This window comes from Rhinolophus hipposideros, assembly GCF_964194185.1.
Source record: "Rhinolophus hipposideros genome assembly, chromosome: 8".
NCBI lineage: Eukaryota > Metazoa > Chordata > Mammalia > Chiroptera > Rhinolophidae > Rhinolophus > Rhinolophus hipposideros.
In genome coordinates this window covers 15652332-16223803 of record NC_138054.1, presented here as the reverse complement: position 1 = coordinate 16223803, position 571472 = coordinate 15652332, and the positions used below count along the sequence as shown (strand labels likewise).

The 571472-nt window shown below is 41.9% G+C and overlaps 4 protein-coding genes and 1 pseudogene across 11 annotated transcripts; 3 read left to right on the top strand and 2 right to left on the bottom strand.

The window, feature by feature from the left end:
• The first annotated feature begins 86269 nt into the window (after window positions 1-86269).
• DTNBP1 (dystrobrevin binding protein 1) lies at window positions 86270-217899 on the top strand. 3 transcript variants are annotated; one of them, XM_081054714.1, is made up of 10 exons: window positions 86270-86507; window positions 95869-95922; window positions 96676-96726; window positions 103095-103155; window positions 115970-116102; window positions 125738-125870; window positions 147398-147420; window positions 208155-208310; window positions 216105-216245; window positions 217518-217899. In XM_081054714.1, the coding sequence occupies exons 1-10, from the start codon at window positions 86452-86454 to the stop codon at window positions 217733-217735; spliced, it is 1026 nt and encodes a 341-aa protein (XP_080910840.1). In that variant the 5' UTR covers window positions 86270-86451; the 3' UTR covers window positions 217736-217899. The 3 variants fall into 3 exon arrangements, with proteins under 3 accessions (XP_080910840.1, XP_080910841.1, XP_080910839.1); XM_081054715.1 differs by having other exon boundaries at window positions 86280-86507; window positions 216105-216212; XM_081054713.1 differs by having other exon boundaries at window positions 86280-86507; window positions 216105-216249; window positions 216845-217899.
• On the top strand, window positions 104739-107821 carry LOC308500305 (trafficking protein particle complex subunit 4). Its single transcript, XM_081054719.1, has one exon. It carries the CDS (start codon window positions 106719-106721, stop codon window positions 107376-107378), a length of 660 nt encoding a protein of 219 aa, XP_080910845.1. The 5' UTR covers window positions 104739-106718; the 3' UTR covers window positions 107379-107821.
• Window positions 105148-105757, bottom strand: LOC308500904 (ubiquitin carboxyl-terminal hydrolase isozyme L5-like; annotated as a pseudogene). Its single transcript has one exon. The product of its transcript is annotated as a ubiquitin carboxyl-terminal hydrolase isozyme L5-like (transcript).
• On the top strand, window positions 134426-135382 carry LOC308500304 (ribose-phosphate pyrophosphokinase 1-like; the record flags this gene model as incomplete). The annotated part of the gene is made up of 1 exon (XM_081054718.1): window positions 134426-135382. The coding sequence occupies one exon, from the start codon at window positions 134426-134428 to the stop codon at window positions 135380-135382; it is 957 nt and encodes a 318-aa protein (XP_080910844.1).
• A 1328-nt stretch (window positions 217900-219227) lies between the features above and the next one.
• JARID2 (jumonji and AT-rich interaction domain containing 2) lies at window positions 219228-467329 on the bottom strand. Of its 5 annotated transcripts, XR_013993713.1 has the most exons (19): window positions 466772-467329; window positions 355404-355539; window positions 323550-323691; window positions 287098-287267; window positions 270529-270705; window positions 253356-253591; window positions 244493-245567; window positions 240844-241346; window positions 237722-237814; window positions 234856-234974; window positions 234697-234767; window positions 233713-233827; window positions 232822-232886; window positions 230696-230801; window positions 229469-229651; window positions 228880-229010; window positions 227704-227887; window positions 224299-224406; window positions 219228-220486 (listed from the first exon to the last, which is right to left on the bottom strand). XR_013993713.1 is itself a non-coding variant. In XM_081054709.1 (18 exons), the coding sequence occupies exons 1-18, from the start codon at window positions 466814-466816 to the stop codon at window positions 220304-220306; spliced, it is 3777 nt and encodes a 1258-aa protein (XP_080910835.1). In that variant the 5' UTR covers window positions 466817-467329; the 3' UTR covers window positions 219228-220303. The 5 variants fall into 5 exon arrangements, 4 of the variants coding, with proteins under 4 accessions (XP_080910835.1, XP_080910837.1, XP_080910838.1 ...); XM_081054709.1 differs by lacking the exon at window positions 232822-232886; XM_081054711.1 differs by lacking the exons at window positions 232822-232886; window positions 466772-467329 and adding an exon at window positions 464566-464639.
• Between the last annotated feature and the right edge of the window lie 104143 nt (window positions 467330-571472).

Sequence of the window (571472 nt, the reverse complement as noted above, 5' to 3'; positions counted from 1 at the left end):
ACAGCTTTTAGGATCATAGGATTTTAGAAGCAGAAGTCACCTTTCATGCATTTCCTTTATTTTGTAGACAAGGGAGCTGGGGCCAGCTGGGCTTACAGTAGAGAGAGGCAGAACACAGGCCACACTCAGGTCACCTGAGGCCAGGCTGCTTCTGACATGTCACTAATGAAGGAGACCCTGTAAGTCCTACCCTATTCTACTCCTACGAGTAGTTCTATCAGCATCTCTGGATTCAGCACTCTCCATAAAATAAGTAAAACAATACCTACTCTTTACAGACTTGTTTTAACTTATCAAATGACGTAATACATGTGGGAAGAAAATGTTTTGCAAATTTGAAGAATCAAATGAGATAATAGCTATCAGATGAAAATGTTTTGCATATTGTAAGCCCTATAAGGTGCTCTAAATCTCTGTGCAAAATATATTATTAGTCTTATTGATATTAAAAAGCATTCATCCCTATTACATCATCAGTATAAATAATAATAGAAGATTTCCATTCTTTGTCGATGATTTTTCAATTGACATTTCCTTTTTAATCTTCTAATAACAATTTATCTAAGTTTTCTTTATAAGCCCCTTTTTCTCATTACACAAAGTAATATATGCTCATTCTAGGTAATTTTAAAATACCAAAAGACATAAAGAAAAAATGTCACCCATAGTCCCAAAACCCAAAGATAATCACCATTAATCTTTTGATATATTTTCTTCCAGTTTTTTCCCCATGCATATTTTAGTAGAATTATGATCATATTGAATATTCTATTTCTTAACTTTTTCTTTGAACATTGTAACATATATTTTCCCATGTTACTGTAAACTGTTTTTAAAATGTCTTATTGGTTATATAACATTTTATCCTTTGGGTATAACATAGTCTATGTAATATTCCTTCTTATTAGCTATTAGGTTGTTTCCTTTTGAAAAATATTATACATAATGAACAATTAATTGTGACTAAAGCTTTTCTGCATCTCAAACTATGAACAACATGTTAGAATAGTTTATTAAAAATAGGAATCCTGAGAATACGAATTTTTCAGGTTTTGATAAATTTGTTGAATTGCTTTAAGATTTTATCAATTCAACTCTGCTCATCAGGGCTACAGTAACAAATAACCACAAACTGGGTAGCTTAAAACAACAGAAATTTATTCTGTCACAGTTCTGGAAGCCAGAGCTCAAAATCAAGGTTTCAACAGCACCATGTTCCCTGGGAAGGCTCCAGGGAAGAATACTTCCTTGCCTCTTCTAGCTTCTGACGGTTGCCAGCCATCCATGGCATCCCTTGGTTATAACACCAACCTCCGCCTCCATCTTCACGTGGCCTTCTTCCTTAAGTATTTGTGTAACTCCAGAGCTCTGTTTCCTGATGAGGACCCTAGTCATTGGGTTTAGGGCCCACTCTAATTCAATATGACCTCATCTTAAGTTGGTTCCTTTGGCAAAGACCCTATTTCCAAATAAGATCACATTCACAGGTTACTGGGGTTAGGACCTCAACATATCTTTTGGGGGGACACAATTCAACCCATAACAAAAGGCATATGAGAGTGCTCATCCCATCATGTGGTATCCAGCAATACCACTTCTCATTTTAATTGCTTTATGTGTATCTTCAAAACAGAAATAGATTTCCATAAAGATCTTCACCAATGTTGAGCATGGTGGAGTGATTACTTTTTAGAGTATTTTTTTAGGTTAGGGTCTTTTTTACATAATCTGAATTGATATTTATTTATGTTAATTTTGGGAACAACACTGATCTGCTTTTGATGTCTATCTGTATGCCACCTGTGCTGTGGGCTCAGGTCTCCCCAGAACCTCAGGAAGGAAGCTTCTATCCTGAGTCATCTGAAGAAGGGAAAGCACGTGAGCTTGGAAGTGAGACAAATCTGGGTTCAGATCCCAGCTCTGCCACTTAGCACTGTGTCACCTTGAACATATACTTCATCTCTCTAGGCCTCTATTTTCTCCTCTGTTGAATAAGAATAGAAAACATGGATAGTAAAACACTTAGCCCAATACATGGTAATTGGTCAGTATATGTTAGCTATGGTTATTCATGCTTATTGTTGTTGTTATTGGTACTCTGATCATCTTGCTGCTGATCCTTCTTAGTTTTTGTGTAATAGGATTCTGTGCCCCTGCCTGGGTATGCCATGTCTGGGCTTATTGCTGGAGCTCAAGCATTTTCTGTCTGAGTCTGTCTCTCTGCTACCCAATCATTTATTGTCTGCATTCCTAATATGAACCTTGCATGCCTGGATTCTTACTCAGATGTTTTTAGGTCCCTTGCAGGCTTGTTTTCTGCCCCCAGACCTTCCCCTCATGTCAGTGTATATTCTCTGCTGCAGAACCAAGCCCAGTTTGGTTTCCGCCTTGTGCCCAATCATGTTTCAGTACTCCAAACCTGACCTGCACATCTAAAACCTGCTTTGTGTATGCTCCCCTCGGCCCAGTCTGATATCAGATGTTGCATGGCATATCCTTTTAACAAGCCCTTTTCTTGCAATCCGTATTGTATATTGTGATTTTCCAATACCTGATGACCTTCCTGGACAACACCAGGCCCAGCTTCTTTCCCTTAGCCTGTGCAATCTCTTCCCTGTTCAAATCCTGGTTTCAAGAATTAACTTCACTAGAATCATCCACATTCCTGGCTTTGAAAGGATTCTTCAATACCATATACAATAATTGCTAGAATAAAAAAACTAAATGACGTTTTCCCCAAATTTAGTGGTTTTCTCTACCACGTGTATTTTATACTCAACAGAATCAATTATGGGGTATGGAATGGTGAGAGAAAGGGAATAGTCAGTGTTAAAGTGGTCTAGGAAGGGACACATTTTCTTCCACTTCTAATCAGATGGCAAATTACTTATTCCACTTAATAAGGTAAAGAAATTATAAAACTCATCTGTACTTATTTTACCCTGTGTATTTATGTCATCTTTGGGTGCATGCTTACAGTAACTACAGTCAAATCCATTACAGATGATTTTTATCTCTTCGTAATGTCAGAGCCATCTGCTTGACCTGCCTTCATGCATATTCATGGTGTCATTAACAGCTAGGCCATGCCCCTCAAGATAACTGGCAGAGAACAATGGGTCCTCCATGACCTGGAATTGTGTGGTAAAATATCACACAATTTAAATGATGTCCCACACAAGCAAGACTTAGTTCTATTAGTCAGAAATAGCTTCTTTGCTCGACAACACCATAAGTAAGTTCTAAATGTTGGCACACATCTTCAAGCTGGCAGACACCAGTGCTTTCCTTGTTGTCCCCTCCAGGGTCTCGTAAGAACCAAATCTCTCAATTCAAAAAAATAGCCAGAGAGTTTCAATAAACGGTTTACACTGCCAAGGCTTTGGTTCTGATCAAGGCAAATCTCTACAGGCAAGAGAAAAGATGCTGTACTGGGTCTGATCCAGTATCCCCGGTTGTGTAGCTCATTTGCATGGTTTGTAACTCACAGTTTTCAATGTTACATTATAGGCCTGCACACACGCACACACCTATTGAAAACCCATAGTGTGACGTTCCCCTACTCATGTTCACAAACTGTCAATGTTGCTGCTCAAGGACTTGACCTTGTCGAGCAGAGTGGTGATACAGAACTGGGAGTAAGAGAGCTTTGCCTCTGGGCCCTTGAAGTCACTCAATCTTTTTAACTATGAGAGACTTAGGACCTTCTTGGGGTAGCAACCACGATCCAAAGTTTGCATCCAACATGGTGCTGAGCTCAAGCTCAAGTTAAGAAAATAACTCCAGGGTAGTATCCTACAAAACTGGTGGCTTCACTGTTTTTATTGCTGTTGCTCAATTCTTAAAAACTAGCATCTCATGGGAAACCAGATGTCGTAGGAGATTCACATGACTGAAAAAAATAATAAGCAGATTTGGGAACCAAATTAGAATTGTCTGAAATCTGAGGTTAACAGCTAAGATTTGATAATTTAAAGAATATTTCTCTTGCCCTAAAAAAAAGTGGGTTTGTGCTAAGATATAAGCAGTGAAGCAAAAGCTTATTCACAGCACTAACAGAACCGCTTGACATATGTGAATTATTTGCTACAATTGTGGAAAAGCAGGGAGAGATTGGTATTAACATAAAGGAAGCTGAACTTTCATTCTTCAAGGATCAGGACCTCAGAGCTGAGCTGCATAGTCAAGTCCAAATATGATTCCGTTTTAGAGAAAGTTGGAGACTCAGAGTAGGTCTCTGAGTCAGGATTGCATCAAAAGGCATTTCATTGCCTTCTCAACATGCTGATGGCCTCATAAATCAGTCACCCTTCATGGTTCCCTCTTGGGACGGTCTGCCTGGACCTAATCCCAGAGCTCCCACAGGCCTCTCAGCTCTGTCAAATGCTGGGATTTTTGCCTTTCTAAACAGCAGGGGGCAACTTGTCATTCTCTATAAAGTGGAAAACATTTTCTCATGCTCCTGGGCTTCTCAGCAAGGATGACAAAATTAAACATGAGTTTCACTTTGCTTCTGAATAAATAAAACCCTATTAGCTTACAATTGTTCATTAAAACTTTTCTCTGTATCATATTTTCCCTACCAGGAATCAAGACCTATTCAAATCTCCCTTTTCTTTGAAACCAATGTCCATTCCTACATTCTCGAGAATGTCCCTTATGTCAAAGAACTGTCATCAGGATTTATCTTTATCTTCATATTGTTCAATAACTACTGTATATTGACCATGCATGAGACTTTTTAAAATGTGTGGCCAGTTCTAATGTTCAGCCTCTATTCATTCATTTGCCCATTTAGCCATTATATTTCAATTCCCTCTCACTGTTCTGTGGATTATAGATTCAGGACTGCAAATACAGAGCTGACACCCTCAAAAAGTTCAGATTCATACAGAAAGGGTAGAGGTAGAAAAATTTAAGATAAGTCAGGTAGATTAGCTACCAGATAAGCAATTTAATTTCAGAAGTCTCAGAAACTTTATGAGATCCTGAATCAAAGGCCTGAAATTTTTATATGTCCTTAAAAATATTTTATTACGTAAATAAAGAACCCTAAAGCATTCAGAAGAGGGGAGGCAGAGGAAAAGTTACCCAAAGAGGAGCAAAAATCAGACTCTACAGTGACAGAAGATAATGGTGCATGATTTTCAGAGTTTTGAGAGAAAAAGCCTATAACCCAAGAATTCTATATTCGGTCAAATAGTTGTGTATAAAATTGGGTTGCCAGATTTAGCAAATGAAAACAGAGACCAGACACTCAGTTAAATTTGAATTTCAGATAAACAATGAATACGTTTTTGGTGTATATCCCAAATATTGCATACTTATACTAAAACATATTCAGTGTCTATCTGAAATTCAAATTTAACTGTATGTCATGTATTTTGTCTGTTAGCCCCAATAGAAAAGGCATTTGTATTTCAGACATTTAAGAGCTGGAAGATTTACCACATCTTGTATTTTCTAAAACAACTACTTGAGATATTCATAAAGTGAAGAATTTAAAAATTTGAATAAGAAAGTCATGATTTAAGGGGGCTAAGGACTAGCAATGAGCACTAAAAGAAAGTTTTAAAAAATGATGTAAATATGGTTAAAATTCTAGAAGAAGCTACATATCATTAAAAAGTGATGATTCAAAACTAATACAGATACTAATAATTTATAGTTTATAATCTTAGATAATGTTACCAAGAAGAGAATGCAGTCAATGGGTGGGGACAAATTTTAAGCATATTCAGAGCACATTTCACACGGTGTATAGCAAGATTAGAAAGAGAAATGATAACATCTTATTTTGTAGAGTGTAGTTGTATGTTTTATGTATTTGAACATTATCTCATTTGATTCTCACAGTAGCTTAGGCGAGCTGAGAGAATTAATAAGGTAAGCAAACACACATTTCTCTTCTAAACAGTTGGAAAGTGAGGCTGAGAAGGCTTCAGTGGATCACCCCATGTTTAGCCACTTGTAAGTAGCAACATCGGTCTCCAAGTTCAGTGGGTTATTTCAAACTAAAGTGAGATGTCCTGTTGGGTTTGTCAAACTCTCAAATCCAGTTTATTGCTAACTAAGAGGTCAGAGAAGCCTCTCTCACTCAATATTTGTTGATTAACCTTCTTTCTGGTCCATTAAGGTGTTTATTGAGTGAGTTCCATGTGCCCTATCATATTCTTTGAGTTATATAGAAATGGTATGAAACATAACCTCTACATTCTAGGTTTAAAATCCACTTAAAGAGGAAACCAACATACATGAGACAACCTGAAACTTCAGGAAAGGGCTATGTTTCTGAGCCAAAATATTACAAAGTAGTATGGTATTAACAGAATGATTCTAATTTTTAAAATCTATATACCAGGGGTGCCAAAAAAATGACCTTTTAAGCAATGGTCAGCGTTGCTCAAGCAGTAGTTCACCATAATCAGCAGTGTCTGGACACTGATGGTAACTACTTTTAGCACCTCTTGTAATTGCAGAAGTCAAACGTGACTTGTATTTTTAATCGTTTTTCTTTTCTTAAAATGTGTATACATTTTTTTGGCACCCCCTGTATTTTCAGTTACGTTTGCAGGGGAAAACCGAGAAGGTTTGGGGGGAAGTCTTATTTTCTTCTATGTAATTTTCTGTATTTTCCAAGTTTTCTACCGTGAATAGAAAATGCTTTAGACATCAAGAAAAAAAATCTTGTTTTGTTCTCTTTAAAGAAGATGTTTTGCAGAAGAACAGAAAGTGGCAATGTGGCCTTCTAAAGAAGTTATAAATAATTCTAGATCTGCATTATCTGATATGTGGCTGTTGAGCACCTGAAATTCAACTAGTCCAAATTTCCATGTCATGTAAGCATCAATTACACTCCATCTTTGGAAGACTTAATACTAAAAAAAAGTAAGATGCCTCAATAATTTTTATATTGATTACATATTGATAGTATTTTGGGTATATTGGGTTAAGCACAACATATTTTAATGTATAATAAACAAAACATATTGGGTGAAATAAAGTTAAATTAATTTCACTTGTTTTTTTTTACTTTTTAAAATATGATTACTAGAAAATTTTGAAATAATCTGAGTGGCTGGCATTGGTTGTTCCCATCATGTTTCAGTTAGCCAGTGCTGCTCTAGACTGATAGAACCTCTATATAAAGGCTACCTGGAAACCAGACTTCCTAGATAAAGCCTGAAGATGTGCCATTGGGGTACCTCTATATCCCAGGGGAGTTGTAACTGGGCATGTTACCAGAAAGGGCTCAGAAAAGTGAGTCATTGCTATTTAATATTTAAAATCTCAAATCCCTCTAGAATCAGGGAATGCTGAGAGTCAGAAATCATTGAGTAGGGTACTTTGGGTTTGCATTTTTAAAAATTTTCTTCTATATGGTATATTCTTTTCCAATATAATGTTTTGAATTTTAAACAATACAAAGCACAATGTAATGTCTACAGTTTGTGAAATAGACTCTATCTACAATTTACAGGGAGTTCAGAGGCAAGTGATGGATGGATATGTGAGAGGTTTGTGGAAAAGGTGGCACAAACTCTGAATCTGGATGGATGGTGGATTTTTAGACAAGCAAATGAGAGAAACAGTCTCTCAGAGAGCCCCCGCTAGTATTTTGGGTGGGGGACACAGACTGAGCCCTAAAGCAGGTGGCTGAGAGTATGAATGCGCCTGCAATATTGCCACTCACATGGGCAGCTGTTTAGCTTCTTTGGGCCTCAGTTTGCTCATCTATTAAATGAGAATAATAATGCCACCCACAGTGTGTTGTTGCAAGAATGACATGTAATCATTTCTATAAAGTGCTCAGCACAACAAAAGCAATAGAGTGAATATTGCTATTGCTATTATTATTACTAATAGAAACTAAAGCTGTAGTGGTAAGAGAGAGTACTAGATTATAGAAAGTTTTGGAAACCATACAAAGGAGTTAAGAAAAATTACATAGGCAGGGTGGATGAGAGAGGCAAGAACTAGACTCCAAGAAGGCAGTTTCAGGCTGTAATTCAGGTGAAAGGTAGTGTATGTATTTCATTTCCTAGAGCTGCTGTAACAAATTAGCACAAACTAAGTGGCTTAAAACAGCAGTAATATGCTGTCTCACAGTTCTGGAGGCTGGAAGGCTGAGATTGAGGTGTGCGCAGAGCCATATTCCCCCCAGAGGCTTTAGGGGAGGGTCCATTCCTGCCTCTTTCAGCTTCTGGCGGCTGCAGCATGCTTTGACTTGTGGCGACATCACACCAAATGTCAAGGCCAACATTATCAAATCTCTGTTGTTTTCCCATCACCTCCTTTCTGTGTCACCTGTCAAATCTACCCCTGCCTCCCTTTTATAAGGATACATGTGATTGCATTTACTACCCACCCACATAATCCAACATAATCTCCCCATCTCAAGAAACTTACCTTGATCACATTCTTTGTCATTTAAGGTAATATTCAGAGGTCTGCCTTTTAAGGTAAGCTATTTATCACCACAGGCCTGGTATCTTAGGGTGACACTGTTCAGCTCACCACGGGTGGTAAGGAGCTGGGCAGAGCAAATTATCTCACAGGCCTGGAGCTCCCAACAGCCCAGACATTAATCCCTGGTGTGCTCTGTCCAGGCAAGTGGCCAAGGCCTGGCATGGGTCGGGGGAAGCACTCGCCTGTAGCTGTTTTCCAGGTGGGATGGCTTTACTACTAGTACAACCCAGCAGAATAGTGTGGGACATAAAAGGAGAGAGAGAGGCAGCTAGGAGAGACTTTTTACAGGCAAAATTGATGGGCCTGATTATGAAAGACAAAGCTCAATATACTGGGTAAAGAGAGATTTCACTACCAGTGAGAAAGACATAAGGGCTTCTTTTCCAAGCAATCCAAGGTTGAGGCTCCCAGGATGTTTTCCGGTACATTCTGCATCCAAGTCCCTGACCCCCCTGGACCAGCGCAGGGCTACCTGGAAGATGTTAATGAATTCACTTCTTGATCTTCAAACCTGAAGAAGATCCTGGTGGAAGCTGCCAGTAACTACAATGTGTCAGAACAGACTCTTTATCCAGTTCCCACAAACATCGCTAAACTCAGGAGAAAGCTCTAAATTAGGAGAAAACAGGTTCTTTTCCCCCCACCTTAGCTAGTACCCTCGCCAGAAACTACTAATAAACGGCTGCTTTTCAGTACCTTATGAGTTGATATAAAAGGTCGATGGGTCCTAATTAGCATGTGAGATTTATTCATCTGTAAACTTGCAAAAAGATGCTCTCTAGGGAATTTAAATCAGAAAGAACTGTTGTTCCTGTTGCCCTGGTTTAACTAGAAACAAGACAATATGCCTCTGTTTTCCCTGTTAGGAAGGTACACTGGAAATGAGATTATTTCTTGATTTTTTTTCAAATATTTATTAGACATCAGTACAGGCTTCAGTGATCTAACAATTCAGCTTCTAGTATTTTCAGTGATAAAATGATATGAATGCTCATTAAAAGTGCATACTTTGACCCAAAGGCCAGGAAATTGAAAGTATGGCCAGCAGAGCAACTTACACTCTATTCTTTGCATAAATGAATAATCATGATGGGGATGCTATACTTGATTAGAAAATCTCTGGTGAACATTACAGAGAAAGAATTGCTAAGTGTAATTTGCCCTTGAGGAGAACCAAAATTTTGCCTTCCAAAGCTACCTTTTGGGGTGTTGATTTTAAGCTGTTTATTAAGAAATAAGACTCAGGAGATGTCATCAAAATGGCAGCATGAGGTGAGCCTCTGTAAAGCTCCCCTGGAATTTACAACTAATCGAACAACAATAACTCCACAAAGGACTCTCTGCACAGCAGACAGGCAAGACGAAGAGGCCCACTACTGAATTCACCTACAGGTGGGAGAATCGCGCGAGCGGGGTTGGAGGGAAGGGAGAAGTGCAAAGACGGACCCGTGTGGGTGCAGGACGCAGACCTAGCTCAGTGCTCCGAGCTCGCTGCATCCAGGAACTACCGCAGCTGCGGTAGAGGGAAGAACTCGGACTGCAAGGGCTCCGCTTACGGCCCACAGGGCTGAGGGGGCAGCATATAACATGGTTGAACCCAACACTCACGGCAGAGACCTCACGGCTGAACCCAACACTCATGGCAGAGACCACGGCAATCTTTGCTCACGGAGCAAAGACTGAGGGAAGAAGGCTGAAAACGGTTGTTTAAGCCCTCACTGCCGAGCAGAGAACGGAAGCCTTAGGCACTGAGAGAGCTGCCACCTCCCTACCCTCCCAGAGCTCGCCCTGCCCCCACCTGCCCGGTGCTAGAAGCAGAAGAGTAGCAGTGGCAGATCAAAAGAACAGAGTGTTTGCTATTCTGAGAACTGTGGACCGCAGAAACAAATTCACAGCCCAACTAGTTCCGGCAAAGGGCAAGGAGCTGTGGAAGCACGACTGGTGGTCGCCGCCATTGCCCTGGGCCACCTCTCACAACTCACCCTGCCCCTTGCCCCACCTATCTGGGCGGATCCCTGCAGGAGTAAACAGAACTGCTGAAACATGTGGGCTCTGAATCTGGTGTAGGAAGAGCTTTGGAACTTCAAAAGCTCTCCGCATACCAACACGGAGGCTGCACCCTGTGACCTAAGTGAACTATTAACAGAGGAGAAACCCATCTCCCAGGGAATCCCCCCATTGAGTGAGAAGCTGGAATACTGCAGAAAAAACATAGCACTACCGTGTGAGAGAGGAAAAAAAGAAAAGGCTGCAGTCAGAGAAACAATAAAACATTCTACCAACAAGTACTGAAAAAAAAACAAAGACCTCTTCCTATCAACCTGTTGCAGAAGCCACTCCTGTAGATGTCTGGGAAGAGAAATAGTAAATCAGTAATTGCCATGAATAACCAAGGCAACAAGACAGCTCAGAAAGAAAGTGAAAAGTCTTCAGAAAAGGAACTTAAAGATATGGAAATATGTGATTTAAATGACAGAGAATTCAAGATTGCAGTTCTGAAATAACTCAACAAGATGCAAGAAAAAACAGAAAGGCAGTTTAATGAACTCAGAAACACAATCAAAGAACACCATGAGCATTTAATGAAAGAGGTTGAAACTTTAAAAAAGAACGAAATAGAATTTCTGGAGATTAAGAACTCAATAGAAGAAATTAAGAATGAAATAACCAGCTTACGTAGTAGAGTTGACCAGATGGAGGAAAGAATCAGTGACATTGAAGATAGAAACCTGGAAATTACACAGATGGAAGAAGAAAGAGACTTGAGACTTAAAAGAAATGAAAGAACTCTACAAGAACTTTCTGACTCCATCAGAAAGAGCAATATAAGAATAATGGGCATACCAGAAGGAGAAGAAAGAGAGAACAGAGAATATATTCAAACAAATTGTCGATGAGAACTTCCCAAACTTGTGGAAAGATCTGGATCCTCGAATCCAAAAAGCAAATAGAACACCTAATTACCTCAATCCCAACAGGCCTTCTCCAAAACACATTGTATTGAACGTGTCTAAAATCAACGACAAAGAAAGAATCCTCAAGGCAGCCAGGGAAAAGAAGACGGTAACCTACAAAGGAAAGCCCAATAGATTATCATCAGATTTTTCAGCAGAAACTCTACAAGCCAGGAAGGAGTGGAACCAAATATTCAAACTATTGAAAGAGAGAAATTATGAGCCAAGAATAATATATCCAGCAAAGATATCCTTTAGATATGAAGGAGGAATAAAGACCTTTCCAGACATACAGAAGCTGAGGCAATTTTCTAATACACAATCTGCACTACACAAAATACTAAAGGAGGCTATTTGACCACCATCAACAGGGACAATTTGTGTCAACCAAAACATTAAAAGGGGGCGAATAAAGGCCTGAACCAGAATATGGGAATAGAGAAAGTAAGCTTGCTGAAGAAACTGGAATACTCTAAATATCATACTTTCTTTTACATAACCTTAAGGGTAACCACTCAAAAAAAATCCAGAACTGAAATATATACTGTAATAAAAGAAGAAACAGAGGGAAACATCATAGGATACCACCACACAGAAACAATAAACAACAACAAAAAGGCAAAGAAACAATGGAGACACAGCCTTACCAGAAAACTAAAGATAGAATGACAAGAAATACTCACATGTCAATAATCACCCTAAATGTAAATGGACTGAACTCACCAATAAAAAGGCACAGAGTAGCAGATTGGATCAAAAAACTGAACCCAACCATATGTTGTCTCCAAGAGACACATTTCAGCTACAAGGACAAGCATAGACTCAAAGTGAAAGGGTGGAAATTGACACTCCAAGCAAATGGTATCCAGAGAAAATCAGGTGCAGCCATAATGATATCAGATGAAACAGACTTCAGAGTGAAAAAGATAACAAGAGACAAAGATGGACATTTCATCATGGTAAAGGGGGCTATACAGCAAGAAGACATAACAGTCATCAATATTTATGCCCACAATCAGGGAGCACCGAAATATACCAAGCAACGACTAACAGAACTAACGGAAGAAATTGACCAAAACACAATTATACTAGGAGACTTAAATACATCATTGACCGTTATGGATAGATCATCCAAACAGAAAATAAAGAAATAGCCCTAAATGACACATTAGATGAAATGGATTTATAGAGCACTTCATCCTACAACATCAAACTATACATTCTTTTTGAGTGTACATGGAACATTCTCAAGGATAAACCATATATTAGGACATAAAATCAGCCTCAGCAAATTTAAGAAGATTGCAATCATACCAAGCATATTCTCTGATCACAAGGCTTTGAAATTGGATATCAACTGGGAAAAGAAAGCAGGAAAAAACACAAATACATGGAGATTAAACAACATACTTTTAAAGAACCACTGGGTCAAAGAAGAAATTAGAGGATAGGTCAAAAGATACATAGAAACAAATGACAATGAAAATACGTCCTACCAAAATTTTTGGGATGCAGCGAAAGCAGTTTTAAGAGGGAAATTTATATCATTACAGGCCTATCTCAAGAAACAAGAAAAATCCCAAATAAATAACCTCATGTTACAACTTAAAGAACTAGAAAAAGAAGAACAAGTGAAACCTAAGGTCAGCAGAAGAAAGGAAATAACAAAAATCAGAGCAGAACTAAATGAAATTGAGAACAAAAAGACAATAGAAAAAATTAATGTGACAAAGAGCTGGTTCTTTGAAAAGATTAACAAAATTTACAAACCCTTGGCTAGACTCACTAAGATAAAAAGAGAGAAGACACTAATTAACAAAATCAGAAACGAAAAAGGGGAAGTTATCACGGATACCACAGAAATACAAAGGATCATCCAAGAATACTATGAAGGACTATATGCCACCAAATCAATAACATAAAAGAAATAGACAAGTTCTTAGAAACATATAGCCTTCCAAGGCTAAACCATGAAGAACTGGAAAATCTAAACAGACTGATCACCAGTAATGAAATTGAATCAGTCATCCAAAACCTTTCCAAAAGCAAAGATCTGGGACAAGATGGCTTCACTAGTGAATTCTACCAAACATTCAAAGAGCATCTAATACCTGTCCTACTCAAACTCTTCCAAACAATTGAAGAAGAGACAATACTTCCTAACTCATTTTATGGGGCCAACATTACCCTCATACCAAAACCTGGTAAGTATAACACAAAAAAACAGAACTATAGACCAATATAGATGAAGACAGATGCAAAAATCCTAAACAAAATTCTAGTAAATCGAACACAACAATGCATTAAAAAGATTATTCATCACGACCAAGTGGGGTTCATCCCAGGGGCACAAGGATGGTTCAACATATGCAAACCAGTCAATGTGATACACCACATAAACAAAACAATGGACAAAAATCATATGATTATATCAATAGATGCAGAAAAAACATTTGACAAGATACAACACTGATTCATGACTAAAATACTTGGTAAAATGGATATAGAAGGAAAATATCTTAACATAATAAAGGTCACATATGAGAAAACCTTAGCTAATATCATAATTAACAGTGAAAAACTGAAGCCCTTTGCTCTACGATCAGGAACATGACAGGGCTGTCCCCTATCACCTCTGCTTTTCAACATAGTATTGGAAGTCCTAGCCAGAGCAATCAGGCAAGAGAAATAAATGAAAGGCATCCAAATTGGGAGTGAAGTTAAATTGTCACTTTTTGCAGATGACATGATGTTATATATAGAAAACCCTAAAGATTCTACCAAAAAGCTGTTAGAAACAATCAACGAATACAGTAAAGTTGCTGGCTACAAAATCAATGTACAAAAGTCCATTGCATTCCTATATACTAACAAAGAAATCTCAGAAAAAGAAATTTAAAAAAATTCCTTTTGCAATTGTAACAAAAAGAATAAAATACCTAGGAATAAACTTAACCAAGAATGTGAAAGACCTATATGCTGAAAACTATAAGACGTTTTTTAAAGAAATTGAAGAAGACACAAAGAAATGGAAAGACATTCCGTGTTCATGTATTGAAAGAATCAACATAGTTAAAATGGCCATATTATCCAAAGCAATATACAGATTTAATGCAATCTCCATCGAAATCCCAACGGTATTTTTTTAAAGAAATAGAACAAAAACCATCAGGTTTGTATGGAACCACAAAAGTCCCCAAATAGCCAAAGCAATTTTAAGGGGGAAAAAACAATGCTGGAGGTATCACACTTCCTGACTTCAGCTTGTACTACTGGGCAACAATAATGAAAACAGTATGGTATTGGCAGAAAAATAGATACACAGACTAATAGAACAGAATTGAGAACCCAGAAATAAAACCACATAAATATGGACAAATTATTTTTGACAAGCCAAAAACAGAAAATGGAGAAAAGACAGCCTCTTCAAGAAATGGTGCTGGGAGAATTGGGAAACAACTCTGCAAAAGAATGAAACTAGACTATCTGTCACCATGTACCAAAATTAACTCAAAGTGGATCAAAGACCTAAACATAAGACCTGAAACAATAAACTGCATAGAAGAAAACATATGTACTAAACTTATGTACCTTGGGTTCAAAGAGCATTTTATAAATTTGACTCCAAAGACAAAGGAAGCAAAAGCTAAAATAAATGAATGGGACTATATCAAACTAAAAAGCTTCTGCACAGCAAAAAAAATCATCGACAAAATAAAGAGGCAACCAAACTCTTTATTTTTGCAAAATAAAGATTTTTGCAAACAATGCCTCTGATAAGGGGTTAATATCCAAAATGTGTAAGGAACTTATACAACTCAACAACAGAAAAAGATGAACAATCCAATTTAAAAATGGGCAAAGGACCTGAAGAGACATTTCTCTAAAGGAGATATAAAAATGGGCAGCAGACATATGAAAAAATGCTCAACATCACTAATCATTAGAGAAATGCAAATGAAAACCACAATGGGATATCACCTCATACCAGTTAGAATGGCTGTCATCAACAAGACAAATAGTAATAAGTGTTGGAGAGGCTGTGAAGAAAAAGGAACCCTCATACACTGTTGGTGGGAATGCAGACTGGGGCAGCTGCTATGGAAGGCAGTGTGGAGGTTTCTCAAAAAATTATGAATAGAATTACCATATGACCCAGCAATCCCTCTCTTGGGTATCTACCCAAAAAATCTAAAAACATTTATCCATAAAGACATATGTGCTCCAATGTTCATTGCAGCTTTATTTATAGTGGCCAAGACATGGAAACAACCAAAGTGTCCTTCAGTAGATGAATGGATAAAGATGTGGTACATATATAAAATGGAATGTTACTTGGCTAAGAAAAGATGAAATGCTGCCATTTGTGACAATATGGAGATATGACGATGAGATTATCATGCTAAGCGAAATAAGTCAGACAGAAAACGTTGAGAACCATATGACTTCACTCATGTGCAATATAAAACTGAAAGTAATACATGAACAGACAAACAAAAAATCATAGATACAGACAGCAATTTAGTGGTTACCAGAGGGAAAGGGGTAGGGGACAGTAGAAGAGGGTAAAAGGGGTCAAATATATGGTGATGGAAGGAGAACTGACTATGGGTGGTGAACACATAATGCAATATATAGGTGATGTATTATAGAATTGTATACTTGAAATCTATATACTTTTACTAATCAATGTCACCATAATAATTTTTTTTAAATATTGAGAAAGTTAAAGAGGATAAAAAATACGGAGTTAATCTTTTAATAAAGAATGTATCGTATGAAATAACACTGTCATCTTCTTAATTATCATGATCAAAAATAAATTTTCACTGAGCTCTTCTCTGTTTTCTGTAGAGTAATTGATGAATAAGAAATCATCATCCCAAATATGCCCTAACAACTTTCTAAGAGACCTGAATCATGCAAACCATCTTTTCAAAAACTTCCTATAAAAGACAAATAAATTTGTCCAGGAAATATTCAATTGATGCTATATCCATCAACACATTTCCTATTGATGAGATTTATAATACTGAATATATTTTGTATGTTGTTTATAGAGTTTCTAGTTTTAGTGCACTTAATACATATAACCTTTTTTCAAAAATAGATCTTGGAATAGTACCATTTGTGTTGAACATCTAGTTTGTGGCTTTGGATTATGCCAAGCATTGTTTTGTGTTAAGCCTGGATATCATTGTTAATGGGTTAAAAAGGCTCTGTGGCATAAAAGAAACTGAAGGAAATGAGAAAATGAGCATTTTTTTAAGTGCTTCTATATGTTTTTATGTGATGGTTACTTACTTGTTATTTTACCTAACCCACACCACAATCCTGCTTTGTGGTATCATCATTTCTGTTTTTCCAGGTGAGGGAACCGAGATATGGAAGATATGTGACTTAAAAAGAGCAGGAACCAAGAATTGCACAATGAAACACCAGAGAGCAGATAACAAACGTGGTAATCCAGATGACTAAGGGATGTCTATGGTAGCCACCTGTCTTTTAGGGGATCACTACTTCCTGCTGTGCTTGAAGGGCTTGACATTTAGAAAATAGTTTCACAACTCCACACTTTATAAGGAAGTGTTTTAAAATGCACCTATAGGAACAAATGTGCATTTCCTGTCTTTGAGTATGATTCTGAGTTGTCATGTAATAAATGCTATGTCGGAGCCTGCCGACGAGACGAACAGTCCCTGGAAGGGGGAGCGGGAATGAAAAAAGAGGCACACACAAATTAAGATGCTGCAGGTGTCCAGTGATGCTGGAGCGATGATTTAATCACCTTCACCAATATATATACCCTATGGGTACGTGCAGTTTAACAATAACATGGGTGCATTACCTCAAGCAAAATAAATTTTTAACTTTTACACAGAAACTACAGAATCATCACAAAGTTTCCCAGTCATAATTAAAATAGAAAAGAGACTACTAAAATGTCATGATAGCCACCAGTTATCTGTGTCTGGGAAACCGGCCAGTTCCATCTCATTCCTTAGCAACTTGTAAACATTTTCAAGGTTCTTCGCAGTTCGGCCTTAGAAGCCGAAACAAGTTAACTATATACTAGCCAGCTCACAAGGTTTCTGAGAAACAAGAAATCATGGCTCCCCACAATGCTAACTGGCATTGCCTACAGGTATAAAATTAATAAGGGAGTTGGATCTGATTAGGAAAATTAAATCAGAGCTTTCTGTGTTCTTGTGGCTACAGCCCAAAAGCCCAGGCTGAATTTCCCACACTGACTTAGGTCAGCTTGAAATAAGACAGTCTACCATCTCATCACCAAAGAAACATTAATTAACCAAGTAAAATAACTTAAAATAGTACATTGTTATCTAGTGAATAAATTAATACAACAAACAAACAAAAACAGAAACATTTCCTAAGCACTTCGAAGGGTCAGCCATTGTACTAGGCACCGGGCTACTATGGTTGAGATTCATTGTCTTATGGAGCACAGGAGTGGAAAGCAGTGGGGAGAAGGTAACTGTGAAAACAATCTCATTTATAATTACATTAAAAAATACTTAGAAATAAATTTAACCAAGGAAGTAAAGGACCTGTACTCAGAAAGTTATAAGACATTGAAAAGAGAAATTAAAGAAGATACAAATAAATTAAAACATATACCATGCTCATGGATGGGAAGAATTGATATAGTTAAAATATCCATACTCCTAAAGCGGTCTATAGATTCAGTGCAACCCCTATCAAAATACCAATGGCATTTTTCACAGAACTAGAACATATAATCCTAAAATTTATATGTAATCATGAAATTCCTTGGATAGTCATGGCAATTTTGAGAAATAAGAACAAAGCAGAAGTATCACACTCCCTGATATCAAATTATACTACAAGTCCACAATAAAACTGTGGTATTGGAATAAAGATAAACACATAGATCAATGGAACAGAATAGAGAACCCAGAAATAAATCCATGCCTATATGATCATTTAACCTATATCAAAGGAAGCAGGAATTTACATTGGGGTAAAGACAGTCTATTCAATAAATGGTGCTGGAAAAACTGGACCACCTTATGCCATATACAAAAATAAACTCAAAATGGATTAAAGAATTAAATATAAGACTCGAAACCATAAAACTTCTAGAAGAAAACATAGGCAGTAAACTCTCAGACTTTACTACCCTTAGTAATGTTTTTACTGATACATCTCCTCAGGCAAGGGAAACAAGAAAAAATAAACAGGAGTATATCAAACTAAAAAGGTTTTTCACAGCAGAGAAAACCATCAACAAAACAAAAAGACATCCTACTGAATGGAAGAAGATATTTGCCAATAATACATCTGATAAGGGGTTAATATCCAAGATTTATTTAAAAACTCAGAAAACTCAACACCAACAAAACAATCCAATTAAAAAATGATCAGAGAATCTAAACAGACATTTCTCCAAAGAGGACATACAAATGGGCAATAGACATATGAAAAGATGCTCAACATCAGGAATCATCAGGGAAATGCAAATAAAAACTACAGTGAGATACCACCTCAGTCCTGTCAGAATAGCTACGATCAACAAATCAACAAACAAGTGTTGATGAGGATGTTGATGAGGAGAAAACAAGTGTTGATGAGGAGAAAAGGGAACCCTTGTGCACTGTTGGTGGGATTGCAAATTGGTACAGCCATCATGGAAAACAGTAAGGAAGTTCCTCAAATAATTAAAAATAAAACTACCTTATGACCCAGCAATTCCACTCCTGGGTATTTATCCAAAGAACCCCAAAATACTAATTTGAAAAGACATATGCACACCTATGTTTACTACACTATTCACGATAGCCAAGATATGGAAACAACCAAAATGCCCATCAATAGACAATTGGATAAAGAAATTGTGGTACATTTATATAATGGAGTATTACTCTGCCATAAAAAAGAATAAAACCTTAATCATTTGCAACAACATGGCTGGTCCTAGAGGATATTATGCTAAATGAAATAAGTCCGACTCAGACAAATACCATATAATCTCATATGTGGAATCTAAAGAACAGAATAAATGGACAAACAAAACAGAAAACTAGATACAGAGAACAAACTGATGGTTGCTAGATGGGAGGGAGTTGGGGGATGGGGAAGAAGGTGAAAGGATTAGGAAGTACAATTAGTTAGTAATTAGTAGTCACAAAATAGTCATAGGGATGTGAAATACAGTATAGGAAATATAGTCAATAACGTAAAATCTATGTATGGTGTTAGATGGGTACTAGACTTATTGGGGAGATCACTTCATAAATTATATACATGCCTAACTACTGCACTGTACACCTGAAGCTAATATAAAATAATATTGAAGGTTAACTATAAATGTATGTGTGTGTGTGTGTGAGTATGTGTGTATATATATATACACACACACACACATACTCACACATATATATATATATATCCGCGCCCCAATGGGATGTAAAGTACAGCATAGGGAATACAGTCAGTGGCATTTTAATAGCCATGTACGGTGTCACATGGTAGTAGACTAGTTGGGGTTATCACTTTGTGAGGGGTGTAAAGGTCTAATCGTTATGGTGTTTTGCACACCTGAAACTAATAATTAAAAAAACAAACTAAAAAAATTTTTGTTTCTCTTAAATTCAGATTTAACCGGGCTCCCTGTGTTTTATCTGGCAACCCTACAGGACAAGAACACAAATATGGAGAGTGGGGCTTAGTGTATTGCACTTGGGGTCCCTGTGTCCTGGGAAGGGAGATGGCAGATCGTCTTCTGGTAAAAAGATCTAAAAATTATTTTTCCAACAGTCTTACCATGTTCTGCTACATGGAGAATTATTAGAGGATAAAAGTAGGCTGCAGGGAAAGAAAACCCATTAAAGTATTTCAGAAGGTATGAACATAGCTATTACCTTGGTCTGACCCACTTCAACCAAACCTAATATGGGGGAGGGGTATGAAAGGGTGACATGGGGGTGAATGGGTGGGACACGGGGTTAAGCACGGGGTCCGGAGAGAAGCATATGTCCTCAGTAACAAAAGTTCAGTAAAGAGACCTGCCCTTTCTCCATGCTGTCCTTGAATAACATTGTGTGCCCATTTGGGTTTTAATAAAGCTGAAAATATGCCTGTCCAAGCCGTGCCAATTTTTATTATGCCTTGAAAACCAAGCTGTAGTCCTAAACAGACTACTCAAGATGTGTTTCCAATGAGCTTGCTGCAATGCCTAGTTCCTGTATAACATTTCTGGAATGAAATGTAGGAAACACCATAAAAAGCATCCTGAGTCTTTAACCAATGAAAATCCTATTATCTGACAGATTTACTTTGCATGGGAAATGTTGGCTGCCCCAGTGCTTAAACACTCCCACAGGCAACTCACAGAGTTGCTATGCTGGGAGAGAAGGGTCCCTTCTCCTCCCCCCATTTCCAGCCCCCTCACTTTGCTCCTTCCACACGTGAAAGAAGCAGGGGAAGCTCAGAAATTCACCAGTGTGTCCTGAAGGCCCCTTTAGGTACCACATGGAAACTGCTGCTACAACCTGAGGATGGCCTATCATTTAAGTACCATTCCTTCCCAGGGTATTTTTAATTTCAAATAAAATATTTACTCAGTTTTTCATTTCTCTATATAAATCCTCTGTTTTTCCACTTGCTTCTGCTACTTCTCTTGGAAACTGTAACTCTTAAGTGATTTGCTCCCATCATGTATGAACATGTGTTGACATCTAACCCTCACAATAGTCCTTCAAAATTATTCCTACAGCTTGGAGGCTCCCAGAGGCACTGTGGGTAGGAGAAACAACATAGGATCTTGAGATAGAAAACCTGGACTCAAGTGCTAGCTTTCTCCTATGTGACCGCAGATGACTGACATAAGCTTTTCAGATTCCCCGTCTGTTAAATGTTCCTCCTACTTATCTCACAGCTTTGTCACATGGAAGAAATAGAAGGAAATGAGAGTGGTTTATAAACTAAATCTGCTGTGCTAATAATAGCACACATTTCTAAGTGTTCGTTATGTGTTAGGCACTGAGTTTTAGGTGCTTGTCTCAGTGAATTTGCACAATAACTTCACAGTTGTTATTTTACTCCTAGTATTTTACAGATGACTATACTGAGGCACAGAGACCTTAAATGTCTTCATAAGGGTAATAAAGGTGGCCTTGGGATTTGAACCCAGGTCATCTGGCAGCCAAGCTTACTTACTTCCCACTATGCTGAGCTACTTCCCAGTATAATTAATGTATTGAAGTCATTGTTAGAAATTGAGGATAAAAATGCCCCTGCCCTGGCCTCACCGGTGCCATTGCCGTGGGCTGCCTCTTGCACCCCTTTCCTTCTGTTCCCTTAACTGTAGATCCCTTGATGAGGCTGGTTGGGAGGAAACAGAACTACTCATTGCTTACCAGGGCTTTTCTGTGTCTGTTTTATTTTAGAAGACATACCTGGCTAACAGCATACCCCAAATTGCATACTAGTGAGGTGCACTGTAGCAGAGGCCTGCTTTTCTAAGACAGATAACAAAGCAGAAACAACTGAATGTATTTATGGCTGTGAAACTTTGGACATTCCACTGGTAACTGGTATAACGTGGGACTTCTCAAATGTCAGTCAAGTACAGATAACTGTTAAGGGAAAGTTTTCTCATGGCTCATGAAGACCACTTCCAGGGGCCAGCCCCACCCCCACCCCCCGTTTGAGAAATGATGCGTACTAGAAAAAGCATTGCTAAACCTGAACTTCGGAAATCCAGGTTCTCATCCTGCCGGCACCACTGTCCAGCCAGGTCGTCACTGTTGCATCACCTGTAAAATGAGAGAGGCCAGGTCGGGGCTCTCAGAGACCACAAACCCAGATGTTGCAGGCAGTTGACCTAAGTGAGTGCCCCAACCTGGTGAAAGGCCATGGTGGGCAGTGACTTGGCCTCAGGTCACTGCGGCCCAAGGAATCGGCAGGCATGAGGAATTGGCAGGAGTAGTCTCTCCTCATATTCCGAGTTTTTAAGAGGAGCCTGACATTCATGTCTTTATGCAAAAGTCTATTGATTCGAAGTACTGGAAATGAATACAACAATGTGTGTTCTGGAGTGGCCATGGCACTGCCTTCTATCCCGGTGAGTCACTGGGAGAACCAAACAAAAACACCTCTGCCCAGCCACAGCCATGGCTTGAAAATGACCAGGTTGAGACCCTGAACAAAATCAAGAGTTCTCAAGCTAATGCAGACTAGTGCAGCCGTTATGGAAGGCAGTGTGGAGGTTCCTGAAAAAATTACGAATAGAATTACCATATAACCCAGCAATCCCTCTCCTGGGTATCTACCCAAAAAATCTGAAAACATTTATCCATAAAGACACGTGTGCTCCAGTGTTCATTGCAACTTTGTTTACGGTGGCCCAGACATGGAAACAACCAAAATGTCCTTCGATAGATGAATGGATAAAGAAGTTGTGGTATATATACACAATGGAATACTATTCGGCGGTAAGAAAAGATGATACAGGAACATTTGTGACAACATGGATGGATCTTGAGAGTATAATGCTAAGCGAATAAGTCAGAACCATATGATTTCACTGGTATGTGGTATATAAACCAAAAACAACAAAAGAACAAGACAAACAAATGAGAAACAAAAACTCAGACAATAGTTTAGTGGTTACCAGAGGGTAAGGAGGGTGGGGGGAGGGAGATGAGGGTAAGGGGGATCAAATATATGGTGATGGAAGGAGAACTGACTGGGTGGTGAACACACAATGGGATTTATAGATGATGTAATACAGAATTGTACACCTGAAATCTATGTAATTTTACTAACAATTGTCACCCCAGTAAATTTTAAAAAAGAAAAAGAAACAAAACAAAAAAGAGTGCTCAAGCTACCTCTTACCAGGGAGTTCCATAGAGCTTTTGTAAAGGATCCATGGAGGTCGGGGAGGCCCAACTCTTCCCCCCTCTAGCTGCTTTTCTAGTGACATTCCACTGATAGGTTTTAAGAAATGCTTCCGCTGCTAATTACTGGAATAGTTGATATTTAAGGGCACTTCCTGCTTGCTCTAAGATCCACATGTCTGGAACTCTTATGGTAGATGTAGATAGAAACATCTTTATGGTGTGCTTTTTTTAAAAAAAAAACTATTCAGTGGGTCCAGAGGGCTGTGGCAAGGAGGTGTCCTTCCTCTCAGAGGTGGCAATTCACTACTTAGGTGTCTGGACTCACTATTTTGGAGGGTTCAGTTTTATTAGGCATCTCGCCTGCACTTTGTATTTCATCAAAACTGAAGCATGAAATAGCAGTTCTAGAAAGAAAATACTAGCTCTAAAGTAATGTCAAGTTCAGCCAACCAGCTTGTTTCGGTCCCACTCAAGTTCTTTGTTTATTTAGCAGCAAACGGTAATGGTGTTACTTTTCTGAAAATGGCTCCCTAAAAGGTGATTAGTCTCTGACTGCAACCTCCCCTGCTTATGAAGCTGTTTTTAGACATTTCCCTGCTCGTATGTCTGTTCTGCAGAGAAAGTGGTGTCATGTTCAGGAGTGCATACAGCAGAGAAGCTACGAGTGACACAATAACATAACAGTTTGGGAGACTCCCCTGGAAACATGTGAGAGACGTTTTGCTGCATATGCACAGTTGAATGGATGCAGGGTGTTGATAATCCTGGCAGACCCAACAGATAAAAGCTGCCACTGGATATGGCAGGGAACCAGTGTGTGTGTGTGCGTGTGTGTGAGATAATTCAAGTGGTTCTATAATTAACACATTAATAAACCCCTGACCAAAGGAGTGGGGGTGAGGCAGTGGGATTATTTAGAATTGTCTAAGAAAACCATAGTTATGTAATAGAATAAAAATGAAGGAAAGAAATACAAAGATAGGACCAGAAAAAAATGTCTTGAACATTGCATTGTGATTATCTTAAGTTTCTTAAAGGGAAATGGCTGGAAAGTTCATCATAAAGAATGATGCAAAACTCATGTTACTTTGTTTAAAAACCATCTCATGGTATTTCATTTAAAAGGAGCTTTTATGTTGAGAGAGTGGGAGGAAAAGTAAAGAACTACGTGATGTTTTCCCAAACCTGCAAATGCCCTAGCCCTCATCCCCACAAATCTGGAAACCTGAGTGAGAGTTCCAGGATTCACTTCAGTTCCCACAACACTACATCCTTCTCTAGGGGAGGATGTGTTTACTCCCTGTATGTACTCCCTGTATGTCTTAGTTTGATCCAGTTTGTCCCATATCTGGCATGAGGTAGCACTGTTTCATCACTGGGCTACTAGTGCTACTATTCTTCTATAATTTCGTGTCTTTCTATTTGACGGAGTGAAATCTACAAGCCTGTGGTGGCACACATACCACCAACTTCCCTAGAGGTCTGGCTGGATCATGTTCTTTTTTTGAGAGGAGATCATATGGATTTGGGAATAAAAACATTACAATAATGTCTTTGATAATTTCCTGTGCAGAAATCCTCCCACAGTGTGGAACACTTTTCATTCTCAAAGGCTTTGAGACTCTGTTGTGCTTCTAAATGAGATCATTGGTATGACCTTTCTTTGCTTTTGATAAAAACCCATAATTACAGGGGGTTTACAAAGCAGGATGTACGCCTCTTTTTCTGTCCTGTCTATTCGGGATGACACGAAGGCAGTACTTGTAATAAGTGCTCTATTAGTGTGTCATGAATGGAGCTGAAACGTGGAAAACACTAGTGGCAGCTCTAACTCAACCCTCATTTTTTCTGAGTTCCTAGACATGTGTATTTTAATTGTGAACCTAAGCACAGAAGTTGCTAAGAAAAACACTATTATTTAGATGTTTGTTGACAATCCTGGTGTGTTAGATGTTCTTTTGCCATTTCATGCAAATTGGTGTTTTGACAGGTGCCATTTTTTTAGTTGGCAGGACTTACTCTACTGTTTTTCTCTTTAGTCTCTTTGAATTTTCTCTACGAGGTGCAAGTACCAAGCTGGTGTAATAGGTAGAGTTGTTGGCTGGAAGTGATCATTAAAGGACAAAATTAGCAAGTTCTAGAAAAGACCCCAGCAGTTCTTATACAAGCTGTTTCATGGTATTTTGTTTTATAAGATGGTTTAAATTTAGTTTAATTAATTTTTATGTCCTCTGGTGAATTATTTCTCACCCTTGAAATGGATATTCAGATAAATACTTGGCAAAGCAGATTTGATGACCGTGTCTCTGTGCACTTCACTGAAGTGTTATTTAGTAGTCTCTAAGGAAAAACACACTCACTTTCTCCTCAGCTGTAATACCCTGAGGAGAATTCTGTTTCTATCTGTTATATATAAGGAGACGAGTTTCATGGGAGACTATAGTTATTTGGACAATTCTTGGCCTCTTCACTTGATTTAAGGCAAAGCACAGGTACACTTCATCAGCCCCATCTCTGGAGACTGAAATTTTCTGTTTCCTTCCTAAGGGAGAGTTTAGAGAACCTAGCACCCTCCTACCCCCAACTTTTTAAAGATTTCCCTGTGCAATGAGGTACTGCTGTTTACGTTCTGCCACTTAGGTATTTAATTTCTGTATTTGAAGATGGACCTTGAATTCCTTAGCTAGAATTCACCACTTATGCCTTCATTTGCTCTCATAATCTTCAGGATGTTGGGACCTGGTCATGCCTGTGGAACTTGATGCACTTCACATCTCTCAGAGCTTATGCTTTTTATGCATTTCCCGTCAGCTGACTTCCACCTTGGCTCAAGCCCTTCTGACAGGATTGTGTGAAGCCTGTCTGCATTCTGTCTTCCCCTGATTAATTCACTCAGAACTGGGAGTTGCTATTCAGTTGAAAACATAGATAACTCTCTCTCCCTTGGCAACCATCATGCACTTCCTTAGAAATCTCTCTCAGTTTTCCCTAGGAACTGCTATTAAAAGAATTAGAAGGAACTTGATAATGTTAACCTTCTCTGTGTCTGGAAAGGCAGGAAAGCCACCAGAGATAGAGCTCATCTTCATAGGATGCGGTGGTACATAGACAGTGGTGCACTGCCCAGACTCCCTTCTCTGAAGGAAGTCAGGGATCCCCCAGCTGTGGAGAACCCCCTTGACTAAAGTCACTCCCACATGCCTTGACTGATTGACATGGGAGTATAAAGGCCAGGCCATTTCAGCCCAACTGGGGATGATTCTCTCTCAGCCACACCTACTTCCTTCCACAGGTACTGATCCCGAAGGTAGTTCCTCATTACTTCCTGCACACTAAACTCTGGGGAGCTCAATCTGTGACATAGAGTAATGTCATTATTTGGACAAAGGACAGGACAACATCATGGAATTCTGTCTTCCTGTCCTCTTCAGACGCCAGTCTATTATCACCAACAACAATTACAACTAGAGTGTCTGGTAGGAAGACCACTCTGAGATGAAATTGGACTAAGGATAAACTAATCAAGAAGGAAGAAAAACTGTAGTTTTTATCTCATTAGCAAAAGTCATCAATGGCATTAAATTGCCAGGCATTTTATTTTAATTTATTACTTAACCCTCACAAAAATTCTGTGAAGTAGATATTATCCTCATTTTGTGTGTAAGGAAACAGCCTTAGACATGTAAAATAACAACTAAAGCACAAGGCCAAAACGGATCTAAGACTCCAGTTCCCCTGACACCAAACCTTTGAATCTACCATTCTCTACCTTGCCTGGAATGTCCCTTCTTAATCCCCTTCTTTTAGCTGCCCAGCTAAAATGCTGCTGTGTTCAACATATAGTTAACTCAAATAATGCCTTACACATGTACATTCTGAAAAGGGATCCTTGCATAAGAAAGCTATTGCTGTCAAACAAAGATACATTGTGCTTTACTAGTGTAAATTTACTTCATGCTTTAAGACAGTATCTAATTATGGTATTTAAATGAACCTCTTTGTATAACATGGAGGTCTAATCATATTGAATTCTTAAAATCCTTTGAATACAGAGCATGAAACTCTAGCAGCTTTTTATTGTCTCTGTGCTGCTTCTGTTTTCTAATATTAACCAACTGTGTGTAAGAATAGATGGGCATATTTGTCCTCAGAACTGTTTTATAAAAAGACGTCTCACTTTTTTGATCTTTGCAAGTAGATGTCCTTAACCCCATGGCATTTTATGTACATACCTCACCTCTAGCTTCCCCTTTACACCTTTGTTGTTGCTTCGTTGAATTTCCTTCATTATTTAAGTATGCATATTTGTTTCATCTTTTGACATCTGTATGTGTTCCTGTCAGCTGTTTTAAATACCTTTTAGGAAGTCAATTCCATGTCCTTCATTATTTAATTCCAGTTTTTCTTTGGTGTCCTCTCCTGTAAGAATGGTACCAGAATAACAACTTCTTAATCCTCTAGAAACCATACTGATATCTGAGTCAACATAGTAAAGGAATAATATATGTGCTTCTACTCCACATTTGCTAATTAGTGGAGGCAGTGTTACACAGCACAACAAGCACAGGATTTACTCATAGAGTTACACATGAGTTCAGAGAAACTCTCTAATAACGAACAGTAGAAACGATCCCTAAAGTATAGTTTACAGACATGAATTCAGTTCTTAGCCTTACTTTCCAATAGTGTGGCTTTGGGCACATTTACCTTTGTGCCCATTAACCTCTCTGAACCTATAACCATACATAACTTAAAATGTTGGTAGACTAGAAATAATGCATATGAAGCACCAGAAGTTGATCAATAAATGGGTCTATGATTACTTTCACTGTGTTGTAAACCCTTTGAGGGCAGAGCTGGAGCTAATTCGATTCTGGCCTCTAGAGTAGTGCCTGGCCGTATTGAGTGCACTCTAAAGTAATGAATGATACATGACTGAACAGATAGGAATCAAATTGTAGTAGAACGGGAAGCATGATGGGTTCTGAGCTCTGCCATTAATCAGCTGCATGGCTGTTGGGAACTTACCTTAGGGATGAAATGCAGAAATTTAATTGGATCATCTCTACAATCCCTTCTAGCTTTAATATTGGGTGACTTTGTGGATATGACAAATGTTTAGTACCAGACATGGGTAGGATGGATCAGAGATACCTATCTCCATTCATTCATTCATTCATCCATTCATTCATTCATATTCTCTCTCTCTCAGCCACCTCTTCTCCCTCCTCCCCCCGCTCTCCTTCACAGAATGACAGCTGTGTACTAAACTTGATTTTCGCTTGTGCTGTCCCCTCACCCAGCTCTGCAGGAGAGGTAAGGGAGACTCCCAGGATTCAGTAGAGCTTCATCCTCTATCATAGCACCTTTCAACCAGACTACCCGGTTCCTTAGGTTTTCTTGGAGGCACAAAGGGACAGAAGCCCTAATACCAACCAGAACTTTACTTACATATTATTCTGGCTGAATTTACTAGCCCAGAAAACACTGAAAGCTTAGGAATCTTCAAAAAGGAGGGATGCTCCTCTCACTTGAGTAAAGATGATGAACTTTGAGGGTGAGATTTTGTCCATTAGTCTAGAATTACAAATACTTTCAGATTGTTGTTTTGTCCTGGCTAAATTCCTATACTGGTAAATATAGTCACCTCTGGTCAGGTAATGTGAATATAAAAGACTTAAAAAGTTAAGCAGACTTTGAGTAAACAGGCATTCACTCCACATTTCCTTCCAATTTGTCTACTTTGAAATTTTTGAATTTTAACCCTATCTCTTGTAATTTGTGTGACTTCAGATAAATTAATCACTTTCTTTAAACTTTTATTTTTTTCACCTGTTATAAAGGAGGGTAGGGGTAATAATACCTATACCTTAGAGCATTGTGAGGAATATGTAAAGTGTCTAGCATATAAACACGTAAAGAAACATGTAATAGAAATAAATCTTAACCACAGCAGGCCAGGCCGTAGTGAAGTCGTCAATAAAATAGGAACATCCTGTGTGAGCAATGCTGTACGATAGTCGTACTCCCACCACCGGTTGCACCTCCAGGAGCTCTCAGCATTGGAAAAGGTGAAAATACATGGAGACGTCACAGCATGGCACTGATCTTGCCTCCTGGCAGAGTCTGAGAGTTTTCTAAGTCATGCCTCAGCTTTCTGGACTTGTTAGTTGTTTTTCTCTTGTCACTTAGTTGCTCCCAGTTTTGCTCTGCCAGCTTAGTTCCAGGGAATCACTCCCAACTGAGGTCACCTGGCAGAATTACTGGTGCAAGGAGATCAGTAGTGAGTGTTGGGGCTGGACTATTTTTAGATTCCTAAAAGGGCCCCTGGAAGAATACTTTCTTACAATGAAGCAAATTCCTTGTTGTAATTAATTGGCTCATTAATGGGTTCCCAATAGATGTAGTGACAAATATCAGGAACATTAAACCCCATTGTTTTAACTGGCCCAGCAGACTTGGCCTATATTGTCAACTTTATCCATCAGTTGAATTCTTCTTTCACAGTCTTCAAATTAAGATCCCAGCCTGACAAGCCATTGTTTGCCAAACCCTGCTTTTGATCTTGTGTGACTTACAGATCATATGCCTATATAACTTAACAATAACTGTGCTAGGTATTGGACTGAAAAGTTGACATGTTAATCCTTGTAACATCCCTAGAAGTTAGTTATTATTATTATCGCCACTTAACAATTGAGGAATCTGACTTAGCCCAAGCAGACGCAACCTATTAAGTGGCACAGTAGGGATTTGAATCTAGGTCTGTATGACACCACACTCCAAGGTTTTAAATTGCATAGGACTTCCTAACCTTTATTGAGAGTACATCTTTGGCAATCTCATGACACTTACAGACCCTTTCTCAGAATAATGTTTCTAAATTTAAAAAAAAACAATGACAGTAAAAAGGAAAACATTCATACTGAAATATAATTATCAAAATGTTCAAAAAATCCAAATTTATACAGTAATTTTATTAACACGTTAAATAGAAAAATCTAATGGTAGGTCTAATAACTACTTAAATTTTTAACTGATCGTGGGAGTAAACAATATTTTGCGGTGGTAGCTACAACAACCCTAAGGTGATATAAAAATATCTATGATTTCTATTGATGACAGGTACTCCAAAAACTACTGGGATTGTTTCCTACATTCATAACTGAAGGAAATGCTAAATTTTTCCTTAGAAGTTAGTGAAAATAAAGATCTAATTTTTTTACCCTTGTTTTTAGGCTCCCTGAAATCTCTCCATAGATCCCATAGAACTTAGTAGAGTCCATGTTAGGAACTCTTAGAAATAAACTGACTCAAAAATAATTTAACACCCTTGTCTCTGCATTATCTTCCATTTGTTCTATACACATTTATTTAGCGCCTAGAGTATGCTAAGCATTGTGCTAAGTAGTGGGTGACGAGGTTTAAATAACACTGTGTCTATCCCTGATTGTCTACTAAGAGAACTGAATGTATAGACTGATAATATGCATTACAGTATAGTACCAAGATATAAACACATTATTGTAGATATGCTTGTTTGCAATTTCTAAGTATAAACTATAGTCCCTATGCTCCCTCTGGCTAAGCAGTCTGAAATAGACTTCTATAATTATATTAGTTTTCTCTCATCTTTCATTTCCATAAATGTCTTCCACTGTGCGTCCATGTTAATTTTGGGACTTACCAATTAGTTGCTGTATTAGCCAGTATCTGATTGTCTAAAAACAGAGGATATTTAATACTGGTCACACAGATGATAGGAAAACTGAGAAGACAATAGGGAATAGTGAGGCAACTGAGAGATTAGAGATGAAAACTTTTAACCCCAGGTTGGCTTGAGGAACAAAGAGAGGAGATCATGTTACCAGAGCCCAGAGGCTGGGATAGCGCACTGAAATTTGGAACCATAGTGGGGCAGTGTTTAGCAGGAGCTGGTGCCGCAGAAAATACACAGCTATGTCAGAGAGGAGAAGAAATACCTTGGCTTTTTCCTTCTTCCTATCCTCCAGTCTCCCATAAGTGCCTCCCATTGGGCAAACTCAGCTGGAAGACAGCTGACATGACAGCTTGAGATATATAGGCTATGAGAGGCAGCCTATTGCTGTATAGATCAAAGCTGGGGGAAAGCACGGATGGACGCAAAGGAACACGTGTCCAATAGGAGCATAGTTACATTCCTTCTTGACACACAGTGCGACTTCCTGTTCGTTCTGCTAGATATATGACTTCTGTTGAACTGTCTCAAATCTGCATTCAGTTGCCTCCAGAACTATTAGCAAACACCAGCCTTTGTCTCTTTTCCTTAGGTCTGTAAGACAATTTCTCAAACCTGCCAGTGCCTGTGAGTCCTCACTTAGCTCCAGAATCTTCGATACTACTACCTTTGTTGAATATCTGAAATAACCCACTCTGGGGCAAGGTTCTCTTATGTCCCAACACGAAAGCATTGTATTCTCAACAGGGGTGACGCCACCCCCAAGAGGACAAAAATTGCTTCTTGGGGGAGGGCCGAGGAATGAACCTTAGATTTTACAATGAATGGTTTGGAATCTTGCAAAGGTCAAACTTACCTGGTGACATCTTATTCCTTAGTATTTTATTTCTCTTGTTGGAGGACATTTTATTTAAATAATTGATTTAATTTTTCCCCTCAGGGCAATAATGGAGAAAGAGAGAGAGAGAGAGAGAGAGAGAGAGAGAGAGAGAGAAACATTTTCCCAAAGGATAAAGAGTACTTCCTTAACTTTCATCTCATTTTTTTCACTTTACATCTGAAGATTTCTTCATGGATTATTCTTTTCATCCTGCTTAGAAACTCTTCTTTACAACTAAAACTATGAGTAAAATCAACTTTGGTGGATTAACCCCCCCAAAAAATTATTGGCAAGTTACTGGAATCTTATAATTCTTTTCGAAATTACAACAAAGTAAGTTAAAAGAAACTAGAAACCATAATTTGATTCAAAAGCAGAAATTTGTGAAAATAAAAAACAGATAAAATTAATTAATTAAAAAAAAAAAAAAAAAAAAAAAAACAGATAAATCCAAAAGCTAGTTCTTTGAAAGGAATGATAAACACATCTAAAACTGTAGATAAAGGACAAATTAAACACAGTTATACGTAAGTGAAAGCTATAAGCAACCCTATGGCAAACATTTTAAAATCTAGAAGAAGTGAATAATTTTCTAGCAAAATTATAATTAGAAAACTCAATAATAAGAAGAAAGCTTGAATAAACCAGTTATCATAACAGATATTGGAAGGTAGTTAGAATCTACCACTGGACAAAATACCAGAACCAAATGGCTTCACAGTTCAGCTTTATCTAACCTCTTAACAAATTATTCCAATGTTACTTAAAATATTCCAATCCTTGGAAAACATGAAACCATATCCACTTTATTTTAAGAAGATAGCATAACTTTAATACGAAATCCAGAAAATCATTACAAAAAATTTGGATCAATCTCATGTGAGTACAGAAATGTATAAATTCTAAATGAAACCTTAACAAATGAAATCCAGCAACATGTCAAGAGAGTGATACATTTTTAAAGAGCAGAGCTAATTTAAAAAAAAAAGCCTAGAAATAATAAAGTAGGACTTGTGTAAAGTGTGAATGAATATCAGGAATACTATTAACATAATACATGAAGAAATTAAAGGAGAAAAAGCAGATGCTTAAAGGTCTTTTGATAAAATTGATCACTTTTGTAAAAAATCAAAGTAAGGTAGAAATAAAAAGAAATAACATAATAAAAATTAACAAAAGTAAAACTTAATACTATTCTAAATGATAAAACTATTTTTATTAAAATCAAACTAAACTGCTATGTCACCATTACCATTTGTATTTAACATTATCTTGGAAATGTTAGCAACTGGAATAAGATGAGAAAGTGAAATAACTGATATAAACATTGGAAAAGAAGAAATAGAAGTGAAAACTAAAGAGACCCTGTTACAAAAAATTATCAGACTTAATAAGAGATCTAGGTAAAGTGGCTGGATAAAAGTTTACAAAATAATAACTTTATCCTAAAAATAAGCCTAAAATGAATATGAAACAAATTATTCCATTCACAACAAAGATAAAAACTATAAAATTCTTAGGAATAAATTTAATAAGAAAAACAGTATAAGAAATTATGAACATCTTAATGAAAGATATAAACTAATATATGGACAAATGGAAAGATAAACTGTGGCTTTGGATTGGAAAAATTTTAATATAAAATTCTCAATCCTCTTAAGTTAATATATAAATTTAATAAAATTATAATTATAATTTTAACAGGAGTTCTTTCCTTGGCAAAGGGAAGGAAAAGAGCAAAGGAAAATTAATGATCTTATAGTTTATACAAATGGCTGGTATCCAAGAATAACCAAGAAAAGTATGAAAAATAAGATTAGTGAAGGGTGGGGACATGCTTCAGCAGTTATAAGAGCACACCATAATTTGCCCTAATAAAATAAATGTTATGGGCATAGAATAGACATACAAATCAAAATGCAACAGCACACACGACCCAAAATTTAAATTCAATTATGTGTGACAATCCAATATATGATAAAGATGGCATTTCATTTAAATAAGAAAAGAGTGAGTTATTTAATAAATGGTGCTAATACAAATAGTTATCCAACTGAAAGAAAATAAAATTGGACCGTCTGTCTTTTTTAAAATTGTTTTATTTTTCAATTACAGTTGACGTTCAATATTAGTTTCATGTGTAGAACTAAGTGGTTAGACATTTATATAATTTATGAGGTGATTCCCACCGATAAGACCTGTACCCGCCTGACACCATAAATACCGTAGTTACTACAAAATTATTGACTATATTCCCTATGTTCTACTTTACATCCCCGTGACTATTACGTAACTCCTATTCTGTACATCTTAATCCCTTCACCTTTTTTAACCCGACCCCACACCCACTCTCCTGTGGGTTTGTTTTCTGTCTGAGTTTCCGTTTGATTTTTTTAGATTCCACATGCAAATGAAATCATATGGTATTTGTCTTTCTATAATTAATTTCATTTAGCATAATACCTTTAGGTCCATCCATGTTGTCACAAATGGTAAGATCTCATTCTTTTTTATGGCCGAGTAATATTCTATTGTATATATGTACCACTTCTTTATCCATTTGTCTATTGATGGACACTTAGGTTGCTTCCATACTCGTATCTTGGCTGTTGTAAATAACACTGCAATGAATATAAGGATGTATATATCTTTTTGAATTGGTGTTTTGGATTTCTTTGGATAAATACCTAGAAGTGAGATTGCTGGGTCACGTGGTAATTCAATCACCACAAATTGGTCACTGTACCAATTTGCAATCCCACCAACAGTGCACAGGGGTTCCCTTTTCTCCACATCCTCACCACCACTTATTTTATGTTGATTTATTGGTGATAGCCATTCTAACAGGTGTGAGGTAATATCTCTGGGGTCTTAATTTGCATTTCTCTGATGATTAGTGACATTGAGCATCTTTTCAAGTCTATTGGCCATCTATATATCCTCTTTGGAGAAATGTCTATTCAGGTCCTCTGCCCATTTTTTAATTGGATTATTTGGGGTTTTTGGGTGCTAAATTGTGTGAATTTTTTATGTTAGGGGATGTTAACCCCTAATCAGATATGTCATTGGTGAATATCTTTTCCCATTCAGTGGGTTGTCTTTTTGTTTTGTTGATGGTTTCCTTTGCTGTGCAAAAACTTTTGGTTTGATGTAATCCCATTTATTCTTTTGTTTTCCTTGCCTGAAGAGACATATCCAGAAAAACATTATTAAGAGTGATATCAAAGAGTTTACTGCCTTTGTTTTCTTCTAGAAGTGTTATGGTTTCAAGAAACTGGACCTTTGTCTTATACTACACATAGAAATAAGTTCCAGATGGCTAGAAGACCTAAATATAGATTTTTTCTTTTTTAATCCACAAGAAAATCTAAGAGAAAACATGTGGACAAGACTGGAAAAATAGACACACAAAAAATAGACATTTTTTCATATATAAGTTTAAAGCTAGTTTATAGCAAAAAACAAAGTCAATAACAAATAATAAGCTTGGGAAAATGCTTGCAATGCAGAGAACTTATGGGGGTTAATTATATGACACAAAAATCTCTTTCAAATTGGAAGAAAGGAATAAAAATTAGGCAAAGGATACAAACAGACCATTCTTAAGAGGGCAAATTCAAATGGTCAACAACATATGGAAAGATCAAACTTACTAACCATTAAGAAAATGCAAATTGAAATAATAAGCTATTTTACATACAACAGAATGGCAGATACTTTCAAGTATTACAACACTTATTGCTGGCAAAAATGCTGATAGGAATATGGATTGTTTGACCTTTTGGGGAAAGTAATCTGACTAATTCTATTGCATTTAAATACACAAACACACCTCTTTTGAATATTTCAAGGATAGAAAAACTCATATTTAATGGCAAACACTGAAAGTATTCCCTTTGAGATAAAAAAAAAACACGAGACAAAGATTTCTGATAACACTTCTTAAATTTACATTATAATAGTAAATTTGCTGGTGGAGCGTCTTGCCTCGATGTTGACGACTGCTGATTGATCAGGATGGTGGTTGCTGCAGGTTGGGGTAGCTGTTGCAATTCCTTAAAATAAGACAACAATGAAGTTTGCCACATAGATTGACCCTTCCTTTCACAGATGATTTTTCTGTAGCATGTGATGCTGTTTGATAGCATTTTACCCACAGTAGGATTTCTTTCAAAATTAGTCAATCTTCTCAAACCTTGCCACTGCTTTATAAACTAAGTTTATGTACTATTCTAAATTCTGTGTTGTCATTTCAACAGTCTTCATGACATCTTCACCAGGAATAGATTCCATCTTAAGAAAATACTTTCTTTGCTCATCTATAAAAACCAAGTCCTCATCTGTTAAAGTTTTATCATGATATTGCAGCAATTCAGCCACATCTTCAGGCTCCACTTCTAGTTCTCTTGCTATTCCCACTACATCTGCATTTACTTCCTCCCCTGAAATCTTGAACCCCCAAAGTCATCCATGAGGGTTGAAATTAGCTTCTTCCAAACTCCTGTTAGTGTTGATATTTTGACTTCTTCCCATGAGTCACGGGGAAGATGACATTCTTAATGGCATCTAGAATGGTGAGTCCTTTCCAGAAGGTTTTCACTTTACTTTGCCCAGATCCATCAGGGGAATCACTATCTATGGCAGCCATAGCCCTACGAAATGTATTTCCTAAATAATAAGACCTGAAAGTCAGAATTACTCCTTGATCCATGGACTGCAGAATGGATATTTTATTAGCAGGCAAAGCAACATTAATCTCTTGTCCATCTCCATCAGAGCTCTTGAGTGACCAGGTGCAATGTCAATGAGCAGTAGTACTTTGAAAGGAATCTTTTTTTCTGAGCAGTAGGTTACAATAGTGGGTTTAAAATATTCAGGAAACCATATTGTAAACAGATGTGCTGTCATCCAGGCTTTCTTCCATATATAAGCACAAGCAAAGTAGATTTAGCATCACTTAATCTCTTAAGGGCCCTAGGATTTTCAGAATGGTAAATGAGAACTGGCTTCAATTTAAAAGTTACCAGTGGCATTAGCCCCTGACAAGACAGTCAACTGTCCTTTGAAGCTTTGAAGTCAGGCATTGACTTCTCTATGAAAGTCCTAGATGACGTATCCTTCCAGAATAAGGCTATTTCATCTACATTGGAAATCTGTTGTTTAGTGTTAACTTCTGGCTAATTTGCTGCAGCTTCTATATCAGCTCTTGCTGTTTCACCTTGCACTTTTATGTGGTGAAGATGACTTCTTTCCTTAAACCTCATAAACCAGCAACCTCTGCTAGCTTCAGACTTTTCTTCTATCACTTTCTCACTTCTCTCAGCCTTCATAGAATTGAAGAGAGTTAGGGCCCTTTTCTTGATTAGGCTTTGACGTAAGGGAACATTGTAGCTCATTTGATCTATTCAGACCACTAAAACTTTCTATATATCAGCAATAAGGCTGTTTCACTTTCTTATCATTCATGTGTTCACTGGAGTATCACTTTTAATTTCCTTCAAGAACTTTTCCTTTGTATTCACAGTTTGGCAAACTGCTTGATGCAAGAGGCCTAGCTTTTGGCCTGTGTCAGCTTTTGACATGCCTTCCTCCCTCAGCTTAATCGTTTCTAGCTTTTCGGTTAAAGTGAGAGATACTGGTATGAGACTCTTCCGTTCACTTGAACACTTACAGGCCATTGCAGGATAATTAATTGGCCTAATTTCAATATTGTTTTGTCTTAGGGAATAAGGAGGCTTGAAGAGAGGGAAAGACGTAGGGGAGTGGATAGTTGGTAGAGCAATTAGAATACACACATTTATTTATTAAGTTCACCATCATATATGAATATGGCACAGTTCATGGTGACTCAAAACAATCACAATAGTAACATCAATGATCACTGATCACATATCACCATGGTAAATATAATGGTAATGCAAAAGTTTGAAATATCGTGAGAATTACCAAAATGAGACACAGAGATGCCAAGTGATGAAATGCTGTTGGAAAAATGGTGCTGATAGACTTGCTCAATGCAGGGTTGCCACAAACTGCCAGTTTGTAAAAAAAAAAAAAAAAGAAAAGAAAAGCAATATCTGCAAAGCGCAACAAAGTGAAGTGCAATAAAACAAGGTACGCCTATATGTAAGACTTATGGTGAAAACTATAAAATTTTGAACAAAACCTAAAAACTACATAAATAGACATACTATTTTCATGGATTCAAATACTCATGCCAATTTTCCCCAATTCAATAGATTTGGTGTGATCTTAGTCAAAATTCCCAAAAGTCTTTTTCATGGAACTTATTTAGCAAGTTGATTCTAAAATTTATATAAAAATACAAAGGGCCAAGAATAGTTAAAACCGTCTTGAAGAAGAACAAAGTGAGAGGCTAGCTCTATCAGGTATCATGAATTTTTATAAACCTATAAAAAGCAAGAGAGTATGGTACTGGGATAGGGACAGACAAATAGACTAATGGAATAGAATAAAATAGAGAGCCCAGAAATAGACCCATAAACTAGAACTCGTTATCAAGTTTTTTCTCAAAAGAATTATTACTTGCCTAGAGGAATGTGACTTCGTTTAAAATCCAAGGGTTCTCCCCTATAATTCTCCTAACAGATTTTCCAAAGAATCCATAGAATATATTTTCTGCCACAAGTACTTTGAGCGCTGTTGTATCTTCTGGTAATAAGGGCCAAGGGGGAAAACTGCTTGTGCCTTAGCAAGTTGGAGAGATTTTTCTGGGCCCCACTAAAAACTAGCAGCCTTTCTAGTCACCCAATAAATGAGTTGGCACAACACATTTGTATCAGTTAGGAATTAATATAAGGACAAGAAATCCAACCATAATAGTTTAACCAAATAGAGATTTATTTTTGTCACGTAAGTGTGGAAGTAAACAGCCCAGGGCTGGTGCAATCAGCCCCCTAATATCAGTAATGTCTCAGGATCCTTCTATCTTTCTGCTCCAGCATCCTTCACTTGGGATTTGTGCTCATACTTATTGCCTCATGGTCATGGTCACAGGTAGACTACCACAGCTCCAGGCAGGAAGAAGGAGGGGAACAGAAAGGTAGTACCTTTCCCAGAAATCTTGAGCTAACGTCACATTTGTATGTCATAGGAGCTTATGTCATACTCTGGTACTTGGTGACTCCTACTTTATGTGATTTATTCTCCCCCTTCTTACATATATACAAGTAAGATTTACCAAAGTGCCTAGGCTGCATGCTACTTCTTATTTCCTATCAGTTAGGAATTTTATTATCAGTAAGTATAAGTTTATCAGTATAATATCATTAATATAGTAAGCTAGCTTCATATTCTGTGGACTAAATTTGACACAAATCCAGAGAACTGGCATAAACGTGAGGCACTGTGGTGAGAGTATATTGCTGGCTCCGGCAAATGTAAACAAACTCCTGATATCCCTTACTTACAGGGATGGAGGGAAAAAGTAAAGGATACTCAGTGGGGATTCAAGATTCAGGATATTCTGAGTAAACCAGGTTAGACTGCAAAGACTGGTGTGGGTTCAAAAACTAGTGAGAATGACTATTCAGATTTGGCTTAAATAATTTAAATGTGGTTTTATTTTTAAACCAGCAAAGAACAAATACGCAAGGTTTCCGGAAGTTTGATAGTCTCAGTACCTCATGGAGTAAGGATTCTGATCTGCCATTTATATTCCTTTGCTCTTGGAGAAGCATGAAGGAATACATTAGTGTTCAAGGGTCCATTATATCACTATGTAAGGAAATTCTTATGTTCCATGATTACACACTCTTGCATTCTATTTTTGAATTAGGTAATTGGGTCTGCATGCCTGGCCATGGGCTACATGAATCATCTAAATCTTCCCATTAAAGTCTCTAGACCCACTGTTGCCCCAATCTGTTCTCCAACTTTCTCTTAAGAGACCAGCTAAAGATCTGAATTCAACTCTTTTTTATTTAGAAATTTTGAAAATCAAGCTTCGCATTTGATATTTGGCTTTCTTCACACTTCTGTGGCAAGCAAGAAGAAATTCTTTTAACAAAGCCATGGAAGCCTCTGGTTTTCAGCATGTGCTTTGAAATGAGGATTTGGAAATTTGAGCATGTCTTTTTTACTTAAGCTATCAAATACCGTTAGAAGAAGCCATCTTATCCGATAGTTCTTCAATTCCCTCTGATCTTTGTATTATTCAATAGCATTGATCTCTTAGTTCCCTGAATCTTTGCTTTCAATGGCAATTCAGGCTAGGTGCACACAGTTGATGATTTGATTAACTGTTTTGCCAGATCATGACAGGAACCCTTAACAACACCAGCTGGATTTTCATTGCCTTCAAATTCTACCAAGCCAGATAACTCTTCTATAGTTCACATACATCCTACATTTCTCTGAGGCTCCATGGCTTGTAACCACTCCATTCGAATTTCTGGATCATTCACAGTTCTTAGTTGCAAAGACTAGAAACCAACTCTGTCTGATTAAAGTAGAAAATGAATTTATTAAAGGAAATTAGGTGGCTCACAGAATCTCTAGCAAAGCTAAAAAGTCAAGTTTGCAGTGAGGCAGCCAAGAAAAGTACTCCTGAGAAGGGACACAATGACTTGCATAGGGGGTAAGCTAATTGAACGTTGGGCCCTGCTAGTCCCTCTAGCACTGCTATCCTAGAAACTCAATCATTCAGCCACCTCTGGCCCTGAGAGACACTGGAGAGTTTCTCATGGTTCCCCTAAATTCACAAGTTTTCTCACTAGTGAATCCTACGATTCACACCTGAGGCTCACAATGGAGACTACAAAGCAAGTATCTAACATTTCAGTTTCTAGAGTGGGAGGCACATTCTGTCTTTCACTGACACAAGGGGGGAAAATCCAAACATGGGAAAGAGTTTCAGGTACTGAGCAGCCAAAAAGAAAGACAGATGTTCACTTTACCTTCTAATTAACCAGAAGAAGAAGGAATATTCAAACCTCTTTCCCTTCTCCAGTAGGGAGACAAGATCATATCCAGCAAGAAGACAAATACGGCGCACGTCCTGGAGGTCACTGAAACACCTTTGTAACTTTGCCTGTTTCCTGGGTCTCACATTGAATTACAACACTTTGAAGCATGCCCATTAGCGTCAGTAGTCAGTTCACCTTCTCTCTTCATCACGGATTGGTCATAACACAAGAGCCTACCTGGCTGCTTTCCTCCCCTTGGCTGCCATCCAATGCTGACCCATTAACTGTAAGCATTTCACACTGGTTTTTATCACAGCCTTGTCTTTCTCCATATTCAGTGGCTTTCACTTAGTCAGAACTTATTGAATAGCCACATGCTAGGTGATGTGCTAGGCTTTGAGGACACAAAGTTGCACATTCTACGAGGAAGAGATACCACAAGTAAAGTCAATTGATGATTAGAAAACTGTAAATACTCAGGTTCTTGACAGAAACAACCTACATTTCAAGTATCTGTGTCTGAAAACAAACACGACCCAAAACAAAACCAAACCCCAGCAGCTGCAGTGAACTCCCTTTGCACTTAGAGAAAGCCCAAGCTCCTAGCCATGCTGGGCCTGTGAGGCCCTACGAGGTTGGCCCAGCCTGTCATGCTGACCTCGTCTTCCACTGTGCTTGCTGTGACCCAGGCCCCTCAGCCTTCTCTCTGTTCCTTGAACAAGCCTACATGTCTGCACTTCGTGGTCCAACGGATGCATTGTGACTGCCTGTCAGAGAGGACAAACGTGACCACTCTATGTAAAATAGCCACTCCCTCCCCAGTCGCTGTCTGATCACTCACATCTCCATTACGCTGTATATTTACCACCCCATCTCAAAAGCATGTGCTACCAGAGAGCAGAGACCTTGCCAGTCATGTTCATTACTGTCCCTGGCACACTGTGCCTGCACATAGTAAGCTGTCAAGAAAGGTTTAATATAGGAATCAAAGTATAAATGAAGGAATGGCAATGTCCAAACTGATAACAAGGGCAACTGTGGGCATGTCAGGGAATCAGGAGACTTAACAATGCAAATCTCCACGGTAACATGTCCTGGATTTTTATATTTTCTGCAGATCTTTCTCCCTTTTATAAGTTTTGCCACAAGGTAGAAAGGAAAAATGAAAGTATCTTTGGTCTAGCCCAGAAGGATCACATGTGCATCGTGACGTTAAAAACTGCGGAGACCTGCATTTGATCATCATTTAAAAAAACTTTTTTTTCCAGCAGAAGGAAAGCACTTGCCTGCTAAGTAAATCTCAACCAAAAGGGCAGGTAAATTGGGAAGGCGCAATCCTGGCCTTCCGTCTGTAGTCAGAGATGGCAACATCTGCCCTCTTATCTGGTCATGTGAAAACAACGTGCTTGGTCTCATTACATTTCAGGACTAGCAGCAAATAGCACTACAGGCTCCAAATCAACTGCTTCTCTTGTCAGTGTAGCAATAGCCTTGGCAAGTTTCTCTTTATCTCAGTCCTCTAAAGCTATTTATACGCTGGCATAGGAAAACACATTATTTGCAGAAATGCCTCCGGATCCTATGTCATTTATACAGGGACAGAAGATGTTTTCGAAGAACCATATTTCTGTAGTATTTTTTATGTGTGAGGAAGCCTGTACAGCAGTGATCTGACAGGCTGTGTGGGTGTAAAAACAGCCTCCATTAACTAATCTTTAGTTCTACTTTGGCTGTTTAAATATTATTCCAGTTTCCAGTCTGTCCAGATTTAGATTTTGGATCTTACTCGTGATCAATTTGCAAGCTTTAAGAATACAACAGAGTGCCTAGGAGTTCCTTTCTCGATCCTTTCCTCCTCTTTATTGGGTTTTATTGGAATCATGCCAGTATCAGTGCACTTTGGAAGACTTACTTTGGATCATCTGGAAATAGGCGTTTGTAGGGATAATGCAAGTCTCTTGTTTCACTTCCATAGGCTCCTGAATTAGTTGGAGTCCTTCTAGAAACAGATGCCAAAACAGGGTTAGACATGCAAGAAATCGATCAAGGAAAATGCCAGTGGGGGGAAAGAGGAGGGAGCTGAAGGAGGTGAGGAGAACTGGGAAGGATGAGGGGGAAGTAAAAAGGGGGCCAGGATAGGCAGCCTCAGGCTGTAGCACAGTTCTAAGAACCTCTGAGCTCAAGTTGCCCATCAGAGGAAGGAATCCCTCATCTTGCAGAAACGCCTGTATTAGCAGCCTTGTCACATTCCTGCGTTGGCCAGGAGCAGCCCGTTGGGAGTGTGGACTCATGCAAGTGCCGTGGGGCTTTCCATCTGTCACCATGCTCCCTGCAGCAGACCTGAGTGGTGGTGCATTGTCGTGGCCACCACAGCTCCCACCTGGTTTTCTTAAAAAAGAGTAAAAGGGAGTCGCTTTTAAATTTTCTCTAAAGGTCTTGGGCCCTAAAGTGGGCCATCATCCACACAGGGAAGGACCAAGAGGTGAAGAACCAGTGCAGAGACCCTCTGCCTTCCTCACCCAGAGAAGCTTTTCACCATTGTATATGCTGGGGGTTCTACGCAAGGCTTCTTTTAGGGGAAAATGATTCCACTGCTTCCTAAACAGTTAAAGGAATGCCCTGGTGGGGAGGATCTCCTTAGAACCCAAACCCTTGATTTGTGGGTCACTGGAGGAAATAAAGCTATTTTGTACATGATACTTATTTCCCTATACCGCGTTCTACACCCTTGTGACTCTGTGTGCTGTTCTTGCGCCTGCAGTGCCTTTCCCCCGCTTCTCTACCTGCAAAATTACTCGTCCTGCAAGACCCGTATCAACTGCCATCTCCTCTCTGAAGCTTTCCCTCAGGCACAGAAACAGTTCCTGACACTGTGTTCCCACAGTGCTTTGTGTCTTGATTACATCATTTGTCGCATTTTATAATTTGTTTATCTGGTATATTTCTGTTCTCCAGATTGTAAGATTTTTTATATTTTATTCTTTTCCTCTTTCTCTTAAGAGGGAAACATTGATATTATTCCATAAATGTACTGATAAATTCTCTTGTTTTTTTAACCATGACTAACACCTCCAGCTGGTTAAGAGAAAACCATCTACTTTCTAAGTAGTTTTGAATTTCCACGACAGGCTTTTAGAAGAAATACAACCCTGACCTAAGCAAAAATGAACACTTAGCATTGAAAAGGTGGCCCTTAGCTATCAATATAATTTGCATTACAATTTTGTAATGCAACCATAAAAAGTGAACACAAAAAGAAAAATTTACCTGTACTTCATGTGTCCATTCATTTCACAAATACTTACTGAGAACCTACTATGTGTCAGGCGGTGTTCCAGGCCCTATCGTAGTTAAAGAATCTGATGAAAATAAAACAGAGCAAAGTGATAGGGAGTGATGGGAAGGCTACTTTAGAGAAAAAGCTTCCCATAGTTTGTTAGGATATTAAGGAACCTCTAAGGGGATAGCATCCCTTGCTTTCAGAGGAAACAGCTAGTGCAGAGGCGATGTGATGAAAACACGCCAGGGTAACGAGACTTCGCTGAGCAAGGCAAGGGATGATGGGAGAAGTGGTCAGAGGAGATGGCATGAGTCAGTTTTGCAGGGCTCAGTGCAACAGCATAAGGATTTTGGATTTTTTTCTTCTATGTGGAACAGGAAGTCATTGGAGGATTGTAAGCAGACAAATAATTTGATCTGATTTATGTTTTTAAAAATTATATTTTTAAAAGATCCCTGTGGATACTGTGTATAAAATGGATTGTAGCGGGTTAAGAGTAGAAATAAGACTGGTCATTGGAGAAGTCCAGAGAAGAGTTAATAGAGATTTCAATTAGGGTGCAGCAATGGAGTGCAATGTGAAACATATACAAATAACTACTATCACATAAGGCCCATTCCTATTATATAGGAACATATAATAGAAACATTCACATCATAGTTAAAGCAAAAAAATTAATTCTGAGGCCTCGGACCTCTATACTATCCCAGTTATGCTCTTAAGAGAAACATAGTTTGTAAACCGATTTCTACCCCTGATCTCTGTTCTCTGTTCCCTAATTATTATAGGAAATAATTAAGCTGAGCAGAAAGGGTAGGAATTTCCATTTGAGGGTCTGCAAGGACACTGGTAATGAAATATGAAGTCCTGATCTGTACGGCTGCTTTTCTTTTTTATTGTCCACGTCTGCATTCATGAATTAAAGGTGATACATAGTTGTATCCCCCGCGAATGCACTAGTTAGAATATCTGACTGAATTAATGAAGGGGAGGGGGGTTGAGTGTTTAATTAGTTGACCATCTGTTCTGTTAAGTCATCTCTTAACAAGGCACAGGTTCTTAATTGAGCTCCCTCTCTCCAGGGTAAATCTGAATCCATTCACCATGTTGTTGCCAGAGTGCTAGAGCTAATAGACAATTCTAATTGTGTTGCTCCCCAGCTATGAAACTTTCAAGAGTTCTCCATCACCTGAAGGACACAGTTTCAGCTCCTTTCATGCATGCAAGGCCCTCTGTATCTCTTGTCACCTCAGCTGTGTCCCCTGCCCTTATTGCACCTTCTGCTTCATCAAAACTGAGGGAGGGAGACCGGCTGTTCACACCGTGTGCCCTGGCTCCTGCTGTTCCCTGTGTTGGAACAGCCAGCCCTCTCCTTACATCTGTATCCACAGAGCCTCAGCTCAGGCGTCACCCTCCCAACAAAGTCTCCCAGCATCCTTTAGGTTGTATTAAATGCACTTGTGTGCCCTTAAAGCAATGGTCTTTAAAGTGTGGGCCATGAAATGGGGGAGGGGGGGTTCACAAGGACAAAACTATTTCCGTAATAATACTGGATGTTATTTGCCTTTTCCATTGTGTTGACTTCAGCGGTGATAATGCATAAGCAATGGGGAGTAAAACCACTAGCTTCTTAACACACATCAAGGCAGTGGCACCAAATTATACCAGTAACTGTATTTTTCACCACCCCACACTTGCAAAAAAAGAGAAAGTAAAAGAAAAATAAGACCAGTTGCACTTGAAAATTAATGAAGCAGTAAGAATTACTGACTTTATTAAATTTCAACCCTTGAATGCACCACTTTTTAATATTCTACATGATGAAATGGGAAATACAAATGAAGCACTTTTGCTGCATTCCTAACTACAGTGGTTCTCACAAGAAAAAGAACCTGTGTTTGAGTTGCAGGCTGAGCTAGCTGGGTTCTTTCGTTTGTTTGTTTGTTTGTTTTTGGTGTTTTTTCATAGAACATCATTTTTATTTGAAAGAAAGACTGACAGACTAGGATTATTCAGGTATGGGTATTTGGCAGATGTTTTCTGAGAAAGGAACTAAGTGAGCCTGTCACTTCAAGGAAAACAACTGAAAGTATTTGTTGCCAGTGATAAAATTTGAGCTTTCCAGCAAAAATTAGAATTTTTGGAAAATAATATATTTTCCACTGTGAACTTGACAGCTTCCCAGTAATTAAAAACTTTTCTGATAAGGTTGGTAGAAATATTAATGAATTTTGTTTTTCAATATATTGTTTAATAAAATGTGTAAACATTTGGAAGATCCTCATAACTCAGTGAACCAATGTTTTCCAAATGACCAGTGCATGATGTTAACAAAGTCATGTATAAGTTAAGTCCATTCACACTGCAAGATAACCAATGTATTTTAATGTAACAAAATGTAAATTGTTTATTGCTATCACCCCAAATGGATCTATAGAATCAAAATCCCAACAGGCTTTATTCTTTTAAAATTTGACAAACTAATTCTAAAATTTATAGGGAAATGCAAAAAACTTGAGTAGCCAAAGCAATTTGAAAAAGAAGTTGAAGAACTTTCTATCTAATTTTAAGACTTCCTATTAAACTGCTCTTATCAAGATAGTGTGACATTGGTATAAAGAGAGACATATAGATCAATGGAACAGAATAGAGGCTCTAGAAATAATTCTACATGATGTATGTGGCCAATATTTTTTTTAACAAAAGGTCCCAAGGCAATTTATGGGATAAAGATAATGTTTCAGCAAATGATTCTGGAACAATTGGATAGTCAATTAAAAAAAAAAAAAGGAGAACCTCAATCTTTATCTCATAATACATACAAAAATTAACTCACTCTATATCCTTGTCTTAAATGTAAGAGTCAAAACTATAAAACTTCTAAAGGAATACATAGGAGAATTTAGTGATCCTAGGTTTTGCAAAGATTTCTTAAGATATAATAGAAAAAACATGAACTATAAAAAAGAAAAATCAGTAAATTTATCAAAATTTAAGACTTTTGCTCTTTAAAATGCCAAGAAAATAATAAGGCAAGCCATCGATTGGGAGAAAATATTTGCAAAACCTGTATTTGACAAAAGATTGATAGCTAGAATATATAGATAGCTCTTATAATGATAAGTTGCCTCATAACAAGTGAACAAATGATTTGCACCAAAAAAAAAGTCTATGAAAAAGATGCTCAATATAATTTGTCATTATGGAAATGAAAATTAAAACCACAATGAGGTATCACTACATATCCAGTACAATGGCTAACATTAAAAGACTGACAATACCAGGCATTGCAGGATATAACTCTCATAAATTGGAACTCACTGGAACTCTCATAAATTGCTGATGCAATGTTAAATGGTGGAAAACAGTTTGACAGTTTTATTAAAAGCTAAACACATACTTTGTGACCCAGCCACCCAACTCCTAGGTATTTACCCAGAGAAATGAAAATACATGTCCACACAAAGACTTGAACATGAATATTCATAGCAGACTTATTTATAATAGTCAAAACCTGGGGTGAGGGGAGCGACGAATGTCCATCAGCAGGAGGAAGGATGAACAAAGTGTGTCATATCCAAACAGTGGAACAAACTACTGATACATGCTAAAACATGGATACATTTCAACATAATTATGCTGAGGTGAAACAAGCTAGTCCAAAAAGACTGGTACTTTATAATTCTATTTTGATTCAGTTCTAGACTTGCACTGTCCAATGTTGCAACCCCCAACCACACATGGCTTTTGAGCACTTGAAATGTGACTAGTTCAAAGTGAGATCTTATAAGTATGAAATACATACCAGGTTTTCAATACTTAATATTAAAAAAGGATTATAAAATATCTGTCTTCGTCCTGTTTGGGTTGCTATAACAAAAACAGTCCAGGTGGCTTATAAACAATAGAAAGTTATTTCTCACAGTGCTGGAGACTGGGAAGTTCAGAATCAGGGTGCTAGCAGATTCAGTGTCTGGTAAAGGCTTGCTTCTTGGTTCATAGATGGCCATCTTCTCACTGTATCCTCACCTGGTAGAAGGGGTAAGGAAGCTCTCTGGGGTCCCCTTACAAGGGCATCAATCCCATTCATGATGGTTCTACCCTCATGACTCAGTCACTTTGTAAAGACACCACTCCAAATACCATCACACTGGGGATTAGGTTTCAACAAGAATTTTGTATGGGAAACAAACATTCAGTCTATGACAATAACTCATTAATAATTTTATATTGGTTACATGCCAAAATGATAATATTTTGATATATTGTGTTAAATGAATATGCTACTAGAAAATTTACAAATGCATGTGTGGCTCATATTTGTAGCTCATGTTGTGTTTCTTCTGGACAGTGCTCTTATAGAGAAATACAAAGTGGGGAAGCCGGTTGGCTCAGTGGAGTGCAGCGCTCATAATACCAAGGTTGCCGGTTCGATTCCCATATGGGCCAGTGAGCTGCACCCCCCACAACTAGATTGAAAACAATGACTTAATTTGAGCTGAGGGGTCCTGGAAAAACACACTTTCCCAATATTCCCCAATTTAAAAAAATACAGAGTCATCTACAGTGACAGAAAACACATCAGTGATTGCCTGGGAACAGTTTGGGGCACATAGGAAGGAGAAATGGACTACAAAGAAGCACAAGGACACTTTTAAGGGTAATAAAAATGTTGATTATCTTGACTTTAGTGATGTACATACACATGAATGTATATGTCAAAACTCATTAAATAGTACATTTCAAATATTCTGACTTATGGTATGTCAGTTATATCTCAACATATCTGTTAAGCAACCTTGTTTATTGATGTTTTCAGGTTGAATATTGCAAATAACCTTTAAGAAAGTGTCACTTAAAAAACAAAGATACAACCAAGATGGTGCAGTAGGTGAATGCTGTGCTAACCTTCTCTCACAACCACATCAAATTACAACTAATCTACAAAACAACCATCATTGAGAATCACCTAAAATCAAGCTGAGCTGAAGCCTTTCAACTAAGGACGCACAGAAGAAGCCACCTCTGGACTGGGAGGAAGGTTAGAGACGCGGAACGGGCTGGTCCCACAACCATGTGTGACTATTAAAGATCAGGAGGGCTATTTTGGCTGTGGGGGTCCCCCCATCTTCTACAGGAGCGAGAGATACCAGCCCCACCCCAGCTCAAGGTTCCAGTGCTGGGCAGAGAAGTCCCCGTAATTTTTGGTTGTGAAACCCAGCAGAGATTGTGACTGAGTGACACAGTGTGGCTGCACTCACAGGCGCTCCTCTTTAAGGGACTGTGCATGGACTTCCCCACCAGTGGAATCACTGGCTCTGAGCTCCAGCGCTATGGCAGCAGCTGGAAAGGCGGCAGGGTCGTATGGTGGGGAACTGAGTTGTCTGGCTTGGCTTGGGACTGGCAAGAGAGGCAGCTTTCTCCTGGACGAGGGAACTGGCGGAGGCCATTGTTTCTTTGTTGAGCCCTCCCTTTTTCCTGCATGTGGCCACCATTCCCATAGGTGGCCACCATTTCTGAGTCTCCACTGTTCATTCACCACACCCTGGCGATTTGAGACCTGGCCTCGCCCAGGCTACTTTCAGAGTCTTTCTCATGCAGACTGCCTGCCTTGGCCCAAGCTGCACTTTCCTAGGGTCTCTCAAAGGTTTGCGGAACCCAGATAAGCAGCATCTGGCTTGAGCGTGTCCAGTACCTCTGGCTGAACAGCCCTAAGCTGGCACTAGCGGCAACAGGCCTTGATTTGCGGGTTGGCCTCTCAAGGCACTTCCAAGCATAGCACAGGTGCAGCCGTCTGCAGATTTCTTTCTGGCTCCCACTAGGTGGCCCCTGGTGGGGCACAGGCTGTGGCTGAGGTAGACCTGTAGTGGTAGGAAGCAGATCTAACTCCAAGGTGGTCCTGGGTCTAGTGCCCCCAGTGGCCAGCTTCAAAACGAGCTGGAGCATCACCTAGCCATCTCCAAGTATGACGCACCCAAGGGGCGGATTGGGCAGGCATGAGTCTTGCTGAGGCAGATCCTGCTCTGTAGGATCAGCCCCTGCACAGTAACCCTTCCACTGTGGTCAAGGCCAGTCCTCACAACCAGTGAGCCCAAGGGTCAGTTCCTCACATTGATGTGTAATTATCAACCAAGGCTCAACTATGAGAGAAGGGCACACACAACCACACAAGGGACGCACCTGGAGTTCATGGCTCGTGACCAGAAAGACTGTGCCACTGAACCCCACAGCACACTCTACTCAAATATATGGTGATGGAAGGAGAACTGACTCTGGGTAGTGAACACACAATGGGATTTATAGATGATGTAATACAGAATTGTACACCTGAAATCTATGTAATTTTACTAACAATTGTCACCCCCAATAAATTTAAATAAATAAATAAAATGAAAAACTAAAGCCACTCTACTAAGACCGGAAGACAAAGCAGCCCTACGTAATACATAGAAACAAACACAGGGAGGCAGCCAAAATGGAGAGACAAAGAAACGTCCCAAAATGAAAGAACAGAACAAAGCTCCAAAAAAGAACTAAGCGAAACAGAGATAAGCAATCTATCAGATGCAGAGTTCCAAACACTGGTTATTAAGAATGCTCAATAATCTCATAAAAATGGAGATGGAAACCATGAAAAAAAACCAGTCAGAAATAAAGGATACAATAATGGAATGGAAGAATATAGTACAGTGAATCAACAGTAGATTAGGTGAAGCAGCGGATCCAACCAGTGATGTAGAAGATAAGGTAGCAGGAAACACCTAATCAGAACAGCAAAAAGAAAAAAGAATCCAAAAAATTGAGGAGAGTTTAAGGGGCCTCTGGGACAATATCAAGCATACCAACATTCTCATTATAGGGATATCAGAAGGAGAAGAGAGAGAGCAAGGAATCGAAAACCTATTTGAAGAAATAATGACAGAAAACTTCCCTAACCTGGTGAAGGAAATGGGCATACAAGCCCAGGAAGCACAGAGAGTCCCAAATAAGATAAACCCAAAGAGACCCACACCAAGACACATCGTAATTAAAATGCCAAGGGTTAAATACAAAGAGAGAATCTTAAAAGCAGCGAGAGAAAAAGCAGTTAGTTACCGACAAGGGAGCCCCCATAAGACTGTCAGCTGATTTCTCAACAGAAACTTTGCAGGCAAGAAGGGATTGGCAGGAAATATTCCAAGTGATGAAAAGCAACGACATACAACCAAGATTGCTCTACCCAGCAAGGCTGTCATTTAAAATTGAAGGACAGATATGGAGCTTCCCAGACAAGAAAAAACTGAAGGAGTTCATCACCACCAAACCAGTATTACAAGGACTCTTGTAATTTTAATACTTTTGTAATAAAAGGGACTTCTTTAAGATGGGAGGGAGGTTAAGGATGGGCGAAAGGGAAAGGGGTTAAGAACAAACTGGGTGTTACACAGTAGTCATCAGGGTGATAGATGGGAATGGGGTTGGGGTCAGGGAGAAAAAGGTGAAGGAGGCATTAACAAATATAAATTCATAGTTAATACAGTATGGGGAATATAATCAACAATGTCATAAAGATCATGTAAGGCGCCAGATGGTCACTGGACTTATCAGAGGGATTCACGTCATAGACTGTGCAGATGCCTGACCAATGCACTATACACCTGAAGCTGAAGTAGAATAATATTGAATATCAACTATAAATATATAGGTATGTATAATTACAGGATGTGGAGTACAGCATAGGGAAGATAGTCGATGCTATTGTAACAGCTGTATACGATGTCAGAGGGGTAGTAGCTTGGGTGGGTTATCACTTTATGAGGGGTTTAAATGTCTAATTATTGCGTTGCTTTGTACACCTGAAACTAATAAATAAATAAATAAATCTTTGAAAAAATAAAAACTAAAATAGTAAAAAAAAACCCTATCACTTGTCAAGTTTTTGTGTAATAGTAAAGAAGAATATCAATAATTATTTGAAAGGACTATTAAAATACTATTTCCACTTCAAACTATATGTCTGTGTGAGACTATTTTTTCATATAGTTCACAAAAACATAACAGACTGAATGTGAGGTATACATGAGAAACCAGTTGTCTTCTATTAAGCCAGATATTAAAAAGATGTACAAAATTTTAAAATATTGCCGTTCTTCTAACTAAATATTTTATGTTTTGGACAATATAACTTTTTCATTTAAAATAAAAATTTATGTTAACACATAAAAGGTTTATTATTGGTTACTTTCTATTAATAAATCTTTTTAAATTTTTTGTTTAACTTTATTTAAATATGGAGCCAATGAGATTGTGGTTATACACATTAACAAATTTTTTAACATGTCATTGGAATTTTACAGAATGTCAGGATAGATCACATGATTTACAGGAATGGGAATTTCTATAAAAAGCTTTTATGACAGCAAGGAGAAGAAATATGCAGGTGTATTTTTTAAATCAGCTTCTATATAGCTGATTAAATATGTGTATTTTAAAAATTCGTTTATATGCAGCCTAGTCAATTGGGCTTTAGGAAAAGTCTTCTGAGCTCGAAATAAAGAAGTATTTTTTTTCTTTTATCTGCAGTAAATAATCAGCAACCAGCCTTACGCATTTCATGAGAATTAACATTCACCCCAATCTTATTGTTTCAGGAAGCTGTATCAGTCAGGATTCAGAAAGAATCCTGACAGAAACACACCAGTTATTTTAACAGAGAAAAATGTAACATGAAGGATTGCCAGATACTGGAGAACCACAAAGGAAAAGTGAGGTATCGCGATGTATAGCTACCACCCCTGGAACTGAAGAACTAAAAAAAAGTCAGAATTATTTAAACTCAGAAGGTTGAAGAATGGGTCCCACACGCTGGAATTGAGACCACTGAAGAGAGGCAGCTGATCAGACAATACAGGTGCCTCAGACACTTGGGAGCAGTCCCAAGGAAACTGGGAACCAGACCTGTAAGGAAGGGAGTGGGGGGTCCCTGCTGATCGAGGCCATGTCTCTGAAAGTGCATGATAAGGCTGTTTCTCCAAGGTTTAGAAAAGCAGTAAACTGGAATCATCTGGAATCAACTGCTGCTTCGGGAAAGAGGTGCTGTTGGTGGAGTGAAATACTGCTAAGGTGACACTGACAAAAATAGGAAACAAACAGCAAAGAGAATTATCTCTTCCTCCACCCCGCTCACAGTCCCCCTCTAGTGCCCGACTGGCAGAGGCTAAAGGAGCCAGCCAGTACAGGACAAAAGTGGTTTGCAGTCACAGCGTCACAAAACGGAATGAATATGGAAACGTGGGTTTTGAAGCTGAGAGACACTAGTAGTTATTAACACAGTGGCAGCACAGTTTTCCTCAAAATAATGTTTACCTTGACAAAAAGGAATTTGTATATATACATATATATGAATTAAAGTAACACATATATTTCATGACAATGTCTCTCCTTCCTTTCATGCTTATCTCCAAAAACATGATCTTTGTTTTGCGTTTATCCCCCAAATCCTTTGGAATGCCTCTCAATGGAGCATATTTTTTTCCATTAAACTATTAAATAAAAACAGCAAAGAGTAACGTGCTGTAGATTCAAATTTTAAAGCTTAGCAAGGTGACATATTGTGAAGAAATGCCATGGGTTATTCAAAAGGAATTTTAAGATTGTCAATCTTTGGGTCCAAATTTAATCTATTGTGGACCATGATATAAAATATAATTGATTTATTCTGAAATTATCTTTTACCTTTATTTGGAAAAAGTGCCATGAACCCCACTATTCCATATCAGTTCTGTGTAAAGGAGTAAGGAACAAGAAACTCAAGAGAATCTGCATGTAGCTGATTTGATTAATTTCAAAAAAAAAAAAAAGCTCCAAAGGATTAAGAATACAAGATAGGGCCTTTTCCTTTTTTTATGCTCAATAAGAACGTTAAACTGCATTTCAAATATGAATGCATCAATACCAACACTTAATAAAGTCATCATGTACTTAGTATGAGGGAGTTGTACCCAACAGAAGGCCTCCTGAAAGTCAAACAAAGTCCCACCTGTAATGGGTCCTCCTGATGGGAGGCGTGGTGCAGGGGTCTCCAGACCTCAGCCCTTCAAGGCCAGTCACATACCTTTAATTTAGGCTACGGATTCCTGCTTCACCCTATTCTCACATCAAAATTCTGAATATCGAGGGAAGGAAAGAGAAATCAGTGTTCATATTCAGAAATGTAAAGCCCTTAAGCAATATAAACTCTTCAATTAATGTTCTGTAAACATATTCCTTTCTCAGTAACATTGCTTTAAAATAACAGAGCCGTAGTCAGTGGCTATCACCAGAAAATGTCAGCGGGTTTGAAACATTTGACTTCTCCTTTTGCAATCAGCCGATTGCATTATGCATTCTGCTTACTAATTATAGGTCTTATTAACAGAGATGGTTTTAATAACAAAAATAATAGGCATTACAAATTGCATGTTCTCCCAAGGGACTACAGAGTTGTGTCATTTCATATACCAATATGAAAATATGACTTGCTTAACCCACCCACTGGAGTTCTCTAAATGCTGTAGCGAAATAAAATTTAACAGTAATGCAAGCTGCACAAATCCTTTCTGAGAAAATGCCGTTTATCCCTGCTTTGAGGAACTGAAAATGGTATATCATATCTGTGCTGTTAGAGTTCTTTCTCCCTGCACACGAGTCAATTCATGTAGAAGCAATATAGGAATGTGCTACCATCTTAGAATTTTTTAAAATATCTTTCTTGTTTTTTATTATAATGGTAATAGTGCTCATTGTAAAAGATTTGAAAAACAAAAGTATAAAGAAGAAAATAAAAACCACAATCCCACAATTTAAAAATTATCACTTGTTTGCATTTTGGTTTTATCCCAATATATTTATAAATATATATTTTGCACAGTTGAGATCACTTTGTACCACTTGTGTAGTGCTTTTTTCATTTAACAGAAATGTGACCATTTTCTCTTTTTATTAACATCTTGCAAAAACATACTTTTAATGGGTTTATCCTCCACAATAAGTTACTTCATCGTTCCTCTATTGATGAATGTTTAGATAGCTTACTTTTTCATCATTATCATGCACATTTATTCTATGAACTGGGACCCAAACCTCTGAGGAAGGGAGAAGGGAGGGTGTTACTTAGACTGAGGCCATGTCGGAGAGTTTTTAAGGAAATAGCTCTGGAAGAATTATAATGTGGACGAAAAAGGCTGCTGTAATAAATCTAACTGAAAGTAACCTCGCAGGGTGAGCTGATCATAAATACCTAACTGGGCAGATCATGATGGGTAGTCACCCCTCTGCCCTATAGCTTCCCTTTTAAAAGGTCGTCTTTGCCTTAAACCAGGCCTGTCCATTGTTTCTGTGCATCTAGGTTAACACACCTTTGAAATGCCTCTTTTTCAGACCCCCATAACCACCCTCAAAAGAGCACATGGTCTTGTTAACTATCCTGTAATCCAGCCCCCGTCTTGCTCTCTCCCACCTCCAGGTAATTTTCCTTACATATCCTCCTTAATTCCAAATGTATAAAAGAAACTGCAAACTGTCAGTCTGGGAGCCTTTTTCTCAATCTGTTGAGATCTTGCTTCAAGGTATATCCTCTGTTTGGCTCAAATAAACTCTAATAAGCTCTTATGAAAATTTTCTACAGGTTTGGATGTTTCTTATATCGACATTTACTTGGTATACCTAGCAGGATACCGAAGAACCCACCCACCCAGGACCACCCTGCAGACCCAGACCTGGTGCTAAGTACTCAGAGGCACACACTGTGCTCCATCAGCTGCCGTCTTTGCATCAGGTGAACTGGGGTGTGTCTTCTCTTGGAATCCCAGACCGACGTGCTTTTGGTAGCAGGTTCTGACTATATTTGAACTATTCTTGGGTCACTGCTTTTAATTTCTGTTTTATTAAATTGGCTCAAAGAAAAACTAAAGTTAACATGGGAAATTGTGCCTCTGAGGCCAACAAGCCCTCCCTCAGGCTTTATATATGATTTGTACAGAGCTTCAACGTGCACGTTTCTACAGAAATGGGGAGATTTAACTAAAAGTGGTATCAGTTTAGGATGATCGAAATGGGGCTTTTTTTGATACCTCTAAATTAATTTTTGGCACGCTCACTTGGAAAAAGCGGGCTCTAAAATTGAACTAAATGAATGAGGCACTTACCTTGATTAGAAAATAGAAACATTTAAAAGGAGCATGGATAAACTTTCTTCTCTTCAGGATATTAGTAAGAAAAGTTTTAAAGGCTGTCTCTGAACTCTCAGATAAAATTTCTTCTCTCCAGAAAATTAGTAAGAAACTTCTAGAGACACTCTCTGAACTAAAGAAGGCTCTGGAACTGCTCAGTGCCAGCACCCCACTTACCCCCTTTCTCCACCTGCCCCACTACTTCCTGAGCTCCCAAGTCCTCCCTTTCTCCTCCTCCTTTTCTCTTCTCTACACCTCTTCCACTTAGGGCAAACTAAAAATAGAAAGCCAGACCAGATTAGGCTAGAAAAACCAGAAATTCTGGTAGCTCCCTTTAGAGAAAAGCCAGTCTCAGAATGAGGGGAACCAGCAGTAATTTATTTTTCTTGAACTAAAACAATTACAGAATCTAACTAAAGATTTTCCTGATCCTCTCCAAGACCCTGTTGGGTTCACAAATGAATTGGATTTAATTGTTAGAATATATGAACCTGGCTATTCTGACCTGTTCCAACTAATACATCCACTGGTTTCTGAGAGCAACGTAGCAGAATGTAGCAGAATGAATGTAAACATGTTTAGAGCTCTTAATACATAACTAACAAACTGCTTTCCAGAAGATTGTCCCAATTTACACTCCACTCGCAAAGTACAAGAATGCCCACTTTCCTGTATCTTTGGCAGCATTGAGTGTTAATATTTTTAAGGTGAAATGTTTTCTCAATGAATTACTAGCAAATTTGAACATTTTACTCCCAAGGCATTTTAACTCTTAATGCAAGATGCAGAAAAACATATTTTTGTAGAATGCTACCTGCTAAATTGATATGGTGAATCCCCTTTTCTGCCAATTGTGAGTACTCATAAGAAAAATGCTTCAATTATTCTAAACTTGAAGGTTCTCTTTCTCTGATTAAAAAGACATTGTTTATTTAACATTAAATCACGCTTAAAGCAAAATTTTTGGTTAAAGACAATTGATCCTTTTTTCAAAGCCAAAAGGCTTCCGTATATTAGGAAATATAGAAGTATATACCTGAAAATACTACACACACACACACACACACACACACACACACACTATTCAAAATTTTACCCAAAATGTACTTTTGCACTGGGAAGAATAATTTTAATATCAGGGGAAAGACTTCTGAGAATATACAATTAAGGAAAATAATTTGCTTTTTGCATGTCCATGGCAAATGATTGCCTATTCCAATTAGAAAACTTTTTCTCATTGATTTCTCCCATGTGTGTCCCGTGCTTTGAAGCTAGAACTTAACATTAGCTAGGAATTGACTTTTCTTTTTAACTCTTCTGGTTGCAAAAACCATCTCATTTACTCGCAAATCTACTTCTTAAGTGGTTGCAGTTGTTTTTAAGAAGTATTTCAACATTCACAATTACAGAATGTTTCAAGTGATTTCTTCAGAATTTAAATACACACTAACGAAGGAGTCTAGATCAGAAGCCAACAGCCAAGACAAGCTAAGACAATTTCTGACCAGAATTTACCCAATGGCGTACAGAAACCCTGGCTCAATTCTCTTCTTCACTCACTCAGGGACATGGCCTGAATTGATCATAAAATTTCCTAAGGACACAATATGTGTATATACTGTGCTTTATATACATTATTTCTAAACCACACAACAATGCTGCCAGTAAGGGTATTATTATTATTATTATTCCCATCTTATAGATGAAGAAACTAAAGCTGAGAGAGACTAAAACTGGGATTAAAAGCTAGGTCTGTCTTATTCTAGAATCTAGGTATGCTTTTATTTTTATTTTTAATAAAATATACATTCAAGAGTATGTGGAAGTATATTATATCAAAAAATAAAATACCATGGCACTCACTATCAATTTATCTATATCTTAGAAGCCCCCTATGTGTCACTCCCCATGATATCTCCCCCACCTCCCAGGTAGCCACTGTCCTGAATTTTGTGTTACTTATTTGCTTTCTTTATAATTTTGCTTCATATGTCTGTATCCCTAAAAGCTATATTATTAAGTTTTGCCTATGTTGTATTGTATCTGTGTATAAATCATGAATAATGTCTGTCTTTCTCAGAAAAATTCCTTTGTCATGGATTAATCACAGATTTCTTACTATATCTATAGCTGTAGAGTTTTAAATCCAGAGTAAATAAAAGGCCTAGATTCATAGTGTTAGGGTAGAATTGCCAGATTTAGCAAATAAAAGTACAACATTTCAGCATGTATACTCCATATAATATTTGAAATATACTTAGCCTTAAACAGAATTTGTTCTTTATCTGAGATTCAAATTTTAACTAAGCATCTTGTATTTTACCTGGCAACTCTATTTTAACGGGACAACCTAAAGGGTAATCAACTCTGTTTTAACGGGACAACCTAAAGGGTAATTTTTCTAGTGGCCCCCACAGCATGGTGATGGAAATTAGGTGAGGTCTAAATTAGAAGACATAAGTCCTAATTTCCACTCCATTGGTTGTTGGTTTAATCTTGGACAAATCCCTTGAACTTTCTGTGCTTTAGTTTTCTCATCTTGAAAATAGGGATCATGAGAGACCTCCTCAAAAAAACAAAATCCTCATCTATTATAAGAGAAATTTAATTGCTAACATCTAGACTTGATAAACCAAGTAATAATAGCATAAGTACATTACTCAGAGATATGCAGGGGACCCAGCGAAATCCTGAAAACACTAACAGTTAAGAATTCCAAATGGTTGCCTCTGCGTTGCAAAGCGAGGGTGGAGTGTGGGTAGAGGTAGAGCAGCGAATGCTGCTTCTCACGATAAGCTCTCCAGCGGCATTTCAGGTTTTTAACCTCAACTTCACTTTGGGCAATTTTTGATTGTTAGAAACTGAATGGAAAAAAAAAACTGAGATTGAGTTTTAAAATAATAAGAAAATAGAAATCATAATGCCCCCCCACACACACACATACACAGGGTTGAGGATAAAATGAAAACATGTATGTATATAAGAATTCTTTAAAAATTCCAAAGTTGGTATCATGCCTGTCTTTTTAGATAAATGAAAGGAATAGTATCACTCTGCTGTCCCTGAATAAATTGGCTGATAGCGGGAGAATTTTCCCAGCGTTTTTTGAGAGGTCACTCGACCTTGATGGACCAGCATCTGTGTAGTCTTTCTAGTTCAATGCTCAGAAGAGTACAACACTCCTGAAGGACTTTATACATATTTTTTATGCCAATGATGAATTCAAGTTACTGAATTCAATTCTGAAGAGGAGGAAAACTCCTGGGCTTCTGATGCAGGGAAATATACTGAAGAAAAGGCAACACTTCCAACTTTGTCTCTGAAATAAGGTAGAATTTCACTACCAGCTCAAGTGGGGAACTAACTGCCGAGAGCCCTGGAGCTGTTGACAGGAACGATTGGGCGTCTGGCAACGGATGCGAGCAGCAGCTCCTTCTGGGGACGCACAGGGGAAATGCAGTGAGGTGACTGGCAGACGCTGCATCTTAGAAACCTGCGTCTTCAAGCTCAGGTCTGCTCCCTGGTGGCGGCATGTGCTAGTTACTCTGCGAAAATGCTTGTTCCCCACAAAGCGCTTGTTTCCCTCCCATAGGATGAGAACTTTGAGTTCCAAATAAGTAAATAAGTAACTAGAAAGACAGAGAAATGAGAAACAGTTCAGATGGCACATGTTGTTGAGCTGGCAAGAGACTGGATTTCCACTTCTTTGGATGTCTCTCCCTTGTTTCCCTAGAAATTAGATAAATAATTCTAATGTACAAAGCAAACAATGCATTTAACTTGAAGGGTTGACTCTCATTCTCTGATTTTTATTCTGCCAAATCTGGGGCAGGGGTGGTTATGAAATGATGATGATAGTAAATGGTAATTTTCTTTTAATGTCTCATGTCATCTCCCAAATGTTGTGGACATTTTTATTCGTTTCATCTCTACTTCTAGGAACCACTGTCCCAACCCACCATGGCAGCCTTCCAAATTCATAATCTCAGAATTATTTTCAGCTGGAATGATGTCCAGGCTCATCAGATCCCAGGCAAATAAGGTATTCTCTCCGTGTTACAGACTGGAGACCTAGTAGGCTGGAAAAATGATTTGTCTACTGTAATTAAATGCATTGCGTGTAACAGAAACTCAGCAGGCAATGCTGAAAAGAATGAAGGTCTTAAAGGTCTTATGCGATAGGACCTGGAACCCAGGTTTTCTGCCATATCATGCAATGTCCTTTTCACCATGCCAGGATCATGAGATTTCTTTTAAGACATATGCAGTTTGCTTTGATTGAAAAACTGCTAGGTTTTCACAACAGGAAGGGATGGAACCCGGGCCTGGAATAGCAGGAATCCAGCAGGGAGAACCAGTGTTTGTCACCCTCGGGTGAGCCTTGGGAAGTCTCTTTAGAGAGTATGAGACTGCACTAGGAGAAGTTTGGGGCAGTTGTTAACTCCCTCTGTGGCTTTTCCTCCTGGCTGGATGTGACAGAGACTGGGGGTTGGGGAGGAATTGCTGGGTGGGGGTGGGAGGAAGGCTTTGTGTGCTGTAGAGAGAAAATAGGGAAATAAAGGCATTTGAGAAACTGGAAATATTCTACACCATGGGGGGGTGGGGGCTTAAAGCTAGCTGTGAGGTCAAACCCATGTGGCCCCAAATAGCCAGGTCTCTGCCTGAGGGAAGGACCAGTAACTCTCCGTTGCCCACTGCTTTAAAAATCTAAGCATGTATCAAAATGCCCCCCAAAAAAAGTTCTGCAAATTTAAACTTCCATAAATTCTGTTTTGCAGTTCCAGAAAAACTGTTTTCAAAACTATAATTAATGATGTTGATGAGGACATAAAGAAATTGGAACCCTCATGCATTGCCGATAGGAATGTAAAATGATGCTGTTCCTATGGAAATCGATTTAGCAATTCCCAGAAAGTTAAACATAGTATTTCTATTTCATCCAGCAATTTCACTCCTAGGTATACACCCTAAAGAATCGAAAAACAATGCTTATAGTAGCACTATTCATAATAGTCAAAAGGTAGAAACAACCCAAATGTCCATCAACTGATAAATGGATAAACTAATTATGATACATCCATACAATGGAATATTACTCAGCCAAAAAAGGGAATGAAGTACTGATACTTGCTACAAAGTAGGTGAACCTTAAAAGCATTATGCTAAGCCAGACACAAAAGCTCATATGTTATATGATTCCATTTATATGAAATAGAATAGAAAAATCAATAGACAGAAAGTAGATTAGTGGTTGCTAGGGGCTGGGGACCGGGGAGAAAGGGGCGGAGACTACTTAAGAGGTAGAAGATTTCCTTTCAGGGTGATGAAAATATTTTAGAACTATATAGAGGGAATTGTTGCACAACAGGATGAATGTACTTAATGTCATTGAATTGTACACTTTTAATTGGTAAATTTTATATTATGTGAATTTTGCCTCAATAAAATATATATATATATATATTTAATAACTAGTCACTTTAGTAACTATAATAGTTACTAAAGAAATAATGAAAAGAATATTGCAATATCATGAGTTCTTGGATTAAAATACAGTGGTATCTCGGTTTTCGAACGTCTACGTTGATGAACATTTTGGTTACGAATGCCATAAATTTTATGGATCTATGGTATCATTAGATAGCAAAATTCATACTAAATTTGCAGTGTTAGATGTTGATTTTAAAGGTCTGGAACAGATTAATCCATTTTGCATTACTTTTTATGGGGAAACTGTGCCTCGGTTTTCAAATGTTTCAGAACTCGAACAGTCTTCCAGAACGAATTATGTTTGAAAACCGACGGACCACTGTAATTAAATTTTAAAAGGTTCTTTTTTTTTAATTGGTTATATTTAAATCTTTACCAGCCTTTAAAAATGTTATGATTATACCTGCAATTCACTTTTATGACATACGATTATCACTGTGCAAATAGTCAGAATGAAGGTGAATAAGTCTTGATTCCATATACTATATATGAATTGCCAAGGTTAATAAGATGTATCTATTCCACAATAGGAGAGAGAAAGAACTTAGAATTGGTTTTCAAAAAAGCATTAGGGCCTTTGGAAATGGGTGTGTCATTGTATTCCTTATTTCATTGATTCTAAGATGCACGATATTTTATTTTACTATTGCTGAAATTGAGACACCTCTTACAGCCACTGATGCGTGGTGGCCATCTTGTACATCAAAAAGTGCTCATAGGGAATAAGAAACCTGGGGGGAAATCCCGGAGACAAAGAGCAGCAACATTCTTGATCAAAAAGCATGGGCATTAATGACTCAATGTCAAAAATGATTCCAAAAAAAAAAAAAATGATTCCAAAGAGTTGGATTCCGAATATGAAATATTTTTAGGAATGCTTCACCAATTCATTTTAATTCTGTTTCCTCTTCATGTTGTACAAACATGCTGTAGAGTAATATCCTTGCTGAATTTGGTGTCAGAATCTCTCCAAGGAGTGTAAAATAAAAATTCAAGTGATAAGAAAGCATTTTGTCACGATTTGACAGCATTTTTTTTGCTGTCTCCATAGAACATAAAATAATAGTGTGTCATATATTTGATGTCTTAGATTTAATCAAATTTGACAATTATTTTCTATAAAAAATCTTAAACATTTGCATTATTTTAGAAAATGATCCATAGTTCTAAATATTAACACTAGTACACCTCCTTCTTTAAAAGTAAGCAGATTTTAATTCAGTAAAATTTACCTCCTTCGATAAATGTTTACTGATAACCTACAACAACAACAAAAAAACTATTAGGTACAATGTGGAATATCAAAATAAATAAGACAGCCCCTATCCTAAAAGAATTTACAATCTAGTACATAAGATATTACTAGTAGAATTAACAATCTAGTACATAAGCTATCTAGTAGAGTAGATGTTACTACTCTGGTGTACTTCATTCATTTATTCATTCAGAAAGTATTTACTGAGCAATCTCCAAGTGTCATGTCCTGCTCCAGTGGCTGGGCATACAACTGTTTACAACAGTAAACAAAATAAAATTCTCTACTCTCGTGGGACTTACATTCTCGTAGGAGACATTCAATAAAAAGGTTAAACAAGTAAATGTCTATGTTAGATGATCCCTTAGTCTCACAAGGGCTAAGAAAAAAATAAAGACTTGAAGAGGACTGTGAAATGTTGGGAGAAGGTTGAAATTTTAGGTAAGTATCTAGAACAACCTGAAGGAAGTAGGGAGCCAAAGATGAGATCTGGCTAAAGAAGAGCATCCAGGCAGAGGGCAGAGAAAGGCCCTAGGGCAGGACTGTCGGAGGAACGTGGAAGACTGATGGAGTGGAGAAAGCACAGAGTGGTCGGTGATAGAATCAGAGAATAGAAGGGGCCAGATCTTATGGAACCTATAGGTCCGAGTAAGGACCTTGGCTTTTCTTATGAGTGAGGTGAGAAGTGAGGTGAGATGTGTGAGCCAAAAAAGGGACAGGCTATGACTTTCATTTTTCATGGGAACATTTTGATGGTTTTGTTGACAGGAGACTGAAGAGGGAAGAGCAGAAGCTAGGAAGCCAGTTAGGAAGATGTTGAAAGAACCAGTGAGACATGAGAATGTCTTGGATCAGAGTCATATGAGTGAGGATGGTGAGAAGTAGTGGAATTCTGACTATATTTTGAAGGTGGCGCTCACAGGATTTGTTAATGGATTGGAGGTGGGACGTGAGATAAAGAGAGGAGTCACAGAGGATACCATGGTCGTGGTCTGAGCAAACAGAATGGAATTGTCATTGACGAGATGAGGCAGAATCTAGGAGCTAATGTCAATAACTCAGTTTGGGACGTGCTCAGTTTGTGCATGATACACACTGATTGCATGCATCCATGGAGTTTCTGGGCAGTTTGTACTAGTTTGTCAGTTGTTTATTGATAGTGGTGAAGTTGATGGTTTGCATCAGTGAGCCCCCTAGAAGGCTCTGCCATTTGGGTCTGGTTACATAGGAGCAATCTGCATATGTATGAGGCCTATGATACACAAGAATCCCGAGCCAAGACTCCACCTGGGGCTCACTGTTTGTGAGGTGTTCCACGCACACTTCGGTGGTTCCTGATCTGAGAGAGAAAGTATATTCGGCACAGCTCTTATAACGTGGGCTTGCACCGGGCATCTCTGCACCCCTGGTTGTGCCACAGCCTTTGCCTGTGACACATGCCGCTCCTTTAATGCTGCTGCTACATTGTAGCCTTTTCCTGCAACAAATGGTAGACTTGTCAACATTGTCATTTTAGGTCCTATGAGTCTTCTTTAGTCATTGAACTCTGCTCAACTGCCACCATTAATGCAGATGCTTATTAAATATTATGGTAGGTTCATTATAAAAAAGGACTTTAAAGCTCCTCCACCTTTGGAATTGGCCTTGTGACTTTGTTTTGCCAGTAGGATGTGGTGACAGTAACAGTGTGCCAGGTCTGGATCTAGGCCTCAGAGGCCCTGCGTGCTTCCCCTTTCCCTCTCTCCCTGGCATCTCTGCCTTTGCCACGCAGCCGTGTCGGAGCTAGCCTGCTGGAGGATGAGACGCGGAGCAGAGAGGCAGCAGCTCAGTTCTCCCAGACGTTTGAGAAAGCCCAGCCAATATCAGCAAAGCCCCCAGCTGACCCACAGCCAACAACCGATGCCGAAGTGAGTCTTGCGAAGCCCAGTGCAAACCAGCAGAACTACTGACGATGAGCAAATTCAATAGTTTATTACTGTATGCTAATGAGGTCCTGGGGAATTGACAGAGCGTTGTTGTGTCAACTGATAACTTATACACATATCCAAGTAGCGATGTCAAATCGGCAGTTGGGTAGATGGATCTGAAATTCAGGGGACAAGTTCCTGCAGGAGACCGCCGTCATTGCCGTGGACGTGGTCAGGGCTCCACGCAGTCCTTTGACTCCCTTCTCGTCTCTTCTGAGAGACTCACTCATCACTTCTACAACGGGTTTTGCTTCTAACACCCAGCACCTGCCTCTTTTCTTCAGAGAAATGCTTTGCTCCCACAGGCAGAAGGCTAGAAATGCCTGGCAATTTACTTCCCCCCAGGACAGCTCTTAAGCAATGACTGACACATGTGCAGGGCGGGGACAGCGGGATCGCAGGACAGCCCAGCTCCCTGTCTCAAGAAAACTCTGAGGCCCAGTTGAAACCCCAGGGGATCAGGTTAAAACTACCCTCTACAAGACTGCTTGAGATGGTCCCTTCGCCTGACTTTTCCTCTCCCTCCTGTGTTGTGTCTCCCTCTCACTGACCTGCAAGCACTTCCTGATAAATCATTTGCACACAAATCTTTGTCTCAGGGTCCATTTCTGGGGCACAACCTGACACAAACACATCCATGATATTTGAAGCCATGAGTCTAGATGAACTATAAGACATGAAGAGACTTGGTATTCTTAGTTACTTTCTATATTTAATGTTTTAAGAGACTTTGGGGTTACTTTTTTTTGAACCAAGGCATTTCAGTTTCAGCTGGAATAGGATTTCCTAACCAGGTTGTCATCCCCTCAATACATAAATATTGGCTTCTGGATGCAAGTATAAAATTAACAGAAGAGTGTGTATGCACGCGTGTGTGTGTGAGGGGAGAAGGTTACAGGGCTAGAATAAAGGAACCCTGTGTGTGTTGTTGGCCATAGGAAAGGTGAGGAACAGTCTTAATAGAATAGACTAGAGAATATATTCTGGATTCTGGAATGTTTTGCCCACCATTTAAGAATAATATGATCAAGCTCCAAAAAAGAAAAATAACCATAAATGCATTTCATTATTCATTAAAAATTTGTAATTTCCGTCACTTACCACATGTTTGGCACTGTCCCGGGCACTGGATATATAACGTGAACTACCAGACATAAGGCTGCCCTCCCTGCACTTAAAGGTTTTTTGGGGGGTTAAAAAGGAAAGATAAACATTAAGTAATTACCTATGTGATTATATACTCACAATTATTTGTGTTTGAAAGAAAAGGTACAGGGCATTAGAGTAAATAACTGGGCACTGGCCTAACAAGAATGGCCTCTGAAGAAGTGCGCCTCAGGCTGAGACTGAAGGATGAATAGGATTAAAGAGTCATAGACGGTGTATGATCTGGGTTTGAGGCCATGAAAGAACGTGTTTTCAAACTAAAGCCCTGAATGCAATGTTAAAGCCAAGCTCTAGCCACAAGAACCGTTCCAGCAAGAGCACATGTACTTTACCCTCCCAGGCCTTTTCTTCTGAATGTGGACTTTCTCCTTGCCCGAAATTATCCTACCTGGAGGCCACCTGCTCATCTCTCAAGATTCCTTAATAATGCCTCTTCCTCTTGGAAGCTTTTGCTGACTCCAGGAAATGTTAGACATTCCCTCTGACGTGTGCCTTGTGCATTCCTAGGTACTAGTTAAATATTCATTGGCACATCATAGGTACTAGTTAAATATCCATTGGATATTTAGTGAATAAATATAACTACATTATTCAGTAACTTTTTACATATTTAACCCATTCCAAACTCTGAGCTCCCTGGAAACATCCATCTGATGTTTGATTTGTGGTACTTTTGTTGAATGAATGCCTGAGGTTAAGGAATTGGAGCTGTGGTAAGGAAACCTAGGTGATGAGATTTCAATATAAATTGCGATCAGATCATGGAAGGCCTTAAATGTTAATTTAAGGACTTTGGACTTCCTCACTTTATAGGACTTGGGAGTCAGTAAAAGTGTCTGAGCAAGAGACTGACCTGTTCACAGCTGTGCTTTGTGAAGATAACTGTCAGGAGAGTGCACAACTGACAAACGTGGGGAGGGCATGGAGGCAAGTAGGCCAGGTAGGAAGTTACCTAGGTTAGTGGTAATAGAAAGGGACAGGCCAGAGGAGACGCTAGAAGGAAGAAAAGGACCCGAGAACTGATTTCATGTAGGAGATTCACACTGGGGCACTTGCCACCAGAGGCTGCGGTTTGTATAAACTCTGTAATGTTTCCTAAGAATTCTCCAGAGGCACATGTTAGGTCATTAAGAAATAGTCACATAAAGGGGATCAAATATATGGTGATGGAAGGAGAACTGACTCTGGGTGGTGAACACACAATGGGATTTATAGACGATGTAATACAGAATTGTACACCTGAAATCTATGTAAATTTACTAACAATTGTCACCCCAATAAATTTAATAAAAAAAAAAAGATGAATGAAAAAAAAAAAAAAAGAAATAGTCACATTCTCCAGAGAATAGCTGAATGCTCTAGATAATTTCTCTAATTTTGATGTAACAAAAAGGTGAGACGGCTATGTCAAAATTCCTTCTTGGTTAATGCCCACTCGTTCCAAACTAAGTAACTACTTTAATAACATCCCAGCAACATCAGTAACCTAAGTGACTTCTAGAAGCTTCACCGTATGAGCTCCTACATTCTGGCTTCCTTCTGATAACTAGATTTAAAGTTTCATTTTTATTTTCCTGTCTCCCCCACCCCCAGCTTTACTTACCAATACGGTAGACAGTGCAGTGGGTTTATTTGTTCATTGAAAGTATATAAAATGAGAAGAAAGGAGAGCATACAAAAATCTTGCAGTGTATTACAAAGTTTATACCAGAAGTCAGGATGTAGAAAATTTAAGATTCTCAAGACACATGAATGTTAATTTATTTGCCCTGCCCATGTTTTAAAAGATGTTTCAAATCTAATTCTGAATTCAAAGTAATTGTCCATAATGTGGTGGGTTAGCATTAGCATAATTTATCTTCTGATTTTTTATTTCATAAACAGTATTTACATACTACTCTGTGTACTCCTAAACATTTATGAGGGTCCATTATATGTCAAGCACTGTATTGTATATCCTTTTGTATCTAAAACTTTAATCTTTGCAGAACTCCTGCAAGTTGTTGTATTATTATCTCTATTTCACACTTTAAAAAAACAGGCTCAGAGTGGCTCAGTGACTTGCCTGAGGCCACACAGCTCATAGGTGATGGCACCTGTTGGGAATTAAAATCTGCTTGGCTCCAGGTCTCTCTGGGAGGCAGCAGATGGACTCCAACATAGCAACACAACTCAGTGAAAACGCTGAAAGTCTTCCCTAAAATAAACAAGTAGAATTAAAGCTGTCTTTCATGCTGCCCCATGGGCAAAGCACAAAACAAGCCTCGTCAATCTTAACAATTTCAATGAGCCAAAGAAATTGATTCCCAACAGCCAACTGTATAACCACCACAAAGTCTATAGTTGCTTTCAAATCATGTCCTCTTTCTAATATAACTATTTTCTCAGAAGGTCATGGCCCTGTGTCAGATGTCACTGGACAATATGATTGTAACAACATTGCAGGCTTCAGTGGACTAGTTCCTAAGAAATCTCACACTTTATAAACATTTTCCTGTGTCTGTAATGATAAAGACTTTGTTATTGTGTGGGACAATACTCCAAAACATCTCAAGGTAATTGATTGCGTATTAATATTTACCAGACCCCTGTGAGTGGTTTGGTGCTGAATGTTGCCATTTATATTTTCTTCCCTGTGTTGACTGATGTCTAGACAAGTCAGGGAGTCCCAACTGGACTCTGACATTAAACACCAGTCTCTGGCTCCAAGTCCAGTGTGCTCTTATGCATGTGAAGGTGATCGTTTATTAGTAATTCTAAGAAAATAATAAGCATAGGTATTTTCCTTATGACTGCAGGGTAGAATTACTGCCCTTGTCTTCTTTTCTACATCTGAAGTTATGGAGGGGGTAACTTGTGCTTCCTGTCCTCCTACTATATACGTCTCGGTGCCGGACACAGAACGTCACCCACTGCGTCACGTGAATCCTCAAACCATCATCTGCAGTCAGTATTATCGCCTCCATTTCACAGGCGAGGAAACAGAATCTCAGCCATATTAAGACAATTGCCCAAAGTCACTCATCTAGCAAATGATAGACCCAGGGTTCAAACCCAGGTCAGGCAAAGCTCATGCTTATCCTATCCATTATACTGCCTCTCTTACATTATTTTTTAAATACTGACATCCGTCAGAAAATTTTAGAGACAGGCCTGAGAAAACACAAATAGTTAAGATTCACAGATAACTGCCAATTCTTGTTTTAGCATTTCTGCCAAATTTTTAATTAGAAAATCAGCACCATTATGTAGTCTAATTGGCTAGCTTGCGATTCCCTGCTTCTGCCTGGCCTGCGCTCTGCTGGCGTGAAGCCTGCAATCGGTGAATGTGACAACACAGCAGGCACTACACACATCTCTGTATAATCAGGATTTGCTTTTATGTGTGTGCTCCTGTTTAAAGAGAGTACCTTTCAGACATCGTCATTTTATGTTTTAAATAGGAAATGTAGACTATCACGAAGCAACATCATTTATATGTATTTTTTTGTCATGGAAGTTCAGGATGAATGTATTGAATCATACAACAGACGAATATTTCGCATTTCTTTCCCCAAAGCATACCTGCATTGTGGACATAAATATGCCAAGAGAAGGCCGAATGATTTTGTTCCTTTGGAAAAGGTGATAGATGTATTGCTGACCCGGAAAGGTCAGCAAGCAACTGCTATCATCAGGGAGAGAAAGAAAGAATCAGAACCCAACCTCCTTCTCTTGTCAAGTATTTTTCATCTGGCTTTATAATAAACGAAAGCATCTTTTATTGGTAAGGTATTGTTCCAAGATAGGCTTAGGATGTTCTTTGTAGATCCCATCAAATTAGTTGCTTTAAAACCCAATAGGTCATAACAGAATTGAATATGATAAAGGCCTCACAACCGAGTTTTAAGAAATTCCATTTTATGACATTCACATGTGCCATCTTTTAAAACTTGCTCTTAGAAAATGTTAGGAAATTCAGGATGTGATACTGTAACAAAATATAGTGAGAGTATAGGCTGCCTCTGATTTTTAAACTATCTAACTTACATATAAAATTCCTATAAACAAATATTCATTGCCACCTCTTCCCCTCTTTCATCCCCAGTGACACTGCCATGATGAGAGATAAAGTGGGTTCAGGAGCAGAAGAAAGGACAATATTATGAAGACAAGTTACAATGTCAGGGAGCTGACTCTAGAATGAAGTGGAAAATCACAGACTTTGAAGTCAGCAGGACTGAATTTAAATATCAGCTTTCCTGCCTATAACATATGACCTTAAACAAATGAGTTAACCTCCAAGCTTAGTTTCTGAATCTATAAAACAAGGACAATAATACTTGCCTTATGGGATATTGAAAGGATCAAATGAGATGATATGCATGTAATCCTTAGTAAAGCCGTAACCCAGGTGGTCCAGTTCCAAAGGAGTGCCACAGTTAAAGAAACACAGAATTTATAGGCTAAATATCATGGGAAAGCAATTCTAATTTTACTCAAGTTTTTCAACATGACAGAGAATCCAGTCAATCAATTGTAATATCTCTCATAGCTGTTTCTTTCTTCTACCTAAATCGCTTGTACCCCCCGTCTCTGGAGTTCCTCGTTTACCATACATGAAAGAACATTCTCCATACCTCCTTGCTTTTTCTGTCAATCCCACCTCACCCCCTACCTACCCATCCCCTCTCTTTCCCAGTCTTTATTACAAAGGTGACTTGAGTTGTTTTGAAAAGTCCTTTCTCTTGAACTCCAGTCTCCCCAATTCTATGTTTCTCTGGCCATTCTGCATCACAAGTATAGAGAAACCATTCTGAGACCAGTGGTTTGTTTGGGGAGGTGAAGGATGGCAGATAAGGCAGTTTAAATTAAACTAGAAATTACAGGCTTTGGCCTTGTCCACGGAGAGTGATGTGGTAAGAAATCTGCCAACATTCTGTGTTGAAAACTTTCATCCCAAGATATATGTAAAGAAAATAGCACAGGGTCTGGCACAAAGTGAAATCTCAATATTTGTTAGTCCCTCTTCCATTGAGCATCTGTTCCAGATATCTATTGTTGCACAACAAACTGTGCCAAGATTAAGTAGCTTAAAAGAAGAAGAATTATTCTGTCTCATGGTTCTATGGTTGACTGAGCTTACCTGGCCAGTTCTCACCTGGGGTCTTTGGTGTGATTGCAGTCAGATGGCACCCAGACCTAGAGTTAATCTGAAGGCTCAACTGGACAGTTCAGTGTCTCAGCTGGGAAACGTGCAAGAACTGGAGGCTGGCCAGGTATGTAATTACACACACACACACATTCTCTCTCTCTCTCTGTCTCTCTGTCTATCTCTGTCTCTCTGTCTCTCTGTCTGTCTCTCTCTCTCTCTCTCTCTCTCTCTCTCTCTCTCTCTCTCTCTCTCTCTCTCATCACTTTATGTTATTGATTTGGGCTTCCTCTCAGTATGGCAGCATCAGGGTAATCAGACTTCTTACGTTGCATCTGGCTTCCTCAGAGTGAGCATTTCAAAAGACCCAGGTAGAGGCTACAAGGTCCTTGAAATAGCGTCAAAATATACACAGGCGTGACATGCAAGTTAAAAGCAAGTTACAGGGCCAGCCCCGACGCCAGGGGAAGAAACTACAAAAGGGCATGAGAATTGGAATGTCAGTTTATGGGGGCGGGGCGTGGGGGGGTATCTTTGGAGGCCATCTCTCACACAGCCCACTCAACTCACCCCAAAACATTTTCTCCCCATTTTGGATATTTAGAAATGTTTTAGTATATTTTATAGTTAATTTTGCTGAAGAATAGAGAATTTGGGTCAGCTTAGCAGCCTCCTACGTTAAGCCAACAAGTTTCAGTACGAAAACATTTAGTCCCTTCTTTCTTGGAGAGGCAGTGGAGCCCTAAAAGCAGGTGGCCTGAGGGTAACGCGTGGTTCCATCCCATACTGTCTCAGAGCTTGAGATGGTTTCGCAGGCCAGCAATTCCAAGAAAATTTTGCCGCCCAGCGTTTCCAGCCTATAGCTGGAACAAGACAGTCTGGTCATGAGACACCTTAAGCTCACCCAGGAATTCTAGGCGGTTGGCAGTAGTTTCAAACATACAGGTAATGTAATTTGTAATGTGAACGTATGGAATAAATACCAGGTTACTGGCAAGCATGCTTCAGAAGAGACGCTAATGAAACTTGTACTTATTTGAATTTGTGCCATCTCCAAGCCATTTGTCTTCAGTTTCATTGGAAAATGATGTAAAATAGCACCCCACTTGGCATAAACTTTTCAATTCATTTTATTAGCCTGGTAGGAATTCAACCAATGACAGATTCATTTGGCTGAACAAGTATAACCAAAGGTTTGAAGACAAATGCAATAAAATCTGCTAAGTAATTCTGGGAAGCACAGCTGGCTGAAAAAGAGTAGAATGTAGGGAGGCTGGTTTATAGGATGGGGGAGAGGAGATAGAAGACCTTCCTCACCATTCACAGGGAGAAGGCAAACCAGGTTCCACAGATCTTCCAACAAAACTTTAGAAATCAAAAAACAGAAAGAAAGGGCACGAAGGCTTCCTATGTTTGGCCCTGGGGTTGGGGTATTAGAATAAGGTTTGGGGTGGGACTGAGGTACCCCAATGGAATAAGAAGTATGTCATTCTTTTGAGATCATGTCCCCAAGTTAATGGTACATATAGAGCAGAGAGGGAGAGGAGAGACGTATCAGTCAGGGCTCTTTGTTTCAAGCAGCGAAAACCAACTGTAGCCAACTTGTAGAAAAGGAATTCTTTCGGAAGAACATAGGGCACCAAAGGACATAGAGGACGGCAGATTCAAAACAGGCCTAGGCATCTCCAGACGTTCTCGGTAGCAGAAATTACTAAGTGGTCTTGTCTGGACATTCCCACTAGAAAGGATGAACCATCACAACCGTTTTCAGTCTTTCCATCACTAAGTGCAAGGAGGAAGACAGCACTTAGCCTGGCAGGGGTGGCCTGCTCAGCCATGGGCTAGAGAGAAAAGATAATCACCGTGATTCCAAGTCCCGTTTGAATATAGGAGAGGCAGCTCCTCCAGATGAGTGCCTTTGGCCAAAGGAAGTTCACGTGTGGTGGACTGCCCAAAGTCGCATGTATCTATTACACAAGTCAGTGTCCACACGCAACAGCAATAATGAAGGGTCCTGCCTCAGCAGGCAGAAGAATCCGGCACGTGGATTGAGGCACCGGGTGGGGGAGGGGAGTGGCTGTATTGCCAGATAAACCAGAAGTGGCTTCTTTTGCCCCCAAAAGCTGAGAGATGGTTGAGAAAGAGGGATAATTACAGTCTGAGACAACCCTTGGAAATAATTGATCTGTTGCTGTACCTCATTTGATCCTCCGAACTCCTACAGCCGGGTGAAATCCCAAACAGAGAAGCATCCTTTTTCAAAGAGCTAAGCACTTACGGAACGGAAAGGGCTACTAGAAAATCAAATGTTGGTTTGAACTAATGAGTTCTGTTTGCTTTCCTGTTAATCTCAGGGAGGGATTGGGTTTGGAGTAAAGAGATGGAAAGGGAGGGTGGTGATTTGGATGCTCTAGAGAATTTGGAGCTGACCCAGGTGAAGTGCAAGAGCTTAAGGCAAATGAAGGTTCAGAGGCTTGGAGAAAAGATCTGCAGTGAAGGAGGGCACTTAGGGCTGGTCTTGGACACCAGAAAGGGGGGGGGGTGCTTCTTTCTCTTCCTCTCCACAGAGGACGTGGCCCCCAGTCCCAGACCCAGAACACCGGCTCCTATTGTCGTCTGACCGCATTAGGGGTCAAACCGTCTTCTGTAGCAAAGGACTTGCAACCAAATCGCCATTTATAACCTTGTGGTTGAGGGAAAATGCATCTTGGGTTTCTAAACACTGGTATAAACTTTCGGAGCACAGCTTTTTCATAGATTGGGCAGTCTATAATGTATCATTTATATTCTGTGATTTTGTTGCTAGGTTTATTCTAGCGAACTGGCTTGGGGAGTTCCATCATCAAGCAAACATTCATCTCTTACGCATGTAATTTAGTGAAGCCCTTAATGCTGCACAGTGGCTTTTATCATGTCTGCCTCACGTCTTTATTTAGTCTGACTGATGAACTGGCTCAAATCCTGTACCTGTGTGGAGTACAGATAAACAAGGGTTTAACAAACTCAAGGATACCTTACACTGTCCCTGGGAGACAATGAGAGACTTGGGGAGATTCTCTGAGGTTCCTGTCAGAGTGCCGCTTGCTGTGCAAGGACACCCGAGTAAGCACAGGCCCCAGGGGAAGAGAGGCATCAGATTACCCAGGTCAGGACACCGCCTGGGGGAAGGGGCTGTGGGTGGGTGGGAGCCCTCAGGGCCTTTGCAGAGGATTCTATCTGTGCCCAGGACGGTACACATCTTCCCTTTCCCTTTGTCTGTTCTCCCACTCTGCCCTACCCAGGAGAAAGGAAAACCAGAAGAGTGAAGAACAAAAGTGAAAGCACAGACCCGTCCTCTTTGGTCCCCTTCTCCCTAGAGGGTCCAACCAGCCGAGACCAGGCCTGTGTCTCAGGAGGGAAGGAGCAGAGGATGCCATTTTAAGCTAGACTGGAGTGTGTGTGTGTGTGTGTGTGTGTGTGTGTGTGTGTGTGTGAAGTTTCAAGAAAGCCATGCCCATGACAATTTTACAATGTAAAAAACTGAAACTGCATGTCTTCATTAGTTCATTTATCTTGTTGCTCTCTCCATTAACTTAGGGAAACTGTAAAGGGTGAGAATATATCCTGATGGTATTTCATTTTAAATTAATCTTAATCATCAATATGGATAATCATGAAGTTTGTCAGACAGAGTGAGAAAATTGAGATGGCTCTTGTAAATTAAACCAAATATTACTCTAGGTTTGCAGATTGAGAATTTTTAAATGTCCGATTTATAACCTCAGTCTTTCTCTACCGCAGTTTTCTGTATTGGCAAACACTGTAGATTTTGAAAATAAAGTGAAAATGAAGAGCTCTTTTTGGCAGCTGACATCTATGCAACCGATGTGTAGCAACAATAGTCTTCCCTGTGATATAGGAGAATGGCATTAGTTAATGTCTGCATGTAATTCTACCTCTGAACTGCAAAAACATTAATGCTCCTAAAAAGCATGAGAGTTTCCCAAATGCCAACCTCCAGGCAGAGAGCAAATGTACCCCGGGGTCATCGTCTGGTATTGGGGTGACTTAGGTCGTGAGAAAAATTGTTTTGGTTGTGTGTTGTTTAATGTCTAATTGGCTACTAATAGTGGAGTTCTCCAGAGTCATTTATGTGTCAAATGAATACATAAGATAAAATCAAAACCAAGAACTGCCCTTAATGTATCATCTGGAAATAAATAACTTCATTTTATTACTGGGCAAAGTAAAAGACATAGAACTAAAACATCAATAGATAATAGTAAATAATCCAGACTCCCTTGATTCCCATTAAATGTAAATTATAAGACCCACAGAATGTCATTGCAGGAAATTCTGTTGCCACTGAAGGGAACCAAATTTTGCCACCCTGAAGCTGCCTTTTGGGATATTGATTTTAAGCTGTATATTAAGAAACAAGACTCAGAAAGAATCTTTGACCCTCCCCCTCTTTTCCTGCCCAGGAGATTCAGACAGAAACCTACTTCAGAAAGGACATCTTAGGGTGCTGCCTTAGCCTAATTTGAATTCCGTGGTAAACAGGAGGGCTTCTGGCAGGGGCCTGTTAGCTGGATACCCCGTGTCCCACTGTTTCTGAGTTGCCCTGCAAGAATTTTCCTGCCATGTGTGTTCCCTTCTTCCTCAACTACCTGTAAATCACCCATTCTCACTCCCTCTTTTCTCCTTTGTCCAAAAATGTTATATGTACCCCATGTTGCCTTGCTGTCTTTGGAATTTTCATGTTTGTGTGAATTCCCCATGCATATGTAGTAATAAGCATTTGATTTTCTCCTGTTAATCTCTGTTAATTTGATTATTAGTCCAGCTAGAAGAACTTAGAATATGAGAAGAAAATTATTAATATTTTTAGCCACCACACCACACACTTCTTTCTCAGTTTCTTTAAATTGTGTGTGTGTGTGTGTGTGTGTGTGTGTGTGGTTTAGTAGTAGTAATAGTAGTAGTAGTAGTAGTAGTAGTAGTAGTGGTAGTAGTAGTAGTAGTTTAAGAATGCTGGATGTGATCTCACTTGTATGTGGAATCTAAAAGAATTGGAATAAATGGACAAACAAAACAGAAATAGACTCATAGATACAGAGAACAAACTGATGGTTGCTAGATGGGGGGTGGGTTGAGGGATAGGTGGAAAGGTGAAGGGATTAGGACGTACAAATGGTAATAACAAAATAGTCATGGGGATGTGAAATATAGTATGGGGAATATCGTCAATAATGTTATAAAATCTATGTATGATGTCAGATGGGTACTAGACTTATGGGGGGGGATCACTTCATAAATTATGTAAATGCCTAACCACTGCTCTGTACACCTGAAACTAATATAAAATAATATTAAGTGCCAACTATAATATAAAAATATATATGTATAGTCACAGAATGTAAAGTACAGCACAGGGAATATAGTCATTCATATTGTAAAACTATGTATGGTGTCAGATGGGTAGTAGACTTGTTGGGGTTATCACTTTGTAAGTTGTGTAAATGTCTAATCGTTATGTGGTTCTGTACACCTGAAACTAATAATAAAAAACAAGACAAAACAATGCTGGAAATTTCAATTTTGTGAAAAATGAACAAAAGACTTTGATGTGCTATTTTAATTGCTAGAACTTAATGTTTCATTTCAATGGAATATATTTAGCATAAACAATTGTAGTTTGCATTTCTACCCAAAGTTGATAAAACACATTGTATTGGGTTTGTTGGCAGGAAGCCTATTAAAATATTGTTTTATTTTCCAAAAATAATTTTCAAACAAATTTGCATAAGGTCAAATTTCCAAAGGAAAACTGTCCAATTTTTTGAAACATTTGAAAGGGTGAGTAGTACCCCACTGCGATTTTGCTATCTGGTGTTTATTAATGTGGGTTGATTCTGATTGGAAAGTGCAGTGTCGTGTCTGGATGTGAAGGCAAAGCATGGGTAGGGCAAGGGGACTTTATTGGCATTGAACATCAGGGATTTCTGATGATTGAAACCACAGCTGACTCTTATCCTCACTTCTGCTCTCATTTCAGCCCTTAGCTATTTTTAGTGCCAAGAACTTGAGCTTTTACATCAGAGGTTAAATTTAGTGATGGATGTGAAATGGAGAGCTAATGGAAATGCACTTCCCACTCAAAACACATCATCTGGTTTGGGTAAAATGCACTTGCCTCAAATACGAAAAGATCATAAAGAAATGACAGTGAAGAAAGAAAAAAGGACCAGTTTGAAGGCTGCATCTGATCTTTGGCTGAATTCCGTTTGGCTTGTGGGACAAGCTTCCAGGTCTGATTTGAGTTAGGGCTGTAATAGCAAAGATGCAATAAGATATTACAAACATTTAGTGGTGGTGTTCTACATTAAAATATGAGGACAGGATGGTTTGTGATTCTCTAAGCACAGATAAGACACTTTGAAAAGAGAAAAGAGGGTGACCCATGTTTCTCAGACTGTACCCTGCAGGTATACACGTGCCAGGGGATGGGGACAGCAACACATTTCTGACTTACCACTCCCTCAAGGCTAGATTCCAAGATGCTAATATATCCTACTTCACCAGCTTATGGTAAAATCATTATTCAAATTGGTCTCCATTCACCTATTACTTGGACAGCTTTCTTCCCTCTGTAATGGTCCTCTTCCCACACCAAATACAAGAACTCAGGGATTGTCTTAGTTCACAAATGCACTTTCTCTTGGCTGGAGTCAAAATTCATAAGGCTAGAAGAAAACTACTACTAGATATTGATTGTTCCATGCTGAAATCATACTGGGATGCTATCTTTGGTCACTCAGGTTTCTTTTCACACACACACACACACACACACACACACACACACACCAATTTCCTACCAACACCGCCTCACAATCTTCCCTGTGCCCAAAGGAGGCCTTCCCTAATAGAATTAAGGCTGTGGGCCCAGGTGACCACCACAAACCTCTCTTCCCCTCCTCTTGCCCCTCTCCACCAGATGAGGTCCCCTTAGGTCCCTCTAGTCTGAAGTCTTTCTGTCACCTGACCTCTGTGAGATCACTTTGGCCTATTTGAGATGTTTTATAATGTTGGATGACTTTGAAAGAAACATGGTTAGGGTCTCTATGTCTGCCTTTAAAGGGGCTCTTTGGACTTGATACAAATTTGCCCACCTCTTCACCACAACCTTTAGGACCCACCTACAAAAAGTTATATTATACCTTTTCTTGGGGCAATAGATGTCCATTTGCATTTATCTGCGTAACTATAAGAGGCCACACAATGATTCCTCTGAGAAGACCTGCTCCGAGATGCCTTGCTGTCTCCACCATTTGCACCATGCTATATGCTTCCCCTAGTAAAATGATTACAGACCCTTGAGAAGGGTGACCAACTCCTTCTGAAAAATCTTTTCTCAGAGAGTACAAACTGGGGACAAGTCAGATGGGACTTTGGGACCATTTCCTGAAGTTGGGCAATCCAGAAAGGTTACTGCTATGGATAAACATTGGCAGGCTCTGCTGATTCTCTGCTCGGAATCTGATGGCATGCAGGTGACTAACAGTGCTGGTTGGGTCTCCTACGGTCATACAGGCAATGCCTTGATCATCTGCATTTGAAGATTGGAGGCTAGTAATGACAGGGGCTAATGGACTGCCTGTGACGTATGGCAGAAGCAGGGCATTTTGGTTCTACCCACAGAATGGACAGATTCCCCAGCCTGGGCCTGCCTCCTCTTCTTCATCCCCCGAGTCAGAGCTCAATACCCACCCACCCAGGTCTCTGATTCACATTCTTACTGGGAAGCTTCTCACTCCCATTAAGGGGAGTCTCTTGCCCACCTGACCCAGAGTCTCCCTTCCACATGGCAGAGTGCAAGGGTGCCTGGCGTTGGCATGGCCCACCTTCTCCTGTTCTGCTCCTAACACAAGTGGCCTCTAGTCTCTCCTCTGGGGTCTGGCCGGTCTGAGAGGGAGGAGGTGCCGTGGATAACCAGCCAAACAGGGCTGAACTGGCTCAGCTCCCTCCCAGGGGAGCTTTAGCTTCCACATACCCAAGTGCCCTCGGAGGCTGGGCCAGATGCCAACCTCACCAACCAATCATGTGCAGCTTCCAGGACTTCGTGCTGAAATACCTGGATTTAAGTTTTCCAGGGGAGTCCCAGCAACAAGCGACTTTTGGGACTATTTCTTCCAAAGCAAAGTCAAGGTTACTTCCCCTTCATTTGGGCTGTCACAGTCACATTTAAAACTCTAATTGCCTCATCTCTAGATTAAAAGCTCTTCAGAGATCAGTAGGTGCCTTATTGTGCCTTGTTTCTTCCTCTGTGAAATGGGGGAAATAATACGTGTAGAGTCCTTCAAATTCTGCATGGCACAAGTAAGCTCAGTAAATAATAGCCATTATTGTCATTGTAATAGCTTAGGTTAATATTAATACCATTACTATGCCTCTGGCATCTAGTAGAATACCAATCATAGGTATATGTAGGGCCTCAACAATCATTTGTTGAGTAGATGATGTTGCAGAAATATGAGGACACAAGCCTTGCTAGACTGAGGGGTGCATTTTAGGAAGCAATGGGAAATGAGTAGGTAAAATGCGCTCCTTTCCCCTTCTTCCCGGTGTTTCCTCTTCACTGCAGCCTCAAGGCGAAGAAGAATGGGGTTCCTGTTTGGGGGCAGTTTTCCTCTTGTGATAGTTCTACTATTTAGAAAAGTCCTTCATTGACTAGTTCATTCTCTGTCAATGCTGGGTTCCCTCACTAGGCACCACCAGGTAGTGAGTGGCGGCTAATTCGGATTCTATGAGCCCAGTAATTAGACTCACTTCAGGAACAGCACTATGATATCGGAAGAACAAACCATTCAGTGTACACCACTAGCTTTTCATTGCCATAGAAAATGTTTTATTAAGATGATGAATACATCTGTTCACTTCCATTTCTGTGTATAAACAGAGACAATACACTAATCAAAGTAGAGGAACCAGCGTTTTTGTACATGAAAACTACTTTCAGAGTCACAGCACATCATAAAAGCAACGTTTGAAAACTTATCATTTACTGTATGTAAACCTCTGAATTGAAGCAACACAAGCAAAAACATTACCAGATACACAGAGTACATTGCTTCTAATTTAGCTGTTGTAGACTTATTTCCCCCTTGCATAAGTCTAAGAAACTGTCCCTCATAGTAACCTTCTAAGAGATAAAAAAAAAAAAAAGGCCCAAAGCAATTATTGCTCATATTGTTTGACGTGCAACCTAGTCACAAGCGATTGGGCTGGGGACTGGTACTCGGCGTACAGGCAGACGTGTAGCATGAGGTGGCCGGTACAAGAGCTTTGCTTGTCTGAGACATTCTCTGTCACAGCAGGACTGCTATAAGCAAGCGTTCAGAGCCTTCTTCTGGTCAACCAGGGAAGGTCACAGTTGGTAGCAATAGTGGAAACCAAGAGACATAGAGAGAGAAGGCGTTAAGCTGAAGCCAAGATGTCATATGGTAGAGCAGAGATTAGAAAGAGTAAAAAGTGAAAGCGGAGGGAGTCAGAGACAGAGGGATAAACGGAACTGGAAGAGTCACCAGGAGAGGGAACAAGGGACATTTTTTTTTCCCGGAAATGACAGCATCTAGACCTGCTTGGGACACTAGAGCAGTTGTTTTCTAAACAGCAACAGGAGCCTTCCAGTTCCAGGAGACCTGGCCACGTCTCAAGACCGCAGCCTGTTCCCAAGGTTTCCTCCCTTTACTCTGTATGCATCCTTACAAAAAGAGCCATGCCCGGGCCCGAGACCCTGAGCACACCTGTACTCCTGACAGAGCCTCACCTCCTCTGGTGATGCCCTCCCCTCATATTGTTGCCTTAGGAGTCAGCCAGCACAAAATGCCTGGCAGAGGCTGTAGGAGCTCAGGCCCACTCATATGTTACAAATGAAATGATGGGCGAAAGGTGGGGACAAACTACAGCCTGGAATCCTGAAGTCCCAGCGCGTTGGGTGGATTCTGAGTTCGTAGTTGATGTTCTAGCAAGAGCTTTTGCGCCTTTCCCTGTAGGGCAGTTCAGTTGTTCTGGGCACTGACGACTGACTTTAGAACCTGGGAAGCTCTTCAAACAGTACAAATGAGGAGGTGTGGCCTCAGGCCAGTTAAATCAATCTCCAGCAGTTGCCCATGTACTGGAATTTTTTAATGTCCCCCAAGTTTCTAAAGTGCAGCCAGGGTTGAGAATTGTCAACTTAACTGCATTTAAAGGACTCTTTCTAGTTTCCTACTAAATACTCTCAGTTTCAGTTTCCACTGACATGGGCAACTCCTGTGGTCAGAGAGGAACTCTTAGGGCAACGGGACCTAATATTTTCCCTTCTCCTCAGTCCTTTTTGGTTATTAGAACTTCCCTTTCCCTGTCTATATTAACTATAAGTAATAATTGTCTCCCTCTTTTTCTTTTTTTTTTGCTACTAATTCTTATTGGTAAGTTTCAGTTTGTTACTAAGTTCTCCCACTCAAAGAGATTTCTACAGTGGTTCAGAAGATGTAATTTCTCAAATATTCTTTTTCTAGGGAAACCCGTTTATTTGTACGAGTACAGGATGTGGTCTCCTTTACTCATGCAGGGTCCCTACACTTTGATGAATAGAGTCAGTTGGTTGTTTATGAATATTCCACAGATTATGTAGATCCAAACACCTATTAGCAAAAAAATGAAAGGTTTCCTATAATGCATGGGTTGTACCTTTATTTTGTCTTAGCAAAAAGACATTAGGTGCCTGATTACATTTTATTATACAGGCATACTTTGTTTTATTACGCTTTGCTTTATTGCGTTTCACAGGTGTTGTTTTTGTTTTTTTGCTGTTGTTTTTTAAAAAACTGAAGGCAAGACCCTCCACCAGCAAAAAGATGATGGATGACTCGCTTTATTGCACTACTCACTTTATTATGCTGATCTGGAACCCAACCTGCAGTATCTCTGAGATATGCCTGTGGTGTGATAAAATTTCAAAACACAAATAGATGCAGCTGAGCTGCTCTCACTGGTCTTTCAATTTGATTCATGATGAAAATACACTTTCCCAATTTTGCTGTCCCAAGTGTCACTCTACATAGCGCTTATCATCTAGATGTATTAGCTCCTGTCTTCAGACTCTGAAGATCTTCCCTGTACCCACTTCCTTTATATTCTTCAACTGGGCTGTAATCTTTGCTCCTGTATGTTGGAATTCTCCTCCTCCATCTCTCTGGTTCCTGTCCCTGCTTTCCTTTTCCAAATGCCATGCTGATATCACCTTTCCAGCTTTATGTAGTTTACCTTATTCTTAGAACTACTCATTTACAGCTTTTAAATGGTTTCTTTTGGCGACTTTACACTCTTAAGGATATCAAAAATATTTACATCTTGTCTTTTAAAAGAGTATGCAAATAAGTTAATAACACCCTGTAGATACGTTTACAAATCTTAAGTTAGATTCCTAATACTCAAAGGGCAATATTGCCTTCCCAATTAGTCTAAATGACCTCTGCCAATAAAGTGGTGTGAAGCCTTCTGGGTTCTGTAGCTTCTTATATAACATTTTTCTCTTTGGTTCCAATTCTACTAAATCCTCATTTATCACATTGTCTACTGTAAGAATCTATTGAGACAAAGAAATCCCTTTCTTTAGCAAGTGTCCTAGAGCAGTGCTTCTCACATGTTATATGGATATAAATCTCCTGGGGACCTTCTTAAAATTCAGCCTTTGATTCCAAAGGTCTGGATGGAGCCTGAGATTGTGCATTTGCAACAAGCTCCCAGGTGATGCTGGTGCTGCTGGTTCAGTAAAGCGCTACCATGCGGGGCTTCCTGGAGCTTGGGTGTTTGCCCCAAAAGTTTTATCACCAATTCTTTCTGTGTGTTTGCTAATATATTCTCAAATCAATTCTCAACCGATGGCTGAATTAAAATTAGGGCAATTGCCTCCAATATTGGTGTTGTTTCTCTAACTGCACTTTAAAACTTTGTGGTGTTTTTTTTTTTCATTTTGCCAATCAATCTTCCTAGTTTCTGGCTGATTACTGTACTTAACTCAGTGTGTCACATGCTTCAACTCTTGGTCCTTGATCATTCCTACAGAACAATTCACGTGCAACAATACTCATATTCTATTTTCATTTTTTAAAATTTGCTTTTAAAAATAATACATCGGCCTCCTTTAGCACTTTTAAAACTTCCACTGTTTTGGGATTTATCAGACATTATGGGATTAAGAATGTTCATAAAACATCTCAAAACAAAGCTCTATGCCAAAGACTTGGTCAAGGCAAAAACGATTACGCACAGTAAGTAAAGCTACTTTTTAGTAACGGGCAGTCTTTTTGCTCTGATTTGGTGCTTTGTTTGAACCTATGAAATTTAGTAAATTGGAAGCTTATAAGTGAAGTTTATTTAATGGAATAAAATTTTAAAAAGATTTCTTATTTCCTGAGGCACCTGTCTCTATAGATTTGATCATTTGACCACTTACTCTGTACCAGGTTGCTTCTGAGAGGTGGAGAAAGTCTCAACAAACATCACCCTTCTCTTTTATTTATCTGAACAACTGATAAATGAGACAATAGCATCAGCATGAAATGGCTAAAACATCCGTTTCATTTCTGGTAAGGGTGATGAAGTTCATGGCTTATAGTCATGGGCAAACAAAACAACTATTACTGAAACTTAGGTTAAGATTTGTCCATCAGCTCACAGCAATGGGTCACCCCAGCCTCCTCCCCGGCAGCCTGTCCTGATAGAGCAGAATGAGTGTTCTGTGTTTGAAGTTTGCACCCAAGATAAAGAGGAGAGTGTGATGAGCCCAGGCTCCTTATTCCCAAGCTCACTAATCAGCAGTCACAGTGTTAGACTATTGGAGGGGCCTCCCGCACATGGAAGGAAATATCAAGAGTGGAGAAGAGGTGTTCTCCCTAACCGTAAGCTGAGTACTCATTTTATTTATTCTAGACCAAAACAATCAACATTTATTAAGTTTCTACTATGTACCATTCACTGTTTTAGGTGCTGAGGACGCAGAACTAAGTAAAATAGTTAAATCTTGACAGACAGTACAGTTTACATTAGGACCCTTACTTGTGTAGCGCACTTCTCTCAGCTCATCCAATTCCAGCCCTATCAAATTCTGTCTTTATTTAAAATTTTGATATTTTGTTCATCACAGATTTTTTTCCCATTAATTTCAAAAAATTTAAATATTGCATTAAAATATTATTCATCTTGATTACTGAACGTTTGGGCTCCCCCTTAAATTTTGCACCTGCAGTGAACGTCTTACCTGCTTTACCACAGTCCCAACACTAGTTTTAGAATAGATGTGTAATTCAATAATGCAGAAAACTTTTTTAAAAATTAAAGAATTATTCAATTATTAATAGTGATGTATACTAAGTTGAGAAACAGGTTATGTGATAGGAAGTGATTGGGTGGGTAACTTCAATGATCAAGGAAGACCTATCTAAGGAGAAGATGTTTAATTAAGTTCAGACCTGAATGCCATGAAGAAACCAGCCATGGCACAGCTTGGAGAAAAGTGTGTGAGAAGGCCTCAAGGTGGAAATAAACCTGGAATTTGCAAGGAACAGACACACAAAAAAGGCTGGTATGGCTTAAATGTCGAGGATCCAATAGGTGAGTAGTACTTGCTTTGGACAGAATATCAGGAAGGGTTCAAATTTTAGGACTTTGTAAGCCAAGTAAGGAGTTTCAATTTTATCCTAAGTGCACTGGGAACAATTGAGTGTTTTTAAGCAAGAGAGCACTGTGACCTGACAGCTCTTTTTCAAATTAATTTTCTTTGTCTGCTTAGGGGTGTGGGTGGCAAAAGAGTAGAATCAGGAGACCTGTCAGTGTTCTTGGTGAAAGATGGTGGTGCCTTGGACTAGGGAGATTATAGTGAAGATGAAGAAAGGGAAGCAGGTTCCAGTGTTACTTTAAAAATAGAGTTGATTGGATGTGATGGATTAATATGGAGGATGAGGAAAGGAGAGGAACCAGGGCGTGATTTCAGGTGGGTTAACCTGAGTAACTTGGTGGATGATGATGTCATTTACTAAAATGGAAAAGGGTGGAGAATGAGCAGTTTAGGAAGTGGGTATGCTAGCAAATTTTCAATTTTGGGTATGTTGTGTTTGAGATAGGTGCCTATTGGATACATGCTGAGTGAACAACTGGCATGAATTGAAGGAGGAAGAGAGGACAAGGCTGAAGACAGAGATTTGGGCATCATCGGTGCCTTGATAGAATTTACAGCAAGGTCATGGATAGAATGACCCAGGAAGAGAGCATAGGTGGAAAAGAGCGGGAAGCTGGTGTTGGGAGCAGCTGTTGAAATAGGAGTGGAGACAAGAAAGAGTGGAAGTATGGTTTCCTTGAAGACAAGAGAAGTTTTAAGAGTGGGATAAGGAACTGCACTGAGAGCCACTGAGAAGACGACAAAAAAATCTGGGCAGATGAGTAGCAAACAGTATGGGTAAGATGGGGTGCTCACTGGTGACTCAGCAAGGCGACCTCCTGTGGTGTGAAGGGCACAAGAGCTGATGGGGCAGGTTGAAGAGAGTGGAAACGAAGGATGTCGGAACAGTTGGTTCTTATTACCACTTTATGAATGAAGAAACCTAGGTTTACTATCTCATTCAAAGTCAATGCTAGTCGGGGGTCAACCCAGAGTCCAAGAATTGATTTGCTACAGGGAGGTAGGTGCACGCTTTGCAAGAATGTATCCAACTCTCTTCCAAACCGTAAAAACCAGCGCTGCACTCAAAAGGGCCTTCGACTTAAAATCTTCTTTCACGAAACCATTTCCATTTTAAAGAGTAAAACGATAGGGCCTGGATTGAGCTAGAGAAAGGTATGGGATCCTCGGGCTTTTTCAGCTGGACGCGAAGACCCGCCCCTTTTCCGCAACCCGAGCCCGGCGCGGCCCAGTGCGGCTGCGCGGGTTGGGGCGGGGCGGAGCCGGACCGCGCGGGCGGCGGCCAAACGCGGAAAAGGCTGCGGCGCGAGGGCGAGGGCGAGGGCGAGGGCCGGACTGGGGGCGGGGCGGGCGCGAGTGTGAGGGGCGCGCGGCGACAGGTGCTGGGGCGCGAGGGTGGACGTCTGAGACCCCAGGGGAGAAGACGCGGTGCAGCGATGCTGGAGACCCTGCGCGAGCGGCTGCTGAGCGTGCAGCAGGATTTCACCTCCGGGTGGGTATACGGCGGGGACCGAAAGGGATCCGGGGGCTGCGCCAGGCCGAGGATCGGGCGTCCGCCCGCGTCGCTGTGTCCTCCTCGCCCCGCGCCCGGGTCCGGTCCTGTCCTGCGCCTCCCATCCCCGCCCCGCGCAGGAAAGGAACGAACTTTCCGGGGTCGGCCCGGCGGCGCAAAGTAACTTGGGTCCCAACACACTGGCTCTGACGCCTCCCCGGGGACCGGGGCCGGTCGGGAACGCCGCGGCGGGCGCTCGGGGTGCGCGGGTCCCCGGCCCGGCGCCATCGGCTGGCGGGAGCGGGCGTCACGTGGGAGGGAGCGCGCCCGCCCGCGGGCCTGGCCCCGCCCCCTCGGCGCCTGCGATCCCCTCCGAGACACCTGCGCGCGTGGGCCCCGGTGCTGCTGCGGCCCCGGGTGGGATGGGCCCGCCGCGCCCGCCCGGGCCGAGGGTCGCCGGCGCCGCAGCCTTGTCGCAGCTCGCTCGGTCACCCGTGGCAAGGCGCGCCACTCCTTCCGCTTTTGCTTGTTCTCTCAACCTTTCCCCCAGGTTTGACGCCCCAGCGAAGAAACTCTTGGGTAGTAGAAATAACAGAGCTGCAGCAACACTGCTAATACCTGGTAGTGAAAAGAAGACCAAGAGAGTCCCCAACTTTGCTTTGAATCCCCGGGCACCTTTAACAACCCCGATGCCTGGGTCGCAGCCCCTAGCAACTAAGTAAGAGTGGGGATGGCGTTTTAAAGATGCCTCCAGGCGATTCCCGTGTGCGGCAAAGCCTGGGACTCACAGGTGCTCCTCTCCGCCACTTAAGCGAACGTATTTTTCTGCAAGTGACTCGAATTGACTGTGCCACCAGGGTAAAGATGGTACTTACCGGGTTATTGTGAGGATTAATGAATTAATATGTGAAACCCGTAGTTAAACTCTGTGTCACTGTTGTTAGTAGTCAGCGTTTAATTCATTTTAATTTTTCCATTGCTTTTTATAAAGAGTGTCACCTTTATAAAAGATCTGTCACCTTTAGCTCACAAAGCCTTTGCAGAATGCTCCGAGGAGAGGGCATCTCAAAAATACCGTTTTAAATTTCGAATGAGCACGATGTTAGCTAAAATTTTATCTTATTGGACAAATATGTTTATATTGTTTGCCTTTGGGGGGCTGAGTAGTAACAACCTGGCAAGTAGTTGAGCACTTAACACGTTTTTAAAGCATTTTTGATAAAAGTTGGTGTTCTTAAGAATATTAATTGTAGCTGCTCTAGGAGTCATTCATTGATGTTTGCACTTTTCCCCCTTTAAATTTAAATGGTAACTCTAAGAGTGTAAATTATTGTATTGAAAAATTTTGGTGTGCTGCTGGAATGGTCTACCGGTAGCATGAGCATGCTCAGAGATAAACACATCTGGTACATCCGGTTATCATTTCTTCAAGGAATTTCTTAATGGGATAATCGTCCACCTTCTGGTAGTTACTGTAATACTCTAGGTGGTGTGGTTGCCTCAGAACCTATTCATACCTGACCTTTGCTTAAGAAGGCTTACACTTACCTGAGAATATGGACTCTGGACCCAAACCATCCTGGGAGAGTTGGTTAACCTAAATTTAGGAAGAGGGTTGAGGGGATCTGATTAGAACCCCACAGAGACTAACTGCTGGAAAGGTGCCATAGACTGGGGCCAGTTTGGGATTAGATATCCTGAGAGGGCTTTCATTCCATTTAGGCCTGTTTTTTGGCTTTGTCCTTATACAGGTCACTTTCAGCTGACAAACCTACCGCACTGCCAGTCTGTGCGATTGTCCCATTACCTGGCAGAGAAATAACTCATCTCTTAAGTGTCATAGGTCTTCTAGTTGACTGGAGACTTGAAACGGTGATGTTCACTTTTGTCAGGTCCTCAAATTCCTATGTGGTGCTTAACCAAGAAAAGTTTATTTTCGTAAACTCTTACATACTCAGCTTGAGATTAACCTGTGTTACACAAGTGAATATTTGGCCTTGCTGAGAAAAGGTGAAATTAAACCCAGCACGTGTATATATCATGAAGGTACTGAGGGGATTGAGAGATGAAAGTGACAGCATTCACCTCCTCAAACTATCAAATTGGACTTAGCATTTCTTTAGAATACTTGGTGTTAATGCGCATAGAAGCGTGTGTAGAAACAGAGCAGCTCAAATAATTGGGAACTTCCAGTGGTGGGGTTGCCCACAGGGGATTAGTCAGTAGCAGGAAGGGCTGGTGCTTTTCCGAGCGTCTTCAGTGCTGCCTCACAAAGAGCAGCATTCTCTCGTCTGTGCTCGTTTTCAGTTTCTGAAAATTCATATAGCTGGCGCTTAAATGTAGGAAAATTAAGTTTTCTTTTTTTAAGTGAAATAAGATTATCCGCCTCACAAGAGAATGTCACATTAGTGGTTAGAGCATGTCCGATGAACATTTCTACCTTCCCTTCAAACTTAGAAAGAGTGCAACGCAAGATCAGTTAAGTGCAGCGTAGAGATTGCTGGTAGCCTGTGGGAGACTATAGGTTGCCCATGGACTTGTGGCCTTTCTCTGTAAATTTGTGTTCATAATAACCGTTACATTAAAATGGAGACAAACCTAGAATTTCTGTCCCTTTCTTTCAGATGGAAGTGAGTGGCCAGGTGGCCCAAGGCCACGCTCTTCCCCTCACTTGAGTCCTGACTGCTTTTAACTGAGAATTCTTGGAGCCTGTTGGAGAGTTCTTGTAGAACATCCGCTTTTTAGGGACTGGCTTGAGCTCTGAGGGAAACTGTCAGATATACTACATAACACATGCACATCCACTCTGGTCTTTGATTTTTACCTTTTGGGCAGTTACGACCAAAGGCCTCAGGATTGAAGTATTAGATTTACTGAAGGTTTATAGGTGCCGGTCACCGACAGACGTTTCCAGTTTATAATGCTCTGGGTTCTTGTAGATAGGGATAGAGAACGTATTGTTGTCACTAGCTGCAACCAAGACAGTGGGTGTTTTCCCCCACCTCCACCCCTGCCCAGTATGCTCATTGTCTCTTCTCCCCTCCTATAGTATCAAAACCTACTCAAATGAGAGGATCTAATATCTAATTCACAGTGTGGAAAACTGATGAGGTTTTGCCTGAAATGTTGAGTCTTCCAGGACTGTTCACTTTTTTAATGAGCAGAAAAATATCTCAGTATTCAACTTGATTTAGTAAATATTTACTGAATTCCTACCAAGTGGCAGCCCCTAGGCTAGACACCCAAACTGTCCTTTTTCATAGAAGCTTTTCTCATTTTTTAAAAAAGGATTTAAGAGGCCACATGCTCAGTTTTGTGCAGTCTTTGCTAAGAAGGATCTATATATTGCACTACTTCCTGGGGCTACAAAGTTGAGTGAAAGGTTTCTGCCCTCCAGATGCCCTAGGCCGGTGGTAATGTAAAGCAGAGAAGAGGGAACTGAAGGTTAAAGATACAAGTGACGTGGCATGCGATCGCAGAGGAGAGTCAGTCAGGTACATTTACAGGAGCCTTCAAGGAGGAGGTGGCTTCCAAACTGAGCCTTGAAGAATGAGGAGGGTTGTGGTAGATTTGGATAAGGGCATTTTAGAGATGGAAGCAGTTGTGAGAGAGAAAGCTGGGAAGGAAGTTTAGTGACTGGTAATAAAGGATCTTGAATGCTTTGCTAAGGTAATTCACTTATCAAACATTGCTTGTGACAGGCCCTGTTCTAGTAGCTAGGGGTATAGCAGAGAACACACCACACAGCAAATTATGTCCGTGTGCTCATTCTAGTAGCACAAGGCAGGGGGTCTAGATGGTCATAAGTATTGTCATTAAAAGTTAAAGTAGGTTAAGGGGGATTGGGAATGGGGTTATTGCTACTTTACATAGGGTGGTCCTCACTTATTTTCAGGTTGACGGAATATTTCGACGGTTTTTGTGGAGGGAAGCAGCATGAGCCTATCTGGATTTCTGGAAGGATAACTTGGGAGACAATGTGATGAGAGGACCAGAGATGGAGAACAGGGAGATTGTTTAGGAAGCTATGCTTATCGGTCAGGTGAGAGAGGATAGGCAGTGCTGCTAGAAATTTAAAGGGAGGAATGGACATGACAATCACTGGTCGAATTTATAAACAGTGAGATGCAGGAAACGAAAAAAAAGGTGGAGAAATTAAGGGTGTTAATTTTGGAGTATCTGAGATAAATGAGATTGTTTACCAACATAAAAGAATTTAAGAATAGTTTTAAGTGAGAAGGAGCAGTTGACAGCGAATTTGTTGTGAAGTAACTTAACAGCTTGACGTCCAAAAGGCAGTTGGAAATTTAACACTCAGGAGAGGTCAGAATTCAAACGATGTATTTTGGAGTTAATTAGAATGTAGTCTAAATTCCTCTCCCTTTCCTGAGTCTGTGCAGCTTTTGTGTGAATCTCAAGCATCAGAGCTTAGGGGGTCATATGCACTTTTAAATGTGATTGATTTTTTTGTGTTTCCCTGATCCTGTTTCTAAAAAAGAAAAAAAATTGATAAACATTAATGGGAAAATATAATAAATCGGATTTGTAATGGTGAACAAAATTTAAAGTTAGAATAACAAACAAGGTTAAAGAAATTGAACCTAAATGACAATATATTGCTAGTTTATGTACTTTGTAGCGTTTTAAATCAATAATTCTCACCTTTCATACCAGCTGATGAGGTTAGACGAGTAGGAAATTGAGGTGCAAATAAATAGAATGTCATCAGGGTCATCCTCTGTGGTTGAATCAGCTATAGAAAGCACACGTTCTGTTCCTCAGTCATTGCAGTGCTCCATGCATCATTCTGTTTACTTCTTTTTAAACTTTTCGGTCAAAGCAATTTTGCTAATTACCTCCATTTTCTTAGTAAGATGCCTCCATTTTAGTATTTTCTACAAAGCTTGAAGAAATGTGCCGGTATCAAGTTAAGGTTAAATCTTTGGAACAATCTAATAATAATTATCAAAGTGTTCTGATGTTATATGAGGTTTAGTGCTTTGAACTCAAAAGTGTGCATTAGTTACTTTTGGTAGAAAATAATTTTCAGGTGGCTCACTTAAGTCTGAATGTAAAGACACTCACAGCAGCTCTCATGTCTCCCTGGGGGTGTTAACGGTGTTAGGAAGAGGATTAGGAGCGGTGGAAAAAGATTTTACAGGAACCAGTGCATTGGGGAACCTCCACTTCATTTCACCCTGGCCCCATAATGTAATAGTTTCTTACTGTTCTTGACAAGTGATACTTTTTATATTATACCTTTCATTTGAAGTAGCTCTACAGTTTACAAAATTCTGCCTAAGTCGTATTTGGAATTTTATGTAATTCTTGTGGCAAGTCATGTGTTCAGTATAATACTACCATTTTATGTTTGAGAAACTGGGATATTATACAGAGATCATGATTTCCTTCCCAGTGTCATGACATTGTGGGTTGTTGCTAGCACAGCACCACTGAGAAATTGGTAAACAAAATAAAAATGGTAAGCTACTTTCAGTTGAATTCTAGGTTGGAGAATGTATTTCAGAAAGGACCTTTTTGCTTTTTTTTTGTTGTTGTTACTTGTTAAATATATCTGACCTTATATTTTTTTCAACTTAAAATAAGAATCATTTTAACCCTTTATTTTTTCTCTCCTAAACTTTCTTGACTATTTCCCACTTCTAGCTATTTTGTTTTCGCTTAACAGTTTCTATTCTGAATTCTGGCACATCCATGATTTATATGGAAAAAGTGTGGTGAAAGAAGAGGAATATATAAAAGACTGTTTTTGTTAAAATTTTTTGACAAAGTTTCAAACATACACAAAAATAGAATAACACAGTGAACCTCATATATCCATTGTTCAGATTCAACAGCTGTCAACTAGTGCCACATTTGCTTTGTTTCTCCTTTTATTCTCAAACTAACTTATCTTTTATGTCTCGCATCTCTGAAAAAAAGACAGATATTACATAAATGCATGCCAGTATCATATCTAACAAAATTACACTAATTCTTTGATATTATCAATTATCCAGTCCATAATCAGATTTCCTGGTTCATAGAAATGTCTTTTTACAGTTGATTGTTCAACTCCAGATCAGATAAGTGCCACACATTACATTTGGTTAAAGACCAATTTTTAAAGCCGATGGTTGTTAAGGAGCCACGTGGGAACGTTCTCACTGACCCTTTCAACAATTTTATTTTCAGCTCCTGATAACATTCCTTCTTTCTCTATTATTCCCAACTAACTTTTTTCTTTCTTTTTTGGGGGGTGGGTTACAGAGGAGAACCCAAAAGTTGATATGTTACAATTGAGAAATTCAAAGTTTATTTTTTAAAGTGATCTTTGTTTAATCCCAACAAACATTACATAGTAATCCAAAGTTCTGCACTTTTAAAGGTGTCTAAAACGTTAATATAACTGGGATTAATGGTCGACATTATGCAATAAATTGAACAGTATGCAATATAAGCATTTTATAAAAGTGCTAGTGAAGAAAATATGTGAAATTCAATATGAATTTCTTTGCTTGATAAAATACCATATTCAGTTTATAGGAATTCATCTGAGTTTAACATGACCAGAGGTAAAAGAAATAGCCATGGCAGTGAGGATCATTTCCATTTCTTCCTGTGATATTTCAGACTTGTGGTTTGTCCTCTTTTTTTGTTATAGATGTAGGTATATAGGTAGAGATAGTTTATTTTGTACTGCCAAAGTAGCCAGTCTGCTAAACTTATCTTTTTTGCAGTATTCTTTTGTTTTACCTAACAGACTTGCAGTGCTTTGTTAAAATATACTTGGTATACAATATTATTAGCTTCAGGTGTACAACATAGTGATTTGGCATTTATATATCTTACTCTGTGCCCACCGCGCTAATTCTAGTAACCACCTGCCACTGAGCAAAGTTGCCACACTATTACTGACTAGGTTCCCCTTCACTTTTTTTCACCCATCATCACCCTCTGCTCTGGCAACCCTCAGTTTCTTCTTTGTTTTTATGAGTCTGTTTTTGTTTCATTTTGTTCCTTCGTTTCTTTTAATTTTTTTAAATTCCACATATTTTTCTTTGACTTGTTTCTAAAAGACTATTTGAGAAATAAATATTTGAAATACCAACTAGAGATTTGCAAGATGAGAGTGGTCCAAAGAGGATCTTAGCAGTTCCCTTTCGATATCCCTGTCGCACCAACCATTTGGAATTGTCCTGAATCACTAAAAATTATTCTAAAATTGTTTTGATTGTAATGCACTGCTGTGTATGACCATCTAGGATAATTCTGCCTGGGATATCACAACTAAGTGCCTTCCTCAAACTTTGGAGTGGAAATCCTAGTTCATGCCTATTAAAATACCTTTCCCTAGATGTTACTTTACTTTAAACCAGACTAACTGGTTTCCAAGGTAAAGTTGGAAATTTATATTGTTTCTCTAGGACAGGATAGACTTTTTAAGTACAATTCCCTAGACTCATCTGGAGAGAGAGATACAAATTGGTTTTGTGCTAAAGAGATTGTTGAGTATTTTTAACATTGTAGAGAAATCAATCTCATTGATATTTTAATTTTTAAAAAAGAACGTAGAAGAATATAAAAATCTCTGTATGAAATTGGCCTTCCAGTTTGTTAAAAAAAAAAAGTCATTCGATCAGAAGTTCCCTATTGACAAAATAGATGGAATCCTGTGTCGGGGTTTGCATGTGGGTGTGCAGGTTACAGCCTACACGACGCAGGGCTGAGCGTTCGTTCCTAGGAGAGTCACCTTATATATTAGGACAGCTCCTGGCTAGGGGCAGTCAAGTGTCTTAAAGAAGGAGCACTTACTTCTTTTTTAACAACGGCTGTGTAGGGGCCAGCATTGGCCTGTGCTTCAGACTCTATGTAGAAATGAGAATTTGTTGAAGTAATCAAATTAAGAAGAGCATGTACAGCAGTATCTCATATAAGATAATCTCATAATTTAGCACTCACTTTTTGGCAACCTCAATAATATGGTAGAGAGCGCGGCTGGATGGCTCAGTTCATTAGAGTATGAGCTCTTAACAGGGTTGCTGGTTCGATTCCCACATGGGCCAGTGAGCTGCGCCCCCTGCAGCTAGATTGAAGACAACGAGCTGCTGCTAAGCTTCTGGAGGGGCAGCCCGATGGCTCAGTTGGTTAGACCATGCTGGTTCAATTCCCGCATGGAATGGTGGGCTGTGCCCCCTGCAACTAAAGATTGAAAGTGGCGACTGGACTTGGAGCTGAGCTGCGCCCTCCACAACTAGATTGAAGGACAACAAGTTGGAGCTGATGGGCCCTGGAGAAACATAGTACCCCAATATTCCTCAATAAAAAAATTAAAAAGTAATTTTTAAATAAATAAAAAGCTTTAAAAATAATAATAATAATATGATATAGAGTCCACAGTGGGCGAGTAAAGTGAAATAAATTGTAGAAAGTGTATGAACTTCATATTTTATATATAGAAAAGCCTATTTTATGTATACACTTCTAACCCAGTTATCTGTTTTCCAGTCCAGTAATTTAAAACAAATAGAAAAGGAAGAGGCTGCTATAGTTAAGTAGCTAGCAGAAGCAGTAGGATAGCTGACAAAGAGATGGCCAATGGTGGAGATGGAAAACTTAAATTTGGAAAAAACAGACACAGGATCCCAAATAAACTTAAAAAAAAAAATAACTAGTAGATTGGTTTCAAGTTGGTAAATGAAGAGGCATTTCTAGCTTGGACATAAGTGAAGAGAGGATTTTGCCACAAAATGCAGTCAGTTGTCATCATAATAATGACTTGGAGTTATCAGAAAATGTTAAATAGAATATGCCACGTCCTCTTTAATGAAAAAGAATTTTAATATATTTTAGAAAGCTTTTTATAATCAGCTAAAAATTTCACCAAATGTTGGGACCTAAAGAGATTTGAGCACCTGGTATAGTATCTGCTTAATAAAATGTGTGCTTAGATATCTTTGTTAAACCTGCCAAATTCGTTTGTGTGGACCACTTCTTTTCCTAATGATGCCAGATAAATGAGGTTTCTCTAGTCCAATCACATTTAGGAATTGTTTCTAAAATGGGTTTGGGACAAGAAAAAATATAAAAATATTTGCTACAAATTTTCCATTCGTGTTTCCTTACTTAAAGACTATGTACTATATACTGCATATAATGCTTGTTACAAATTTTTCATTTGTGGAGTCTAACATATAGTAAACACTGTATGTTTTTACAAATATTTGTTGTCTGTAGAGGTGCTTAGTGCTTGCCAAGAAAATTAGCTTACCCAATCAAAATGTAACAGCTGCGAAATTTACAGTTGAAAAAGATCTCTGGAGCTGTAAGAACATGATATTTTATACTTGTTGAATTACAGGCTGAAGACTTTAAGTGACAAGTCAAAAGAAGCAAAAGTAAAAAGCAAACCAAGGTAAGCTTGTGCTAAGATTTTATTTACTGTGACTTAAATGTTGTGCAACTTGGTTGTAGTCATGATAGTGTAATTACTTTAATGGGTTTTACATCTGTGAATGCATCTGACTACAAACAATTTATTAACTCTTTTTAAATTTTGTAACACTGGAAAATTTTTGATGAAATTATAAAATGGTTGAAAAAATGGTGAAGTGTAATTGTTTTACTCTGACAATCAGTGGGCTATTTTTCCATCACAATCATTTTTTATTTGTATATTAAGAGCAAAGTAAAAGAGCAGTTTCACATCAAGAGAAATAAAAACATTATTAAGAAGCAAATTAATAATGGAACAGTACTTGGCCAACAAGCCTCTTTAGCCATGTTATCTGTTCTATAGGAAAACACTGGTGTTAGTTGTGTAATTTTTTTCGTTTTTTAACACAGTAAATAAAGTGTATGACCAAGTTTTATTTTCAACCTAGAGATGATGAGCTTAAAAAATTTTTTTATTATTTAGCATTACATTACAGTGTTTATTGTATTATGTGCTAAAAATGATATATTGGGCAAAATGATAATATATTACAGTATTTTACCTTTGAAATAAAGTAACACGTTTCTCTAAAAGTAGATAAATTGTCATTATTGATTTTTAAAATATTTCACATTACAGTTGACAGTGTCAAAATTCTTGTATGTAATTTTTTTTTTTTTAAGTTGACCTAAACCAGAAACAATTTTAATAAAATAAGTGTTCTGTTGGCAGGACTGTTTCATATTTGCCAAAGTACTCTGCTGGACTAGAATTACTTAGCAGGTAAGTTTTTTCATTTAAATAAGAAGGTTGTACTACTGATTATTTTATTGTCTAAAAATATTTTATAATTTTATAGATAGAAACCTTAAACCACTAAATTTTATCTGAACATAGTGATTGAAAATTATTTACTTATTTATTTCTCTAAGGGATTTTTACTTTTCACTGATCAATACAAAAGCCATTTAGACTTTGAGCAAATTGATCAACATTGTATTTACTAGTTAGTACTTTATTATGTGTGTTTATTACGCTTACAGTTTCTTTGTCACAAAAAAATTGATTCTGAATTTGAGTCCTCAATAATTTTCATACTTTGATTCTTAATTTTACATAATTTCATCTCCAATTGATTGCTGTTGACAAGGAAATTAATATTAAAATACATGGTTTTCTTAGATACAACACCAAAAGCATAAGTACAAAAGGAAAATAGATAAATTAGCCTTTATAAAAATTAAAAATTCAAAGAATGCCATCAAGAAAGGGAAACAACAATCCACAGAATGGGAGAAAATATTTGCAAATCATATATCTGATGAGGGACTTGTATATAAAGAATTTTTATAACTCAACAATAAAAAGGCGCCCCAATGAAGAAATAGGCAAAGGATCTGAATAGACATTTCCCTAAGCAAGATATATACGTGGCCAACAAGAACATGAAAAGATGCTCAACATCGTTAGTCATCAGGGAAATACCAATCAAAACCAGTGAGATGCCACTTCACACCCACTAGCATCACTATAATAAAAACGACAGACAATACCAAGTGTTGACAAGGATGTGGAGAAATGAGAAACCTTATTATGCATTGCTGGTGGAAGTGTAAAATGGTGCAACCACTGGGGAAAACAGTTTGGCAGTTTCTTACAAAGTTAACTATAGGATTGCCATGTGACCCAGCAATTTCACACGGAGAAAATTAAAAACGTCTACATAAAAACTTAGTACACAACTGTGCATAGCAGTAGTATTCATAAAACAGTATTGTTTATAACAACCAAAAAGTAGAGCAGTACAAATATTTGTCAACTGATGAAATGTATAAACAAAATGTGGTGTATTCATACAGTGGAATGTTATTCAGCCACGAAAAAGGAATGAAGTACTGATACATGCTACAGTGTGGATGTAACTTAAAAATGTGCCAAGTGAAACAAACCAATACAAAAGGCCACATATTGTATGATTCCATTTACATGAAACGTCCAGAATAGGTGACTCCATAAGACAGAAAATAGGTGGTTGCCAAGAGGGGAGGGAAGGGAAAGAGTAACGACTACAAATGGATATGGTTGTTTTCAGAAGGATGAAAATATTTTGGAATTAGATAGTGGTGATAGTTGCCCAATTTTGTGGATATATTAAAAGCTACTGAGTTATGGGTATCTGAATTGCTTCAATAAAGCTGTTAGAAAAATAAGTCTATGGTTTGAGTATGTTGTTATATGCTGTGTATTTAATGTGTCATTTGACAGATGTGTATATGGTGAAGCTGTGTGCAGGGAAAAGTATAGTATAGTTCTTTTCTTACCAACATTTACAACACGATCATCTACACCTACATTTTGCTTTTGCTTTTCTGGTTCTTTATTGGGTTTCTTTTTTTAAATTTTATTGGGGAACAGTGCGTTTCTCCAGGGCCCATCAGCTCCAAGTCATTGTCCTTCAGTCTAGTTGTGGAGGGCACACCTCAGCTCCAAGTACAGTCGCCGTTTTTCAGTCTTTAGTTGCAGGGGGCACAGCCCACCATCCCATGTGAGAATTGAACCGGCAATCTTGTTGAGAGCTTGCTCTTCAACCAACTGAGCCATCCAGCCACCCCTCTGGAAGCTCAGCAGCAGCTTGTTGTCTTCAATCTAGTTGTGGAGGGAGCAGCTCACTGGCCCATGTGGGAATCGAACCAGCAACTTTGCTGTTCAGAGCTCGCACTCTAACCAACTGAGCCATCCGGCCACCCTGGGTTTCTTTTTATGGTTGCTAAATCTAGAGATTTTTTTTTTCTTTTCTGAAGTGAAAAGTGCTTAATTTGATATTAATTTCCTGCTTGATTTTGTTGAATGAAGAACATAAGGGAACATGAAAGGACGTATAGTAAGAATTAATCAGAGGTGTACTGTTTACTATTTATATTTTATCTTTATTTTTTAAATTTAGTGATTTAGTTGAAAGAACATTGAAAGATTTGAGAAGTGTAAACTTTTGTATGTGGTAGTTTTTTGGGATGGAGCATGTTTTCGGACTTAATATGAAAAGTTTACAGTCGTAGGGAGATGTCTATAATGTGTCCGTTCATTGCACTGAGTCAGTCTTTTCCTTTAGAACTAATTATGGGTGGTGGAAAGACCATTTTAAATAGCAGATACACATATCATAATTTTTAATTGTGATAAAATGCACATAACATGAAATTTATCATTAACCATTTTTAGGTGTACAGTTCAGTAGTGTTAAGTACCTGTACATTGTTGTGCATCCAACCTGCAAAACTCTTCATCTTGCAAACTGGATCTACCCATTGCCCCCTCCCCCGCCTCTGGCAGTCATCATTCTACTTTCCCTTTCTATGAATCTGTCTAGTGCTGTACGTACCTCATATAAATGGAATCGTACAGTATTTATCTTTTTGTGACTGACTTCTTTCACTTAGCGTAACGTTTTCAAGGTTCATCCATGTCGTAGCTTATGTCAGAATTTTCTTCCTTTTTAAGGCTGAGTAATATTCCACTGTAAGTATATAGTCAGGTGCTGCATAATGATGTTTCAGTCAATAACGGACCGCCTAGACGGTGGTCCCATAAGATAAGATTATAATGGAGCTGAATTTCTTGTAAGAAATGGAAAGATATGTGGTTCAGAAGGCATTTTTTTCCCTCTGATGGGAGCAGTATCTGCAGGGCTTGGCAGTAGATTCCCTCTCACTCAGCACCTCAATTTTGAGTGTACAGGTGACATCCCAGTCAGTCAGACGCTGACCTGTTTCAGCACAGAGGAAGCTGTCCCCCGGCACTACATATTCAGAGGTGCTATATCCCTCCCAGATTTAGCTTGATGGTCTTCAGGGTACATCGCTGTAAATTCTTTGTTGAGGACTTAAGATCCTGTACAAAGACACAAGTCCGCAGGAGCTACCTTAACAGGTACAGGCCTCGCTGTTAAAGCACATTTATTGTGCCTTACAGATGTTGCATTTTTTACAAACTGAAGGCAAGACCCTCCACAGGAAAAAAATTACAACCTGCTTTCCTGTGATGATCTGGAACTGAACCCTCAGTTCTGGAACTGAACCCTACCTATCTCTGAGGTAGGTCTGTATCGAGTGCTACTGACACTTTAGTAAAAGCTTTCTGTGGTACTGTAGAGCCAGCCTGGTCCTGTACTTTGGAAGTATTTTCAGGTTGTAATGATATAAAGCAAATACAAGTTTTATGTCTTCCATCAATTCAATGCCAGAGAACATCCTTTGTGCCAGATAGGGTCAATGGGACCAAAAACAAATTTCTAGAGTAAAAACGTTGAGTCCTTAGTTTTATACGCTTTCCATGTTAAACTCTTTTTCTTTTTAACGACTTTCACAAAGTTCCTTAATCTGACCACTGCTCCAACATGAATAGCCAAAACCATATTGCCATGACAATCCCCTATGTTCCTTTATCTCTACATCCAGTTTATTGGCCCGTAGTTGTTCACAGTAGCCTCTTATGATCCTTTGTATTTCTGTAGTGTCAGTTGAAATGTCTCCTTTTTCATTTATAATTTGTTGATTTGGGGCCTCTTTTTAACTTGATTAGTCTATAGCCAAAGGTTTGTCAATTTTGTTTATTTTTTCAAAGAACCAGTTCATAGCTTGGTTAATCTTTTCTATTTACCTGTTCTCTATTTCAATTATTTCTGCTCTACTCTTTATTATTTTCCTTCCTTCTGCTAACTTTGGCTCAGTTTATTTTTCTGTTTCTAGTTCCTTAAGGCAAATAATTAGTTTGTTTATTTGGGGTATTTCTTGCTGCTTAATGTAGTCATTTATTGCCAGGTATGAACTTCCCTCTCAGAACTGCTTTTGCTGCATAAGTTTTGGTATGTTGTGTTTCCGTTTTTGCTTGTATCAAGATACTTTTTTATTTCCCTTTTAATGTCTTTTTTGATGCATTAGTTGTCCAAGAGGGAGGTCTTTGATTACTGATCCAATCATCTTACTAGTTATGCGTCTATCCACATTATCTATTTTGGAGGGTATTCAGTCTTGGAAGGTTTTGTGTTTCTAGAAATTTGTTCATTTCATCTAGGTTATCCAATTAGTTGGCATGCAATTATCCATATTACTCTTCTAATCCTTTTCATTTCAGTCCCCTTTTGTTTCTAAATAATGTCCCCCTTTTTGTTTCTAATTTTATTTGTCTTTTTTTTCTTAGTCTATCTAAAGGTTTAATTTTGTTAATCTTTTTGAAGAATGAATTTTTTTATTTCATTGCTTTTGTCTATTTTTAAATTCTCTATTTCTGCTCCAATCTTTATTATTTTTTCAGCTAGCTTTGGGTTCAGTTTGTTCTTTTTCTAGTTTTCTAAGTTGTGAAGTTAGGCTGTTGATTGGAGATACTTTTTTCTTTAATATAAGAATACATAGCTATAAATTTTCCTCTAAGCTCTGCTTTTGCTGCATGCTGTAAGCTTTGGTATGTTGTGGTTTTCATTCATGTCTTAGTATTTTCTAATTTCCCTTGTGATTTCTTCTTGACACATTGGTTATTTAAGAATATGTTGCTTGATTTTTACAAATTTGTGAGTTTTCCAGTTTTCTGTTTGTTATTGATTTCTCACTTCATTCCATTGTGGTCAGAAAAAATACTTTGTGTGATAAATATCTCTTTTAAAAAATATATAGACTTTATTTTTTTAGAGTACTCTTAGGTTCACAGCAAAACAGAGAGAAGATTCGGAGATTGCTCATAACCACCTTTTAAAATCTATTGAGATTTAATTTGTAGCCTAACACATGGTCTGTCCTGGAGAATGTCCTATATGCACTTGAGAAGAATGTGTATTCTGTTGTTGTTGGGTAGAGTGTTCTATATATGTCTGTTATGTCCGGTTGATTTATTGTGTTGTTCATGTTCTCCTTATATTCTGTGTGGTCATTTTATCCATTGAGAGTAGTGTATTGTCTCTAACTGTTATTGGAGAATATTTATTTCTCCCTTCAGTTTTGGCAATTATTGCTTCATATTTTGAGGATCATGTACAATAGTACAATTATGAAAACCAGGAAAATAATATTGATAAATATAAGCATACCTTGGAGATATTGTGGGTTTGGTTCCAGACCACCACAGTAAAGCAAGTATCACAATAAAAGCAAGTTGTAATCTTTTTGTTGGTGGAGGTTCTTGCCTTCAATTTGTAAAAGCACAGTATCTGTGAAGTACAGTAAAGCAAAGTGCAATAAAATGAGGTATGCCTGTAAACCACAGACCTTATTCAAATTTCATCAGTTATCCCACTAAAGTCCTTGTTTCTGGACCAGGACCCAATGCAGGATCACACATTGTATTTAGTCACCATATCTCCTTCACCTCCTTTAATCTGAAACAATTCCTGAGTCTGTCTTTGTCTTTTGTGACCTCAATACTTTTAAAGAGTACTGGCCAGTTATTTTGCAAAACATCCCTCAGTTTGGGTTTATCTGCTGTTTTCTCATGACTAAATTCAAGTTAGTGCCTTTTTGGCAAGCATTCCAGGAGAGTAATGTTGTGCCCTTCTCAGTGTGTCATATCAGTAGATACATGGTGTTGATATGTCTCATTACTGTTGGTCACTTGGTTAAGGGAGTGTCCACCCAGTTTCTCCACTGGTAATACTGTTTCCCCCTTTATAATTAATGAGTATCCTATGGGGAGATACTTTGAGACTATGTAAATATCCTGTTTCACTTCATAATTTAATCCATTAATTTTAGCATCCATTAGACTTCTAGCCTGAAACAATTATTATTGTTGTGTTTATCAAATGATTTTCTATTTTTATCATTTTTTTCTACAGTTATCCACTGGAATTCTACTGTAAGGAAGAGGTTTTCCCTTTTCCCCAATTTATTTATTCAGCTATTTGTTTGAATAACTATGAACTCATGGAAGTTTGTTTTATTCTTTGGGTTATAACCCATTACTACCATGATTTATTTTGTTGCTCAAATTCTCCCAAATCTGGCAGTTGGGAACCCATTCAAGTTGAATTCTGTATACTTGTGACATATCCCCATTATTTTTTGAGCTTTTCCTTTCTGGCACCATAGGATGTTCTAGGTTCATCTTTAGATAGTCTATTTTTTAATACATGTTTTACATTTTGAATTATTTTTTGCTTTTTTTAGGTACGAAGATACATGGGCTGCACTTCACAGAAGAGCAAAGGAATGTGCAAGTGCTGGAGAGGTAAAGAATTATGGGCTAATCTTTTACTTGTGGGAAAACATTGCAAAATCCTTTTGCAATGAAAACATTGCAAAATCCTTTCGCAATGTTAAATGCTAGTTTTTAAGAAATTAATTTGTAATTGTATTAAAATGGTTTACTGACCATCTAAAATTAAATTTAGTAGTTGATTATGAAACTACTAAAGGCACATTTTCATAATATCTCAGTCAAATAATTTAGTTTACTTAGGCTTAGAGAGTTTATAACTTTTATTCTCAAGTCACAAGTAAATACTTGGTTCATCTAGCTATAATGCTTTGAATTTGAATCTGATATCTTTGTAGTATATGTAAATTAGAAGACCTAATTTTTTTTTACCCATTATTTAAGAATTTCTTATTATTTTAGCAAAAGCTTAACTTTGCTCAGTCTACCTAAAATCATTAATTTGCTTGGGAAATAACTATAAAAATTTCAGGAGCCATCCTCAATTCTCTTAGAAGAACAAGTGATTTTCTAGCACTATGTATAGAGTGTACAATGAATCACAGTGTCTTGTAATTAAAATTATTTGGTACATGTACTTAAAGATTTGTTAGCCAAGATCAAATGCTGTGTGCTATTGATGTGTGTCAAACTAATTTCTTCCTAAAAACGTTTCTGTGATTCTGACTTTAATTTAGTCTGGCTGTCTTTACCATTTACCTAAATTAGTGAAGCTGTAATAGTTGAATAGGATGGAGTAATACATAATGTAATTTAGGCACTAGTGTTTCTCTGAGAAATGACTGAAAAAAGGGGGAACATAGGTTTCTGGCAGTAAGGCAGACTAGGTACTTTGAAAAGCCCATCACTATAAAACAGTTAAATACTGGATAGATTTTTTTTTCTTTTCTTTCTTTCTTTCTTTTTTTTTTTTTGGAATTGGGGAATATTGGGGAACAGTGTGTTTTTCCAGGGCCCCTTCAGCTCCAAGTCAAGTCATTGTCCTTCAATCTAGTTGTGGAGGACGCAGCTCAGCTCCAAGTCCAGTCACTGTTTTCAATCTTAGTTGCAAGGGCGCAGCCCACCATCCCATGTAGGAATTGAACTGGCAACCTTGTTGTTAAGAGCTCTCGCTCTAACCAACTGAGCCATCTGATTGCCCCTCTGGCAGCTCAGCCATCCAGCTGCCCCTGGATAGATTAAAAAAAAAAAAATTATTGCACTAAGCTCACAAAAAATTTTGGCAGATTCTACAGAGCCAAAAAATGAAAAGGGAACTGAGATCACAGTGGTAAAAAACAAAAAAACCCACAGAAGGTGGTGTCAGATACTAAAACAAAAGCTTTAGAGATTTATGGAGATAGGAGATTTTATCTATGGGGAACTGAGACTCCTGCATAAAGCTCTTGCATCTTTTTTTTTAACTTGGGATGTTTATTACTTTTTCTGCTGGCAGCAATGAAAATCACTAGAAACTGTACTTTGTCCTTTTCAAATGATCTGCATTAAAGTCATACTTTTTCAAATAATTGGTATAGGAGATAAAATTCAGTTTTAAAATTTTCAAAATATTTAAATATCAAAGAGAAATGCTGATTTTTTTTTCCATTACTGATGTGAAGGCATGAGATCCAGTTTAATCAAGATCTGACATTCTTAAATTTTAAGCATTTAACTGAGCTACAAGATCAAAAGATTAATTATAACAGTTACAGGTTGAGCATATCATTTGTGCATTTTCAAGGTTCATTATGGCAGTTACATATACAGAGAAGTTCTCAGATCCAATATCAGATAATGGCATTCGGGCAAGTACTTTTAACACTGCTTTTATTTAATCTGTACTACATGCACATGATGCAGGTAGGGAAAAGGTTATGAATCCATGCATTAAAGACAAGGCAGACAGGTGCTATTGCCAAACATGCAGTCAATTAGGGTGTTGCTCAAAGTTCTTTATTCTTAATGGTTTCAGTGAAAGTAAGTGCAGACTCAGAAATGTGTGCATATTCCAAAGTATCTTCTTCATGTAATTTCTTGTGCTTTCTTTGCATTCTGTTTTTATTTTGACTTTTCTACTCATTGTATTAACTGCCGGTGTTCTGCTAAAGTCTTTAACAATTCCGTAATGAAAGGCAGGGAATTATGATTCCTTCCGATATTTTCGATTGTATCTTTTTAATTTCTGTACTTCTTCAGTAAGCATCTGATTTTTAGCAACCTCTGACTGAACAGCACTCAACATATTACCCTGATCTGTATCCATAGGTGCCTCAGTAAGTTGTCTTTGCAGCTCTGCATTCTTCTGTTCGTATATCATGTTTCTGTCAGACACAGTGGCCATTAAGTTAAATCGACTTTGACCTTCGCTGTACTTTTATGTCCTTTTGTTTGTGACTGGCCTCACTGCACTGATCCAGTCATCTTTATTGCTTGCATCCTAAATCAGTTGGTCGTTCTCTTAATCCATCGAATTCATACGATCTTCCATTAACAAGAACATAACTGACAGTGAAAAGCATCTTCTTCTTTTGTTGATGTCTTTGCGTCAAGTTCAGACATTTGCTGTCTTGGTGAAACTGTTGTGTACTTGTTGTTGGATCACATTCAAATTGCTCAGTGCCATACCTTTCATAGCTGCATCAAAATTTTGTGAAAATTCTTTAAACTCTGATCATGTTTCTCCTAAATGGACATCTTGATGGGTACAGTTCAATATCACACTTACATGGCTTAAGTAGCACAAGCATCATTAATTACCTGCTTGACAAAAAATACTGTGTTAAGTCTTGAGTCCTGAACCACAGAGCCTGCTGGTTCTTCTGGCAGCCACTTATAAAGAAAAGTTAACCTGTGAACTGGCTTTAATTTTTCAAAATTCTGAGGCTCTAAACTCCTATTTCTTCTACTTGAGCTCCTAGGCAACCAAATCCTTTAAATGAGCTTGGTGAGGACCCCAGGGTCACTTTCCATAAGGCATCACTGCCCGGCCCTGTCCACCATGGCCCCAGCCACACACTGCCCCACTCCACTTCTGACTCTGGCTGCCCCCGGTACCCGCTGCCACCAGCCACTGATCTCAGCAAACCCGCCGCTCAGCTCGTCAACCCCACATCCAAAGCTCTTGGATCTTTGAAGTGGGTACATCTCTCAGTGAACGCTTATGCTAAGAAAAAAAGAAAAGAAAAAAGCTATCTGTTGGTAAAAGGAGGCAACAAGGAAACCTGTCATGGGAGTGTGGGGCTCTAATGTGTACTTCCTGCATGATCAAGGAATTAAGAATTGAAAGGAATTAAGAATTGAAATGAGGTGAACACTGTCCCCGCTTTGTTGGGCTTTGCCGCTAGTTGTGATGCACCCACACGTCGCTATTCTCTGGCATTAGGGACCGAGAAAGAGACGGAAAACGACTTATCAGGCCCCGGCACCTGACTTTCGCCGTTACACCCATGTGTATGGCCTCAACTGCGCAAGCGCCGCAGCCCGCAGCGGACCGGGGCTGCGTGGGGGAGGTGGGGGGCGAGCGACAGATCCTATGACTGCACTTCCGGCGCGGGGCCGGGCCGACTTCCAGAGTCAGAGCCGGGACGGCAGCGATGGCGATTTTCAGTGTGTATGTGGTGAACAAAGCAGGCGGCCTGATTTACCAACTGGACAGCTACGCGCCACGGGCCGAGGCTGAAAAAACTTTCAGTTACCCGCTTGATCTGCTGCTCAAGCTGCATGACGAACGTGTGCTGGTTGCCTTCGGCCAACGCGACGGAATCCGGGTGGGGCACGCAGTGCTGGCCATCAATGGCATGGACGTGAACGGCAAATACACGGCTGATGGGAAAGAGGTGCTGGAGTACCTGGCCAACCCTTCTAACTATCCGGTGTCCATTCGGTTCGGCCGACCCCGCCTTACCTCCAATGAGAAGCTCATGCTGGCCTCTATGTTCCATTCGCTGTTCGCAATCGGCTCCCAGCTGTCTCCTGAACAGGGCAGCTCAGGCATTGAGATGCTGGAGACAGACACATTCAAACTACACTGCTTCCAGACACTGACAGGGATCAAGTTTGTGGTGCTGGCAGACCCTAGGCAAGCTGGAATAGATTCTCTTCTCCGAAAGATTTATGAGATTTATTCAGACTTTGCCCTCAAGAATCCATTCTACTCCCTGGAAATGCCCATCAGGTGTGAGCTGTTTGACCAGAACCTGAAGTTAGCCCTGGAGGTGGCAGAGAAGGCTGGAACTTTTGGACCTGGATCATAGGCTGAGCCTGCAGTGGACACCCCTCCCCACAAATTCTGAGAGATCCTGCAGCAGGGGTCCTGCTGTTTCCACCACAGTGGAGAGCCCAGAAGCCTTGTTAGTGCACTTGAAAATGGGAGGATGTTGAGCCTGATGATGTGTACTGATCCCCAGGCCTTAAGACCATGCTTTCTTCCCTCCTGTATCATGGTCCTACTTCCCAACTGTGTAGATTTATTTATGGAGGAGGTAGGCCCATAAATGCTGTAATAAACATTACTTTGATCTCAAAAAAAAAAAAAAAAATTGAAATGAATTGAAAGAATTCATTTCGTTAAGAAATGAAAAGGCCACAGATAACTGTTCTTTAACACCCAACAGATACAAACACAAATTCTGCATGGATGAAACTTTGTTTAAGCTAGGCCCCTCAATAAGATTCCTACGGATTGATTCCTTACCACCCCCTCAAAAAAAGAAAAAGAAAAAAATAATTAGCAAATACAGAAAGAAAGAAATATATTACCAAAAGTTTGAGAGTCATCAGAACCAAAGAGTAAGATTTAGACCTACAAAGGACTTTGGATATCATACTGTTGGGCATAGTCTGTTAAATAGTTACATGCAAAGTTTTTGAGATAAAAAAATGAATTAAAAGTAAGGAATAAGACTCTATCAAACATGACTTTTAAAAGTCATTAAGGGATGGCCTGTTAGCTCAGTTGGTTAGAGCATGGTGCTAATAACACCAAGGTTGCTGGTTCGATCCCTGCATGAGCCACTGTGAGCTGTGCCCTCATTAAAAAAAAAAAAAAAAGAAAGAAAAATGTCATTAAAAACCCAAAGAATGTGCTTAACAGCAGTTATATACAATCGAAGAAAGACTACAGTGAAGTAGAAGATAAAGTCAGTTACCGAGAAAGCATCTCTGAGATAAGAAAATGGAAAATGTGACAGAGGAGTTAATAGAAAATAGTTATAGAAGGTTGAACCAAGTGAGATCACCAATATTGGATTAATTTTAGTCTGTAAAATTACAGGTTCATATGGGTCATCTTAATATCTAATAAAGGTTCTAGAAAGATAATGAGGGAAAGACAATGTAGGAAAAGATAAATGGCTGAGAATTTTCCAGAAATGAGATATGTAAATGCTTAGGTCCAAAAAGTTCAAGCAAGCAAGAAAAGTTATTATTAGTATACCTAGACACCTCATATTGAAACTACAGAACACCTAAAGTAAGAAAAAGAGCTCAAAGCAATTAGAGAGAAAAGACATCACTTATAAATGAATGAGTTTCACAGCAGATTTCTCAAACTGTTGTCAAGAATGAGGGCAAAGTAAGACATTGTCAGAAAAAAAATAGTTTGCTGTCAACAATCACCCAGTAAAAGAACTTCTAACGAATGTATTTCAGGATAAAGAAAAATTATCTTGGAAAATAGGTCTGAGATATAGGAAGGAATAGTGAACAAAGAAAATAGTAAACCAAAAATAAATCTAAATAAACAATGACTATGTATTTATCAGTTATCTAATTAACAGTGGGATTAACAATAATAGAACAAAAATGCTGGATAATACAGCATGTAATCTGGAAGGCAGATTATCAATTAAAGCATTCAAAAGTCCTTGCATTATTTACGGAGAGTGTACAGAGACTGATTAACCTCAGATTTAAAGTTAAATATGAAAGGCAGAATTTCAAGAGTAACCAGTGAAGAATAGAAATAGCATCATCTCTCACTTAATTTCAGTAATCCGTTTCTGAAAATCAGATGTAATGTGCAAACACTAACTGCCAAAATGCCCATAGTCCCTGATGTTTCTTATGTTTCAAATTGGAAAAATTACAGTATGCTACATGTCAACCCTAAACCCTCAACCAACTTTCTGAAATATATTTAAAACTAGCAAAATGTCTATATATGGGTAGCAATGTGTTAGAATGTAAAGTGCTTAAAACATAGTTTTCTGATGTCTAAACTTCTGATGTAGTTATTAACAGTTGCGTCGTGTGTAATAGTGTGGACGGACTGTCACCCCTAGCCACACACAAGGCCTGCGTATGGAGGTACTCCTCATACCCGTGATTCTGACGTTCTAAGAATTTGAAATGTAGTTTGAGAATCTTCTCACACATTGTTTTAAGATGTGCGTCGAGCTTAAATATAAAGTTTTCCTATATACGTGTGAGCAAGAACTTTGTATTGATGGGTATATGTTCTGTGAATGCGGATGATAAACAAAAGGCATTCTGCCTGTGAGGCATTCCTCCGCAGTGTATGGCTTCTGGCAAGCAAATTCAGCAGTGCGTAAAAAGCAAAACACACCTGGCTCCTTCCAGGATTAAAAGATTGGTTTGACATTAGAAAATCTTTTGAATGCAGTTGACCACGTTCACAAGTCAAAGAAGAAAAATATATGATTATCAGATGCAGAAAGTACATTCAATGAAATTAAGCATTTTTTCAGAGTAACACATTTTAGCAAGTTTTTAACAGACAATATCTTTGTCCTAATATCCACCCAAACCCGTATTTGACTTGCAGTATATTGATCCCATCTTTAACCGTGTTGCTAAATCTGTTTATTCTAATAATTTGTATTTGGGGTGGGGGAGTTCTTTCTTGTAGATGGTGGGTTTCTTCCCCTCTAATCCATGCAACTTTCATTTCTTCATGTCTTTTTACACTGGGTAGAACCTCCAGTATAATGTTAAATAAAAGTAGTGAAAGAGCGTGGTTCAAATTTTGGTTCCATCATACTTAAATGTGAGAGGGAAAACTGTACATTTTTAAAAAAGATTTTATTGGGGAAGGGGAACAGGACTATATAGGGGAACAGTGTGTATTTCCACGACTTTATTGGGGAACAGTGTGTTGTTGTTTTTTTCCCCCAGGACCCATCAGCACCAAGACAAGTTGTTGTCCTTTCAATCTTAGTTGTGGAGGGCACAGCTCAGCTCCAAGTCTAGTCGCTGTTTTCAGTCTAGTTGCATGGAGCACAGCCGACCATCCCATGTGGGAGTCGAACTGGCAACCTTGTTGTTGAGAGCACACGCTCTAACCAACTGAGCCATCTAACCACCCCTCTGGAAGCTCAGCGGCAGCTCGTTGTCTTCAATCTAGTTGTGGAGGGAGCATCTCACTGGCCCATGTGGGAACAACTGGCAACCCTGTTGTTCAGAGCTCGCACTCTAACCAACTGAGTTCTCTGGCTGCCCCATATTTTGTTAAACTATAGATATTTTAGAAAATAGCAGAAGAGCTTTAAGACTGAGGGTAAAGAAAGATTTCTTAAACAAGGCATAAAAAGCACCAGCCATAAATAAAAATAATAATTTTTATCAGAGCTTCTATTCATCAAACAGCACCATGAAAATGTTAAGCAATTCACAAAACAGAAGACAAGTGTTCAGAAAATATGAACAACCACTACAAACCAATAAAAAAAGAACAGTCACACAATAGAAAAGCTAGCAAAAGATATGACCAGGCATTTTAAAGAAGAAAAAAAACATTTGAGTGGCCAATAAACATGAATATGCATTCAAACTCGGTTAGTAATCAAGGAAATACAAATTAAAACCACAAATTTATACTCCTTAGGTGATCAAAATTTTAAACCTTGAGTTTTCTGTGCAGAGACGATCATTATTTGCAGAAGACAGTTTTGTTTCTTCCCTTAGAAGAAACATGATGAGGAACAACTAGAACTAGGGAGTTGAATCCATCGGCTCAATTACATTAGAAAACTGAATTGGCATTAGTTGTAAGTTGAAGGTGCACATACCTTTCAAACAAGTTCACTTCATAGGGCTATTTCCAGAGCATTGTGTCCCAAGCTTTCCCCTGATAATATCCGTGGGGCACACGTTCATTACTATGTGATCCATAGATGAGGTTATCTGAAGGCTGCCTCTGAGGTGACTGGGGAAATCAGCTTACCCCAGCCCTGCTGAGGCACCTTGGACACATGCGCATCAGGAGATTGATACCAGAATGTTGTAGCAAGTTCTGTTGAAACTTTAGATGGTCACGAAGTCCATCTACAGAGTAAATTACAGTATTATTCATAAAATCAAACACCATACAGTAGTGAAAATCAGTGAACTACTCTCTCTACATTTATCAACTTGGGTGAATCCCACCAATAACGTTCAGTGAAGACTATATTCTGTAGAGCATCTTTAACAAAAATTATTCTTTTGATTGTAAGAAGTATTTTATAATAAAATACATAGGAGAATGAATTTTCTTTAAGATCCATTGTTGAATTTATGCTATCTGGGGATCTTAAATTTGTTCATATTGGAATACTTGGTTATTTGAAGACCCCCATCTGATCCGAAGTACCTCTGTAGCTCTTCAGAAACACAGTACTCAACTCGAAAAGTGAAAAATTGATTTTAAAGCCCTCTGATGTATTGTTGAGACATGTATTTAAAATGTGTATCTTTAATATGTATGGTGTGAAACCTACCGTGTTTATTTTGTCAGACGGTGCTCATGTGTCTTTCGTGGCCTTTAACCAGTTTCACCCTGCCAGGACAAATATATTTAAAGACAATTCAGTCTTGTTTGACAAATTATTTTATACCCATCTACTTTAAAGCTAATTCTGACTATATAGTCTTACAAATTCAGAGCAGTATCTCAGAAAATAAGCAGCTATGGTCAATGGTAAAGTAACTTTGTTGTGTAGGCTTTTTCTACAAGTTTATAACCATTTTTTTGTCTCCCTCAGCAATATATAAATGAATAAATAGTTAATACTGACTTAGGGGTTAGACTCTGAAGGCAGCTTTTTAAAGTTAGACTTCCAGTGCATTATTTGCTTGTAATTTGTATTATTGTGAGATATTTGCTTGCATTCAAATTCAACTGTTAAGATTCCGTTTTGTTTAACAATTTGAGGTGTGAGCGGGTTAAATTAGACACGGTTCAGTCTGTGTTCCAGCGTGGAGCTCCACTGCCTGTGGTAAAAGGTGACCAGAACTGGGTGTTGGAAATCCTAATTTCCGTGCTAATGTATTTTGACCTTGGGCACATAACTTCGTCTCTGTTTTACTTCCTCCTCTGTAAAATGATATACCACCACCTACCCTGCAGGTTCTATTGAAGCAAAGTAGTGTGGAAATCACGTAAGATAATGTACCCCCCCAAACTCTGAACTGTTGAATTTTATACACAGTAAGGTACTGTTATTAGCCATTTTGCAAATCATTGCTATTCCCTGCTTTTTCTTCATTCTCCTAACTTCAGTGTCCACCAGGAGGAATTTTGGAGTGAAGCCTGATGGGTTTGTCTTGCTCCTTAAACTTGATTTCCTGGTGTTAAATCTGGGGTTCTTCAGAATTGTTTGCTTGGAGGTGGACATATTGGTCTTCTGGAAATAGCTTATTTTTAATCATTCAGTCAAGTTTAAATACAGATTTTTAGAACCCTTTCTTTTGCTAACTTTTCTTCTTTCTTTCATGTACCCCTATAATACAACCCCTAGAAAATAGTGATTTAAGGGCATGGGCTTACGTGTCAGATTCCCTGGGATTGACTCTAGTTCCACTATGGTCCTTGGGCAAGTGATTTAGCTTCATTAAGCCTCAGTTTCTTCATTTGTGAAATGACAGTGGTAATAATGCTTAGTTCACAAGATTGCTGTGTGGTTTAAATGAGATAATGTATGTAAATTGCTTAGCAGAGGGTGTGGCACATAGAAAATACCCAAGATGTTTTAGTCTTATTACATAATTATTGGTAATGATTTCTGAAAATCTATTCAACCTCCCACTTTTTTTAAGTGGAAATGATATTTTAATGTGTTTTGGTATACTCTTTCTATATACACTTCTTATATTCTATATTCAGAATATAGTTTTTAATTTTGTGGCAGGCTCAAACTAGACTGTAGTTGTTTTAAAATTTATATTGCACTTTAATTTTCAGTAAGAAATGACTAACATTCTAGATTTTTCAAGTTATTAACCTAATTTGCCACTGTAAGATTTATCAAACTTTTTAAAAGATATGCCATGTACCAGGAAAAAGTATGAGGTCTGACAATGAACCTTGCGAATTTGTTGCAACGCTATTGCTCACATGTTTTGATATCAGAGGGATTATTCATTATGAATTTGTACCAACTGGACAAACAGTTAACCAAGTTTACTATTTGGAAGTGCTGAAAAGTCTGCATTAAAAAGTTAGACAACCTGAACTTTTTGCCAACAATTCATAGCTCTTGCATCACAACAATGCACCAGCTCACACGACACTGTCTGTGAGGGAGTTTTTAGCCAGTCAACAAATAACTGTATTGGAACACCCTCCCTAGTCACCTGATCTGGCCCCCAATGACTTCTTTATTTACCCGAAGATAAAGGAAATATTGAAAGGAGGACATTGAGATGACATTCAGGACATCAAGGGTAATACAACGACAGCTCTGAGGGCCATTCCAGAAAAAGAGTTCCAAAGTTGCTTTGAAGGATTCACTAGGTGCTGGTGTCGGTGCATAGCTTCCCAAGGGGAGTACTTTGAAGGTGACTGTAGTGATATTCAGCAATGAGGTATGTAGCACTTTTTCTAGGATGAGTTTGCAACCTTAATTGTCAGATTTGTTATTTATCCTCACATCAGCTCTTTCATATAGGAATTATTTTTTTCTTTTTTGAATTTAAGTACTGAAGCTAAGAGAATGGGTGAAACCTGCTGCCAATGTGAGCACCAGGAGGGCAGGATTTTGTTTTTTTCTGTTTTGTTCACCATTGTATCTCTAGTGCCAAAACAGTGCTTGGCAGATCGTGGATGGTCTGTAGAAGTTTGTTGACTGTTATAAATGAATTTATGAACACAGATGCTTATTTCAAGCCTTACTTTCCTTATTATTGCATCACTGCTTGTCTATTAACACTGCTCAGTATTTTTTAGACTACTTCAGGGATCTTTTTAAAACCAGTAAGCAATAAGCATTTTTAAGTATACAAAATTAATGGGAATGCAACTTGAGTAGTCCTGGTGTCACTTCCCCAGCTCAGTTGAGGCCGGTATGTGAGAGATGATGCCATTATCTCTCTGACGTGGGCTGAAAAACAAAGGGCAGGTGTGGGAGATGGAGACAGAATGAGGAAACTAGGCAGCTTTCTAGCCTGTATTGTATCTTGGTTCTTTTATTTCAATGTTGTGAATTCCCTAGAGTATTGAAATGAAGAAACACAATCTAGTACCACATACAAATAATTTTACATCTTATTTTGATATTTTTATTCCTCTTAAGTTCTTTCTTATTTTAGTGAGATTAAGAATCAGTTGTGTTCATGTTTCAACTTGTATAGACTCTAAATCTTGGGCTGTGTAAATTGTCTTTTTTTAAAATATAACTTAATTGTGAACTCTGATTTATATAAAAAATTCAAATGTACTTTTTTTCTGTTATATAATGAATTTTGGCATCTTTATATTTATTATGCTGATATGAGGGTATCTTTCACAGTTCTCGCTTATCATTGGTGATGTTTGAAAAGATGGCCTCTCCTTGCGCCTTCAGATCTTAGTCTAGGCTCTTTCCCCTCCCACCATGTTAAAACAGTTGTCTGGGAGAAACTGATGTCTGTCATTTTCTTTAGAGTCTTCAGGAAAAAAAAAAAGTTAGAATTATTTTAGGCTACTCTAGCATCTCAGCACCCTGCTATTAAGAATCCTTTAAGGGGCAGCCGGATGGCTCAGTTGGTTAGAGGGCGAGCTCTTACCAACAAGGTTGCCAGTTCAATTTCCTCATGAGATGGTGGGCTGCGCCCTCTGCAACTAAAAGATTGAAAACAGCAACTGGATTTGGAGCTGAGCTATGTCCTCCAAAACCAGATTGAAGGACAATGACTTGACTTGGAGCCGATGGGCCCTGGAGAAACACACTGTTCCCCAATTTTAAAAAAAAATTGATAAAAAAAAGATACTGTTTATGTCTGTAATTCTTTTTTAAAAAAAGGAATCCTTTACATCTGAATTCCTTCTTTGTCAATATAAATCCTTTTCTTTTTTTTCTGGAACGGATCGGTTACCTCAATAATGCCTTCATACACAAGAACTCTTTATGCGTTAAATGTTCCTGTTAAATGTAAATTGAATCATAGAATATTCTAAATGCGTTAGGTAAATTTTCTGCTAAAAGAATTCCTTTTCATAAAGCAATTAATTACTTTATGAATTATTTTCATAAAGCAAATAATTACCCAGTAATTATGTTTTGGGTTGTTTTGTTTGTTTTCTTTTCAGTTGTTAGGGGTAGTTTTTTTGCTTTATTTTTCTAGATTTGGATTTTCAAGTATGGGGTTTACTTAAAAATAGGGTATACTTAAAAGTGATTTCTGAGGTCATTTCTGAACTTTGTCTTCTCTGGGTTAAGGTGCACTGAGACAAGCAGTAATTTGAGGTTCTCTGCACTGAATATTAAGTTGGTTCTTTTCTAAGAAAGAAAACAACTTCAGTGTTCCTGTCATCTCTACTCAGAAGAGGGGTTTTTAAAGATCACAGCGACCAATTCTAATTGTGCTGGCTGTGATTTCTTTGTGCCTAAAATCTGGTTTTACTTTGCCCTTCTTCTTCATGTTGCAGCAAGTGGATAGCAAGGTGGTTATGCTGTCAGCACACTGGGAAAAAAAGAAGACAAGCCTGATAGATTTACAGGAGCAGCTTCAGCAGCTTCCAGGTTTAATAGCGGACTTAGGATCTGTGACAGCAAATCTGAGTAAGTTTTATGTTTATATCTGTACGTCACTTTTAGGAATGAAAATAATTTGGACAGAACTTGGTATCATTTCAGAGCTTTCTAAGAATACATTAAATTCTTAGTTTACACAGTGTTTTGGAAAATAGTGAGTTCTAATTTCATACTCTGATTAACCGAGGATTAGACAGAAAACAATTTAAAGTGTAGAAATTATTTCTAAGATATGCCACTATTTCTGCTTCAGTTCGGCTCAGGAAAGATAATTATAATTTTCTTGATTCTTAAAGTAACTCAGGGTTGCCTTTATGACATTAGATCTCTGTGTAAAAGTATAAATGTAGAAAATAAAAGGGATTAGGGTGACCTTATTCTAACTGTAGTATATACTCTGGAAGTTGTTTTAAAAATTAGGTCTGCTTAGAGCTTCATGTCTTGCAGTATGCTTTGCCCCCTTCAAGCTGATGAGCGATCAGACAAATCCACTTAAATGAGGGTATCTGTTTGGCTAAACTTATATCTTGTGGACATTTTCTTTCTTCCTTCCTTCCTTCCTTCCTTCCTTCCTTCCTTCCTTCCTTCCTTCCTTCCTTCCTAACTTCCTTCCTTTCTTTCTTTGGTGCTTTACTGCGATGAATTATTCTGACAGTCTTTATTTCTTGGGTTATATTCAGAAAATTAACTTTTATGTTTGAGGCTGCCGCATCTTAGGATAATACTGTGGCTTATTATTATTTTCTAACCAAGCTTAAGGTCTTAGTGAAGTCAGAGGTAGGAGCTATCTATGCACGAGATAAACTTCTTGAGCTAATGTAATAACCTGATCTAATCTTATGGGTAAGAAGATTTCTTACCCATCCTGTTTTCCAATATTACCTTTTTCAAAAAAAAGCAAAACAAAACTGATTTACAAAACAAGTAATTAGTAAATCATAAAACAGTTTTTTGTGTGTCAATAAAATTACTTGAGTGGTATTTGGAATGCTATTGCTGATAACAGCTAATATTTATAGCACTTACTATGTGTCAGAGATTTTTAGTGCTTTCCAAACATTATCTTGAATCCTCATAAGAACCCCACAAAAGTAGCTTTGATCAATCATCCCACTTTACAGATAAGGAAAGTAAAGCTTGGAGAGGTTGTGACTTGCTCAGGGTCACACAGTTGATTAAGATGTGGATGCAGGATCCCAGCCACAGTAATGCTATCCCAATGGGGGATATAGCAGTTAGGGTGACAGCGGTCAGGAGCCCTCAGGAGCTGTATTCTTTAAGCCCTGGCTGTTAAAATGTTTTCTCGTGGCAGTGATTTGTTATTTTTGAAGGTAGGGCCTGGAAAAGGTATCCTGGAAAAGGGTCTCGGGAGAAACATGAACTAGCTGTGGTCACCCTCTGCTTTTTTTCCTTTTGGCATCAGTAGGTGTGATCCTTCTCAAGCCTTTCATAACTAATTGATGGAAATAGCCTCCAAGGTACTTAGGATTCTTTGTTCATCCACTGTCTTTTAGCTTATCTTCCTGCATCTCTTTGAATTGGTTACTTTTCATTGGTTGTATATTTCTTTGCAGAGATATTCTTTCATGATAACCTCCCCTCTTTTTTCCCCAGCTAAGAGTAAATTCTGTTTATAGATGTTCTTTATTTGACACCACTCTGCTGATTAAATGCGTTTTGCCAAAATTCTAATTATTTTCATAATTAATTCTGCTTAGGAAATGCAGTTTATATGTCTTTCTTAAAATAGAATATACTGTATTTTCATTCTCAATTAGGATTTTAATATCCTGAAAAAAGTTTGATATTTAGTGATATATATATATAAATAACCTTCCTCTTTGGAAATTTCATCATGGCTTCTTAAATGAATGAGGTGGGCTTCCCCAATTCTCACTTGAATTCTCTGTCTTTGCTAATCTGAGAACATCAACCACCAGTGACAAATTAAAGCTAAAGGATTCTCTGAACTGCTATTCTGGACAGATAATCACTTCCAAATTATTTGAATCATATATATATATATTTTATAGTCTATGTCTAACTTATATAGAGCTCTTTTTGGAGAGTTAATTAAGTTTGCTTAGAAGATACCTCTAAAATCTAGATGGTTGGTTTTTATATTTATTGCCAATCTGAATTATCATTAGCATTTGAAGTATATGCTACCTTTGCATTTTACTCTGTTGCTGTTATTTGCCTGATATTTATACAGGCAAATTATTTATACAAGCAAATATTTATACAGGCAAGTTAGTCATTATATGAATGACTAACTGTAGAAGATTGAAATTCCAGAGACCTAGTATTTGTTGGCCTAGAATAAGCTCATAGAGAGGTGTTTTGAAATTGTGAGACTTAGATAAGCAACTTAAACCTTTTGGAATCAGTGCTGACTTTCTTTACAGTGGGAAAATAATTTGAAGCCAAATTTTGTGGGATACATTGTATAAACGTATCCATATCATTAATATATTTTATGGATTAATTTATGCATCATTTTTAGGTAGTATTGGATGCACTTAGTGTTTTTAATTTTCACTCTTATACTGGATTCTTTTATTTTTTGGTAGCCTGAAAATACCTCTTATCACTTAAATACCCTGGTATTATATTACAAGACTTAAATAGTCAAGTAATAATAAAAAATAAAAATAACTTAGAAGAAACTAATAACTGACTTATATTTAATCACAGGATTCCCTTAACTTCTTTGTCCTTTTTACCTTTTCACTGTTGGATCTAATGCCGTATCCAGTAAGCCCCTCCATTTCCCAGACTACTTAACTCTTCTGGTCTTGCTCTGCTCTCTGGAGGTCTTCCCTTATTAAAGAGTAAAGGCTTTATATGATGTGAACAATTTGGACCTTTGATGATGCTTTTATCCTATGGCTTAAATATGATGCCTGATTACTTGATCCCTCAGGAATTGTTAAGTAAGAATGAATAATCCATTCTTGTTTTTTTGTTGTTGTTTTTTTATGGGGTGTGACCCATCCAGCTTACAAAAGCCTGTGTAATATGCATAGATACTTACTGTTAAGGCTTGTCATTTAAAAAAGAAATGACAAAGGTATGCTGGGAACTGGTAAATAAGGGCTGTGAACTAACTCGCAGAACTGGGTTTGGATCCCAGTTCCACAACTTCCTGGCTGTGAGACTGCAGAATGAGGATAAGACTACTTGCCTCCTAGGGTATTTGGAGGGTTGAAGGAGATGACAGATGTAAAACACTTAGCATAACGCCAAGTATCTTATCAGGCATCGGCTGGTTACCTTGAACTGTTTGTAGGCTCTGGGGATACAGCAGTGAATAAGACCAGGCACCTGCCATCAGGATGCCGACGTTCTAGTGGGAGTCTCCCTAGCTTTTACATGTTTACAAATCCATTGTCTGTGACAGAAGGGTTTGTATGGATGTTATGCAATTTAGCTTGTCCTTCAAAATAGTTTGGAATGCAAAAACCACAGCATGAAATGTGATGAAATGAATAGTGTAGTACTCTGTGCATTGAAAAACAGTATGTAAGGATGGATGGAATGTTCTCATCCAGATTCTGTACACTTTCTCATTCTGTGTAATAACCACAGTGTGCATTTAATCATAAAACTACTAAAATGTTTGAAAAGTATTTATTGAATTATCTTGATCTTCCACTAGAGGGTAGTCTAATCCTATTCCTTTATTGAAGTTTAAAATGTCAAGAGCTTGTCTGAATTTCCTCTGTTGCTTAGTTTATTTTATATGACTTACTTTAAACAGACGGTTGGTTACCTTCATCTAGAACAGAAAATCCTGTTAATTCTTAGATAACAAAGTGCTGTAAGAGAATGACATTCATATACTGAGTTTGTAGCTTTCTTTTGATCTGACCTAACCTGATATATTATTGTTCTGCTTTCTTCTCTACAGAATTTGAGAGAGCATTTAGCAGGGAGACTGTCACAGCTCTCAGTGTTTCATCAACTAGATTATCTTACTGTCCAGGTTACTTTTCTGAGATTAGGTCCTTGAAGTGGCATATAGACACCTTTTGTATACTAAAGAGATCTCATTTGTTCCATAATGGCTCTTTTAAGTTAATGCACTTCTTAAAGTTCCTTCTTGCCATACCATCATTACTGTATTACTTTATTACATAAAAGCATAATGTAAGCATTTGAAGGATCTTGCGGTCTGTTAGAACCTGTCCTCTGTGACCTATGGATTTGCAGTCAAAGATTTCTTTATTCCTTGAGGCTAATTGTTTTTTGTTAGAAAAGTACTCATTAAGTGTGAAATTACAAGTTTTAGCATGATGCTCCATTTTCATATATCAGGGATTACACTATATATAACATGTATTTGAAACAAATGGCACAAAGAAAAATTCCAAAACAGTATTGCTCTTCCTCTGAGACAGGCTCCTCACAAAGATTTGTAGAGCCCTTTTCTATACAGCTGTCGGGCATTCCCAAGTGGCTTTTCACGATAAAATTCCACCCATCTTTTCCACTGATCACTAAATGAGACATGTGCTGTTGTTACAGCGAGCAGAATGGCAAGATCTGAGCTTCTTGTAAAGGTGTATTTGTGTCCATGAAGACCTGCTAGTGTTTTATGTACATGCAGTCTAAGTTTGGTTACCAAATTAACTCATTTTGTAACAAGAAATGAGCAGGTTGTGACAGGGAAATTAAATTTCTGCCCATTAAAATTCAATATAAAATATTCAGAATACACATCATATATGTGTGTGTAATTATTATTGAAAGAGATATTTTAAAGTTTTTAATAATAAAAAGAGAAGAAAATTTATTTTTGTCAGTACAATTCTTCTATATTTTATTACTGGTTTTAAGCCTGTTAAGTTAAAATGGAAAGTTTCCATTGCATCTACTGCTTGAAGTTACTGACAGTAGGGCTGGTTTGATGCACGAAAACCGGCAACAAAGTGCTTTTGTGTTGTTTCGTGTTCCTAAGTTCTCTGTCCATGTTTAATTTCTTTTTTTCCAAAGTTTAGCATAGCCTTGGAATATTTAAAATAGGTGAACATGAATCATAGATTTGCTTTCCTGGTTATTATTGTATATTTTAGAGTGATGGACTCATTCTGTCCCCAGAAATTATTCCTAATTGAATTCAACAGACTAAGTATTCGGGTGTGCAAAGATGACAAATACGGTCTTACCCGTAAGACCTTCCTGATTCCTGAGAGTGATGCGAGGACACCAATAGCTGTATAGTGTAAGAATATAAGACCCGTGTAAGGGTCAAAGGTACATGGCAGCACAGACGAGGAAGAGAACTCTCAGAGCTCTGAGCACTGACCCGAGCCTGGAAAGGGAGCTCAGGGCTGGCAGGGGAGGCAAGCGCGGCCATCTCTGGGACCGGCAGAGGTCAGGACACGGAAACATGCAGGACTGTTCTTGGAGTAACGAGTGGTCCTGAAGGAAAGCAGTAGTGAGATTGGAAGACTAGATTGTAGCTGGGGGTGATAAATCCCTAAGTGCTAAACTAAGGAGTTAAACTGGATTCTTACAGTACTTGGGAGCCTTTGAAACTTTTTAAAGGGGAGAACATAAATATGAGTTTGGTAGTAGCAGTAAAATAACTACTGACTCTCCCAAGCATTTCTTTATATTTATATTTATTTTTTAATTATTTATTAAATTTATTGGGGTGACATTGGTTAGTAAAATTGTATAGGTTTCAAGTGTAGAATTCTATAATACATCATCTACAGAGAGTGCCAAAAATATATATACACATTTTAAGAAAGGAAAAAAACTATTAAAATTGTAATACTCAGTATATACCAATAACAAAAGATGAATACAAGTCATGTTTGACTCCTGCAATTACAAGAGGTGCTCAAAGTGGTTACCATCAGCATCCGGACACTTCTGATTACGGCGAACTACTGCTTGAGCAACGTTGACCAAAGCGTCCACTTGTATTACTGCGCATACCATTTCAATTTCTTCCCGAAGTACTGCCTGTGTAGCTGGTTTTCCAAGGTACACCATATCCTTTAAGGTTCCCCATTGGTAAAAGTCAAGGGGTGTTAAGTTGGAGGTTCTATTGCATACTTCCACCTCCATTGTCGTTGTACTTCCACAACATTCTCGAATTTCAGATACCACTTCAAAATGGTCTCATTCTTCTTGAATGACAGCCATGTTTCCGCCATTTTCTTTGTCCTGTCTGTCACATGGTGACACTAGCATTCATTTGATTAACGCCATCTTTTGAGTGAACGTCATATTACACATTGCTACCGTAATTCAATTCAACTTCAAAAAGTAATACATACATAACATCTCTTTAAATGTGTATACATTTTTTTGGCAGCCCCGGTATACATTACATTCTGTACTCACCACCCACAGTCAGTTCTCCTTCCGTCACAATGTGTTTGACCCCCTTACCTTCTTCTACCATCCCTCCACCACCTTACCCTCTAGTTACTAAACTGTTATCTGTGTCTCTGAGTTTTTGTTTCTTTATTTGTCTTTCTTTGTTGCTTTCAGTTTTATATCCCACATATGAGTGAAGTCATATGGTTCTTGACTTTCTCTGTCTGACTTATTTGGCTTAGGATGATCTAAAGATCCATGTATGTTATCACAAATGGCAGTATTTCATCTTATGGCCAAGTAATATTCCGTTGTATATATTCGTATGTGTGACATATTCTTTATCCAGTCATCTGTCTAAGGACACTGGTTTTTTCCATGTTTTGGCATTTTAAATCTAGATTTGCCATTCAGCACAAGAACATGATGCTGTTAGCCTATTTAGAAGGGCATGTGATTAGGGTCTTTCTCATTCCAGGTTGATACTATTTATAGGTTTTCACCTGATCCCCATTTTATTAATGAAGTGAACTAAGGCAGCAAGTTCTGTTTGTACCTAGAACATAATTTTTGACCCTGAGAAATTGTCCTGCCTAGGAATCAACTTCATTTGAATTCCTGGCCTCATTAGCTCTGTAGTCAACCAACAGAGCTGGACTCTAAATGGAAATTGCCATCTGTCCAAATAAAAGTAAAAAGGTAAAAAGAACATATACGTTTTAAAATATAATTGACTTCATTACATATTTTCTTTTTAGAAAAACCATTTGAAATGTAATCCCCCTCACTTATAAGGGATCATAAGTCTAAGAACATAGCCTAACGTTATAATTTACAAGTATATAAGTTTGCCAGAAAAAAAAGAAAATTTTATTCATATTTTGGTCGGTTCAATCCATAGGTATTGTTTACAACGTGATTATTTCTGGTGTACAAAATTATTAGTTTTAAATAACTTTTGCAAGCTATTTAAGATGAGCTACAAAACTTAGCTAATCTTTATAAAGTTTTTTCTCTGAATTTTTTTGTAGTCAGCTATTGCGTATTTACTTACTGCCAAGTGCTAAGTCAGCTACTTTACATACTTTGTCTCACTGAACCCTTTTGGCAGGTTTGCAAGATGTGTGTTGTTAGCCCTCTTTTAACTGATGCACTATTTCATCTTCTCTCATCTCATCTGTAGGGGGCAGAGCTGGGTTTCCAAGCTTGTGCTTCAAAGCCCGACTCTTAACCAGTCCCTTCTATGCTAAGGATAACATGAAGTCACCAAGTAGCTTAGACTTAAATGGATTCTATATTAAATTTAATTATTCTAGTTCTTATCGATAATCAAAGTGAAATAGCCGTTTAGATAATCCTATTAGCTAAGATCATCTTTTAAGACTCTGTCCTACTAGTTGTGACAGAATGAGCTGAATATTGCTTCTTCAGTATCCGTAGCACTACCTCACAGGCTAAATCTCCCAGTCATTTTTCCATTTAACCTAATAACAAAAAAATCTGAATAGCAACTAATATAATAACATTATTTTGTTTGTTTCCCCCCACATAAACTTATGTACCATTTATGACATTATTAAAAACCTTAGTTATGATTTTTCATTTAAAAATTTAGATTTTGCATATTGTTTCAGGTTAGGCTTGCCGTCACCACATATCTTAGCTACTTAAGGTGGCCCCTGAAAATAGATTCAAAACTGTTATGAAGTGCACTATTATCAGCCTTTTTCACACTCACCAGTGACACATCGGTCTGATCAGTCAGTGCCTAACAGGCCTTTGAAGAGGAGAGCGAAACTCCTTGTCATCACAGTTGGCTTTTCAATAAAGTTTGGTTTCCCCCAAATCCATATGTTTAAGCCCTAGGTCCTACCAAATAGAAGAGGGAGTTTTAATAAGCATAGATATTTAGTAGAGTTAAAATTTAGGATATTATAAAATGTTTCTGGATTTAATAGATCTTTGGATCAAACAAAGATTAATGAAAAACAGGCCAAAATTTGCATCTTAACAACCCTAAAATTGCGCATTAAAATTTGAGGGATTTGCTCATAAACTAGATGCTACGAAAGCTAATTTAGAAAGTCATGTGAAAATCCAGTGGAAAAATGAAGGAATTTGATGCTCTATAATTGTATTACAGCTGCTTAAGTGAAACAGATTGGAAAGCTACACAGCCAGCCCTTTTCTGCTGCTCCTTCCTCACTGGATAGCTGTGATTCCAAACCGGGGAATGAGATCTTATGTTGCGCCTTTCCCTCCTTCTCCCCCTCATCTGTTAGATGCCACTCCTTGAGTTCCCATGGCACCTCCTGCCTAGCTCTGTCTGGCTGTGTTGTCATTGAAATATGCCTCCCCTCTACTATAAATTCTTTGAGCACAAAGGCTGTCTTTTTCCTCTTTGTATCCCAGTGTCCGCACGTGTGGTGAGTGTTTGGTAAATGGCCATGATGCTGTTTGAGTTCCAAAAATCTTTGACCTCTGAAACTTTTCTGTTGTCTGAGAAAAGCATTTCTCGCCTCTGCAACTGTGAAATCTTGGTTTACTTGGCACCTTATCCATTGGAAATGGTTGTTGTGTAGTGTAAGGGGAACTCAGGTTTGATTCCTGACTGCCGTTCACTAGCTATGTGACCTAGGTCAAGGTGCGGAATGAATTTTGGCCGGTAGGCTTTGGTCTTGACTCTTTTAAATGAAGGACTGGACTGGATGATTTGCATGTTCCAGGAAAGCTACAAAGCTCTGTGGCCTGACGGCAGAGTGGTGTAGAGAAAGGCGAGGTGAATGGTGGACAGAGCTGAGTCCCTGCCCACCAAGCACTGAGTGTGCTTACTGAGCACTTGCACATCTCTGCAGTACCTTGAAGATTTATGTGTGTTATATACTCGTGCAAAACAAATGCTAGAGTAACTTGAAATCTCAAATATTATATTCAGCATAATTTGTGTTCATTATATTTTGCTGTATTCTCACTATTTGAAGTTGATTATTCACGTGTGGCGTATGGGATTAGTAGGATATCATGTTAGATTAACCAAGATTCTGGTTCCTCATCGTCCTGGGTAACAGAGTATTTCAAGTGTTGTGGAAACTTACATCTTGAAAATATTTGAAATATAAAAATGTACTCAAAAAAGATGATTTGAAGTATGTTTTAATGGTCAGTGTATTTTATTTTGCTTCAAGAAAGTTTGATAAAGAACATTAAATAAATGCAAAGCAATCTCAACAGCTTAAGCTTTTATCTTTGGACACTTTTTCTTTTCTCCGTGATGAAGGATTCTGGTTTTTGATGTTTGTTCTTTTGACCTTATATTCTTTCAGCTCATTTAGAGGCTAGTTTTGAGGAGATAGAAAACCACCTGCTGAACCTGGAGGATTTATGTGCTCAGTGTGAATTAGAAAGATACAAACACATGCAGTCCCAACAACTGGAAAATTACAAGAAAAATAAGAGGTGAGTATGAAAAATTGGCTACATTATTCATTTTCAATCTCAAAGTTTTCCACAGTACTTTACATACTACTCTTTATAAGTTTGGACTGATAAAAGACAAGCGTTTCAACATGTAAAGATCATTAATAAGCTTTCCAAACAGGATATATTTTTTAGTATCACTGTCTTTTGCCATTTTATGGAAATGACTTCTGAAACGCTGAGGATAGAATAAAAGGTGGGGAGCAGAGCAACAGGCAAAGCTGTCCAAGAAAGCCCCGACTTCATTTTTCCCAAGTGGCAAATGCCTGAGCTTCTTTTTTCCTCTTATTTCTTTTCTTTTTTAATATCAGAGCAGGATGAAAAGTAACCTGAGCCCAGGCAGCGGAAAGGGCTTTGATGGGTTTGAATCTCAGCCTTATCTCGTACTGGCTGTGAGACCTTGGGCAAATTATTTAATCTCTCTTAGCCTGGATATCTCTAGTTTATAGTGAGGATAATAATGAGCCCACCACACAGAGTTGTTAGGATTAAATGAGATAATTGTTATCAAATGCAGTAAGCGCTCTGTAAGTGTAAGTTATAATAAGGATTATTATCGCTAGGCTGACCTGAATGAAAAGGGAAAAGAGATCTCAGGGTGACAGCCCGCTAAACTAAGTGTGGCATTCCAACTTGTGTAATGACATCTTAGGCAGGGTTGGAAGGTGCAAGGTGGGTCCTCCGAATTGCACGGGGAGGGCCACAGCAACCTGTGAGTGCCTGACTGGCATCTGTGCTGGTCAGAGCGGGAAGTGGAGGAGGGTTGATGGATGAGAGGAAACAGAAGTTGTGGGATTGGAGGCTGGCCGTGGCTGAAGAGCAGATTTGGTGGGAGAGGGAGAGGATAGGTCAGGCAGAGTACACTGTTGATTTTAAGATGACCATTAAATTTAATAGTTCTGGGTCTAGAGTGTGGCAATAGGAGGAGTGGATTGCTGAGATGGACAGGAAGGCTGGTCACTGGCATACAGGAGGTAAAAAAGTGAAGCCAATGTGTAGGTATTGTGCATTATCACACTGATGTTCAATTTTTCTAGAATAATGCCAATGGATGTGGTAGAGATGAAAACTGAGCATTCAGAAATTCTCAGTCAGGTCCATGTGTCCCTAGGGATGGGTCTTAAATGTTAATGAGACGTAAGAATCACCTGGGGGAGAATGTTGACAATGCAGACTCCTGAGCGTCAGCATGGGAGAGTCCAATTCCAAAGTTGATTTCTGTGGTATTGCTTTAGACAAGCATTCCAGGTGATTCCAATAGGAGTGGTTCAGAGACCACATTTTGAGAGAGGCAGGGTCGGGATTGGATCATATGCAGGCTCTAAAGGGAAGAGTTTTTAAAAAGCTCCAAGGGGGACCATGGATAAAATTGTTTGTGAAAGTAGGTGAGTATATGAATTTTTCAGGAGGCACAGTCTATAAATTTCTCATAACCACACAATTTCGGGAAGGTATATGGCAGCATTAAGAAAGGATTTCTTGTCAGAGGAGGGGCTTTTGAATGAATGAGTGTTGGCATCCAGGGGATTCCAGACTGATATGTGGGGTGTGGGAGATAGAATTTCCCTCAAGAAGAAGGTAGCAAAATCAGTTGTTTAGGCTGATCTACAATTTTAAATGAAAAAGCAGGAAAGCATTGTGTTGTGAAGATGTTAATCATATAAGTATGTTTATTTACAATGCAATAATAATTTCAAGAAACATGGTAGGAAGGCTTAGAATTGTGAAAGGAAATTTTTTTCAGGAATTTGGGCATCTTGGGCACAGGTTCTGTGACCCTCGAAGTTACGGGGTTTCTTCATCTGTAAAATGGAGATAAAAACAGGACCTTGGTTATATGATTGGTTGAAGAATTCAATTAATAAAGGGCTTAGAATAGTGCTTCGAACGTGGTAAATGCTATGTCAGATAGCCAGCACTGGCTCACTTGTATTATTACTTGTACAACTATGAATAGAAGGGGATTCCGTATTTTTAGTACCAGTTATGTTTTTTGGCTAGTTGAGCGCAATAATTCTATGAATATTGTGGTTTTTCAATCAAGATGCATTGAAGTTTGTTTATTTGAAACATGGCATCTGATACTTTAATTCATAAAATTAAATTTCAGGTTTTTATAAGTTAAGCTGATTAGATAGAAAAGAAAGTAAGATTTTGAGCTATGGAATTGTGTTTGTCATTCTTCACCCTCACCCAATGACGTAGATACATTTTAAGTAACATATTATAATTTATATGTTAGAAAATGAAAGTTAATTTAGTATTTGGAAAATATCATCACCTGTAATTTTAAGTAAAAGTTCGGATGTGTTCAACAAGTTTCACATATATGTTTCACATAATTGAAAGGACCAGAGTATTTGTCTCTTTAGAAGTATAGCTGTGTGATAGAAAGAGCACTGTCCTTAGAGTCAAAAGACGCAAGTCCTGGCTTCATTGGTGATAAGTCTGTGCTCTTGGGCAAGCCATTCACTTTCCTTTATACCTTATCCTGTTGTAAAGCTTTGCTTAGTTTAGAGCCTTCTCGACTAGCATTTGAAAGACTTCTTAAAAAATTACATCTTTTTAATAAATTTATATGTGAAAACAGATTTATTGGTAAGTGCTTGTTACTCTGAAGTATGTAAGGAAAGATAGTGTGCCAGTTGAGGACTACCAATTTATAATCAGCTTAAAATCTATATGTAAAATAATGGTAAATATGTCATACTCTCATAGGCCATATTTTTTAAAAATAAAATTTAGTTTTCATTTCTCAAGAATAGTATGAGATTAATGTAAAATATCATACAGTTTTTAAACCTTAGAGTATTAGTGAGAAGTTTCAAGTGTTAGAAATTTAAATTAACTTGTACTTTGTTTAGGATTTTTGCATCTGTATTCATCAGAGATATTGGTCTGTAGTTTTCTTTTTTTGTGTTATCCTTACCAGATTTTGGTATCAGGATAATGTTGGCTTCATAAAATAAGTTAGGAAGGTACTACGTCTTCTTCAATATTTTTGGAAGAGTTTGAGAAGGATAGGTAGGTATTAAATCTTTGACTGTTTGGTAGAATTCTCTAGGGAAGCCATCTGGTTTTGGAGTTTATTTTTTGGGAGATTTTTGATAATTGTTTCAGTTTCCTTACTGTTGATCAGTCTATTTAGATTTTCCAGTTCATTGTGATTCAGTCTTGGGAGAGTATATGATGAGAGTATGTAATATAACTGATTATAATATAACAGTTATATAATATAACTGATGAGAGTATATAATGTTTCTAAAAACTTGCCCATTTCTTCTAAGTTTTTGAATTTGGTGGCATATAGTCTTTCATAGTATTCTTGGATGATCGTTTATATTTCTGTGGTGTCCATTGTAACTTGTCCTATTTTATTTCTGATGTTGTTTGAGTCTTTTCTCTTTTTTCCTTAGTGAGTCTAGCCAGAGGCTTGTCAATTTTATTAATCTTTTCAAAGAACTAGCTCTTTGTTGCATTAATTGTTTCTATTGTCTTTTAGTTCTATATTTCAGTTGATTCTGCTCTAATTTTTATTGCCTTTCTTTTGCTGACTTTGGACTTTATTTGTTCTTCTTTTTCTAGTTTTTTAAGATGTAATGTTCAGTTGTTTATTTGGGGTTTTCTTGTTTCTTGACATAGACCTGTAGTGATACAAGCTTTCCTCTTATTACTGCTTCTGCTGCATCCAAAAAGTTTTGCTAAGTTGTCATTCTCATTTGTCTTTATCTTTTGGTCACTCCTTTGATTTCTTTGACCCAGTTATTCTTTATAGCATGTTGTTTCATCTCCATGTATTTGTGCCCCCCCCTTCCTTTTGCAGTTGAGTTCCAGTTTTAAAGAATTATGGTCTTAGAATTGCTTGGTATGATTTCAGTCTTCTTAAATTTGTTGAGGCCAGTTTTGTGTCCCAATATACGGTCTCTCCTTGAGAATGTTCCATGTGCACTAGAGCCTCTTTCCTCATTGGCAGCCAGAACTCTGGCAGCTAAACTTGTATTCCTTGTGCAGAATATTGGAGAGTTCACCTGAAAAACTGACCAGCCAAAGAGAAAAGACCTTTAGGTATGGGCATTTGAGGAGTTCGCTGATGAAACAGAGTCCACATCTTAACATCCTCTGATGATGAGCTCCACCCCTCTGTACATGATTTCTAATCAACTTTTTGGTGCTTCACTCTTAAATATGAATGGACCGCAAAATGGTCTCCTACAAGATGGCCTCATATATCTGAGGCTATTACGATTTTTAAGTTTTCTTCTGCTCCTCTCCTTCCTATGTGTGTGTTAAAAATATCTATTGTATTATTAGTTTATTTTCTATTTATTTTGGTCCATTTCATGTTGAAGATTTTCTCAATTGGATACTCTTCCTCAGCATTTTGCAACTTGTTTACAGAACCAGTTTGTATGTAATACATACTAAAATTCTGTGATTAAGTATTCTATGTAACATCATTTGAGAAATTTTCAAATACTGTTACCAAAAAGTAAACTTTTTATTATCTGGTCCATAAAAGTTTCTTAAAAATAAACCTCCTTTCTTTTTAACAAGATACCTTACAAACTAATGATTTCTTTTTCTTGCTCTGAAGAAGATAATGTGTGAACAAAAAGTTGGCTCTGTGTGTGTGTGTGTGTGTGTGTGTGTGTGTGTGTGTGTGTTTACAATGTCTGCATGCTCTGTAGCTTGCCAGAAAATCTGGAGCAGACAACTGGATGGGGATGGAAAGAGTGGGGGAATTAAAGATAATTTCTCACATACTCCAACGCGAATAGTCTCTACGATAGGCTCCAATGCATTTTCTCATTCAGCTCCCATTAGTGCCTGTGGAGTGAGCAGGGCAGCAATTGTTGGAGTTGAGGAGGAGATTGAGTTACATCAAATCATCTGGCTGCTTAGGGACTAGCATCAGAGCCCAAGTCTTCAAACCCTGCAAACTTGTCTTATTTTTTTGACTTTTGAGTTAGAACGAACAGAATCAGTCCCAGATGTTGATATCAATGTATAGTTAGTTCAGAATGGAGATGTGATATTTTGTCATACATTTGATGGACATTCCCAGCACAGACAATAGATTTCTGCCTCCTACAAAAGGAAGGTAACCCATTCCGAACAGTAATTTTGACTTATTATGGCAGTGATTCTCTCAGTGGGCAGGAAAACACACAGCTTTATGTATATTCCAGGAAAGAGTCTGATAGCACTGTCTTCCCTTGAAAAAATTTGAATAGATAGTTTTACCCATTTCTGCATTGAAAGTCATCCTAACTCTCGTGCATGTAAAGTGATGTTGCTATTACCAGTACCCTTTGGGGACAGGAATAGACACTGTCCTGATAAACAGTAAAACATGGGATAGTGCGGAGAATATGGCTATAGGCAGAAGACAAGTACTGATGCCAGTGGCTAGGTTGTCAGTTCTGAAGATTAGCCGTCCAAGATTTAACTCATCGATCCCTTGCATAGACTTTCATAAGCAATAGGAAATTTTCATCAAGTAAACAGAGTTAATATTTAGTATATAAACCAAAATAAGAACCTAAAACCATGTACATGGATTTTTCTAGCCAGCAATTAGAAAAGTGGACTTGATATTTGGGAGTCAGCTTACATTTTTAGTCACCGGGTGTCGGGGGAAGTAGATAATGAATGTGTAATTTAAAAAGGATAGTTTCAGATAATTATATAGGCTTTGAAAAAAGTAAAGCAGGATAATGCTATAGTGGTAAGGTGGGGGGAGGGCTGCTTTGACGAGGGTGAGCAGGGAAGGCCCTTCTGAGAAGATACATGAGAACTAAGACCTGAATAAGAAGACAGCCATATAAGGACCTAGGATTATCCAAGCTGAAGGAACAATAGATAAGTTTAGAAGAATGAAGAAGTAAAGCTAAAAAGAAATGTAGAATCTCAAACCTCTAAATTTTTAGTTTTTCCAGTACCACCATAATGTTCCTTGAGATGCTTACTGAAATTCTCTCACAATTATTAGTTGTACTGTACTTAAAATCAGACATAAGTGTATTTAATGAAAATATTTCTTATTTCCAATCTTTTGGATTCTTATTTTCCCCTCCAGAATGCAGCATACTATCAGAATGTCTCTGTAAATAGCTACATCTTGAAGAACGGTGTGATTTTAGTAATTCTGCTTAATTATAAATGACAGTTTTGACATAGTGTTTCATTAGACTTGAAATCAGCTTAGGGGCATGTTAAACTCTAGAAACATTCTCACTGATTCATTTAGACTTTGAAACTTAATTGTTATCTCTTAGAAACTCTTGTAAGTGGGGGTCAGTGTTTCTATTGATTAGGTTTAGTTCTCATGCATATTTTGAGAACGGTCATTATTCCTTTTGTTTTATGTATTATAACTAATGCTACAGAAACATGCTCTTTTTTTGTGTGTGTGTGTTTTACTTTTTTGGTAACATGGACTATAGACTAAGTTTAGAAATCCTCTAAAAGCAAAGCATAACAGATGTTATTGAGATGTCATGGCATATCTTTAGTTGTATTTGACTAGTGTGTGTTCTAGAGAATACCCTGCCAAACTCCCGAGCTTCAAGAAATGACTACCTAAACTACCCTAGACAAGCAGTGGGCCATAGGTCTGACGTGTACTTCCCTTTTAGAAAGTTGGAGATGGTGCTGCTAGAGAGGCTTGACAGGAGTATGGCACATAGGCCAGGCTTTGTTGAGAATAGAACAGAAGAAACCAGCGGCAGTCTCCAGGGTAAAGATGGTTCTGGATCCAAAAGAGAAGGTCCAAAGCACCTACCTCATCCAAAGGAGCTATACAGAAAGGCAGTAACTAACTCCTGAGGTTCTGCAATGGAGGTCTGTTTGAATGCTGAATGCAAAGTGGATCAGGAGAACTTTCCCACAGGCATTGATTTTACAAAAAGGGAGTGGATTTCTGTATCTGCCAAAGATGGACTAACACGGGCCAGATTTACTCTCCCACCTGTTACAACCAAAAACCAGAAAAAATAAATGAAATAACACTTTTTAAGACACTGGACATCTGGCAAAGAAGAGAAGTGAGCTTTAATGGATAGGAAAAAAGTGAGGTGAGCCCTGTGATCACTCCAGGATTCTGCCTGATAAGTTTCCCAGCTACGGTGTAGGAAGGCAGTGGGGAGGAGACCTAGAAGGAGGCTGGCATGCTCTCTGACTTGAAGAGATGGAGCAGACAGTCTGGGAAGAGCAAGGCAGTTAGAGTCTACAGGGCGAAGTACTAGAGAGGAGAGAGCTACACAGAGAGAAAGAATCCTGGAAATCTGCAGAGGATTTTCCTTGACTATTCATCAGAGTACTGATAATGCATATGAGAAAACTACCTGAGGCAAGATGAGAAACAAACATCCAAGATTAGTTAACAGTGCATGGTGCTTACACAGTGCCTGTTCCCAACTGCCACGCTAGAAAAACTTGGGAAGGGCACTCAATAATGCCTTCCCTCAGGGGTTATAATGAGTCCTGCTCCAGACCTGCTTAACAAATCATAAAAGCAAACATCAAAAGGATCAAATTGTTTCCAATAAATTCGCGGTATTTCAAAACAACGTTGAATAATACTTGTAGGATCACAAAAATATCTAGCACCCAACAAGGTAAATCACATTGGCATCAGATCAAAGATTACAGGGCAAACATATTGAAGAGGTAAGCAATCAGTCAAAGCCAATTGAGAACTGACATAGATGTTAGAATTAGCAGACAAGGACATTCAAACCAGTTATTGTAACTATAAGTTCAAAAAATTAAGTAGAGACATAGAAGATATTTTTTAAAAAAAGAAAAGCCCAAACTTTTGTCTCCCTCTTCCATTTTCTCCTTTTACTGCTTCCACCATTAAATGCTAGATTTTAGATGGTTTGAGGTGGTTAATTGATAGTAACTTATTATATATTTATCACAATATAGTAATGACAGTTGCCAGGCTAATGACTTCTTGGTAAGAGAATATGAATTTGTTGGTTTCATGAATGTGTCATCACATCTTACATTTTCTTTCAAAGTGAAACCTAAGTTGATGAGCTGGCAAGGAATCGAACTTAACAAAATTCTTGTTATAAAATGTCTGTTGAATAAATCTTGACAGTTGCAGACTTTATGTATAGTCATAAGAACAGATGTAGCTAGAATATTTAACAGGTTTTTAGATCGTTGGGTTGACAGTAAATACAGTTGAGGGCTGATATTTTAAGTTCTTCAAGCTTTATTTTGAACAATGAGTATCCGTTTGCCATCAATACTAAAAACTGACTTAATTCTTTAAAAATAACGTTTGTCTGTAAGTCCACCCCCGGAAGTGCACAGCGCCCGGCCACCTGGGCGTGGTGTGGACGCTCCTGCTGGTCCCGCCTCCGGCCCAGCGAGTTGCAGCCGCGCGCCCGGCGCCGGAATGTGAGATGGCGCAGTAGCGGCCGCGGCGGTTGGAACTGAGCCTGGGCCGCCCTCGGATCCGTCTCGGCGGCGGCGGGGACTGGGATCGCCGAGCAGAGTGCCCACGGCAGTCGGCCGAGATGCCGAATATCAAAATCTTCAGCGGCAGCTCCCATCAGGACCTGTCCCGGAAGATTGCCGACCACCTGGGCCTGGAGCTAGGCGAGGTGGTGACTAAGAAATTCAGCAACCAGGAGACCTGCGTGGAAATTGGCGAAAGCGTACGTGGAGAGGACGTCTACATCGTGCAGAGTGGCTGCGGCGAAATCAACGACCATCTCATGGAGCTTTTGATCATGATCAATGCCTGCAAGACGGCGTCAGCCAGCCAGGTCACCGCGGTCCTGCCGTGCTTCCCGTACGCCCGGCAGGATAAGAAGGAGAAGAGCCGCGCTCCCATCTCCGCCAAGCTGGTCGCCAACATGCTGTCTGTGGCGGGCGCGGATCACATCATCACCATGGACCTGCATGCTTCTCAAATTCAGGGCTTTTTTGATATCCCTGTGGACAATTTGTACGCAGAGCCCGCTGTCCTGAAGTGGATAAAGGAGAACATTTCCGAGTGGAAACACTGCACTATCGTCTCACCCGATGCTGGAGGAGCGAAGAGAGTGACGTCCATTGCCGACCGGTTGAATGTGGACTTTGCCCTGATTCACAAAGAGCGGAAGAAGGCCAACGAAGTGGACCGCATGGTGCTGGTGGGGGACGTCAAGGACCGGGTGGCCATCCTAGTGGATGACATGGCTGACACCTGTGGCACAATCTGCCATGCAGCCAGCAAACTTCTCTCTGCTGGAGCCACCAGGGTTTATGCCATCTTGACGCATGGAATCTTTTCTGGCCCCGCCATTTCTCGCATCAGCAACACGTGCTTTGAAGCCGTAGTGGTCACCAACACCATACCTCAGGAGGAGAACATGAAGCTTTGCTCCAAAATACAGGTGATCGACATCTCCATGATCCTTGCAGAAGCCATCAGGAGAACTCACCATGGGGAATCTGTTTCCTATCTCTTCAGCCATGTGCCTTTATAACAGAGTAACTTCTGAGGCCTTTAAAAAATCAACCGAACCCAGCCCATTGTTTGCCCTTGCTATTTGATGAAAATGCAGCAGAAGACCCAGCTTGCTCCAGTAGCTTTCTACATCCCATATCAGGTATATTAGTGCTTCTCCAAAATGAAGGAACTGCCCGGATTTCCTACCTGCATTTTCTCATTCTATCTTTGATTTTGTGAGCCTTGCAGCTTTAACTATATTTCTCATGCTGCAAGATTTCAGACTTTCAAGTGTGTTATGTGGGGGTGTTTGAATGTGATTGGAAAAGCTCAAACTACTTTGCATGTGAATGCTTCAGGGTTTCCTCGGTTCAGACTACTGGCAACAAAGCCAACCCCATCCCCTCCTCACCCCAATAACATGTGACAAGTTCTCTAAGGTCTATGCTAAATTAGAAGAGCCCTGGGGAAGCCCAGAACCCAGCTCTGGTTGCTGAGTTCCCATAAGGCAGGAAGCTCTCAGTGTAACAGTGAAATGCTGGCTCTGTGCGCTGCTCTCCCCCCTCTCCCGCGCCTCCCCCCCACCCTTTCTGACTCAGGCTAATAGCTCCTGCTACAGATATGCTAGTTAAATAGAAGAATTCTGCTTGAGGCTTGAATATTTTGCAGAAACAGCCACTTGTCAGAATCTCTCTTGAAGAGGTGGGGAAATATGTGCAAAACTGACTGTTTATCAAAGATTTACAGAAACCTCAAGATGGACTCAGATCAGCTGGGGGTCAACGGATCAACCCAAAACAAAGAAATTTGGAGATTTCACGCTCTTCCTTGGATCCCCATTGCTGCCTGACAGTCTAGAGTTCTTACCCACCTCTTGCCCTGTCCCCCCTTGGCAAAAAGGTGCTTGAACTTGAGGCACTTTTAAGATGGATTTGCTGACGTGTTAAAGCCCCCCATCTTCTCAGTTGGCACCTTCTCGATCAATAAACCTTTGCCTACCTCTTAACTGTGATTGAATATCTGCTTTTTGAAACATCGGCACACGACCCTTGAGTTGGTTACCTGGCGGGGGGAGGCTGAGGGAAGGTAGCAGAGTACAGCAGATGCTTTGGGGGAGGAAACAGCCTGGTCAAGCACCTTCTGCTTGGGGACTGATATTTAGTGTCTTTTGTACCTGTTCCTTTTCCATTTGGCTTGACTTGCAACCATCTTGATCTGTCCCTAGCCAAATACCTTCTTGGGCCCAAATGATCATTGTACCATAGTCTTCTGGAAAGCAAACCTTACTTCTTGCTGTGTATTCTCTAACATATACGTGAGATCATTTTGCAGTAACTTAATCTTCCTTAGCCCACTTGTACTGTAGTAGAAGGTTCTAAGTAGTGGTGTAGTGTTTTTTGATTAAGTATTTCATTTTCATCTTCCTTCCTTGATCTGTTTGGCCTCTCAAATGACCTGAGGTTTCTGTTAAAAAGATTAATGCTACTAGCTCTTGCAGAGGAAACTAATAAAGTGTCTGTGTGATCATGGGTCTGTATCATATCTGAGCTGCTCCCTCTGCCGAAGGTTTGGTTTAGGTGTCATGCTGCCCAATGATGGCTCTTGTTCTTTGTTTCTAAACTATTAGCTGCATTGTTAAGCCAGAAGACATTGGCAACAGTTTTATTCACTGTAAGACATTAAGATGTCTGGGGTGACTTAGAACTAGATATATATAGTGTAATTCTGTGCATCATACCTGAATTATAGAATGTGTAATGCCTGCCGGATCTCTGGTTCTGATTCCTGGGGGTAGGAATTAGGTATTTTCTTATTGGAAAAGAATGCTTTTTATAATTTATTCATTTTGAACCAATTTTGCCAAGTGTTGTAAAATTTTTCTATATCAGTACCAGTTGACACACGTTTGGTATTTAATTTCAGCTCATCTAAGTAAAAACTATTTGGGGAAGGTAAAAATTAAAATAAATACATAAATAATGTTTCTGTAATAGGTTTACAGTACTCTTTTCCTGAATTTTTCCTCCCAGTTATGTAAATGCCATCCTGTATATTGGGGTTCGTAAAAGTTTTTGTTTTTAACAGACAATAAAAACCTAAAGTGTATTTGAAATTGAGAGTTGTCAAGACTAAAGATATACCACTCTTGAGAAAGGTTTATCGAAATTCAGCAAAACATAATTATTATTATGCTGGATTAAAAAAAAAAGTTGACCTATTTTTCTGAAGATGGATTGGTTACAGCTTGTGCATTATAATTTTTGGAGTCTGTAATAACTTTCGGTGTTCTAGAATCAGTTTATTAAATTTGGAATAGTGTTTTATGTCTTAAATGACCCAATATCATTTTGGAGTTTATGTTTCCTCATCGGTTACTGTTTTTTCAGATTTGCTTTCAGAAGTTTGAAATCAGTTGTTAGTCTTTAGGTGAGCATAATTAAAACCATGGTATGACCTTTTGCTTTTCTCACTTTTCTGGTATTCTTGAAGGATTCTAGAGACGGAACAGGCAGAGACATACTTAGCAGCCTACCCCCTGCCTGCTCTGACAGTGGCAGGGAAAAATTATGGCAAAGACACCAGCAAGAAAGTGAGGTGCTCCTCTCTATGCCTGTCCATCCTCTCGCCCTCTCAGGCTTGGCTCTCACAAGGTTATTTTTTTATATTGACCCATTTTTACTGTAGTAATAAACAGTCTTTTTTCTTGCCTGCCTGCCACCATTTCTAGTCTTTAGTTCTGGTTCAAAAAATTGGCAGTTAATTGTTTCAAAGGGAATGTACTTCGTGCTACTGGAGAGGTTTGATACTGGATTTCAAAGGGGAACCTTTTCCCCCAGAGTGAGTAACATTTTCCTTTCTCTGGGAGCTTCATGTCCTGTTTTATGATCAATACCTATTTGTATACTAATATCAAAGAAGTGCATTATTCCCATACAAAATAACATTACTTCTTTGAGGAAGAGAAAAATAGAAGTTGATATATAGCTCTCCAGGATTAATTCAATTAGATGAGAATTTATCAGTTAATATCAATATTTGGTGCTCTCACCAAGGATTTTAAAAAGTTGAAAAGTATCCTTTAAAATTAAAATTATAAAGTAAACATTTAAAATTATAAAATAAACATTGAATGACTCAAGGAAAGTTAAAACACTATTTTACTTCATAACTGAACTTTTCAAAAGATTTATTCAAATGAACAGACAAGATGCATGGCACACTAAAAAATTATTAATAGAAAATAATGATTGTACAAAGGTTGTATAATATGAAGATATTGATGAGACTGAATCCATGATGTACTTTAAGTATTTAATCTATATATCTTTCTTAGCTTTTAGGTAGCTGAGTCCATTGACAAATCAGTCCTTATTTATCTGACCTTGAAACTGTCCATTCTTGACTTCTATAACACTAGTATCCTAGGTTTTCTTTTTTTTTCTACCTTAGCTTACTTTTTAGTTTCCATTGCAGATGCTTTAATGCTGGTATTCTCTTGGCTTCTGTTGTTGGTTATTGCCTCCTCCCATTCTACATGCCCTCCTGGATAAGCCCTTCCATATCCTTGGCTCATCTGCCACCCAGATGGTGGTCGTTATCAAATCACTGTATTCAGTTTGGGTCTCTCTCTTTACCTTTAGAGCCAGTTGCCACCGGGACATCTCTCCCTGCATATACCAACAGACATCTCAAGAGCAGCATGCCCCAAATTAGCTTCCACAGCAAAACTTGACCTGTTCTTGTCTCAGTGAGGCATCACCATCTACAGGTGTCCCCAGTCCACAAACATGGGGTCAGTGGCGTCTCATTCTTCCTCTCCTACCCTCTCCACTCAGTTCCCAGTCCATTCAGTCCAATGTCTCTTGAGTCTGTTCTTGCCTTTCTGTCTTCATTGGTCATTTCCTAAATTGAGCCCACGTCTTTGTAGCCTGAATTATAGTGATAGCCTCCTGACTAGTTGTCTTCTTTACAGTCTTGTCCCTCAGACCATTTATATTACTGTTAGAGTGTTCATTTTTTTCTAAAATGCAGATATGATTAAGACTTCTCATCATCTTCAAGATAAAAATTAAGTTCTGACGATGATGATTAGATAACAGTAGCATTTACTGAGCACTTACTACATACCAGGCACTGTACTTAAAAACCTTAGTCTGAATTAACTCAGAATTCTCATAATGGCCATTTGTGTCGATGTACTCTCCTTTTCACCAACAAGAAAAATGAGTCTAGAGGAAATTAAATAATTTACCACAAGTTGCAGGGCCAGGAAGTGGTAGAGTCACATCATACCAATGTTCTTCTCACTTAAAAGTCTGTTCAGACCTTTTATATCCTATTGTCTCCACACAAAGCTACCCATACTCTGGGATTGGATACTGTGGACTATGAAAAGGATCTTGTTTCTCTTGGTGCATTGACCACTTCAGCTCTTGTGACTGCTAATTATAAAAATGGGCAAGCAATTAGGAATAGCGACAGTGGAAATGTAACGGCTGTATGCGATGTCAGAGGGGTAGTAGATTGGGTGAGGGGCGTTATCACTGTGTGAGGGATATTAATGATCAATGTCTATTACATTGTTTTGTACACCTAAAACTAATTTTAAAAATGGGAAAGCAAGGTTTGTCAGTGGTGGTGTCACTGGATCAGGAATACATTTGGATATGCGATGTGTGATTTTTTTTTTCCTTCAATCCACTGTCCACCCTATCCACCACCAACTCACTGTGTCTGTGAGGATACACAGTTTCACATGTGTGGCATTACTGCGGAATGCGGGGAAACAACGGACCACTGCCTTGGTAATAAGGAGTGATGGGGTGGGCTAGCGTGATTTTTTTTTCAAGCTGGATAGACAATTAAAAATTGGGATTTAAAAAAATCAGTAATACAAATGTATTAGGATTCTTTTAATGTCATAATAAAAAATTTAACCAATTTGTTGTTGTGGGCTAATCAGTGAATACTTTTAAGTACATCAGTGAGAATAAAGGTGTTTAACAGACCTCTTTTTGAAAATCACACAATGTCTTCAAGGGCATGAGGGGTTTTCACTTTCATGTTTACATCAGTGATGACGTTTTTCAATTTTCAACAGTTTCCTTAAAAGAATGTACTTTCACAGAGCTGGATGGACCCAGATGTTGCCCAGAAATTTTGAAGTAGCTCCAAGTTTCATATACACGACTCTGGTATTCAGTCGACTTGGTGATTCTACTTAGGTAGCTTTCTCGTGGGGCTAAAATATCTCAGGTAGGTCACACCTTGCATTCAGATAGGCTGCGTTTAGCCCTTGCACTGTGTTCTAGATGCTAAAGATTACACACGCTTGGAGTCTGAGAGAGGCGTGGCTTTTATTCCCAGTCGTATCACTGTGAGGTGTTTCACCCTCAAGCCTCATTTTTCTCATGTATTAAATAAGGATGATGATACCTGCCATAGGGCACTGTTGGTTATAGGAGATGATGTTTGTAAGGTGCCTGGTGTTCTGTGTGGGACACAGTAAGAACTAACAAATACTCCTCATCCCTCTTTCATCCTTCTTTATCATACTTTTCTCACCCCCCCCTCCTCCCCTTTCAAATCAAATAGATTTTCATGGAAAACTGGTCTAGGAAAGGAATTTTCTTGCAAGTTTGGGGGATTTTAATCCTCAATACATAAGTTAGTGCTGCCACCAATGAGCCCATTTCCTAGACTTTTATTATTTTTACGGGGTCCATTTTTTAAATTCCTAATCTTTTTTGTTACTGTATCACTCAGATTATTTTCAACTTAAATGCCAAGATTCTAGGACCCTGTCATTGTACCACTTTCTAGGCTGTGCCTACCCAAGTGGATAAATACGTAAAACTAGATTATGTTAATAGCAGGATAAATGAGGGCTTAGTACGGTTTCTATGATGAGCTTTCAGTTTCCAAGAGGTTTGTTTTACAGATAATATTTTAAAAATGTCTTCTTCTGTAACACATTCCCAAGGCAGGATTTGTGTAAGAAATAACCGGCACTTTTAAGATGCAGACAGTTTTGAGAAAATTTTCCTCAAACTGGAAAGCCAACTTTACCCCCAACCACCTTCTACCTTGCTAACCACAAATCCTCCAATCCTGTAGGGACACATTTCCATGACTGTAGAATGCTTGCAAACAGCAGACTTGGTCATAGTGAGTGGTAGGTGGTCCTTTTTGAAAGAGGGCCTGGGCCAGCCGGGTAGCTCAGGCGGTTAGAGCTCCGTGCTCCTAACTCCGAAGGCTGCGGGTTCGATTCCCACATGGGCCAGTGGGCTCTCAGCCACAAGGTTGCCAGTTCAATTCCTTGACTCCCACAAGGGATGGTGGGCAGCGCCCCCTGCAACTGAGATTGAACACGGCACCTTGAGCTGAGCTGCCACTGAGCTCCCGGATGGCTCAGTTGGTTGGAGCGCATCCTTTCAACCACAAGGTTGCTGGTTTGACTCCCACAAGGGATGGTGGGCTGTGCCCCTGCAACTAGCAATGGCAACTGGACCTGGAGCTGAGCTGCGCCCTCCACAACTAAGATTGAAAGGACAATAACTTGACTTGGAAAAAACAGTCCTGGAAGCACACACTGTTCTCCAATAAAGTCCTGTTCCCCTTCCCCAATAATAAAATCTTTAAAAAAAAAAAATAGAAAGGAAGGAAGGAAGGAAGGAAGGAAGGAAGGAAGGAAGGAAGGAAGGAAGGAAGGAAGGAAGGAAGGAAGGAAGGAAGGAAGGAAGGAAGGAAGGAAGGAAGGAAGGAAGGAAGGAAGGAAGGAAGGAAGGAAGGAAGGAAGGAAGGAAGGAAGGAAGGAAGGAAGGAAGGAAGGAAGGAAGGAAGGAAGGAAGGAAGAAAGAGGTCCTTTTCTATGAAGAAGCAGTCACGGTGATAGATTCTGTCCATCAGCCATAGGGAGGGGCTGCTCTTTTAAAGGGTGTTCTTTATAAAAAGAATTGCTGGTCATACTTTTAAAGAATTTCCCCTAAACATTTTCAAGTGTGAAGAAAAAGGTTAGAATTGATTTTGCAGTTGGTAGTATTTTGAATGCAGTATTTTGCTCTCCAAAATCATTGTGCTAGCTTTTTATCATGGGTTTGTCCTAGGGAAACAGTTTAATATTTAGAGAAAGTGTGCTTCCATCTGTGAGATGGTTGTGTTTATGGAGATATTTATCCAGTGGTTCCAATCTATTAAGTTTGTATCTGTGTGTCTGATTTAGTTGATTTCCATACATATACAGATTTAATATACTTCTTGCAACGTTCCACAGATTTATTAATGTGATGCCTTTTTTGTTTTTAGTCTGCCCTCATAACTCAACCCCTGTAGAGAAAATGATTAAATAGCAGTTTCACCCTTTGGAAATAGTATTAGATTTTGAGTCTGGTGTTATTTGTTGAATGTTGCAGTTTCAGGATTCATTATGCTAAATTTTGTGAAGGAATTTGCTGAAGTGAGTAAATTTTAAAATATATAAAATCTAAAAGAAGGCATTTCAAGTCTATTTATTTGATCTTCTGAAAAGGCTGTTAAACTATGAAAAATAAGAGACCCTAATTTTTGAAAATGCAAGTGGCAAACAAGATGTTATGAAATGAGATATTATGTGACCAAGCTTTTTAAATAGAGAATAAAGTTCTCTATCGTTAAGCAAGGGCTTCTGGGAAGAAGCAGCTACTCTGCAGCCATGGTACTTGATAGTCATGACTTGCTGCGTGTCTGGGTCTCACTCTGTGCACTTGTATGAATGGGGTAGATGAGACATGACCTCTGCCCTTCAGGAGCTCTGCAGTGTAGTTGTAGAGGTGACACCTGTACTGAAGTAACATGCAAGGCGTTGCATGAGGTGTTTTGACGCTGATAGAGTTAAGTGCTATAGGAGTTTTGATAAAGGGAGATTGCCAATTGGGTATCAGGGACGTCTTCATGGAGAAGATGAAGTTGAACACTTTTACACTGATTATTGTCATTACCATTTCTAATAAAATTTGGAGAATAAGCATAACTTAAAAGCTCCTCCTTTTTCATTTGGTTAACTGAGATTCTGACATAATGGTTAAGAGTAAAATGTCCTCCATGTTCTCAATAAATGTTACCTTTCATCTTCTTCTTCATCAGTTTATTTTTCAAAACTCAGTTTAATCCTTTCTCCTCCAGGAAGCCTTTCCTCTCAAACCAAAGTGTATGAGTTGCTCCTTTTTCTTTATTCCTAGAGAATCCTCAGCACGTCATTACCAGAACACAAATCTATGACATCGATTTCTGTTTATTGTTTTACTTCTCTTTCTCACACCAAAATTCCTTGAGGTGATGGACTGTGTGTATTCCAAACCTACCATTATTCCCACTGCTATTCCTCACATATTCCTAGTGCCTAAGTTTTTGTTGAATGAGTGGTTGAACTCAACAAAGATTCCATTCAGTATAAGAAAATGGGTATTTCCACAATACTGATAGCAGTGATGATGGAGAGAAATGGATGAATTCAGGATATGTTTTGAGATAGAATTGACAGGACTTATTGTTGGATTGGATGTGGAGAGTGAAGGAGATGGGTAACCCAAAGTTGAGGAACCTGTTACAGCAATCAAGTAAGGGGAGGGGACTGGAGGAAGAATGGGCTGTTTTGCAAATGCCGGTTGAGAAACCGCCTCCACTGTTGAGTAGAGCTATTAAATAGGCAGTTGTATATGAAGCTGAGGCTCCAAGAGATCAAGACAAAATATAAATCAGGAAGTCAGTAGCATAGATGGTATTTAAAGCTATGTAGAAGGATGAAATTGCCTTGTGAGAGAATGTAACTTAAGGAGAGAAGAGAACCCAGAACCAAGCTTGCAGTGCTACAGCATTCGGTGGTCTGGAAGAGGTGGACAAGCTAACAAACGGAACTGAGGAAAAACCAGAAGAAACTTTTCTCAAGGAACCGCCAGTTGGGCCAAATGGTGCCTGAGGGATTCAGGTGACAAGTGAGAAGTGATCATAGTATTTGGCAGCATGATGATTGTTGGTGGCCTTCACTGTGCCGTGGTGGGCTCTGGGAGCCAAACTGGAATAGGTTCAAGACTGAATGGGAAATGAGGGAACAGACATCTGTAGCTACCGTGTTTCCCCGAAAATAAGACCTAGCCAGGCAATCAGCTCTAATGCGCTTTTTGGAGCAAAAATTAATATGAGACCCAGTATTATGTTTATATTATATTATATTTATTACATTATATTGTATTGTATTCTATTTATTATATATATTATATTACATTACATTATTATATTATACCCAGTCTTATAGTAAAATAAGACCCAATCTTATATGAGACCCAGTTTTATACTAAAATAAGACTGGGTCTTATATTAATTTTTGCTCCAAAAGACGCATTAGAGCTGATTGTCCAGCTAGGTCTTATTTTTGGGGGAAAACGGTAAATCCTTGAGCCAGGCCACAGGTGATGGAGATTGTGTCATTTAGCATCACTAGCCTCAGGTTTCCAACCTTCCAGATTATTTCAAGTCCCACACTGAACTCATGATGTACTGCCTTCCAAAATCTTTCTTCTTCCTACATTTTCTGTTGTTAATGAATTCACCTTCCTTTCAGCAATCCAGACTAGAACCCGCGTGGGTAATGTGGTCGTCTCCTTCCACTACTTATCCCCATGTAATCTGTTGCCATGAACTGTAGAGTCTTCTTCATGGCATTTTTCAAATCGGACTCCTCCTTTTCATTGCCAGTCCCATTGCCACTTATGTTGCTCTTTCCAGACACTAATTAACTCTTCTTCAAACTCCTCTAATAGTTTCCAAAGTACTCCCTGCTTTTATTCTCCCCCTTGTCAGTATATCTATCCATTACAGCTTGAATGTTCTTCCTAAAATACAGCTTCGCTCGTGTTATTCTTCTGCTAAAAATAAAACCAGATCCTTTAGCTTGGTACTCAGAATGTTCTGGCTTTTTAACCTTATCTCCCACTGCCTTCTCCTCATTCAAACCGCTCTTCTGAAGTGTTTGCTGTTTCTTCAATATAACCTGCTTTGTTTGGCCCCCACAGCTTCACTTTCACTGTTACCTCTCTGACATGCCTGCCCTCCCTTCTCTTATATCTTCTGTATTTATTACCTCCATCAAATTATGGAGTCTGCCCTAAGTATTAGGAAATTTCAAGGTTTTCAGTGCTAATGCTTTATCAGTTCTTTAAAAGTTTCATAATACTGAATTTTACCTTAAACAATAGTTACCTGTACCACCACTACCTCAACCAATCTTCGTTTTTAGGAATTGGGTGTGGGAATGATTTACTGTCTAAGGGAAGTTTCTCGGAAATTTTAACTAACAGTTGAGGATCATGATGTTCTGTAACTGAAGGATGCCTAGAAAAGTCCTCTGCTAGGCCTCTCTTCTCAGTAGCAGGTTCCCACTGATTTTCGTGAGGAAGCCAGAAGTTGAAAGATGAGCATGATAACTCCAAGTGAAAGGCAGCTTTCCTCAACTGGGCAATTACCCATTAATAAAATCCACTAGATTCTTTGTTTCATTGTTATTGGTATTTGGGGTGGGGGAAGAACAGTGTTTGTGAAATTATTACTCCAAATTTTAGCTTTTTCAAATGGGAAGTGCCTTTTAGAAATTTTGCACACTGCTACATATTCTAAAAGAAGGAAAGGAGAAGCTTTCTAAAGATTATAGTCATGGAAAAAAGAATTACTCTTTAGAATATTGAACTGAGTGATCTGTCATTTCCACCCATCAGTGGCCTTAGGGAATTGCTAATGTGAGGGCATCAGTAAGAAGTACATTGAAGGTATCTTTTCAAGATGTTCTTTTATGATACATGTTGCTTTTCTGTTAGGTATTATATTTCAGCTTTCATCCCATTATTAGAATATAAAATAGACTAGGCACGTTTAATTTGTACCTAATCGTTTGAGAATGAAGTTGGACTATTGGCTAAAGGGAAACAATTGCATTAAAAAAAAAAGATGGGATTGAAAGTGAACATTCTTTTTTCATAGTGAGCGCTGATGCTGAAGCATTATTTTGAAGAGTGATATTTGTAGAAAAAGAGGAGTGAGATGACCATCTGATTTAAGAACCTTCACTCTACCGTTACAAGATTATCTGTTTGGCCTTTCAGCAGGCAGTTTACCAGTCCTCCCTGGCAGCTGTTAAATTGTAGTCATGTATTTTGGAACATGAGGGATATTGTAATTAGTAGTGTGGGATATTGATTTGAGAATTCAAAATATCTTTAGAATGTTGGTAAAACCCACAGTGCAAATAAAAGATAAATGGCTCACATTTTGAATGGGATAACAAGCCTTTACAAAGTAAACTTACTTCCTCAAAATTACTTTTTATTAGTACTAACAATTAAAAAAGCTATAGTTAGCGAATTATGAAGGAGAACCCGAAAACAACTTGCTTTGACTTCTTTGTCACAAATGTTTTGTTTTATGATTGTTCATCTGTTTGCTCTCACTTTACATTTCCCCAGGAAGCTTTGTGTTTCAGCATCCTTAAGTGACACTGACAAAATTAGCAACCAGAGGATTTCCTGGAGGCTTGGACCTTTTGTGTCAGGATGACCTATGGAGCTCAGTCTTTTGCTACTATTTTCCCGTTTCATTGAAAAGGGGAAATAACTGCTGCTATTCGGAGTGATTTTGTATCAAAGATCTTAAAACTCTATTGTTTAAAATTTATCAATTTTAAGTGCACTAAGAAAATTAAGTGCTTTTATAAACTGATTCTTATATATATCCAAGATGGTTCATAGCTGGCATTAAAATGCTCTGTATTTTCTTATTAGGCCTTCAGTGTTTTAGTAGTTTAAATTTTCGTAGTTTAAATTTTTGAGCCATGAATAGGGTAATAGTGGAAAAACTGAAAATAGTAGCTTTAGGCTAATTATATTGGTAAGTTCAGTAAAGCATTGATACATAAGCATCCAGAGATATCACTCTGGGCATTTAAAATACATACATTTTTTAATAATCTGAGAGCAGTTTTCCATTGGTAATAGATTATTTTAAAATTACATTTTCTTTTCTTCTACAGGAAGGAACTTGAAACCTTCAAAGGTAATTTTGTGTTTAATTCTTCACTTTAAAGTAGATGAGAGTTAATTGATGCCAGATGTTCTCTCTTGATGATGATGAAAGAACTCATTCCTTTTTCTTTAAATCCGTTTACATCAAAAAAAAGTTTGCTTAATACTGTTTTGTAAGTTTTATTTAATCATAAGTGGTTTTGATATGCTCTTTTAGCTGTAACACATGTACCAAGTGAGAGTTTCTCCTAATGACCATTATAAGTAATATGTTAGGATGGCACAGTGCCAACTTTGAGGTTGTTGCGAGAATCATAGTTTAAGAAGATTCTGTTTTCTGCTGTGCAAAGTCTGGGCCACGTGCAGGGGGTGTGGCTTGAAGATAGAGCTGTACCCCTGCCGGTGACCCCACAGTCACCTGAACCTGCTAAAGATGTTCAGTGCTGGGTCCTGCTCCACCACTGTCTTGAAACTTTGGGTAAGTCTCTTACGTTTTTCAGGCTTAGTTTTCTCACCTATAAAATTAGAAGTTCTGATGAACTATATTTTGAGATGCTAAAAGCACCCAGCATTGCTTTTTAATTTTAGGGAACTTCTGAAGGTGGAGCATTGAAGAATTCTTGGTCATGTTTCTCCTTACTGGTCATGGAGAAACCCTAGTGAAAAATAGAGACAGCTAGACTTTCCAAGCCCCTCAAAACCCTTCCTCTTCGCTATTTTTTAATTACTCATTAGCAATTAAGTAGTGAAATTACTGTTCTCAGAGAGATTCATTTCAAACCAGAAAAACTTTGAATTACTGCTTATTATATTTCACATATAAACTAGTGTTGACCTTTAGATTTACTGAATGATTAGAATTTTCCAGTATATCATTTACAGTTGGATTATTTCTGTGTGTGATCTGTTTGGGTATTTCACAAAAAATGATAACCGTCAAGATAATAGATATAAAGACTTATTCCTACTCTGACTGTAATTGAACAGACTTGTTTTGGCTAGATTTCTATTAAACTGACTGTAGTGATAGTAAATGATTAAGTTTACGCCAGTTTGTTGAGGGACTTAACATGATCGTATGATATAATGTACTATCATGACTATCGTTATACTTAATTTGTGAGCCATGACTCTTACTTCATCAGTGGTTTAAAATCAGGTCTGAAATTCTCATGAAATGCTGTTTCTCCTCTCTTTCTTTTTCTCAACTAGCATCTTCTTATATAACATTAGGAGAAGAAAAAAATCAAGTTAATATTAAAAGACAGTCAGGGACACCGATTATGCAAAGTGTCAACTTGCATCTCAGTAACTGAGGTGTTCTTTTTTCTTAGTATGACAATATTCAGAGGAAAAGGAGAGCCCAGCAGTTGGTAAAAGGTAAAAGGTTAGGGAGTGCTGCGTATTACCCGGTAGAATGATTCAGTTTATGCCAATATATCTTGTTTATACACACATCCCTAATTATGTACATTAAACAGTACATCCAACCCACCCACGGGCCAATTAAAGTTCTCAAGTTGGAACAACGAAAATTGATTATTGTATCATACCAAGTTTTTTTTAGTATCAATATTCGTTAAAAATTCTTTCCTCCTTAGTGTTTTGCTAATATTTCAAAAGCATGAATAGCATATAGTAATAAAAAAAGAAATGTAACTGCTCTTCCAAGGTATTAGTGGAGAAAAAAAATTATTCAAACAACTTAACAATTTATTGTTTTTTGAACATCATTGCCTTTATTTTTCTTTTATAATAGGTTGCAGGGGAAACAAAAGATATTACTTCCTTCATTTGTTCTACTCTATTTGTAATTGTACTTGGAAGCTTTTTACTAAGTTGGTGGAAACCTAACTTTTGGGAACGAAAACACAAACTTAGTAACCCTCAAAGTTGGTAATACAGATCAGTGTCGTCCACCAAATTGTGGATTCTTCCTTCTCTATCCCATTCAGGGTAATGCGTTCATATTTCACTTTTGCCCGTATAGAAAATCTCTACATTATTATTGAAATTAGTTATTGATTGTTGGTTTGTTTAATACTGGAAGCAGGAAGGTTTTCTGTGCTCCTCAATGGCATTCTGTTAAACTTTTTAGTGATGGTCACTTGAGTCATAGACAGTAGAAGAGGGAGGGTAGGATCTTAGAAGTCCTAATTTTTATTTTTATTTTTTTATTTTTTTATTTTTTTTAATTTATTGGGGTGACAATTGTTAGTGAAATTACATAGATTTCAGGTGTACAATTCTGTATTATATCATCTATAAATCCCATTGTGTGTTCACCACCCAGAGTCAGTTCTCCTTCCATCACCATATATTTGATCCCCCTTACCCTTATCTCCCTCTCTCCACCCCCCTTCTAATTTTTATTTTCAGTGGGGAAGGAATTCCAGAATAATAAACATGTGTAGAGTTAATACAGGCATACCTTGTTTCATTGAGCTTTGCAGATACTGCATTTTTTACAAATTGAAGGTTTGTGGCAATCCTGTGTCGAACAAGTCTTTCGGCTCCATTTTTTCCAACAGCATTTGCTCACTTCATGTTTCTATATCACATTTTTGTAATTCTCTCAATATTTCAAGCTTTCTCATTATTATTATATTTGTTATAGTGATCTGTGATCAGTCAGCAGCGATCAATATCAAGGCAAGACCCCCCCACTAGCCAAAAGATTACAACTTGCTGAAGGTTCAGATGATGGTTAGCATTTTTTAGCAATAAAGTATTTTTAAATAAGATATGTGCATTGTTTTCTTAGACATAATGCTATTGCATACTTAACAGACTACAGGGTAGTGAACATAACTTTTATATGCCGTGGGAAACGAAGAAATTATGTGACTGGCTTTATTGCAATGTTTGCTTCATTGCGATAGTCTGGAACCCACCTGCAGTATCTCTGAGGTCTGCCTATAAGTTTTCCACAGCCTCTACAGAAATGAGAAATTGGCCCTGAAAAGACATGTCTGTTATTTTAAGGATGAGTCATCATTTTCCCACTTTCGTTTTTAAAATAGATTGTCATTCTATATATAAATCTTAAAATCACTCTTAAGATTTTTAAGTATACGAGGTCTGGCAATTATGTTTGTGAACTCGTCCTAGAAAAAGTGCTCCATACCTCATTGCTGATTATCACTACGGTCACCTTCCAAGTACTCCCCTTGGGAAGCTATGCACTGACACCAGTGCCTAGTCCACCCTTCAAAGCAATTTCGGAACTCTCTTTCTGGAATGGCCATTAGAACTGTCATCGTATTACCCTTGATGTCCTGAATGTCATCAAAATGTCTACCTTTCAATATTTCCTTTGTCTTCGGGTAAAGAAAGAAGTTGTTTGTAAGGAGGAGGGTGTTCCAATACCAGTTGTTTACTGGCTGAAAACTCCCTCACAGACAGTGCCGTGTGAGCTGGTGCATTGTCGTGATACAAGAGTCATAAATTGTTGGCGAAAAGTTCAGGTCGTTTAACTTTTTCACGCAGCCTTTCAGCACTTCCAAATAGTAAACGTATTGAACAGTTTGTCCAATTGGTACAAGTTCATAATGAATAATCCCTCTGATATCAAAAATGGTTGTTAGCAACATCATTGCAACAAGTTCGTGAACTTCATTGTTAGACCTTATAAGCCTAGAAATAATCTGCCACGGAAAAAATATCGAGGCAAAGAGATGTAGGATTGGATATTGTTCTTACCTGCATAAGATTCCTGACTTAACATGGTTTTAATGTGCAGACTTACTCTTCAATCTTCACTTAAGTTCCTTACCAAATTTAACTGTCATTCTCTTTTCTCTATGAAAATACTGACAGCCACAACATGCTGAATGCTTGGGGGCTGATAGGCTACTCATCTGCACAGCTAAATATTTTTGTTTCCACCAGTCGCATCGAATGCTTACCCAGAGTGAATTGTGTTTGCTCCCGAACTCATTTATACTTACTATTGTGATATGTAGTTTAATTAAATATCAGATAAAATGATGAAACTTCAGTGTTGAGGAGAACTGGAAGAAAAAACTAAGTTGACTGCTTTGGAAGACTTAAAAAAATAACCATGCTTTCATTCATGAATTCTTTGAATATAGCTCCACTGATTTGAAAATTCTTGCATATGCCATCCATACTGCAGTGGATAAAATTTCCAGTCTATTTTTAAAAGTAGAGCAGGAATTTAAGATGTGAAATAATTTGTGTGCAGAATCATTCAGGATTGTTTTTTTTTTTCCCCAAATCTTTTCTAATTCTTAATTATACCTTTCACATCAAGGAAAGGGTGGCTAGTAATATGGGAAAAAGTTGACATGGAGGAAGGAAATCATTTTTTGAGAATCCATGTAAGGAAAGATAGTCTGAATTTACAGGGCTAGGCTCAGAAGTAGAAATGAAAACCAAGACAAATATGCTTTGGTTAACACAGACTTGAAACTGGGAAGAACATATTTGATGGATCAGCAGAGCATGATTAAAATGATTGGCCATGGAATTGGTGCTGCAAAGGAGAGGTCTGACTAGACCCAGTAAAATAAGCAAGATGTCAGGTACTGGGGATGTTGTGCACCAGAAAGGTGAGGAACACTTTGAGATGGGTCTTGTGGTCAAGAAGGCATTTCAGTTTGAGATCTTATAGGTGGAGCAGTTCCCATTGATGATGATAGCTAAACTGAAGTAAAACTAGAAGTCATAAAATTGAAGAGGTCGTCTGAATCGGAGCATTCTGAGACCATTAGGAGTCTCACTTGGTGGATGACTCTTAGGTTTGGATGAGCATACTGCTGCCGAGGCAGCCCTTAGCATGTTACAAATCTAAATATGATGACAGATGGTAAGCTTGGTAGAGTCTGTTGGTTCCGTTCAAGAGTTCTCTTAACCTGTGAGACAAAACTATTCAGCCGCCATTTGGCGATATTTAAGTGATGGAAACTCAGGTTGGATGATACAACTCGTCTGTCCTCAAGGATCTAAAGCACTATGGCAAAGCTTATAGGACAGAAGGGCAAATGTATAACTTTAATAAAATATTAAATAGAAATAAGCACACTAAGGGGGGAGGAATCAACTGTTTTGAGAAAGGCAGTGGCTTGAGCTGGATCTGAATGATGAGTACTCACCAGACTGGAAAGGGTAGTACGGGCATTCCAGGAAGAGGTAAGAACAATTGCAAAGGTGCAGCAGTGGTTTTCTTTTTTGGTTTTTTTTTTTAAGAATACGAGTAAAATTTTAACTTCTTGCTCAATAAGGGACCTACAAATAATTTGTTAGGGCTAAGGCATATGGTGTGTGGGGTGAAGTAGGATGAAATTGAGATGGGGAACAAATGGTACACAGCCTTCTGCAAGAAAATAACAAAACGTCTGTTGGCCTGCACCAGCAGACAGAGCCAAACTTGCGATAACAGAAAACGCCACAAAACAGCTACTGGCTTACAGGCAGTCAACATTTTCTGTTCAAGCAATACTACTTTGTCAGCACAGCCCCTATAAAACCCTCCTCACCCCCTCCCTTGGGGCTACAAGTCTCCTTTAGCCATCTTTGCTCAGCCCGATAGACTTTCTCTTACTAAAATAGACTTTCTCTTAATAACCTTTCTTAACTTGCCTGACCGTGCGCATTCTTTACCGGCTGACCTATCAGTCTTGAGCATATTTAATTTAAAGTATCTATGAGGCATTCTGGTAAAAATGTCCAGTGGGCTGTTGGACCTCAGGGGAAAGATCTGAGCTAGATTTGGGAGAAGTCAGCATATAGGTGGGACTGGAAGCCTTGGGTTTGGATGAAGTTGTCCATGAAGGGCAGGCAGAATAAAAACAGATGATAATGGATAGAAATCCAGGAATCACTGACATTCACTGGACAGGCAGGAGAGAACTAGTTGCTTACAAATCACCACAGAGGTAAGAGGAAAAGTGCTGTGTCACTAAGCTGAGAACATTTAAAGGAAATGCCGAAGAAGCATGGCGTATTGTTGTGGAGAGGGCGAAGTGAAATAGAGTCTGAGAAGGGTCATTCAATTTGGCAATTCAAAGCTAAATGGTCATGTTACTGGGAACAATTTTAGCAGCACGGTGTGTGGATGTGGGGGCAGGATGGAACCCATAGGAAGGAGGATTCAGGAATGAGTGGAATAGTCTGTTTTATTTGCCACTATGACCCTGGGTGCTTGACACATTGGTACTTAGTAAATATTTGAATAAAAGAGGAAGTAGAGACGATGCTTCCAAAAGCTGAGTCTTGGGGAAATAAAGAAGAGGGTTTAGAGGAGAAGGGTTACGCTGCCAAGAGGAATGCTTTTTTAATTTGTGGGAAACTTGTGTGCCTTTGTACGAAAAGGGAAAAGAGGCTAGAGAGGGCGAAGCTGAGTGAAGCTGAGTGAGTGGCTGAGTGACGGAGCTGTGATTCGGACGGGACCAGAGGGACTGGGATGTTGGGCATCTTGTTATGAAACAGGAAAGGACTGTTACAAGTGTTTGTAACTGTTGGAACTGTGATGATTTAAGATACTTATTATAAATAAATAGCACATTCCAAGCCACTGGTTAGTGTTGCTAAATTTGAAGGAAGCTTTAGGCTAAAGCTATGTTAATAATGAAGTGGGGGAAATTTATAAATACCTTGCGTTTTTTTTAATGAACTGTATTCTTAATCGTTACTTTATTACTTTCAGATAGCAAGGTCTCCTTGTCTCTTTTGGTATGTTATTGATACATCTTTGTGCCTAGCTGACAAATTCAGATGGATTTAGTATATTTTTAGCCCTCCCCCCACTTTGAGCAGCATTTGGTATGGCCCCAGATCTGTGCATACATCTTCGCACAGCGAGCCCTGAGAGCTTGCATTTGGCTTTTATAGAGGCAGTAGATTCAGATATTTGTCTGTTTAAGCCATCAGCAGAAAACTACCAGGCTTAGTGCAGTTTATCTGGGAAAACCTGCCGCTGGCCTCAGCCTCACTTCCTTTGTTCTACAATCCCAGAAGATGCACATCAGGGGAGCCGCCTGATCCCTGGAGGTTCCACTGGACCAGCACCGAGCTGTTTACTTGTTCAGTTCTCATATCCATGTCATCTCCAGGACTCAGCGAAAATAGTCAGAGGAATGACTGTAGGTGGAACTTTGTTTTTCCTTCACTGCTTTTCTTTAAAATTTGTACCTCCGTGCTGGGGTACATTGCAGCATTTTCATGGTATGCAGATGGTGTATAATGAAAAAGCAGAAATTAAATTTCAACTGATTTGAACCTACAAGCAGTGTGTTTTAATAAGAGCATCATTCATTCCTATATATTATAATACCAAGAAGTAATAATTAACGGTGTTAATACCCAAAACAAATAAGTAAAAACTGTTGCATGGAAATCTAGGAATTTTGCTGTTATAATGTATCTTATCCATTGGCTGAAATTCACCAGACAGTCATTTTATGAGGCAGCATTTATATTACAAGATAAATATGAAATACCAGGAAAGAACGGCAGGTAGTAGAATGAGGACACTTCTTACGCTGCAGCTCCATAAAACTAATTCATTATCTCTTGCTGCTAGTGTGTTTATTTTCTGAGAAGTGGTTAATGCAGTTAAATATGTGAGCCATATTTAATAACTGTAAAGTTAAAATTCATTCCATGTTACTATATGGGTTCATCTAAAATGGCTGATTTTCCAAGTGGATTTTGAAAATATCATAATACTCCATGCAGATAAAAAAAATATATGTTATTTTTCTAATTACACAGAACTTCATTGCACCCTATCACCTGTTGGCTCGTGGCCATGATTGTAATGACATCTGTATGTGGCATTTTTATACATACATATACAAGGAGATTGAACTTGTGAAATTTACTGCAAAAAATTGTACCCTAAAAATTAATTGGTAGCTTTTTTTGTTGAGTACTTTATTATTCTATCCATGAAGATAACCGAGGAATAATTTCATAATTATTGCATTTTTAAAAACTCCATATTATACCTTCAAGGTAGCACATGTTTTGACATGTTTTATATCATGCCCTGTCAAGGTAGAAGCCCATTTGTTTTCAAAGGAAAAGAAATGAAAGAAGCGATTATTCTGATTATTCTGTTTTTCAGATTTCAAATTAGAATAAGGTATGTGTGCATCAAACTTGAATTAAAGGGAAAGTTTCTTCTTTCTGTCCCTCTCTCACGTTCTCATCTTGTGTTTAGGAAAGCAAAACCCGTCAAGCTCTTTGGACTTAGATTGGCATTAACTGAAGCAAAATGATAGCTCAGGAATTCATTATAACATTGGAGCATTAGTGGAATGAAATTCTAACTTGAGGTATCACCACATTCTTCTTCATTATTTATTAAGTGTTGAGGAGTAAGCTGGTAAGAATGCAGGAAGTGAGAACTTTAGTGTTTATTTTTAAAGTATTAGAGATGTGTAATACATCTTCTTTTCTCTCATACTATCTTAACATAGTGGTTCTAATAATAAAGATTAGAATATAACTATAATCTGGTATTACATTTAAAGCTTTTAAATTATTCATTTAGGAATTTACTCTCTGAAAATCTTGATGTGTTGGTGAATAACTGGCAAGATTTTTGTAAGAATCTGCTCTTTTCTACATGTATATTCCTTTTTAAAAAGCTTGTGTATATTATATAACTTGGTGTTTAAGTTGTTGTCTATGTCCTGTTGTACAGAAATATTTATATCCTGTGTGTTAATTTTGGTTCTAAGACAGTTTATTTTTTTTTATTTATTTTTTTTTTTTTATTTTATTGGGGTGACAATTGTTAGTAAATTTACATAGATTTCAGGTGTACAATTCTGTATTACATCGTCTATAAATCCCATTGTGTGTTCACACCCAGAGTCAGTTCTCCTTCCATCACCATATATTTGATCCCCTTTACCCTCATCACCCACCCCCCACCCCCTTACCCTCTGGTAACCACTAAATTATTGTCTGTGTCTATGAGTTTTTGTTTCTCATTTGTTTGTCTTGTTCTTTTTGGTTTATATACCACATATCAGTGAAATCATAGGGTTCTCTGCTTTTTCTAAGACAGTTTATTTTTAAGACCCTGTTGATTTTTTATTCTAACGCCCTGTCATAAGATGCTGTACTGTGGCAGGACCTAGAACTCACTAAGACGATGTTTTATATTGAAGGGGAATTGGAATTCTAACAGCTTGGTGAGGCATTAACACAAAAGGAGAGCGCTGAGGATTAGTGTCGTGATGCTTAAATGTTATCTTTCTACGATTTCTTACTATGATTATATACACTATTATATAATCAATAATTATAGTAGTGGAGTAATTTAGAAATGTAGCAGGACTTTTTGTTTTGTATCATATATGTTTCCTATCATGAATAAATACAGCTGTTCTGTTTCATTACCTCTTTGCTGGAACATGGTATAAACTTGACAGCAAAAATTATACCTTTCAGAGAACTAAACCTGGCTCCGCAAAAAGGAGCATTCTATGAAAATTTTACCTGTCAGGCTCAAACAGATTTTTATCTGTTGAATTATATGGAACCTTAATGGTTTTTTCTCAGTTTTTTTGTTTTTGGAGGTGTGTGCTGCAAAATAACCTATGGGATATTGTAGCTCTGCTGATTAAAATCTGTTTTGGACCATTGATGGAGTTTGCACCTTCTCTGAAGACGGTAGTTGCCTAATGATTTGTGTAGACTTCCAGGGCAAGAAAGAAGTCACATGGCCAGCTGAGCTCTAAACTGTCTTTTCTACTTAAATATTCATCTGGCTTTCCTTGAAGAGGAGGGCCTGTATGCTACAAATAAATGTGTGTGTGTGTGTGTGTGTATTTTGCATTTTATATATTATATATAATATATATTTATATAAACATATATAAATATATATATTAAATTTGGATAATCTGACTATAGTTGAGAAATAAAACATCGTTTATCCTAAGATAAGGGAAATAACTAAAGAAACATTGGAACAGTACTGTGGTGTTTAATTCACTTTTCTGTTTTTCTGAGGACTATTTAAAGTATTTGTATAAGATAACAGAGGTTAGTATAGGGTATTTACTGGTATGCTATTCACTGTCAAGTATCTAATTACAGTTTTGGAAGAAGTATGAAAGAAGTATGATAGTTATAGTTAAGATGGAATTGAATACCGTGTTTCCCCAAAAATAAGACCTAGCCGGACCATCAGCTCTAATGCATCTCTTGGAGCAAAAGTTAATATAAGACCCAGTATTATATTGTATTGTATTGTATTGTATTATATATTATACCCAGTCTTATAGTAAAATAAGACTGGGTCTTATATTAATTTTTGCTCCAAAAGACGCATTAGAGCTGATTGTCTGGTTAGGTCTTATTTTGGGGGAAACACGGTAGTTAGAAACTTACTGTGTGAGTATAACTCATCAGTTCTAGTTTATTTTTAATTGAAAGTAAAAATATTTGTAATAAGAATTGTCACAGTAATTCCAATGATGGAATCAAAAATAAATAATATTTGAAGATGTGAAGTTGCCATCAGGATTTTTTTTTCCCATTTAGTAACATGGTACAAAATACTAATAACACCACTATAGGTATATGAGTATAATTCTTATTAAAGAATGTTATTCTTATTAAAATTATAATGAATTAGAGAAAAGAAACTACAAGTTATTAATCATCTGCATTATGCTAGCTATGTGCCTTGTGTATTATAGTTAGCACCACAGTATCTCAGTATCACAATAACCTTGTGAGATAAGAAAACAGAGCCAGAGAGGTTAAACAAGACAACCAGCCAGGGAGCATTTGAGCAGGGATTTAAACCCACCAATATCTGCCCTCCAAACCTGTGTTTTTCTCACTTCAACTCGATTCCTGTGAAGGGCTAAAAAGTAAACAAATAAGATTTAGACTCATTTTCTGTTCTTATAGTTTGTGTTCTTTATGTATTGCATTTACATCTAGCCCCTTTCTCTCATTCTCTTTCTATACCAGATAAATTTGAATTCACAAGCATTGGTGGCTGAGTAGCTTCGTGAGATTTCATCTTTAGTTCCATTTTCACTGCTTACTGGTCTTGCTGTATGGCTGCTTTCAGTTATACCTCACTATTTTAAAATACACCTCACAATTTACCAACCAAACACCAATGTAAAAAAATGAAAGCTGATTGATGTTACAGGGCCCAGGAGAGATTCCTCTGAATGTGGGATGTGAGTTGAGGCTCAAAACAGGCCCGAAAGGAAGACTGTTAAGGCCTCCAGATGCCTTCCCCACACTGGGCCTGAATCTGACGTGACATATTTGACTGTTCCTAAAATACAGAGTCTTTTCTATTTCAGGTACTGATTTCGACAGTTTTAAAAGAATTTCAATGTCCACTTTTTCTACTTCTAGAATCATATCTTAGAAAAACCTGTTAATCATATAATTCAACATCCTATCCTATGTGGAATCCATTTTTGCGCAGTTCTGAAGGATGTTTACCTAGAGTCTGTTGAACAGTCCTTACTCTCCGTTAACCTTCCTAAATTTCAGAGTCTTAGTTTCCCCAACTTTGTTTTTCATAATATCTGGTGGGAGATGCTTTCTTCTCCTGATCACCCAAGTCTGGACACACTCTTGGTTTCCAATATCCTTTATAAAATAGTGTTTGGCTCACTGCAGTCCTCCAGAAAGAGCTTTTTAATCTCTTTATTTACCTGGTTAGCTCACGTTTAACCACAGTACCCAGGTCATTTTAACATGTAAGTGTCCCTAATTTTTTTAAATGACTATAAACACAATGTATTCCCATTATGGACAATTAGGAAAATACAAAAGCTGCCAAGAAAAAAATAGAATCACAAGTCAGAAATCTAAAAAATTTTGGAATGAGTATACACACACACACACATATTAGAGACATCCTCCATAGTTGAAATAGCTAATAAACAATTTTGTTGCCTGTTTTTTTCACATGAGTATTGCCTCGTGCCATTAATGAATTTTTGAAAAATACTGTTTTTCCATTGTTGGACACATGGGTAGTTGGCAACTTTATACTAATTTTAAGTTACTAATTAGTTACTATACTAATTTTAAGCTGTAATAAGCATCTCTATGCATCCATGTTTTCTTAGGATCACTTCTTTTTTAGGGTCTAAGGGTATTACATTTTTAAGGTTCTTAGTGCGTACTGACCTTTAGCTTTTTAGAAAGGATATTCCAGTTTACACTTTCATTAGCAGTGTATGTGATTGTATCTATTTCACATACCCTCACTTTAAATTTTTTTTGTCTTTACCAATATTATAAAAATATTTGATTATTGTTTGAGGTATAGTGGTGAGGAGAAATTTGATTTATTAGCATTTTGTTGTGAACTGTTTTATTCATGCTTTTGGCCACTTTCAGGTGGAGGTGTTTTAGTATACTTGTTGATATGAATGAGGCTGTTACATATTAAGGGTATCAAAACATTGTTATACTTATTGCAGACATTTTTCTCAACTGATTATTTGCCTTTTAATTTTGTTTGCTTTTTAAATTACACACAGAAGTTTAATTATGTATGTATTCAAATGAATATTTTTAATGATATCCTACATTGCTTAATGTCTAAAAAGTTGTCTCTCAATCCTAAGAAATAAATGTTAACTTGTAATTTCTAACAGTTTTTATTCTAGCTTAATTTTTATTTGCTGATTTTACTCTAATTAATCTAGAACTTATTTTGATGTACAGCATGAGGTGAGCACTCAGTTTTTTTGCTAGTACAGGTAATTAATTTTTCTAGTACGTACTGTGGAATAATCCTTTGCAGTCCTCCACCTCCATTGTTGGCAAAATTTAATTGGTTAAATTAAACTCTCTGCCTGCCTGGTACCTGAATTTGAGCAGCTGAATGAAGCTGGAAAAAACATACAACCTTTCCCTGAGTTCTCACTGTAAAATTTGTCCACAACTCACTACAGAGCCTTGAGCACACACTGGTAATCCTATTGCAGTTCACTTCTGTGCCTCTTCTCAAACTGCCAGCCTCCCACCCTTATTCCTCATTCTTAACTGTTTGCTTCGGGTTTCACTGAGGAAACAGAAGTAGTCAGAAGAGAACTTGAATGTGTTCCTTCCACTGGCTCTCTCTGCTGCCTATGTCTGCTTCCTCCCTGGCCTCCTCCCTGCCACGGGATTGTCCCTGTTCTGAAGTTGTTCTACCCCCAGCTTCAGTGCACTGCAGCCCATCTGTTGTCTCTGCTTCAGGACTTGGCTCTGGCAGTTTTTCCTTCTCTCTTCCTACATCATCGGTGTTTGCCTCTCTGCTGAATCATTCCCAGCAATGATTCTGATTTTCCCCATAGTTCTCTGTTCTTTGTCTTCTTTCTACTTGCCACTCCCACCCCATCTGAGACGGTGAAGTGCCTCAGGGCTCCATCCTGGGACCTTTTCTCTCGCCTTCTGAAGTCTCATCTGGTTCTAAGGCGTTAAATACCTTCTGATGCTAATGACTCTCGGATTAAAGAACTATTCTGACCTCTCCCCTAAACTCTAGACCTGTATATCCCTGTCCCAACTCAAGAAGGGTCTCTACAATTGTGCTTACAGGTGTCTTAAACACAACATGTGAAACCCTGAAGTCTTAATTCTCATCCTTCCACCTTCCTGGCCCCTCAGTCTTCCCCATTTAGTTAAATGATGCTACAATTCATCCTGGGCCTTAGGCCACAACAAACAACAGAAACGTAAGGTGCTGCGTGATTCCTCTCGTGCTGTCACACTTCACGTTCAGTTGATCTGTAAGTCCAGTCAGCCCTGCCTTCAGAGGAGTTCCCAAGTCTAACCGTTTCTTACTGCCTCTTCCACTGGCGTCCAGTCCAGGGAGCCATAAGTTCTCATTTTGACAGCGGCAGTGGCCTTCTCAGTGAGTCCCTCCACCCTGTCACAACACTTTGTACTTCCCATTACTCTTAGAATACTATCCGCGTCCTCCTCGTGGCTGGCAAGGCCCTTTGTAACCCGCACTTTGCTCGCTCTCTGACCTTGTCTCTTCCCCCTCTCTTCCTGGCTCCTTCTCCCTTCCTCCAGAGAACCCAGGAAGCTCCACCATGTCCACGGAGTCTCTTCCCTCTGCTCTCATTGCTCTTCCTCCAGACAGTAGCCTGGCTTATCCCTTCCCACTGCTTCTTCAAAGGTATCCACATTTTAAATTGTACATTATTTTTCCCTTTGCCTGGCTTTATTTTATATATATACATATGAAATGTGCAAGCCTGACATACCTTTCTCTGCTTTTCTCTGTTGTCCCCAGTGTGTCTAGAACAGTGATTGGCATAGTGCTCCGTAACTGTTCGTTGGATCAGTGGAGTACTATGACAGTATCCTAGCCCCTTGCTTTCTGGCTGGGACTCCCTTTTAACTGTGTCTTCCAAACATTGTCAGAGCTATGTATCTAAAAATTCATATCCGACCATATTGTTAAACCTTGAAGCAGCTCCCTAATCTTTACAGCAGTTATTTCCTAAACATCAGTCATTTGAGCTTCACTTTCACAATTTTTGTCAGATCCATGTACAATCTGTACTGTTTTTGACTGATTTTCTTTAAATCAACTCATTTTGAAAATGTATTTTGAAATACACTTACTATAAATGGAAAACCAGTGTCACTTGACACGAATAGGAACGAATTACAAAAATAAATGCATAACTGGTAAAACTGTCTGCTCCAGCCCAAATTATCTTGCCTACAGTATTTGAAAAACTGAGTTTCAGGATTAAATAGAAGCTCTTCAACATAATGGACAGAACTCTTCTTGAAAGCCCATGCTTGCCTCTCCAGCTTTCTTTGTTTCCCTGTGTTCGGTACCTCATGATCCAGGAACCCTTCACCCATCATCTTGCTCCAGCTTTTGTTCTTGCCGCCTCTTCTCCTCGGGCTTTCTTTGCCTTCATGCCCTTGTTTGGCCATTACCTGTTTACCTCTGGGGACTGCTTAGTTGCCACCTCCTCTAGAAGGCTGCCTTGACTCTTGAAAGCAGGTTAGGTGCCCTTCTTTTCTGTTTCCACGGCACCCTTAGGCGCCTCTCACCTAATTCATCATATTCTATTGTAGTTACCTGCACAGTGTCTTTTCCTCCATGAGCAGACTGTGAGGTGCCTGAGTACAAGGGTCCTGTCAGACCCGTCTGTGAAGGCCACACACTGAGTCCAAATCTGTCAGTGAATAAGGAAATGGCTGATGGATGAACCCGAACCTGAGGTGTGTGGCATGCATGCAAGTAGGGGCGAGTGGTAGGGCTTTTCATTCAGTTACTGAAGGAAGACTGTCCCTTTCAGAAGAGCCTTAGACATTTTACCCAGTGGGTGTGGGGAGGAAGCGAGGCACAGTTCAGGAGGCAGCCTGTGGTGCCTGGAGGTAGAAATGCCAGGGAAGGGTGCGCAAGCTGGGCTTTTTCTGCCTTTATCTGTTGCCACTGCTGACTTTATTTCTGCAAACATTGTGTCCTGAGGTGAGGGGAGTGTGAAGCCTGAGGTCAGAGGAGTCCCAAGGAAGAGTATTAAAACTAATGGAAATGTGGCGTGTTAAATAAAGAAAAGGGTTGAGATGAGAATGCACAAAACCTTCCTCAATGTAAAGAAAGAAAAAGGCTGGGGAATACATCAGATTTCAGCCTGGAGTGAAGTGGGGAGATAGAAAACAAGGGAGATGAAAGAGGACAGAGGAAGGATTTAAAGAGAGAAAGCATGTGCACCTGAAACTAATAAAAATAAATAAATAAATAAAAATAGAGAGAACAGAGGTGGTGTGAAATTAGCCAGCTGTGTATGTGTGTTACATGGCCTAGTTGAAAATTACCTGTTGTTTGCATTGAAGTTTTTGGATCTATTTAGGAAGTTTGGATCTATTTCGGAAGTTTATCTATTTCGGAAGCTATTTGCAGGACTTGAGGGTTAAAAAAGTAAAAAGTACAAAGTACTCCCCTAAAAAGCATGAAGTACACCCATTATAGGGCTTATTTAAAAGAATAGGACTGCCGCTTTTTTTTTCACTACTGAAAACTTTGAAATTACATTGTTTGACAAAATTACTATTGTCAAAATGTTAGCAAATAACATGTGTGAGCAAGTCTGTGGAGAAAAGGGAACCCTTGTGCACTGTTGGTGGGACTGCAAGGTGGTACAGACATGAAAAACAGCATGGAGTTTCCTCAGAAAAACTGAAAATAGACCTACCAGTTCCACTTCTGGGTATTTATGTGAAGAAAACGAAACACTAATTCAAAAGATATATGCACCCCTATGTTCATTACAGCATTATTTACAATAGCCAAGGTGTGGAAGCAAAGTCAATATATGAATGAATAAAAAAGATGTGGTATATACATATAATGGAATATTACAATCAATGAAAAGGAATGAAATCTTGTCATTTGGAACAACATGGATGGACATAGAGGGTATTATGCTAAGTGAAATAAGTCAGAGAAAGACAAATGCCACATGGTTTCACTTATGTGTGGAATCTAAAAAAAAAATTAAACAAAGCAGACTCGTAGAAACAGAGACCAAAGGGATGGTTACCAGAGGGGAGACAGGTGAAAAAGGCGAAGAGGAATATAGTCAATAATATTATGATAACTTTGCATGGTAACAGATGATTACTAGAATTAGTGGGGTGATCACATTAGAAGGTATAAAAATGTCAAATCATTATAATGTACACCTGAAACTAATATAACTAGTATAATTTTGTATACCAACTATACTTTGAAAAGAAAGAAAATAGCTCAAGTATATTTGTAGGAATACAAAATTATTGATCATTCAACATAAAAAAAAAATCACAAAATTCAAAAGACCCCAAATAGCCAAAGCAATCTTGAGAAAGGAGAATGAAACTTGAGGCTTCATACTTCCTGATTTCAAAATGTATTACAAAGTACACTGACTAAAAAGCATGGTACTTGAAATCTATAGGCACAAATAGGTTAAAAGTATGGAAAACCATATACCATGCAAATGTTAATCAGGAGAAAACAAGTCAAATTCATAGAGACAAAGTACAGCAGTCGTTGCCAGCCACAGGGAGGAGGGAGGAATGGGAAGTGTTGTTTAATGGGTACAGAGTGTCAGTTTTACAAGATAAAAAGAGTTACAGAGGAATGATGGTGATGGTTGCACAACATTATGAATTTGTTTAATACCACTAAACTGTACGCTTTAAAGTAGGTAAGATGGTTAATTTTATGTTATGTGTCTTTTACCAGAATTTAAAAGATGGGGAAAAAAAGAATATATCATTTGGGTTTCTCTTGAACCAGACAGTTTTTTGAAAAGTGTTTTTCTCACTGATCTGTGATAAATTTCAAAAAGAAAATATATGTCACACTGAAAGCTCTTTTGTCAACAGGTCCCACAAACCTACCCCATTTCCCCGAAAATAAGACTTAGCCGGACAATCAGCTCTAATGTGTCTTTTGGAGCAAAAATTAATATAAGACCTGGTCTTATATTACATTATACTACATTATATTATATTACATTATATTATATTATACCCAGTCTTATATTAAAATAAGACCGGGTCTTATATTAACTTTTGCTCCAAAAGACACATTAGAGCTGATTGTCCAGCTAAGTCTTATTTTTGGGGAAACATGGTAATAGCTGCTTCTCTTCTCCCTCTCCTCCCATTCCAGGGACAATTTCCCCCACCCCCACCCCGCCGCCCCGTTCAAGCTGTTGTTTCTCAGTCTAGTTGTGTAGGACACAGCTCCCTGGCCCATGCTGGTATTATGAGCTTTGCGCTCCCCCCCCCATCTGAGTCAGTCGGTTGCCAGTCTTCAGTCAGCCCCTCACAGCAGCTCTCGCTGGCCGTTCACAATGGCTGCCAGCCACTCACGCTGGCCACCGGCAGCTCCTGGCAGCACTCAGCAGCCCGCGGCAGCATACGCCGCCGACCTCTGGCTGCCCATGGCAGCTGCAGGGAGAGCCGTTGTTCACAGTCTTAGCTGTAGAAGGTGCAGCTCACTGGTCCATGGGGGAATCGAACCAGCGATCTTCGCATTAGGAGCACAGCGCTCCAACCACCTGAGCCACCAGGCCAACCCAGGGATACTTCTTTAACAGTGGCATTTTCACTGCTGCTTTTGCCAACTTCATTATTTGTGCCTTTGTGAGACTAAATACCAAAATGCCAGTTACAACTGGAAATAGTACAATAAAATTAGAGAGCGGTTGTTCTGTGATATTTGAGAGTAGTAGCAACATTGTAGGGGATTCGTGGGGTTATTTGATTTGCTTATTTGTCCAGCATCAATAATCACCTTCTGTGGATTTTGTATTGTACTCTAAAGAACAGATGTATTTTGTTTTCTCAGAACTGAGGTAGGAAGGCTTATATTACTGTACACCTTCTTTTAAATTTAACATTAGAATAGCCCAAAGAAGTGTTTAAAAAAAAAACAAAAGGTACCCATGAAAGTTAGATGAAGATATGCCTTTAAATGGCTGATTTGGTTTGTGCAGAATAGAGAGTGAAAATATTAATGTGTTCTGGAATAAGACAGTTGTGCTATCTTGGCAACATTATGTGCATTATATTCAGAGAACGTTTAACAGAAAATAGTATGCTTATAGAATAAATCTGTTTTCAGTTCTCTGTTCAGAAAAGTTAGTACTTCCAGTCCAATGGTGGAAAGCATTCAACTGGGATCAGTTCCCTCTCACTCCTCTTTTAGGGTTGTATTGAGTAATATGAGAGAATTTGGTGACACTCCATTTTGATTGAGAGAAATATAAGAGGGTTTTATCACAAACTAATAAATAATTTTTTATGTCCATGTAACTCCAAAGAAACTCTTCCTTTGAATGGTTAAACACTTCATTACCCTCCTCCTCTCCATCCCCCCCAAACATTTTTTGAGCATTCAGGCGGGACAGCCTGCTGAGGGCAGTGCTCTGTGCTGGAGGATGTTTATTTCCGTGCACATTGGAGAGTGTTACGGTGGGTTCACTGCTACTAATAATAATTTCTGGTGAAAACAATATGCTCAGAGTGGACTGAAATTATGTATACAAGATAACCATAATTGTGTGATGATATGTCTGAGTCTTTACTTCAGGTCTCAGAACCTTAACAGTAGCCTCACGTGGTAGTGTGTCCTCTTTGGAGAGCTGGGCTCAGCATCAGTTACTTAATTTTTTCTGTCTAAGAGAGTCTCGTTTCCCTCCGACAACCCCCTCATGCTGACATGCTTTGATTCATTTAGTGAACACTTGTGTTCACTGTTCTTGCAGTAAATCGACTCTATCCAATGCTAGGAAGGTAAAGATGACTAAGGAAGAGTCCTCTAGTGTTGGCATCTCTAGCAGCTGTTGCACCTTTTGGCACACAGTAGGCCCTCAGTCAGTATTTGTGGGAGACAGGGAGGAAATAAGTTATCCATTTATGCAATGTCTACATTTTCTCATAACATTTTAAAAACTTGTGGTGATGCAGAGAATCTCCATGGGGTTCTGGCTTTGTGTGTGTGCGCCCAGATTCTGGAGATGGGGGCTTCTCCAGAGACAAGATATCTTTGTACCTTTGAAATCCTTAACCATCTGGATTTATTGTCTTTCTGTTAAAGAACTTTAACACTAGGGGCAGAGACTCTCCTTTATGTATTAAAATAGTGCTGAGAATTTATATTAACTGCATACAGCAAAAGAAACGTTTGTAGAGTAACCATTCTTTTTGTTGTTGTTGTTGTTTAATTTTATTGGGGAATATTGGGGAATAGTGTGTTTCTCGAGGGCCCATCAGCTCCAAGTCATTGTCCTTCAATCTAGTTGTGGAGGGCGCAGCTCAGTTCCACGTCCAGTTGCCTTTTTCAATCTTTAGTTGCAGGGGGCACAGCCCACCATCCCATGCAGGAATTGAACCAGCAACCTTGTTGTTAAGAGCTCACGCTCTAACCAACTGAGCCACCCAGCCATCCCACCGATAGCTCAGTGTCAGCTCCTTGTCTGCAATCTAGTTGTGGAGGGCGCAGCTCACTGGCCCATGTGGGAATCAAACTGGCAACCCTGTTCAGAACTTGTGCTCTAACCGAGCCATCTGGCCACCCTAGAGTAACCAACCATTCTTGTTTTTCATTTTTAAGCATTTTCCAGAGTTGACTCTTCACAATGGTTTACATAAGCTCATTAAAGTTGACTAGCCCCAGGAATTACATTGACTGGATAAGTCAAATTTTTGAGTTTATAAAATGACCTTTGATTTAGTTTTCTCTTAATACACGTACTATATATCATGTATCAAAAATTGCCTCTATGGTGATAAAGATGGAAAATAACAATATTTACTTTTATAAATTAATGTGGACCATTGTAATTTTCCTAATCTTGATATTAAAGACTAAACTACAAAATATAGCTGGAATTAAAACAGTGCAAGTGAAAAGAGTGACTTTGCTCCTGTACAGGGGTTATACGAGGTTTAATCCTTAAACAATGCCTTTCAGGTTAACCCAAGTTTATGTGTGCCTGCTAAGCAGTGTAGCAGGTGATTAAGAGCATGAAATCTGGAACCAGACTAGGAGTGCTGAAATCTCAGCTTGGCCACTCCCTGGATGTGCTATATAACCTCTCTGAGGCTCAGTTTCCTCTCTGAAAGATGAAGCTGATAACAGGACCTACATCCTTGAATTGCTTAAGGATTAACTTAATATGTGTGAAGGATTTACAGTAGTGCCAGGCATTTACATAAAAGTGCTGCATATAAAAGCTACTATTACTACAAAGACAAAGTGAACAGCTTACTTGTTTTCTCTGTCTTGTAAGGTATAAACCTACAGGAACAACAGAAAAGTTAAGTCTAAGCCTTCCTAGGTTATAAAGCTGAGTTTCCTATACATACATAATTACTGTGGGTGGGGGTGGAGTGTCTCCTACAGTGATTAGGAGAAGAGCATCAGCAGTTCAGCACACAGGCTGAGTTTGAATTGCCTTCATCACTTGCAGCTGTATGTTCTTGGCCAAGTGCCTTAACCTCTGAGTCTGTTTGCTTATCTATAAAATGGGAACAATACTAGTGCCTACCTCAGGGCTTTTGTGAGGATAAATAAAGTAAAACTACCAGCCATATACTAAGAATGGAATAAATGTTAATCTTGTAATTATGAATTCACACTAACTGTAATTCTTGGGACTCCTGACTTTCCATTTTTTTGATTAGCCATAGGCTGTCTCTCTTTAATTAAAACAATGGTAGAGGTCTATAAATGAAGATATTTGTTCACATGCAAATATTAATTGGCTATTTTTATCGTAAATATATTTTCAGGACTAAAACTTTTGTTTCAGAAACAGTTTATTAGCAAATGTGCAATAATAAGACTAAACTAGGATATTAAAATAATTTTTGGAAAAATGTCTTTTAAAATTATATGAAAAATTTCAAAACATTTGGAGTTTTAAATGAACTACTGATTTTGAAATTTACAGATTTATTCTCTCATTCCTCAAACATTTACTTTATACCTATTTAGTCAAAGCATAGTATATAAAGATGAATAATAACAAGTATTTACTGTCAAAAAGTTCACAGTGCCTTTGGGAGACATTCTGGAAATTGGAAAATTCACAAATATGTGGAGTTAAACTACATGCTGTTGGACGACCAATAATGGGTCAAAGAAGAAATCAAAAGAGAATTCAAAAATCAGCTTGAGGGGAGCATTTGAGATTTTGCTCCCTGGCATATGTTGTCAGTTTGGCTCAAATAAACTCTTATAAAAATTCTCTACCAAAAAAAATACATATATATATGTATATATACATATATATATATGTACATATATACAAATACATATATACATATATACTAATATGTATGTGTATATATGTTTGTTTCAAGGTATATATGTATGTGTGTGTGTGTGTGTGTGTGTGTGTGTGTGTGTGTGTATGTCTTGAAACAAACAGAAATGGAAGCGTAACATACCAAAATTTATGGAATGCAGCAAAAGCAGTTCTAAGAGGCAAGTTCAGAGCTATAAATGCCTACCTCAAGAAATAAGAAAAATCTCATGTAAATAACCTAACTTTACACCTCAAGGAACTAGGGGAAAAAAAAGAGCAAACAAAGCCCAAAGTTAGTAGAAAGAAAGAAATAAAGATTAGAGCAGAAATAAATGAGAGGCTAAAAAGACAATAGAAAAAAATAACAATGAAACTAAGAGCTAGTTCTTTGAAAAAAAAAAATTAACAAGCATTAACTAGACTCACCAAGACAAAAAAAAGAGAGGAGTCAAATAAAATGAGAACTGAAAAAGGAAATGTTAAAGCTAATACTACAGAAAACACAAAGGATCATAAGAAACTACTATGAACAATTATACACCAACTAAATGGACAACCTAGAAGAAATGGATAAATTTCTAGGAACATATAACCTACCAAGACTGAATCATAATGAAATAGAAAATCTGAACAGACCTGTTACTACTAAGGAGATTGAATAAGTAGTCAAAAACCTCCCAACAAACAAAAGTCCAGGACCAGACAACTTCACTGTTGAATTTTACTAAATATTCAGAGACGAATTAATCCCAGTTCTTCTCAAACTCTTCCAAAAAATAGAAGAGGAGGAAACTTCCAAATTCATTTTACAAGGCCAGCATTGCCCTGATACCAAAACCAGACAAGTATGTCATAAGAAAATTACAGGTCAATATCTTTGATGAACATAAATGGAAAAATTATCAAAATATTAGCAAGCCAAATTCAACAATACATTAAGAGGATCACACACCATGGTCAAATGAGATTTATTCCAGGGATGCAAGAATGGTTCATAATCCACCGGTCGGTCAGTCAGTGTGATACACCACATGAACAAAATGAAACATAAAAATTATATGATCATCTCATTAGATGCAAAAAAAAAAATTGACAAAATCCACCATCCATTTATGATAAAAACTCTCAATAGAGTGGATATAAAGAGAATGTACCTCAAAATAATACAGACCATAAATGGCAAGTCCACAGTTAACATCATACTTAATGGGGAAAGCTGAAAGCTTTTCCTCTGAGATCAGAAACAAGACAAGGATACCAACTGTCACCACTTTTATTCAACATAGAAGTCCTAGCCAGAGCAATTAGGTAAGAAAAAATTAAAAGTCATCCAAATTGGAAAGGAAGTAGTAAAACTGTCACTATTTGCAGGTGACATGACATATATACAGAGGGTGCCAAAAAAATGTATACACATTTTAGTAAAGGAAAAACTATCAAAATTGTAATACTCAATATATACCGATAACAAAAGATGAATACAAGTCACATTTGACTTCTGCAGTTACAAGAGGTGCTCAAAGTGGTTACCATCAGCCTCCAGACTCTTCTGATTATGGAGAAATATTGCTTGAGCAATGTTGACCAGTGTCTGCTTGTATACATTTTTTTGGCACCCCCGATACATACATGTATAGTCTAAAGAGTCCATCAAGAAATGGTCAGAACTAATAAATAAATGTAGTAAAGTTGAAGGATATGAAATTAATACATAAAAACCTATTGTGTTTCTATACATTAATAAACTATCAGAAAGAGAAATTAAGACAATCCCATGTGCAGTTGCATCAAAAAAAAAAAACACTAGAAATAAATTTAACCAAGTGGGTGAAAGAAGTGTCTATTAAAAACTAAAAGACATTAATGAAAGAAATTGAAAACACAAATAAATGAAAAGATGTTCTGTGCTCATGGATTGGAGGAATTAATATTGTTTAAATGTCCACATTACCCAAAGCAATCTACAGATTCAGTGCACTATCAAAATTCCAATGGCATTTTTCACTTAAATAGAACAAACAATCCTAAAATTTGCATGAAACCACAAAAGACCCTAAATAGCCAAAGTAATCTTAGAAAAATCAAAGATGAAGGCATCACACTCCCTGATTTCAACTATATTACAAAGCTGTGGTGATTAAAACAGCATGGTACTGACATAAACACAGACACATTGAGCAATGGAACAGAACAGAGAGCACAGAAATAAACCCATGAATACATGATCAATTAATTTGTGACAAAGGAGCCAAAAATGTACAATGGGGAAAGGATAAGCTCTTCAATAAATGGAAAAACTATACAGCCACATGCAAAAGAATGAAATTGGACCACTGTCTTACACCATACACAAAAATTTACTCAAAATGGATGAATGACTTGAACATAAGACCTGAAACCATAAAACTCCTAGAAGAAAACATAGGCAGTAAGCTCTTTAACATCGATCTTGGCAATGATTTTTTGAATCTTACAGAAAAAGCAACAAAAGCAAAAATAAACTACTGTTTCCCCAAAAATAAGACCAGGCCAGACAGTCAGCTCCAATGCATCTTTTGGAGCAAAAATTAATTTAAGACCCGGTCTTAGAGTAAAATGAGACTGGGTCGTATGTTAATTTTTGCTCCAACAGATGCATTGGAGCTGATTGTCTGGCCAGGTCTTATTTTCGGGGAAACATGGTAGTGGAACTACATCAGGCTAAAAAGCTTCTGCGCAGCAAAGGAAACTAATCAACAAATGAAAAGCCAACTACTGAATGGAAGAAAATGTAAATCATATGTCTGATAAGGGGTTAATATGTAAAACATGTAACAAACTTATACAAGTCAACAACAAAAAATCCGATTAAAAGGGGTTAATATGTAAAACATGTAACAAACTTATACAAGTCAACAACAAAAAATCCGATTAAAAAATGAGCAGAGGCTCTGAATAAACATTTTTCCAAGGAAGACATACAGATGGCCAACAAGTTCATGAAGAGATACTTAACATCACTAATGATCAGGGAAATGGAAATCAAAACCGCAATGAGATATCACCTCACACTTGTTAGAATAGCTGATTATTAAAAAAAAAGAAAACAATTGTTGGTAATGATGTGGAGGAAAGGGAACACTTGTGTACTGTTGGTGAGAATGTAAATTGGTACAGCCAATATGGAAAACAGTATGGAGGGTGTTCAAAAAATAAAAAATAGAACTACCATATGATCTAGAATCCCAGAAATTCCACTTCCTCAGATATCTATATCCCATGTTCATTGCAGTATTATTTACTATAACCAAGATGTGGAAACAGCCTAACTGTTCACCTATGGCTGAATGGATGAAGAAATTGTGGTATAAATAAATATACAATGTAAAATTTTTCAGCCCTAAAAAAGAATGAAGTTTTGTCATTGCAACAACATGGATGGGCCGGGAGGGCATTATGCTAAGTGAAATAAGTCAGAGAAAAGACAAATACCATACCATGTCTTTTATATATAGAATTTAAAAAAAAAAATCAACCATGGTCATAGAAACAGAGAACAGATTGATTGTTGTCAGAGGCAGGGGTGGGGTTGGGAAAAATAGGTGAAGGGGGTCAAAAGTTTAAAAAAAAAATCATCCCCTTAAAACAAAATGTGTAGTAAGCCTTCTGTGTGTGTCAGACTTCCACACAGAATTCCATTGTAAAGAATTGGAGTTAATTATCTTAAGCTCCCCTCATTCTTTAAGTATATTCAAATATAAAAATACTCATTGGGTGTAATTCTTCATGGAAATGTTATACATGTGGTGTTTGACTGTATATGTGGAAATTCAGAAATTAGAATTAACCCATTAGCATTTATTATTCTTAAATCACCAAATTTGAGTTCAAAGTTACTGTTAAAAAATGTAAAAAAAAAAAATAAAAGACGAATTTCACAGTGCAGTTGGGAGACATTCAGTGTTTCTAGTAACAGGAGTAGACTATGGAGTTAGTGCCTCCAGCTGTAGGAAGATGCCCAGACGAAGGTTATCAGGCATCCTTGCAAACACACGTCACTAAACCTGTGGAATTCTGTGCACCTGTCATATGACTACACAAGTACCTTGAAAAAGATCCCGTATGGCTATTGAAACCCCTGGAGCAGTTGTTACAGTGAAACCAAAACAGGGAGGGAGACTTCTTCACGGATCTCTGATTTTACAGTCTTTTAAGAGCTTACAGTGAGGTTTAATGTGGCAGGTAATAGATACTTTTTCAGTCTTTTTAGATTGACAGTTCTTTAAATAAATGTGAACTGTGACTAGCTGAAATCTTTTCTTTGATCAAATAGGCAGTTAAAAAAAATCATGCATCCCCTTTTTGTTACAGAAGGTTTCAAACATGTAGAAAAAGAGAATATAATGAAACTCCATGTCCCCATCACCCAGCCTCAGCAATCAGCACATGGTCAGCCTTGTTCCATCTCTACTCCTGCCTACTCCCTCCTTCCCTCCATTGTTTTAAAGCAAAGTCCACATGTTATATCATTTCTTCTGTAAGTATCTCAGTGTATATCTCTAAAATACAAAATTTTTTAACATAATCACAATACCATTATACCTAACATAATATACTAATTATAATTCCTTAATACCATTAAGATGGACGGATGTAATGCTAGGTTTCTTAGATTAATGAGTGAAGTAGATATTAAGCCATATATTTCCATAATACGTAGTTTACCAATTTCTAGTTTACTTAGACTATGGTTTTGAAAAACTCCTTATTTTCATATTGTAGGGGTGATAAAACTTTCGTTTTTTCCCTTCTAGAGTCTTTGGCTGGTCTACTAATTAAGTTGACATAGGACAGATTAAGAGGAGAAAAACAAATTTTATTTTGTATATATCAGAGCCCCATGAAAACATGAGCCCCAAAGGCAGTCACATAATTGAGGCCTACATACTATCGTGAGCTAAGGAATGGGGGAGGCGCCTGGGGCTCCAACGGGGAGGAGGGTGAGTCACAGGACGATAAGAAGAGCAGATGTTGGGTAACCAGAAGTTTTGCCCTGCCATGTAGGTAAGCCTTTCAGATAAAGTTACTGCGGATGATATCTCGCTTTCTGGGCCAGGCGCCCTATCTAAGTTCTTTTGGGGAGTTAATGGTGAGGTAAAAGTGTTTCCTGCGTCTCCTTGGGTCTCAGTTGATTTCAGCTCAAAATAATGTGCCAGTGTGGCACCTTTTGGGGTGGCATATTTTGCTCCCCTTCAGTTTTGTCTAGTATCCAATTAACAAACTGTATTAGTTCACATTCAAATGTTACTATTTTATCAGAAACTTTTGCCCTTTTTAAGTGGACACTTACTAAAAGCCAGGAGTATAGTTGGCTTACTTAAAGCACCCCCAGAAAGAACAAAGCAATAACTTTAGGAAGTGAAGTGCTTACTCCACAAACAGAATCAGCAGGTCCTGGAGGTCTGCTGGAAGAGGAAAGAAGTTAGTTTTTTATTTGCCAGTGAGTACCTTGGTTTGGAGGGGTTGCCCCAAAGGGAAATGGTAGTAGGCTCACGGCTCGGGCAGCAGCGGCCTTACTGCACTGACAAAGTAATAACACGTTCTAAGGTTCCTCTTCATCCTCCTTTTGTTCTTTTGGGCATCAAGATCAGAGCAAGGAGTGTTACCAAACAAAGTTGGGGTTTCCCTTACTTGTTGTGTGCAGAGAAGCCTGGTCTGAAGCAATAGTTTTTTTAAAGAAAAAGGGGATTTATTTGTCAGTCAGCCAGGCAAGGAAACCCAGACACACAGCTCGTATCAGTCTCCTCAAAGAAGACTTGAACCAAGTTTAAAGAATACAGGTCAGGCAGAGTGTACGTATTTATTCTAATTCAAGGGGTATGATTGGAACTAAGCCATCTAAGGAAATTGAGGAATGTGAAAGGGGCAAGAGGGAACAAAGAAATTCCAATCTGGCAGAGCTTGATTGGTCAGCCCTATATGTGTCCAGACTTGGCCTGGGCAACAGATCTTCCTTTTGACGGACCTCTTGCATTTTAAGAGGGCCCGAGGTGGTACCAGTACCATCTCTGTTACTTGAGTTCTGTGAATCTTGGCCTTTGCTGTGATGTCGAGCAGCTTGGGGTCATTTGGCTGCTGACTGCACCTGCTCAAGCACCTGGGACCAGTGTGACGCATTCTGGTCTAATGGTCTCCAGAGCCCTGACAGGAGGACTGCTGTTAGATCCTGAAAGACACTAAAAAACAAACAAATAGAACTAGAGAAGAAAAACTATTAGGGTCCATTTTTAGTGTTAGAGCCCTGTTTCAGGAGAACCATTTCTGCTATTTTTATAATGATTTTTCAAAAGTAGGTTGTATATGTCCACCAAAGATTCTAATAGTATCCCATTTGTTATTTCATGTTGCTTTAATGTGTTACACTGTGAAATATAGCCAAACACAGGCTTGTCCTTGTATAACAGGTAAGTAGTAACATTTCTTTCTACCTTGAAATTTTTTAACATCTGTATAACAGATAAGTAGTAACATTTCTTAACAGATAAGTAGTAACATTTCTTAACAGATAAGTAGTAACATTTCTTTCTACCTTGAAATTTTTTAACGTCTATTACTATAAATATGTGGATTTGATTTTTCAATTAATACATTTTTATTTTAATCTTTTCCTGACTGCAATGTTAAATTGAATCTTTCTGTGAGGGTGTAGGACGGAAACAAAATGGTTTTAAAAAGCAAGACTTCTCAGACTGAGATATACTTAGGACATTTTCAAGAGGGAGAAAATGACCTCAAGTTTGACTTTACACTTAAACTGGAGGAATAACTGTGCTGTTATTATAATATAATTAGTTCAGAGAGTTTTGCAGTATTATGTTAATCATCTGCATTTCAGCAGCATTTTGGAGTAAAATCTGAAACTGCCTTTTTTTCTTGTATATCTGTTTCCTAGTCAGTCCAGAAAACTGTTCAGGAACTCTTTTATAATGTTAATAGTGTGTGCATTGATTTAAGAGAAAGGGATATTTTGGTTAATAGTCTATTCAGTATGTCAAATAAAAACAGACCAAAGAAAGCATTTGGTACATCACAATATATTTTTGAAAAGAACCAGATATGCAGAAAAGTGATTTAAATCCTAAGTATTTCATTAAGTCTTTATATAAAAATATGATGCCCGTTTTTGTGGGAGTGTCTTTTGGCAGGGTGTGAGTGAGTCTGTGTGTGTGTGCACGCGCACGCACTTTTATTTCTTTTTTGGCTACTGTGTCAATTTCAATTTTCAGTTTATTCCAAAAGATTATTTTAGTAAATCAAGAATTGATTTACTCAATCTCTAGGGCAGAGTAGATCACAATGCTAAAATGTGTTTTGATAAAAATATCGAAAGAGTAGCCATGTGTGTTTTCTTTTCATATTTTTTAGTTAGAAAATTATTTGGATTTAAATGACATATGTTGTAAGTATATTTTATGGAAAGTGAAAGCAGGCTCTTAAAAGATGATGTAGGGATTTGGCTATTTCTCATTAACTGTTTATTTAAAGTATTAAAATAAAACCAGACCATTTGCATATTGGTATCTGTAAAGGTTGCCCAAATGAAAATCAGGTTTTTTAAAAGTGAATTTCTTCTATAATCAGTGTTTGCTGACTCAACAAAAATGTGTGCCTGTTTCTTTGTTAAGCGTTGGGGTTTCAAAGTTGAAAAGATTCTTACCTTCAAGGAGCTGACAGTCTAGTAGGAAGAAAGAACAAAAGTGAGACAGTCGCTTTAATAAGAGCATATACAATTGTGTTTGGAACAGAAAAGAGTCTCTAAATTGTTTTGGGGCTGTTGGAAAGATACTTTGAAGACTTTGGGTTAATGCTCATTTTATTCTATAAACCTTAACAAAACGTAAATAATAGGATTCATTTGTTGATTGCCTACTATGTGTCAGGCAGTCTGCGGGTTAGTAGGCATATATACTATGTTTCCCTGAAAATAAGACCTAAACGGAAAATAAGCCCTAGCATGATTTTTCAGGGTGCTCGTAATATAAAGTAAGCCCTACCATATTTCCCCATAAATAAGACCAAGTCTTATATTAATTTTTGCTCCAAAAGACACATTTGGGCTTATTTTATTTTATGAGCATCCTGAAAAATCATGCTAGTACTTATTTTCCGGTTAGGTCTTATTTTGGGGGAAACACAGTACATATAATAGGTACACATTTATATAATAGATGTACACCCGTGGGGGAGGAACAAACTTTACCCTCAAGATTCTTCTGTGTGGTCTAATAATCAAACAGACATGAGGCAAATTAACAAGAGAAAATAACCAATTTAATATATACATATGTATGGGAACCCCACATTCATAAGCAAGTCAAAGACCTCACATGCAAGGGAAGTTCAGAGAAAGAAAGGGGACACTGGTATATAGACATCCTGATCTAGGGATGAGGTAAAATGCCTTGAGGGCTTCAAAAGGTCATTGCAGCATGATAAGAGCAGACCTTTACTAAACAGAAGTATGCCCTGCCCTATAGGTAGGTCAAAGGAAGTTATCTCTGATAATCTCCCATGAGTAAGGCCTCTAATTCAGATTCTTGTAGGTAGTTAAAGGATTGGCTGCCGCAGAAGTTTCTCATGAGCTTACAGCTAAAGTTGCCTTTAACTCAAAACAGTCTGCATACCACAGAGGGACGTCTTGGGGTGACTTGTTCTGAACCCCTACAGTTCCTTCCTCTGAAACTTCCCTGGAAGTTTCACATTCCAGAAATTGGGTTGGTAGATTGATCTACATCTCATTAAACCAGTCTCAGTCTTGAGAAAAGTTCAGTTCAGTTAAACAGTGGACTCTCATTCAGGAGGCGGCAGTGCAGGTGGGTTCCCAAAGTTAAGTCTGTGGTGCAGCTGTAAGGTAATTAATCAGAGGCCTCTCTATAGAAACAAAAGAAAAACAAAGGTTAGCTGTTGGAGCAGACTGTAATCTCAGTTTCTGAGTTCTGAGGGCAGGCGGTCTGGATTTCTAGATGTCTGTCTCTCTTCAGGTGGAGTGCAGGCAGGCAGTGACAGTGTGATGGATTCTCCAGGTCTTCTGTTTCAATGGCCCTGGTGATCTTTCTGCAGCAGGTATGAAGAATGTCCATAGATGCTATGTGATTTCTCTGAAGTCTGTATCAAGTTGTCCCACTTCAGCTTGCATGGCAGTTTTAGTTCTCTGATTCCAAGTCAAAGGATGGGAAAATGAAAATGTTAGTGCTGAGGGTTGCAGCCAAATATTTAAGAAAACTAGACAAATTCAGGATCCAGTCTAGTTTATAGGTAGAAAAGTTATTTTAAAAACCTCAAATGATGATGAACAGCGCTACAATCTATTATCCACAAAGGTATATTATAGTTTCTGTTGAAACAATTTTTCTTTCTAAAATGACCCTTATCTTTATCAAGTATAGCCAAATTAAGACTAATTTATTTGCAAAATAAGTCTAGTTCAATAAACTTGGCCTGATTATTTGTATAAGCCCACCGAGAATAGTAATTAACCACCCTAGGCTCTTTTAAATCTGCTTTACTGGAATTTTTCATAAGGAATCTTCAGATTGAACTTAAAAAGGCCTCTCAAGCCCAGAAAAAGCCAGGCCACATACTTGCCATCAGACTTTGCCTGCAATACCGATAGATTTGGGGTTCATTCTTTCCCTTGAGGTCCCCAGTGCTTCCTGAGGTTCTTTCTTTGCATCTCCCAGTAAGCAACCTTCATTTCTTACCTGGAAAGACTGCTGTGTGTGAACTGTGTAAACAAAGTACCAGGCTGTTTTTCCAAGGGGCTTTTATTGGCCTCCAAAGTCCATCTTAATTCCTTAAAGCTGTCTGGTCCTATCTGAATCTATGTATATCTCTCTCAACTATGACATTCTTGCCAAAGCCTTGTAATACAACTAGTTTCCAGTTGTATCCTGTTAAAAAGAGAACAATTATTCATATTGAACTTATGCAAACATATTACCATGAAAATAAAAATACTCATTAAGAGTTTCCAAAGTATGGAGGGATCAATTAGAGAGAGATAAAAAATAAAGGTTTCAATACTGCTTACAAAGATGTGATTTACCAATTTGATCTGAGTTATAGGTATTTTAGGAGAAATAAATAAAATTTCTTATGTCTGAAAAACAAAACATTTTAAAAATCAGCAGTATTTCAAATAAAAAGTCATGAAATTGTAACCTTTCTTATCAGTTCATTCAGTCCTGTATAATTAATCTTGTCATGCTTGAATCCAGTTTTCCCATTAGTTCCCTGTCTGATAACTGAGGATGATAGGGTCAGTCATGATTCCAGGAAGTCTGCAAGACTGGCCATCAAGGCTGGTAATGGTTTGCTCAATGGAATGGGTGCCTTGATTACTAGAGATTTTGGAAAGTATATCCCAAGTGGGGAATGTATTTTTTAACTTTTATGTTTGCCATTGTAAGGGCATTTTTCCCCCATTGTAAGCTTTGTGGTAAGGGAAATCTTCAACTCATTCAAAAACATAAATACAATGACAAGAACATATTGATAACCCATACTAAGTGGCAGTTAAATGAAGTCCAATTTAAATGTACTGTGGTGGATAAAGGAATACAAAAACTGAAAAACATCAGGCAGCCAGAAAGAACCAAGCAGCCGTCTTGGTTTTCCATAGTCCCAGCTATTCATTAATTTGCAGTCATTGTTCACCCATCTTAATTTCTCTGATTCGGGAGTAGACTGTTGCCATGTTATAAGAACATGAGGATAGCAGAAGTCTGGCAATGAGGAATCATTTTTGCAGAAGCAGAATGGACTTCACCCACCTGTGCCACAATCTCATACTCGGGTTCAGTCATTTTAGTGCGTCCCTCGGTTTTGAGAACAGACATCTTATGTCAGCACATCTCAGATTCCCAGCAATTTCACATATATTTCTAGAACATTTACAACCTTATACAAATACAAAATGAAGGCTGAATGTTTTTTCTTTTTTTATTTGACAATGCTTCCCATGTAATTTCAACACACCAAAATAAACCTAATTAATTTAACATTTATCTTTTGTAAGGAGAGAAAACAAATCTTTTCAGGTGTTCCAAGGACCCTTCTGGAATACTTCAAAGTTATTCTTAGGTCAAGACTCTATTTATAAGTTAAATTTTGGGAAGTTTGTCAAAATATATCAAGAAGTTTGGACATTTGACTACATAGGATCATAAGTCATTATGAAGCAATTCTTAATTATCTATTTAACCAAAGTGGCAATAAAAGATTTCAAAGATAAATACAGAAGTTTACACAATTATTAGTAAAACTTAGTTCTTACTATGGACGTGATTCAGTTTTCTTAAGTAATCAAGGACCTAATTAAGACAACATAAAACACAGAAAATTATTTTGATAAAACAGAATCTTTGCTTCTAGGCAGAAAATCTTTTACAATCTCAGTAGCAGACAGTAGTCCTTTTTACTTTTTAAAATTTTTAAAAACTTTTAAAAAATTTAAGTGTGTTTTTCCAGGACCCATCAGCTCCAAGTCAAGTAGTTGTTCCAATCTAGCTGTGGAGGATGGCAGCTCACTGGCCCATGTGGGGATTAAACTGGCAACATTGGTGTTAAGAGCCTGCGCTCTAACCAATTGAGCCATCCAGCCACTCTGACAGTAGTCCTTTGTAGCAGAGACAGAAAACCATACTCTAAAGTTTACATCAGCTTACTTTGGATATTTAAATTCATTTACTGATTAAATTTCAGCTTGACCACACATAAAATGTCCTTTTTCAAGATTTCGTTTTTCATGAACTTTCTACAGCTTTGTGTCCCTTTTCATGTACTCTCTTGTTCTCTCACCCATTCAGGACAAAATTATTTCACTTCCCTTAACAAAAACACATCCTATATCTCATACCTTTTTTTAAAAAGCCAAAACATATCCAAGTTTCCTCGTTTACACAGTTCTTTTCCCTATCATTTTTAATTTCTATAGCTTTAATTACATATATTACAATTTTTAACCTTAAAAGAACCTTAATTTCTAGTGAAAATGAAGAAGTAAGCAATTGTGAACTGTCTGTTACTCCAGTATGCTTTAGATTGATCCATTTATGAACATATTTAATAATTTCTAGAAATTACTTCGTCATAGGATAATTTTTTAAAAATTGTGGCACAAGACATATTTACTGATGGATCCAAATATCTTTAGTTTCTTTGTAATAAGCAAAAAGTAAATAAACCTGTGCTCAGTAATTAATATTTTATTTTTATCTTAATTGGAAATGGTCTGGACATTCCATGAATATCCATCATTTAATTTATCTAGCAAAACTTTAAAGTTTTAAGTTATCAAAGAGATTTAAGAAACCATTTTTAACAATATAATTATCACTAAGAGTTCACCTAAAAAGAATCCTTTTGTCCTACTTACATTTATTTAATTTACTTGTTCCTAACAATTAAGGTTGGATTACTTATGAAAATTTCATACCAACTTACTTTTCTTGCAGACAAATTTTGCAATAGAGATAACATGAACTTATTTGACTAATAAACCCAGGTAGAATAAAAGTGTTATATAATGCTGATTATTCTAAAGATATGCCTTTTAACCAAACCAAACTCAAACCAGTTTTAATATCAAATGTTTTCCCAGATCCCGTGATTCTGAAAAGTATTTGGGTTAATTTCTGTTATATTGTTGAGAATTCTAAATCAAGCCTTTGCTTGTTTAAGTCAATGTAATAGAGCTCTTTTTTATAAATCAACGGTACCATCTGGAGGTAGAAAATACCACACAACACATAGGAACATACAAACTGACATGAACAGAAATCTAGCCTTCATTGTAGAATTGCTGCCCTAGGATGGGTAACATCATGTGAAGGAACAGTTGGATCCAAACTGTTTTTCAGGCAGAAGAAATTAAGGTTACCTGTGTGGATGACTAAAGGTTTTTCTTACTAATATTGTGGGGAAAGCATTTGTCCCAGGCAAGGGAGCTTTGGAACCACAGAAGCAGTTTGTGCTTTCAGAAACACCCTAGTCTCTTTTTTTTCTTCAGCCTTAGGAATTGGGGATGATGAAGATAAGTGGGCTTGAACAGCTTCTAGAGCTGCATTTCTGGTTTCACAAAGATTTGTAAGATAACAGTTGCTCTCAAAATTTGTGTTGAAACTTAAGTGACAACATAGGTTGACCTACCTGTCTAACTGCGTAATCTCTAATTTGCTTCTTCCCCTCTGGATATATAATTTTTATTTTAGCTTAGGAAGAGGGCTCAAAATAAAAAAATCATATTAAGCTCTGACTATAATTTCCATTTTGGCCAAATTTCTGATCAAAAAGTTATTAAATCCTTTCAAATATCTTGACAGGTTTCAGCTAGGTGAAACAGTAAATATTTCTGGTATTATTAAACAATTTGAAGGACCCAAGAGGGGGCAATGGTTACTACCTTCTAGAATCTTTCCCTCTGATAGCCAAAAGGAAGAACTGACAGCCTTCATGTCCCAGTTCCCCAATGAGACACAATGTCTATTTCCACAACACAATCAGGTAAAAGAGATGCTATCAATTAAAGTTGATATAAACATTCCAATTTTCATAATTTATCACTCCTTACATTTCCATATTCTTTTAGTCTAATTGTAGCCTGAGTCAGGGCTTCACCGATGGGTTGTGGTACCACAGTTCATGAATTCCCATATGAAAGAGTCCTGGAAATTGCTCTGTTCTATCTCCTGACTATTTTTCCCACTCTTGAGCAATAAAGCTTTGAGTCCCCACCAAAGGGTCAGGCCCAGAGACCCTCGCCCTTATCGGTCTTTAACTTGATTTAACTAGCCTGACTGCTGCCCCAAGCAGTTGCTGGTCTCTGGTTTCTCATCGTGATCTCTTCCCTCCAGTCTTATGATTTCTCCACACTGGGGTAAAGAAAACAGACTTGTTTGAGGCCCTTTAATCCAGGGGAATGGGGGGGTGGGGAGGGAGACCGAAAGGGATCAGTATGGCCCATTCAGCTTTGGGTAGTGCTATACTAACTAAAACCCTTGTTTTAACCCCATTGATGTCCATTTTATTTAGCCCAATTGTTTTTCTAATTGGCACATTCCTCCTAATAGCCATTGTAATTTTAGATTATCATTTCTGTGAGGGCTGGCAGCAGTTTGGTAGGACCCCAGCCGTAAATGTAGTTTAACCCGCATTTCTGTCTGGCCATATTTTAGGGTTCCCAAACTGACAGTTTCGAAGCTGAGTTCTTAGAACATAAAATTTTAGGTTGTCTTTAAGTAAGATTTTGCCATTCTTTTTCTTTCATTTTTCTTCTTAAGTGCAGGACAGTTGTATTACCAATGTCCTGATTTTTACAATATCTGCAAACGTCTGAAGGCAAACAGGAAGGGGTATGAGTGGACTTTGATTTTTGTTCTAATTTCTGTCTTTCCATCTTATTAATGGAACCTTAATGACTAGCTACCGTGTTTCCCTGAAAATAAGACCTAACCGGAAAATAAGCCCTAGCATAATTTTTCAGGAGGACATCCCCTGAACATAAGTGGTAACGTGTCTTTTGGAGCAAAAATTTATATAAGACCCCGTCTTACTTTCAGGGAAACATGAAAATGGTAGTATAACAATGAGTGCTCTCTAACAAATTTATTTTCAATTCAGAAGTTTTTCTCAATTAAACGGATCCATTGTCTGACCTCGATGGAAGGATCTATCGCGACTCAATGCAGTGGGTGCAAGATACATCCCCAGTTCTCCCCAGAGGTAACCTAAGGATGGGGAGTTCTGTCTTTAAACAGCTGTTCCAAAACCCAGGGAATCACATGCCTTCCCCCCTTGGACAGAATAAGGTTAAGATTCCCTAAGCTTGTTCAGCTGCTCGCCGCCTGCATAGGCGTCACGCAGGCGGTGATAGCAGACCAGCTCAGGGAGGAACCGGATAGACACAGAGCTCCCTGAGGGCTTGTCAGGGCCGGTTAGACAGCAAGGTGCACCTTGGCAGTGCACCCTCTGGATGCTAAAGGCCAGAGAGAAAATATTCTCACTAGTTGTAAGGCCGAGCCCTAAGGACATGCAACAGGATGACAAGAGGACAACCAGACAGAGACAGAGAAAAAACCCAGGAGTACTCACACCAAGTAACCAAGAGTCGCTAGCCCAAGAAACGCATTTCACAAATATTTTCTCCTGTCAGTCTAAATTTAGAGGAAAGGAAAAGATTCTTACACTTTCGGCTTCCACCAGATCCTGCAGACAGAGATAGGGGGTGTGCTGGTGTGGTAAGACCCTTCCCTTCTGCCAGCCTGTGTCAGAGCCCCAGGGTGCAGCAGCCTCATGGGGGTGAGGGGGGGTCAGCCAGTGCGTTTATCCTACTCTCAGCGCCAACTGTTGGGGATCAACAAACTCTCCTCTACCTTCAAGGTTCTTTGGGCTGGTCTGATAATCAAATAGGCATGAGACAGATTAGCAAGAGAAAGTAACCACATTTAATACGTATGTATATAAGACCCGGTCTTATATAATATAATAATATAATACTGGGTCTTCTATAATAACGTAATACTGGGTCTTACATTAATTTTTGCTCCAAAAGACTTATTAGAGCTGATGGTCCGGCTAGGTCTTATTTTCCGGGAAACACAGTAAGACATCCTGAACTATGGAGAGGGAACGTGACTTCCGGGCTTCAAAGGGTGATAAGAGCAGACCTTTAGTGAATAGAAGTATGCCCTGCCCTATAGGTAGGTCAAAGGAAGTTATCTCTGATAATCTCCTACGGGCAAGGCCTCTAATTCACATTCTTCTAGTGGGGGCAGAAGTTTCTCTTGAACCTGCGACTAAAGTTGCCTTTAGCTTAGAACAATCTGCATACCACAGAGGCACATCTTTGGGGTCTCGTCTGGACCCCCACAAAACAGAGGTGTGTGTATGTACATATATACATATTCATGCACTTGTGCAGACATAGATTTGGGTGGCAGGGGAGATACCTTATGGAGTTTGGTCTAGTAGGAACAGATAGGCAGTTTACAAACAATAATTATCATTATTACGGGGACACAGTTTTGTTTGATTGGTGAAGAGGGTTGAAAAGGCAGGGAGGTAGTGACTGTGAAGTCTGGGGTGAAAGGATGAAAAGGAAGAAACCAGTATGAATAAAGGGGGGAAGAATGGTCTAAGTGGCAGGAACAATGTGTTCAAAGGTTCTAAGGAAAAAAGAACTTGGCAGGTTTGAAGCAGCTGAGCAGCAGCCTGTGTGGACAGAATGCAGTGAGGCTGGAGGCACTGCCCAGGCCAGACCCCAAGGGGCCTTGTGGGGAATTATAAAGAGTTTCAGTTTCATTATTATTGCAATAGAAGGCCAACAAAGGATTTAATGTAGTGTAGGGGAGGGGTTAACATCTGATTTATAATTTGAAAGCTCACGCTTGTTGATTCTGTGGGAAACAGATGGTAGAAAGGGCTGGTAGAAGCAGACAGCTAGAAGTATTACAGGGACCGGGTCTAAGATGGAGGCCGTGGTGGTAGAGGTAAAAATGGAGTCAGGAGATATTGTGGAAGCAGAATTGACAAGCTTCGGAATAATGAGATTTTGGAGAGACCGGTCAACTTTGTCGCCTTCTCAGTGATGTCCATTGGATTTGGCAACACATAAACCACTGGTGGCTGTGAGAAAAGCAACTTCAGTGGAGTGAAGGGGACATAAGGCATATTGTGCATATGTTGTTATTGATCCTCACAGTAGCCATAGGACTTGTGTCCCTAGTTTATTGCATTTGAGGGATTTTAATTAACTTTCCAAAATTAGCCAGCTAGTTTAAGTAGTGAAGCAGGCGTTCACACGTTTTCTTGTTGACTTCAGAGCCTGTGTACTCTCTACTGCACTAGGCTGCCTCCTATGACAGAAGCCACGGGCCTTGGATTTCCCCTCTCTCTGCCCTGTACGCCAGACACCGCTGAGTAAGTGCTGTGGAGGAGCCACGTGTTCCCATGAGGTTTTCTTCTTGCTTTTTAACAGCTATATTGGGTATAATTATATACTATAAAATCCATCCATATTAAGTGTATAACTCAATGATTTTTCAGTAAATTCATAGAGTTGTGCAACCATCACCACAATCCAGTTTTAGAACATTTCCACCAGCCCCCAAAAGACCTTTCTCTGCCCTTTAGCAGTCAGTCCTCGCTCCCAGCCAGCCGTTAATCAGCTTCCTGCCTCTATAGATTTGCCTTTTATGCATGTTTCATATAAATGAAATCATACTAATCATATGTGTAGTCTTTCATATTTGGCTTCTTTCACCTAGCATAATGTTTTTGAGGCTCATCTACGTTGTAGAATGGATCAGTACTTGGTTCCGTTGTATTGCTGAGTGGTGTTCTGTTGTATGCATATTCCAGATTTTGTTCATCCGTACCCCAGGTGATGGACTTCTGATTGTTTTTAGTTTGGGTTTATTATGAATAATCCTGCTATAAACATCCATGTGCAAGTCTTTGCGTGGGTGTATGTTTTCATTTATCCTGGGACGATTCCTGGGAGTGGAATCACTGAGGGGCATGGTAAATTTATATTTAATGTTTTAAAGAAGCTGTCAAACTGTTTTCATAGCTGCTTCACCACTTTACATTCTCATCAGCAGTATATGAGGGTTTCAGTTTTCATCCTTGACAACACTTGTTATGGTCTCTCTTTTGTAATAGAGCCATTGTAATAAGGGTGAGGTGTGGTACCTTACGTGATTTCAATTTGGACTTCTCCATTGACTAATGATGTTGAGCATCTCTTCATGTGCTTGTTAGCCATTTGTGTATCTTTGGTTAAATAACTATTGAAATATTTTGCCCATTTCTGAATTGGGTTGTCCTATTATTGAGTTGAAAGAGTTCTTTATATATTTTTTGGATACAAATTTTTTTCAGATACATGATTTGCCAATATTTTCTTCCAGTTTATGGTTTTTCATTTTCTTAATTGTATATTTTGAGGCATAAAAATTAATTTTAATGAAGTCCATTTTATCAAAATTTTTGAAAATGAATTGTGCTTTTGCTGTCATATCCAAGAACTCCTTGCCTTGAAGATTTTCTATTTTCTCCAATAAGTTTTCTATGAGGTTTTAATAATAGGTTGGGTTTTACCTAATTATGGAGGTCATAGAATTCTGTGAGGAAGTGGTACTTAAGCTGTAAATGAGGTTCCTGAGACCTAGTCTCCGATATGTGTGTGTATGCAGGCCTCCCCACACCAGCAAGCAATTCACCAACACCAACAGGGCATCCCAGAATTCAACTCAATCTGACACTGTCTACCCGAAGATAGAATCAGATTATACAGGTAAAGGGCTCAGTCCCATAAGACTACCCCCCACCCCCACCCCTTTTGACAAACGCCAGTCACAAGCCCAGGTGCTTACCTGTGCTTCTGACTGATTGGCTATAAATCAGAGGTTCGTATGACCCCGCCCTTGGGTTTGATTAATTTACAAGAACTCACAAAACTCAGAAAAACCCATTTACTCACTAGATGACTGATTTATTACAAAGGTTATTAAAGGATATGAATAGTCAGATGAAAATGAGGTCTTGAACAAAGGAGCTTCTGTCCTTGTGGAGCTTGGGGCCTGCACAGTGGCCCATGGAAGTGTTTTAGGTGGACACTCTCCAAAAAACGGGGCAACAAGTTAGCTATCCTTTTGAATTTTTAATGGAGGCATCATTACATAGTCATGATTGACTGAGTCATTGGCCGTTAACAACTGATTCAACCTCAAGCCCCTCTCTCCTCTCCAGAAATCACTGGGTGGGACTGAAAGTTCCAATCCTGTAACCACATGGTTGGCTCCTCTGGCAATCAGCCCCTACCCTCGGACAAAAACTCACCTCATTAACATAACAAAAGCCACCGCTGTTGCTCTCGTCACTTAGGAAGTTCCAAGGGGTTTGGGAACTGAGCCAGGAACTGTGGATTAAGGCCAGATGTATCTGAGAAATATAGTTTGGTCATCTGAATAAATAAATATATATGTAATATATATATATATATCACATGTAATATATATATATTATATATTATGTATATATTATGTGTATATATATATATATATATATATATATAGTTTGTATGACTTTCCCAAAGTGTCCTTTAATTGACTCAGTGAATTAATAGAAGCAAATTACTATTTCTCAAAGGGTTTACATTAAATCTAATTCATTTTATATACATATATCTTACAAATCACAATATCTCAAACCTGAGATTTGAAAGTTGAGTAGGCGCTAAGAGGCAAGGGAAGAGATTTCAACTAGAGAGAACAGCATGTGCAAAGGTCAAGGCCAATGGGATTATGTCAAGTTTGAAGAGTCAGGAGGAGGCCACTGGAGCTGGGCTGGAGTGAGTGCAGTTAGTGATAGGTGATGAGACCGGAGAGGTAAGGGGATCATTTAAGCCACGTGAAATAATCCTAAATGCAGCAGTCTGGGAGAGGTTTTATTAATTAAGTGGGAGGGGTGACCTGATCAGATTTGTTTTTCAGAAAAATCACTCTGCCTGCTGTGTAGAAATGGATTGAAAGAGAGCCAGTATAGATTTGGGTTGACCAATTAGGAGGGAGGCCACTGACCAATTAGAGATAATGGCTGTATGGACCCAAAGGAAATGTGAAAATAGAGAATATTAGGGACATTGAGAGCCTACCTGCCTTGAATTCTGCCTGGTTAAGCTTCTCAACCAGGAGATTATAAGAGTGAGTAATCCAGTGTCTGTGGCTTCCACTCCATTCCCTAGCACACACCTGTCTTGGGTTCTGCTTACTGAGTTTTTTCTACCAGGAGGTAAAGTTCTGACAGCTTATACACAGCAATTTAATTTAAACATCCTCACTGCTTTCCTCCTTTTTCCTAAGACTTTGGGGAAAAAAAATGAAAGCAAGTTACTTATTCATTCATACATTCATTTCATTAAAAAAAAATTTTTTAAGGTAAGTACTTACTGATATGCTAAGCATTCTGCTTCACACGTAGAAGGTCGAGTCCCATTGCTGTGAGAAGGAAACTCTTTAGGTAAAAGGGGTTTATATTCCAGGGTTAAGTAGTCTAGGATTGACCTGCCTGTTTTGTGAATTCAAGAAGTTATCAGGGGAAATATAACTGAAGGAGGAGGAAATTTTTCTCTACCTTTCTAGGTTCTTCCAGCTGGCCTAATAATCACCATGAGACAGATTAACAAGAGAAAATAGCCAAATTTCATTACATATGTACATATGGGAACCCCACCTGTATGAAAGATTTAGAGGCAGAATGGTAAAATGAGGTAGATGTGGTATTCTGAGCTGAGGATGAGGTAAGGCACCTGGGGCTTCGGAGGGGAGGAAGGTCGTTGCAGGACGATAAGAGCAGATGGTCAGTAATTAGATGCTTGCCCTGCCCTACAGACAGGTCAGAAACAGTGATGTCTGGTGACAACTTGTATTATGGGCAAGGCCCCCAATTCAGATTCTTCTAGGTGGAGCAGAAGGATGGTGATGGCCTTCAGCTCAGAACAATCCATATGCCAAAATAGCACATTTTGGGGAGGTCTGTTCTGAACCCCTTCATAGTTGAATCTGGTGAATACAAGAAAACAAGAAAAGTGGCACAAACTGTCAGTTCTAATCCATGAATTCAGCAAAAAATGATTGTGAGACATTTTCAAAGACCACAGTATCAACTTTAAACTCTGAGCTTTTATTTTAGTTCTGAAAGATGAAATGTGGAAGAATCTTTTCTATGATTTTCCCAAAGTGTCCTTTAATTGACTCAGTGAATTAATAGAAGCAAATTACTATTTCTCAAAGGGTTTACAGTAAATCAAATTCATTTTATCTTTCAAAATACAACAGAAAGCACTGGGATTTCTAGACTAATGGTGAGACGTGTCTTGCTCAGAAAACTAACACGTGTTATTTTTACTAAGTGCTTTTTCTTCTGTCTGAAATTAAATTGATACCTGGGAACATATTTCCTTTTTACAATTTTCTGAAGTACACTAGAGAGAATCAAAGGTTTCTCTTGATTTAAGTTGTAGAGAAAGAGAGGTAATGGAATGCTGCTATAAAGAAAGAAAAATAGAACATGATGTTGAAATCCCTTTGCTGGATCATTTTAGCTTCTTAATGTCCTAAATGATAAATTAAATGTAAGAGCCTTTGACTGTCACAATTAAGAGGTTCTAGTAAATTAGAAAATATTTCATCTCTTGTGTGTATACCCATGATCATCAATAGAAGGAATTAGATTTAGGAAAGGAAAGGAGTAAATAATGAAAAGATGTACGAAATTAACTATCAGACTTCCCGGCCTTTTTCTAAGGGACCCACATGGGTTTTTATAAGTATGATTGATAAATGGCAAAAATGTCCCAGCCAAAAAGACAAAGCTCACCAGTTGCCCAAAACATTGTTATTAATTGCCTTGAACAGGAAGAATAAACAAAGTTGTTCCTCTGCATATGAGGAGAGGTATATGAAGGACATTGAAAGGCCTGAAACAATTTATGCCAAAATGCTGATCAAATCTGGTATACTGTGTGGTTCTATCTTACCTGAGTTTAAAACAGAATATATATCTTGTATGATGCAATCTTACATTATGTGAAGTTTGTGTTTTTAAGTGTTTAACAATCTGTGTCTTTATCCAGTGCCTTAGTTTATATGCTAACTTATTTAAAGGACACGCAAATATAACAGGCTGGTGTTCATGATATGTTTCAAACCATCTCATAGAGAAACATGACTTGTTTTACTAGATTTTTAAGCAAACATTTTTCATAGGTTGGCAAGAGTTTGGGAAGTATATTGTTTTTCTCTCCATCTTATGCTGCTCATACACAAAAAGAGAAAGTGATGAAATAAAAAGAACTCTGTTTTGGCTTAAATGAATTTTTTTCCTGAGTAGGTATTTCCTGAATGCTGTGCTTCCTTACTCCTGCCTCATAATTAATCAGCATTTCTTGCCTGGAACAGTGGACGACCACTTAGTAAGAAAACTTTACTTCTGTGTATTGGGTTGGTCGACAAGCCTTCATTCTAAGGAATATTGACGTTATTTAGAGAGTTCATGAAAAGAATACTGTTATATCAGTTTTCAAAACAGTGTGGGTCTTACTTTAGGAATGTTGGCTTAACTTGTAAGTTTTACTTTTCTTATAACAAAAGAGGCTTCTTGTGTATGAATTGCTGTGATTTTCATTGAGTACATATAAGGGACTTCCCATAATCTCTTGCATGTGTTGAACTTTTCGATGAATGAATGAATATCCTTACAGGGGGTAGGCTATACCGAATAAACTCTCTGTATTCTTTCAATTGTTGCCAACCCCAAGGAAAGGTTTACTGCATCATTTTGTCAGTATGAATTTTAGGGAGTCAGAGGCTATATTTTGTGGATCATTTTAGGATGGTTTATTATTTTTGAATGCTGTTTTTAATGCTTTACAGGTTTCTCAGCCAACTTTTCTGTAGTCCTTGGCTAATGACGTTGTTGTCCTAAAATGAGTCTTGTTAAGCTCAGGTGGTTTTGAGTGTGTGCTGCACGGATTCTGTGGACTCGTTTGCCGTCATTGTCCACTGCCAGCCCCCGAAAGCCCGTTGTAGCCACTTCCTACTCCCATTGTTAGCCTTGATAATTGTACATGTTTGTTGTCAGCCCATATGACGGCGTGCTAGTGTTTCCTGTCAGCCACACCGCTGTTTCCTGAGCTGCCGTCTCCTACATGACGGCATCTGGAACACCTGGCCTGCTGTGGCTGCCTAGTGCAGCTGGTGTTTCCCCTGCTCCGGGCGTTTTGTGTTTACTGTGCTCTCTCCATTTGCGATTGTTACCATTCACTCACCAGACTTGCGCTGAGCACGTTCCAGGCACTACAGGCCAAGTTGAAAATGTAGGGAAGGAAAAACTGTCTTAGGTGTAGCGCCCAGGGCTCTGAAAATTAAACTGACAGAAGACAGATTAACAGGAGAAAAAGCATACAGATTTTATTTGATTTGAGTACTTTAATTTTTACATGCACACTGCGACCTTCACAGAAAACAAGTGAAGGGATTTAGACCCAGGGACTTATACACCATTGTAACACTGGGCGATACATTGTGGAGAAGTAACTCTCCCGAAGGAAGGAGGGTGGCTGGGGCTGCCAGGGGTGGTAAATATGGGGGGTAAATAATGAAAGATAAGAGTTATTTAGTAAGATTTGTTATGCAGACTCTAGTTTGGTGCCTTCTGCATGGATGAATCATCCCCATGATTCTGTCATATTCCTCTTCCTGGTATGGAGAGGGAGACAGCTTTACTGATGGAAATTTCTATTTCCTTCACAAAGGGAAATGTATACCTGATTTTAGGCAGAAAGGGGAAGGGCAACGCCTTTTCCTGCACCTGCTGCTTGAGTTGCGTTCAGCTCCAAATAATCGTGATTCCAAAGTGGCATATTTTGGGGTGGCATATCCTGATGCGCTTTAAAGTTTAAAGGTACAGTGTCTGCCCTCAAGGAACGTAGTGTGTGGGGAATGACGGAGGGCAGGCAGGTGGCAGCAGTGAAGACAGATCCATTATGATGGGAGCGTGGAGGAAAGCGCCTGAAACTTCCTGCATATGTCAGGAGGGAGCACCTGGGCTGAGACCTGGGGATGAGCAGAACTTTCTGAGCACAGGCCTCAGAGCAGAGGGCAGGCACGAAAAAAAGGTCAGCAGAAGAAGAGAGCTTGGCCTGGAGTTCCGTGGGGTGCCGGTTATAAGTCATGTGTGACTGGAAGGCAGTTTCTAGGGAAGCTTCCCGAATGGTGGTTTAGTTTCTAAGCTGTTCTTGCAAGTCTTCACTGCTCATAATGTAGTTGAAGAGCCAGGAGAAAATATGAAGAGCAGAGGGTCAAATAATCTCTGGACACAATTTTGAATCAGGAATAATGCATCTCTAACATTTCATCTTGTCCTTTTCACTTTCTGGTCCATCCTTCTGCCAGGCACTACACTTTCATGGGCGAAGCCCCTCCTGAGGCTCCCATCATAGCTGTCCCCTCCCTTCCACTGCTTTCTTTAAAATCATCTTTCTACCCACTTTCCCCCATAATCTATTCAGCAGTGAATCTGAGAGAAGTGTTAAGAAGAAAGCAAGCGTACTAAACTAATTCACATTAAATTTTGAATGTTACAATTTTCTCAAAGCTCCCAAACACAGTATTCTATTATACTTGCTTAAAAGGAACATGTTAAAACATAAAAATCTCTAATTGGTGAAATTTCAGGAAGTCGTACAAAGTGAAGGCAGAACATTCAGGTGACTGAACATACTGCCCCACACATTCCCTGGCGGGGATATTCCCTGGCTGGGATATTCCCTAGCTAGTCCCTTTTTCATGCACCCTCTTTATCTGCTTCTGGACCGATAGATCTACTCGGGATCATCTCCTGCCATGCCTGCTGGCTGTACCACCAGCCTGCCCCGGAAACACAGAATCCATATCTCACCTCTATCTCATTAGCTGCTGTGAGGAGGGACTTGGGGTGCAGGGAGGGAGGGGACCAAAGCAGCCATTCATAATACTGATTTATTCATAAGCCATTCATTCATAAACCTTCAACAGCTTGTGATTGAAAGTGATAAATCCCCATTTCTAAAACATCTTTTGGAAATAATGAGGCTTCCAAGCATGCTGAAATTTGCCTGTCACTGAACATTTTAGAGACAGTGTTTCCAACTTGTGGCATGAGGACATTTATAACGAGAGGCCCTTGCATTCAAAAGCATGTTGAGCTTTGTGTCCTGTGTGATAAATAGCTGGTATTGCAAATATGTGCAGTGTTCTGTTTCAAGTGTGTAAATGCTACCGGAAATTCAGTCATTTTAAAAGTGCTACTGAATTCATACTAGATTTCTGTTGTCATGTATTTTCTCAGTAAATTGTCAATAAAAGTACACCCACTCTTAAACTTGAATAAATTTAAAACCATTGTTCTAGATTGCAATTTTTGGACGACTTAATTTGAAATCAAGGAAGCATACGTAAAAAGGTCTCTAAAGGTGATTGTTTTGAATATTGTCAAGTGGTCTTCACTGATCCTTCAAGTCTAAAGAAGTCCAACATCTGAATTATTCTGTCAACATTGAGAATCATGGTAATGTGTAATCTTAAACATGATTTTGATGTCCCAGCACTCCACTGATGGTCTGTGGGGAACTGCCTGTCTCACCCCTGGGTAGGCACCGTTCTTGAAGTAGAAATGGGATTGGCAGAAGTCCAGAGCTGACTCCTTGGGTGCTGTGATTACGCAGTCTTGGGGCAGGGTCCCCTTCCCAAAAAGATTAAGAGCAGTTCCTCACTTAGCTTTATTCCTTGAGCTTTGAAGGCTTTTGGATTCTATGGTGTCCTCTTAAAATGCAAATATCCCAAGCATATCCAAAACCCCAAAACACAGAATCATGGCTCTGAAGAGCTGAAAGGATCTTACCCTATAAAAACTTCTTATAGAGCTTAGTGGACACAGCTAGCTGAGTATAAAATGCTGGGGGAAAGACAACGCAGCCTACTGAGGGCAGGAAAATCACCTCCAAGAGAAGAGGCCCCAGGTAGCCCTGAGGGACCAGGGCAGTAAGGCAGCTGAGAGCAGGACCCCTCTACCTTATTTGGGGCCCACTGCCAGCCTGCGTATTTCTGGGCTTCCATATTTCACATCCCCTTACAAAAGAAAACAATCATTTCTGTTCAGATAGAAACGCTCAAATTATAGACAGGGATGGCATTCCTTTGACACATTCTTTGGGTTCAAATATGAAATTGTAAGTGGTATTATCTCTGACTGCATTTTATTTTATTTTTTTATTTTATTTTTTTTATTTTTTTGTTCTCCACCAAATTTTTACTGTATTTTTAAATTCTACCCTTCTTGGAGTTCGTCTTTTTATTCTTTTTTTTTTTTATAGTTTTATTTTATTTTATTTTATTTTTACATCCCTCACACCGTGAATCCCCCTCCCCCCATCCACCACCACCCCGACCTCACACCGAGCCATCACATTATACACATAAAATTATAGTTGGCATTCATTAATGTCCAGCCTCTGGTGTACAATGCCATGACCAGGCATCCACAGCATCCCTGAGGTGGTCTCCCAAACAGGACACATGTCCATCGGACACCCAACAAAATCCCTAAACACTATTGAATAAGTTCCCCAAAGTAATTCTCAAAAAACCCTGAGGCCATCCTGTGGTCACCAGCCGCCCCCCAATCCCTTCACCCTTCCCCCCATCCCCAACCCCCTCCCCCCCGCCCATCTAACAACCCTCGGTTTTTTGTGTCCCCAAAACTGTTTCTGATTAGTTCATTCACATATTCTTTTCTTTAGATTCCGCATATAAGTGAGATCATATGGTACTTGTCTTTCTCTTTCTGACTTATTTCACTTAACATAATGTTCTCTAGATCCATCCATGTTGTTGCAAATGATAAGATTTCTTTTTTCTTTATGGCTGCGTAATACTCCATTGTATAAATGTACCACAGCTTCTTAATCCAGTCATCGACCGATGGGCATTTCGGTTGTTTCCATATCTTGGCTATTGTGTTCAGGGATCATTTCTATAGTTCGTTACTAGAGGAGTTTCTCTGATCGTGTAGAGCACCCGAAACCACGAGGAGGAGTTGTAGTGTTCTCTCCTGAGCGTGAAGCCGGCTCTTGGTGTTGTGTTTGCATTTTATTTTTGATCTGACTCATGAGAAAGGAACCAAAGCTTATTTCCCCATTCAGATAGTGACACTAATCTCAAGGGGTTGCTGTCAAAATCAGTTCACATTTGTCAAATGGTTGCTTGTTCCTGGATGAATAAGATACAGAAATATAAATTTTTAATAATTAATGAAAATTTAAACTTAGTGTTTATAGCTCAGTTTTCTCATGATTAAAAGAAAAACAAACCCAAGCTATAGGCTTGAACCCCAGGCCCTATCACTACCAACAGCTTTTTTGTTTTTGTTTTTAAATATACATTGCTTCATTTTTAGGTTGAGATCTTATTGCATTCTTTCTTTTTTTCACCCCCTCCTTCAAATCTGTAGACATGCATCTGAGTTTAGTTTTTGGAGACTTCTCAAGATTCTTTTATAAAATGGCAGCCAGTCGAAGTCAGTGTTACATATATGAGAATGTCTTACCGAGAAAATTCCATAGACACCATTTTTGTGCTGAAATCCAAATGTTAGGAGCAAGGGGATGCTTTTGGGTTTTGTGTCCTTAAGTTTTCTGTTGGCAAGAAAGTTACTCCGTTCTTCCAAATGTTAGAAATTGGAAGAACTTGTTTTCTTATGTTTAGAATTTAGGAATAGAAAATATTGATGTGAACTCCTGGGTGTGATCTATCTTAAAGCATGAACAGATTGTTTAACAGCCATGAATCAATAGAAGGTGGAAGTATTTAAAACTTTTAAATATGTCATTATTCATGTGGCGTAACAAGCATACTAGGTTTTCAAGCTTGGGAAGAAGTTTCTGGTTAATTTAGACCTTATATCTCTTGAATTTTACCATTTAGTCTGTAAAGATTACCAATTTTCAAAGCAGTAGAATGTCTTATAAAATTTTCTAATAATTGAGAAAGGTCTTTAAAACCTTTTAGTGTCTTGGGTTATCATTATTAACTACTTATATTGATGAAGCTCAAAAATGTTGGTTAACAGAAATTTCTCGTCAAAATTCCAGATTACCCTAGATTTTACTGTAGTGTTTTTTTGAACAGGACTTTGTTAGGGAACGGTGTGTCCTTCCAGGACTTTATTTTCCAAATCAAGTTGTCCTTTCACTCTTAGTTGTGGAGGGCACAGCTCAGCTCCAGGTCCAGTCGCCGTTGCTAGTTGCAGGGGGCGCAGCCCAGCATCGCTTGCAGGAGTCGAACCGGCAACCTTGGTTGAGAGGTTCGCTCCAACCAACTGAGCCATCCAGGAGGCAGCTCAGCTCAAGGTGCCGTGTTCAATGTTCTTAGTTGCAGGGGGCGCTGCCCACCATCCCTTGCGGGACTCGAGGAGTCCCACTGGCTCTCAACCAGTGGGAATCGAACCGGCAGCCTTCGGAATTAGGAGCACGGAGCTCCAACCGCCTGAGCCACCGGGCCGGCCCGACTGTAGTCTTACTATAAAGTAGTAGTTTAAATTATGAACAAATAAGCTATAAAGAATGATAGGCACATAGTAAACATGATTAAATGTATTGCAGAAATTAAATGCATGATATCACATAAGAATAAATGAATAAAGAAATACATTCATTGAATATCTTTAAATAAAGAATTAAGTTGATAACATCACCAAAAACAGTAAAGTATCGGATATGTCAAAAAAACATAGTCATTGGGGAATTAAGATGTATTTTGTGTGTGTACAGAATCTCATACTTACTTTAGAATTTTTAATTCTAAAGCTATGTGATAACTTTACATTGAGGTCAAACAACCATCCACAATCTCACTGTATCAATGAAGCTATTTTCTCAGCAGTGCTTACCAGTCCTTCTTCATATGACGAGTTATATGTATTTGTCTTTTTATTCTTCTTTCACTTAATATCTTATAAATGTCTTAACCATACTTATCAATGGCTACATGATAGTTCATCAAGTGGATATCATTTCATGCAGAAATGAGCTTCTTTATGTAGAAAACTCTTTTTTTGGATTATGTCCTTAGCACATATCTTCAGAAGAGGTATGATTATGTGAAAATACATGGATTTTTTATGGGTTTTGATACATGTTATCAAATTGCTTTCTAAAGGTCTTTTAACAGTTTACACTAGCACTAATAATGAGAGTATCTCACCTCACTCTCGTTAGTATTGTTTATGTATTGACCAAAATCTTACTTCAAACAGGGCTGAACATTTTTTCTCTTCAGCGAATAATCTGTTTTGTCTATTGGGGTCTTAATTTTTTCCAACAATTTCGATTGATTATTTTACTATGGTAAAAATAATGGTCTTTTGCCAGTTGTGGCAACTGTTTTTCCTCAGTCTGTCATTTCCCATTTTATTGTATTTTTTTAAATATGCAAGAGCATTTAGTGTTTGTGTCTGTTGATCTTTGATAATTTCTTCAGTTGTATGTAAGATCTCTGTATTGGTAACTTTAAAGATTTAATTTGGTTTTCTTGAAATTTCTCTGTATTTCATTTTTGATGTTCACTTATTCACCTGATTAATAGGAGAAAAGCATACAAATTTAATATGTGGTACACGACACGGGGCCTTCATAAGGTAATGAAAACCTAAAGAAACAGACCTGTGAGTGGTTGAAGTTGGTTTGATGACGAGGGCCCGGTTGTGGAGGGTCTGACAGGGGAGGAGTGTGGAGGGAAGCATAGTCAACTGGGGGGGACTTCACAGAGTCTGTGTGTCTGGAATCTTCTCAGAGTCTCTCTGTCTTGGGGATAAGGATGCTTCTTTCCTCTGGGCCTTACGACCTGTTTCAGGGGAGAAATGGCAGGAAGATCAGGGACCTGCTTCTGCTGTTTTCTCAAACTCCCTCAGCTGACAATACTCACACACTGAGGTGCCATACTCTGGGGTAGCATGTCCTGACCCCATCATTAGTCACGTATTTTTACATCACTTCTGTATCTGTGTTGGCATACCCTCTTTCTCCTATCTCACTTTGGGTATGTTTCCTTTGTTTTGTTTTGTTAATTATTTGCCAGAGTTTTGTCTTTTGTCTATTAATTTTGTAATAAATACAAATGTAATTTTATATTATTTACGTGAATGTCTACATGGAGATGACTGGGAAACCTTTCCATGTTGTCTCTGGAATGGAGAGGATGAGAACACACCCTCAGTTAGTCCTAGGCTTCAAGACAAAGAGCAGATGCGGTCACACCGTGTTTTGTCTCCTGTTGTGTGAAGCCACCAAGCAAACCACTGAGCGGGAACTAGTCAGGGGTCCCCAGGACGAGGCAGAAGTGCCGTGGCAATGACCGCAGGCGCTTGTCTCTCACCAGCGAAGGGGACCACAGGTCACACTGTTTATGTACTTTGGTTGTTGCTGTTTGTAGATGATTTCGTAGATACTTTCAAGAGGTAAGGAGAGGACGTTTCTGTCATTTCCATGAATTGTGCCAGCTTCCCCATCTTATATTTCTTTTTTTCCCCATTATATAAATATTTGTACAAAGTAAACATTTGAATGAAATGGACGCACAGGTACAGTTCGCCTCAGGCAGTGGTTCTTCAAGTCTGGTCCTTAGACCACCGCTGTCAGCGTCACCTGGGACTGGTTACCTGTGCAAATTCTCGGGCCCTGCCGATTACTACGTCAGAAACTAGGCGTGGGGCCCAGAAATCTCTGTGTTCATCAGTCATATACGGGATTTTGATGCCACTAAAGGTTGAGAACCACTGGCCTGCTGTTCTTTATAACCTCTTTGAATGAACACTTTTAAATAGCAGGTTTGTACTTTTCTAGAATCGTTCATGTAGTAACAAAAACTCATCTTTGGAGTTTGAAAGGATTCCTGTAGACATCTAAACCTCCCTCATTCTCCCCCTTCCCAAATAGTTGTTACTGAGTAGGTCAATACCCCAAATAAATTTCAGGAAAGTTTCAGATGTGACTTCAAAATTCCAGGAAATTGGGCTATTGCCTAAATATCTATAACACAGAGCTTCTAGCCTGGAATTTTTTATTCTTACAGAAAAAATATCGGAAACTACTTAGAGATTGGGATAACGTGATATATGCTTCATATTTTATACAGCATTTTTATGTATTGTTTCTGTAAAAAAGTTTCTTTATGGGGTGGCCAGTTAGGTCAGTTGGTTAGAGCGTGGTGCTGATAACACTAAAGTTGCCTGTGCGATCCGCTCATGGGCCTCTGGGAACTGCTCCCTCCTTAAAAAAGAAAGAAAAAAGGTATGTTTAGTCAACATATCACAGAATAGCACATGGAGTTGATCCACTCCTTTAAGGTGTGACTCATCTTGCCCATTTAGTCATTTTGACCCCCTGCAGGACATACTACAGTCTTGATGCTACCTGGATTCATTGCAGGCCACCAAGCTCCACTGGCAACCCCCCACCTTTATCTTTGAACAGGTCAATAACACATGAGGTCTCTGACCAGAGACTGAGTGCATTTCTCACTTATCCATTAATGTTAAGCGTTTTGGTTCTAATCCTTCTTTAAGCACTAAAATGACCGAGAAAACGAATACAAAAATACCTTCAAGTTTTTGTTAATAGTTACATTTTTAAAAAAAATATCACTGTCTAATTCAAAAGGTCCTAAATTCCTTACTACTAATCTGGTCTTCATATAAGTTGGACCAAAAATAGACAAGATTTGGGATTACCTCTTCCTTCTCCAATGACAAGTTGGTAAAAATAGAAATGTAGTATTTAAGAATTGAAAGTGACCTTCTTATGGATACTGTCCACCACCTCACCCACCTCCCCCTTTAACGGATCAGTAATTCGAGGCCTGGAGTTGGAAACAGTGTGGCTGGGAGACCCACAGCTACACCAGGCTGGCTAAGCTCAGGTATAGTTGAGCATTTCTATCTTAACTGTTTCCAACAAACCTTGTACACATTGTGTTTCCGCAGTATCTATTTTGCTAATACTCTAGATAGTGGTTACTTCCTTCAGGGTAAGTGACAGAAATATTAAAAGCATTCTAGAAGTTTAGATACTAGAATAGTGTTTGTTTCCTGTGACGTGGGTTTAGGAAACAGCTGTTCCAGTAGCTGTTCCAAAGGACTGAACTTTGTGAAATCTCCTGAGGAGTTGCCATGAGTTCTTTGTTGTCCAAAAGTTAATTCTGACGGTCTGCAAAACCTGCCATTATTCCAAACTACCATATTTTAGGTAAGGATCATCCTTTCTTAGTTGCATGTAAAAAAAAATTAAGACCATTTGGTTCTTGATAAATGTGTGTAAGGATTAAGTATGTGTGTGCATGTGTGTGTTGTTGGAGGTTGAAGAAAAGTTTTGTAAAAAGTCATTTAACTTTATTTTGAAAAATGTGTTAACTGTAGCATGCAGTTGAATTAATTTTCCAAATACCAATTCTGAGGAATAGGGCTCTATAATACTTTAGAATACTCATAGAAATAATACATGGCATAAAATAATTATAAATCTTGTCTTAAAACCTAATTAGTGATGAAGGCTAAACAGAAAAATTTTAAAACCTGTAGAAATGTAGAAGTTTACATTTTTAAAATCCATGTATAAAAGCCCCAATTCTAGAAAAATATTAATTTAAGGTGTCTGTCTGGTCCTATCTGAGAGTTTGTATTCACTTTTTAAGGTGGGGTCAAGAGTTTGGGGAGACTTTAAAAATGGTTGAGTGTGTCTTATTTTGAGAATTAATTTAAGGTAGAAATAAAACATAGCGGTTAAATAGTAAAAGTACAGAATTGGTGAGTTTTAAAACTGGAAGGACATCTTGTTATATTGAATATTTTGTCATCATCTAACAAGTCCTGGTTCCTGAACAGAATTTTTTTTTTTTTGAATTAAATGTTTTACTAAGTCCAAATGTAAAGAAAAGTAAAGTAGGGAAAAAAAATATCTCAAGGAACTAAAAGTCCCTCTAGAAAAGTAGCAATTATTGTACTATTTAAGAGGGAGTTGAAACTTGTTTCTAACAGACACCTACCCTGGGGAAAAAGAGAGCAGGAAACAGATTCCTGTATTGTAATTAGTAGGCAAATGCTGATAAGGCTGTGGAGGAATGGACTCACTCGGACGTGCACTGATGATGGGGACAGAAAAATGGAATAGCCACTGTGGAAAAGAGTTTGGCAGTTCCTTTCCAAACTGAAAATGTACTCACCGTATGACCCAGCCATTGCATTTATCTCAGAAAAATTACTTCTTTTCATGCAGAAACTGGTACACAAATGTTCATAGCAGCTTTATTCCTAACAGCCAAGAGTTGGAAATAAACCAGGTGTCCTTCAGTGAGTGAATCATTCAACCTGTGATTCATCTGTACCTTGAAATTCTACTCAGCAACAAAAAGGAACAAACTATCAGTACATGCAACAGCTAGCTGGGATGAACCTCAAGGAAATTATGCTGAGTGAAAAAAAGCCAATTTTGAAAGGATACATACTTCATGATTCATTTATGTAAAATTTGTGAAAAAACATAATTACAGATTTGGAGAACAGGTTAGCGGTTGGGGAAGGGAGGGTGTGCTGTAAGAGGGCGACTGAGGCAGCCTTGTGGTTCAATATCTTGATTGTGGTTGTTACACAGACTAGTCATGTGATAAGATTGTGGGGAGCTCCCTGCACACTCACACTAGTGTGCGTGTGACTGGCAAAGTCTAAGGTCTGTGGCTGTACCAATGTCAGTTGTTTGGGTTTTGAGATTGTATCATAATTCTGTAAATGTTAGCATTGGGGGAGGCGCGGGTGGGTGCACAGGGCTGCCCTGGACATTTCTTGCTGACGTCCTGTGAACCTTTAACTATTTCAAAGTGAAAAGTTAAAAACAACAATTGTTCCAGTGATACCAAAAAAAAATGAATATATTAATAGCAATTTCATATATATAGTTCAAAGAAAAAAAGAAAACCTGATGAGTATATACCCACAGCTATTGTGGTCATCTATTTTTGGTGATTTCACAGGGATTTTTTTTTTACCAACAGATTTTTGTTATAGTCTTTTAGTGGTCATACAGTGTGATAGCCTGTTGGCCATTAAGTTTTTATCAAAACCAGTTTGTAAAGATATTTATTTGCTATTTGTATTTAGAAATTTATTTGAAAATTTACAGAGATTTCACATTTCTCCCTTGATCACATCACATGTATTTTAGGGTCACAAAATTCATACTGTCCAACAATATAAAAACACCTGAGTTGTAAATATTTCAATTATAGATATTAAATTTATTCTTAGTCTTGGTTATTTATCTTGAATGAAGAGTGCTCTCAAGCTTTACTATTATGTAGAGATTACCAGGGTTTTTCTTAACACATTTAAATTTGTAACCCTTTTAACACTTTTGGGTTAAAGAGATTCTCATTAACTCTTTTAACAAAGAGGTTTATCCTGGTTTTCCTCACATCATCCATTTCCTTCCAGCAGCTTTGGGGGCCATTTTCAGTCATCCCCACCTTACTGTCTTAGTACTTACAGCTGTGTTAAATTCGTTGTGGAATAGGTTGAAATTGTTCCTAAAAGGAGCTTGATGGATTTTTTTTTTTATGTTTCATATATCTTGCGGTACCCTTATGCCCCATTAAAACATATAATTGAGAATTGATTATTCCATCTTCACTGACAATGGGATTTTGTTGTTGTTTTGAGTAATTTATCCATTTGAAATTGGTAGTGATGCAGTCAGATAAAACTTGAGCAATGATGTGGAGTTGAAATAAAAGGAAACACAGACCTGGGTTGATAATGGAATTAAATGATTACTCCTGACTCCTGATAGAAAAACTACTGCAGCTTTTTCATGGTTTTTTTTCTTTTTAATCTTAAGGCTGTTCTTTGAAGTTCTATAAATCTTTGTCTTGCTTTTCCCAGAATAAGGGGTCATTTTTCCTTGTAGAAAGTGCTCTGTATTTTATATTTTTCCATAATCATTGTAAAATTCACATGCTGTTAAACCTTTAGATTTGAAATACTCCCTCAAATGTCCTTCCATCATTTCACCATTCCTAAATGTGATTGTTTCTTGGTGAAAGCTGGGCTAATGATTCCAGGACAAAGAGCAGAGTTAAAATATCCTCGCACGTAGCCGAGGATGAGTCTTAGATGCTGAGCAGGACAGTTATTTTTAACGTCTGCCATGTGCCTTTTTATCGTGATCCTGAGTGCGGAGCTGGTACAGTGTAACTCACTTGTCGGTGATTCTAGCTTAGCAGTCAGCCCTAAGCTACACGAGGGGCTCTGAAATAGTGTGAGCCAGGAGAGGGCAGTTGGAAGTATTTCAAGTAACTAGTGTGTAACATGTTTTAAAATCGAAAACAGTCATTTTCTTCCTTTTTCTAAAGTCATTTTAAAGTTTCCTAATCCAAACAAATCCTCTTTTGTGAGGGGTGAGACATGATTAGATTTCATTCCAATATAGAAAACCCAAGATAGAAAAAAAACTATAGGACTTAACATTTGAGAAACAGGAGCGAATTGAACTCATGAAGCAGAAGTCTTGAGAAGAATGGAAGTTTTCAAGTTACATAACTGTATGTCTGTAGAAAATCTTAATTCAGTTTAAACAACATATTCTTTAATGGAAACCCCCTTGATGATTTCTGCGTTGATTTTTGTTTTTGAGCTGCTTATTCTGGAATTATTTTTTAAAAAAAGATTAATTGAACTTTGAAGTGTTAGAAGCATACTTAATCTATTTTAGGGTTGATTTATTCTAATGCACGTGGCAGTCGTGAAGCAGTTGAACAGACAAGTTGATGGCTGAAGTGAACAAATGAAAAGACATCTTCAGTTCTCTTTTTTCTCACTCTTCTGAGTACACTCTAAATTCCTTGCAGATTTACTGAGAGCACTGAAAGGTGACTTCAAGTGCCTGAGTGGGACAGTTGGGGTGATTCTGTGTTGCACTCATTCTGGTTCGCGGTCGTGTATCTGTCCTTTTCATGAATCTGCCGTTTTACATGATGCTGGTATTAACATTAGGTGACAGGTTTGGTCAGTGCTGTATGTCTGGGGCCTCACGTGTTACCTCCTTTAATCCAGCCAACAACCTTATGAAATAAGGTCTTTTTCCCTCTCGTACAGAGGAGGAAGCTGAGATGCAAGGACTGAATTGCTTATAGCTAGCAATAGAATGTCCTAACTGGGGTTCCTCTGGAAGCAGAGCCTGAGATGAAGTTTGTGTGGGAGGTGATCCGGGAAGCAGAGAGAGTGAGCAAAGGAGGAGACGTCAGTGAAGAGATGGATTATTCAAGTTGCTGCCACAGCCAAGGGGCTGCAGTCCCTCCAGGCTCTCTGAGCAGTGTTCAGAATGCCTCCTAGAATTGTCCATCCAAAGGATGGGAGACGGGGGCTTTGATACACTGACTGCTGTCACCCGCGGGTTAAAAGTTGCCTTAATTCCCCAGAACTCCAGGATTCAGAGACTACTATGACCGGGAAGAGATCACAGACATGGCCTTGAGGGGGGGGCCTGTGGGCATATGAGGGAGCTCACCCAGAGCAGCAGAAATCAGAAGTAGGCCGAGGGCTTGTGGTGTGAGATGCCAGACACGTCTGCTAAAAGGAATAGGACCCCAGGCTGGACTGATTCCAAAGCCGGTGCTCTTTCCAAGTTACATCGCCCTGTAAGTGAATATATGAGATGGGGGTGTGAGTTAGGGTGACAGAGAAATATAGAGAAAGCACATAATGATTAGCGTGGTATGAAGAGGATGCGCGTCATCAGTATTGTACATACAGTTGTGTGCACCTGGGAAGATGGAGTTGACTGTGGGTGTTGCTCCTGGTAATATTGGTTTGTATTCCTTACATGTGTGTAGATTAGATGACAAGAAGACTGACCAGAATATTCTAAGTATTGGGAAACTATAAACGGATTTGGGATAAAAATATACTCCATCATCGAGTTTTTAAGACATATCATGCCTGCAGGGTTATGTCCTACTCAGGAGTTGTGAAATGTGGCGTTGGGTATTTGTGAGGAATGGGGGAACGACTCAGGCAGATCACGTGGGGCTTGCAGACCACTGTTCATTGTAAATATGGGTCTTTTTGTTGTTGTTGTTGTTGTTAAAAGTATCTTGATAACATCCCAAAGATTTTTTTAATTGAGATATAATTGATGTAGAACATAGTGTAAGTTTAAGGTTACAGCATGTTGATTTGATATATTTATACTATACTGATTTATATGTGATTTCCACTGTAGAGTTAGCTAATACTTCACATAATTATCTGTGTGTGTGTGTGTGTGTGTGTGTGTGTATTAAGAATATTTAAGATCTACTCTCAGAAATTTTGACCTATATGACACAGTATTGTGGACTGTAATCTCAGTGCTATAATAAGATCTCCAGAACTTAAAATTCCGACTGCAAGTTTGTGCCCTCTGACCAACAGCTTCCCCAATTCCCCCACCCCCAGCCCCTGGTAACCGCCACGTACTCGCTCTTTCTCTGAGTTCGGCGTTTATAGATTCCACAGATGAGTGATATCGTACAGTATTTGTCTTTCTCTGTATGGCTTATCGCACTTAATATAATTCCCTCAAGGCCCATCATGTTGTCTCAAACAGCAGGGTTTCCTTCTTTTTCATAACCGAATGATATTCCGTTGCAATATACATCTTCATTATCCATTCATCCACTGACAGGCACTCTGGCTGTTTCTGTATCTTGGCTGTTTTGAAAATGCTGCGATGAACATGGGAGTGCAGATACTTTTTCAATAATCCTGTTTTCATTTACTTTGGATAAATACCCAATTATTTCGGATAAATACTTTGGATCATAAGGTAGTCCTAGTTTTAATTGTTTGAGGAACCTTCATACTGTTTTCCATAATGGCCACACCGGTATAATCCCACCAAGAGTACACAAGTGTTCCCTTATCTTTTTGTTAATAGCCATTCTAACAGGTGTGAGGTGATATCTCATTGTGGCTTTGCTTTGCATTTCCCTGATGATTAGTGATGTTGAATACCTTTTCAGGTACCTATTGGCCATTCATTTGTATGTATGTTTTCTTTAGAGAAATGTCTATTCAGATCCTCTGTGCATTTTTAATCAGAATTTTTTTAATGGAGTGCTATGAGCTCTAATATCCCAAAGTTGTTGACACTCCTTAGAGATGAACCAGAAGGAACAATGCCTTGGGAGGAATTATTTTTCAGAGTTTGGGGCCCTAAGTTTATTCCAGAACAGGAAGATAGCTGAAACCTTGTTCTCCTGTCATACTTAACCTAGCATGGTGTCTGCCACTGGAGAGGTGTTTAAGGTAAAGAACTCGAGTTGTTATTTTTCTCTTCTTCAGCCAGTCAGATTTATGCATAATAGATCACCACAAACGTAGTATTTCAAAAACAACACAAATTGGCTCAGTCTGTAGGTCAGAAGGCAAGGCCTGGTGTAGCTGGGTTCTCTGCTCAGGGTCTCACAGGCTACATTCCTTTCTGGAGAAAAATCCACTTCCGAGCTCATTCCAGTTGTCGGCAGTTCCATCCATCCAGTTCCCTGTCCTGCGGTTATAGGACTGAGGTCCCTGTTTTCTGACTTCCTCGGCCTACCTTGAAAGATCACTGCTCATTTTAACTATAAAGTTCTTTCACAGTTTTCATTTAAGTTTCACATCAATTCTGAGTTACTATTTCTGTCCCAAATTTTCACATGAGTAATGAGAGTCTGAGAAAGTTGAACTGACAGGTTGCATGGTTAATGAACAGCAAAGTCAAGACCAGACTCTTTTCGAATAGACCACTGTGGCTGCATTCTTACTCTTCAACAAACATTTCTTGAGTCCTTAGGGCTCTGAGCTTGGTGATAAGATATTAAAATGAATAACATGGTAACAATGCTCCCGGAAGTCCAAGTCTTACCTTACCTGTTGTATTCTAATGCCTGAATCAAAAGTTGGATCACACTGCTGGGGAAACCTACAGATGCAGCAGAAAATTCTGCTTGAGTTGAAGGGTTAATTGAGAGGTTGGTCATGAAAGAGGAACAGCTGTTGCATGAAGAGTGGGAGGTGTGGGTGGGAAGGTCCTTCCAGCAGAGGGAACAGCAGGTGCGAAGGCATGGGACTGCCAAGCTGCCTGGCATGGCAGGCACACGTGTAGCCAGCCGACTGAGGAGAGGAGGCTGGTTGTATCGCAGTCGGGGCACCAGCCGGAGTGTGACAAGCAGACATGACACTGTCAGCTTAGAGGGTAGATGTGAGTAGGTATTTACCCATTTCCTATGTCAGTTCCTTTTCAAGCCCTGACCCAATGATTCTGTTTCCTTAGCTGAACTAGATGCAGAGCACACCCAGAAGGTCCTGGAAATGGAGCACACCCAGCAAATGAAGCTGAAGGAGCGGCAGAAGTTTTTTGAGGAAGCCTTCCAGCATGACATGGAGCAGTACCTCTCCACCGGTTACTTGCAGATAGCAGAGAGGCGAGGCAAGTGGGGGCGCGGGCGGCTGGCAGCAGGGGCTCCCTGCATGTGCAGAGATGGTGTCATGCTGCACCCCCCAGGCGGGGCGTGGGAGAAAGCCTCCCAAATCAGAGTGGTGCCTCACGTTTGTCTTGTCATTGTTTTTGCCTCTTCCTATAGTTCTAGCTTTAGTTGAAGATATTTAGGAAATGTGAAATATGTTAGGGAAAAAAAGGCCAAAGAAGCATGACCCATATTGTATAGCACAAAATAATCCCTATTACTATTTTAAGGTGGTTCTTTCCAGTCTGTGTATGAGTCTATTTATATAATTGGTATCAAACTGTACATACATATCTGGCTTTGTAGCTACCTTTTCCTAATGCTGTATGGTGATTTTCCCCTTAAATTATTAAAGCTTCTTTGAAAGGGTATGTTTTAAAAGCCGTATCTCCTTGTCAGCACGGTTCCTAATATACTTAGCCAGTTCCCTAGTTGGACATTTGGGTTCTTTACCTCTGTACATGGTGCTACGATGAGCAGCAAGATGCATGAATGTTTGGCTGCGTCTCTGATGTTTCCCAAGAGCACAGTGAGGAGCAGGGAATCGGGTAGGTACCAGGCTCCTTCTCCCAGCCTCTCCTTCCCAGGACCTGGCTGTCTCAGGAGTGGCTGGGGCAGTGGGAAGCGCCGGGCTTAGTGCCCCTCAGCCTGGCACCAGAGGGCGGGCGCAGCCTCCATCGCAGGCAGTGTGACGTGCCAGGGCTGCTCCGTGGACCTGCCCTCTGTCCTCCGGGGCATCTCACCTGGAAACCCCTTCCTTCCCAAATCTCTCTGTACTCAACCTTTGACCTCTTCCCCGGCTGCCAGGCCCTGTTCTGCGTGCTCTGACCCTCACCGCACCCCCCAACTTATCTGTTACCCTCACTCTGTTCCTTGGCAGTCAGTACTATCCGCTCCCAGGAGAGTTTAAAGAGATCAAAGAATGAGGAAGGAAAATAGTGTGGAGAGAACAAATGGACGGTAACGTGTGAATGCACCAGAAGGCACTGGAGGGTGCATCATGTGACTGCTTTGTAAACGTACGGTGGGCAGTGTGGGTTTAAAGTTGAACCCCTTTATCTCAAGTCAGCTCTCCCTCTGTTTCCCACGGATCTAACTTGTCTTCATCTAGAAAAGTCGGCCTATCTGTTCCCTAGAGTATGTTTAGTATTAGGTTTCTGTAATGTCTGGTGCTTCTTATGGGGAAAAGCCTGTGCTCCAGGGACCAGCTCGGGCTGCCGTAACCGAATACCACAGCCTGGCCGTGGCGAAACTCCAGAGGTTCATTTCTCACAGTTCTGGAGGCTGGAAGGCCCAGATCAAGGTGCTGGCAGATTTGGTTCCGCCAGGGTTCTCTCCTGACATGTATCTCATTCTCCTCACACGAGAGAGATCTCTCTGGTGTCCCTCCTTAGGAGGCCACTGATCCCCTCCTGAGGGCCCCATCCTCGTAACCTCGTCTAAACCCAGGCACCTCCCAGAGGCCCCAGCTCCTAATTACATGAACGGGGATGAGGGGGGGCAGATATTCGGTCCCTAACAGACATACACACCCTGGCTCATTTGATCCAAAGATTTGAGCATAAGAGACATGACACCAAGAGGGCGTGGAGGGGTGGGGCAGTGAGGAGAGCAGGAATAGGGACTCGTGCTGCCCGCCGTCAGTTTAGTGCAGCAGACGTTTCCTGAGTCCTTGCTAAGTGGTCAGCACACATTTGGGCCCAGTGGGGGCAAAGAGAAAATGAAAGTGCCCCTGAAGACGCTGCCATTGTCAGGGACCCCAGGAACACAGGAGGAGGAGGACGTAGTAATGGGAGCACGACAGGTACCTCTTCCTGTTGACGGTAAGCGCCTTGAGACCGGGACGAACTGCGTGTTTTGGGATCGTCTGCGGCAGAGAGCACAGAGCTGGGCAGAGAGCAGTGCTCAGCCGTCACTTTATAAACATTAGGGAACTGAAGGTTTTGGTCTTGAGCACTTAAATGGAGTCAGGCACGTGTTACCAATATGTGGTTTTGAAAGCACTGAAGAAGATTGGAGGGTGTGGGCTTTTTAGCTTTCTGCTTCAGCGAGAGCTGAAGAGACACTCACACGAGAGACAGGCGTGTGTGCACAGTCTGTTCAGAACCATCCCTTTGACTGCCCAGCCGGGAGAGTCACGCGTCCCGTTCTTACCAAGTATTCATCTCCAAGGAGGAACACGGGACGTTTAATTTAGAAGAATCAATCACAATAAAAAGTCTCTACAGTGAACGTGGTATTTTGGATTCATTCCAGTAAATCAGAAATAGCACTCTGAATTTTTCTCACTTTCCAAAGCATTGTTTTTCAATTAAGACGAAGGCATGCACAGGAAGTTTTATCCAGAACATGATCAGAGTGAAGAGACATCTGTGACCAGTTGGAGGGTGGTGAGGCCCGAGGACTCAGCGCAGGCGCCCTGTGTGCCTGAAGAGGGGCCGGGCAGAGCCAGCAGTGCCACCGCGTGCCCCGCAGGACATACGGGGTGCTTTGTACAATCCTGACCCAGCTCTGCCTTCCACGCCGTTTTCTGTGTAAAGCGCTAATGCTTTTATTTTATTGCTGAGTGCCAGGGTATTGACAGTGCAGTTAGTGACGAACTGTCACCTTGCAGATGCCCCGTTTTCCACCGCTGTGCCCCACGATTAGCCCGCAGCTTCCTGTGCATCTCTGCTGAGTTGGTTACTCAGCAAATCCAACCTCTGGAGCCAGGGTGCCACCTGTGCCCTCAGATACTCTGCCTCAGGCCTCGGGTGTTCTGGACTCGGTGCCCTGGGAAGAGAAGAGGCGATATGGGGCTGCTGGTAAAATTAACTAAGTGAGAAAAGACAGAATAGATAAAAATGCACCTATCCTCAAATCCAGTGTCCACGCAAAACGATCCAGAATAAAATATCTCAGAACCCAATTGCAAGTTCGTGATTTTAACTTTCTATGATTATCTCCCCATGAGGGTTTTATTTAGAACTTTGAAACTTACTGTGATCATTACTGATTTGAATTTTAATTACAAAGTATTTAAAATATCCAGAAAAGAACTGAAAATAATGTAACATACCCATGTTTCCAAATTTAACATGTTAATATTTTACCATATTTGCTTCAGATATTTTTAAAATGTTAATATTCCCGACATACAAAAAAGTTTGTTATAAGGATATAAGAATATCTTTGATATAACTCCAAGTTATAAGAACATGTACTAAAAGTTTTAATGTTTTCCATTTTACATTTGGCTCTTAAGTCCATCACCAGTTGATTTTTGTTTATGTGAGGTAAGGATCCAACTTTAATTTTTTTCCAATGCAGTAACTGTTTGAGCACCAGCGGTTTTTTCCCAGTGCTTCACATGGTCTTGTCAGTTTCCACACACGGAGTCCTTTCTAAGCTCTTTTCTGTCGCGTTCTTCTATTTGTTAGCCTTGAGCCAAAACCATACTATCTTAATTACAATTAATTAAGCAGCGGTTCTCAACTGGGGACAGTCTTGTCCCAAAGAGGACATCTGGCAATGTCTAGAGGCAGTTTTGCTTGTTGTGATCAGGGGAGGGGTAAGCTGTGGGCATCCTGCAGTGGGCAGAGGCCAGGGCTGCGGCCAAACATCCATCAGTGCTCAGGACGGCCCCACACAACAGGCCGATGTGCCCCAAGGGGCAGTCGTGCCGAGCTGGGGAGACTCTTTTGTGCCAAGTCCTGTGTGTGGCAGAGCGGTTCCTGCACTCCTCTACACACCTGTATACATTCCTTTTTCTTCAGAGCTGCCTTGGCTGTGTCCTTCTCTGTTTAGGGTTCACGTCAGATGTTCAGTTCTGTGATAAACCCTGTCTAGAGTTTGACTGGCATTGCCTCAAGTTTCTGGATTGAGCAAGAACTGGCATCTAAGTGGGACAGATTTTTCTGTGTGCTCATGGTGATCACTCATCATGCGTGTCCTGAGTGGCGAATAGAAAACTGCCTCCGTCGCTGTCTGAGACCAGTGATTTCTCTGTGGAAAGAACTACCTGTTCTTTTCCTCTGATAGTTACAGTAGTTTCCGGTTGTTAATTTTAGCAAATTTCCTATGGAATTATCCCAGCTTGTCTTTGGTTTTCAAATATATTAGCATAACATTGTCCATAGTACTCTTTTCAATCTTTGAAGTATTTGGGGTTAGATAAGCTTCTGCATTCCTCAGATTGTTTATTTGTGCCTTTCATTGCTTTCCTTTTAAATTTTTTTATTGGGGAATATTGGGGAACAGTATGTTTCTCCAGAGCCCATCAGCTCCAAGTCGTCGTTCAATCTTAGTTGCAGGGGGCACAGCCCACCGTCCCTTGCGGGAATTGAACCGCCAACTTTGTTGTTGAGAGCTCACGCTCTAACTCAGACACCCAACCACCCCTCATTGCTTTTCTTGATAAATCTTACATGTAATGTATTCATTTTTAAGTGCTTTCTCCAAAGAACCAACTTTTAGTTTTATTGTTCCTTTCTACTGTATCGTTATTTCATTCATTTCTCCTCTTTAGTGCTGGGCATTTTCTGGACTTTTTAAGTTTTTGGTTTTTGGGGACTAATTTAAATAGAATGTTTTGACTTGATTTTCAGCCTTCTAAGGCATTCAAAGCTGTGATTTTTTTTTTTTTTTTTTTTTTTTGCTAAGGTACCACTTTAACAGAATTGTACAAGTTTTGATAAGTAATAGTTTTTGGGTATTTGTAATTTGTCAAGATTTCTTACGAACTATTGAGAAATGTGTTTTAAAATAATGTGTGGTCTTTCTAGTTACATTTAACTGCTGATTTCTGATTAAATTTCAATTGTGGTTGAAGAATGGGATTTATATATATATATGTGTATATATATATGTATGTATATATTCAAGACTTTATGGCTCGTTACCAAGAATTTTCTTACATATTTCATGTGTACTTGAGAACAAGATTCTAAATGATAGGCATGGGTTATGTATGTGTCCATTTCATCAAGCCTGTTAATTGGATTGTTCAAATATTCCGTACTACTAATTTTTGGATTATCAGTTATCAGAGAAGTTATTTAACCCTCCTACCCCCAAGGATTATGGATGTTACACTTTCTTTGTCATTCTAGCCACTTTTTATTTTAAAAATGCAGTTACGAAATACGTAATCAAACAGAAATTTTGAATTATCTTCCTGACAAACTGAACCTTTAAAAAATCATTTAAGTACATACAACCTTTTCCTCAATATTGCTTTTATTTCCCCTTGTTTGTTTTGTTTGATATTAATATAGCTACACCAGCTTTCTTAAAGTTGTTTTCCCACTTTTTAAAAAATTTTAATGTGTCTGTGTGTGTTTTAGGAGTCTCCTATAAACAATATAGCAGGTTTTAGCACTTAAATTCACTTCTGTAATCTGTTAACTGGTAAATTTGGTTTTTACATTTATTGTGATTAGTGACATATCTGACTGGCTTCGTTACCAACTTATTTGGTGCAATTTTCCTGAAAGCTTTTCCTATCCTTTTCAGTTTAGTCTAGTTTTTTTCTCTGCTAAGTTTTGCAAGTTATACTCCTACCCTTTAAGAGGACGGCACAGACAGAAGGGACCTGCTGCCTCTCTGGAAACCGACATCATAGCAGGGCCAAAAGCCCAGCGCCAGGCCACGCGGACCTCTACAGCCACACACCTGCCTGTCACTCACTCCGCGGTGGCCCACCCCCTGCGGAAGAGCGCCCCCCACAGGAACGAGTTTCCCACTGCCAAGGTCCCCTGACCAGTCAGCCTGGATGGCAGCTGCAGGATAACACTGCACTGGTGCTTCCCCCTCCCGCGCCACCCTCCCCAGCATCTGTCAGGCTGCGCATGTCAGGTAGCTGCGACATGCCGTGGCCAGGGCCAAGGTGCCACCCTGGTCAGCTCTGATCCAGAGCAGGCGTTCTTCACCTGGCTCCCGCTGTGTCGCTTGGGATGCTACCTACCACTTCCGTGGGATCTTCTAAAGCGACATAAACTTTCCCCCAGCTAAACACAGTGATTACCTACCTTTACCACTTACTTTAGGTTCCACAAAATCAGTGAGTTCAGCACTAAAGACAATCCGATTCCCAGCTTCCTGCCATGTACAACAGGGGTAACACTGCTTCTCCTCTCGTCACATCCCACCTCTCCTACCGTTATCGCTCAGTCCTCCAACTCTGCCAGTCAGTTCCCCAAATTGAGACGCTGAGTATTTTATTCAAGGTTTTATATCAACTCTCCAAGTTACAAGACTTCTTGCACTTCAGACTTCCTTCTGGGAGTCCTCACTTTCCTTTCGTGAGCACAGGCTTATGGGAAAGTACTGTTTTTGTCTGCCAGGGCTTGTGTCTTATACTTGATCTTAAATGCTGTTTAATGACAACTTGAGAAATGACATTTACCTCACCTCTTTGAATTTATTATTCCAGTCTTCAGGCTTTTGTTGTAGAGAAGCTGCCGGTCTAATTATTTCCTTATCTTCCCTCATCTGCCCTTTCTTTTTGATGTTCATCAATTTCACTGCAGTTGATGTAGGTGATTTCTTTTATCTGCTTGAAATATATTTTGCTTCCTAAACCTGAGACCTCAGATCTTTCAGAAAGTCTGGAGGGCAGTCAGCCTCCATGAATATGGCTGCTCCCCACTCTTCTCTCACTTTGGAACTATGTAAACTTTTTCATTTTCCATCTCTTTCCTATTTCCCATCATTTTCTTTGCTATATAAAGGGTTAATTTATTCATTTTGTCTCCTAGTTTACTAATATTCTCTTTGGCTTTTATTAATAATCTTCGATTTAACTAGTGCCGAGAGTTTTAAATTTCAGTGATTAAATTTTTCCTATCTGGAAGTTATTTGCCTTTTTTGGAAACCTCGTTTATTATTCCATTTTTCCTTTGATTAAAATAGAATCATTTAAAATTCTTGGGAGAGGATGCTAATTCTTTGTTTCTGCTCACCCTCATTTGTATTTCCATGTGTGCTCTAAATTTGGGATTGAAGTGGAGTTTGTTTTTATGTGCCTGTGAGATCCAAGGTTAAGGATGTGTTCATCTAGGAATAATCTGTATCTGCCAGGCACCATCATGCCAAGAGAGACTCAAATTAACTGGAATACAGAGGTAGTTGACATGAACTCCGCACGCAGGAGGCATCGCTCACCTGGTACCCAGGCTGAGACAGGCTCCTGGTGGTCTGCTAGCCGCCTTTCGCCGGTCGGCTGCTTTTTTCCTTTTGCTCATCGATGCGCCAGCTTACCAGTACCCTAACACCGTCTACTGTTAAGGCTGAAGACTAGAGAAATGTCACAAGCGCAGTGAAAACTTTATCTGGAATGATAGTCAAGTTCAGGGGCAACTGCCAGCAGAAGGCAGAGGTGTGTCTGGCAGGGAGCGTGCTGACACCTCCTGTGGCTGCAGGAATGTCAGCCTCTTTCCCACAGCGCCCTACCCCCGGTAGCCCAGAACTGCTTAAGGCAGAAATGGGGTTGTCTTCAGGACCTGCAGGCCAAGGGCTGCGGGTCCCGGGAAACTGCTGTGCAGGGAGGTGTAAAAGGTAACAGTCACCAAGGTAAGCTGGGATGGAGTGAAAGTACCACGCTGGGAGGTGTCAGTTAATACACCGCTCTGAATTCTAATAGTTTTAAAAGTTTGGAGTAGCAGGAGGCATTTTATACCTAGAAAACATAATGCAGTTAGTCTAATGAGTTGAAGTTCACTTTTTAAAGTATTGTTGAAGGTCAAGTGTAATTTCTTCTTGTACCAATTCATCCCCAGAGCCCATGGGCAGCATGTCGTCCATGGAGGTGAATATCGACCTGCTGGAACAGATGGAGCTGATGGACGTATCCGACCAGGAGGCCCTGGACGTCTTTCTGAATTCAGGTGAAGATAACGCTGTGCTGTCCCCCGTCGTAGGTAGGTGACAAACTTGCGTGGTCTTCTTCATACTTGTTGACATGATTTCCCTGCCGAGGGAAGACACAGTGATCAGGTGCAGGCCTCTCAGCTCAGCCAGGTTCCCACACCTGTGCCCGGTCTGCCAGTGCTGGGCCACCAAACACGGGCTGTTCAGTCGCGAATCTGTCCGAGATCGTAGGTGCTGCGCCCAAACACCTTCCAAGAACAGACCTTCCGAATTTGTTTTACCTCCTCCTGTCTCAGAATTTGAGTTGGGTTTTGTGGTTATTTTAACGATTAGAATTTTGGGGGTGCTGGGAGCTCTCCTGTGTGGCCTACACGCCGTGCACTGTTCTGAGCAAGCATATGAACTATTTTATCTCTGCTGTGGGCAAGGCCGAGGTGTGCGGCCAGCTTCTATTTGAAATATGAGTTACACCCCTCTGGACACTTTGAGTCCGTTTAGTGCCTCCTCACATTTTCACATCCACTCAGTATTTACTGAGGCTCCAGACCTATACGGGCCCAACAGATTTTAAATTTCAGAACAGACGTCTGGGTGGGGCTCCTTACGTAACGTGACTACAAAGTGTTCACGTTTTTTCCACACAAGGCAGGTCCTCCCACGGCACCGTGTCCCACTCGAGACAGTGTGGCCATCGCACAGCTCCCACCTCCTCTGAAGTCAGCGCCTCAGGGTTGTCAGTTTGTGCTGTCTTCAACTTCTCGGTCCTCGTGTCGCAGCACATCTGTGAGAAGGGTTTTCCCGGGAGGCGAGGCTCGCCGACCAGCTGGGACCGGGCAGGGGGCAGGACTGGCGGCCCCTTTCCCAGACTCAGGCAGACGTTTAGAAACAGGGACTCCATCATCTGCGTAGAGTTTCGATTCCTTTAAGAACTTATTTACTTCCCATGAAATTAGAGAAATGCTGAAAGATCAAAGGTTTTTCCCTTAGCATTGATTTTGTTAATTACTTAAAGGATATAAAGAAGTAAGCCTAGATCATTAAGGTTGCTCCTCAGAGAAATGTAGTCTGTGCCCTCGGGCCTCAGCACAGCATTTCACTAGATGTTGCAGGAAGGCTGCGCAGGGCCCCTGGCCTCTGGCCTCACCTACTTAGCATCGTCTGGGGACCATTCTAGCACTGTAATGGGCAGCCGAGTTCTGCAGGCCCCAGCTCACCGGAACAAGACACTTTCACCCTTTTTATCGATACACGTTCAGACCACCATCTTCAGTAGCAATTCTAAATCGCTACACTTTTATCAAAGGTTTTGTTCTGTGTTGCAGGCCCTGAATCCAGTATCGGTCAGAAAGAAATTACTCTTCAGGTTCCAAATCCCTCTGAATTACGAGCCAAGCCACCTTCCTTATCCTCTGCCTGCACTGACCCAGCCACCCAGGACCCCAGTGAAGGTGGGGGGTCCCCCATTGTTCAGTCTGACGAGGAGGGAGTTGAGGTGGACACTGCCCTCGCCACTTTACACACCGACGACAGTGACTCCTAAATCTGGGCACTCACATTTTCTGACCTCTGAAGGCAGACTCCGCTGTGTGCAGAATCCCACCGTGAAGGAAGGGGGTGTTATGGAGGCTCTTGATTTTCACACAATTGCCAATAATTTGTGAGAAACTGAAATAACAGCTAACAATAAAGTTTGAGGACTTTAAACAGCGAGTCCATGGCCAGTCTGTATGGAAAGGTTCTAAATACACACCGGCTCAGCATGGAATGAGAAAAGCCCTTCGGACAGAAAATTCTGCTTCCTTCAAAATATAACTGTAGTTAACCTCAGCTCTAACAAAGCTCAGATTTTCATCTGATTCATTACACAATTATTACCTAACCCCTACTTTACACTGGAACAACTTCTGGGCCCAGAGGAAGAGAAATAAACATAAGCCAGATCAGTGCACCATCCTTATTCCCGACAAGACACTGGTCCCACAGAGATGGGTGTTTTTCGTTCGTCACCCCTCACAGCCCAGTAGCGAGTGAGCAATGAGACTGTCTGCTCAGACCGAGGGGCACTGTAGCCGGAGGAAAGCCCTAGCACCTGGCCAATGGACGGCCGCAGCCCATTGTCACAGTGCCACACCGTACCCACAGGGCCACAGAAAATAAAAGGCAAACAGCATTTGGTTTTGCTCAGAGGGGCTTCAAACCACCACTGGCAGATGCCAAGTGAGCAAGATCAAAACGTGTTGTCTGCGCCCTCCCTGGCTGAGGGGATTCTCTCTCAGCCCTCTGCCCACCTATCAGAAAAGAGCTCGTCATTCACTCATCTTCCAAAAGACAGACAAATGTCCAAAAAAGTTTGTTTTTATTATTAAACCTTGTAGTACAAACCTGAAAAGTAAACAAAAAACTGGCAATAAACAACATGAAGTCTTCCCTCCCAAGGGAGGAGTGCAGAGCAGCGCTAATAAATTAAATGTCAAACTGTAAGCCATAGGCAGAAGTTCACTGTCAAAAAGAGGGAAAGTACACAGCAAGGCCATAAAAACCGGACAACCACATTGGAAAACACTTGACTCTGTTTATGTAATTGTTAAATATTCCCAAACAGTTCAGTCTTCTGCAACAACAACCAACGAAGTGGATCACAGGACGGTCCTGGCAGTCCCACTGGCAAGCTCAGTGCAGTATGGGTAGCTACGGGATCAGTGAATCCAAGTATGAAACAAAGAACAGCTTGTGAAAACAGTTTCCCTTTTTTATTCCACACATACTGTACACACAACCGGAGAAGGGCAACAGCTACTCCATTATTATTTTGTTGTTGTTCAGTGATGTAAGCAGCACTTATAAATGTTACAAGAAAAACCCTGTAAGCATCCAATCCAACCGATGAAGAAACTGAAATGTAAGGCTTTTCTTCATCTTGTCTTCTCACCCCCCTCCCCACCCCCCACCGAGAAAAAGGCTCAAGTATTTAAAACAATTTACAGGCATATGTACAAAAGGATGGGATTCTTTTTTTCTTTTTTTTCTTTTTTGTTACAACATGAAGAGAAAAAATAGACAAGATGAGCGCAAATGCATTTTCACATTCAAAAAGAACTGCAGACCTCCTAGTGGCTCTAAATGATCATAAACGAAACAAATTTAAAAAGAAAGATTAATGCTGACTTGTGAAGGTGTGAAACAAGCAGTGAGATGAAGATGGAATGTTAGAAAGATTGCACGTCTATGACAAAGAAGCACTTAACGGCTTCAATCACTTTTTTTCCTTTTTTTTTTTTTCCTTAAGGATGCTATTGAAGGGTTTTTTGATAAAGTAGCCAACAGCACCAAAAAATAACAGAATGGATTTCCTAATGAAATCAGGCACAGGTTTCCCGCACGTGACCCCTCCAAGGCAGGCAGTCTTTTTCTTCTCTCTCGCTTTTCTTTCTTCCTTAAACAGATGCATAGTGATGTGCTGGTAAAGAGAACCTAGTCACTCCAATCTCCTCATTTTGCCTATGGTTAGGAAACAACGTCCGCCTTCAGCTGCCATAACCGCCCAAAGAAACAAAATGGGGGTTCTCCGGTTTTAAAAAATTACAAACTCATCTTGCACATGACAGAAGAAAAGACAGCCAAAGTAAAGCCATTTCTTTTCAAGTTTCTTTGTGTGTGTGAGTGAGTGTGTGTCTCCTATCCCTTTTCCTCTCTAGAAAAATCTGCTCACATGACTGATGGTTTTAAAATTTGTTCTCCAAACTTCACCCTCTTCAAAAATGGGTTAAAAAGCCTTTTTTCCCCAACAGTTACAAAAAAAAACAAAAACAAAACAAAACAAAAAGGCTTTTGTCAGCCACAGGGGCAATACGAATTAATACAGCCCCTCAAGGGTTTTAAAACAGTGAATATACGGCAGTTTCCAAAATCTGACTGCAGTATCTAGGTATTCTAAGTACAAAAAAAAGTTCAACAGTTTAATGCTAAAACAAAATTAGTTCTCTAAAACCAGAAGAAAATCTTCTTTAGAGCTAGTGCAAAGACAGCTTGTATCCTACAGCAAGTACTCCAAACTAGAATGTAATAATTACAAAAAAATAGATCTCGATTGAGCACGGAGTTGGCAGCTTCACGATGAGCTCGAAGCACTTCTGGACGACACGGAGGATGGAAGCCGGGAGGGCGGCACGTCCACCGTCGCTCTCTTGCGGGGCCCCCTTTTTGGTGTAGGTTTACTGAGACAGTTCTCAATGCTGCCGTTCTTACCAGCTACCTTGCCACAGATCTGATTGACCAGACTGATAATTTGTTCCTGTTTCGGGTTGAAAGGAAGACACAGAATTAACAAACCGGCAGAGCTGTCCCCAGAGCCACCCAGGGGCACGTGGAGAGCAGAGCCCACTGGGCTGCCAGCACCTTGTCAGCCTCGGTAGAGCTGGGAGGGACCAGGGACTTGGAGGACGTGTCCCGACTGGGCGCGGCCAGTCAGGTGCTTTCCTTCTGAGGGAAAGGGGCCATTTCTCATGGGAAGCCAGCAGGTGCGGGCTGAGGTGCGGGGAGCGCCAGCCCCGTCCGTCACGTGACCGCCCCTGCCCTCCCCTTCCTCACCACACAGTGCATGTGTAACTGTTAAGAGCTGCACGCCACCTGGGGTACCAGTGCCCTCACCACGCACACACCTGAGACACTCGGAGAGAAACTCCGGCAGGGTGACCACCAGGAACCTCCGTGGGTGAGCCCTACCACCTCGGGGTGTAACAAGGTTAGCCGGCTGCCACCCCAGGTCCCCAGCTCACCACTCCGCTCCTCTCACTTGCTCTCTGTCTGGTGACAAATGCCTGAAGTTGCTGTTTCACTGGCTGCCCTGTTACCTGGCCTGCTTCACCTGCTGTCCGTCCTCAGTGAAGGGGAGACGGCAGATGAAATACGCATTCTTATAATTTGCTAATCAAAAATATATTTGTAATTTTAACACAACTCATAATCATCCAGTTTTAAGATATCACAGGAAGCAGTATCAAAATGGCACATAACCAACATGTCACGCCACCTGTTCTCTGGCCTTCTGGAAACAGCAACGGAGGCGCTCGTCGTACAAAAGTGAAAGGTGGCTGAAAGAAGGTTAAAGGCGCGCTGGGAAGGGGCAGCGCTGTGCATTTGTGACCAACTAATCTCTCTGGCCATTTACAACATTTACAATGAACATGCCAATAAGGGATAAATAGATGAGCTTCTCTGAAACCCAGTTACATGTGACTAAAGCCACCTCAACACACTGTGCAGTCAGCACATTCTGCCTTCACCCGTGACCCAAGGGCCCAACGTGGGGAATTTGTCTGCTGGGCACTTGGGGGCTTAGCCCGAGAGCTGACGGTCCTCTGAAAGCTATTTCTGAAATCCAACCCAGCACTAGAAAGTCCCCTATTAAAAATAAAAGCACAGTTCAAATCGGGACAGACTTGCAGATTTTCATTTACTAAAATAAACCAGGCCACTGGCAAAGCAGGAGGCTTCTAAACACTTTTCCTTCCTCAGCACCGATGACTAAGCGGCAGACGGACAGACGCTACACGTGCAGATCTGTCTGCAGGGCTCTGGTCCCACGCAACACCCAGCTACAAAGTGGGCGGGAGGAGGAAACAAATCCCCGTGACACAGAGCTTTGAAATCGCCTTCGAGAGGCCCCGGCTACCGTGGCTGCGCTCTCAGTTACCAGAGTGGTTCTTACACCGAGGGGTTATTTTTAACTGTGTTCTGACATTTCCTGTTAAGGCCAAGAAGCAGGACAAAGCGGTTACTGCCTTCACTGAACATGCTCTTCAAAAGAAAGATGCAGAGGTCTGTTTTCAGCTTTCCAATCTTACAGTGTAGCCACACACAGGCTTCTATCAAATGTGACGTGGCCAGAGCCCCACAGATGCCCTGTCCCCTCTCGGGTCCTGCCCGGGGCTCCAATGTCTGATGGCCGGGTTCGGTCCTTCCCCAGGGGCAGCCCCTGGATCCCAGCAGGGGTGGTGGGGGGAGCAGGAAGGCGGCTTCGGGCACACAGCTTGTGGCCACTGTAGCCCCTGCAGCAATGAGGACCACGCTCCAGGAGCGGGAAAGGCCCGAGGCTGCCATGCGCACAGCAGTGGACAGGCCACCCTGGGTGACATGGTCCCCATGGCAGTCTGAGAGGTGAGCTCCAAGTAGGGCTCTGGGTGAAGAAGGGAAAGGTGCCCTCTGAGGGCAGGGCCGTGTGTTCCAGCAAGTTGCCAGTTTATACCTCAAGAGGCAACTGCACAGCACCTTGGAAGCACTTACCACGTTTCCCCGAAAATAAGACCTAGCCGGACCGTCAGCTCTAATGCGTCTTTTGCAGCAAAAATTAACATAAGACCCAGTTGTATGTTAATTTTTGCTCCAAAAGACGCATTTGAGCTGATGGTCCGGCTAGGTCTTATTTTCGGGGAAACATGGTAGAATAAACAATAAACCGCAGGAGAGGGTGACAGTCACATGCTCGCTGCTTCTGGAGGTGAGAGCCCCGGGTGCAGGGACTTTTCCTGCAATCCCTCAGCTGAGGAAGCACACCTATGGTGGGGGTCTGTCTATTATACTGTAGAGACCAACAAACTGACAGGGAAGGGCTTCACATGGAGCCTGAGGCAGACGGGGGTGGGGGGGGCCTCAGAAAAGACCTGCGAAGCACAGGAACTGGGGAAGGAACGGGGGGAAAGCCCCTGTGCAGAGCAGGTAAGTCGCGGCTCCATAAGCGGCAGAGCACTAGCAGTGGTGAGAAGTGGCTGGACCTGGGGTTTGCTTAGAAGGTGGCACCAACAGGAGTCACAGAATGACATGCAGAACGAGACAGAGGCTCCACGTTTTAGCGGAGGGCTCTTGGGTGAGGACAGAGCTGGATGCAATTCCCTGCAGGCGAGGAGCCTGGGGGACTCTCAGAGCCCCTCCCCGGCCCTGCCTGGAGCTTAGCAAGTGGCCAGCAGGCTGCCGGAAGCCTGTGTTCCATGCTCTGAAGTTCTCGACCTGAGATTTGATAACGAATTCCTGAAAAGATCAAAGCTGCCAGCTGCTGTTTGCAGCTTTTCCATAAAAGGAGATGGAAGGCGCCTATTCTGCCAAAACACCGCGATGCTGTCACGCGCGCCCCAGTGCCCCCAGCCTTACAGTGGTCGTTTTACATGTGAGGATGGGGGTGCCGTGGGGCTCCCCTCATCAGGAGGCTGCTTCGCCTCACTGATCCACAAGAGTTTCTGAGCAGAAATCCCTGCCAAGTCCTGTTAGCTGCACACGCCAGGGAAGTGACACCCCCACAAGCCAAAGTGCACAGATGTGGTTGGCTGTTAGGAAAGGGACTCTTCATGAATGACTCAGGCTCCATGGGCTCCGGCCTGGAAGGCTGCTCTGGCCCTGTCTCCGGGGCCCTAGAATTCGGCTCCTCTGAGAACGTGGAGACCAGAGCGGCTTCGTTTTCAGGCCCTGGAAGCCGGTGGGAGGGAAGAAAAGGCCCTCCTCCTCCCCTGCGGACCACCTTCAGTTTGGGGTGTCGTGTGACACATGCACAGGCAGCCCCCCTGTCCTTTCTGGACCTGAGGCCTGGCCAGGTGACAGCGCAGGCCCCGGTGCCCTTAGCAGCCTGGGCAGACAGTGTGGCACTGGGGACACCGGTACCCAGATCCTGAAATCAAATCCCTTATAAAGCGAGGCGCTGGTGGCCAGGACGCTGGCGGGTGCTGCCGGGGGGGGGGTGGGCAGGGGGAACCGCAGCAGCCCCGCCAGGTGCCAGGGAGGAGGTGTGGGCAGGGCTCCTCGGCACACTTACGGTTAACATGCAGAATACAGGAAGGAAACCAAGTGTGCAAAAGTGACATTTCTACAGTTTCGGTCCCTGGGTTTCTCCAGGTCAGTCTGGAGCCCCCATTTCCCCCACCTTGGAACAAAGAGCTACTCTCCCACAAGCCAGGCTCTGTCCGGCCAGAATGCACCTAGAACTGTGGGGCTGCACTCGTCTTAGGCACGCCCAGCTTGCCCAAGTTGGGTGATGACAGAGGCTCACAAGTGCCGACAGAAACCCAGGGCCGGTGACCCTGGGCACCCCCTTCCCCCGGGACGGCCCTGGGGACTGACCTCGTCGTAGCGGTACATCAGCTTCAGTCCTCGGCAGGACTTCTGCTTCTCCACGTGGCGCAAAGCACACTCCAGGCAGAACACAACATTTTCATTCTCCTGCACGACCTACAAGGAAGAAGCACTCCTGAGCTTTGAAGGGGATCGAAACACTGCTGTGTAGGGAGGAGCGATCGGAAAAGTGGGGAGAGTTCCCAGGGATCAACCAGAGACGGCCTGTCGCTGACATCTATCGTCCACGCTAAGGGGCGGCCACGACTCAAACACATTGGAGATTGATGGAAAAAAAGAAAAATCACCTGGAACAAGGTCTTCAACTACCATGTTTCCCCGAAAATAAGACCTAACCGGACAATCAGCTCTAATGAGTCTTTCGGAGCAAAAATTAGTAAGACCTAGTCTTATTTTACTATAAGACAGGGTCTTATATAAGACCGGATCTTATTATTTTTTGCTCTAAGAGACGCATTAGAGCTGATTGTCTGGCGAGGTCTTACGTTCAGGGAAACACACTAGGAAACAAGTAACTATCTCCAGTGTGCACCTAAGGGCGACCTTGAGTCCCCTCCAGATTTCTGCTGTTCTTTCCTTTGAGAGGTTCTAAGCTCCATTAGAAGATGGGACACTTGTTTATAAGCTCTCACATTCTAAGTGCTTCTGAGACTTTTTGTTCCAAGGCGACCCAGAAGAGGTGTCAGAATGGCTCTGGATCGATGCACGGCACACACCCAAGACATCTCAGCGGCTCTGTCAGTGCAGCTGGTTCCATGGAAGCTGTGCCCGCACACCACTGGGGGGTCCAGTGCCTCTGTCCAAACTCATCCGAAACTCCACCCATCACAGTTCTTAATCCTCTGCAACCCAGACAGGCCCCTCCTGCCACCCCCACCAAAGCCTCTGGCTGTGGTGCAAATGCGCCCCGCGGGCCTCAAGACCACACCAAGCGCTGGCAGGCAGCATGACCCGCCAGACACGCAGCACGGGCGAGCTGGACCAAAGGGCAGGGAGAAAGGATGGCTGCCTGGTGTGAGTGGGTTCTCATCCCCCCACCCTGACTTCCAGTTCTGTTCATATGATGTAATTTAAAGGGGGGGGGGGGATGCTGCCTTAAGCCACAAGAGGTTCACAGGCCTTTTTATCAAGATTTAGGGGACAGACCTAAGATTCCTGACTTCAGTGTTTCTAAGGAAAAATGAGAACACAAACTGTAGGCATAAGGAAACAACACTTACTGGCAGAAACACGTCACCTTTTACAGACACCTGGGGCTAGGGACAGGAATGGACAAAAATATGAAACCTAGTCAACAAAACTACACAAACTTATTATAAATGCAAGCACTGAAGATTGTAACTATAACTCAAACCAAGTTTTACCTATGGATTTGGGATATATGCTTTATGAAATAACATTCAAGCTGATAAAAAAAATGCCAGGTGACAATTCTCAAGGTACAACTTTCTGTAGAACAGCTTAAAAACCAGCCCACATGCTGCTGTCCTCAGAACCATGGGAACAGACCACAGCCACACACGGAGTCAGCAGCTTTCACAGTCACGGGAAATAACATGATTGTTCTTTCCCACGGGAATAATTCCATGTCACAAGAGGGACGGACACACCCGTCTATAGGGACCCCAGTGAGACTGGGTTAGGGGCCACCTTAATATCAGGCCTCATTTGAACTTAACTACCTCCAAAGACTCCACCTCCAAATACAGTCACATTTTGAGGGCTGGGGGACACAAGGACACCACCCTTCAGCCTTCTCGGCCCTTCTCATCTCAGATAATCCATCGTTGACAGATACACAAAAGAAGACAGATTTCAATGTTCCAGATGCGAGTTTGAAGAACTTACTTTCCCTTTCATTTAACTGTAAACTTTTCTTACCCTGCTTCATTTCTAGGCCCTAAAATTACAGGTACTGACTTTAAAGATACATCCACTTTATAAACTGTATTACAACTGAAAAAAGAGGAATGGACACAGAACTACACGGCCTTCATCAATGATGTTTACAAAGCTGTTTAAGGTCTGCAGAAATGCTTATGGCTCTTTGTTTTAAAAGACAGCATGTTTCTTGATTATACATTTTAAAAGTATACATGTGGGAAAATAAGGCTAGCTAGAAGATATTTCAATTGGGCTGTGTGGTGTTATGGACTGTTATTGACACATCCACCACCACCGCCTCACCCCCAATTCATAGGCTGAAGTCCTACCCCCAGGACCTCAGAATGTGACTGCATTTAGAGACGGGCCTTTAAAGAGGAGATTAAGGTAAATGAGGTCGTAAGGTGGGATCTCGTCCAATATGGCTTGTGTCCTTACAAGAAGAGATTAAGACACGAACACGCACAGCGGGAAGAGCCAGTGGGGACACGGAGACGCTGGCCAAATGGAGGGGCTCAGGAACCAGCCCTATGAGCACCCGCATCCTCAACTTCTAGCATCTCTGACTGTGGGGACGTAAATGTCCAATGCTGAGCGACCCAGCCTGTGGGACTTGTTCCAGCGGCCTGAGCAGAGTAATGCAGCAGTTTCACTCGCTGCTCTGTGCTTCGGTGCTGCTGTCACAAGGGTCAGGCGGGACACGTGCCGTGCCGGTGGGGCACGCACTTATTACCTAAGCTGCTCTTTCTGGAGGAAGAATCCACATGGGTGGGGAGGGGGCCGCGGCACTGGAGGCCGCGAGTGCCGGACTGAGGCCTGTGGGGTGGGGAGCGCCCTGAGTGGGAGCTGGGCACCTAGAGCTGTGTCAGGGCAACTACACAGAGGGAGGTGAGGTGAGCTGCAGAGCAGAGGGGAGCCCTCCGGCCTGGGACCGGGCCGGGTGGTAATGTGTACATAGTCACACAGGCTGAGTCTGGCTGGGGCGTCGTGATGGCCTCAGGGCACTGTGGGGGCGACCCCGAAAGCAGGCGGGCTGGCCTGGACAGCACTGGCAGACAGAGACGCAGGAGGAAAAGCTGGCCCAGGGAGGCGAGAGAACAGAGCCCCCGACAGGCGGTCTGACCTGAGGCTGAAGGCTGGAAACGGGAGAGGAGGAGGAACGTTTGTTCTAACTAAAGACAGACTTCCAAGTTCTCAAGGGCAATGAGCTCGGTCACGTAGCTGGACAGAAACGGGGAAAGAGCCAAGGACAGAGATGGGGTCCCGTGTCTCCTCCCCTCTGGGCAGCAGAGTCGGGGAGGCCCGCTTTCCGGCAGACGTGTAGCTGCAGGCGAGGACGGAGACCCCGTGGGAGCAGGAAGGACAGAGCAGAGCCCACCCCAGGCCCTCAGCGGCCCAAGGACGGGCCTTCCGACAGGCCTCCTGGCGCGGAAAGGCCGCTCTGCCAGGTGGGCCGCAGGCTGGGGGCACACAAGGTGGGAGGTGTGAGGGGGGGGTCGGCAGGCTCACCATGGACAGGTAGCACAAGTGTTGGCAGATCTGACACCGCCTCTCCGACGTCTCTAGCTGCAGCCACTTTCGAGGCTTTTTCTTGCCGTCCGCCACGGTGCTGCTGCTGTCATGGCTGCCGTAGCGGGCGGAGGAGTGGAGGCCGGCCTCGAACAGCTGCCTCCGCTGCCGCAGCTCCGTATCCCTGTCCAGACACAACAGAAGAGCCGGCCCGTCAGGAGGCTGGGCGCAGCGGCCTGGCCGGTCCCCTCGCCACCAGAAGGAACACGCGGCACCCCAGCCAACTGCCCCCCAATTTGGGTGCACCCTCCTGTCAGGGGAGGGCCGGTGACACGTACACACTCTTTCCCAAGGCCCCCAGCTGGGGACCCATGTTCTTTAGTCAAACGGTCAGACACCCCCCGGCTTCCGAGACTATTCTGATGACTGGGCTCTGCCTACAGTTAACGCGGGCGAGACAGCAGGGCGCATGGCAAACCCCTCAGAGCTACGTAAGGGGTGCCCTGCCCTTCATGCCGAGCCAAGAATGGATGTGACCAACTATTTGCCGGTATCGTCATCAAAGGTTCGACCGACACGAGTCGAAATCCGTGTGCTGTCCTTCAGCACTACTGGGTCTCCCCCCTGGAAGGGAGAGATCGCGAGGCTACATGGTGGGAAAAGAGAAGAGGGTTACACAGGAAGCCAAGCAAACAGTCACACTTCTCTTCAATTTCTGCCCTGATCTGCTCCAACCGTGGGAAGAGCTCCTTCGATGGCTGCGGGATAAAAGCCGGGTGCGGGCCTCGGGCTGGGGGACCAGCCGGCCACACGCAGGTGCCAGGTGTGCGGCAGCTGACAGGGGCTCCGGGGGCCTCTCCATACCCGCCCCAACCCCTAGAAATGAAGCCTCGGCCGCCATGTCCTCCCTGGCAGCGTACTGCGGGGATCAGAGCCCACCTCCCGGGCATTCCCACAGCCACTGGCATCGGCACATCAGGAAATTCTGACTCCAAACATCCAACACAAAGACAGAAGGCGAAACTTAAATCAACCAAAATAAACCACACCCAAAAGTCTTCGCCCATCTGGCCAAGCACAGGAGGGCCCTGCCATTCTGAGCGGCGGCCGCACCCCCGCAGGGCCCGGCGCTCCGGCCGCTGTCCTGGGGTTTTCAGAACCTGAGGGCTACGTTACCTGAGCTCATCCAGAAGGGCCGAGATGGTACTGAGCGTGGGGCCGTTTTCCTTTTTTGCTTCCGCTTGTGCAATCTGGTAGAGTAACTTCTCCATGGAAAATGGCTTAGCTATATGGCGACGCTTCATTTCCTGAAAGAGGCAGCCCACATCCCTTTAGGGTACATTTTCATTTCTTTACTGGGCAGGGGATGCTATCAGAAATTTTAAGTTTCATTTGGTTTCAAAGCAACTGAACATCATACAACGATCTTGCGAGCAAGGCACCAGACACCGGGAAAAGCCACCGCTGGACGCGGCCAGCCACAAGGCACGAGCCACAACTTGAAAATGGGTGGAGACTTTCTGCCCCTGGTAAGTGTTTGCCCTGAATACCTTGAGTGTTACAGTGGGCGAGCAGCGGCGCTCACCCTTTCCTGATACAAATAAACCGCTAATAGCTCCCCTCCCCTACAGCACCCCCGTCGCTTCTCAGAGGTGGCAGAGGCATTTTCTGACATTGAACATGCCTGCAATCAGACAGGCACAGGGAGGGAGCTGTGTGCGTGCACACATGCAGCCACGCCACGTGCGGCGCGGGGCCCGCCTACCTTGGCCGTCTCGAAGCCCATGCTCGTCCACTGGCTGGTGGCAAAGTGCACGGTCTCAGAGACGCTGTAGCCGCAGCACACTTTGGACACAAAGGATCCTGGGAAGCAGACGACGAACTGGCCACTCTGCTGCACGGTCCTGTGCACCTTGATCCCCTCTTTGCACAGCACCTCTGGGGAGATCTGGGAAGACAGGCCAGGGCTGAGATGCGCTCCCCGTGGGCTGCACTCCCGGCCCCTCTCGCAACCGCGGTCAGTCCCCCACTTGCCCCTCCACTGCTCTTGGGGTCCCTTCTGTGAAAGCCCTGAGAACCAGCCTCCCCCCCAGCAGCTGTCCCCCAGGTGGGGCATGAGGACTTAAAGAAGGACCCACGAGGAGACAGGTTGAGTTTGGTTTTGAAGATCTGCTGTTTTTCCTTTAGAAAATAAAAAGACCTAATTCCTAAAATAACAAGAAGGAATATCTAAACTGATAACTGGCACAAGAGTAAGAAGAGTGACCCAGGTCTGTGACAGCCCCGCCCACGACACTGGAGCCCTCCTGCCCCAGCACTGCCAGGGGTAGAAATGGGCGCAGTTCCCACCACCAGCAGGGCCGCTGGCCTGTCTCCGGAGTCAGGCAGAGCCACAGGGGTACAAGCTGGGGGCCTTGGGGACCTGCATCCACAGAAGAGCTGCGGCTCAGCTTCTCTGAGCCAGGTTGGCGGACCCAGCAGAGACATGAGACCCAGGTAGGGGTGAGCAGTGGCCAGAGAGGCCCTGAGCTCAAGTGTCAGAACACAGCTCAGGGACTCCCAGAAAAGACTCCCAGAAACTCTAAAGTCCTATGACTTTCTGGAAATGGGCTCACCAGCCTTTGTGCTTACCTTTCTAAGATCAAGTGTTTCTGATCCACGGCCCAGCCACCCAGGTGCCCAGTAGGTGGGAATGGCAGCACCAACAGAACCCAGAGCACCCAAACCCAGGACCCAGCCTCCCCACGGACCCCGTCTCCATGCAGGAAACAAGCCCTGAAACGAATTCAAAGGCCACATGTGCACGAGCCCAACATCCTACGCGATCTGAGGAAAACACTTGCTCAGTTTGGATCGCTCCCTTGAGGATTTACTTTGTGTTCTCCTCTTTGCCTCTGAAAGGCGGGTCAGCTAAGACGGTGACTTGGTGAGAGCGCTCGAGCCTCCCCCCGCGCCCACATCCCGGGGCCTCGGCGCCAGGCAGCAGCTGTACCATGACGTTGCTTTCCAGCATCTGCAGCCCGGGGGTCCCGTTGGCTTGCAGCAGCGTGTGGACCACGTCCTCGAGCTTGTTCTCCTCCTCAGCAGGAATGCAATACCTGGGTTGTTAGGAAACAAGGCAGAAGCAGACTTGGTAAGGACCCTCTGCCTGGAGCACATGCTGGGCCCATCCTTCCTCCTCCCTCAGAAAGGAGCAAACACGGGTCTGGAAAGCGGCTTTGGGTGCAGGAAAGGAGACACTGACACGCAGAAGAGGGACCAATCCTGGGACGGGCGAGGTGCCCGGGCTGGGTGACGGGCGCCACGTTCCCCAACCCACGCCCACCCCACTCGCAGGGCAGCACTGCCGCTACCGCCCAGCACAGCCAAACCGCACGCTCATCTTTATGCAGATCTGACCTACACATAAGCCAAAAAGCCTTCAAACCAAAAACAGATGTTTAAATCCCCTATAAATCAGATCCAGACACAGGTACAGACTCAGTTAGCCTCTCGTGAGTGCCCCAAAGCTGCGTCTTATCACTGGGTTGGCATGTGGCACTTTCCTGTGAGAGGAGGCACTGCAGGAGCAGGACTCGGTGAGGGCTACGCAGTCCCCTCAGCTGCCAGCCCAGGCCACCTCGTGAGTGCCAGGCCCAGATCTGCCTCCTTCGTTCCAGAGATGAGGGCTGGTGAGCCGGGAAACATAAAAGAACCCCTCAGTTCTCCGAATACAGAGAAGGTCAGGAAAGGAGTCCAGGCTGACCATGCACTGCCATGCGGCCGGCACTCAGGCTGACCTGCCTGGCAGCTGCTGTGAAATGGGCGCACGGCCCATCCCAGGGACCCAGGCTCTGCTCCCGAGGCAGCTGTGCGTGCCAGAACTCAGCCAGCCCGTTAGCAGCAGGCAAAGCACAACCAACGCCCACAGGCCGGGGTCAGGCAAACTGAGTGAGCAACGGGAGCCCTGGAGCGAGTCAGGCTCAGGACAGCGCAGGCCCCTCTGGCTGGAGCTAAGGAGCCAACAGGGCAGACGCGAAGGAGAGAAGACTGAAGATGCAGGCAGACCTCAGCTGACCGAAGAATGTGGAAGCCCTCACTGCAATCACAGGGTGTTGGAGGAACTATCGTTGGTGTCCCAAGGACACACTTGTCATCTACAACACGGGAAATCCTGGTGCCAGGCTGCCGGCGTGCACACAGCAGGTGTTCCAGGCCTCGAGGACCCCCCTTCTGTCTCCCCACCCAGCAGGGCCCATCCTCCGTTCCCAGCGTCCGTCCTGACAGGACCTCAGGCTGCCAAAGCACATGAAGCACTGACCACCAGTGACAATCAGAGCAGGCCGTGATGCTGCACTTCTCATCACACTTGACAGCCCTCCCTGCCCCAGCGCCCAGTTCCAAACGTGCACCTCCCCATGGCCCAGCGGGCCTGCTGCGCCGCCCCTCTCAGCTGAGCTAAGGTGTCTGTGATGAAACGCTCCACTCGGAGGCCAAACCCTGGTTTCGGCTGCTGCACTGAAGTGGTTCTTTTACTGCTTACATTATTTCAGTGCCAACATCTTCTGTTACTGATTTGTGAGTTAAATCCAGGGTTTCTAACCAAAATCACATGTCTTAAGAAAAACCACAACCATGAAGTTCTGTGATCACATCCCAGCCTCCGCTTTACTCTCCATCAGTGAGGGGCAGGGAATGGTCCTCAGGAGCCCACAGACTCCATTTCCCTGCCTCTAACCCACCCGTTATTTCACCGCATCAGCCTGCTGGCTGTGGCTCCGGTTCCACTACTCTCTGATGAAAGAACCAAGGCTCTGAGGAGTCTCTTCAGGTGTCCTGGCTCACGTCGCAGGCCTGGTGCGACTCCATAACCCCCAAGCCAGGCCCGGTGCTGCCCACGGAAGCTTCTCCAGGGAACAGCACAGAGGGCACAGTGGCTCCCGGCGGGGGAGGCCACATACTCTCCCCACGTCCAAGCAGCCACTCATGCCCCGTATGAGAAGCGTCTAGCTGTCCTCTCTCAGCCGTGTGGTCTGCACGTATCTGCCTGTCTCTCTCGGCCCCCAGGGCCAGCAGCCACTCCCAGAAGACCAACGCCAGGGCGCTGAAGACCACTTTCCCCCACACGCAGGCCCTCACCGCTCGCTGAGATGGGGCCGGGAAGGAGGCCGTCGTAATGCGGAGATGGCTGCAGACCCGGGCTCCTGGGAGCGAGAATGTTAGTTCTAAGATTTTGTTTATTTTAATAAAAGACGCCTAATCACTCCATTAGGACAATAAACACAGTTAGTGTGGGATGAATGTGGTGCTGGTAGAATGTCAGACGACAAGACATCTGATTATTTGCAGTAATTTCCCATCTGCCACCGTAAACAAAGGAAGCAGAAAGCCAGCCACGGATCAGGACGGGTTGGGGCTGACAGTTCGGCTCACAGGTGGGTACCGACACAGAATGCTTTCACGGAACAGACAAAAGTGTGCAGGGGAAACAGCACATGCGTGTGGACACAGCCCGAACTACACTTCCCGGAACACCTCCTTCCCCACAGCTGGGGGCAGGCAGGACACACTGACCTAGAGAGGCTGAAAATGACGACTCAGATGAGGCCAGAGAGAGAACGGTTTACAAGGGTTAGGAGAAGGCTGATGACATGGTCGCCACAGGGCAACTTTTGGTGACACTCTTAATGTTAACTATCCCTAATATGAAACAAATTCTTGGAAAGAACAACAAAGAATACCCTACAAGGAAAATCAAAGGAAGGTGGGCAACTGACAAAAGGAACATAAGTGGCCTATGAGCACATGAAAAGTGCTCGTCATCAGAGCAAATTAAAATACTCTCTGCCATCTCAAACCCCTCTAACAGAGATGGGGAACCCCAGGCTGAGACACTATGACAGGGAACGGGACAGACTCAGAAAAGCAAGCTCTCCAAGGCCGTCAGCCACTAGCCAGCGGGAGCTGCTGTGAGGGCGCCCCCCCCCCCCGCACCTCGCCCCCCAGGCCGCCCAGGGGCCAGGCACTTACCAGATGCAGTCAGCACCAGTGTGTAAGTAGTCAATGTAGGGAAGGTGGTTTTGGTCTCGAGACCAGCATGAGGTAGAAAAGACCATGCCGATGTTTAGCCAGGGGATTGTCACTCCTACAACACAAAGGGACAACACGGTGTTCTGAAGGGCGGCAGCACTGTCTCAGAGTGACAGCCATCAGACATCGCTTTGTTCTCCCCACATGAGAAAGGAAGAAATGGGATTCAAAACCAGACAAACAAATGTATTGTTTAATAAAACAATAAACTACTTTATTCTTTATTGTTTAATAAAATTGTGCTTATCTTTTAAGATAAGCACAATCTCGTTTATTAAACGAGAAGGTCCTTCCTCTTTCAGCTGCCACACAGAAGCAAAGCCAAGATGGGCACTGCTGCCAGCAGGTAAAAGCATCTTAATGCGTAAGCTGGGCAGCAAGATGCCCCATGGAACGTGAGACCGTGACGAGTGTTGGCAAGTCACGCACCAGCAGCCATGGGCTGAGGCAGAGAACAGGGGTGCCACTCGCTGTTTGGAGAGAGAGGCTGAGAGGTCGCCTCCCGCAGGCTGTGGAGGGTCCCAGGCCTTCTCCAGGGTCCTAGCCCTCAGGGACACCAGCCCCAGGACACCTGGCTTTCCTGAATTTCTGTGTAGAATTTATCACGTAGGAGCCTGCAGCTGCCCTAAGGGGCCACACCTTTAGCTTTAACAATACCTATTTCAAGGTGAAAAGTTGGCCACTAAGCATCAGCCCTGCTTCTAGAAGCTGTGCACTGCTTCGCTGTTCCACATTTTTATGGACTTCCATTATGATCCTATTTCTCTCTTTTCTATAAATCAGTGTTTAATATATGCATATATTCTGCACCATCACCCCCTCCTTTTCCAGCTCTGCCTAGGATTTCCCAGGGTGCTGACACGCCTTCTTCAAGCTGCTGAGGCCAGAGCCTCATGACGCTGGAGGCAGCGGCCGAGTCCTTACCAGGCACAGCACCGAGGTGACGCAGGATGGACCCTGTGTTATTAGGGAGGACGGTGAGGTTCCACCCATGCCTGCAGAGGAAAGCAGAGGGACGTCACAGACTGGCAGGGAGGGACACCATCGGGTCCCCGGAACATGGATAAGAGAAGCCGACCTTACCTTGAAAATGGTTCCGATTTCCCCACTGGGAATCCGCTGCCGTGGGTGTTGGTGTCCACCTTGCCGCAGTGCACTGCCACGTGGCAGTCCTTCTCTTCCACTAGCCTCCAGTACTCTTGCTGTGGGCAGAGGAAGGGGCGGTCAGCACCTCCGCTGTGCCGCAGCCACAGAGCACAGGTCAACTGAACAGCAGGGGACGGAACGCGCCACGAAGGAGCCCATCGCAGGCCAGCCGCCCCGAGCGCGGGGCGTGAGGCGGAGTCCGCATCAGCTCCGCGGGCAGAGCCAACAGGGACCTGGCAGCTAACGTGTGAAAGCACCCATGTCCACTCACGGCCCAGCAAGGGTGCATCCACATAATGAACACTGTTCCGCCTTCACAGGCAGGACAGTCGGACGCCTGCTACGCCACAGACGAGCCCTGAGGCCGTCATGCTCAGCGCAATACAGCGGACACACAAGGGCAAACACTGCGTGATTCCACATCGGAGGGACCTACCGGAGTTAGATTCACGGGCACTGAAAGCAGCATGGCGCTGCCAGGGGCGGGAGGGAGGGGGACAGGGGAGATACTGCAAAACGGGTCGAGTTTCAATTTTGCAAGATGAACAGCACTGCGGACGTGGATGGCCAGTCAGCTGTATGAACTTATACACTGAACTGTACACTTAAAAACGGTTACGATGGTACATTTTCAGGTTACGTATATTCTATCAGGATAAAAACATCATTTACATGAGGGGGGGCGTGGTGCTGAGGAGGCTGAGGACGCCCCACCGTCATCTTTAGGTTGTAACGAGCAGCCTCCAGCTCCGGCGTCACCAGACATGTGCCAGGCTCACTGCCTAAGCAGCGCCCAGCCTCCGGGGACGGGCAGCGCCGGCCCCTGACTCGGGGCAGGGGGTGGCTACACTGGCCGATTTAGAAAGCTTTCCAGGGGCCTGACGAGTCCCACTCAGCGGGAGTGTGTGCTAACAGGTGAGCAGTTCCCGGCTCGCCTTTAGGCGACTGGCCCCCACTCACAGGTACTTTTTCATTTTGTTTTCAATCATCATTCCGAAGCACAGCATCACTTTCCCTAACCGGGGCAAAGCCCACTGAGCTGGAACCACCTTTAGAGGCGGAAGCCTAACCAATAACCATTCGGTGCCACAGAGGGCCACTCAGCTCACACCGGTGCTGCTGGCGATGCCACCACTCTGTGCGCCGTCGACAGACGGGCCAGCCTGGGGGTGTGCAAAGGCCCTAAGCCAAGAATAAATTCAACATCACTGTAGGCACGCCTGGATTCCTGAAACACATTTCATTGAATGTAAGGAACGAAGAAGCAATAGTCTGGTTGTGGGAACTGGTCACAGTCCTAGCCCTGCCACCCATGCAGGAGACTGACAGCAACCTGCAGCAGATTAATGCAGACGTGGGGGGGGAGGGGCCCACTCCAATTAGCAGTGGGGCCCACTCCAATTGCTGAGCACTGGCCAAGAGGAAGGCCCCAGAAGCTAGACAGCCTCAGACAGAAAGTCTGGATCGTAGCAAATCTTCCGTGTGTACTCAGACATTCTGCAACTGCTAAAGCAAAGGCCGGACTTTCAAAGAGGATGAATTCCCGAGTAGGAAACTAAAATGGGCCGAGCGCTCCTGCTGCTGCGGACAGTGACGAGCCCCGTACCTTCAGAGACACCCCGAGGACAGCAACGTGCTACAAAGGCCTCTCTGTCCAGAGTCACATTCCTTTCCTCTGACATCTCCCCACAAATGCCAGGAACACTCCGGAAGTCACTGATGGCCACAGGTGTCCCAGAGTCAGGGCCGGCTGACACCGGGTGATGGAACGGGGCTCTGGCAGGGCTGAGGCCACGCAGGTGCTAGATGGCGGCATCGGGCAGAGCCGGCCGGGACACCCTGTGCACACAGCAGAGTGAGGGCCGCTGGGAAACAGGCCTGAGGACCAGGGAGGGGCCTCCTGGGCTTATGGTGGTGACTATCAGCGGTGTGGCACCATGTGGCACCGATGGACATGGCCAGATGTCCTAGTTTGGCGGGGACTGTCCTGCAAGTGCCAGTCCCAGGTAACTGGCCAGATCAGCATGGCTGCCCCCTAGTGGTTGGCCTGGGTTTTATCCAGAAGAGGTGGCATTCGTCCCTGAGAAACGCAAGCCGGGTCTGAGGCCTGTGACACATCCAAAGACAAGGCTGCGGTCCACAGCGCCAGCTCCAGGCCAGCAGCTGCCCCTCACCAGCAACAGGGGTTTGGTTTTGTTCCCTGACAGGGACCGAGTGCTGCTGAGGCCCCACCGATGGCGGCCTCTGGAAGCTCACACCGGCTCAGCGGGGCCCCAGCCAGGGGAGGCACACAAACGATCTGGTCTCTGTCCTGGGCACGTCACACGAAACTCCCGCTAATGGGTCTGGGCACGGAGGTGCACACTCGCTTCCCAGCCTCACACGAACTCAAAGAGCAGACTTGGCAGATGCACAAAAATGGCAATCTGCCAACCCCACTCAATAAAAAATAGGGGAGAAGGAAAAGCACAACTATGGTTTCAAGGGATTCCAAACATTCTCCTGCATAACAGACACACACAGGCCGAGGGAGCAGAGGCCAGCTGGGGGGACGCCCGGAGCTCACCCTGGCCTCTGCGCCTCTCAGCCTCTGCTTCGGGGTAAGTCAGGGACAAGCTGAGCAGCCTTAACTCTCTTCCTCAGACTTTTTTATTTTTTCTCTGAACAAGTTTAGATTCACTGGAGTGACAACTTTTGGCTACCCCCAGTCCACAGAAGACAAGTCAGCCACTCGAGTCCCCTCAGGCCATCAGGCCCCAGGAAGGACCCAGCACGCAGGGGCGGGCGGGCTCAGCTCACTCACCTCAATTTCAGCTGGTGCGGGCTCTTTGCTGAAGCACATGTTCATGATGTTTCTTGCTGTTCGATAAAAAGTTGTTAAAGAAACAGACCGTCCCTGGAAAGGAAACAAAACCCGGAGAGTCCAGTATGAGCAACAAAGCTGAACCTTAACCCCCATCAGGCCACCCCGACATGGGCGCCTCCCTGCAGCTGTGGGCCAGTTTGTGTCATGAGCTAACACAAACAGGGAAGGCAGGAAAATACTCTCCCCTCAGTGCCAGCAAAGGCAGATGAAGACACACCGCTGTCACAGCTCTGGGTAAATAGACACAGGCATCCGGTGGGGACAGCCCGTGTGCCTGGGGGCCACAGCTGGGGAACAGGTGAAGCCATAGGTACATTCCAGGGAGCACTGTTTCAAAGGCAGCTTTTGCTTCCTGGAGAAATGGGTGCCCAGTGGAATGGGAGGCAGGCTTCCTCAGTTTCCTCAGGGGAGGGGGCCTGACAGCATGGAGCCAGGGATAGAGGGTGCTGACAGACAGAACTTAGAGCGATTTCTTGTCCCCAAAGGTCCTCGTCACGTGAAAACCAGCCTCACGAGCAACCTCACCCGTGGATCTGAGGGAACAGGGGTAACCTGGTTGCTCCTGCCACAAAAGCCACTTGCTGCCCCCCTTGCATCTCCCCTTAGGCGACTTTAGGTGCCGGACGTCCTGCCCTCTGTTGCCCTTTCCCAGTAACATTCAAAGTGATCTGCTCACTTTTATCCATCAGCTTCCTCTTCTGGTTTGGGAATCCCAGAAAGATCCTGATTTTAACCTGTCCTGCAGAATATGTTTTGTTCTGAGGCAAACTTGTAAGATTCATGCCTTTCCCTCTTTTTTTGACCAGGCACATCTACCCCTTAGTTGCAGAATTAAGCATCGAGCACCCACTCTGTGTGTATTAAGCCTAGTTGGAGGGGCTGCAGATAGAGCAGTTCTTCAACTGACACACTCTCTGGCCATGCGGGGCTCCCGTTCAGCCCTGGGACACAACCCTTAAATACGGAAGGAAGAGCCGTGAGGAGGCAGTACGTGCACTGAGCCAGGAGCAGAGGGACACGAGCGGCAGGAAGGTGGCTTTTACCCGAGCTGCTCAGGGAAGGATTCCCTAATGAGGTGGCATTGCAGCAGCCCCGTAACAGCTCTCGAGTGCGAGGCCCATTCTCCTTGCTTTTGGAAGGACAGTCAGAGCAGTCGGTGTGAAGACTCTGGCATTGGGTTTTCAGCTTTATCAGTGACGCCATGGGGATCTAACTCAAAGAAAATGCTCCGGTACAGTTCCAAACTTCTGACGTTCTGTTCATTACGAAAGACCCTGACTACTAGAGGGACCTGATTTTGCGCAAAGGCGGACGGCCCATAACGTGAGGTGACACCCAGCGCGCCAGTCGGTGGCCGCAGGTGCGGAGACGCCTCGAGGGCGGGGAGCTCGTCTCAGGCCACAGGACTGCCACCGCCCTCCTTGCGGCCGTCGGACTCAGATAGGTTTTCATGGTGAAATCTAAAAATACCCTTTACAAAGCATGTTTTCAAAAAAATCCTTGCTTGGATCCAACTCAACTCTCATAAAATTGGCCTTCTTAAATTAAAAAAGTAACAAAAGTACAAAATATCTCATTTCATGAGTTGGCTATTCAGAGTCACAAGATTTAACGAGTGGTTTCAACTGAGGAGGGCTGCTCAGGCGAACATGCAGAAAACACATCCTAAAGTACTCCTGAGTTTACAGTCCACGGGCCACCTTCTCCCTTTTCATAAAATATTTAAAACGTGAAACAGGAGGTAGCCATGCGCAGGCTGCAGGTAGCCATTTCCCACCCCCGCCACCTCTGCAAGGCATCTTGGGAGGATGACAGGGGGACACTGGACCCTCTCTGGGTCTCATACAGAAACAGTTCCAGGCAGGCAGGGTACCTCTCTCTTTCCAGAAAGGAGTGCAGGAGCTAAAGCCCAGCAGAAAAGTAAGACATGAGGCGGAGGGCAACCAGAGGTGTGACTTCTGGGAATGGATTCAGAAAGGACGGAGGAAACCTGAAACACGAGCCCCAGACTCCCTGAGTGTCTGTGACGCATCAGGTATCAGAAGTCCACACGGACTTACGAGGCAGGCACCGGCCAGGGCCTGCCTCCCGGCGGCTACGGGAACCTGAGGAGTGTGGCTGGGGGCGAGGCGATAACCCACAGATTTCCCCACCAGCCCAACACAACTGCAGGCTCGTCGGGATGCGAGCACAGCTGCAGGTGAGGGCCGCCAGGACCCACCACACAACCCCTCCTGGTAAACCCAGAACTGGGGCCCCCGGGGGTCCGCCTATATGCCCCTCAAAGCCCGGGAAATCCAGCAGAGGCCGCTCTTAGCTCTGCCCAGGTGTCCGGGCCACCCTGCCAAGGGAGCGAGGTGCCTCAGGCCTGGTTTGAGAACCAGCCAAACAGGAGGCCACATGCGGTCTCCACTGCTGAACTGAGGCAGAGGGGCTGCTAAGCGTGGGGTCCCCAAGACCCTGCCTCGCTTCTAAGAAGAGAGAGTCTTCGCAGGATGGCTGGTGTTGCGACAAGACGTGGCAGAACTGGGAAAACACGCTGTGCATTTCCTGCTGTCGGGCTCTGCCTCCCTCCTCCCTCCGCAGTTTTCGTGGTGAGATGCACGGAGCTGACTCTATCAGGGCTTCTCTCCACCTGGCCAAGTGGGGCTGGGGGCGGGGCGGTGGGCTGTGCCAAAAATAAGTAAGGCAGCAAAGAAAACCAGTGCTGCAGACCACAAAGGCTCTGCTCCTTCTGCGTCCGAGAACCCCCAGCCCTGACTGGGCAGCTCCCGTCCACCAGGCTGAAATGGAGGTGCTCAAGGGGCCGGCTCGGAATTGTGGGCAGAGAGAAACTGCATCAGCAGTGTGGGCAGTGCGGCCCGGCCCACGGGCATGTACTCAGCCTGTGCTCATAGCCAACAGGGGAAGTGAGGGCGGCCGCAGCCGGCAGACGTCCGAGGCCTGTGTGCTCCCCGCAGGCTGCAGACATTTCTCAGGGAGCGCGGTCCAGGCCGTCGGGATCCCCAGAGCCAACCCGGCAACCAGCCCCTCCCGGCTCCAGGGCCCGAGGGTCCTACCTTATATATACACTTGTGGAAGTCGCTGAGCACACCTCTGTCCTCATCCTCTTCTTTCACCACCTCCTTTTCCTGAGCAAAGAGCCGCCGCCGGCCCGTCTTGAGCGGGGCCTGGCCCACCTCCTTCAGCTTGCTTCGGAAGCCGTTCCTGTGGGCCACGCCGTGGATGAGCCCGTTCTTGGGCTCGAAGCGGGGCAGGGGGTGGAACTTGTTGTAATCGTGCTCCGTGTGGCCCTCCAGCGGCCCCTTCCGCTTCTCCAGGATCTCCTTCTCCATCAGCACCTCCTTCTCCAGCCGCCGGTGCTCCTCGGGGGACAGGGAGTCGTAGGACAGCAGGTACTGGCAGTAGGCCTCCTGCAGCTTGGCCAGCCGGTCCTGGGCAGTTTTGGGGATGCGCAGCATGTCCGCTAGTTTGTTCCATTTTTTGAGGTCAGTCACTTGCTGCATGCCACCCATCTCGTTAATCAGCCGGAAAAAGCAGGCCAGGTCGAGCTCACAGCCTCCTGGGACAGTGAGGGGAGAAAACGCACGGACAGTTGGTGAAAAGGACCAGGGTAGGCCATGGGTGCCCATATGTGCCAGGACACCACCAGGCTCTGGGGTCAGAAGAGCCAACAATCATTTCTGACCCTCAGGGAGCTCAGTCTATAGAAACGGATGTTAAGACAATGTAGGGCACTACAGGGATAAATAAAGCCAACTGAGGCCGGGGAACCATGGAGGCTACTGTTTAAGGTGGGATGATCAGGGAAGAGGGGACACTTAGGCAGGGGCTTGAATGGCAGAGCTGGCTGTGCAGACCCGTGGGGAGGAACATCGAGTGTCCCCTCAGACAGGGCCAGCATGCACCGACGCACGGCCTTCTAACAACCAGGAGGCAGATACAAGGAGACATGGAGCAGAGACCCATCCCTGGGGAGGGACAGGGAGGGCGGGGACAGGGTTGTGCCTTCGGCTGCACCCGTGTGTCCCAGCGTCACCTGGAACAGCTGTGATGTCAGGGATTGCACACATGCAGGCCGTGCTGTCAGTCCCAATTCCCCTTCTAACACCCTCCAACACATGTGCCCCTGCAGTTGCTTATTTTCAATCCCACTGGATTTCCAGAGAGATGGACAATGTTCAGGTGAGGGCACCCGGCAGGCTGTCTGCCCTTCAAACCCTCCCTCCCATCATCGCCCATCACAGAGGGACTGCTTGTCTCAGAAAGACACAGAGGCTAGTTTTCACTACATCCCTTGATCAAATTACAGAATTGTACAAATGCACGTCCACTCAACTATGTTAGAATGTTTGCACAGCGACTATCTAGATGGGACCCGGAAAAGCAGCCTCCCTCTGGCCAATAAAGGAGGGAAAATCTTCCAGAATAACCATCCACTGGTTATCAGGAGGTAAATGCACAAGAAAACAACGTTAGGGGAGCAAAGTAAGGAAGTTTTTCGTCTTTGGAGGGTGAAGGATAGGTTTAGGAAAGCAGCAGGCCTGTTGCCGAACTCTGACAGCGGCCTATGGGCAGCCTCAGGGCCGAGGGCTGGCGGGGCATCGAGGCAACACCACACGTGAGCCTGGACCACCTCGGGCAGACTGCAAATAAGACCAGGGGTGGGTGTGCAGTAGCCTGAATGCCATTTACTCTGCTTGGCAGGACGCTGGATTCAGCTGTTCGTGGACAAGGGAGCAACCTCAGTGAAGAGACTCGCCCCGATCTCAGCCAGATTCTGCGCCTCACTCTGGTCTGTCTCAGAAGACCCCCCAGGGCTGGCAGCACACCACTGGGCTGGCAGCGGTGGAGAGTGAGCAAGCTACCCCAACGTGCCCTGGTGGCTCGATCACAGGTCTCACTAGAGGGGAGGCCAGCCATACTTTCGCATTTTTCTCTAAGCTCTTGCAAATCCATTGTTTCACGGCCTCACCTGCCATGATCAGCCCGTTCACAAGGCCACCAGGCTACTAACTGGCAAAGCGCCTTCCTTACCCACGTCCACACTGACCCTACTCTCTGCAGCACAGCAGCGCCCCAAGGGGCTCGTCTGTGTTTCGTAGACTACTAAGTCCCTTGTACCTCGAGATGGCTGAGCTCAGACCCACGGTCCAAGGCCTCTATTGGTAACAGACTAGGTCAGCACCCCTTATATGGATGGCGTACAGACAATAACAAAAAGCATGAACTCACACACCCCAAGGACACGTCTACTTGGCTTCTGCTGCTACAGAAGGAGACAAGGTTAAAGAAATCCTACTCGGAACAAAAGGTCGCTGGCTGTCATCATGACACCACCTGAAAACACCACCTATCCCTAAAAGACCCACCACTCCCTGGGGGGTAGGGTGTGACTCAGGACATCCCACTAATGCCATCTCCCCCCATGGCCTGAGTACACAAAGGGTGCAGCCACCACCAAGCTCCTGAGATACTCTCGTAGGCTCAGCTTATTGCCACAGCCCTGTGTCACTGTCTCTCACGTGCCATCCCTGACAGGAGACTACAAACCAAGAATTCTTTCAAATTAAATGATTCTCACTCAGGCATTAGGCCTGGCGGGCACCTGCTGAGAGGAATAATGAAACCTCCATCTCATAAGGAACTCCGTCTTATTGCCAATGCTTGACACTTAAATGACTGCTAAATGTCTCCTTTCCTTCCAGCCTTTGAAAAATTAGAACCTCCAAAATGGAGGCAGGAACGCACCCCATTTCGTCTCATGAATCTAGACCTGAAAGGGAAGTGAGCAGTTACCCAGCTGTCCCAAAAGGAAACCCCACTCCACGGAACCCACTCATCTCTGACAGTGAGCTAATCCTAGAGGTGCAAGATCCAGGCGAGAGGCGGGCCGAGAACTCCAAGGGAGCTGTGTGCGGGCTCTGCGGGAGCCGGGAGCCCTGGGTCTCGGGGCTGCGACGTGAGCTCACTGGGAGTTACCCAGCCGATCTGGGCAGCAGTCCCGGACACAGCTGTGCCTGTTCCCTGACCTGTGGGCTCCACAGGGCCAAGCTGGTCACCAAAGAAACAGAAACTCAAGAAAACTGAGAATGAAAAGACAAAGATCAGACAGAAGAAGAAATGGGCTCAGGTAGACGGGAGCTTGCGGGCTGAAGCACGTCCCCTAAATACTCACATGTTGGATCCCAACCCCCAGTGCCTCAGAATGAGACCATACTTGGACATAAGGTCCTTAAAGAGGCAGTTACAATGTGGGGGTGCCAACGCATACGCTGGGTGTCCTTCTAACGAAAGCAAGAGTCACAAGCAGCACGCACACACACAGGAAGAGCCAAGCGAGGACCCAGGGAGAAGACGGCCGTCTATACGTCAGCCAAGCAGAGCGGCTGCAGGAGAAACTATCCCTGCCGGCCACCTTGATGTCGACCTCCCAGACTCCAGAACTGAGAGATGACAACTTCCTGCTGTTTAAGCCCCCCATTCTGTGGGACTTCGTACAGGCAGCCCAGCCGAGGAAGGCACGGGGCAGCGTGCCCGTTTCCCCTGCGCTGCGGGCTGCAGGGGAAAGCCCAGACCCGGAGGCCAGCCCTTCTCTGCACAAATGCCCAGGACCTGGAGCAAAGGGCTTCAGCCTCCTCAGCCCAGAGCAGCGCATCCGCAGGTGAAAGGGGAGAGAAACTGGGACCCCAGGACGGGGGCACTTACCTATGAGCGGGAGCTCGTCCATGGTGATGCCCTGAGATCTGAGGTGCTTCTTGATGCAGGCCAGCCGCTGCACGTTGGGGCCCCAGCGCCGGCCCAGCTTGTGGATGTGCTGGATCTGCGTGACGAAGCGCATCTCGTCGTTGAGCTTGCACTCGGGCCGCCAGTCCGGAGGGGGGATGACCCTGCACATGCCGTACTTCTCCACCTGAGGGCGCACCGACTCGATGTAGACGAGCGGGTCGTGAAACTCCTTGGCCGACGGCCTGAGCACGGGGATCTCGTCCATGGCCGCCCACCCGGCCCGGCCGGTCCCCTTCTCGGGCTTGGCCGCTGCCTCGTGCGGCTTGTGCAAGGGCTCCGATTGCGAGGTAGAACGATTTTCACAGGAGGCGCCGTCCGCCTTGCCGTGTGCTTGTCTGCCCGGCGTGCTCCTCCCAGCCGCGGCCCGCTTCGGCCGGTTCCTCTCCAAGCTCCGCTCGGGCACTTCCTTCTTCACGTGTCCGTTCAGCAGAGCCCTCTCCGCCGGGGCGGGGGCGGGGGCGGGGGTCGGGGTAGGCGCCGGCGGCGGGGCAGGGGCCGCCTTCCTGCCAGGGGCTTCCGCAGAGCTGGCCGCCCCTTTCATCTTCTTGGGGGGTGACTGTGGCTTTTCCGCCTGGTGTGCCTCTTCCAGTCTCCTCTTGGAATTCCGCAGCCCCTCCCGCAGCTGCCGCCCCCCCACCTCCTTAGTGCATGACTTTGGGTTCAACCTGCCACTGACCTTGAGGCCATTGACGGCGGGCCCGGTGGACTTGGACGCCCCCCCGAGGGATAGCACCTGTTTGCGGGTTTTTGCATTGCTACTTTCAGTTTTCCCTGAGATTGTGTGGTTGACAGCTGAGCTGGGCTTGTGGTGATTGGGTTTGGTTTCCTTGACCAGTTCTCTCTTGGCTTTGGTGTATGTGACAGTCCCCTTCGTCACCGTTGCAGTGTACTTCACAGTTTTGGACGGTGAAGGTCTGATTTCGCGCATCTTTTTGGCACTGGTTGCACTTGTACCCAGAGATGACATTCGAGTGACTCCATTTACCTTCGAAACCTGGGAGGCAGCAGGAGAAGCAGGGGGAGAAAAGCAGAATTAGTACCTGCCGAGGGGCCCTCCATGCCCTGGGACGTGGGCCACCGGCCAAGGCAAACAAAATGCACAGCCAGGAGCCAACTCGGCGCCTATCCTTCTGCACAGAAACACGCGGCCTGACAGGTTGCCCAGCGCGGTTTCTGGGGGTTTGAACGTGCATGTGTGTCCCCGCGGTTCCAGGAAACCCGGCATTTCGTGAGGACCGCTCCACGTGCCCGGCGACCACCTGTCACAGGCTAATAACACGTAACATAATAACATAGCAAGATCCTGGCCATTTGGGGAGCAGGGGGGTATGCACAGTTGACCCTTGACAAACACGGGGATTAGGGGTGCGTTTTCAATCCCCCCGAAAATACTGTTCTCAATCACTGGTTGGTTGAACCCCGGGAAGCAAACCTGGGAACGTGGCGCGCCTGTACCAGCATGCCCACAGAACGGTAACACCTACGTGCCCAGAAAGCACGCGACAGAAACCCTACGGGAAGGAAGAGCAGCTCTCGGGGTTCAGCTGCGCGGCCAGTCCCGGGGCGGCCGCCCTCCCGACGTCACGATGTCACCGCTGAGGCCACGCCCCACGCGGCGCCCGCTGGTGTTGGGAGCCCCGCTCGCCTCGGACGCAGCACAGCTCGCCCAACCCTCCCCTGCACAGGGGCCCGCCTTTCCCGCCTCAACAAGCGTTCCCATTCAGTTCCACGGGAACTGCCCAGACAAGCAGACGCTGCAAAGGTTGCCTTACGCTCAGACACCACAGTAACCTTGTGACACCTAAACGCCGCCCTCATTGATGTAAAGAACCCAGAGTGGCACGGGTGGACACCAGCCATGCATTGACGTCCGCAGAAGGGTGTAGGGCCCACCACAGGAGCTGCTGCTGGGCTGGCTGCTTTGGGGTGGGCGTAGCATCACAACTCGGCCCCTCCGGGCCTCTGACAAGCCATGTAACATCCTGGGCATCAAGCTCTCATCTGCAACACGAGGTAAAAAACGAGCTCCACGGTGACATCAACACGGCTACCTCCCAAAGAGACTGACTAAAAATTGAAGTTACTGGGAAACAAAGCAGAAACAGCCCTCTTTTCTCACCAAAAACCCCGAGAAGGTGACAGGGTACAGGGAGCCTGTACCCCCGACTCAGGAGGGCTGACCAGCCAAGGTCATGCAAAAGCACCTCCCTCCCTCCTGTGCCAGCTGCGACCTGAAGCAATGTGCTCACCACCCAGGGCCACCATGGGCTGTGCAGCTGCCCCGCCACGGAGTCCGGCTCCCAGAGGACCCGACCACTGCACTACGCCCGGGCCTAGCCCAGGGATATGCAGTCCGCTTACACGGGGAACAAACACAGAAGCAAAAATCAAACTGTCCCTCAGGTATCGAACCAGTGGTCCTCGGAACCCCAGGAGGGCTTGTCAGAGCAAGTCACTGAGCCCCATCCCCAGTTTCCTATCCAGTAGGTCTGGGATGGACCTGAGAATCTGCATTTGTAATGAGGTCCCAGCTGATGCTGAAGTTGATCTGGGGAGACACCACTGAGAACCACTGAAGCAAACTATCAGTAAAGGTTCTGAAAACAGAAAAAGGAAAGAAGCCCCCGAGACCCGTATTTACTTATATGTCACCAATTACACACGGTCCAGTCAAAGCCACAAATTCTTGGTATGAGACTGTGTTCCATGAGCCAACCTGGGGTGTTTAGTGAACGAGGTTTCCGGTGAGCCGGCCTTGACTTCTGGACTCAGTGAGGACGAGGGCCCCACTAGAGACGGAAGGGAAGGCCCAGGAATTACAGTCTGGATCCTCTATCACTCACCACCCTACAAGGAAGCAGGGCTGACGGGATCAGCTGGGAAAGAGAGGGTCTGACATTAAATAAATAAATAAATAAATAAATAAATAACTAGCAACATGGTGACAACAAACTAAAAATAAATTTATAAAACCAGAGATGGGGCAAAGATAAATTTAGCCAGTACCACTAATCTGGAATACGAGGTATGGTGAGGAATGAAAATATCTAATTTTTAATCGTTCTTTCAGATCCTCCCATTGACTAAAACCAAAACACACCATTTAGAAAAACAAAAGCAACAGTCTAATCCTGGTGTAGCTCACAGAGACACGTTTCCACCATCGAGACACTAGAAGAGCCTCGGAGAGGGAGCCAGTGTCTTCAGAGCAGGGCTGCTATTCCCGGGAAGTGGAAGACAAAGCCCCGTAGGCCCTCCATCTTCCATTAACCATTTAGAGTAAACCTGTTCCAACTCTCCACCCAATTCACACTCAAGCGGATAGCACAGTACGCTTTAATCTCTTCTAGAAGATGAGGCATTGCCAGTGAACAGGGCAGACCATGGATGGTGCTGAACGCCATCTCCTCCTCAGTCATTACAGCAGGCAGAAGTTTGGGTTCAGTGCTTCTCACACCTGGGACCCCTAAGAATCCCTGTGGGAGGCTAAAAACAATGCTGATTCCAGTCTATGCCCGCCCCCTGCTCTGTTCTGATTTAATCAGTGAGGAGAGAGAAAAGGGACCAGTGTTTGCAAGCCCGTGCAGATGGCTCAGTGTCCCCACAACTCACTAGATTCTACCTCAGAAAAGAGTGCAGGGCTCTGGGGTCCATCCAGTGCAGCTTCTCAGGGGCACCTGACCTCCAGCTGGCTAGGTTACAGGAACTGCATGCCATTTTCAATAGCAAAAAGGCCACCTTCTGTCAATTTAAAAATGGCCTATTGCCAAGATGTGCAGCAAACGACCTTGTTCTATCAGAAGAACACCTTACTGGATTCACTTTCTTCCTCACTGTGGTAACAGTGATCTTCACAAGTGTCCACCCAAATCTTATACTTGCACGTCCGTGTTACAAGCTTGAAGACTCAGTGTACCCCCATCAGAACATTGTATTTTAATTTAGAGAGAAATAAATTACGAAGACAGGTCAGGGCATGTTTTGTTGACCATATTCTCTCTTCTTACCCCACGCCCAGTGTGCCTGTGTTTCGTGCCTACCCAGGCATCAGTCTGTCCTACCAGCTGTGCCACGTGTCAGAAAGGCAGGGACGAAACAAACCAATGACCCAGAACCCACCTGTTAACACACACATGACCATTCCTTGGCCTTGTACTTGTTTCTAGAGGTGCACTGTTCAATTGGTACCAGAGAAAACAAAGGAATGGAAGAAGGCACGGTTTTCCCTTACCACGGAGGTCTGCCCCCACCCACTGCCTTATCAAACAGAACCAAACACGATACCCAGGGCCAGCTCTCCACACGCTCACACTGAGCACATGAGACACGTCATTTCCAACCACTGGGGATTCACACAAAGCTGGCTCTGGCAGAACCCTCCAATGTGCAATGAAAATACTGCTTAGCTGAACAACTTCAACTCTTCAAGCAGCTCTTTCTCTCAGATCTGGTATGGATTTCCGACTTCGCACCCCACTTCCCCCAACTCTCACGCAGGTCTTCAGGGAGTGGGGTGTCTGCCGCTTGCTCTTCTTGGCCCACCACCACCCACCCGTTCCCTGTAGCTCAGGTTAGCCCACGCATACAGCCATGAGGTTTTATTGCAGCTAGCTCTAATCAAAGAAGCTGTCCCGGGTTCAATCAGAAATTCAGTTGTCAAGCTCTTATTTCTCACTAGAGGGAGCTATTGAGCCGGGTGCCTCTGCCCATGCTTTCAGAATTGAGAAGAGCAGCTAGAGAGCTCAAGAGAAAAATCATCTGTTGGTTGGCAATAGTCCCCTTGGGCTTTAAAACTTGAATTAAAAAAACAAAGGAGCCTAAAATAAGCAGAACTCTCCTGGGCAGGCCGTGAGTTGTAGAAGGTCAGGAAGGCCTGCTAGAGAAAGACCCAATTTAATGAGCAGTAGGGCAAGGCAGAACGTTTTGCCCCCCTCTCGGGAAAAGCTAGGTTCTCGTACCAGTCTCTAAATCTTTTTATAACACCCGCTCCCACAAGAGGCAACTTCATTGAGTCACAAATACCACTCGATTAATACATGCAATTCAAACTACAAGCCTAACTTCATGAGGAACACAATAAAACAAACATTATTACAGCTAAGGTGGGTCTCTGACATTTCTCTCCCTGGATGCTACTATTTCATTTTGCAAAACTGTGTAAAAATATTTCCAATTCTTTAGTCTGTACGGAGCTGAAACCCCCACTCTAAAGCTTATGAGCCTATGACTTTGCAGCAACCCCTGTACATTTTCACATGAAAACCTTTCCTCTGAAGGTAGCACAGCGTATCTAATGGAGGCCCAGGCGAGTTGGTAAGTTTCTTCTTCACACTACAGCCCAGCCTCAGCACCACTAATAAGCACAGACGTGACCTGAGCGCTCAGCCCAGCCTAACACCCATGTCCTGGCTGACCAAGCGCACATTTATGTACAAATAAAAACTTCCTTGGGGTAGCGGGTTAGCTCAGTTGGTTACAGAGCGGTGCTCTTAACAAGAAGGTTACCGGTTTGATCCCCACATGGGCCACTGTGAGCGGTGCCCTCCACAACTAGATTGAAACAACTACTTGACTTAGAGCTGATGGGTCCTAGAAAAACACATTTAAAATAAATAAAAGTTAAAAAAAAAAAAAAAACCTTCTTCATGACTCCCTTGGAAAACTAACATTTCAAAACCCCCTCTAGGTATAAGCTCGTCTTACCATTCTAAATTTCGTATTTTTTACTGCATTTAAACCCAAGTACTGTTTTAAGGAAACAAAAAATAGATTTCACTCCTTTCTCAGACACCTACCACACAATCAAATCATCACACAGGGGAGCCCCTGCCCCCCGACAATCGCAGGGCTGTTATGTATGTGTGGGCATCACAGCATCACATGACAGGCAGCACGTCTGCTGTGAGAAAAGCCAGAGGGCTGGCAAAGGCCCTCGCACTAAGAAAAAGGCATAGGTGAAGTGCACGTTCAAAGTTCTAAGTCTTGGGGTCTGGGGCCTGAGAACTACATGGCACGGGATCAGGTAATTGAGACAAGGGCTCTCTAGTACATTGGTGCAAAAGTAACTGCGGTTTATAGGGTTAAAAATAACTGCAAAAGTGCAATTACTTTTGCACCAACCGAATAGTAAAAACCGTGCGTGATCACGTGATGCCAGGACGAACGAGACAAGGTCACTTCTCAGCAGCACCCCGAACACTGCGTCCCGGCAGCCGCCCACCTATGCTTCACACAGTCCTGTGTGTCGTCCTCTTCTTGGCCAATATAAAAACATTAATCAGAGCTGAAATTAAAGATCAGAGTATCCTTTGGACCTCTATCTTGTAAGCAGTTGAAAAGATGCAAGGTCAGATTCTAATTTGCTTGTACTGACCTTATTTTCACAGTACTTAACTAATGGAATTTGATGGTTTCAAAATTATCCTTTCATTTCTCACAGTATCCCTGCGAGAGGAGTTGACATGACTGGCTCCAAAAGAACAACAGGGTCCTCAGTATCACATCTTAAGTCTCAGAAGAGGTCACAGCCAGAGTTAAACTACAACTGGGAGCGCTGGGCCATCCCATCTGAGCTGATGACTTGGGGAGAGGGGGCAGAAGGGAGGGGTGATGGGAGGAAACGCTCCTGAATGCCTGCACTGTCACACCCACCTGCAAAGACGCTACCTGAACAAAGAAAGCAAACCAAATCCGATGGACATGCGTCCTATTTGGGAGACCACCTCAGGGATACTGTGGATACTTGATCATGGCATTGTACACCAGAAGCTAAACATTAATGAATGCCAACTATAATTTTATATATATAATGTGATGGCTCGGTGTGAGGTCGGAGGGATAGTGGATGGGGGGAGGGGGGTTCACAGTGTGAGGGATATAAATGATGAACGTCTAAGTATTACCTTGTTTTGTACACCTGAAACTAATAAATAAATTAATTAATTAAAAAAAAAAAAAAAAGAAAGCAAACCAAGCTCCTGCACGTACTCAGACCTCTCCAACTCCGAGGCCACATGTGCATGCCACAGAGCAGGGGGCAGGGTGATCCCAGGGCAAGGGGTACATTCTGTTCCCCTCAAATCTTACCTCCAACGGTGCAAATTCCTCTTACTCCTAACAGTGGTAAATGATGAATTGAAAGGCAAGTGCTAAGACCAACTGAGACCAGAGGCTTACTCAGTCTAACCCCACACATGAACGTGCTGAGAGAGAAGTGTCTGATTATGATTCCAGGCGAGTATCAGGTCGCATATTTATCCCTTACAAACCCTTCATTCCTGCCCCACGGAGGGGTCCTCTCCTTCCTTGGGTCCTCTTTCGTTTTCTTTCATAAGCAAAACATCTGCAGGAGAGTTCTGCCTAAGTGCCTATCACACCCTCCGCTTTGGAAATGGGATGGAGATGTTTCAAAGACACAGGAACCAAAGGTATGGTGCGCTATGTTTTGGGCCTCTCGGTCCTGAAAATTGTGCATCCAGCATTTGGGAGGCCAATTCCACAATCACGCTCCGTTCTCTAGGAAAATGGGGAAGAACAGGCAGTGTTTAAAATATGCTAAAACCATTTGCTTAATCTCAAGATAACACTGCAAAGGGGGAAGTGGGTACCTGAGGACTGGAAACATAAATGAGGATTCTTGCCTAGCTCACTCCATCCCTAACTGAAAAGCTGAAGAGTATTTGAAAGCTAAAGGTTAACAGTAACAATATGTGTGTGTGTGTACACACACACACACATTCCTATGTATGTGTATAGTCATATATCCAGAGAAATATTTTTGACATCATCGAGAAGGAGAAAGACCAGGGATAAAGAACAATTCAAAAGGAGGAATTCCACTAGCTTAACACCACGATGACCATCTTTTAGTCATTCTGGAATACTGCCAGCCAAGAAATTTCAGTCCACCCTCAGCTCACCCTTAATCAGTCTTTAAAGATATAGTCTCCGGTCTATTTCAGGAAAAAACTGAACCCTGTGTGATAAAATTCTTGATGAGGCGAGCTCATCTGTGATCCCCAGGGCTCACTGCCGTTAAAATGGAGTTAGAATAGGAGCGCAGGGGTCAATAAAATGCCAGCTGACCCCTGAGAGCCAGCCCTTTCCTGCGTTGCCCCCAGGCACCTGCCTTCTCGTTCCCAGGGTCCTGAGCGATCACAGTCTGCAGAAGGAACACTGTGACAGCAACAATGGCTGAGCCCCGAGGCCATTCTTAAGTTTCCCTAACAGGATCTGTGTTATCTGAGCTGACCCTGACACAGGGGCCAGTGTGCGCCCACCCCATTTCACGCAGATGGCTCGGCAGCGCGGTGCCCTCGCACGCACGGCCTCTGCTCAGAAGTCCTGGGGGCAGACGCTAACCTGTCACATGGAGAAGAACAGCGCAGGCCCATCCGCTGACCACCCAGGCAGTCTGCAGGCCTCTCTGAAGGTGTAACTTACCAGCTCTGGGCCTAACTACTACTGACGTGCCCCCAAGACTCTGCAACTCACCTGACGCCCAGGGCACGTCGGGGGATGAGGAGGGACGAGGGCGAACCCCCTTTCCACCCTCCCTATCTATTCTGACGGCCAGGGTGCGGCCGGGTCCAGCCTTCACAGGAGAGGGGTGTGTGCTGCACCCCTGTGCAGATGCGAGGTTTCTCGCTCCCCACCTCACCTCTGAGCCTCACCTTCCTGCTGTATGCGCCCTCGAAACCTGCATTTCTTGAGGCTACTCACATTTCCCCTTCAGTGAACTTGGTGACATGGGGAGGTGGCGTCTGGCAGGGCGGGGCTTTACCTGTTTCCGTAAGTCCTGAGCCGACCGATGCAGAGGGGAGTGCTGGTCAGCAGCGGTGGGCCCCTTGGCCGAGGAGCCCGTGGAGAGGGCTGTGGGCGGGCGGCTCGCTGGCGCCGGCTCCCTCCGGCTGTCGGCCCGGGGGTCGCTGTGCTTCTCCTTGCCGGGAGTGGCCTCTTTGCTTCTGTGTTTCTGAACAGGTTCCTTCTCCCGTGATGACCTGCTAGAACCGTTGAACACTAGGGAGGAAGGAGAGAAAGGAAGAATGAAGTCACGAGGCTGCCACGAAACCTCAGGTTCCCAAAGTCAAAGAGGAAAAAAAAGGCAGACATTCACACGTCAGTCGGGTTTCATCACACCTGCGAGAGCAGCTCGGGTCAAAGCACCCCGCTCTGAGCAGGAACAACCCAAAACGGAGTCAGTGAAAATACAAGCACATCCTAACAGTTATTTGCTTTGGTCCAAATGACTGAAAATCCATTTTTCAAACTCCCTACCCAAGAACCCCAACAGACCTCAGAACCTCAGCATCATGCCTTAAATGCAGAGAGAGAATTAAAATGGAGGCATGAACACCCACAGTCACACCCCAGGCGCAGGAGCCCCTCAGGTACAAAGATACAGGGGGTCTGCGGCAACGTAACATAGTCTCAAACTTAGTTACGCATTTTGAGGCTGAAGATCTGCTGAGGAAAGTGTGCCAGGGACCAGGGAGGAGGGCGAGGGGTGCAGCTGAGCCAGCCCCGCTTCTATTCCAGAGGTCACAACAGCAGGAACAGCTAACGCGCACGGGTGCTGACCCAGAGCCAGGAGACGACGCTAAGTGGCGCTGTGAAGTACACTCGGCCTTTGAATCCAAAGAGACAGGACATTCCCCTCATGCCCACTTTACAGGTGAAGTCAACAGGCCTGGAGAAGACAGGCACCTTGCCCAGCCAGGCTGCCCATGCCCAGCCCCCTGCCTCCCCACACCCTTGGCTCTCAGTGTCAGTTACCAATGCGCACCCTGGATCCCACCCACAAGGGACCTCAAAAGGAACAGTGATGCCCAGGGTTTTACACTACACTCCAGTGAGGCCGTTGTCAAGTTTTCTCTTGGTGCTTTTACAGCCAGGACTTGCAAACCTAGACAGACTCATTAGGTCCAGTCCCTCCCCGGGAATCAACGAGCCTTTCCCATCTGTTCCTCTTGTACCCATAGGTCTCCACTCCCCTCAAAACATCCCAGCCAACGAAGGAGGACAGTCACCCATGCCTGGTCTTCTCCACCCCACGAGCTTCAGGCAAAGCAGCCTGGAGAAAAGAGTGAGTCCCTTTAGATGTCATTTTTAAAAGGCTCCTGGTACATTTCCTGACAGAGGGAGCCTTAAAAGATCACCATGTCTACCTGTCCACTCCAGGCCACAGCCCCCAACCCCAATCTGGGACTTGCAGAATTCACCACCTGACCAGGCAGCTGTAAGCCAGCAGGAAGAGAAGTCAGACTCCCCTGTCCCATCTGCCCTTCAGAGACCTCAGGTCACCACTTCTGTCTTCTAAGAATGCCCTCCCGCTGAACCTGTCTGCACAGCTCCTCTGGCCTCTCACCTCCATGTGCAAAAGTCCTTGCAATTACATTTATGCCTTACAGGCTACAAATATTGTCCTCTTACTTGTCATTTGCTTTTCCATTTCTTATGGTGCTAAATTCGCTAACTCTTTTTTGTTTTTAAACTTACTTTCTTTGTTGTGATGCCTAGACAGTCCTCCCACGTTTTCATCAAATGATAAAGTAATCCTCTAAGTCTCCCAACTGTTTTGGGATTCAATTGCTTAGATTTACTTATTTAGTCCACTTGTTATTACTCTGTATGTGGTACACATAGGGATTTACACTTTCCATATCTACACTGGACGTGAACCTTCTAAAGTTCCTCCTGGCCCCCAGTGGTTACATTCACACTAGATTTTCACGGAAGTAAAGACCGTGCCACATCAAAATAGGGTCTGTGATCCTGGGTTGTATAAGGTTCACTGGATAATCTCAGTTACAGAAAAAAAATGAAGAGCTTCAAATGGTTGGCATTTATTCTAAATGTAAGTAACTGCACATTGTCAGAAACCATCAATCATACCCAAGCTGGCACTATCTGTTTCTGCTTTCAAGACAAATTAGAAGCAACATCTGTAAGAAGTCATACTTCAATGAGATTAAAAATCAAGCCAAAGAACATGAATCTAGGCAATTCTTGACCATTCCCCAATTTTCTTAAGCAGTGAATACAGCTCCTTTACGGAAACATGGCACAGGAAACTTGTATCTCAAATATTACACACTTCTGCTTTGTTACTGCCATTCAGATGCGTATTAAGGTACAGCCTACATAAAGTACCAGTTCTATAATGACTTCCCTCTATTCAGTTAAAAAAAAAATTATCCTATGGGTTTGTCCCCTCTCATTAACACTATATGAGCAGTTCAATTCCCAGCCCTGCAGTTAACAGCTGGGCAAGTGATTTACTCCCTCAGTTTTCTCGTCTATAAACTGGGGGCAACAGATGCTCCCGGATGGAGCATGTCTAGCTTGTACAATGTCTGGGGTTCAGCAGGCACCTGACATTTAGTGAAAAGTATTGCTGCACATTTGAAAGGACCATTCAAGTTGCTACGTAACCATAATGTGGCAGGATCTCTTCTTCTCCCCCTGTCCTTGCTGTAGCTACTGTGCAAAGAAGGGCTTCAGTACAGACAGCTGGCCTGACGACCCACCACCACCTCCTACTTGAACCCACCTGCCTCCTGCTGCTTCCCAATGTTTCATGGGAAAAAGAGGGGCTGCTGGTGTCCTGTCCAAGCAAGGAGAAATACAATGCTAAAAACAAACCCCATGTCTCTACTAGCTTAATGGGTAACTTGACCCTTGGGGGACCCATGACACTTTCAGGGGATTCCGCTTGGTCAAAACTGTTTTCACAATTATCCTAAGATATTATTTGCCTTTTTCACTGTGTTGATATTTCAATGACGGTGATGGCTAAAGGTGGATTAGCTGTCAGAGAAATGCCAAGTCCAGAGTACCCAACATACCACGTCATCCACTAGGATGGCCATACTCTAGAAGACGGATAATGCAGTGTCGGTGAGGACAGAGAGAAACTGTAACCTGCATACACTACTGCTGGGAATGTAAAATGATCATGCAGTCACTTTGGAAAACAAGCTGGGAAGTTCCTCAAAAGTTGAAACCAAGTTACCACATGACCCAGCAATTCCATTCCCAGGTATGTACAAAAGAGAAATGAAAAATATGTCCACGAAACAACTTGTATACAGATGTCCCGAGCAGAATTACTAATAATAGTTTAAAACTGGGGATGAGTGAAATCCAAAGGTTTGATGAACGTGGTATTTAGAGAAACAAATGGGGGTATTATCCATCTATTAAAAAGGATTCAAGAACTGATACATACTATGGCATGGATCAATCCTGGAAACATTATTAAATGAAAGAAGCCAATGACAAAAGGTCACATGTTGTATGATTCCATTCGTACGAAATGACCAGAACAGACCAATACATAGAGGCAGAAAGTAGAGTGGTGGCTGCCAGGGTTTGGAGAAAATGGGAGGGACTGCTAATGGGTACAAGGTTGGCCGGGGGGGGAGGGGGGGGGGGTTTAAACGGATAAATTTTATGATACATGAATTACATTTCAATAAAACTTATTTATTTTTCAAACACCAACAAACGGTGGGCAGAGTTGCTGGCAACTTAACACGAATCAATGCAGTGGCACCAAACTAGACTAGTAACGACAGAATTCTTTACTATCAATTTAAAAACAAAGTCAGGGTCATTTAAGGATGTTGTAAAGCAATACGACTTGCTAATGGTATTAAATCTTGACCCCTGAGTACACACACTTTGTGCGACAAAATGAGAACTACACATAAAGCACTTCTCCTGCATACCAAAGCAGGATGACTATTTTCAGGAAAAAGCATTTGTGTGATTGTCTAACTCGCAAGCTAACTGCTTTTTTTCATGGAATGCTATTTTTATTTGAAAGAACCACCAATAGAGTTTAGTTATTTGGCCACTTTCTCAAAAATGAATAAAGTAACCCTGTCAAGGTAAATAACTAATAGTTATGGCTGCCAATGACAGACTTCACAATTTCAAGCAAAAATTACAATCCTGAATAACCTCTGTCTGCCATCATGAGTTTGACAGCCTTTCAACACTTAGAAAAAAGACTTTTCTGATGAGGTCCATGGAGATACAGGGTTCTTTGTTATGGCATAAGGAAAGGCGCCAACAATTGGAAAGAGGTCCATAACTCAGCACACCATTATTTTCAAACAATCGATACAAGACACTACAAAACTGTGCATGGGTAAGAGATCCATTCAAGTGGAAAGGCAACCGATGGATTTTAATGTAACAGAGGATGAAATGTTCAGTGATATGGGTTCAGGTTCCTGTAACAACTGACCTTTAAGAAACTACCATTGGTTGAGTAGAGGTGTGATGTCAAGGAATCAAGTCACCTACAAAGGTTCCTGCCCATTCCCGCTACATGTTTGTCTGGGACCGATGTTCTTTATATATGTCAACCAAAGCTATACATTGCAAGAGACTGAATATAGAAGCGGGCGTAAGAATCTAATTGTCTTCCACTAAGCCAGACATTAAAGAGATGTGCAAACATGTAAAACAACACAAATCTTCTCCCCTATACCTTCCTGGTTTTGGAATATAATTACTTTTCACAAAAATGTTCTTTGTGTTAACATGTAATGGGTTTGTGTTATTTTTGAATGAATATTTTTAAATTTCCTCAGTTGTAATGCTAACAAGGTAAATACCAATAAATACAATTCACATTAATAAGGGTCTTCAGGGGAGGGGGGGCTGGCCCAGTGGCTCAGGTGGTTGGAGTGCCGAGCTCCTAAAGCTGAGGTCACCCGTTCTGTTCCCACATGGGCCAGTGAGCTGCGCCCTCCAGCTAAGATTGCAAACGACTCTCCCCCTACTGCTATGAGCAGCCGGAGGTTGGCGTGAGATACCGTGGGCCGCTGAGTGCTGTCGTGAGTGGCTGGTGGCCGGCGTGAGAGGCCATGGGCTGCTGTGGGCTGCTGTGAGCGGCCAACCAGCGATCGACTGCCTCAGCCGAGGGAGCGGGGGAACACCAGGCTCATAATACCAGCATGGGCCTGGGAGCTGTGTCCTATACAACTAGACTGAGAAACAACGGCTTGAACAAGAGTGGGAAGGTGAGTCTTTATGGCGGGGTCCCTCGGTAACTGTGGAGGATAGAAAGGGATCTTGACACCAAAAAGCCTGAAACTGCTGGGCTGTAATTTTTCCCATGGTTAGCTACATCATGGTTTCCAGAGGCTTCAATGGACCATGTACTTACATCTACACCTACCAGTCCCCAAAAGAGCTCAGGCTCTGAGATGAAGCTTCCTAAATTCGAATCCAGAGAAATAATTTGCTAACTATTTGACCTGGAGCTGGTTACCTGTCCAAGCCTTAGTTTCTCCACTCACCATCTATCTTACACGGTTATTTTGAGGATTCAGGGAGAAAATATTCACCTAGAAAGGAAGGGGCTTTCAGCAGGCATGAAGCAAGTACCAGGTAGCCAGTTGGGATCACACGCCACTTCCCGGGGAGTCAATGAGTAGACCCGTGGCAGGGCTCCCATAGGGACGCTGCTCACAGTTCTCCATCCCTCCTTTCCAAATGAACCACAGGCAAGGCCAGCTGCTAAACTGGGACTTCGAAGAAATTCATTAAAAATGGCACTGTGGTTAGCAAGTAGTATCTTTCTGATATCCGGAAGAAATACCCAGATCCATCCTCAGCATTGTCTACACCTGGAACGGAACACACCACCTGGTTCTATTCTAATGCCTTGAGAGAGTTTCTCCCACAACGAGCAGTGTACTGTATCACCTGCTCAGGAAAATGCTCTGCAAAGCAAAGCCCTGCAAATGAAAGATGACACTGTGTTGCCCGAAGACGACAGACAGGAAGGGGAAGGGGTACCAGAGGGGACAGGAAGGCCATGAGCATCATAAACCCAGCTAGCTGCTCCGAGGGCCTTAGTACTGTATTCTACTACAGAATATAATAATAATCAGAAAAGATAATCAGAAAAGGAGAGTTTTCAAAAATTAAAAACTGAATAAAGGGGGGTGGGGTTGGGGATAAGGGGAAAGGTGAAGGGATTAGGAAGCAGCTGGTAACCACAAGATGGCCTCAGGGTTTTTTGAAAATTAATTTGGGGAACGTATTCAATAATATTGTAAAGATTTTGTTGGGTATCCGATGGACATGCGTCCTATTTGGGAGACCACCTGAGGGATACTGTGGATGCCTGATCATGGCATTGTACACCAGAAGCTAAACATTAATGAATGCCAACTATAATTTTATATATATAATGTGATGGCTCGGTGCGAGGTCGGAGGGATAGTGGATGGGGGGAGGGGGGTTCACAGTGTGAGGGATATAAATGATGAACATCTAAGTATTACCTTGTCTTGTACAACTGAAACTAATAAATTTAAAAAAAAATTAAAAAAATAAAATAAAATAAAAAATGTAACAAGTAAAAATTTAAAAAAAAACTGAATAAAATTTTTTATTTTAATTTAAACAATGAGATAGTTTTCAAACGCATCTACTTCCTGTAACCATCTTATCTTGCTATTTTATAGCAGCAACACACCCAAATGGCAAACACAGCCAAAAAGTCAAATCATGTGTTAAATGGGAAAAAAGGGGGAGGGTAGGACCAGGCCAGGGCGATGGAGCCAAAGAGAAGGTATATTTTGTCCTCAACAGCTCATTAATTTTAAGTGTCGTGGGAACCTGCCAGTTTTACCCCTCCAAGTAATTATCTTTTGTCTTCATTTGTAAGATTCTCAAGAAGGGGAAAGAAGGGGAAACGAAAAAAAAATTCCCCTCTCATCGGGAAAGACTAAACCCTGTGAACGTAAGAGACAGAAAGACCCAGAAAGTTACATGTATAAGGACCGACGCACACTGTCCCCAATTAAAAGGAATAATTGGACTCGTTTCTTTAAGGGAGAGAAAAAAAGGCATTTATCACGGTGAACACTATTAGGAAATTGTATTGTACTCAAATACAAGCAGCTCTTATATTAATGAACAGAGAGAAATATATTGATTTGTATACACATACTCTGAAAGTTAAATGGCCTATAGACAAGTGTTTTCACACCATGGCAAGCAAAATCTTTAAATCCACAGGCTCGTATTTTGATTTACGGTCACTTCGTGTCTGAGAAGATACGACTGGCTCCCAATACGGGATGAAACCGAAATGAGCAAGAGAAGTGACTAAACGCCTGTAACTGCAACCCCGAGATCACGTGAACTGTGGAAAGCTACACTTTCCAAAGAGGAACTCCCACTGGTAGCTCCAGGGAGTTTGTACTCAATGATGTCCGCATCAGCTCAGTTCGGGCTAGATAGCACCACGGTCCCTGGGGGAGATCCGTAAGGCAGCCTACGAAAAGCCGGTCACACGGTCTTTCAAACCCTCACTCTATACATGGCCTCTTGGAGGGATGTGAAGACCTTGCTTTTGATTTCTGGTTCCCAGATCACCAAACACATCTGTGCTTCAGGTCCCTGAACTACAAAACCAGCGGCCTCCTCGGATCTGTCCTCCAGGAATCGCTGAAAGCTTTAAAATAAAGTATATAAAGTGTTTTGTGCTCTTGAGAAAAAGGCGTTAGGCAAATATCAGGTTGATCTTTTTTTAAAACTCCTGCTGCAATGGTGAAGACAAGACTACTTTTGAAAACTGTAATTCCCTTTTTAACCAGAGCGAACCAGGCCATCCCGGCACTGCTGCCTGCCTCCAGGCCCTTCCCGTGTCCAGCCTCCCCAGTCTTAATGACTATTCATGCTAAGAAAGGCACTTCGTCTGAACAGGAGGAGATACTCCTGATGGAGTTTTATTAGCTGAGCAGGGATGAGGAATCCTGCCTGGTATCTGACAAAAGTGATATGATATTCTGAGATCACTCAGTGCCTGACCTGAGCTAACTGGGTTCCGAAGCCTTTACCTCCTTGAAAGACACATGTGGACAAGAGGCGTTATTGAAAGCTGGGCCGGAATGTCTGCTAGCAGAGACACAAAGGACAAGAAAGAACGCTTGAACACAAGGCCGGAAGACGGGACCCACCCCAAAATGACATAAAATTAAACCCTGCGCCCAGGCCCACCCCCAAAACAAATCGAAGGGACAAAAAGAAAATCATTGTAAATAAAAGAATGTGTTAAGGAAAGGGAAAGAGTAGCGTGCCAAGTTTCTGATCTCAAGCCAGATAATTAAATGTAAGCTTCATGTCATTACGAGGCAGCCCGACGTGGGGAAGACAGACTCCATCCATTGGCTGGCATTAAATCCTTGTTACTATACAAAGCTGCACTTGCTCCCTGGAGCCAGTTCAACTTTGAGTCACTATTGTCTGAAAACAATGGAATGTCTGCCAACCAGTGCCAACAGTTCAAGAGGATTTTAAGGCAGCATGTGTGAGAGCTGCAACCCGGTTTGCCCTGGGCAAAAACATCTCCACTGACTCAGCTCCAGCATGCCCGTGCGAGGCCAGGGACAGCAGCAAGGACACAGGCAGGGCAGCAGAAGCCCCTTCATGATCTCGTGACCCAGCTCGCCCACCCTGGGTACCAACATCAGGCAAGTGACTGGCACCCCGACCCCAGTGTCACACATATGTCCTACTGACTTACACGGTATTTACGAAATGCCTCTGGAATTCCTACAGAGTGAATGCCTATCATGGTGAAAGAAATATATAAAGAAACCTGTTAAAGAGGATTTTTTAAAACAAACTGAGTTTTCTTTTCTATGTGAGAACTTAAATTCTGTAAGTCATAGAATGTGACTTACTTTTTTTTACAATCAAAATTTGTTTGCCACTGTCACCAGGTCTAAAAAGGTGAATACATCAATGTGCAGTGATGTAAAACAACTACCAGAACTGGACAGATTTGCCATTTAAACATGTTTCTTACGTGTGTCCCTAATAATTTCTGATACTAAAGTTTAAAAGGGCAGATGACCTTTATGGGAATATAAAGGTCAGGGCAATTGAAAGACCATAAATCAGGATGAATGGTTTTTGTCACTGAAAAATGATTTCTTGGCCCACTTGGCCCCCAAAGGAGCTGAGGAAAGAACGAGACTGATAGCTGGTGGTTACGGGCCCTGCAGCCCGGCCCACGGCAGTTGGCTCTAATGCATTTGGAGTCTCCAAAGTGCCAGGGGCAGGGACGTCGGGACAAATGGTCTACTGGGATGGTGGGCAGTGGGACCTCATACTTTATCACTCTCAAGAAACAAGACAAAGAGCCCAGGACTACAGGTGTACTCTGAAGGGGACATGTGTTAACTCTCGAATGACAAGCACATAAAGTGTTTTGCAGTTTGGGGTCTCATAAAACCCTGTATTCAAGGGGATGGATTCTGAAAGGCCAGCCACATCTGTACTAAACGACTCTGGCCCACCTTTGGATGTGAACAAGGAAGCCGTTAAGTATTCACAACACATTCGGAGAGATATACCTTGAAAATGTGTTAAATTGGAAGGTACCCCATATCCACCGTCAATGATACAAGAAGAATTGGTAATTTTCAGAATAGAAGTATTAATACAGAAAACGTAAATACGGAGATATTTGCATGGTAATAAGAATTGTTTCCAAGGGTCTCCAAATAAACATTGTGTACCCACCATTCAATTAAACACTTGTACACCTCCACCCACCCTTCACTCCAGCCAGGAAACTTTCAAAGATTCTATGTGCACATTGTACAGTCTCTGGGAACAGCGCAATTCCCCAAGTGACTAAAGATTCCCCTTAAGACAGGCCATATGAATTTAGCTAAAAATATTAAATACTGAGCAGTTTGCTGAACAGCTCGGCAATTCATTTTACAATGTGCATGATATAAACACATCCCAGCCGACTATGGACAACAAAATTGATTAAAGATTTTAAGATTCAAGCACATGATATTAATTTACTCACAACTGCAGGGTACTGTAGTTCTTTAGAAGACAGAATCCTGGGGCATGAGCCCGTTGACAGGACAGGATCCAGCCCCCACCCTTCGACCCCTCACCGAGGGCCAGGCACTGTGTGCCTGTCACTCAGTCCTAACAGAGTCTATGTATCTTTACTGAGCTGTAGCGCAAGCGTCATGTAATGCGCCCATTTAAAGTATGTCATCCAGTGGATTTCTGCAGGTTCACAGAGCTGTCCAAGCATTTCCATAGTGCAACATTTAAAACGTTTGCATCATCCCAAAACGAAACGCCATGAAGGTGTTTCCCTAAAGTTAACCCTAATGGAAAAAGCTGGTATTATCAGCATTTTACAAACAGGGAAACTGAGGTTTAAAGAGATTGAACAGCTGGCCCAATGCCACCTGGTTACAAAGACACATCTGAGCCACACGATTCTCTTCCACTACCAGGGACGTCGCCTATCTGACCGTCACTGAAATCTGCATGAGCATCTCACCACAGAGGAAAGGGACCTCAGTCCCGGGAAGAGACATCCACACACTGAATTCCGAGGGGGACTGGCCCGCTGTCCTAAGTTGTATGTGTCGCGCAGGTCCTGCGTGGACCAGTGAAAGAAATACTTAAGGAAAATGAGAAGAAATGGGGTCAGGATGATTATACCACTGGGCAGGTGTGACAGGGGACCTCGTGCCACCCTTGAGTGTCCAGCTCATTCTGGACAAGTCAATAATGTCACACACTCACAGTGGTCATACGCCTCTCAGAAAGCCCTCACTGTGTGCCAGGCCTTTAAACATACTCATGTCCCAGGATTCTCTCATCAGTTACAAGGTCGTCCTAGGCTTCTGGATCTTTCCAGTCACATGTGGTGTTAATGATAATAGCCAACGGGCACAACTGTTCTAACACACGCTAACTCACTTAGCTCTCACAGAACCTAGGAAAAAGACTCCAGTTCCCTCCTCTTTCAAGGCAAGAAACCGAAAGCACAGAAAGCCTGCCTGAGGTCGCAGCCCTGATGATGGGAGGACAAGCGCCAGCCAGCATCGTGCTCTCAACAACGGAGCCAAGCAGCCCCATGTGCAAAAGCGGTGGCTGGTTAGGAATCAATACATTATAACCGGACTCTACATGTACCACTGCTCTTAAAAAACAGGCTCCCAGCCCATATTCCAACTTTTTGGAATATTCACTTGCCTCAACAGGAAAACAACCAGGGCTATCAGAGGTTAAAGAAGAGTAAAGAGGATAGACCCTGAAAACTGCAATTAAAGAAACAAGCATTTGTCAGCCACAGAGCATCTCCTCATTGCACGGGGCTATGGTGGGGCCCTGGCCCTGCCTGCACCCCTCGCCCCCACAGAGAGAGGCCTGACTGCCCCTCAAGGCAACTGCAGAGCAGGAATGCGGTGAACTCGTCCCCGTGATTGCTTTCTTGGCCTTCACACAACATGCCGCGGTGTGAATCCAAAAGCAATTAAATCATTCCAGCTGGGAGTCCAATGACATGTTGTTTAAAAAGTCTTCTGAGAAATGTCCCTGTTCAGAAAGTGATGAGCGCACAACGGAACAATGGTCTCTGCTATTCCTTCCATTGTTGCTAAGTGCAAAAAGGCACTGGAAGAGGACACAATACCGGCTGATGTGAGCAATGAACTTTCACCAAATTCTCTGAACAGGATGAGGAACTCCTCATCGCAATGCCAATGCTGACGAAAAACCCAGGCCAAACTCATTCCGAACCAATGTATTAATTCCTCTGGTCTACCTCACTTACCCCACCGGAAAAAAATAGCCCATGATGAGAACTATTCAAAAACTAAGCCATTTCAAATATCAACTCTTAACATAAATACCCACGGAGCAGTGTTTTGACTGTGTTGTTTTGTTTCCAAATGGTGATTACCTAAGGGCTCTATCGTTAGGATCATGTGAGGTTCTGTATATGCAAGAGTATTTCGGAAACTCTGAAGAGCTATTGAAAGAGAAGTTGCTGGAGGCAGTGTTATTGTAACCCTTGAGTGTTAACCCAAGGTTAAAAGCACGTGTGATGCTGTCCATGTCATTTCAGATTATGTATTTTAATAAACAAATCCATTTCCATTAAGACGCTCCAGTGGATTATAAATGAGAACATTTGAGTCCTGTGTCATGTCTGAGAAACTCAACATCTGCCTGGGGACAAAAGGCTCTTGCTGGAGACTTCTGGGGTCAGGGCTCCGACTCTAAGGAAGGTGATGCTGTCACACAAGCCCAATTACACACTGACCGCAGCAGCGCGTGGGGGCGAGCTGGAGGGTGCGCTCTCTCCTGGCTCCTGCTCCCTAGAGAGCCCCCGCTGCTGCACTCAGGATCAAGTTTGGGGGGAAAAGAGAAAGTGGGACACAATTGGTAGTCTGGTTTCTAGTTTCTTCAACCTTACGCAGCCTAAACGAAACTGGACACACAGCCTCATCCGGGTTTGGGGCCAAAGTAAATGGTGTTAGTTTTCCACATTTTGTTTTCTGTGTATTTCTCTGCCCACATTTCAGTGAGGGGTCCTCTCATGCGGGAAAATACAGATGTGGCTAAGTTTCTCGACACATCCCAACATCTCCACAAAGTAGGGAGAAGCACCAAGAAAAAAACTGTCACAGGAAAGGACGGTAGAGAGGTAGGGACAGGCCTTACCCACTCAATACCATCAGAGTGTCTGGGCCAGGAGTAAGGGTATTTTGGTGCTCTGAGTACACAGGGCATTCTGGAAGCTGGGTATTTCTGTACTGCTAGGGCATCTAGCTGGCCTGGGGGACAGCAGGAGCCTGCATGTAGTCACAGGAAGTCGGGGAGCAGTACTGAAACTGCCACTGCTAGGCCTCTGCACTCCAGATTTCTGGGATGGGGCAGGGAGAGGCCCGGGACACCTGGAGGGCGCAGCCAGGGGTGGAAAGCGATGGTAAGACAGCACCCTGCGCCTCCCACCTGGCCTCCTTGGTCTTCCAAGAGCCTGCGGCAGTCGGGCCTTACAGCTCAGACAGTGCTGCCCAAGACTGCCTCACTGGGGTCCGGGACTTAATTTTATTTACCAGCTCAGCCCCAGGAGGGCCTGGGATGGAGAGCCAGCCCCTGGGGCGCTCTTTGGGATGGCGCAACAGGGCAGGACCAGCCCAGAGGCAGGAACATGTTGCTGTACTCACCAGCTGGGGCTGAGACAGGCCCTAGAGCGGTAGGTTCCGGGGGCAGGGACAAAGGCATTCCTGGCATCTTGCTGTCCACTTTCTCGTGTGAAAAAGTCAGCAAGTCTGAGGACCTGCTTGCCCACACAATTATTATGCCCTGATCCACGTTACTGCCATTAGAAAATGTATTTTAACACTTGCACATTCTTCACCCCAATCAGAAATCCAAAGGAAATGGAAATAATCTGTCTCTAGGTTTTACTTTTTGGAAAACGAGGCATGGCAGAGGAAGGAAGAGCCCTCAGCTCATTCACGTCTGCCATGCAGGCAGAGAATTTATTTGACTCTCAAGAATGGTTCCCTTTTGCTTATGTTCTTCAAGCGTCCTCTAAAATCAGACAGTGGGGCGTGGGAAGTGAAGGGAATATCACAAGTCTCCTGATATCTCAGGTCCCTCGAACCCATTCTGGGGAGTGGCAAGTCCAATGGCTCAGCTGCATGGCTCAGGTGCCCTCTGCCATCATCCTGCTGTTCAGTAGTGGGCAGCGAGGCATCAGCGCCATACAAATCTAGTCAAGCTCTGAGCTCTGCAGGTGCTCTCAGAAACTGAACCGAAAAGGGTTCAATCTTCTGAAAATAAAGAAGCCTTCTCTGAACCCCAGACAGAACCAATGAAGGTGTCTAGGGCAGGTCCTGGGTAAAGCTGGGGTCTAGCGTGTTTCTCATACACATCATCACCTACCATCTACCCACTTCCTCTAAAGATAAAACCACTGGCCCAACGCCAGGCCAACAGACAAGGCAATCACCTTCTGTACGCCCACCAGGAATTTTCTATCACCAGCGAAGCCTCTATAGGGAGTATCTGTTTCATTCTGTAGTCATACATCACATTTAAACAAATGTCCCCTTTTATAACTGATGGGTACCCATAACAAAATCCCATTACAAGGAATTTCAAGGAGTCCTGCTCTACACTTACAAAGAAATGGGTCTCAGTAAAAGCAAAGCAGGAGAAACAGTTTCTAGCTGCCATGGAAATTGCTGCCAACATTTGCTCTGTATTTATGACAATCACAGTGGTCAAGGCAAAATTGTTACCCTCTTGCCTTAGACGAGAACTCAGCCAATTCCTTCACCCTCATCCCACCTAATTCCCTGCAATTTCCTGCCAGATATTCACTGCCCCTTCCCATCATCAGCCCACAGCTCATGTAAAAAGAGCATTAAAGATAATGAGATCCACGCACACGAAACATGGCAATTTTTGACACTGGAAGTTGAATCTATGAGAAAATGGTCTAGTCAACTAGCAAGCTCAAACACGCTGGAAAAAGAAAAGAGGTAAGGACCCAACTACAACTGCATGAGCACACACCGGGTTAATTGACCTGTGTAACATGACAGGTAAATTCACCTACCAAACAAAGAAAACGAAAAATAACATTTCATGGAACCATTCTGATACAGCACTGATGGCATGTATATCATATGAACACAGAGACTAACAGATATGAGTCTCATTTCATGTTTCGTTCATATTTACTCTTTTTTTTTTTAAAGATTTTATTGGGGAATATTAGGGAACAATGTGTTTCTCCAGGGCCCATCAGCTCCAAGTTGTCCTTCAATCTACTTATGGAGGGCGCAGCTCAGCTCCAAGTCCAGTTGCTATTGTCAATCTTTAGTTTCAGGGGGCGCAGCCCGCCATCCCAGGAGGGAATTGAACCAGCAACTCTGTTGGGAGCTCGCGCTCTAACCAACTAAGCCATTTGGCCAGCCCTCGTTCATATTTACACTTGATCCACATTAAACCGAAAGTAAAACTACAAGATTAAATACCTTTTCAAGAACTAAAACAACAACAACAAAAAAAGGGCTACGGGTCTCCCTTCTTGCTTCATTGTATCTCAGAAACCTCACTCATTCTGACAGCTTCCACCAGCAGCTTCATGATAATAAATTCCCAGTCTATTCTTTGTGGCTCTGTCTGTCACGATCACTGCAAACTCAACAGATAGCCAAGTTCTCAGCTACCCCCCAAATCAACTCCCTTCCTGATTCCTGCTGTTACCTTCGGCCCTGCCTCTCCAGGCAGCTGTGAAAAGCTTGATCATTCTGCTTCACAATGCCTCTTGCACTCATTTGAACTGCTGTACGTCCTCAAGTCCAGTTTCTCATCGGCTGTTTCCTGGCTGGAGTCCTTGGACTGTCCTCATGTCTCCTTTCATGCCAGACTAAACCCTGTTGCTAGAGGAATCATTCTGAACTTGATGTATTCCATCCTGTTTCCACATCTAAAATCATCAACAGTTCCCAGTTCTCTACATTTGAATTCTTCCTCCTGCTTAGCAGGGCATGTGTTCTCAACGCTACCCTGGTCTCGTTACCCCAAAGCCCCCACCCCCCCAATACTGGTGGGCCAGTGTTCCAGCATTCCACATCTAGGCAATATTCCACATTCCACTGCTTGTGTGGAATTTCACTGCTCATGAACTTCCCCCTAAAGTTCATCTCTACACTTGTACCCGGGCTCCAACTCCTATAGGCAGCTCTTTTTCAACTATCAAGATTTCCTGATGATCACAACAGCAGGTAAAAACCTTTTCCCTGAAAGGTTAAAAAAGTCACCATTTTGTATTACGCAGTAGGGATATTAACCCCATTTCCCCAACCGTAAGTGTTTAAAAGAGGTCATTTCTTTACCCTATTTACAGGCCATCTAAAAATAGCCATAAGCTATTAATAATCACTAAATCGACAAAGCGGAAATGTCCAACAACGCAAGGTAGACAGAGTCCCATCACAAGCTGTGCTTGTCCCGAACCTCTATTTCCCAGTGAGTCCAGAAAGACACACGGTGGAGCTTTGTGCACAGCCTGCTGGGGGGCGGAGAGGGAGAGAGGGATGAAGGGATTGAGATGATTTTCCTTTGCCTCAGTCACTCATCGACAGCACTGACTTTTCTGCCATTTGTACACCGGGGATCCTTACGATGGGGTAGCTGAGTCCTACGGGAAGTACGTCTAGCAGAGCACCCGGAGGAGCTCAACAGAAACCGGCCTAACACCTCCCTGCTCCACTGTCGCTGCCTCACTCTGCTGTCCTTACTTCCTTTCCCTACGTCCTGCTAAGCCAATCCCTTACCAAGTCCTCTCAACAACATCCCTGCCGTATTTCTGTATCTACCTCCTCATTTTTGTCCTTATGCCCCTGTTATTCATATTGCCGTGACCAACTTTTAGTCCCTCGTTACCTTAGGCGAGGTAACTGCCTACAATTACAGCCTTCCAATGTGTTTCCTCTTCTTCACGTCATTTCCCTTTACGTAATCCTCATAACCAGTGCCAGCTTCATCTTTTCAGAACACGTCTCTAATTAAGTCTCTTCCCTGTTGAAAAACCACTGGGCACTTTCCACTGAAGCCACGTAACAGTTTCCCCTTTCTGATACCCAACCTTTTGTCCTATTCCTCCTCCTGCACCCTAGAGCACTTGTTCACAATACATGTGATTTACTTGATTCCTTATGCTGAATAACGGTTCTTTTTACACTCTCTCCACCTGCTGAAATCACAGTAAGTTAATCACAAAAGTTTCTTCATGAAATCTTAACCACCCCTGATTTAACAGAATCTCTCTTCCGATTTCTATTCTCTGAAGCTCGTATGGAATTTATCATCATCTCCACAACATGAGTGTATCTACACTCATACTGACTATCTACTCATCTAGAATGTACTTGACTGTACAGACTTATACTAATCTCTCTGCCCTTAAAGTGTCTCATACTTAGAGAAGTGCCCAGAACTGGCTTTCCCATTAACCAGCTCCACAGCTTTCATCTTCCTCCTCTTCTCAGCAGGTGGATCTATTCCAGCTCTTACCCAAAGCTTTGGATTTTATCTTCTGTTTTACCCCGAGTCAGTACTAAACCTACCATGCCCATTGTGAACATGCTTGTGGGTCTTTCCTTTCCTGGGGGTTGACTGGCATGAGGATGAAGCATTGTTGGTAGCTGTTTTGACATCTTCTGTCTCATCATCTTCCTCCTCGCCGTCGTCCTCGTCCTGAGAGCTTCCGAAATATACCATGCTGTTGGGCAGCGCAGGAGAACCTGGGAGGTTTGAGAAAGAGGGCTCATAAACACAGGCCTGAGGCTGACCCCTCCCGGAAGGAGCACTACAAAGAGAGGCATTTATTAAGCTATGAACCTGAATCCTCACGACTGAGCAGACAAAACAAAGCTATTCGTCCCTACTGCCATTTTTAATTTATTTCTCAAATGTCCCCCAGGAAATACAAGTCCATCTGTGTCCTTTTAACAGATTTCAAGCAAAACTCCCCCAGTAGAGGGATGATGCCATCCCTTCACGGAACATACCAACTCAAAAAGTTTTTAATTTCATCTGAATAGTTATTGGGGGGGGATCCCCACAAAACTCTGAAATTGAATTGAACAAGAGAAAAAGCAAATCAATAAAATAAAAACATCTAACCATTGTGTCGAGGATAAAACTATTCTGGGTTATGCCTTTAACTTAATAAACTTAAAAAAAATGTGTATTTAAGCAAACAAATTTAAGAACGAAAGAGAAGACAATCAGAAAAGCAAGTGGTAAAAACAGAATATAACATTTCCTTACATAACTATCTTATATTCAAATGGGGTGAATGACAGACATGGATTTCCAAAAATCATAATACACTTACAAGCTACTTCAATATTATGATCATGTTAATAAGCAATAGAAGATTATTAAAATCAATTTCTGTACAACACTAACTAAAAGTACGAGATTAAAAAAAACCAACCCTCATTATAAAAGAACTCACATCTGTCATGCCTTTTATACTTTAATCTCCTCATCCCCAAATGTTTTCATTTCTGAACCTAAAACAGCAGTTAACACCAGAAAATAAGCCCAATGTTATAAAGAAGCATAACACAGCTCCTTATCAGATAATGACAGTTCAGAAATAGAACAGTCAACTCATTGGTGTCTGGGACCAGAAGCTGCTAAAGTCCAAAGAAAATCCCCCAAATTAATTTCCAGCAACAACTTCAGTCTTCTCCCCCATTAAGTATTTTTGGGAGAGCTACTACCAAGTAGCAGAAGTGATAAATGTAGAATTCATTTCTTCTCCCACCCATTTTCCTATGAATGAGCTAACATTCTAGTAACATCAATGAAGATATAAGAAACCAATTTGCTCTCCTTCCCACATGGAGATCTCACACTGTAAATGCAATGGTTAAAACCATTGTGTCCAAATTCAGAACTACATGTTCTAACAAGGAGGTGGGAATGAATGAGAGGCAAGGGAACTTAAGTGGCAAACCAAACACCCATCTTGCAGAAATGCAAAGACAAAACACACACTTCAAGCCTCTCTTGAGTGTGGTCAGACTGGCCTTCTAGGCTCCATTCAAGAAGCTACTGCCAACCCATCACCCGCCCCCCAGGAGTGGCCCAATGAACTACTAGCTTCTCCCCAGAAGGAACAGGCCTCCCAATATTGCAATCATGACCTCCCAATATTCAAAAGCCCCAAAAGTTGCCCTCCACAACTAGCTGAAGGACAACAACTTGAGTTGGAGCTGATGGGTCCTGGAAACACACACTGTTCCACAACATTCCCCAATTTAAAAAAAAAAAAAAAAAAAAAGCCCCAAAAGTTCTGTGGACCTCACCACTGGGTGGAAATGAAACTCCAAAAAGGGATATATTGGCAAAAAAAAAAGACCCTCGGTGGATAGCAGAATTGGTACAGTCTGACAGAACCATTCCCCGTTTTAAGGCTTCTTTTTCTCTCTCCCCTTTGATCATTTCCAATTAGAAGCAGGTTTTCAACAGAAGGTTCTTAAACCTGACACAGATTTGGGGGGAAATCATTTAATCAAGTAAGAGCTAGAAATGAAGTGAAATAAAAGAAAATACTTAAGCTATATTGCCACTGGAATATAGGTTTATTCTTGTTCTGTGTGGTTTTACAATTATTACGTAACTATGATTAGGAAAAGTAGATCAGAGTTTTTCAGTCAGGACTCACCATTCACAGGTAATAAACCAGTAATATTGTTGGAGCCTTCTTTCCGAAATCTAACTTTATAAAAAAAAAGTACTTAAGAAAAGGCAGAAGAAATTTTATTTCAGCACTCAAAAAGGGTTTTGAGGGGGAAAAAATTTAACCATAGGCTGCAAACTCATCCTAGCATGTAACATAACATAAGGTGACACGTCATATGCTGTCACGCAGACACAGTGGGGAACCTTCAACACTTGGGAAGTTACTCAGCAGTTACTCAGTTTCTCTCTTCAGTAAAATGAGAGGGAATAGGTTAAATGATCTCTTCAAGCTCCTTCCAGATCAAAATTTCCAAGTCTAATTTCTTCTAAAGAGCCTTCCTACACTCTGCCCTGGACACACTGACTAGCGGTTGAAATTAGAAAGTTGGATTAGGACAGAAAAGCGCAGGTTTTTGTGTAGGCCCTGCAGTAACTTCCGGAGCTGACTCTGCCATCTGTTGGGGGCTTAGGCAAGCAAGACACTGCCCCTCCAGCCTCCCTCTTCCTCTCCTCTGAAGAAAATGCAATGAACTCTGCAACTGAGGAGCAATGTGAAAAGAGGGGAAAGACTCAAAAAAATACTCTGTTTCAAAGACAATCGGGTAAAATCCACGGGGAACCCACGAGAAAGAACAAGGAAGTAACTTGCACTTACAGAAACTGTTGAGGATGTTTTAAAATCTCAAACACTGAACAAGCAGCATGAAGCAACAATCACATTCCTTATACTCAACAACTGGGGAGAACGGGGAGAACATTTAAGTTTATGTCCCAAACAACTAAAATGGAAAAGATGTCTGGTATCTCAGTTCAGCATCCAACTTCTGTAAATATCCTAAAGATATTGTACAGGGTAATTTCTTCAACAAAAGCAGAAAATAATCTTATGACTGGATTTGTTTTACAGCTTCTCAGTAAATATAAATAAAGTGATGTAATCGGCTAGGTATTCTGAAACAAAGTCAGAAGCTATTGTAAGAGAAATTTAAAATGGGGGCAGAAGACCAGTAAAGAGTGGGGACAGGGGGTGTTCTGGGGGGGCTCACTCTCAAACGGAAATTTAGAAGAACAATACAAAGCCCTTCTGATGGAACTAGCCCTGCAGTCAGAAAGGACATGATTTCCTCTAAATATGGGGACACAGGGGACAAAAGCAGATCGCCTTCCTCTAAAAGGTGATTTGGGTTCTATTCAGGTGATTGACATGTTGGTGTGGACCTAAAGGTAAAGCACCAACAAAGGAAAACAGGTAATGATGGTTCTTAAGCCAGATGAGGAATGGCGAGTCTGGTACGATAAAGGGAAGGAAAACTCCTAAGAGAAGGGATAGTGGAGGAAGATCATTGCTCAGTAATGAAGAATTCAGCTGGGTAGAGTGCTAAACTACTAACAGAGGCAAGAAGATGCCCTTGGTTCAAATATTAAGTTTGCACGAATCCTTCCCTCTGGCAGGCATCACTGATCGAGAACAACAGTGTCCCCGGGGATGGTCAGACTGGCCTTCTAGGCTCCATTCAAGAAGCTACTGCCAACCCATAACCCGCCCCCCAGGAGTGGCCCAATGAACTACTAGCTTCTCCCCAGAAGGAACAGGCCTCCAGAACTTTAAGGGGCACCCTCATACCTGTACATGTCGTTCACCTTATAGTCAAACTGAAGCAAGAAGAGACAAAAATCCTACAGAATCTAATGCTGCAGATTCCAAAGCTCTGTCACCATGTAGCTGCGTATTACAAACCCTCTAAGACACCTTCCCCCGCCCAACCCCGCCACAGCATGTATGTGGAGAGGCAAGCTCGCAGTCCAGGCCAGCAAAAGCCACAGCACTGCAAAAGCAGCTTTTTCCTTTCTCCTTGGGACAAAACCAGTAAGATCATCTCCTGTTTCATAATCAAGGCTATGGAGGAACACTGGTTATTCTATGCTAATACCTAGAATATACCAACCTCAAATACATAACAGAAAGCAAAACGCATCCGAGAAGCCGAAACTAGTTACAAGATTCATATGGAGCTTATTTATTTCTTCTTAGCTTAGATAAAAGCTCTATCATCTAATGTATTAGGCTGGTGCAAAAGTAATTACAGTTTAAAAGGTTAAAAATCATTGCAAAAACCACAATTACTTTCGCAACTACCTAATACAAGTAAGTTTAGAGGGGGAATCTGCTACACACACTCACACACACACACACACACACACACACACACACACGATAAAGGATATTTTAAACCCCTAACAGCACACAGAAGTCTGGGTTATTTATCATTGGTGATAATTATCCCATATTCCTCATTATAAAATGGGTATGTTAGTCATAGTGATGCTAAGTCAACAGAAATTTAAATTAATATTTAGAATTTGAAAACAGAAGTGTGTGTGTGTGTGTGTGTTTGTGTGTGTGTGTGTGTGTGTGTTTCCTTAAAAAGCTTGCCACTTATAGATCCTGGCACATAAGAGGTAAGCTTCACCTCTAGAAAATTTATTAGGAAAACTTCTCTCCTCCCAATGTCAGATGAGGCAGACTTTTGAAAAGTTCACTGTGGGTCTAGCATTCAGGAAAATGGGAATGAAGTTACAGGGATAAAACGAACAAGACGAGAAAACTGGGAGAGAGGGGATTCCCAACCTGAAACTGCTTCCTAAAATGCCACCTTCCCTTTCCACAGCAGGGCTCACCTACCACCAGCTGCAAAACACCAGCAATTGGCTCAGCACGCCTCATTCTGAGTCTCTGCCCTATTGGGGTCGAGCTGAGGCACAAGCCCCATTTGTGAAAGTGGGAGAAGCTGGCATCACACAGAATTACATCATCCGTCTCCTTTAGAAACTCTGTAGTTTCAGGGAAGTCAGCAATGAAAGGTAAGTATCTTAAGAGGGTTGCGAATTGTGTGGGGTTTGTTTTTTTTTGGGGGGGGGGGTGGGGGGGAGGTTATACCCAATAAATTATAAAAGTATATTCAGTATATATAGTTTTCTATTAAAATTACAGGCAGATTTTTCTATCCTGATTATTCAAGTGCATTAGCAAATGTGAAAAAAAATCTGAACTTGGATCAGATAAGTGGAATCGGGAGTAGAGAACGCATCTGTGCTTTGCCAAAGCCGTATCTCATTACTTTTCAGAATTAGCTGGCAACGTCTCCACAATATTTACTGAAGTGAAAACCAAATGTTTTCATCTGGACAAAAATCAAACTGTGGTGTGTTACAACCACAACAGAAATCATCTTAATCCAAAAGCTTGCTTTCTCTAATTTGGGCTGTGGTTTCTATAAAATTGGAGTCTTCTCCATGAATCATGTACACATACAAGCCCCCCTTGTCCCATTCTTTTCCCTCCCCCGACCAGTTCTTTATCTTAACAAGCTAAACATAGCTCAGCTCTATTCTGGAAAGACCCTAAAGTGATTCCCTGCACACTGTCATTTAGCTGTGGAGTCAGATTCTGTAGTTTGACCTAATAAACTCTGGGCTGACCCAATGAGTTGGCATTTTCATGACTGATCTTCAGGAGACACAAACAGAATGAGAAGTAATCAGCCCCTGCAATCAGATTAAACTGAAAAAACAAGGCTTCAAAGGGAGCCCGGACAGACCGGGCAGAGGGATAGAGGCATAATGACTTACTGATTTCCTGAGTTAGAGGAGAGCAAAGTGCCATCCAACTGAAACTGCAGTCACAGAAAAAAGCAGTTGCAACAACTGCCCTCGTTCATTAATCCAACTCTGTCAGTACCAGACCAAGTGACCCAAACAGACCAGGCGTCTACAGTCATCCTACACACTCAGGCACCCACACATGTAAACACAAAGAGCCCTGCAAGGCGATGGAACAGCTGTCACACTGAATGGCCATCTCTCCGACTCTTCCAGGCTGGCCTTCACAACTTACAAGAAAAGAAGCATTTACCAGGATTTCCCAAACTTCATCCACTTCCATAGGCCCCGAGATTATCTGCAGTACCCAGATATGCACATGCTTCATTTTCTTTAAAAGAATTCTCACTTATGACTTAAAGCCATTACATCGGTAGTACAAAATTAACACGTCTTGTCTTAAAGAAAAGCTAAAAATTAAAGTTACAATAACATTTCAAAATGTTCAGTTAGTCATTTTTGGCAGCCCTGGGGTATATGCAGCAGAGCGTGGGGAACAGACCTCCAGGCCAACGGCCAAACACAAAGGAAACCCCTGTTCCTTGTGGGAGACGGAGCTGCCCGTGCAATAATGCCCATCCTGGGACTGCAGTTTCGTTTTCTGTGCCAATGTCAAACAAAGATGCCAATCACTGGAGAGGGCTCCACACAAAATCCGAAAATCGAGGATAGAGCACCAGCTCGGCAGTCGTGCCTACTTGTCTCATGAGACTCAATTTACTTGTCTGTACATTGAGCATCTCTCCCGCCGTAACAATTGTGATGACCCCAAAAGCGGGGACGTAACATATGCGAAAGAACTGTAAGCAACTGACACGTAAGTGATATTATTAGGCTAATACATGGCTTCAGTGACAAAAACTCCTAACTATAATAAATTCAGACTGTCGGTTTTCATAGGTAAGAGCAGAGGCAATTTTTCTACCGGCTTTCCTAAATGGGAAAGTAAGCACACTGGTGGCAATCATCTAGGGAGGTGTGGAATTCCACAATGAATTCAACAGAATTTCTGGAAGTTGGGAGTAGGTGTGAGGGTAACGCCACGTGCGAGTTGGAAACCTGCAGTCACAAGGGATGAGCCCCCTGCAGCGTGGCCAGTCTATTCCTTAATATCCCTCCTCTCTTTAGTCACAAGCCTTGGCACTGGCCTGCGCCTATCTGATCCCACATTTAGGAAACCCCCCACATCAGGGCACGTGTTCCATCTCCGAAACCCCAATGTGACAGACCCAGCAATGAGAACCACTTTCTCTGCTAACAATGTCAACTAGAGCGACCTGGCTGAGAGCAATGAGAGAACATATCTTTTAATTAACAGAATACTCCCCTTACAATCTTTTCCACATTGCTGTCTATACACAAGGCTCAGAACATGCACAAACCCAATCAAGGAGGTCTCTGGACCACTTTACCTCAAGTGAACGCACAAGTCACACCCTACCGCAGCCAGAATGCAGCCAACTTGCAGGGGTCCCACCCACCAAGTTTAGAAGTAGAACAAGTTAGAAAAGAACCTCGTGGAGGCCACACACCAGTGTGTGCTCTCTTCACCATGCAGAATGCCCCAAAATCCTAAGAGACACTGAATCCTGGAGGAATGCTCATCTTGCCTTTGGGACACAGACACCAATGGCTTCAGGGCTGTCACAGAGCAATTCCCTCAGCAAACAAAACAGGGTAAGCCCTACTTAGAGGTTTTTTTCCCCATCTACCTTCTCTAAATGGATTTCAGAAAGGACTGGAAAAACTGCAGGAATCTCTAGAAAGTAAGGAGAAAGCCAGAGATCATTGAGAGTGCGGCTGAAGCTGTGCCAGCAGCCACTGGCAGGGAAAGGGAGCCTGCTGTATCTCGGGGGAGGCAGCGCCTGGGCACAGGCCAGCTGGCCAGCCGCAGGGCCCATCTTCTGAGCAAGATGTCCTGGAGCCATCATAAGGGATCAAGGTCACAGAACAATTAAAAGGGATCCATCCTTCCCCTTCTCAGCACTTAAGAATGCCACGGTTTCATATTTCTTCATAACTAGCCTGATAAACTAGCCTGGCAAGTAAATCACTTGCTCAGCAAAACTCAGCCAAGTAACACAGACTCTATTGGAAAACTAAGCATGTGAGGAACCTAAGGTTGGTTTGATTTGGGGAAAAGAGGGTGGTCACTGAAATCCTCCAGGCCGTAAGAACACGATTTTGGATCAAACTTTCATTGTTACCTTTCTCAAAAATTAAGATGCAGCCCCACTCAGAAGAATCTATCAAGAAAACAAGTTGTGTCCCGCCGTGAACGCGTGCCTCCCTCCCCAGAGTTCACAGAAAGGAAAGCATTCCCATTTCGCTCAAGGAAGTTCATTATTAGCTCCATAGTATTCCTTGCAATTGGAGGATTACTTAATTGCTTTCTAGCAGGTTAATCCCTTTTCATTCTGTGACCTCTAAATCACCCCAGGCTTTTGCATTTGCCCTACTTAGAATTTATCGTCCTCGATACCCAGAACCAGGACTCTACCGAAGTACGAGCTCCGTGCCAATAAAGGCAGCAACTGTCTTTAGAGAAAACACGACTCTTGTGGCACCTGCAAATTTAGATGGTTCCTCCTAAGTTTAAAATCAAACCCTCCTCCTCTCTGCTGTATGGCTGCCTAAACTCTCCGGGAGACAGTGAGCAGCGAGTGCACTGGGCTGGCTACCACAGGTGCAGTCGGAGCCTGTTTCACAGCCATCCGCTTTAGTTTAACTCCACAGCAACGGTGTGCTACAGACACCTGCACACCCATCTTACAAATGGGGGGACTTGGGCTGAGTGGTTTATGCCATCTGCCCAAACCCAGCAGGCTTCAGCCTCCTGCCGACATTCCTACGATATCGCGCCCCCCACCCGAGACCTCCCTGCAGCCTCACTCCCTTCTCGCATGAGCTGCCAGATCATCTTACTAAATTAAGGCTGAGGCATGTTCAGTCACCTCTCAGCTGAAGAATCTTGGGGGTGCACTAACTAACATCTAGCTCAGGACCCCCAGAATCCGACACATCTAACTTCCTTGTTTTAACTTGGGGCCCTCCAAGAAACACACCCCAACACCAATCCATGCCTTGGCAGGGCTTCTGCAGAACTCCTTCCAAGCCCCACTCCCTTTCTCCAAAGCCAGCTCAAGTGCCACTTCCTTTCTGCAGCCATCCCAGATAGCCGCGAGGCAGAGCCCCACTTTCTTCCTGCGCATAAAGGGCACACCTCCACCCTGCATGTAAAGGGCACACCTCCTCCCTGGCATTTTCACATGTTTATTGCTATGGTCTCTTTCACCAACCGCACTGATACTGCTTTCTTGTTTCGAATCTCTGTTTTCTAGGTGTCTGGCATATAAAAAGGATTCAATAAAGGCTTGCTGAATTAATTAGCCATTGAATGACAGCTGATCAGGGAAGATTCTCTAAGACTCAGGAAACAAAAGGCAGGCAGTCCCAAAACAGAAAGCACAGCTTCACAATGGGTGACAGACAGCGCCGGTTGTTGACAAGGGACCCTCCTCTCCCGCCACCCCCACACCCCCCCCAGCTCTCTTCATCCAGAGAAACTGTGACGGCTTAACTGTGACACCCACAGTCAGAAGAACAAGCTATGTGTAGGTGTGTGTATGTTTCAGGAGTCCTCTTTGGGGATCCACCTTGTTTGCAGGGGCCCATAAAGAGAAAAATGTAAATAAGAGAATCATTTAACCTGCCACTGCTCTACTGTGTTAAGCTTTTTAATCTGTTAATAAACATAGTCAGAACAAAGAGAAGACGACAGAACTCATTAAGAATAACGAGACTGGTGACAGAAAATAGAGCGACGGTGCGAATCGCTGCGTGTAGCAGGCAGCACATACCCCCTCTTCTCTTCTCCGCATGTGCCAGTGAAAGATACTAATTATGCCCCTGGCAGGAGACATGTGGACCCCCTTCAAAGAAGCTATTTAAAGATAAATACACTGCAGGCAAACACTTCAGGCCCGGCGGCACTATTCATTCCATTCTCCTTTCCTTTAGAAATTTTAGGTCATATTAAACAGGAGAAGAGAGAGCCTTGCCAAACTTAGCTGAAAGGTCTCTGAGTGCCTTAAAACAGATTTTTTTTAAATCTCTAAAGCTTTTCATCCCTGAATGATTGACTGGCTAGTGTGTTTACATATCTACACTAATCCCAGTATTATTAAGGTACAGAGGTGTTTTTCTTTTCCCCAGGTTTTTGTTGAAGATACTGAAAAGGGTTGTGGGGAGAAGGCATGGTCTTGGTCTGGCTGTGTGTCAACTGTAAGGAACAACAAGACTCTGAGAAGTCCATTCGCTGCCTTCCCCTCCATCTCAAGAATTATTCTCTTCCACATTCAAAATTAGTGCCCGGTCAATTACAGGTATTAGTTGGGGACTGGAGAAAAAGACGGTCTGTAATCCTTAGCAACAAACGTCACCTCCAGGTCTTTTATTTGATTCCTTCATTATTTCTGCAGCCAGACTTCCTTTCCTATAAACAATGGGCGTATTAAAAACTGCCTGGTTTAACCATAAAAAAGAACTGGTCAGAAGAATACAAAACTAAAATGAAGAATGCACTAGAAGCAATCACCAGCAGAAGATATGAAGCAGAGGACTGTATTGGCAATTTGGAAGACAAGGTAGCAGAAAACACCCAATCAGAACAGCAAAAAGAAAAAAGAATTTAAAAAATGATATAGTTTAAGAGGCCTCTGGGACAACATCAAGCATAACAACATTCACATCATAGGGGTACCAGAAGGAGAAGAGAGAAAGGAATTGAAAATATATTTGAAGAAATAATGATAGAAAACCTCCCTAGGTGAAGGAAGGAAGCAGACATACAAGCCCAGGAAGTGCAAAGTCTCCTAAGCACGACAAACCCAAACAGGCCCACACCAAGACACATAATAATTAAAATAAAATACCAAAAGTTAAAAACAAAGAGGGAATCTTAAAAACAGCAAGAGAAAGGCAACTAGTAACTTACAAGGACGCTCCCATAAGAGTGTCAGCTGTTCTCAACAGAAATTTTGCAGGCCAGAAGAGAATGGCAAGAAATATTCAAAGTGATGAAAAGCAAGGAACTACTACAACCAAGATTGCTCTACCCAGCAAGGCTATCATTTGAAATTAAAGATAAGGACCTTCCCAGACAAGAAAAAGCTAAAGGAGTTCCTCACCACCAAACCAGTATTACAAGGAGTGTTAGAGGGACTTCTTTAAGATGGCCAAAAAAACGGATCAAAAATATGAGTAAAATGCCAATGGTTACATATCTATCAACAATTACTTTCAATATAAGTGGATTCAATGCTTCAATCAAAAAGATACGGTAACTGAATGGATAAGAAAACAAAACCCTCACAGATGCTGCTTACAAGAGACTCATTTCAAATCGAAAGGCACACATGGAAAGGCACACACCGACTGAAAGTGAAAGGATGGAAAAAGTTACTCATGAAAATGGAAAAAGCACAAACAAAAACAAAAAAAGCTGGGGTAACAGTACTTATACCAGACAAAATAGACTTTAAAACAAAGGCTATAACAAGAGACAAAGAAGGACCCAGTAATCCCACTTCGGGGTATTTATCTGAAGAAACCGAAACACTACTTCAAGGGGACATGTGCAGCCATATGTTCACTGCAGCATTGTTTACAATGTTCAAGATGTGGAGGCAGCCTGGGTGTCCGTCAATGGATGAATGAATGGAGAGAAGGTGGTACATATATACAATGGAATATTGCTCAGCCAGGGAAGGGGCTGGGTTCTTGCCATCTGCAGTAGCACGGATGGACCTGGAGGGTACTGTGCTGAGTAGAGCATGTCAGACAGAGAAAGACAGGTGCAATGAGATTTCGCTTAAATGTGGAATCTAAAGAACAAAATAGAAACAAACTCATAGATACAGAGAACATTTTGACGGTTGCCAGATGGGAGCGGGGGTTGAGAGGGTTGGTGAAAAAGGGGAAGGGACTAAGAAGTACAAAAAGGTTGTTACAGAGTAGTCAGGGGGATGTAGGGTATAGCATAAGGAATATAGTCAATAGTATGGTAATACTATCTATAGTCCCGGACGGGTACTAGTCAGGGGGATCATTGCTTAAATTACATAAATGTCTAACCACTATGCTATACACCTGAAATTAATATAAAATAATATTAAATGTCAACTGTAATTGAAAATTTAAAAAGGTGGGGGAAAAGGTGAGGAGCAAGAAGTGGTCCAAATTTCCCACTAAAGTAAGTCATGCGGATGTAACTTACAGCATAGGGAACTGAGTCAATCATATTGTGATAGCCTGGTACAGTGTCAGATGGTTGCTGGACTTACCATGGTTACCACTTCTTTAGGTGTACAAATGCAGAATAATCATGGTGTCAACCTGAAACTAACATAATGTTGTTGGTAGCTATATTTTTTAATAAAAATCTTTTTTAAAACCTGCCTTCTGTACTCCTAACAGTGCCCGCTGTCACCCAAGTGTGATGCAGTGAGTGGGCTCCCGATGCTGAACATGAAGTTTGCAGCGCTGACAAGCTCCATGTAGTTTGGAATGCGCACCAAAGAAGAAGAAACGATTAGAGTGCAGGTATAAGAATGTTAATCGGATTCCCAACTGTCAACTTCTCCTGAAAGATTTCCGATGAGGCTGAAGTGAGGCTGAATCATCATCAGTTATCAAAAAGTGAAAAATACATCCGAACGTAAATAAGGAATTAGCTAGATAAATGATGAGACATCTGCAAAATGGGACAGGTATTTATGTGATACTGTTAATTTATGTGACACTGGAAAACCAGACTGCCAAAATAACAATGCAATTCCATTCAGGAAAGCGACTCACATCATATATGCACATCGAAGGCTTAGAAATATTCTCACCAAGGAGGCGTTAACAGTGGTAGTTGTCTCTGGGAGTCTGGAGAGAGGGTATTCTGAGTTTATTTTGTTTGTTTCCTACTTTTCCATATTTTCTGCTGATATTCCCAAGAGAAACATCAAATACTACTGTTATGACAAAAAAAAGTTTAATACCTTATTGTTCTTAATTTTAAATGGAGAGAGAATTATTAAAGAACCACTACAATAGAGGTCATCTATTTACTCCTTGTACTCTTCAAACCAGGAGTTTTAATTAGCTCAGTCAACTACACATGGAAATATGGCTTCTAACGCCACCAAGTCCATCAGATTTCCAGGATCGTGAAGGTACCATACGGTTCATCTATCATTTTGGGCTTTTAGAGCCTGCTCAGGTAAACACAACTAACCTCACAAAAACATGATTCTTAAAATAAAGGTAAAGATGACTCCCACTTTTCATACTGCAAATCTAAAAAGTATAGGAGAAAGAGAAAGAATGCAATGGTGTGTCAAATCCTTAATGTATATCAGCTAAAATCAAGTAACAATACCTATTTTATTGCCTGGCTCATCAATAAGAATACATTTTTCGTGGGCTCAGAGCATTTTTCCACAATTGTTTTAATAATCCCCTAGGTTTCACTTATTAACATCTCTGTTTCATCTGACAATTCAAAGAAGTCCACTATAGCTGTGAAAAGACGTGCCTCTTGTCTCGTCTCGAAACATCAAACCTAGATCGTTGTAAGGTTTTCACGAGATGCCATTTACCTAATAAGAAACACACCTCTAAGTACCGGTAAGGTCCTCTCCAAACCTTCCCAAACCACAGAGAATATGATTTTTTAAAATCATGCATGTATGGGCACAAACACACGCATTCCTCTCTAAAAATGAGTCACACCCACTCCACAGTAACCACTTTTATAACTTAATTCCATCAAACAGGGCAATCTCCTGGCATCCTCAAGGAAGATCAGTGGATCTTGCTAGAGAAAATGAAATAGTCCAGTCAACGCTCCATGTTAAATCTGGCTCCAACGGCATTAAAGCCGTGCATGACCGAAGGCAAAAAAAGAGAAGAGTGCTACCACAGAAGTTTCATAATTTACCAGAAACATCTTGCTGCTCATGACACTGCTGTCCCTTCAAAGATTCCTTTAACTTACGTGTGTTCTTCTGAGCACCTCGTCCCACTCAGTCTCGTGTTCCTGGTGATATCATACCACACCCTACCGGCCTCACAGCCCGCTGGTCATTCTTACCTTTGTTCCTCCCTTCACCCTTCACGGCCAATCCGGTATGTGGGGGTTTTGTACATTCCTTTCTATCTTCACCCTCAACACTGAGAATCTTGCAGCAAGGAGTTACGGAAAACCTAATGGAGGTGAAGTGGTAGGAGGCCCACCTACCTCATCTCCCTTTAGTCAAGGCCAAGTGGGTCCCCAGCTGCTAGACAGTTTCTCACTGAAATACTCTTCTCCTTTGTGTCTTCAGAGCCTCTGAGGTCTACCAACAGCCCATAATGTCAAACCTAAACCTTAACTCCTCACTTTCCCTTCCCTAACAATTCAGACCTAAAGCAAATCGGTGAGAGATCAACCAGGAAGAGAGGGAGGGGCAACCATGGTGGCCCAGGTGTGATGTTAGGGCCAGAGTAGGGCGAAGTGGGCATGCACACGGGAACAGCACCCTAAGGAGTGTCAGAGCCGAGTGAGATTGGAAGGGCTCCGTGTGGGGGGAAGCTTAGCAGCAGAGATGGGAGATGGGAGATGGGGGAGGTGTAGCAGCAGAGAAGGGAGATGGGAGATGGGGGGAGGCGTAGCAGCAGAGATGGGAGATGGGAGACGTGTGCACATGTACGCACGGGCACGCATGCACACACTACATGTGTTCACAGAGCGCCTAGGAGAAATGCTATTCCAACAGCTGTGCGCGCACACAGACCCAGACCATGGCTTCTAAAGAGCAGCTGCCACGTAAACAACAATGGTCCTAGGGGAAATGGCTGATCCCCGGGTGGGGGGAGGGGAACAAGAGCAGCCTGGAACATTTGGTTGTGCCAGGAAGCAAGACTGGAAGGACGACAGGGGCATGTCAAAAGGACCGAGGAGGCAGCTCGAAGGGGCTCCACTGATGGTTATCTAGGACAACCTAAATCAAAATAAATGACAGCCACAGATGACAACCCTCTGAATAAATTAGGAAACGAGTCCACACAGATACAAAAACATGAATACATTGAGTTTGATGAGAAATTAAATAGGCAGTTTAAAAGAACCTCCCCCCAAAATATTTATACATTACAAAGGCTAAAAAAGGGTAACTTGACCGTGGAGAAGTCTGACAGATCAACCCTAATACAGTGATCAACGTGAAAACCAGCAATAAAAGACTGAAATTTTGTACCAGCCAACAGGAGACCACAAGAACACTGAAGAATCACTTTGTGACGTTCCTGCCCCAAAAGCAAAACCTGAGTCTAATAATGAGGAAACACCCAACACCCCGAATTGGAGGCCATCTACAAAATAATTGACCTGTATATTTTCCCAGTCAAGGTCATGAAAGACAAAGGCAGAGGACCTGTTCCCCAGTGAGCAGACTAAACACAAAGACAATGCCCGATTCTGAATGGATCCTTCAGCTCTGAACTCAGACATCACTAAGGCAGTTGACGTAATCTGATATGGGGGTTTGAAGATTAGATGGCAGTAATGTATCATTATGAAGATCCTAATTTTTTATAGTATTTTATTTTTACTTTTTTATTTTAAGTCTTCATTTTTGCATTTGTTGGTATGTTAGCAATCCTCAGAGAAACAGAACCAATTGTGTGTGTGTGTGTGTGTGTTTGCGCGCGCGCGCAGAGACAGAGAGACAGACACTAGGATACATATGAATGTGTGTATCTTTACCGACATGTGTCTATCTGTCCACCTATCTATTTATTGAGACTTAGATGAAAGTGGTTTATGCAATTATGGAGGCTGAGAAGTCCCACAATCTGCCATGTGTAAGCTGGAGACCCAGGAGAGCCAGTGATATAATTCTAGTTTGAGTCTGAAATATTGAGAACCAGAGAACTGATGACATAAGTTTTACTCTAAGCGCAGAAGACCAATGTGCTGGTTTGAAAAAGTCCTGAAGGTCCAAATTTTGACAGTTATAGGAGACTGTCCTTATTTTAAGAAGACAGACACTAATGTGTTAAGGAGCGATGGGGTATCAGGTGGAATTTTTCTCTCAAGTAGTTTAAGAGAAAGTTATTTGCACTGTACCTAAATCTTGCTGTAACATTTCAAAATGCTTTTTTAAAAAAAAAGAGCAAAAAAAAAAAAGTATATAACCCTGAACCTCAAGCCGATGACCAACAGCAAAGACCCTCTCCCTCCTATTCACTTTCTCAACTAACCTCACCAAAGCTCTCCAAGTTCACTTCCTAATGCTCCTTTCTATCATTCCCATAAAAGATTCCTCAATCTCTTTGCAAATCTTTTGTGTTCTTCCCTCACAACTGTTAGAAAACTTAGTTCCTGTTGTAAACACTTTCCCAAATAAGATAGAGAGCATTTTGTATCTCTGTGTAAATCCAAACCCATCCTCTTTTACAAAATTTTATACTCACCGTGCACTGGGTCCGGTTTACATATATCAACCAATATTTTCACTGTTAAGTATAGTTAGAAGTTAAGAGTCAAATGAACACAAAAGGAAAAACATGAAGATTCAAGCACCCTCTCGGTGGGAGTTCTCACTTTAAACTACCTCAAAGCAGGCTGGGGTATTGAAAGAAACATGCAGCAGAGACCAAAGCTAATATCTATCCTGTGTGTGGTGCTATTCCTTTTTTTACCAACTAGCCTGTTCCTTCCAAACCAACTGGTAACACCACCTTACCTCGAAGGCAGAGAAAGGTAAGAAAATCTTCTGTCTTGGGCTTCCTTTTAGAGAGGTCAGAAATTTGAGTCGCTGGAGGGGGTGGCAATGGCTCCACTATCTTTACTGGAGTTGTGCTGGGACTATTCGGCTGAGATTGAGCAAACTTCCTTTGTGCTTGCAGCCTGGGCCTGTAAAGCAAAAAAGACAATTAAAAATAAATTAAGCAGAGATCAGAGAATATAGATCTATATGCACCAATAACATTATGAAACAAAAGGGGGAAAAAGATTCTATTTCAAGCAAACTCTAAGGTTCTGTATCTCCCACTCTCACAAACCACAGGCCTGCTTTAAAGGGCAATAAATTTGATTAAAGGGCTGTGTTTTATATACTGATATAAAATGTGCACGTGTGTGTACCAGCACGTTCCTGCACAGACCACTGAGTGCCTGGGTATTGGATGACCCGGGATTACTACTGCCTTACACACTTTTGATTTAGTCCATGGCGATGAGGAAATGCAAATCATTCTGTCACGTTTATTAAATTCCTCAACATGATACTGTCACAAATGAGACAATTTAGGATAAATGTCTCCTGTGACGCCCTCTGCACTGTCCTTATACCAGCCTGCCCTTGCTGGTCCATTCGTCACTGACCCAGTCTTGTAGCCCACCTCTAATCACTTCTGACTCCAACTGAGCCACATAAGGTCACTACACTAATTAAAGCTTGTAATGCAGGAAAAATATATACAGTGGTACCTCGGTTTTCGAACGTAATCCATCCGGGAAGACCATTCGAGTTCTGAACCGTTCGAAAACAGCCGACAGCTAGGCCTCAGGATCTCGCACTCGGCAGGAGCCATGCGACATGTTCGACTTCCCAGGCGTGTTCGAAAACAGAAGCATTTACTTCCGGGTTTATGGCGTTCATGAACCGCAATGTTCGTCAACGGAGACATTCGAAAACCAAGGTACTACTGTACTCCTCTGGTCTACCCAAAACCCCTCCGTCCCTGCCAAATTATGGATTACCCCCTCTGCTTATAGGAACAATCCAAGCCCCTAAGTCAGGAATTCAAAAAACTGGCCTTAATCTACCCTATTAGGCCACTTCCCCATTACAATCCTACTTGGATATTTGAACCCTCACTTACCCACTTAGTGTCTAAAAATCACAACTTAGAGGTAATTAACGAGACATCCTTCATTTACAAAATCTTCCCTAAGACCTGCCTTTCGATCAATGTGAGCAGTAATGAATCTTGGAAAGGTTCCTTTACATCTAACACTGTAGCTGACACTATAGCTGATAGTTAATTTCCCTTTCTCTATAAGCATCCTAACAAATTTTCCTTTTTGAGTAGCTAACCTGACATCATAAATTGTCTCATATTAGCTCTTCCTTTAATTCTAAGAATCTCAATCCATAATGGAAGTAGGCACGTCTGAGGGTGAAAACCTGTATGTGTAACTGCTTTAAACTCTCTACCCAGCCCTGCTCATACAGATGCTCAAGAAACAGTATTTGAGGTCAGGCGGGAAAAAAACATAAAAGAACCAAGAATAGGGCTTTATCTAGATCTGGTCTGAAACCCAAATTAGAATCAATCACCGTGAGACTGATAACGCCAAATGCCAGCCCAATTCAAGGTTGCTTTGCGTATCACATAAGAAATAAAAAGAAATCCAATATATCTGTAAAGCATGAACAAGTCTTCCCTTAAGTATTGTAGGGATTATTTAAAATACGTAGTATGTTAAACTGCTGACAGTCAAAACACGTAACATTTTAAATTAACTTTCCAGTAGTTAACAACATTATACAGCAAAATACATACCCATGGCTTTCTCCTTCGTAAAAATTAACCCCTTTAAATTGAACCTTTGAGTCCTGACCAGTCTCAACTCTTGCCTCCCCTACCACCTACCAAAAGCACTGCTGCAGAGACCATATTCCCGATGCAGACCGGCATTTGAGCGAGAGGCACACGACTACTTCGTACTTACTGGGCAAACATCACAGCTCATCAAAAGCACGTCAGCACCCAGGAATAACCAACGTGAAAGAGCCCCATTAACAAGTATCAGCAGAAAGCGAAACAGCTTTAACAACTTCCCAAACCTTAGAAATGGTCAGGGAAAATGTGACTGCCCCATGTTATGGGGGAACAAAGAGCTTTTTTGCGACCAACTGACTGCCTGTATCTGAGACAAGACAGACCAGAAGTGTGCACTCAGGAAGCCACAAGCCAGGGAGTGACCTTCAAAAGGGGACACTAGAGGATGGGGTTTTGGGGGCATGCGGGTGGCACTGAGGCTATAGAGTGGTGCTTCTCAAACTCTCTGAGAGGAGGACTGGTGCTGTGTTCAGTTATTTCACCCTTTTAAATTTTCTCTTTTGCAAATGGGTATTTTTATAAAATAAGACAATCAAACTAGGAGGGAAAATGAAATTTTAAGAACGACTTAAAATACAAGCCCAAATTTATTATTAGACTCAACAGACATAACATCTCTGCGTCAAAGCGCTTTATGTTTCTAAGAAGCTCACTGCATTTCCGGACTCAAGTCACTGGCACCAGGCAGCAGCCCACACCATGACCTGCTTCAGAGGAAGCACAAGAATACAGAACACTGACCCCCACGCAGACAGCCACACCCCTGCAAGGTAACAACGCCACCCTCAGGGGGACCCGACCCCAACAGGGTGACCCTCCTCTTCCAACAAAGCTTCTCCGCTCCGTCAACCATGCCTTCCTGTGAAAACAAAACCTATATCTTTTCATTCCACTAAAAACTTTTTTTTAATTGGCGATTTCATAATATGTGCATCTTCATTTCAATGGACAGAGCTCCCGCTCTGAACATTGAAGGATTTTATAGAAACCCAGGCTGCACGTGAACAGAATGCTCCAAGTTTATTGCTTTTTCAAAAGTCAGCGACAACAAATGCCACACATTATGAGAAGACAGCGCAACAATCATGAAAAACAAACACCACACGCAGGCCAGGCGCAGGTGACAGAGTGGGACACGGTGAGATATTTCACAATTTCAGGACCTCAAAGATAAACTGTTCCTACCATTGTTCAAATAAAAGGCACTTTTTGCCTGATGACTTTCTCAGTGAAGACTATGAAAAATAAGGCAGTAACAGATTAGAAAGTGGCAGTAAAATAAATTACCGCCCAGAGGAGTGAGCTGAGCTCCCAAGTGATTAAGTATTTGTAAGACCCAGATGAAAGTAGGAACGAAAGAACAAGACAAACCAATCTCTTTTTCTAGAGGCCAAGAAGAATCCATACTTTGCAGAAAGGGCAGGTCTGTGGTTTGGCTTTTCATCCTGCGAAGTCCCAAGAGGATTACAAAGGTGTTGACTTTGCTTTGCTGGCCCCACACAACAAAAGAGTTTGAAGGACATGAATTAGAGGCCAAATCCATGCAGTAAGACTCTGTAGTCATGCAGGTGTGTTTGAGGGGTAGGTGATTCATGCTAGAATAAGGAACCGAGTCTGTTACCTTAAATCAGTAAAGAAAGCTGGGCGGGGGTGGGGGGGTGGGGTGTGTGTGTGTGTGTGTGTGTGTGTCTGGAGATGTGGGAAGCAGAACTGAGGGGCGGGAGGGCCAGGCCACACCACTCCCACCAGCTAAAGAGGGATGGGGCTCTGGGAATGCCCACGCGCGATGGCTGTCTCTAGCAGTAAGCAAGCAAGGAGGTACCACCACCGCCTTGGCAGCATTTATTCACCCACCCTGGCATTTTAACCAGAAACAACACCTTCCATTCCTTACCAGAGTGAGACAGCTTTAAAATGGAAATACTGTTTGAACTAAGGCGGTTCAGTCATTGTGGGGGTGGGGGTGGGTGGAGCACAGGGTTCCTGGGGTGAAGGAAAAACAAGCACATGAGACCTCCAAAGCCGTTCGGCCCAGAGTTCAGGCAGGATGCCCATTGGTAAGGCACCGAAATGGCAGAACACAGAAAACACAGAAGGTGCTTGTCCCCCGTGCAAACACAGAAGAATCAACTAGAGCACGATTCACTTCCATGTTAAAATTTTATTAATTGCTTAAGGAAGGACCTCCCCCTAAGAAGCCTCCTTCACTCTTGGAACTCTAGGTGTACTCTTGCACAATTAAACCAATTAAATCAAACCCAAGTTACATAGATCAAATAAATATAAGCCAGTTGAGGAAGAAATGAACATGTTTATATATGAATAAATATACAGAGGGTAACATTTTATTTACAGTGTGTTAAACACCTCGGGTTGGGAGCAGTGGGGTGAGAGAAGAGATGTGTGAGTTTCAGATCAAATCATCGCTGTCACTTACCTTCCGTGGTGTAAATGTGTGTATGAGAATTAAAGGACTAACAAGTGCAAATAGCAAGCTCTGGGAATACAGCTATGGTCTGTTTTTTCTGTTTGGTGTATGAGACAAATGTTAAAAAGCTAACAGCTTTGATTTTTGGAGGGATCCTCAGATCACCCCCACTGCCTAGGTGAATCAACTAAGAGAAGGAGCTAAGCCCTTGGGTCAGAGTTTTCTCTGTCACACAGTCCACGCCCAAATGGCAGGGGAAGCGCAGCCTTGCCGTGGGCAAGACCATCTGGTGTGCCCCTTCCCTAGAAGCTCCTGGATCCAGGAGCCCCATGGCAATTCAAGACATGACAAAAAAAAAAAAATTCAGGCACACTGGTATGAACCCCATTTAAGCTAGAAGGTCCCAAAGGGGAGTCAAAATGTGTTGAAATGAAGTCAGGTTACTGATCTGGTCCCACAGAGTGTCCTTCCGTGTAGAAATAAATGCCCTAAGATAGAGACAACTATGAGAAGGGACCTTGCTTACTGAAGCCTGCTCTGGCCATCTGGAATGCTCTTCCCTTTTATCTTGCTGTGGCTGGCTTCTCATCACCCGGTGAAGGAAACATTTCAGGCCTGTTCATTTTTACGGAGGCCACTTCCTCCAGGTCCCGGCTCAAATGTCACCTCCTCAGAGAGATCCAACCGCCGTAAACTTCTACACCCCCCAGGACCTACCACTCAACCCCAGTTCCATTCCTCTGACATTCTGTGGGCCCACAGGAGTAGACCGTACTGCGGTCTCCTCTTTGTGACCCATTTCTGCACAGAGCTGTTACCACACATCGCGGACAAGCCATGCGTGAGTGCAGAGAAGGGACAGAAGAACACCACGCCGCTCGACCTACACTTTATGAGCCACACAATTCACCGGTCACTCTTCAGGAATCTCACAGTGAAATACATGGGTGTTTTCTGAGCTCAGGTGCAGACTGAATGGCCATCCTGAGGTGCCCGGGAAATAGCTGGATGCACCTGAAACAGACCTGATCGCAAGAGAAGAGGGAAAGATATGGTGTTCTACCCCGGGGATAGTTACCGGCCATGCCAGTGCAAGTCCACCCAAAGGTCAGCTGGATTCAGCGTCGTTAAGAATCAGGCTCACAGGACTATACTAAACACCTGCCACGTGGTCACAAATGCTACCACCACCACAGTCATCCCTTAGTAAGAATTTCCTGAGCCACGTGCCCGTTACCAGTTCCGTCTACCAAACGCCAGAGAAGGTCTGGTTCTGGCTCTTCACCACCATGAGGCCCAAGGTGCCACCCCACCACAAGGCATGCACTCAGGGTCCCTGTGTCCTCACACAGCACATGCTGGACCCCGGAGGACGGCCCTGCCACACACTGTGCACACAGGACAACACGTATCAGAGACTGGCGGTACTCCTTGATCGAGCTGCAGGAGCTGGGGGGTGGGGTTGGGAGGGGCGGTCCATCTTCCTCCTCTTTCCCTTCCACTCCCTAAGATACAAGACTACACAAGAAGGCATTCTTTTTCTCCTGAGGCATCTCATTTAGGGCTGTCACAGCCAACAAAAAATTATTTTGCTTGATCACTTTAAATTTCATCCAAAAAATACCTTTAAACCTGTGTCGTATTTAGGTGGTTTTTGTTCGTTTTTTTGTTTGTTTGTTTGTTTTAAAGTACAGCACCTTTATGGGAACAAAGAAACACACCAAAATTAACACTGGTGTTATTTTGAAAGTTAGCAAGTGAATTGCAAGGTGGTATTTGTAAAGAAACTCTACTGATGAGCCGACAAAGTCCTGTGCCAAATATTTTCTGTTTTGTAATAATACCCTGTGTGTGGCTCCTGCCCTCCCCAAATCATGCATTTAGCAGCTTCCTGGGCAGTATGCCATCAGGAGCCTCACACGAGGGTGGCACTGTTCCTCCAGGTTTCCTCTGGGGTTATCTACAGGATGGAGTTAACCGGCTTATTGCTATCTGTGCACTCAATCTCCAGGGCAGCCCTAAATACAGCACAAAAGCAATTTCTAGGTTAATTAAATTCCATTTCTGTCCAGGATTTCTGACAGTTTACAAACCCAAGGAAGACACAGTGTATGCATACAATTTGGATGGAGAAAGCAGGAGCGAGAGGGACTAAGTGATTTAAAGAAATGCCCAGCTGGCCCCTTGTTGAGGGACATGTAAGCCAAAACACCATTTTATTAACTTCATTTCCCAATATTAAAAACGTAAGCTGGTAAATCCAATTATTTAGATTACATCTCAATTCTAAACAAAGAGCAAGGAATGGGTGGGAGGGGAGGGTCTGCTCATTCAAAAACTAAGATACTTTGTGTCTAGCAAATGCAGAATGACCAGCATGGCTGCGCCCTTTGTACCGGTGCGGGACGGCCCTGAAGCTCTGCCAACTCGCTGAAAGGCCTATTCAAAAAAAATTTTCCTGTGTTTCCCATCCCCAAAATAATTACCCACTCTATTCTACCCCAGACGCACACACTACAAACCTGGCAGCTACTCAAAGAAACAAGAGTGTGCCCGCGTGCGTGCGCGAACACACGCGACCGGGTGGGGGAGGGGTCAGGCAGGGGCTATCCCCTTCCCAGGGCAGGCTGCCCACCAAATTCAGATGCAAGTGCAGTTGCGGGCACACCACGCCGGATGGTTGTAAATATACTGTAGAGTGAGGAGAAAATAAACATATCTTCAAATGAACCCAGAGGCAAGCAAAGGCCAACTCATACCAAACTCTCCAGCGAGAAGCACTGGCGATAAACCACAGCCTGCAATGCTCACGTCCCACTCTGCTCCATAACAGTAATAATGTTTTATCATGGTGTGGGGATGTCACACAAGGACAGAAAGGGAGGTCGGCTGGCTCCATGACAGGAGTTTTGCTCCACAAAATGCTGGCTTCATGGCATTTCTGGAGATCTCACTTTAGAAAAAGGCCTCATTTCTTGCTTTATACGTAAACAGATGAAATTGTTTGTTTGTGCTAACAGCCACAGGCTGGTAAATATTTGCAGCGCGTGTCTTAATTAAAATACAGAGGCAGCTAGAAAGAAACTAAGAAAAATTTTTAAAAGAAAAAATTTAAAAAGAAATAAAATACATAGGCAGCAATTTACAGTAGGGATTTGCTATTAACCAGATTTACCTAAAGGAACTTTTTGTGGTTGAATCTCCTCAAGATGAATCCTTATAAAGTTGAGTGGTCAGACAGGTACAAGGAAAAGAACAGCATTAGCACAGCACCTGGGCTTTAATGCACCTGTAACCTAGAGCAAGCTGAGTACCTACTTACTCATTTCTCAAGGTGGGGAAGGGTTGTGAAAAGGCGAGAGGTATAGCTCCTTCTAGGTCCAATCTCCTCTGATTTCATCTGTAAAACTTGAATATAGTAATTCCTGTAATAATTTCTTTGGGATATATGATTTCTTAATTCAACATGAGAAATACTGACCTTTTCCTGTGCCCTGTGGGAAATTAGGATCTTAGATCTCCAAAATGCCCATGTTGCTAAGCTACAGATTCCCAGCACCAACTTCCTAATTACACCTTGTCAGGGCAAAACAACAAACCTGGTAACTTTTAGATTTTGACGTAAGTGCACTTACTGCCTGGTACTTTAGAAGATGGTGGTGGGAAAAATGTTAAATATCCACACACTTTGTTAAAAGATGGCACAACTCCAAAAACTGTGCCGTAATTCCCTTAAACTATTAAAGAGTAACAACTCTCTCTATACTCTGCTTCCTCAAGAATTCATAGTTCCAATGAGGAATAATTCACCCATCTAGGGAAACATTACCTTCCTTCAGAACTACAAGGCATCCTTAGGAGCTCTAACTTAATTACTTAGAAATATATTCATTAGCTCTCCTCACCAAAAAGCCAGCCCAAGGAGAAGGCAAGCATTGCAAACCACCAGAACATCACAACCACCTCAAGGAGGTGTTCCACTTGCTCACAAATACTGCACCACCTCAGGCCCTGGAAAGCAGGTGCCAGACAAAGAAGAGCCTTTATGTTTCTTTTATTCAGGGTCAAAGATCAGGGGAGAGGAGGAAGAGTATCAAAAGTCAATCCCAGCACTCAATATCTATACGCTACGTGCAGTCTCCCCAAGTAAAGCATTACTGGAGGCACATAAATCTCAGGTGGATGGTGAGATACCACACAGGTGGTATAAAAAGTAATGTGCAGCACAGCTTTTGATTCAATTAATTAAAAATTATGCAATTAAGGTTTTTAAAAATCTTATGCCACATCTTTGCGATGTCAAAGAACCAAGGCTGCCAGGAAATCATGACTGTCATGACCAAGGAAATATTTGACATTGACTTCTTTTGTGTTCTAGAAAGCAACCATGTCAAATTTGAGAGGGATCGTCATTAATCAACAATTAAAGCGGCAACAAAGCCCTTTTGTTCTGTCAGTCACAAATGTCACATGTGTTAAGAGTTTACCTATGGAAAGCTGCCTGTTTTGCCATCCCCGGGCAGTGTAACCCTCTTCTTATCAGGACTCCAACTCCAAAGCCAGGATCTACTGTGTTTCCCTGAAAATAAGACCTAGCTGGACCATCAGCTCTAATGCGTCTTTTGGAGCAAAAATTAATATAAGACCCGGTATTACATTATATTGTATTATATTGTATTATATATATATATATATTATACCCGGTCTTATATATTAAAATAAGACCGGGTATAATATAATACAACATAATATAATATACCAGGTCTTATTTTAATTTTTGCTCCAAAAGACGCATTAGAACTGATGGGCTAGGTCTTATTTTCGAGGAAACATGGTAAGAGCTGCAAAAGCTCTTCTCCACAAAGACTGTCAGTGTCAGGTCAGTCTGGAGCAAAAACTGTATCTTACAACAGAAGAGAGTCAAAAAGGATAACAAGAGTAGAACAGCTCGTGGAAGTCAAGGGCCTTAAGAATCTAGCTAGGATCTGGCCAAAGCAATTCCTAATACATTGTTGTAGTTACAAGGTGTGAACAAATTATCTAAAGCACATTCAGTTTTAAAAGCCTAGACGAGCCAGTTAAAATGTTAATCTGACGTTTTACCCTCTCTGGAGGTGGGATTGCCAATTTTGTTTTTAAAGTATTATTTCAACAAAAACCCAGTAGTTTCTCAATTAGGTTACTCAATACCAATTGCAAACTGCCAGAAATCTCCTGGAATCCTGGCCAAGATGATGGATGGGAAAGGAGACTGAATGACTGACTCGGTGAGGTAAGAATCAGGTTTTACTTCCTCCTTTCAAGGAAAAACCAAAAAACATATTATGAAATTACATCCTGCAATGCTACACAGCTCCATCATTAAAAAACAAAATCCAGCAGAATCCTAAGGGTGTCACTGAAAACTCCATCCTGTAGCCATCCCACCAGAAACCTTCTCGGTGGAGCTGCATGGTGGGTCAGATTGTAAACTCCATCAGCATGTGTGACAAAGGGAGCGCTCAGAATGCCAACTAGTCCTGACGACTAGTCCTGAAACGATATGGAGTAGGCTTTGGCTTCTCATAGCTTCTGCCTCTCAGACTTAAGTAAGTCTACTTAACAGAGATCTGCTTTATTTAAAGGGTGACAAACAGAACAGAGATACTAGACAATTGCCCCGCCCACTGGCAATCCTGTGCAGTAGCCAATAACCACCAATAGATGGCAACAAAGAGACTTCGGAGTCCAGCTCTGGGATCGCCAGGGAGGAGGAAGAAGGACTTAAGGACACGGGTAGGTAGGTTTATGACAAGCACTGGCACTGACCAACTTTTAGGACCTGTACTAGAAATCCAATGCCAGCTGAGAAACCAGCCACTGTTTATGGAAAGTAGTATATAAACAATATTAGCAATATCCTTTTGCCCCATCGGCTCATTCACAACTCAAGCTCCTTGCTTGTATGGAAAGAAAATACACAAACGCACAATCCAGGAATTTATATAGCAAAAATATGCCTGCGGCAAAAATCCACAAGATGGTTTTCTGGAATAAGCCCTTCCTCCAAAAGTGATTTTTACCATCAAGGAAAGATAAGAAAAGGCAAAACTAAAGTAATGCACCTTGTTTCCTTCATTAAGAAGCATAAAGTACTCGTTTGGGGGGGCTCTGAGAGAACCTTAGTAAGCTGAAACATAATCGTGTAATTTTCAAGGTACAGGGTGTTACTAAGCTCTCAGCAACCAAAATGCCGAGTGGAGTCTGTTCTGTATGTAATCAAAGGATTTACTACAATTTCCACATTGTCTCTTCCTGGACATTTATGAAAGAGCTTTTGGTTTTTATGACAATTGCCTAAAGATGAGAAAACATGATCATAATTAAAGAATCTGCTAATAGCTAATGAACATAAGAAGAGCAATTATCTTCCTTTTGACTGTGCTTTGTAATCCTGGAGTAATTTCTTTTCCTAGTGCAATGGCATTTTCCTGCTGGAAAATGGGCACGCATGTGGCATCATCTCAGGCTCCATGGCACTGGCAGCGGCCCTGATGGGTCTCGGGAGATACACCAGTGGCAAGGAAATTTACATTGAAAACCAAGGAAACTGGATCAATTCAAAGTAGGCAAAAGGGAGTCCACGCATGGAAATCACCGTCTTTTCTAACAATGCCGCAGATAACCTCCAGGCAACGCAGAATTTCTCCCAATGCTCAGGGCTGCACAGAGTAACTGCACAAGAGTACCCGTATGTCAGGCCAGGACGCAGAAACATCTTTCCAAACGGCATCGCTGAATCAAAACCAACCAACAAAGTGAGCTTTATCTTAAACAAGACCAGAGAAAAAGAGGAAGTGATGTGGGGTGGGGGGAGTACTCTCCCTTCCAACTCGCTCAGAACATTCTGTCTCACTTATACTCTTCATAACCATCCCCCGACCTAAGACAGACAACTCCTCCCAGCTGTCACTCAGCAGCCACCTGGCAGGTCCAGCCTGACTCTGGCATATGAGTCAGGGGCCGTCTACCTGGTATTAGGAAGGTGCACTAAGTGGAAAGACGTCACTACTGGATGGCAGCACTAGATGTCCGGCAGAGATGACTCCCTGAACGCCTGCATGCCGTGTGTCCCCCACAACCATGCCTGTCTTCAGTGAACCCTCAAAAGGGTCTGGCGAGAATGTCTTCTGACTCGACCCCGTCTGCATCACAAAATGACATTTTCTCCACGTGGGAAAGTCTTTCTCTGCTTGACTCACAAGGGGCCTTGTCGTCAAATACTTTACCTGTCTTACAGTCATTTAACCAACAAAACCCTGCTATTAATGAGATGAGTGACTTAGCACTCCTTTCCAGAGCTACTATCATATTTGTATTTGCTGGGATGCTAACAAAAATAGCTCAATGGACTTCTTAAGAATTTGAGTAAAGCCTGTAATAGAAACCCCCAGAAGTGAGCTGGGAGGTAGGCGGAAATCCAAACACGTCTGCACCCTCACCCAGTTCTATAGCTGACTTGTTACTCCTTTCCCTCTTAGCACTGAAACTCCCTGACAATTTCGTTCCCATTTAGTTCCAGGAAACAGCCAGAGAAAAGCCCAACCTTTCCAAAGCAGGACTCAAGATAAACAGCCAAAGCTATACGCATCCCTTTGGCAACTCCAAAGGGCTGAAAAACTTCCTTCCTTAATCCCTACTTCTGAGCCCATCTTCCTCATCCATAATAAACAGGGAATGATAAAGCCAGAAGGTCAACCTTCTTCCCAGCCGTTTACACCCTCCAAAGAAGGCCCTGGATCTGTCCTAGGTGCTGTCAGAAAGCTTTCATATGGCCTGGCTCCATTCATTCCCCAGAGAGAGTGAAGGGCAGCAAAAATAGGAGAAAAGAATAAAAGAAATGGAAGAGAATCCCAAAGTTCTTCATGATCTTAATAAAGGTGAAAACAACGGGGATGTAAGTGGGGAAGGAGGGTAGACATCCATGCAGCAGACATGAACCTTCAATTATAAAAGCGTCAACCACAATTAGGAGCTAGAAGCTTAAAAACTGACTAACTAGCAAAATTTTATTTTTCAATCCCCAGCCTCAAACCTAGCTTCAGTGTCTCCTTCCAAGTAATGCTTGTGTTGCTTCTATAGGCATGTTGCTTTCCCATGGTCCCCCTTCTCTCCTATCCTGCTGCCCAACCACCATCAGAACAAGCTATTCCAACTGAATAGCTGAAGCACTCTGTCCAGGGAACTATCTTCATGGGTCTTTCCAAATGTACTGCACCATCACCAACACATGGCAAGCCACCTCTGAAGAGAAGGCAGAACCCCAGGGGCCATTTTAAGGGAGGGTGCAAGTAAAGACCACAATGAAGGAAGGGGTGGAGTAGTGAGGAAAACCTGTCACATCTTCCCAAATAGTCAGAAACAAGGATATGGCAAGAACGGCGGGAAGAAACGACCTCCTTCTCTCCTCTGCAATCTATGGATTAACTCAAAGAAACAGGCTAGGTAGGTGGCAAGCTTCCTTCCACACAGCTGGCTTCACAAAACTCTATGCCAATAAACTGGGCAAATCAGAATCCTGTTCAGAAGGATGTGGGTGGCAGGCACTGGGGGCCAGGGAGTGCGTTAAGCACTATCTTTTTAACGAGTCTCTTCAATTCCACCAGCCTAAACATGCCCTACTGCTCTCTGCCTTTGATCAAAGAGGCATCCATCTTTAACTGTGTCAATAGGCTGCCAATCGCCACACTCCCAGCCATGCGTCAGTCCTGGGAAGGGTTGCTAAGGCTCACCCTCCAGCTATTTGTCAATGAGCCTGTTAGAACACTTCCAGCTGCACACGCAGCGGTTCCTGCCTGACCCCCATTCCAAACCCCCCCAGAGAGCAGCTATAATCACCTCACACCCAGAAGAGGTCCCAAGACACCGACCCTGAGGAATGTCCTAAGGGTTACAAAAATTATAGTAATTCACTTTCCCAGTTTGTTCCTTCAACTGCCCTCTTCCTCAACTTTATCTGTTTCCTCTCGTATTTTACACAATTCCAGGTGTCCCAGGTTTCACCCAGTACTTTCTGAAACGGACATTTTGTCTGAGGTGCAGGGTACCGTAGTCTAACTTCACAGGGTTGCTTGGTTTTAAATCAAATTACTGTTTTTCTTCATGTTATGCGATCTAAAAGCAGAAAATATACAAATTAGTACTGCAGGTAGAAAAGGATGCATTGTTGGGGCTACTGGTGGCATTGTTGGTGCCACCAGGGAAGTGAGATCTCCCTGCTCTACACTTTCATGAGGTCCCAGTTCTAGGATTGTAAAGATACCAACAAACTTGAGCTGGGGATCCTAGAACAAAACACTACTCGGTGACAGATCAATAAGCAATGGAAATTGTACGTGCATTTCACAGAAGAGTAAGGCAACGACTGAAAGGGAAAGTAACCTAGAAAACTCAGAACATGCATCCTCTCCTCATTCAGCTTCTGCTTCAACAACGGAAACAAGACAACGCAGTAACTATTTCACTTCGTCAGGGGAGGACCCCCACAATGTAAGTAAGTACCAGCAAGAGTGCACCTGAAAGGGAACCAGGCAAAGATGCCAAAACACGACCGAGCTGGACAGAAAAGGCACCGCAGGGGATGGGCAAAGGAAGGACACACGTGTGCCGTGAAGAGACAGATCTGACTGTCTCTTCACACATCACACCAGTCTTCCAGGTCCAAGGATGAAAACTTAGGTTTCGTGAACAGCTGACAAAGTCTAATCCAGTCACAGCAGACAAAGCAAGATGGCTGAGCGACACCAGTGGAACTTCAGTTTTTGTCATTCCCTCCAGTCCCTGAAACAACTCCTTCTGGGATGGAAACGCTTGGAACACGCTCATTCACGGGAACTTATCAGGTAGAAAGGCACAATTTATTCCTTCCAGACCTCCCCTTCTCAAAACAAACAACTACAAACAAAGATAACGTCACACCCCCTGGACTTCAATGCAATCAACTCAATAATAAAACAGTAAAACCACGCAGCCTGAGAACAGGGTGTGGCGAGAAGCCTAGGCTCCCAGTGGGCTAGGTGGGGCTAGGTGGGTCCACTGAGAGCTCAAACCCTAAAGCCAAACCTGGGAGGCACCACAGATGAGGAATCACAAGCTATCTCAGGTTAGGACACTCCACCAGACTCCCACTCTACTAAGAGCTAAACTCAGTTTAAGTGAATGTGAAAACAGAATGTAAATATCTTATCTTAATAAGAAAAAACTATGTGATAAAGGCTAAGTGCCGGCAGGAAGTGAAGAGCACCCTTGTGCACTGCTGGTGGGAATGTAAATGAGTATGGAAAACGGTATGGAGGTTGCTCAAAAAATTACAAATAGAGCTACCATATGACCCAGCAATCCCACTTCTGGGTATTTATGCAAAGGAAATGAAATCACTATCAAGGAGAGATACTTGCAACCCATGTTTATTGCGGCATTATTTACAATAATAACCAAGACGTGGAAACAATCTAAGAGTTGGCAGGAGATAAATGGATAAGGAAAATCTGGTATAAATAGACAATGGAATATTATTCAGCTATAAAAAAGAATATCCTGCCACTTGTGAAAACACGGATAGCCCTTGAGAGCATTATGCTTAGTGAAATAAGTCAGACAGAGAAAGACAAATATGGTCTCATTACAGGTGGATTCTAAAAAAACTGAACTCATAAGAACAGAGAGTAGATTGGTGGTTGCCTCTGTACGCATGTATGATGGTGGGCAAGGTAAAACTTCCAGTTACAAGATGCTAAGTTCTGGGATGTAAACTACAGCCGTCATTACCTTAGGCAGAAAGAATGGGGCCACAAGGGGGGGGGGAGGGAGTGTGGGAAAACAAAGGAGGGAGGAGATGAGATCATCCTTAAGAAAAAGTGCAGCTACCGGACCAGCCAGAACTAGACTGCAGTGGCCTAGAGCAGATCCAGGGCGCCATCTTCCCCTGGAGGTGGACTTTAGCTCGCTAATAACACTATAGTGTTATTAGCATTTCAGTGAGGAAAAATCTCCACCCCCTGTGCCACCATGACAGTTCCAACAGCCACAGACGGACAAAAATCCCTCCTCCCCATAGCAAGGAGCGGTCAGCGAGGACCCATCTAGGAGCGCCTGGAACGCCACCCCTAATAAGTCTGGACTATTTCGTGCCCTCATTTTAGAAGTAATAAATTCCTAAGCCTCTTGGTTCTTCTTCAGTGCAATTGCTCTTGTCCAGGCCTGGCCACTCTCCCTTCTTGAGAGTGTACTGTCCTCCTTTTAATAAATGTACAGCTGGCTTGGCTTATTCGGTGCGTCCCTGAATTCTTTCCTGTGACGATATCAAGAACCCACTTCCGGCAAAACAGCAACTATAGTTACTAACACTGTACTGTATACTTAAAAGTTGCTACAGAGAGTAAATCTTAAATCGTTCACCACCACACACACACACACACACAAAGGTAACTATGTGAGGTGATGAACGTGCTAACTCGTTTTACTGCAGTAATCATTTCACAATATACACACACACCAAATCACCAGGTTGTAGGAGTGAATGGAAAACGGGGGTCCCACGGAAAGTAACCTCTTAGGGTGATCTCACCATAAATCCCTAACAGAGCAGGTCACGGTGAGTCGTCATGCCTCAGGCATGTAACTTCCTTCTAAAAGGTGTATCTTTGCCTTAAGCAACAAGCCCTGTCCATTGTTACACCATCCATGTTAACACACCTTTCAAATGCCTGTTTTTCAAAGTAACCCCCCTCAAGAGAGCACAGAACCTTGTTACCCATCCTGTGATCCAATGGCCACCATTCTTCCTCCCACTTTCGTGTCATCTTCCTTACTTTCCCTCCTTAATTCCAAATTGCATAAAGTAAGCTGCAAACTGCCATTCTGCCAGAGAATTTGAGAGCTTTGCTTCCCAGCCACTGTCATCAGTTTGGGCTCAAGTAAACTCTAATAAAAATTCTCTACAGGTCGGGATGTTTCTCACATACACCTTAAATTTTATACAATGTTATATGCCAATTATATTCAAATAAAATGTAGGACAGAGGACAAACATTCGAATGTAACCTAACATCCAGGATGTCTAAAATAAACTAGCCAAAATTAAAGATTTTACTTGGTGGTAACTTTAAGTATTTTTCTATTAAAATAAACCCAAATCTACATAAGAAATAGCAAGTAAAAATTTCATGAATTCAGACACACTGCAAGACTTCAAAGAAATGTCCCAGCACAGGAAGGCTCTTTCTAGGCCCTGGATACAGACAGGTAAGAACACTATGCTGCAGCTGTCCCTCTGTATCTGGGGGGATTGTTCCAGGACCCTCTCATACCAAAATCCAAGAATGCTCAAGTCCCTTACATAAAATGGTATCATATGTGCATGTACTGTAAATCATGTCTAGATTACTTATAATACCTAATACAATGTAAATACTACGTGAATAGTTGTTATACTGTATTGTTTAGGGAATAATGAGAAGGAAACTGTCTGTACATGTTCAGTACAGACGCAATCACTGTAGGCCTAACTACATAGAACACGTCAGCAACAATGCAACATTTTTTCCGAATATTTTTGATCTGTGGTTGGTTGAATTCACTGATGCAGAACCCGAGGATATGGAGGGGGGGTGGCCAACTGAACTGAACTTCTTCTCATCGCTCCAGAGAGAAGAGGAGGCAGCAGCTCCAGAAGGATACTTGGGGACCTGAGCAGGATACCGCTACTACTGAGTACTAGGAGAGAAGCCACAGTCACATTCGCCCAAAATACTTGAAGACAGTCCATGGAATTCACATAATGGAATTCTGAAACCCTTGGATAAACGAATGAGTTCCTATTGTGGGCTGGGGGGACCCTCTGTTGTCAGGGTGATGGTAAACCAACGCGTTCCCTTCCACACTTCACTGTGGATAAAACACACACAGATAAGGGCTGACCCTATTTGCTCTCGCAAGCAGTCTGTGAAAATCTCTCTCCTCATCACTCCTGGAGGGAACCGGCTCCATCCGGATCTCTTGTGCAACACTCTGGGAGATACCACCATCCCTAAAAAAACCCCGAAGGCTAAAAACACAACACATTCCATTTTAAAAGATAAGCCACCCGAGAAAATGTTGATCAGTATACGGAATTGCCCTTCTCAGCACACATGACTAGAAGCATGAATTCTGTGCGCCAAGGGACAGCTATAGTGTCATTTAGTGTCATCTCTCCTCCTCTGGTCTCAAACAGCTTGCTTTGTAAAACACAGAACTGTTAGGCACGTATGAAAGGTGGAGACAGACTTATGGGGGTGCATGTGTTTTATGAATAGATTCCCCTGCTGGGTACAAATTAAATGAAATCTTGTGCACGTTGGAACCTGTGAATCCCCGGAAAGAATGAAAGGTGCTCAGGCACATATCATATGTAAATATTCTCAACCCCATGCCACCTCTCTGCACGTGCTTGTGTACACACACGCGTGCGTACACACACACACACACACACACACACGCACCCTGGAAATGGCTATGGGAAAAACTCATAAGGCCTGGAAGAATCATAAAAACTGGGCTGTGATGGATACTGCATTGTCTGTCAGCCAGAACGCCACCCATGAATACTAAGTATTAAGACAAAAGAAGAAATAACTTGAAGGGGGGCCCAGTACTCTTTCGTCCAGGAGGAACAGTGGAAAACACCCCTTGACCTACTGGGTGCAGAGATGTGGGTGCAGATGCACCCACATCACCTGCTTTTAGCTACGGGGACCTGGGAATAATCTCATAGATACAAAATGACCACCAGCCTATGACACTCTCTTGCAAAGGTAATCCAAGATTAAATCACACTGTCTGCTTTGATTAGCTGTTTGTGACAAGAAAATACTTCCACTCCCATGACATGTCCTTAGATAGAGCGTCCTGCACAGAAGCAACTATCTAAAGTGAAATTACACCAGAAAAAGAAGGTGGGGAGGGGCGGAGGCGGCATGTAGCCAGTGACTGGTCTATAAATAATTTCAAATAAACCGCAGGGAGGGAAAGACATTACTACTCTTCTGTTTCTGCACAAGGCAGATGAACAAGCTGAGGAAGGAATCATTGGGGGCCTAGAAAGAAATAAGTCTCAAAAGGCAAGGTCTCAAATCAGCATGAGAATATCTGCTAAGGCCTAAACGCAAGATCTATGAAGGGATGAGGGTAGAAATAGATGAAATTTGTGCCACGCCTCATCCACTGGTCTGAGTGAAGGTTTGTACAAAGGAGAACCCAAACCAGAAAACAACAAAATCATCACAGGCACACCAAAGAAACAAAACAAGACAAAAAAAAAAAAAAAAAACCACCAAATCAATTGAACTCATTTAAATTCTTACCTGAAGGAGTCACACAAACTACCGAGCAGAAACAAGAGAATAGTCCTTCGAAGTCAAGTGCGCGGGGAGCAAAGCTACATCTACCTGAAAAAGGCTAACTGGCCTCAAGAATTCTTAACCACGGGGACAGTCACCATCCATTTACACAGCAACTCTACAGAGAATGGCTGTTTACTATTTATTGAAGGACAATAATTATCTACTGTGTTTCCCCAAAAATAAGACCTGGCCGGACAATCAACTCTAATGAGTCTTTTGGAGCAAAAATGAATATAAGACCCGGTCTTATTTTACTATAAGACCGGGTCTTATACAATATAATAAATATAATATAATAAATATAATATAATATAATATAATATAATATAATATAATATAATATAATATAATATAATATAATACCAGGTCTTCTATTCATTTTTGTTCCAAAAGACACGTTACAGCTGATGGTCCGGCCAGGTCTCCTTTGGGGCAAACACGGTACGTGCTTTATACAAGTACAGCGTTTAGTTCTCAGAGCAGTGGTTAGCGAGGTGACTGATCCTCCACCAGCAGCATCAAAACCACTTGGGAACTTATTAGAAATGCAAATTCTCAGGCCTCTCTCAGACCTACTAAATCAAAAGCCCTGCAGGCGGGGCCCAGCAAGGTGTGTTTTAGCAAGTCCTGCAGGTGATCTGTGTGCTCAGGTTGGAGCAGCACTGGGTTCGAGCCAACTCTATAAAGTATCACATTTGTCATTGATCAGAAACGGAAGCTCAGAGCATAAATGCAAAGCAAACACCTGTTTTATTCCAAAGCCTGTTCTCTTCCTGTTACACACACTTATGGGGACATGCTGTCACCAACACCGGATATGAAGACTGGTTTAATTGGTGAGGCAGTGTCCAAGACCTACTTTGTATTTCCAATCAACAAGAACGGATTCAGTCATCAAATTAACGGTTCTAGATTGGTCCTCTCACGTTTTGGACTCTACTTCCAAAAGTAGCACCCCAAAGGGTGCGTACTGGTGCCAGATTAAGGGTTAACACTGGAGACAGAACCTCTTTGGAAAATCCATGGTGTCACTATCCAAAGTGACATCTGCAAATTTCATTTCTTAATTAAATTGCTTCCTTAAAGGAGAAAATGATATTGACAATCTCAAATATTTTCTTTGTATACTAATTTCATTTTTAAAAAGTATGAACTTAAAAATATCCAAATGGGCAAATGTGGGAGAAAGGTAAAGATGAGCCTTTGTGACTAAGGACCAGCGATGGCCAACGTTTTAGCCTCAAATTGGAATAAAAATTTGTCCTGACCATCTGAAGCTTGAACCAAGAAATCTGAGGAACATGGAAAAGCACTTATATTTACACCAAAGATAGTGGTAGTAGAGGTCATGATGGTGATGAAAAGGGTGACACAGAAAGTCACAAGGGCAAGCCTTCCTTGTGTTTGCTGTATTTCCTCTTTGTGACCTTCAAAATAAATGGGTCTCCAGCACAAAGGGGAAGCTGAAACTGTACCTGCCATGCCCTCCTCTGGCTTCAAACAACAGCCCAAACGCACACAGCAGAGGGCATCATTCAGGAGGCGTATGGGTTTCGGCTCTATGGAAAAGATCAGTCCGTTTTGGTTCGTAAATCACGTCAGATGCTACACTAGACATTCTCATTGTAAGGATTCACAGCATCCCAGCCCTCTCTACGCCTTACATTTCTCATCTGTGGGACAGGATGAGCTCACATTCACACGCTCTATACGAGCTCTCCGCCTAGTTCAATGAGACTGAACTGTAGGAGGCATAAGTAATGAGAATCAGGAGAGAAATTATGACCAAGGCAGCTAACATCCCTAACAAAGAAAGGGGGGTAACAAGAAGCTCTAGCAAGGCCAAGTGCCAGTCCCCACTACACAGTGGCCTTTGCCAGAACAGGAAGATCACAGCCCTGCAATGTTATAATAGTCTGCAGGCTGTCACAATGAATGCAAACATATTTCTTGGGGGGAAAATAACAGGCTACACAAATTTGTAACTATGTTCTAGAGAAACGATGACTCTGAAAACAACATATATTTAAAAACTGCTAGGGCAGCCGGATGGCTCAGTTGGTTAGAGCGTGTACTCTCAACAAGGTTGCCGGTACAATTCCCGCATGGGATGGTGGGCTGTGTCCCCTGCAACTAAAGACTGAAAACAGTGACTGGACCTGGAGCTGAGCTGCGCCCTGGAGAAACACACTGTTCCCCAATATTCCCCAATAAAATTTAAAACAAAAAAATCGCTAAAATCCCATCCAGCACAGTTCCAAGTTGACAAGACTTTTTTTTTTCAGTGTAAGTAAATGAATCTACCATAGGCTAATCACAAAGAACCCCCAGGACTGGCCTGGATCATGCTCATGGTTATTTGTAGCATCATCTTCAGCCCATTCGCTCCCCAGGAATTTGCAGGAGCTAAGATGGTCTTTTGGTGCCTGGAAAGAACGCCCAGCAGGCCATCACCACCAGATTAGTAGGCACTGATGAAAATGGCCTTCCCACCAGATTCCCAATCACCACAGTATGGATTTATACTATACACATCAAAACCAATGCTCGCTTAGAGTATCTTTTTAATTATCACAGAACAACTTACTTGACTCAGTAACGTCCCTGCCCGATTATACTGTTATATACTCAACAGAATAGGGCTTCATATGAGAAACAAGATCTCAAAAGGCTCCATGCATTTCAAAAACTGTCTGAAACCAAATATGAATAACAGAACAAAGACCCGTTTTTAAGACATGGCTTTTGTTTTCCTTTTAAAAGTCTTTTATTCTTTCTGTATGTTATATACGTAGACAACAGGAATTAACATAATGCTAATTCTACACAATTAAGCTTTCTATAAAGTGGAAACTATTTAAACTTTACAGAGATTTTCTTCAAAAATTCCAAGAACACAAACAAGCAAAAGCTAGATCTTTTTCTATCTCTGGGGAAACCAAAATCTGAGAATATGAGATAAGAGGGGAAAATGCCAGATATGTTTATTGCCATCATTATGAGAAAATAAGATTTATTATCATGGAATTAGATGCTCGGGTTAAATATTTAAAACTTTTAAAGAGGTCAGAAAACCGCAGTCGACCTTAAGTTGGCACCACAGGAAGAACCGCAGGGCCTGCAGGCAAGACGGCGTGTTTTTTTTCCCTTCTCTTGGCATCACTAATTAATGATGGCTGATGGAAATTCAGTGACCTTATACTCTGGTTTGAGGACTCCACTCTGGAATCTGCTGTGAAATTAAAAACAGGCACTGCCTTATATTCTAATCCAATGTCGTGAGAGGTCGCAAGGAGTACGTTTACAAGTGATATTTTGGTTTCTGTATAGACGAATGTGGAATTTATGACCCAGAAAGGATTTACTGAATACTAGATAGAAGAATAGAGAGAAGGGTGGAGAAACAAGTTGGGGGTGGGGGGAGGGGAGTGGGAGACACATTACTATCAAAAAACAGTTTGCTCGATTCTTCCCCAACCCTTTTAAGTAAAACAAAAAAGCATGGGTAACACTTCAAACACACACACACACACACACACACACACACACACACGTGTACACACAAACCTATCTTCCAATAGGGTAGAAAGGTGTGAAAGATCTGGACAATTCTAAATAAGAATATGTGCTTCCCAAATACAATGACTCCTCTAGGAAGATTTCCTTTCCTTACACTTTATTTGGCTACTCTTAGACTTTCTTTATATTCACAAAAATATGGAAACATTTATTGCATACCAGATACTCCACGAACCAGTGGGGGTAAAAGATAAACAAGGACTTTTCATTTCTAGGGGAGCTGAGGGTCAAATTCTTTAAAAACCTGAACAGTGAGCACAGCCTCGACAGGGATGAACTCCCAATTCCTGCCCCATCCAAACAAACTCAGGAAAATCACAGTGATGAAGTCGGCTCTGTACCCATTTTGCGGAATGGGCTTTAAGCCACTGGGACAGAACTGACAAGGTATCTTATGAGGATTTAGTGTTTTAAAATGTCTATCTTTGCAAATCAAAGCAATGGAGTCTAAAGCAAAAGAGAAAATATGTTTACCTTATTCCAAGAAAAAAAATCTACTTATTATTACAATCTTCCCTTTCAATTTTCCCCCTTTTTCCACCCTCTGCCCCTCCATCCAGTTCAAGCCATTGTTTCTCAGTCTAGTTGTGTAGGACACAGCTCCCTGGCCCATGCTGGTATTATGAGCCTTGCACTCCTCCCGCCTGCCCCCCAGGCAGTGGGTTGCCAATCATCGGCAACACACAACAGCCCGCGGCAGCTCATGCCAACCTCCGGCTACTCACGGAAGCCCAGCTCCAGGGAGAGCCGTTGTTCACAATCTTGGATGCAGAGGACGCAGCTCACTGGCCCATGTGGGACTCGAACCAGTGACCTCTGCATTAGGAGTATGGCGCTCCAACCACCTGAGCCACTGGGCCCAGTCCCGCTTTAAAATTCTAATAGCAAAAATGAACCAAAATCTCTCTCCTAACAAGTCATTTAGGTTGCTGCCTTCCCTCTTTAGCTTATACTTTAAAAACCTCTCTGGCTGATTGCCCCTGACCCAACCCTACCATAAAAATGAAAGGGGAGAAAAACAAGAGGGAGGGAAGTGTGCGGTTGTGGTAGTACGAATACTCTCCTGCCGTCTTAGTTCCAACAATGTGCACTGCTTTTAATTGAGCTGCTAAGCAGCCAAGTGAGATACTGACATCAAGGAACATTCTGCATAAGCCATGACTAAACAACCTCCGCACAAGCACTCATATGTGAACCACAAGTGACATGTATGGCTGTCAGCACCCTCACAAGCAAAGTGACTCCAAACCCTCACAAACCCGGCACATCTGGGACCAGTGTCAGTGAGTTTGCTCTCAATTTCATCAAGGAAGATTTAAGAAATGGTAAGATGTTTCCAGGAGGGTCAGATACTACGGAAAAGATGAGAGACATGTTTACACACATCCTTTGTGGGTGCAAAAGGCAAGAGCACGTGACAAAGACGTTTAGATTTAAAAGACCAGGAAGAGCTGTGATATAGGAGGACGGGAAGAAACTGGTACCCAGTTTCCGTGGCAACCACAAAGCATGCTAGACCATTATTTGCATGGGAGGTGGAAGTGACATCCCCGCAATCAGATCTCCGAGGTAACAGAAAAAGGAAATGGCCACAGCAATAATAAAACTGCCTCCAATGAAGTTCTAGCCACTTTCCTTAAACAAATGTGGCAGAAGCCTGTGTGCTTACCGGAAACGTTAAGTAAATTACGGCGGCTGATGCTTGTTCCCACAAGTGTCTAAAAATTCGTCCTCAGCAACAACTAATGGCCAATTACGCGATCGGTATTTTTCCGACCTCTCGCCCTGTGCTGGGCACACGTGCCCTGGGCAAACCACGTGCTTCCCATGCCTTGCTCCACACTCGGACCCATGCGCGTGGACCTCCTAGCACAGTGGTGAGTATTTATGCAGAAGTGAGTATCTACAAAGACTTTCCCCGACAGAATCCCACATCGACCAGAAAAGAAAAATAAAGAGAATCCCAGTTTCACTAATGAAAAAGCTTCATTAATACACAATTCCAGGAAGGTAAGCATTAAGAATAAATTTTAAAATAAACTGCACACAGCCAAAAATAAGTTGCCAGAAGAGATCCGTCTCCCTGCTTCAGAATTCCTGTGCAGAGGTGCTCCACATACATCCAAGGTGCTACCCCACCCCCAATCACCCAGGCCAGGGATGTGGTGCTTTAACACACACTTAACTTCCACGACCATTTTAAAACTAAAGACAGGATGGAGCCAACACAAATATACACTACAACCTTCTGATCAAAAGCAGAAAGCAACCGTGATAGCTTTCAAATTACGCCGTCTGCCCGAATCCCTTTTAATTAGCCAAGAACCTCTTATGTTTAAAGTCAACTCTTCCTTTGGTGTAAAAGAAAGAAATGAAGACTGGGGTTTGTTTTTCACTTTGAGTAAGTGAAGACCGGGGCTGCCTGTTCCTTCTTACAATGGAAGACAGCTAATGTTGTCCTTTTCCACGTAATCGAAACTATATATTCAGTGCCTACAAGCACGTCTTGGCTTCGACTGACTCCGGAGCCAAAGCTAAAACACACCAGGCTCCTACCTGCTGCTGAGAGAAGTTATTTCCTGTACCTGTAAAAATCACCTGGGGTCCCTGGTAACTGCAGATCTGCCGCGTGGCCAGTGCAGCCTGAACCTGCGTGGCTCCCAGCCCAGCACACAGTCCGCCCCTGCAGAGCCCGTCAAGGCGTCCTCTCCGACCCCGGGTAGCGGGGGTGAGGGGGTGCGTGGCGCCGAGGGGGTGCGCGGTGCGCCCTGCTCTCACTACAGGTGACTTCTTACATCAACTGCAAGAATACGATGTCAGTTCTGAGGCTTTTACAAGACAGAAGACTGGACTGGAACCTTCTAATTTCCCCCAATGACCACGTGTGACCTTCCTAAATATCAGTTAACCCTCTTGTCCCGAGCGCACCGTATTGGTAAAGAAAAGTTAGTAAGCTCTGCCCCTGCCAGCACTCCGCTGACCTCACACAGAGAAAGCCCTGAAACACGCAAGGCCTTCCAGAAGCAGGCTGCACCAAGAACCATCTGGTGTGTCAAGGTTCAGCCCCACCCAGGGATCGGCAGGAGGCCTGCCCTTCGGCTTTGCAGGTCTCCTCCCCCGGCAGCACCCAAGATGCTCATCATCTTAATTGGGCAGCTCAGCCTCACCCAGCCAGCAGGCCGATGAATGGAGCAGGCACCAGGCCGGCCTCTGGTTACTGTGACTGAGAAGCCTGCAGCCGGCTCCTATCCCTGTCAGGAAATTAAAGAGGGGCTCCAACATGAGGCCTAGTCTCCTCCTCCACTCTCACTGCCCCTCCCACAGAAGGAAAAACTAAGTCACATGTCACCTTACTGGAGATGCCCCCACTTTCCTAGACACTCCCTAATCACTCACACTGTATGTCCCCCAGAAGTCACATCTGTGGCAGTCTCCCCATTGCATCCCAAATTATTTGCTTCTGTTTCTTCTCCCTGGAATGCAGATTTGCTGTGCCACAAAATCAGGCTTAAAGAACCATCTTCCAGGTCCGTCCTAGTACCTGACAAACAACTTGCAAGTATGATGAATACATTAGCACCCCCTGGAAACTCCTTCCTTATGGTTCACGATCCTTCCTGAGGGGTAAAATGGGGTCACTTCGCCCAGCCCTCAGAATTCTCAGGACTCTCAAAACATTTTTGAAAACGCAAGTCTTCCATCTCTCGTCATCATCAGTACTCCACGGTGGGTCTTCACTAATTTATTCCAGATGAAAAGAAACCATTCGCTGCCTCCTGACAATATGCCAGGAGCTTTACCTCTGCAGAAAGTAGTTCGTCTGTGCCTCAGTTTTCTCAACTATAAAATGGGAGTGATAATAAAAGACCTATCCCACACGGTTTGCTGGGAGAATGAAGTGGGCTAATACATGTAAATTTAGAACAGTGACCGGCACACCACTTTGCATGTATGTAAGCAGAATGTAAGGGTCACAGCCACCCTGAAAAGGTCCTTTTGGGGAACTGACTCTCCCATGTGAGTTAAGAGAAGAACCTGGGATTCAAATTCAGTCTATGATTCTAGAGTCTTAAAATTTTCTCCTTTCCCCCAACTTCTAATCAAAGGCCTCATTATAAGATTGTGTCAGAAAAATGTTTCATCATAAACCTTCTGAGGATCACTGAGGGACATCTCCCCCCGGTGTCACTTGCCTTCAGATCAGGAAGGAGGCCGTCAGGCATGGATCCAAGATAGTCTACACACGCCAGGAACCCAGAGTCACTCCAAGAGTTTAGAAAACCTCACGTACACGAGGGCGTTGGAAAGCTGGGCGCTGTCACAGGAAAGATGGTCTCACGGACCATATGGGAGCCAGCTGAGCTCGCGCAGGAGCAAGCTTTCTCCTCCAGGAAGGTCCGCTGGCTCTGGGGGCCCAGGCCTGGTTCCTGGCTCTGGGGAGACACCTCCAGCCAGGCAGTGCCCGGCGAGAGGTCAGAGGTAAGACCATGTGCTCAGAGGCTAAGCAAAATGCCGTGGCCATGCTGCGTGGAAGGAGGGGAGGAGACGGAGTCCTAGGAAAGGAGACTGAGGCAGCAGAAAGGCTCTCCAGGGAGAGGAGGAGCCTGAGATAACAGAGGAGACTCCAGCCAAGGACAGGGAACCTGGACAGCGCCCTGCGACACTGCCCACCGCACTCCATTTCCCACGCCCTCCCCACCATGGCCCTAAGGAAGACAGAGGCCACAAGAGTCAGTGGCAAAGGAATGAGAAATGACAAACTTCTCCCAGCTCCCGCCTCACAGATGCCCAATCCAAAATACAACGCAGGCACTTTGCCCTGGGAAAAGTCAAGCACATGGAGGCAGGTCTCAGCCTTAAAGGTCCTGGTCTGGGTAGTAACCTTTGCTTCAGAGAGAGGCGCAGGGTGAGGGGCGGGGTAACGGAAATATTCCAAACGGACCTGCAGTCCATCCTGCCACGTAAGCCAAACAAATCAACCCAGTCATGTGCCACACAGGTAACCCCAAAACACCAGCCTAAGTTTAGTCAATCACCTCCTTTGCCACCCACTTCCATATTTTTCCTTCTACCAGGTCGAACACTACCACCAACTTTAATCCTTGTGGACTTGCCTCTTCTAATATCAACAACCACACTCCATTCCCCCCAACCCTCAAAAAAAAACACCCAAACCTCAGATTTCTTTCCTCTGTTAATTGACTGGGCTACACTACTAGGCTTCTGTAAAGGAAGTTGCCTAGTACCTTTAGACTATTCTTATACATAGTCAAGTAGGCCTAACATGTAAGAAGGAAGGCGCAGATGAAATCAACAAAATGCTTCACTAATGACAAACAAGGACCTGCTTCCTGTAAACCAAAGAAACACGAAGATTGTCTTGCAACCCCTATATCGTGTCACCTAAGCAATGATCTGCCACGTAGTTACAAATCCAAGACAGGACGGGGCGATGGAGAATCCCGTAAACCTCCCATGAATGAATAATTTCCTGTGCAAAACCAATAAGATGTTACATGGATCACAGCAGATTTCTCCGTTCTGCAGATGGCTGTGGCCAGGCTCTATTTCACTGTAGGGACAGGAGGGAGGTGGGTTTGCTCTTTAACAGAGATAACCCAGTGCCTTGCACAGGGGAGGGAAAAGGGGAGGGGGTAGGGTCAGGCAGGAGGGGACTTCTGAGAATTACCTGAGAGGTCTGAACTGAATCCCTGGGGGATCTGGCTGCAAGGGTAAAAAACGTACCCATGAACGTGGGTGAACAGCATGTGCTCGCAGCAAACAAAACATGCATGTGCTTCAGCCAGTAAGAGCCTCTGACACAATCAGAAATGCTCTCACAGCTCTCTCTGCTACACAACTGGAGACATCTGACTTTCAGTTTCACTGTGGTGACCATTCTGTCTGAGAAAAGACTTAAGATCAAGGTTAAAGTATAGACAGCTAAGATACAAACTCCTGTTCCAAACTTGTACAGCAGGAAAGGTGAAGCAGACCTGTAAGCAGGCACTATGGGATGAGTCAGTATGTTTACCCCTCAAACCCACCAACTCTGATCAGCTAGACGACAAGTGAAGTAAGAGTTATTCTCCCAGAGGGGCACAGGAACAGCCCATTAAAATCACAAAGTCATAGCAGATCTATCTGGAACAGCCACCTGAAACAGAAGAGGTCCTCAACATCCCATCTCTAGGGTCAACCTCTCTCCCCTGCGTTCTTCGGCAAGAAAAGCATGACCTCAAGATGATTTCAAACGCAAACTGCATTTTGATCAAGATAAGCTACTGAAGTTCTCCCTTTCTATCTACTGCTTGGTTTACAATGAAGAAAGTAGTTTTGGGATTAATACTTCCATTAAAGAAGGAATACAAACACTGGCCAAGAAGAGCACACTTGCGAGGTGCTGTGAGCTGAGAAGCCACAGGGCATTCGCACTGCACAGAGGGACTCAGGTGACGGGGAGAAGGGGGCTGTGGCCCTGCGTGGTTCAGCCCACCAAGCCAGGTACTGCTGGCCCCAAAGGAGTGCCCGTCTGGAATCCATCTGTCCGGGAGGTGGATAAGGACAAGACCCACATCTGAGACCCCTAATAGAAGGTGACATGGTGTAGTAGAAAAGCCCAGGTACGAGGTATGAACACTTGGATTCAAATCCTGACGTCGCTACCTCTAAGAAATGTGCCAGTACTGGTACTGAGGTGTAGTGAACATTTGCTGGCTTGGCTGTAAAACAAGGACGATAAAACCTTCCAGGTGTTTCACGAGGATTATTAGCACAATATGTTATATTTACTGAGAGGCGGTTCTTTTTCTTTCAGAGACAGAGGTTCTCGACCTGCAACCTCAGAGCCTGAAGGATCCTCTAACAGTGAGGTTTTTCTATTTTTAGGTCACTGGTCCCTTGTTTTGGAATTTTCTTTGTCATTGTGTCAGGGCTTATACAATTCACTTTTTTTCTCTTTTAATGACTAATAAAATAAGTGACAAGGTTACACCTATGAGTATGATAAAGTGCAAACATAGTGCAGTTGCCCCCTCCCCAATTTGCAGGGCATCCCTTCCTGCACAGATAGTACTGAACCCTACATATGCTATGTTTTTCCTATATGTACTTTTCACTTAAAGGAAACACTGTACGGCTTCTCTCTGGCATATACAAATTACCAGCATCACTACTCTTGCACTGTGGGGCCATTGTAAAGTCAAATAAAGGTGACGTGAACACAGGTGGTGCGATACCACCACAGTTGATATGATAACAAAGATGGCTACTAAGTGACTAACGGAAGCATACGCAGTGTGGATTTGCTGAACAAAGTGGTGATTCGTGTCCGGGACCAGATGGAGCAGGACAGCAAGAGATGTCATCACACTACTCAGAATGGCGCACAATTTAAAACTTATGAATTGTTTGTTTCTGGAATTTTCCATGTATTGTCTAGACCACGGTTGACTGAAGGATAACTGAAACCATGGATGGGGGGATGGGGGAGACTATTATAGTTACATTTCCTGGTGATGTGTTTTTGCTCTCCCTCATCCAGTATTCAAAGAACAGACAGCAACTTTTGCTTCTAGCTAAGACAGAATAATAGAGACAGGATTTACTTCCTGCCTGAAAGAACTAAAATCCACCCAAGACAATGGACATCACATAATAAAGCGCTGTGATCCCAAGTGCTGGAAAACAAATAACTGCTCGGCTTACGGCCTTGAAAGAATTTCCAGGCCATGGCACAAGGATGGGAAATTCAAGAAGACTCTAGAGCAGGGGTGTCCAAACTGCGGCCCGCGGGCCAACTGCGGCCCACCATACATTGTTAATTGGCCCGCAGCAAATTCCAAAAATATATTTAGTTTACTTACATAAACCAGGTGAGGCAATACGTACTTCACCTTGAGTGAGTGGCCCGGCTGTTTGTGTATTTTGCCGCATATTGGTGAAAACTGTTGAAAAAAGTTTGGACGCCCCTGCTCTAGAGGAATACAAGTTGCCGAGAAGGAGTTGAGAGCTTGAGGACACCAAGGAACTGAACAGAATCTGTAGGGCAGAGGACTTGAGAGGGGAAAGTCGCACGGAAAACTCCAAACACCGTCGAGGGTCCTCCTCAAGTGCTTGCCAAGTACAAGTGAGCACACGTAGGTGAGCAAACTACCCCAAGGGAAAGTACAGGAAGAAGGGATTAGAGGGAACAGTCCCGATTCCCACACAGGGCCAAGAACAGTGCCCTGTACCTACTGGCCAAAATGGTCACCATCATGACTCACAGGGCATCAAGTCAAGTACGCATTTGCGTTTTACCTGAGTAGTGGGAAAAACCTGACCCTACACGAAATACTGTTCTGGCCCTATCTAACAAAGCTAAAAAGCCAAGACCCAAAAGAATCAAATTGCTTCCTAATAACTTAATCACATCCTAGAGTAATGCTCAAGAACAGGTAGAAAAATACAAATATATCCAGCACCCAACAAAGGAAAATTTACAATGCCTGACATCAAATAAAAAATTACCGGAAAAGGAAAATAGCACCCAAAAAGAGGCCATATCGATGAGAAACATCAATGCAAACTGAACCATAAATCACACAGATGACAGAATTAGTCGACAAAGATATACATCTATTATAACCGTATTCCATACGTTCAAAACCATAGAGCAAACCTAAGCATAGTAGGAGAGACAGTGCAGATAATAAAAAAATCAAAATCTAATTTATAAAGATAGAAACAACAATCTCTAACATTAAAAAGTACATGTCTGCAGATTTGGGGTAGAAACAACCTAAAATGAAACACAGGAAAAAAAGACTGAAACAAAATCAACAGAGCTCAATGAGCTTAAGGGAACCACTTCAAGGAGACAAATTTACGTGCAACTGAAATCCCTAAAGGGGGAAAGAGGAACACACACAAAAACACTATTTGCAGAAATATTGGCTCCAAACTTTCCCAAACTGATGAAATCCACAGAACCAAGCAATTCAATGAACTCCAAACACAAGAAACAAAGAAAACTAGACCAAAGGACACCACAGCAAGGCAGGAAGAAAATCTTAAGTAGACTGGGGGAAATGACATTTCTTGATGAGTTAAGAATGACAAGAGACTTCTTGTCAGAAACAACACAAACCAGGAGACAATGGAGTGAATCGTATCTTTAAACTACTATGGGAGTGGAAGGGACCCTAGAATTCTATACCAGCAAAAATATCTTTTAAAAAAATGAAGGTGAATTTCTTAGAATTGCATGTGATTCTACAATTCTCATAAAACAAAAATATTTTCTTTAAATGAGGCTGAAAAAGACTTTTAAAGGCCCATTCAGACATACAAAAGCTGAAAGAGTCACTCAACCCCAGCAGATATTGTAGATACAATACAGCCCTTCAGGTAAAAGCAAAAGGAAAATGGTCCCAGAAAGACAATTATGAAAGGAAAGAACAGCACCAGAAATGGCAACTATTTAGGGTACTGTACCTTTACTTTATACTCAATTCCACAATTATTTTCTGGGATTATTAAAGGTGCCACATAGTATTCCATTCCTCAGTTTTGCCCCTGCCTTACTTCCTTAAGAATATGTCTTAGTCGAGGTAGCTCTAAAATTATAACAGTGCTAATCTCTACTTCGTAAAATACTCTGCAAGATGGTAACAACAAAATAATCTGTAATAGCCTTGTCAGTAAAGGCCTTACAATCTACATCAAAAGTTAAGAGAAATATCTCTAAGCTGTGTGCTGCTTTTTTAGCTTTGAATTTTGGCAACGATATCATCTAACATGACACTATACTACTGATGCATTTTATTAAAGGGAAATGTAAAAATTATTTCGGATTTTCAGATTCTTAAGGATGTTCACATTAAATAACTCCAATGTCTCACAGTGAACCCTGACAAGCCAGAATCCTATGCTCGTGGGCCTATCTTCCTTTCAAACTTGAGGGTATGAAAATAGTTTACATCAACAAATTCAGAACAGAAAAATAAGGAAAACATGTACATTACTAATTCCCCTGTGTGTGTGTGGTGGGCGGGATACCTGCCAAAAACCCAGGAGAATTCTCATCATCTTCAACATGTACTCATATCCAGAAGCCAAACTGCTCTAAGTCATGGCATCCTCACCCTAAAATAATTCTTCACAGTCAAACTCCAATCTGCTGGAACAGGACTATCTTCAAACTCAGTAAGTCTTACACTAGGCAAAGGTCTAACTAAAATAAAATATAGCAGCTCTTAAACAGAAAGAAAATAGTTATGCCCCTGCAGGGACACGGTCTGTACTTTTCACTAGTTCAGTAGACTCTCTTGGAGTTTGTTTTTCAAAGGGTGTCAGGGATCTTAGTGCACTGGCAAATAGGGGCGTCCCCCAAGGGGAAGTAATGACTAACGTGTGAATAGCCACTGAAATAGAATCTGCTCACCAAGACCTCATCCTCCTGGCAAACTTCAACCTCACCTCATTTCTGCCTGCTCCGTGCAAGCAAATACCTGGTCACACCGAGCTTTGTGGAGGAAATTCACACTACACAACCACAAAGATCTTTCCTGTGACTCAATAACTTCAAAAGAGGGACACACGCCCACACTTTTCCATCTGCCCACAGATGGCTGTGGTGGTGGTGCCATGGAGGAAAGACAGAAATCGTAATTTGTATAAATCAAAATCCCTGTAAAACATGTTTGAAAAAATCTCCAACAAACGTGCATATTCACACGTAACAGTTCATGTGCCGCATACACTGATGACAGCTAATAATACAATCTGCCTAGCACCCAGTACTCACTAGACTCCTGAGTGCTTGGTCTTCGTGAATTAACATGTGAAGCACACAAAACCACCAGGAGGTGGTCCTAGACATTGGACAGGTGAGAAAACTGAGGCCCAGAGATGTCACAGATCCTGCCCAAGAGCACATAATACACAGGTAGGTCGTCGAGCCATAGCTCCAGTCCACACTCTTAACTGCGGTGCCACATACAAGCCCCCATGACAGGTACTTAAGGACTAACACTATCTTTACATTTGTTCTAGCTATTCCCTCCACCTGTCCCAAAATAAAATACGCACAATTAATACTGCTATACATTTGAGTGGTCAATACGAATGACCCCTTTTTGGACCATGCATTTGGGATCTTCCATTTACTTACACCTACAAAAATCTACCATGTCACCGATGTCTTTGTACAACACTTTCCTTTCCATCAGCCAAAGAGATAAACCCTATTCCAGAGTTTATCACAGTCAGTCCACACCTGATTGACAAAAAACTCTGTCCATTCTGGTTTCGGAAAATACTCAGAAACTTCTTGCAGCAAACACAAATTTTACAAGAACCGAGTGTAATGGGATTGGCAGTACGGGGCGGGGTTGCTAGGCATGGCTGATTGAAGGCTGTGAGTCTTCATAATGTTTCCATTCTGCACAGTGAAAAACTACATTAATGTGTAATTCTTTAAAAATATTTTAAACTCATCTACCACAATGATCAAAAAAGAAAGGAAACCGAACACACCTAGAAAACTCCCACCAGAGCCAAGGCCTTCAAATCTTCAATGGCTGTTCTGCCCTGTCCATCAAACGGGCAAAGAGTTTCTAGAGAGAGGGTGGCTTTTTCTTTTGCAAAGAATGAATTGAGATGATGACCTTTTAATGGCTAAAAAGATACCTTTTATTTTTGCCTCAAAGAAAAATAAATCCTATAGACTCCAGATTCTACTGCTTTCTATGAGCCAAACAGATCCTCAACTTTATTTAAAACCAATGGCATCAAGTACTTACATCAAACCACAGCTTAGGGGGTTTCCTGCAGAACAATAACACTTTGTAAACACATGGGGTATTCTGACCAAAGACTTAAAAAAGACGTCACAAGCATCATGAGAATATGGAATTGCTTCCATTTGTAGGTTGGAAACTCATTGCCAGGTTGAACTAAGGCTGGAAGAGTCTACACCTCAGACTTTAATCTTTCTAAAGGAAATCAAACACATAAATTCCTTCTTTCCCTCTCCCCACCAAGACAAAAGACATACTAACTGGTTACCCTAAAAACATTTGTTCAGAAAGAGTAATTAACTGTACAAGAATAGCTAGCAATTCATATCATTCCCAAAACATACAGAATGCTTTTTCAAAGCAAATATACTGATTACACTACCCGTTTGTAAACTACACAGCCCTCCGCCTATAATCCAGGCCACCAAAGACCAGCCCAAAACCTAGCCGAACCAGTCGACCCTTAATCTACATTATCTCCCTGATAGATTTCACTAGATAGAGTGTGATCGTAACCAAAGAATGCCGCCATGAGTCTTTGATTCAGTAAGACAAAATGCTTGGCATACTATTTATTAGAGCAGATTAGCAATGGTGAAGTTTTCCTTACGTTCACTCTGAACAAAGTTTCTCTCTTCCACTGTCTGGGGGAACTAAAGTTCAATGAGTGCTTTGCACACAACTGTCACACAACACTGGTACACCGTGCAAAGAGGAAGCCAGCAGCACTGTCATGTGAGAAGGGCAGTAGAAGCCAGGGACAGAGGACCATCCTCCAAGAAGATGAAGCCTACTGATCTCCATCACCATACCCCCATGCTGGCTGGATCGTACCAGAGGCGAGGGTGGCGGACAGCTACCAAGCACAGCTAAAGGACTGTGTGCTGTCACACACAGAATTCTGCTCCCCCAACAGAGATGAAAGATGATGCCAGATGCGTGACCGAGCACCCACCCATGTTTGGAAGCATGGATAGTATTATTACACATTTCAATGTATGTACTGATGTGTGTGTTTTTTAACACATCCTGAACTCCCCTGATGCAGTCCTCAAACTGGGGCAGAGTGAATATTTGTTACCGAGTCTCTGAAACATAATAGGCTTGTCACTGAGACACTGACCCAAGTGTCTTTGGAAAGAATAGCATACAAAGCCCAGTACACTGGCAGAGACACTTCGTACATATTGCTAACTGTGCTAACAACCAATCTAATGACATCCAAGACAGTGCTGAGGATTAAGAGGAAATGGGGATGGAAGTTAATACAGACCGTGTCACGGGGCTTTTTAAACAAAGACACTGCGTGATGGAAGAAAATAAATTAAGACTTTGAGCGATGCATCTCAAATTTCAGATCCAAAGCACAGCTCTATGAAAGCCTTCAAATATCTACACATGGCTGACCTTGTCCTGTCCTCTTAATTTTCCACCATACTCAGTTCTTCGTTACATATACACATCTAGATAGTTTCTAAAAAGTAACCATAATTCTGTAGAAAGAGTAAACAAAGAAGACCAGACCAGGGGAATTTTTTCCTTTCTCCAACCTCTCAAACTAACAGATTCTAAGAAAATGCCATTAATCTAATCATCCAGGAAAACATCGAGTATGACAATGGAAAAGGAACAAAATGAAATAGAAATTCTAAAGGGGAGGGGAGGGAAATAACACATGAGATATGAAACAAGGCAGATAACTAGCAAAGGATTCTTAAAACAGCCTATTTAAAAAGCGTAATTATATAATGTCATCACCACTGTTTGACCATGAAACCATAAACTCTTATCAAACTACCATAGCCAACTTCCTCATCAAACTAACTTAAGTTTATTTAGGAAAGTCATTAAAAAGAAAACCTGCTGGCAAATTTAAAGTTTTAAGAAACGATTCCACAACTACTAACCTAGTTAAATACCAAGTGCATTTTGCTTTCCTGGTGAGGGGGAAATTTTTTTCAGAAACACCACATTTAATCCTTCAAATCTGTAGAAACATTTCTCTTCAAGAATGGCAAAATACTACCTAATATACTCAAGAAATACTACCGATGAAAATCAATTAAATAAAGTGAACAGTGAAAACAGGAATTCAAAGTTGGTGACTCTTTGGCCAATTTTCAAGGCAGGAACGTGTTTTGTTTGGCTCATACCATTTTTGTGTATTTATTTTTAGTTGTAGTTAGTGGACAGTATTTAGAAACCAGAACATCTCACAAATCCAGAATTCTGGCTTCCCTATGAAAACTCCAGAGACTGGGTAAATGGGCTCAAGTTCGTTTCCATGTGGCAAAAACTGGCACCTAGTTTGCAGTCCCTGGTTCAGGGCACCAATACTGTCGGCCTTGGGTACTAACCTTTTCCTCGACGGCCCTTCTTCAAAATCTGAAGAACTAACATCGTTGCTAGTAGAAGACACTTGGGATGCATCATCCTTCTCATTCTCTGACTGTTCTGATGCTGGTCCTAATCCCTTAGACTGGCCATTACCAAGGAGCCCTACAGGTGAGAAAAGGGGACAAACACTTAAATACATGACATCAGGAAGCAGCACTTTACCACAATTAACCCTACACAGCGGCTCTGCCCATGAAGATAGACAAGATTTTGGATAGAAAGGAATTAAAAGGCACATATCGCTTTTGAATTGGGGGAAAGGTCACGCCTCATCTGCTTTGGACCTTGGACAAGAGTGAAATGCCTACCTAATGAGGAAACAATTTCAACAGCGAGCAATTCAAGCAGAAAATTGTCATCATAATAATATACTGGTTCTTTTTTGAAGCACATAAACACCTTTCAGGGCTGGGGAGTGGAAAAGGAAGCAAGGCGTCTCAAGTATTACCAATTCAAACTAGTTCTCCTTTAAGGCTAAATATTTACTCTAGAAATAATAAAATCCTTTTGGAATTGCCTTCAGGAACGAGGACATGCCACACAAGAAAAAGAATCATTACTTTATAGCCATATCCTAGTTGTTAACTAGAAATCCTACTACCCAACTTTCTCTCCAATGCAATCCATTATATATTAGACAGTCACCATATTTGCCTTTGGTTGTCTCAAAGGATAAGGATCGCGCCGAGCCAAACAAAGAGGGAATCTTGGGGTCCGAGGACGCGTAACCGCATTGGAGAAATGCCCTAGGGAAGGACTATGCCAGGTGACGTGGAAGTATTTTAACACACTCACGGGTAACCACTGAATAAAAGCCTGGTCCGTATTCTAGCTCTCAGATGTCCTTGCATCTAGGGTTCTGGCTACAACTTAGGTTCCACCCAAGGGGAAGCTGGTACCAACCCAAGTGTCCAAAGCGACTGGTCCTCAATTTCACCATCTAGTCTCCAGCCTCGTGGCCATCAGCAGGAATGCCAACACAGTATCTGCATTTTCACAGCCAAAGTATTTGGCTTTTAAGTGAAGCCAAAAGTGCACAGTAATCCCCTGGTTTTTGTTTTTCCGACCCTTCCACCAATTTTGTAAGCACTGAATTCCCTGTATTAAATCCCTTTTTGGTTGAAACATTTAACAGTGGTTCCTATCGATTGTACTGAACACTATATAGGATACTGTATTCTGTATATTTGGTAAATTTTTTCTGAAAGAACATTAGTACACGGCAACAAAACCCTGGCACATGGCCTGTTTATGCATGCATTTCCCATTATCTAGTTTTACATCATTTCAGAGTCATGTGTAATAACTTAAGGTTGGAAATCTAATACAGTGCAGTAAATACAATCCCATGGCTGTCACTGAGACGTGGCTTTGGGAGTCATGACTGCAATATGGAAATGAAAATATATACAACTTCCCAAGAGAAAATGTGAAAAGTTTGCACTGTAAGGCAAACAGGAGACATAACTGTACGGAAATGTACGAATGTACAGGTAGAACTACGGCCAGCATTCCCAGGATTAGAGCTGTGCTGCTGTGCTGTCCATGACAGTGGCCACCAGTCACGTGTGGCCGTGGAGCATTTCAACTACGGCTAGTATGGATAAGGAAAGAATTTTTTATTTTTATTTAACTTTAATTTAAAACAGAATGTAACTAGTATTACATTAATGATTTTATATTGATTAATTCTTGAAATATTTTGGATGTATTATTAAGTCGAATATATGACAATTAATCTTACCCGCTTTTTTTAAAGATCTTTTTTTTTAAGGCAGCTCTAGAAAACACTACATGTGGGTTGAAATTATGTATCAGCACTAAGAGCACTTCAGTAATGTCACACTGAAAGGGGGGACGGGGGCGAGGGGATTGCCAGACCACTCCAACAGTAGGAAGATACAGATAATACTTAACGGAGATTAGGAAACTGGCCCAGGGACATAATATGTCACAGTTGTAAACAGAGGAAAAGATGGATGTATTATCACACTTGAAGAGGGTAGAAAATTCAAAATAAAAATATGATTACAGAACTATATGTAAAATGAATAAGAAAAAAGCCATTATGCATCTCATAAGTGTACTCTTGGTTGGGTTCACATTTTTCCACAGTACATAAAGGAGACTAAAGCCAGAGAGGAGGGAAGGAATATGAACTCATCCACTCATTTTCGTAACACCTACCCTATGCCTGGGTACTTGGGATACAGCATTTCAAACAAAATCTAAATTCCAGTGAGAGGAGACAGATCAACAAACATACAAGGGAATATCATTTAGTAGTAGGTGCAAAGAAGAAACTGAGCTTTTAAGGGCAAGAAAACGTGCTAGGGGCAGGCAGTGACTAAGAATCAGCTGGAGCCAGCCAGCAAGCTTGCAATACGAACAAGAACAGCAAAGTTCTAATTTGCCATATGCCTCAAAACAAAATACAAAAACTGGTGGTGATGGTGGTGGAGGAGGAGGAGGAAGAGGAGGTGGATGTTTTGAAAGTATATTTGAATCAAAGAGGAAATAAGGAAGGACTAGAGGCTGCCAGGTGAAGGTGGGGAAGAAACCCTGCTGTCCCCTACGGTACATAACAAGATCTTAAGTACCTGCTTCGTGAGTAAGCAGCCAGTGAGTGAGTGAGTGAGTGGGTGATTTAGCAGAGAAAAGTTAAGCTATTTAATGATAGCTATACTCTGGTCCTTCTAACAAGAATAATCTCAGTAGATGGCAAACACTAATGATTCTCAAACTTGAGCATGAATCATGATCACCGGGAGGGCTTGTTCAAACACAGTCCCCGGGGCCTCAACCCCAGTGTGTCCTATTCTAATTGCCAGATCATGCTGACGCTGCTCCAGCTGGTCCGGGACCACATTCTAAGAACCACTACTGTAGGGAAGAGCAAGGTTCAAACCACTAAGAGACCTAGTTGCCCTAAGAAACTATAAAGCTCTGGGTAAATGTGAATGAGATCCCCGGAAACCAGTTATGATTTCACAAACAATCACAACACAATTCACAGTAAAGCACCCAGTCCCCAAGTCCTGTGGGGGCATTCTACCTTTCATCAATAATTTTGTGAAGCGAAGAAGGTTGCTTGTGAAACATCACAAAGTTATAAGTCAGCTAATGACAAATGCAGACTTTAAAAAAGTTAACATGCTGGGGGGAAGTGTTCCCATGTAACAGGCATCAATGTGAAAAAGTATATAATGCTTCTTCCCTCCAAAAAAAAAAAAATCAACTGTCCTAGCACAACGGCAGAGAAGCTGAATTATAAAATTTTAGATGAAAAACAGGGAATTTTAATGGACTGTATTGTATGTGAGCTCACTGCGAGGCAAAACAAATGAGGTATGGCCGAGCTAGCTTTTAGGTTGGTGCAGAAGTAATTGCGGTTTTTGCAACTATTTTTAACCTTTGAAACCGCAATTACTTTTGCACCAACCTAATACATTGAAAAGAAGAAAAGTAGAGGGTCCCTGGTCCAAAGCCTTCCCCAGACTCATCTCTTCAAAGAGCTCCAAAATTTCCCCCATTCCAAAGACGAACAATGACTGATTTCCTCAACTAGAAGGGAGGTGGCTAGCTGACTGACTTTCCTTCCAGATTAGGAGAATGAGGCCCGCATACAGGGAACTGAATGCCTGTTATGCAAATGAAAGGACTTCAGCTTTTCATTGCCTTCCCAAGGAGCGAGACTGACTTGTTCTGCATATGATGGACTTTTTCACTTTGAGTACTCTCATCCAGTATATATCAGCACAAAGAAAATTTACATATATTTTTAGTTAGACAGTCTACACGGTTGGATAAATCTGGGCTTTTTTCTTTTCTGTGCGCCTCCACACACACCCCCTTTCCAAAGCTCCAGTGTACTGGCTACCCCCTTTCGTTTTGAATGTTTTCATCCAAATTGTACCGCCTGCCCAATCCAGAAGAGCCAGGTCAGCAAGATGAATATGATACCACCGGGCAGGACAGCCATTATTATAACATTAGATGAGCTAATGGGTGCTGCCTTTTCCTTCCCCTGACAAAGCCCTGCTACCAATTTTTAAATTATTATTTTTACTCTATCAGAAATAATGAAATGGCATCCCCTCCTTCCAACATAAACTGATTTTATTTTCCCAAACCCCTCCCCCAGGCTACACAAATCTTTGCTGGGGAGAGGAGGTTAAACAGAGGAAATTGCACGGCCCAAAGATTCAGTCTACCCACATTACCATTTGTTCTCCTCTATTAATATTCAGCAGGCTGAACTTAAATTAAACCATGTCTATTGTCTTTCACAAAAGCAATAAATATGAGCTGAAAATTCCAAATCACCGCGGTAAAGGCAGCCTGGGGACTGCCTGAAACCTCAGCTAGTCACCATCAGCTGACAGGAGCTGCATGTCACAGGCCGAGACCACTCAGCCACCACAATGGCAGTGCGCGTTCTCCCAGCTGAGAACCCCAAAGAAATAAAATACAACAGAACACTGCCATCAAATTCAGGAGCTTTTCATCCTGTCTCCCAAATTAGCAAGAAATGCAAAGGTTTTCAAGGCTACTGCCACCCAAACCAGCCTTTTTCTAAACTTGGAACAGCAACAGGAAAGGGAAATAAGGATTCCCCTTGTTGGAGGTTGGGGAGAGAGACCTTCTCCTTCCTGCCTTAACGCAAAGGGGGCTGGGAAAATTGAAACATAAATGAGGCTGAAAGATTCCTTTAGCTGAAGGAACTTCAAATGAACAACTGCTGAGAGGTACAGATTTCAGAACATAAACGTATATAGGGAAGGTAATTCTTCACTAGTATCTGAATAAAAGGCTAGAATGTACGATTCTTCTGGTGTGATGTTTTAGACCCAGGGAAGTTGCACCAGTTCTCCCATTAGCTAGCTACACATACATGACAGCATACGAAACCAAAGGAAAAGCTAATGCCTCTATTTCACAAAAGCAATGCTTAAAGAAGGGTTAAAGAGAAAAAAAAAAAAAAACAGGGAGACCTTGAAGCTGTTCCGGAGCTTCCAAAACATCTGGAGCACCCTAGACGTATTAGCATATTAGGGAGAGTCAGTGTATTTGGCTTTGTTGTAGAAGAGATGCACAAAAGGTAAGTCTGTATTACAGAGCCAATGCCAGGCTGTCACCCTGTCACTGTGACACAAGGTATCACATTACATATTAAACAGTCAAGCATCCAAAGAGAGCTTTCATTTTCAGCAGCTGTGTGTGTGTGTGTGTGTGTGTGTGAGAGAGAGAGAGAGAGAGAGAGAGAGAGAGAGAGAGAGAGAGAGAGAAAGAGAGAGAGAGTTTTAGATGGGGGATGGGGGCAGCTGCAGCACTTTGAGTTGAGAGAAAATGTATGAAAGCAGCCCCCTTCGCTGAGGTATTCCTCTCTGAAGCATTCAGGATGTATAGTTTGCTGCCATGACTAGTGAAAAAGAAAGCCTATTTTCACTCAAATTTTGAAAGAAAGGTTGTTTGCTTCTGCATATAGAGGCCAGGAAAAATCTGGCTCAGGCCAGCTTCACAGGTTCAAGAATATGGAGGTTAAAGCCAACAGTACAAACTCGGGTCAGCAGCTAAGCGTTCGGATCTGTCCTAGGGCTCCAGGGAAGGGGCTGAGCGGTGCAGGCGGCGGTGAAGCCAAGCCTGGCCCACTGACACCCTCTCCACATCAAAACACCGAGAGTCGCTTGAGAACAAATGACAACCGTAAGGCATGATGTCATTGCCACACTCATGGTCAATGGAGCGCAAATGAAAGTGGTTTAATACCTCAGCTTACGGAAAGTAATTACCCCTTTCCCTCAGGAGAATGGTCCCTGGGCAGACCAGGGCTCCCCTTTGTTTACTCTCTAATCAACTATGGAGATTTCCCATTCCAGACAAGGACACACAGTCCAAAAACAGCCAGGGGTCAAAAGCGTCCCAAGATACAGAGGCAACAAGGGTTTTTGTTAGTTTAATACCCAAAAAGTAAACAGACAGACAGACAGACAGGACGGAGCCCACAGGAGCCCTACACGGCTACCACATCTTCTTTCCCCACAAAACCTTCTTGGGCAATCTAAACCTCCTTTGCATGTTCAATTTTTTGAGAAAAGGTGTTAGATAAAAACCTGTCAGTAATAATTAATAACATGAAAAAGTTGGGGCACTGGGTGCAAGAAAAACGTCTGACGCTATCCTTTTTCCCCCTATTTCACAATCAAGCAAATGGCTAAATTTGTGAGTCAAGCATGAAAAGCAAGCATGAAAAGGAAAAGAATCCTGGAGCTCAGAAGGCATGTCCTCACCTTGAGGCACAAAGGAACAAGCCCAGCAGGCATGTCACATTTCCACACAAGAAGGGTGACCAGGAAACCTGGCCGTGTTTGAGCTGTCTAAACCACAAACCAGTGAAGACCACCAAAAGACAAAAGAACTCTCCTTCGCAGGACCTGACCGGGAATCACACGAGGAGAGAAACTATTCCACTCTGGAGAGGCTCCAGACCACCAAAAAGCCACAGCTGAACTTCATTCGATACAAAAATCACTCCATGGTAAGGCTCCATGGTCTGCAGGAAAGATTTCTGGGATGGCCCAGAAGCTAGTGAAACTGATAATCGCAAAAGTGAACAAACAAGACTGTACATTATGGCGCAGCTCCCTTACTTCTTTTGGGGCAGGGCTCTTCCTCCTACACGCTCCCCCTTTGCACTCATTCTTCATCCTTAAAGTGGGTGGGGTAACAATCAGGACAGGTATAACATCGAGAGTATAATAACTACTGAAACAGAAACATCCGCACTGTTCTCCAATGTAAGTTGTACCTTCGCATCCAGTCATCGCCACTCTTCTGTTCCAGACCATAACGTCTCTGCGTCCATACCCCATATCCAACTCCCTATTAATCTTACACTGGCAAACAGTCAGACGCCTACCAGGCAACCCAGTGATAACTGCCCATCACAAGCAGGCGTCCTTGGAGTCCCCCCCCCACCCCCCACCCCGGGCCATGCAACTCAAGCTTCTGTCAGCTAAGTAAACGGGGTCCACCGTACAGGTGGCCTAGTACTGAACACCCCAGAGGTCTACGACTGCCTTCCACATTCGGAAGAAAAGTGATTACAGACGTTGTTGGGCTTAGGCTGGCAGGAAATGAGCTGCAGAACAATGGCACCACTGCAGAGCATGGGAACTAAGAGCCATACATGCAAGAGGTAAACACGGGGCCTGTTTCAAGAAATTCTTTTAGGTAGATAAATGAAACCAACATGGTCCAAGTTTTACGTTCAGATAACCTGACAGGCCAAAATCCAATTTTACAAGTTCCTGGAATTTAGCACTTCTCTAAGGGAGAGTTCCACAGACACAGCATGTTCTCAGATAGCCAGTGCTAGCTAAGTAACTACAGTGTGACTGTGAGTGTGTGTCTTTAAAGCTTCATTACATTATTTACCCCACAAATGTAAGTTATTCAAAGAAGCAGGCTCTCAAATATTAGCAAGTCTCCACCAAGTTAAGCAGAGCTGGCTTTAGCGCAAATCAACAAATCCCATCAGGTTACTAGTCTATGTAGTATACTAGTCTGTGATGATAAATGGGCACGACTCAAAACACTGGGTTCTGACTGACATCCTAATTCACGGATAAGTCGACTGCCACGCCCTTACCCCAAACCCTCCCTGGCTGCCTCTATTCCCTAAGATAATAAACACGGACCCCACAGAAGTTCTAAATGATGTCTTGTCTGTAGCATGTCTGGGAGGAGCAGACGCTTCCCCCTGCCCTCATTACCTCACTCACATACACACCAATCAACTGCACACCCACTTTTCAGATGAACAGAATAAGAAAGGATTAAGTAGGCTATTCAAAGTCAGAAGGAATAAAAGAAATCTGCTGACAGCAACCAAGTTCCAAGAGGCCTTCTGCCTCCCAGAGCAACCTTCTTTCCCATTCTGAGATCGAATGGAAGCAGAACAGAAAGCATAACTCCAAGAATGGGGCCATAGAATCTGCAAAGGCTTGAGGCATCTAAACCTAATATTAATGGCTCCTAAAATTCATTTGTGTTTCTATCTAGTAATGCAAACATGGATTAATGCACGAAATACGGGATCAAAATCGAGAACCCCGAAGTTTAAAGCTTTAAGGTCTAACCTATAATCACTTAGTATTTATTTACATGCCTCAGTTTCCTCCATCTTTCAAGGAAAGGAAACAAGAGGTAGAGAAAGTATGAAGGGAAATGAAACCATCATGTTGTTTATAAAGGAAACTAAAGCTCTGGTGAGGATGAACTAATTAACTTTAATCAAACATCTATTTTTAAATTCTGGGAAATGATCACATACATTGGCAATAAAGGGACCAGCCATAGCTGGATGGCATTCAGTTCCCAGAGATAAATGTCTAAATTCATACAAGCCTAGCTAAAACTGCAGATTTGGCCAAAATGGTCAACAGAGCTGAATGCTTCAAGAGCGACATGAATTCTCTCTTGTAAATTTCCACAGTGCCTTTGCAGGAGCCACCGTTGCCCCTAGGGAAGATATCAAAGCTAAAAGAATATTAATATTAAGCAAATCGTAACACTTTTTACATACTCATCTATATAGCACCTTGCCATCCATAATGGATTTAATCAGGACCCCAGCAGGGAAACCCACAAAAGGCCTATTTCTCCAACAAAAGCCATACCAGCCTGAAACAAATCTAGAGCGATTTGGTTCTTATTTTATTTATAGGAACAGACCTTCTATCCCAGGTTCCTCAAGATAAGCCACCAAAAACTGCACCTGACAGACCCGTGGAGCAGCCATCCTCAGAGCCGGATCATTGCAGAGAGACAGAGAGGAAGGAGGACAGAGGGAGGGAGGGAGGAAGGCAGAGCTCGGAGAGGCAGGCTCCAGAGCACTTGTCAACAATCCTCCCCTGTACGTAATAAGCAGGCGGCAGTGCAGATTCCGGCAGTGCAGATTCCGCGAGGCAATAGGACAGCCAAACAGCACCAGGGCCGAGGGGGAGGGGAGGCGCCAGGGAGAGAAGGTTATTTATGTGGATGGGAGGGAATCTAGCACCCAAGAGGAGGGGTCTGGGGCTTCCCACCACCCCCCAACCCCCAGGAATTCAAATGAGAAAAAGGAAAAGAGCGACTCGCGTTTCATCCTTCAATTTCCCCCAACTGCAATGCAGACAAATCCTTATTTTAGGATTTCTGACACGGGGGTGGAGGGATGCGTCGGCCGGGGGCAGTCCACACTCCGGTATGCCCAGGCTGTCAGACTACCGCCCCCCACTCCACGCACACACTCCACCCTCACGGATAGCAGGGTCCATGGCACATTTTCAATGGCATCCTTTTTTCGTATCATAATCTGTGTCATTCAGCACTTGCCTTTTATTTATTTTTATTTGTTTTTCTGGCAGGGAAACCTGGGCAGCTCTCCAGACAGACTGCAGAAATCTCTCTCCACAGGCTCCTCCCCCAGCCCACCCCCCACCCCACCCTCGCCATTCCAGCCACCAGGGTGCTTCTGTGACCACCACATCCACCGCTGCCCTCCCCACCCCAACACATGGACACCCCTCCCCCACGCACATAAATGGATCTAATCTAATAAAATAGAAGCTGTTTTCCCTCATTGTTTCTTGAGGATCTTTCACAAAACAAGCTCTGTGGCCTGGCAGCTGCAAGAAGGGTGAAAAAGATGGGAATCCAACAGGGCTGGCCAGCTCCCTGGCCTCAGATAACTGGAGCTTGCTTGCATCTCTTTCGTAAGCTTTTTGATTTTTAAAGTCAATTCTTTTGAAGCTTTTCAACTTCAGCTGGCAATTATAGTGCCCAAAGCACATACTCCGAACACCATCCTACACCATACTTTATGCCTTTCCAAGGGGGAGGTGGGGGGTGGTGCGTCACCCTCAAAGAACCCACATGGGTTCTTTGTTTTCCTCACAGGTTCATCCAAGGGAACTGGGAAAAGAAGTCCCTTTACTGTTACTTTTAGTTTCTTGTTGTTGTGTCACCGATGAACGAGCCCCTTCTGGGCTTTACACAGGTTATGCAGACCAACCCCACAAAAACCCTGAAGGCAGAAGTCAGATTTCTTCAAGGCATCTAGCCACCAGTTACCCAGGGAACAGTGGGTCTTCTTGCCATTTGGCCATCTCCAGTTTCCTAAATCACCAGGGCACAGCGCTAACTGCCTCACCTCTATACAAGAAAATACCAGGAGGGAGGTGAAGGTCTTCCCTGACCCCTACTTGATACCCACTACTTTAAAATCAGAATTGCAGATCGAGCCTCAGGAGACAATGTAGTACAACCCACCACTTTAAAGACGAGTAAACTGAGGCGGGAGCAGGTGTGGTCCTTCAACTCACAGAGCCAGTTCCTTAGAGGGTCCCAACAAACAGAAGGCCGTCCAAGAATCCGGCGGTGTTTGGGCACAGAGACAAGTACACACTGGCGCTACCTCAGGACACAACTCCTTAGGACCTTCGGTTGTCAAATCCCTCTCCAGTCCTTCTATACCGATGCGAGCTCAGCGAGCAGACCCTCGTTTCCCTTCTCCAGTGGAGTATATTCCGATCATGTTGAACAACTGCTTGGCATGTGTCCCACTGCAGCATAAGTCATACACAGTCAATTAAAGGGCATTTAAGGGATGACTGTTTGGCTTTTTTCCTCTTCTTTCTCTGCTGGGACTTGTCTTTTGGCGCCTTCGATAATCAAAAGCATCCAAAATAGAGAACTGGAAAGGAGCTGTGAGGCAGGTATTTGGGGGTAGGTAATTCTGAGGAAAGGTAAAAAAGCAGAAACCACAAGACATAGACAACTGGCCAGACATGAAGCCTGAGGGTTATCTATGGCTACTTAGCCCCAGCTCCAGCCAATGCAACAGGAGAGTGTGTCCACAGGCCCGGGGTTTACAGCCATCAGCAGTAAATGGTATCCGCTCTTTTCCTATCTCTCCTCTCCCTGATTTCACTGCTGCTTCCTCTTCCCAGTCACTAAAAAAGTAAGGAGGTATTTCCATTTAAAAAGATTAAGACCTAACGGGATGGTGGACGCAGGCTGCTTTTACTTCCAAACCCATCATCAGCCTCTGATCGTGCTCTCAGTATTTCTAAGACACAGGCTGAGGTAGCCCAGCACGTCCAACTCTGGCTTCTGCTCTGCTGTTGGGTCGGGAAGGAGAGCTGGGAAAACACTTGCCCATTAACGGCAGGAGGTTTTGGACTGTTTAGATAAAACGCTGGCTTACCAAGGAGGAAATGTATCAGCAGTACCAGACAGACTAACAGCACCCTCTGGGAGACACAATAAGATTGAGAACTAGGTTCATTTTTAAGAATAGCAACACAGCGCGGCCAGTTGGCTCCGGGTTGGAGCGCGGCGCTCGTAACACCAAGGTTGCCGGTTCGATTCCCACATGGGCCAGTGAGCTGCGCCCTCCACAACTAGATTGAAAACAATGACTTGACTTGGAGCTGATGAGTCCTGGAAAAACACACTGTTCCCCAATTTAAAAAAAAGAATAGCAACACAATCCTCACTATTTAAATTCTGAAAACGGGAAGGTACAAAGAGTAAGATTGGCAGGGACTTTTCTTGTTCCAAGTTAATATGATTGACAGCACCACCAGCTAAGTTTCAACAGTCGAAGATGAGAGCAAGTCCCAATTTTCAAATGAAGACTTCCTAAATATTATCAACATCAATCTCCCCCATTTTATTTACTTCTTAATAATATAGAGTATCTGCAAATCCAGTCACACGCAATTACTAAAACATTACTTATATGCTTCCCTTCACCCCATTTCATTAGTTTTTTAAGTTACAGCATAAACTTCACAGAAAGGTTATCACGCTGTGTTTATTAGTGTTAGGAGACTTACTTTTTTCCCAACTCAACATTAGGTTATTAAGATCATCCATGATTTTGCTTACACTTTGTCCATTAATTTTCACTATTATTTATCAGACTCCATTGCATGAGTGTTCCACAATTTATTTTGATTCTCTTGTTCAAGGGCATCTAAAGTGTTGCCTGTCTGTTGCTATCAGGAGCCATGCTGCAGACACTTCTGCTTGCTCCCTGGGAGGCATGCACTCGAGTCTCCCTGGCATGTGTACCTAGGAGTGGAATTATTGGAGATTCTTGGATATGCAAATACTCACATTTACAACCTAATGGCAAACTGGTTTCCAAAGCAAGCTCCAATTTTTGCCTGTGCGTCAGCAATGTAGTCATTGTAATTTCCAAACATTTAAATATAAAGACCTCCTATCACTCAAGACCCCAGGTAACAAGGCACCCCAATTGCTACCTCAGAAGAGAACAGAATTTCAGAAAGGATCGCCTATTCTAAGAAAGGCTGTGCCGCCAGCCAGGTACATGGCTGCCATCCCACCTAATTATCACCTGAACACCAGGACATCTGAGGACAAATTTTGCTGCTGAGAGCGTCAGAACCAAGGACCTACCTATGTGCACAATCATGTTATTACGTCCAAGTTGGGCCCACTCCAGCAGCCCGCCAGCTGCCCTCAGCATTTAAAAAATATATGACTGGAGCAAACCCCAGTCTAGGACTTGGATAAAATGTGAGGGAGCAATTCATTTGCACGTCTTAATCCAATTTAGATATCTAATAGTACCCTGTGTTGATTAATTAAAGAACCTGCTGCCTCGGAAGCATTTAGACCTTATTTAATTCATGTATCAAATCAAGGGAGTCAGTGCATAGTGAGAGCTAGGAGCCATCTCACAAAGGAAACACAGGTCTGACGGGGATGGACCAAGTCACCAGCTCCGCCTTATCACCTGTGATCTGCCTCCCAAAGCTCTCCAATTTCCTGCTACCTACAGAAGGTAATTCGTACGAAGGTGGCACACCTTGGTGTCTAAGTTATATGCAACTCAAAACAATTTCTCCAAAAATGATTATACAGGAGAGGTAGAGAAGAGTGGGTTGACCTGTGTGAGAGAAGGTGGTGGAGTCTGAGAATTTCGTATAGGAAATAGAGGGCTTTAATGATCACGCTGCATCAGTTGTTTTCATAACGCTATTTCTGTTATTGGGGCTGAACTGAGTGGTACTGATCATATCACCTCAGCTGTGATAAAAAAAACCAATGCAGAGGAGCGATCCACTCTGCTTACTATTTGACTTTCAAAAATATTATTGAAGTGTGGGCACTTTACAGCAGCCGTCATAATAACAACAAACATTACCTGTTAGAATATTTAAATAAAAGTTAATACACTGGCAATCTACCAAGCAGAATTAGGTACACACCGAGTCTGGCTTGGACTCTTTCCAAGAGGGCTTTGTAATTCCTAAAGCACCAATAGTGCTCAACTGTGTCATTCACGTGGCTGGCCCTACAGCCCACTTGACTTCAAGACCACACTGTACAATTACAAAATAATGCCAATAATTATTAAGAACACAGCAGGGAATCCTGGGCTGGATGACTGTGTATTAACTAGTGAAACAAACTTGGTTGCTATGGATTTGGTCACCAATACCAATGAAATGGCACTACAATTAAACAAAGAAATTCAAATTAAGCCATCAGAAAAGACAACGTTCCATGGGATTTTTTAATTTAAAAAAAAAACTGGTTTATTTGGTAAGTATCTAGCACTAAGAACCTTAATCGTTTGCAGCACACACAGCACCATATGGACAAGAATGCCTGGTTCTGATCTTAGTTTTACTTCTCATCAACTGCGTGCACTTTTTAAAGAGAATCACCAAAAGTGCTATGACTCAGTTTCCTCATATGTTAAATGGACATAAGGGCAACTGTGGTTGGTTTAATTAAGTCTGGTTATGTATGTAAAAGGGTTAGCAGTACATAGTAAGCTCTGCCTATATGCCTTATTAAACTTTGGTGCTACTAAATTACTCAGAATTTCTGTTCACTCTATACTTTGAATTATTTGGTTGGAAAAAGAAACAAGATAAAATACACTCTGGCTTTTAATATAGTATTTTTAAATGATTCAGGTAATGAATTTGCAAAAGTAAACACAGAAATGATGCCATGTTAAAGAAAATTATCAACACTGAGATTATTCTGAAAACGTGAGCCACAATAGCATAAAGTAAAATTCAACCGGAATCTCAACATGGTCATTTTACCTACTGAAGAACAATAAATAAATGGAAAACTGTGTTTGAAAAGTACTGAAATGAAGAGCTGACTCAGGTCACTATTGAAGATTAGTTGATTACCTTTTCAAATCTCTGATTCTGATAAAACCTACAGTCTCATACACTGCTAGCATGGTAATAAATTGATCAAATGTTTCTACAAAGCCACTTGGCAATGGGTGCTGACAATGTTTCAAAGTTTGTAATTCAGCAATTTTACTTCTAGGAAGTAAAGAAATTAATCAGAGGAAAAAAGGTTTATGAGCAAGGATTTCAACACAGTTTAATGATTTTGCTGCTTTTTTTACTGGTGTGAATCTTATCTGAGAAACAAAAAATAAGAGAATTCGTCTACATTAGCTTCTTGAGCCGTGCAACACGCTGGCTACCAGTGCTCTGGTTTTCCAACCTGATGACACCCCACGATAGACAGTCCATGACGGCACCGGAGGAAGCTGGCATGGGTTCTGCATGTATGGCACATGACACATCCTCTTCATTATTTAAACTCTCAAACCTCAGTGCCTACGCATATGTTGTCCCCACTTTTAGAATATTCTCTCCTCTCTGCCTCGAAACCTGCTCCATTTCGGTGCCACCTACCACCGGCTTTGCAGGTGCCACTTCACAATGACAAGTAAACATGGACATGATTGTCAAGTTCCACAACAAAGCGGACTTAGTCCTGCCCACTGTAATAAGCCTCAAAACCTAGCCCGTACCTAGAGAAAATGGCTGTGGCCCCATAAACACTGTTGGAAGAGTAAGTTGCCGCTAGAGGCCATTTCAGGGTGCTCTCACCTCGCAGGCTTCATTCTACAACTTACCAAGCATTCAAAGGAACCCCCTTTCTTCCTGGAGACAAAAATGTTCCCAAGAACTATCTCTTTGTATTTAAAAGTATTTGGCTAGGAACAACCCCTGTGATTTATAATATACTGGTTTCTCAGCCTTCACTGGTCAAAATTTGGAATTCTTGAGAAACAGCCTTTAATCTAACACTCACTAACCTTCACATTATGTTTCCTGGACATGTCACCCCTTATTAATTTCAATTTTAAAGTTTTCTTTGTTTTGGAGCTGATAATTTGTCTGTAATGCTGTTCTGTACCTTCCTCAAAGTATTTAACCTTTTATATCCTGCTAAATTAAACTCATTTTGTTTTGTTACATGTTTAAATGAAAGCCAAAATTAACTATTATAATTTTGTGTGTTCTTTGCAGTATTTTTCTTAAAAGTCTCATTTACCATACTGAAGACTAATGCTAAATATGAAACATTAATTTGTGAAAATTATTCCATGCAATTTTTTTATTAAAAAAAGAATCACATTTTCAAAAACTTACTACCATTAGGAAAGACTCGGTGTTTGAAACTGCAGAAATCCCATTGCACAGGATAATTAAGTTGGGTTTAAAAAATATACAGTGTACAGAAAGTGTACAGAAAGCAGAGCAATAAATAAAACAAACTAGCAATAAAAAACTATACTCTCCAGTGGTGTGCATCACAATTTTCTGAAATTTCTAAATTACTCTCTATTAAAATAAATTAAATAGATCATAAAGACCATTGCTTACACGGAGCTAACAAAACCCCGGATGTGGTCTGTGAGAGCAGTAGACAAAGGTGATTTTGAAGCCCGTAACACACTACTATATTAAAGTCAAGAATAATGTGAACCTCATGACATAAAATTCCATGGGCAAAAGCATTCTGAAATTGCCCAAAACACTGAAAGGCATTTGAATAAAAGATTAATTTTTTTTCATTTTGTTAGCATTGTCTACGTAACATCATGAGGGTAGCTAAAAGAGAACCTGTCTGAAATGAAGCCCCCCGCCCTATCTAGAAAGACCTCCTGCCAAAACAACAACTGAAACATAGATTGTGAGGATGAAAGAAAAAAATTGCATCCTGTCTCTAGAACTGCGCTGTCTAATTTAGTAGGCTTTGGTCACATGTGGCTTTTTAAATTAAAAGTAATCGGACCAGCCAGGGATCAAGGAGTCACTAGTGGCTGGTGCTTTCTATACAGGACAACACAGATCTAGAACATTCCCAGCACTGCAGAAAGGTCCACTCGTTCGTGCCAATCTATAGATTTTCGTGCATTTAGTCTCAAGACCCGGTCACCAAACCTGCAGGCAGCAGCAGTCCTTCCGTGTCTGTCTTTTGTCCTCTGAGAGGAGCTTGGACCCAATAAACAGGGCAAGTCAGACAGACGGTGACTTCTTCTGGAGAGCCAGGGTGAAAGGGAGGGGAAGGGCAAATGGAGCAGCCGCTGACAAATCCCCTTCAATTCTGCAGCAGATGGCTCCTAGGGTAATCAGCCTAGCTCTTAGAAGAGAGAGAAGGGAAAACGGAGGATGGAATACTAGAATAAGCCACACGCTTATTCAGAAAACTAAAATCTGTAGAAAAACTTTCTCTTTGTTTGCAAAGCAATTGCCCCAAAGAATGACTTTTATCATAGAAGGTTTTAGGGGGTCCTGGGGTAGCTTGGGGTGAAAGGTCAGCAATCACCAATTAAGACTCATTAACAAAGTACCACCTGAAATTATTCTGACTTCACACACAGGAGACCTCCAGAGAGAAGCCATCACCCTGCACTCCTGTGGCACGTGGGCCTAGGGGATGAGCAAGCATGCACACACCACAGGAGAGAAAGTGGCCAAGGAGGACACATTTCCTCTCGATGATCTCCTATCACTTCCTCCAAATTCCAAAAGCATCCACACGTCTCCTAACCCAACAGCACAGGCGTCTAGCAAGTTGGAGGAAGAATATAGACCGTGCCATAAACATCAGCATATCACTCACCACTAAAACAAAATCGAATGGGTATGTCAAGTGCTTTCTTTTACATAAGGAGGAAACCAGTGACAAGACGACTGCTCACTGAGACCCAGTTACTGGTACAACTAGAATTATAACCCAATGTCCGGACTCAGTATCTTTTTTTGTTGTTTTTTCTTTGTTTTTTGATGCGTCCAATATTACTTTAAATGGCTAGAACCCAGGCATGTTGGTTTAATGATTCAACAGACTGCAACGTGAATGATTACATAACACAGCCTTTATCACTTTTAAAAAGCTGCTGAAATATCTAAGCCCCAAGGATTTTCTTTCCTTGACCCGAACCTCAAGTTTCATCGCCATCCTGATGTATTCCAGTCACCGTGTGCTTCTGCCTGCCTCAGGCCTCTCCCCTCCACCCAGCTGGCACTTATCCATCTTGTTTTACGTACCACATGCCAGCTCAGAAAGCGTCCTCCCCAGGTCCTCAGAGACCAGAGACTACAGAATCCAGTACTCTGTGCTCTGGTATGGGCGCCCCATCTACACAAACCTCACTCCTACTCTTCCTATGGGGCAAGTTTTCCAAACACCATTGAGGAATGACCGGGAGGGAAAAGTGAACGGGGATCACTTCCTTCAACCTCGGTCCACACGTCTGTTCCCCAAGACCCAGGGTGAGGTCTAATGACAGGACGCTGGCACCCAGATCCAAGAAACAGGGCAAACTGATTTTAATACAGTCCCTTAAGTGTGCTGTTTTATGACACAGTTACAACTTTTATGGGAAGTAGTTCGGTAATGTATATCTAGAACTTCAAATAACAATTACCCTTGAATGCTTACTTTCTGCCAGGTACTAAGGACTTTAAATAAACCATCTCATTAATTCTAAGAATATCACCTCTGAGAAAGAAATGATTACTCCATTTCCAGAGCTGGGAAACAAGGAACAGGAGCCCAACAGAATGGCCTAATCCAGTTTGTTAGTTCTTGTAACCCCATTGGTGGGATGGTGGGGCCATGCTTTCAGGGTGATACCATGTTCCTCCCTGCCAATTTCCACAAGCAGAGTGGCCTACTGGCCCAGAAGGTTCAAAACTATGGGTCCTTCATGAATCCCCAATCATATAGGAAGGAAGGCGAGTGTCAGAAACAAGAGCTGGGGCCAGAGCTCCATGCTCCTAACTCTGAAGGCTGCCGGTTCGATTCCCACATGGGCCAGTGGGCTCTCAACCACAAGGTTGCCAGTTCAACTCCTCAAGTCCCACGGCACCTTGAGCTGAGCTGCCTTCCGGATGACTCAGTTGGTTGGAGTGCGTCCTCTCAACCACAAGGTTGCTGGTTCGACTCCCACAAGGGATAGTGGGCTGTGATTCCCTGAAATTAGCAACAGCAAGTGGACCTGGAGCTGAGCTACGCCCTCCACAACTAAGATTGAAAGGACAACAACTTGACTTGGAAAAAAGTCCTGGAAGTACACACTGTTCCCCAATAAAGTCCTGTTCCTCTTCCCCAATAAAAAGCTTTAAAGAAAAAAAAAAAGAAAAGAAACAAAAGAGCTAAATGTTTCTGAAGTGGAGGCCTCGAGCTGCCTTTCCTGCATGAGAAGGCAACATAACACGCTCAGGGCCATGGAAAATTAGAAGGGAACTGCCACTTCAGTGGGCACCAGAAGCTGGCGTGGGCGTGCCCAGCAGCTCTCCAGGAAGCTTCTAGATCATCTCCATTCACAGCTCCAGGGACCCGAGCTCAAACCACTGCGACTAACCCTGCCTTGAGTTTCAGGGTCCACGCACCCCAGAAGGTACGGTCTGTGTTCATACAGCTGCCTTCTTTGAGGATGGAAGATATAGGGATGTTCTGAGCTCTCTCTGCCTGCCCCTAAACCCCCACCCCAAAGTCAATTCCTCAAACAGAAAGCTCTCTGGAGCTTGACTGTTTTTCACCGAGGGGCTAAGTAACTGGAGGAGAAGACGCCTCGAGTTGGCCAGCAGTGGCGGCCAGTATCCTCCCATCCACTACCAAGAACAGCCACTTGATGGCAATCTTAACCTATTCCCTTGGAATTCTTCCATAAAGAGAGACCCCTCCCCAGGAGGGTAGGAGCACCAAGAGTGGGCTGCAACCTGGACAGTGCTAGAAAAGGCATCTGTACTTGACCTGCATGTGCAGAGGCAGGGGGATAGAAGCAGGGACGAAGAAAGAAACTATGCCCACATTCTCCCGGGGGTCAGTTTTCTCCACGTCCACAGACCTCACTGGGGGCCTGGGTGGGAGGGATCATACAGGTTCCGAAGTCAGACAACTCAGGAAGATGGAGATTTCTCAGGCCCCGTGGCACATTCACACAGGGCTCTCCATCAACAGATTGAAGTGCGAGGCAGACAGATGGTAACAAACAGGATAATAAATCAACGGCAAACTCCTGCTTCCTGTCTCAGCACCTTGTCCCCTGAAACCACAGAAAAAGAGCCAAAAATGAAGAAAAAAAAAAAAAAGAAAAGGGAACTTTCCTTAGTAGAAGGTACAATACCTGTTGAACAAAGCAGCCCAGTGCTTTCCTTTGTACGTAAATTGTAAAAGAGGGAAAAGAAAGAAAAGCTATGTGCATCTTCTGGAGTAAAGCCTCTCCAGGAAAAAAAAAAAGAATACACTGTAAATTGCATTCACCACACACTTCTACTATTTTCAGTAGCAGGAAGATTAACATCAAAATGTGGAGGGGAATGGGGGTGGGAGGAGGAAACAGTATTATTATCAGAACACGGTCTGTTATCTTAGTCTGGATAATGGCATGCTCTCCCACACAGCTCATCCTGGCCCTGTGTGATGGCTTCGTAACTCCTGGCGTCTCCATTTAGAAGAAGAGTTCAGGCAGAGAGTGGAGAGTTTGCCAATATTTTCCACTGAGGGATTCAGAAAGTGCCAGCTGAGAGCCTTCCAGCTCACCCTTTAACACTTTCCAACTGAGTAAACTGGAAAGGCCCTTTTCAAATAACACTAGTAGTCGGAAGTTGGGTAAACTGCTGGGTGAGGACAGGGTAATAACGCCACAAGAGTACAGGCTTAGCAACTTGCAATGTAGATCCCTCTAGAAATTACCAGGCCTCCTGCATTCCCAGACGACAAACAGGACCATGCCTGAAGAGGATTTGCTGACCTAGAATCACGCTAGAAGGTCAGAGGCAACTTTCAAAAACATGGGTTCAAAACTATGGGTCCTTCATGAATCCCCCAATCATATAGAAAGGAAAGCAAGTATTAGAAATAACAGAGCTAAAGGTTTCCGAAGTGGAGGCCTCGAGCTGCCTTTCCTGTATGAGACGGCAACATAGGCCGTTCAGGGCCATGGAAAATTGGAAGGAAACTGCCACTTCAGTTGGCACCAGAAGCTGGCGTGGGAGTCTCACGCCCAGGTGTCTTTGCCTGTCATTAAGACCAGGTGCCAAGCATGATGAGGGTGACCTCCCACCTACTGCCCAGGGAAACCTGGACACGGGTAAGGGGTAACCCAGCAGACAGCGGGCGGGCTCAGTCACACAGGAAGAGGCCCAGTGTGCAGAAAGAACTGAATTGTTAGATCCAAAGTGCGAATGAGCCAAAAACATGAGTGAAAGGCCAGGGAACAGTGCACAGAGAGGAGAGCAGGGCGTCAGGCACGAGACTCTTAAGGAGCCCTAACGCTCCCTGGCACAGCACAGGGACAGCCTGGCTGACGGGCTGGGCGGACACTCCTAGCCTTGATTGGCAGGTCTAAGATTATAAAACAGCTCATGTTTCGCCCTCATCGTCCCCAAACCTCCTCTAACGAGAGACCTGCACTGTTTTATGATCTTTGGGAAAGAAATTATGAGGAAGCTGAATTTGAGACTGCAGAATCACCTAAAGACTACAGAGAAAGCTAGAAGGCTACATGACAGCATGTGAGATAGAGTAACGAACTGTAAAGTAAGGGATGTATGGTCTGCAGGGTCATTTCCTAAAATCATGTCTAGTTATCACTCTTCTGGCTTTAAAGATATACCAACATTTCATGTGGCTCAAGTCATAACACGCTGTTTCCAAAAGCTAAGTAAGAGGTCCTCTAAATTTGGGGGAAATGGGATCTAAGAAATTCACAAGCAAAGCAAAACTGCACTAGTTGCTGGTGGCAAATCTGACAACAATTAAAACTCCATAAATACACACATTACAGAATGTAAGTCATGAAATAGGTCGGACTGAGAGAATACATGAAGCCCTTCTCCAAGCAGAAGGAAGTAGGTGACATTATCATTTAGAAGAATAAACACAGACAGACAAATTCCATGCACGATCAAGTCACCTCTGGCTGCGTGCAGCCCTCACTGATGAGCCCACAGGATCTTCCCTTTCCATAAATGTGGAGAAGTGAAAATGGTTGAAAGCAATGCCCTAAATTACATTTATATCATAATATTCAGGCAAATAAGATGATTAGTGCATAACGAATAGGATTCCCTCAACCTCAAGTAATCCCACGATTTTTCCCAAATTGACAACAGAAGCATTCTACCAAGGCCATCTCCCCTCCCAAACCCGTGGGGCCTTTGTTCCCACCGTTTTCCCCTTTCTTAGGGTTTTCCCCTTTCTTAGGGCTCTGGGCCTTGCTCAGCCCCCCTCGCACTTGAATCATGCTTCCACTAAAGTAACAGACTAACGTTAACCCAAGGGGCCTCACAAAAACAGGCACTCAGTAACTACAAGTTCAAGTTTAATTCTATCCAGTTGGGAGGAACACTAACTTCTCCAAGGTCAAACAGGTCTTAGGGTTTCCTGATACACCAGGAAATTGTTCTGGTATCACTTTAGCACAAAAGGAACCTCATTACAGGTTAACATGGAAATTAATTTAATCTAAAATTAAAACAAAATAGTCACCATCTCAAAGCCCTATCAAGTACCAGACTCTTATGGGCTGAATGTGTCCCCACCCCACCCCATCCCACCCCCAAATTCCTACCGTGTTTCCCCAAAAATAAGACCTAGCCGGACCATCACCTCTAATGCGTCTTTTGGAGCAAAAATTAATATAAGACCTGGTATTAGATTATATTATATATGTTATTATGCCATATTATATTATACCCAGTGTTACGTTACATTACATTACGTTACGTTACACGGGTCTCATAGTATATTTTCGGGGAAACACGATATGTTGAAATCCTAACACTCAATGTGACTGTGTTTGGAGAAAGAGCTTATGAGGAGGTGACAAAGATTATATGAGGTCACAAGGGCAGGGCTCTAATCCCATAAGGCCAGTGACCTCCTAAGAAAAGGAAGAGACACCAGTGTACTCTCTCAGCCTCTCAGTCATGTGAGGGCACAGCCGGGAAGCAATCCCTCGCCAGGGACTGAATTGGCTGGCACCCTGGATCCTGGACTTCCAGTCACCAGAACAATGAGAAATAAATTTCCGTTGTTTAAGCCACCCAGTCTACGGTATGTTCTTATACTACTACTGACTTTCACCACAGCCACAGGAAACCGAACAGAAATCAGCGATCTCACCATGAAGCGGCCATATTTTGACCTATGATGCCTCTTCAGCTTTGCCTTTGTGGGAAAGCCAAGCGTGGGACCCCAGTTCCAGAAACATCAAGGCTGAGGTTTCTTAACATTCACAGACTGAGAACAGTGCCACAGGAGGAAACAACAAAAGTGCCACCAGAGGAAGGTGACACTGAAGAGGATGAGAAGTAACACTTTTCAAGAGCCCATGTGGTGTGGGCTTGCACGACAGACAGCTCAGAACAAAAATTGTGACGCCAATTTAAGACAGAGCATTGGATCCCACAAATGTCACCGTGAGATGGTGAATGTCATTCATGAGAATGTCCCACTGTGGGGTCCTGATTCGAGCACTAGTTGGTGCTGCCCGCCTAAGCTGTGGCCTCCACAGCTGCTTATGGGACACACATGAGCCACCGCTTTATGGCACTTTCAAGTCTCAGCAGAGACTCTCGGGCACCTGGCACATTCTAGGGAAACAACATAAACCCATGTATAGTCATAAAAGCTTTTAAAAACTGAGAATCGTGTTGACAAACCCCAAAATGAGCACATACTGTAACGAAGTCAAATGAAGTCAAGGGACAGGAGGAAACTTTTCTGGGGTGATGGAAACGTCTTCTATCTATGCTGGAGTATGTGCATTTGTAACTTCATCAAACTGTACACTTACAATATGTAATTCCAGACAGTGTAAAATTTTCCTCAATTAACCATTGTTCTGGTGACTGGAAATCCTCAATTAAAATTTTCCTCAATTAAAAAAAAGGCAAGATCTTTTACTGAGGAGTCCTGGGTTCAAATCCTGGTTTGACCACTTCTTAGTTATGCGGTCTCGTGCACGCTGCTTAACATCTGAGACCCACTAAACAAACCTACAAAATTATGAAAGTTAATCGTATAATGATCATGTTATGAGAATTAAAAGTGGCAACTTACGTGTTCTCAAAAGTCCAACTTTAACTTAAAATACCAAGATGCACCTAAACAGGCCTTCAACAAATGTGGTTCAAAACGAAAGGGTACAAGGGTGACCCAACTCCAGAATCCCTAGGATAAGACTCATACATGTATCCCACATATTTGGAAATGTGCACTTTGGTGACAGGGAAAATAGCATGCGCTGTGACCTGGGGGGCTGTGGGCACTTCCAAAATGAAATACGGAGTCAGAGATAGAACACGTTCCACGCCTGAACAGAGAAGAACATGTCCACAGTGTGGCAGAGTGCAGCTGGAGAGCAGGAGTGGGGACCCGGACAGGGTGCAGGGCGCTGTCCGCACATGGCTTCACACGGCACGTGCTCTACAGAGCGCCCAGGAGCTGCGTGCAGCAGGCGTCAACACGGATGGAGCTTTTCTCTCACGGAACTTACAGTAAGTACACCCTGAGAGCTCACAATAAACCACAAATACAATGTCAGGCAGTGAGCAATTCTATGCAGAAAAATATTCCAAGGTAAGGAGCTAAAAGGGTAACTAACAGACAAAGGCACAATTTGCAGTAAGACACTCAAGGAAGCACTCTCCCATAAGGGCACATTTGAACAAGAACTTGAAATACAAAGAGGGATCTAGTCCCATCGGGAACTAAAGGGAGAGAGTTCTAGATAGAAAATCAGCAAGCACAAAAAAAAAAAAAAGAGTATGCTCAGTGTATCTCGAACAGCAGGGAAGACTAGACGAGGTGAGATAGAGCGAGGTAGGCAAGACCAGGGAGACAGGGCCCACGTCAAGTGGCCATCTTTCCTGCTAAGAGAGGGGGCCCTGCAGGGCCAGAGCCTGCACAGTTTGCACTTATAAAAGTCTGCGCTGGCTACTGCGAGGGTGGGGAGGCAGAAGCTAAGAGAACATTAGGAGTCCGGCCCAAGCTAGAGGTTATGGGCTAGTGACAGTGGTGCAAATTCAGATTCAGAAGACATTGTTGAGTTTAGAATAAAGAGGTTTTGCTTAAGGGATAGAAGGTAAAGTGGAAGAAAGAAAGAGGTAACAGATAACTCCAAGGTCATGGCCAAAGCAACCAGAAGAACGGAACTGGCATTCACTGACATTGGGAAGACCGGCAGGGCAGGAGCTGATGAGACAGAACGGGGACGGAGAGGTGGCTTTGGAACACCTCCAGTTCATGAGGCCGCTCAGGAAATGCAAGTGCAGAAGGCAGGCAGAGGTCAGGTCGGGAGAGGGTCCAACATGTCCAACGCTGCGAACCGGCAACTAACACCAGACTGCCTGAAAACTGCATTTGGCAACCAAGGTCATTTTATTAGCCTTAGTAAGTGGCCTGACTCGAGGAGTTCAAACAGAAGGAGTGGGGAGAGGATATTAACATGAATACAAATAGTGGAGGGAGACAGGCTGTGTAGACATTTCCTTTCAGAATTCTGCTATAAAGTGAGAGGCGTTAATAGCAGGAGGGAGATGTGGGACCAACGGAGGGCTTATTTTCTTACAGGAGAAATTACAACATGTTTTGTTTACTGGTGGGAATGATCGAGTAAAGAAGTAAATAATGATGAAGAAAGGAACGATAATTCTTGGAGAGGAGGGGACTTGCTGCACAAAGGGAGGATTTGGCGAGAGGCAGACCTGATAGGCCAACAGCTTTAAGAACTAGTGCAGACCACAGTGGATTTCCATCCGCTTCCCAGCCACAGCCCTCGAAGGCGGGCTTCTCTAAGAACTGGGACAGGCAGGCAAACCCTGCAGGACAGTCTCCAGCTCGGGCATCACACACCCACCCACCCCATGCTTCTGCCCTGGCTATCTACTTGTGTGCCCCTCCTACTAAGGGGTCTGTGATTTCATGAGGAAGACGGTGGCATCAGGGGAACAATGCGGAGCTCACAGAACTGACAGAGGGAGGCTGAAGGAACCGGAGGGGCAGTGGGTCTCAAACACAAAGTGACAGGCAAGAAGTGCACAAGAACACATTCACCTCCAAGGACATCTCCACTCTTCACTCTGGGAAATCCTTGCCCGCAGCCATGCCTACTGGGAAGCCCGGCGCCTCGCCGTCATTTAAATTGGATTTCTGGTTCCAATCAGTCTTCAGCATGATCCATTCCTTCCAGTTAAGCTCATCATCCAGGCTCAAAATTCCTCATCTGAAAAATGATGAGTCTGACCTATATACCTCTAGAAGTCCCTTCCTGCACTGGCGATCCATAATTCTGCGGCCAAAAGGGCTGCGTCAGTCATGCTCAGTGCTCCCTCGGTGCCAGAGCCGTGCACGAACTGCCACAGAAACCTGTCAATATGTATGTGCGGGTCCTCACCGCCGCCCCCAACACCACCCCACCGCAATCCCCAGCCCTTGCACCAAGCCCCAGGCTTTCAAGACTCATGGAATGCAACTTGTTTAACAAAGCTTTTCCTGGAATAGCCATACTGGGCCCTTTCATCATCTACCTCCTGCGAGCTCCTCACTAGACCAAACACAGTCACACAACACTTCTGATTTGTAAAGCATTTCTCTGCCGGTATTTGGTTCTGCTTCCCCAATTCCAGGTCACACCTCTTTTTCTCATGCTGAAACATGCATATCTAAAATTAGAAAGCACCTTATAAACTATGACGGTTTACACTAATAACTGGAAGCATTTTTTTCCTTTCTCACTGAAACATAAAATAATGATGCATCAGTCAATGACATCTTAGATGGGATGAAGTAAGGTAATGTGGCTCCTCCAAAATAAGCAACTTAAGTTCAGTTTTGATCACTCACAATACCTCCTACATACAGAAACTCCCTCATACAAAAACTCTCTCAGATATTGCTCAAATGGAAGCTCCACCAAGACATGCCCCATCTGCATTACTTCGGCCATAAACTAACTACTACAAGAATGCTATAGAGAAAGAAGTTAAACCTTCTCAAATCTATTAGGTATGTTCCAGGATAGATACAGCTTTGTTTTTCAGCAAAGAATGCATTTGTTTTCAATGACGTGTATTTACCCTGTTTTTAACCAACTTTCTTGCACAGGGCATGTTTTCTCACCCATCAGAGGACATAGGTAAGGAAAGTCTCAGAGACTGGGGAGTTAGAGAACACTTAACTTACTACCTAATCTGCAGCAGCTGCTGTGAGAAGCCTGACCTGGTGGGTCTTTACAGCTTACAGAGGACACCAGCACTTACACATCAGCAGTTCATTTTGGACAAAGCAGAAGGGTAAGCCAATCTCTTCGGGAGGAAAAAAAAAGTCTTTTCTGTCAAAGTAGGGACCAGCTTTAGAAGCTGAAAGCTTCAGGCTGAAGGGATGCAACCACACAGCCAAGATGTTCATTTGAAACATGGCTCCATAAATAAACTGCCATTCATCAGAAGAGGGGCCTGGATGTTTACGATTTTGACTCACAAGTCATTTTCATTTTATGCTGTAGACAATGAATTTGCAGGACTTGAGCTCACGTTTCATTCCATAAACATCAGGAATCTTCGAGAAAAATTTTGAAGGGAATTCAAAATTCTACTTCTTAGGGGGAAAAATGGGGTGGGGGGTGTCCTATATCTACCCTTCCAACTTTGGTCCTTGGCTACCAATTCACAGTTGTTGCCCCTCTCTCACCACTGCAATGAGACGGCCGGTTCGACAATAGCATTAAAAGTACAAATTTCTGTCTCTAGGTGAAGAAACAGAAATAAATGAATGCATCTGTGAGCCTGTGATTGAAGTAAGAAGGGTGACATCAGAAGCTGTGCAATTGTTTGATTCCCTCTATCTATTCAATTACAAGGTCTAATAAAGCCCAGAAACATGCTCCCAATGAAAGATTTCACTTCAGCAATTTCAAAAGAAATTGCTATTAGAAAAAAAATCCTCCTACAAATACTTCTGTTTTTGGAATCCCATCTTTATGGAGGGTTCCAAAGTTACTTCTGTTTACTAGGTGTTCGTTAAAAGCAGGGGAGCTCTAGTGCAAAAAGCCAGGGTTTATTTAAATCCTGACTCTGCCCGTCATGGTTGTATAGGCAACTTGCTAACCCACTCTTCACGTGTTATTTCCTCACCTATAAAAAATGGTTTGTCCTGAAGATTAAATGAGTCAAATATGAGCAAAGTGCTCAAACAACAACTGTCAAGTAGTAAGCACTCAATACAGGTTGGTTATCGCAACCAGTGCCCACAGGAAAATTCTAAGAAAGGGATCCAGCTTCCCTTACATCTAGTCCAGACTCTTTAACTGAACAGAGGGCTTTGCTGGATCTCAGATGACGTCTACAGGAAGCAAATGAAATTCAAATACAGCTAATAAGTCCCCTCTCTTACTGTGTAATTATGTGTACTCATTATTTGTGTGGCTTATTATTTAAATGTCCCTGATTTCGGCCCAGTGTGCCACGGGCCCTCAAAGAGTGGCTGCAGCCTCAGCCTTTGCCAGCCCTTTTCTAAGCTTTTGTCAATGTATTACAGCCAGAAAAGGTGGCATTATCTATAGCAGGAAGTATACAGAAGGTTCACAATCAGCAAAAATCTTAGCACTGCCTCCTAAGCCCGGCTGTAATCAACAAGCTGCGATGACGGCTCCAGCTCCTACACAGACAATCCACAAGGACGTTCACGACTCACATTCACTACCTCTAAAAGGACAAAAAAATTCACTCCTTGTCACTTTAGAACCACAAAAGCAAGACTGATGGCAAACATGAATTTTATGACATAAAATAGGAGTTCGCTCTACTATCTGATGTCTGTGTGTGTCATTACTGCTACACCAGACCTGCAGAAATGGGGCAGCTGAGCTCAGCCGCTCAGATACAAGTTGCCACTGTCTGTGCACTATTAACAGGCCCCAGACCCCTGACCCCACCTTACACAAGAGGGAAGTGCCAGAGGCTCCTTGTTCACCATCCTAGCATGCCAATGATTGAGCAGAAGTGACGTCAATTCAAATCAGATCCAAAATTATGCCAAGCCCATTCTACGTTAATGAAAATAGCATTATAAAAATTGAATTTTAAAATACTCTGGCAGGACCAATAACCCAGAAACATCTTTGTTTAAAAATTGATTGGGGGAAAAATAAAACACCTTGTTTTCAACACTACTGTCGCAAAGATATGGTGCAATTTTCATCCCATATGTGTTTAAAATAAGTAATGGATTCCAAGTTACACAAGTTGAACTGTAATTGCAATTCTGCTACTGCATAAATAAATAGCTGCGTGCGAGTGAGGAAAGTTACTGCCATGTGAAACATTCACAAAGCCCCAAAAGGACGATTATTGAGCTTACAGATGAAAACACCAGGGGTCTCAGAGATATGTCACTACCCAAAGTCCCCAAGTGACAAAGCATGAAAACGGGGGCTCAGGGGCAGAAGTGCCCCCCCCTCATCTGGAGAACAGGCACACGCTGTCACCCATGTCCCATCCAGTCTCATACCCCACCTCCCAGTGAGGGCTCTGTACTGGACAGTTTCAAAACTCTACCACCAGACAAATTTCTGTCACAATTAAAACTGGAGCAATGGAATTTTTTCATCTTTTGAAAAGGAACCTCGAGGGGTTGGAGGACTAACAATAACAAAAAATAAACAAAAGAAAAATACGTAACCCGCACGGCTGTTCAAACTGCTCTCCCTCTACTAACTTATCTTCTTCACTTGCCGCACGATGAAGAACCCTGTACTGTATGCTGTGACGTACCGTTTAAGACAAGGTCATTCTACTGGACAAGACACGAATGGTGATGTTATAAAGCATCCTTGCTAACTTAAGTGGTACTCACATAAGCACACATACACATTCAGAGAACACTGCCTGCAATCATCCCTATTCCCAACCTCGTTCAGCCAAAAAAGTCTTGGGATGCTTCCTGCTATTTCAGCTCCCTGTGGGTCACACCCCCCTAGAGAGCACGCATGAGATTCTGGGACCTACACAGGAGTTGTTCCCATGGTAACAATTCTGGTTTCCTGTGCTTTCCAGTAGCCCCCAAACAGGAAAGCACACTTTAACATGTTTAGCTGCCCTTAAGAAACTTCTTCATAAAACACACTTAAGTTCTGAAACAAGGAGATGAGTTTCCTTAGAACTGCTATTGAAATCCAATATACAGAATAACAAAAAGGTGGCCTTGGAGTGCTGCCTGCACAAACACCAACGGCGGTGGGGGTGGGGGGGTGGGATGGGGGATGTTCACAGCAATTTTACAACCAAAACAGAAAAGCGCTGTTGTCTCAGTCATTAAAAAAAGCGAAGTCAGTCTTTATCAGGGTGAAAGGTAAACTAACAAGACAAAAACTAACTTTTCTTTATAAAAGCTGGTAAAAAAAATTATTTAAAGCCATCGATTCCACAACTTCTCTTAGAATTCTTTCCTCTGCATTGTCAAGCCCTCAACGCTGCCAGTAAAAACAAGGGCTGCATTGGGCCAAACTGGCTGGCAGTGCTGGTTGCTTCTTGAATGATTTACTTTAGGTTTTGTTCTTTCACCCAAATTCCACTTTTATACAATTCTGGACACCTGGCTACCTTCTTGTCCTACAAGCTGATTTTTCCCAGTTAGCGTTTTTTCATTGTTAAGACATTCCAAAAGCAGTAGGGCAGCAACACTCGTGAGGAGCAAAATGAGAGCATTCCTTATCACAATAATAAAATCTAAACCCGTAGCAGCCACTGCTCTCCTCCAATTCCAGGACGCAATGATATTCTCATCACCTTTCCCCAAAAAACTTCATCAAGCAAAACACTGCTCCTCAACTTACAATGGGGTTATGTCCAGAGAAGATATTTTCAGTTTATGATGGATTGTAGTCGCAAATGCATTTGATACTCTTAAATTACCAAACATCTCCACTTCCTTAGCCTTACCTACCTTCAACGTGTTCAGACTACAGTTAGCCCACAGTTTGGCAAAATCTTCTAACAGTTTATCTTATAATAAAGTGTTGCGTACCTCATGTAATGTATTATGCGCATCGCTTTTGTACCAGCGTTAAGCTGAAAACTCCTAACTCAGACCATCCTAAGTCAGGGGACCATCAGTATTCCGTGTGGAGCAGTAACAAGAAAGAAGCGTCACATCAAATGTTCTCTAAGTAGACAGAGCGTAGGGATTACTGTATTACAGGCAGCCACGGACTGGACGGGGCCCCTACCTGTCAGAGCCCCGTGAGCACATCGGGGTCCAAACTGTACACTGGAGCAACAGACACCACTTATTTTGGCCTCTGCAAACGTGAAATTTTAGAAGCGACTTTCCCATTAAATGGTGGCTCAGAATTCAAGTTCTTGTTTCAAACAAGAGAATGACAAAACTTGGGTGGATGGCAGGGAGGTCGTCTCAGAGAACCCAGCCCCCGACCTGTGGAAACAGAGCAGCTACACGTCCTGTCTGAAAGCACTAGCTCCAACCAGAGGCTCGCAGGCAACTGGCCTCGCAACTAAGCAGGCTGGAGAGAAACCGGAAGCCCTCAGTGAACCTGTCACCCCAGCAAGCTGGCAAGTACCCCACGTGTGATGACTGTTACCTCATGACCAGAGCAACGATTCTCGGAAAGAACAGAATTTCTTCTTCCTCGTCTCCTTGCCCAAGCAAGTTCAAACCAGAACATGGGCGATTCATTCACATTGACCTATATAATCCTAAAAGATTTAACAAGTACGAGAGGGACTGTGGAATGCCACCACAGCCACATACCTTGAAATTAAATACAGACACAGACAATAACCAAATGTTTGTCCTGAGATGGTTTTCACTGGGTGACTTCATCTGAATCATATTAACCCCATTACACTCAGACAGGAGCAAGTTTCCTTGCAGGTGTCAGGGATGCTTTTGATGACCATACAGGAAGAGGTACACTTCTGGATGCACAGGAATTCTAGGCCACCATATACCTGCTGCCAGGTAGCAACCTGCCCAACCTACTCAACAAGGAAGGAAGCAGGTACTGAGGAGGATGCTGAGCCGGAGAGCAGGGCACACAGTAGATTTAGGCTCCTTCCTATACAAACGGGATAAGAACCAAAGGCTCCACATTGCAGCAGGATCATCAAAGACTTCTGCTGTCATCCTCGGGCATGAAGACAGATACCCACAGAAAACCCTGCAAGACAGGCTCCACGTTCAACCCCGGACCTAGTAAGAAATCAGCCTGCAGCCCTGGTTCTGTCTGTATGACACAGACTGACTAAGGCACCCTGCCAATTATATCGTGCAGCATATAAAGAAACATAAAAATGAATCTATAAACCCAACAAGTTGTCCAGAATAACTGCTGGGAGGGGCCTAGCTTAAGAAGCACACGTTGTAAAAACACATCCAACTGAGAGACAAGGCCGTACCCAGAATTTCCAACAAAATATTCAACTCACCATTCACTGTTTTCAGGCTCCCAGTAATGCCTTCACCATGCTGCCTCTTCTGGGCATTCTTGAACTCCTTCAGAGACAAATAAAGGACTTTACGTACCACCCTTTCTTCTGACCATGGAATCCCATCACTGTCATCCTGGAGAAACAAAGGAAAGGAAAGAAAGCGGGGGTTACTTAAAAGAAAGCAAAAAATATGAAGAGTCAGAATAAACTTTTTTTTTTAATTCCAAACAAGTAGTGTATGAGCAAGACACGGTTCTGGAGATCGATATCCCATCATCTGGTGACTGGCCAGCACTAGCCCTTTGACATCTGGACAGACCTCAAGCAAAAAGCTGACCCACAGACTGTACCAGGGACTGAAAGAGAGACAAAACCACCTCACTTCCTTTATACATGCACTCCCAAACACACTCACTAAAGTTTTCTACTCCTGTAAAAGTTCACAAAACAAAGTTATCACACTCAGAGGAGTTAAAGAACCATTATGCTGGAGTTTTATAAAGTGAGTAGTGCCAGAATGTGTATGCCTTACAAATGTGTGCCGTACTTTTTGGGAAGTTGTTGTTGTTGTTGGTTAGTGCTACCTTAGAGGAAATGTACAATTCAGTCAGGAGAAATTAAATTGGATCTGCAACAGCCTCTTAAGGAAATGAGTCACAAATGAAAAAGACAGAGAGAGAGACCACTGTGAAAAAGGGCAATGGATCTTGGGAGTGGGGCGGGGGGTCTAAAAAATATAAAGAGATACAGGTTAGTAAGACTTGAAAGTGTAATTTAAACGCGTGGCTCCCTTATGTCTATTGCATCAAATCCAATGCAAGTTCTTGAAAGAGGAATGAACAAAGTGAAGACCAGTTTGGGCAGGTCGGGGTGGCGGAACCAAAGACCAGCAGCCAGCCCAGAGTCGGTTCCAATGGCAATGAGAGAGATTAGAACAGACGAGACACCAAGAGGCGACGCGGGACAGACACACCAGCAGGGAACTGAGACAGGACAAGAGCTCTACCTGGACCGTTGACGGAACACGGAGGGAACTGCCTCGGGGAGCACAAAGGTTTACAGCGTGGGTCCCCTCGGCTAAGGACATTCGCAGGCTTTTTTGTGCGTGTCAGTGCACTGTTTGCTAATCTGAGACGTCCTCACATCTGTACATATTCTTTAAGAATTAAGCATTTCATAACACAGAGTTCAATTTAGAGATGGAAGGATTTGAGCTTCTCCGATATTTTGGGCCTTAAGAGAGTAAGGAAAACATTAAAACCCTCGGTAAAAACAGGATTTTGGATATTCCCATCCCTTTTGTTCAAACAGGAACCTGAACACCTCACAATCACACCGCACTAGCTGTTGTGAATGTCAAACAGACTGACTGTACTCCCTGCCACTAACAGGCGACAAAAAATCTCCATGGGACTTGCTAGGAAGACTAGGTTATCTGAGGTCATTTTCAGCTCTTCAATTCCTAAACTCTGTATAAACACAAACTACATCTTAGAAATCCAACCACACAGAAACTCTAAGCCCTAAATAGCGTAAAGCTGCACTCTTGCTAAGCTTCCAGGATTTCCTAAAATGAGAGTAATTCTCCATCTCCTATAATAAGGAGGAAAGAAGCCCTGGGAAAGAAGGGCGCTGGAATTTCCACCTTCCTCTCCGCGCCCTTCACTCCTGTGTACCTGCCAAGCTGAGATTTCCTGTTACCTCTACAGGAAGAAGGCACATCCTGTCTTCCTGGTCACTCTCCTGAGAGCCAAGACATTTACCGACCTGGGTGGTGGGCATGAAGGCTAAAAGAAGCCAGCAAGCTTCCCCTCGATCTGACAGAAGGAACACACACAATTTCTTAACCGCTACTTCGTATAAGTCACTAGAGATCTTCTAATCACTTGGTTAAAAACCAGAAAAATAAAACGCTCTGACCAGACAGACCCATTTGAGCAGCCCAAATAACTGACCGGAGTAAAAGGCGGGTGATTTAACACACAAAGCACAACGCACACAAAGCACACTGTAGCTGAATTCACTCTTACAGCAACTGCCTTGAGTTAGCATGAAAGCTCCCCTAGTCTTTTCATGGCAACTGGATGAGTCTTAACTGCGGGAGGAGTTTATGCTTATTAGGCCGAAATCCCCGGTTTCAGTTTCCGCGGTCTAGGCAATCCAGGCTGCCCAGCAGAATTCTCTTCATCACGACCTGGTTTGTATGCTCATCGTTTGCATCTGCACAATAAATAGCGACGCGACTGTAAACTATTATTTCCCACATACACACAGCTTATAAATTATAAAGCCCCCAACAGCTTTCACTGTATAATTCCCGTCGTGACTTTCCACATTCTGTTCGGGCTGGTAGCTTCGTTCTGACATCAGGCCTCCGTACGAGAGAATGGCATCCCTACAACTAGTGTCTAATTAAAACATAAACTGTCTGAGGCGAAAATGCCTGCAAAGGAGGATGTATTTAAGGTCCACTTCCTCACACAACAACGGCTCCATTACATCTCTGAAGTACGTTAAATACAGGAGAAGCAAATCCATGACACAGATTATGGGGTTTCAAACTCTAGACATTAAAAAAAATCAAACTTTTTTTTTTTCTTTTAAGCACAAGTGCTCCCGTATAATCTGGCGGGCTGGTCAAGACTTGTCACCTCCCTCAACGACGATGCGAGACATAAGCCTAGGAGGTAGTGGGCTGACTGTTCTGTTTCCAAAAGCTTATTAGGTAGGTAGTGATTCAGAAATTAAAACTTTCTGCACAGCTGCAGAGTCACGCCGAATCACCCTACACGTAAGCTTCCAGCCCAGGGGGTGGAATCCCCCCAGAGCCGAATGTCAGACGCAGAATCAGACGTGTGCCTGCCCCCAGCGAGAAGCAACACGGTGGGTGTCCTGGAAGGGCAGAAACATAACACCCGGTGCTCAGGACAGCCAAGCTCTGGGTGCCCTAGGAGACAGCCCACGCCTCACCATCACTAGACGTCAGGCAACGCCAAACACAAATACCCCCGTCTCCAAGCGTTTATATGACCTCTAAGTATAAGGCTTCCCTTTTATTTTCCCTTCTTCAATTGTGCGGAAGACCCTTGCTCGCTGTGTCACTTGTTGTGCGGGGCAGCCTGTGGGGCCTCGTCCCGCTCCCCACAGAAGAACGCAGGACACGGTGAGGCCAAAAAGGAACACCCACGGAGCCATAGGTAGGGGGGTCACACCACTATATTCTCTCTGGCCACCGGTCGAGACACACGCAGTAGTAGCCACTCGATCCGCAGTCCGCCATTCACGTCTCTGCCTGCCAACCAACCAACCAACTAATCAACGCAGCCCGGCAGTTACATCAGTAGCCAATTGGCCAACATGTCACAGCTGATGGCCAACCAATCACAGCCGACGGTCACTCACTACCAGGGCGAGCACCTCCCCACGCGAGGCCCAGAGCCTGGAAACCGCTCCCTGGGACTCTGTCCCCACAGTGTCTCATTTAATCAGCCATTCAGACAATGTATGCATGGGGTCCGGAAATCGTTTCTCCTGTTCACCGCCCTTACCTCCAGCACGTGAAACAGGCCAATAGCGTAAGAGCTCAATAAATATTTCCGGAGACGACAAAGTCCAGCTCACGCTTCCCACCTGCTTTCAGCCATACTTGGCCTGCCGGTGCCTGACCTCCAGGACATCCAGGATGTTTTAAGTGAAGTACCTGAAATCACTACAGTGTTCCTGACAAATCACTGCTCCTCCCAGCAAACACCCCACCCAGCAACAACCGCCCAAGGGCCGCGCTCGCCCTCCCTCCCCACGTTGCCCCTCCTGCACGAGGCTGCCCACCCCTTTCTCCACCACCGAATTCCCTGCAAAACAGCAGCGCCCACATCTCACGACCCTGTGCCAGCCTCTTACCTTCGGCTAAACACGGACCAGTTCCTTCACGAAATCTGCCCGGGCGCCTTCCCCCTGGGGCAGGGAGCATTATCTCCTTCTCCTCCCCATACACTCGGGCAGTCATTCTCAAATCACGAATTTCAAACCAACCAACGTCTGCTCACACCTCAATATTCAAAACCCTAATTATCCCCTTTGATCCCTGTTGACCACTTCCCGTTTCCTGGCTTGGAATCCCCCAGGATCTGAGGGTGCAGCACAGAAAGCGGCTTTCTTGGCCTTCTCCAGAATGTTTCCAGGAAACCTAGCACCTTGTCTATGCTTGTTTACTGGTCAGCTTAATAAAGAAAGATGCAGGAGGAGCGGTAGCCATTGATATAGGAGTCAATGCGTCAGTTCTTATGAATCTCATTCAAGATTTCAAAACACCTATTGCCACTTGGCGTTTTGCTAAGACCTCTAGGTTAATAGTCCATCAAAAATTGGGGCTGTACAACTCACGCTCCCAGACGATGTACCCCCTTTCCTCATTCCCGTTCCCCAATCCCTTACTTGTATTTCCCCAACCCCAAAACAAATGCTTTACAAATAGTGATATAAATAAAAATATTTGGGTCGGCTGACAGGAGGGGCAAAAATATTGCACAGATCTAGATTCACTTCACTATTGACTGAAAATCACTTTCTTTGGCAAATGGAAGATTGAGTAATGAGGCCTTTAAAAGTGACATTTTTTCATCTGCAAAACATTTGCCATTCTTTGAAATAATTGAACAATTTCTTCCTGAAAGTAGCAAAATTGAATGCGTATGGGCCTAATCTTTGTTACTAAAAGGGAAAAAGGAGAGCACCATAACTCAAGCTGCTCAAACTTAACAAGACATGTAAGAAAAAGGTGCACAGGAAGTAGGCACATGAAGACACAACACTCCTTGGAGCAGACCGCACCATCTACCTTCTCCAAAACTCACAGTTCAGGCCGGAGATCAAACAGCCTTCAACAGCCTCCCTCCACATCTGTGCGATTCCAAGTGCAACACCAAGTGCGGTCCACAGACCACCGGAACCTTAACCACCTGGCATCTTGTTAGGATTGTAGACTCCTGGACTCCACCCCACACCTACTTAATCAGAATCTGCATTTTAAGACGATCCCCATGCACACGAAAAGTTTCGGAAGCTCTGCTGTCCACAGTAGTTCTCCTTCCCATGCCTATTTCATGTCACTTTCTACTTCCCGTCAGAATACAGGCAGAGGTAAAGATGAGGTGAAGCCCCAATATAAATACTTCTAACATCCATCTACTGTTGCCGTTTCTCCCGTCAGAAATAATAAGTCTGTATTAATATACCCTGAGAAATCTTCACTTTGACATCTCTTCACTGAGCCAAAACAGTGATCAAACAACAGAGGTAAAAACAAAAAAGGCAAGGCACTAAGAACTGCTAGTTCCACCTGTGGTGTCAGATGGGTACTAGGACTTATTGGTATGATCAGTCCGCAACGTACATAAATGTCTAATCACTATGTTGTCCACCTGAAACATAATATTGTTATGTCAACAGTAACTGGAAAATAAATTTTAAAAAACATTTTAATAAAAAAAGTCTTTGTTGTTAGAATCATTCTTTATGCGACATGGTTTCTCCAACTCTCACCCAGCTTGGCATGACTTCCCTTTAGAACATGACACCCAGAATGAGACACACATTCCAACATGTGAATAATATTCCAGAATAGGACCAACACATGCAATAAGATCATTTCTATTTCCAGGCATAAATCCCAAAGTTAGGATAAATTTTAGCAACTGCATTACACTGTAAGCTTTCACTAAGCTTGCAGTTAACTATATCTTCCATGATGATTTTATTTCTTGGCAGGGGGTTGGGGGGCATTTTTTTTTTTCATTATAATGCAACAAAATTCAAAGGAAGCCCCGATCCAACTACAATCAGAGCTCCCAACTGTAGAATTCTTTTCCAGTGATGTCCTCCTCACTGCTTGGGGTGGGAAGAAAAACCAACAACACAGAACACAGAACAACACAGAAAGCCCCATGTGCTTGGTAATATAAACCAAGCTGCACTCCTTCACCAGGTTAATTTCACAAAGCAGAAAAGGAGGTGCAGGTCGCCGCGTCTCTGCCCCCATGTTCACGGAGAAGGTACGGGGTTAAGGGCATAAGCACAATGCCTCAAACTGTGGCTGTTTTCAAGATACATGAGTTCTCACCTACCCCAACCTCCACTGATATTACAAATTCAAGTCAATGTTAGTTTAAATAAAGCCTGAAATTAAGCATTAATTTAAACTAACATTCAGGCTTAGGTAAAGTTGCTGACCATTCAGAATGTCTCTCCACAACCTTCACTTTAGAACACTGGGTTACTGACTCGATATACTTGTAATTGCACCAGGAGTTCTCATACTTCACTGTCTCAAGACTGATCAGATGGCTGAGATGCCACAGGCCCTGCAGAGCCTTCACAGGCTGCTGCTCTCCAACGGCAGCCAGCTCTTGAGCAAAATGGGCCTTCCAAACTTCTTCGGAGCACTCACATGCAAGAAAATAGGGACACTCAGGTCAGTCAAGCTTGCAAAACAGGTGCTAGGCAGAGGACGATGTCCTCAGAGCCATAGCGAAGAATATGAAGAGTGACAATGATTAAAACGATAGCAAATGTCTACTGGATCCTCTCCACTGCTTTCTCCCTTTAGTTCAAAATGGGTGGGAAAGCAAGTAATCACAGACTCTTAGTTATTTTTCAGAGATGAGTTTCAGTGGCTTGCCCAAAGGCCATGCAGCTGGAGACGTAAACAGGAGCTGGCGCCACCAGGCAGCCCGTCAGTTGGCAGGTGCCTGATCGGGAAGCAAATTTCAAAATTCAAAAATTTGTTACTATAGAGAAAACATCAAACACGGAACTCACGTTGACTCCTAAATGAAAGCAAGATTAAAATGACTAATTTCAAGAGGTGAATGTAAATGTTATAGGAAAAACCAAACAAGAGCAACAGCTCTAGCTGGAAACTAGCAAAAGCAGGTGGGAGGGGTAAAGAGGAAGAGGGGGAGGGGGAGGGGCATTCTCTTACTGGCCTCTCCAAGTACCTTGTAGGATAGAGAGAGTATGAATTCTAAGGGCGCTGCTCAAAGCATCCTTAGGCAATTTGCCCATATCTTGGTTTTTTTTTTAATTATGGTTTCAAATTCAGGCCATCTTGATTTAGGAGAGGGAAAACAAGGATGAAAAAGCATGGGTTACAGGGAAGCACATTTCTGATCAATTTTCTAAAAATTTTTAACAATTACAACTATTTAAAAATGAAATAGGGCCCAATGGAAGATAATTTCCAATCACTTGTGAGCTAACTGCATAAGAGATTCATGCATCACAGGTAGAGTGACCAAGTAATTTATCATCCCAAAGAGGGCATTTTTAATAATATGAGGACAACCGGTACTTAGGCCAACCAATGACACTAGGTCCCTTCCAGCAGAAATCCATTAAAAATGGTCTACAACACCACAGAGATCCATTTTTAACCACATCACGTAATAAAAATAAAGGCAATATCCAAGACATACATGCAAGGATTAAAGAATGATACACACCTGTGTCTTAAATTGAAATCCAAACCTCGCACCAATGTTTTAAATGTCAATCTGCTTATTATAAAGAGGAATGGGGAAGAAAGGGAGAACCCCCAAGACTGGCACAATTACAGAAGGCATTACATTCCACAGAAAATACTCCTGCTTCCGCAAGGAGGGGCCATATCAAGTCAAACGTTCTTCACAGCATGTTCTAAGATCAACAAGCAGATGGAGTCTTGGAGGTTGTGAGAGAAAAGAATGTTCAAGTCACAGTAGAAAGACCTTCTCCTAACATGCTAATAACTTCTTTATTAAAGTTTACACAAGTGCCATGACAGGAGCCACTGGATGAGTTTCCAATGCCACCACATGCATATATCCTACTTCTATCCACCTTGCCACAGTTCTGGGAGCAGAGGCACCTGTGACTTTCTACCCCGTGTAAAAAGATGAAGTGCAATGCCCAATTCCAACGCTCACCCTTACCCTGCGCTGGATTAACAAGAAATGCCAATTCCTGGGGAGGAGAGCTGTGCTTCTGACTGGCAGCTGCACAGAGCTGACCAATAACAACATTTGAAAGACTGGGTCCCTAAGGGAGGTGGGGAGAAAGAACTGACACAGCCCTTTCCTCCTTCCAGGGAAAATGACTGGAAGCCTCTACATGAATGCCTTTTCTTTTCAAACCAAATTTGCATATACCTGTTGTTAAAGCATCCTATGTAATACAGTTTGTTACTGTCTGAAACACCAATCTTTTCCATCAACAGTTTGAGGAGAGAACAATGAAAGCATCAAAAAATTTGTTGGGGATATTGATTCTTGGCATGGATTCAATAAAAACAATGGCTGACCGAGCCAAAAATAAAAAAAGAGAAAGGATACTGAAGAAAAATTGAGAGGGGTACAACTTAGGCTAGAACTACTGTTTCTGCCCTTCTAACAAAATACTATTTTCTCCATTAGAAATCTCTCGAGTCAGCTCAATGCTAATCCATTTTTTTAATTCCATAAAATAGTTCAACTGTCAGAACTTAAACATCAAAGAGAAACTGGGGAAATATTCACACCTAGAAATAAGGTAAGTGGCCAGGAAGCCAATGACTTCCCCACTTGCAAATGATATTCCTTTGCCTTGACTCTAAATTAAAAGCATTTCAAGCAGCCAATTTCCTCACAGACAGACCTGCTTCCCAGGATAAAGTAAACGGTCTGAAAATGCTTATGCGAGGAGAGTTCTACTTCTTCCAAACTCCCACTAAATAATGTGTACTTATCTTTGATTACGGCCTATTTAAAAAAAAAAAGCTACAGCTGAAATTGGATTAAGAACTTCTGCTGAAAACGATTTATTGCATAACACAACTCTGACAGCCTGAATCTCTGGCCACCAACTGAGCCTTTATAAAAATCCACTGGGCAGCTGCCAAGTCAGCTCTTTTGCGCCTGAGCATGTCAGACATGGCCGTTGTCAAGGCAGCAGCCTGGGCGGCGACATCCGTGGGTTCATGGTTAATCGGTGCAGTCGGGGAACAGCCGCGAGGGCCATGCAAACCAGCATCCAACCTTCCTGCAGCTCCTCATGGGACAGTATGTTGTTTCAACATAATCAAAAAGGGCCCAAGACTATCGCAGCATTATCTCCAAAAAATTCAGTGGAGCGAATGGGGGGGTAGAAAATAAAATCAAGTTACAAATAAATAGTTGACCAGAATGAGGGAAGATCCAGTATCAGCAATGCCAACGTACGACCATCCAACTTCACTGGAGAATAAACTATTAATAATTAGGTTGCCAAAGGAATTCTAACTAATCTGGATCTTTTAATCATTAAAGTCTTTTTATGTTAATTAGAGTACCCCCAAAAAACCCCAAGTGGTGTATTCTAAGACGTACTAACGGAGTAGCCACTAGTCGCATGTGGCTATTTACAATTGAAGTTAAAAAGTTAAGTTCCTTGAGACACATTTCAAGTACTCAATAGCACGTCTCCCAAAATGAACAACTCAGAAAGAATGTTTCCATGATTCCAGAAAGTTCTATCAGACAGCACTGTTCTACCGAATATTTGTCTTTCACTGGATAGAGCCTCAATTGACTGTGTGTTACTTGCTAATGCATTTCATTATGTCCCTGAGATTTTTCAACATATGTGCTACCTTTATGTTCTGCTCAGCTTATTAGCAGGAAAGTTCTGAATATTTGAATACCTTGCACAAGGAAATCAGAGTTGAACGCAGGTAAGAACTATTTAAATTATAGATATCCATCCACACAACTCTCAGGAAAGTGATTCCAGTCCTGTTACATCTAGCCTTTCAGTTTTGCAGACAATGTACATGAAGTTCTGAGAATGAAGTATAAGATTCTTCAGTGCACAAGTAAGCCCTTTACGACACACATTGCTTTAGTATGCCTTCAAATCATTTTCTAAGGAAGCCCCTACAAAATAAATCCTCCGGTACTATGACCAGACAAAAGCCAGCCCTCTACCAGCCCGACCCGGAGCACTAACTAACAGAGTGACCCAAATCTCTGAGACTGATTGCTGCCCCACCTCCTGCCAGGGCCACTCAAGGTCATGGGCCTGTGAGACATGGCAAAGGGTGTGGGCAATGTTTGCACTTCTGTTTCTTCCCCCAGGCCCGAGGACACTGCTGGGGTCATTTTCTGAGTTCAATCAATGGCTAACTGTCTTGCTGACTCTTGTGGCTCAGCAGTAACCCCCCACCAGGAAATAAGCATAAGTGTGTACACATTCCCAGGGGACTGGCTATCAGCTCATGCTACATTACAAACCATTAGGTTTATTTTGGGCCGTTTTATGAAAATTTTCAAACTATAGTAAGCATACAAATAAATCTCATCCTTGGATTTAATATAAATTGACATTGTGCCACATTTATTCCCATGCACCTCACCCCATCTTCTTGTACCCTCCCCAGGGTTAAGGACCACCCTGGGATTGGTCACACCCTGTCGTGACAGGTTTGGGTTTCCAGAAACAATGTGAATGTCTTTTTCCCCCTCCAAACAGCACTTCCCATTAATGACAAATGTAGCAGGCCACATACTACTACTTGTCTCTTGTACAAATTCTGCTCTACATTTTACAATTAGCCTATGAAGTACAATCACACAAACACATCCAGATGATGAGCCTGAGGTGCTGAGACAGAACGGCCCTGCCTCCTGACTGCTCTGCATGACCAGAGAGCTTGCCAAGTGACTGAATCACCTTTCCCACCCCCCATACAGAAAGATGAGTCTTACACACTGCAGGCATGAAAAAACATTTCATATGAATGAGTGAACACTTATAAACAGGTAGCCACCTGTTTATAGAGAGTTTAAAGAGAACCAAGGTTTTGAGGTAAGGGAACTGGATTCCAGTTCTAGAATTCTGTTTCTTCAAGTGGTTGACAACTTGGACATTCCTGAGAAACAACTACAGGGCTTGACAAACCACACTCTGAGGGCCTTACCCCAAGTTTCTCCCAGGTGACAATGGTCCAGGTACCACACTTTAGAGAACCGCAGGTGTCCACCAGCCTTGCAATGGAAGTGACTCCCACACTTTGCCTTTCCATGAAATCTGCTCTCACTGCCATGAAAAACATTCTAATTGCCAAATCTAATGCGAACTTTGTAGTAGCAACCTGACTCTCCCCTGGTTTTCCTGTCCTTCCCCCACCTTCTTTCCTTCCCAAACTCTAATTATGATTTAAATGTCCATGATGACTAAGTCAGTTTCTGGACAATCTCCTCTCTCCCCTCCTCCAACCTCTTCGTGGGGGGGCTCTATCTTAATTAAACCCTCGGGCCACCCTCCTGGCACCCAGGGTTTGGAATCCTGAGCAGCGTTTGGCACCTCCTTCCTCACTGTTGACATTCACCCACTAAATCAGGTAATGCTGTCTGTCTCTCTCTCCAGTCCTTGGAGACAGGGCCTCTCCTGTCTCACAGAAGAAACCTTCCAAAACAAGTCCCCAACCAATTCCTGCTCCAACAGTCCTCCCCGCATTGTTTCTCTAAACAGCCACACTGCAATGGGTTTCTAAAACCATCGATCCATGTCCTCCTTCCCCGACTCAAAAGCCTTCCATGGTTCCCAACAGCTACTACAGGGGAAATTTCCAAACTTCAGAGAATGGCCTACAAAGACTATTTTATATCTAATCAGCCCAACTTAACCATATAGATACCTTTTAATTCCCCCACATCGCCCAACACCCCTGAGCATCTCAAGTAGAGGAAACAGCTCTCGTATTTACATCCCCATCTCAAAACAAATACCAGGAAACAGAATTACTGGTGTTTATTAACTAAATATTGATAGTGACTCCAACTATAATATAACAATAAGAACAGACTTTCCCAACAGACATGGATAAAAGTCTAGTCTCAATTCTCTTTTTCATATCAATACTTTGATACGAAGAAAGAAATACATAAATAGCCAATTAGGATCTATTTACCAATTATGTCTATTTCAGCACTTGGTTTTATATTGATTTTATATTGCACAGAACACATAGTTCTACATGACCAGGATTGTTAGTACAAGGTATCAATTGTATTCAAACTGGTAGATTTCCTACAAATTAATCTAGTCCTGGTCCAAAGACAAGATTTCACTATATCACTATTTCACAATGGTCTGCAAAGATCAGCATTATTTCTGCCACCTAAACAAAACTGAAGACCTTCATTGGTTCCTGCATCCAAGCCAGTTTTAATTTTTCAAACAGGATGAGATTTCCTGCAGTTATTTGGCTCTATAAAGCCTGATGTACCAGGGGGTGGGTTCCATGAAAAGATTCCTGCTTACCTACAGGTCGACCAAGATCCCTCAATAGCGTGAGGACTGACCCCCAAAAAGGTGAGGTGGCATATGTGCACAATCTCGTTTTAAAGCACAACTGTTAGTTAGGGAAGAAAACAGGGCTACCGAGAAGCCAAGTTATGATTCCTCTTACGTTGATATTTCACAATGTAAGCGAAACAAAATGCCTGTGATAAGCACAGTGGGTGTAAGTAGAAGTTTACCATGTACACTTCAGGCCATGCGTGTGAAAGAATAAAGCAGAAGTGGGGAGATGCCAATGTTACTGAAAATGGGAAACCACTGGAGAGTTCTGAGCAAAGAAGTAACATAATTTGATTTCCATTTTTAGAAGCTCCCACAGGCTACTACGTGGAAATAAACCATGGATGTGGGTGGGAGTGAAGTAGAGAAGAAGCAGGGAACACTGGCAGTTGCCTACACCAGAGGCAGGAACAGGGTGGTAGCAGGAGGCGATGACAACTGGATACATTCTAGAAACATTTCGAAGGCTGAGCCAACTCAGTGCTGACGTGGGATGATGTGTGAGGAAGAAAAATCAAAGATTAACTCCAAAGATTTTCACCTCAGTAAACGGAGTCACCTCTGAGGAAAAGGGTGCTTCTGAAAAGAGCATTTTGGAGCAGAGAGAAGGAAGGGAGGGACCAAGAGCTTAGTTTTTAGATGAGCTGAGTCTGAGTTGCCTATTTCAGGCCTTGTCAGTGCTAAAGTTCTGAATACAGATGGTAGTTCAAAAATCAGACTTGAAATCGGAGTTTAAGCACCCTAATTTATCGAAGGTCAGAAAAACAGTTTTCCTATTCATTTAAAAGTTAGGACTGAAGTTAAGGAAGAACTGGCTGACCTGGACAAGTCATTTTATGGCTAAGCTTTTCAGAGCTATAGGAAAAATAATGCTTTAAAACCAAGGGTGAATGAAGGCAGAGGACTGAATATGAAAGGAATACAAGGAATGCTTTACTGACTCGAGTCATTCTGGGGGGCGGCCGGGTGGCTCAGCTGGTTAGAGCGCGAGCTCTGAACAACAGGGTTGCCAGTTGGATTCCCACATGGGCCAGTGAGATGCGCCCTCCACAACTAGACTGAAGACAACGAGCTGCCCCTGAGTTTCTGGAGGAGCGGCCAGATGGCTCAGTTGGTTAGAGCGTGTGCTCTTAACAAGGTTACCGGTTCAATTCCCACATGGGATGGCGGGCTGCGCTCCCTGCAACTAAAAGACTGAAAATAGCGACTGGACTTGGAGCTGAGCTGCGCCCTCCACAACTAGACTGAAGGACAACGACTTGGAGCTGAGGGGCCCTGGAGAAACACCCTGTCCCCCAATATTTTTATTTTAAAAGTCATTCTATAAAAATCTACATTTGAAATCACAGTCGTAAGTGACACATGATGGATTTTCAACAATGTGACAATGGAGGCCTTAAAAATCCACTGCTCGACAGGTGATGCTGCAGATCACCAGACGCTTCTGGTAAGTTCGATTTGGCCGGGTAAAGTCATAGCTCGATCACTCGACGTGTCTCTTTGTCACACACACACACACACACCACAGACACCCACCCCTCCTTATACAGAGGCTTCACTTTGCGCAAATAAGAGAAATGACCGACACCGCCTTCCCCCGGCAGACAGGACACCGGGACACACCGGCCTGAGGCCTGCTCCCACAGGTAGTCAAAATATGCTCACGAGATACCCTAGAGGCCACACTGTGGCTTTGCAGACAAGTTTTCATGTAGTCACAACTCACAGACGTGAGACAAACTGCAACCCGTTTCCTCTCAAGCCCCTCCGGAGGGGATCTCTGAGAGCAGCTACTTCTGGCTGCCAGCTCCTGGCTTGGCCCGCAGACAGAAAAGCTGTCAGGACCCGAAGGGCAGGGCAGTACAAAATCCAAAGGAGTAAAGCCTAACACTTGGAGGAAGAACACAGAAAATAATTGCAGCCAAGTAATTAACACTTTCATTTTATCCTGAGTTGCACCCTGTTGCCATATCGATGCTGTGCGTTCTCTGTCATTTCTCCTTCAGCAAAGCTCAAGGTCCTGAAGCGAAGACTCTCCTGACAACACTTCACTAGCATGACTGGAAACCCATATTCCTGTCCTTCTAACACGGCCTCCTCATGTCCATCACTGAGGATTCATGTTCAAGTTTGTGCAGCACTAGAAACACGTTTGTAGAATACCAGCTGTCAAGCTTGGCTGCCCTGGAAAGCCCCTGGGGAGCTTCATCAAGTACAGCGTGTTCTGGCTTAAATGGTCAGCGGTGTGGCTTGTGCCATGACATTTTCATAAACCCAGAATCCACTCCAGAACTGACTCCTCACATCCCGTCTGGCGGTAACCCTCCCACCCTCAATGGACTCCATCTCACTGCATTACAATCATCTACATCCTGACAACTCCCTAACATCAAGCCTGGTACACATTAGGAGCTTAATAAGTAAGTGTGGAGGGAATGAAGCTTTAAAAAGAAAAATGAAACCCATGCAACCAAGAAAACGAGGTAACAATTTAAATAGAGCACACAGACCGTCTTAATACACTTTATATTTTCTTGACAGTAATTCTCTAAAACCGAGAATTCAATATTTTCTAAAAATCAGGAAAAACAGAGTTTTAACTGACACTAAAACTTTGTTTCCCTGAAACATAAAACAAGTACCTACTAGCTTCAAGGAACTGAATCAAACTGCTATAAAATACAGCTTCCGTACCTCAAACTGAATGAGGAAAACCCTCATGTCTATGAGTCAGAGATAAGATCTGATTTGCCAATAAGAAGTACAAAAATAACGTCTTGGTACAAGTATGGGGAAACTAGGGTATGACTGCTCACTGAATTAATTATATCAGGAGGGAGACACTGATAAGGCAGACATGTTTGACCCAATGTCTTATTGTGAACTAAGAACTAAATTAAGGTCCATTTACTAGGAGGGGGAAAAAACATCTTCATATGTTGAGTTCCTCTTCTCATTTATCCAAAACTCAAGCTACTGCAGAATAACCCCAGCCTCAAGTTACCTAAAGGACACAGGTGAAGCTTTCGTTTCTCTTCTTGTGCAGCAAAGCAAGGACTGCCAGGCTCTATTCTGTGAAATCTCCCGTCCACTTTAACATACAAATCCATTTTTGTTTCCGGACAGGTGAACCTCTAGAATACATCAAGAGAAACTGAGCTGCCTGCCTGCTCCCTGTTTGTCCCTAACATTACCAGGTTATCAAGGTAGTTCTCAAAGACCTTCTCCACCCCACACGCCAGAGAAGCCAGAGAAAACAGATCTCGTTATTCCAACATGTAATGAACCGATTTTATCCTTAAAGTTGATGAAGAAATGCTTAAAAAGGGAAAATGGGGGTGGGGAGGTAGCTATTCTATATAAAACAAAACTTAATGGCCAACTGGGGTTTGACAAACTTCAGACCGTTTTACAAAAGCTCTGACCTCAAAGAAAACACTTTCCAATTTTAACACACATGCCCACACAAAGAGACACAGCAGGCACTCCCCAAGGGCCAAAATAAAATGCTCTCTAGTAATTACCATAAATAGAAAAGGAGATGGGCTTCCTGAGTCAGAATATAGAGTACAAGAAAAACCACCAGTAACAAAAACATCATAAACAAAATTACATGGCCAACAATAAACTGGGAGGAGAGTGGAACTGCTTCTCAGTGAGATGCAAGAAAACACATCGGGCAGACGCTTACAAAGGAAAAGGGGACATCCGTGAGCCTGAAAGAGTATAATGTGCCGGTACATTCCTGAAATACAAAAATAGAACCTGATGACAACACATTTTCTGAAAAATCCAACAAACAAGCTATAGCTTAATATTTGAGACAGAATTTACTTGTCATGACTCTGGACATTATTTCCCCTAAATTTGGTCCAAAATTTCCCAATTTCAATTTCCGGGATTATTTTTTTTAATCAATAAAATTATTTAGAGATTCTCCCTTAGCAACAGATTGAGAGCTTTCAAGTACCTCTCTCAAATGAACACGTAAGGCAGTTAAAGCGTAGAAATTACTAATGAAGAACATAAAAATAAGTCTGCATATTTGCCTCATAATTCTTAATAGTCTATAAACTGTACTCATCTGACCAGAATTATTCTATCATGAAAAGTGATAGTCACTATTGCAAAATCCAGCGTCATCTGTATAGTCGGCCCTCCATACCCACAGTTGCCACATTCTTGGATTCAACCAACCTCTCTGATGGAAAATATTCCGGAAAAAAGTGTTACACTTTTGCTGGCGTGTACTATGAAGTTAGGCCAATGATGGTTACGTCTGTACTAAACATGTTGACTTTTTTGTCATTATTCCCTAAACAACACAGCATAAAAACTATTCACATAGCATTTACATTGTATTAGGTATTGTAAGAAATTTAGACATAACTTAAAATACATGGGAGGATATGCGTAAGTTATATGTAAATAGTACACCATTTTATACTGGGGGTGCCAAAAAGTGGACACTTTGGTCAATGTTGCTCAAGCAGTAGTTTGCCGTAATCAGAAGTTTCTGGACACTGATAGTAACCACTTTGAGCACCTCTTGTAACTGCAGAAGTCAAACATGACTTGTACTCATCTTTTGTTATCAGCATACATTGAGTATTACAATTTTAATACAGTTTTCCTTTCTTAAAATGTGTGTACATTTTTTTGACACCCTCTGTAGAAGGGACTTGAGGATCCATGGGGGGGGGGGGCGCGATCGTACTTATTACTGCATTTATTGAGCTCAGTAGGTTATGGGCAGCCTTCTCAGAGATCTCCGTGTAATGATGCACTGATTAAGAAAGAAGACGGCTTGCCCAGGGCTTGAAGGTGAGAGGAAGAGGAGGAGGCAGCAGAGCTGGTGGCCTGGCTCTAGGACTCACTGTCTTAGCACAGCGTCTCTCCCTCATGATTTTTCCCTTTGCCCTGAGCAAAAAAAAAAAAAAGGCTTGGAACCAATAGCAGTCAGAAGCCTTCCCTCTGATCTTAACCTTCAGAAAGAAAACTCTGGAAAGCATACACCTTAAGATTCATAACATGGTGAATTTTCTATTATGTGAATTTTACCTCAACAAAAGAATTTATAATATGATGGTGGATTTGCTAAACTCAAAACAAATGCTACTTAAAATTACTTTGCGATGTTGAGCAAAAATAAATGATTAATATTTTATTCCCATGTGAAAATTCAAGAAATAATACACTACTGGCAAACAGAACTTGAGATTTAAAAAGGGGGGAGGAGGATTGTAAATCATCAAAACAGTATGCAAAACAAAACCATAATCACTTGTTACGGAGTAAAAATTTCTGAATACAAATATATCATTAATATCGCAGCTTAAGTGACCCAAAAGATCAGCTAGCTTATTATGATTTTTTTATTTACATGTATTATCATTGAAATTAAAAAGCAACAAAATGAAGAGGGAGACAGTTCCTTCACAATTTATACCAACTACTTTCGAAGAACCATAAATTTCCTATTCACAAAGGGCAGAATGGAGTTATGTGGTGTTTGCTCCCCTCTATACCCAGAGCCTTTGCCTGTAGTGACCAAAGGGACAGAGTGAGGATGCTTGTCGTTCACTGACATGGTATCACAGAACATGCTTTTTCATTTTCAGTATTTGTTTCTTTGCATCTTTGCTGGGGTCTGCAATGGTTTCAATCCATATCCTAAATAACTCTTTTGCACTTGTTTCCCCCATTATTCTCTTCTTCTGGAACTGCCCTTATCACAACTCATTTCTGTCACATGTCACCTTTCCAATGAAGCCTTCTCTGACCATACTACCTACCACTCGATCTAATTAACTGCTTTAACTTTCTTCATAGCATTTATCATCCAAAAAATTCTTGTTTGATAGAGTATGTAGGATATGTTTCCCTTAACAAATTAGACCTTTAAAAAATAAACCCAAAGCTAGTAGAAGGAAAGAAATAAAGGTTAGAGCACAATAAGTGAAATAGACTTAAAAGAAAACATAAACTAAAGAGGTAAAACTAAGAGGTCGTTCTTCGAAAAATATTAACAAAATGGACAGACCTTTAGATTCATCAAGGAAGAAAAGTGAGGACTGAAATAAATGTAATCAGAAATGAGAGATGTTATAACAGATACCACAGAAATACAAAGAATCATATGAAAGACGCCTATGAACAATGACCCACCAACAAATTGAACAACCTAAAAGAAATGGATAAATTCACAGAAATATACAAACAATCCAGACTGAATCATGATTTAACAGAAAATCTGAACTGAACAATGACTAGTAAGGAGATTGAATCAGTAATCAAAAGCCTCCCCACAAACAACTTCACTAGCAAATTTCACCAGGCATCCCCCCAAAAGAATTAATACCTGTCCTTCTCAAACTCTTCCAAAAAATGAAAGAAGAGAGAACTCGTCCACACTCATTTCACAAGACCAGTACTGCCCTGATACCAAAACCAGACAAGGACTCCGTGAGACAATTACAGGCAAATATCCCCAATGAACATAAATGCAAAAATTCTCAACAAAATATTAGCAAACCAAATTCAACAATACACTGAAAGGATCATACACCACAATCAAGTGCCATTTATTCCAGAGATGCAAGGATGGTTCAACATCCACAAATCAGTCAACGTCAATGTCATAACACCACATTTAACTAAACAGAAAATAAAAATCACATAATCTCAACAACGCAGAAAAAGCATTTGACAAAATTCAACATTCATTTATCATAAAAACTCAATGACGCAGGTGTAGAGGAAACACACCTCAACATAATAAAGGACATATATGACAGCTAACATCATACTCAATGGGGAAAAGCTGAAAGCTTTTCCTCTAAGATCGAGAGCAAGGATGCCCACTCTCACCACTTTTATTCAACATCGTATTGGAAATTCCAGCCAGAACAATTAGGCAAGAAAAAGAAAAGGCATCCAAATTGGAAAGGAAGAAGTAAACCTGTAACTAAATGCAGATGGCATGCTAGTGCATACACAAAACCTTAAACTTGCCATCAAAAATCTATTAGAACAATAAACAAATTCAGTAAAACTATAGGATACAAAAAACACATAAAAATCTCTTGCATTTCTATACACTGATAATGAACTATCAGAAAAAGAAAATATCATTTACAATTGTATCAAAAAGGACTAAAATAACAAGAAATAAATTTAACCAAGTAGATGAAAGAACTGTATATTGAAAACTAAAAGACAGTAAAGAAATGGAAGACACAAATAAATGAAAAGATATTCCATCCTCATGAATTGGAAGAATTAATATTGTTTAAATGTCCATACTACCCAAAACAATCTACAGATTCAATGCAATCCCTATCAAAATTCTAATGGCATTTTTCACAGAAATAGAACGAGCAATCCTAAAATCTGCATACAACCACAAAAGACCCTGAATAGCCAAAGCAATCTGGAGAAAGAAGAACAAAGCATAGAGGCATCACACTCCCTAATTTCAAACTATAACACAAAGTTATAATAATCAAAGCGGCATGGTACTGACATAAAAAAACACATCAAAGGAACAGAACAGAGAGCACAGAAATTAACCCATGTATATATGGTCAATTAATTCACAACCAAGGAGCCAAGAATATACAATAAAAAGTGTCTTCGATAAATGGTTTTGGGAAAACTGGACAGCAACATGTAAAAGAATGAAACTGGACCACTATCTTACACCTTAACATACATCAACTCAAAGTGGATTAAAGACTTGAATGTAAGAACTGAAACCATAAAACTCATAGAAGAAAACCCAGGTGGTAAGCTCCTTGACATAAGTCTTGGTGACAATTATTTGAATCTGACACCAAAAACAAAAGCAACAAAAGCAAAATAAAACAAGTAGGACTACATCAAATTAAAACGCTTCTGCACAGCAAAGAAAACCATCGACAAAATGAAAAGGCAACCTATGAAATGGGAGAAAATATTTGCAAATCATACATCTGATATAAGGGGCTGGTATCTAAAATATATAAAGAGCTCATACAACTCAATAGCAAAAAAAAAAAAAAATCCAATTTAAAAAATAGGAAGATCTGAATAGCTATTTTTCCAAAGAAGACATACAGATAGCCAACAGGTATATAAAAAAAAATGCTCAACATCGTGAATCATCAAGGAAATCGTATCAAAACCATAATAAGCTATCACCTCATACCTGTTAGAATGATTATTATCACAAAAACCAGAAATGTTGGTGAGGATGTGGAGAAAAGGGAACGCTTGGGCACTGTTGGTAGGAATATAAATTGGTGCAGCCACTATGGAAAACAGTTCCTCAAAAACATTAAAAAACCTTATGACCCAGCAATTCCACTTGTGGGTATTTATGGGGGGGGGGGGGGACGAAAACGCTAACTTGAAAAGATACCTGCATCCCCATGATCACGGCAGTATTATTTACAATAGCTAAGATATGGAAACAACCTAGGTATCTATCTATGGATAAACAGACAAAGAAATTGCTACACATGCACACACAAATATTATTCATCCATAAAATGAAATCTCGCCATTTGCAAAAACATGGATGGAACTCAAGGGCATTATGTTAAGTGAAATAAGTCAAACAAGAAAGACCAGTATCACATGATCTCTCTTAGAGGTGGAATCATAAAAAAGCAGCTCATATACAGGTGGGGTGGGGGAAATGGGTGAACTTTGCTGTTTTTAGTTTAAATCAATTGAAGAAATTATAATAAAAATAAATAACCATGTTAACTTTCTTTATGGCATTTATTACCAATAACATTCTCATTTATTTGAGTATCATATGGTTTCCTTACTAAATTATCGGCTGAATTCCACCAATTATGTGGCAAAAACTGTATGTACAATACACTCAACACTTGGTTTTCTAGGGTGGTACAGTTCATTGTATAAAAAGGGTCAAAGAGAGAAGTTAACTCATGTAGCCAACAAATTCAAACCGAACCCAGTCCCCTATAAAAATCTATTGATTAAAATCATGGAGTCTGGACCTACTTACTACCTATGTGAGGTTGAGAAATTTACTTTACCTGCACATGCCTGTTTTCTTAAATATAAAAGGAATGCCAGTGTCATATGTAACACCGTGTCTCGCACATAACATTTTTAATGAATGTCAATAGCAGCAGCATCACATGTCTAACCCCGCCCCACCCCTCCATTAATGGGGACAAAGAAAACACTTAGTCTCGTTTCCTACTGCTGCTGTTTACAATTATCACAAACCAGTGTCTTAAGACACAAACTTATTCTCTTACAGTTCTGAAGGTCAGAAGTTCAAAATTAGTTTCACTGGGCTAAAGAGAAGGTGTTGGCAGAGTTGGTTTCTTCTGGAAGCTCTGAGGGGAGAATCCAATTCCTTGCCCTTTTCAGCTTCCAGTGGCTGCCTGGCCAGGCACACCTCATTTTACTGCATTTCGCTTTATTGTCCATCACAGGTGCTGCATTTTTTACAATCTGAAGACTCTCCTCCAGCAAAAAGATTACAGCTTACTTTATTGTGATGCCCCGTCATGCAGGGTGTCTGGTCCCGCTCCCCACATAAGAACACAGGATATGGTGAAGCCAAAAAGGAACATCCACGGAGCCATAGATAGAGTAGTCATACCACCATATTCTTGCTGGCGGCTGGGTTGGACACACAGGAAGCAGGAGCCACACTATCTGCAACCTGCTGTCCACTTCTCTGCAATCCACAACCCACACTCCGCCGTGCTAACTGCAATCCGCGCTTGCTAGCTCAGCCACCATCTTCTTGCTAGCTCCCATTTTCTGCTAGCGTAGTCACGGCAGTTATATTAGTGGCCAATGGCTCACTGATTACAGCTGACGGCCAACTAGTCACAGCTGATGGCCATTTACTACCTGAGCCAGCACCTTTCCACGTGAGGCCGAGCCTGGAAACTGCACTCCTGGCTCTGTCCCCACACCCCCTTTAAAGCAGTGGTCTGAAGCTGATCCTGTAACGTTTCTGAGGTGTGCCTGTATTCCTTGGCTTGTGGCCCCTTCCTTCAACCATCTCCAAAGAACATTACTCCAACCTCTCTGATTTCACACCTTTTTCTCTGACAGCCCACCTGCTTGATAAAGACCCTCGTGATGACATTGGGCCCAGCTGGATAATTCAGAATCATCTTCCCATCTGAAGAGCCTGACCTTATTCACCTCAGCAAAGTCCCTTTTACCACATCAAGTAACTGGTTCCGGAGATTAGGATTTGAATATATTTAGGCTCATTATGCAGCCTACCAGAAAGTACACGCTGCCATCTTCACCTGTGAGTAAGGGCTCAATCGCTGCAGTTGATATATTTCTTGCTGAACATTATAATGCATATATAGGACATGTTGGCACAGAGGGGAATGCCATCTTAAGTTGTGTATGAGGACGTTGAAGAGCAATGACTGGCAGAATATTTTTCCCCAGTTGTTCTTCTCTTAGTGTGGATATACAATCAGTTCCCTAAGTCTCTCCCACACCTGAGTAGTCAACAATAGTGGGTGGAATTCTTAGGCTGACGCAAAATTACCATCTCTCGAAGCTTATTATGTGTTTCCCTAGAAATAGAAAAATAATTGTTTTGACTGAAAAGATGTTTCTTCTGTATTAAAATCATGGTGGGGGCAGGGAGGTATGGAAGTGGTGAAATGGTTAAAGGGTTTTGCGATTGTTCTGACATCTCAGCAAAAAGGAACATGGAATGCACATTAGGAACTGGATCACTGAATGTGATAGGTTCTTCCCCTGCAAAGCCTGCTCTGGATTGCTAGAATTTTAACTGTTACTTTACCTGTACCAAATGGCATTATATTTGGGGGATTTTGCATATTTTTATTTTATTACTCAAAAACAGCCCTTCCTAGATTATGATTTTTTTTTTTTAAGGACGGTGTGGCTCACAGTGGCACAAGTGGGGATCGAACCGGCAACCAGCACTACTCTATCACCAACTGAGCTAACCAGCCACCCCTGGGTAGTGATTTTTATTTTTTCCTAAATAGAGAAAGCATTTTTTGTCAATCTTCAAACTGCTCTTTTCAAAAGTAGCACTAACGTAGAAATTGAACATATGAATCTCCCTTAAATTAAATTATTTAAATTTTATTGAAAGCACCAAAACTTCTCAGAGGTAACAGATAAGATGACATAAATTAATCAAGATTTCTACTCTAACATATACAAATAATAAACATGAAAATATGTTTGACAGCATTAGTTATTAGGGAAATGCAGCAAGTCAAAACCAAATGAGATACTGCTTCATACCCACTAGGATAGCTATAATCAAAAAGAGAGACAATAATAAGTGTTGACAGTAATGTGGAGAAACTGGATGCCTCCTACACTGTGGTGATAATGAAAAAGGGTACAGTGATTTTGAAAAAGTCTGGCTATGTGTTCCTCAAAAGCGTCACAGTTAACAGTGATGCCACGCCTAGGTGTATACCCAGCACAAGTGAAAACATGTTCACACAAGACTTGTACACAGGGGCCGGCCCCGTGGTGCAGGTGGTTGGAGCTCCGTGCTCCTAACACCAAGGGCTGCCGGTTCGATTCCCACACGGCCCAGTGGGCTCTCAACCACAAGGTTGCCGGTTTGACTCCTGGACTCCCGCAAGGGATGGTGGGCTCTGCCCCCTGCAACTAAGATTGAACATGGCACCTTGAGCTGAGCTGCGGCTGAGCTCCCAGATGACTCAGTTGGTTGGAGCACGTCTTCTCAACCACAAGGTTGCCGGTTCAACTCCCACAAGGGATGGTGGGCTGCACGCCCTGCAACTAGCAACGGCAACTGGACCTGGAGCTGAGCTGCGCCCTCCACAACTAAGACTGAAAGGACAACAACTTGACACAACAATTTGATTTGGAAAAAAAATCCTGGAAGTACATACTGTTCCCCAATAAAGTCCTGTTCCCCTTCCCCAATAAAAATCTTAAAAAAAAAAAAAAAAAGACCTATACACAAATGTTCATAGCATTATTCGTGGTGGCCAAAACATGGAAACAACTCAAAAGTTCATCAACTGATGAACAGATAAAATGTGACATATCCATAAACGGAACTATTCGTCAATAAAATGGAAGTATTGATACATCTCAATAAACTTGCCTTTTGCAAATGACCTCTGCTGTGCTACACTAAATTTATTTGCAAAACTTACTCTCCTTGGCACATTCATTGATTATTTACTCTACAATGAGCTTTGACTTATAATCATGTTGAAAGGGAAAAAGCTGGAGTTGCCTGCTACCTTTCAACTGCTGTTCCCTACATTATAGGTCTGCCAGGTAAACTACTTAACAGACATACAGACAACTTCATGTTTACAGCAGGTTGAGAGAAAGGAAGAACTGAGGAGGGGGTGGGAAGGAAACCCTTCCCGAAGGCGCCGCAGTTTCCTGGGTAGCCCAGACACACATCTCCCACACCATTCACTGATTTGTGAATATGCTGAGGACCAGGAGTGTGCCTCCTCAGGGCTGCTTCTTAGGAGCCTTCAGCCAAGCCAGGAAAACATTTTTCTCACCTAGAGTGACCGTGCATGTGTTCTAAGAAAAGACTCACAGAGGGCAAGTTACATTCATGCTGGAGAGGGAGCTGGGAGGGGGGAATCTAAGGAGACTTGTTAACAATCCAGTGAGCTGTACTTGTTAAAACCTACAGCCTCACAGGAATCTCAGCTAAGCGTGATCAAGATTTACAACAGCCTTTCATGTTTTCTGTTATAAACAATTACACATCAATAAGTTAATTTGTGTGTAAGGAACAAACAGTATTTCAGGGAGGAGGGGAGCTGAGAAGATAGGCTAGCGGTGAAGACAGGTTTGTGCTGCGTGTTCTGTCCTGTGGGGAGCTAATGGGCAGAGCTGAGCTCTTCCACTACCTCTGAGAGAAATGAGGGAAAATATTCATGAAAAAAAAAATTAAAAGGAAACAACGTAGTCTTTAAATACCTCATGACCTCAGATTCAGCAGTCATTTTCCTTTTAAAACAGGATATATACCGGCGTATCAGCTCCCTTTTTACCAACTCTCCAGCCAAGCCCACGCGAGTTTGCAGGGAGAAACTCCTGGGCTGTGATCCGCAGAGGGAAGTGAGGGCCGGGGGAGAGCCTGGAGGAATCACCAGGGCAAGTGACTCAGTTAGGTCTCTGCCTGCCAAGTGAAGCAGCTACTGATGCCAAAACATCCCATTTATAATGCAGCACAAAAGCGGGTGGATAGAGGGGACCACACAGCAACTTTTCAGAAAGCTTAGAATAACTTCCAAGTTTACCCCATAAAGTGGTCACTTCAAAAAAACAAACAAAAAAAATCTGAAAATATAAAGTAATGGTGAACAGGGCTGGCCCCCAGAAAATAGCTGCCTCTCCAAGGGGACAGTATACTAGACTTCTGTGCTACAAAGACACTTCCTTCCTTCTGTTGTTAGAACACTATACACTTGAACCAAAATTTACATATGAGAACACTGAGACCAAGAAAGGCTAAATAATGGTCAGAAAGGCTTGTCGGGACTCTAGTGAGAAAACCAGGGATGAGACCCAGACCTCCACGCTTCATTATTCCCGCGTCTCCCACAGCGTCTCCCACAGCCGTGCAGCGCTAGAAGGTTTCCTCTGTTTGACTAGTTAACGGAACAATCCCCACCATCCATGGGCACAAACCTGAAGTCTAGCCCAAACTCTATCTGGCTTTTCCCCTAATTAACTCATATTCACCTTTCAAGTATTGACTGAAAATGTCTCTCTTCACCTCAAAAAAGCTTTCCTCAAACTTTGTTAGAGTATTCGTACGTATTCACCTATTATTAGATTGGTGCAAACAAAATTGTGGTTTAAAAGGTTAAAAATAATTGCAAAAAATTGCAATCACTTTTGCACCAACCGAATAGAACAATATACTTACTCAGAGACTGTATTTAATGATTGGTTCCCCCAACAGGCGGTAAGCTTCCCGAGGTGAGATCGATTTTCCTCATCACTGAGGAGCCCGGCAAATACTTGTGTTGAAGTTTAGCAGCACCCCCTTCCTATACCTTCAAGTAATGGCGTTGACAAGTATGAAATTCACCATTATATTATGTACCACTACGACTGAACACACTACTGTCAATTAACTAGGATACAATCCCGTAATTGTGCTGCAAGAGACCAGCATTTTGCTTTGAATTTTCTTTAAGATCAATTTCACGCCCTTTAGGTGCCTTGGGATAGACAATCCTGTGGACCTAACATAACTTCATCTATTTGGGGTCCACCTTTCTTTTTCTGGGTCCCATAAAGCATTTGGTAGTTGTTTTGTGTGAAAACATGAGATTTGGCCACAACACATATTTCTTTCACTAATATCAAATTTACAGCCTGCCACTTCATTTCTGTGACTTTGACTTGTTCAAAATAACTTTACAATATGATCTGGCATTGAAATGAAGTCTTTTTGATCTTGTTTAAATAGGAGTTGACTGCAGTATGTGAAGACCCAACAATGCCTGTAACTTGGTCGAAACAATGGCAATATGAACAACTGTGACCAAATTCACTCATACTCAAGCTATGGAAACTATGTCACAGATGCCACCTGGTTATTTCTTACTTTAGGCATTTTAAAACACGAAAACCTCCTGAGTACCAATGGTCAGAAGTACCCCCACTACCTATTTGGTATTCGTGTTATTAAGGAATATCTGTCATGCACTCACATAGATACATGTTTTGATGAAAGTGTCCAGATGGAAATATTAAGAAACTGAGTGAGCTACAACAGAAAACATGAGGCCTGCCTTCACCACAGACACAGCAGAAGTAACATGGGCACTTCAGGTGGCTGGTCCACATGCAGCACAAAACAAAAAAAACCATTCTATATAACCGCCTCTCAGTCCATTCTGTGACTTTATGGATATGTTTTCTCTGCTCGTGCCTACAGTTTGCTCCATCTCCCCAAATTCTAGCCCTGAGTTAAGATTATGTATCCAGTCTTGAAATAATCCAGTAGATTTATCTAATGTCTAGTTCTCAGATGTAGTGGGTCCTATTACCACCTCTAAACAATCTCTGTAACTTTCATCACCTAATGGATGATAGAAGGTCACTAAAATTAACAATGACCAGACACCATACTGGAAGCGATGTGTGACACGGAGCCTTTCCATTGGTGTAAGTAAATACGGTGAATGCTGCTGCCGAGTGCCATCCAACGGAAAGGCCAGGATCGGCGCGTCAAACTTTAGTAACAGTGTGTGACAAGTTTCAACTTGTTCGGGGCAGTCAGTCAGTCGGGTGTGAGCTACGGTTGAGAGGTGTGTTTTAAAGTGTGCCGTAAATCATCTTCCATCGTGACAACTCTCTGTGTCACACATCGCTTCTGATATATGATAATTTCTGTCAAATAAAAACATTATGGTGTGTCCTCCTCCACCTTATTTCACCGGATCTGACACTGTGAGACTTCTGGCTCTTCCCCAAAGTCAAAATGATCCGGGACATTGAGGCAGCCATAACAATGCAACTAAAGACACTCATGATAGAAGACTTCCAGAACTGCTTCAGAAAGTGGCAAAAATGATGGGATAAGTGTGTTTGAAGCGAAGGGGATTAATGGCAATGTGTCTTTTACTGTAATAAATCTTTTAAACAGTCACTGTATTTTTTGATCACACCTCATATGTATTAAGATGAAGACCAGAATAAGGAATTGATGGTTTTGATCTATCAGATCTTCAGCTTCCCCTCACTCTCACTGATATAAGCAGAACTGCAGCCTAGGGAGGGGAACTGGGGGGCTTAGGGCTTCCTCTCTAGTTCAGATTTCCATTTATGGTATCCCTTCATTTTTTCTTCAGTGTTTCCTCAGGAGCAACTCATGTCTGGCAAGCCAAAGCCCATCAATGATTTTTCGCCAAAACGGCAATTATCAAGCTGCCAGTGCCAAAACCCAATCCCACTTCTAAAACAGTACTCTTTAATTTGTACACACTACCTCCAGACTGAACAACCCTGGAAATAGCAATGGGAATTTTCCAACCTGAAAATAGTTCTGACTGAAAACTTCTCTCTACTCATTCTCTTTGGATGACCCAGTTAGGCCCACTTCACTCGCACGCGCCTAATTAGGGCACAGAATGTGGTTGTGGCAGTGGATGGAGACACTAAAATTTTACCCGCCCACAATATTCTATTCTCAGATGGGGCGTTTTTACATTTTTGTTCAGTATCTCCCATCACCAAAAAGAAGCCACCATCTTTGATTGGAGAATAAAAGCTAAAATAGCAATTTGGGTCTTTCAGAACTAACCAGTACTAATCTACTACATCACCCACAAATGAGCTGTGACCTCCAATTGGGATCCATCTTTAAAGAAAAGAAAGAAAAAGAAAAGTGACCTCCAATTGGGATCCATCTTTAAAAGAAACAAAGAAAAAGAAAAGTGATAAGCAGAGCAACATCGACTGCAAGGTCAAAGGGGAATTCACATTACAATGTGGTCTAAGGAATCTCACTGAAAACGTTTTCTGTCCCTAACCCACACACTGTTAAGTTGAATAAAACCTTTTCAACTGTGTGCCTAGAGTTCCTTTCATGGCTTTAATTAAGGAATCTTAAACTTCAACTTCTGTCCTGCATGCCTCAGACGGTATATGATGTCCTGTCTCTTCCACTAAAATACATTAAATAATTTTCTATCCAATGAATTGGCTTAACTCCCCCCAAGCCACCCACCCACCCAAGGAGGCAGTAAATGGTAAATGCTAAGCCTCGGCGGCAAAGCATGTTCTGGTGAGCTCTTCCCACCCTGGGCCCCCGCTACAGCTGCTTCTCATCTAGCTGTTCACTGTTCCCGTCTGCAAAGGCTTGATTGTAGGCTTTTTACCCTCTAATGGTTTCAATGAAGAATAAAGGATAACTTCGAGTTTGACATTTTTATACTTGAGAAGAAAGCAAGAGCAATTCTCTCTGCCCTTTCAAGTAGAACTAAAAAGAATAAGAAAATCCCCTTAACATCTGGAACAAAATATTAAATCAAATTAAAATTTTCAACCATTTCTGTGAGCTTATGGAAAGTTTGAACGAATCAATGGAAGCTTCCAAAATACATTTTGGAAAATGCTGACTAGCTTCTCCCCCCCAATTACCTGCTACAATGAAAACTCAGAGAGAACTCAGCATACTTAAGAGAAATAATTCTATTTCCTTCCGTGTCATGTAAAATGGCTTTCACGCCACCACCACCACCAACATGCACAAACGGTCCATTTTTAAACCCCAACAGAATTATTTTTAACAAGTCTTGGTGTGATTTGGTGAAGAATCTCTCATTCTGTCACATTTTCATTCACATTCTCAAAAATAAAACATTACCCGATATACCCAGGAATCTAAAACACATATGATGGGAAGAGAAAAACCTCACAAATGTTCACCAGCCACAGGAGTAATCGGGGAAGGCAAAATGAATTCTGAAGGCTTAAATGGCTAAAATGTTTAGGAAAATGCTTGCTTGCTTAAAATAAAATAACCATTCTTCATGAGCAAGCATGCATGCACTTTTCCCCTTCTTGCCACACCCCCACACACACGCACATTTTCATTAAATTTTGCATTATATTAACCCATTCCCTTGCTCTCTATCCTAAAAAGAATTAGGATAACATATTTCCCCTAGGTTCTTCTTTCACCCATGTCCTCATTCTCCACGTCATTTATAGCACAATTGTCCACCCCCAAATCCTTAAATATGGTAGCTAAATAACGCTTAAATGCAGGGCTTTTTTCTGATATAAAATAGTTCAGTTACACAACTTTGACCACTCTATTCAAAATCTATTTGGAATTACAAACATTCAAATGCTTATGTCTATCTCCTGGGGCATATTCAGGACAAATGAAATCAAGCAATGCTTGATTAGGTAGGCAGGAAGGTGTCTCTTAAATGACAGCTTCACATCCCCTCTCCCAGAGAAAGGAAGGGAGAGTATGTTTTTGAGGTATGTACACAGGTGCATCAACCAAATGCAAACAAGCAGGAAGGAAGAAGGAAAAAAAGCCACAGCAAAGCTGACTAATCTGCCCTAAAACCAGAGAACCATCAGTTACGTTAATTGAATCCAGAATCCGGGGAAAGCCAAGCAAACTTAAAAGGGGCGCAAACATTTATAACAAGAGGAGGAGACTCGTGTATTTAATTACTTCCACTATACATGACAATTAAGAATAAATGGTGGAAAACCACAAGACAGCAGACAGTGAAGAAAAAAAGCTAAATGCTGATTAGCATTAGTGTTAGCAACAGGAGTTTGTAACACCTGCTATAAGCTACTGTGTAATAAAAAAATGAATTACTCTCCTAGTGCATAAATGAATACATTCATGCAAGCCGGGTTGTTTGGGCAGCACATTTAATCTCCTTTAAACCACCAAAGTGAAATTCACCAAATAGATGCTTCAATGCACATTTAACAGGATGGAAAGTCTGAACCTCTTCAAAGCTTCCAGTCTATGTCTGACAACAAAACAGAATACAGTTTTACCAGACGGTGAATTCACTTAATAAAAAAATAAAAAAATCATTTCAAACACAAACTAGCTGAGTAACAACAAAAACAATAAACCTTTATTGACTGTATTTTACATGCATCACCACAAGTAATTCTCAAGGCTAGCTGGACCCAGACTGCACAGTAAGCGGCAGAGGGGAGGCTCCATCCCAGACAGCTCCCTTCCAAAACCACAACCTACCCCAGTGAGCTGGAGGCCAGCCTGCTAGCCTGCCCAGGGCTCAGTGAGATCCCGACAGAACATAGCGACCTGAGGGCTGGCGGAAACCAGACCCTGCCCTGTGCTACTCTAAGACAACTTCAATGGAAACCCTCTTCAGAAAATTCCCACCGAAAAAAGAGTCAAAATTTGTATTTTAAGGGAGAGTAAATTTATAAAACCTGTAAAATGTATGAAATGCAGAGTCGGTCTTCTTTCATTCCCAACAACATAGTATTAATAAAATGTCAGCTACGTGCTAATTATTAATTTCAGTTGAATCCTATCCCCCCACCAAGGATATGAACTCCTTTCCCATACACTAATTCGTATCAGAAGATCTTTCTCAGTGACACAGGGGAAAGACAAGACTCCAGTGACTAGACAAAGATAAACTGGTCAGACTTTGAGTCCAAGGACACACACCAATTTACAACAGTTTTCAAATTGGGGTACAGCTCCAATCATGACAGCAGGGCTCCACTCCAGGAACTCCACACCTGAGGCGCTGGTGGTGGAGCTCAGAGCAGTGAATGTGTGTAGTTCCACAGGGATTCAGATGTACATCCCCTGGTTAAGAATACGAGACCATACTGCATTCCTGAATCAACTCTAGCCACTCTCGAAAAGGCTTTTGAACGAAATCTGTCTACACATAGATAAGAAGTGTGTAAGTCTCTACTCGAAAGCTTAGAAGACAAGTGTAGCAAGTAAGCAGTAAGAACTACTACCAACTATCATCCCTGAGCCTGGAAAATAGATGCGGTAACAAAACAAAAACAAATTCTCAAGAGTGGCTACACAGAGAGAAATCACATTTGACATGCATTTTATGATTTTTGCAACAACAGCAAATTTACTTTTCTAATTAAATTAGGCTTTGGCCCCCCCAAAAAAATTTTTTAATGTACCCTCAACTATCCACATTAAAGATGGAAGATGATATTCCAAAGTAGCAATTAATCCAAGTCTTTAAAAATGATGGTATTTTTACAGCTTAAGTCATCAATAAAATTATGTATTTATAGATGTCCAAAGCATTACAATAGTTAGGGAGTTAAAACAATTGTAGCTAATTAAGAGTTGACTGTTACAGAAAACTTCTGTAACAAGAGGAACCACACAATTTAGGATTAAAATTTTTCTGCAGAGTATATATAAATGACATAAAAAACTATGCAGAAGGAAGAATAGAACTCACCAAAATATACTCCAATCAACACTGAATAATCTATATTCATGGGAAGAAACAGTCATAGACAATTTACTTCTAAAAATCAGAGAGAGTGAGGGCTGGGCATGTTCTGGAATGGGATTATGCTAATAATTGCACAACCTTGAGAACTTACTAAAAATCATTGAATTGTACACTTTAAATGGGTGGACTGTATGATATGTAATTTATACCTCAATAAAACTGTTGAAGAAAACAGCCCAGAGCTCATCAGACTCTCATACAAACCTCTTTCAAAATTTCTTTCCCCAAAAAAAATCCCATTTTTTATTCAACAGCTGAGTCAGCGCGAGTTACACACACTCCACACTCACTCCTCACCCCAGTGTAACTAGGGAAACCTCTACGTGCCAAAGCACCTTAACCTTTCTTACATGGAACAAGACAGAATGGAACAGAGGAAATTATATACTCAGGCACCACCCACTGGATAAAAATAACGGAGAATCAGTAGATGAAAAACTTTTCATCTACTCCCTCTTTCATCTACTTTCTAAAACTGTTTTAGGGTTGACCACTACTTTGTAGTCAACAAAAAAAATGAGTTTCACAACCACCAGTGGAAACTATAAAATCACCACTTACTCCTACGTGTGATAGGATATCGTGTACTTTCCCTAAAACTCAAGCAAGCTTTGCATTCAACTCTATAATACAGATGCATTAAGTAAACATTGAGTGCCACTGAACCTCCGGGACACATGCCAAACAGTGAGTTGTCTTATATTTTCAGATAGCTGCAAAAACCGCCAAATGGCTAGCTGTCCCCGTGACCTCGCTGCAGGTCTGAAAGGATGTCCAGCGCTAACACTGATGCCCAGATCAGCAAGGTCAGCAGCATGTAGCTTTATACTCGGAAGCTACTTCAAAGGTCATCCCGGGTAATTCCGAAAGCAGCATATATCAGAAGGAATGGCTATAAAAGAGTGAAGGGCATCAAAGCTGTTCTCCAATTATTAACTGCTCTGTGTTTTCCTCTAACAGTCCACCGCAGCTCTCTTCCTTGTCTATAGTCTTCCGATGATTATGCCAAGATCGACGTGCATTAAATGATCTGATGGTAACCAGACCCTGCTTCTGTCAAAGATAACTGAAGGGCAGCAGTAACTTACAGAACATCTGCTAACTGCTGGAGGGCATGGCCACAGGGTACAAGCTGCCCTTCCTCCCCTTGCAAAGACTGACGGAGCCCTACTTACTCAGCAGCACAGGCCTCTTTGATGTACAATAGCCTAATTCTACACCAAGAGACAGTCAAACTCTCCACACACCCCCACCTCTTTAATGTAACCTCAGTCCAGCGCTGGGGGCGTTTTTAAATATGACAGTCACCGTCCTAAGAATGCCACCAAAATGATGAGGCCGATTTGGCTGCATGAGGAGAACTTAACAACACCCTTCCTTTGAAGTTCAAGTGGAAAAACCCCAAAAATCACAGAGCCACAGCTGAAAAGCATTTATAACAGCACTTTTTAAATCCTAAATTAGGACTGCATAAATAAAGGAGCTATTACCAAACAGTTATCATTAGTTTACCTGCCTAAGACAGATGAGGCAGCTCAGAATGCGGACATAAATAAACTTTGAAATCAAAGCATCTAAATAAAGACTGACTAATTTAGTACTAGTACCAAACGCCTCACTAATAGGCAAATTAGGATACAAATTTAGTACTGGGGTGGAGAAAAGATCACAATACATACTACTCATGTTCATTCTGAAGTAGCAAAGGTTATGTGAATAATCCTATGAAAACACTGTGTCAATAAAAACCATCTCTTTTTTTCTATAATTTTAACAAACTAGGAAACATTACAGGACATCTCCATGAAATGTAAGAGTTATGTAAAAAGTAAAACTTATCAGAAGACTAATGTGCGTGTTTGGACCAAGTAATTCACTCCCTTTTATCCTAAGGAGGTAATCGTGAAGGTGCACTAAACTCTGCGGACGTCTGCCATCCCTAGGCTATCCCCAAGCCAGGTGTTAACAAATCCCAGCAGGCAGCTCCACAGAGAGGCTGAGCTGGGCCAGCTCAAGATGTGGGTGTCAGACCACCCTGAGCGTGGTCTGCTCTGCCCCAGGTTTCCACATCTCATCACCTTTGGGGGTTGGGGTTGTTCCAGAGACTAAATAGGCATGGGGGGGGGGGGGAATATCACACTGCACCATCCATGCCTCAGGGAGACAGCTGGGAGTGGCTCAGTTCAGCTGGGCTGCAGAACACTATACAGCCAGTTACAAAGTAAGACGGCGAAAATTATTTTAAAACAAGACTCGAAGCAGCATGTGCAATATGCTCTGGAAACTGTTTTCTGTGTTGTTTCTTCAGGTTTCAGCCTACCACATGAAAACACAGGAAAAACTGATAAACACAAAATGGTAATAATTATCAGAGTGGTACAAACGTCGCTATTTTTTTGTTTTCTTGTGTTAGCATCTAGAGTTTCTAAGTGTTCTAAGATGAAACTAAATTACATACGCAATATAAAAAGACTACTTTAAATAAGTCAAACACCTAATAGGGTATCAAACTGTACCAAATTACACTTCCGCTGTCTGCAGTTCCTAACTTAGACACTCTCGGTAGCACACCCACCTGATAAAGTCTGTGTAATTTCGTTTGTTGAGACATTTACTGAGTATCCATCAATGAAGGTCCTATGAGGAGCCTGTGGTTCTGCCCATGCCTGGGCACTGTTCCAAACCCAGCCTTTTATCAATGTGATCTCTCAGCCCCATTAAAGAAAGAATTAATGACTAATCCAGCAATCAGTGGCAAAATTAATTGGCATGCCTTCAACAATTCCTCGAGTACAGAATGACCCAAAGAAGAAATTTTATATGTAAAATAAACCTTTGTGATGACAAAAGAAAAGGTCCAGTCAATAAAGTGTGTGTAAATCCCGTTTATTGAGCACCTATACTGCATGTGGCAGGTCCACGAAGTAAGAGTAGACAGCATTTCTGGCAAATGTGAGATTTGAAGCGGGGACCTGCCCCAGGCTGTGACCACTTCCCTATCTGTTCGAGAGAAACTGAAAGCCTCTACAAAGATGTAGATGCCTTATACATCTTACATCTGCTGCTTCCCAAAAATCGTAACTATATTTAAGAACCATTTTTTAATTTTCCACTCAAAATATGGATGAGTGAAGAAGACATACGGGAGAGAGAATCACTCAGGTAAGTAATACATATATATAACAGAAGAGAAGAAATAGGCCAGGGAGCGGGTACTAGTTCTGTGAGAATATTTCATACATTTCCATCAATAAGGAAACATCTCAAAATTGCACAGAAGAAACCATCAAGAACTTTTATAACACTTTTTCTAACATCTCCTGGGCAGGAAGAATAATAGCATGGGTATAGAAAAATGACTTCCTTGTGCAGTCTCTTTTTTTTTATTAAGAGATAAAGGTCACTGGGTTTATACAAAGTACAGCCAGCCTCCTGCCTCACGGTGGCCAGGACTTGGACGGGGATTAAATTATCATGGAGAGACAGACGCATCCCCACACAGAGCGTGGGAGCAAAATTCGGTGAACGTCCACACGCAGGACTGCACAGGTCACAAGAGTATCTGAGACCTGAGAGGATTATCTAAAACCATCTTACATTCACACACTTTCGCACGACACAGGAAATTTCTGACCCAGGAGGAACGAAGAAGGACTGGAATAAAGATCATGACATCAACACCATGAATCTACCACCCCCCGCCCCGCCATCACGGCTAAAATTGTAAGAAATGTACAGACCATCACCTAGTCATAGAAACAGAAGTCTGATCAAAAGTTTCCTGCATATCAATTCAATAGCTCTTCTAATATTCGTCCACTAAAAGGGCCATTCAAACAAAGAAAGATGGGGAGTAGACTTCGCAGCCTCTCAAGGAATCAAAACTGGCACCAGTCCATGTGCTCTGAACTACTCCCGTGCAGTAGGCAAATGACATACCCAACTAATGAAGAGCAAACGTCCATGTCACGTAAGTCTGACTCGGCACAGAACCAGAATTAGAGTCAGAATCCAGCCTGTGAGACCTCACTGGGCACCAGCCTCCTTCACCTGGGAAGAACTAAAGGGAGAGGCACATACAAGGGGACAGGAGGTGCCAGGTACCTCCCAGGCAAACAGAACGAGTTCCCTTACTTTGTAACCACTCGCTAGCTATGGCGTCAGAATACAGTGTCTGCCTTCATAGAGATAACCCTAGAATCAGGAATACATAGAAGAGGGGTGGTTAGAAGTAAAAATTGATTTTTACATGTGACCTACTGAAGCCCTCTCAATACTGAAAATACGTTAACCCTTGCCTGGCGAAAGAAATGTGGTGCAAGTCCAGCACTAATACCCAACCCTGACCGCACATCACAATTAACCTAGAGAACACGTTAAGATACATAATCCTGACTGTGTGTTAAAATACATAAATTTTAACACCTAAGAAGTTTATTTAAATTTAAAAAAACTGAATTTTACTGGTGAACCAATGATCACACGTCACACTGGAGGGCTACGTGTTGAACAAGCTCCTGAGAGCAGTTTTCAACATTTGGGAATTAGTACAACATTCTTTCCCAAGGTAAAATGGGTTTCCTTACAAATGCCTTAGTATCTGTCGTCGTATGTGAGAATTTACAAATGTTGTTTTAAACGTATGCTTAAAATGTATAGTAGAGTTCTACGCAAATGTTAGCAATTATTCAATTCTGAGCTTGACAAAAGTACTTCATTCCAAAATTTGAAAAGCCATAATGTTTAATCATTGGATTCCTATTTTTAACAACAGTATACCGAAACTGTAGAAAGTATCATAAAATACATAACTAAGGAAGTTAGACTTAACATACTTGTCCATCCCTCCCAGAGGCAATCTTACCCATGGCCCCCACTCTCCCCTCATTTTCAGTCTCAGGGACAGAAGCCCAGCCACCTCAGTGGTGTTCGCTGAACAGTCTCTTCCCCGCCAGGATGACGGAGGGGCCACGCTTTAGACAGCTATCTACCAAAGGGAGGAGGGCATGCAGAGCCCGTTCTAACTGCTGTTCAACAGCAACAGTGGGCAGTCAGTCAGGTAGGAATGCCAGAGGCTTGGGAGACAAGGCCGTGGTGTGGACAAGGCATCGGGGCTTCTCCAGCACATTCTTGCAAGGACAGTGGACACCACAAGTGAGGAAATACTCGGGAACACTTCAATGTCGAGAGCAAGCAGAGAAGGAGGAACTGCAACTACGTAGAGAACGGTCAGAGACAGGGAGAGAACAAAGCAAGAGAATAAACTGGTGTTCCAGACGCAACGAAAGCAGAGAGAACTTCTAGTAGGAACAAGTGACATGCTGCTTTCTAGGCAACACTACAAAATAGTGAGCACCTTGCCCCAAGACATCGGGGTTCACGGCAGACCTCTGCCCTAAAGCCAGGTAACCCTGACCTGCCTAACATTGTCATGGACCAAATGCAGACCTAAGATGTACTGACCATTTACAAGATCAAGAGCTAATTGTTTAATCATCGGCATCAAGAAGAAATTAAATACACCCCACTGGTTTAATGCCATTAATTTTTTGAAATTAAACCGAGAAAAATAAATTAATAGCAGCATTCATGAGGCTAGGTGGTGTCGTACGGTATTCCAGTCCAGTGCTTTAATTGGCAGTAGGAGTCCGTTTTGAACAGGAAGTAGGGTGTTGCTGGTCCCACATTCGCCTCTATTTTACTGGTACTTCATGTCAAATTTCAAAAGAAAATCTTCTCTTTCTACAGTTATATACTATCACAAACATTACAGTACTAAGAATCTAAGAAAGGGACACACAGAACACGATATAATGTCTTCCAGATGCTCACTGGTTACAATCGCCAATACCTGCCTGACCCATCTGGTGGCTCCAAATGCCGACTGAAGGAAAGACAAAGGAACAAGCACTTTGTCAAACAAGTGTACAAAAACTGCTGGTGAAGTTGTTAAGCCCAGACCAGTTTAAAAATTGAGATGGGGGGAAAGTCCAGAAAATGAGTGGCTGTGAAAATAAACAGGGAATGGATGGAAACGTTTATTCCCTGCAATGAATATATAATGTCCTCACATTTAAAGTGTGTCCATATTTAAAATATCTTTATATAAACAGAATTATCAGGACGCATTCTCTAAGATTTGAGTTATTCCAAAACAACAAGTGGGGCTCAAGTTCCCCTTGGTGACAAGAGCCATCACCCCATAGAAACCCCCTCAATTACAAGGTCAAATTTTGTTCCATTATGCACCACATTGACAATGCCTCTTCAGAGACATGATCTGCTAATGTACGATTTACTGTAATTAAGCAACACAGTTTAATGTCATCAAGAGGCTTTAATTAGAGAAGGCTGCCGTGTCTTCACGCTGTCAGATCAATTCCTGTTTGCACTTCCGTACAGACTTACACATGCTCGGAGAACACCTCTGCGTGTACGCAGCAGGCAGGGCAATGGACTTCCACGTTGTAAAACATCGGCTCATAAAGCTTTGCCCACTTGATGTGTTTTGTGCATTTGCCCACACCAATAACCATAACTTCAACAACAACAAAAACAACAAAACCCTGCTCCTCTCTCCTTCACCAAGTCCTGTAGGATAACGGATTCCTTTGGTACTTGTGTGAACCGTCTTTTATCACTTCAGGGATATGTTTCCCTTGACCCGAGATTCCCCGTTTATTCGTATGTTATGGCACCAATTCTGAATCTCATTTCTGTTAACATGTAACTCAATCTCCATTTCCTTTCTCTTTCACGTACACATTCCTAACAAATGTGGGTGCTAAACTACTTATAATCCTTTCTGCTAAAACTCATTCAGATGGATTTGAGAAAAAACACATCCAACATACCCCTATTTCCTTGACAGAAGGGGAAGAAATTATTTGCAAATCAGTATCATAAATGGGACCTGTATTCAGAATATATAAAGAATTCTTACAACTCAACCATAAAGAGGCAAACAACCCAATGGGCATAGGATCTGAATAGACATTTCTTCTATAAAGATGTACAAAACACAAATGTAAGTTACCATGTATATAACCAATCAACTCCACTCCTACTAGATATATAGACCCAAAACCGAAAACCTATGCCTAGACAAAATCTGGAACACAAATGTTCATGGCAGCATTCTTTACATTAGCCAATAAATGAAAATAACTAAATGTCCATCAACTGATGAATAAATAAAATGTATATTCATACAATGGAATATCATAGGGAATAACAAAGGACGAATTCTGGAAAACCGATAGTGGTGATGGTTGCACAATACTGTGAATCTAGTTGATGCCATTGAACTGTACCCCAAAAATGGTTAAAATTGGAAATTTGTTATTACATTTTATCCACAATTTAAAAAAAAATAAAATAAAAGGGAGGATAAGAAATGAAGCATTGATGCATGGTACATGGATGAACCTTGAAAACATTATGACAGACAAAAGAAGCCAGACACAGAAGGGCCCTTATTGTATGAGTCCGTTTATGTGAAATGTCCAGAACAGGCAAATCCAGAGGAACAGAAAGGACTTTAGTTATTGCCAGGGTCTGGGGGAGGAGGCAGGAAATGAGGAACGACTGCTAATGGGTGTGGGTTCTCTTTTGAGGGTGAGGGAAATGTTCAGAAATAAGATAGTAGTGATGTTTGCATAGCTTTGTGAATACACTAAAAAATTTTTAAAAACCACTGGATTGTATAGTTTTAAACGGTGCGTTTTAAGGTATATGGATTATATCAACAAAGCTGTTGTTTAAAAAAACAAGATAGCTAGAAGCAGCTTTAGAAACTTGTGTGTGTAAAAAGACAAGAATGTATATATTCAGAACTATTTCAATTTAGATTTGTTTGTTTTTCAGGGTAAATCTCTAAGAATTGTTTCATTTCCCAACTTCAGGGTCTAAACAAGTGAAACCCACCAGCCAGGCCACGATGTCAAAGGCCTGTCAAACTGGCGAAAGACCAAGGAGACCCATGGTACCTGCCTAAAAAGCATCCACCAAGGCAGCAAGCCAAATCCTTCTCCAAAACACCAAGGTCCCCTCTCCTGGAGCTTAGGAAGGGCCTCTGTCACTGGAACAAATATTCCCTTAGAAGTAGAGGGGCATTATGGGTAATTTGGAATGGGGGTTTTAAATTTTGCTCCTTCCACATAATAAAACTGTTTCTATATAACCCTGTTTTAAAAGACCTGCCAGTTTAATGTAAGGAAAATAAACATTTGGCTTGAACTTTGAGTCTTTTGTTAACAATATTACACGATATGTTTGAATTTCATTAACAAAAGAAACGGTATGACAAGTTTGACTCCAATTACTATTCAAATATATCTTAAAAATTAAACTTACGAGGCAAATTGCGAATTTGTTTTTCTGAAATGACCCCTCCTACAAAATATCAATAAATTATCGATGAAATACTTTCACATGAATATTCTCATCATTCTTCGTAGGCATTTTTTCCTACCACATATTAATCCTCCCCGCTTCTTCCTCCGACGCTCAGATGTATGGTGAAGTTAGAGCTACTGGTTTTTAGTTTAAAGTACTTCTTTTTACCAGCCTTTCCAAATTTTTCAGTCTTGACCCAACTCTGGCTCCTATACCCGTACAAACATTTGTAATGTATTAATCAGCAGTATGCTCCCAAACCTCGGGCATTTCATACACTCTTACTCAAATGGGCAACTTGAAGTAGTTGCAGGGGAGCTTTTTCTGCTTTCTGTTCCCAATGTTAGACTACACATTTGTTTTTCTTCTTAAATGGGGAGTAGAAATGTGTTTCAAAATTACTACTGATTTCACAAGACAAGGAATATGTAGGTTTCATTATCTATTACAATGAATATGTGAGTATGTAAGCACTTATCAGAGTATCTTAAAAAACAATTACTTAATTACAACACCTAAAGATATTTCACAGAACTTGAATAAAGTCACATCCTAAAAACCCTGACAGCTTTTCCCAAGCAGGAAAATGGAGAGGTTTTAAAGGGGGGAGGGGGGGGGGGGAACAGTTTAAAGCATCTTTTGATGATTACTACTTTCCTAGTATTAAACAATACTTCTTTGCAATGCTTACATCTTCTGGCTGATTCACCAAGAGAAGTTTCTGACTACGCAATTTCCATTATTCATGCTGTGGAGTGTTCTAAATGTGTTTTGAATTCTTTCTTATTTTACCAATTTTTTTAAATACACATCGTCCCTTTAATAACGCCAGGCACTAATCTAAGATTGCCAACCTAAGCCATTTATAATCATATTGCTGTTGGAAGAAAAATGTACTTAATTAACATTATTGGAGATTAAAACAAAAGAGAAGACAGAAAACCCACACACTGACACCACATTTCCTCCGGTAATTTTTCGTGACCACTGTGTTGTATCAAGCGTTGGCCACACAAGTGGATCGACTTAACCATTCCGGTGCTGGCGCAGGATGTGGACGCGGTGGTATTAACGAGAGCACGAGCTTACAGTGTAACCTCACCAGACCATATAACCTCCTGGCCACACAAGTAGAAAATAATTAAAACAAGGACGATTCCAATTTAGCTTTGTAACCAGATGGTGAATGAAAAAGCAGACAAAGACTCATTTTGTGAATAACCTGGGGAACAGCTCCTACAGTTTCTTTTAAAGTTACAGCCTGACTTGTGAAATAAAAAGGCAGGGGGGATACAAAGGTTCTCACCAGAATTCCCTCCCAGAGCCCACACATGTCATTTTCCCTAGGTCATAGCCAAAAAAAAAATTTTTTTAAAAATCACAACTTATTCCTTAAATGAATGCCAAGTTTAATTACAGCAAAACTCAATAAAAATTAAATGAAGGCAAGATGCTGTTAAACACCTATTTTATCACTGAGCTGTATATAAACAATTACACAAGGTAAATTTTTCAATTCACCAGGACTATGAAATGACACAAACCTCCACCACCATTCTACAAAGATTTTTCCAAAAAGAATAATAAATAAACATTGGCAACCTAGCACAGGATTCATGTTTTTTATTTTCCTCCCACAAGAAAGATAAAGGTATTTCGTGGGAAGGCAAAAGACAATAGCAAAATAAAACCCAGTAACGCTGCAAATACTGCACAACTCCGACCTGTCTCAAAATGGGAAGACAGAATCCAAATAGCTGCCTGGCTTTCACCAGCTAGACAGAGGGCGAGTGGTTTAACCTCATATTAAAGACAGAGGCTCCTGCTCATAAAAGGAAAACTAATCTGTGCAGCCCCAAATGGAAATGGGTACAGCAAAAGAGGCCATGAGACTGTCCATTATGTTCTGCCTACACACACTCGTTCTCCCTCTCTCTCTCCCTCTTCTCTGTTTACAGTGAGCCTGCCACGAGTGAAGAGGCAGAATAAGAGAGTTCATTTCAGCACATCACCACAATCATGCTCAGACCTCTGTTAGATCCCAGCAGGTTGCCAACTCTCTCTAAACACCCTACTCATGGACCACTGACTTTCTCAGGCCCATCCCTCCCTTTCCCTCCCCTCCCCTGGAAGAAGTTAAACCACAAAGCAGAAGAAGCCCAGGACAGAGTCCCAAGGGATGGGGAGATGATAATGAAGGATGACCTGCAGGGCTAAGGGGATACGAAAATAATGCAAACAAACATATTGGAAGGACATTTGTTTCTGCCTCATTAAATTCGAGCAGCAATACCCAGGCTACTCCTCTGGGTTCCTAAATTCTGTTTCTGACCTAGTTTGCTTCCTTGAGCCAATGGATTTACAATGGGTGTATACATACTCATCTAGTCCCAAAGGAAAGATAAGAACCTAGCTAAAAGCCCTTTTTGAGGGTATTCCACTTAGAGGCCTAGCCATCACTTTTCTGGCTTTCACTGGGGGCCACTGTGCACCAGCCGCCGGAACAAGGGGTGGGTGGGCCTTCAGCGCACCCACAGGGTGAGGGGCTCCAAAGCTACACACCTAGCGGACAGCCAGCCCTTTACAACTCTGCACACCTGATGCGTCACCTTGCAGCAGCCAGCACGCACATCCCATAAAACACATGCTGTGGTGTGGTAAATGAAGTCACTAGGGCTCTTAAGTGGGGGAAGGGGTTGCTTGTCATGCTGCCTCTCTTGCATTGAGGTCACAGAGCACACAGTCTCATGACTGTATGTGTATTCTGAAGTTTGGAGTAAGGCAGACTCCAGTCCCAGTTTTAGCACCGAGAAGTTATTAACAGTATTACAGTGGACACCTTCGATGAACTTTTTCATACTTCAAATCCCTCTTCCGTAAAATAGGAGCGAGCATTTAATAAATTTTAGCTAATGTTCTAATTACTGTATGTGTATAGTCATTTCAACCTTCCAATGATGCTAAATAATAATGTTTTACTATACTACACTCCATTTACAGCATTTCTTCAAGTAAGTTCCCAATTCCTACAGATAGAAGGTGGCAGAGCAAAACAAACAGCAACCTGCAAAGAGCGTTGAATTGAAAATGAGACGTGTGAAGCATAACTCACAGAGCACCTGGTACAAGGTAAGTGCTCAGTAAACAGGAGCTAGTATAGTAAGGTACACTCACTGGTGATTTGGCGAGAGTCTGAAGATTCTGGTGCAAGTTCTGTGAGCAGCCTGAGTGTCACACAGGTGTCTCTGAGGGCATGTTCTCGGCTTCTCTGAAAGCCTGCAGCATGCTTTTAAAAAGCCCTCCCTGGGGTGTTGCAGGAGGCTGACCCTTACACCTCCCCTCCAGGTATTCTTCGCTTCCTCAACCCTTATTCCAGGTAATTCTTTCATTAGGCCAACACTTACTGAACAGCTAGCTACCCACCCGTGCTGCGCCTGTGGTAAATATTCACCAACAAACTGCTAACAGATTGGATCAAAGGGGACCAGGGCAGCACCGAGGGAAAAGACACTTCTGAAAACAAACAAGATCCTGTGCAATGTGTGTTTGTGACAGAAATATAAAGGAGGTAACAGGACAGTGAGTGGCACACACACAGGAAGCAGCTAAGGTGGGCGGGGAGGAGGCTTCTCAAAGGAAATGAGAATCACCAAGAATGGGAATGTAAAAATAAAAGGGTAGAGGACCGCGCTTAGGCCTTGCTCCTCTGCAAGCACATTTACCTGAGTTTTGTAAAACCTGCCCTAGAACCAAAATTCTATAATCCTGTGGAGTGTCTGTGCAAGAGGCTTCCACTGGCTTCGTGAGGGCTCGTGCCTCTCCCTCACGCCTACCTAGTTCTTTTCTCCTCCCCAGGCCAGCCCCCAAGCACCCCGTAAGCCTAGCAGGTCCTAAGATCCCATATCAGAACTCACTCTCGGGCTTCATTAAATGTGCATTTCTGAGGCAATTATGATTTCACATGCCCGCACTCTCAATCACGCTGTGTACCCACATGTGAAGGCACGCAGACTCAAAGAATTAAGGATCTTGCAGAAGTTTCCAGATACCAACGGAACACTACACATACCAGAGATGTGCGCCCCTGCATCGGTGCAGGTGAGGGGCTGAAATCTGAAAATGTGCACACGATGGGGAGGCAGCTAGTCAGACGAAGAATGAGACAAGAAAAAAACCCAGGACGGTCTATCTTCAAAGCAAAACCCTGTCACCAGTGTTTCAGACCCGCCCCAAGTCCTGCTGCAGACCAGCCCACACATTTGTACACTCAACGCCGTGCCCTTGAGGACAAATGACCTGTTTCTTCAACAAATTACAAACTGCAGGGGCAAGGGAAGGGGAGGAGTGTTAGATTAGTAATAAACTCATGTTTTTAGTCAGTCTCTAAATATGGACCATATTTTAAATCAACCATTTTAACAAAATGAGACAGTCAGGAAAAATGAACACTAACTAGTTATTGATATTTAAAACTATTATTGATGTTATCACTATCATGGGTGTTTTTTCCTTAAAGAGAATCATCTTTTAAAGATTAATAATAAAATTATTGAATAATAATTACATTAAATAATATGGTGTTTTTTGAAATTTATTTCCGTACAATCCAAGGAGTGGAAGTGGAAGAACAAATGAAACAACACTGACCATGAGTTGCATATTGGAGCTACTAGGAGGTAGCTGTGTAGTAATTTTTTTTAATTAAAGTTTATTGGAATGACGATGGTTAGTAAGGTTACACAGGTTTCAGATGTGCAATTCTGTAATACATTATCTATATAACAAATTGTGTGTTCACCACCCAGAGGGTAACACATTATTTTCACTATTTCTGCACGTTTACAATTCCTTGCAAGTAGGTAGAGCAGCAAATCTCAAACTGTCTGATTGAAAGACCTCTCCGAACATTGAAAAATTATTGAGGACCCAAGAGAGCTGGTGTTTACATGGAATATACAGATATATAGCTACTAATATTCACAATACTAAAGACTAAGAAAAATTTCAAATACATCTTAATTCATTTAGAAAATAACAAAACCATTACATGTTAAGATAGTAACATTCTTATGAAAATTTTATTTTCCAATAAAAAAAAAAAGGAATGAAAAATGTCACCATGCTTGCCAATTCTGCAAATCTCTTTAATGTCTGGCCTAATAGAAGTCAGCTGGCTTCTCATAACTGAATTCAATCTACTGTGACACCACACGTCGTGTAGCGTCTGCACTACACACTGCAGAGAGAATAAGTGAAAGGGGAAAACGATGTCTTGGTATTACTATAATACTTTTTACCTTGCAAACTCCCAAAAAGGGACTCTGAGATGGAGGGGAAAACTGTGGGGAAAAGCAGGATTTCCCTGACACCTGGCCCGGCAGGGCCACCCTCTCAAATCCTCTTTACTATGAAGCGAAATAAGGCGCAAGATTTAAGTGCCCACAGTCTGCGAAAAGAACTGTGTCCCCTACACACCCTCCCACACACAGCAGGATTATTAAGAAGGACCTCTGTGTGGTAGTGGCTAGTATAAGTACCTTTTACTGTTCACATATATAAATCCACGACAAGCTGTGAATATCCAAGATACACTCTTTTCTAGACTGTTGATCCCTAATAGAAAATCAATATACTGGGTCTCCTGACACGCATTTTTCTTTACAGAAAAAAAAATTGGACAGATCAGAGTATGTCATGGGTAGTTACGATACTCAGGCTAAGTTTTAATGAAATTTGTTTCCTGTCAGTGTGTGCGCACGCGTGCCCCGCGCCACGCGTAAACACTGGGTCTCAATCCAAAAATTCTTGGAGCACATAAAAATCAAAGCTTAAAGAAACATTGTGGTGGGGTAGAGGGTGTAGATTCTAAGTCTTTGTAAAGAAAGAGGATAGGAAGAAAAACAGCGTGTGAAAAAGCAGCAAGTGAAGGTGGTGGACCTGCTGACTAAACAGGAAGGAACCTAACGTCTCAGGGGACAAAACGGCCCAAGGGCAAGAGCAGAATCCAGGAGGCCAGAATCCGGAGGTACTAAGAGAACCCTGCAAGTCCTCCTTGAAACACGTAGCCTCCAAAGCATCTGCTGACTCAACAGGGAAACGGACAGATTGGTGTGGACATCCAACGACAGAAAGCGGGAAGAGTGAGCATCAGCAGTGAAATGTTTTCCGTTTTCTTTTCCAGTGCAATGTCTACATGCCACAGACTACAATGCAATCACAGAAAAACGATTTAAGTTGAGCTACACACAGGCATGACAGATGTCTACGATTTCCAAGCTCCTGTCCTTACAAACTTTCAAGTTATGAATTTTCAGAGGAAAAGTATTGGGGGCCCCTCCCCCAGCTCCAGACAGCAGTATGGACTATCAGCAATGGGCCCCCACGTGGGAGCCACCTACAGTTAGCCCTTAGGTGCTATGGCACAATGGTCCAGAATGTAACCAAACAGACCAGGGGTGATCTGTAAGTTAAGTGAAAAAAAGTACGTTTCAATATTGTGGTCGGGTCCTCACTTTCATAAGCAGAAAATGAAATCATACACACAAATACAGAGAAAAACTTTGGATTTCCTCTAGAGAGACAGGAAGAGATTGGACAAGATGGATAATTTATTTTATTTTCTCTGTGCTGTTGAAATTCTTTGGAAAAGGACATGGATTACTTTTAGAGTTCAAAATCAAAAATAAAATGGCACTCGTTAAAAAAAAAAAAAATAGCCTTGACCCATACTTTGCACCAAACTCCAAAAGCGGTTTTACCTAAATGTAAAAATAATTATTAAATTCCTAGAAGAAACACAGGGGATAATCTTTGTGATCTCAGGCTATACAAAGACTTCTTAGGACATAAAAAGGATGAATGATAAAGTAAGTAAAAACGGGCTTCGTCCAGATAAAAATGGTTCTGTTCTACAAAAGACAATGTTAGGAAATGTTACAGCCTAAGTTGTGACCACTCCCCTCCAAAATTCATTGGCCTAACTGCCAGTTCCTCAGCCTGTGATTGTATTTGGAGAAAGGGTGTTAAGAGGTTATTCGTGTCAGATGAGGTCATTAGGGTGGGCCCTACAATGACACCACTGGTATCCAAAAGAGGAGGAAACCTGGACGTGTGCAGAGAGGAGAGGCTATGAAGCTACAGGGGAAGATGACCACAGGGAGGAGGCAGTCCTCACAAGAAAGCAACCCGATCTCGGGTTTCCGGCCTCTAGAACTGTGAGAAAATAAACTTCTATTATTTAAGCCACCCAGTCTGTGGTACTTTGTTATAGCAGCCCTAAGCAAACTAATACAAAAAATAAAGAACACATATGCAAAACACATATCTAATAATAGACTGGTAGCCACTATATATATTTTTTTTAAAACTCTAGATAATAAGAAAACAACCCAGTTTAAAAATGGGCAAATAAACACATGAAAAGATGCTCAACATCACTAATCACTAGGGAAACACCAATTAAAACCAGTGAGGTTTCACTACGTATCTATCAAAATGGCTAGAAATAAAAAGCTGACAATACCAAATACAAATGAACCCTCAAGAGGAAACTGAACCCTCATATGCTCCTGGTGAAATGCTTAAGAGCATAGTCACTCTGGAAAAGATTGACATTTTCTTATAAAGTTAAACATACACTAGCAATGAATGCCTAGCAATGAATACCATTAACCTCACACAAACCTATATAAAGATCTATTAGTAACTGCCAAAACCTGGAAACAACCAAAAGTCCATGGACCGATGAACAGATTACATCATACAACAAAATACCCCTCAGCAAGAATAAAAAGGAATGAGCTTCTCATAGGGACACGGATGAATCTCAAACACATTAAGAAACTATACTCAAAAAGCTAACTACTGTAAATGTAAGCCTCCACTTAAAACATTCTGGAACAGTCACAGAAAATCTAGAAAAGAGATCAGTGGTTATAGAGAGGGTTAACTACAAAGGAGCACTTGGCTGTAATGGGGTAATTACTCATATATGTATTTACCAAACTTCACAGAACTAACTGTACACCTAAAACAGGTATATTTTACTTCAATCGAAGTCCACTTTACTCCGGGCATAATGCCACAGGTGTGACCCAAGACCTTTGCACACACAGACCAGTGTTATCCAACAGAAACAGAACACAAGCCACACAGTAATTTTAAATTATCAAACAGCCACATTAAAACTGGTAAGACAGGGGCGGCCGGTTAGCTCAGGTGGTTCGAGAGCGATGCTCTTAACACCAAGGTCGCCAGTTCGATCCCCACATGGGTCACTATGAGCTGCGACCTCCACAACTAGATAGAAACAAGTATTTGACTTGGAGCTGATGGGTCCTGGGACAACACGCTTAAAATAAACTAAAGTTTTAAAAAAAATTGGTAAGCTGATGAGCTTAATTTTGATGACACTTTATTTAACTCCAATATATCCAAAATATTATTATTTAAACATGTAGTCACTATAAAACTCAACTTATTTAGCTTGACTTTCACATTACTAAGGCTTAGAGATTCCGCATGAATCTCACCCTGGGGAACATTCGATTCAGACCAGGCACACTTCGCATGCTCACACGTGTGGCCTGTGGCTACCTTCACAGTTGAGGTACTTCTGAGCACTAGCGTGCAGGACACAGCGTGATCTCAAGAAAGAAGCACAAAAAGGAAAAAGAAAGGCAAGGTGTTCGATGGCAAACCTTCCCCTGGTTTTGCTTTTTCTGGGCTAGGAGTCACCCACAGATCTATGAAAGGTACTGAGTCGGGCGGGCCAGGAGGACAGGAATTCTCTAGTGCTGCATACTCCCAAGTGAGGTGACAGGGGGGTCACTCGCTGACATGTATGTGCGCATGCACGCAAGCACGTCCCACCTCATTCCTCTGATGGTAAGGAGGAGAAGCAAAAGAACAAGAGATAGCTACTCCTCACACAACTCAGATATGCTTAGTGGGTGCAGAAAGCAACCCAGGAGAAATGCATTTGGAAAACCAGGCTGTGCCTGTCCGCTGAGCAGGCAAAAAGCCCACCACCCACACAGATCTAAGAGGTTCCTTACCACAGCCCCAGGGAGCAGAACAGAAAAAAGCCAGAAGGGTTCTGTTGGAAAACCTACTACCACTGTGCTGTGGGGACACGTAACCTAGACTTCTGCTGCTTGCTTACTTGGCACTGCAATGAACTGCATTTCTAGAATGAGCCTGCCACGGCAACCCAATGGCATACGGTCCAATCTCAAATGAACCAGATAATTCAGAACAGCTTCAAAATTTTCTTTTTTGTTTAAGAGTATGCTGTTCTGTTCATATTACAGTTATGTCTGATATTCTGGAACTCAGGGGTAAGAACAAACTTTTATTTGTTTGTTTGAAGACATAATCTGGAAGTAGCTAAGAATCATCTATCCTTCTCTGTCCTAAAATTTCCCCTTGCCACCATCCCATTACAGACAACCATACAAAGGATCACCTCAAGAGAAGCTTTCTTTTTTGACAAATTACAGAGAGAGACAGTAAGTCTGGTTCAGCCAAGTGGCTTAATGCAGATGCTGCTGAAAATACAGGCCAGAGGGCAGCCCGGTGGCTCAGATGGTTAGAGCACAAGCTCTGAACAACAGGGTTGCCGGTTCAATCCCCACATGGGCCAGTGAGCTGTGCCCTCCACAACTAGATTGAAGGACAACGACTTGGAGTTGGCCAGGACTTGAGTTTAGACAAATCCTGTTATTTCATATCTCCTATTCTGCAGAAAGGGAAAGGATTTGAGAAGTGAACAAAGTTACTTAAAAAGCACACACATAGGCATCTGCCCAGATCGTCTTGGGCACATAGGGAAATACATTGGCGGATTCAACATTTTGTAGACTATTGCATACCAATACTAAATTATTCTAGAAGAATAATGAAGACAGCTCCTATTTTTGAGCACCCTCTTCTTTAATCAAGTATAGGATCAGGACCATGGGTGTCCATACAATTTCCCCTTGTTTCTGTCCTACTGAGGTCCAACAAGCGATCTTTCTATCCTTCGATATGCTTCTTGGTAAACCTATGTGTCTACCAATGAGGACCTATGAAGATTTCCCACCTTCTCATCAAATTAGAGTGCTATTCTAACTCATGCTTTACTCTTACTAACTTCTCATATCTTCAAGGAAAGTACGTTTGTTGTCACTTGGCTTAGCCGTTGACCCAAAGACAGCAGTTAGTCGGTAAACACAAGGGGTAATCAGTCACATGCGACGCTGAAGAAAATGTGTTTTCTGCTCACAAGTTATAAATAGGTTAAGTCCCCTGACACAGTCTTTGGTTCTGAACAGCTTGGTTGCATTGCCACCAATACTTGAACATAGAAATAGGAGCAGAAGTAATAAAAAGCTCAAACTGATTGTTGCATGACCCAACCAAAAGGATTTTCACACTTGTTCAATATTCCTGGTCAAACATCCTTTGGATTGCATTGCTGTAACAATCCCTGGGTACGTGTGCATTTTCACATTAACGAAATGTGTCCTGTGACTAATATTCTGAACACTCATGTTGTAACAGCCTCGGTTAATAAACAAGAGTGGATGGCTCACAAACAACTATTAAGAACTAATTTTAGAATTTCCCTCTTCGAGGCAAAAAATGGTGCGCCCCTTATCCCTACCTACAAGAAGGTGGCTGATTAGACTGACGACATTAAAACTCTAACTATAAAATAAATTAGCACATGCCCAGGTCCTATATAATTGTAATATTCAGAAATCAAACTCAAATTTTTAACGAGATCTGGGTGTTTTCTTCCCAAAATTATTTTGAAGTTTCTGGCATTTTTAATCTACTCACAACATGCAACCAGTCCCAAAATACCACTTTGTACAATCAATTTATTTCTTGAGTGAGTTTTATTCATTATGATATACTGCCTTTCCTCCCCAAAATTAACATGCTACAATTTCATAAAACTCTGTAAATAAGACGGGCAAATGCAGCAATACCATGAAGTTATTCCAAACTGTAGATCATATTTCATATGCAGATTAAAAAACAAACAGTATCATTCTTATGTGCCCTTGGCTAAAAATACTGTAGAGTGCTCTTTATCGCTTTTATTTTCATATGCAATATATGTAACTTGGAGGCCATTCGGTTAATTCCACAAAGGAAATATAGTTAAGTAATTATTTCCTAAATTATCTGTTCTGAATAAAATCCAATCTAGCTGCTCAAGAAAGATTCCTGATTAGATAAGGAGAAAAAATTCCGTCATTAGCTGTATAGGTTTGTCTTCCTTAGGAACAGCATTGTGATGAATACCAGATGAGTTTCAAGTATGGTAGGTCTCAAAATAACCTCAAAATCACATTTATGTAGCTTTTTGACAATGAACACTTAACATTTCACCTCCCATTTCAACCCACTTACATGATAGACACCCCCTCCCCCAAATACCTGTTCACCGTAAATTAGTACATAGAGTACGACCGAGTTTCTTAAAAGTATATTTTTTCTACTTTCACCAATACATTCTATGAGCAGCCTAATTAAATTCAAGGCTTTCCTCTTTCCTTCTAAATTGGTCATGGTGAAAACAAAACAGGGTTAACCTAGCTTGATTTACTGGTATATAACCTGCATCTTAATTAAATATTAGTCAATGGGATCGTGGAGAAAATGAAGACACCAGTGTGTTTTCCATTCTCTTCAATAAGCCTCCCCAATCACAGCCAAGTTTCTTCTCGTCAGCTTTTGCCATGTACTGACCCACACAAAATCAGAAGCTACCAGTGAACCACGCTGAAAAGGAGGTGACAAAGGTTTAATTTTTGGAACATACTGAAAAACAAACTGACAATGGAATTAGCTGGTGAGTCCAAATTAACCAAGTTCTAATAATATAGCTGCGTCTGTTTGAAATTATAGTACCAACTCATATTTACATAGATACACTCCCTAACTAGGGTGTGACTGAAATTATCTCAGCGCTTAGCTCCAGTTCAGATAAGGAAAGAGTCAAGGGGCTGAAGTTCACTGAAATCAAAAAGGAGCAAGAAGCTTGATTATTGCATTACATTTACATAATTTGCCACCACTGATTAGACACTTTTTCCTCATAGAAAGTTAAAGGGCCATCCTGAAGTTACACTTTCCCTCCTACTCTCTCAAGCACAGAAACGAAAGACAGGTAAGCCCATCTCACTCACACAAATAATGGCTGGTGCAGAGCCATGTAGAGGAAAAGGTTACACATCATACGATGACTGTCAGAGCCATTCTTTCGAAACTAATTTTAAGGCAGCAGCCGATCACTGGTCCCAGATTTCCAAACAGAAGGAAACGTGTTTGTGTCTCATGAAATCTCTTTGATGATTTGTAACATTCCATATATACACCATATATATAATGTGTGTGTGTGTCCATCCCTCCCCCAAGAAAGTGAATAAGCCATAAAGCCAGTCGTCCTGTCTCTGAAATCAACAAAGGGCTGATTTCTCCCCCACCCTTACCCCACCCCCCTTAGCTCAGAAAACTGATTGGATGTGAACTGTCTAGGCTGCTTCCTTATGCCCTTTTAATAAAGCCAACCACAGCAAAGAAAACAGAAATTAGTGGCAAGTACAGAGCTTTTTGCCACCAGGATTCACAGCAGCCTTTGGACAAGCCATTAGGCTTGTCTGGCTCCAGCTCTCTGGCCTACCCCACACCACCCTCCAAGATCAAAGGCAGCACTTAACAGTTTATAACATCCTGCGCAATCCGGGAATCCGAAGAGGTTTTTGTTACCTTTCCCATCCCTGGTTGTCTCTGCTCCAAAAAAATATTCTCTAATGAGGCAGGCCAGGCCTGGCACGGTCCTACCAGTGAATCAAGCCTGCCTCAGATGACAGTCCTCCGAGATGCTTTAAGGGGAGGAAGGGGGGGTTGCCTCTGGTGAATGTCAGAACAAGCTCTGGAGCATGTGGGTCCCAGCCTCCATTTCCTGGCAACTGTGCGGCTCGAGTGCTGCAAAGCTCGCGTCTCTCCTTCTAGACAGGTGGCAACCACAACAAAAATCAGGAAACCCGCAGTTCTTACTGGACACGTAAAACGTCCAGGGATCCTACCACAAAATCCTGCCTGTGTTCCTGCAGACATCAACCTGCCTCTTCCAGAGGGGCGCTGCATGCAGGGAGCACACCCCAGCAGTGCCTGGGCAGCAGTACAGTGCACAGCTCCAGTCACCTTGTTCCTTTCTTTCTCCCCTGCTTTCTCCACTCTCCTTTTAAACCCAAAATACTGGCTCTGTCCATTTGTTGTTGGGTCTGGCCCTGAACTTCAGCTTTTTCTTTGCAAACACAAAGGCAGAGCATGGGAGGTTTGTGTGAGCCCCCTTATTCTCCCAGCTGTCGTGCTCACTTCTAGGGGCATGCTCCATGCCCAGGAATATCAGCAAATCTCCTCAGGGCCAGAGAAAACAGACTTGCCTCTGCCTCCTTGTGCTTTCCTCATCTCATCTGCCCAGCCAGCAGCAAACACGGCAAGAGAAGAGAGGCCTAAGTACACCCGTTTTGTGGGAGCAGGACTGATACTGAAAATAAACCTCTGACAGGGACCATCTCACACCTCCCTACTCCTGGCCTCAGCCAGCTCTGCACAGCCCAGCTTTGTGTGGTGCCTGAAGGAAATAAATGGCCCCCAAGGGCACGCATACCCTGGGGGTAAGGGCGGGGAGGATGTGCCTGGAGCGGAATGCCCAGGCAGCCATGGCATTTTCTCAGATTTGAAAACTCTGTTTGAACAAGAGAAACTAATTCAACGTAAAACCCCAAAAATACATTCCAAGCCAACACCTCAAGGACTGAGAGGGCAAGTTCTAGTTGGGATTCTGGGCCCAATGGTTACATAAATAAGCCCTCAGGTAGGTACCTTTGGAAAATCACCTGCACTAATATCTTATAAGCAGGGCAAAACTTAAGTTCAAGAGGCAAAACTTCACATTTACTAAAGAAAAAAAGAAAATACTAAAGAAAAAGGTAAAAATCTCCCAGGGAGTTTTGGGGAAATTTTCTCTTCGCACAATGCCGAATATCTCAGATTTCAAACAAAAGTCTGTATTTACCAGCAAATCCATGCATCACCTTTAAATGATCCCCAAGTTATATCAAACCATAAGCACCTCAGAAGAGACTTGTATTTTAAAATGAAAGAGAAAAAAAATGACATGTTAATATTGTCTCTATGTTCTACAAATAGATTATTTCTGAACTGGTTCTACGAGCTGTTTCTCCCCCTTTTTCTATTGGACTTCACAGTGAGGTGGGGAGAAATAATTTCTGACTAAAAAATTCTATTGCTAACGACAGAATCAGGTTAAATACTATAACAATGTGCCATTTCCAATTATAAATAACAGGTAGGAGAAGGAAGTATAAAAGCACAACCACTAATACTTACGAGTGTCTGCAGGGACTCATTCTAGGCCTGACATACATTCATTTAAACCCCACAGAAACCCTCAGTCAAAGGTACTATTTTCCCCCTTTCTACACGTAACTAGGTGTGAACAGGCTAAATGACTTGCCCAAGGTCATTCCATCAGAGGCAAAGCTGAGATTCAAATCCAGAGCGTCTTGCTCAAGCAAATTATACCCTTCAACCAAATTCTACGGGTTCAAAGGTCTCTTAAAAAGTGAACAATAGCTGAGCTCTTTCAAGAGACTGATGAAGTTCCAAAAGGATGGACGGACGAACGGAAAGAATAGATTTTACAGTGAGGGCAGTCTCCAACTAGGAGACTCACTGATTTCAAGTAACAGCAGTTACCTTATTGTGTGTGGCCTAAGGGTTCACCCCAAATTTCACTTGGGGTACTGATCCTAAGGAAAGGCTCCACACACAGCTCACTCTCATCAGTGTCCGCCCCCTTTCTGTCAACCTGCCCACATGCAGCAAACTCTAAAACACGTGCTGCCTCTCTGTTAGCACTAGTGGCTATCCTATTACATGGAAGGGGGACATAAAGGTGGCTCTCCTTTTTCCTGTGATACCACCACTGTTACTGGCAAGAATGGTCCAAAGTGTCTTCACTTTTAAGGAGTACAAAGCATCCTTAGCCGCAAACCCCAAAATTATTAAAGAAGCAATCTTTATAATAAAATATTCCCAACTGGTGACCTCTGCTGAACAACAGAATCTGTATTTCATGTATCTTTTCAAGCAAGCAGCTCCCTTTTTAGAATCACAAATGTGTACAGGCCCCTGACTCAGCTGTCCTTGCAGTATTAGTTGAGAAACTATTGAACAAAATAACATTCGTGGAATGGAACAAAAGGAGGCAGGACCCCTGTGAATGAGCTATGTTCTACTCCTGGCTCTAGCTTATGTTCTCAGTCACTGGGGAATCAATCTGAAGACAGAAAGAAGGTACATTTTTAAAGTATCATTTTCTTCTTTCATAGATATGGAAAACATTAAAAAAAAAACATTTCAATTCTGTGATAGCCAGTACTGAATATACCCAACAGCACACTGGGCTCAGCTGGCACACACCCCGCAACTTGCTTCACTAAAGCACTGTCCCGATTCTGGCTGCAGTATTAGACTGAAAACTCAAACTGAATTAGACCTGAAGAAAGGACGGGGAACAAACTCCACTCATTTGTTCCAGTCACTCAGGACTATCACAATTAATGGGGACCTGCAGCCTAGAAGTGACTGACGCAGCTTAAGACACTTCGCTTATTTGGCCATGTCCCGCCCGCATAATTAAGATTTTCCAGTTGCACGCCACATACACGAATGGTGTGGGTCAAAACACAGGGTTCTACTCTTCGCTCCAGGGTTTGCTGACTCTACTCTACTTCCCATGCTAAAGATCAAAACTATGTTTGAAACTGGAGTTCTTCAAGACGAGGCAACAGTCACACAACCATTCTGATGATCTTGTCATAAGACAGTTCATAATCGTAGGGGTGGGGGGGAAGTGAGGCACCGGCCATGCTAAGTCTCCCATAATGGAGTCAATTAAACACCCTTGCAAGGGACCAGCGCTCTGGTTCTGCCCTTCTTCAGTCCAAACAAATTGTCCACTAGCTGGCGTCTTAAAGTGATGTTCATAAGAAACCCCGTCTAAATTCTTCTTTCTGACAGAATCAATAGACTTGATCATTTTTGGACAAGCTGCCAGCCGTTCTTCTGTGTCTTGAGAAAAGCCTTTACGGTAGCAGCCAGGACCAAACAAACCAGGCCCGGTATGTACACTTTCTGTTTTGCCAAAGTGGTCTAGAAACCAAGAAGGAAAAAAAATCACTAACAATAATTCATGAATTTTTATTGCCAATTCACCTCACAGAGTCCAAACTTTCACTCCAAGATCAGTCCTGACAGCCGTGCTCCATGATTCACCTTGCCATTTTGCAAATTCAAGTTTCCTCTTTCCCGCCACCCCCAGACGCCTCCAAGACAGCCCAGGCTGTCAGCCTCAACACCTAAGCACCAAACTCTGAGTTAAATCCAATGCGTGGTCTTTACTTAGCACTCAATGTCATTGATTGAATTAAAGCTCTGCCTGTGGGAAATCTAACACTAGAAGTCAGAATCTGAACTACAGCACAGGTCAAGTACTGTTTATTCATTCATCCCTTCAACAAATACCAACTACCGATTAATTGCCAGGCACTGTTTTAGGTGCTCCAGGAAAATCTGTGAGCAAGAACAAACGAAATCCTGCTTTCAAGGAGTGTATACTCCAGTGGCGAAAACTAAAAACTAGTATAAACATAACAAAATAATGCGAATGAGGCAGTGGTGAGTGCTGGAAGTAGAAGGGGAATGTGATGGAGTAACTGGCAGGAGGGCAACATGAGTGGGGCACCACACCCCTGGCTGTGCAGGGAGCCTCCTTAACCCTGAGGGGAAATGACCCACATTCCAGTCCAGCCTGGCCTTGCCACCCAAGGTTGCGTCCTTGACCCTTGACCTCCACAATCCCCACTATCCTCACCTGTGATTAGTATCATCTGAATTACTGCTATCCAGAACTAAAATGACTTGCCTTGGGCCCAAATGCAGTCTTTTCTCCCCAAACAAGACAATACACAGAAAAACAAAAAGGGGCCCAGGGACAGCCAGGGGCCAACAGACCCTCTCAGGCTATTTGGGGAGACTTACAAAGGTAATTACCAACCCCCACCCTACTGGGCCCAGGGCAGGGCTCAGCTGCCAATTACGTAGGAGAAAAGCTTAGATGACAAATGCATGTGAGGTACTTCTTTGTGTGAAAAATTCCAGAGGGAAGAAAGTAACTTTCTAATAATCGGCTCTTAAAATGCAGTGAAGGCAACAAGTTGCTGTACACCAGCCAGGGAAGGAATGTTCCCGCCAAGTCTCGCTGCAGACTTCTTGCTGCCCAGATTTGCAAGTCAAAAAACTAGTGCCACAGAGAAAAGCACGCCGTTTCAGAGCTTCTGCATCACCCCACAGATTAAACTCCCGTGACACTGCACTTGCACACACGACAGTCTGCTTTAGCGCCGACGACCTGCGCACTCCAGTTTGACTGGCAACATGTGTCGTTTCAGTTTCCCCAGAAACGCTGTCTCTCTTCATAATGTAAGCCACCAATGCGAGAGACACAAATGCAGGACCTGTGAGAACGGGCCCCAGTTCCTGACATTGGCACGGAGCCTCTGGGGCAGGGGGGCTGGCACACTTAGTGATCCTACACCCAGGCCACCCCCACTGCCCCGGAGAAGACACTCTGCTCAACACAGCACTTAGGGAAAAGTCAGTGTATTCCCACCAGGCACACAGACCCAACAGAATGGGGCTTTCTCATCAATTAAAACCACCTTGGCAGAGATGATCATGTATTTTCCTGATTACGTAAGGCTCTGTGGCTCCTCCCTGTTTGAAGTGAGCACACTTCTCCCTTTCTATCAAAAGAAGGCAGGAGACAGACGCCCAGTGCTGAACTCAAGTGATATTCTGCATTGAATTACTTTCAAAATAATTACGTTTCAAAACAAGTAACACAAATGAACAACTCCCATACTCGGTGCAAATGAAGGCTGCGGCCTGGTTTAAGGGAAAGGCTCTGAACTGGAAGTAAGAACTCCAGTGTTCAGTCCCAGCTCTGTCTGATACTACAGAACAAAACTTGGGTCTGTTGATATTTTTGCTTTTCTTTCCCCCTGATCTGGAAGGATGAGAGTACAACCTAACTGGATCATCTCTACAGTCACTTGGCTTTTTGAGTCTGTGTGAAAGCTAACGATTGCTTTAATGCCTAGTTGAGAAATAGATTCTACAGGGAATAATGGGAGGACCAGGCCATTCAAGAGGAGACGACGACAGGAAGTCATAGAAAAACAGAAAGAAAAAAATAAAAGACTACTCAGCCACGAAAGGAACGAACTATTGGTATACAGAGCATGGATGAATCTCAGGCACATTAGTGAAGGAATCTAGATAGAAGAGAGCTTCCATTTCTATAAAATTTTACAGTAGTGCTAGAAATCAGGTCATTCTTGGCCCAGGACTATGGAGGGGAGAGGAGTGGGAGGCATATGGCTGCAAGCGGGTATCAGGGAACTTTCTGAGGTGACCGGAAGTGCTGCATACCTTGATGGAATGATAATATCCAGGTATACGCAGCTGTGAAAACGTATCACACTTGCAATGGCTGCATTTGTAAATTTTACTTCAATAAATTCCATGTTTTAAAAAATCTACCAAAAAAAAAACACAAAAAACCCCACCTAAACTGATTTGTTAAAACAGAAAAACAGAAGAAGAGGGGTAGGGGGGCAAAGGTAGAATGAGCTGTGACAACTCATTAGGTTAAACTCCTTTTTTCCTGCAAAGTCACTGTCCAAATTAAATACAAGTCCATGCCAACAGCCACACCTCTGGTGATACAGTTCAGGGAACTGATCCACGTGTGGAAAATTTCCCCAATTTCATGTTATTGCAAGTGACGTAGTAAAGATATATTGACAATACAAACTCCCTTTCAGGGGTTGGGACGGTTAATTGAAAAGTAGATTTTATCTTTAAAAAAAAAAGTAAAAGAGAAAAACTAAGAAGTCACTTATTTCCAAGATGGGTCAGCATACCATTTGTGGTTTGTGTTAAGGGATTTGCATCTGTGTTGTACAGAAAACCAAATCCAATACCATGTTTCCCCGAAAATAAGACCTAAGCCAGACTATCAGCTCTAATGCGTCTTTTGGAGCAAAGATTAATAAATAAGACCCGGTCTTATTTTAATATAAGACTGGGTATAACGTAACAATATAAAATATAATGTAATGTAATATAATACCAGGTCTTCTATAAGCTGTAACATAATATTACCTATGGAGAGGAAAGAATGGCTCACAAGTTCTCACACTTTTTCACACCCAGAAGTTGACAATCCCCGTGTCTGATGACGGTAGGCTCACCACACACTCAGGATTTGCACACAAGAAGCAGGCTGTCAGCACTGGGGCAGGGGCGGAGGGCCTCCAGATTTGTGGTGGGTGTGGTATGAATCCTCTGCCCCGGTGTACACTCCACATGGCAGAGTCTCTGAGACCAACAGCCTAGCCTTTTGTTACAGAAATACGACAGGAACCATCCCATCACAGCACAGAAAAGCACTGCGGTAAAGCACAGGAGCACTGGAGCACACATTTCAGCATCCTGAAGGAGCCGGCCCTTGCTGTCACACTGTCAAGGGCACTGTGAGAGTTCCCCAGGGGGCTGTGGACAGGCAGCCCCGAGAAGACACCGAACACGGAACACATTCCCAGAACTGGAACCACAAACCAAAGTCAGCTCAGTTCCTGGCACAAAATGATTTACAAGCCATCCTGGCAGGGGCACATCCAAGATCTATTTTAAGGCAGTCACCTTGGTCGAAATCTCGGCTTCCAGAACTAGCCCTCCCGCCCCGCCCCCCCCCCACCAACCCCCAAAGGGGAAAGGGTGCTGGTAATTTTCAAGGTTGGAATCCCACCTCCCAGAAAGGGTCAGTAAGAAGACGTAGGCCCTTTTCCCTTGGGCACTTCCAGAAGCTTCTGGACATAGGTGAGGGTATCCCCATCTCTCTAGAACTATCTGGCAGGAAATGCAGAGAGCACATGGGCCAGAAACTTGGGGGTGGTGGGGAGGCAGTCATAGCACAGCTTGTGCGATCTTATCTTGAGAATCCCCTCAGGAGACTTCGGGGCCATGGGGGCCATCTTGGTTCCACTCACCTGGCGTGTTTTCTTATGTACATCACGGTTTCGGTTTGGGTTGGAGTAGCATGGGAAGGGGCAACTTATTAATGCCATCTTCAAATGCTAAGTTCAACAAACAGTTTTTTTCCACTATGACTAGTCACTTGTAAAGAGTACTAATTTTCTTAATTTCTGTAAAGTGGCTACGACAGGAAGCATCACTTTTACACTGTTCTGCAGGGTTCTGGTAAAAACTAATGTTCATGTTATTTTTATACAAGTCACACGCTTGTTTTGCTCTAACAAGCACGTAGTAGGAGGCAAAGGCATTCCAGGAGCACTTCCAGAAATTAAATTCGCTATCTTGCGTTCATCTATTTAACCAGCCCAGCCCAAGCAGCCGGTCTGGGAAAACCTCCCGTGCCTCCATCCACAGGGGGATTAGCTGCTTCTCCTTCATAAGATATGGTGCTTCCCTGACTCTCTCTTTGGACGAGAAAGGTTCTAGATAGGGCTTTTTTAAAAAATTACATTGTAATACATTTTTCTTGGAGAAAATACAAATAAATAAGCCTTATGCCTTGAGCATTCCTCCGTCTTCCCAAACTCCCGCTGCTATTTCTCACCTTGGACCATACACTTTACACTGCTCACCACCCCCATCCTCACCTGGCTAATTCCTGCCCTCCAAACCTCCACACTGTGAAGTCCAAAAAGTCTACTGTCATCTCTTCATACTTAGCAGTCGTCCCCGGTGCACCCACGCAGCCTGGACACTTCATCTATCAAAGCACCCATCTGTCCCTCCCTCTATAAAAACGTAATAACCACTGTTCACCACCACACGCCAGGCATAGGGTAGGAGATCAATAAATACTTCTCATATAAACAAACAAAAATGAAAGTGAATTTATTATGACCTCTCAGAGACAAAACACTGCTGATTTGGGTATATATCATTTTATAGTACTTTTCCTTGACAAATACACTATTTAAATTATTTTACCCCTCTCCCCAAAAGATGAATTATACTGTACATACTATTTTCTCACTTGCTTTTTTCACTTACTACATTGTCATTAGATAATCTTGCTACCATGTCATTTTAATGAGTGCATGAAGCAGATGTTCCCTAATTTAACGAATCCCCTATCGGTTACAATTTTTCACTGTGATACATAGTGAAATCCACTTGACACACATCCATCCCTGTGGCCAAATCTAAACAAATTCCTAGAAGCAGAGTGAGTCAAATGGTATGTAAAATATTATAGTAGTTATAGTACATACCAAAAGCTTAAAATATGGGTTATCATTTGTTAAGGGTAGATACTGACACGATCTCCACAACCAGAATAATGAGTCACCTGAAGTCTTCATTTAAAAAAGGGATGGGGGAACACAGGGTTCTTTAGCCCAGACAAGATGAACAATGAGCCTGTCGGAGACAATATTTAGTTACTTCTTACAACAAAATTGGAATCCACTGAAAGAGATGAAAAGAGGTAGTATTCTGTTAAATTCAAGAGAATGGAATTTTCCCAAAGTTCCCCACATGGGCCTCTGTGGTTGTTTTAAGTATTCAGGCTGAGGCAGGCAGGAATCCTGACAGGGGAAGGTATGGGGCCAGGACACAGGAAGGTCAATCAGTCAACCAAAAAGGTCATCCACGTTCAACGATACTAGTTCAACCCTCCAGAGGACTCTCACTGCATTAAACTTGCCTGTGTTCACCTAAGTACTGTAGGGGCACGTGGCATATTTACTGCACACAAACTGCTCATCGGAGAACCAGTTTCACCAAGAAGCAAAAACTCACGTTGCCCAACAGTCCATCAGTCACTGACACAGCACAGTAACACGTTCTACTGTGTAAGACTCCTGTTTTTTCAAAACAGGGAGGGGCTGGGGCCGACCCAGTGGCTCAGGCCGTTGGAGCTCAGTGCCCCTAACTGAGAAGGCTGCTGGTTCGATTCCCACAGGGGCCAGTGGGCTCTCAACCACAAGGTTGCCAGTTCAATTCCTCAACTCCCGCAAGGGATGGCGGACTGCGCCCCCCTGCAACTAGCAACAGCAACTGGACCTGGAGCTGAGCTGCGCCTTCCACAACTAAGATTGAAAGGAAAACAACTTGACTTGGAAAAAAGTCCTGGAAGTACACACTGTTCCCCAATAAAGTCCTGTTCCCCTTCCCCAATTAAAAAAAAAAAAGAAACAGGGAGGGGCTGATGTGGCCACACAGCTTATGGCCCACACTGTAATATACAAATAAGGGTAAGTTTCTCTAATTATAACATTTCTTGTAATTGCCTATTCTCCCCGTTTTTTAAAGAAAAGTATTAAACTGATAAACTGTCACTATCTCTTCCTCAATTTTTACCAACGTTCATATGTAAATAAAGGAAGTTTCTAAAAGATTTTAAAACCAAAAAATGTAAAGGAAGAAGGATAACTCTGCATTTCCACTCCTGTGAAAGTCTAGTTTCTTTACAAAGGCAGGGGGATTGATGAAATGACAAACTGAGTCCCAACATCAAGTCCTTGGTGGCTGCCTCATTTGGCCCCACTGGGTACTATTTCCACGCACCTGACATGGGGTTAACAGTAAGTACCATGCTGACATGGATGGTATTACAAGGATTAAATGAGCCAATACATGTAAAAGGCGCAGTTAGACTAATGCCTGGCACACATTAAGTGCCATGCAACTGTCAGACACTTATTTTCACCATCAGTGTCAATTCCACGTGTACTTCGAGCAAACTATGAGAATAATTCAGGACCTTCAGTAAGCAAGAAGTGCTGGTGAAGAGGTTATTTTAAAAATACAAGCAGAATTGACTTCAAATAGTCTGCCTTGGAAAAGTTCCCTTATTAACCAGCTGTTTAAAACTCAGAATACATTTCATCATAGAAAAAAAAATTGTTTCAAATGGTGACTGGGATCCCGAAACAACACAAAGGAGTTAAACAAAACTCACTAGGATAATAATTTTTAAAAAATGAAAGGATTAAGGAAGATGACTAGGACCTGCTAAGGGACATGGGGGCGGGAAGGGGCGGAATTCTCCATGCCAATCCAGATACCTGGAAAATTTCACGGAGAAAGCACAGTTACCACTAGGCTGTGGCATGAACATGAGAATGGAAACTCAGGTTTGAATGAGAAAAACCAAGTCACGGTCTATCGTTTAGCAAGTGCTTGTTTTAGCTGTCACTTGGCTGGCTCCAGAGAAAATAATTACAGTTTAAGCTACACTGGCTGCGAGTCTGGATTTCTTGGACCTGGTGAATTATGCATTATAATGAACTCTGCAAATTAACTGAAACCAGGCTCTACTATCCTAGCAAATTTGAGTAATGAATAGATTTCTTATTGGCTTCTAGTAATAGGTCTGACATTAAACTAATCACATAATTAAAGGGAGAAACTAACTGAAGGACAGAAATATACAAAAATTTCCCCCCAAAAAACAAAAGTGTTCTAATGGAAGCGCACCATCAGGAAAGGAAAACTGTCCAGAGCAATTTCTAAAACCTCAAATTCCATTCAATGAAATTCCAAAATGAACCAGTCGAATTTCTTGGTCGGTGAGACACACTTCATTTTTAGAAGCCACAATCTCCGAAAAATTTTGAAGCCTGAACATAAATGTTAACTGCAATCTACTAAAAACAGAACAAAGAAAACAAGTATTTAAACTTCAAGGTATAAGGACCAGGTCACGAGAGGAGACAGCTGTCAATCTTCCCCACCTCCTATTTGCTCTTCTTCCCACATGCTCTTATTCCTATGTTCCTTGAATACTGTGTTGCCCTCCTCTTACAGAAAGGTCTTTCCTGCCTGTTTAAAAGTCCAAACAATTAAAAACTAAACCAGGGTGTTAAAGAAAGCTTCTAGGGAGGAGATAAGATTCTGCTTCTTGATCTAGGCGCTGCTTTACCAGATGTGCTCAGTTTGTGAAAACTCCAACTTTGGGCGGCCGGTTTGCTCAATGGTTAGAAAGTGGCGCTCATAACACCAAGGTCGCCGGTTCGATTCCCACATGGGCCAGTGAGCTGCGCCCTCCACAACTAGACTGAAAACGACTTGACATGGAGCTGATGGGTCCTGGAAAAACAGTGTTCCCCAATATTCCCCAAAAACAAAAACGCCAACTTTATGTTATGATTTGTACATACCTTTACATGTGTTATTTCAATAGAGTTCAAAGATTTTGTAAAGCACCTAAAAACATGTTTAAAGAAGACAGTATTTTGTTCAATTCCCCCTGAATTTGGGCATAATGGAACGGTCCCTTAGGTAAAATACTGCCAACCCAACAACCACTGCTTCATTAATGAGAAAGGAGGCGTGTGGGTGAGTGGGTGGAGAATCGTGATCAAGATTTTGTTGCTGCTGCTGAGGTTGATTTACTCAACTCCAAAGGACACTAAAAACACAGCACTCAACTCTCTCCCCATCCCCCCAACTACAAAAGCACTTATGGCATCTGTGGTTTGTGACCTCAACGTATGAAAATTGAAGTCATTTGCCAACAGAAGCCCAGGAACACTAAAAGCCTTGAGAAATTGCTGGTACAGCTTCAAAAAAAAAAAACTGACATTTAGAAATTAGACAGATTTGGTCCCACATGTGGACCTCTAGAAATGTAAAATGAGTTCTCCTTTACATTTTTTAAATCATAGCCAGGGCCAGCCGGTAGCTCAGGCGGTTGGAGCTCCGCACTCCTAACTCCGAAGGCTGCCGGTTGGATTCCCACATGGGCCAGTGGGCTCTCAACCACAAGGTTGCCAGTTCAATTCCCGCAGGGGATGGGGGGAATCCTGCAACTAAGATTGAACACAGCACCTTGAGCTGAGCTGCCGCTGAGCTCCCCGATGGCTCAGTTGGTTGGAGAGCGGCCTCTCAACCACAAGGTTGCCAGTTCGAATCCCACAAGGGATGGTGGGCTGCACCCCCTGCAACTAGCAACGGCAACTGGACCTGGAACTGAACTGCGCCCTCAACAACTAAGACTGAAAGGACAACAACTTGACTTAGAAAAAAGGCCTGGAAGTACACACTGTTCCCCAATAAAGTCCTGTTCCCCTTTCCCAATAATATTTTTAAAAAATCATAGCCAGAACAACCTTAGTAAATGCTTCCTTTAAAAAGTTCAGAGGGGTGGCTGATTTGCTCAGTGGTTAGAGCACATTGCTCATAACACCAAGGTTGCCGGTTCGATTCCCACATGGGCCAGTGAGCTGCGCCCTCCACAACTAGGTTGAAAACGACTTGACTTGGAGCTGATGGGTCCTGGAAAACCACATTGTTCCCCAGTAAAAATAATAAATAAAAAAATAAAACTTCAGAGCAATATATATTCAGATCAGAATAATATATACATATAAGCATACATGTAACATAATGGTGAGATCCCTTGTAAACATTCATACACTGCCCAAGGAATTCCTATGACTTCATTTGAACTGATAAACACATCTCTAAGCTACAGAAAGTCAGGTAATGTTAGAGTACTCCACAGAGACCAGGGGGGAAAAAAAAAAAACAAGACCGAGAACCCTTAAGACCATTTATTCTCAGCCAGCAAGAATATCTGCTTCTGCCTACAAGGTCACAGTGTACAGCGTGAAACTAAACTCACCTGCAGATAGAAACAAGAAGAGAAACACCAGCAGAGAACAAAATCAATGTTAACTACAAGCTGAATGGCATTGTAGGCAAAGATGATTGTGAAGAAGAGAATGGAATTTAGCGAAAAGTGTCAATTGACAGCCAAGGCATCTAGCTGTTTGGGAGTAACTACAAAGAGGCGGGCCTTTCTCCTCTCTCAGGAGGGGTCAGCTCAGGCCCTGGGACAGCTGCCTGCAGGGGTGAGCCTGCAGGGGTGAGCCCAGATGCGAGCTGCTCTCAACAATGGGAACCCCCCACCACGTTCCATTACATAAGGCGCTCAAGATGACCAGCCAACAGCGGGTCGTTGGGCCGCCACTGTTTAACCCCTTCCTTGAGACTTGCTGTGACTGTACCGTCTGGCTCATGGTCCACAGCAGGCCTTACACAACGAAGCCCACAGCGACCTCGGCACCAGCTCCGTTCCATCTGGGAATTCCAGGCAGCAAACCCCGTCCCACCAAACCCCAGGCTTGTGTTCCGCTTCCAACAGGCACCCCTCCCACCAAATGCCAAGAAGGGGAACCGCGATTGGGGTGACCCCAAAACAGGCTTCAGATGTTCCAGCACGGCTGATCGTAACAAGGCTTCAGCTGAGAGAAAGGGGATGAAACCCGTGGTAACCCGCGTGGCTCAGCCGCTCTCTCCACCCCATCGCGGGCCAGGACGCCCCTCCACACACCTGGGGGCCTGGGCAGCTCCTCTGCCAGCACATGCTCTGCACCCACACACTGACTTCAAGACCAAAACGAGGAGCTCAGCCCCTGGCCATTATCTAGGAAAACAGACGCGGAATAAATTGGCCTGTGCTACTGCGTGATCCCTGGATGAGGGCAGGATTCGGAGCAGAAACCCACAGAGAAGCCTATGGGCCTACAAGGAAATGTCCAATAAATATTTGTTGATTGATTTTTTAAAGAGATGATTAAAGGGTTAGAGGGGAAAGGCCACAATACAAGGGTCAAAAGTAAAGCATCAGTCATCTAGAAATGGGAGTCTGGGAAGCACCATTTGATAATGGTCTGCCACTGCAGAAAGGGCTGTACCCCCACGAGCTGGCTTCTTCCCGGGGTCTGCAAAGGCGTGTGCAGCTCACAGACTGGGAAAGGCTGCCCGGAGACTAGGAGTCCACCTGCTTTACAATAAATGAATCAATTATCACCTCTCTGGGAGGGTACCCAAAAGTGCAGGTTAATGTATTCAGATGGGGGGGGGGGAGATCATTAAACCATGTTCCTTATCTACCACCAACTCCAGGAGAAGGAAAAACGAAGCAAGGTACAAACAGACCAGGAGGGCAGAGTTGGGAGCAAGCGGGCAGAGACCGCGGGCAGATGATCCGCGTTAACTGGGGGAGTAACAAGAACTCCTGCGCTTCCTCTAGGCACGCTTACAAGCAACTGACAGTTACTATCCTTTAATTATCCCCACAGCAACCCAATCAGGAAGATCCTGCAATCACCCCAATTGAAGAAAATGAGGGCTGGAGAACGTACATAAGCAGCTCACCCAGCTTAAGTCACAGAGCCTCTTAACAAATGGTGGAGGTAGGTTTGAACCCAGTGCTCTTCACCATAAATGATGCACTGAGTTTAATGCTGGATTCAAGGTTACCCATTACTAAGTCTACAGCAAGGGTGCATGCCAGCTAAACCGAAAAGAAGGCCCCTAATACAAATACAAACACAGTACCTTCTCCACCTGAAATACCACTGTCCAAACAAAGTTGGAAACTTCTAGTCCCTTCAACTACTGCCCTCTTCAACTGGCTTGCCTTGTTTCATAGCAATTGGATCTGGGATTTTTCTTGGGGGCAAGATGTTGGGGCCAGTATTAAAAACATTACCAAGTGATTTTAATCACAATCGTTTAAATAGCAAGAGAGACAATTCTACTCACATTAGGTCTTATTTGCCTGGGCAAAGGCGGCGACAAGCATTTTGAATAGTATTTCCAATAAGTTAATAAAAAAACAACCAAAAGTGCTGAACTTTAGGAAATGAAGCCCTAAGGATAAAGCATCCTAAAGAGGAAAGGCCAGCAGCTGCAGCTCAAGGGGACTTGCAAGCAAAAAAAGCTGTGGGCCACAGACCCACTCCCACTTCCCACACTGCGCAGGACCCCTGGGAGCTTGTATGAAATGCATGTTCTCGGGCCCTGCCCCAGACATACTGAATGTGGACAGGCATTTATTATTATCTTTTTTTTTTCTTTAAAGGGGGGGCGCAGCTCACAGTGGCCCATGCAGGGATCAAACCAGCAACCCTGGTGTTATCAGCACCACGTTCTAACCAAATGAGCTAACCGGCCACCCCTGAACAGAGGGTGATTCCTATGTGAGTCTGAGAAGACCTGCCCTAGCAGATGTATGCTTTACACGTGATCCTGCCTTCTAGCAGAAAGCAAGTGGAGGCAGGAGGTAAAGGAACCAATTGCTGTAAGGCTGTCAAAATAAGCCCAAATTTCTATCACTTACCTTTAATACTTACAAATTAGAATTACCATTTTATTCTAATTCCTGCCATCAAGCGTGAACAAGCGGAAATTTCTCGAAAATTCCTTGTGGTTCATAACTGTCACGTATTTTAAAAATTAACCACCAGAAATCCTGTGATCACAATAAATGTCTTATTAAATGAGGTTATCTGCTATTCTTTCTGTTAAAATTGTCCATCCCTGGGCAGTGGGCAGAAAGCCCTGTTTCAGATATATAAAACATCCCAGTTACTAAAAACGGCTCATTATAAAATCAATGAAGCTAGCAAAGTAACAAAATAAGGAAAAGAGGGTAAAGTAACTTAAGTACAGTGACCACACTAAATATAAAGCATATACATAAACCATCCTGATTATCGTCAAGGCAAAAAAAAAAAAAATTTACACTATTAGGTTTTTAGCAGTGAACAGCCTCCTACATCATTCTTAAAGTAACGTTTTTAATAATTGTAAAATGAAGGATTTGGATGTCATGAATCATCTTTCATACAGAAAGATCAAAAAGTATCACCTTCCCCTCCTATGTACAAGGAGTCATAAAGCATTTTTCTCCTTCAGAAACAGTAGGTATCCGTAAGTTACCCGTGACTGAAAAGTACAGCAACATACAACTCACCAACATTGACAATATACATTAATCAAAATTTTAATTACTCCAGAAAAATACGACACTCTCCTTATTACAACCTAAGTCACTAAACCAGACGTTGCCTTCACAGACTAACAATAAAATGTTTCCTCCAATACACCAAAGAGGGCAGCCTCGTTTCCTGATCTGATTTTAATACTCAAGTATAGATGTAATCTCCCTTGTATTTCATACAATACACAGGAAACTAGTTCTGCATTCATCCTTCCTATCAACCCAGAGGGAAAGAGAACAGAATCATCCCACACGGACCACTCTTAAAGACTTACAGGTTGTAAATTCTATAAAAGAAATAAAATTTGGCCAATATTCCCCATTTAATGTTCCATGCGCACAATGGGAGATGGATTGCAATTATCCATTAGTGTAATCTAGCCTCCCTAGTCAATAAATAAATGTCACTTCCAGTCACTCAGACAAAACCTGGGTGACAGGGCTAGGAAGAAATAAATATATAAATGAGATTCTGTAAACATCTAAGGAACACACTGATGATGGATTTCAAGCCAAAATGTCTAGAACTCACGACAGAAAGTGAAATGCTCGTGATTAATATGGTCTCGCGTCTAAATGCATTAGAGTTATGCTAACATTCTCACTGGTCTCTGAAATGGGAAACACTGTAAAGTGAAAAGGGGATTCAAGTTCCAACTGCCTGGCTCAAATCACACCCGATCTTCGTGCAGCCTCCTTTCTCGGTCCTGCTGTTCCTTTGGAATTTTTAAAGACCTGCCTGGGATTTGAGTAATTATAGCCATTTCAGAAAGTTACTGAAAACCTAATTACCTATACACTGCTTTAAATGTTTGCCTCTCAGGGTTCAGTTTGTAGAGAGACGACGTAGGAGTCGTGTTCTTTTACACCCAGGATCTTCTTACCCCAACATATTCTGCTTCCAGGCTACCAAACTTCGCTCGCTGAAGAGCTAGCTACGGACTCATCAGTTCCATCCCTGACAGCATGGGTAGCTCTAACCCTACTTAAAACTTAAATATTTGAAACTAAGAATGCAAGTTTTGGGAAACATCCGGGTATTGCCTGCTACCTTTCCCCACCCCTTATACATACGCACATGCACATGCACACACGCACGCAGCATCAGTGATAACATGGGGTGCTTGGTCTTTGCAAACAGGCTCCACCATCCAGTAATTGGTTCATAAATTTCATTCATAACTTGAAAGAGAAAGGGTCCAAAATGAGCGATCTATAATTTTACATGTTGCCATTATTCTCCTGGCTGTAAGCGGTTAAAGAAGGCCTTGCAAGCTCATGAATTATGGGTGCAGTTTATTACTCTGAATGAGCTCCGAACAAGCTTAGTATCTCAGGAAGCTGGAGATAAGAGGGGAAGGAGGTCATGTGCAAACCCAGATGCTTGCATGGAATTAACCTTAAATGTCACTTATCCAATCAATAGTGGACGGATATTTCTGCTCCCCGGCCCTCACCCTACCCTTCAAGGCAGAGAAATGTTACATGTGTTATTATGCATCTTTCCTTAAAATGTATTTCAGATCAGGCCTTGCTCATTTATTAGTCCTTAAACACAGGTTTTTAAATGTGTACGAGGGGAGAGGAATAGCAGTCAAAGAATTAGGAAAAACACACATCCAACCTTACTGCTGACAAGTTTTCCAACAGATTTCAGTCTGCATGTGACAGTCCCACACCATCCCAAGCCCAAACTGAGAGACAAACACACTCTGAAATCACTGATTCACTCTTACAAGTACTGGACTGATTAGAAATCACATTTCGGGCGAATCTGCAATTCCATGACTGGAGACATCAGAAAGTCTAGGTTGGGGGGTGGGAGTAGGGAGTGGTTAAGCGGTTCCACGGTTATTTGGAGGCCCACGCCCACGGTGCCCGAGATCCCTGCAGTAGCCAGACAGAACTCCGTTTTCTTAAGGGGCAGAATGCAAAGTGATCACCAAAAGGAGACTAAGCGCTCATCCTCAAGGCAAGCAAGTTGGACCAACAGAAAAAATGATTCAGGACTGAGTGTCTTATCTCATTCATGCACGCCCACGCCCTACTCCGCTTTGAAGTGAGGAAACTGGCAGAGGTCGCCTCACTACTTCCGGCCAAACGAGGATTGCTCTGGAAACTGCAGTGGGGCCATCTGCATAGCCCCCAAGCTATGGTGCAGTGGAAAAAAAAGGGAACCGAGACAGAGACCACAGGTTTTGGCAGAGCGGGGCTGACTTGTTCTTATCTGCCCTGACAGGGTTGACTGAGCCGGAAACCAGTGGCTCTGACTGCAAGACAACCTGGAGGTGAATTCCAGCTCCAGCCCCACCAAACTTGAAATTCCATACTTTAGAACAGGTGACTATACGGACTTCTGGGAGCTGAACGACGTAATGAGGTAAAGCACAGGGAACACTGCAAAAAGGTAGGACTCAACTAGTGATTCGATTCCCTCTAAAACTGCCTGCTGCCACTATCCGCTCCCAGAGAAAGTATTTCATCAGTATGCAGACCCTCTTCCTCATAACCCCACCCACAGACCAATGCCATATCTTCCCTGTGTGAAACACACCTCTACCTCTGTTGCAGAGAAACCTAAAATTTTAGTCACCCGACTAACACCTTCAATTTTACAAATCAGCTGTTGGTAGCAGAGACATATATAGAACATAGCTGATGCTTTTCACACTATATTGGTCTTTCCCAAAGAGGGTTCCAGAGAACCCTAGGTCCATGGATATTATTCAAAATCGTGGTTCACTGGGCAACGAAGTTTGAGAAATGTCAGGTTTAAACAGGTTTCTTTCGTTTAGGATTGTTCATACACACCGTAGTGGTTCTCTAAGAAAGAATCCTAGTACCTCCAAAACCATTTGACTGCTGAAGCTTCCCTCTTTGCCACCCAAAATCAGAATATGTTTTCTCAGAACATACTAGGATACATCACACTACTGTGTCTCATTCAATTGTGTCAGTGGTTTGATTCGGGTCTTTATTTGTAAGGAGGATGTTTTCTAAGTAACATATGAATAAATGTGACTGTAGAAAGTAAACTATTCTGAATGTATAGGGTAAAAATATGAGTTTGTTTCTTTTCTACAGCTCAGAGAAACTAAAAAGGACAGTAATCCTAATCCTTTGAGGTTTCAACTGTACCAACAACAGAAAGTTATTAACAAATATAACTAGAGAAACTCATGGAATTTCATGTTCTCGTTTCAGTAGTGAAGTCTTGGGATCCTTAGCACGACTATGATTAGTACAAGTTGTCTAACAAAAACTAGTAGCTGCTTTTTCAGAAAATACTGTTTTATTTTTACTATCAATAAAGATACTCAGAAAAGAGCGCCCAGAGAAGCTATCTTATAAATCAAAGTAACTGGAAAAAAATGACTTGAGCTACAAATCAAATGTAGTTATGACTACATTTAATTTCGTTCTGATTACATCATTTTCTGTTGCCATATATTTTTTTAAAAGTTGCATTATCTCCCTCAAAAAGTCTTGGTTACTAAGTTTCTGCTAAAGGGTTCCTGAGGGTGGACGGTGGCTCAGATGGTTAGAGCGCAAGCTCTGGGCAACAGGGCTGCCGGTTCGATTTCCACATGGGCCAGCGAACTACACCCTCCGCAACTAGGATGAAGTCAATGAGCTGCCACTGAGCTCCCAGGTGGCCAGATGGCTCAGTTGGTTGGAGCGCCTGCTCTCAACCACAAGGTAGCCGGTTTAACTCCCACAAGGGATGGTGGGCTGCGCCCCCTGCAACTAGCAATGGCAACTGGACCTGGAGCTGAGCTGCGCCCTCCACAACTGAGATTGAAAGGACAACAACCTGACTTGGATGGAGCTGAATCATGGGAAAAACACATTACTCTTCCCCAATAAAAAACATACTACTGTTCCCCAATGAAAAGTCCTGGAAATACACACTGTCCCCCAATAAAGTCCTGTTCCCCTTCCCCAATAAAATATTTAAAAAAATAAAAAAATAAAAAAAGACTTCCTGAGAAAGAAAAAAAAGTTCCTGAGGAGAGTCTTTTAAGGAAAAAGTGTTACATTGTACATGTGACTTAAATGTCTTAGATCTATTTGTGCAGATTTGGATTACCATATGAGAACATTAAGAATATATTATCCCCGACTTTCTTTTTCTGCTTTCTGAATTTTCTGTACTACATATATGCTGTTTTCAAAAGAAAAAATATTAACACGTTACATTCATGAAGACAATGTGGAGTACACAAGATAATCTAATACTTGATTTTTTTCCAACTCTCCTGCCAATTCTTACAGATCCACAGGGCTACCATGAATGGGGGGGGCCAAATACCCCTAACCTAACAAGACGCGTGTGCTGTGTGGACAGGAGGGAAAGGACGTGCCTTATAAAAGCATAAGCAGATGCACAGCAGATGGGTGACAGCTGAAAATACATAAAAACATCAAATTGAAAGAAACACCATCTATGACAATGTCTTATGTTAACTTAGTTGAAGAATTCATGGTCACAGGACATAAGCAGGGAGTAACAATATGCACAAAAGCCACCCCTGAGGTGCTATGAATAATGCAGTGTACACCAAAGTGGAAAATGGAAAAACAAAACAAAACACAAAAACACCTTTTACAACAGCCTCAAAAAACATAAAATGGTCAAGATCCAGAAGGGGCTGGGAAAGTACAGGATGAGCCAGGCACTTCTTGCTGTGTCAGAAACGGAAGGAAGCACTCAAGGAACGACGGGGACATGTCAAAGCATCACCGGAGACTGCTCCAAGGGCTCCCAAAAATAATTTCTATTGATAGCTGTACTGTGGCTTTTGATGAGAACATTCTTAGTTTTAGGAAATAAACACTCAAGTATTTGGGGATAAACAAAGTGGTACTATGCAACTTACTTTCAAATGGTTCAGAATTTAATAAGTACGTGGTGGGGGTGGGGGACAGAAAAAGAGGAGAGAATATAACACCAACATGATAATTCTTGTTTTTGTTTTAATTATTTTAATTGAAAGACAAAACAAAACAAAAAAACCAGTTCGTCTACTTTTCTCACCCCCACCACCCACCTTTTGCAACTATCAATCTGTTATCTTTATAAGCTTGGCTTTATTTTTATTTTATTTTTTTTAAGATTCCACATGAGAGATCATATATGGTATTTCCCTTTCTCTGTCTGACTTATTTCACTCAGTATAATGTCCTCAAGGTCCATCTCTTTTCACAATTAGCAAGATTTCATTTTTATGGCTGAATAATATTCCACTGTACACATTTTCTTTTTCCATTCACCCACTGATGGACATTTAGGTTGTTTCCATATGTTGGCTTTTGTATGTAATGCTGCAATGAACATGGTGGTACAGATATCCTTTCTAATTAGTCTGTTTCCTTTGGATAAATACCCAGAAGTGGAATTACTGGACCATATGGTAGTTCTGTTTTTAATTTTTTGAGGAACCCCATACTGTTTTCTATATTGGTTCCAGTTTAAATTCCCACCAACAGTGGTCCACAGGCCTGGTAGAAGTGGTCTGTCCCTCTTTTGTATGTTTATGTGAGACATAAAATGTTTGTTAAATATAAAACCCTAAGTAGCCAAAGAGTTGTTCCGTAATAAAATATACATTTTTTAAACTATTTTTCATCATATGGCAATCTCCTCCTAACCAAGACTTCCAGCCACACTATTATTTTCATTACATCACAAAGCAGGTGTTCAGCTCGTGCTCAGCTACAGAAGCTGAGAAGAGGATCAAACCGCACGCATGTCTCCGACATCCTACAGTCAGTCGGTTTACTCAGATCACACAGTCCTCCTTTAGAGGCCAGAGAAAAACAGCCAGTTTAAAAGTTTTGGAAGTGTTTTTTTTTTTTTATGTTTTTGTTTTTGTTTTCAATTAAAATGGCCTTAAAGTGCTAACTGCTTCACACTTCTGGAAATCTTACTATTTATATAAAATGAACTTCATGAACATTAGAAACGATACATCTGGAGACACCAAGTCTGTGTAATTCAAAGAGACGATTCTATCCCCCCGGAGAATTCCCAAAAGACCATGGTGGTCAAGTTCTAGTTATCTGATATGATGCTTTCCACTTATCTAAATTAGATTTCTTCTTTCAAGAAATTATATTGTTGATCCACCAAAAAGAAAAGGTTCTCTAAGTTCATTACATTCTCTGCTAAAACAACTTCTGCTCCAGGCTCCTCCCTCCGTCCCAACCTCCCAGATGTCTCCCAGATGACCCAGTCCTCCCCCTGCGCCACTTCTCTGTTAGTAAAAATCAGGTTGAGGCCCTCACAATGAAGCAACCACCCACCAGAGTTCAGGATGTACACCACCACCCCAGCCTAACAATCTTTTAAGTTTATGACTGACTCTTGATTACTGACAGAAACAAGTTCTGCCTCCCGGGCCTCCCCCCGGCCATGCCCTGCACTCCCGCAAATGTACACAGTGACATACACAGGCACACACACACACAAGCCCTGTGCTTTCCCTCATCTCCCTGGGTCTGCAATCTTCTTTTTGACCCTGCTTTTCTAACCCGTCAAGCCCCAGCCTTTATCTGACTAACTTCTAATACTCTATGAGAAATTGCCTTCCTCCAGGAAGCCCTCCCTAACCCATCCACCTCATTCCTAAATGAGTTAGGCATGTCCAGGAAAGCTCCTCATGGCCTGTGCGTGTCCCTCAGTGCACTGACATTATTATAATCTTAAATCTGTGTACCTGTCTCCTCTGCTGGACAGTGAGGTCCCTGAGACATGGGGATAATCTTACTGGAAAATACTAGGAAACAATGTTTACTAAATAAATAACAGAACACTGAACGAGGCTTTACCACAAACATTTACAATGTCCATTCATAAGTAATGCCCACTAATTTCTTTGTTCACAAAATATTTATCCCTTCAAAGGACTAGAGTTCTTTAAAAATGAATTCTAAAATAATTTATTAGTAGAAAGTTAACAGGTATCAACAGGTCCCCCCATTTAGGTAAGAAAAAGAGGGGTTATCCTTGAAATGTGGCCAAATTCCCGTGGCAGCATGATCTGTAGGGGGGAACTGCACATAGACCTAAATCCAAACACAAATCGCCAATAACAAAAGTTAATGACACTGACACACTTCCCTCCCGGGACCTCTAAATTAACTAACTGGGGACAGGTTCAAGGGAAGAGGCATCCGGTCCTGGCGGGAAAGGCATCTGCTTTCCTTGAGGGCCTTCAACTGTTTTGGAATCCTGTGCATTTTTGGTAGAAATAAGAAATTAATCAGACTAGAACTAACCTAACCTTTTTAACTAGTTCGTTTCTTAGATTATTTTAGGAATGCACAGCTTTCAAAAGGCAAACTGTTTTCCAAGCCTGAAGGTGAATGTCAGTCCTGAGGGATTCACCAAGAAGCATTTTATACGTGCCACCACACAGGAAAATCTATAAAATCTAAGTGGTGTCCTACCTTAAAATAAGAAAACATAACAACCTAAACTCCCAGGTAACTCTGGGTTTCATCAGTTTAATATTTAAATATTCCAGTGGGCTTTGTGGTGCTGTCGTGAAACAAGCACCCTTGGCCATGGAGGGGAGCTGCTATATTACATTCCCAGTGTGTCACTTGGCAAAACACACGTCCAATGAGGGGCTTTAAATGTCCATTCCTGTAGCCCAAAAGGCATTTCATATTTAGTAATCTATCCTAAAGGAAACAATAAGAAGGTTAATATATAAATAAAGGTGATCGTACTTGTTTGGTATTATCGAATTCAAAACAATATAAAATCTTTAAGTTTAGTGGAATTGATGTAGGTGATGTTGGATCTGCCGGCAGTTTCTGAGTGCGGGCCGGGATCGTGTCTCATGAAGCCGAAGAATGGAAACATGGACCAGGGAGAGGCAAAGCGTTTGTAAAAAGAGGAGTTTATTAGAGGCAGGAGATGAGGTTGCAGCTCCTGAGCTGGAGGGGGTCCCGAATGGGGGGTGCCCGATGACTGAGGCAAAAGCTCTTACTTTTATACCTTCCCTTGCCTGCTTGGGGAAGGGGAGATGTTTGAAGTAGGGAACTTGTTTGAAGAAGGGAACTGGCGCCTTCTAATGAAATTCGTCTACCAGGTTTGTTCTGCTTGCTCATCCTAAAGGAATTAACAAAGTAACCTATTCTTATCTATCAGATCTGCTCCATCCATTTGTCAGGCCAAAATGAATTTTATGATTTACCTCAAGGCCTTGTTACATTATGTCCTGCAGCAAAGCAGTGATTTCAAAACCTGAAGTTTTAGGATATGACTGTCTTTGTTTATTACGGGGGGGGGGGGGGGGGGGGGTACCCCGTCTACCTCAGGACCTCCCTATCTACCTAGGGACATGCTAACTCTCCTGTCTCAGAATGGCCAAAAACAAACAAAAAAACCACCACCTGCAGTTGTGCATTCCTGAGATACATGACCAATAAAATTGTTATTGTGGGAAAAAACAAATTTTTTTAGAGACCCATTCCACAGGGCTTGCAAACCAGGTAAGACTTAAGATTTCCTCATTATGAAAACCTAAAGTGGAAGGGGTTGTTTCAGAAAACATGAGGTAGGGTTAAAAAAAAAACAAAAAACTGCTGCTATGGAAAATATGTAATAACATAAGGAAATGCTTATGATAACATCTAGTGGAAAGAACAGAGAAACAAATTGTATACACAGTAGGATTACAAAAGTATTTCCATGGAGGGAAAGAACAGCTGTAAAAAAAAAAAGAAAGAAAAGAAAAATACAGCAAAATGTTTACAACGTTTGTGTGGGATAGTGGAACTAGGGATAACTTCTTTTCTGCCTTTCTGTGGTTTCTGTGTTACTACTTGAGGGAGAAAAAAAAAACATTTTAAAATATGCATGTGTGTACTGTGCAGGAAGGCAGTGTTCTACAAAAACCATGGGAGTGCTGACTGTCCAGATACACTGCTCCAGATGACCACCACGTGGGGTGCCACGGGCTCTCTGCTACGTCCCTCATTTGAGGGTCAAGGCTCCCTCCTACTTTAGTCCAAGAAATTCCCCTTGTTGACTTAACTGCTACCTCTCGTCTGATACAGGCTGAGAAACCAAACCGTGTAAGTCACTTAGAACTGCAGGATGGTGCCTGTAACAGCTGCTTTGCTGCACTCAATAAAAAAGTATACACTACGTGTGAAAAAGTGAGGTTTTTCGGTAGGAGAGTCAAAACTTCGAGAAGATGAATAAAGGAGCACTTCCAATCTCAGAAGATGAGATACACACTTTTACCAAGACGTTACTCAGTAACTGTATGTATAAGCTCAACCTAATGTGAATTTCTAAATTGGAGCAAAAATTAATATAAGACCGGTCTTATAGTAAAAGAAGACCGGGTCTTATATTACTTTTTGCTCCAAAAGACGCGTTAGAGCTGATTGTCCGGCCAGGTCTTATTTTAGGGGAAACACAGCACTAAGGATGGACATAAGATGGTGCAAGTACTTTGGGGAACTGTGTGGCAATTTCTTTTAATAAAGTGAAACATACACTTATTTTACAACCTAATTACACACCTAATGATTTACCCTAAGAAATGAAAGCGTGTGACTACACGTACTCTTGAACTCAAAAGTTCATAGCAACTAACAGCCAAAAACTAGAAAGAATCCAATGTCCATTAACCAGCAAGTAGATAAACAAACTGCGGTAGATCCAAACAATGAAATATTATTCAGCAATAAAAAGGAATTCACTACAGTGAAATGCAGCAACACAAAAGAATTATGAAAAGGTCATGCTGTGAAGAACAGGAAATACCTCTCTCTCCCAAAACAGTGGCTGGGAGAAGGCAGAAGGAACTACAAAGGGCATGAGGGATTTGAATTGGGTGGGTGGCAGTTACATGGGAATATATGACTGTCAAAGGACCGCATATGTGAAACGTGTGTGTTTGGCTATGTAAATTATACATCAATAGACATTTGCTCACTTGGCTATTAGCAAAACTAATTATTTTTTATAACTAAAATAAAAATTAAGATTAAGAAATTCAGACTCTTCTCCCTCTCTCCATTAAAATACCATGTTTCCCTGAAAACAAGACCGGGTCTTATATTAAGTTTTGCTCCAAAAGACCCATTAGGGCTTATGTTCAGGGGATGTCCTCCTGAAAAATCATGCTAGGGCTTATTTTCCGGTTAGGTCTTATTTTCAGGGAAACACAGTAGGTGTCTCACTGGCTTCATAAGATTTATCTATTTTGTTCCCCACAAATAATGCAGCACACACAGTTTCTTATCCCAATTAAGTCATGTTTTTAAAATATGTAAGAGTAGAAAAATTGGCTATAACAAAATTAAAAACTTCTTGTGTGGCGTATTCCCTCCACTTCAGGTGCTCGGTGTCACCTAAGATACAAGTATTTAATGGGTGCCGACGACCCTGCTAGGCACAGCACAGGGCACCCGTCTTACTAGACTGTTCCCTCAAAAGCAGCACACCAGATTCACTGTCTAAACATGCCATGCGTTGATCGCTACTTCTTACTCTCCTTGTGCACCTTAATCCTTCCCTTAGACTCACCCTTCTGCTGGAAGAAAACCACAAAACCTTCAAGGCCCGGCTAAATAAAGTGCCACCTCATCACAGGGAGCTGTTAACTGGGTTTCACCAACCCCACTCACCATCATTCATTTGTCTGTGAAACCAAATGTTCCCCAACAGAACTGCCCCACCTGTTGACAGCTGTCTCCTTCCACAGCCTGACAACACCTCTGCTCTGTGTCCCTGTCCCTCAGCCTGACTCCCATTATCAACCAGTACAAGCTCCCTAAGAAGAGCTCTGGAGCTTGGCCCCGGCAGTCAGTATCCAAAGGCTGAGGGCTGTCTCCTCCCCTCCACGCGAGTTGCTTTAGGGTCCATTCTTACCCTTTTCCCCCCTGAAGAAGGCAAGAGCCAAACCTGATTCACCTTGGTAATCCCAGAGGGCCTACGTAATGCCCTATATAGTAAATGCTCTAACTGTACAGGAGAGAAAAACCCTAAGTAGAAGCTACAGGGGGCCTTGGAGGAGGAAACCCCTCATTTTGGCAGATGAGCAAGGTATGGCCCAAATAAGTTAGTTACACATTCACATACACTGCAGAGACACTGCACACCTCTGTGCCAGGCACGACAAGGCGGTGGGACTAACGCCATGTGTTCATGTGACATGTGAGTACGTATAGAAAACACACTAATATGACAATGTGCATACATAGATGTGTGGATCTCACATTCCACTGGAAGGGACGCAGACAAACCAGTAACACACCTGCATTTTATCCTGGCCACATTCTACACTTCCTGTCTCACCATACCCACCAATGTGCCTTACGCACAACCGTGGGTGTGACTGCCAGGATTTTCACACCTCTAAGCTTTGCTCGTGAGGTGTGTTCCCTCCGTTTAAGGTGCTCTGTGTTGCCTAAGATACAAATATTTAATGGGCGCCTACGACCCTGCTAGGCGCAGGGAACCAGCGGACTGCACCCCCCAAAACTTACACAGCCACAGAGGGCCCACATGGAAAGCAGGTTATCACACAAACCATTCTGTGGTGCTACAGTGGTACAGGTACCATGGGCTTCTCACCCAGAAAGGCCGCCTTGAGGTAATGGCATTGAAGCTGAGGTGTAAAAGCCGGGTAAGACTCGGCTTGAGAACAGTGACAGGAAGGGGGACCCAGGCAAAGGAAACAACTGCAGGAGGAAGGGGTCCAGAGGCTTCAACGGAGGTTCTTAAGTCTGGGAAAGTGGGTAAGAAAACAGTTACATGTTCGTTTTCATTCATCTCTTACTGAAATGTAGCATTTCCTTAAACTATGAATGCAGGCAATTAACCAGAGAGAGAAGTACCTATGAGTTTGATGTCAAAAATATTGTAAATATTCTTATATCTTATTACAGTGGTTACAGACAGCATGAAATAGCATTTGCTATCATCACTTTGAAATTACAATAATTAGACCCACCATTACGGCTTGTTATTTAATAGAGGATTCAGAAGCACGTATTATTGTATCACTAATTTGTTTTATAATATTCTGGTGGCTATGTTTCAATGTAATGGTTTCCCTTTTAAAATCCTGTGTATTTTACTTTAAGCATCTGCAAACATTTTAAGAAAGGGGTCAACAGATTACACCAGACTGCTAAAGGTTAAAGCACCTTTGAAAGACATGTGGTGGAAGCAGAGAACAAATACAAGAACCAAACAGCTCAAGACATTTTTGGATTTGGGGGTTGTGGGGGAAATGGGTTAGGTACAGAGTCAACAGAACCCCTGGCAAGCACTAGCCAGAATGCGAAACTCAGGCTGAGAGCAACAGAAGGCACCTAGATGGTTTTAAGGTGAGATATGATTACTTTCATTGCTATCTAACCCTATCTGGAAAAGGAGGGAAGGACAAAGGCGTAAGCATCAAAGATAAGGAAAGTGAGCTGGGAGGCTAATGCTTCCCAGTGTCAGCTTCTGGGGTCTGTGCTAGCCAGGCAGCACTTCAGAAAACAGAGTCATTTATTTCAATAGACACACCGTACCAAACAGAAAAACTCCAAGCTTAGTGTAACCAATATATAAAGAATAATCCTAGTTATACTTCTGAAGTCGCACATTGCTGAGTCAACCAGCGTAAATCTTCTGTTCTTTCATCAAATGGGTTTTAATTTACAAGTCTGACACATAATGCATGTTTTATGCCAGTGAAAATTCCTTTGTAAGAGATTCCAAAGGCTTTCCAAATTGTCTTATTACAATACAAATCTTATGGAATTAAGGTTAGAAACACAGGACAGCATCGTCTTTTCCGAATTCAGTTCTCCTATAACCTCACTTATTAGGGAGTATGTTAGAAGTAGAAAATAAACAAAAGGTCTCTGAGGAATCAAAAGCAATTTCCAAGTTCGTGCACAAAAGCAACGACACTTATCACAGAGGCCCAGTCCCAGAATCAGGGACTTTTAGTTTTACTTTACACAGTAATAGCCTATTTAACTGGTTTCCCATATTATAATTAATTACCCGATGAAAATACACATAAAGACACATTCACAGTAACAACAGTAAGTGGCAACAAAAATCAGGAAGAACTGGAGTCAAGGAAAAAAAAATACAAGTCTAAAATGCTTTTAAAACATTTCTAGTCTTTAAAAGAAATCTGAAAGAAAAAAAAAAGAATCTGATGAGTAGTAAATATGTACAACAGATAAAGGGCAGCTACACAGAGGGCAATCTAGCCAAGGGGCTCAAAGCCAATCCTCAAAGTGACTTTTACAAATGCAAATCTGACCACAATGAAAGCTATTTTGTTTAGGGGCCTCCTACTTTTATCTGTTAGTTTTATTCATTTTCTACCTTTGATGTACATAACAATGGTACAATAGATGTCGCCTTTTTATCTCCTATTTGGGTTTGTAGGTAGGGATAAACCCTAAGGTAACTATAAAATGTGGCTGTCAGAAGTCATTACTGGAAGATTCCAGAGAGCTGAGGTTTCGTACCATTTTAGTGGCTAATGTGACGAGTGCAGAGGATTAAGAAATTGGAGGGCGGTATTTAACTGGATGAGAAGTAATAAAGAGAATTTCTTAGAGAATATTTTCGTATTTTGAGGCCAGAAAAGCATTCCTGAGTAAGACACAAAACCCATAAAAGAAAACCAAGCTGTACTATATAAAAATTTAAAACTTCTGTATGAGAAAAGACACTATAAAGACAATGAAAGGATAAAGGACAAACTGAGAGAAAAATACTTGGAGTATGTTCGATTAATGTCCGGAACATAAAGAGCTCTGACAAAAACCAGTAAGAAAGACAAATCAATATAAAAATGGACAAAGGTTATGAAGAAAATTAATATGGATGGCCAACAGACCAATGAAAAATGCTCAATACCGAGAAATGCAAATTCAGCAATGATGAGTCACATTTTACTCACTAGCAAAAGCTAAAGCTTTATAATACCAAGTGCTGGTAAGGCGGGAGGGAAATAAAGACGTTCACACATTGTTGGAGGGGATGTAAATTGGTTAAACCTTTTTAGAAGGAAAACAAAATCCCTTCCTACTACAAAAACTGAGCACATCTCCTTGGACTTGGCACTTCTAACTCCATCCTATGCCAATATGCCCACATGTGTGAAAGACGTGCAGAGAGAAATTTGTTTTTAATTTTTAAGTAAACAAATCACTGGAAACCACCTAAATGTCTACTGAGTGCCTCCGAAATGCCCAGCTCTCTTCTAGTAATCAGATCATAAGTGGTTAAATGCGTTACGGCACACTGATACTACCAGATACCACGCAGCATGAAAAAGAGTAGCATGGCAAGATCTTCAAGACGTACTAGTTCAATGAGAAAAGGCTAAATCACACGACATGACTCCATTCCATTTACATAAACAAGCCAAAAAAGAAAGGAAAGAAAAACCTATACATGTGTCTCCATAAATATGCGTATAAATACACAAAAAGCAGACAGTGGGAGCGCAGGGGTAACACAGGACGACTTCATATTTTGCTCTGAAAACATCTGAATTTGATCTTGAATTTTGTTTCAAAGTCAAAATCAATTTGAACTTTATATACCATGATGTATTCACATTCTTTTTCTTTTGGACACAAAGTTGTATCTTAATGGCATATGAATCGAAATGCAATGAAGAAACAGACCATCTGGGGCAAACCCAACCGGCTCTGCAGGTCACCTGGGCAAACCACTCACCAGCTACATACAGGGGGGCCATAGCCTGTGTGCCCTCCAAGTCCTTTGTGCAGACTGACTGGAGGCCGCCTCCCAAATGCATATGACATTCAGCTCTCCCACAGTGACAAAAATCGAACACTGACACACCTAAAACTCTCTAACGTATCCCAAATCGGTCTTCCAAGTACCAGCTAATGCACAGGCATGACGCTGAGTTACCACTTACACGGTGGCATGAATTGGTGACATGACTTGGTATTGCTTGGATTTCCAGGCGATACACAGGCGTTGCAGAAAAGCAAAACTCACATGTTAAAACCAAAGGGCTATGGCCCTGTATTTACCTACTGTGTTACGGTTCACAAGAAACTGGACTGAACTAACTACCTTCAGTATAGGCTGAACACACCCTATTTAAAAATGATCACCACAGCCCACCTTCTATAAATACTGTACCATCGGTCTTTACCCCTTCCACTGACAGCCAATTCACCATCGTTTTGAATACAGAAGGAGAGAACCAGGAAGAGGATTATAGGAACAACTGTATCCAAAATCAAATTTTTTTTCTAAATTGGAAGGGAAAAAACCGAGAAACTAATTTCTCAACTTGGCCCTGCTTTAGTTTAACTCGAACAAATTGAGAGAAGCTACATTACTACAGCTGAAAGAGAGCCAACATTTACTTTGGCAGAAAAAACCCAGAGCCATTGAAGTTATTTTTTTATTACTACTAAAGTGCTGCAACAAGAGCAACAGCATGTTTATTTCTATCCTGTTTTACAGGATAACCAAGAGCATCATTTCAACTTTTCCAAACTATTCGATTTGAGGGAAAGAAAGTCGACAGTGGGCAACGCACGCACAGAGCACAACATTCATCTCTGAGTCTAGGTGATGAGTGTCCAGTGTTCTTTTACCTTCTCTCAGTGAACTTTTTGCATAATATAAAAATTAGGGAAAGGGATTTAATCAAATTCATCTGGATGAACCTAGGGCTAACATAGATTAATATGGAAATGAGAATCACAACAAACATTGAACGACTGCCTGCCAGGTGCAGGCAGACCCAAAGATGGACCATACATGCGCCTGTCAACACGACACTGCCTTTGCTCATGCTGTCCTCCCAGAACAAGGTCAAGCGCCCAGCACACAGTAGGTGCTCACGGGCAATACCAACAATGCACAGTGGGAGCACAGTATTCCCTGACGCTGAACCTTTGGGGTGGGGGTCCCACAAGTTAACCAGCGGTGAAATGGAAGGCAGGTAGGGTCAACATAACCCATCGCCTTAAAGGACCATGACCTTGACAGGAAGGAGACAGAGAAAATGAACAGAAATATACGACGCAGAAGGTAAGACTGGAATAAGACTGATCTAATAAAGGATTTTAGGTAATGCCTAAGAGTTTGGCCTTTATCTCATAAGCAATAGAGAGCTAGGGAAGACTTGAACAATAACTTCTTTTCAAGAAAGAGAACTATGACAATAGAGGTAGTTCCTAATTAACAGTGACCAATCAACACAAGTGCAAATTAATAAGATATAATTTAAGTACCATTGTGCTGGGAGAGCCAAGGACCGTGACAGCAGAATTTTAATGCACTGTGGTGTTAGTAAAGGCTTTTACAAAGTAGCAAAAAAGGGAGAGAGAGAGTAATACAACTTGTTTGCAACAACATGGATGGACCCACAGAGTATTGTGCCAAGTGAAATAAGTCAAACAGAGAAAGACAAATACCATATGATCTCACTTATATGTGGGTCTAAAAAACAAAATAAACAAACAAAACAAACAGACTCATAGATACAGAGAACAAGCTGATGGTTGCCCATGGTAAACGTCTACCTCCAAAGAGCTGACAAGCCTAGAACTCCTCTTCCTTCGGCTGTCCCAGTGCTCAGTGTATGACAGTGCCAAATCATTTGGGACACATTGACAGCGATTTACATAATTCCCTAAATGCCCTGACTGGTATACGCTTTGTCTCTCCAGGGACACTTTAAACTCTTTTTGGACAAAGATCACGTCTCCTATACCGTGTTAAATTTCCCAGACCACGTAGAATGCTTAAGCATTATTAATAGCCGTGCAAAATCTGATGGGTCTGCACTGCCCTGGTTTTTCTGCAATTCAGCCAAAATTCGACACTCAAGGGGAAGAGAGGGACTAACACAAAATTAAATTAAGTGGGACATTTGTCAAGTCAAACTTTTGTCAAGTTAGGTACCTTAAATGCGAAAGGAAGGAAGGAAACAGCCGTTTATCTCTTTCCCTCCAGATAGCTTCTTTTCCTCATTAGCAGCAACGCGAGAGAAATGCAAAGCAATTTTCCCTCTAACTTTTTTTCTGAAAATGAAGGCAGTTTTTTTCCTACAAGCTGCTTGTTGAACATTCTATGTCTATACGGTAGCACTGAACAGCCTCACCATAGCACTTGTTAATGTTTTTTTCTTCTAAGAAAATATCCCCACTGCCCCAAAGCCCCACTATTCATGCCTTAATTTGCAAACCCCATTAGACGAAAAGTACCAGAAAACTGCATGTCCCATTTCATGGAGCACCTTCCCTGTAGCACTGACACAAGCAATTAGCCTAATACGCCTGTGTCCCAAGAGGAGAAATGGGGACAAAACTCTCAACTTTTCTAAATGGAATAAAATTTTCCCCCAGTACAGAAGCAAGGTTCAGAGGGTGAGAAAAGGGAATTGCGAGGCAGTTAAATTCACTATTTAATACAAGACCATAATCAACTGCAAGTCCTTGAACTTACATTATGCCTTTCTACTGGGATGCTCATGTAATTTCAAGTGTATTAGTGTAAAATCCTGCTCACTGCAGAGGCAAGAGACTGGATGGGGGGAGGTTAAAATGGACTTTAATTAAAATATGAATAATCCAAGTCCAGCTAATTCAAAGCATCTGACTCCAACACCTAGTCAGCTGGGAAACAGCAGCTGCTTCCAATTACAAGTGATTTTGAATTAACCGGTATCAGTATCTAATGAAGAAGCTGTGTACGTAGGATGTTTTCCAATTCAGCTGTGCATACGGCCGTTAAAGAAAAAAAAGGAAAAGCAGAAGATCTAAAGGCTTGTCTACATAACCTCTTTCTAAGTCAGGGCAAAATTTTTCAGCTTATCCTTGTCTTTGTCTCTGACCCTGAAGCCAGCCTTTCTGCTGCCCCATATACTGTGTTTTTCCAGGCTGGGATCCTGAGCACAGACATTTAGCAAGGGAGATGTCACAGCTCATCTGCTGCCTGCACACCTCCCGCCACTTCTCTGCAGAAGAACTACCCCCCACCCCCCACCCTAAGATGTGGCCTCTCGTCACAGAGACCCAGGAAACCCAGCAAAATCCATTTTTAATCCTATCACTAAATGGGAAGCCCTAAAGCTCCTGAAGTCCGATGGCATCTCCAGAGAAAGCAAAACTAAAGACCTAACCCAAACCTCCTTCAGCCTGGAGACTTGTACCAGCCTCCTGTGCAAAGAACATTCCAGAAGGATGACCAGTTTCCATTCCAACTGCAGGTGGAGCTTTAGACCATCAGATTGTCAATAGCTTTTTTAAGAGTCCCATTGATGGGATTAGTGGGAGAGTGGAAAATAACAGGGAAGGGAAGTGGAAATCTCTAAAACCTTCTTAGACCCAACACAGACTAAAGGTGCCAAGTAAGCATCAACACTAAGAGAAAAACCCAGAATCAAAAGTCAGCCAACTGAATTGCTAGCTCTGGTCTTCTAAACCACACCCCCCCCCTTCACATATAAAAACTCAGGCCCTAAAATTTCCTCTCATGTCCTGGGCTGCTGTAATAAAGCATTCTGGGAACACTGCTTACCAGGCTGTGTTAAATTATCTGAATAAAGGCAAATTAATTTGGATCTGAAAACCCGACAATGCTTGAACTGCCCTTTCCCTATACATGTCTTATTTTACAAATAGAACGTGTTTCTTCAAACAAAATACTGGACAATACATAGAAACCTTTAGCTATTCTGTGAAAATAAGAATCACTTAATTCTCTGCTTCACAGGGGAAAATGTCCTAGCTCTTCATACATCTCTACAGAAGCGTGCAAAAACGTTAAGGACATCCCCAAAATTCTCGTAAAGTGCAAAGAAAAATTCTTCTTAATGTCCAAAAACCTATTGTTTAAAAGATAGGGGATAAAGAAAGAAAAAAAGAAACACTGGCTAAAAAAAAAAAAGATAGGGGAGGAAAAAGACATAGATTTTAAGAGATACAAAAGGGGGAAAAATGAACCAGTATGTTCTTCAGTGAGTCTTCCCACAGAATGAGATTGACCTTCAGGGACACAAAACCAGGGTCTTGGTGATTTACATTATTTCTAAATATCATGCTTCAAAACAACTGCCCTCAAAAATAATTTTTTAAAGAACACAATCATTATTTGAAGATCACATCTTTACTTCTATAAGTTAAGAGTTTGTCCCAGAGGAGACAGCAGTGGGGACAACTGCAAAAGAAAAGGAGATTATAAACGCACGTCCCATTTATAAATCTTTAATCATTTACCTATTCAATTCAGGATATGTTCACAGAGAACCCACAATGTATGTTCATTACTGTTAACAAATGAAAAATGTTTTTTAAAATAGTCTCAGGACAGCAGTGAATGTTAGTGTGGGGTGAGACCAGGCCATGCAATTAACATGGGAGGCGCTACAATGTTTCCAGGCAGGAATTCCCCCCAGGCACAGGGAAACTGAGCAAGCAACACATAAAGAACCACCAAATCCAGTAAGCACCAATTCTGGAGTCCAGCTTCCTTCTCCATAAATAGCCACTTAATAGGTTGTATTTTGTATGTTGGTAACAACACATAAATACAATCTCAACCTGGTACCGTTCCTTTTCACCCAAGAGAAAAGTCATTAAGATTCTGCTTTTTAACACTTGGGAGAATAATTTAAAAAAAAAAAACTACGGGGTGGGGGGAGGGACAGAGCTGGGTTTATAAATGCAGTGACAGTGTGGCAATAAAATCATAACAGAGGTCGAATGCACAGTAAGTGCCAGACATTCAAAAATCAAGTGACACAGATACCACACTTAGGAACCCCCTATTTTACAAATAAAGAAACTGAGACAGATTAAGTAAATTAGGAAACTAAGTAAATGACAAGTTCTGAACTGAAAAGCCCAAGGACCTGGCTGTATAACCTACAGGTACAAGATAAGGATTCAAATTTCACCTGGGGGGAGGGAGAGGAAAGTCCAACTGGCCCCTTTTACCAGCCTTGTTTTCTCAACTGCAATTTGGGGGAAATGGTTACTTCACAGGGTTGTGGTTAAGACTTGAATAGGTAAAACATTTATGTAGGTATACATTCAACCAATAGAGAGCTTTCCCTTTTTCTTAAAGACATACCATGTTTCCCCGAAAATAAGACCTAGCCAGACAATCAGCTCTAACAAGTATTTTGGAGCAAAAATTAATATTAAGACCAGGTCTTATTTTACTATAAGACTGGGTATAATATAATTGTGGGTCTTATTTCACTGTAAGACTGGGTATAACATAATAGAATACTGGGTCTTACATTAATTTTTGCTCCAAAAGGAGCATTAGAACTGTTTGTCCGGCTAGGTGTTACTTTTGGGGAAACATGGTAACACAAAGTAGGTAATAAACGTGTGGAATTAAAGCAATAAATTGAAAGGGAAGTCAGGCTACAAGTGTCTAATTAGACAAAAATCATAGCATTCTGGAGGAAAATTCTAGTGTCTAGTCATACACCACGATTTCACAACTAAGGAAAACTCAACTGTAGAAAAGCAAGGTCATTTGACAGCAGTCCCACAGCTTTTTCAAAGCAGAGCCAAAACCCAAACCAGAGCCCAACGCCTCTGTGACAGTCACTGTACAAAGTCCAAAGGTACCGTTTTCAAGTTCTAACTCTGCTACATGGTAGCCTGACGGGACTCGGCACTATTACGCTTCAAGTGTAGATTCTATACCTGTGAAATGACAGGAGACTGTCAGACTGCCTAACAACCGTCGAGGGTCAAATACGCGACTACCCAAAAATGATCCTGGTAAATTATTTCCTCAGTTTGAAGAAAAGAAATGCTAGGATCTACAGAAGTGCTAAGGAATAAGTATGTTCCTTTTGCATATGTTCCCCTGTGTTAAAAAAGCAACAAAACAAAACCACACGCGCGCGCGCGCGCACACACACACACACACACACACACACACACACACAATTTCTATATAACTTCTCAGGAAAGAAATGAAAATGTTGGGATGAAGCTAAACAATCTGGCAAAACTGAATTTAAGGCCATGTCACCAAATTATTTACCTATCTTCAATCTGTGAGGTAAACCCTTCCTGTTGACAAGTCAGGTCTGAGCAGACCTCTGGGCTCTGAGCCACAGCACCCAGGCAAGCACTTCAGACAAACATAAATACGGCCTGAACAACGGCAAGCATTTTCCTACAGAGCAAATGCAGTTTTTTGTGACCGTCTGTGAAATCTCCAAGGCCAAGACACCAGTCCATCAACAAAATGCTCAGGGGTACCCCCAAAGTATACTAAAAGATTGAAAAAGCCAATGTGAGAATCCAGAGACTTCATTTTTTTATATAAAAGTTGTACAGCCCAGTGGCTTGCTGGGGGTTGGGGTACGGGGTGGGGGGCATTCAGATTGGGGTGGGAGGAGACAGAAGCTCACTGAGGATTTTCCTCCTCCAACAAGAAGGAGGCAACCAGCTAACACAGTGGCAACCATTTCAAGGCCACCAAGAGATGTTGGCTCAGCACATCTTTTGATAAACTCTAAAATACACTCCCCCCCGCCGCCCCGCCCCAGCAAAAACCAGACAAGGAGTCCTTCCATTTCCTCACTGGGGACAGCTGCTGGCATTCTCCACCTTGCCTGCCATTGGCACATGCCTCAACTTTAAGAGGTTTGACAAAAGAGTTATAGCCCCCAACTTCCTTGACTTTAATTAAACTTGGCTTCCACTTCTGAAAAAACCCTCAAGTTTTTATTTTGTTTTGTAGTCCCACTAATGCTTTTAAATGAGAGATGCTGTGAAAAGGAGAAGCAAATTCTTTGCAGCTGTGTTTGAGCATCCTGCCAACTGAAGCACAGGGAGAAGCTCTCCCATGTTAAAAATTTCCAACTGGGAGATTTACAAAACAGCAGGGGAGAGTGGATGGCGGAGAGGAGGAGGTGTGCAAGGGAAAGACCTGCAGAAAGCTCCCTTTTTTGTTTTTAAGTCCCAGGAGCCTTTGGAGGCTGTCATGCTTCAGCAATTGCGACCCCCTCCCATTTTACCCCCTTTCTAAAGCCACCGTGCTTGCCATACAAGCTTTCAGAGAGAAGTACACTTCGGCAGCACCACTTCTTAGCTGTTCCTTTATTTCACCCCCATCTCCCCAGGCCTCTCCAACAGTCATTCTGCCACAACTGGATAATGGAAAGAAGCTTAACAGGGTGGTAGCAACCATTCTCCTCTGACTAAATGAAGTCCTGGAGTTAAGCTGCACTCCTAAGAAGGGAACGGCAATCATTTTGGCAAATGAACTTTTTAGTTTCTATTAGCAGCAAGATAACCACTGTCAACAACAGTAAAAGCTCCAAGATGAGCTTTTCAGTTGTGTTGTGATAGCTCTTGTGTAGGGAAAATCTAGCTATGCCATTATGAAAAGCTAATTCAGATCCAATACACCATCTGAGAGGGTTTGGAGGCTTTGTTTTAAATTTCTGTATTACGGAATGGGTATGGGCCTTGCAGAGAAGGAAGAAACTGGGGGTCACAGCCCCTGATCACAATTTCCAGTTAGCAGAGTCCGGAGCAGTTTCTTTATCATCCATCCCCTGCCTGGGGGTGGGGAGGACTCCGTATGCTCGGTGTGGCCAGAGTACTAATGACTGATTCCCCTCTAACTTGGGGTCAGTTCTGACCCACTGGCGTTCTGGGAGGCTGTGCAATGTGTGCTCCATGGAACCAACGTTCCTGTGTGCTAAACCCTCAGATGAACGGAGCTCGTGCCCAGGGCCCCAGGTAACACAAAGCATCGTCAGGAAGGCAGGTAAAATACATAGCCCTCTGGGGGTCAGCATGCACACAGCCCAATGACGGCCCGGCCCGTATCTAGATGAACACACGGTAATAAAGAGCTGTCCGGCCAACAGCTGGGAGGCTCTCTAAGGTCCTCAGTAATGAGACCAAGGTGAGATCCCCTGCCTACCTCACAGGGGACGTTGGATGACAGGAAAGCCGATGAAATGTCCTCCCAGGATGAGTTTCAACAGCATGGGCTGAAACAATAACCAGAAAACTCACCAGAACCAGCAAGTCTGTGTGCATTTTACTATCGTTGGAAACCCGGTTCTGAGAACAAGGTTGTCCCGGGACTGTTTCGCTGCTGACAGCCTTGCAGGGAGCACAGTTCCCTCAACCCCCGTGGCTGTCTAGGGGGTTGGGGGGGTTTTTCTCCCAGTCTGCCGTTTCCCTTAAGCAGCTCTCTGAGCCACTTCTATGTCTCTGTGGAAAAGGCACTCATCTCCATCGGAGGCTAGTGAGCTGTGGCCCAAGTTTTGGGGGGGTTGAGGGAGGGTTTTATGGGGAGGATGCTGAGTTCAGGAGAATGACACTCCAGGAAGCTCAAGCTCTCTGTGGACACACTTTTCTATGTTCATAGTGTTGAGCTCACCAGCTCTCGTCACAGCCAGAGAAGAACGTAACTAAGACTTTGGCATCCAATAAGTTGTGTCCGTATTAGTCCAAAGCCTCCTTGAGACACATGTGCAGGTGGAAGGGAATGCCTGCCATGGAGAGACACGGAGAATGAATCACCCACTGCTCAGGGGGCACCTGCATCCCTTTCACCGCAGAGAACACTGGTGCTGCCCTGAGAATGAGGCCCAGTGATCTTCGCGGGCCCTCAGCTCGTAAGCGGCAAGGCGGCCATCCGGTGGCCAGCTGACATCCTGATGTAGAGCAGTGCCTGCAGGGATCATGAGGTGACGTTGACATGAAACACACACACACGCAAGCACACACATGCTCGCTCAGATATGTATTCACAAAACTGTTAGAAAACACTGAGGATGCAGTACTGCAAACTAACATAAGAAGCGGTTTTGCCTCAAAATAACAATAAAAGCAGAAGGGGCTTAAAAAAAAGATTGCTCAAGCTAGAAAATATACAATAAACAACCCCTAGCCAGGAGAAACAGGTTGGGCAACGGCATTTCCTGAAGTCCACCCAAGCACTGCTAGGTGGGGAACAATGACCATGAAACCGCTGTTTCCTCATGAGGCCCCACAAATTAAAATTACTCTTTCCCCAGGGAGAGAGGACGTGAAGTTCACTGTTTGCTATTTCCATTTTCATTGCTACTACCCCAGGGTGAGTGTGTGATGGCCGTGGCGGGGTGCTAAGAAGAAAGCAAAATATCTAAACTGATATTTGAATCTCTTCTGTTGGAAGTTCACTGCAAATAAGAGTTAAAATATACTTGTCTGAGACCATCCTCTCCCCTCCAAAGAACTCCTTAAAAGACACATATAGGATCCCCAAACTCGGCTTAACCGCCACAAATATCGGACCCATTTGTCCTTTTGGGCTCCAGACATTTTGTTGGGTAAAATGAGGAGACATAAAGGAATTAAGAAGAGCATATGTGGCAGTTATTTGAGATAAAGATGAACAGTATTGACCTGTATAATTTGGAGACCCTGAGCCTCGTGCCATCTTTTTTTATGAATATGGGAGAGCACTTTGGGACCTTTACAGCTGGGAGGTAGAAAAGACCATTATTCATACCATTGGCTGAAAGACCTTCCACTTTTAAAACCTGTACGGACTGGCCATCACCAGTGGCCTTCAGCTCCCATGAGGCATGACTTTCAGAAAGACCCCTGAAGCTGAGAAGGCTTCACCCCTGCAGGGTGTCATGCAGGGTCTCAGCTCCCGCTCCCCACATAAGAACGCAGGATATGGTGAGACCAGAAAGGAACACCCACAGAGCCATAGGTAGGGGAGTCAGACCATTATAATCTCGCGACTGGGTTGAAGACACAGGAAGCAGGAATCACACAATCTGCAACCAGCCCTGCTAACTGCAATCCACTCTTGCTAGCTCAGCCACCATCTTCTTGCTAGAGCCCATTTTCTGCTAGCGTAGCCACAGCAGTTATACTGTGGCCAATGGCTCATTGGTTACAGCTGACAGCCATCTAATCAGTTGATGGCCATTTACTACCTGAGTGAGCACCTTTCCACGTGAGGCTGAGAACCTGGAAACTGCACTCCTGCCTGTCCCCACAGGGGGCTGGAAACAAATCAGGTTAAAATGGAAGGGGAACTGGAACTAGTCCACGTGGCCTGTGGAAGACCATGGATACAGGTCCCAAACACATGCTTGCCCAGCCCGAAAGGGACTGGACATGTTGCCATGGCTGTACCAGGTCAACATCCACTGAGGGGCTCTGCAGGGACACCCCCTAATTGGCTGGAAAGTAACCTGTCCAGCGGGTCTTTCTGCAGCCAAGAAATAGCCTTACCTTCCATATCCATGGGTAGAAATGAGGGCAATTCCCAAAGGAATATCACTTCGCAAAATAAATCCCATAGGGCCGAATCCAAAATGCCACTTATTGCACAGATATTTGAAGTCCCAGCTGACCATTCTGTACGTATTTGGGGCTGGGAGGATGATTAAGGCTTTAAAATTCCATTACAATTATGGAATTCTAAATAACTTATTTTAAGAAATGAATGCAAGCCTACGTTTGGGATGCGTAACTAAATGGACAGGAATTCAGCGCCTCTACTTTGGCCAAAAGAGGTCCCACAGCAGAGACCGGAGCGCTGACTGTTAAAGACAGGGCTGGGCTGGATCCGGCCAACATTACAAGGACAACCAACTGGTCCCGTTCCTTAGTCTTGTGCTTTTAAAGGGCGGTCGATGTGCCAACTAGTTTAAAGCTCCAGCACACTAATTCTGTAAACAATAACGGCTACAGCCTGCACACTGCGCACTGGAATGGATTCCTCAACTTGGCCTCGTCACTTATGCAGCTGATGAAACAAACACTGACAGCTTTTTTGCATTTGTAAAGGACCCACAGCAGCTGTGGTGATCCCACCATAGAGCAATGAATTAAGCCTGAAACCCAGCTGGGTCTGAACAGAAGCCTTTTTTGCACAATACAGCAAGACTGTCATTGTTAACCTAGGCATTATTGGGAAATATTCTGCATTACATTATAGGGCAGTTCTAACTCAATTCTTAAAATTAGCTCTAATAAGCAACTTCGATAGGAGGGATGTGGGCATGCATTTGCTTTGGAAATGGCACAAGTACGGGTACAAGTTACAGGTACACCCCACAAAGGCAGCTCAGGGGAACACAGATTTCCACTGAAACACTGCAAAGTGTAAAACAGTAACTCGATACACACATGCGTGCGCACACACTCACTCACACCTACCTTTTACATGAGGAAGGTATCTCACCTTGAAAATTCCTGATTATTTGGCCACTCCAGAGAAAATATCTCCTAGAGCCAGCTCCCCATTAAGTAAGCCAAATCAGTGACCTGAGCACAAGAGTCGATTTGGACCACAGAGCTGGACCAGAAAAACTGGCGAATGCGACAAAGCATGGTTAATACCATTAGGAAGGAATTTTTTGACACTGAACTTGAGCACTCTGCAATAAATAAGATTCCAGGCCTGCTGGTCTTCAGCTTCCGATCACCACCAGGAACTCTTCGAAAAGGCTCAGACACCTACACCGAGATGTTCATGCCCAGACTTAGAACAGGCACAGCACACTCCACGCCTCAAAATGCCTCGGAACACCCTCAGGCCATGTGACTTTCCCACAGCTCAGCATCCCAACTCTCTTCTATTGCCTCATACTTGCATTTAACTAAACTTAAAAATGAGTAAGAAGTGCCTGGCTCAAATAAGAGACCAATCTCATCTCAACAATCTCACACCTACGTGGGAAAAATGAATCTTGTAAAAATCAAAAATATCAAAAGAAAACAGGGCACCATCCCTCTTCCTTCAATTTCTTAAAGGAATTGATTATGAAAGGTTTGTTTTGCTTTTTTTTTTTTTAAGGAATGTTTTCATGTAGGTAAAGCAGGCTTGGAAGTGGCAAGAAAATTAGGGAGAATTTCTCGGTAGACAGTGATTCTATTCCCCATAGTGCTTTGCCAAGGAATGTTAAGACAAGTAACCAACCACAAGCAAGTCAAAACTAAAGGTAAGGCAGGAAATGGTTCCTCAGTCGTTCTCCGTGCTGTGCTCCCAGAGTAGCAACGGTTTTTAACTGTACCTCTCCCAAAACTAAATGCTACTCAAAGGTGCACCTGAAGACCGACAACTACAGCAAAAAACACCTGAGCACCCACAAAAGTAACTCAACCCAGATGAAATTCAGTCTCACCAGTTTTTCACACTTAAGCAAATGGAACATCTGATTCCAGCGTGTGTGAGAACAGTGTTTACAGTAAGCAAAAGGGCAGAAAAAAATCAGACCACTCTTGGGAACCGACACACAGTGAAGAGGGGCAGTCAGGCAGTGAGGAAAATGAGAGCCCTACCTGCCAAAGGCAAGGCAACTGCCCCAGAAGTGGTGGGGGTGTGGCTCAATGTAGCACTGTGCTGAAGAGAACACATGAGACTCAGAGACAAAAGCCAAGAGAAACAGCTTAGCAGGCTACAAAAGGGCAGTAAAAAAATTTAGTAATAACGCAAATGTGTACCATTTTATAATTCAAGGTATTCCACGAATAGGGCAAATACCATCCACACAAAAACTTGTACACAAATACTCAAAGCAGCATTATTCACAATAGCGAAAAGGTGGAAACCCACGCATCCATCAGCTGACAAACAGATAAGCAGAATGTGGTATGTCTATACAAAGGAATATTATGCAGCCATAAAGGAATGAAGTACTGACACATGCTACAATATGATCAGGCCTTGAAAACATTATGCTAAGGGAAAGAAGCCAGTCACAAAAGGCCATATATTGTGATTCCATTGATATAAAGTGTCCAGAATAGTAAGTCCATAGAGACAGAAAGCAAATTAGTGGCTGCCAGAGACTGGGGGGAACTGTGAAGAAATGAAGAATGACTGCCAACGGGTATGGAATTTCTTTTCCAGGTGATGAAAATGTCCTAACATTAATCGTGGTGATGGTTGCTCAACTCTGAATATACTAAAAACCACTGAATTGTTAGGGGAAAAAAATGCATTCACGTCCAAAAATCACTCGGGGAAAGACTGAAATGCCTAAGATGCCTTTCGTCTTCAACTACCACTGAAACGCCGAAAGAAAAATAGTTGAAGAACTGCCAAAAGAACTGGAATAAGTTGGGGATGTAAGAGAATGTTTAAAAAAGAAAGGCTAAAAAGGACTGACACTGGGTGCTCAGGATACAGTAGAAAGGACAGCAACATACTTGTATGCCAGGAACACACACACACACACACACACACACACACACACACACACACACTGTAGTGAGACTGAGAAGTGCAATGAAGGGGAACTTTAATCTCCGAAAAAATAAAAACCACAACTTCAGGCTTCCTAGTCCCCTAAAGCGATGTTGTGGACTTTAATTAAGAGCACAGAGAGTCTCCCATCTAAATATATTCATTCAGTGTCACTGCCTACTCAGACAAGTCCCTTTAATTACTTTTAAAACCATCTTTGAATTCATAAATTGGGTAGATAGCAGTTAGTTAGGAGGAGGAAACTCCAAAAGCAAATTAGGTATTGCTTATCAGCTTTAGAAATCTTTTAACACTCAGCAGAGGGAATTATTTGCTGCTGATGGCAGGGAAAAAAAAAAAAGGCAACCATGAACCACCACCATCTGAGGCCTCCCCTCCCCGGGATCGTATGTGTAATGCCTGTCTAGAGAAACAAGCAGTTATGCCTGGGCAAGGTGCTGTTCTTTATTGAGATGACCTCCGTGTACAGAGTAAAAGGACTCCTTTTACAATAGGTAGCATTAAGGTCTTCATTTGTATTAAACAACAGTCAGTAAACAATGTTTGGCTGTAAAAGCTTTTGCAAGTCAAAGATAATGGCATTCCTAGGTAAACTGACTGTTCTTTATAATCATCATTATTTACACTCCCCAGAGGCTTTGCCTACCGCTCCAATAAATTCTGGAAAGAAATAACATGACAACTTCAGCAAATCTCCTGGAAGGAGGAAAGGAAAAAAGGCTCGTTGAGTAGACAGTGTGTTTCCTTTTGGGCTATCTCAGTGTTACGGTAGCAATCGCACCACTCAATTAGAGCCGGGAGTAGAATTAGAAGGAAGGGGATATAAAAATCATTTTTCAGCTTTCGATATTTCCAAGTCAGACCCTCCCTCCCCACTTCTCAATGCTTTCTAGCTTACCAGGGCCAAAAGAAAACCCATTTTAATAGCATCATTAGAGCTTTGAATTATCACAAGTACAATAGAGTGCTTCTCATCCAGGCAAGACCGTGGTATAACATGAAGCTTTGAAGTCGGTATCTGAAGCAGGAGTTTCTGCAGGACTAATTGATGGTGTTTATATTGAGCTGGGGGGGGCATGGGGTGGAGGAGTCCAGCAGAACCGAAACAAGTATTCCCCAGCCCCTTCAACCAGAAGACTTAGCCCATGGCTCAAAGATGCCCAGAGCCCAGACTCAGGAACAATCAGGCAAGCCCAATGTGTTCTTTTTTAAAGGAGGTTTCCATTCACTCTGTCAGGCCACCTTTCAGATTCCAGTTAGGTTGAAGCCACAATGGTTTGGAATCCTAACAATAGTTTTAAGGATTAGGATACAGAAGGAGTATTTGAAAACATTTTTAAAGACACAGACCGCTGAATCATGCTGCAACACCGACCAATCCAATCGCTTCCCCCGAAGAAGTTCATTATTAAATCCAGACCCTCCCTGGCCCCCTGCATGGTGGAAAAGAGTGATAAACTGCCTTGGCATTTAAACAGAAATCTGATCTCTGCCACTGGAGGATGTAATCACCATTGGGGATTACTTTCATGCATCTTTAAAATTCTTTCAGATTAAAAATTCTGTCAGGGTGTCAATACCAATACTACTTAACAAAACTCACCTTTAATTAAAGTTTTAGGTCAAGTCTTTCAAAGCTAAAAACAAAAAAACTACTCAGCCCAAGCACTGCTGGGTTGAGAAGGACAACTGCTCACTGCTCATATTTTAATCCAGTTGTCAGTTTTTGGATTTAGAAAGTGAAATATACTCAGATCAAAGCAAGAATTATTTGCTCCTGGGATGACTGCTCACGATGGCTTTATATCCTTTTTGGAGTGAGTTGTGATTATATGTATATATATATATATATGTATATATATATATATATGTATGTATGTATGTATGTATAATTTAAAAAATAAAGCCCTCTCAAAAAATTGCAACCAACTACGCGACCCAGGGAAAGGCTACATGTATAGTAGGTGGAACTGAATGTAAAACAAAATCACGCTAAAGTAATTAGGCTCCAATGTTTCCTCGTCCCCCACCAAATCCCTCCAAGCCCCTTTTCTAAATGTACAAGAACAACTGTTTCTTGATTTTCAGACTGTTAAGGAGCCAAGTCCACCTTCTGCTTGGCCTCTATCACAGGCAGTGGCCTCTGTCACTCCGAATCATCAATTTGAAAAGTCCCTGGCATGTGTAGAGAACCGAGTTCTGTAATGTGGCAGTGGACACAGCTCAGGCAAGACAACACAACGTAAGCCCTTCAAGGCAGGTGAAAACCATGTGCTACCAATTTAACTGGGACTCCAGACCATGGCTCCTCATGAAATGCCTTCCATTCACACTGGCTCTTTCATCCTCCAACATCAAGACATTATTACAAGCTGAAAATAGAAAGCACAGAGCTTTAGTGCTCTGGGCGGCATAGGAATGGAAAAGGAGGCAATTGGGGTAAAACCAATAAACATTAACTTTTATCTCATCCCTAAAGGGACAAATTGACTGAAGAATTAAAAATCAAGGCAAAGAAGTTTATCCAAAAGTACTCTTTTTTACAAAGGATTTTTATTACAATATAGCTAACTTCAAACGTACTCTCCTAAACACCGAAAGGTAATGCTCCATGGCAGCACTGCGACACCACCTCACATATGGGGGTGAGGGGGTACAAATTCATCATCCGAACAATCAAAACGTGCGTCTGGCTGTAAAGATCACGCTCCACTTCTCCATATGTTAGGAAGACAGAGCAAACCTTAGTGAGAAGAGAATGCTGACCATCTATAGTGTTTTCATTCCCAGCCTCTTCCTCAGACAACCCAGATGGGCTTTAATCAGCAAAGATAACCTAGAAACCCCACGTTCCCTCTTCAACCTTGAGGCTGGACGATTACAGCCACAAAGACCTGTGGGACTTTTAATAAGAATAATACAGTCTAGATAGTTACAGTGTACAAAGCACTTCACGTGTTAACATTTGACTGTCTCCCCCATTTTATAGATGAAGAAACTGAGACTTAGAGAGGTGAAGTGATTTATCCAAAGTCACCTACTCTCTTCCCAGTGTTTTGCATTCGTACTGTCAACTAAACTATAAATTCTCTGAGGACGAGGACAATATCCTATTTTCTCACATTTGCCACAGTGCCAGAGCATGGTTAAGTAACCAGAATACACAGCTCTGTTTAATTGAATGGCCCTCCAAGACCAAGACCAATGGACCTTTGTAACCATACAAAGTCCACCTCACAAATGGCTAAAATCACACATGAAAATAATGTGATTCTGGGTCACTTTAAAGTATGTTACGTCCTCACAAAAAAAGCATTTCATAAATGTAAAATACGTAATTGCACAATTATACACTTTCTTCTTCCCTTTGCCACTAACTACAGTTGCTCTAATAACATTGTGTTCTTAAGGCAATTTTGTTTTACAAAGTGCTTTCACGCATCTTATCTCATTTAGTTCTAATGCTCTGAGAGAGGACAAGGAAAGAAAATAGAAACTTAAATAAAACTCAACTGACATCTTTACTACTCGTTACACGTGCCTGTATTGGTTTTCAAAGCCAGCAAACAAACAAATCCGCTGGCTTCACATGCACTACCTGTGGGACCATAAATTAGTATGGCCTTTCTCCAAGAAAGCAATGTGGTGAGAGGGTTCTAATCGTAAACATGGACACTTCTGAGTGAGCAATTCCACTCGGAGGAATTTGCGGCTAAGTGCAAAAAGACACAGGTAAACCACACTGCACACGTCATTTTGTACAACATCCCCCAAACTGTGAAAAGGCCATCAGGAACAGACAGGTCAAGGAAAACTCTGATAGAGTGCCTTGCAGCCATTAAAAATTATGATGTAGAATCCCATTTTGATCATTGAGATAAGATATAAATACTAAAAGCACATAACAGAACAACAGCACGTAAGAGTATATATGTAGGGGTGGCCGGTTAGCGCAGTTGGTTAGAGCGTGGTGCTGATAACACCAAGGTTGCTCGTTCGATCCCCACATGGGCAACTGTGAGCTGCGCCCTCCTTAAAAAAAAAAAAAAAAAAAAAGGAGCATATATGTAAGACTATTTTTCAGACCCCATATGCAAAACTATTTTTCTACAAGTGCAAGAATGTCGGTGTACAATTCCAATGGTGTTTATCTTTGTGTAGTTGCCCGATTTGAATGATTTCCTATAAAGTAAAAAAAAAAAAAAAAAAGCCATTTCCAAAAGGGGAAAAATGTGATTGGCCTAATTAGGTATGGGGATTACATGTGGATTTTATTTTTCCATGAAAATGAATCAATTACTGCAGTTACCACGGATAACTGAGAATCCGCCTGGCAGGAAGAAACATCTCTGAAAGACCTGTCCGAGGCCTCCAACTGTATCAGGGGCTGGATTTCACATCCTGGGGTGTCAACCTCAGGCAAATCACCAAACAATATCAGACACCTCAGGTCTTCTCAGCTATAAAATTCTGATTTAGTTCATCTTTTTCCACTAGATCCACAGCAGTTCTCTCCCACCACGAGTTAGTATTTGAAATACTCGAAAAGCTTCAACTCAACAAAGTATTCCTCAGCGGTGTGAAACTTGTAAAATTCAGCCCGTTCTTTTGGGGTTAAATAGGGTAAGAGACTTGTAAACAATAATCCCTGCGCCTAGAGGTGGGTGTGAGGAGTCAGGTCAACAGCGAGAAGGGGCTTGGCTCTGCCTGACTGGGGAAGGGGGTGGCAGGCCACTCAGTAAGGCCTCAGACAGGCCAAGTGGGCTCCTCAAGCTATCCGTTCACTGAGCAAGTTGGGGAACCAGAATGCACAGACTAAGAGGCTAGGCTCGACAACTAAAACGAGTGACAAGATAGGCCCGGGGTAGATAGAGGAAGAAGGGCTTTTTACATGTGCTGACAATAAACTTGGTTTAGACTTGATCCTGAAAGCCACAGGGAGCCACTGAAAGATCATGATGAGATTTTCAATTTCAAGGATTACTGCTCCAGAATCCAGTTTAAACATGTTTGTGCAGATTCAGTGCCGCTCTAATCTTAATTCTCAACCTGTCCCTCTTTCTAATTCACCACCCAGACAAGCTGGGAATCAAGTGTTGGATGATACAGGAGATTCAATAACCAACTGAGGGTAAAGATGGGAAGCACTTACATCACCTTCTAATCTTTAAATGCATTTTGGAATATTTGTTGCTATTAATTTGGTTTATTAAAGGCAAAGTATAGAATTCATTTGATTCATTTATGTCTGAGTCAGCCAGGAAGGCTGACGGCAGGCCTGACGTCTCCAGGTTGGAGCTTTCCAACTGCGTAATACCTTGAGCATTTGTGCAGTAGTACGCAGTTTACAAAGTGCTTTCACATCAAAAATTTCACTGGCTCTCCCAGCACCAAGCCTGTGAGGTGCAAGGACAAGTTTTGCAGTTGAGGAAGCAGCTCAGAAAGGTTATGTGGCTTGCCCCGAATCACACAGCCAGTACACTGTAGGGCCAAGATTCCCAATCTTGTCCACGACCGCAGTGGGTAGTACCCTCTATATTCAAAACAAGCCAGTCCAAATCTGAGGTATTTCATTTCTGAAGCCCATGAACTAGTAATAAGGCATCTACATAAAGCACAAAACTCTCCATATTTTAATAATGTCTATATCCAACTGCTGCTTAACAGAATAAGCATTCATTCAGTCCCCTTTCTGCAAACCTATGGAAGGAAGAAATGCAAAAAACACATGCTCAGTCCTAATCCCTTCTCATTTCCTCCTGGCACCTGTTTCTGCCCCCACAGGCAAACACTTTCCTAACAGCTGGCAGAAATGAGAACCAAGAGATAACACATTCAACCATTATAGATGAAGCCCCAAACAAAATGTGGTTAGGAAACAATGGAGAAAGAACCACCCAGATTTAAAAAGAGCAATAAAAGAGGTCTCCCAACATTCCAGATGATTCAGTCACGAGGTACCTGGGCCGCTGTCCCAGCAAACCAGAGGGTCTCCTGATGGAAAACAGACACACACAACCCACCCCTCTGACTACTCCCCCCAACACACATAAAAAATATACAGTTGGAAAAGAATTCCTGGTTCTACTGGAGAAAATATGTGCATGAGGTAAGAGCTATACTGTGAGCAAAGAAGGACAAAATTGTGGCAATGTCGTTTATTAACCTTCTAGGATTCAAGGTAACTAAACACTGCCGTTGATAATATTTCAATGCTCACTAGCCTTCCTCTTCAGGGGTGGTGGAGCCTGACCAACTTACAAAATTAGAACTTGAAATCCAATTTAGGCCTTTCAGGCTGAACCAGCTCTCAAGAACTTCTGCCAGTAGGGTTCCCCTTTCTAACACTTATACATCCTCCGAATATGAGTATGTGAGTAATTATGTATAACGTCCCCATTACTCATGCTGCCTAATTAACATATCTGGGCGGCCTTTGTCTACAGATGGCCCAGAACCTGGTGAGAATTTGAGGGCAAATGATTTCCCCTAGCGCCCCATGGCCCCCTAAGCAGCAAAGTCAGGGGCTACAATGAAAGTGCCAGAAAAAAGTATCCAGGCCGATTTGTCACAGCCCTGCGAAATCAAAAGGTTTCTCAGAAGCCTAGTGAGCTAATGCAGCCCACCCTGCCCCTCAGGTACGAGGGAGAGGATGGGGTGGCAACACATGTAAAAATACAGAGCACAAAAACCAGGCAGTCCCAAGGGGTACTGGGATCTCAGCTCTTTTTCCAATGAGGACTCAGAGAGACAGCCAGCTGGGGATAAGGGGGTAGCTCCACCAACTGGTGTTTTAAAAAACAACAAACACAAACATGCACTTGAGACGGATACACTCCTTCTGTTCCTGGAAGCTGACAAACTGCCTTAACTTCCCCAACTTAAAAAACCTCTGTAGAGGCTGCCAAGCCCCTATTACGGCCTTCTCCCCTTTGGGGGGGCCACACTAACCATTCATTTTACCTCTATTTCATCTGGACTACAAACTGGGGAGGAGATACAGCCTTTATCCCTCTGACCAGTGTGTATTCACCTCGGTTTTCTCTTCCGTAAAATGGACTGAATGAACATCCTTTTTCTCATGAGAATTCACTATGGAAAGAATGAATGTAGGTGGTTATTTCAGAACCTTCTCCTCAGGATGATTTCAAGAAGGGGTGGGTATCATGCAGCCATGTAGAGCGTTTTATACTCTCCAAGCTCTTCTGGCATTTCTTCACATGGCATAGAGCCTCAGGAGAGAAAGCAGCATCCTCACCTGAACAGTACAACCTGTAGCAAGACACACAGTGGTAGAGAAACGAAACCCAAACAGACCAGGGGCCCAGGGCTGTTACCTAGCCACTCACTCAGGAGTGACCTAGACTTTGTCCTCTGGGGCAGGATTTATATCTGTAAAATGTGGGCCCTTTCCCATCCCAGCCATCCTAAGAGAACAAGAAAGATAAAAGCCACCTGCGAGGGGTGATAGGAACAGCAAGTCCTGGAAGCAGGCAGGATTACTGGACCAGGAGCAATAAGGTGTCCAGCCAGCGTTGCCGCTTCCTGCAAGGTTCAGCTCTGCCTTGAATGATTTTATTCTGAATGAGAAATGAAGGAAAAACTCCCTTTAAAAAAGTGTAAGGTTACCACAACGCTATGGCATTCACTGAAGTACCAAGAAAAATTAAGACCTAAAAAGATAAGAAAAATCTCACTCAAATTGTCTACAAAAAGGTAGAAAAAAATAGCAATACAAGATCATAGCTTTAAAAAACTAAAGCCATCCGAATTCCCACCTCCTTGAATGGGAAAGGGTTTACAGACAAAAGGAACCAGAGAAGACAAGACTGGGGCCTGGAAAAGCAAGTGAGGCTTGTGAGGGTGTCAGAAGAATGAAGAGAAGAGTTGGTTACCTGGGAGATGGAAAGAAACAAGGTAACTGATTCAAACTAAATAACAGATTCGATTTGTCTCATTTCCAAGGTAGGCTTACAGATGTGAAATGGAACAGACCTTTATCAATATCTCGTAAGAAAATAATTAGTTGCTGGATTACAAAATACAAGCTTCTGAACTCCATATAAATTAGGTGTAAAATCACTAATCTTTCTGCCCCCTACCACTCAGTGAATGACACAATTGTTTTTCACTCTGAAAGGTATACAAATTACCTCCAAAGGACCACTCCTAGGTATGTTCAATGGCATGAACTGGATAGGGTGTCTAGTTTAATGTTTGGAGATTAAGGCTAAATACAATAGAAGCACCCTTATCAGAGGTGGTAAGGACTACAAGTTGGTTAGCTAATGTAAAGTCTGTCACGCAGGCAACTTTAAAAAAAAAAATGTGTGTGTACACACATATATGTACATATAAACATTTTAACTGAAACACATCAATGTACTGTTACAGATTTTTTTGAGAATTCCAGTGTTTACCAGTGTTTCATATTATGCTTCGCTTGGAAGGGAAGGAATGCGGCCAGAAATGCACTTTGGTTCTTAAAATCGCTTTTTATAGGGTTCTTTAAAATATTGGGTTCTTGAAAAGCAATGTATGTGCAGAATTCTTACAGATCTTTCCCCAAGTCTTTTCAATGTCAGGCGCCCATCTAATTTAACAGCCTAATTCTTTTTTAGCAATTCACTTTTATCAAATGTTCCCAAAACATTCAACTTACAGTTGTCACACTCATTCAAAGGATTACATAATATTTAACTGTAATTGCAATAAGAAGTCTAACTGGAATAACCAGATTTGGAAACAAACAAGCTTCTAAAGGGGACGCCACAGGCTCGCACAGCCCAGCGCAGCCAGGATGTGGGTGGGTAGAGGTTAGCAGAGCTGTGACCCTGGGGAAGACCTACCCATGGGCCAGTCACATCAGGAGGAACAGTACACCTAAGTGTCTTAGACCTCAAAACTTTTTAACCATTCAGAGAAAAACGTCTGGATCCTCAGACCACCATGATCAAGGGCAAAACCACTCCATGAGAAGTACTCCAGCTTAGCCTTTACCAAGCGTTTTAATGTACTAAGCTGTATATGGCTTTCCCATGTCATCTTTGAAAGGAAGAAAAAAGAAAACGGTTCTACTTTGAATGTAACAGACACCGATTAAATGCCCCAAAAGATTTTCTCTTTCTGGAGAAGGAAAGTTTAAACAACATTTGGAGCAGGGTATATATTAAGATTACACTGGAGTTATTTCCAAGGCACTTGGAAGTAAGTCAACAGTCCTTAGCCCAGCAACAGAAACTGGTTTAACCTAAACTATAAGAGAAGGAACAGCCATTATATCATCTAAGTACAATTCTAATTGGCTATTTAGGTCAATGGTTATGGTGGACACATAAGTCAGATACTTGACCATAGTACAGTAATAATAACCCAGGTAACAATAACTTAAATTGGATTATTTTTGCACAGAATTTACTTTTTATTTCAAATTTCAGTGACGCACTTTGGACTCTTACCTTGACAGTATTCCTTCCGTAATCGTAGCTGCTAAGTAGACTCTGTCCTAGATTTGTATGACAGAGAGAAATATTTTCCACTACTAGAGACAGAGAAATGAAAGGCATGTGAACAGCCCAAGAAAGGAAAAAGACAGCAATTAAAGTATGTGTACAAGGTTTTTGCCCCAGAACTGGGTGCAAAATAACCCAACTGGGTGTAAAACAAGGCGAGGAGGGGGGGGATCATAAATCCTACCACTATATTTTGGTGTATTTCTACTTTTTTCTTTACAATTTTATGTAATTGTAATTATAGTAAATCCCGCTCTTGAATCGTGTAAGAAACTTTTCCCAGTTTTTTGAAAGTCATACTACACTTTCAGAAATCAGAAATCAGAAATATTTTTTTCAGAAATCAGAAAATGAAATACTTCAAAAACTTACAGCCTAGTGGTACAAATTCTGCTTGAGCTGTCCTAGAAATCAAACTGGTAATTTGTTTTCGTGCTACCTGCATAAATCATATCTTCATGTGGCAGAGATTTTAATTTCAAACTCATACCTGCTATGAAGCATCACAGACCAAATGGTTTTGGAACCCTGGATATCGTATCTGTTATTCTTCCTAGGAATAACCAACCAGTGGAGTGATGGAAATGGCAGAAAAATACCCATAGAGCAAACCATAAAACTATTTTTATTGTCCAAGTGGATTGGGGCTTTGAAAGGCAAATGTTTTCAGTTATTTAAGGTACTGTAGTGGGAGTTGTGCCCAGCACAATTAAGACAGGATTACACTGCAATTTATGAGTTTCTCAAGGATGTCATTTAATATAAAATGTAACAATCATTTCTCCCAAAGCCTGTCATCTACAATCCCACCCCCAAACTCTGCTTTGCTAAGGCAATATAAACTAAACGGCAACGCAGCAGGCATCTAAGGCTTTTGAGACCAATTTTAAGAAATGTGCTGCCTTCCACCAGCTAAAGTAACAATGCCACCTTACATAGAAAGAGCATACTGTTTTATATTTTTCATGCACATCATCTCATGTACATGATGATCTCAGAGAAAGTGAAGTGGCAAAGACAGGTATTACTTTCTCCATTTCACAGAAGAGGCAATAAACTCAGACGGCGAGCCTCCTGCTGTCTGGTTCAGAAGAACTAAACCTGGCACATCTTGAGGCTTAAAGATGTCCAGAGTCTCTTCCACGCACAGGTATCAATGGCAAGCAAGTCTTCCCTGGTCTGGCTCCCTGAAAATTTTACTCAATAGGCATGGAGCTGACACGGCAAAGGAGTGCCCACTCCCCTCCACCCCATACTGCAAGGTTTCCAGAAAGAGCAAGTTTCCGCTGTGCACCATCACCCAGAAAGGCATCCTGCCACATCCTGCGAAAACGCGTGAAACATGACTTAAAGTGACAAGGTGGCTGACTCCACAACGTGTTCCTCCTATAAAGCAAAGCTTTCCCTGAATGAAGTTTCCTTGCTTTGCCAAAGCGTTGGTGAGCAGACCCAACTACCACAGCAGTAATGTCACGCCATCAGCAGACCTGGAAACAGAGAAGTGAAAACATTTCTGCAGGAAGGAGGCGTCTCCCCGCTGTTCCCCATCCGCTCAGCGGATCAGAAACACCGCTAGGCGGGGGCACCCTTTTGGGGAGGAAAGGCTCCCGGCGCTCACCTGCAGGGCAGCAGCGTTCCACGGCGGGAGACTGAGGCCCAGCGCATCCTCCTCCGCCGCCCCCCGCAGCCCGCCGCGCTGGAACCTCCCGCCCGACTTTTGACGTCACGGAGGAGGAGGAGGAGGAGGTTCCACCCCGGCCCGGCCCTTTGTGACGTCACAATGACAACAGAACGCGGCCCGGAGCGTCCGGGAAACCGGGCGCAGCAGGAGGCGGGGGAAGGCAGGGGAGGCCGGCGCGAGGCGGGGGAAGAACCGGGGGCGGGGAGGGGGTGCGCTGACGTCTCGCCGGCTTAACCTGTTGCTCTCAAGACTGCGCTGGAGCCGCCGGGCCGCCGCCGCCGCCATGCTCCGCGGTGCTCCCCGTGGGGGGCGCCCGCGGCACGCCCCCACCCGACCACCGCGCGCTCCCACCTCTCCCCGGACACAGCAGGCCAGGCCGGCCCCCGCCCCGCCTGCCCGCCTGGGGCCGCCGGGAGCCCAGTGCCGGGAGCCCCGAGACCGAAGCCCGCCCCCTACAGGCCGCGCGCGGCCACCCAGCCTCGGCCCAGCCCGCCGCGACCCCCGCACACCCTCCCCTCCGCGGCAAGCCGGAGCTCGTCGAGAGCACGAGCTCCGCTCCCACAGCCTTAACTCGTGCTCTGCCTCCGGCGGCCGCCGCCAGCCACGGGCTTGCGACCGGACGCTCGGACTCCACACGATCCGCTGACTACCAGCAACAATAAAAGCCCACCCCACACCGGTCTCCAACTTAGCGAGGCCCGGGATGGGGGCAGAGAGGCGGTCCTTGAGTCCAAGTTCTACCCCATTTGCTTTGTCGCTGCACCCGAATCGGACGTGCCCTGGGAAGACGTCCTCACTCCAAGGCAAGGGTGTCTCCAAGCAGTTTCTACAGCCCGAGTTTAAACTAGCCCTTTACATTCTACCCGGCCCTCTGCAATGCGGATGTATTTTAATTCTTAAATTCTTAAGGGAACAGCCTTTTAAGTAGGACTTGATTATTTAACCTTGCATTTCTTTCATAGTTAAAGTTTACGTGTCTACATGAGGATCGGCCCTCTACAAAAAGGCATTCAGTTTTTCCATTAAATATATTTTTTACAAATATGCCCCGAAGGTCATCTCCCATTACACATACTACACTGCTCAAAAGGGGAAAATATTACCATTAATTTGACGACTCAAGTTAAATAAAACTTTCTAATAACGTTGCATTACTCCTAATGTACGTTCATTTGGCCTTCTTTTAGAAAATGGGTTCTTTGATTTAAAGTATGCAGCTAATCACCGATCACTCGAGCGCATATTTGGTTAATCCCTCGTTCCCCTTCTTCCTTTCCTCCCCCCAAACTTAAAAAAAAGCCACCACACACAAAACAAAAACAGTCCCCATGCCAATCAAAATGTAGCAGTACTATGCACAAAACAAATTTAACTGTTCCAAACCATTTAAATCTCTGAATAATCACCCAATTTCAGAAGCCCACTTAACAGGGAGAAATTATTTGTAGTCACTCACATATGCATTCACGTGCCCACTTAAAAACATTAGCTATATTGTATGTCTTTTTCCCCTAAAACTGGAAACCATGAATTTTTAAATAAAACCAGTCCCATTATTAAAGTCAATCCCAACAAATGAATTCGCTGTAACATGATTCCCAACTGGTTTATGTAGCGAACCAGATAAGCCAAAACAACCACATACATTAAATTTGATGTGCCAGTGCAAGGAACAAGATCGCCATAATCGGACCCTCGATTGCAACTTAAAGGGCTTCCAACACACATGCGTTACACGATTTTCCAAATAACATCAGTAATAATAACATAGGCTCATTTGCATGCAAAGTGCAATATGGGGCCAAACCCACCCGAGAATGCAGTTTAGTTACCTTACCACAGCCCCCACCCCACTTCCAAGCTCCACCAAAATCCCTTGCCTTTCATCTAAAACTAGATTATGGTTGTGTCATTCGAGGTCAATTTATTCACTTGAGGTATCTCCACACCAATCTTTTTTTTTTTTTCATCTAAACTAGGCAGACACGACTTTGCCTGAAAAGCCCTCTTTCAGAAAAGAAAGAAACAGCCTTATCGGACGCTGTGTTTAAAACCCTTCAGCTGCAGAATTATCTATAAACTTGACATTCACAGCCATTGCTTAAAACTGCAAGTCAAAGGATGTGTTGTTAGGAACACTTACGTATTTCTTCTGAATGATATTCCTCTTGGGTCTTTCCTTGCTCATTCTGAGATCCAAATGCTGATTGCAAAAGGGGACAATTGCTTCATGAATTTAAAGCCGTCAGAAATTTGCAAAAAAATATCCTGGTGGTTTTTATTGTTGTTGGTGGTGGTTGATCTTGTAATCCGACTTTTCTTCCTCTTCCCCCAAAGCCCGATTCGCCTTGAAATAAATCCGAAATTGGGAAGCAGAAAAAAAAAAAAAAAAAAGAGCCAAAGACGAACGAAGCAAACAAAAAAAAAAATTCACTTTAGTAAAACACTCATAATGGAAAATTTCCCCCGAAACACACACACACAAAAAAAAAACCGACGCCCTTCACTCCCCCCCTTTTTCCTCCAAAAACTACATCAGCGAAACGTGAAGGTCCTTAGTGTCTGATCTGTAGTTACATCTTGGAAAAGAAAAGGGAAAGATAAATAAAAAATGTTGGAAGTCACGTTTGTGCTGCAGCAGCAGTGCGAGCAGAAGAGTCAACTCCAGCGGCGGCGGCGGCGGCGGCGGCAGCACCACAGCGAGGGCTCGCCGAGTCTCTTTTTTCCAAGCCCCCTAACCAATGAGAGAGAGGCTATCCAGCCCAACTTTAAATGGACTCTGCTTTTATACAAGTTAGGGCTCCTCGGATAATTCCCCTCCGGAAGCCAGCCGAAAACTCTCACAGCTGAGCCACCAGGCGTCCGCCAACCCCGGCGCCGACCGCCCCCGGCCCAGTCCAGAGGACCCCCGCAGCCCCGTCGACTAGACACCCAAGAGGCTTTGACGAACCCTTCCCGGGCAACCCCTCAGGCATGTCTCCCACGCCGAGCCTAGGAGTGGAATTTAGAGAGGCTCCCTAGCTCAATGCATGGCACGCTCGGTCGCTCCACCTCACCCCCTTTCCCCAGCTTGCCGCTCACCCCACAGCTGCCACACGCTAGTACTCGCCACTGCCCTCAAGTCTACCTGCAGCGGGGCTGCTGGGTACGAGTGCCCCAGGACGCCCGGCCCCGGGGAGAGCCGCCTATTCCCGGGGCACCTTAGAATGGTCCCCTTGATCTTCTGGAAGTTGTAGTCCCCCGACTACAAAATGGCTATGGCTACGGGAGCTGGGAACTACAATTCCCAGCCTGCCCTGCAAGCCTGTCACTCAACTCCCCGCCCTCCTCGTTGCCCCCTCCCCCCCACCGGCCCTGCCAACAAACGCTTGGACGTGTCCCGCGTGCGACACTGCTAGAGGCTGGCTCGGGATTGGCTCGCAGGGCTTGTGGTCCGCAAGCAAGGAACTCCCCACGCCGGCCCGCCCCCGCCCCCTGGCCCCGACCCCCTCCGCTGGAGGCGGCTGGCCTCCTCCCCGCGCGCCCCGCCCCCACCCGCGGCGCGAACCGCCTGTGGAATCGAGGAATCGCGCTCCGGGCCGAGCCGAGCGGCGGGGGAGGGACGCGAGGTTCCCCGGGGGAAGGCCTCGGAGCGTGGCAGCGCTGGGGGCGGTGTCATCGAGGGGTTGGAGCCAGTCCTAAGGAAAACTGGGCCACGCACCAAAAGGAATCCTCGGTGCGAACTAGTTGATCGGCGGCGCCTGCCGCCTCTGCCGCGCCGCCGGTGTCACCTCAGGACACCGCCTCGCGTAGCCGCACGCAGCGTACTGCGGTCGGGCCCAGGGTAGTCTGAGGTCAGCCCTGCCCGCGCCCCGTAGCCGCACGCGCCCCCACGCGCGTGTCGGCTGCGACGGCTGTGGGGAATGGCTACCTCCCGGCGCGGCACGCGGCCGGGCCGAGAGGACGGCGTCGGGGGGGGGCCAAAAAGGGGCCCCCGCGGCTGCCTCCGGGAAACGGTAACCGGCGTGAAAGAGCTCGAACGTGGTCTTCGCCTGCACGCGTTTTGCGTCTGGAGTGCCCACGAGCTAGACTAAAACGTTGAGGTAAATAAAAAAAAAAAAAAAAAAGAGTGGAATATGGAGACGGAGCCACCTGGACACGCGGACTGTGAGGAAGCCTCTGGAACCCCGAGTGCCCGGAACCGCGAGGGCGGCCGGCGCGTCCACCTGCGTCTCCCGGGCGCGGGGCTTTCATCGCTGGTACCAAGGAAGCGTCAGGCCCTGGTGTGTCTCCTCGGGCCTCCGCCTGATTAACAACTTTGTCAAGTCGCCGGGAGCCATTCTGCGTTGCTCCTTTCCTTACTGTAACTGGTGTTAGAGAAGTGCTGTGTTCAACGATCTCCTCTCAGACTGTTCTCTGAATAGATGAAAAGTGGGGTCAGTGCCCCCGCACACGCACTCCTCCCCACTTCCTAGCGTCTCCTCGCCTTCGAAGTACAAACACGCGGGTGACCCCGTTACGTTTTCTTTGCAGCCGTGTTTGAAGAGAGAGCCATGGTGTCGAGAAAGGCCTCAGACACTGGAGGTAGGACACCTGGAGGCAAAGACCCCCGCGGCCGCTCCCTGAAAGGTAACCCAACCCGTGGCCTCGGATTCCACTAGTGATGATCGAACCTTGTGGGGAGGATTACGTCATAACATGAACCTAGCTGAGAATCAGACCCGTTTATTGGAAACTCGCAGTGAATGAAATACCATGCTTTCTCACATGCTTTTTAATTATTTACCGTTGTAAAAACAGTGCCTTCTAAAATGGAACGCGTTTGCCTTACGTTCGTTGCACAATCAGAAAAAATAAAGTGACCTGTGCTTCACTATTGCAGAACATGTCTGCAGCCGCCATTGGCAAGGAAGGGCCCAGCACAACATTTACTGGGAAGGCCCCAATAGAACAGACCCCTTTCCGCTACTAGCCGCCCAGGTGATTCTACGGTTGGGTTACAACCAGGTGTTCTCAAAAGTCTTTCAATGATTATAACCTGCAAATTGGAGGCCGCCACTTGTCCATACCGGGTTCTGGTTTTCACCAGCTTTCTGGAGATTTCACGTCAAATCTGTCATTCCTCAGGCAAAATATTTAAGAACAAAGGTGGGTGTCTTCTTAGTGTCCTTAGCCAGCCCCTGGGCTTCTCTGTCCTGGCCCTGGGAACTCCCCTGCTGGGCTCCCCCAACTCCAGGTCACCACATATTTAAAGCCATTTTCCTAGTTGAGGCTTGAGGGTAGCGGAAAGAAAGGAATCTGCTCAAATCCAAAAGATCTGGATAACTTTAGTGTTGTTTTCCCTGAAAAGGAACATAGATTGGCCTTTTTACCACCCAAAGCCTTTCCCGTTGTAGAAGTAACTGTCTCCTCATGAACTTCCTTTTCCTGCCATCTTGGCAAGGCTACATATTACCTCTCCTTTCTTTTTCCTCCTCTTTTTCGTTTTCTGGAAACCTAATTCACTTTTCTCCTGAAGATTTAACTCCTCACAGCACTTCCTTGACCTCATCAAGTCCGGGAGTGGGGGATGGGAGGTTGGAGGGAAGACCTCAGTGGGTACACAGCCTCGGTAGGACCTGTGTGCCATCGCTGTCCTCATCCCTGGGGACACAGAGAGCCCAAAAGTCCTCAGTAGAAAAAGCAGACTTCACAATCCATGGTGATACCCAAGTGCTGTATATCAACTATATGGGAAAGGTGCTAAAGGGAACACATATATTAATCTTACATTTTATGCTCTTTTAATTACATCAGTTACCACTCCCGGAATTAGGGAGTTTTGAAGGATGAGTATGGGTTCTGCAGTTTAAAGTAAACTGAACAACTTTCCAGCGTGAAAAAAATCATGAGACCTAAAAAAATATACCACATTTATGGATGGGATTCAATTTTTGTTTGGGAGTGACTAAAGATGAGACAGAGGTAAGCAGGAGCCAGGACCAAAAAGGTTTTGTATGCCAAGCAAAGGAGTCTGGACTTTGGCTATAAGATAAAAAGAGACTTTGAAGGATTTTCACTAAAGGCATAAAGCAGATCTGTGTTTTTCAAAAGTAATTCTAATTGTGTGAGAGGTGAAATTGAGGATTGGAGAAGCGAGGAAGCAGAGAGACCTAGAAACCAGTTGCAATGTTATTGCATAAACGAGGTGACAAGGGATTATAATCTGAATGCAGTGGCAAAGGAAATGCCATATAGAGCAGAGAACAGGTTGAGAAATATTTAGCATGTCAAAAGTCCACAGGACTTGGGAACTGGAGTTAATGGTGACTGATTCCTCAATCTTACATTGTTGTTTTGATTATATCAGTTATCCACTCTAGGAAGAACATGTTGGAGATGAAAGAGGAAAATGGGAGCAAATCATCAGACACAAATAAGATCAGGCACTCACTGTTCTGGGTTCAAATCTGTATGGGCAATCATATTTAATTAAGCATTTTAGTCCACCATTTGATTTACTGTAAGAAATGACAGGGAAAGAAAGTTAATAAAGACCAAGTACAGAGGAATAATCCACAGTCCTATGTTATATGTATATTGAAATTTCCCTGTGAATGCAGGGATTAACACAGGATATGCTTCCAAATACCAGTCGGATCCATGGTTCTAAGAAATAACTCAAGATTCGTCTTCTCCAGTAACCCTTCCTTAAGAGCACATTAACCCTTTTGCACTGTATTCTTACCTGCTTACGTTCGCCAGTTTGGTCTTACATTCCCATCTCCTTTCTCTAAATAAAAAATAAGAATCCTAAAGTCAGAGACTGTTGTCTGCTTCTCATGTTCTCCCCAAAGCTCCAGAAACTTCATACAATTTGGAAGTGTCCAGTAAATGCTTACTTTGAATATTTCACCAAAACTATAATGCTCAATTATTTATTGCCAGCCATTTAGTTTGTTAATATCATTCCAATTCTATTCTGGAACACAACTATTGTTCCCCTTGCAGCACCCAAATCCAATCCAGTCTTGTACAATCTTCAAGGCCCCAAGTCCAGCCTTATCTCCAATTCATCCTGGCTGCTTGGCTTACTCATTCCTGAATTCTCATTACCCCTGTTACTTCAGCCACATTTTAAAAAATAAAAATTGTATATATTTAAAATGTACAATATGATGTTTTGATATGCATATTTATTTTGTAATGACTACTCCAGTCAAGCTAATTAACATATTCATCATCTCACATAGTTACCATCAGCCACATTTTTGAGCTTTAAAATTCTGTTGCCTGTTGTCTTGTTTTCTGATTCTGTCATTTATACATCTTGTCTCCTAATTCGATCAAACATATCATGGGGCCATGATCTGTCTCATCTTGAGGCAGCCCCTTGGAAATGAGGGCAATTAATGCATGGGAATCAGATGTTTCTACAATGAACAATCTCAGGGACCTTAAGCCACTCCTGTGACTCCTCTGGGCTTCACCTTCATCATCTATAAAGTCAGGGTTAAATTCAATCATCGTCAAAGACATTTCTGGGTCCAACATACTCTAATCCTACTTGGTGACCTTCCTGCTCTGCTTCCTTCCTCCCCTCAGTGCTGGCCCCTACGTAGACTTAAATACAGTTTGTTGAGTAAGGATTTCTAGGGCAAGTTTCTCCATACTCCGATGTTACTGATTTCCTAATATAACTTTATACAGTTGACCCTCTTTAAGGGGGCAGGTCTGAACCACCCAGCCCCCATCCCGGGACTTTTTCAGTTGACCCGCGCAGTTCGAACTGCGAACCAGCCAAACCGCCGCCGTTGTGTCAATTGGCGGTTGGGAATATGGAGAGGGGGAGGGGAGCATCGATTTAAGGTATACTCGGATTTTCGCCTCGAGGGTGGTGGGCCTCCCCTAACCCCCCATTGTCAAGGATCAACTGTATTTCTCTGTGATCTCTAATGATTTGTGTAATTTTTTATAGGGTTTAAAGTACAGCCATAATAATATCATTTAATCCATAAAACAACCCAGTTTTAGACAGATCTTGTCCTCACTCTTCAATGCAGAAATGAAATATTAAGAATTTGTAATTTGCTCAAGGTCGTAGGGTAACCAGTAGGGTAGCAGAGCCAGGAGTGAACGTCCTTTGTGCAGACCATCTCCCTGGTATTCAAAATGTGATCCAAGACCTTATTCCATGAAATGTTACTGACTATGGCTGGAAAGGAAAGGATGAGTTGATGAAAGAGATTGAGAAATTGCCAATTTACACAAAGATAACCTGATTACGTAGGATTTTTAAAATCCCAAAGAGGCATATAATTTTCCAAACGTATTTGGCCACAGAAAACTTTTTTAAAGAAGGAGCTGGTATCCACAGAATAATCTTAGAGACATGCTTCACCCAAGATGATGAATTTATGCTTCATAAATGATTGCTGACTGACAATAATTCTTACCTGAGCCACTGGATACTTTATGTGCAGTTTCTAATTTTATATAGGTCTATCTTCATATGTGGGGGGAAGGGAGTAAGGAGGAGGGATATAAAAATTAATCTTTGACTGACATCAGATTTATAAATAACTATGAGCCAGTGTACTCAGAAGGTGGGGGCTTCTATTGAAAGAAGGTAGAACAGCTATTTCAAGCTGACTGAGATTTGCAAAGTATTTTAAAACACACTAGGAGGTAAACTCAGAAGTAAACAGCTTTCTTGATAGTGAGTGATGTCAAGGAGACATTAGTTCTTTTTGTTATTCACTGCTTCCTGTCCCTGAATTTACAGTCTTATTTGTCAAGCCTCACTAAAATGCCACAGCACAAACCAAATACAATAAAATGATGCTCAAAAGCTAACGACTGACTGTAGACCTTGTTTATAAAAGTCACTGAAAGTCCCTGGTTCTTTGGATTATTTAAAATTAAGGAGCTAGTGTTACTATTCTACTTAGATTGTGTCTTACGTTATTGAAAGGGAGCTGGCTGTGGTTCAGAAACTCTAGTAAAGCAGCCAAGACGGGAAACCTGCAGTTCCTAAGAATAGAAGTTACTGTTTACAATAATACTGTACTCTGTGTTTGGAGGGGAAAAAAATCTTACCAGTGATCAACTAATCCACAGGGGATCATTATGAGGAAACTGAGGCACAGAGATTACAAGACTCCCCTGAGTAGGCAACGATAGATGGGAGGAGCTGTATTAATCAGGACACCTTCTGTTACAAATGAAAGAAGCCCAAATGAAAATGGCTAATAGAAAAACAGGGGGAGGAGGGAGAGGTTTGGTTCACCTAACTGGGAAATCCAGAGCCCTCTTTTTAGTGCTACAAATGATCTTGTCATCCTTCCTTCTCTTCCTCTCACCATTCATTGCAGCAGCATTTCTTTCTTCTGTCAGCCTCCACTGCGGCTAGCAAAGTTAGCTCCAAGGAAAACTCTGTCCCACTGTGAATGTGGGGGTGGCGCAGAATTCGTTATCAGAAGGGGTGGGAGGAAAACATTCTGGGCAGCAAAAAAGCAATCGTAATCACAGTCCACCACAGAAGTCATTAGTTCTTCAATCTGTCAGGACCACAGAAATGAGTAGGGTCGAAGAAAAGTTCCCTTTGACCAATCAAAAGCCTAGGGATCTTCGGATTCCAGACCAGTCCATCTCAGTCCGGGGTTACACTGTCATTCACTCCAGCTTCCACAGTTTGAGTTTTTCACAGACTCAACACATACAAAGATACTGGTTGATTTTCATATCAGACACTTCTGCCCACAGCTCCTATAAATCTATGTATACTGCTCAACAAAAACACAGCCTATCTCCTGAAAAAATTGTGACATCTGCAAAGTTTATATTGTTTTTTCTGAAATCTTAATTTTCTGAAACCCCAGATTCACCTACGCCTTTACAGAAAACCAGCACCATCTCCTTTTCTGATTCTACACACACACAGTAAAACAGGAAAGATTCAGACATCAGCAGTTACACTGTGACTAAAGCTTAGTGGATTATTACTTTTCAGATGATTGTCTTTCTCAATTGTCAAGCATTCATTGAAAAAAATATTTGTTGAACATTCATTAAAGATGTAAAATTAAATAAAACCTAGACCCAGTCTTCAAAACATGCACAAAAGGCACTAAGAATTTTGCCTCTTGTGATGTCAAGGAATGCAGAAGTGAGAAGATATTTGCAGGTAGAAGGGAACTTTTAGGAGGTCCTCAACTCAGGGCTGGTCAGGAGTCGCTCTGGTCTTGAACCCCACAGCAGTTTGCAAAACAGGCCCCCATTTCTAAACTACAAACCCTGTCTATCTCCCAGCCTCCAGACACAGATGCCAAGGATCCAGTTCAGTCCCCTCACCATTTTTCCCCCTTTTCTCTCCTCCTAGCTTTCATTTGTTCATTCATTCATTCATTCATTCATCCAAAGAGTACCCAAAGACTGCGTACAATGCTCCCCTTTCTTTGCATGCTCCCTTATCTCTATCCTCATAGCACTATTGAGCACTATTGAGTGAGCACTATTGAGCTTCTATTGCCATGAGCCCAACAGTCCTCAGATGGGAAAAGCCGCTGGGATAGGAAAGGGGAGGAAAGTCCAGAGAACCTGGGCCGCAGCAAGAAAACCGGACTGTCAGAATCTTGCCTTTGTTATTACAAAATGACAGTGTTTATATGTGTCCATGTGTGCCTGTGCCTATGATAAGGGAAGTGAGGGCTTTCAAACAGTGCACGGTATCTAGGGAATTTGGGGAGTTTATGATTCCAAATAAATACAGATACAAAAAGAAAAATTGTAAAATCAGTGGGGTTATTTAGTACAGTATGAGTGAATGGCAAGATTACACTGGAAATCTGAAGGCTTAAGATTTAGTTTCAGCTTTTTGTGACCTTGAATATGTTTCTTCACTAAGCCTCACTTTCTTCATTTGTGAAAAAGGGGACTAATCTAGATGTGCGCTTACAGACCCTTCCAAATCTAGTATTCTATGATTATTAGATTCTATGACAAATCAATACTAATCTTGGTAATTTGTGATCATACCAATTTTACACAATATGGTTAATGTTGTTGTAAATTTTTAGTATAACGGTAAATTCTTAGATATACACACAGTGCATAAACTATGGACACAGTTTATACTGTGTTTGTAGACTCATTGTATATAAACAGACTTTCTTATCAGAGAGAGAGAGAGAAGAAGGGAGGAAGGAAGGAAAGTAGGAAGGAAAGAAGGAAGGGAAGGAAGGAAAACATTGATCACAGCTTATGCTTTGGACACTGGTTATATTAATATTTTTGAAGATGAGACTAAGGTCCCAGTTGGTAGGAGAATTCATATCTTCCAAGCAACCTAGGATGGATCCCAAGGATTCTCTCAACCTGGAGGCCAGGAGAAACTGGGAAAAAGGAGGCTAGATTTTCCAGTTAAAATAGAACAGGTCCATAGACATTTCTCAGCCGTGTCAATATTCATATGCCTGCAGCTGTCCCAAACTTTCCCAGGTTTCAGATATAGATGGTCAGAGTCTCATTCCTTATACTCTCCATCTATCCACTTACAAAGTACCTAGCACTTACCTAGCAAAGCATCTATCACACAGCAGATAAATGCTTCTTAAATAAATGAGTGGATTGTGGCACTGTGCCAATTATCATTTTGTTCACAAATAATTCTCTGCATCTGGAGTGCCCTTTCAAAAAGTCAGCTCCCACCAAGGAGTTGCAATTTTTGAGGAAGTGAAACCATTTGATAAGTGGCACTTAAAAGATCTCCGTTTTGCTTTCCAGCCAGCACTTCTCTTATGAAATGTCCAAAGAAGAAAGGACAAAATGAAAAATTTCCTATTACGTCAGTAATCTAACAGACCCAGACATTTTCATATAGTGAGTCTAAAAGTCAAGACCAGCATAGACATATTCTCCTGACAAATGATATTTGTCTGCTGCTGTTATGGACTGAATTGTGGCCACCCCCTCTCAAAAAAAAAATTAAAATGATGAAGTTTGAATCCTCAGTACTTCAGAATGTGTGTGTATTTGGAGGTAGAATTTTTAAAAAAATAATTAAGTTAAAATGAGGTCATTAGGGTGGGCCCTAATCCAATACCCGACTGGTATCATTTTAAAAAGAGAGAATTTGGACACATGCAAAAAGAGGGAAGACCATGTGAGGACCCAGAGAAAAGACAGCCATCTACAAGTCAAGGAGAAAAAGGTTTTAGAAGAAACCAACTCTGGTGACACCTTGGTCTTGGACTTCTGGCCTCCAGAAATATGAGGAAATACATTTCTTCTTATTTAAGCCACTTAGTCTTTGGTGCTTTGTTACAGCAGCCCCAGCAAACTAATTACAGTTGCCTTGCAAAGTTAACCTTTGATATATGAAAATGAAACTGACCAGTGGCCAAAAGGGCCTGATGTTGAGTTGTTTTTCTAGTAATGGGAATAGGCTGTGTAGACCTATTCTCACACCTACTTCCCCTGTGACCTGAATTTGTAAGATGAGATAGGTGAGATTACGGTCCTCTATAACTACACTCCCAGCCTTTGGTCTCCTAACCATGGTCTGCTGGATCCGAAGATTTATATCTTTTGGGGTGACATGGGTATGAGAAGTAGGGTGGGAGATGGTAAGGGATGAAGCTTCTCAGTTTTCAGTATTGTGGCCCAAGGATGGGCTCAATATCCCCAGCTGGGACAAGGAAAACTAGCTTGTCCCTTTTAAGAAAATTAGCTTGTTCCTCTCCAGCTTTCATCTTAGGTTCCTGTTCTTCCCCAAGAACTATTACCAAAACCATCAACTGGTCATTTGAAGTTTTTTTTTTTCTCCTAAAGAATAGGGAAAGAGTTTCAAAAAGAATATCTTTCTCTACCTAAAAAATTTTCTCCCCCACCTCCATTTTAAAATAAAGAAGCAGCCAAAGTATTTGATTTTACTTATTTAGCAGATGGGTTTATACTGTGTGGAGTATTATTTAAGCACAATTTAAATTTTTGCAATCGTTGGTAATAATTTTAAAAGCCCAACATGAAAGGCCTTTACCTCCCCAAAAGTAACTGGCTTGTTATTTATCCACAGCCCAAATTATGATCTAGGTAAAGAGAGGCACTTAATAAAATATCTCCTTTCTTAAATCCACGGTCACGGTTGAACACAAATCATTTGCTGTCCTTTTAGGTAGTTAATTGGCCTGTACAGTTAGAGTTCAACCATTAGAACATCATTCCTAAAATGAAAAAAATTATCCCTTTGGGATAAAGCATTCCAAGATCTAGGGACCTATTTTTAAATGCAATTTTAAATGCCTATTTTATGAGTTATTAAGCCATTATCAGTCATTAATATGTTAGCATGAACTGAGTATTAAAGATTAGCAAACCACTTCTAGAAAGGTCTAAGGAAACACAAGGAGGAAGTGTTGATATGTATGCAAGGTTTCAAGGTTCTTACCATTGAAAGTCGGTAAGAATCTTCTAGGGCATTGTTTGAAATGCAGATTTCTGGCCACCAGCCTAGAATTCTGCTTTAGCAGGTTTAGGGTGGGGTCCAGGAATTTGCCTTTGAACAAGCGTTCCAGGTGTTTCTTATACTGGTAAATATTATCATCTACACTTTTGAGAAATGCTGGCTTATACGATGCCACTTGCCTCTCTTTCTGGCATGTGGCTCCCAAGCCTTTCAAAGATGGATCACCTAAAAGTCTCATTAGATCATCTAGAGCAGGGGTGTCCAAACTGCGGCCCGCGGGCCAACTGCGGCCCGTGATCCATTGTTAATTGGCCCACAGCAAATTCCAAAAATATATTTAGTTTGCTTAAATAAACCAGGTGAGGCAATACGTACTTCACCTCCAGTGAGTGGCCCCGCTGTTTGTGTATTTTACCGCATATGGCCCTTGGTGAAAAACATTGAAAAAAGTTTGGACACCTCTGATCTAGAGAGATCCCTGGCTTTTAATGTTTTTAGGAGCATAATTATTTCCTCTGGACCAGTCACACTAAAGTGACCAGAACTGTGTTGCTTACTGACATCCCTCCCCATCTGTCTGAACGGGCATCTAAATTACAGAACAAGCATTTGGAATAGTAGGATATGAGGAGACCAGAAAGGGAAGGTAAATGAATGCCAGAGATAATTTATTAAGGTGAGACCTGCTTCACAGACTGTTCTTTCCATTTATTTTTTTCTAGAAGCTACCTTATATTAAAAGTATCATATCTCATCTTTCTTATCAGTACAGCGGAGAAGTTATCGCATGTTCTAGTATGGATTTTGATGAGGGAAAAATGTTGGAAATATAAAAACTAAAAGAAAAAGCAGCAGAGGAAGGAACACAGGTATCATTGTAGATGTCCTTCAGGATGTGACACAGATATATTCCTGAAATTTTGACTATGTCGCAGATTCTGCATAGAGAATTTACTTTTCCTAACTTCTCATTAGAATACTGAAAATGCATTCTTCTGGGAAATGATTTCAGTATAAACCCTCGAAATAGCTAGTTCATATTTAATCTCTAAGTGCCCAGTCTACCTTCTACATGCCATGGTTTGCTGTCCTAAAATACTCGTAACCACCCCCTACCTCAAAATCTGATATTGTGCCCTAATCATTAAAAATGTGTATGATGACCCACACGACTATTGCTAGACTCAGCATTAGGTGATCAGAAAAGGTGCTTTGCCACCCTTCTGTCAATGCCTTCAGGTCAAAAGACTAGTATAACACTCTTCCTTTGCCTTCCCTGTACTCTGATTTCTTCAGCCAGAAATTCACCAGCTCAAAACTACTTTATCCTTCAAATGTCCACCTTATTCTTGCTTCTTCCTTCTTTGAAAGTGATTGTTTAAAAAACCAAACTACTTTTAATCGTCTTACCTTTCTCCCACAGGAACTATTCTTCAACAGAGTCGCTAATCAAAAGAATATACCTCCACCTTTCTTGGTTTCTGTCTGGCTTTTCTCTCAACACCCTAGAGCTCGAAGCCATATGTGCTAGCACCAATAGTGGCTACCATTTTCAACAGCACATCTCTACAGATTCAAGCAGAATAATTTATTATTTATACACTCTTGAGACCAAGTTCATGAATGACAGCCATGACCAGGAAATGTGGGGTCCAGGTAAGAGCCTACCTTTTGGGTTGTCCAAGATTTTCCTGGTATTAGCACTGAGAGCTCCACATCCCAGAAAACCCCTCTGTGCTGGAAAAACTGTCACCGTTGGTCACCTCAGCTTAGAGAGATATTTGAGAGTGCAAGCTCCATGTGGGCAGAGCGGCCCCCTTTGATCCATTCTTCACAGCACATCCAAATGAAGGGCAGAACAATAAATTTTTTTGGAATGATGGTATCAACGAATGTCCACTGAACAAAGTCTGTTCTCAATGTACCTATTCTGCAGAACACTTGGGAGAAAAGACATGACAGAAATTCCAGATACCAGTAGCCAATAACATGCATTCAGCCTCTCTGGCCCACAGAGGAGACATTTTCCAACTGAGTTAACTTTTCAGGACCCCCAGGAAATTCTCCCAAGTCTTGCCAGTTTTATCCAAAAGCATAAGCCTCGGTGTAGACCCAGAGGTGAATCTTTTGAAGCTGTGATTTTAAAGGCAGCTGCAGTGGAGATTCATGGGAGTGGCACAACTTCCAAAATCCAAGGTTAATAGGCTGTGAATTGCCACTTTCTTCGCTCATTGTCTGTGCTTCAGCAGTTCCTTTAACCTACTGTCATTCAGCTTGGGGAGGAGAAGAAAGTGGGACTAGCACCAGCTGCGAGGGGCCAGCTGACAACAATGGCCTCTCTTCCCCTTGTCCCCATCCCTCACACCCCTTGACCTCCAAAAGCATCAGGCATTCAGTTATACAGTAGATATTTATACAGCCTACTCAATGTGAATTCCAATTTATTTTCCAAGTCATTAGGGCCAATTACTCACCTTTGGGCCCTGTAATATCATTTGTTCCCTGTCAAACTGATCTTTCTTCCTGTTGCAAATATGATAAATCCTGCATGTTTTTTGCTCAATCATGTTTAAGCTGATTCAGGTTGTTGCAGGGTTGGGATGAATGAATGACTGGACTGACTCATAAGGTGTAGAGCTGACATACGATTCTTTTAATTCAAGAACGATTCAGCCCTAGTGGGGAGAACTGGCTTATTTGAAGGCACGAGTAGAGTACCAGTACTATTTGTCTCCTTTAATTTGCCCAAGACTTGAAAGAATGCAAATATTTTCTTTTTCCTTTATTTCTGCCATTAAGGCTCCAATTTTCTTTCTTCTCCAGCTTTCACAGATGTATTGAATTACACTCTGTATCACACTGTGCTAGGATTTGAGGATTTGGGGAGGTTAGAAAAACAATGATAAAATAGTTCCTGTCCTGTGGGAGATTGTAGTCTACTTGAAATAAGAGACAGGCACAAAAGGAAAAAAGGAGCCACAGAATACTCAATGATGTCCGTGATTAGGTTCCAAAAAAATTCAGTCCAGTGATTAATTCTTCACATGTGTTGCCCCAGACAAGCAGTGTCATAATCACCTGGGACTTGTTAGAAATGCAGATTCTTGGCTCTACCCTGGACCCACCGAATGAGAAAATTAGGGGCAGGCCTCAGCCATCTGGGTTTTAACACGTTCTCTTGGGGGTCCTGATGCTCAGCTGGGTTTGAGAATCTCTGGTATAGACGTCTGTAGTTCAGAGAAGGTTGGGAAAGTGATGTGGCAACTGGAAAGGAACGTGAATTCAGCCTGACAGCTCCTCCCTTGATTCCATTTCCCCCAATACCTAGTAAATCTCTGTATAAATAACTTTCTTTACAGCTATAGTTCTTTTAAAATCACTTGTGTTAGCAGAAATTCACTTGTGATTGTCTTAGCTCCCTCCCTTCGTTAAGATGCAAACCCCACATAGGCAGGACTTCTACTTCCTTCCCAACTCTTAACAGTATGCTAAAGATAAAAGCTTAATACATTTCTTGCTGAATTTTATATTTTCATGATTTTGTATTTTACCACGATTTCTTAAATAGAAATTCAAGGCTTTTATTTCTGCCTGATACTGACAATGAAGGGAGTAAAACATTGTGTAAAAAATGACCCTTGCCCTTAGCATCTAGTTGGAACAAACATATATCCTCAAGGAAAGATAAATGACAGCCCAAGGTGACATATGGTTAAGTACAAATAAACAATTTAGATTCGATTAATAAAAGCCAGATTCAGAAAAGAGGAGGAGAGAAATTCATTCAGTTGAGAAAGCTTCCTTGAAGGGGTGGGGCATAAGCAAAAGATTCCCCATAAGACTGAGAGGCTTAGGCTGGCCCAGAACTATGGGGAAAGGGAGAGGAGGGCAGGAACCAAGGGTGCACTAGGAGCCTAAGCAAGGTAGGTAGCATTCCAAGAGCCTCAGGTGACAGCCTTGCTCCACAGCTGCCTGTGGTTTGGGGAGTGAGTTGGAGAATGGAAACTATGTGGCCTCGGAGAGCCCTGAATGCCACATCCACTTAGAAGTTGTCCCCTTAACTGTGTGCCTCCTTTTATTTTGTTTTGAGGGCAGGGCAGACAGTGAAAAGAAGGGTAGACTGAGAGCCTGGTGCAGAAGGAATTGGAGGTGGGGAGGAAGCGAAGAAAAGAATACAGTAGAACCTTGGTTTACAAACTCCATAAACCCGGAAGTAAATGCTTCCGTTTTCGAACACGCCTGGGAAGTCAAACATGTCACGCGGCTTCCACTGGGTGCAAGATCCTGAGGCCTAGCTGTGGGCTGTTTTCGAATGTTTCAGAACTCGAATGGTCTTCCGGGATGGATTACGTTCGAAAACCGACGTACCACTGTACTCAGAAGAGGCTCTTGTAGTAGGTTCAGGGGGTGCTTAACTCTGATGTCCTGAGATAAAAGAGAGCAGCTCTTCTCGAAAGGAACTCAGCGTATAACGATGGGAGACATAATCTAATGCGGTGCCATCAACACTGCCGTAGCAGAGTCGGGAATTCCCAGCCTGGGCTAGGAGGGAAGGCTTCTGAGCAGAAGGGACAGCAGAAAGACTAAGCTGAAGGACTAAGCGGAGGAAGCGAGGTGCAGATGTGGGCAAGGGCGATGGAGACAAGAACAGCATCGCAGAGGCACCCAATGAGAGAGCGTGGGCTTGCAGGAACTGTAAGGCACACTGGTTGGCTTTAGGCAAAGGAGGGTGTGAGCAAGTGACCAGCGGTAAGTGTTGGAGACATGGGTTGGCAGTGAGATCATGACGGGCTTCTGGAAGAGAAGCTTGAGGCTGATTCAGAAGGTGTTAGGGAGTGTGACTTGGGCAGGATAGCAGTTTCAAGGGGGCACTTTGATGGGGACTTGAGGAGAGGGAAGGTGCTGTCATGGCATACAGACAGGTGAAGGGTGAAAGGTGAGACCCCGGGGCGAGAGAAGGACCACGGGAATGTCACAACGCTTTGGAGCGGAAGAACCAGCAGGACTTAGTGACAATGGTTACGTGGGATGAGGAACACGGAAAAGCATCTTAAAAATTCAGTGTTTTGAAACCGGCCAGCTTAGAAAATGCTGTTACTGTTGAAAGAAATAGGGAAGGTTAGAGGGGAAACCAGTTTTTGGCAGGGAAACTGGGGGTGGGGGAAAGATGATGATTTCAGATCGGGACACATTGTTTTCTCTCTTGAGCTGCGTTGTTTGGTTTTTATAGTTGTTACTTCTTCCCTTAAAACTTAGTTTAGGTGCTCAAAGGGGAAAATAGAGCCCAGTTTTGTATCTTGCATAAGATCTAGGTGCATCTATTTATACAACCTAAAATTACCTCAAAGCCTAAGGGATCAATAGAAAAGAGTTGTTTCAGATTTTAAGTTCCAGGTGCCCAGGTGAGGAGGTGCCCAGAGAGAAGCTGTTGCACCCAATGTTTCATTCTTGTCACCCCTGGCTGCAGGTGAAGGGAGACGTGGGAAGCTCCCTTCATTGGCTAGACTTTTGTTTTTCTGAGGAGTCCTTACTCCAAGAATCAGGGCTTCCCGATGGACCCGTCTGACTAGAATCACAGGTCTTTCATCCCAGACCATCCTGGCTCAGCTTCACAAAGACAAAGCTTTCTAAACAAAGTCCAGCTCTCCGGGGACAAGAACTAAGGTTTCTGCCACCTCAGAGTCATTCACTTACCTCAAGCATTTTAGAGTCCTGCTCAAGCTGGTGGCTGGAGAGAAAATAGGTCAGCCTGACTCTCCTGATCGCTGAAGTGGAGAAAGTCAGATGCTGTGAGGTGAAGGAGGCACAGAACAGCCTGACCCTGGCTTGTCGCTACAGGAGAAGCAGGTTGGAGAGGGGCCAGCTGCCCTCTCTGCCTCCCTTCCACGCTACCAGCCACGTTGCCTCCTTGCCCCTCACATATATGCCGTGTCACTGACTGACCTTTCTAAGCACAATACATTTAACTTGGATTTCTTGGAGTCAAACTAACCCTACTTGAGTGACTTCCTTAGCAGGATTAAAGCATGGCTGAAGATAAAATTCATTTAGGAATAAGAGTGACTTTCTTAAGCTGGGATTTGACAGAACTAGGAGCAGCTGCCCTGTAATCAAGGAGGAACTCTGGTGTCATTCTTGACTCTTCTCTCTCCATCCTTGTCCTGGCCCCAACTGCCAGCCACTTGACTCTTCCTCCTATAAAGCACCCTTCAAATCCATCCACTTCTCTCCACCTTCACCACCAGCCTAGACTTTTAACTCTTGCCTCTCCCACTGTAATACTCTCCAAACTGGCATTTCTGCCTGCTCTGCCGACCAGCTACAGCCCATTCTCTGCAGTGAAAAGACGTTGCAAATCTGGTCCTGTCCTGTGGTGATTGCCTGCAAAGGTGGCCATCAACTACCTTTTACTCCCATCCGCATATCTATGTATTCTTCCCGTGAAGAGGTGGGATCTATTTCCCTTCCTCTTGAATCTGGGCCTTATGACTTGCTTTTACCAGTAGAATGTGGTAAATGGTGGAAGTGATATTCTTTCTGGAACTTCTAAACCCAGGGATTCGGAGCCCCGCTCCTGTTTTTCCCTCTCTAGGGCATCAGCTGCCATGGAAAGTAGTTCGGGTCAGATTATTGGATAAGAAACCAGATGAAGAGACAAAGGACCACCAAACCCCCACATGTTGCAGCACCAGATAAGTGAGTGAGGCCATATGAACTTTCTCGCTCTAAGGACCTTGAATTCTCCAGTCCGAGTAAAGCCACTACAGCCAGCATTACGTGGAGCATAAGAAGGGCCACCCCTGTCAAGCCCTGCCCAAATCGCAGGCTCATAAGTGGATAAATGGTTGCTGCTGTTTTAAGCCACTAAGTTTTGGCATGATTTGCTACACAGCAATAGACAGCTGAAATATGTCCTACTCTAAAATAAAGTCAACTTTCCTTACAATGGTGCCGACCCAGCCCTAACATTTTCAGCCTCATTTCTCATTACTCCACCTCGTCTTCTACTCCCGCCTTTAACACTTCTACCACATCTCTCATCTCCTCCTTAGTCCCACCTACTCATCCATCCATCAGGAAATGGCACTTCTTCCAGGAAACCTTTGATTCCATGACACTTGGGTTGGGGGCCTTATCAGGCTTTCTGTTGTACCTGTACTATTTTACTGTAGCACTTAGCAGGTCATATTGTAATGGCCTCGGTACTCACTGGTCTCCACCATATACTTTTAGCTCCATGAAAGTGGGAAGTATCTGCCTTTTTTATAACTGTATCCCTTATTCCTAGTATACTATCTGGCATGGTATGTGCTAATCAATGATTGATGAATGAATGAACGAATGAATGAATGAATAGCCAACTGAATATGGGATTATTATTATGGAATATTCTTTTTAGACTTGATTAGGCTATCTTTCCCTTATATCATCCCTGATCATCCCCAGCAGATATCTTCTAAAAGCTTTATTTCAGATTCTCAGAATCTGAAATGTCTCCTCTCCATTTCAGCTGTTACCAAAGGGACAGTAGCTGATGTTCACGATGAGAAGTCCTGGGATACACTGAAACCTTGCAGTGATGCCAGGTCAGAGATTAAAGTATAGTTCTAATTTTTGAAAATTTAGTGAGCCAATTTATGACACTCTATATCTGTAACTCTTCATCAACCCCATTATTAAAAATCCCCAAACAACTCCAATGTTTGTCCATGCTAGGTAGGAAAAAAATGCTTTGCTTTTGTAAATGTTTTCACTTTCTCAGAAGGGATTCCATATCTGTTATCCATTGGATTCTACCACAGTTCTATGAGATACATAGAAGAGGTGGTGATGGTGTACATCTAGCTTACAGGTTTGGAAGCAGAGGTTGTATGACATCCAGAGCCATGTAGCTGGTTGGTGACACAAGTGAGAGATGACCCATTCTGCTGATGACCGAATAGTCTGCTGCTTTTGTCCCATATGGTTTCTGTGACAATCGTAGAAAAGTACAACTTACTGAATAGTAACTGAAAGTTGTACTTAACATTTGTATTTTTCTTTACAGTATTTAGTTATTAAAATTTCCTTGCCAATCCTTTTTTTTCAATTTTACTTTTTATTATAGAAAATGTTAAACATATAGATAATAACATAAGCATATATAATAGTATGATGAACCCTCATCTTCCATCCCTCCACTTCAACAATATCAGTATTTTGCCATTCTTATTTTATGTATCCCCTCATTTTTTTTTAATGGAGTACTTAAAAGTAAGTTGCAGACATCATCCCATTTTACCCATAAATAGTTCATTGTATATATCTAATAGATGAGACTTTTTCTCTTTGTCTAAAACATAACCGTAATACCATTTCATACCTATCAAAATCAGCATTAATGCTTTAACATCACCTAATATACTGTCTATGTTCAATTTTTCCAGGATTGTCTTTTTGCAGTTGGTTCATTCCAACCAGAATCTAAACAAGTTCCACACATTGTTTTTTAATCTCTCTTCTCTTCCTCCCTCTCTCTCTCTCTCTCTCTCTGTCTCTGTGTCCCATTTATTTCTTGAAGAAATCAGTTTTCTTGTCCTGTAGAATTCCCTAGGACTTGTCCAACTGCATTCTCACAGATATAAAGAAGGTGTGTTTCTATATAATGCATTTCATGTAATTCATTCATGTAAATTAAATATATCAGAACACTTTATGAACACTCTATTATAAATATTAAACACTTCCACGTTCAGCAAATTTTTATTGAGCACCTACTCTGTGCAGACTTCTCCTTGTGATCTCTCAGTTAATGGGTAACAACACCTCCCACACAAGAAGCCTTGGTCAGATCTTTACCTTCTTGTTTCCTCTATTTCCACATCATACATTTGGCAATAAATTCTGCCTAGCAAATTTAAACTTACCACTTATGCTTACTAATTTTTTACTATGAATACTCTGAGATCTTTTCAACTCAGTCTGGATTCCCACAGTGGACTCCAGCTAGATTTAAGTTCTGTGTGAACTTTATGGTACCTTGTCTGTTACCAGATGGTTAGATAAAGATATCCCTAGTACTTAACACATTCTTCTACATACGGACAACAAATATTTGTTGTATATGAGTGAATAAATGAAATTTCTTACAGCCAATTGTATTTTTTATCCAACAAGAACGCTTAGAATAGATTCATCTTCCAAAAACGTCATCATTCCTCTCTCTTTCCTGAGTATATACTAGGTTCAGAGATGAGCTGGAGCCAGCTCATATAGCTTCACAAGAGCAGATGGTTAAATTTTTCAGGAATTTTGTGAACTGATTGACATCATTTTGGTAGTTCGAAATTGGCCATGAAAGGAGTATTGACACCACAGAAACTGGCAAGTGCTACAAATCAAGCACTTTCTCTTCTTCAGAGAGCACCATGTAAAACACCGTCTCAGCCTATGTTTAGTACCGTACCACACAAAACCTGTGTTAGCTCCTGCCATCTTCTGTAAATGCAGGAAGTGCCCTGCCTGGCCTTGGAGTCCCTCTGTTATTTGGACTCATCTGAGTATGGGAAATTGTTTTCTATGCCCTCTGCACCATCCAGATTAATTCGACTGTTTTCACTGCTCCATATCCCCAACAACTTGGCATTTTCTACTTAACTCCAAGCTTCTTTAGAGCAGATAGTCACCTTTGAAAACCAACCCCTAGCACAATGCGTGGCATATAACAATGACTAACATTGATTGAGCATGTACGGTGTGCCTGGCTTTTTTAAAAAAATTAATCCTCATTGTAGCCTTATAAGGCAGGTACTATTGTCTCCATCTTACAAATGAGAAAACCAAAGAATAGAGATATTTTCCCTGCAAAAACTTTTCGTCCCCTAACCTCCATTTCCGTAAATGTCACCACCTTTCACCCAGTTGCTCAAGACATTAAGCAAGACATGAGTCATCTTTGATTCTTTTCTCTCAGTCCCCCAACAGCCAATCCATTGTTAGGTCCTGTTTTCTCTACCACCAAAATAAGCCCTGAATCGGAATCTGTCCACTTTCAAAGACTATTACTATTTTCCTAGTTTAAGCTACTGTCACCTTTTACCTGCATTACTGCTTTCCTTGCTGGTACTCACCCCTTTAATCTAGTCTTCCACTGATGGTCAAAGAAGTCTTTTGAAAACATAAGTCAGATAATGTTATTCATCTGGGTAAAAATTTCCCATGACTTCCTGTACCCTTTGTTAAAGTAACAAGATTGGGCCCAAGATGGAGTTGCTCATGCTAGGTTCCACATCAGTAAACCAAAACTTACCTAAGTTTCTGTGCTTGGCTCTCCCAGAAGAGGAAGGCCTAGGTCAACCAATCAGCGCTTGTCTGCTCAGAGTTCCCTTTGCTCCATATAAGGAAAACAAACCTGCTTTAACCAATCAGCATAGGCCTAGTATAACTTCCTTATTCCTGCTTACATTGGTCTACAAAACCGTCTCAGACTAAACAGCTCCTTGGAGCTCCTTTCTATCTTTTAGATTGGATGCGACCTGATTCATGAATCGCTGAAAAAAGCCAATAAGATCTTTAAAATTTACTCAGTTGAATTTTTGTTCTTTAATACATTTAAACTACAACTTTATCTCCTACTACCTGTTGACATAAGAAAGGTCCAAACCTGTAGAGAATTTTTATAAGAGCTTATCTGAACTAAACTGACAATATATGCCAGGGAGCAAGTTCTCAAATGCTCTGAAGAATAATAGGTTTCCGTTGCTTTTATGCATTTGAAATTAAGAAGGGGACTTCAGGAAGATTACAAGGAGGGAGAAAGCAAGGGAAAGCAAGGCAGGAATTGGTTTACACATAGTTAAGATTATTTGCTCTCTGAGGGTGGTTATGTCTTAGAAGGAGGGGTCTAAAAGGGTGGTTCACACATTAGAAGGAGGGGTGTGTTAACCTAGATGCACAGAAACAATGGACAGGTCTTGCTTAAGGCAAAGATAAGCCTTTTACTAAAGAAGTTATATGCCTGGGGTGTGACTACTCACCTGCCCAGGTAGGAATTTATGATCAGATCACCTTTGGCATATTTTCCATAGAACCTTTTTTTTGTCCACATACCACCTCCCCGTTGCTAATAAGCTCCAGTCACCTGAGTCTCCTTTCTGCCTGTATGTAGTGGGCGAAGTTCCTGTATTTGCACCTGCCATTCCAGGGAAGGGCTCTTCTGATAGTCCCACATCTGAGACCTTCCCTCAAGTCTTAGCACACAAGTAACTTTTTCAGTTAGACCTTCTCTGACTTCTACCCCAATTCTCACACACGACTCAGTTGATTTTCTTCATTGCAGTCATCTCTTATTTATTTGATTATGTTTGGTTTCTTTCACCAGAATATAATTTTCACAGGTATGGATTGCAGACTGCTGTAAACCCAGGGCCTAGAATAAATGCCTGCATGTTGTAAGTGTCTAGAATGAGTTTTCAAATAATTAATCAATAAATGAGGAAAATAAATGATCCAAGACTCCAGTCAATGCTCCAGGGCTGAGCATTTTGATTAAATGGATAGCCTTGGTTCAAATCAAGGAGCGCCCCTGGCCTCCACGTGGAGGCAGTTGGACAGGGAGGTGAGGAGAATTACTGCTACTGCCAGTCAGTATCCCGACTTATGAAAACCCCAAATACTTGTGCTTTGTGTAACCTTTCTAAAGTTGGATGCCCCTCTCTTTTACCTGAAGGGTGGAGGAAAGGGAAGACCTACAGCTGTGACACCCTAAAACAGTGGAACATTCTAGAGAAAGTTAACCGGTAGTCTGGTTCAGCTTTGGAAAGAGTTCTAGGGAGAATTAAAAATAAAATGAGACTGAAGTCAAGTGCTTGAGGATGAGGTAGGAGGGAGGTGAATGATTTGTCTTTGGGAGTGTCTGGAATGAGAGGAATACTTTACAATTTAGATAATATCCATTGTTTTCTGAAAGAAATCTGGAGGCTCTGCCTCTGGGCAAAAAAGAGTACTTACCAAAGAAGGCAAAGAGGGGAGAAGGAAAAAAAGAGATATGGGAGATTCAACCTTTTGGATAATGCACTGCTGACCATGGAACAAAATAGTTCAGAAGTTTTAAAAAAATTTTATTTATCATTAACTTTGCTAATCTTAGAGATTTCCCCTTCCTTTGGGCTGATATTGTCAGGGATATGTTCTAGGGAAACATTTTAGGAATTTCCCCTTCCCAGTCCCAATCCTTTGAAATTTTCCTTCAAATGTAAATAAAATCATTTACCATTTGGATACACTAATTAAAGAGAGGAAGGGGCAGTTTCTTAATCCTAAAACAGACTTTCATTTTTCTGGGTGGTGATTCAGAGTCAATTAAAGGCAATGAGAAGACCCACTGAGAGGGGGTGGGCAATAGAGGGTGGTGGTGAAGGTGGTGGTGGGTCTGCTAAATTCAACAACAGAAAAAAAAAATTGAAGCTGGATCAAATTATAGGACATCAAATCCCACAAGATTTGACATTAGACAATTCTCTCTGGTAAAGTGTTAAATACTCAATATTTTATTTTCATTGCATTCAACAATCCACCTTGCATCGTACCCCAAAGCTATTTGTTCTCAGAACACATGTGCATATGCTTATTAGATTTAACAATAAAGGGGCAGGTTAACCCCGACTCCCTTGAATGAATAATCCTCATTTGCACTTGTGGTGACAAAAAACATTAGTTCTCAAACCAAAAGGATGAGATGGGGGTGGAGGGATAACACGTGAGTAATGCTGAATCAATTTTTTTTCCTTTCATATATTTTATTTTCCTGTGTCCCTGTGATTGTGGACTGTTTCCCCAAAGTGTGTTTAAATTGGAGACTGCTTTATTACCTAAGAAGTAATCAAGACAGTTCTAGAACTGAAGCCCAGGTTTTAAAAAGCTAGTAGCCACTCAGCCTCCCTTTTGTATCTACTATTCTATACAGAGGGAGCCAAAAAAAATGTATACATATTTTAAGAAAGGAAAAGAACTATTAAAATTATGCTGATGGTAACCACTTTGAGCACCTCTTGTAATTGCAGAAGTCAAACGTGACTTGTATTCATCTTCTGTTATAGGTATATATTGAGTATTACAATTTTAATAGTTTTTTCCTTTCTTAAAATGTGTGTACATTTTTTGACACCCTCCGTATAAGTGGCTTTTATTAATTATTTGATTAGGTAAACGCCCAGGAAGAAGGGGAATAACTTAGTTGAAAATTGGTGTTATTTTATCCATTCTGTTGATTTTCATCTGTTCAGAGGAAATTTGATTCATTTTCTTAGACTAGTGGTAACTTTTGGATTCTCTCTCGAGAAAAAAAGAGATTTTGAGGGGCCAAGAGCTGAATCACAAATTTAGCAGGAGGTGGACCGACAGACACAGTTGACTAAGTGGCCTGGGCTTCCTCAGCAATGCCAACCACCTTGTGACAGCCCTTCTGTGGGACTTGAGGATGAAATGCTGGGGCTGAGGCCCTTTATGAGATGAACTGCTTCGTCATTGCTGTCATCATCAGCTGGGGCGAAGAAGCATCTTTAGTAATAAGGCATGACTGTAATTCCTCACCCTCTGGCTATTATTAATCATGATTCATTCCATGAAAGAGGGAATAAAAGCCTCATCGGCCCAAAGCATATCTAAACTGGAAGGATTTCAGGTTTGGGCGTGTGAGGCCTTTCCATGCATCAAGGGGGAAATGAGTGTGTTCCCCTGGGGGAAAGAGGTCTGGCTATAGCCTCTCGCACAGGGAAAGGTCTTATTCATAATCAGGAGAAAATAAACTCAGCCTTTCTGGCTCTCCATTAACAATCTGAATTGATTTAATAGTCTGCAGTTACATTATTTGCCTTTTTTCCCTCCTTAGAAAACAAGCCATGTCCAAGTGCCTTGGGCTAGCTACCTCGTCCTGATTTAGCCTGGAATTATTTTGGAACTATTCATCCTTGCTAATGAATAACTCCAGGGCTACAGGGCTGGAGGGATTCTTAGAGATTATCTCACTATTTCCTCAGTTCAAAGATAAGGGAGAAAGCCAGGTTGATAAGATTTCCAGGGACCCGCTCAAGGATACTGCTTGACCTCAGAATTGAGGCTAGCACCCAGGGCTTCCCGCTGTTAGGGCCTGTGTGCTTCCCACTGCAACAGAACTTCAGCTGAGCGTGGTGGACTCTGGAGAGTTCATGCGTCACACTGGCACTCAGTAAGAGCTGTGCCTAATTATTAACAGAGGACATCCTGGCACATGGGAAAGATGTTATGGGGTTAAGAGGGGCAGGCTTTTGGGAATCAGGACCCAGGTTCCAATGAAGACTATGCCACTATTTGCATAGTCTTGGGCAAACTATTTACCTTTAGTGACACTAAAAACAACGAGAAAACCTCAATTTCTTCATCTGTAAAACGGGTCTAATCACATTACCAACAAGCACTGGTGCTTGTAAAAGTTAAGATAATGCACGTGAAGTGCTCAGCATGGTACATAGTCAGCACTTGGTAAACAGAGGCTTGTATAGCTATTCTTAGTAATAAAGAGGTTTCCTTACTGAGGACTAAAAGAAGATTAGACGTAAAGAGCATGCAGGTTTTCTCCTAACCATGTCTCAGCAGGCTACGTTTCCTTTCCTTCTCAGTGGGACAGCTTTCTTTGCCAAGGAGGCCATCTGCCTTTTCTGTCCCCTGCCTAGCAATGAGGACATACACGGTGGCAGTTCACCCACTCTTGGGAGAGAAAGTGATGTGAGCCTCAGGATTCATCTCTGCCCTTAGCCCAGCTCAGGCCCACCTTCCAAAGGCTGGGAATCAGGGAAGGCTGGTTACTGCTACTCCTCCTTCCCCCCATCCCTCCTACTTCGCCTTTCTTCTTACTCCTTCTTTGTCCTCCTCCTTCTTTCTTTCCTTTTCCTCCTCTCCATTCTCCTTTCTGTCTTCTCCTAATCAGTTGCTACGGTTAATCCAGCGATGGGAACGCTAGGATATCCTCGGATGTCTTCTTTTCCCTGTGTTTTTTTAAAAGAATTTTCTGGTGTGTGTTAAAAATAAATTTTGCTCTCAGAGACATGACAGACCTGAGATGGACTTTGAAGAAAGGCCCGACTGCAAGGCTAAGAGCCCCCAGCTGTCTCCACTAGGATCCATCTCGGCTTGAGGTCAGCTTCCCAGGGCAGGCCCCACCCCTGACAGCACCTTGGGAAATGAGAACTGGGCTATTTCTGCCCCATGAGGGGTTCCTCTAATGGGTGTTCTTTGCTCCAGGGCTTCCTTGGGTTGGCAGAGTGTTAGCCCATGTCCATGTTGTTCTGAAGGCTCCCCTTGTCCAGTCCTACTTCCACCTGTTTTCTTTCACAGGCTTTCCCTGTGAATCATCATTCTAACTCCTGCTTCCCAGAGAACTCAGGAAAGTATGCTAATCAGCATCACATCCCTCGGGCCTCACGTGTGTGTGGCACATACTTATCTGGAAGGGGAGCAGATGATATACACGGGAAAGGGCTCTGAAGAGAATATCTGAGCACCAACTGCATGCTGGGCACTTTGTATACATGATTTAATTTAGTCTTGACAATGAAGCTGTGATGTAGGTTGTATTACCTCTGAGACAGGTTAGTTAGCATGTCCCTAGGCAGACAGGAAGGTCTCTGGTGGAATAAGCCAAAGGCAGCCATATCCTAAAACTCCAGGTTCTGGAATGTCTCCTTCACTCCAGGACAAAGATATGAGAATGTGCCTTGAAGTTAATAAATTATTTCAAATCTCTTTTGGCCAAAGGAGCAGATCTGATAGATAGGAATGGGTTATTTCGTTAATCCCTTCAGGATGGCCAAATAGGACAAACCTGATAGATGAATTTCATTAGAAGTTTCCAGCCCCCTTCCCCCAGCAGGCAAGAGAAGGTATAAAAGTAAGAGCTTTTGCCTCAGTCATTGGGCACCCCCATTCGGGACCCCCTCCCGCCCAGGAGCTCTGACCCTTTGCTTTCAATAAACTATCCTCTTTTTAAAACTCTTTGCTGCTCGTGAGTCCGTGTTTCCATTCTTCGGTCTCACGAGACACGATCCTGGCACTCACTCAAACATCCCCTACATTATTTGGGGACTCCCACAGACATATTCCTCCATCACTTCCATTTACTGTTAAAGACACTAAGGCTCAGCAAGGTTAAGAAGCTAGCCTGAGCTCAGCCAGTTACTAAGGGTGGGAGCTGGGATAGGAACCTAGACAGTTTGACTTCAGCATCTGAGCTCTTTCGGCGGCTGTGCCCGGTGTGCAGCAGACAGTAAGGCAGCACAGCGGGCTCTGCTCCGTTCCCTCAGCCCCAGAAGCCAGGCGTCCTCATCAGTACTCAGTAGCTCCGACAGAGCCAACAGCTCAGTGTGCTGTACACACACCTTTCCAATCTCCTATTCTGACTGACTCCTTTCCCCACATCCAGTTTCAGACAAAGCGTTAAGCCTAACAAAGGTTACAAATCATAACTATCACAAACTAACAATAGTATAAAGTTAGTTCGCACTTCATATGCGAGCTCTCGTGATATTAGGTTGGTGCAAAAGTACTTGCGATTTTTGCAATTATTGTTAACCTTTTAAACCGCAATGACTTTGCACCAACCTTTTCATCCACACACATCCACACGTTTTCTTGCTTAATATTTGTTTTTCCATCTGCCTTGCAAAGAACTATTTCCCCTTGTGAGTGCTCTGGCGGGTCTGTCCTCCTGCTGACCCTGAATTTCAAGGAGAAGGCAGATGCTCGGCTGCTGCTCAGCCCTCTGGCTATACTTTGAGCCTCCGAGAGACAAGCAGGTACATGATTTTCTGCCACGTTACAAATAGGGAAACATGAAGGAGTAACTTGGGTTGTATGTATTATGTAGCATGGCTATATGGGGCTGGATGTCTTCCCTTGCTTTGGCTCAAAGGCAATTACAGGCGTTGTTAAGCATTTGTTATATTCTGTCCTATGGGAATTTCATGTGGAACCCTGAATGCTACCTCTGACCTGCAAAGAGAATATTCAGATCACTTAGTGATGACCTACTATGTGCCACGCACCGTGATAGGCACTTTGCACACATCCGCTCTTTCACAGCTTTTGAGGTAGGCATGACTGTCCTGTTTGACTGATGAGCACACAGATTTGGAGAAGTTAAGCCACTGGCTTAAGATCACACAGCTGCTTAGAGGCAGAATTATGATTTAAACTTAACTCTTTCTGACTCCAACGCCTGTTCTATGCACCATGCTAGATAGCTTTGAGAAGAAATTAGCTTATGATACCTTGAAACTTAGTGTTTTAAAATAGATATTAAAGCTCTTTGATATCTATTGTGTCTTCAAAGCAATTTAGTGAGATAGACGACAATATTTTCCATCCTAAGACATCCTTCCCATGTAACTCCTCTCTCCTCCCCCAACTACCCCTTCCAAGGCCAGACTTCTAAAATAAGATTAGCCCCCAGTTCCTCACATCCCATTCTCTCCTCAGCATACTTCCATGGGGCTTCCATGCCCACCTTGTCACACAACCTGCTCTCATCATTGACCCTGATGACCTCCATGTTGCTAAATCCACTGGATTTCTCCTCCCCCCCCCCTACCTTTTTCAGATTTTTAAGGAATATTTGATCCGGTTGATCCCTCCTTTTTTTTTTTTTTTTAACTTTTATTTAAGTGTGTTTTTCCAGGACCTATCAGCTCCAAGTCAAGTAATTGTTTCAATCTATTTATAGCGGGCGCAGCTCACAGTGCAGAAATCAAACTGGTGTTATGAGCATTGTGCTCTAACCAACTGCGCCAAACGGCCCCCCTTCTCTCCTTCTTGAAAGAACGTTGTCCCTTGGTTTTGAGGACACCTTTCTTGCCACTCCTCAGTCTCCTTCATGGATTCTTTTCCATCTGCTGGTGGCAAGTATTACCAGCTGTTTATGCAATAGCCATTCCTTCCTGCTTCCCTACGAATAAAACCCCAGTGTTATTCAGGGCAGCAAAGTGCTCAGCTAAAAATACTTTTAGTTCTGGACTCACTTGGAGTTAGGGGTGGATGTGTCAGTTCTAGCCAATGAAGCAGGCGGTTGAATAGAAGCTTCCAGAACAGCTTCCATTTCTTGACCAAAAGGGGTGACTTGCCCTGTACCACTCTCCTTCCCACCTGAATTGTGTCTAAAAGTGCAACTACATCTTGTGACCGTGAAGCCACAGCTCGAGGATAGAGGCCTACATGTAAAGAGGGAAGAAGGGAAAGATAAAAGAACGTGGGTCCCCAAAAGTATATTTGGTCAGCTGCACCATCCTTGGGCTGATCAGCTACACACTTCACATTACATCAGAATACTCCCCTATCAGTTTTGGACACTCTACCAGTATGTTCTATTATTTGCCACTAAATACATTCTGAATTGATATTCCACCTGGTCTCTGAAACTTACAAACACCCAGGATTTCATCATTGGATCCTCCTATCTTTTATCTTTTTAATGGCATGTAGATACTGGGAGAATGGAGCTCTTGCTAACTAATTTTATGCATTCCTCTAGCTTTAAATAATAATTGGACCTCATTATTCCTCTGCCCCAAATCCTCTGTATCAGATACTTCACATCCTCTCCTCTCAGCTTCGCTACACTGCTGTGGCCGGTGTAGGCAGCCCCAGATGGGCTTCAAGTCAATTCATAGGATCGTGGCTACCTGCTGTGCACACCTGGGTAGGGATGGAGGTGGGGGTGGGGAGTGGGCACATTGATGACTTTGCTTCCTGTTTGGGGATTCCTTTAAATTTGCAGATAATAGGAAGCTTAAAGCAAAGGATAAACAATTCCACCTCTAGTTGATCTGGAAACCAATTCTGGAAGGCTTGCTTTATGCTTTTCAGGAGGTTGGTAGATGAAACCCCACTCCTGTTGTAAGTGGCAACTTAACACATTGCGTTTTTATCCTTTTCTGTCGCTCTCTTGACCTCTCCTGTTTCTTGGGATCACTCCAGGTAAGCTACGTGCAGGTAGATCACTCATTTCAGGCCTGCTTTCTCCCTGAACTAACTAAAGGACCCTACACTGGCTTTCCCTTTCCCTTGGAATAATCGGCCAACAAATCACTGCTTACTTCTAGCTCATCTTACTCTACTCTCCCCCCGGATACCATCCTGTGTGGGCATTGCCCCCCTCCTAGTTTCTTGAATACATACAAAAATAAAAATGTCAGTGAAGGGTAGCACAATATGCCACCCCAAAATATGCCTCATTGGCATAAGGTTTATTTTGAGCTGACTATTTCTGAGAAAAAACAGACACAGGAGAAGCTCTAAAAACAGTAGAATTTACCCTTTTGTAAAAGAAATTTGCATTTATAAGGGTAATCTCCATTTGTAGCTTATCTCCCTGACTATACCAGGAAGAGAAGGATGACTACAAATTCTGAGAAACTCTCATCAATAGAGAAGGCACCAGATGTAAATCTGCATACAACTTTACTGTACTTTTCCTGATAAACTCCCATAACTGGCCTCCCCACCCTTCAACATCTTTTTTTTTTTTTTTTTTAATCTTTAGCTGAAGATGCTATTTAAAGTGGTGGCTTGAATCATTTCTGGGAGTTGCTCAGTTTTCCTGGGTATCTCCCACGTATACATGTTATTAAATTTCTGTTTGTTTTTCTCTTGTTAATCTGTCTTTTATTACTTCTCAGCCATAGAACCTAAAAAGGTAGAGATAAAATTATTTTTCCTCCCCTCCATCAGTTTGTGGATTTCAGCTGGAATTTATCCTGGCAGGAGAACCAGGGTTGTCTATGTCCAGAATAAGTAGCTGCATCCAGGAGATGAAGGCTCCATTCTGGAGAGTGCTTGAAGAGCAGTCAGTGAGAGCAAAGGGGAGAAGGAACACCAGACCCCTAGAGCACCTTATCCCCTTTTCTCTCCAGGATCTTTCTGTGTAACATGCAGCCACTGGAACTGGGGCTCTCCTTCAGCCGGCTGAGTTGATCTACAAAGTTGTTATACTGACATTTCCTTCCATGGGAGATGTGCAAAACTCCCTTCCTTCTCTACCAGGTGGTTCTCCCTTCCTGCTTCCATTCTGTCAGGACAACTTTGTCTCTGATATTTTACAATTAATCACATTATAACTTGGAAATGGTACGTATGAGTACCATATTCTCACATGTTTCACGTGGGTTGAGACATATCCTAGTCTCCCTGATGAACACTTTGTAGAGTTCCTGGTTTCATCAGGAAATGTATTTCTAATTAGTTTTTATAATTTTAATCCCTCATTGTCAAATTAATACAGTTCCTTGTAGAATGTTTGGAAAATACAGAAAGTGTGTAGAAGCAAACAGACAAACCATAATTCCACTAGAAAGAAAATAGTTTGTTATATATCCATAGATTCCCCCCCCCCCATCATACATAAAACTACCAACATGCTTTTAAAACACTCTTGCAGCGTGGGTGACTTGCCTGGTTAACTGCTCTCATCCTGGCCCCTCTCAGGCCCACCAGTCACTCTGGCAATGGAGATGGGCACATGACCCAAGCAGATCTAATCAGAGTCCTTCCCTGGGGATGATATATGGATTCTAGGAGAAGGGAGCTTCCTTTTCCTACTAGAACTGCTAGGCTGGGATATGAAATGACTGCCAGTATTGGTGGACATTTTTCTTATTATAGTAGAAGCTTATTGAAGAAAGAGGATGAAACCAACACACTGGATTAAAAACAGCCAAGAAATGAAGAGAGGAAAGGAAAGAGCAAGAACTGTGGATCACATATAAGCACGTGCATCTTTTCAAGCCAGTCATATCCATGGACTTCCCTGTTTATAGGAGCCAATAAATTCTTTTTTTAAAAATAATTTTAACTGGGTTTCTAATATTTGAACAAAGACAGTCATGATTAGTACCGTGCTTGTAGACATCATCTCATTTAATCTTTCAACACGCCTATAAACTGCATTTTAGTCATGTTTTGCAGATAAGGAGACTGAAATTTAGGAAGGTTAAATATCTTGCCTAAAATCCCTTGGGCAGAGAGTTTATCTAACTCTAAAGTTGAGTTTTTATTCTTGCTAGATACCGTTACAGTTTTGTTTGATTTTTAAGTAATTGTTTTAAACGTTTTCGTTTTGTTGATTACATTTATTTGCTACTTAAGTCCCAAATGTTAACCAGTTCCTAGCATAATGATATCTTTTTACTGTATCAGAGGATGCCAGGGGTGGGTCAAGACAGGCTACCTCTCTGGGCAGGAAACAGTTACCACAGAGCCCAGAGAAGGGCCAGAGGAGTTACCCTTTAATGGGACACAGCCTAGCCTGTGTCTCTTATCATGGATGATGTTCTCATGGATGAGCTGAGCACATGAACGTGACATATTCTCCTCATAATCAGCGACTTGTGAAAGCCATGGTGTGGACAGGGGTGGGGATGAGACTTATTCAAATCTGGGGATGGGCTTCGTCCAGGATGTGTACGTCCAGAAACACATCTCTAAAGGGGCAGGCGCCACTTTCCCCTAACCCTGAGGATCCATCTCTCCTCCTGGAATTCTCTGACATCACCCTCTTCTCCTCTCCATATTCTTCTCCTCTCAGAAAGATAGCGATAGCAAAGTGGATGTGAGTTTCTTAGGGCTGCTATAACAGTACCACAGACCATATGGTTTAAAACAATAGGAATTTATTCTCTCACAGTTCTGGAGACTAGACATCCAAAATCAAGGTGACAGCAGGGTCATGAGCTTCTGAAGGATCTAGGGAAGAATACTGTCTTGTTGTTTCCAGCTGCTGGTGGCCACAGATGTTCCTTGGCTTGTGGTAACATAACTCCAATCTTTGCCTCTGTTTTTTTTTTTTTTTTTTTACTTTTATTTATTTTAAGTGTGTTTTTCCAGGACCCATCAGCTCTAAGTCAAGTAGTTGTTTCAATCTAGTTGTGGAGGGTGCAGCTCGCAGTGACCCATGTGTAGATCGAACCGGCAACCCTGGTGTTAGGATGTTATGAGCATCGTGCCCTAACCAACTGAGCTAAACAGCTGCCCCCATCTTTGCCTCTATTTTCATATGACTTTCTTCCTCTATGTCTCTGTCACAGTTCCACTTTTATTACTAAGATATCCATTCCTCCTCCATATGAAGCCTGTAATATAAATGTAAAAACTGTAGGATAGAAAATAAAATTTTTTCCTCTACCCTTTTAGGTCCCGTACTTGGGCACTGCAAATTAAACTGACAAAAGCCATTAACAGTTTGTTCATACATACTACACGCATATATTTGAAAGAGCTCAGTGATGAATAACTCAAGGGGTGGTTAGAATATGGGGCCTATATATATCATCTTAACAAAGGGTGATAGATTTATGGAGAAGTGACAAGGCAAAGGAAAGGGTTTGAGCTCCTTGGGGTGGTAAATAGTGCGAAGATAAATATGCTGAGGAAACTATTAGGTTGATGCAAAAGTAATTGCAGTTTTTGCAATTATTTTTAACCTTTTAAACCTCAATTACTTTTGCACCAACCTACTAGTAGTAGAAAATAAGGGTTATTTTAGTAAGATTTATTTGCGCAGAACTTTCTTGGTACTGACTTTCTATCTCTAGGGATAATGGTTGTTTTTCCTCATTCTGTGTGAGAAGGGGGAGGGGGAACACCTTCACAAAGGGAAATTTATGACCTGCTTTTAGGCAGATGGGGAGGGCAAAAAGCTCCTTCTGCATTTGCTCCTACTTAACTGCTTTCAGCTCAAACACAACCCATATTCCAAATGACTTCTTTTGGGGTGGCACATTCTAATCCCTTTCAAAACAAGCCAACTAATGAAGCACATCAATTATGAGTATGTTTCTATTTATAGAATTATGGACTTCTAAGTATGAAATGACTTGAAAAACTATAATTCCTATATACTTATTTTAGAGGTGAGGCAACTGCGGCCCAGAGACAGCAAACTTGCTACTATTTGTTCCTTTGCCTCGTATCCTTCATGGCTCTTCCTCACTACTTACAGAATAAGCTCCAAACATGGCGTACAGGTTCTTCAGGTTCTGTCTGTCTTTCCAGACTCATTTCCCACCCATTCACTCCTTTCTTTGGTTGCTCTCCCAACAGCAATCTTCTTGTAATCCCTCTGTGAACCTAATATCATTTTATGTCTTGGTGGCTTTGCCCATGCAAATTTTCCCCTGACTAACTCTTACTCAGGCATCAGTTTCTCCCAGAAGCCTTCTCCAAAAGCCCAGTTTGCTTTAAATCCCCACTACTCTATCTTTATAGGACTTGGTGCATCCATATAATACAGCAATTGCTCTGAATATTGAATTTAATGGAATCTCCCAAACCTTTTAGGTCAGGGATCATTCCACATTAATTTTTATGACCCCAGACCTAGCAGTGTCTGGTACATAATAGACATTCCACTAGCATTTATTAAGTTAAACTGAATTGCTTTTACCTACAAGTTAAGGGAAGAATCGGGACAGTTATTGAGCTTTGTTACTGTCATACTGCAGTTTTAACACACTTTCTTGTTCCAAAATCCAATATTAGTAAAATGTGTGGGTAGATATATGACCCAGCAATCTTACTTGTGGGTATTTATCAGAAGAAATCCAGAACAATAATTGGAAACAATAATTGGATATATGCATTCCTATGTTCATTGCAGCATTATTTAAAATAGCCAAGATATGGAAGCAACCTAAGTGTCCATAGACAGATGATTGGATAGAGAATATGTGGTACATACACACAATGGAATATTACTTGGCCATAAAAAAGGAAATCTTACCATTTGTGACAACTTGGGTGGACCTAGAGGGTATTATGCTAAGTGAAATAAGTCAAACAGAGAATGACAAATACCATATGATTTCATTTATATGTGGAATCTAAAAACAAAATAAATGAACAAACAAAACAGTAGCAGACACACAGATATAGAGAACTGATGGCAGCAAGATGGGAGAGGGTTGGAGGGCAGGGTGAAAAAGGTGAAGAGATTAAGAAGTACAAGTTAGCATTTACAAAATAGTCACAGGGATGTAAAATACAGCATAGGGAATACATTCAACGATATTGTATTAACTATGTATGGTGTCAGGTGGGTACTAGACTTATTGGGGGGATCAAGGGTAAGATATTTCTAATTTCAACTAAATTTTTTAAAAAAACGATAAATTGGAATCTAGAAATTACAATGTTTGCTTTTGCTACATAAACAGGGTAGCAAGAGCCTTCTTCCTAATTTAAGATGCTCAGAAATTATTTAAAAATGGATGATTTAGCTCTATCTCACTTTTAATCATCAACATTAACTCAAATGGTCAAAACAACACTTAAAAAATGAAATAGGAAAGTAGTATAAAATAAGGATGATTGGAAAATAATTTGGGGATAGATAAAATTTTTCTAAATATGCCACAAAATGTTCAGGCAAATTTGGAAAAATTTTTGGAAAGGATGTGACAAACATAAGGTTAACATTGATAATACACAAAGAATTCTTTACATATCAATAAGAAAAAGCAAAAAAGAAAAAATGGCAAGGAATAAAAGTAGAGAATTAACAATAGAAACAAATAACCAATAATAATCACAATTTATATATTTATTAATGAGAGAAATGACTGATAATCAAAGAATGCAAATGAAATGTCATTATTTCTATCATGTTATCAAAGGTAAAAAATTGAAAATTCTTGGCAAAGAAGTAGAGAAATGAGTATCATCATGTATTTATTACTTGCAATTGAAATTTATTCCACCTTTCTGGATCTCAGTGGCAAGATATATACCAAAATTCAAAATATGCATTTTCATTGACCTCCAAATCCCAATTTTCGTAAATTATTTTATCACAAGTGCAAAGATATGCACATTAATGTTTACTGCATTTTAATTTTTCTTCTGTTTTTATTTTTATTAAAATTATATATGCACATAACTTTAAGAATGAAACGGTTCTACAAGGCTTGTTGCTAAAAACAGCAACCCCTGATCCTGCTCCCCAGACTCTTCCAACCCTTTTAGTTGATTATTTTAGTATTCACCTTCATAATTTTAAATAACAAGTTACATGTTTACTTCTTGAGTTTTCAGGTTTAGAAATCATCCGTTGATTTCCCAGTAGGGGACGGAGACCATAGCTCTCTCTCATAGCCTACCATGGACACAGACACACACTTCTTGCCCTCCTCAATCTCCCAATAGTTTTCAACCATCATTTCATTTGGATCGATACTCACTATGTGCACTATTAGTATGTAAATGCTAATCATAACTCAGCCATATGGTACAATGTGATTGGTTTTCATTCCTTGGACAAAATTTGCTTTTCGTGTTAATAATTGCCTTTTCTTCCCCTCTTCATGTTCTATGTCCTTACCACCATTTCATCTCAAACTGGCTTTCATTCGTGTATATCAGCATCTTGAGGGAAACCCACCGTCAACACTAGGGGAAGTAGCAACGTGCCTCAAAAAATGCCACGGCATATTCTGATCACACAGTACAGCTCTCTCAGAGGAGAGAGCAGTGGTTCAGATTAGGGGCGTGAGTTCTGCTCGTCCACTTTCCAGCTGCTAAGTTATTTCACCCCTGGGAGCTGTAGCGTCTTGATCTGAAAGATAGTAACATCAGTACCTACGCTGCAGTTTTATTGTGAGGAATAATGATTAAATGAGTAGCAGAGTTTGGCACAAACTAAATACTTATTAAGAGCTATTCTTTTAATTATTCTATGAGAGTAAACGTAGTAGGAATCTAGGAAGCTAATTTCCATCCAGAAATTTATTACTAACTTTTTCCCTTAATCATTTTCCTGATTAAGCAATACATATTCATCAATGGAACTTTTAATGAGTACACGAACGTGTAAAGAAGCATGAAAGAAAACTCCTTATAATGCCACTATACAGAGGCAACTGCAGTTAACCTTTTGGCATATTTTGTGCCAGATTGTTTGCAGAAATTTTTTTTTGTAATTCACATGATTACAACGATACTGCTTATAACATTTTGAATTCTGCTTTTTTTTACTTAACGTTATATTAACAAATTTTCCATATCATTCAAAGATCTTTACAAGCATATTTTTAAAATGAAAATTGTATGTATAGTATTCCACCGTATTGTTATAAGGTGACCAATCATCCCCATCTGCCTAGGTCTGAGCGGGTGCTCAGGACCTAGAACTTTTATCAGGAAATCTAGGGCAAACTAGGATGGAGTTGGTCGCCTTACTTTTACACACCCTTTTAATTGGATAATTAGGGATTCCCCCCTACTTTTTAACCTTATAAACAGCACTGATGTGAATTTTTATAGCACTTAATGGTCCTTCAAATTTTTTTTTTTAACTTTTATTTGTTTTAAGTGTGTTTTTCCAGGACCCATCAGATCCAAGTCAAATAGTTGTTTCAATCTAGTTGTGGAAGGCGCAGCTCACAGTGGCCAGTGTAGGGATCAAACCGGCAACCTTGTTAAGAGCACCACGCTCTAACCAACTGAGCTAACCGGCAACCCCTCAAATTGTTTTTATAATAACTGCCCTCCTCTAACTTCTCAAGGGCAAAAGAATATAATTTTGGCGTAGATTTTTCTGTATAACCCATAAGGCCTGGAGCAGTTATGTAGATGCTCAATTAACATGTTATCAACCAACTGACTGACTGGGTGTTTACGTTGTTGTAGGTTGAATTATGTCTCCCCAAAAGACATGTTGAAGTCCTAACCCCTGGTACCTGTGAATGTGACATTTGCAGATGTTAAGATGAAAGTTAAGATGAAGTCATACTGGATGAGGGTGGGCTCTAAATCCAATGTCTGGAGTCTATATAAGGAGAGGAAAAGTGATATAGAGACAGATCACACAGAGAGGAGAACGCTCTGTGAACACAGACACACAGAGGAAAGGTGGCCATGTGATGACAGGCAGGGATTGGAGTAATGCAGCTACAAACAAAGTGTCTTAGTGTGTTCGGGCTGCTGTAAGAAAGTACCACTGACTTGATAACTCAGAGACAACAGAAATTTATTTCTCACGGTGCTGGAAGCTGGAAGTCCTAGATCAGTCTGAGAGCTCTTTTCTGTGCCACACACTTATCGTATCCTCACATGGTGATCGGGATTAGGGATCTCTCTAGAGCCTCTTTTATAAGGCACTAATCCATTCATGAGGGATCCACCCTTATGATTTTTGGATTTTCGGGGAAACAAACATTCAGACCACAGCACCAAGGAACACGAAGGATTGCTGCCAGCTACCAGAAGCTAGGAGACAGATGTCCCTGCTGAGACCTCAATTTCGAACTTCTAGCTTCCAGAACTGTGAGAACAAATTTCTGTTCCTTTAAGCCACCCAGTTGATGGTAGTTTGTTATGAAAGTCGTGGGAAATTAATACAGGTACCTTGGGTACAAATGGAAGATAGTAATGTCATAAGCCCAGCAACATGCATATGACTATGTAAGCAGAATATTTCCAAATTAGTTGGTGTCTGAGTCCATTCGTTCTGCTATAACAGGATATCATTGACTGGGTGGTTTATAAACAATAGAAATTTATTTCTCAGTTTTGGGGGCTGGGAAGTTCAAGATCAAGGTGCTGGCAGATTTGGTGTCTGGTGAGAACCTGTGTCCTCGTTCATAGATGGGCAGCTGTCTTCTCTCTCTGTCCTCACATAGAAGGGAGGGGGAAACTTTTGAAGCTCTCTTTTACAAGGGCACTAATCCCATTCATGAGGGCACCACCCTCATGACATAATCTCTTCCTAAAGGCCTCACTAATACCATCATCTGGGGGAATATGTCTCAACATATGACTCTGGGGAGGAACACAAACATTCAATCTATAGCAATTGGTGTCTCCCATGTCCTCCTTTGCTCCTAGCCTTTGGTCAAAGAGGTGCTTCCAGTCTGCCCTCTTTTTTGAAGTGGCTCTCCCTAAAGTGAGGACAAGAACCAATCAACTTCCCTTGTTTGACTTTTTAATATTCTAAAATGACTCATGACTTTTTCCTCCTGGATGTTTCTTTACATTAATTATGAAGACTCCCTAAACATTGCTAGTCTTACATTTTTGTATTTTGAGTGACCATAAATTGATGTGTCGTATGGATATTGGTCATGTTTTGGAAGCTTTTCTCCAGGTAGCAGTGATAGACATTTCTATTCAGGTACATTCTATCAGCATTCCCTTGCTTTCCCAGAGCACATCTGAAGTTCCTCTTGCTCACATCTTGTATATAGAGCCTTAGTAAATAAAAGACAATCTGTTGGGCCAATCTTTAAGACTTTGATGAAAACACATTAGAAAAGTAGACAAAGGGGGGTCTATTTTTCCTCATGCTTGTTTCCCAATTAATCCGCAGTAAAAGTCCTGTCCTGCCCTCACCCTACCTCAGACTTGCAGGCTGCCTAGGATCACTCACTTTGCTAGGTGAATCTGGTTACTTCTCTGATATTTATATATACAGACTTACCATAAAAGCAGAATTGGACCTCACCTTTGTGGTCTGCTTTAATTTGTTAATAGAATATTAATGCTAGAAGGTATTTCAAGATGTGTGGTCAAGACCTCTGCCCAGAACATCTGAGAATATAAATCATGGGAAGCATGCGTTGGGCCATCCTATTTATTTTTAGTGCTCTCTAGGGATGGAGATCATGGAACTTTGCTCAGTTGCTTATTCTAGTGTTAAATGATCGTTACAGTTAATAGGTCTTCTTTGAGTCTTACCATCTTTGTGGAATTTAAAGGTTTGGTTTGGTTTTATTTTTTTCCCTTTCTAGTGCTTTATTTAAAATATTATAGTTTTGTAACTCTGGAATTGTCAAGTTGGTGATTGAAGTTTGGGGAAAAGGCAGGAGAAACTAAAACACTTGGGAGACCTATTAGTTACCTTATTCTTTGGTGTAGAATATTGTGATTTACATTTCCATTTCTAGAGAACAATCATAGGGTAGAGCTTCAACTGCTTAAGAGTTCTTGCTATTCTTTGAGACAGCACATGTTAAACATGAATGATTGTTGGAGACAAAATGAAAAAACAAAAAAAACCATTGTGCGAGGATTGGATGCCAATGGTCTTCTCTGGTGAGGTTAATTATGTTTTAAAAGCTCCAGGATGGGCCAGCCTGGTGTCTCTGGCGGTTGGAGCTCCATGCTCCTAACTCTAAAGGCTGCCGGTTCGATTCCCACATGGGCCAGTGGGCTCTCAACCACAAGGCTGCCAGTTCAACTCCTCGAGTCCTGCAAGGGATGGTGGGCAGTGCCCCCTGCAACTAAAATTGAACATGGCACTTTGAGCTGAGCTGCCGCTGAGCTCCGGAATGGCTCAGTTGGTTGGAAGGAGTCCTCTCAACCACAAGGTTGCCAGTTCGACTCCCTCAAGGGATGGTGGGCTGTGCCCTCTGCAACTAGAAAAAAAAAAATGGCAACTGGACCTGGAGCTGAGCTGCGCCCTCCACAACTAACTCTGAGAGGACAACTTGAAGCTGAACGGCACCCTCCACAACTAAGATTGAAAGGACACAACTTGACTTGAAAAATAAAAAAAGGCCTGGAAGGACACACTGTTCCCCAATAAAGTCCTGTTTCCCTTCCCCAATAAAATCTTAAAAAAATAAATAATAATAAAAGCAACAGGATATTTTCTAACGTGTTCTTCTAATGTACTCCTTAATAGAACTACTCCAGGATATGCAAAGAGCATTTTTTAAAAAGCAGCTGTACTATTATGATTTGTCACCAAAGGAATTATGTAAAGTCTTTCATCCAATCAGGACTGTGGGAAAAATGCCTTAGTTCCTGCTGATCAAAATAATAACATCAATCAATAGTAATTTATGTGATGATCAAGATGCCACTTGTTCCCCAGGAGAAGCAGATAAGCAACTCCCCTATGTAAAGATCAGCACTCCCCTCCGAGCGAACTCAAATGAGAGATCCTATCTCTGCATGCAGACATCACAACACTCCTCCCCTCTACCCCGTCCAACACTTTAGCCTGCATCTTCTAGGAAAAGGGATATTCTTCTACTTAACCATAATACCATGGTCACATCCAAGGTCATTAATGTTTATTTAATACTTATTATCTCATATATAGTCTATATTTAAATTTTCCCAAATTTCTCTTACAGCTGTTTTTCCCCCCGATCTGGAATCCAATTAAGTTTCCCATAATACATATGATTATTCTTATTTATTTTAAAGAATCAAAATGAGCTTAAGTGAATTGTTTACATGCATGATTGAGAATCTTTTTGTGAACATCTTGACTTTTTCTGAGATAGGAATTCCTTGGGTTTGGAAATGAAAGCACTACTATACTACAGTGGAAAGAGAAAGAGGCTAAGCATTAAGTATTCTGGATTCCAGGCCTTGTCCTGCCACTAATTATCTGCACAAGGTCAGGTGAATGACTCGGTCCTTCTAAGCCTTGTTTTGTCACCTGTAAAAGGTGTACCTTTTACCCCGAAGTTAATATAAGTAATTATAGTAATATAAGACCAGATCTTATATAATATAAGGCCCGGTCTTATACTAATTTTTGCTCCAAAAGACGCGTTAGAGCTAATTGTTCAGCTAGGTCTTATTTTCGAAGAAACAGGGTGTGATAAGAACCTAAGGGTTTGAAGATCCAGTTCTGGTCTTGGTTCTGTACTAATTGTGTGACCTTGAGTACACCCCTTCCCTTCCTATTTATCTATGAATTAATTTGAGAAATTTACCTTGAGTGCTTACCAGAGGCCCATGTAAATGAGACAGATTCAGTTCCCACCCTTACAGAGCTTAAAGTGACATTCAGGAGGCGGCATTTCACACATAGTCACATCAGTGAGTCGTTAATTTAAACTCTGGTAAGTATTCTGAGACAAGTGCTGTTGACAGAGAATAACAGGGAGAACCCATCTAGATGAGGGCGTGGGGGGGGGAGGGATGGGGAGTGTGTGGGGTGTGAAGGGAAGGAAGGGAAAAACCCAAGGCAGGCTTCTCTGAGGAAGTGACTTTTAAGTTGAGACAAGATGGATGAGTGGGTGTTGGCCAGGTAAGTATGCGGGAGTTTTCCCTCCCTGAGAATCAGGTTTTCTTTTTCAATTTAGAAAAAGTAAAATATAGGTGGCAGAAATTGTTAGGAGTCCTTCTTCTTTGTCACAGAACCTGTTGTCACTCATAGTGACAACATTTCTAGCAACATTTGCAACTTCTTGTGGCCTGTGATGAATTCCGGCCATTGGAAGTGCCCCTTCTGGGATACATGCTTACAGGGAGGGCACATGCCTCTTCTTCCTACTTTCCTCTTATAACAAGACTTGGTAGTGAGCCATCTTTGGCCGTGTGGGCAGGGCAACACCTGGGGGTGGCGGACTGGCAACACTCCCTCCCCATCCCTAACTGCCTAGAGTTGTGCTCCTACCTGAGAGAAAAACAAACTACTGTCTTGTTTAAGCCATTTTGGTCTGCCAGGGTGGGGGTAAGATGGAGTTCTGTTATATATAGTTAAACTAAAATTCTCAACATGACAGTGCCTATCCAAATATTCAAATTGAAGAGAATATAATGAAAATTCATTCTTATTATCCACATGCCTCAGAGTTGCTTTTAAGAGATCATGATCACCAGAGCTGAACACCAAATTCCAAGTATAAACTGACCACTCCGTAAAAGATTAGAACAGACTGTTCTCTGCTCAGTTCATTGCATCCTCATCTATGTATTTGGGGACATCATTTACCTGGTGGGCCACCAGTTCATAGTGCTGCTGTTTTGTGTTGCTCTATGACATTAAGGCCCCTCAAACTCCGCCTCCCTTGACTGAGCCATGTTGTAGGATTTCAGGTCCAGAGCTGTGGTTTTAGAGCATTTTCGGATCTGTGAGCCATCCTATGAAGCAACACCTGAAGCAACCTAGGCCACCATCCTCACCTTACTGTGCACTCTCCCCCATACAACCATGTCCACACACACAAACCAAACCTCCATTGGATAAATGACTTCTGTTGAGAAACCAATATAGTGGTTCTTGATTTTTACTATTTCACATTATAAACAAATGGATAAAAATGAATACCAGAAAAGTTAAACAACCTAAAGAACACATGGACGTTATTTATGAATTCTCTCCTGAGCACAGCTTGTCCATTCATGGTGCTAGTATACAAAGCACTGTAAGAAATAAACATTCAAATGCCACCAAGGTGTGTAACGAAAACACACACACACACCCTGCCAACTAGTTCTGTAGAATCGAACTGGATTCACATGGAATTCAAACTCTTTGCAAAAATGAATAGATTATGGGTTGCATTGTCAAAGAATCATTCACATCTGGGGGGCCCCGAATTTACCTGGCATAATTTTCACCACAACTGAAGGGATTCCTCCTGGGTTACAGAGAAAGCAAGCTGCAGAGTTCAATGCAGAACCTCATATCTGATTTGTCCTCTGGCTTAGTTGATTCTGTAAAAGAATTCAGTCAAATAAAAGGGATACATTAGAGAATATTATTTTGAGGAAAAGATTTGAAGCGATAGCCCAAATCCATGACCATAAATAATTAGTAAATTGAGCATTCCATTACTATTTATTGAACACCTGTAGAGTGAAAAGAACTGATGGGAAATGTTTAAGACTGGGGTCACCACAATGTGTGTACTTCCTGTAGTGCCATTTCTCTTAGGGCCTAAAATCTCTATTGGAAAAACATTATTTTTCCATACTTGCTCAAAACTACATTAAATGGACACTTTAAGAATAGCAGTGAAGAGAGGGACTTGATCTGAGTTCCGCTTTGAGCCTCCAATGTCCATTCCTCATGGTATGTGAGGCCCTTGAAGGTCTAGCCCCACGTAGTAGCCTCCTATCTCCCCATTCACCTTCCCTCTCTATTCTCCAGCCACATGGAACTGTAGCTCTCTGTGCATTTGCACAAGTCGCTCCCTCTTCTTGGAATGCTTGTGTTCTCTGTTTTGCTTTAATTCCTTCTCATTCTTTAAGACTTAACATAATATGTACCCAAAAGTATTGAAATCAGGGCCTTGGAGAGATATTTGTATACCTGTGTTCATAGCAGCACTATTAACAAAAGCTGGAAGCAACCCAAGTGTCCATTGACGAATGAATGGATAAAATGTGGTACATACATACAATGGAATACCACTCAGCCTTCAAACAGAAGGAAATTCTGGCACATACTACAACATATATGAACCTTGAGGGCATTCCCCTAAGTAAAAGAAGCCAGTCACAGAAGGGTAGTCAAATTCAGAGATAAAAAGTAAAATGGTGGTTTTCACGGGCTGAGGAAGAGAGAATGGAGTTAGTGTTTAATGGATACGGAGACTCAGTTTGGGAAGATAAAAAATTCTGCAGATGGATGGTGGTATGGTTGCACAACAATGTGAATGCACTTAATGCCACTGAATTGTATGCTTAAAATGGTAAATGTATATTTCACCACAATGAAAATAAATTAATGAAAATATACAAGATAGACATTGTCTCCTTTATAAAACCTCTAAACCCCTCAGTGTGAGATGGATGTCCCTTCAGCATGATCCTGTCGCACATTATACTCTTTCTGTCATTATACCATCCACAGTTTTCTCATATTGTAGGGATGTACAATATCAACAATGTACAACATGTAGCATCTTACTAATTTAGTTCTTCTCCAATAAACAGCAGTTCTTAAAACATTTATTAATCATATTATAATCTTTCTTAGTAGTCTGTCTTTTTTTTTTTTATAGGTGATACAAATAAACTTCATTTAATACTTCCTGAAGCAGACAGTCTCCCCTCAGAGAACTGCTAGTCTGTCTTTTTAGATCATAAGCTCCTTGAAGACAGGAGCTGTTTCTTTTCTCTGTTTTCGGAGATTAACAAGGTATCTGGTACATGGACTTATAAAAAGAAACTAAGTCAAAGTTAAAGGGATAATTTTTGGAACTCCAGTGTGGGAAAGACAATTAGGCAATGAGGGAAAACATTGCGTCCACACTCTTGATAACTGAGATCATGCGTATAAAGAGCATTGTGCAATTCCTGCACATAGTAGGCATTCAATAAATGTTAGCTGTTTTCCCTTTCCCCTCATTTTATAGAGAAGGGAATTGAGGCCCACAGAGGTGAAATAATTGGCTCGGAGTTAAACAGCTTGGTCACAGAAGAGACAAGCTCTGCATCTTCTGGTCTAGTGAACCCTTTTTTTCTGTAACATTGGAAACATGGGATGTGGGAATGACCCTTGACCTCAACAGTACAAATAACTTTTTATTATTCAAATGTACACAAAAGTAGGGAGAATAGCATTATGAGCCCTATGGACCCATCACTCAGCTCTAACAATTATCAATTCTTTTTCACCTAAATCCATCTACATCTCCTCAAAGAGTATTTTGAGGCTAATCCTAAATACCTTATCAAATTTTAACTGTATTTTTCATAAAACTCTTTGTCATGGCTTTAATCTTTAGAAAAGGTCAACTCAGGAAAGATTTCAATAAGAAGAAACCTCAATTCTTCTATTAAAAGATATTGGAAATCAGCTCCTCAAAACACCCATATTTGCAGACCTTTAGAATCTTGTCAAAGTGTGTATGTCGAAACATAAGGAACATCTGATTTGCCTTAATCTCTAGAGATTAGATTTCTTCCAACTCTTATATCTCTGCTAGGTTTTCACGTCTCTATATTGTCATTTCCAACCTGTCTGAATCATCCTCTGTGCCCAGCCCTTAATGGCAAGCTTCCTTTCCTCGAATGCCTTCTTTCTTTGAAAACCTAACAGTCCTTCAAGAACCATTTCAGGTACTTTATCCCACCTAAAACCTTTTTAGAGTATCTCACCCTTGAAATGAAATGAAATTTATAGTCACAGCACAGTTTTACACTTAATTCTTATTTAATTGTTTCATGTGTATCAGTTTCACCTCTTTAGCAAGTTTGCAGGTGCTCTGATGGCTAAAATTCTATCAAAACTTTTTTTTTAATTTTGTTTTGGTATTTTTCTCTGCTCTGATCCTAAGTGGAGGTCTCATACTAAGTTGGTCGTCAAAGCTTGCTGATTAATCTTTGCACACCTACATTTTGGGTCAGTCACACGCTTGTACAGTGGTATAATTGAACCTATGCAGTGGTCTTGCCAAAACCATTCCATTTATAGCTAATCTGTTTTCCTGATGCAACTTCCAATTTTGAAGAAGGCAGAAAACAGAGGACTACACAAGGATGCAGACAACAAAATCTGGACTGTGGAAAGCTTTATAGGAAAAGTTTCTTCAAAAAATAAATTGCAATGGAGGAAAAAACACGCACAAAAAGAACAGATGGAGAGGGAACATACAGATTTGAAAAGACCTGACAACCAACCACAGTAAGTAAGCCGTATGTGGATTCTGATCCAAGCAAACAAACTGAACAAGATTTATGACATTTATAAGGTAATGAAACAGTGCATAGTTTATGATGTGAAGGGTTTTACTTTTAATTTACTAGTAGAAAATTATGTTAAAATACATACACCTAACATAAAATTTACCATCTTAACCATTTTTAAGTGTATACAGTTCAGTGGTACTGAGCACGTTTACATTTTTGTGCCACCATCACCACCATCCAAACACAGAACGCAGTTCATCTTGCACAATTGAAACTGTATTCATTGAACAATAACCCCCATTCCCTCCTCCCGCCAGCCTCTGGCAACCACCATTCCACTTCTTGTCTCTATAAATGTAATACCCTAGGAACATCATATAAGTGGAAACATGTATTTGTCCTTTTGTGAATGGCTTATTTCACTTAGCATAATGTTCTCAAGGTTGTCACGTGTCAAAAATTTATTTTTTTAAAGGAGATCAATTGTTTTGTATTTTGTTAAGAAAAAGAGCCCTTATCGTTAGAGATATACACTGAAATATTTATGGATGAAGTGATAGAAAGTTTGGGATTTGCTTCAAGATAGCATGGTGGCAGGGAGTGCATGGAGGTGCAGCCGAAATAAGATCAGCTGTAAGTTATTGTCGCAGTTGGTTGATACACACACAGGGGGCCATTATAACATTATGTGAATTTTGATCTCTGTTTGACGTTTTTCACAATGAATTGTTAAAAAATAAAAAAGTATCTGTAAGGGAATGTATTGATGGTTTAACACTTCTCTGTCCTTTGCTGCTCTGTTCTCTTTGGCAACGAGGATGACCTGTTCCTTATCAGGTAAGCAGCTATTGAGAGTGGCACTTCGTGTCCAGTGACACGCGGCTAAGGTTGAATATAAATCAGATATCCCTTAGCCACTCTTGTTGATGGATTAATCTGGCTGTGCTGGTGGAATCCAGGGAGATGTTTAGAATCCAGACACACAAAGTCAAGGGATTTGTCCTGTGCTTGTTCTTTCTATGCATGGATTTACTCAGCATTACCCAGCCTAGAGGGGCCTGGAGGGAGGAATGCGAGGTGACCCTCCCACGGCACCTCATCTTGGGCTTGGAACCGTCAGGGGGCTTTCAGCCTGGGGAGGGGAGGGGAGGGCTGGCATAAAACAGCTTCATTGTATTAAGCTCTGTAAGAGGCTGTCTCATCCTCCTGGGGAATAGAAAGTAAATTGCTTCCCATTAGGAGTTGAATTAACTCTTTCAGCCAATAGCATTAGTTCAGTAATGACTATCCTGTTGCCTTAGGATTTCCCCAAATGGTATTTTTAATGAGTGGTGTCTACCCATTGTTACCAATGCCACAATTTAACGGAATTGACTGGTAAACTCAGGCAACAACAGGTTTGTTTGACTAATTTTTTCTCGGAATAGACCAGGTGTTCTTGTGAAGAGATCAATTGACTGCTTGTTTCAGAACTGAGAAGGCACAACCTCGTTAGAGGCCGCCAGTAGGTGAGTCCTCTGATCCTTATTCATTTTCAGAGCAAGGATTGTCGTTTCCTGTACCCCGGCCCATCAGCGGGTCTTTTGTGCTGCTATCAAGTCTTAGTTCGTTGTTTCCAATTTGCTACATAATTTCTCTTCAGGCTTGTAGCTTCAGAGAAAAGGAGTAACAGTAAGCAAGTTTTAACTGACAGGTTTTGAAACCTGAAAGTTAAACATCTAGACAGGTTAGCAGTTGCATTGAAAAAGCTTTAAAGAAGATTGCAGTTGATTTCCAACTTTGCAGGTGGCAGTGTTTATAATTGAACAGCTCTGAAACGTGAAGAAAAGGTCTCCTTTTATTTGCAAAATATATCAGCTCCCCCAGCCACACAGAAGGGTGGAGAAATGGGAAAAATAAGAAATAGTATTTTTTCATTAAAAGCAATCTTGGAGAGTTTTAAGGACTTCTCCCCACTTTCTTTTAGGCAGAAAAGTAATGATCTTGCCTGCAACTGGCCTTTAAAGAAAAGCTGCCCAAGAAAGGGGCATTGAGCCTGGAGTAGATTAGTCAGTGGCTCCCATTTGAGAGATAAATTGACTCTGTGAGACCACTGGAGTGCCGTTTAGTACCTTGGACGAGATAATTAAACTAAATATTAAACCCCTGGAAGGGATAACTCATCTCTCAAGCCCACGCAGTTTATTTCTAGAGACCGGGTTGTTATTCGCCCTAGCCCCCCGCGGCCCCAGGACACAGCCCTTTGTCCCCAGGTCCTCCTCTGAGCTGGGCATGTGCAGAGAAGCAAACAGGTGGGACCTCCCAAAGAATTAAGTGCCTTCAGAATCTCAGTTCCCTCAAGGAGGCTCCAGCCTGTTGGATGTTAGCACATAGATTTGTCATTTGTGCGGCTGCCATGTGCTGGTTTACTCTTAAAACCATATGCCCATAAACCCAGGAGGGACCATGCGGTTCCTCAAAGTTGGGCACATTTGGGTTTGGATCCTGAACTTGCTAGCTGGGTGACATTGTTTAGCTACTGTGAACTTTATAATATAATAAAGTTTCTCTATAAAGTGAGGTTGATAGGACTCCATACCTCCGGGAACTAGAGCATTCCATGGGGGAAGACTCAGGATGCCGTAGCTCAGTGCCTGGCATGGAGTGAGCTCTCAATTGCTGTCAGCTGTTGTCATGATTACTGTCGTTAATACAAACTCCCTCCCTCGGTGGGTCCTGCCTCCCCTCCCTCTGATGAAATCCTCCATGTTTCGCTGTGAAGTCTCTACAGGTTCCCCCCTACTGCGTTCCCGTCACAGCTTGTAGGTGCTATGGTGAGAGCCCTTACCACATTGTATTAAAACTGTTTGTTTACCCTACTTGGACGATTGTACGCATTAAAGTAATGGAGGTGCCTGGCACAGAGGAGGCAATCGATGAAGTATAACTTCATTTTACCCATGAAGTGTCTGTCACAGGAGGCAAATTTATCCAATAAATGTTCACTGAATGGCTACTATACACAATTACCTTATGTAACCCTTACAACAATTTCAGGAAGGGGATACTGTTACCTTCCTGTTCCACAATGGAGAAGGACGCTTACTGTCAAGTAAGTTGCCCAAAGCCAACTAGAAGTAAGGGAGTAGAGCTATGATTCAAACTTGAGTCTGTCTGTGAGAGTTGGGATACTACGTATGTTATCGATCGTTGCATTCTTAGCACCTAGCACAGTTCCTAACACCTGGTAAATGCTCCATAAATATTGAATGAAAGCACTAGAGTCAGCTATCATTCTTCACCCTACCAAGCCAGAGAGGACCCCAGTGGGTCTTAGTCTAGCCCTCCGTGCTGGTCATTTGGCTATTTGTTCTCAGATCCAGTCCTCACATTTCCCCCATTCTGCTCTGAATCACACACAAGGGGGCTGATCTGCAAAAGGCATTTCCCAGACTCCCTTGCCAACTGGCCTCCAGCTAGGTTCAGCCCGTGGGGGGCTGCCCTGCGGGAGCTGCAACCATGGAGTTGGTGCAGCCACACCAAGCATGCTGCCTCGAACAGAAACAAAGGGGGAGTAATACTCTGACTTCTCCCTTCCTCCTGCCCCCCAGTCTCCACCCTGTGCCTCCCATTGACTAAACCTAGCTGGATGCCAGTTGGCAAGGGGGCATGAGAAATGGACTTTGCAGCAAGCAGTTCCCCTGTGATGCAGAACAGAGGGGCAATGAATGGATCCAGGAGCAATCAGGCCAACTCTCCCCCTCCTTGTCTCTAGGTCAAAGTGTCTTCCAGTCAGGAGCTTTGCTCAGATACAGAGCGTCCTAAACTGAGAGAGTGTCATGCAGGGCCTCTGCTCCCGCTCCCCACATAAGAACGCACGATATGGTGAGGCCCAAAAGGAACACCCACAGAGCCGTAGGTAGGGGCATCATACCGCTATATTCTCGCTGGCAGCTGGGCTGGAGACACAGGAAGCGGGAGCCACATGATCTGTAATCTGCCATCCGATTCTCTGAGTTGCAATCCGCTGCCCGCTTCTCTGCCAATCAGCCAACAACCTCCCTACCACTGCAGCCACAACAGTTATATCAGGGGCTAGTGGCTAACTGGTTACAGCTGATGGCCAACTAGTTACAGCGGACGGCCATCTACTGTCTGAGCCAGCACCTTTACACATGAGGCCGAGAGCCTGGAAACTGCTCTTCTGGCTCTGTCTCCACAGAGAGGCTCTCTGGAAAAGGAGGTGGTGGGTGGTAGGGATGGGGAGTGGAAAACATGTCTTTTTGTATTCTGTTATTGGCATTCTTAGCTTTTGCTGGTTGATTGTGGCTTGTGGAGCAAGTCAAAGTGTATCTTGATACATTTCTAACTTTCACATTAAAACAAATGCCCTGAGAAAGATGGCCGCTTATCCTGAAGATGTCGTATTCACTTAAGGCTACCACTAGAATGGCCACTGGAACATTGTTCATGAATTTGTGGCAGAATGAGACTCATCAATAGCTCTCTTAATAAATATAGATGAAAAGGGTATCCAGTATCTGCCTTAAAGCCACAAAGGAATATAAATTTGCAGCAAGAGATCAAGACTCTAATGAAGGCAGCGGGAGACGTCTTTAAAGAGAATTCCCTGTTGCAACTTGATGATGAAAATCAGTCTTAACTGTGCATTTAATTTGTTTTGTGGGTTCAAAGCACATCTCTAAAGTTTTATTCCAGGAAGGTTAATCATGATAGTTGTTGGAGCCTGTAGAGCTTCTAATATTGGGGAGAGTTAGTAAAAGATATTTGCTTGAATAAAATGTTTGCTTATTTTAAGTGAGGTGTTATTAAAAAAAAACCACCAACCTGCAAAAATATCATCTTTGTAGAATGTGGGAAAAGAGATGGGATTCATAAGTAAATACATAGCATTTATTTGTAAAAAAAAAAAAGAAAAAAGAAAAAAAAACCTTTCTCACTCCCCTCAAGCCCATATTTCCTTAGCATAATTCTGTGCATTGAATAGGGAAAGAAATCTTTTTTTATATAGAAAGGAAAGAAAAAGAAAGGAAGGAAGGAAAAAAAGGCCCATGGTAGGTCCATAAAACTTGTTCACTGTTTCTTCCTTTTTTCTCATTGATTTTCCTTTTTGGCCTTCTAAGATTGGCTTAACTTTTCAAATGAGGAATACTTCATGAGTGTTTACCTTTGATTCCACACACAACCCCAATCCTCCACTGTCTAATTTTGCTTCTTTTTTATTTCTCTCAAGCTCTATGTCAGAAGTTCTCACACTTCATGGTGCAGAAGGATCAAATGAAATTTTTGGTTAAAAATTCAGATTCCAGGGGCGGCTGGATGGCTCAGTTGGTTAGAGCGTGATGCTCGTAACACCAGGGTCGCCGGTTTGACCCCCACATGGGCCACTGTGAGCGGTGCCCTCCACAACTAGATTGAAACAACTACTTGACTTAGAGCTGATGGGTTCTGGAAAAACACTCTTAAAAAATAAATAAAAGTTAAAACAATTTCAGATTCCTGGGCCCCTAGGAAACCCAGGATTCTGATTCAGTGATTCTGTGTTTAAGACCAGGAACCTGAGTTTTACACAACACCCTAAGTATTTCTGTTGTAGGTGTTGAGGTATGCTGTTAGGTTATTAATTAAGACATGACCTTGCTCACCAGCGTGTTTTCATTTTATTGAGAGGAATGAATCTTTAATTGTGGAACTACAGACATCAGTGGTCCTCGTGTCTACAGAGGTTCTATGACATGCATAGCTTCCTGACACATCCTGTCGTTAGGCCTGCAGCTCTTGCTTCTCCAGCTGCTGGGCCTTTCCCCTGTAGCAGTGGAGGTGGGGTGGGCCTCTGGACAGCTAAGGGGGTCATCATCTCTGGTTTGGAATTCAAGGACTCGGTGAGTCCGTGGCCCTCATTCTTTGATAGAGTGCTTTCCAGCTTTGTTAGCTTTTTAAAATTTAAGACAAACTGAAAAGCAATCAAAACATATACTCAGAACTTGTCTCGCGTATATGAAGGTACTTCTGTGACATGAATTGAGGGAATTGACTCCGGTTTCAAAAATGGCTCCCCCACCATCTGTTAACATACCTGAAATTCTACCATTACAAATGACCACAGCCTTTGGACCCTGGAAAATTGTTAGGCCTCAGAAGTCTAGCTATTACAATGCACATACTTCTGGGTCAATGTCACCTTAAATTGAAGACAGTGAACATTTTGGTGACAGTCTCAAATGATTGAAACTACGGACAAAAAAGAATGGGGTGAGGGGTAGGAGAAAGGAGAGTTTTGCTGGAGGCCAGCTGTGCTCCCAGTTGAGAGAGAAAGTCACTCTTTTCCCCTTACTTACTCTAATCACTTGTACTGTAAGTAAATAAGAAAAATTAAATTGAAGGGAGAAAAAAACCCAACTAGTAGGAGTGGCTCTTTGGATGAATTCCATGCAAACTGAAATAATTCCTACAATACTGCAAATCAACCCTCCAAAATCTGAATATATTGAATAGTGAAAATCTATCATATAAAATTTTCTTCGTATGTTTTTTGACATCATTGTACAATAAAGTAACAGTATACATATTTTTGTATGTCATAATACATATTGAAATCAATTTAAAGTGTCACTTTAAAACATCAAAGGCCACTGTATTAAGTTTGAAACATTAGGTGAAAGTATTCAATATAATTTTACATTCTGAAAAGATAAAGGGAAATTTTCAGGATACAAGTATATATCTGAGTCATGCAATTGTATTAAATTAGCTGAAACTTTCTAAGACTGAAAAATGGTCTCCTTTTGAGCAATTGTAGAATTAACTTCTTTGAGGAGTCACAGATCAGCCTTCAGTTTTGTCTTTATTCTCTTGCACCCTTGTTTTGCCACTTACTTCAGTCAGTAGATTCTCTACAAAAGTTACTTCTGGCATGTACATGTACAAAGATAAATTCTGAGATGAGAACAAAAGATGGACTCTAGGATGAGCTTGTCCTCTAGGGACCAGGAGGCTGGTAGTGGCTCTGAGGAATCTTATGACCTTGAGACATTATCTTTGGATGCTGTGATTTCCTCACTGATGAAATTGAGATGATCGTGCCCATTATTCAAAAAGGATTCATAAGATACCATCTATTAATTTCCTGAGGTCTGGGATAAGAGCATCTTGTAAGTGCCATAGTTTCTGTTCCGTTAGCATTATTGTAGTTATACGTGGGGGTTTTAATCTGGTTTAAAGCCCTCTAGTACGCAGCTATTTTATAAGTGGTGGTTTTTGAACATTAACTCTGAGACAAGTTGAAGGGGAAGGAAAGTACTCTTTCCACCACCCCCCCAAAAAAAAATCAAAGTAAGAACTATCTTGGGGCAGCCGGATGGCTCAGCTTGTTAGAGCGTGAGCCCTTAACAAGGTGGCTGGTTCAATTCCTGCATGGGATGGTGGGCTGTGCCCCTGTAACTAAAGATTGAAAATGGCGAATAGATAGAAGCTGAGCTGCACCCTCCACAACTAGATTGAAGGACAATGACTTGGAGCTGATGGGCCCTGGAGAAACACACTGTTCCCCAATATTTCCCAATAAAATTGAGGGGAATAAAACAACTATCTTATAGCAGATTGAAACTTTCTGTTAATGTAGTTATCTTCAACTTTAGTAAAAATCATTTTTTTGAATAGAATCTCCTGTTTTGATAGTTTTAAATGTTGTGTATCATTTAATATCTACTTTCTAGCAGTTGTTTTATACTGAAGCAAAATTTACTACTGTGAAGGATTCTAGTAAGATATATTAAATTTTGTGTATCATTTAATATCTTTCTAGCACTTTTTTATACTGAAGCAAAATTTACTAAACTATGAAGAATTCTAGTAAGATATATTGTAGCCATTGGAAATGAGCAATTCTTATTTAAGGAATTAAGGCTGCAACAATTTGAGCCATGCATGTTATGTCTAATCAGATGGGTTTTGTCCCCGCTAAGGCAATTTAGGGAGCTCCGGTTCTCATTGTTTAAGCTCTAAGCTATGGCAATCATAAGTGCAAACAAGTCCTAACCTTGGATATGTTTTTTGATACCCTATCCAAATCATGGAATGTGTGCATTTTGGTTGGAGAATTGCACACTTTGCAGCAGGCACTTACACATTTATACCCGTGCACGGCCTTAATGGGAAACATTTGAGTCTGCTTGCAAAGATTTGCTCAGTGTGAAATCTGTTCCTAACACAATGGTCAGATTGAAAGGAGTTTCATTACATGGCTGGGCATTTCTTCTTTCTTTGGGGAATATAAAAGGTGAATGCAATACTTTCCAGTTTAAAGTTACCGCAAAACTTCATAATCTTAACCTCAAAATCTACTCCTAAATTTATACAGAGAACCAGAGGCCTGGAGCTGACTGCAACTGCCTGTTTGATCTTGGTTAAGTTCCAAAAAGCCAGGGAGAGTTCAAAGCAGGGCCAGGGGCAACTCTACACTTTAATCCACGCTCCCCTTTTCCTTCCCTCTTTACTCTCTCTCTCCATCCTCTGGTATGAAATACAGTATATATACATTTCAATAACCCTAAACACCATAGATTCTAGAACAATGAAGAAAGCATCTTTCCTTATTGATACCGACAGGACTTTTGGTCAGAAAATGTCCCCCAACAGATGTTAGAGAATGTGGTCATAAACCAGAAAGATATTTGTTACAACTTTAAGGCTGTTTTATTTCTAGCTCTCTGAGTTCCACTGGATAAAGTTTAGATTCCCCCACCAACTTTTTTTCTGCAGAAACTCCTCTTGGGGGTTTAGGATACAGGAAAAGTAGTTATGGCTTTAAGACAAGTTGCTGGCTTTGCGTTCGCATTAGTTGCCGCTTCTCCATCTTCCCAAAAAGAAATGAGAAGAGAACATAAAGGACAATTATGAACCAATACCAGTAATAAAACAAGAATGAGTTCTTTAAATTTGTTATTCTGGGTACGGTATTTGAAAATTGAATAATGCCATTTTTTTTCTTTTTTTGCAGTCTGAGCATTCTGGATGTTATTTCAGTCCCATCACTTTGTTGGAAGAGGGTTTTAGATTATTTTAACTCTGGCTAATGAATATGTCCATTGATATTAAAAAGAATTGAATTGTACCCTGACTTCAAGGGCCCAGAGTGTATTACTGACTTAGTACTGACCTAGTCTGAAATTCCATTTCTATCAAATGGACCACCCAGCATTAATGAATTTAACTTAAAATTTCTAATAATGCCATAGCATTGTCCACATATAAACGAAGCTCGAGTTTTAACACTGTACAGTAATGTCTTCTTCTTTCTCAAGATTAATTCCCTACAATATAAACCAAATAAGTATGACTAATAAACAATGAACAGGAGGAATAAAAAGGAGCAGAAATGGTAGGCCAACACAGGTGATAGCGATGACGGTTGTGTGTGGCTTTGCTCCAAGTTACCCAGAGCCCAACTGAGTCCTCTTCTTGATGAGATAAACATTCCTAATGTCCCACTTCTGCATTCGCCAATCTCCCTTGTCCCTTCACTTCTGAGTTTTGGCAGGAATGGGAAGGAGTGGTGTTCTTGTTTCTTTTCTTTTTTAATATGGAAGGCTTCACACATTTGAGAGTCATCCTTGTGCAAAGGCCATGCTAATCTTCTCTGTACCGTACCAATTTCAATATGTGTGCTGCCGATGCAAGCACAGGAGTGTTATTCTGTTCATATTTTCATTGCAGAGCTCTTGAACACTGCACAAAAAAATGTGAAGGTTATTGTGGGGGATGGCTGAGAACGTGAATGCAGGAGAAGTTTTGAGATATATATATATATATATATATATATATATATATATATATATATATCACTCCACATATTCTTTTTCCAATGCACTGTTGACATTTTTCCATTGAGAAACTATGTTCCCTATCTTTGAACTTGGGAAATCTTTGTAACTATTTCAAAAAAAGAGAGTAATGCAGTGGAAGTGATACAGTGACCTCTGAGGCTAGGTCACAAAAGGCCCCATAGCTTCTGTATGGCTCCCTCCCTGTCTTTGGAACCCAGCACCATGCAGAGAAGCCCTGACTACTTGGAGAAGTCCCTTTGAGGGGTTCCTGGGCAGGGGAGGATGGAAAAGAAGGGGGGGGAGTGAAAAAAGGAAGAGGAGAAAGGTGACTATGCCCCTGCTCAGTAACTGACTCTGAATAGTACTGAGTGTCTAGGCACTGTTCTCGTAGCTGGGATACAGCTATGAACAAAACGTGAAAACAGCCATGTTTTTAGCTCTTGTCTGCAGACTCCGTGCATTTAACTTACCGAACCTTCTACAGCTGGGAGAACCAACCTCAGGTTTTACATAATCCTGACCAGTTTTTGTGATTACAGTAAACAGATTTCATGAGAATTAGTTTGTTCTTTGAAATAGATTTCCTCTTTGTTTCAGATGGATAAACAAAGCTTAGGGAAGTTGATGGTGATTCACTGATATGAGACTATTGGGGATGGCCCCTAAGTGATCTTTGCCCCATGTTTTGCTTTTCCCATAAAGTCCTGAGGGGTGTGCTGCACCACAGATAGCAATGTGTGCCTAGTTAGTTCCATGGCAGGCATACCTGTCCAGAAGGCACTGAGGTGGGAAGATAAGTAGACTCCTGCCAGCCTTCCCCACCTGGCTGAGTAAGGTGCCCCTCCTTCTCTGCCCCACGGCCCCTCTGCCGTCTTCTCTGGGAGCATTGACTGCGGGTGTCTGCCTACCTTGGCTGCAGGGATGCCCTTGGGGGACAGGACAGTGTGAGCCTGGTTTCTGGTTCCGCAGGGCGGAGCAGAGTTCAGGTGCAGTGGAAGTGCTCAGTGAGTGTTTGCGTGCGATGAACGAATAGGGCTTCGGTGACATCATCCCCTCCCTGACTCATTTCCCCTCAGTACAGTGTGCTCCATTTTCTTGGACGCATGGAAATGCACTAGCAAGCTCATCCTTTAAGGAAAGACTTGCTGCTGCCCAGCTGCAGGGAGTGTGGTCAGAAAAAAGCCTCCGGCCGTTTGCTCCTTCAGGGTCTGCTATATCCGCAGAGCCACCTTGCCCACAGTCATGCCAAATCAGAACATTTTAAATCCCATGACTGAATGCACGGAGGACATAAAGGTCTGGCCATTTTGACCCAAAGGGGGCCAACTCAGATGGGTAACAATTCGTTGAAACTTGATTGAGCCTGCATCGCACTTCAACTTGTCCCTCTGTGCATTCCTTTTTCTTGGCTTCCTTTCACAGGTGTTCGTCTTTCATAAACATTTTAGACTCAATCTCTCAGCATCTACTTTGGGGAACCCCACCTGTATTAGCTTCCTCTTGCCTTTGGTTTGTTTGTAAGGCTCTTTATCTTTGCTTACTAGACTGTTCACCAAGGTACCTTGCAATGTTTATTTTGTTAAAACTTTTAAAATATTCATTTCCGATTATGAGAAGAATGACAACTCCAAATGAAGGCCAGACACAATGCTATTGGAATGCTCACTTAGAAGAGTTGGTTGTGCCTTTCTCATTGCTGCTAGGAATATATATTTGGCTGAAATTACACTTATTTTCATGAAATCACTGCCTTGACTGATAATGCACAGATTGCTGATGTTCCTTTTTCTTGACCAGTAGTCTGCTGTTTGGGATCATCAAGTGTGCTGAAGAGAAAAACTGCTTCCGCTGACTAATATTGATGCCCCCTCTCTGGAATTTTGCCCCCTCAGGTCCTAGGTGCCTTGGTTCCTCTCTGATGCCCCACAAGCAGACTCTTCTCCTCCATCTCCATGTTTCCTGGTTGTTTCTAGGAGGAGTGTTGGTCTGTTACAAATTAATCTGCCACAGCTGGAGGCAGAATCATCTAGGATCATCTTCCCTCCGACTCATTAATCTTAACCAACAGAAGTGATTTGAAAAAGTAGATGTTATCTTTCAGTAAAGAAGAGGAAAATTAAAAGATTTTTAAAGATTAAAAGGTTATTAGAGAAAAAAATACAAGACTGAGCAAGTTCTGGAGAAGTATGTGTTGCTTTTTCAATCGGAATTGCATTCCTTAATTCATCCTTAATTAGAAAAACATGACTTTCATTACCCATAAACATATTCAAATTTTAATTTTCCATTAATAGTTTTTGTTTCCTTTTGTTAGTTTTCTTGATTCCATCACTTTAATTACATGTAACTGAAAGGAAATTTATCATGTTAAATTTTTAAGAATTTAAAAACTCATTTCTTTATCCTGAAAAACCTTGAAATCTCCAGTTAATTCTCAATTATTTACAGTAAAATGCAGGGGGATTTTTACTCCATAATTCAAATCAGTAAATAATTAAAAAAAAATTTATCTTTGGCTTTGAATGCAGGTCATATTTTGCTTGTTAACAATTTATCTTCCTGATTATATTTTACTTAAACAAATACACTGAATTTTAAGTATATATTTCTTGGCCAAACAACTTTTCCTTTTTACTGTGTCAGAGTTTACATGTGCTTTTAAGATTGTATACATACTTCATCAGTTGTGTGGCATTCTATGGTCTTCATAAGACACCCCACAACAATTAATTATAGTAATTGGAAACCTTTGTAAATATTGATGTTTTCAGCTGTGCATACAGTTAAATTTTCTTTTCCTTCTCTCTGTCTATATCTGATAACGATACTTTGAGTCTCCATTGTGTTTGTTTGATATTCAAGGAATTTCAGAGACTGGGCCTGCAGTCACAGTGCCAAACCCCATTGCTAGTTGGTGAGGATCTTACCATCAAGCTGAAGGAGGTGAGGCAATATTCAAAGTGAAACAACAACAACAACGTCACCAAATAACAAAGAGAGGCCTCTCTGGGTGGATTAGAATAGAATTCAGGTCTATTGACAAGTGCTGCTAGAATGACCTTCCCCCAGAACCTTTGAGAAGGAGGTGGGACAAAGGTGATTAAGTCGGACCTTTCTCTGAAGGAGAGTCCTACTGCTACTGTGGCGGGAGAACAATTTACCTGGTCAACCAAGGCGCCTGGATCCAACTCTTGTCAAAATCTTTATTTTTTTAAATCTGAAGACAATATGATTTTCTCACTTATATCTAATTTAGGTCCAGTTTTTCCTCCATTGATTCATGAGTTCGTTCATTCATGGATTTATTTCTCTTTGTAGGTGCTACCCAGTTATCAATGCCATATATATTTTTTTGTTATCAATGCCATATATATATTTAAATTGTATTTTTTCCAGGACCCGTCAGCTCCAAGTCACGTAGTTGTTTCAACCTAGTTGTGGAGGGCGCAGCTCACAGTGGCCCATGCGGGTATAAAACCGGCAACCGTGTTGTTAAGAGCACCGTGCTCTAACCAACTGAGCTAGCCGGCCGCCCCCATCAATGCCCCATTTTATACAGTAGACAGCACCTTCTCTTTAAGACACTCCCTCTGCCCCCTCCTCCCTTAACCATTCCCATGTCCACTGTCTAGCACCATATCAAATCCTTGGGCAAAAGACTGAAGAAAGGAAAGGGAAGGTCACTCCAGAAACGACTTCTATCTGACCTTGTTTTTCCACCCAAATTATTGTTCAGTCTACAATCTGAAAACAGAAAAGCTCCCCTAGCTTTTCTGCGGAAAACCCCATAATCTATTATCTAATTTTTCTTTGAAATGTAGATGAGTTTTACTTCAAGTCTTTAATGTACCCAGGCTCACCTGTAATATCCATGTTTGGCCTTGTCATTCCATAGAGACGTGAATAAAGAGAAGTGAATAAAAAGAAGGGAGTTGGAGGAGAAAATATTTTTGTTCATTTTTTATTGCTATAAGCAATAAAGATCTTCTAAGCAACTCTAGACTTCAGAGACAGGAGGACAGGGAGAAGTTATTGGACTGTATCATGTCCTCCAGCAGGCCTGAGACGAGAGATACTTTGGTCATAAGGCACAGATGGTGGAGATGGGATAGGAGGTCTCGGGCTAATCCTGGGACCACCAGAAGAAAGTAAAAGTCTTGTGGAATACCATCTGTACAGCTCACACGCGCACAATCTAAGTGTTTCCAAATGTCTTCCTTGGAGCAGAAGTCCCAGGAGATGTTCTCTAAGACCAGGCGCCTGGGTGGAAATATGTTTGGGAAAAGCTACATATCACATTCCTGTTTTGAAGAAGTCCTGCAATAAACAATCAATTTAATCTCTCTCCTCCATCTCATTAGCAGGATTGCTATGTCAAAGGGTATGTGAAGTTAAACTATGGGTAGGTCTTGCACATTAGCATATATTTCTATATCCACCAATGACCCAGCATTTCCCATTTTGGTAACACCTGTTAATATCCTATAGAGCTCGTGTTCCAAAAAACCCAGGTTTTGTATACTGGTCAATTTTTAATCTTCTTCCAACCTGTGTACAGTGTACGTTACTGTCCTCTTTCTATGGATGAGAAGCTGAGGCTCAGAAACTTCACCACTTCTTAGGAGGTTCACTCTTTCTTTACCCCCAACCTGCTGGGACCACCCCCACCTCATCCCGGGGCAGATGCCAGCAGGGGCTGTACTTAGAGAAGCACCCACTCTTCTGCTGGGGGTTAAACTCTGGATATTTTTCTCTAGAAGTGTTGTTAAGTATGTATATGATGGTTAGGTTTCTATGTTTTTTTAAGCATCGTTCTTTATTTCTTGTAGCTCACAGGTTATTTGTTTTTCTGGTTTTCTCTGATTCTAACTGCTATACCTATCTAACAGGCTTTTAACAACAACGATAATAGCTATCACTTGTTGAGCATCTACTGTATGCCAGTTACTTGAGAGACACCATTATTTGTCACAACAATCTTGCAATAGAGATATACTTCGAAGAAGGTATCCTTATGTGCATTTGAGGCTGGGAGAGGTTGTTACTTGCCCAAAGTTACGTGGAACAATTTAATCTCTCCCCTCCAACTCATTAGCAGGATTGCTATGTCAAAGTTTATGTGAAGTTAAACTATGGGATTCATTCAGTTTTGTCTGACTTCTCTGAATCATATGCCTTTATTTGAAACCGTGTTTTGAACCCCAAGCAACAACTAATGTTTGGAACACACCTTGTTGCATGATTTGAGACTGCTTTTGTCTCAAGTCTCATTGACAATGATTGGCTGCCTTTGTCTACAGATATGACTCTTTTTATCACCAGAGTCCTACTAGCCAATTTAAGATCTGCTTTGGTTTAAATGGTGTTCAACTATGAGATTACCCACTGTGAGATTACGGATATATTCTTATCCCCCACTCCCCATTATCTCCTTCCTGTGACCCTCTCTTTTCTTCTTGTCCCTCTGGTTTTCGCTTCCTTCTCTCACTTTTCACAAGGCTGGTGAGGTTTTGTCTTTTCTCAGAATATAACACTTTATCTGCCTTGTTCAATATCAAACACAAGACCTTGTGAAATCAACCAAGAGGGGAGGAAAAAGTCAGCGATCTCAATGTTTTTATCCTGCAACCCTTTCTCCCCCACCTTTCTCCTCATTAATTCCATAACCCAATTCTTCCTACACCTTCCTTCATCTTCTTACTGCCCTCTTCCCCCACGTGGGGAGGTATTCCTTAAAGGGGCAGGGATAGGGAAGAGTGCTAAAGGCATGGAGCAGACCAGGTCTGGGAGGGGTGTGAGGGTAGAGGACATTCAGGCACAAGAATAGAAGTGAGAGGAAAGGTCTTTCATTACACAGAGGGCTGAGGATGTGCAGCTGAGAGCTCCAGCAGTGACCGTGCAGAAGCAACACAAAGGGAAGGAGACAGAGGTCAGAAGGCTGGCGGAAGGAGCCGACGAGAGGTCAAGTGGAGGAGTCAACGGGACAAGGTGGAGGCAGGTGACAACACAGACATTTTGGAGAACAGAAGGGCACTGAGGAAGGAGAGCCAAGGCCACATAGGGTTGACTGTGTTTTTTCGTTGTTTGGTTTTTTTTTTTTTTAAGGATTAAGGATGAATCACTGTTTTCATAAGCATCAGTGCACACGCCATATGTTAGGTGTTGCTAGAGTGGAAAACATGTTACACTGACTTAGAACAGGCCTGACAGCCTTACACTCCGCCCTGTCGGAGGCTTGGGAGAGAGTCCCGTGGGTTTAGATTCCCCCAGGGATGAGGTAATGCTTCTCAGGCGTCTCTTGGTGCATGACCCTCACCCCCTCCCTTCTATAAAATGAAACCCAAACCAATATAAACCCTATAAACCTTCCTTGACTGCTCACAGGTTAGAAGAGAAGTGGAGGTTAGCTGCGCCACTAATGTCATATTCCATGGTAAAGGCTCAATAAACACTTGGTAATTAATTACAGAGAAAAGAGGAACAGGATACTAATTTAGGTCATAGACTCCTTTGGAAATCCGATGAAAGCTACGGACCCTCTGCCCAGAAAAAAGCACAGGTGCCTATATACACACCAGATTTTATTTATAACATTGACATTCACTATAATCCTGAGGCCAAAGCCTAGGCAGTCCCTGGACCCCTAGGTAAGAATCCCTGACTTGGTATATAGGCAATACATTTACATCCAGCCAAAATACTGGAGGGCAGATGCTGCCAGCAGGGAACAGATGAGGAGACCTAGGTACAGAAGTAGGGTGACTTGCCCCCATATCTGCTAAGAGGCAGCGTGGGGGCTAAAATTTAGACCTGCCTCCAAGGTCAGTCTTGTTCCATTGCCCCTGAAAATTTGGAACTTGCTGTTAGGAAGACAGTTTTTATTTTTTTTTTTACTATTTGGTAGTTATCAGGGCTTTTAGAAAAGGGGGGCAGGAATTAGATTGTACTTCTTCTTTATTCTTTGAGTCAATAGCACATTTTCCAATTTTCTTTCTTCTTCTACACTCAAAATAGGAGACAGGGAGAATACCTAGTGGATTTGAGATCCAATGAGAAATTACCCATAATGAAAAATAATATTAATAACAACTGTACATGTTTCAGCTGGTATATCCTCCCCTTGTCAGAAAAACCTACTTATGATTCGATGACAAATATTACAGAGAGCAGAGTTAATAGAAACCCCGTAATGCAATCCAGATATATTGACTTCTGGTGTAGTCTTCTAACCAATGCCTGGACCAGGCAACGTTCCAGCCACTTGGCAGTCTAAAAACACTTCTTGTCAAGCAGGCCGTTCGTCTCCTTCAGGATTTAATAATGGAACAATATATGCCGATAACCGGTGAATCATGGAAAATTAATATGATGCTGCATGGAAGTTTCATTTCATTAGATGATGAGCTAGAAGAATTTATACATTGTTTTATTGTGATTTTAATAGTTGTTTTTTTGACTTTGGAACATCCCTATTATAACACCCCATATACACAAATCTCAAGAATTTATGACTAGCTAGTAGCTCTCAATACATGATGTGCTTTTTAAAAACACACAGGCCCAAAAACAACGAGTGTTGGTGAGAATGTGGAGAACAGGGAACCCTCATACACCATTGGAGCACCCGCTATGGAAAATAGTATGGAAGTTCCTCAAAAAATTGAGACCAGAACTCCAAGATTATCCAGTTATTCCACTTCTGGGTATTTATCTGAAGAATACTAAAACACTGATTTGAAAAGATATATGCACCCCTATGTTCATTACAGCATTATTAGCTGTAAATATGGAATAGCCAAGATATAGAAGTGACCTAAATGTCCATCAATGGATGAATGAATGGAGATGTGATACACACACTCACACACACACGAACATTAGCCATATTCCAGACTGAAATCTTGCCATTTGTGACAACATGGAAGGACCTTGAGGGTATTACGCTAAACAAAATAAGTCAGATGGAGAGAGACAAATACCATATGATTTCACTCATATGTGGAATCTAAAAACAAAACCAACCAACCAACCAAACAAACAAAGAAATAAAACAAAAACAAACTCATAGATACAGAGAACAGATTGGTGGTTGCCAAAGGGAAAAGGGGTTGGGAAGAGGGCGAAATGGATGAAGGGGGTTAATTGTATGCTGAAAGATGGTGACTAGACTTTTCTTGGTGGTGATCCCGGTGGAGTGCATACAGATATTGAATTACAATGTTGTACACCTGAAACTTATGTAATGTTATATACCAATTTTACCTCAGTAAAAAACAAAAAAGGAAAGGAAAGAAAATAACCTTCCAGGCCTCAAGCATTACGCTAAATGCTTAATTCTATAGGTCAGACATGGGACTAGGGGGTCTGTGGTATGAGAAGTTCCAGGAGTGCATTTCTTGCAGGAAATCTGAGGACGTACTTTGAGAAATGCTGACATAGATTAGAGAGGCCTCTCGTCTGTCCCTCTGGTATATGGATTCTCATAGTGCAATTCCTACTTTATTTTTCTATCCACCCTCTACTCATCAAGGATGATTAGCCCCTTGAGCGCAGAGACAAATATAATACCCATATTTATATTTCTGGATCCTGGCACAATTACTGGTTGTTGACTGAGGGAGAGAATAGGAATAGTAGTTGAAATGTCTATTCCTAATGTCTAAATGAAATGCGGATGAATATTAACATGTTGAGGTATTTCAATTTAACAGGACAGTCATGAAAAAGAAATCTTGATTTAACCATTAGACATCCCCTATGCCCTAAAATCCTAAAATGAAGAAGCCTTAATTGTGCACATTTTGTTGCTCAGGTTAATTCACTGCTTCCTACCCTTCACCCTATTTTCTGGATGTACATCTTCTTGAAGGAAGACATTTTCTGCCATTTTGGAAAACATAATTTGGAAAACAGCAATAGGTGTCAGCAGGTACGTTGTATGTAGGTGCTGTGGCAGACGAAAAACTAAAGGTTTGGCCCCTGCCCCTCAAGAGATTACAGTCTGGTAGGGGAAATATGACGTGCAACAGTACACCATGTCTACAGAACAAGGCAAGATGCAGTGAGTGCCAGGAAGGGGAGGGAGGCTGGCATCCAGGTTGCCGGTTAGAATTGTCTGGGAGTGGAAGAGGTCTTTCCAGGTTTGAGCCAAAGCAGGAATACGAGTTTGTAAACATTTGTTCATTTTTTTGTTCAGTACAGCACTGTTTTTCCTTTTTCTGGTAACAGCACATCCTTCTACTTTGGAGGACTCCCCATCTCTGCTGCATGTAGTCCCAGTGGTGATAGCTTTTCTCTGGACAAGGAGTGGCATTCATTTAGACTAAGCAGACTCTGTTTCCTAAACTTTGGAACTGAAACCCAGAGTTTGTATGATGGGAAACCACTGATTTACCTTGGTGGTGGGATTCTAAAAATGCTGCCCCTGTGTTCCTGCTGCCTGGATCCCGGTGTCAGCTCTTCATAGGGCCTGACTCTTATGCTTGCCTTTATTCTTCCCAGTAGATTTCTTGTTTACTTAAGGTAAGGAGAGTTGGGATATATCGCTTGAAGCTGAAGAACCCTAACTAAAGAAAGCACAAGTGTTATTCAGGGTATATGCACAGCCTGTGTTTGGCTGGAATGAAGTGTTCTTCATAGGAAAAGGAGATGTAAGGTCACATAAATAAGTTGAAACCAGACTTAAGGAATTTAAGTGCTATGGAAGGTAATGGGTTCCTTGCAACTGGAGGTATTCTGGTGTTGGCTAGGTGGCCACTTGGTAGGGATGTTACCTAGGAGAGTCAAGCATTAGATGAAATGACCTTGAAGTTCCTCTTCAACCTAAAATTCTAAAACTCACGGGCAGTGACTGAGACCCCTGACTTACATCCCAGCAGCCCAGGACAGCCATAGCACATAGTGATGAAGAAGGCACAGGTATGAGTTGTTCCAGGACTGTCCGGCAGACCTGTGACTGGCATCTCAGCTGTTAACAGCATCTCCACTCTGAACATGGAACCCAGCCATAGGATTGAGCCAAGTGCACATGTACTTGGAGAAATATAATTTTGCTTTCCCTATATGAGGCAATAATTTGTAAGCCATATGCACTGAGATTGACTTTTAAAACAACAGTCACTGTAATAAAAAATTCAACTTATGGGAAATTTCAACCATGTCTCTGCATAGTTCTTTCATTCCCAGTGGGGTTTGACTGGGGACTTGAGAAAGAACGAAATTTTCATCGTCATATTTCAAACCAAGCTGTTAGAGCATAGTCATGAATGAAGTTGGGGTGAGAAGCAGGAAATCATGCAATTAATTTATGATTGATTTCAATGCCTTCAATTCTCAAAGTGTGTTTTAAAATATTTTTTTCCTGGATATCAACTTACCTATCCACAAAGGTTGTTGTTGTGTGCTCCTGGACGGAGAAAGAAAAACATTGTAAGTACCTGTTTTGGACCATTAAGTCTTCTAGTGATGGGTTGGAAATCAGCCCTCACATTTACTTTCTGCAATGTACAATCACTTGCCAAAGATGATGAGGAGCAAACACATTTTCTGTTTTAGCACATCTGTGAGGACATACGCAAAAATATAATCTCTTAAATTTCTGTGTCAAGATGACCTGTCATTCAGCAAGCACATAGGTGTAGGCATTTCTGTATGCTAACTGTGGCACGAGTTAAAATATGGTAGGATGTCTTATAAATCACATGGCTCCTTCTGGAACCTATTGAACATGTAAAAGTGACAAAGAGTATGGAGCTAGTCTCAATATTTATTCAATGAACATTCATTGAGCACATATCATATGCTGGATTGATAAACAGACATCGTTCCTACTGTTGAACAACTCAATCCTGTTAGAGAGGACAACATATATAGATGAGTAATCATAATTAAAGGTGACTAGAAATGCATATGTAGAGTCTGAGAAGCAATTATTAACTATTTTTCTTTGCTTAGTGCTAAGATGAGTGCTCTGATGATTTCCGATAGGAACTGAAATTGTGTAGAATCCACAGAGAGAAGGTGGAGACAAGTATTGCAAGCAGAAAGAATATGAGCAAAGGCTTAGAGGTATGGCTATGTGTGACTTCATTAGGAGATGATGGCTACTCTAGAGCCTCGCTACTCAAAGCATAGTCACCAAACAAACAGCACTCTCATCATCTGGGGATTTTGCTAAAAGGCAGATCCTTATGCATAATAGTACACTTGGGAAGCGGCCCCTGGTTCTGCATTTCTTACAAATTCCCGGGCGATGCTGATGCTGATGGTCCATGCATACATTCTGAGTAGCAAGGAACTAGAGCATCTGAGCATCAGGTTTGTGATGTGGAGTGACAGGACCCAGGCTGTGATGGTAATTCGTGCCCTTCTGAGAAGTGTCTTACTGATACTCTAGACAATGTGTTTGGGGTAAGGACACCTGAGTTCTATGTTTACCTGTGCAATTCTCTCCCCTTATCTATAGACATCATTCCATAGGACTGTCAATTATTGTCACTCAACTTGAACTACTTTGAATTCCCTGGTCAAGAGGTATTACTGGCTCTGAGTATGCTGGTGCTTGGGAGGTTGGAGGGAGCTAAGAGGAATGACGAAAACAAACACCATGAAGTGTCAAGATACAAAGCAGATGGCCTGTGTCCTAGCACACTTGATACGGTGCCCAAACTTGCTGGAACAGTTGTTCACTCAATTATTCAACCCTGTGCCTAGTTCTATGTGTTAAGTACTGGGGAGGTGATTGGTGGTGAGATGGTGAGGAGGGGAAAAGGGACTATTCTGACCTGGATTTGATCCCAGACTTGGAAAACAGTTTTCTTGGGCCAGATAACCCTGAGACAGAGCAAAAGAACATGCTGGATCTGGGTTATATGTAGGATTTGAATAATTGTAGGATAGGAGTTCAATACAGGGAACAGATGAAGTGTCACTGAAATGTAGATGGATGAGGTACACAGTTGTGGGCAAACCACAGTCTAAATGTGCACTTTCTGAGCAGTACTCAAAGCATTACCCGAAGTTATCTGGATAAGACCTAGTATGATCAAGACGTGGCCCAACATAACGTCTCGGAAGAATAACAAAATGTTAGTTTGACTCATATGTGGCCCAATTTACAATCTTAATGGTACCAAGATGGATAAGATTTCTATTTTTTGATTATTATTATCTGGATTTTAGCCTAAGATGGAAAGGACCTGAAAGTTTGCCAAAAAATGGATTTCTAGCTGATGGAAAGAGAAATATAAAAGCGATTGGGATTCCCCCTATCCATCACTCCCCTCAGACAAAGTAAAACATTGTAAAAGGAATAAAGGCTGAAATTGTATACCTTGTGAGAGGCCTCCCATTAATTTATTGGGCAGGTACTTGTCATAGGATTTCCCACTTAATCCTCAAACAGACTCATTATCAGCTACCATTAGTCATATTGTACAGTTAAGGAAGTTGAGATTCAGAAAAGTAAAGAGCTTGCTCAAGGTTTCACGGCTTGGAAACTGCAGAGTTAAATTTGAATTTAGGTCTCCCTGGCTACTCATGCTACCTGCCTTGTGCCAGGGAGTCTTCAATTTGTCTTGAGAGACATATGATCCCAAACTAATGACTTTAGGAGCAAGTAAAGGTCCCTGTATGAGTGGACTCAATGAAGTCAACTGTGTCTGTGATGACAGAAATTCTCAGTGAATTCCTGGAAAAATTTCTTAATGAGAAGGATAAGTGTCATCTTGAACCCCCATAGGGATCTTTATCCCTTTAGGAAAAGGTGAAGACTTGGTAGTGTCCACAGTCTTAAATCCTAGGGAAGTTATGCTTAGCTCTCGAGGCATAGAGAATACTTTGTTAGAGAAGCTTTTGTTAGAGAATCCTTTCCAAAAGGATTGGAGATGGCTCATGAAACTCTTATTAGGAATCTGGAAAATTAAGCTGAATCAAAGATCAGGCATATTCTTGAGCCTTTAGACTATAATCTTCCCTTTCCTGGGAAGGCTCTAAATGGATGTTTAGAGAAAGGTGAACTAAGCCCATGGCACAGAGTGTTCTCCTTTTTTTATTTGGAAAAGTATGATGGCCCATTGGGAAGTGGAACCTGAAGTAGGGGCATGATCATAAAGCGCTAAGGCTATCTATGAACCCGTGAGAAGGCCGAGATGAGTTTCTAATTTTCAGTTCAACCACTTAGTAGTACCAAGTGAGCTTGAACAAGTTATTTAAATTCCCTGAGAATCAATCTGCCCAGTTATAAAATGAGACTAATAATACCTACCTTTCATGGGGGATAAATGTCTATGTAAAGAACCTAGCACGACGTCTAATATCTCACACATGCTTAGAACATGGTACAACAGTAAAAGATTGCTTATCTAGGAGTTTAAACTTTGAAGTAAGGAAACAATGAAATTATGAAGTGGTTCTAAAATTATTTTTAAAAAGGTCATCCATTAAAAAAATAAAAGCACTGTAATAACTGAAGAACCATTTGTTATAAACTTTAGGTTCAGGTGATGGCGGCCTTATCTATGAAACACAGATAGTAGATGATACATCGATGTCATAGAGACCTGGCTACTCACGCCGAGAGCCAGTCCTTGCTGACCAATCTATTTTGATGGGTAACAGCTGTGTTAAAGCTTTAAATTACTAGTGGCCAGCATGATAAGAAATGAGTTTGCATTTGCTCCATAACAAGCAGATGCAGGAGATCTCGCTTACTTTATTTTTCTAAATCCAGTTGAACTTGGCTTCTTGGCAGCCACCTCCTGGGGCTGATAATTTGATTAACATCAGTTATCCATGGTGGACTTCAGGAGAACACAGGCATTCAGTCCATAACAGGTAGTGAGGTTTGTGGAAGACCTCTCTACCTGTTATGGACTGAATGCCTGTGTTCCCCTCAAGTTCGTGTTGAAATCCTAATTCCCAAGGGGATGGTAGTAGGAGGAGGGGACTTTGGGAGGTGATTAGAGCATGAGGGTGGCATCTTCATGAATGGGATTAGTACCCTTGACAAAGAGACCCCTTAATGCTCTCTCACTCCTCTGCACTTCGAGGACACAGCAAGAAGAACCAGGAAATGGGACCCCGCCAGATACTGAATCTTCCAGCACCTTGATCTTGGACTTACCAGCCTCCAGAGCTGTGAGAAATAAACTTCTGTTATTTATACCCAGTCTGTGGCATTCTGTTATAGCAGCCTGAACAGACTAAGACACTACTCAAAGTGTGGTCCTTAGAAACTGGTTAGTGATGTGGAATCTTGTGTCCCACCCCAGACCTACTGAATCAGAATTTTCATTTTAACAAGAGACTCAGGAAAATTGCATGCACGTTATAGTTTGGGAAGGACTGTATGAGACGTGGAGGCCTATGCAGTCCTGAAAACTTAAGGAGGGGCCACTGGTCTTCAGATTTTCATGATCATTGCTGAAATAATTATTGTCCAGTCTTTTAAGGTTGAAGAGTAGACAGGTTTCCACTTCCTCTGGGCTGATATTGCTCCATCACTGGAAACTGCATGGGCAGATCCTTGCCACTCTCAAAGCACCAGCATGCATTTCCCACTGCCTGAGAACCATCATACCCTAGACACTCAGGGCCAACAATCTTCTCTCACATCTCCATCCGTGTTCAGAAGAAGGGAGGGAGAGAAGGGGTGGGGGAGCGTCCAGGAGAGTCTCCACACAGCTGACTCTTCAGCAACCAGCACTACACACTTTCTTTTTGGTGAGGCCCTGTGACCTGGGTCTCAGGTGTGATTGGCCAGCAATTCCTCCTGGGAGGAAGGACACCCAGTTCTAGCAATGAACCAGAGCCAGCAGTCAGAGAACCAGAGACATGGAAGTCAGTCTCCATTCAGGGTCAGGCTGGACCAGCGAGACTGGGGGCTTGGCTGTATATATATATATTTTTGTCCTGTGAAATAATCCAGGTGTTAGTGGGCCTCTAAAACTCTTTCTCAAGGCCCATGCAGTAAGTATTTCTTGAATCACCATCAAGATATGCTATCTAACACAGAGTTTCAGTTCATTTGGATGCTTTCCCCATCCCAGAACAAATAACTAAGCATTTTCAGGACATTGTAATGACTTATTGTGAAATGGCAACAGAAAATTTGAAAGTACGGCTGATTCAGGAAATTCAAAATCTGAGCCTGTTTGGGGGTAGGTAATTGATGTTTTTGGGAAAATAATTTGATTAGAACCCCTAATTCACTTTTTTTGTAATTGAAAAGAACGAAACAAATGCTGTCACTGTAGTGTTTAACTGACTAAGCTTTTGAGAATTCATTTATTGTTACAAGTAGCACATCTTAAAGGAAAAGAAAAAGAAAGTCACTATAAAAACTTAGCATGAAATAAGTTTCAGGATAAATACTCGTTATGTCCCAGTTTTTATTTTTACAAATAAAGGTGAGATCTTAAAAATCTCCGGTGAACTGTGCCCAGACTGCCCTGGTCCATCTCCCCTGACCTTTCAGTTCAGGTAGGTAGAATCACTGCCTACGTCACTATTAGCTACGTAGACCTAATATTTAGATACAGTTGTTTTGAAATTGCTATTAAATTGAGTGCAATCAGGTTCTCATGTGAGCTCACAAGTCTTCAGTTCCAGGGTGAAGGCTGTTTCTCATTTAAACATTGTCAAACTAGGAAGAATGATTCGATTGCCCCTGAGTTTTGCATATGTCAGCATAGTAGAAGCTTAGTCATGCAAATCCGTATTACTTAGCGTGTCCCTTGCCCAGAAATACAGAGCTGTGTTTCCATATTTTATCTGTGTTTATAGTTGAAAGCATGCCTTCTATTGTCCTTTTAAAGAACAGATGTCAGGACAATGTTTCAAGCACATAACCCGAGTATTAAAAAATGTTTTTTTTTTCTGCTTAAAAAAGAAAAAAGAATCCACAATAATGAATTCAGGCTGTCAGTTTGTGTTTTCAAGGAATATTTTAACTATTGAGGGACTTCCTAGCTCCTACTCTTTAAATATTGCCCTCACACTGCCAAAGAAGGCCAAAGCCACCTTGAACTAACAGTTTCTTTTGTACACTCAACAAGATAGCAATATATGCCAGTATTTCAAGGATTGACACTCCCTTAGAACTTCAAGGCTTTGTGTTACAGTTCTCATTTATTGAGCAAACAGCACACGAGGGAAGCAGTGATTGATACATTTACTTTGAAGACCTAGATGAGAATGAAGCAGAGGCAAGTTGGTGCTCAGGAAAAATCAGTTGCAGGGGCAGTGAGGGTTGGAAGACAGATAAAGGCAGAGGAAGCATCTTCTCTCTGGGGGAAACGGTAGGTGAATTGTAGGAACTGAAGGAGTAGTAGGTGGAACAGATGGTCCAGAGTCAGGAACCAAGTGCAATTTTGTATCGGGTAGTGATGAAGGGTACTTAAACAGGGAAATGAAAGGAAAACGGTGGGCAGAGTACACCCGGCAGGAGGGTGTATAAAGGTCAGAGCCTATTTGCCCGCACCTGGCAACCATTTGCTGCATTTGTCTGAATGTAATGCATGGTAAGATTGGAACAGTTCCCAGTAAGAAGAGGTTAGGTACCTCACCTTATCTCACAAGATAGAGTTCATGGTGGGGAAGAAGATAACAGGCACGGAGCTGGAATAGACTTTTGATACTGACTAGAACCGGTGATGGATTAAAGCTTTGTTTAAAAGGCAGGGTATTTCATGTTCCAGGGCCTCAGCTTGTTGTCTGAGAACCAGAAGTTTCCAGTAGAAGGTAGTCATGTTTCTAATGCAGCCGCAGGCCTTAGTCACACCCAGATCACTCCACTCCACTGAATCCACATTTAACCTCTCTTAGAACTGCTTTGCAAATTAGCGCTCTCCTGTAAGGGGCCTGGAAGACAGACAAGATGTGGTCTAAAAGTGACGAGAAGGAGCAAACACAAATTTGGCGCTGGAACCAAGTGCCTGTATCCTTCATTATTCGTAGGAAAGTGTCTGTGGGATGTACGTGAGAATCTGAGTGTGGAATTCCTCTATCCAGAAAAACAAAGTAGCAAAAATCTTTGAGCACTTCTCACAGCTCTTTGTGAATAACTCTTTTTTGTTTCTGTTGGCAGTGGAGTCAAGCGAGAGCGATTGCAGGGGCATCTAAATGAATCACTGACCCGGTAGAGACTTGTTCTGTGAGCAAGCTTCACAGGGGCAGGAGGTGTGCAGGGCAGGAAATGAATGGGCAGCCAGTGAGAAGAACAGCACAGCCAGCCTTTTCTTCAGCCACGTCTTCTCTAGACCATTCGCTCATTCAGCAAGAAAGTAGAATCCATCTGTAGCACCTCCAGAGCTTCAATAGTCACGGCTGCCAGTGACTGTCCATTCAAGGAACATTCCTGCCCTTAAGAAACTTATGCTCTAGGGAGAATCCAAAACATGTATTTGAAGTACTTGGGAAATAATTACTAGGTAACTCACAACGTATCCTCCTTTGAGGGAAAAGATCAAAAGGGTTGCATTACAATGTGTCATCAAGTCGGTACCTGTCTGAATTGCCCAAGTGCACTTGGACTGGAGGTGAAGAGGAGCCAGGACGAGGTTTCAGTGGCTCTTGACTTTTCCACTCCCTCCTCCTGGATCTGTTTCCTCACCAGGAGCCTGAGAATTACAGTGCTGACTCTCTGACTCACCAGGACGTTGTAAAGATGGGGAGACATGGTCTGTCCTGTACCTTCTGCCCTTCGCCAGAAAGGCACCTCAAGAGAAGAATGGAGGGTGTTAATGCTGATGATAGCAGTTTCGATTTGCATTTCCATATGCTAGACAACCTAATCCACCCTGTCTAAACATGGAAATCCCATAACTCTGCCCAACTCATCACTCCATTAATCCACTTAACCCCTGGCCAATACATAATCTAAATATTTAATCTTGTCTATTTGTTATCTGTGTTTATTCCATGTTAATTCATGGTCTGAATCTCCTCTCCGTTTATCCACGTTAGTGGAATCTAACTTCAACTAGGAGTACTGCATGGAGGGGAGGGAGAGTGTCTTGCCTCTTTCTTTCTTTTCCAGCACTTAGTACTGACCTTGGCACGTAGTAGGTGGTTACAAATTATTTGATGTAGAAAGACAAGAAGCTCACAGAGTAATTGTTCTTTTTTTGTCATCTGCAGAGAGATCTTTTATTATTGCCATGGAAGAATTTTACTGTTTCAAATGCCCACTGCAGTGCCTGGCACAATAAGTATTTAGTGAAAATGGGATGAATGATCTTTGGTCCTACTATGGGAGCAGTAGAATATAAAAAAGGAGGATGGCTCTAGAATGCAGGAGACTTGGAATCTGTTTTTTGATTTTGTGATCAGCTGGTGTATCAGGTTGGTCAAGCCCTTGAAAACCTCTAAGCCTCAGTTTTCTCATCTGTCACATGGATTAGGTGAACTTGGAGCTGCTTTGACTCGAATGCTGTGTCTAGGAGTATGTCTGGGGGTCCAGGTATAAGGAGAAGCACGAGAAGTGGTCATCAAGGGTGGGAAGGAGCTCTCCCCACACTGTTGGCACTCAGGGATCAGGGGAATGGGCAGGAAAACAGTGGGCCTGTTTTCTTCTAAGCCTCCTACTCACTCTCACTGACTGTCCCTCACAGCCTGGGCTTGGGACTCCAGACATCTGCTCATTCCATCTGCATCAGCTAATGTTTATCCAGCGTCCCTGGATGCCTGGGCCTGGAGTCACCTGGGGGAGGGCATGTGCGGAGGGGGCGGGAGTGGGTCTTACGCCATAGCCTCCATATGGACTGTGGGAGGCAGGAGGAGAGTGAAGGAGATCCTAATTTATTGCTCAGTCATGTTTATTTTCACTCTGGGCTGGGTTAGGGCATTTTTCTTAACATATTAGGGTCACAATTTTATCGACTTCAAGGATGCTTGAAAGGTGTGTGTGTGTGTGTGTGAGAGAGAGAGAGAGAGAGAGAGAGAGAGAGAGAGAGAGACTCTACTTTCTTACAAATTTTTTTGCAGTACAATTTTTATTTTTTAACCTAAATAATTAGTCCTCCTAGCTAAATTGATTCTTTTCTCACAGATCACTGCACCCATCACCATTCATTAGACCACCATGATTAGTTTAATTTGCCTTGATCAAAAATTAGGACCTGATTTAGCTATTTTTAAAAGGCTTCCTCAGCTTCTATTTTCTTCCACAAATCTACAGTGCTGGGTTCCTCTGTGGTCTTTAATAATAACTTTATTAACTACTATTTATGAAGCACCGTGCCAGGACTCAGGTTAAGTAGTTTACATAACTTGATATGGGAAATATCTCCATTTTACAGATGAGGAAATTAACGTTCAGAGAATTTAAGTGGGATGAAAACAAAGGTTTGCTGAATTTGTTCCTGTCCTGAAAATCGAGTCTGAAGAAAATAGAATTCAAAGCATGTTTTGGAGAGCCAAAGGCAGAGTGAAAATGTGCCTGGGTTAAGAGTGGCAAAATGGGCAGGCAAAATCAGGGCTTTATGCTCTTAGGAATAAGGGCAGCAAAAAGGAGAAGGTTGAGTGTAAAGAAGGGATTTTAATGTTCCACTGCCTTTCCCTGCCCTATCCCGAGTGATCAAGAAAGAGAGTGAACTTCAGGTCTTGGGCAACAATTATTGCTGTTGTTGCCCTATATGTCTAACATTGGAAAACTTACCCTCCAGAGAGTACAACTTTTGATAGTGTTTTAGTTCATCTATCCACAGTGGTAGGCCCTGCACCAGGAACAATGTTGGAAAGATGAGTAAGGGGTACTCCCTACCGACCAGCGGCTCTTCTGGGTTTTCAGAGCTTAGGCATGGATGTGTGTCCCTTGGTCCTCAGTGAATCTCAGGCTACACGCGAGCCATAACCCAGTTCTCTTTCTAAGCACAGAGTTCTGCCATGTCCCTAATCAGCTAAGTGAGTGATTTCAAGTAGTCTACCCAGTGTGAGCCTCTGCAGAGGCACTGCGGGGGTTGACTACAGAGCAATGCTTAATTTTTTGAATATGTGTCCCATTCAGTGGCCCTTCAGTAGTAACTTGTTCTGACAGCCCATAACAATGTTTTCTGTGTTAAATTTATGCTCTCGCAGAAAGAACAGTGTCTGCCAAACCATGAAGACATTGCCAGGGTGGTACTTACTTTTAAAAATCACTTTTTGATGATCGTGGAAAAGATGTCAAAATTTCCTAAGTCTTGAACTGTTTTCTTAATTTTTACCCCCTTCTTCCGCTCCCCCCGCCCCACACTCCGGTTCAAGCCGTTGTTTCTCAGTCTAGTTGTGTAGGACACAGCTTCCTGGGCCATGCTGGTGTTATAAGCCTGCGCCCCGCCGCCCCCCTGGCCCCAGGCAGTCAGTAGCTAGTCGTCCGTTGGCTGCTCACAGCAGCTCATGGCAGCTCTCGGGCTGCCAGGTGCTCCAACCACCTGAGCCACCTGGCCGGCCCGTTTTTTTTTTTTTTTTTTTTGCTACTGACCTTTTGCCTCCGTCCTCTCAGAAATAGCAGAAGGGGGAAAAGAATGTCATGATAGCAATTTTAGGGCGATAGAGATGTGGTTACGTATATAGTCAGGGGACATACTGGGCACTGAAATTAGAAATGATTCTGAAACATTGGCCAAAATATTTCTTGTTATTTGTAATAGTATATTTTATTTTTCAAAGTTAAATTTTATCAAGAAAGCTGAGGATGATTTCACTTTTGCTTACAGAGCATTTATATAAGGGATATTGTGTCATTACCCTTGTATATAAGCATGAAGAGAAAGGGTCCCTATAGGTGATATTAAAAACGGGTTCTAAGACATTGGGTGAGAAATTTACATGGACTATATTTAGATGTTTCTTTTGGTTTTATGTATATGTGGATAGTTCTGGGGAAAAGTTGGCCAAAGGAAACGGACCCGTATTTCTTCTTGTACAGAGCATGCTAAGAGACCACGCAGAAGCTTCTTGGCAACAAGGCACATGGCCTAATGAGAGCAGGGACTTGGGGTTCATTCAAGAAACATTGATGAAGCAGCTATGTGCCAGACATGTGGGTTCTTGACAAATTATTGAATAATTGTTTGTTTGAATGACACATTTCCCTCCTCAACACTTCCACTCTGTCCACCAATGAGAGGTAAAGCAGGACTAGGTCAGTGATGATTTCTGTGAAGAACAGTCACACTGTACTTTTGAGATCTCTGGGCCTATTGAAAGATGGCTGACTCTCACCTTGGAAAACAAAAAATGTGGCGATATATGTCAAAGCCTTAAGCTTCGGTATATCCATCAACTCAGTAATTTTGCCTCTGGAATTTATCCTAAGAAAGCAGTTATGGATGTGCCCAAAGTTTTAGCTGAAAGGATGTTTAGCTCAGCATTGTTTAAAATAATGAAATTTGGAAACTACTTAAATGCCTGGCAATAGACGGTTCGTTAAATAACACATGATAACTTCATATCGTGAGATACGATAACATCATTTAAAGTGGTGCTGAAGAACATTTTTTGACATGGAATACATTGACAATCTACTGTCAAGAAAAAAAGATTTAAAGAGATAAGGCATGTGATTATATTGTCATCAAAGAATGTATGTTCATACATAGAAGATGACTTCAATTATGTGGCAAAATGTTAATGGTTATCTTTGGTTGGTGAGATTATGAGTGAAGTTATCTTATTTTTGAATGTTTATAATGATCACGTTTCCTTTGTATCAAAAAGAACCCCACAAAAAAAAAAACCCATAAAAACCTAGTTAAAGCAACTGCATAGAGAGACATTAAATGAGAATCTCCTTTTTAATGAAAGCTCAAATAAATAAGTGGTCTTACAGTATCCTCCAGCAGCTTAATTTGATTGTAACTCAAATGGTGATGACATATGTGGAGGGAAGCTGTTTGATTTTGGGGCCTCTATATTTTCTAAAATCCAGAGTTTATTGTTGATTTAAAAAATGTCATCTAGAAACAATTTTCCCTTGCTTATAACTCTGAAAAGCACCCAGGAATTAACTCGGCTTCAATCAGGTAGGCAAATGGTGTTATGAATACAACTGTCACGATTATAGCAGCTGCAAATATGGTGTATGTAATATAACAAATGCTAACAGGGAGGGATAGAAGAATACTTTGTTGTAACAAATGTATGATTTTATTTCCTTTATCTTCAAGACATGAAATAGCAATACTCCTGAGAACTTCTACTAAACAGAGAGCTTTTTTTGAGTCTACCTTATGATTCTGATGTTGGGTTTTGATGAAAGAATATTTTAGCAAGTGTCGAATACTAAGCTAGCATAGAGGAACTTATTATGGTGAGAACCTCTGACCTCTTTTGGTGGGGGGCTACTTTTTGTTTCCCTCAGTGGGGGTTGCTGAGGATAAGAGAGGTGCAGAGGCTTACAGACATTTCCCGCACGGCTGGGGGTGATTATACCCCACTGCCCACACCTCCCTCTAGTTAAGATTAGTTGTGATTGTTGACTATCTAGTTGGACTGGAAGAATAATGATTGTGCACTAATATAACAGCTAATATTTCTACAGCACTTTTGCTTCCACATACATTATTACATTCAATCCTTTCTGAATATTACCTCATTATATTACTATTTAGTAACAAAGAAAGTGACTGAACCCAATATGGAAACCTGTATGTGACGTAGCTCAGATTTGAACCTAAGTCTCTGGCTCAAAATCCTATTCTTTCCCAGAATTTTCTGCTGGTTGGCATCTCATTAGGGACAAAATATTACATAATATTTAGCCAGTGATCTCCTGGATTAAGTTGACATGGTTTCAGGGGGTGAAAATAATATAATAGAGATTTCTTTTACATGGTATATTTAAAAAGTATTTTTAGAAGTTTTACAAATGTTTATTTTACGTTAGCTCTAAAGGTAAATATTAATATGACATTACAATATGAACAAAGTTTTAAGTTTATAGCATCCCTAAACATTTGCAAACATTCTCAATGGAGTGAATTTTAACACTTTTTGCAACTTGAGAATCTGAGATTGGATAAATAGGTAAGCCTCTGACGTCAGACAATGGAAATAGAAAACATGATATTGAGTACTTCTAATAATTCCATGAGCAATTATCTGTTTTGCAGACTTGCAATAGATTTTTCTGTGTTGAGAGACTCAGTTTGGACATAGATTTAGCAAGTGGTCAGTTAGGGGTTGTATTTGGAGTGCTTGAGATAAATTGACATGATTAAGGTACCATCCTTTTTGGAAATGGGTGTCTTTAGGGAATGAGTACCTATTATTTCCCTACTCCCCAAATTACCTTTGAGGGCTAGATATTCCATTTGTGACGCTTATTGCCATCATTATGACTAATGACAATGTTAAGGAGAAACTGAGGCCCTGAGAGATGAAGTGTCTGGGGCCACATAGGTGGAAAAGGCTCATGGAGCATCTTCGCAGTGACGATGTTTAGGATCTGGCAGGGACGTCACTTAAACACTACAGTCTTAGGAGTCAGAGCTAGACAAGAGTAATGGCTCTCAAGCTTTATGAGGGTGAAGACCCTTGGTTAATATCAGAGAATTTAATGAGCCTTGTGTGATAGTTGTTCTACTTTTACTTGGTATGAGTATGAATTTGCAAACTCCTTGCTATTACCCCCTAGTGGCCTACAGGGCAGGAAGTAGCCACTGGAGAGGAGCGAGGCACCCTTGCTCTTTGGAGCCCCACCTGGGTATTAACACTCCAAATATTCTTGCATTAAACGGCCTGTCTTTGCTTTCCCTACCCTCTTTGCTCTGAGAGTGTGGGATTAGGACGCTGCGAGTGAGTTTTCTAAGCAAATGTCCTACTGTGTGCATCTGGATCTAGCCTCCAAGTCAACTCCGGTGGGGTCTATCGTACCAGATACTCTTGCTCTTGGTTAAAGTTTCCGGTGAAAGACTTTTGATGATGAATTTGTTCTCCTTTGCATTATCTTAGTGAACTTTGAGTTAGTTGTTGGGAAGCTGTATGTTGTCAACTTACTTTTGCAACACATTATGCAGAAGAATAGTTTCCAGACCTGGTGACAAATTCTTTTCCCCCTCTTATCTGTGTTTTCTAAATTTCCCAAACCACGTGTATTAGATTCGTATAATAAAAATTAATTTGAAAGTATACCAACTTTAATTTCTACTTGGGCATCCATTTTTTTTTCCTTTCCTCCTGCCATTCTTATTCTTCTTTGCTGACTAATAGAAGAAAGCTGCCGCTAATTACATTATGTGTGTGAGACCACAGTGGCCTGCAGAAGGATTGTGTGCCCTTAGCCTATGCTTGCATCCAATGGGGTAAGACTGGAGAATATGTTTGTGGGATGGTGGATGTTTTGGAAACTGTCTACCAAGCTGGTCTGTATTGAGTATAAAAACAATAATTTTCTAGGCAGAGCCTTTTTGTCGTTATTGTGTGTCAAGCTCAGTAGTGGCTCAGCATGAGCTCTGCCATGATAAGAGTAGTTGCCAATTGGGATAGAATAGGGGATGGTTCGCCTCTGCTATGTAGGCTCTGTGGGAGTCTGGGAGATGGTATGGCGTCAACATGATAATCCGAAGTGAAATTTCGCCCAGGTGATATAGATACTCAGTCTGAGCTAGGCTGTTTCCTCTCTTTGAAGGACACATCAAGCAGTTTATTCCCGTACTGCTTATTAGCTCTGCTGACCTGATTTCCATCACCCAGAACATGGAAACTGGGTATCTTAAGTTTTTGGGCAGAGAAAGTCCAGGTCCTGAAATGAACATTATTTCATTATTATTATTATTATTATTATTATTATTATTTTTGATTTTCAGCACTTAACAGCAGAGCACAGAGGGAGAGAGAAAGAAATGCCAGTGAACTTACTCTATTAGCCAGGTTCTGTCTACTGTGGGCTTTTCCAGACAGGTCATGGATTTGATTGTCCAGCTGTCCACTTTTTTTAGACAAATAACTTCTAATCTCAAAAAAAGCTTGAGCCAGAGAAGTCTTCCAAGTATCTGACATTAGTATCTAACCTAAGTCATAACTGGTGATTCACTGACATATCTAACCTGAGTGTCTGTAGGTCTCGTTGGCTTAGACAAAGACCTGCCAGCTCACTTGCCCTTACTTGCTGAGCTCACAGCCAACATTGTCACTTCACCTACAGGGAACCAAGAGGCAGCTACTTGAAGATCCCTTTGGCCATCGCCACTCCCCACACTCCTCTGCCTCTGGATTTGTTTGGAGAATATGGTGCACTCACAGGAAGGCAGGATGGCATAGTGTTACAGGCACAACCCTGTTTTAGTCCCCGCTCTGCTACTTACTAGCTCTGTGAACTTGGGCACTTCGCTCTCTCTGTGCTTGTTTCCTCATCTGTAAAATGGGGGTAACGCTGGTACATCTCCCACCAGGGTTGTGAGGCTTAAATGAGCATATGTAGGTTTATCTCTTAGAATAGAGCTTGGCACGTGGTAAATGTTTGAGACCTGTTAACAATCATTATTATTCTGCTCTACATATGTCATTGAACACTTTCTCCTACAGTTCCAAGTTTCCAGTGATCCCTTCTGTCCCATCAGTAGAGAAATGACCTTCCCCTTTGCTTCGTTTTCTTTAGAGGGCTCCAACAGCAGAGTGGCTGGGGCACAGAAAATGCAGCTATTTTAGCTCTTCTCCTTCTAGGTCAGGACTGTCCAGGCTGGTGCCACCAGCCATATGTAGCTGCTGAGCACTTGAAATGTGGTTACTCTGATTTAAGATATGCTGTAAGTATAAAATAAATTTTGGAATATCAAGACAAAATATAAGAAAAAATTTAAAATACCTTATCAATAATTATGTTGATTTCATGTTGAAACGATATGTTTTGAATATATTGGGTCAAAGGAAATATATTAATTAAAATTAATTTTCCATTTATTTAAAAAAATTTAAACAGATTTTTATTTAAATATAGGTAACATACAATATTATGTTTCAGTTGTACACCATAGTTATTCAACATTTGTACACCTAAAGAAGTGATCACCATGGTAAGTCCAGCAACCATCTGACACTGTGCCATGCTATCACAATATTATTGACTATATTCCCCATGTGTACATTACTCCAGGTGTACAGCATAGTGGTTAAACATTTATATAATTTAAGAAGTGATCCCCCTGACTAGTCTAGTACCCACCCGGCACCATACATAGTTATCACCATATTATTGATTATGTTCCCCATGCTTTGCTGTACATCCCATTGACTATTTTGTAACTTCCCATTCCTTTCTTTCTTTTTTTTTAAAGATTTTATTGGGGAAGGGGAACAGGACTTTGTTGGGGAAGAGTGTGTACTTCCAGGACTTTTTCCAAGTCAAGTTGTTGTCCTTTCAATCGTAGTTGTGGAAAGCGCAGTTCAGCTCCAGGTCCAGTTGCCATTGTTAGTTGCAAGGGGCGCAGCCCACCATCCCTTGCTGGAGTCAAGGAGTCCAACCGGCAACCTTGTGGTTAGACTGGCCCATGTGGGAATCGAAAAGGCAGCCTTGAGTAGGAGCACAGATCTCCAACTGCCTGAGCCACCAGGCCAGCCCCTCCCATTTGTATTTCTTATCCCTTTGTCTTGTCCCCTGCTCCCAACCCCCCTCCCATCTATTACTTCGAGAGATCTACTACCCATCTGACACCATAGGTAGTTTTGACAATATTATTGACTATATTCCTTATGCTATACCCTACATGTTCATGACTACTGAGTAACAACTGATTTGTGTTTCTTAATCCCCTCCCCATTTTCAACCACCCGCAACCACTCTCCCATTTGGCAACCATCAAACTGTTCTCTGTATCTATGAATTTGTTTCTGTTTCATTTGTTTGATTATTTTGTACCCTAGATTCCACTTATAAGCGAAATCATATGACATTTGTCTTTCACTGTCTGACTTACTAAACTTAGCACAATACCCTTTAGGTCCATCCATGTTGTCGCAGATGGCAAGATTTCATTCTTTCTAATGGGTGAGTAATATTTCATTTTATATTTCTACATACCACCTCTTCTTTGTCCATTTACCCATTTAGGGAGACCCAGGTTGCCTTCACATCTTGGCCTATGTAAATAATGTTGCAATGAACATATGGATGAACATGTCCCCTCAAAGTAGCATTTTGGGTTTGTTTGGATAAAAACCCAGAAGTGGGATTACTGGGTCCTTCTTTGTCTCATTGTTATAGACTTTGTTTTAAAATCTATTTTGTCTGGTATAAACATTGCTACCCCAGAATTTTTGTTTGTTTGTTTCCATTTTCAAGAAATAACTTTTTCTATTCCTTTACTTTCAGTCTGTGTGTCTTTTAATCTGAAATGAGTCCCTTATAGACAGCGTATGTAAGGGTTTTGTTTTCTTACCCATTCACCCACCCTATGTCTTTGGAGCATTTAAACTCTTTACATTTAAAGTAATTGTTGATAGACGTAGTTATTGCCATTTTATTATTCATATACATATATTTATATATATATTTACACACACACACACACACATATATATATATATATATATATATATATATATATATATATATATTTTTTTTTTTTTTTCGTATTAAGGAAGTCCCTCTAAGACTTCTTGTAATACAGGTTTGGTGGTGATGAATTCCTTTAGCTTTTTCTTGTCTGGGAAGCTCTTTATCTGTTCTTTGATTCTAAATGATAGCTTTGCTGGATAGAGTAATCTTGGTTGTATGTCCTTGCTTTTCATCACTTTGAATATTTCTTGCCAATCCCTTCTGATCTGCAAAGTTTCTGTTGAGAAAGCAGCTGACAGTCTTATGGGAGCTTTCTTGTAGGTAATTAACTGTTTTTCTCTTGCTTAAGGTTCTTTCCTTATCTTTAATCTTTGACATTATAATTTTAATGCGTCTTGGTGTGGGCCTCTTTGGGTTCATCTTGTTTGGGATTCTCTGTGCTTTCTGGTCTTATATGTCTATTTCCTTCACCAGTTTAGGGAAGTTTTCCATCATTATTTCTTCAAATAGGGTTTTAATTCCTTGCTCTCTCTCTTCTTCTGGTACCCCTATGACAAGAATGTTGTTACACTTGATGTTGTCCCAGAGGACCCTTAAACTGTTTATATTTTTGGATTCTTTTTTCTTTTTTTATTCTGATTGGGTGTTCTCTGCTACCTTATCTTCTAAATCGCTGAGGCAGAGGCCTCATTGAATTTATTGTTGATCCCTGTAATGTATTTTTCATTTCAGTTATTATATTCATTATTTCTGACTGGTTCTTTTTTACATCTTCTATCTCCATTTTTATATTTCTTATCTCTTTGCTGAAGTTCTCACTGAGATCAATGAGCATCCTTATAACCAGTGTTTTGAACTCTGCATCTGGTAGCTTCCTTTGCTCCATTTTATTTAGTTCTTTTTCTGGAGCTTTGTTCTGTTCTTTCATTTGGGATATGTTTCTTTGTCTCCCCATATTGGCTGCCTCCCTGTGTTTGCTTCTATATATTAGTTATGGCTGCTATGTTTCCTGGTTTTAGTAGGGTGGCCTTATGTAGTAAATCTCCTATGGGGTCCTGTGGCACAGTCTCCCTGGTCACCTGAGCTGGGTGCTCCAGGTGTGTCCTTTGTGTGGGTTGTGTGTTCCCTCCTGTTATAGTTGAGCCTTTGTTGCTGTTTGCACATCAATGGGAGGGATTCACCATCGGGCTCATTGGTTGTGAGAACTGGCATGACTACAATGAAGAAGCTGTTGCATAGGGCCTGACCCTATGGAGCAGGACTCACTTTAGCAGGGCTCCGGTGCCTGCCTAGTGTGCCATTTGGGTGTGTTTTCCTTGGCGTTGGCCAGGTGATGCTCCAGCTCCATTCAAAACTGGCCACTGGGCCAGCCCAAGGGCCAACTGGAAATGAACTTGCTGCAGGCTAAGTTCCGCTGCAGCCTGTGCCCTGCCCGGGGTCACCTGGTATGAGCCCCAAAGCAATCCATAGTTGCTGCCACTTATGCTGTGCTTGGATGTGCTTTGAGAGGCCAAGCTGAGAACCAAGGCAGGCTACTGCTAGTGCCAGGCTTAGGCCTGCTCAGCCAGAGGTATGGCATGTGCTGAAGCCAGAGCTCCTTGTTTGTGTTTTATGAACCTTTGAGAGACTTTAAGAAAGTCTGCAGCATGAGTCAAGGCAGGTGATTTGTATGAAAAAGCCACTGGAAGCAACATGGGTGTGTCTGCAAGTTGGGTGGGGCATGGTCTCAGAATCACCAGGGCAGAGCCAGGATGATGGAAACTCAGGTATGGCATCTGCCTGAGTCTGCACACTAGGAGTGGGAGGGCTCAACGAAGAAACAATGGCTTCTGCCAGCTCCTCTGTCCAGGAGAAAGCTGCCCCTCAAGCTCTCACCCTGTAGCCAGACAATTCAGTTCCTCCCCGTATGTCCCTGGCAACCTTCGAGCTGCTGCCCCAGCACTTGAACACAGAGCGAGTGAGTCCGTTACTGAGTAAGTTCGTGCATGGGCCCTTTAAGAGGAGCATCTGGGAGTGCAGCGAGCCTCTGTCTCCACTGGGAGCCTGGTGCAGCACTGGTACCACTTGCTCCCCCTGGGGGGACTTCCGCAGCCAAGTTATCATCCTTATTTTTAATGGTCACGCATGGATGTGGGACCAGCCCCATTCTGTGTGTCTGCTCCTCCTACCAGTCTCAAGGTGGCTTCTTCTGTGAGTCGTTAGTTGTAGGGCTTTGGTTCAGCAAGACTTCAGGCGATTCTCAATGATGGTTTTCCTGTAGTTTAGTTGTAATTTTGATGTGGTCGTGAGAGAAGGCACTGCATTTACCTACTCTGCCATCTTGACTGGGTATTTAAATGTTTCTTTAATGTGGCTAGTAGAGCAAAAATTTTTTATGGTGGTGACATATATATGTTATAATTTATCATTTTAATCATGTTTAGTTTCAGTGGCATTAAGTCCATTCATGTTGTCGTGCAACCATCGTGTCCATGTTCAGAACTTTTTCATCTTTCCAAACTGCAATTTTGTACCAGTTAAACACTAATGCCTCATTTCCCCCTCTAACCACTATTCTACTTTCCATTTGTATGAATTTGACGATTCTAGGTACCTCATGTGAGTGGAATTATACAATATACTTATCTTTTTGTGACTGGCATTACTTAGCATTACTTAGCATAGGTTCCTCTATGTTGTAGCATGTGTCAGAATTTCCTTCATTTTTAAGGCTGAGTAATATTCCTGCGTGTGTGTGTGTGTGTGTGTGTGTGTGTACCATATTTTGTTTTTCTATGGACATTGGCATTCTATCTTTGGCTATTGTGAATAATGTGAAAAAATTTGCATTTCATATATGGGATTCATTATATTTCTTTTAGGCAGTGCTGTGTATGGGTGATGAGAAGTTGCTCAAGGGTGGCATTGATTAGGGTGGCTTCCAATAAGTGCTAGAAAACACTGCCCTAGTTTACTTGTCAGGCCTATTGCTCATCCAGGTGTCAGCTACTTGTCTTTTCCTTGCTCTCTGCCATTCTCTCTGTAGTGTTGCTTCTCTTAGATCCTTTCCTGATGTTTGCCTTTGTCTGTCCCCAACTTTGGTTACCGTGGAGATTCTTCTTACGAAACCCTGCATCTCAATATAAGTAATTGCAATTCACTGGATTGGGATTGGGAGCAGGTGAGAAGGATTTTATCTTCTCCCCCAAAGTCAGGTACCCTGGCTTTGACTCTGATTGGTTGGAGCAGGGCTGCATTTGGGTTGTGAGGTAGGGAGGGTAGAGTTTTAACTCAACTTCATCGACAAGGAGACATATTTGAAGGATGGGTATGCAACTGGGCCATGAAGCTGGGTCTTCTAACTCCATAAATGGAGTAAGATACTTTTAGAGGGCAATTCATTCATGGGAACTTACCATTTTATTTTGTTTTTTACATAAAGCAGTATTACTTTGGACTGAGATTCTTTGGTTTCTGAAAATGCTTCATGGTCCACTTTGGTCACAATTAAATGTGGTCACAATTATGTGGGGAGCCCAACATCATTTCTAATTGTCGTGTGGATGAGGACTGCAATAAGGTTCAGCATGACAAGTCCCCTTTGGTTTTACAGACTTATAGCAAGTCCTTTTAGATAAATGTGCCTTACCCTCGTCTCCTCCCAAATATTTCTGGTATGAATGAAGAAGTGGACTCTGACCTAAACATACCTCTCTTTCACTATGTATTTCTCATTGCTTTTAATGAATTCTTCTAATATTTTTTTTGCCGAGCACCAGTAAAAATATGTTTGGGTGTGCACTCTCAGTGTTGTATATCTATGGGTTCTACTCTCTAATTGAATAACATATTAGTAAAATTAATTTCATTATTTTTACAAAATATAATAGAATAACGTAAATAAAACAGAAGTCTTACTATTTCCTTTCTGGGCCTCCGTGGATCATTTTGCACACAATCTAGGCTGCAGGTACCTTTCTCTGGAGTCAGCAACATGCTTTTTAAAGTGGTAGAATGTGAAATCCCAAGAGTGTAAGTAATTTGTTCTGCTCTTGTTAGTGAGAGGGCAGAATTATTACTACAGCTGAAACTATCAATTTACTTAAACCAAAACCTACAACAAAGTATTAGAAATATTGTAAATATTGTAAAAGAATTATCCAAAGCTGGGGCTTTTTTCCAGATGAGTATTGCACTGGCAAAGTGACAAGATGTTGACAACATACATTGTTTTCATTGTATTCCTCAATGTATACACTCATTTACTATCATTAGTAATCATCACTATACGAAAACTTCCAGGCTGGCAACGTTACAAACAATAAGACACGGAAGATTTTCTTTCAGACTCTGTGTGATGGCAAACATATAAATCGTGGGCCAAAATGGTGGGATCCAGGCTTGTGGGTTACTTGCAAGACCTTGGATACATAATCCCCGCGCAGAAGGAAAAGATTCAAACCTCAGCACGTGTGCCTATCTGACATTAATTACTTGTGCTTAAAAAAAAAATATGACTCACCTAGGAACTTTTCCAGATTTTAAAAGTTTCTAGATGCAGCCCTCAGCAGGGAGACCTCCCAGACCTGGACAGGATCTGCTTAGATGGCGAGTTACACAACTGGAAGTGGCCTTTCTCTGCAGCTTTCCCAGTCGTGTTGGGAGGATTAGTGTAATTAGAGCCTGTGCTTGTACAGCATTTTGACATTCTCAGATGAAAAGTGCTAGATGAGCGTAAAATTTTATAACTGTAATGGAATCCAAGCAAATAGCATTGTAATAAATGGATCTTGCTGCTGATACTGCATTTAAGAATCTCCTCTTTATTATCTCATGTTTACTCTATGTGATGAACGGAGGTGATTAATAACAATGATGATAATTACTCCTGCCGCATTTTATGCTTTCAAAGGGCTTTACAACTTGTTTGTTATGTAATCTTTAATCTTCACAGTCCCTACTGTGCTAAGTCAGTATTGTTTGTTTAAATATGTTCATAGAAATGGAGAAATCTGAGGAACTGGGGTGGGGGGGGCAAAGGTTTCAAGTTCGCACAGCACAGCAACGTGGAGCTGCTGGATTTCAATTTGGAAAGTCAAGAAACGTGTGATGAACTGGAAAAAGAGGATGAGGTGGGAGAGGGAGAAGTCAGGTCATGGGATCAGTGTTTACACTACGGGGTGAGGTGGCAGATTGCTGAACTGAAGCCGGGTGTTTGCTTAAACTAAAGTGAAGGGTAACTCGATTCAGCATTTGGAGGTTGAGGTTCCCACCTCAAGGCCCCCTCTGTTAAGTCCTAGATGCTCCAGTGGAATTTCTGTGTAGGCGGTGTTCATTCAGCTGCTACTTTATACCTGGTCAAGGTTGATCAAGGGGAGTTGGGCTTTATGTGGCGGCTAATTGGGTGCTATAAGGAACAGACCCCCAAACTGTAGTGTCAGCAACTGTGCATTGCATAATCAGCTGCTTCGAATGCCCACTTGGGGATTAGACTGCGATAAGCAAGTGCTGGAGGTATCTGCGAGACAAGCAGTGTGTCAATTACACTGTGGATGGCCAGATTTATGTCCTTTTTGGCAGTGCCGCTGAGCTATTAATCATGTCTCATGAATGGGTCCCATGTAAACCAAAAGCAAATGGCACATCTCTTGGTCCATTCCAGTAAAAACATGTCACGTTTCCCCCTATATCTTCTGCTGATGTCTAAGGTACTCGAAATGAGAATGGATACACAGAGGCATCAAGCAATCGTCAAGTATGACCAATCGATTTTATTTTCTTTTTTCCTTCCTTCCTTCCTTCCTTCCTTCCTTCCTTCCTTCCTTCCTTCCTTCCTTCCTTCCTTCCTTCCTCCTTCCTTCCTTCCTTCCCTCCTCCCTCCCTCCTTCCTTCCTTTCCTTCCTCCCTCCCTTCTCTCTGTCTCTCTCTTTCTTTTAAATAAAGACCGAACCACATTTTCTGAGCTGAGGAGACCAGATTCCTAGTCAGCATCTGAAAATGGCATATTTCATATAAATAGGCACCCGTTAGAACATTTTCTTTTAATGACAAAGTGAGGGTGCCACGGCTTTCCTTTACTTGTATTGCATTGTCGTTTCAATGAGCCATACATGTAGGTTTCTTACTACTTGCTAAGCTACATATGTCATGAAGTGCAGTACATCTAATGTCATAATTAAATGTCGTCAGGCTAATGTGTATAAGTGTTTTGAGCTTTATAACTAATTGCTGTGTTAGCATGAATTAGACGCTGAAGTAATTAGAAGCCCAAATGCATCCGTGTCAGTTTCTGGGGTGGGCTGTGTGTCTGTGTACATGCGACCGAGAGAGTGCACTTGTGCAGACAGGTTCTCCCCCTCGTCCCCCTTATTGCTGATTACCTCAGAGGGCTCACCAGTCCCTCCTGACTGCACAGAAGTCTCCGAGACGATGTCCAGATTGGAAGCCATTGTCTGTACGAGGAATCCCACATTTCTTTAAATAAGCAATTTTCCATAATCGTTCACCAGGGAAAGCTTCACTCTGAAAACCAGAATTAATAGCAGACAGGTTTTAGGGTTTAAAAAAAGTGTGTTTATCTTCAGGACATTAGTTGGGATTGGGGTGTGCATGTGTCTGTGAGAGGCGCTGGGAATCGTACAAAGGAGAAAATAGGAAGACATTTGTGTTTAGCTTGAGATCTTTCCTAATCTTCCCACATTCGTCAAATCCGTAAGGACCCATCCTGCTGATCATGTGACAGTTGAACTTTTCTTCTACCTCTTCCCTTCTCCTCCGCCCCCACTCCTTGGTTTTGTACTAAACAGGAGTCAGAGGAGAGGCTTATAAAAATCATGCTCTGGCTCTCCGCTCACTCTCCGGGGAAGTTAAAGGCACAAGGCGAGGCCTTCAGCATGAAGCGCCCGAGCCCAGCCTGGCCTGCTCCAGCCCAGGGCTCCTATGCAGCAGCTCTCCAGTCGGCGGACATCGTTTTTCTGTTGCTGTTGTTAGGGTGTGACTGTATCCATCAGGCAGCTGATTTTAATCCACCATGGAGCTGAGGAAGACAATATAACAGCCTCAGGGAAAAGTCTATCCTCTGATAACTTTTATCTGCCAGAGAGGCCATTACCACCTGCTTGATTTCTCAGGGAATTTTAATTCATTGCTGCTTTGCAATAGGGAATGAGAGAGAGAGAGAGAGAGAGAGAGAGAGAGAGAGAGAGAGAGAGAGAGAGAGAGGGAGAGAAAGAAAGAGGGAGAGAGACCTTCACTCTGAGTTACCACAACCTCAAGATATCCTGTGTGCTTGGCCGATACCTGTTTTATTCATCCAGATTTTTTTTTTATATTATGGATTTATGCGTCAGTCCCGCTAATGTCTGGGCAGCTTTGCACCGTGGTTTTAGCTCTTGTCCTCGAAGGACTGGCATAGCCCACGGAGTTGTTCCTCTCCTATGGTAGCAAGAGGAGAATGAAAAAGCCTCTGCTACTACCTGACAGTTTTGACAAGCCTTGTCAAATTCCCATTCCCAGAGGTGCCTCCTGCCCATTAGGAGGCTGATTGCTTACGGGGAGCCTCCTGAATTCCAACAGAGACAAGATCAAGGCCTCATGCACCACGAGAACACGGAGCCTTCCTCTCCTTGACCAACAAATTCTGACAGAATGGCTTGTCAACAAATAGGCCTGGGGTAGGAAGATAAAGAGTTGTCATTTAGAAGTAAATGCTGTTATTTCTCTTCACAATTTGTAACCTCTTTTTTCAACTCGTTTCTCCGCCCCCCTCCATCCTCCCTCCGCCTCACATTTTGCACACCAGCAAAATGCTCATACCGTCACTTCCAGACAATCCTCCTGCTCAGCAGTTGTGCACTGGTGCCCACTCCCGCTGGGGGCTTCTTGCTCCTGACTTTCCTAAACACCTCTCTCCCTGTTTTAAAAAAACATTCCAAGGCAGTGTGAGAGCAAATCACAAAACCCATCTTGTATGTCTCCTAAATGGGCAAGAGATATCTTTAATTCCTCCCTCTTTGCTTGGCAGGCCATGACCACTAGTTCTTGTGTATCGAGCAATTTCTAATTTAAATAATTAATATTTCATACAATTCCATGAAATCTTCTTCACTTGGCTGTTCATCTTTCCAGTCACACGGTTTGCCCGTATATATTCTTCCATTATCTTGTATTTTCCCCATCAGAGCATTCACGAGCTTGTGCTGCTAACCAATGTTTTCTTGTCTACATGGCCCCATAAAATTACAAGCTTTATGAGGGCAGCGACTATGTTTATCTTGTTCATCGGTGTATGACATTCTCTAGCATTGGACTTGGTGTACAGATGATGTTCCACAAATATTAGTTCAATGAATGCATGAGTTAATGTGTGCTTTGTTGTGCATAAGATGCGGTGCCAAGTTACTACAGGACTGACCCTGATCTTTAAAAATTTATTGTGTTGGGGTGGCCGGTTAGCTCAGTTGGTTAGACTGTGGTGCTGATAACACCAAGTTTGCTGGTTCGATCCCCGCATGGGCCACTGTGAGATGCGCCCTCCTTAAAAAAAAAAATAAGAAAAAGAAAATTATTGTGTGGTAGGGCAGATGAGACCCACGTTCACAAATCCTGATCCATAAATTGCGGAATAAGAGGATTGCTATATGAAAGAATAAAACAAACATCTATGGTGGTGGTGGAAGAAAGGCCAAAGGGGATCAGGAAAAATTTCTTCAAAGATATAGGGTTTAAAGTGGGCCTTGAAAGATGGGTGGAGTCTTGACAGACCAACATGGGGTAGAATGAGCTTGGGGGAGAATGACAATGCATTGAGCATTTGTTATTTTGGGCCACCCAGATCGATTCACCTTACTTTTAGTAATAGCTCTTGGTTTTTCTTTTGGATGTCCACCCCTCATCCCCTTGCTGGGCTAAATGGGGCTAATGTCTTGGAGGTGACTGGGGACCAGGCCTCGCCAATGAGACTCAGGACTCAATAGGAAAGAGTAGACAGACACTTCACAAAAGAGACAGCATTGGCAAATAAGTACTTGAAAGTATACTTGGCATTGGAGTTCATCAGGGAAATGCAAATTAGAACCAGTGAGGTACCACCATACATCTGCTAGAAAGAAAAAAAATTAAAAAAGACAACCATACCAAATGCCGGAGAGTATGTGGAACAACTGGCACTTCATACTCTTACACCTTGCTGATGGGAGTACAAAGTGGTACTACCAGTTTGGAAAACTGTTGGCAGTTTTATTCATTATTTATATATACACAAAATCCAGCAACTCTTCTCCTCCTCTCTTAAGTATCTATTCAGAGGAATAAGAGTATAAATTTATAAGAATGTTCATTGCAGCTTTATTCCTAATAGCAAAAAACTGGAAATAACTCAAAGGTCCATCAACAAGTGAATGAATAAATAAAATTAATCTATGGAACTAGAAATATGAACAATGGTTGCCGCTGGGCAGAGAGGTGGATTGATAAGAAAAGAATACTAAGGGACTTGTTTGGGATATCAGTGTATATATATTTGTAAAAATTCATTGATCACTAATCATCAGAAAAATTCAAATAAAAACCACAATGAGATATCACCTCACCCCAGTCAGAATGGCTTTCATCAACAAGACAAATAGTAACAAGTGTTGGAGAGGCTGTGGAGAAAAAGGAACCCTCATACACTGTTGGTGGGAATGCAGACTGGTGCAGCCGCTATGGAAGGCAGTGTGGAGGTTCCTCAAGAAATTACGAATAGAATTACCATATGACCCAGCAATCCCTCTCCTGGGTATCTACCCCAAAAATCTGAAACCGTTTATCCATAAAGACATGTGTGCTCCAATGTTCATTGCAGCTTTGTTTACGGTGGCCAAGACATGGAAACAACCAAAATGTCCTTCAATAGATGAATGGATAAAGAAGTTGTGGTACATATACACCATGGAATACTATTTGGCGGTAAGAAAAGATGATATAGGAACATTTGTGACATCATGGATGGATCTTGAGATTATTACGCTAAGCAAAATAAATCAGACAGAAAAAGCAGAGAACCATCTGATTTCACTGATATGTGGTATATAAACCCAAAACAACAAAGAACAAGACAAACAAATGAAGGAACAAAAACTCATAGACATAGACAATAGTTTAGGAGTTACCAGAGGTTAAGGGTGGAGGGGGGCTCTAGAAGAAGGTAAACGGGGTCTAATATATGGTGATGGAAAGAGAACTGACTCTGGGTGGTGAACACACAATGTGAGATATAGATAATGTGTTACAGAATTGTACACCTGAAATTTATGTAACTTTACTAACAATTATCACCTCAATAAACTTTAATTTAAGAAAAAGAAAAACAATTTATTGATAGCCACTGAAGATCTGTGCACTTTACTGTAGTGCACAGTAAAAAAAAATTTTTTTCCTTTAAAACTTTTATTTATTTAAGTGTGTCTTTCCAGGACCCATCAGCTCCAAGTCAAGTAGTTTCTTCAGTCTCCTTGTGGAGGGCACAGCTCACAGTGGCCCCTGTGGGGATTGAACCGGCAACCTTGTTGTTAAGAGCACTGCTCTCTAACGAACTGAGCTAACCGGCTGCCCCCAAGAAGGAAAAATTTTTAATAGTTCAACCACCCAAAGAAAATGACTACTGACATTTTAGTATAGTTCCTTCTAATATATATTATTTTTTTGAAAGTTTATAAAGGTTTATTTGAGCCAAACTATTGACATGCTGGAAAGCAAGATCTCAATATTAGAAGGGAGAGCTTCTAATATTCTTCTAATATTTTTCTTCTAATATCTTTCTTCTTTTCTTCAAATTCTTCTAATATTTTTATTTTACGCATGCTTATTTAAAAATAGTTGTAACTATATATGTATTTAATATTTTGTCTCTTTTTCAGTTACTGTTGTATTATAGGTATTTCCCATGTTATAACATGGATTTCAAAACATACCTTTTTTTAATGGCTACTTTTTCCTATTGGTGGCTGTACTATGGTTCACTTTATCACCACTTCTTGCCTACAACCATTTTCTAACCAGATGAAATCCAAGTTTCTAGCTTGAGTCACTGAATTATTGCCTTACGACAAATTCCCAGAAATAAGTCAAAAAGAATGAACACTTTAACGTTTCTTGATGCATTTGTAGTTTAAACATTAGTTGTAGTGTCTCAGGAAGTTTCAAGCACGTAGGTACAGAGCTAAACAGCTAATGGCAGTCCATTTTACCCATTTGTTAAATGGGTATTCGGTATTAACCATAAACCCAAATTCAGTTCTGAATCTCTAGTTTGCTTTGTTGTCTATACTGTAGTCAAAGGGACACATATCCCTTATGAAGTGAATTATTTTTTGGCACGTGTAGGGACAGCTCAAATGCTCTCACAAATGTTGTCAATCTCATTTTAATTTGTGGAACTAAAAAAATACATATGTCAAAGCTGTTAGATTAGCTTTCACGCTACACACGACCCCGTTGCTTAAGAGTTGTAGGCTCACAGTTCAGTGTTTGGCTTGATTCCTCCTTTACTGAAACGTTTTACTTCTGTTCACCCACCCATTCTGGGGAAAGCTTGTGACCTCGAACCTGACCCTTTCTTGTCTAGGATTCTTTGCCTGCTTGTCTTCTCAGTGTCCTTTTTCCACCTCTTGGAACTCCTCACTCCATATCATATGTGGGGAAAGCCACGGCCAAGCCAGAGAGGGAAGGAGCTGACTGGCCTTTTACTCTGGGTCATGTGCTTTATGTAGGTTTTCTCTTCAATTATCGTGCCTGCCCTCTGAGGTGAATACACATTGTGATTCTTTTACTGAAGAGGAAACTGAGGCTCAGAGAGTTAGGTAAGCTGCTCACACTGGAAGTGGTTGTTCAAATAATAGATGTTTATGGTCTGAAGATAAAATAGCAAGTCAAATCTTGTGCTTATTCCCCACGGTAGCCGCCCCTCCCTGGAAAGGCCCTGAGGCTCTTGCAGCAGAAGATAAGACGCCACAGCTTCCAGCAGACCTGCATTAGCAAGAACAACAGTCACACAGCAGTGTGTCTAGTGGGTGGATGTTTGAGGACAAAATATTTGTGCGGCAGGCTGAGACTTAGGCCAGCTCCTCACTAGTTATTCATTGTGTTACTCCCCATCAAATTGTGGTTCCATCAAGATGGCTGCATCTATACGAAGTTACTTTAAAATGAAAACAGCTGACTCTCCATGCTGCCAGTGCTGCCATAGTTTTTTCCTTTGAGCTGCCCCTTCACAGTGAAGTGATTTTCCTTCAACAGGAAGTTAGAATGGTGGAGGACCTTAGAAAGGGTCAGGCCCAACTCAGGGGAAGGGATGTAGCGAGTGACTTTAGTGGCAGTTTGAAGTCTAGATCTCAGACTTTTTATCATGTATTTTTCCTAGAAGAGGATTAAGTATTAGTGACCTCCTTGGGTGCCTTAGGTATTTTGGGGAATGTTTTGAGTGATACCCTCTATTAAATGATTTTTCTGCGTAATGTTTGCCTCCCCAATAGAGACAAGCAGAGCTTTGCAACCTTTCTTATGTGGAGAGACACATAGGAAATGATGCTATTGGTAAGGGATGCTCTTGGTTGGAGGTGACAGGTCCTGGGACTCTGGCCACCCTGGCTCTGCCTGACTTCCCTGAGATCTGCCCTCACAGTGACCCATGCTTTCAGCAAATTGGTTGGAAACTGTCTAAAGTTTGCAGAAACACTGCAAGTACTACTTTAGCCATAGGGTAAATGATTTTCTATACAAAATCCAACAGTAAACTGAAGTTGAGGGATATGTCTTTGTAATCTCTCTCTCCATTTTTCCCTCAAACATTAAGTAGAAAAAAATTTTGAACTGACATCTGCGATTTACAATTTTATCTTTATATTGATGGGAATACTATCAAGTGGGGGAAGGGAGAGGGAAAGAAAGAGACAGAACCAGAAAAAGGAAGCCAGATAGAGAATTGTATTTTATCGGTCATATTCAGAATCACTTAGCCAAGAATCATAAACCACTGAAAACTTCCGTGGAATTGTCTAGGCTTAAACAATGTTCTGGGCACTATTAGTACAAATCCAGTATCTATGTAAGTTGATTAGGAAAACAGGTAACAACGTGACACTATGTAGTCTGAAGAAGGGACTTTGGGGTCCGGATCTGAATCCCAGTCTCAGTGTAAGAAATGTCCAAACCTGTAGAGAATTTTTCTAAGAGTTTCTTTGAGCAAAAACTGACATGAATTGCCAGGAAGCAAGATCTCAAATGCTCCAGAGAACAGTTTTACAGTTTCTTTTATGCATTTGAAATTAAGGAGGTGATGTAAGGAAGATGACATAAAGTTGGGAGAAAGCAAGGCAGGGATTGGATTACAGGATAGTTAACAAGATTATGTGCTCTCTTGAGGGTGGTTACTACCTTTGAGGAGTATTACTTCTGGTATTTCCAAGGTGTGTTAACCTAGATGCACAAGAACAATGGACAGGGCTGGCTAAAAAACCTTTTACTAAAAAATTTACGGGCCTGAGGCATGTCTATTCACCATGAACCCCCTCACCCCCAGTTAGGAATTTATGATTTATTATAGCACCCTTTTTTTGTCCACACCAGCTATGCTATCTGTTAGCTCTGTGACTGTGGGGAGTTGTTGAAACTTTCTGTAAAATGGAAATAATAACACCAATCTTAGGAAGCTATTCTATTAAGTGAGTGAGATGAGCCAGGTGAAAGTACTAAGTACATACATTTAATTGGGTGCTCAACCCACATGAATTCTCTGCGTGGTAGCTTTAGTCTAATATGGTCTCATGCTGCAGCATCAATCTTAGAACAAATCTCTCTTGGTACTTTGGTAATTGCTATCGTTTTAAACTGGTGTCCAGAACAGATCCATCTCACCCTAAATTTTATGGTTTAACAATCAGTGTTTCAGTAAGCTCTAACTTGACAGAGTGAGAGAGTAGAAGGAGAAGGTGTCATATTTGTAACTGTAGGAAGAATATGTTGCTCCCATGAATGCGTCCGTTCATTTACTGTGTTCATTCCACAAATGAAAACGGCTCTTCATGAATTATCGAATCTCATAACAGTCCTGTGAAGTAGGTATCATTAGTCTCATGTTATAGATAGAGAAACTGAGGCTAGGAGATTTAGTAAAGTGTCCCAGGGGACTCTGCTAGTAAGTGGCAAAGCTAGGATTCTAGTCAGTTCTTCATGGCTCTGAAGCCTCACCATTTTTCAGGCTTATGGACACACAGTTAGAACAAAATAACTTAGATGATCCTTACATTTTTATTGTAAAAGATGACGTTGCTTGGGAGTCAGATGATACCTTCTTTTCTGCATGCTCTTTGTGTACAACACTTGGCCTGAAAGTTGAGTACACTCTCTGGCTCTCTGGTCTAAGTTAAAAATAGTACAAGAAGGAAAAAGAATAAAGTTAATAGCAGCACTCGGTATCATCATTGTTAACAGTTTGACTCACCCACATTTTTATTTTTCAAAAATGTTTTGTTTTAGAGATGAGTTTTACCATTTACTACCAAGGGGAAAATGGGACAATATGGACGCCAGAAACTTACAAGTTTCTTACTTCTTCTTCTTTTTTTTTAAGTGGATTTTTTTCTACATTTTCCCCCGCTTCTTCCGCCTCCCACCCCACAGTCCGGTTCAAGCCGTTGTTTCTCAGTCTAGTTGAGTAGGACACAGCTCCCTGGCCCATGCCTGTATTATGAGCCTGGTGCTCCCCCCCCCAGCTGAGGCAGTCGGTTGCCAGTTGTCGACGGCCACTCATGGCAGCTATCACCCGGAGGCCACTCACGATGACTGCCAGCCACTCACACTGGCTGCCGGCCACTCATGCTGGCCATCGGCCACTCATGGCAGCACATGGTAGCCCGCGGCAGCACTCAGTAGCCCACAGCAGCTCACACCAACCTCTGACAGCCCAGCTCCAGGGAGATCCGTTGTGTACAATCTTAGCTGTAGAGGGCACAGCTCACTGGTCCATGTGGGAATCGAACTGGCGACCTCAGTGTTAAAAGCGTGGCGCTCCAACCACTTGAGCCATCGGGCCTGAGCCACTGGGCCGGTCCAGGTTCTTACTTCTTGATCCATGACTGGTTTTCTGACTCCATTTCCAGATGGTGATTGAAAGGTTTCCTAGTGCTTGTATTCCCGTGTGGTTTTCACCAAACCATCACCTCTCTGCCCCACTCTGGTCTGCGGATCCTGCAGCACACCCCTCTTTCCAACATTGGCAGGAAGTTGCCCTCTTGGCTCACAGGACATAACCTTTACTTGGCATCTCTAAGGACCTAACAGCTGGAATTCTGGCCTGCCCAGGAATCACTCCACTGGACACCTAGAAATTTTCTCTTTTGTAAGCCATGGAAGAATACAACATATTTCAGAAAATTCCATTTCAGACAAATTAAAATGTTTTAAAGATTTGGCTTGAAAGGGATAGGTTTTAGATATCTGAAAAGTTTACTTATGTAGAACATCTCATTCCCAAGTAAGGGGAATTAATTCTCAAGAATGAGAACCAATCTGAGCTTTGTGACCGTGAGACCTGAGTTTGGAACCCCATTCTATGCTGAGACATATTAGGCACATCCCTTAATCACTCTGTCTTCAAAATGAGATGATAACATGGATCTCATAGAGTTGTTACAAGGATTAAATGAGATGGTGAACGTAGAGCTCTTCTTACAGTATCAGGCCCCAGCAACTGCTCAAAAGACAGTCTCTTTTCTAATCAGAGCAAGTAATTCAGAGGACAACACTAGTTTTTTTCTCTTGCTAGGAAATACTTGGGTCTAAGTGTCCAAAATGGTAATCATTCATTATTTAGCTCTCCCTGGAGCACTGTCCAGCTGTGAGAGTCTTAAATTTATTCTTCAGAGAAGACATGGAAGAGTTAAACAGAAATACAATTTTTATGCTGTTTTGGAGTTTTTCCTCTTTGTTTAACATCAAAGTGGTCTGCAGTCCATTTTGCCAGTTTACACATATTGTTGTATTCAGAGAAAGGCTTGGAGGAGCTGAGCTGGCTGCCTGATTAGCTGTGACTCCTTTGCAGGGTAGCTTAGGAGACCAAATGGATTCGACCCCTTTAAGGTTTTAATGATAAGGGAGTGGTGTGGGGAAGAAGCTCCCTCCCTTTTCGAGTGAGACTTTGTGGAGGCCCTGCTAATAAATCATTTGTTCCCTCTAAATGCGGTCTCACATTCACATAGGCACATACTCAGATGGTTCCCACTTGAAATTTCTCGTCAAGTGCAAATAGCTCCCAGCCCGAACGAACGGCTGAACTGCTTTCCAGCTTTCCTTTTGTGAGGAGTCTTCTGCTTGTGACCAGCCCTGGGGACTCGTGGGTGTACAAATCCTGTGCACGCCCAGGAAACAGAGTCTCACTTTGTCTCCATTCCACCCCACCCCTCACCCTCACCCCATCTCCTTCTTTTGCCCCCTTGACTCTGAAGGTTATACAAGAAAAGAAAACCAGCAACATCAAGAATTTGGAAGTTGGACCTGCTTTCCCACCTGTTACCCAATCCTTGGAGTTGCCTTAGGTTGACCCTGAAGCCTGCTCTCTCCCAGGGAAAACTGCCTCATGTGGCCATTGGGCAGGTTTACCCAGCTCTGAAGGAAGTTACACAGGCTCCAGAACAAAAGGAACAGCCAAAAGTAACTTGGCTGGAGAGCTGGGCATTGCACTTGCCTGCCTGAATCTTGCTCTACTCCTCCTCCTCCTCCCACCGGGCCCGGGTGAGCTGGGGGTGCCACGTGGCCACTTCTGGGTTGTTCTCTCCCGGGCCTCTCTGTCCCTTCCATCCAGCTGGAGTCATTTGGAGCGCGCCAGGTTCTCCATTCCGTACAGGTGTGCAGCTGGGATAACCGATGATTAATGCGTGTGTCTGGTCGGGCCTTCAGGGTAATTTGATTTGCTTGATATCTAGAGTGATCACCCCTCTTTCCTTTCTCCTCCCTTTCTTTTCCTGAGTTTGTGGCAGTGTTTACCTTAGTCGGCGTTTTAAGTTGATGAATGACACTTGTTTCTGGTGTTCATTTCCGCCCAAGTTTTAATTAAATTTTGCACGAGGCTCCTGTAATTATGGACGTGAGTCTGTCTCTCTCATCTTACCTCTCAAAAGTTGCCCAGCGTTCAGAACTTTCCCCAGTTTTCCTTTCTCTCTTCCTCACCATCAATCCCCAGTGCTGATGGGCCGGCAGCAGACCCTCATCACTGCAGCCATTACCTCTGGGTTTTATGGTCTGTGATGGCAAAAGCCACATCCTGCTCCTGACGGAATCCATTAGGCTGGAGGAAGGAACAGACTCCCAGAAAGATGAACTCGTCAGCTGGCGAAGAGCTGTGCTGTGCCCTAGGTAATGGGACGTCTGAAAAATCACCCCTATGTGTAGATGCTGCTGGGCCCTCCAGGAGGGTTCTGTCTATTAGGGGCGAGGTGGAAGCCGAGTTTCCTTTTTTTTTTTTTTTTTTTTTTTTAAGAGTTACATGGAGGAGGAAAGAGTCTCTGTATGTTCCAACTCAAAGAACCTTTACATGGCTGGGGCAGCGAGAGCCATGGATTAATGGTCTAGGAAATAGATGAACTAAACCAATTCAGGCTTACTATCTGCCTGCAAAGTTGAGATGAGATTAGAGCAAGTACATCTGGTTCAATTTATGGTGGGTCCACAGTTAGGGCCAAGAAGTAAACTGGACATGCTTCTGAGGTTGCAGAAATTGGCCAAGTTTCTTCAGATATATTATCCACCTGCCTTTGTTTTGCTTTTTGCCTAATTTACTCTTAGAAAACTCATATGGAAGATATTCTGAATTGGAAGAGGAGAAAAATATCTTGTTCCTAAGAAACCGTTAAGAGAAATTTTAGGCCCAAGTGGGTAAAGGGATGACCTAGAAAAACTCATGATTTCAACACGGACTTATTAAGACTGTGCTGGGTGTTGTGAGGACACAAAGGACATGGGGTGTGGCCACCGCCTGCTCTGACATAGCTTCAAAACCCCATTGGCCACAGTGTTAAACACATTTAAAAGAGTTAAATAGACGCAACCTGGTGCTGTGGAGAAGAGAATGGAGTAGATATCAGGACATGAATTCTGTTCCCTCCTCTGCCACTGATGAGTGCTGGGACCTCAGGCTAGTAATCATTCAGGCTTGGTGTCCTTGCTACATATGAAGGGAGTCGAATGAAATCATCTCCTCATGTTCCTTAGAGCCTTAACATCAGAATCTAATTGCCATCGCCGGTAGATCTGTTGGATAACCACGCTATAAAGGGAACGATGCAGGCAAAGGATGCGGTGAGAAAGTTCAGAAAGGGCCTGTGTCACCGTGAATGGGAACAGCTTGAGGAGTGGGGCTTAGGTTGGATTTTGAAATATGGGCTGAGATCCAATAGAGAGAAATTTCAAGGTGTGCTTGGAGAAAGGGGAAGAGGCCAAATGGTTGGAACAGTTTGCAGAGGTGGGTACTGAGAGAGAAGGTGGAAAGTTGGAGTGGGGCCAGGCGGAGAGGGTGTTGAACTCTGGCCTAAGGACTTAGAACTTGAGCTTGCAGGCAAAAGGCAGGTACTGAAGGTGTGATGTACCAGAGCGAGGCTGAACAAGGTGTGTATCTGGGACGGTGTAGAAGCAGACCGGCCTTCACTTTCGGCACCAGTGCTGGCCCATCATTGGTTTTAGAAGCTTCACCTTGCCACATTCCACTTGCTCCTGGACACAGCTCTTCCCCTGCTTGGCTGTGCTCAGTCAGCGATGGAGGACTGGGCCAGAAGACAGGGCAAAATACAAATAATAACCTGTGCGAGAGAAGTATTACATTAAAACATTTCTTTTATTGCAGTAAAATATACATAAAATTTACCCTTTTTGGCATACAATTTGGTGGTATTAAGTACATTCACATTGTTGTAGAGCCATCACCATTGTCCATTTCAGAACTTTTTCATCATCCCAAACAGAAATTCTGTACCCATTAAACAGTAACTCCGCATTCCTTCCTTCCCCCAGCTCTTGGTAACCATTATTTTACTTTCTGTTTCTAGAAATGTGCCTATTTTAAGTACCTCATGTAAGTGGAATCATATCATAGTTGTCCTTCTGTGTCTGTCTTATTTCACTTAGCATAATGCCCTTGAAATTCATCCATATTGTGTGACATGTATCAGAACTTCATTTCCTTTTAAGGCGGAATAATATTCCATTATATGTATATGCCACGTTTTGTTTATCCATGCATCTGTTGATGGACTCTTGGGTTGTTTCCACATTTTGGCTCTTGTGAAGGATATTGCATTTACAATTTGAAATTTGGCTGAGAAGTCTTATTCTCTCTAAAGCATGCTGTGCATTACAATTTTTTTTTCCTGCGGAGACCTTTGAACAGCTGAGGTGCTCACAGGTGATTCAGGTTATTATTGGATGACTTGGAGAATGGGATCGGAGGGCTGGAGAGGGTGTGGAATTAGAATGGCTTTTCTGATAGCTACTCAAAATTCTGAATAAGATTATGGGAGAAGGTCTTGGCAGAAGGAAAGAAGCCTTCCTGAAAGCCTCCTCTGGAAGGAGGCAGAGAATCAATCTTCTGTCCTCAGTACCCGCCCATAGGTTCCTTTTCTGCTTCCTCTTCTGCCCCCCAATCAAATCTGCTTGCAAAGAAGGATTAAAGGACAAGCACTGACTGACCTTACACAAATTTGTTGTTTCTCCCAGGAGGATTTGCAGTTTAGGTCTCATCTCCTGTTAGGGAATAAAATTAGATTTTGTTAATTGTTAGATGGGTTCCGGTATTTGACACTCAGGTGGAAGAGGTGTGTCCTGACCCCCCACCTTGCTGTAAATCTCACTCAGGGGCCCTTCCATTCAGACACCATTTGGGCTTGAGGAGGAAGGTGTTGGCCCTTTTGGGAAGGCTTGGCCATCACAAGAGGAATGGAAGAAGGAATTGGAAATCCCAGGGATAGGAGGAGTGGTCCCTTGTTTTCGCCCCTTCTTATTTGCCACCTTTGCTAGAAAGAACCCAGGATTTGTCTCAGGCGTCTCTGCAGAACCTTGCAGTTTCTAAACCTTTCTGGGATGGGTGCAACTGAGGGCATGACTCCCTTTCTTTGGAGACTATTTGGGGGAATTTCCCTTAATTAATTTCCCTTAAAACGTGACCTGCTTGAGTCAGGGATACCTCAGGTGTTTGCATGCACAACTGCAAGTGATTCAGAAACTAGCTTCTCTACATACTGGAAATGCCACCACAGCCTGCTGGTGATGAGAATCACCTCAGGGGTTCCCAATCTGTGCCCTGACGTCCAGCTCCTGAGACACAGAGGAGGCTGTTATCCCAGGTAACCTCATAACGTAGAAATGACAAGAGCTGGGTTTTGTGGTGCTTCACCATGGTGGAGAAAAGAAGAGTTGAGGAAGCAGCCACTGTGGCAGGTGTGTTCAAGGAATTTGCAAAGGGTCTTTCTCTTTGGATACCTAATGGGGAGGACAAAAGTTGTAATATGGCTACCAAATATTCAGTCAGCCAGTCAGTTAACAAACACTTATTGAGTACTTGCTAAGTGCTGGGTATAGGGGTAAAGAGATAAAAGAAAGGTCTGTTTTTTTGTGTGCACACAGTCAAGTTGAGGAGAAACACAAGTCCATAATCAACTACAATAGAGTGTGGAAAATTGTATTTCCCCCAAATTTTTCTAAAATATAGTGTGTTAATAGAAAATTTGAGGTATAGTAAAACCAA

What these genes read in the sequence shown, in the direction of transcription:
- DTNBP1 (XM_081054713.1), top strand. Translation starts at nt 86,452, where the DNA reads ATGCTGGAGACCCTGCGCGAGCGGCTGCTGAGCGTGCAGCAGGATTTC. An exon ending in GGAACTTGAAACCTTCAAAG is followed by an intron (nt 147,421 to 208,154) that starts GTAATTTTGTGT and finishes CTGTTTCCTTAG; the next exon opens with CTGAACTAGATGCAGAGCAC. An exon ending in CTGTCCCCCGTCGTAGGTAG is followed by an intron (nt 216,250 to 216,844) that starts GTGACAAACTTG and finishes CACACAAGGCAG; the next exon opens with GTCCTCCCACGGCACCGTGT.
- LOC308500305 (XM_081054719.1), top strand. Translation starts at nt 106,719, where the DNA reads ATGGCGATTTTCAGTGTGTATGTGGTGAACAAAGCAGGCGGCCTGATT.
- JARID2 (XM_081054709.1), bottom strand. Translation starts at nt 466,816, where the DNA reads ATGAGCAAGGAAAGACCCAAGAGGAATATCATTCAGAAGAAATAC. An exon ending in GGACGAGCTCCCGCTCATAG is followed by an intron (nt 241,347 to 244,492) that starts GTAAGTGCCCCC and finishes TCACTGTCCCAG; the next exon opens with GAGGCTGTGAGCTCGACCTG. An exon ending in TGGGCTTCGAGACGGCCAAG is followed by an intron (nt 229,011 to 229,468) that starts GTAGGCGGGCCC and finishes TGCCTCTTTCAG; the next exon opens with GAAATGAAGCGTCGCCATAT.